Here is a 576716-nt window from a genome sequence, read left to right on the forward strand (position 1 = left end):
CTTCCCTCCCTCCCTCTCCTAAGCTGACCAGATCATCAGTTTCCGGATTTAAGGGGGAAAAAAGGCCAAGGATGTGCTCTCTTTACAGCTGAACCAGGGTTTATTTTCCCAGTGTTGAGCCATTCCCAAGTAGAGAGGCTCTTTGACACTAGGGTTCTCTGTGAGTGAACTTCTCACATTCAGCTTGCTTTTGGAATTGCCCATCACTAGGTCCAGGCCAGTTTTATCCTTGGATTTGTCCAGCAACCTAAACAGTATAATTGCACAAGGCCAAGGCAGTACTTTTACTCTAGGAAGCCTTCCCAACTCTCTGTTTAGCAGTTCCAAAATTAGGAGGTAGTGTAGCAAACAGTTTCAACAAGGCTCAGTAAGAATTCTTGACCCTAGAATGCGGGCTTTTTAAAAGCTGGAACAACCTAATTCATCTCTCTGTGTTTCACTTTCATAAAATTAGACCTCACCAAAGAGCAGGAGATTCTTAATATGTATCAAAGTGTATGTGGAATCTGGATGGGAATATTACATCTTTAATTTCACTAACCTCTAACTGCAATTTAGTATTTAGCATGTCCTTTAAATCTAAATGCAGACAACAAACCACAATAATATTAGGAGTACCTGTGCCTATATCCCCAGCAGATATCACAGACAATTTCCTAAGGCAGTTTTATAGATATCTCAAAGTATCACTACTCTGATGTCACAATCAAATCATTACCTTTTTTGTTTTATCTAATAGACTATATCTATTTTAGAATGGTTTTAGATATACAGAAAAATTAAGGGGATAATACAGAGTTCTTATATATCTCATTCCCAATTTGCTCTATTATTGACACCGTACACTAGTGTGGTACCTTTTTTACAATTAATGAGCCAATATTAATAAAATAATATTAACCAGAGTCTGTACTTTATTCAGATTTCCTTGGCTTTTGCCTAGTGTCCTTAATTCCATTTCAGGCTTCCATCCAGGACACCACATTACATTTAGTTATCAAGCCCTCTTAGGCTCCTCTGGGCTGTGGTAGTTTCTCAGGCTTTTCTTGTTTTTGATAACCTTGACAGTTATTTATTTATTTATTTATTTATTTATTTATTTATTTATGGCTGTGTTGGGTGTTCGTTGCTGCGCACGGGCTTTCTCTAGTTGCAGAGAGCGGGGGTTACTCTTTGTTGCAGTGCGCCGGCCTCTGATTGAAGTGGCCTCTCTCGTTGTGGAGCACGGGCTGTAGGCGCCTGGGCCTCCGTAGTTGCAGCACATGGGCTCAGTAGTTGTGGCTCACGGGTTTAGTTGCTCCCTGGCATGTGGGATCTTCCCAGGCCAGTGCTCGAACCCGTGTCCCCTGCATTGGCAGGTGGGCTCTCAACCACTGCGCCACCAGGGAAGCCCCAACCTTGACGGTTTTGAGGAGCAGTGATCAAGTGTTTTGTAGCATACCTCACTAATGTAAACCGTCCAATGCTTTTTTCATGGTAAGGCTGGGATTATGGTTTATTGGGAGGACAACCAGATAAAGTGCCTTTTTTTTTTTTTTTTTTTTTTTTTTTTTGCTGTACGCGGGCCTCTCACTGTTGTGGCCTCTCCCGTTGCGGAGCACAGGCTCCGGACGCGCAGGCTCAGCGGCCATGGCTCACGGGCCCAGCCGCTCCGCGGCATATGGGATCCTCCCAGACCGGGGCATGAACCCGTATCCCCTGCATCGGCAGGCGGACTCTCAACCACTGCGCCACCAGGGAGGCCCTAAAGTGCCTTTTTTTTTTTTATAACATCTTATCAAGGGTACATGCTATCCACGTGATTTGACTGTTGATGTTGACCTTGATAACCTGGCTGAGGTCGTGTCTCAGATTTCCCCACTGGAAAGTCACTCCTCCACCCCTTCCACACTACACTTGTTGGAAGGAAGTCACTATGTGAAGCACAAACCCAAAGAGTGGAGAGTTATGATCCACCTCCTTGAGGACAGAGTATGTACATAAAATATTTGGAATTCTTCCACACAGAGTTGTCTATTTCCCCCCAAATATTAATTTATTCAATTATTGATATTTATTTATATCAGTATAGACTCGTGGATATCTATTTTATCCTTTGGGTTATAATCCAATACTACTTTATTTTGTTGTTTGAATTGTTCCAGCTCTGGCCATTGGGAGCTTTTGCTTTTGGCGCCTGTGCTCCTTTGACATACTCCCTTTGGGGTGTGTGAGTTTGTGTGTGTCTGTGTATCTGTGTGTATATGTGTTTAGCATGCATGTGTGTGTGTGTGTTTAACACTTCCTGACTTTCTGGTACCACAAGGTGCTCCAGGCTCGTTTTGTGTATTTCCTGCCCCAGTCCTAGAATCAGTCATTTCTCTGAGGAGCCCTGATTCCTTCTATTGGAGAGTAGTAACAGAAACCAAGAGCTGGGCTCTAGATGTGCTGTTGCTAATGGGCTATTATTTGATTAGGCTCTCTTAACTGAGAGAACAAAGAAATAGATATGTATAGTAACCCATGTATATACACATATCAGTAAACATTTCTATATATAACTATCTATATCTATATTGAGCTGAGTGTATACTGATGTCTGCAACTATAATCCATTAATGCTGAGATTAGTTTAGCTTTCTCCTCGTTTATCTGTAAACTCATACTTCAATATTGAGAAATGTGGCTACCACCATCCACCATCTATTTATTTAATTGTTCAATTTCAGTACACATGTATCAGAATTGTTAACCCATCACCCCAACATCACTATTTTTAAGTATAGTAGTTAGTAGAGTCTCTGTTATATCTTGCTATTTAATGAGTTTAAATACCCATTCGTTTCTATATCACAAATTTGCTTTTTAAAATATTCTAATGACTGCATTTAAAACATAGTAACTAGTTTCTTTTGAGATTCTATGTATTATATTTTATGAATTTAAAAGTGTTATTTTAAGACTATTTAAATGGGCTACTCCATATTGTCAAAGGGATCCACAGTAAAAAGAAGGTTAGGATCTCAACCTCACAAAGATTATTGTCAGTTTATAAGGAGATGATATGAAATTGTCTGGTGCAAATGTTGGGAGCTCATGCTTGATAGGTGTTAGCTTTGTCCACTTGGGCAGGCTTCTTTCTCCTTTAAAGTTCTAAATACCTTGGAAGAGAGAACATGCTAAACCTTATGGTTAATAATTTATAATGTAGTGGAAGGATTTGCTAGGTATCAGTGTTGGAGGTAAAGGTCCATATAAGGTTGACAGAGGATGAGAAGAAGACAAGGATGACCCTGAAGGTCAGGGGTTTTGTAGTTGAACAGACTGGGGATTGGATCCTTCCATTCACAGCCTGACTTTGTCTCATTTTTGAAATAAGGAGAACAATGGCTATTACATAGGCTTGTCCTTAAGAGTGAAAGTAGATGTTTAATCTTTTCTTTCAATTTGTTTGAGACAGTGGGGATTAAGTGTGGCGATTTGGGACAGTTACATAACATATTGGATTGTCCTTCCTTGTATAGTTTTCACTCTGTGAAGCCAGACTCACTGGAGGTATAGATAGTTTCTCATGATAATTCAGGCTCCTTCATCCATGAAAGTACTCTTGCCAGGTGCTTTTTACTCATAGAAGACAATCAATGTTGATGGTGCTTGGGATAAAACAAAAATTAAAGATATTAAATGGCAGGAATTAACTGCTTCAGATGCTATACCATGGCGAGAGACATAGGGGAAAGAGAAAGAAAAGAAATGAAATGAGAAATGTCTTACGTCAACATGTATGGTTTGAATCTATCTGCTTGGAACTTGACATACACCAGTATGCCAGATAATTTAATTTAATGAATAGTGGCTAGGGTGAGGTGAAATAGATCAGTTTTTTAATCTATGACTTTTCATTGAAGAACCCTTTTTTAAAAAACAATCTTCGGATCATGACTTTGAGGTCTGCAGTAATTCCTTTCTGATATTCTGGAATTACAGATCAAATGGCCTCATGATATCATGCGTCTCCGCAAAGGACAATATGAAAACCTGAGCCAGAGGCCCTGGGTGCCTGAAGCTGTCAGCATTAGGACCACTCCTTTGGTTTAAGGAGTCCTTCCAGAAAGGACTCATTTAAATGCAAATATACTATCAAGAGGGGTAACCATGTATCAAGTATCTGATTAGCAGCCATTAACAATTTAGCAGAGATTAGCTTCTCAGATTTATTATGGAGAGGAGTTGTCAGGGTGATTTGGCCCAGGCATCTGTCATCCACTGACTGCCAGGTCTCCTGCCCTCTTCACTACATAGGGATCTGCCTAAAGCTGGGAATTTAGTTTACTAGGAAAGAATTGGGCACTCACCGCATGACAATCAATATTGTTTTACATAATTCTGACTTATGAGAAAGGGTAGGAGGAGAATTTCTATAATAATAGTACCTTTGTGTGTGTGTGTGTGGGGGGGGGGGGGGTAGCTGCTCAGCTTAGGTTGATTAATCATACTCTACAGAAATCTTAAAATTTTATGATAATCATCTACCCTTTCAATGAGGCCAGAAATTATATCATGTAAAATATGCACAAATGTAGTCTAGGGATGGCAAAGCTATAGTAATAGAAATAGAATTGCGTTCAAGTAATTATAGCTGGACTAAAAATTTCCTGCATTAATATGAAAGCACGGATACAAGAGTACAAGAAAATGATCATTCATATGAAGATTGATATTTCATATTGAATATCTGTAACAGAAATAGGAAAATGGAAGAAGGGAAATGACTACAAACAGAACAGTAACTGTTTCTTTAGACATCGCTAAGAATTCACCTTGTTTTTACTGGCAAGGAGTTCACATATAATACCAGACCTATATAATACAGGTAGTATTCTATAATTGGAAGCCTAGATTTAATTGAGAAATGTATGTGTACTTAAGTGAGATGCTTGGTAAATGGCATATGATACATTCAATAGTGTGGTGTAAGTAATTCTCAAATAAACCCTTTTAAAAATAAATCATCGGGCTTCCCTGGTGGCGCAGTGGTTGGGAGTCCGCCTGCCAATGCAGGGGACACGGGTTCGTGCCCCAGTCTGGGAGGATCCCACATGCCGCAGAGCGGCAAGGCCCGTGAGCCATGGCCGCTGGGCCTGTGCGTCCGGAGCCTGTGCTCCGCAACGGGAGAGGCCACAACAGTGAGAGGCCCGCGTACCGCAAAAAAAAAAAAAAAATAAATAAATAAATAAATAAATAAATCATCATGTAGAAGTCATGAAATAAAACAATGTACTTAGGCATTGCTCTTTAAATTTTTTAACCTTAAGTTTTTAAAGAATCTAAGAAAACCAAAAAATCCTTTCTGGAGAAAGGTATACTTTGAATAAAACTTTTGCATTGTAATGAATAGATTATTAAATAGTATTTATAAAGAATTATGTCTCTATAATTATTCATTTTTTAATAAAAATGAATATTCAACTTTTCAAATCAAATTTAAGCTTATAAGAAGAGGAAATTGAAATTTGATTAAAAAGTAAGTTTCAATGAACTGTGTTTGGTCATCAGGCAAGTGGATGTTCATCCATTCAGCAGATATTGATGGAGTGTCTAATATGTGCCGCTGTTCTAGGCACTAGAGCAGTAGGCTCTAGGAGTGAACAAATAAATCTCGTCTTTATGGATCTTATGTTCCAGTGGAAGGAGACCACCATAAATACATAAATATAGCATGTTAGTGGAAGGACCATGAAGGAGCAGCATAATGATGCAAGGTTTAGGGCAAGTATATAGGGTGGTCAGGGAACATTTGAGCAGAGATTTGAAAAAAGTATGGGAGCAAACCGTATGAATACACTGAAAGAGAGGCTTGGTGTATGCAGGTGGGTGGGCTTATACTTTATGTGTTCCAAAGACTAGGAGGTTAGTTGGTTTGTAGTGAAATGATCAAAGGGGAAATTGTTAGAAGATAAGGTTAGAAAGCTAGGTTAGCAAAAAATCACTTAGGGTCTTTTAGGCGATGGTCAAGAGAGAACTTTAGAGGATTAAGAATTTGGTTTTGGACATACTAAATTTGTGATGGCATGTGTGGACATGTGAAGTAGACAACTGGATATACTAGTCTGAATTTCAGCAGCAAGAGATTATCATGGCTGTAGATGAAAATTGGTAAATCATCATGGTATTTAAAGTCTCTAGATTTACAGATGAAATCACTTTATAAGTAGGCATAGGCAGAGAATACATGATGTTGAAGGACTGAGCCAGGAGACACTCCATCCTCTAGAGGATTCGGCAAAGGATATAAGAAGTGAGCAGGGAGATAAGACGAACTGTCTCATGAGCCAAGTGGTAGGTGTTAGAAGGAAGAGGGAGTTATTATTAATCCTACTGGTAGATTAAGATGAGAACTGATCACTTAATCTAGGACTTGGCAACATAGAATAGATATCACTAATAACCTTAAGAAGAGTAGTTTCTGTGTAGTGGAGAGGACAAAAATAGGTAAGTGGGAGATAAGGAAATGAAACGTTAAGTAGAGCTGTGTTGTTTGAGTCGTTTTGCTCTAAAGAGGAGCAGAGCAATGGGGCAATGGTTAGAATTGGACATGGGAAGAGAGAAAGACTTTTTCCCTTTAAGAGGAGAGGTATTAGACCTTTGCATGCTAATGAAAGCATCTGGTAGAGAGCAAATAATGGAAGATACAGGGAAGAGGAGACACAGTAGAAGAGAAATCCCTGATTCGGCCAGAAGGGAGGTATCCAGTGCAGAGTAGAGGGTTCGGCCTTAGAACAGAGGACAAACATTTCTTCTGCCAAAGGAAGAAGGAAGGCAGCACACGTGGTTTCAGATAGATCCAGGTAGGATGGTAGACTTGGTGTTTGGAATTCACGGATATTCTATTTTGATCCCTCCTGTATTCTCAGTGAATTAGGAAGCAGCTGAGAATTTAGAGGAAGATATGTTATAGACGTAAAGAAAGAGGAGTTATGAAATTGTTCTCTAGGACAGAAGAGAATTGATTCAGCAATCAGTTTTCTAGTAAGTACTAAGAGTTCACATGGGGTAAAATGATTATGAATTTAAATGAGGCAAATTAGAAAGGCTGCTCATTTTTTTCTCCAGCCATGTTTAGTTGTTTGGCCCAGACGCTGAATTGGCATAAGTTCTATTTCACTAGGGCTGGCATTTTGCACTGCCAATATGACTAAGAGTGAGGGCCAAGGGACTTCACAGTGTCTCTGCAAAAGAGTGCTTCTAATGACAGACCATGGGCTCTAATCAGGGTAAGCAGAGAACTGAGGAATTACGCCTTGAGCGCTACACTTGATTTTAACTGCAGGTTGGAACACAAAACTGAAAATCTTGACTGATAATGGTATGGTAAGGGCAAACACAGATAGAACCTCCACATTTCACTCTGTTACACAGGAATTCTCCATGTTTCTTTCAGCTAAATTCCTGTCTCTCATTTCTTGATCCTTAATTCAGTGACATTATCTGAGGGGAGGTATGCATTTTTGATAAAGTCTTTCAGAAATGCATTTTACAAGACTACTTTTAATTTTAAAGTTGTTAGACTAGAAATAAGTTTAACAGAACTTGCAATGTTTTCAAGTGCTTTTCTTTTCTCTAAAGAGACATTTGTTTGACTATTACACCGAATACCATCCTTCAGGTGTTCTTCCTGGCATTGAAAATAGGAGTAAAATGTAACAATTAAACAAACATCTTATCTTCAAACAGATATGGATCACTGTTTTCTTTCTAATATGGGCCAAATCTTGCTATTGACACCATGTCCATTTTTTCCCCAGTGTAACTAGTTTTCCCTTCGTTGTGTGTATGAGACATGTTTGCCCCCTCATGGATGAATCTGGAACTGTCACCGTGAACTTTTTCTTGTTTTTATAGGGAAAAATAGACTGAAAGTATAGATATTGTGGTCAATGGGAATTATTTTTGAAGGAAATGTTGAGGCTGACCAAAAGAGGTTGAAATCACTAGATGTTTAACCTTCAATTAGTTTCAGAACTTGGGATTATGTTAAGAACCACACTTTAAGTGAATCTGGAAGAAGATGATAGACAAAAAAGTTTAAATTTTGACATCCTTTAAAAATATGAGAACACAGAATTGTGAAGAAAGCTAGTCTCACTCTTATTTAAATATTAAAATGCTTAATGTTTGTAACTTAACTCAGAAGGATGAGATGGCTTTTCTTAAATTAGTTTAAGATTATATAAATATAAATGAAGGAAAACCTGCCATTGATTAATCTTCACTTGCTACATATAGAATTATACAAGTTATGAGAAAGTCCATTCTTAGGACTGTGGGAACAACAATGAATCTGACTTTCCCTTAAGTGTTTTCCCTAACATTCTAGAAAAAATAACTTCAATGTGCCGATTTAGACATTTATGACTTATTTGCTTGTCACTGTTTCCGTTTCTAGGAATAAGACCCAGTTTCTTTCCTCAAAAGAGTTGCAAGTTGATATAGAGCCAAAAATTGCAATAAAGTGTAATCAATTCCACTGCAGAAGTTTGTACTTGATATAAATTAATAGAAGTGCAAGCAATGTATTTGAAGTTCATTCTAGAGGAGTAGTTCAGAATAGCTTCATAGAGGAGAAGACCTGAGCTATCTTGGGAGATGTTTAAACAGATGAGGCGTGGAGCCGGAGTTGGGAAGGCAAAGGCAGTGTAGCCTTAGAGTGCAAATGTTCACAGACATGATCTTGTGGCTTATTCACCATTCTTACCGACCTAAGAAGGACACCTGCTGGTAGCTTCATCATCATCATCATCACCATCATGTTAATAAAGAATGGATATTTTTGTCAGGTAGTCAAACAAGCTCTTTACATGTAGCACCTAGATGTTTTCTACAATCCACCTTATGAGTTCAATCATTGTAATTATTCTCATTTTTCACATACAAAAATGAAGACTTAGAGAGATTAAGTAATTTGTTCAAATCTTGGTGTGTGCCCTTTCAACTCCATGCTCTGTACCTCTGTGCTTAACAGGCTTGGATGATTTGCCCATATTAAGGGCTCAGATATTGGTTGATAAGTATAATAATCTCATAAAAGGTAAAGTGAAGTAATCTGCTTTGATGTTTATGATGCAGTTTGGTGAATGCACTTAAGTGCCAATAGATGAATAATAAAAGTTAGAAACACACAAAACATAGAGAATAAAAATTCATATATGTATGTCTGTTGGGAACAAAAAATCCTCTTGAATGTCTAACTTCTTAGTAAATATCAGGATATCACATACACATCATTAGGCAGCATCAATGGAGTATCCTCTGTACCCTGCAAGAGGGCACTGTTACAGATGCACAGAAAGAAAATTCATATTTCCTGCACATTATAAATAAGGACATACTATGATCACTCTTTAAGAATGAAGTAATTTGAATTTTTAACATTTCCTTATCAATTGGTGTATATGAATCATGTTAGGTGAAGAATTATTGGTTGATTGGACATTTTATGTTTTAATTCTTTTCAGAAAACAGTAAACAAATCCCTTTAGGATCAAAATATCACATTCAGCAAATGAGCTATTATACTGAAGAAAGTGATGAATTCAGTAAAGTGTCTGCAATCTAAAATATTGTTATAGAAGAAGTAATTGAAGGAACTGGGAATAGATGACATGAAGCAAGACCAGGAGAGAAGTAGGTGGTCGCTCTAAACTATTTTAGGAGTTGTCCTATGAAAAAGGGTTTAGACTGTCCCACACTGAAGATTTTAGACCAAGTAGACAGGTTTAGGTTGATAAAAGGATGAATATTTTGACAAGTAGAACCTTTCAACTCTAAAATGGACCGACTGCATTTTAAACTCAAGAACTCCCTGTTACTGAAGTGCTTTAACAGAGGTTGAAGTTAAGCAGTTGGAAAAGGAAGAGGCTTTACAGTGAGAAAATTCTATGATTCTATGGTTTTCAACTCATAAATTTGTGTAGTTCATCCATTTTATTCATTGTATACACTTAAGTATATTGTTCCTTGAAATGGCCAAAGTTGTTTCCTGTGCCACACACTATGAATGCTAGGGTTGGTCCTGTGTAAATCTTACCCCCATTGAATTAGTATTGACCCTAAACAAGCAGCTTTCTTCCATAAGGAAACAAGAAAAGAGGTTCAGAAATGTCCAAACTAAGTTTCTATAAAACGGTGTTATCAAATCTTATTTATCAAAAAACTTCAAACAGGGGCTTCCCTGGTGGCGCAGTGGTTGAAAGTCCACCTGCCGATGCAGGGGACACGGGTTCGTGCCCTGGTCCAGGAAGGTCCCACATGCCGGGTAGCGGCTAGGCCCGTGAGCCATGGCCGCTGAGCCTGCACGTCCGGAGCTTGTGCTCCGCAACGGGAGAGGCCACAACAGTGAGAAGCCCGCGTACCGCAAAAAAAAAAAAAAAAAAAAAAAAAAAAAAGGGAAGATGCAGACCTGTATGCTTCAGGATTTTCTCACCAAAACCCCACACAATTTCTTTACTATTCCAGCCAAGTATGGCCTAGCCCTACCCTCATCCCTGTTTTTCTTGGTTTAGTAATAAAGAAAGAGATGGAAATAAAGAAGAGATATTAGGTAGAAAGATATAAAATAGTGGGGAAAATAATATAAGTGAAGTCATGTACCACCACCATTTACTAGAAGTGAACTTTCAGCACCAACATTAATATTTTTTCCTGTTATATCTGTAAATGATAATAACTAATATGTGCATAACAATTTTCAATTTAATCAAATCTTATTTTTATAACTAACTACTTCGCAACAAGTAACACGCTAAGGCAACATCAATAGATGAAAAAAGGTAGTCCCTGGCCCCAAGGAATGTTGCCCAGGAGAACACAGAGATATGTAAAAAATACAATCACAATACAGTGTAGCGAGTGCAACAACCAGGAATGAAGAAGTGCAAGGGTAGCAAAAAGGAGCGTGTGATCACAACACTAAAAAGAAGACTGCACAAAAGACATAATATGTAAACTGAGGTTTGAACAATGAAGTGGGTTGCCCAGGTACCCCATAGGGAGAAAGGAATTCTTGGAGGAGGGAAAAGCATAAATGAAGACAGTGAATTGTTCATATAATCCAGAAGTGAAGTAGGCAATGGTAGGAGAAATGATTGGACACAGGCGTCATGAATACTTGCAGGTCTGCATTTTAGCAAGTCCATTCTAAAGGAAACTTTGAGGATCAACTCGGGGGTGGGGGGCCGCGGTGGGGACAGAACTAGTCATTCCTGCAAGAAACACTGGAACCAGTTTCTACCAACCCACCAATAGAACGACTTCAAAGGCAACATGGTATCACAGAAAGGGTTTGTTTTTTTGTTTGTTTGTTTTTAGTTCATTAGGCCTCACTTAAAATTCTGATTCCACAGTGCGTTTGCTTTGGGATCTTGAACAACACTCATAACCTCTGCAAGTCTCAGTGTAGTAAGTTTATGTGATTACCTTCATCTGTAATATCTCTGCGATGCAATTTTAATGGAAACTCAAGTTCAGGTCAAAGGCAAGTTTCTCTGTAACTTCTCCTCCGAATTGATTCAAAAGCCGTCTCTCCCGTCCTCATTTGGCTTCTCTTATGGAATCTCATAAAAACTTCTAAGATCTCTTTGGGTTTTTGTTGTTGTTGTCTGTTTGTTTGTTTTTTAATTTAAGTATAGTTGATTTACAATGTTGTGTTACTTTCAGGTGTACAGCACAGTGATTCCTTTTTCACATTCTTTTCCCTTATAAGTTATTACAAAATATTGAGTAGAGTTCCCTGTGCCATAGAGGAGATCCTTGTTGTATCTATTCTACGCCTTCTTTGAATGACCACAGCACTTGTTGTCTGTATCAGTTTTATGTCTCTGGTTGCTTTGTGACTGAAAATGAAAAAGTTCTATTTGTTCATGTCCTGGCCCTTCCTTAAAAATCTGTTCATTTATGTATTTCATATTTATTGACTACATCTTAGACACCGTGTTAACTGCTGGTTCTAGATGTTAGTAAAATATAGACCTTCCTGCTCAAAAGGTCACAGTATTTGTGGGAAAACAAAAAAATGAACAACCTATGTCTCAAAGAGCTTTGTACTTCCCAAAGAGAACACACCTAGTAGGTACAATAAATACATGTATCATACATAAATGTATAAATAGTTAATGGGATTAAAAACTAGAGATAACTGCTTTTCGATTCTGAGGAAATGATGATTATATTTCACCAGGAGCTCAACACCACTCTGAGAATGAGGGCTTAACCCCCGTCCTCACTCACTGCATCGCTTTTCTGTATAAAAACACACAAGTCTGTACATACGCTCTAGAAAAAGGCTTATCTGGCATGAATTTCAGATAGCAAGAAGAAAACTTCAAGAGGTTCAGAGAAGCATCCGGAAGCTCACGTGATTATCTGGCACTAATACAACTTGCTTGACAGGAAAATAGAGCTGTAAATCTCACAAAATTAGATCATCTTTGAAGAATTTCAAAACCTCCTGCTATTAATTGGAAATCCTAGAAGAACCGCTTCTTTTAAAGCACACTGATAATATGCTTTACAGCTTAATATTCAGAAGCCTATGTTTTGGCTAAGTGAGCTTCAGGAAAGAAGGAAACTTGAGGTTCAGTTCCGTCTACTCTGGAACCTCTGGTCAAGACATCTACTTCTGTGCTCAGCCATCTTATCACCTGTAAAATGGAGGCAACTCTAAGAACACATAGTTACACAGATGTTGCACAGTTTCACGTGTCATTGTCCTCATTTGTTTCAGAAAAACCAGTAACATCGAAGCTACGACTGCAAAGAGTGCAGTGTTCCTTGGGGTCATCTAGTGCAGCTCTGTCAAAGGAAAGAAAAGGAAAGGGGCCTAGAATAACTATAATTTTCCCAAGAGGACACTATTATTTTATGGTAAATCTGAGTCAAGAACCCTGATCTCTTTGATGCCATTCCATTGTTCTTTCATTAGGTTGTGAACAACCCAGAGAAAGAAAGAGAAATAAAACTCCTATGTGCTGTGTCACTGGTACAGGACGTGACAAGATTGGAATTGGAGAACTACATATTAACAGGTATTTGGGAAATTCTTCAAACTAATTAAGATATATACCAGGTCCATAAAAAACAGTATGTTTTCTCAAGATGATTCTGTAGAATGAACAGAACTGGTAACTGAAGGTGTCTGGGTGCTGCAGTTCCAAACAGGATGGGTGAATGCTTGTTTTCTGGCACCTTGAAGACTCCACAGCAACATACACATTAAAATAAAATTAACATTTCACCTGGGTCGTATTTAATTCTGCATGTTCTTGTAAGTCAGCAAAATATTTCATATATCATTTAAGTTGTCACTCAGTTTTTTTTTTTTGTGGTACGTGGGCCTCTCAGTGTTGTGGCCTCTCCCGCTGTGGAGCACAGGCTCCGGACGTGCAGGCTTAGCGGCCATGGCTCACGGGCCTAGCCGCTCCGTGGCATGTGGGATCTTCCCGGACCGGGGCACGAACCCGTGTCCCCTGCATCGGCAGGCGGACTGTCAACCACTGCGCCACCAGGGAAGCCCCTATCCATTCATCTCTTGATGACACTTAGGTTGCTTCCATATCTGGGTAATTGTAAATAATGACGCTCTGAACATTGGGGTGCATGTATCTTTTCAAATACATGTTTTTGAAAACACGTGTTTTTGTTTTTTTCGGATTTATACCCAGGAGTTGAGTTTCGAGGTCATATGGTAGTTCTATTTTTAGTTTTCTGAGAACCCTCCATACTGTTTTCCACAGTGGCTGTGCCAGTTTACATTCCTACCAACACTGTACCAGGGTTCCATTTTCTCTAAAAATTGTAAATTTTCTTCCTAGGTGTAATTGAGATGGTAGTTCAATAATAACATAAGATCAGGTGATGTCTAAAGAAATTTTAGAAAACCTGGATAAAGTAAGAAAACATCTGTTCGCTGGCATCTGAATGTTAGAGAGACACCAAGACATGTGGGCCAAGTTCTGGAGAGAAGGGAAACACAGACGCAAGCTTGACATTTGGTGCAGCTTTTCTCCTTGGGGCATTTGCGGATTCAAATCTTACAGCCTAGGAGCTGAAAAGTCAAGGAGTTCAAAAGACTCTAACCACAGAAGCTGCTGGCATCCCTTGACTTGTAGGTGCAGCACTCTAGTCCTGCCTCTGTGGTCACTGCCTCCGCCTCTTCTTTGTATATAATCTCCTCCTGTCTCTCACTTATAAGTACACTTACAGATGGCACTTAGGGCGAGGATAGTCTCAACTCAAAATCCTTATATCTGCAAAACTTTACCTTGTAAGGTAACATTCTCAGGTCCCAGGGATTAGAGCCTGAGATCTTTGGGGCCACCAGTCAGCCCACTGTAAGCCCTAAACGTCTTCTCTCCTGAGGAAGGTCTAGGCTGGGCAGAAACCCCGACAGACATCTACCAGAGGCCAGATTGAGAGCCCTTTTAGAAGGTCATTTCTCAGCTCATTTGGAACCTTGCTATTGCCCTTTTTTTTTTTTCTTTTCTTTTCGGTACGTGGGTCTCTCACTGTTGCGGCCTCTACCGCTGCGGAGCACAGGCTCTGGACGCACAGGCTCAGCAGCCATGGCTCACGGGCCCAGCCGCTCGGTGGCATGTGAGATCCTCCCGGACTGGAGCACGAACCCGTGTCCCCTGCACTGGCAGGCAGACTCTCAACCACTGCGCCACCAAGGAAGCCCTGCCCTTTCTTTTTTCCTCCTGTTTGTCCTCAACAGGGGGAAGCATTAAGAGTAAATGAGGGGCTTCCCTGGTGGTGCAGTGGTTAAGAATCCGCCTGCCAATGCAGGGGACACAGGCTCGAGCCCTGGTCCAGGAAGATCCCACATGCCGCGGAGCAACTAAGCCCGTGCGCCACAACTACTGAGCCTGCGTTCTTGAGCCTGCGAGCCACAACTACTGAAGCCTCCATGCCTAGAGCCTGTGCTCCGCAACAAGAGAAGGCCATGGAATGAGAAGCCCGCGCAATGCAACAAACAGTAGCCCCTGCTCGACACAACTAGAGAAAGCCCGGGCGCAGCAACGAAGACCCAATGCAGCCATAAATTTAAAAAAAAAAAATAATAATAATAAAATAAATGCATTAGCAGATTTTGGGTTTCCTCTCATCGTTAGTGTATTGCTTTCATTCCTAAGACGCTAAAAAATTGGAAACCACTCCACTTACCAGGAACACACTTTGCAACACGGATCCAGGGGAAGCTGTTTTCTTCCGTAGACACTTCATGACCCCGGTTTCCACAACAGCAGGCACTGCTGGCTCTGCCAAGTTGCTGGAGAAGGGCACCTTATCTGCAAAGTCACGAATCCAAATGGGCCCCCATTGGCAAGGGTGGAAGGAAGTTGTTTGGCTTAGCTTCTTGGGGGATCAGAAGATTGGGAGTTCTGGTGGGGGGACTGCAGGTACCTTGCTGTCCCTTGGTACAACGTCAGGGGAAAGAAAGGTCGCTGGTAGCTTCTCAGAGCTACCAGTTGGGGCTGTGCAGAGCGTCTTAGTAAATGCCATTTTGGTTGCAAATAACAGAAACTCAAACCGGCTGAAGCAAAAAAGGGGACATCTACGGGGAAGAAAAGATGGCTCCTGCCTGTCCAGACTCCTCAGCTTTGCTTGCCCGTTGATTCTCTAACCTTCCGCATTTCCTTTCAGTAAACTCCTTTTCTGTTTAAGTTAGCCACAGGAGATTTCTGTTGGTTGCAACCAGAGAATCTTGAGTGATACAAAAAGTCCTAGTGGAACCCAAGGGCAGGCATTAGAATGGGCCTTTCCAAGGAAAGAAACCAAGAACCAGAAAGTCATCAGGAATCAGGGCAACTTTCTGCATCAGTTGGAAAGCCTTCAGCTTTTTTTTTTTTTTTTTTTTCCTTCATGGAGCTCATAATCCATTCATTTATTCAATAAGCAATTATTGAGTGTCTACCCTGTGCCAGGCACCCTGCTAGGTCTTAGAGTTCCATACAGGTGTAAAATATGTCAAGACCCCTGCCCTCAAGTAGCTCACATTCTAGTGAAGATAAGACATGGAGCACATAGAGTATATTCACAACACAGAATAAGAAGAGCTATGCCATGGACACATATACACCAGCAAACATAAAATAGATAGCTAGTGGGAAGCAGCCGCACAGCACAGGGAGATCAGCTCGGCGCCCCGCGACCACCTAGAGGGGTGGGACAGGGACGGCGGGAGGGAGGGAGACGCAAGAGGGAAGAGACATGGGAACACATGCACATGCATAACTGATTCACCCTGCCACAAAGCAGAAACCGACACACCATTGTAAAGCAACTACACTCCAACAAAGATGCAAAAAAAAAAAAAAACAAGAGCTATGCCAGAGGGATGAAGCATGACTGTCTTCATAGACCTAGAAAGCACAGATGCAATTATCCTGGTAGAGAGGGCCTGGGCAGAGAATCGCAGGTAGGTGAACCTGTGTGCACAGAGAACATGGTGTGTATGAGAAGCTGCAAGTTTGCAACATCCGTGGAGCAAAAGAGTTCTTGCAAAAGTAGTGGGAGACATGGCTGAAGAAATTGGTTGAGGATGAAGCATAAAAAACCCACTGAAGTGTGATCTTTTTTTCCTGAGGAGGCATGGGGGAACCATGGAAGACTTTTAAGCTGTTTGAGGACATGGTCAATTCTCTGGGTTTCAGAAAAGTCCCTCTGGAGTCTGGGATGTGGTGAAAGCTGGGCTGGACCTTTCACCACCGGGCATGCTCAGTCGCTCAGGAAAGGTTTTCGCTCTGCCTTCGGAAATTTTTCACGCCGCTCTGGCAGCGGAGCTCGCCCCGCCCACGGCTTCTCCTCACTGGATTGGTTGAACTCAGGGAGGCTACCAGGAGGCCCAGTTGACCTCCCAACTCCACACCCCCGCCCCCGCCCGTTAACGCTCTGGGCGCGCGCTGCCTTCAGCTTTAAATAACAGAAACCTGGATGTGGGTAGATGGTAAAAATTTGGAGCCCCTCCCAAATGAACTCTAGCCATGTGGCTTGCTTTGTCTGATGAGATGTTGGCAAACACATGGCAGGTGGAGACTTGAAAAGTGTGCTTTGGGTCTTTCTCTCTCCTGTTGCTCTTGGAAACCTGTACCCACCACACGTGGCCTGGTCTGGCCTGCTGGGTGATGAGGGACCACACCAGGCAGAATCCGACGTCCCAGATGAGGCCTTTCTAGACCAGGGTTTCTCATTCTCGGTACTATTGACATATTGGATCAAATAAGTCTTGGTTGTGGGCAGCTGTTCTGTGCACTGCAGGATGTTTAGCAGCATCCCTGGCCTCTACCCCGAGATGATAGTATCACCCCCACCCCAGTTTAACAACCAAAGTGTGTCCAGACATTGCCAAATGCCCCCTGGGAGGCAAAATGCCCCCAGTTGAGAACCACTGTCCTAACCCAGCTTGCCTGGCAATGACCAGGCAGGCATGTACGAAGCCACCCTAAACTAGCCCCAGCCAAACCAACCAGACCAGTACAAGTGGCCAGCTTGACGCCTGGAATCATGAGAACTAATAGTCGCCATTTTAAGTCACTAACTTTTGAGTGCTTGGCTCCACAGCACAAACAGGTACATCTGACTACAGTGGCTGAAACTGATAGGACTGATTTATTTCTACAACAGGATGTACAGAGGTAGGCAGTTCAGGTACAGTGCAGAGCACGGTGATGCCACTAGGCTCCCACCCAGGCTTTTCATGTCTTTCCACTCCACTGTCCTTTGAGGTGGGCTTTGGTCTCTTGCTTGTTACCTGGTGATCCCCAACATGGCTGCTCCAGCTCCAAGTCCGAGCTCCAGGAGAGGAAAAGGAGACAAGGTAAAGGGACAAAGAGAAAAACTTTCTCCTAGCAAAGCCTTGCCTTTAATTCCAGAAGGGAAGCCCTGCCCAGGGCCTTCACCTGCATGTCACTGGCCAGAACTGAACAACACAGCCAGGTCTAGCTGCAAGGGAGGCTGGGAAATGAGGGCATTTCGCGTGCTGCTTATACAGTAGAGGGAGGCAATGACTAAGGGGCTTGTAGTGTCTGCTGCACTGTCTCACTGGGGGTCGTCTTGGTTTCTTCTTCTTTTTTTTTTTTTTGCCACACGGTGTGGCTTATGGGATCCTAGCTCCCTGACCAGGGATTGAGTCCGGGCTCTTGGCAGTGAAAGCGCAGGGTGGACTGCCAGGGAATTCCCTGGGGCTTGGTTTCTTGTCTCTACCTGTTGCTTATCTATCCTGGCCATCTCTTTCTAAGACTGGCTTTGTTTCTCCAAACACAGTGGGAGAAATGGCCACCCCAGCTGGGAACTGCATCAAGACTTTCAGCTCCGGGCCATTAATGACCTGTGTGGTAACTCCATGTCCCACTTCCAAATATCAAGGGCACAGGTGCTGATTGGCCCAGCTTGGGTTAGAAGAGAAACCTGATTGGTCTGGCTTGGGTAGACTATCTACTGATCAGCCAGTCAGGTGTGGCCAAGAGAGCAGCAGTAGGTAGGGTAAACCTGGTTGGGGAATGTGCATTCTCAGAGAAAGGGGTGTGTGGCTGAGGAGACACCTAAAGAACCATCTAGTTCAAGGAGTGAAGAAAGGACATTGCCATTGTGGGTTGCAATGTTGATATGATAAAGATTAACACGTCCTTTGAAAGACCTCAAATACAGTGGAGCCACATAGGCATTACATTTAACTTATGCAAATTCAAATATTTGTATTCAACCAAAGTATTTTTTTCCCACACAATTTGGCTTCCAAACATGAGCCAGCTACTTAACTACTGCCTGACCAAGTGATCTTTTCTGGTGCTGGAGATTGCTGTTTTGGATTTTGGGGATATGGTACAGTATAAGTAATATGTTCTTTATGGAAAACTGCTGGGATTTTCAAGATTATTTTTAAGGTCAGGTGATGCTCCCCCTTCTCACTGTGTAAGAAGTACCTTTAGTGGAAGATCATGCCAATCATTTTTCCCATTTCCTTCTAGTTTTAATCAGTATAAAGAATGCATTTGGTTTTAAAATATCAAAATACTTTTATTGTGGCTTTTTAAAAATAAAAAATAAATGATATTCATGGCTTCTGGCTCTTCCTCCTGTTTTGTTTGGTGGTCTCTGGCCGTACAAGAAAGGCAGGGAGAGAACAGATGGCTGGAGAGAAGGCAAAAATGAGGGTCTCTTCAAACACCACAGGAAAGGGGTGTGTCCACCTGGGCAGTGTGTGTTCTTTGATGACTGGGTACTTGGTCTGTCCTGATGGCCTGGGACTTGACCTACTGGGCTGTCTTGGTGCGGCAGAATGGGCAGCGTGAGATGGAGTTAGAAACCTGGGTTCCAGCCCCAATTCTTCAATTTACTAGCTGTGTGACTTTAGGTGGGCCTCAGCTTCCTCATTTGTAAAATGGGGAACATAATGCTATTTACCTCCCAGGGCTTGAGAGAGGATTAGACAAGAAGTGTTTTGAACACCGCAGAGCGCCATATAAACATGACTCACTGTTATGGAAGCGATAAAACTGGCTGCTGTTCACATTTATTATAATCAATTCAGATATAAATGCACTATACCATGGCCCCAACAGCCCTGAGGTTACCATTCTGTCCTGTGGCCCCAGTACACGCCCTGGGTTTTCTCCACTGCGGGCTTCTCAGAGCTCCTTGGAGGTGTGACATTTGGGTTTGTCACTACCCAAACACATAATTGCATCTACCAGGCCTAGGAGTCTGAATTTCAAACTTAGTCTTCATATGCCTGTGTATGTTTACATTCATAATATCTGTGAAAAGAACCCCTCTCCTCACACACTCCAAAATACAGTATTGTGCAAAATACCAGTCTAGGAAGCAACACACTAGGGTAGCAACCTTTAATGTCCTAAAAAAGCATCTTAGTAGTTGGACGCAGAAGAGTTACACTGACTCACGGAGGATCACGCGAGGCCCAGCGGGACGACGTTTCTAGTTCCTTCCACCAGGTTTAGAAAACAGAAGGCTCTGGCTGGATTTGCTGGACATTTCTCTCTTCAGCATCTCCCTTCCTTGGTCCATCTTTGGGGTGCCTTTTCTGGCTCCAACCTACAACAAGCAAGAGCAACAAATGCCCAAACTCTATAATTGTAGGGAGATCCCCAAATATTTCTGAAATGGCATTTTTTTTTACTCAAAATAAAATCTTTGTTGTAAAAAATATTTATATATACACATAGACGTGAGCAAAACGAAGGTAAAATGATCCACCATTATCACACTACCCACAGGTAACCTTATTCACATTTTGGTGTACACTCTTCCAGATACACAGATAACGTTTTCTTCTGACATTTGCATCTTTTTTTGAACCAGGAGTTTCTGATGATAGGCAATTTCATTGGGATGGACTTTCTCTCGAAAAGCTGTTACTGAACTGAATGCCTTATGTCTCTGATGTCTTAGGAGGGTAAAATGCAGCATACTCTAGGGGGTCTGTCTAACCCTTTTCTGAGCACTACTCCTGGATCCAGGCAGCCATGTGTGTGACTCTGTCCCTGGTCATAGCTGATCGGGCACTTGGCACGGGCTGGGCTTTTAAGATGGTCACTCCCAGGATTTGGGTTATGGGTTCTAAGCTGCTACTTGCTTCCTGGGCTGGTCCTTTGAACTGGGGGACCATGAGGTCATTCCTTCCTGTCACATGACTGGAGAGAGCAGAGATCAGGGGAGCCACACAGAGACACAGAGAGGAGATACGGCCTATGTGTGCGTGTGCGCATGCTTGTGTGTGTGTAAAAGAGATGATGCCTGAGATCTGATGGCTTACCAGTTCTATTTCGAGGCCAGGCTCTCTTTCAGCTCCCAGTTTTTATGAGGCACTCACCCCTATATCCTTAAAAAAGCCCCCTCCACCCCCCTTTTTTTTTTTTGCGGTACGCAGGCCTCTCAGTGTTGTGGCCTCTCCCGTTGCGGAGCACAGGCTCCGGACGCGCAGGCTCAGCGGCCATGGCTCACCGGCCCAGCCGCTCCGCGGCATGTGGGATCTTCCCAGACCGGGGCATGAACCTGTGTCCCCTGCATCGGCAGGCGGACTCTCAAACACTGCGCCACCAGGGAAGCCCAAGGCCCACTCTTGGGGAAGGAGTCGCCCAAGTTACACTTGGCAAGGAACCTGGAGGAAACCTTTCTGTACTGAGGAGATCTTAAACACCAAACTTCTAAGCTCAGGCTGGAGGGCAGGGAGAATGGGAAGTTGGCTCTTTGCTCTTAGCCGAAGCACCATCTGCCCCGCTTCTGTTAAAGCCAGAGGCAGCGTGAAGTTCCAGGGCGTCTCACATCTCAGAGAAGCACAATGTTCCCACAACATCCGGGGCCCATCCCAATATCTCCTCTGCCATTTCACATCCGCAGGTGGTCCTCAGACAAAACCTAGATGTAGGGCAGTTTCTGCCTCCTCCCAGCTCAGTCATATATGTGAGTGAATAAGTAACAAACTTCCAGTCGTTTCTACTTTGCAGGGTGGCAAACGTCTCAGATCAAGTGGGGCCCTCAGGATGCTCTCTATCCTCTTAACATCCTGCTCTGGGGAGTAACCACCTTCTGGTCTTAGCACAAGGATGCTGGTTGAGAAGCTTCTATTTTTCAAATATATCCCTCACCTAGAATATCTTCGTTTCTTCCCATGATAATTTGGTTGCCTCAGCATGACTGTGGCCTTTTATCAAACTTGAATGTCTCCTATCTCATATTCAACCAAAATGTGTTTGGCTTTCTAGCTTCCTGAGAGCTCGCCTCTACTGTCTGCAAAGTGGGAACGTGGACTGGCTTAATTCCAGTTCCAGGGCTGATTTGTCAATGGCAATGTTTCAACATGTTCAAGATTTCATAGTCTTAATTCTCAACTTTGAAGAGAATTCTAGAGGATGCTTCCTTGAAATTTCAGAGAAATGCCACTGGAAATGTATCAGGTTTATTACCTGGAGGTTTCTAACCTAAAGGAGGAAAAGCTAGCACTCACCTGGGTGTCAGATCTGCACTGATTCCCAGCTCTCCTACTGAGCTGTGTGGCTCTGGACAAAGAAAGTCTCTGAGCCTCAGACACCTCATCTGTAAATTGGGTATAATAACAACACCCACCCCATAGGGTTGTTGTGAAGCTTAAAAGAGATACTGCACGTCGAGTGTTTGGCTCTGTGCCCGGCACATGTCAAATGCTCAATACATAATAGATGTGGGATAACTGTCCACTGGGCTTCCTGCTGACGTTCTAGGGTTTTCTCTCTTCTCTCTTCTGGCTCACCTGGAAATGTGAGTTCTGCATCTTTGAGTTCTTCATCAGCTCTCCAAACATTCGTCTCTTTAACACAGAAAGAATATTGACAAAATTTAGCGTATGTTCTTCTTTGCCTTTTGCATCAGAGAAAAATGGATTTTTCTCAACTTTCAGATGCTACCCATTTGGATGGAATGTTGAGCCTTCCTAGGTGAGGAGGTGAGGATAGAGGTCTGCAGAAGGGGGTGTGGCTTTGGGGCAACGCTACACTGTCCTGCTGCACCTTTTAGGGAATCTCTGTTCCAGATTCCAGCAGAGAAGGAGGTGGTCAACCAAGAAGGCTATGAAGGATACTGTATTCTTCTTGGAGGACAGATCTGCTTTAGCTGGAAGCAGAGCCTCCTAGATCAGTGGAAGAGGCTGTAGATGTCCAGTGGCTTTCCACCCAGTGGAAATGTTGAAAGCCCCAGTGGCTAACCTCCCTGGCAGGGACTACAGGGGCCTGTTGGGAAGCCAGCATCACTGAAAACCTGGAGCTTGCCGCTCCCCTGGGGTTTGATTACTATTGCTGACCCTGATCTGCTCAAGACCCTGCACCTCAGGGGCAGCTCATCAAAGAAAGAGCATCCCCTAGGCACTGGAGACACAAAAGTGAGAGGGAACTGGGGTCTCCCTTGCAGACTGACACTCCGCAGGTGAATGTGCAGTGGTGTCAGGAAGGAGACGTTCTCCTAGAGCCCTGAGCATCCACTGGGGTCGCCAACCTGATTCCTACAGCGGCCAGGAAAGGAAAAGAAGTGGGTGAAGTGAGCTGGGGTGGTGGTGGACAGCAGCAAACACACGAGCCCAGGGCCTTTCTAAGGGGCCTGGAAGATGGAGGCTTGTGATGGTGGCTTGTGGGTCTGTGGGCCTAGGGTCGCCAGATCTTCCAAGTTTCCCAGAGAAGCTGGAAATCCAGAGTATTCCAGGAAACTGCCCTATTTTGAAATGTAACTTAAAAAAAAATCCCATGAGCCAAATGGAATATATCTGTGGGCTGCCATCTTGCGACACCTGCTTCAGAACCTCCCTGCTTGGTGTCTAGTTGGTGCTCAGTAAATGTTGGAGGGGTTGCCAGATAAAATACAGGATGCCCAGTTAAATCTGAATTTCAGAATGAAGCCAACAAATTTGTGAGTGTGAATATGCCCCGTGTAATAGTTAGGACATTTATACTGAATAGCTTTTGTTGTTTATCTGAAATTAAAATTTAACTGGGCATCGTGTTTTTGGTTTGTTTGTTTTCCCCTAAATCTGGCAACCCTACCGGGTAGTCACAAAACTCAGGGAGGAAATAAGGCTGTCTTTTGGGACAGGGCATAGGTGCTTACAAGATTCTTCCATTCTCCCAGAAGGATGCTAACTCTACCCTCAGAGGACTGTCTGTGAAGGCTGATGGGCCCGTATTGAACTGACAGTTGCCCTCCAGGCATTTTCCGTGGAGAAGGCCTCGAGCCTGCAGCCACTCAGTATTTATCACAAACTCAGTTGAGACAATCACTATCCAAATTCCCAGATATTATAAAGCAGGGGTTAGTTTTAAACCAACAGCCTTCTTTTCTCCCACCCCATCCCCCGCCTTTTTTTTTGCAGAACCGTTTATCCAAGCAAAATCCCATGAGGAACTTGGGGTATAAGATAATGGAGAGCTTCTCTGGCGGGAGAAAGGTGTGTGTGCTTTGAGAGTCACACCTTTCCATGGCACCCAAAGGCTCCAGGGAACCCCAGTTTGAACATTGCTGCAAAATTCCTTCCTGGATTAAGTTCCGTCAGTGGGCAACTGGGCACTGAAGGGCAGAGCCTGGCCCCTGTGCACCTGCTTTTCCTGAACTTTACTGAACACACTGGGATGTGATGAAGGGGGTGCGGGAGGGTCTTTTTCTTTAGCCTTCTTCTATCCGTATGCTGCATAGGCCTGGCCACATGGTTCTACTTCATCATTGTGGGCGGAAGAGTACCACCCCAAGCCCCTCCCATCCCACGCTCCTCCTACACAACATCTACCAATTGTGGGGCTTCCCTGGTGGAGCAGAGGTTGAGAGTCCGCCTGCCGACGCAGGGTTCGTGTCCCGGTCCAGGAGGATGCCACATGCCGCAGAGCGGCTGGGCCCGTGAGCCATGGCCGCTGAGCCTGCGCGTCCGGAGCCTGTGCTCCACAACGGGAGAGGCCACAACAGTGAGAGGCCTGCGTACCGCAAAAACAAACAAACAAACAAACAAAACACAGAAGTGGCACGGAGGAAGCCAGAATCTTGAGAATACCTGGGCCCAAGGAAATCTTGGAAGATAGTGAGTTAAAGAGAATAGTGAGGATAATGACGATGGTAGGAGAGGGTGAATGCTTTGTGGTCCTATGTGCTAAGGCTTTTGTATACAAGCTCCAATTGGGAAGGCTACGAGCTAGGTGCCATTTTTATTCTCATCTTAAAGAAGAGGGATCTGAGCTAATTAAGCAGAGGGAAGGTTAGGGGCTTTTCCTGGCTGAGACCACAAGGCAAAGTGGTGGTCACGCCCCCTAGCCAGGACTTGATTGGCTGGAGATTTGATTGGCAGGAGAGCTGAGCGGCTTCTCCTGCCAGAAGCAGCCGGTGCCCTTCAGCCTTTCTTCCACTTCAAGCCCTAAGAAAGGGCTTGCGTGCTTCCCAAGTGGCAACTTCTGTGCATTTAAAAATTTCCTCTTGAAAATCCCAGCCTTAGCCCTTTCACAAAAGGTATCTGGGTCCTTTCTTGGCCGTGGCCTAGTCGTATTCACCAAAGAGAAGAGCGCGTCCCATAAGAGCTGGCAGCTTTGGGAGGACCGGGGAAGGCGTCAGCTGGCAGGAAGCTCCCTGAAAGAAATAGAGGAATCCCCACCCATCCATGAGCTGCCTATTCTTCCCCCTTAGAAACGGGGCTTGTGATGTGCCAGGCACTGCAGGCATTTTGCCATTTAACCCTCCCACTGCCCCACGGAGTAGGCCCCTTGCTAACAGTTTTGGTTGCTTTTGTTGAGGAACCTGGGATACAGAGGTCAAGCCACTTACTCAGGGTCATTCGGGGCAGCGGTGGGGCTTGACCCCTATTTGTTTGACTCCAAATCTGGCCTCTGAACTCTGAGAGACACTGCCGGCTTCTTGGGTGATGTGGGAAGTGGATTCGAGTGAGCACGGCCTGGGCCGCGGTTCCCGTCCCTCTGCCACATGGACAGAGCCACAGACCCAGTTCGCTGTGAAGGCCCAGCATCTTATACCAAGTCTCATTTTCACAGCCAGCGATATTAGTGTGGAAATAGGACTTTTGATTCTTGAAAGGTCTGCTTGGTGAATAGATGGTCAAAAATTAAAACTACAAACTCCATTTTTTTTTGGGGGGGGCAATTCTGAGGCTAAAGATGTGTAATTTCATCTCAGTGCTTCAACACTGCCACCTCTGTGAACGGGTGAAGAGTTTCAAAGTTTCATACAGGAGGCTAAAAACCTAAGGCTCCTTGTGAAAATACTAAGTGTAAAACTTAGAAAAGAGGAATTCTACTTTCTGTTAATTTCTGCTTAAAGACAACGAAGATATACTCCCTGGAAGGAACAGATGCCAAGACAGATATATACAAGTGCCCTTTAGGATCCAGCAAAACTTTAAAATGTATTATTGTTTTCTTCCTGACAAACAGGCTGGCCTGTCCCTTGCACTGTGTATGAATGAGGCAGCCCATGAATAATGCATGTGAAGCCTGATTATGTAAATCCTCAGGTTTTCAGTACATGACAATGGCTTTTTTTGGGCCCTTCTCTGTCCCATTCTGTGGTCTGGTGTCTCTGCTTTGGGGCCTAGTCTGCCAAGCCCTGGGGGTGGGGGCGGCATTTCGGGGAGGGGTGAGCTCTCCAGAGGGCACATCAAAGGGAAAGTCACAACTCTGTCACTGGCCCAGCTCTCCCTGGCATTGCTTGGTGTGAAAGGAAACTGTCCTCTGCCTGAGGCAGCCCGATGACACATGCAGACTAAGGCCTGTGATGTTTAATTCACAGCAGTGAGCACTGGAAACACCGCATCCAGGCTCCCTCAGAGCAGGACAGCCACTTTTCATTTCTGGGGCTCTAAGCCAGAGAGCCTGTTGTCTGGAAACCTGTTGCCTGGAAGGTTCGCAGGATGGAGGGCAGGCTTCTGCAAGGAACTATCTGACCATCACCTCCTGGTTGAGGAGAAGGGCACCCTTCTATGACCTTGGCCTCCTTAGAGCTCATGCAGGCAACAAACACACACATGCAAATACACACACATGCAAACACACAGCACATACTCACATGTACACACATACACGCAAGCATGCGTGTACAAATACACAGCCCCAAGTCAGAAAGACTGGAGTACTATTCTGGCTACTCAGAAGAGCAAACCCAAATCTTTATTCTCAGAGAGCTTATTCCTCGGTGTATCCCTGGCACCTGGCAGAACAATGAAAATCAGAAGCGCCGCCTTTAAAAACACTCGGGCTGTTCACTCAACTGATTGTGGTCATCATTGCAGGAGGCAGGGAAGTCAGATCATGATGCTGGACACCCTTAAGCTCAGTACAGTGCTGTGTGTCAACTATGTCTCAATAAAACTGGTAGAAAAAATAGTTATCTGGATAGAAAAAACAAGATAAAATACACGAATTATCAAAAGTTAAAAAAATACAGACGAGCTAGACTATGAGTCTCAGAAAGCACTGTTCACAACAGCCAGGACATGGAAGCAGCCTAAATGTCGATGGAGGAGTGGATAAAGAAGATGTGGTACAAATATACAGTGGAATACTACTCAGCCATAAAAAAGAGCGAAGTAATGCCATTTGCAGCAACATGGATGGACCTAGAGACTATCATACTATGTGAAGTAAGTCAGACAAAGACAAATATCCTATTATATCACTTATATGTGGAATCTAAAAAAAATGATACAGGGCCTCCCTGGTGGCGCAGTGGTTGGGAGTCCGCCTGCCGATGCAGGGGATACGGGTTCGTGCCCCGGTCTGGGAGGATCCCATGTGCCGCGGAGCGGCTGGGCCCGTGGGCCATGGCCGCTGGGCCTGCGCGTCCGGAGCCTGTGCTCCGCGACGGGGGAGGCCACAGCAGTGAGAGGCCCGCATACCGCAAAAAGAAAAAAAAAAAAAAAAAATGATACAAATGAGCTTAGTTACAAAACAGAAAGAGACTCACAGACTTTGAAAACAAACTTATGGTTACCAAAGTGGAAATGTGGTGGGGAGGGATAAATTAGGAGTTTGGGTTTAACATATACACAATATTATATATAAAATATATAATCAACAAGGACCTACTGTATAGCACAGGGAACTCTACTCAATATTCTGTAATAACTTATATGGGAAAGAATCTGAAAAAGAATAGATATATGTATATGTATAACTGAATCACTTTGCTGTACACCTGAAACTAACACAACTCTGTAAATCAACTATACTCCAATATAAAATAAAAATTAAATTAAAAAAAAAGAAAGTTAAAAAAAATAGAGGCAAGCTAGACTGAGTCTCAGAGAGGTTAAGCTAACACATATATATGGGATCTAAAAAAAAAAAAAAAAAAGAAGTTTCTGATGAACCTAGGGGCAGCCCGGAATAAAGACACAGATGTAGAGAATGGACTTGAGGAAATGGGGAGGGGGAAGGGTAAGCTGTGATGAAGTGAGAGAGTGGCATGGACATATATACACTACCAAATGTAAAATAGAAAGCTAGTGGGAAGCATAGCACAGGGAGATCAGCTCATTGCTTTGCGACCACCTAGAGGGGTGGGATAAGGAGGGTGGGAGGGAGACGCAAGAGGGAGGGATCTGAGGATATACATATGCATATAGCTGATTCACTTTGTTACACAGCAGAAATGAACACAACACTGTAAAGCAATTATACTCCAATAAAGATGTTAAAAAAAAAAAAGCTGCCTGAAGTCACACAGTAAATGGCAGAACAAGAGTCTAAACCTAAGTCTGCCTAATGCTAAAGCTATTCTGCCACCTTCCTTTGCAATGAGCGAATGCATTCTGTGCTGCCTGGATCCCACTGGGACCTCAGTTGGCTGTTTCTAAAGGGAGCTGAGGGGCAGCCTCAGAGGCTCTGCTCCGAGCAGGGACCTCTCACCTTCTGCTGCCTGATCGCCCTGGTGACCCTCTTCTCCTGGTGCAGCCGCTCTTCCATGTGCGCCAGGGCCTCCTTCAGCAGCGCCTTTTCTTCGGCCTCTTTGCAGATGTCGTCCTTCAGCTTTGCCACCTGTGACTGGTACATCTGAACCGACACTTTGCTCTGCCTGAGCACACAGGAGAGACAAAGTCTCTTTTCTCCTCAGCTTTCTCACTCACCACCAATGCTCCCGACCTGGGAGATCCTCAGAACACTTCCATATATGCCTGGCTTCGCGGTTTCCTTACAAGTGGGGGGAAGGCTGAAGATGTGGGGACTAGAGGGCAGAATAAATAGCCCATTGGCTGTGGACGTGCAGCATGAAGGGGGCATAGGTTATGCTACCAGCCCCTCCCAATTTCCCAGAGAGGGTGGGGGAACGGATACCACTGAAAATAGGATGGAATTATGAAAAGCACACACATGGTGAAACATCAGACACATTTATAAAAGGTGCACCTTATTCCTTAACAGTAGGGTACTTTAACTGCTGCTTTCTTGCCCAGAGACTTGGGTCCATCAGGCCCTGAGTCACCATCCCGCCTGCCCCCCTCCACACCCAGGCCTCTGTCTTCTTGTTCTGGTCCCTACGGGTCTGCAGCTGCACCGAGGTTTAGCCTGGAGAATGGAGGCCTGGGCCTTTTGCCGGAGACATGGGCCATATTTGAGCTGTTCAATGTCCTTCTCGTATCGTCTCAAAAGCTCTTCTTTTCTCTGCAGCTGGTTCTTGAGTAGGGTGATCTTATCAAACACCAGGTACAGGTCTCTTTGTCGAAGCTGGTAGACTCTCTCCCTCTCTTTTGGGGAGAGGTGTTTCATGGACACGTGACCTGACATACCTTTGATGTTCATCAAAGTCCCGAGGGTTTTGCTCATGTCCATGTACTATGAGAAAGCATTTCGCAGGTAAGAGGCCTGGCCCAAGACCACTGGTGGCCCCTTTGAGGAGGCAAACGTCTAATTCTGTTTCATTCATTTTCTGCAGTTGCAGAGAAGAAACACATGCTTTGCAAATGAGTGCATTTGGGGTTTCTAGTACGACTTTCATTTTCCCCCGCATCCATTTACACTATGCCTTTTTGAGAATTGGGGGGAAGTGGGGAGGGGGAATGACAACAGACATAAACATTCATTCTTACTACCCAGTCTTGCAAGGAATTGGGCTCTGCAATTTCCAGCCCATGCTGGGATAGGAGATGGGTCTCGTGGAGCTACTGTAACAACTAAACATGTATGTGGAGTTGATGTTTAAACTACCTGCAGGGCACGCAGGTTTGGACAGGAGGGGACTGATGCTGGGTATACCTACCAGCTTTTCACTAAGATCTAAAGCGTCAGCCACATCCATTTTCCTTAACTTCTCAGAGACCATGATGGACCCTGGGCTGGAAAGGCCATTTTGAGGCTGAAATAAAAAAAAGAAGAAAAACTCTCTTGGCATTCCATTATGATTTTCTACATCCAGAAGAATAACCCAAAGAATAATGGAAGAACTGGAAAGATACTAAAGAATAATTTGAGAGAGTTAATTTTTTAACATCTTTATTGGAGTATAATTGCTTTACAATGGTGTGTTAGTTTCTGCTGTATCAAAAAGTGAATCAGCCTCTTTTGGTGGAACCAGGCTTCGGAGTTCCCTTCCAAGATGGCCGAAGGCAATTCTCCATACAAGGCCGTGGCAACAAAGTGTAGACGCAGCCGCACCAAATTCACAGAAGAGCAATTGAAAATCCTCATCAATGCATTCAACAAAAAACCTTACCCGGGTTATGCCTTCAAACAAAGACTTGCTTTGGAAGTCAACACTGAAGAGTCTAGGATCCAGATATGGTTTCAGAATCGAAGAGCTAGGCACAGGTTCCCGAAAAGACCTGAGAAGAACTTAGACTTAAGACAAGACCGAGCTTACCCTGAAGAGAACATTCAAGGTGTGAGAGACAGACGATGTCGTACCAGCTACACTTCTTCCCAATTACAAACTCTCATGAATGCATTCATGGAAAACCCTTATCCTGGGATTGATTCCAGACAGCAACTTGCTGAAGATATTGGGGTTCCAGAGTCAAGAGTCCAGATTTGGTTTCAAAACTGAAGATCTAGACTCTGTATCCGGAAAAAAAGAGAACCCGAAGAAGCTTCAGCCCAAAGACAAAACCAGGGACAAGATCTCTGAGATGGGTGCGTTCAAGGTTTACAGAATGGCACTCCCTAGTGACTGTTTTATTTCCCTGGAGCCAGAACAAGGTGAACAGAGAGACAAATTCAGTGTATTTGATGTCATCAGCCTGGACTCCAGATCAGTTCTCTTCCTGGCAACATAACCTTCCAAACATACCTTCACCTTCTTCTTCATCTTCTGGAGACTGTAAACAGGACTTCAGGACTCAGAGGCAGATGATACAAAGTACCACACAGCCCTAGTGACTGAATCTAGATTCAGAGTTCAACAGATCTCGAGGACAATGAAAATAAACTTATTAATACCATTTTTATGGTCATACAAATAAATGACCGATTCAAGTAAAAATCATCAAAACATATGTGGTGTTGTGACTTTGATCAACTGTGCTGATGTACTGAAGCCTCCATAAAAACCCAGAAGGATGGGGTTCAGAGCTTCTGGGTTAGTGAACGCATGGCGGAGAGGAAAGCGATGTACTTGAAGAGGGCAGGGAAGCTCAGAGCCCCTTCTCACATACCTCGCCCTATGTAACCAACTGGCTGTTGACTCATATCCTTTAATATCTTTTGTAATAAATCTGTAATCTAGTGAGTTTCCTGAGTTCTGTGAGCCACTGTAGCAAATTAATCAGACCCAGGGAGAGGGGTTCATGGGAAACTCTGATTTATAGCCTGGTGGTCAGAAGTACAGGTAACAACCTGAACTTGAGGTTGGCATCTGAAGTCGGAGGAGGAGTTGTAACGGAGCAGGAGCTTATGGTGATTTTCCAGGACAGATCCCCCTACCCCCATATCCTCTGCCTGCTGTTTGTCTGTAGAAAAACTTTAGCTGAAGAATAAATTTAATCAGAGAAATAAGAAAAATGCAGAAATGAAGGAAAACAGTCAAACAAGATGAAATAATAGTTCAGCTATTAAACAAAGTCAAGGATCTTTAGTTCCTTCTCAAGGCTATAGATCATAATTCTGAGCCATATCCTTTAAGCTGTTTTGTAGATACTGAAACCCCACCAGAAGCACGAAGTTAACTACATGATAACCAGACTGTAGCCACAACATAAGAGCTAAGCCCATGTGCCACAAGTACCGAGCCTGCACTCTAGAGCCCACGAGCCACAACTACTGAGACTGCATGCTGTAACTACTGAAGCCCGCACACCTAGAGCCTATGCTCCACAAGAGAAGCCACCGCAATGAGGAGCCCGCGCACCACTACGAAGAGTGGCCCCCCCGCTCACTGCAACTAGAGAAAGCCCATGCGCAGCACCGAAGACCCAATGCAGCGAAAAATAAAAATAAATAATTTATTTAAAAAAAAAAAAAAAAGTGAATCAGCTATACGTATCCATATATTCCCATATCCCCTGCCTCTTGCGTCTCCCTCCCACCCTCCCTATCCCACCCCTCTAGGTAGACACAGAGCACCGACCTGCTCTCCCTGTGCGATGCAGCTGCTTCCCACGAGCTATCTATTTTACCTTTGGTAGCGTGTGTGTGTATATATGTCCACGCCAAGAGAGTTGGTTTTAAATCCAGTCTGACTCTGTGAACTGCTTTCTTTATGACTGTGCTCCTACCCCTTCAGAGCACGACTGCCTTTGAAATGATGCATCACTTGTGCCGTTCTTTGGCCACCGTCTCGTCTGTCTTCCCTTTAGGCCAGTGGTTCTCAACCGGGGGTGACTCTGGCCACCCTACCCCCTCCAGGACATTTAGCAATGCCTGGACACATTTGTGGGTGTCATAATTGCTGCTGGCGTCTAGTGGGTAGAGGACAAGGATGCTGCTAAACACCCCACGATGCATAGGGCAGTCTCCCAAACAAAGAGTTACCTGGCTCAAAAAATCAGTACCGCTGATGTTGAGAAGACAAGCTCCAGAAAAATGGGGACCATGCGGCTTTTGCTCACTATCTCCCTCCTTGTGCCCAGCATGGCACCTGGCACCGAGTGGTGCATAGTGGGCATGTTTGTGGAATGAACGAATGAAGGTTAAGTGGAAAATAGCCTCCCTCCTTTTTATTAAAGGAATCTCATTTCTGTGCAGCAGAAACCATACCCTCACAAAATTTGGCCCAACCTTCTCCTAGTTCTGGAACCTGGTGGGTGAGCATCACTTCAGACCCTTTCCAGAGACAATGCAGATAGTGTTTGCAGCTGCATCTCCCTAAGACCCCAACCAGCCAGCTGGCTGCTGGAAGCCCAAATGACTGCATGGAATGGCCACCAGTCTGAATAGGTTACCCGATCTGAACGACTACAAATAACCCTAATAAGCCTCCTTAAAAAATAAATTGGCTTTTAATGCTTGCCATGAGCATCTCTTAGCCCTAGCATTTGTTGGCACTACCCTGAAAACCTCTGAGATTAAAAACAAAACAACTAAAAAACTATAATGGCCCCCAAAGTGACTGTGATAGATAAGAGTGGACATATTTGTCTATGTATCTATGGAGATGAGAATAAAAGAGGGTATCTGAAGATGACAATAAACCGGGCAGATCTGCTGCAAAAAGAACCTGAGATGCTGCTCAGTGTCTTCAGCTACCCTGAGCTGCTTCCTCTGTACCTCTCCAGACGCCCCCTCTTTTCCTGAGGGGAGGGTCACTAAGGAAGAGCCTGGGCTACAGGATCCAAGCACACAGTCCCCACCCGGTCTCTGCAGGCTAGCAGACACACCACCAGGGACACACCCCTGGTGTGTCTTCAATCATTATTCTGTGACCTTCGGTGAGGTACTTGACCTCCTGAAGCCTTACTTTTTCTTATCTGTTAAATGGGGACAATAATAGTAACTATGACACAAGGCTGCTACGATCGTTCAATGACATAAGGCATGGAGCCGGCTGAGCTCAACGCCTGGCACACAGTAAGCAGTTCACAGATGTCAGCTATTCTTCCTCCTGCTCTTTCATTTAATTACTGCCAACCTTGGAGGATTGAGAGTTAGGAGGTTTCCTGCTCTGTGGTGTCAGTGGTGGGATGAGGGCTTGTTGCCAAGGAGAAGGTCTTGGAAGCAGGACCATCAGGACGTGAGATCCAGCTGAGCTCCCCACCTGGAGACGGTCCCTCTACTCCCAACCTCAGAGAAGGAAGGTTCGATTTTATCAGGAAGACCAACACGTTTCTGAAGACTCACATCTCTAGACGTGTGAGCAAATGTCTAGAAAAATTGTAGGAGAAAATGCTGGTACAGAGAGGATGGCTTTATTATGTTTTCCAAAAGCTGGTTTAGACCAGCTGCCGCAGCAAGCCACGCTGACCTGAGCTGTCCATTGTCATGTGTCAGTCAAACACCCGATCAAACATCCATTTAGGATACAGGGCACCTTCAACCTAACAATCAAATTACTTCTGAAAATCCTGGAAAACACAAACTATGCTCCCTAAGAAAGGAAGGTTTTCTTGGATAATACTCTTTAAATACTGTTTGACAATAATAACTATCATCTATTAAAGTGCTCGCTATGAGCTAGGCACTGGGATAAGCACTTTACATAATGATCTCCTTTAATTTTTCCATCATCATTTTACAGCTGGGAAATTGAAGTCCCAGAAAGGTTAGGAGGCTGCCCAAGGTCACAGAGCTTGCAGAGCTGGGATTAGGACACAGGTCTCTGATTCTAGAACTTGTGTCTTCTTAATCATCATGGCTCCCTTCTGCTGCCCTTTATGTGTTCATGTTTTTCAGTTTATAGCAAAAAGCAAATGTTAGGCAAGCTCATGACATACTGTTGTACATTAGCTTGTTGGATATTTTCTGCAGAATACAACATGTGATGTGAAAAGGAGGGCCCAGAGATTGACCTGGCCAGCATCAGTGCAATGCTATATCATGCTGTACATGATGGCAAGCCGCCTTTCTATTCAAACATTGGATCGGTGGTACGGCCAGGCACCGATCAGTCCATACAGGTGCCAGCCCATCAGGGAGGACCTGGCCTCGAACCAATGATGTATACAGTGGTGCCAGGGCACACGGCTCGTGTCTGTCCTCATGCCCACCCTCCCCACGTGTCAGTCAATGCAGAGACAAAGTTTCTTTGGTTACCGTTCCGATCTCTACTCTTGAAAAAGGTGGCAAGTCAGGTTTTACATCCAATATTTTCTGAACATTTTTTTCCATCCCGAGGGTCTTTAAGTCTAGAAATGATCCATCCATGTGGTCCTTGTGATCTATAAAAGAAATAATTTACACTCAAAAGAAAGGCTCAGGAAGAAGTTACTGCATGTAAAAGTCACAGCTGCTATTTACTGGACACTTACCACAGGCCAGTACTAATTAGTTCACCATCCTCCCTTGTCAGGTGAGGTATCGAGGCCCAGAGAGGTGAAATGACTTGTCCAAGGCCACACAGCTCATATGAGGCTGCAGCCTCCCAGGGCGGGGGCACTGAGGGGGAACCTTCGGCCACGGGTGTGAGGATGGACTTGAACCCAGGCTTCTGTGTCCTAGCCCAGGGCTCCACCCAGCAGCAAGCTTGGCTTCTTGAAAGCCCTATTCCCTCTAAACACGGTATTTATCCTGGGAAGTTCCCCAAGGTTGGTCCTTGCACAGCATCCGTCTATGAAAAAGTCCCAGGGGAGGCGCCATCATTCACCTGGTGTGATCACTGCTTGGCTGAGGCCCCACTGGGCGTGGGCACGCATGGGTATGCAGAGTTGGAGGGGATGGCATGTCAGAATGGAAGAGGTGGTTGGGTGAATGATGCCTCCCCCCCAAAGATGTCTGGGTCCTAATCCTTAGAGCCTATGAACATTACCTGACAGGGCAGAAGGACCTTTGCAGATGTGATGAAGGTAAGGATCTTGAGATGCGGGCTTATCCTGGATTAGCTGGGGGGACCCAATATAGGTGCATGGGTTCTTACAAGAAGCAGACACAGGGAGTCTGACTACAGACAGACAGAGACGGTGATGTGACAGAAGCAGAGAGTTGAAGGTGCTCCTCTGCCATGAGCCAAGGAAAGCGGGGAATTTTTATTTCCTCGCCTTTTCCAGTCTAGAGACTAGAAAAGGCAAGGAAACGGATTCTTTCCTAGAGCCTCCAGAAGGAACCAGCCCCTTGCCTTTACCTTAGCGAAACTGATTTTGGACCTTTGGCCTCCAGAACTGTAAAAGAATAAATATGAGTTGTGTTAAGCCCCTAAGTTTGTGGTAATTTGTTAGAACAGCCATAGGAAACTAATATGGGGGGTGAAGGCAGGAGGTAGGATGAGAGGTGGGGAAATGCAGTGCATGTTCTGGAAGAGCTTAATTGGGTTAGAGCAGATGATGGGGGAGGGGAGGAGTAGAGGGAAGAGTTGGGATGGAAAGCTGAGTTCAGTTTGTGGCCAGCCTAGAACAGTAGCCTAAAGAGTATAAACTTGATTTAAACATCACTGAAATGTCACGAGTGTGACCTGTGTGCCCGGCCCTCTGCCAAGCAATCAACGCATCACCCCACTGTATTGTCCCGCCATCGCCTCCTTTTACACATGAGGCGGTCGGGCTCTGAGACCTGTGGCTGCTGGACGCCACACAGCTGGCAAATGGCTGAGCCAGGGCTTGGGATCACAGTGGTGTGACTCCAGGGTCTGAGTCACTGCTATTTCAGCTTCTGATGGAGCAGTGAGTTGGCTTAATGAAGGGTGATTTTTTTTTTTCAGAAAAATAACCGGGATGTATCAGAGACGAAGGAGCCAGCAGCATTTCTCAGCTGCAGCATCTCGACGTGTTGGGCGGGACAGTCCTCGTCGTGGGAGCCGTCCTGGGCACCGTAGGACGTTTAGCAGCATCCCTGGCCTCCACCTACTGGCTGCCAGGAGCATCACCCACCCAAGCTGTAATTATGAAAGATGAGAGGGTTTCAAGAAAGCAAACCGAGAGGGTTGGGTAGGCCAGAGAGAACATGGCGGGGGGAGGAAGCTGGGGCTTCAGTGCAGGGGGGGCCACGTCAGTTGCCAAAGAGGCAAAGACAATGTGGGAAGTTGGTGGTGAGCACACAGGGTGTAATGCACTTCAAGGTCTTAGTGGGACAGGAGTACAAGCAGTAGAAAAGGAGCTAAAGAAGCAGTGGTCCCAGTGAAGATGCACCAGCTTGAAGTGCATGTTTGATGACGAAGGAGAAAGATGGAGTGGGAGGCTGTAGACGCTGAAGAAGGAGGTCGTGATTCAGGAGCTTGTGCACAAGGTGGTCTGGGAGGGAGAGAGAAGGGGAGACTCAGGGAGGGAAGAGCTGCATTTGGAAAGAGAACGTAGTGAGGGAAGATGGAGGGAAAGGAGGAAAGGTGGGTGCGGAGAGAGACAGGAGGGGAGCTGAATAGGCTCGTGCCTGGGCCCTTGACCTCTGACAATGCCACTTGCTGAGAATTTCCAGCTTGGAAGAGTGAGAATAATAATATTATAATAATAGCTATTCAGTATTAACCACTTGCCGTGTGCCAGGCACCATGCCAGAAGTTTACCACGTGATATTTTCTGATCATTACAAACAGCCTAGCAAGGAAATGTGTTTGCATTTATAGGTGAGACACAGACGCCCAGCAAGGTTAAGCTATGGAGCTGGTAAGCAGTAGGATCAGAATTCAGACCTAGGTCTCTCATTCTCTTTTCAGAGAGACTAGAGGCTGGAGAGTGAAGCGCTGGGCTGGCTTATGTGAAGGGTGCGTGAGGAGAGGGGCACTGGGTGGATCCCGAGATGGCAGAGATGGGTGATGCAGACTTGGGCTGTTGGAAAGAGGGATTTTCTTCTCTGGGAGAAGCAGCAATTCTTGATTATAGTTCTGGTTACAAAATTTACACATGCCTGTTACACAAATCCAAACAGGGCAGAAACCCATAAAGTGGAAAGTGTCCCCCCGCTGTATCCTCAGTGGCCGGCACACAGTAGGGCTGCAATAAATAGTTGTTGAACGACTGAGGGAAAGTCAAGGCTTACGCAGTCTTATCATGCTGGGATAATACTCTCAACACTTTTATGTCTTTTCCTCCAGATTTCTCCTGTGGTTGGATATTGGCATTTGAAAAAAAAAAAAAAAGAAAAAAAAGGGGAGAACACTGTGCATATTGTATTACAACTTTCTTTTTTTTCACATAAAAATACTGTGTATCTTGGATATCTGAGAAAGAGTGATTTTCTATGTATGCAGGGAATCCTTTTATTTGCAACAAAGTCTTGCAGAAATAGACACAATCAACTGAGCTTGCAAAGATCACTGTAAAAAGTCCTTTCTTTCCCTTATCAAAAGAAGCTGAGAAACCAGGCAGGAGGAGAGGGGAGCTGACTTTTAAGGTCCTCCTTAGATGTTTCCTGTCTTCCAGTGGGACCACACAGTAATCCTTCACCAATTAGATTTTTTTTTTTTTAGGTCGCAGCTTTTTTATTTTTTAATTGAGATATAGTCAATGTAAAATATTGTATGTTTCAGGTGTACAACATAGTGATTCACAATTTTTAAAGGTTATATTCCATTTATAGTTATTATAAAATATTGGCTATGGGCTTCCCTGGTGGCGCAGTGGTTGAGAGTCTGCCTGCTAATGCAGGGGACACGGGTTCGGGCCCTGGTCTGGGAGGATCCCAAATGCCGCGGAGCGACTAGGCCTGTGAGCCACAACTACTGAGCCTGCGCGTCTGGAGCCTGTGTTCCGCAACGAGAGAGGCCGCGATAGTGAGAGGCCAGCGCACCACAATGAGGAGTGGCCCCCGCTTGCCACAACTAGAGAAAGCCCTCGCACAGAAACGAAGACCCAAGACAGCCAAAAAAATAAATAAATGAACAAATGTGGGGTTTAAAAAAAAAAGAAAAAAAAATTAGGAAAAAGTGAAATTAAAAAAAATATATTGGCTATATTCCCTGTGCTGTAAAATATATCATTGTAGCTTATTTATTTTATACATAGTAGTTTGTACCTCTTTTTTTTAAAATTGGAGTATAGCTGCTTTACGATGTTGTGTTAGTTTCAACTGTACAGCAACGTGAATCAGCTCTATGTATTCATATAGCCCCTCTTTTTTGAATTTCCTTCCCATTCTGGTCACAAAAGGATGGAACGCTTCATGAATTTCCGTGTCATCCTTGCACAGGGGCCATGTTAATCTTCTCTGTATTGTTCCGATTTTAGTATATGTGCTGCTGAAGTGAGCACGGTAGTTTGTTCCTCTTATTTCCCTACCTCTAACTTGTCCCTCCCCCTTTCCTGCTCCCCACTGGTAACCACTAGTTTGTTTTCTATATCTGTGAGTCTATTTCTTTTTTTCTTATATTCACTAGTTTTATTTTTTAGATTCCACATAAAAGTCATATCATACAGTATTTGTCTTTCTCTGTCTGACTTATTTCACTAAGCATAGTACCCTCCAAGTCCATCCATGTTGCTGCAAATGGCAAAATTGCATTCTTTTTTATGGCTGTGTAGTATTCCACTGCATATATAGATATAGATATAGATATAGATATATCACATCTATTTTTGGGGGGTGGCCACACCATGCAGCTTGTGGGATCTTAGTTCCCCAACCAGGGACTGAACCTGGGCCGTAGCAGTGAAAGCGTCAACTCCTATCCACTGGACCGCCAGGGAATTCCCTACTGCATCTTCTTTATCCACTCATCTGTGGATGGGCACTTAGGTTGCTTTCATGTCTTGGCTATCGTAAATAATGCTGCTATGAACATTGGGGTGCATGTATCTTTTTGAATTAGTGTTTTCCATTTTAGGGGAATAAATACCCAGGAGTGGAATTGCTGGATCATGTGGTAGTTCTATTTTTAGTGTTTTGAGAAACCTTCAAACTGTTTTCCGTAGTGGCCACACCAATTTACATTTCCACCAACAGTGTACAAGGGTTCCCTTTTCTCCATATCCTCACAAATAACAGTTGTTATTTGTGTTCTTTTTGGTGACGGCCATTGTGACAGGTGTTAGGTGATATCTTAACCAATCAGATCTTTAGTAGTGACCCCAATCTCCTGGGCTGCTCATGACATGATCCAACAATAGTTACTCAACCTGGATTTCCCTGAGGGATTTATTCCAGGATTTTACAGACCTAGCTCGTTACGTGCGTTTTATCCCTTAGGACAATATTTTAAAAGGCAGGTAGTATGGTGGTTCAGAGCAGGGGCTTTGAGGTCAGAGGGACCTGGATGGAGTCCCAGCTTTACCACTCGGCAGCTAGGAAATGCAGCCCATTGTCAAGAGCCGAGGAAGAAGGCCTGGGAAGAGAACTGGGTGCTCACGGCTAAGAAAATCTGACTAGCTGTCAAATAGAGATGCGGCAGGGGTCACAGGTAAAGGCCCCTCGGCGTGAGTAAATCACGCTGCCCTACCTGTGTGCATACCCATCTGCTTGCCATCCACATTTAGTTCACATTCAATCAACAAGTATTCAAGGCTGATGCGGATGGCAGCTACCGTTTCCTAAGGCTTATGTGTGACCCCATGATTTGGGTACCACGTCGTTTAATCCTCACAACTACCTGGTGAGATCTTAACCCCATTTTATAACCAAGTAAACAGAGGCACACAGAAGTCGAGACCTGCTCACACAATGAGTAAGCGCACACTTGAGAGTCACACCTTAGCAGCTGGTCTCCAAAGCCTGAACTCAGACTTATTCGCTCTAATGCAAATGGGGCTTTGCTGGGGCGAGGCCCGCGGCGCGCATCAGACACCCTTCACTCCAGGGAATGAAACTCTCAGGTTTGTCTCTGTTCAAGTTAACGACAGAACCTGTCCTCTAGGACCTGGGCATGTACCTGGTACCCCTCTGGATCTTCGGAGGGCACGTGGGGTCACAGAAAAAGCACAAGTGCCAGGATCACAACGACCTCAGTTTGAGTCCTGACCCTACCATGCACCAGCTGTGTGACTTTGAGCAAGTTCCTTAATGTTATTGATACTCAGTTTCCTTACTTGCAAAATAAAGACGACAATAGTACCTGGCTCATTGGGCTGTTGGAAGATGAAAGTACTCAGTACATGTAAAACAACTAACACAGTGACAAGTACCCAGGAGGAGTTAAAAAAACCACGGTTCCTACCCTCCTCTTAGGAACTGTGAACACACAAGGCTCTTAGGACTGCTTGCGTATGGTGATGAGTGACTCGGTGATCCCGTGCTGGCCTCAGTAATGGGAAGTACCTTGAATCACTTATCATGGTGGACTAACACATAAAGAGTTTTTGAGCCAGCTTCTTTTTATTTTTTTACGGTATGTGGGCCTCTCACTGTTGTGGCCTCTCCCTTTGCGGGGCACAGGCTCCGGACGCGCAGGCTCAGCGGCCATGGCTCACGGGCCCAGCCGCTCCGCGGCATGTGGGATCTTCCCGGACCGGGGCACGAACCCGTGTCCCCTGCATCGGCAGGCGGGCTCTCAACCACTGCGCCACTAGGGAAGCCCCTGATGGCTTAATTTCGCAACCCATGTTTCTTTACGGGAATGTAAGACTAGATTTAGAGACAGAGGCTTCAGTGACTCCTGAAGCCTGGGGAGGGGACAGTGCACACATTGCTTGGCTCCGCTATTACTAGGATAGAGATCATGGTCTTTCCTTGTTTTAGTTCTGATTTTGAAGAACAGCTAGAACCATGGGCCACATCTCTCTTGGTTTCACGCACACTCAGACTCTGCCATGATTACAACGACAGTAATACAGGGGTTGGGGAGGGGCTGGGTTGCCGGGAGCAATGCAGCGCCCCTGTTCTCTACGCTATCGGGGAGGGGCAGGCACTTACAGAAAAGTTCATCTGGATTTTGCCTCTCTTTTTTTTCTTAAACCCCACATTTGTTTATTTATTTATTTTTTTGGCTGTCTTGGGTCTTCGTTTCTGTGAGAGGGCTTTCTCTAGTTGCGGCAAGCAGGGGCCACTCTTCATCCCGGTGCGCGGGCCTCTCACTATCGCGGCCTCTCGTTGCGGAGCACAGGCTCCAGACGCGCAGGCTCAGTAGTTGTGGCTCACGGGCCTAGCTGCTCCGCGGCATGTGGGATCCTCCCAGACCAGGGCTCGAACCCGTGTCCCCTGCATTAGCAGGCAGACTCCCAACCACTGTGCCACCAGGGAAGCCTTGCCTTTCTTTTTAAACACGTTTAAAAGAAATTCACACCACCTTCTGGATTACCTTAGACATATCCTGGCTGGGGTTGCTTAATCACCAGAGTTGAAAATCACTCCTCTATTCTCATTCATTATTGTAAGAATGTCAAATTTGCGCAGCCTCTCTGGAGAGCGCTTTGGCAAGTAGTATCAAGGATAAATGTTGGAGTTTCCCAGGTGTGGCCCTGGGCTCTCCCTTCTCATTCAATACTTTCTTCCTAGTGATACCATTCACACGTATGGCTTTAATCACCATCCATCCATCCACCCGTCCATCCATCCCATCTGACTAAGCACCCGCTATGTGGCACATGTTCTTCTGGGTTACAGGGCCACATCACTGATACGGTTAGATATCCAGGGTGACAGCTGCGTCCTTGGCACCTCACTTTGGATGTCTACAGGCACCTCACACTCATCTTCCCTCTCAAACCTGGTCCTCCTGTGGCATTCTTTACTCTGGATTTTAGTGAAGGAACCACATCTGTACTTTTAACACAAGCCAGAAACCTGGAGATCTGTAGCCCCCTTTCTCTCCATCACTTCCCTTCTAGCCATATCTAACTCCATCACTGAGGCCTGTTGATTCATCTCTTAAATGCCCCTGGAATCTTCTCTCTTGCTCCGTCCCCTCCATTGCCACAGTGAGGGCCACCATCGTGTCTTGTGACAGCCTCCTAACTGCTCTCCCGGGGTTCTGTGCTGGCCACCTTCCTGTACATTTTCCACTCGTGGCCAAGATGACTGTCTCCAAATGCAAGCCTGTTCCATCAGTTCCTTACTTAAAACCTTTCGTGGGCTTCTCTCTGCTCTCAGGTTAAAGCAGAGCTTCTTACCAGCTCTCTGCAAGCCCCCGGCCACACCATGATACAGCCCCTGTGGACCTCCTTCACCAGTCCCTGCCCTCCGCCTCCATTTCTTTTAGTCCCGTGAGTTTTCCATGCTTCCTTCGATCCCACCACGCTGCTCCCTCCACCCAGAATGCCCTCCCCTCCCCTCTTTGGCAAATAACTCCTATGCACCCTGCAGTTGCCCTGCCGTCCCTGACCAGGTCAGAGCCCTGCACTTCTCCTTCAAAGCAACTGTCATGATTAAAGTTTTACATGTGAGTGATTTTTCAGTTAATGCCCCACCCCTATTCCTCCCTGAGACCCTAAGATCTACAAGCGCAGGGAGAGTGCCTGTTAGTTCCCCAATATTTTATTATGAAAGATTTCAAATGTACAGTGAAGAGGGAGGAATTTTACAGCCAACATCCATATACCCCATAACCTGAATTCTACCTGTTTCTGACCCCATTATATTTCCAACCTGCACTGTGCCTGGTATCTAGGAGGCCTGCGATAAATCTTTGTTGAATGAAAGTGGTTCATATCCTTCCACATCTAGGATGATAAAGATAAGATGAACAGGTATGTGTGAATAATATTTATGTCAGCCTCATCTATTAAGTGTGAAAAACTGGAAGCAACTTAAATGCCCATTATAGAGGACTGGCTAAATAAATTACGGTACACCCTTCAGAATGGGGTTCCTTGCCATCAGTGACAGCGATGATGTAGATCTGTGTGTATTGACATGGAAGGGTGCTCCAGATGTACTGTTAGGAATGAAACTAAAGGAAATTGGGTATAATATGACATTATTCTTTTGTAAAGTTAAAAAATCAATACACGTGGATAGGTAGTGCCTATTTTATGCCAGGTACTATTTTAAGTACTTTACATGTATCAATGCATTTTAATCCTCACAAAAATCCTAAGGGGTGAGTATTCCCTATTATCCCCATTTTACAGGTAAAGAAACAGGCACAGAGAGGGGAAGTAACTTGCCTAGAATCACACAGCTCTTTCCATGGGAAAATGCCCTGGAAGTTCCACACAAAATATGATCGTAGTGACGATACCAAACGCTAGCGAGGATGTGAAGCAACAGGAACTCTCATTCATTGTTGGCGGGAACGCAAAACAGCCACTTTGGAAAAGAGTTTTGTGGTTTTCTTAAAAACTAAACGTACTCTACGGACTTCCCTGGTGGCCTAGTGGTTAAGAATCCGCCTGCCAATGCAAGGGACACAGGTTCAAGCCCTGGCCTGGGAAGATCCCACATGCCACGGAGCAACTAAGCCTGTGTGCCACAACTACTGAGCCTGTGCTCTAGAGCCCGTGAGCCACAACTACTGAGACCGTGTGCCACAACTACTGAAGCCTGCGCACCTAGAGCCCATGCAACGCAACAAGAGAAGCCACTGCAATGAGAAGCCCGTGCACCACAAGGAAGAGTAGCCCCCGCTTGCGGTAACTAGAGAAAGCCCGTGCGCAGCAATGAAGACCCAATGCAGCCAAAAATAAATAAAATAAAATAAATTAATTAAAAAAAAAACTAAATGTACTCTAACCACACGATTCAGCAACCGCGCCCTTGGTATTTACTCAAAGAAGTTGAAAACATGTCCACACAAAACCCTGCATGTGGACGTTTATGGCAGCTTTATTCATAACTGCCAAAACTTGGAAGCCACCAGGATGTCCTTCAGTAGGTGAATGGATAATGGAATATTATTGGGCACTTAAAAAGAAAAAAAGAGCTATCAAGCCATGAAAAGACTTGGAGGAAACGAAAATGCATATTACTAAATAAAAAAAACTAATCTGAAAAGTTGTATGATTCCAACTACATGATATCCTGGAAAAGGCAAAAACTATGGCGACGGTAAAAAGATCTGTGGTTGCCAGGGGCTGCGGGGGGGCTGGGAGGGAGCACAGAGGATTTTCAGGGCAGTGAAACTATTCTTTTTTTGGGGGGGGATAGGTTCTTTTATTTGGAATAAAAATGTCCAGTTTTGAAAAGAAAAGACGTTATCTTAAAAACTTAAGTCCTCAAACCACAGGTTTCCCCATGACGAGTTGAATTCCTGAACACTGCAGAGGGATTACTGGAGATGTTGATTACTTAAGGCACTAATAGGAAGGCACTGAAGAACAGCAGGGCCAGGCTTCAATCAGACAAACATGCGCTGCCCTGGAGGAATTGCATAGGCTGGCTTTGAAGTTGGCTTCTCCTTTGCTTCTTTTTATTTTGTTAAACTTGTAGCTTTACTTTCCTCAGTTTCTAGAATATCAGTTTCTAGATATTTGGGTTTATGGGTTATCATCATTTTGCTTTATTACCACGTCCCTGATCTGTAACTTCACCCACCCCACTTCCCCTCTATGGACTCCACAGGTGGCTTTTAATGAATTCTGCGTACTTTCTGTTACTGTGTAGTTACAGAGTGACCTGAGAAGTGAAACTCATAAATCGAGTTGACCTAATACCAGGGCTTTGTGCACAGAATCCACCAATCTGCTCAGAGATGGCCTGATCTGAACCACATCCCCCGCCGTGCTCCCTGGCTTCTGCTTAGGGCAGTAGATTTGGGATCAAAGGCACCTTCAGGACTGGACCATCTTCCCGGTGGAGCATTGCGATTTACAGGGGCTCTGGGTCCTCCCCGGGGTGGGCCTCATTATTGGTGGACCTGCTGGTCTCAGGACTTAATGAAGCTCAGGTTGTTGATGTCTCATCGCAGAAAGAATTCAGTGAGAGACAAAGTGATAGGTAAGACGTGGACTTATTTAGAGAGAAACACACTCCACAGACAGAGCGTGGGCCATCTCAGAAGGCGAGAAAGGCCAGGGCAGGGAAACGATTCTGTATGATATTATAATGGTGGATACATGTCATCACACATTTGTCCAAGTCCAAACCCATAGGATGTACAACACCAAGAGTGACCCCTACACAGCATTGTAAATCAACTACACTCCAATAAAATTAAAATGAAAAAGAGTGAACCCTAATATAAACCATGGACTTTGGGTGATTAGGACGTGTCAATGTAGGTTCATCAGTCCTGACAACTGTACCTCTCTGGTGCTGATGCTGATAAATGGGGGAGGCTGTGTATGAGTGGGGACAGGGGGTACCTGGGAAATCTCTGTATCATCCTCTCAATTTTGCCATGAACATAAAACTGCTCTAAAAAACGTCTCTACTCTATATATGTATATATATGGTTACTTCTGAGAGAGAAGATTTAGCATAATTTCGATTTTTCCTTTTGCCACTGTCACGTCTCATTTTTCTCCAGTAGTCACATCTCACTTGTGTACTTTTTTCCAGGAACACTGCTTCTCAAGTGGTGAAGCAAAGTGAAGTCTGGAGAAGGGAACACTTGGCCACATACCTAAGAAGCCTCCCTCAATAGATGTCCCATCGTGATCAGATTCAACGCAATATTTCAGTCATGTAACTATGTGAGAAAAGAGTTTCAATCACCTTTGTCGGAGCTGGAGAACTGGATCCCCACCTCGTGGAGGAGATGCTCCGTTTCCTCCAGCCAGGACAGTGACAGGCGCAAGATGTCCAGTGCCACCTTCTGGAGCCCTGAGACAGGTGGGCTCACCTGCAGGTGCTGCAGGAGGTCGACCTCCTTCTTCAGCTCATTGCTAGAGCAAGACATTGTCATGCACGCCTGGAAAGAGATGAGGTCGTGAGGAGCCCGGGCACCATCGCCAGAAATACCACCTGACGGTTGTGACCCACACAGAGCAGTGTTCTTGACGGGCCCGTGAAGCAGGCAGAGCCGTATGTTGGCCGCCCTGTGACGGCCCAGTTTTACTTCCCTTTTTCGGGGGGCGGAAGGAAGGAGGCAGCTTTTATTTCACGTGCACTCTAACTGGGACTCTGGATGGACAAATAGACCCTTTGTTTAGGTATAGGCAATTCCAAAGCCAAATTGCCAAGGACGATTTGGCTGAAAGGAGAAGCAAATTTGGTTACAGAATTCCTGCTGAGATCAACACACAAGCTGGTCATAAAGTGCGGTTTCCTGATTTGAAAGAGTGCTGACAAGCCAACATTTGCCCAGACTCCCCAAATAGTAGCTGCATATTTCCAGAGAAAGCAGAAGCAGCTGCCTGATGTGATAAGCTGGATCCCTGCGTGGGGGCCATGAAGTGGGGGCTCTGCCAGACCCTCTGGTCCAATAAGGGTAAGAGCAGCCTTCCACTGCTGGGACAGAAAAGAAAACTGCAAATAAAGAGCAGAAGGTTTCTTTGGTTTCTCTGGAAATAACACGGGGCTGTTTTTTTTCCCCCGGGGTCTGGGGCCTCCCAAAGGCAGTACTTGGAGTGTGTCGGGCAGCTTCTCCTTGGCCACACCAAGTTCACCTGGGAGGCATTTCTGGAGGTCCTTTGTTTTCTGATCTCAAACAGATTTCTCCAACAAGAGAAAAGGTGGACTAAAAGCAGAGCTGGACAATTTCCTGAACAAGGAGCACAAAAATGAGACACAGGGGACATTTGAGGAATGGAGAAGGGGGCACCTGGCAACTGTCTAAGGATGTCTTCAGCTTCTTGATGTTCTGGGTGATTTCCTCCTCTTTGCAGCTGCTGAGCTGGGTCTCCTTCTGCAGGGTCCGCTTTTGCTGCCAAACGTTGCTATTGTCCTCTGTGACCCTGCTGCTCTTTTCTGGTAACTGGTGAGAAAAAGAAAAAAAAAAAAGATTTAAAATGCAGGGTGGGGCTTCCCTGGTGGCGCGGTGGTTGGGAGTCTGCCTGCCGATGCAGGGGATGCGGGTTCAAGCCCTGGTCTGGGAAGATCCCACATGCCGCGGAGCAACTGGGCCTGTGAGCCACAACTACTGAGCCTGCGCGTCTGGAGCCTGTGCTCCGCAACAAGAGAGGCCGCGATAGTGAGAGGCCCGCGCACCGCGATGAAGGGTGGCCCCTGCTCGCCGCAACTGGAGAAAGCCCTCGCACAGAAACGAAGACCCAACCCAGCAAAAATTAATTAATTAATTAATTAATTAAAATGCAGGGTGGCTCTGGGGGGAGGGGACCTGGAGGGCTTCAGCTTAAGCTCGGAGGAGGGAGGTCCTGGTGTGTTTTGGGGTTGGCTCTGGAGCGTGGATATTGGCTCTGTTACCGGGGCATGTTTCCCAGGATCAGAGATGGTGTTTTAAGAGCCAAAGGCCTGTCATGTGGCCACGAGTGTGTTCTAGATTCTTCTGCATTCTGGGAGGGATTCATCACGCTGAGCCTGATGCTGTGGGCTCCTAAAAAGGAGGTCGTCCGAGAGAAGCCCGTGGTATGATCTTGTGACCCGCGCGCTGACACCCAGGGTTGGAGAGGATAAACGGAAGGATAATAAGGCATCGTTACAGCCAGAGGCCCACCCTCACTGCCATCCACCACTTCAGGAGGAACGAGCGAGCGAGGACGCACCGTCCATGCTGAGGCCGCCCCTTTCCTCGCGGGGCTAACGGAGGTTCACTGTGCGGGTCTGCCGACCAGACACAGTCCTGGGTGGTTTAATTTGATTTTCACAGAAACACTGCAAGGGAGTTTAACTGGCTTTTACTTGAAAAGCCAGGAAATCCCAGAAAATCAAAACAAATCTTTATGGTGTAGCAACAGTGTGAAAATTATGTGCCACCAACAAAAAACAGGAACATATGCTCCCAGTGTCTGGAGCCCCGGGTCCCTGAAGGAGAAAGTGGGGAAGAGAGACGAGCCTGCTGATTGGAGACGGGTTTGTCCTGGACCGGTTTCACGCGTCCGCAGGTGGCCTTGAGGACCTGACCTCTGAAAAGCTCCAGCTGCAGCACAAAGAAAGGGAAGGGGATGAGGTGAGGGGCGCAGCTGCAGCGGCAAGGCTGGGGGAGGCGCCTCCATCGCTGGGTCTGGGAGAAATCGGTGAGAAGGCTCTGCACGCCTTTAGTGGTCATTATGGGTAATTAACACCTTCACCTCTCACCGGAAGGGGCAGTGCCCACACAAGAGAGGGGGACAGCAGGTTTTAATGACTTTTCAGGTGTGCCCGCCTAACCTAGCCGACGCACACGGTCAGCGCACACACGTCTCGGGCTCTCGGAAGAGCCACTTGCTGCCAATTATCCAGTGGGAAGTCCAGGGCCGGGAGCGCTCTTCCGTAATTGCTACGTTGGCACCAGGCTGTGAGATAAACATTGAGGCTGTCAGCCCGGGTAACTCGTGTCATCAGCAAGGGCGCCTGGGGAGAGAAGGAGGAGCTGCCTGCTGCCGTTTTGTGCCTTAGACCTTGTGTCCTGAAGACGACGTCTCCTGTACTCCTCTCCAGGTCCCCGGAGCCTGGTGCAGCGCCTGGCACACAGCAGGCACTCAATAAACGTTCATCGAATGCTTAGAACAGAAACACCTGTCAAGTCAGATGTTCAAAGTCCTCTCCTTCAGTTCAGCCAGTTTTTACTGAGTGACTCCCTGATGCTGGTGTCTTCATATTACGGATGATGAAACAACGCAGTTAAATTAAGTCAGGGCTTCTAGAATGACGAGTTCAAGATGCCCCAGGCTCATGAGACTTGAACGGCAAAGAAGCCCAAGTTTCTCTGGAAATTTCCCAACGTGATGGCCCTTGGCCTGGGTTTTTGGCTCACTGGCAAAATGTGGTCATGAAAGGCTCTAAAACAGAGCCCTGAAGGACCACAAGGGCCACAGAATCAATAAGAACGTGAACAGGTCCTAAGACACAGGAGTCTGCTGCACACCAGGGAGCTCTGGGAAGCCAAGTAGAGGAATTGTGACTCTCCTAAGGACACCTCTGCAGTCATCCTGCCAGAAGCCAGCTGGGTGATTGGAGGGACTCTGGGTCGTCTGCTGGTTTCATGGCCAAGGGAGGGTCCTAGGTCGCCCGAGGAAGAGGTTATGCAGAGGGCCCTGTGGGCAATGGCCCGTGTTATCACCAGAGGCGCCCTACAGGACTGCTTGGTGGGGGGTGGGGGTGGGGAGGGACAGGTCCTGCTGGATGGTGGGCTGAGTCCTGTGGTCACTGGCCTGGGGAAGGGCAGGACCTCAGGCCGGGAGCGGGCTGTGGAGACAAGGGGGTGAAGCAGCAAGGCCCAGGCAGCGCAGAGAAGCCTTGTTCGTCCTTTCTCTCTCGAGTCTAGACCTGGAGGAATCTCAGTGTCTCTGAGGGTCTTCCTGGATGACCCCTGGCCAGAGCCATGACCAGGCGCTCGGCAAGTGGCGCAGATCATGCCCTCAAGGCGGGTGTTCGCCGTGGGTGCAGAGTGCCAGCAAGGTGAGGGGTAGCCCAGGTGCACGGAGGGAAGCCCAGGCTGGCGGGCTCTCTGCCTTGCTAAGGGGTCGGCACCCTGCAGGAGAAAGGACACTGGGGGTGATGGTGTGGAAGTTGGTTGAAGAGGCTTTCAAACCTGCCTGAGGGTCAGCATCATCATTTAACTTGTGGGTGCCTCTGAAGTTCAGCGCGTGGGACAAATTCCGGTCACACTGATGGTTCAGGCTTGGATGCTACCAAACTCAAGGGCTTTGGGAGCTGGGCTGGGTGGGACGGAGGGCTCCTTTAAGGATCGTGGTTCTTAACCTTTTTTGGTGGTTTACAAATCCTTCTGAGCATCCAATGAGTGACGAGGTGGACTCACTCTCCCAGAAAAAGAAAAGCACAAACACATACACGCAAAACGTTCTTGGTCCCCCTGGAGCCGTGGCTGCCAGGAGAGGATGCCTTGTGGAGGGGCCCAAGATGGGCTGCCCTCGGTGGGCTGTGTTCTGGAGGGCCAGTGCCCCATCTTGGGTTCTCGTTTGCTCTCCCTTAGCCTTTGGTGAAGGCTCGTTTGCATGTTCTGGCCCTCATGTCTGTGCCACGTGTCAGAGGAAGGGCCACTGGGCCATCTTGGGTCAGAGGCCTGGGAAATGGCCCTCTCCCCACCCTGCCCACCTCCACCTGGCATAAGCTGTGGTATTCTGGGTTTTACTTTATTAAGAAAAGTGGCAGGACTTCCCTGGCGCTCCAGTGGTTAAGACTCCATGCAGCCACTGCAGGGGGCACGGGTTCCATCCCTGGTCGGGGAACTAAAATCCTGCAAGCCACGCGGTTCGGCCAAACAAAACAAACAAACAAACAAACAGAAATGTGGCAATTCCCTGGGGACACTGACTGTAGCATCTCTTTGGGGGCCCAGAGGAAGAAAGATCGCTCTAAATGTCAGGACAAAAAATGTGAAGGAGAAAGTGCTAGAAACACCACCGGGGTCAAGAGCTCAAACCCTTCCCAAGAGGGAACCGCACAGCTGGTTCACTGGGGTGGGCCTTGAGCTGGGACTGGCTGCTTGGTCAGGGTCTCAGGCAACAGCAAACACTGGAGTGGGCAGCTTCCCAGAAGGAAAAGCCTCTTTAGTGAAATCCACGGGGACGCGGAAGCTGCACAAAGCCCTGCCCCTGAGATAAGCGGGTGAACTAAGGCAGGCCGTCTTCCTCCTCATTCATCCCTGCCGGCCGCTTGGGTGCGGGATTCCGTGGAGAGCACGGGCCCGTGAAGGGGCTCTGCAGCACACCTACCTGACCTACTGCCCTTTCCAAATTGGCTTTAATGAGGTTTTCTCTGTTCCTCATTTCTTTCAGCTGAAGCAATTTCCTTCTGCAATCCTCCCGAAGCTTCTCTTCCACCTGAAAGGATGATGAAAGTGTGGGCTTGCTGCTAATGTGATCATCATGCCCTCTGGGGAAACTCTTCTGGGTGGGCTAATGGCAGTGGGGGAGTCCCTGAGGGGTAGGGACAGCTGCAGCCCAGCAGCAGGGGTCACAGGCATGCACAGGGTGGAGGCAAACTCACAGGGAGTTGCCCCCTACGGGAAAGGGCCGAGCTCTGCACCCGGGGCTCAACTATGTTCTACCGCACACTCCCATCCCAGGTCGGTCCCTAACAAGCCGTACGACACTCGGAAAGTTACTTCACTGCTCCGTGACTCAGTGTCCTCATCTGTCAAATGGGAATGATGATACTAGTATCACTGCATAGAGTCATTGTGGGGATTCAATGTTTGGAATAGTGCTTAAGGGCTCTGTGAGAGTGTTAAGTACCGTTGTAACCTATGAAAGGTGGACGGGAATGTCCGCCGTACAGTCTCGTTCTAATAACTCGTGATGGGTACTTGGAAATGTTATGATTGGGTTTATTATCATAACTGTTTGTCGTTACCACTTTGAGCACACTCACTGGTGGTAACCTCTCTGGAGGCTTGCCAAAGCAATGTCTATTAAGAATTGCAGCCTGCAAAGGAAGGCGTTTAAAGTGGAGAAGCTTGCCTACTTTTCCCCCCTTGCTTGGGTAACAGTCAACGCACGGTAAGCTTGGGAGTGCTCCATGCTACCCTTGGCTGGCCAGTGTAGGCCTCGCAGCTGCTCAATTCTTGGATGCACCTGCTGAGCCCTGGGCCCTGGCACTAACAGGAAATGAGGCAAACACTCGTAAATAAATGGAAAGTTTTTGTGCTGAAACAAATTCACAGGCTGTGTTTTTAGGGATCTGAAGAGGGGGATCACAGGGATGTTATAAAAGACCCAGAAAAGCCCTTAAGAGCTTTCTTCTGAGTAGTGTGGCCCAGTGGAAGAGCCTCTACCCAGCTCCGTTACCTTGGAAAAGTCATCTAAGCTCTCTGGGCCTTAGTTTTCTCCCAGGTCTAAACATGCTCTGACTTCTATTTCAGCAGCCTGTTTCATATGCTGCAAAAGCCAAGTCCAGCCTTGGACTCTGCCCCTGTTTGTGTTCTGCATGAACAGCCCCCGTTCCTGTCCCCAAGCCTCAGAGTCACCTTTAGCGGCCGCCCTGCTCCCTCTCTCACACTTGGGGGTCTCACGCCTGTCCTCCAACCCCTCTCAAATGCAAGCTGGACTGTGACAACTGGCCTCCTCGCCTCAAGTTTAGTTTCTTCCAGTGCAATCTTAACGGTACTGTGAGAGTTACCCTGCTATAAGGCAGCTCTGTCCAACAGAACTTTCTGCAACGGTACAGGTACTCTGAGCGAGGCTGTGTTGTCTAATACGGCAGCCACCAGCCACATCTGGGGATCGAGCACTCGAAATGGGGCTGGTGTGGCGGAGGAACTGAATTAAAATTTTATTTAATTTTCATTAATTTCAGTGTAAACAGTAGCATGTGGCTGTTTGCTATGCCAGGGTAACTGAAGTCAGACAAACCTGAAGTCAGACAAAACCGACTGTGCCATTGGGCTAGTTACTTTACTAGTAACTAGTAGCCTTGACTTTCTCATCTGTAAAATGGAGAGGATGATTTCTAGATCACAGCGCTGTTGTAAAGATTAAGAGGTGAAAAGTTCAGGGTAACGCCTAGTACGTGAGAAATTGTAACTCTCATTTTCACCCTAATTACTGTCCACGAATGTCATTGCATCAGTCACTTGTTCAGGAGGCTTAGTAGCTCCCCACTGCCTGTGTGGTACAGAGCCCAAGCGCCTGAACTAAGGGAAAACACCAAGCCAGAGATTCAAGAAGCCCCTACGAACTCTGTACGAGGTAAATAAAACTGGATCCACACCTAGATAAACCATAATAAAACTGCTGGAAATCAAGGAAAAAGACAATCTTAAAAGCAACCGGAGAAAAAGACAGATTATGCAAAGGTACAACAGTTAGGCTTACAGATGACTTCTAAATAGAAATAATAGGAGCCACAAGACAATAGTGACATATCTAATGCTGTATCTAATGTGCTGAAAGAAAAGAGTTGCCATTGTAGAATTCAATACGCAGTCAAATGTGTTTTAAGAATGAAGGTTAAATATACATCTCCAGACAGACACACAGGCACATTTGAGAATTTGTCATCAGCAGAGCCACAATGAGGGAAAACATTAAAGGGTATTCTTCAGACACAAGAAAAATGAACCCAGGTGGGTGATCAGAGATGCAGAAAAGACAAGCAACAGTAAGGGTAATGTGTGGATATGATACTGACTATAGAAAAACACTAATAATGTCTTGTGGGGTTTTAACTATCAAGAGGAGTTTAGAAAATGACAGTAATGGCTTATAAATCTGGAGGGGGTAAGTGAAGTTAAGGTGTTTGAAACTCATTGCACTGTCAAGGAGAAGGGCATCATTATCAACTACTATTGCCTCTTGGTAAGTTAAGAATGCAGGGCTTCCCTGGTGGCGCAGCGGTTGAGAGTCTGCCTGCCGATGCAGGGGACATGGGTTCGTGTCCTGGTCCAGGAGGATCCCACATGCCGCAGAGCGGCTGGGCCTGTGAGCCATGGCCACTGAGCCTGTGCGTCCAGAGCCTGTGCTCCACAACGGAAGAGGCCATAACAGTGAGAGGCCCGCGTACCGAAAAAAAAAAAAAAGAATGCACTTTATAGTCTTCAGGATGACTACTAAGAGAATAGTAGAAGAGTGAAAAACTTAATTAATGTGTGATTTTGGTGAGTCAAGGATGAATGCTATTGTCTTACTATGACTAAAAGAATAGTAAAAAAGTGAAATATTTCCAAGCTAATAGAGGGGGAAAGTGGAATAAGAGAAAACCATCCACTCAGAAGGAGGCAAGAAAGGAGAGAAAAAGGAACATACCACAGATGGTACATCTGGTATTGAGCAAGAAGGTAGATTTAAACCCCAGTACACGAGTAATTACATAATATAAATGGACTAAAAGTCAAAATTGTCAAACTGGATTTTGTAAAAATGATACGCTATTTGAAGACATATGTCTAAAACTTAAGACAAAAATTGACAGAGAACATATGAAAAAGATAAGGTATGAAAACTCTAACCAACAGAAAGCCAGTGGTGAAGCTAAATGACAAAGGAGACGTTAAGGGAGAAACACTACTAGAGATGAAAAGGGACATTTCATGATGATCTAAAGTTTTGCTCTACAGGAAGTATTAGGATCCTAAATTTATATGCACCTAGTAACACAGCCTCAAAATATATAAAGCAAACATCGTTCATATTAAAAGAAGAAACACACAAATGACAAACATGTTGAGATTTTTAAAAACATTCTCAATGATGGAACAAAAAGACAAAAAAATCAATATGAGAATTTAAGTTGGAACAACATCATTGGCAAACTTGATTTAATGGATCAATTCTTTCTTAGATAATTTCACAATTAAGATCTGAAGGCAGTCTAGGGTAGTGGTTACACACAGGAGCTTTGGAGTCAGGCAGACCTGGATTCAAGTTCTGCCACAACTACTTTATGCAAGTGAACTTGGATAACTTCCTTCACCTCTGTGAGCCCCAGTTTTCCCGACTGTAAAGTGGGGATAATACCAGTATAGACCGCATGGGGTCATTGTGAGGATGAACAGAGATGATGCAGGTGGAGTGCTGGCCCCAGAGTGGTTCCCAGGCCGACCTGTCCCTGCCATACCTTGCTCTTTTCCCGCAGCGTCATAGAGATCAGGCTCTGCTCGGTACTGCTCCTTTTCAGCTCCACCCTGAGCTTCCTCATTTCTTTTTCCATGTCATGGATTTGCTGAAAGAGTTCCAACAACAGGGAAGTCAACTTCACAACTCATTTCATCCGGTTCATTAAGGCAGAAACCTAGTCTGGGATTCGCTTCATTCCTTCCCTTGGGGGACAATTCCACATCTTTGAGGCAAAGTAGACTTTCTTTCAACGGATGCAATGAAAGGGCTGGGTGAGGGAAAATTTGATTTTCTTTTGAAGATCAGCATGGATCCTGGATTAAACAGTACAAGATACCTATCCACTCATTAGAATCTCTTTCCTTGGGGTATATTTTTGAGTTCAATCTAAATAAGGGCTGTTTGGAAGACACAATGGGCACAGTTTGGAAGAAAAGAACAATGACATTTTTCTTTTTTCTCATTTGAGGCAGAGAAGTGTGCTCCTGCCAGAGAGAAGAACACACGTCTCCTCCCCCTGTCCCAGGCACCGGGCTTCCCAACGGATGGAAAACGTATGCCTGGTGATGTGCACGAGGGTTCGGGCCGGTACAGGGGGTGAACATTTACATTGAGTGGTCATCTTTTCATTGTATTCATTTTTATGTTCACCTTCCATACAAGGCCAGTGATACATTTGCTTTTTATTTTGTTTTTATGAATTGTTGTAAAATTGAATGTATTTAAGTAAAAATACTTCAAGAAGAGTTGTGTTAATAACAGTGCTCAGGGCTGTGATAAAACTTGTGACAGTGGATCATGAAAGTCTGGGCATCACAAGTCCAGGGGTAGGGACCACGGTGAATTTCTAGCAGCATATGGTGGCCACCTCCCGTCCCTTTCCCCAGGGGAAACCTGATGAGGGGCCTTGAGCCAACTGCCCAGAAAATCTGGGGAGAGTGTGTTTTCCATGGTCTTTTCACCCATCTCTTTGAGGCCAGCAAATCAAAGAATTAGAAGACTACATTAACAGACAAACACCCAGAAAGCCCCAGAGCTTGTGCTAGCTAATGGGCCAAGGAACCCCTCCAAAACCCTCAAGGCCCCAATCTAGGCTTTCAGTGGACACCTAGGGGTCAGGAGGTTCAACGCACGGTTTTGCAGAGTTTTAACTCTTTCTCTTGGGCTTCCCACTTCTCCTTCTGGGCATCTTCCTTCTGTAACTCTTCTTTCAGCACTGAGCACTGTGGAGAAAAAGGACAAGGCCACGGGGGCTTGGCTGGGGGTCCCAAGTAATTGTGTTCACGCCCAGGAGTGTTTCCTGCTGTATAACGCAATCACACCTCTGAATTCTGAGAGGCGAGACCATTTGTGTGATGGGAGCATGGGATCCTGCAGTCGTTCCCAGTTCACCCCTCTCATGAGTTCTGAGGAATAGAGCGTCTAAATTCCTCTTCAAAAGCGAGCAAACTTCACTGCAGGGGAAATCCAGCTTTGTAGAGTCTGGGGACTTAGGGTGCAGGAATTGGGATGTTTTCACGCTGTGAACGGTGAGGGTGGAGGGGGCAGAGCCAGTGAGCTCCGGTCAATCTTAGGGCTTTTGTGCAGGTTGCATCTCAAAGAAACAACAGCCCCGACTGGTGTGGAGGGGTAAACGGAGCTGTCTTGCCTGAGGGCGGCTTGGCAACAGGCATTAAGGGCGTAAGCATGGATGTGCCTTCTTTTGACCCAGCAATTCCCACTTTAGGAATGTACCTTAAGGACAATGACTGGAGAAATAAGTAAATCTGTAGTTTCAAGGATGCTCTTCACAGAATTGTCAGTAACAGTGGAAGAAAAAAAAAAAAGAGGAAACAACCCAAGTGTTGTTTAGAACAGCAGACCACTTTATAACACTGGGTACATCCAGGAGAAAGTATGTAGCTTTTAAGACGAATGATAAGAGCGTTGATTTATTAGAATGGAAAAATAATAAGTATTTAAAAATTTAAAAAATGTGCATAGTATAAATTCACTATAAAATGATTGATTGATTGATTTCTAGGCAATATATAGAAACAAGACTGGAAGAACATACATGAAAATATTAACACTGATTTCTCAAGGTAGCATTTCCTCTCCTCTCTTTTTATTTTTTCTTCTCAATGTCATCTACTTATTTTTCTAAAATTAACACACATGATATATGTCATTAAAAAAAAGGCATCTCAAATGTTCACAAGAGCAGTATCCTTGGTGGTGACGAGCCCTTGTGCTATTGGCCAGCACAGTCTAGAGGAGAAGGGACCTCATTCCAAGGTCAACGAGGAAGGGGAAATGGGGACATAAATCATCCAAATGCATTTCAGGAGGTAGTAGAGCCAAGCAGGTGCTGTCTTTGCAGATTCCTTCTACTTAGCACCAGCTCTGCATCCCCTTCCCGTCCCCAACACACACACACACACACACACACACACACACACACACACACACACACACCACATTAAACAGCTATAGCACATGCCTGGGAAGACACCCTGCTTGGGAGAAACGAATGCAGAGGGCTTGGCCAGGCAGCCGACCTCAGGCAGAGGCAGAAGAGCACAACTAAAACCAGCCTCCCACTTCTTGGAAAACGATTTTGTCATCCCCATTTCACACATGGGGAAATGGAGGCCAAATAAGTTACAATAAAAGAAAGCTCTGGGATGGGACCCTGGTCTGTCTGATCCCAAAGCTCGTGCAGTGCCTTTCACCAGCTCCAAACTGGGTATGGTACTACGTACCAGGTGTTACTTATTGTGCCTTTTCCTTGGAACCTCAAGATCTGTTCTCACCCCACCCCCATGCAGACCTAGCTATCGGGTAGCCTCTGGGAATCTCTGAGTTGCCACCTGAGATGAAAGCTTTGAGGTTTTACCTTGACTCACAGAAACAGGCACATCATGCAAATACTGAGAAATCTTATCCTATAGGGGCAGGATTCTAAAGTTAGCATTGAAGGCAAGATTTGCAAATAGTCAAAGTTACATGTAAAAAGCTCTTTGCTTGCCTACCACGTTCATCTTCCATAGAGACATTCCACACACTAAAGTCTAAGGAAGAAATGAGCGTCTGCGTGTTTGCATCTGGATCTTCAGACGTTCTGCTTTGAAGACAGTTATGAGAACCAGCGGTGCTGGGACCACGATGCAGCCGTGTGGTCATCCGTGCTCACAGGGAGATCGTATTCTGTTTAATATTAAACTTTGTACTGGCAGTATATGCTCATAGGTGGGTTTGTTGCTGGGATTAAACAAACTCATTTATAATAGGGGTTAGAAAATGTTTGCTGGATGTGAAAATCTATTATGCTTCTTCTGAGCCACATACACACTGTCCTTTGAAAGGCTTCAGAGAAGTTGGCCACCTGCCCAGCAGCTACCCTCCCTGTGTCCTTGTGCACTGGCCTCATCTCACCACCGTGTGTCATGTGACTCCACTGTGTCTGCTTTTCGCAGCTACAATTTGCTGATGACCCGACACTCACTCTTGAGCTGAGGGCTTCGAGCTGGTGATCCTTTTCTTTGTTCTCACTTTTCAGTTGATTCACCTCCTGTTGTAGTTGTTGAACTTGACCATCCTTTACTAACACGTCTCTTTGCAAAGATGACACCATCTCTGTAAAAGAACCAAACCAAACCAAAACAAAAGACTCATGGAGGTGAAAGAGGCAGGAAGGATTATTGGCAACACCACGGCTGTCAGCCAACGTTTGGACAAGACTTTCCAAGCCCGGGCCACCACCGGTGCCCTCCTAGGACTGGGGAGGCTTTTTCCAAGGGTCCCAGAGCAGGAATGGGAATGAGAGCAAAGTCCACGGAACAGGGTTTGAGGCTTCAGTGAGAATAAGGGGCAGTCAGCACCAGCGAGAGGAGAAGCCTTTGGGGGCCCCTTGTGGGCACAGGCCAGGCAAAGCTGGGAGGAGAGGCCACACCATGGACCTGGGGAACAAAGTCCCAGCACAGGGAATTTCTAGGAATTCTTCTCCAGAGGCCAGGAGACGGGCGTGTGCCAGAGGGCACTGCTGGACACTATTGATGGGGTGGTTGGTTTCACAGTCCTCTGAGTTTGGAACCCTCTCTACCACTTATTAGCTTGGTGGTCTTGGACAAGCTATTTCACCTCCCACTGTCTGTCCCACACAGAGTTATTGTAAGGGTCAAATGATGCGATATGTCCCAAGAACACAAAGTAGCTAAATTATGTTTGTTACAGGGCGCCTATTATTTTTCTCGGCAGCCAGCTTCCAAAATGGGCCCAATGATCCCTACCACCTAGAATTCATGCCTTGTGTAGCCCCTCCCAACCTGAATAGGGCTGCCATGGGTAACCAATATGATACTGTGGAAATGACGGACTGTTTCCTCTCAGGCTGGGTCATAAAACACACTGTGGCCTCCTCTTTGCTCTCTCTCGAATTACTCACTCTGGGGGAAGCCAACTGCTGTGTTGAGGAAACTCAAGCAGCCCTAGAGAGAAGCATGTGTGCTCAGGGACTAAGGCCTCCGGCCAATAGCCACATGAGCAGCCATTCTGAAGGGGGATCCTCCGGCTCCCCCCGAGGCTTTAGATGACATGACTGATGCCCCAACCGACATCTTGACTGCAACTCATGAGAACTAAGTCACCCCCCGCTCAAATTCCTGAACTACAGATACTGGGTGAGATCATAAATATTAGTTGGGGATTTATCCATTACATTTTGGGGTAACTTGTTATGCAGCAATAGATAACTACTCCATTACTGTAGTATCATTTTTTTAAAACATCTTTATTGGAGTATAATTGCTTTACAATGGTGTTTTAGTTTCTGCTTTATAACCAAGTGAATCAGTTATGCATATACATATCTCCCCATATCTCTTCCCTCTTGCATTGTAGTATCATTTTGAATAAAAGTGGGAAGAAGGGTGCATAAATGCAGTGGTATTGGGTTATCTTCTACGGTTCTTTTCTTAAAAGAACATCAGGCCCAGTTTTAGTGATAGGTTTCAATCAAGAATGTCTATGAAATAAAGCACAAAATGCTCCAGAATTTCATTTTAAAAATGAGCTTTGCCTCCAGGACACAGTTCAGTTACTTGGAAATCCCTCTGGGGCTTGCCACACTTTGAGTGGGTCCAGCCCATCTCAAGCATTATCCCAACCCAGGTCTGTCCGACTCCCTGATCGGAGAAGGTGGGATCTGAGACAGGCTTGATGCTTGGATGAGGTTTCACTGGCTGACATACGGGAGGAAGGTGAGGACCAGCGAGTTCATCCTTACATTCCTGGTGCCCAGAACAGCACCTAGCCTGGGGGAAGTGCTCAGAAAATATCTGAGGATATCCCAAGTGAGGGAGGAGAATAAGCAGAGACCTGGGGGCAGCAGGGGGTGGGGCTGGGTGTGATTAAGTTGCAGAGTGAGGCAGAAGAAAAGCACAGATTCATACAGAGATGGGGATTCACGTGCGACTTAATGCTGTGCCTGGCTTCTACAGCTGTGGGCATGTTTCCTGCTATGCGCTGGCTGCCTTCAGAGTGATGTGCCCCTCCGAGGCTCACTGCCTCCTCCCTGTCACCTGCTTCTCTCCCTCCCCTCGTCTGTGAGTGGTCCCATCCTCTTCAGGTCTCTAGGCATGTCAGTTTCGGCTTAAAAAACTCCACTGGATTCCCAACACCCTTGGAATAAAAACCCAGACCCCCCGACCCTGCCCAGCCCCACAATCCTCTGTTCACTCCACGCAGCCTCGCTTGCCCTTGGCTTGTCCTTGCCCACCTGAAACAGGTCCTCTCTAAAAGAAGGACATAGCCGTGGAGGATACAGCATAAACTGGTTAGAATCGGCTAGGTCCAAGGGGGCGTAAGAGTCGACTTCCAGGGGAACTGGAGCCTCATTACAGGCTCATTGTAATACATGAGCGAAATGACACACGCACCAGCACCAGGACTGTTCCGAGGCTGACCATAAAGGTCAAAAAGAGGGTGGTGGGGCTTCCCTGGTGGCGCGGTGGTTGACAGTCCGCCTGCCGATGCAGGGGACATGGGTTCGTGCCCCGGTCTGGGAAGATCCCACATGCCGTGGAGCGGATGGGCCCGTGAGCCATGGCCACTGAGCCTGCGTGTCCAGAGCCTGTGCTCCGCAACGGGAGAGACCACAACAGCGAGAGGCCCGCGTACAGAAAAAAAAAAAAAAAAAAAGTGTGTGTTGGCCCAATTCCTGGAAATCCCCGCCCCTTCCCCAAAATATTAGAGTTCTCCCAATCCTCCCACTCATTAGCCTATAAAATTACCCAGCCCATAAAAACTAACTGCCCCATATTTGGGGGTCTCTAGCCTTCTGAGATGGCCCACACTCTGTCTGTGGAGTGTGTTTCTCTCTAAAGAAATCCACTTCTTACTTTGTCTCTCACTGAATTCTTTCTGCGATGAGACATAAAGAACCTGAGCTTTATTAAGTCCCGAGACCAGATGCGTGATCTCGATTAAAAGATAGTGGGTTCTGACTGGGTTCGAGTCCCAGCCCACGGGTTCAAGTCCCACCTGAGTTCCATGGTTGCACACCCACTAAGCTGGTCCCCCTTGGCCTCCCCACTTGAAGCGCTGGCCACCACGACACACAGTTTATTTTCTCCACAGCACCACTGCTCTCTGAAGTGGGCTTGTTTATTCATCCCTTTACTTTTATTGTCTGTCACCCCCTCCCAAATCTGTGAGTACAGTAATCTGACTGTCTTGCTTGGCTCTCCCTCCCCCAGAGCCTGGAACGGGGCCTGACACCTAGAAGGAGGTCAAGAAACATGTTTAAGCAATGAAGGAATCCAGGGAATCAAAGCTCAGCCACAGCTGTGCGTTGGCTGCCCCTCTCCCAACCCAAGCCCTTTATCAGGGAACCACCTCTGATCAAATTAGAAAATGGTTTCCTTTGGGCCCAAGTGCACTCGGCTGAAATGGGTGAGACTATGGGTGCCTTAAAGGAGTGACCCCATTTTGTCCACGCTCTAGTTTGCACTCAGGCTGCTTTGTGGAACCACCCAAGCCACAAGGCGACCTGTGTTCTCCCTGGTGGGGCCAGTGCTCAGGAGACCTTGTAGCCAAGAGATACCATTCTCTCAAATATTTACCAGGCCCTGCCCTCGGAACTGGGTGGCAAGAAACCTCCACTGAGGGAGAACTCTAATGCACCGACACGGGTGATCCCTGAGGCTGCACCCAGGTCACGGGCACAGGTGCGCTGGTTGACTGGTGATGTCTGCAGGGGGAGGGCAGAAGCTCTGGGGCCTGAATGCAGAAGGGCCTCACCTGACGTGATGGCGGCGTCCCTCCTTAAGTTCTCGGCCTCGTGCTTCAGGGAGGTGATATCCAGGGTCTGGCTCAGCACCTGGTTGTAGCCTTGCTGTAGGGCACTGATCTGTGGAAGGAGGCAACACACCGTCAGAGGGGGCCAGCCAGGCCTGCAGGACACGCCGGTACTTCTCCAACGTTGGGCAAAGAGTCGGGCTGATCTTGGATCGGGGTGTTGGGGAAACCAAGGTTTTCAGTTGTCACTAGTGGAAGGGGCAGGAGGGGCCTGTTCCTTCAGTGACCACCATGTCATCGGTCCTCAAGACACGAACCTTATCTTTGTGGCCACCCAGGGGCTCGGGTGCTGCTGTCTTCCTATGACCTGTGGGTTTTCAGCCATAAATAGACCAGCTGTTGGTTACAGATGATCCAGCACTGACTGGATGCACAGCAAAGTTCAAGAGCCGGGAGCAGGTTATGAAATGAATTCCCTCTAATGAGAATAGAGGGTAGTTTATACCTCACAGAACACTCCAGAGTTTACAGAGCCCGTTCACACATGCTACACTGATACTCGTCACAGCGTTGCTGAAGGCTGACGTTCCCATTAATGTGCCCATTTTGCAAGGGAGCCAGGTTGAGACTCAGAGAGGTGAGGCCCCCTGCTCGGGATCATGCGGCTGGTCAGACGTGGAGTCTGATTCAAACTCAGTCTTTAGTTGCCTGGTTCCTCCTTCCCAGGTGGCTCTAGGAATGAGCGTGAGAAGTTGGAGGCTGTAAAGCATGGCATGGACTAGGGAGCCGGACTGTGGCCTTCAAGTCCTGTCTCTGCCACTTAACGGGCTTTGTGAACACAAGGAGGACACCATATTCTGTTTCCTTTTGTTCAGTCTGTATGCGGGGTGATGGTAGTCCCAACCTGATAGGATTGTTAGAAGTATTTTAATAAGTTAACATGTGTACAAGTGCTCAGATCATGCCTGGCACACGACACAGGGGGATGAGCTGTGACGGTCCTCTCCTCTGACTACCCACAGGGTGTTTTTTTTCTTTTGTTTTGGGTTTATTTTGGGTTTTTTTTGCGGTACGCGGGCCTCTCACTGTTGTGGCCTCTCCCATTGCGGAGCACAGGCTCCGGTCGTGCAGGCTCAGCGACCATGGCTCAGGGGCCCAGCCACTCCGCAGCATGTGGTATCTTTCCGGACCGGGGCACGAACCCGTGTCCCCTGCATCGGCAGGTGGACTCTCGACCACTGCGCCACCAGGGAAGCCCTCACGGTGTGTTTTAGCTTCAACTTCCCTCGTCCGTCTCTGGGGAAGGTAGTTGGTAATCTTTATGTGTGCATTTGTAAGCCTTGCCAGGCTCACTTAAACGCCAGTGTGGTTGTTATTAAGAGGAAATACAGGGGCTTCCCTGGTGACGAGGTGGGTGACAGTCCGCCTGCCGATGCAGGGGACGCGGGTTCGTGACCCAGTCCGGGAAGATCCCACATGCCGCGGAGTGGCTCGGTCTGTGGGCCATGGCCGCCGAGCCTGCGCCTCTGGAGCCTGTGCTCCGCAATGGGAGAGGCCACAACAGTGAGAGGCATGTGTACCACAAAAAAAAATAATAATAAATAAATAAAGGAAATACAGGAATCGTGGGTGGGAGCACCACAGGCCGGCTCTATCTATGGCTGCTGTGAGCACCCTCTAAGTCCATGGCTCAGAGCCCCCTCAAGGGCGGGCCCCCCTCCAGGGTTGTAGGTCTACACGTGGGGTGCGGAAGGCTCTCCATCAAATGCAACGTTGGTAAGGGCCCGAAAGTAGCTGCCAGGCCTCGGCCTCCACAGAGCAGGTACCCGAGAGGCCGGGAAAGAGAGCTGGGCCCAGAACCCCCTCCCTCTCGGTCTGATGTGGCCAGACTGCTTGTTCTGAGTGGCCCGGACATTCCCACCTCAAGGTGCACTGTGGGCCTTTGCCCTGTGATTTTTCAGATGTCAGGCCTCAGTACTCCCACAGGGACACGTTTATTGGGGCATAAATGTCAAGCAATCCGTAGACAGGACAAGAGTTAGCTTGTTTTTTTGTTTTTTGTTTTTTCGCTGTACGCGGGCTTCTCACTGTTGTGGCCTCTCCCGTTGTGGAGCACACGCTCCGGAAGTGCAGGCTCAGTGGCCATGGCCCACGGGCCCAGCCGCTCCGCAGCATGTGGGATCTTCCCAGACCGGGGCACGAACCTGCGTCCCCTGCATCGGCAGGCGGACTGTCAACCACTGCACCACCAGGGAAGCCCCACTAGCTTGTTTTGATAGATCAAAACGGAAGTGACAAGGAGAAGGATGCAATTTCTTTTCTTTTTTTAAAAATAAATTTTATTTATTTATTTATTTATTTTTGGTGTGTTGGGTCTTTGTTGCGGTGCATAGGCTTATTGTGGCGCCTTCTCTTGTTGCAGAGCCTGGGCTCTAAGCACACGGGCTTCAGTAGTTGTGGCACGAGCGCTCAGTAGTTGTGGCGCACAGGCTTACATGCTCCACGGCATGTGGGATCTTCCCGGACCAGGGCTCGATCCCGTGTCCCCTGCACTGGCAGGCGGATCCCTAACCACTGTGCCACCAGGGAAGTTCTGGGTGCAATTTCTTTGTTCTCCTAAGGTAAGGTTGTCAGATTTAGGGGAGGAAAAAAGGATGTTCACTTAAAATAGGATTTCAGATAATGAATAATATTTTAGTGCAAATGTGTCCCATGCAATATTTGGGACACACACTAAAATGAAATTCTAAAATTCAAATTTAACTGGGTGTCCTTACTTTATCTGGCAACCCCACCCGAAGAGAGTTCCTAAACTTCAGTCATTCATATACCACTTTCACCATTTTTCCCATGTCTCTTGGCTAGTCCCACTATAATTTCTTAGCGTTTTTCGTAGAAGCAGCTCCCTTTTTAAACTTAAAAACGTGCATTAAATTAAAAATAACTGTTATAAGAGTAAATAGAGACTCAGTGTCTTAAATAAAAATAATCCCTCCAAAAGAAGGAATACAGGAATTTCCCTGTTTACCATCAGACCAGGTTGCGGGCATCACGCTAAAAAAAAAAAAAAAAAAAAAGATTGGGGGGAGGTGGTGGGCATGCCCAGGTAATGGAGTTCGGGTGTGCTGATATGGCCACCAGATGGCGCTCACAGCCTTTGGTCTTGGTTTGTGTCCTTGGAAATCTTGTCATTATTACTCTGGTAGAATTAACAGATACGTCAAGGTCTCACAAGTTTTCTGACTCGTTTCATACACCATCATGGTTCAGAGTCTAGGACATTTGGGGCAGTTACACTTACTTTTTCCCTGGGGCACCTGAGACATTATTGCGGGGGGTCTATGCTAGAAGTTGCGGGGACACAGGCCACTCTGACCCCCACTCTCCCCAAGGCTATACTTTTGCATGTTTGTGCTTTGGAAACTTTGAGTGAAAAAATTCTTTCACATCTTACTTTTCTCTGTTGGGGGGAACTACAACTTTTCCATAAAAGGTCCTTGGAACACTGAAAGTGTTTGTAAGCTCTTCTCAGCTTAATGCTTTTATTTGCATGATACCAGAGATAGAACACACAGAGACAAACTTCCAGAAGGGAAAACATACGTTCCCCTCTAAGACTCCAGTGGTTTTGACAGATTGAAAATATTTCAATCTAAGTGTCAGAGTTTTAGGATTTTGGATTGCTGGAAAACTCCAAAGAGTCTTCAAACCTCTTTGATACTTTTACTATCAAAGTAAATATCCATATTGTTTGTAATGGCATAAATTCCAAGATGTTTCATGTCTGTTAAGCTGTGTAATAAAATGGGCACTGAATCATAAGAAAGTTAAGAGTGCTAGGAGGAGTGATTGTTTCAGGATGATAATTTGGCTTCTAATTAGCACAGGCGTATAAGAGCACATGGAGGTAAGAATTTTCTAGTGATACTGTAGCAGATCGAAGATCTCTGAGAGCAAATCATTATGCACACACCTTCGGGGACCAGGGAAAACACATAAAGTAATCAGAACCATAAATCAACCTGCCATGTGGCTTATACTTCTGGAGGAATGCTCTGCAGGCAGTAGAATAGTTAAGAAACGAAAATGTCAGTGGATGAAACTCGATTTGAGTTCAAACCGATGGAGCCTCTGGTTCATATATGCCTTGCTATAAAATATTCTTCTTCAGTTATAAGTGAAGCTCCAGGGGTAGGGGAGGCAAGAGCATGATGCATCAGTGTAATTATTTCTAGATAATTTCTTTGTAAAAAAACATTTTTTCCCCCAGATATCGGCAGCCACTTTAAATAAAACTCAAATTGGGACCGGCTGATATTCAAAGATATGTGGAAATTATATAATATTCTATGTCAAATATATTTCAATTATTTAAAAAAAGGTATGTGGGGAATTCCCTGGCAGTCCAGTGGTTAGGACTCTGTGCTTCCACTGCTGGAGGCCTGGGTTTGATCCCTGGTCAGGGAACTAAGATCCTGCAAACTGCGTGGTATGGCCAAAAATAAAAAAGGTATGTGGGAATAATTCAGCCTCATCCATGTACCTGAAAAAGACATGTCATTTTCTCAGGAAAGCTCTGAAATGGGAGAATAACTGAAAGGAATATTTCAGCAAAATTGTGTTCAGTTCAAGAAAAAGATGCTCATTAATGTGTCAGCTACATGTCAAGGTGGCTGTTTGCACTAATAATTCCTACAGGACCTGTTACTTTCATTGTTTTTTCAAAACCAGGTTTGAAGGAGAGTCATTAGTTCATTTAAATATTAGAGCATGTATTTGTTGACTTGTTTATTCTGTCTCCCTCACTAGAGCATAACAGGGGGAAGGATCATGTCTGTCTTGTTCTCTGCTGAATTCTCAGAGCCTGGAAGAGGGCATGGCACGGGATAGGCCCCCCAAAATATTTATTTGGATTAATGGATGGATGGATGGATGGATGAATAATGAACAAACAAACAGACACGGTCCTAACAGAGTTCTAGAAGGTTACTGGGCCCAACCTTTGCCTTCATGGAGCTTACAGTTTCCTGCTAGAATCTCCTAGGTTCACCATACACAATCTGTGTCCTTTCTAGAGCACCATTTCTAGGATTGAAACTGTGTACCTAGAATCAGTTACAGAGGGAAAGACAGTAAACAGAGAACAAGAGAACAAAGGCCCCCAAGCATTGACTACGGTTTTTTTTTTCCTCTCTCCTTTTTTAAAATGTTTATTTATTTATTTATATTTTTCTTATTAGTCACCCATTTTATACACATCAGTGTATACATGTAAATACCAATGTCTCAGTTCATCATACCACCACCCCCATCCCCTGCCGCTTTCCCCCCTTGGTGTCCATACGTTTGTTCTCTACATGTGTGTCTCCATTTCTGCTCTGCAAACTGGTTCATCTTTACCATTTTTCTAGGTTACACATATATGCGTTAATATAGGATATTTGTTCTTCTCTTTCTGACTTACTTCACTCTGTATGGCAGTCTCTAGATGCATCCACGTCTCTACAAATGACCCAATTTTGTTCCTTTTCATGGCTGAGTAATATTCCATTGTACATATGTACCATTTCCTCTTTAACCATTCGTCTGTTGATGGGCATTTAGGTTGCTTCCATGATCTGGCTATTATAAATAGTACTGCAATGAACATTGGGGTGCATGTGGCTTTTTGAATTATGGTTTTCTCTGGGTATATGCCCAGTAGTGGGATTGCTGGGTCCTATGGTAGTTCTATTTTTAGTTTTTTAAGGAGCCTCCATACTGTTCTCCACAGTGGCTGTATCAATTTACATTCCCACCAACAGTGCAAGACGGTCCCCTTTTCTCCACACCGTCTCCAGCATTTGTTGTTTGTAGATTTTCTGATGATGCCCATTCTAACTGGTGTGAGGTGATACCTCATTGCAGTTTTGATTTGCATTTCTCTAATAATTAATGATGTTGAGCAGCTTTTCATGTGCTTCTTGGCCAGCGGTATATCTTCTTTGGAGAAACGTCTATTTAGGTATTCTGCACATTTTTGGATTGGGTTGTTTGTTTTTTTAATATTGAGCTGCATGAGCTCTTTATATATTTTGGATATTAATCATTTGTCAGTTGCTTCCTTTGCAAATATTTTCCCCCATTCTGAGGGTTGTCTTTTCATCCTGTTTATGGCTTCCTTTGCTGTGCAAAAGCTTTGAAGTTTCATTAGGTCCCATTTGTTTATTTTTGTATTTATTTCCATTAATCTAGGAAGTGGATCAAAAAATATCTTGCTGTGATTTATGTCAAAGAGTGTTCTTCCTATGGTTTCCTCTAAGAATTTTAGAGTGTCTGGTCTTACATTTAGGTCTCTAATCCGTTTTGAGTTTATTTTTGTGTATGGCGTTAGGGAGTGTTCTAATTTCATTCTTTTACATGTAGCTGTCCAGTTTTCCCAGCACCACTTATTGAAGAGACTGTCTTTTCTCCACTGTATATCCTTGACTCCTTTGTCATAGATTAGTTGACCATAGGTGTGTGGGTTTATCTCTGGGCTTTCTATTCTGTTCCATTGACCTATATTTCTGTTTTTGTGCCAGTACCATATTGTCTTGATTACTGTGGCTTTGTAGTATAGGCTGAAGTTAGGGAGTCTGATTCCTCCAGCTCCGTTTTTTTCCCTCAAGACTGCTTTGGCTATTCGGGGTCTTTTGTGTCTCCACACAAATTTTAAGCTTTTTTGTTCTAGTTCTCTAAAAAATGCCATTGGTAATTTGATAGGGATTGCATTGAATCTGTAGATTGCTTTGGGTAGTATAGCCATTTTCACAATATTGATTCTTCCAATCCAAGAACGTGGTATATCTCTCCATCTGTTGCTATCATCTTTAATTTCTTTCATCAGTGTCTTACAGTTTTCTGCATACAGGTCTTTGTCTCCCTAGGTAGGTTTATTCCTAGGTATTGTATTTTTTGGTTGCAGTGGTACATGAGAGTGTTTCCTTAATTTCTCTTTCAGATTTTTCATCATTAGTGTATAGGAATGCAAGAGATTTCTGTGCATTCATTTTGTGTCCTGCAACTTTACCAAGTTCATTGATTAGCTCTAGTAGTTTTCTCGTGGCATCTTTAGGATTCTCTCTGTAGAGTATCCTGTCATTTGCAAACAGTGACAGTTTTACTTCTTCTTTTTCAATTTGGATTCCTTTTATTGCTTTTTCTTCACTGATTGCTGTGGCTAGGACTTCCAAAACTATGTTGAAGAATAGTAGTGAGAGTGGACATCCTTGTCTTGTTCCTGATCTTAGAGGAAATGCTTTCAGTTTTTCACCATTGAGAATGATGTTTGCTGTGGCTTTGTCATATATGGCCTTTACTATGGTGAAGTAGGTTCCCTCTATGCCCACTTTCTGGAGAGCTTTTATCATAAATCAGAGTTGAATTTTGTCAAAAGCTTTTTCTGCATCCATTGAGATGATCATATGGTTTTTCTTTTTCAATTTGTTAATATGGTGTATCACATTGATTGATTTGCATATATTGAAGAATCCTTGCCTCTCTGGGATAAATCCCACTTGATCATGGTGTATGATCCTTTTAATGTGTTGTTGGATTCTGTTTGCTAGTATTTTGTTGAGGATTTTTGCATCTATATTCATCAGTGATACTGGTCTGTAATTTTCTTTTTTTGTAGTATCTTTGTCTGGTTTTGGTATCAGGGTGATGGTGGCCTCAGAGAATGAGTTTGGGAGTGTTCCTTCCTCTGCAATTTTTTGGAAGAGTTTGAGAAAGATGGGTGTCAGCTCGTCTCTAAATGTTTGATAGCATTCACCTGTGAAGCCTTCTGGTCCTGGACTTCTGTTTGTTGGAAGATTTTTAATCACAGTTTCAATTTCATTACTTGTGATTGGTCTGTTCATATTTTCTATTTCTTCCTGGTTCAGACTTGAAAGGTTATAACTTTCTAAGAATTTGTTCATGTCTTCCAGGTTGTCCATTTTATTGGCATAGAGTTGCTTGTAGTTGTCTCTGAGGATGCTTTGTATTTCTGCGGTGTCTGTTGTAACTTCTTTTTCCTTTCTAATTTTATTGATTTGAGTCCTCTCCCTCTTTTTCTTGATGAGTCTGGCTAATGGTTTATCAATTTTGTTTAACTTCTCAAAGAACCAGCTTTTAGTTTTATTGATCTTTGCTATTGTTTTCTTTGTTTCTATTTCATTTATTTCTGCTCTGATCTTTATGATTTCTTTCCTTCTGCTAACTTTGGGTTTTGTTTGTTCTTCTTTCTCTAGTTCCTTTAGGTGTAACGTTAGATTGTTTATTTGAGATTTTTCTTGTTTCTTGAGGTAGGCTTGTATAGCTATGAACTTCCCTCTTAGAAGTATGGGATGCTTTTGCTGCATCCCATAGGTTTTGGATCATCATGTTTTAATTGTCATTTGTCTCAAGGTATTTTTTGATTTCCTCTTTGATTTCTTCAGTGATCTCTTGGTTATTTAGTAACATACTGTTTAGCCTCTATGTGTTTGTGTTTTTTACAGGTTTTTCCCTGTAATTCATTTCTAATCTCATAGCGTTCTGGTCAGAAAAGATGCTTGATATGATTTTAATTTTCTTAAATTTCCTGAGGCTTGATTTGTGACCCAAAACGTGATCTATCCTGGAAAATGTTCCGTGCGCACTTGAGAAGAAAGTGTAATCTGCTGTTTTAGGATGGAATGTCCTACAAATATCAATTAAATCTATCTGGTCTATTGTGTCATTTAAAGCTTGTGTTTCCTTATTAATTTTCTCTTTGGATGATCTGTCCATTGGTGTAAGTGAGGTGTTCAAGTCCCCCACTATTATTGTGTTACTGTTGATTTCCTCTTTTAGAGCTGTTAGCGATTGCCTTTTGTATTGAGGTGTTCCTATGTTGGGTGCATATATATTTATAATTGTTATATCTTCCTCTTGGATTGATCCCTTGATCGTTACGTAGTGTCCTTCCTTGTCTCTTGTAACATTCTTTATTTTAAAGTGTATTTTACCTGATATGAGTATTGCTACTCCAGCTTTCCTTTGATTTCCATTTGCATGGAATATCTTTTTCCATCCCCTCACTTTCAGTCTGTATGTGTCCCTAGGTCTGAAGTGGGTCTCCTGGAGACAGCATATAGATGGGTCTTATTTTTGTATCCTTTCAGCAACCCTGTGTCTTTTGGTTGGAGCATTTGATCCATTCACGTTTAAGGTAATTATCGATATGTATGTTTCTATGACCATTTTCTTAATTGTTTTGGGTTTGTTTTTGTAGGTCCTTTTCTTCTCTTGTGTTTCCCACTTAGAGAAGTTCCTTTAACATTTGTTGTAGAGCTGCTTTGGTGGTGCTCAATTTTCTTAGCTTTTGCTTGTCTGTCAAGCTTTTGATTTCTCCATCGAATCTCAATGAGATCCTTGCTGGGTAGAGTAATCTTGGTTGTAGGTTCTTCCCTTTCATCACTTTAAGTATATCATGCCACTCCCTTCTGGTTGGTAGAGTTTCTGCTGAGAAATCAGCTGTTAACCTTCTGGGAGTTCTCTTGTATGTTATTTGTCATTTTTCCCTTGCTGCTGTCAATAATTTTTCTTTAATTTTTGCCAAGTTGATTACTATGTGTCTCAGTGTGTTTCTCCTTGGGTGTATCCTGTATGGGACTCTCTGTGCTTCCTGGACTTGGGTGGCTATTTCCTTTCCGATGTTAGGGAAGTTTTTGACTATAATCTCTTCAATATCTTCTCGGTTCCTTTCTCTCTCTCTTCTCCTTCTGGGACCCGTATAATGTGAACGTTGTTGTGTTTAATGTTGTCCCAGAGGTCTCTTAAGCTGTCTTCATTTCTTTTCATTCTTTTTTCTTTATTCTGTTCCGCAGCAGTGAATTCCACCACTCTGTCTTCCAGGTCACTTATCCGTTCTTTTGCCTCAGTTATTCTATTGATTCCTTCTAGTGTGTTTTTTTTTTTCAGTTATTGTATTGTTCATCTCTGTTTGTTTGTTCTTGAATTCTTCTAGATCTTTGTTAAACATTTCTTGCATCTTCTCGATCTTTGCCTCCATTCTTTTTCTGAGGTCCAGGATCATCTTCACTAACATTATTCTGAATTCTTTTTCTGGAAGGTTGCCTATCTACATTTCATTTAGTTGTTTTCTGGGGTTTTACCTTGTTCCTTCATCTGTTACATAGCCCTCTGCCTTTTCATCTTTTCTGTTTTTCTGTGAATATTGTTTTTGTTCCACAAGCTGCAGGATTGTAGTTCTTCTTGTTGCTGCTGTCTGCCCTCTGGTGGATGAGGCTATCTAAGAGGCTTGTGGAAGTTTCCTGATAGGAGGGACTGGTGGTGGGTAGAGCTGGCTGTGGCATTGGTAGGCAGAGCTCAGTAAAACTTTAATCTGCTTGTCTGCTGATGGGTGGGTCTGGGTTCCCTCCCTGTTAGTTGTTTGGCCTGAAGTGACCCAACACTGGAGCCTACCCAGGCTCTTTGGTGGAGCTAATGGCAGACTCTGGGAGGGCTCATGCCAAGGAATACTTCCCAGAACTTCTGCTGCCAGTGTCCTTGTCCCTTGGTGAGCCACAGCTGCCTCCCGCCTCTGCAGGAGACCCTCCAACACTAGTAGGTAGGTCTGGTTCAGTCTCCTATGGGGGTCACTGCTCCTTCCCCTGGGTCCCAATGCACATACTACTTTGTGTGTGCCCTCCAGGAGTGGAATTGCTCTTTCCCCCAGTCCTGCCAAAGTCCTGCAATCAAATCCCACTAGCCTTCAAAGTCTGAGTCTCTAGGAATTCCTCCTCCCATTGCTGGACCCCCAGGTTGGGAAGCCCGACGTGGGGCTCAGAACCTTCACTCCAGTGGGTGGACTTCTGTGGTATAAGTGTTCTCCAGTTTGTGAGTCACCCACCCAGCAGAGATGGGATTTGATTTTATTGGGATTGCGCCCCTCCTACTGTCTCATTGCACCTTCTCCTTTGTCTTTGCATGTGGGGTATCTTTTTTGGTGAGTTCCAGTGTCTTCCTGTCGATGATTGTTCAGCAGTTAGTTGTGATTCCAGTGTTCTCGAAAGAGGGAGTGACAGCATGTCCTTCTACTCCGTCATGTTGAACCAAATCTGACTACGGTTTTAAGGAGAATTATGCACTGAGGCCAAAATTCATCAATTTCCAATTGCTTTTTTATCAACGTTGTTGAGATATAATTTATGTACAAGATCAGTGGCCAATTTTAAAGTAGTTCTTTAAAACTTAAGAAAAAATTTTTTTTTCTTTTGGATTTAGTTTCAGGAGGAAGGAAGTTGACTGGTAAATCCAGACATTCTGGGTGGAGATTTTTTGGTGAAATTCCCTATAAATGAACCAGCAGCTGCCTTCAGGGTTTGATAAAGGCCTCAGTGTTTGGAACACTGTGGGGTTCCTTCTCCCCATCTCCAGCTCTTTCTGGCTGGGTCCGGGTGGGTGTGAGAAGTGGTCACTGAAGCGACACGAGTTGGGTGGAAATGCAAAGTGGGTGTGAAAGCATGAGGTGTACAAGGTGGCAGAGCTGAGCCCAAATCACATCACTGTCTCTCACTTGCTGTGCAAGCTGTACCAAGCTCCTCGGCATCGCTGAGCGTGCCTCAGTCTCCTCATCTATAGAATGGCATGTGTCAGAAGACTGAGGTTTAAATAGCTAATGAGGGGACTTCCCTCATGGTGCAGTGGTTAAGAATCCCCCTGCCAATGCAGGGGACAGGAGTTCGAGCCCTGGTCCAGGAAGATCCCACATGCTGTGGAGAAACTATGCCCGTGGGCCACAACTACTGAGCCTACACTCTAGAGTCCGCGAGCCACAGCTACTGAAGCCCTCATGCTGCAACTACTGAAGCCCACGTGCCTAGAGCCCATGGTCTGCAGCAAGAGAAGCCACTGCAATGAGAAGCCCATGCACCACAGTGAAGAGTAGACCCTGCTCACTGCAACTAGAGAAAGCCCGTGCACAGCAACGAAGACCCAATGCAGCCATAAATAAATAAATAAAATAAATAAATAAATAAATAAATAAATAAATAAATAAGCTAATGCACCCAAAGCACCTGCACCGGGGCCTGAACATGGTAGGCACTTAATGAAATCTAATATTGTTCTTACAAGGCTAGAAACTTGCCAACCCTGCACTCCCTGGAACTGTACTCCTCACCATGCTGTGCTGACTGCCCATTTCTAACTACCCGGGTGGCTCCCCCCAGGCTCTACCTGAGAGCTGTCACCCTGTGTTGTGACCCCAAGGCCCCGACCCACTTGTCTCTGAGCCCTACCTGGTTTTTCAAGCTCTGGATCTCTCTCTGTTGGGCATCGTCCTCTTCATGCAGAACCTGAAACTTGGGCGGGATCACCCTCTCCTTCTGCCTGGAGGCAGCTGTTTCCAACAGCTTCTGGCTCAGGTTGGCCACTTGGTTCTGCAGGCTTGCTATCACGGTGTCTTTGTATTTAGATTCAAGTTCAAAATCGGAGAGACGGCTGACTTCTTTTCCCAGCAGCAGAATTATTTCATCCTGGGTGGAGGACAGATGGGAAATTTACTAGGGGTGAGTCTGGGTGTGAGGCTGAGCCCATTTAAAGAAATACAGGAAAAATATGGTATCATTCTTTGGGAAGGTGAGGGCAGGCAGGGAGGGAAAAAGCAGACTTTCAAGGCTATCTCTGTCACTTCGAAAATCTCATAGAGACAAGAATTGGGTTAAAATGAGGTAATTGTATATAGACTCCTGTAATGGATGTCTATACCTCACAGGTACGGACACTTTCCTTTCCCCGGGAATTAGACTTTCATATTAAGAACAACCATCCCACTTGGGAACTTTTGTTGCTAGAAAGTTTACTTAGAGTGTTTTCATTTATAATATTCAGCCTAGCACACTGGGGACCTAGGAAAGGTAGTTAGGAAAGCAACATTCTGCTTGACCACATTCTGCCTATAATGAGGGTTATTTGTTTTAACTTAAAACATTCTTAACTATTTGTTTTCCCTTTCCTCTCTTCTAATATTTCCTGCCTCTTTTGGCTATTCATGTATGAATTTTTTCCAGGTAACTCAATCTGGAAAGTAAATGAGACAGGAATAGTGACTTATTTGCATGGGCTCATGTAAACTTTCGGCTGGAAAAACAAAATTGCTGGTAGACTGTACCCACAGGTATAATTAACCCTGTCCTCCATCTCTCCAGTGATAAAGCTCTGCAGCCAAAGAATTGGTTAGGTTTTCCAAAAAAGGAAAAAAAAAATCCCCCAAACTTCTCACCAGACATTATCAATAAAATGTCAGAAAAACTGAAGAAGAAGAAGAAGAAAAATTTCCCCAGAGGCCTTTTCCAAAGCAGTCACCCGAGGAGGTAAACGGGCAATTTCTGAGCCAGCTCATTCCCAGGAGAGCCGTCCAGTCAGCCTCACGATCTGCTAGCTCCGTGACCTGGGGAAGGACAGGGTCTCGCTCATGAGAAAGCCTGTCTGACATTGCCAGCTGCTGCCAGGGGCCTTCCTTTGGGTCCTTGTGAAAGTTGGTGGCAAAACTTCAAGAGAGAGCATCAGACATATTCCCTACTCCTGGGCAGTTTCCCCTGTTTCACCCTGTTATGATCAGCCAGGTGCTTATTCATTTTTCATGCAACAAACATTCATCGGGCAGCAACTAAGTGCCAGGCCCCGTGCCAGTGCTGGAATATAAGAAGTTTGCAGAGGGCAGTGGACAGCTGTGGGTTCTGCTTTCCTGCTGAGAGTCCCCTTGCCCTTCTTGGAGGGAGTGTTCCTCCTTCCATTTGGTCTGGGTAGGACTGTCAGTCATGTGCCTTGCTCCTTCCTGTCCCACCTCCCCATGTGCATGTGGCCCAAGCTGGTCAATCAGAGATTTCACACATCGATTACAGAGGGAGAGGATCTTGCCTTCTTTTGGATCATGTAGGCTTGTTTGCCTGAGTTTGTCTTTTCTAACACACAAAGCCAGCCTTATGAAGAAAGCCAGACACTGAGGGAAACAGAGGGGAGAAGTTGGTAGTGGGGAGGTGTTCTGATGACATTATTCAAGCTCCTGGATCTAGCCATACCTGAAGCTAGTGGCCCTTTAAATTTTCCAATAAGATGAGCTAATCAATGCTCCCCCTCAAGCTAATTTGTTTATTGTCACTTGAAGGAGTCCTGGCAAGTCAGGGTATAAACGACTTATAAAGAGAAAGAATTATTTCTATTATAAATAGAAAAAATGATAAATGGCTTATAAACATTTTCTATAAATAGAAAAAAATTATAGTGGTTGCACTATATTTCCAAGTTAAAATTGAGGCAGGTTGAAAAATGGCTACAAATACTTTGCAGTTTTGCCATCCAGTCTATTTCCCCACCCTCTAGTCTGGGCTGGCCCCGTGACTAGCTTTAACCAACGGAATGGAGTGGAAGTGATGCTGCATGATCTCCAGGCAAGTTCTTACAGGCTGTGCAGCTTCTGCTCTGGCCCCCTGGGAACCCTGAGACCACCGTGCTGTGATGAAAAACCACATGCACAAAGGGGCGCACCAGTCCAGGCGTCCTGGCTGAGGCCCTAGATGTGGGAAGGAGGCCAATGGAGACCGACCACCAGCCTGGCCAAGCCAGCGGCTTACTGAAGCCGCATGAGTGAGGCCAGGGGACACGAGCAAAGGAACCTTCCAGGTCAACCCATAGATTCTGGGGAATAATGAATTGCTGTTGGAAGCCGCTAAGTTTTGGGATGGCTTGTTACACAGCGATAAATACAGAATCTGAGTGTGGCTTCTCGCCTTTCTGCAACATTTTTCAGAGTCTGGTCCCAGGATGCCTGGGTTGGAACCCCCTGCCTCCTGAAGGTTTGGATTTCCGTGTCTGACAAGAACCTCAGGTAGGCCTGCTCCTCACAAACTCTGAGAATTGCTGCAGGAGCAGGCCCTGGCCCTGAAGGAAAGCGAGATATTATAGACTGCTTCTTTTAGAGTAACTTTCGAGTCGTGTCTAAGTGGGGAGAAATTGACCTGGGCCCTTCCCAGGATGGCTTGAATCCACCTGTTCTGCTCGCATCCCTGCTTTAAACCTCTCTGGTTCTTTAACGAGTCTCTCGGCCCACGCCTCCCTGACTTCAGGGCTCACGTCCTCCTGCAAGGAACGTGTTTTTGCGTCACTGTTCCATCCCTGAAGGTTGACCAAGTGATTACTGTGTGGGAGTTAGAAGTACCCGCTGAGAAGCTAACCAGACCTCGCTTTGAATCTTAACACTGCTCCTTGCATTGGACAGCCTTGAACACATCACTGAACCTCTCTGAGCTTCAGTTTCCTAATCTGCGAAGTGAGGCTGATAATATCTAGTTTGAAGATGGTGAAGATTAACGAGCTAATAAATGTCAAGTGCACAGGACATGGCCCAGCACACAGTAGGTGCTCAGTACCTTGTAGTTGTAGATGTTATTTGGGATAAAATGAGCAGTGGCCAAACCTGGCTGAATGTCTTGGGAGGAAGAGGTGGTTTCTTGGAAGTAGGAAAAAGGGACAGTCCTTGAGACACAGAGAACAAGAGGCAGTGGCAATCTCTCCATGGTCCCTCTTGCTGCTGTAGCTCTGTGCTTCCCCAAGACCCCTCACCTTATCGTGCTGGGACAGGTCCTGGTCCACAAAAATTTCTCTGTAGGGCCCTGTCCCAGGAACTTCCTCGGCCACTGATTGTTCCGACAGTTCCGCGGCGTTGGTCCACACTAACACACAAGATCAACAGAGAATGCAGAGGAGACAGTGAGTTTCCCCAAAGTCTTAAAGAATATTTTCAGATTAACCTTCACATTCATGAGACTTATGCACTGAAAGCATTACAGGAGGACTGGAAAGGGTAAGAGCTGCCTCATTTCTCTTCCCCAGCGTTAACTGCACTGATGCACTGTGGTGTGTCTCTTTCCAGACTTTTTTCTATGCTGCCTAAGAGCTGAGGACCTTGGGCAAGTCATTTGCTCTCTCTAAGCCTTAGTTTCCACATACATAATTCAGGATCCCTGATAGTCTCTGTTATAAAGGGCTATCTGGAGATTAAATAGAATAATGATATAGAGCAGGGGTTGGCAAACTATGGCCCTGCGGCCAAATCTGGCCTTCTGCCTATGTTTGTAAATAAAGTTTTATTGCAACACAGCCACAGTGATTCATTTACATATTATTTATGGCTGCTTTCCAGCTACAAAGGCAGAGCTGAGTAGTTGCAGCAGAGACCATGTGACCCACAAGTCCTAAAGTATTTACTATCTGGCTCTTTACAGGAAAAGTTTGCTGACCCCTCATGTAGCGCATTTAGCGCTAAACATTAGCTATATTTTTTATTGCAGTCATATCTTTTCAAAAAACAAAAATGCATTTACATGACAGAGATTCTTATCCAGCTTACTTTTCAGCTAACAATATCAAAAACATCTTCCCATGTCAGTATTTGTAGCTGTACTTGGTTCTTTTCCAGGGTAGCATTGTGGTCCATTGTCCAAGTGTGCCAAACGTGTTTAACTAGGATCCACTTGATAGACATTTAAGCTTTCCTATATTTTTTCTTATTTACCCCAGTATTACAAGGCCTTTTTATATGACTTTCAGGGATTATGGCATTCTGTTTGGGGACCCCACTCTGTATCACATCAGACATCTCGCAATTCACTCACATCAACACTGAATACATTTCTTTTTATTGGTGTAGAAACGTTTGTAAAGATTTCTATAATTCTACGTGTGAGATCACTTGGGCCCAAGCAGCATATTTTAAATTTCCAAGTGACTATGGTTTCTGGACAGTCACTGCACATTCTTATCTTCTTGTGAAGTGAGAAACTGAACAAATTGTTTTCAGTGGTGATGAAACTTTAATGAGTATTAACATTAATGATGAATGAAGCACGCACTGTCATGTTTGTGGACATTCATCATTTATTCATTTTGCTTCTGCCTTTTTTATTTATGCATTTTAGAATCAAAGATTCCTGCCCCCCAGCCAGGTCTCAAACCTCTTTGTGGACCCCAGAACCTCTAGTGGACATAGCTGATGGCCTGTGGTGCCCGGAGAATGCACAGCCTTGCGTGTTGAATGAGCAGCCCTGGCCACAGTGTTTCCTGGGGCACGAGGAACACAAGGGCCTGGAACTTCAGCAGCTGCCCATTTTCTCTCCCTCCACCTCCCCAACTAGGTCCATGATTAGAAAACTTTTATTTGAAGCTCACTGCCCCCATCTGACTCTCTTGGATCCTGAGCAGCTAAGTCCTAACTGACTATAGCAGCAGTGCCTGATAGAGAAATAAGGGAGCTACAGAATGCAATTTTCAATTTTCTCGTAGTCACGTTAAAAAGGTAAAAAGAAGAGAGGAATTTTTAATGATCAATTTTATTTAACCCAATACATTAAAAAGCATCATTTCAACACGTAATCGACAAAAAATATGGAGATATTTTATATTCTTTTTCTTCGAGGCATGAAGCCTTTGAAATCTGGGGTTTATTTGACACTGATTGCGCATCTCAATTTGGAAACTGAGTTTTCAGGAGGAAGATTTCATCTGTTTTCAGATTCCTCAAGAAATCGGCTCTCACTGGAGGAAGGTACTGACTGGCCTGTGTCCCCAGGGAGGGCCTCGGGGTCTGACCCTAACTGGGCCCCTGTCCAGTCTCAGCTTAGAGCTCTGGCGTCTGATGCCATCTCTAGGGGTGACTCCGGCTGCCTCTGCGACCCTGTCGTGGCTGTCTTGAGGGACGCTTCCCTGCAAGATGATGGCCGGAGCGGGGACTTCATCAATCTTACAGAACAGGCTGATCGATGGGGTCCCTTTACTGGGGAAGGTGTGTTTACTCAAAGTCTTTGTGGGGCTAGAATTTGCTCTGAGACTTGCTTTCCTTACACCCAGGCAGGGAGGTGCGGGAGAAGTTACCCCTCACCTGCCCCAAACTTCTTTACCGGCTACTGTTATTTATCAAAAAGAACCTAAGGGCCATGTATGGCCAAACCGGCTTAACTCTAGATGCTGGATCCTTCGGAGGTCCCAGTGGGGAGAAGCCCCAGGGAGAGTCGGGAGGGCTGGGGCGGTGGGACGGCGGATATGGGGACGCAGGCACTTTAAGAATTTTCGGGCATGAGCTGTGGGCCAAAAGGCAGGGGAGTTACTTTAATATTTTAACAACCCCCAGCTGTCCTGGTGCGCTCCAATAATCACCAGTCTGCAGCAGGGGCAGTATGTGTGCACCTTAACTGTGTCTTTCAGACATTGTAAGTTGTAAATAAAAGTTAAATAACAATCATGGTTAGGTAATAACTTAATTTTAAAATTTTAATATTTAAAATTTAAATATTAAAATTTTAAAATATTTAAATTATTAAGATTGTAAAATTTAAAATTTAAATATTAAAATATTAAATATTTTAATATTTACTGAATGTTCGCTATGCACCAGGCGCTGTGCTCAGCACTTACAGGCAGGATACGATTTCATCTTCATAACAACCCAGTGAGATAGGCATTATTATTCCCATCTCCATTTTATACGTGAGAGATATGAGGCACAGAGACGGCAAGTCACTTGCTCAAGGACACACAGCTGGTAAGTGGTAGAGTCAAGGGATGAACCTAAGTTTGTTGGATTCAGAGCCTATGCTTTTAACCACTATGTAGTCAATGTATTGAAGTGGGAAGATGTTTATGACATATTATTGAATTTTAAAAATCAGGTAGGGGGGCCTCCCTGGTGGCGCAGTGGTTGAGAGTCCGCCTGCCGATGCAGGGGATATGGGTTCGTGCCCCGGTCTGGGAGGATCCCATATGCCGCGGAGCGGCTGGGCCCGTGAGCCATGGCCGCTGAGCCTGCGCATCCGGAGCCTGTGCTCCGCAACGGGAGAGGCCACAACAGTGAGAGGCCCGCATACCGCAAAAAAAAAAAAAAAAAATCAGGTAGGGAATTCCTTGGCAGTCCAGTGATTAGGATTCTGTGCTTCCACTGCAGGGGGCACAGGTTCCATCCCTGGCTGGGGAACAAAGATCCTGCAAGCTGAGCGGCACGGCCAAAAAAAGAAGGTTACCTATGTTAGGTTCATATGATCCCATTATTGGGAAATATATATATATATATATATATATATATATGAATCAAGATGCTATTTTAATAAGTCACTCCACATATTTTCTTTTCTCAGTAATTCTTCCCCACCTCCCATGAGCTCTTGCCATTAAGATTTGGCCTTGGAGCTGACGTTTTATTGCCTTGTGGTACAGGAAGGATGAGTATTAACTAGAACAGGGTGAGTTTTCCCCCAGGCAAAATGACGTTTTCATTTTTGACAACGTCTGGAGACATTTTTGAGAACCACAGTTAGGGGTGGTGGTGGTGGTGTTGCTACTGGTATCTCTGGTGGGTAGGAGTCAGGGATGCTGCTAAACACTCTACAGTGGACAGGACAGATCCTACAACAAGGAGTTATGCGACCCACCTGTCACTGTGCCAAGATTGAGAAACCCTGACCTGATCTGCAGTAAATAAATCCTTGGCTTTGGGTTTTCAAATAGAATTTTTCAAGTCTAAAGCAAGGTGACAGTCTAACAGTAAACCAATTTAATTGGAAGGGCCCAGCTTTGCTAAGAGAGGAAAGAGCTTTCTCGGAACCCTTAAAAAGAGGTGTTTTCTGTCAAGAGACAGCATGGAGGACTGGAGCACAGAGTTTTCTCTAAAGCGTGGAGTAGAGAGGCCCAGACACAAAGGAACTCCCCATGACACGGGAAGATGAAAGTCCCTTTCTGAGGATGGGGAGAGAGTCAGGGGAACGAGGGCAAACGTTTGGAAACATGAGACCTGGCTGAGAGGCTGAGGAGATAGAGCCCAGGTAGAAGTGAGTGACTCTAAGCCATACGACTCATCCTTCATTTCTCCAGGGGGAATCCAAGTCCTTCAGAGAAGCCCCAAGTTCAGCATGGCACTGGAGAAACCGGTGATTACAGTGGAAAAATTTAAATGGCGGAGTGAAAAAAAGAAAAGAAACAGCCCATGTGCCATGTGTCCAAAGGACGCATTAAAAAAAAAAACCCCAAAAACCCTGTATATATGTTCATAAGACAGAACATGATGCATACAACAAAATGAATGAATCTCAGAAATACTATGCTGAGTGAAAAAGCCTTCCACAAAGGAACATGTACTACATGGTTCTGTGTACTTGAGATTCTAGAACAGGAATATCTAATCCATGGCGGGAAAAGAATTCAGAAGAGTGGGTGCCTCTGGGGCCTGGGGCTGGGAATTGACAGGGGAGGGACATGAGGGAACTTTCTGGGGTGATGGTAACGTTCTATATCTTGATAGGAATTTGGGTTACATAGTTGTGCACGACTGGCAAAACTCAGTGAGCACATTCAAGATCTACACCTTTCATGGTGTGGTAGCCAGTCTCCAAGATGGCCCCACTGATTCTTGTCTCCTGGTATTCAGACCCTTGCATCATCCTCTCCAATACTGGATGGACTTTATATTAGTTAGCTGGGGCTGCCATAACAAAACACCACAGGAGGTCTTAACAAAAGAAATTCATTTTCTCACAGTTCTGGAGGCTGGAAGTCCAAGATCAAGGTGTGGGCAGGGTTAGGCCTCTCTCCTTGGCTTGCAGACGGCCACCTTCCTGCTGTGTCCTCACATGCCCTTTTCTCTGTGCACGTGCATCCCTGGCGTCTCTCTCTCTCTTCTTACAAGGACACCAGCCCTTGGATTAGGGCCCACCCAATCATCTCATTTGAACTTACTCATCTATTTCAATACACTATCTCCAAATATGGTCACATTCTGCGATATTGGGATTGAGGCCTCAGCATATGCATTTTGGGGGAATGCAATTCAGTCTGTAACAAAGCTTCTCTATGTAACCAAGGATATTGCAGAAATGACACAGTTTGATTCCTGAGGTTAGATCATAAAAGACATTGCAGCTTCTGCCTCACTCGCTAGGACCACTTGTCTGGAGGAGCTGGCAGCTTGAGGATGCTCAAGCAACGTATGGAGAGGTGCACTTAGTGAAGAACTGAGGCCTCTTACCAAAAGCCATGGGAGTGACCCATCCTAGAGGTGGGTCCTCCAGCCCCAGACAAGCCCCCAGAGGACCACGGCCCAGCCACCACCATTACTGCCACCTCATGGACAAGCCTGAGCAAGAATCCCCCAGCTAAGCCATTCCCAACTTCCTGACTCAGAGAAGCTATGAGATAATAAATGTTTACTGTTGTTTTAGGCCATTACATCCTGCAGTAATTTGTTATGCAACAATAAGTAGCAAATACAGGTTTGGGCACCAGGAGTGGTGCAAAATTTAACAAAAACCCTACAATGTGGAGTGGTTTGGGATGGAACAGTGGCCAGAAGCTGGAGGACTTTGGCCAAGAGTCTTTGAGAAAGCCTGAATAGTCTTAGTAGAAGCCCGATGGCCTTTGAGGAGGCAGTGAGGGAAGGGTTCCAGGAAAGTGAGGAAAATGTTACTGGGGTTAAGGGATCTTTGTCAGGTGGTGGCAGAAGGTTTCCTAACACGTTGCCTGTGGTCATGAGGAAGGTAGAAAATGTTTGTGATGAGGCTGAGTGGTCTAGCTAGAGAGAGTCCCAGACAGAGTCTTGGAAGGTGCTGCCTGGTTACATCTTGCTACTTATAGTGAAATGTGAGCGGGAGAGACAGTTAAAGGAAGGGCTGTTAAATCAGGGCAATGTTCTGGGCTTGAAAATTCCCTGCCTCTCCAGGTGGCAAATGAAATGTAAGAAACAGGTTCTGGGCAAAGATCAAATTAAGGGCGCTCTCAAGAAAACACAGTCTAGAGAAGAAGCTGAGGGTGTGGTTGTAAAATCCTTTGTTAAGAATACAGATCCAGGGCAGTGTCCAAGAGAACCCTTCGGTCAAAGAACTGGGCTTCTAAGAAACTTCTGTCCTTTGTCAGTCTTTGCAGAAGCCCATGGTGGAAGGGCTTGTGACAAAAAAGTCTGTGGGCGTGGTTTTTGCCTGATAGGATGAACCCCAATAAGAAGCACTGCCAACTCAGACTGACAGAGACCCACAAAAGTCAAAGAAGCGTCTGGACAACCAAGCTTCTACAGGCAGGAAGCAGGCTATAAAACTATGCAGCCACATCCATGGGACACCTTTCATAGGAAAGGGAGGACGACTCAGAAGGCGGAACTCACGGACCAGGGGCAGAGCCAAGAGCCCTGGAAAGTCATTTCTGGGCAAGAGTTGGACTGAAGCCCAGTCAAGGAACTGCCGATATTTTCCCAGCTGGACTTCAGAACTGCTTTGGGCCAGGGACTCCTGTGTGTTTCCTGTTTTTCTTCTTTTGGAACAAGAGGAGTGTATGTAGCAGTGATGCTATGTCTGTCCCACCAATATGTGCTGGGTGTGTGAGGGACAGACCCTTTGTTCAGAGGTCTTCAGATTTCTGGAAGTAGTACTTGATGAGCTGAACGTAACGTACTACACCCATGAGCCCCATCTGTACCTGGACTTGATTTAGACGAGATTCTGGAATTTGAGCCGATGCTGTTACTGGGGTGAGATTTTGGGGGGCCTCGGGAGAGAGGAGGAGGAGTGTGAATCATTGAGGACCCGAGGGCAGGCTGTGGTAGCCGGCCTCCAAGATGACTGCTGATAATCCCCGCCTCCTGGTCTTCAGGCCTGTCTGTAGTCTTCTCCCACACTGGAGGGTGACGCCCTGTGTAACCAGCAGGATATTGCAGCAATGACAGAGCATGACTTCTGAAGCTTAGTCACAAGAGATGTTGCCATTTCCATCTTGTCCTCCAGGATCACTTGCTCAGGAGGAGCAGCTGCCTTGTCATGAGAACGCTCGAGCCACTCTCTGGGGAGGTCCATGTGGTGAGGAACCGGGGCCCCCTGCTGACAGCCATGTGAGCACGCCGTCTTGGAAGTGGATCCTCCGGCCCAGGTCAAGCCTTCAGATGACTGCAGCCTTACGAGGGACCCTGAGCCACAGCCGTCCTGCTAAGCTGCTGCCAAATTCCTGACCCACAGAAACCATATAGATGATAACACATGTTTGATTTTTGCTTTAGGCTGCTACGTTTGGGGAGAATTCGTTATGCAATCATGATAACTAATACACATTGTGTGTTCATTTTACATGAAGGAGACAAAAATGTTGAATTCTAGTTAATGGTATATGTGCTAAAGCATTTAGGGGGAGGACTACAGATGTGTGCTATTTATTTTGAAATGCATCCAAAAAATAAGATGGATTAATGCAGGACAAGAAGGATGGGTAGACAGAAATGTAATAAAGAGTACAGCAAAGTGTTAGCGGTAGAATTAGGAGGAGAGGTGTCCCTGTAAAATTCTTTTTGCTTTGCTGTAAGTTTGAAAGTTTTCACATTAAAATGCTGGGGGGAAACGGCTGAGTAATTTCTTAACTTGTGTTGTAGGTACATGAGCATTCCTTAGATGATGATGATGATGATGTAAACTGCAGAGATACCTTTCATTTGCTCCTTAGTCTGTATATTTCAGAATAATAACTATTATTTGAATGACTGAGGGAAGTGAATAGGTGAGTGGTCCTGAGTGAGACCAGGGAAGGGTGTGGAGGCATCGAGAGACCTGGGGACTCAGAGGGGTCTGGGGCTGGGACGCAGAAAACAGAGAATGGGACCTTCACACCAGTGGCCACAGAAGAAACCTGGGAATCATGCCAGGGACTAAGTTGAGCCAGCTACTCTGCCAGTAAGGCTGACAAGGCCAAGAGGATGGTGATAGACAGGAAGTCTCCTCCCCAAATGCCATGAGGCCTTCTCGGGGGGAGGGGGGGAGAAGGAAACCCTGATGGCTGTGTGTCCCCAAAGTGACCAGGCTGTGAGTGACAGTCACTGAGATAACCAGCCTTAAATTTGACTGAAAAGCGTTAGATTAGATTAGATTGAATATATAACCTCTGGAGAAGTAATTTTCTCCATAAGCCTCAGTCTCCTCTTACCTGTAAAATGGTAATAAAATATTTAAAAACCTCTTAAGGCAAGAGGGATTTCAGTTACCAATATGTCTGTACATCTGAGTCGAAGTATATAAATTTAGATTCTGATACACATTCATATATATTCATATATATGTACAAACACACACACACAAACACACACACACACACACACTCACCACAGAGGTACTGACGTGTGCAGATGGGCAGAGCACAGTCTTGGAGGAGTTTGTACCAAAAAGTCAACAGGGAGAATTCTGGTGATAAGGGTGACAGCTTATCTTTTACTGTTTTCTAACTTTCTGCTTATCCCAATTTTTTCACATTTGATTATGTTCTACTTCAGAACCAGAGAACATAAGCAAAAGCCAGAGAAAGACAAATATCATACCATATTGCTTATATGTGGAATCTAAAAAAAGGTACAAATGAACTTATCTACAAAACAGAGATAGAGTTACAGATGTAGAAAATAAACTTATGGTTACCGGGAATAAGAGGGGGGAGGGATAAATTGGAAGAGAGGGATTGACATACACAATACTATACATAAAGGAGATAACTAAGAAGGACCTACTGGATAGCTCAGGGAACTCTCCTCAACACTCTGTAATGGTCTATATGGGAAAAGAATCTAAAAAAGAGTGGATACATGTATATGTTGAACAGATTCAGTGTGCTGCATACCTGAAACTAACACAACACTGTAAATCAACTGCACCTCAATAAAAATTTTTTAAAAAAGGGGAAAGCAGAAACTGAGACCCATCCTCCTAGCAAAAGCCCCTCCCCTAAGCCGCCAAGGAAGCACCCATGAGTACCTTGCCTGATGATGGGAACGCTGTGGGCGGCTCTGTCCACCTCGAAGGAGAACATCTTCTTGCTGGCACTCATGGGCTGCCTGTGGGAGGCTGGTGGGACCATGGGGGGCTCGGGGGACCCCTGCGACCAGCTCCTCTGCACTGGCGCTGGCCAGATGCCCGGGTAGGAGGGGGTCTGTGGTGGTGAGGGTGACTGGTTCAGTTGCTGGGTGGCCCAAGGTGGCTGTGGCCTTGGCCAAGGTGCTGGGCCCCTCACCCATGGGAAGGAGACCTGCAGGGGCAGACAAGAGGGTCAGGGGAGGTTACGAGCAGCTGGGGTGGTCTTCACCTTTCTGTCCCGGCGACATAATTGCTGCCCTAGATTTCGGCGTATAAGTCACTTCTCCCAGGAAGCCCTCCCAGACTCTCCCCAAATTTGGGATGGTGGTCCCCACCATGGGTCACCTTGCACACTATCGCACCACCATTTATTGGGTGCAGACTTCGTGCCAGGCACCCAGTCAAGAGATTCACATGCATTACCTCATTTAATACCCCTGATGCTTTGTGACGAGCCCGAGGCTGAGCAAGACCTAGTGACTTTCCCAGGATCACAGATTTGGCAGTGAGCGTCTGAGCTGGTACAACGCCACCTCTGAGCTCTGAGAGGCTGACAGCTTTTTTTCTACCTTGCTCAGCACCGTATCCTCAGCTCCTAGAATAAACCCTTGGCACATACACAGTAGGTCCTTAAATACTGGTTGAAAGAATGAATGAACACATCTCCGAGATTCAAGCCCAGCTCTCCAGGACACACACATCCACACTGTGTCTCCCTGGCACTCCCATTCCACTTGTTCCCCGAAGCCGAGAGCTCTGGGGTGGCAGGCACCCCAACTGGCTCGAAACCCAGCTGGCTCATTAGCCTGTGATCCTCAACATCTGCCACATCTGATTCTTGCCAGACGCGCCATAAATATCTATCGAGAGAACCTTTTTTCATCTGACCCGGCGGAAGATGTCTGTAGCTACTTTCATTAGAGAGCACATCAAAATCCATCTACACCGGGAGAAGCAAATGCTGAGAGGTGCTGACACCTGGCTTTGTCTTGGTTAATGCTGTTGTGGCCGTCCCTCCCCGAGCCTAGTGGTTAAACCGTGACATCGTGAATGCTACCATTTATTGTAATTACTCACCGATTTCTCTCGATAGCCCTGAAGGGGAGGAGCTCTCCTTATTCCTAGCTTACAAATGAGGCTTGGAGAGGTTAAGGACTTCACCAAGCTCAGGTGGTGGTGGAGAGGGTGGTGGGACTGGGGTTCTGGAAAGCCCTTTCCCTCTCTGTCTCTCTCTCCCTTTTCCGCCCCAACCCCACCCCCAGTCGCTTGGCAGAAAAAAACACACTTTTCAAGGAAGAAGCTAAGTTCAAAGGTTTGCCGCCTGTGGCGGTCACGTTTCTCTTTCTGCAGACTGCAGACACATAATGAGAAACAGGACAGAATGCTTCTGAAATAGGAGCACTGGCAGACAGAACTTCCTATAGCTCCAGCTGGATTGTATTCAAGAGGAAGGTTCTCCACTCACTCAGGTTCCCAAACCAGTCTTTTAGCTACAGTCTTTCCCAGCCAAGTCAAGAATCCGATGAATTCCCCTGAAGACTTTTTTGGAGTCAGAGAGAACACTGTTCGGGAAAATCAAACTCCAATTGCCTGGCGACACCTGGCCCAGCATTTATGATGACACTGGCCCCGTTGAAACCTGTTTCAGGAACGGACTTGGCAGTGTTCCAGAACTCTGTTACCTTATGTGAAGATTCGAATTTCTCTCCACGGTGGGCACCTCGGTCTCCACCTAAGCTTTCTTCCTTTCTCTCCTTTTAGAAGCTGAGGTGTCCTGCTTCTGCCTTGCACTCACTTCTCCATCCATCCTATCCCTTCCCGTCCTCTCCTCTGGGGCTGTCTTGCCTCAATCATTCCTACAACCTTTCCTCATCGATTTAATAAAGATTTATCGAATGAAAGGGCTGAAGGTGGGAAGGGGGAAATTTGAATATGTTTTACCCCCGCCTGATAGAAAACAAATCGAGAGACCACGGGTAGTGTGGAGGAATTCCCTTTTGTGCTGGGATGCTCAGGTAGATGTGCCTCACTGCCCACTAACTGCCAGGGTGCTGAAGGGAGTGGTCATATCTCATGCCTCAAGTGGTTCACTGCCGTAGTGGACAGGCCGCAACCCACCTGGCTCTTCTGGAAATTCCAGGAATCTCCCTCCCAATCTGTCGGCCCATTGCTGTGGGTGGGGCTAAGCAATCAACCAATCACACTCCCTGGACATACTGATTGGTTCAGTGGTGGGGCAAGTGATCCAATCAGAGCCAAGGAGACCCAAGAAGACTTGGCTGGACACCAGGATCTGGAGTGACCTGGTGGGACTTCACAATGCAGCCAGCATGAGGGAGTGGAGCCCAGACATGGAGAGAGGGAAGCTGTTTATTTATTTTTCAAATTGTGGTAAATAACCTGCAACATAAAATTTATCATCTTAGCCATTTTAAAGTAAATAGTTCAGTGGTGTTAAGTATTTTCACATTTCTGTGAGATGGATCTCCAGAACTTTTTCGTCTTGCAAAACGTAAACTCTATTAACCATTAGACAACAACTCCCCATTCCCTCCGCCACCCAGCCCGTGGTGATCAACATTCTGTCTCTATGAATTGGACTACTCTAAGTACCAAGTACCTCAAATAAGTGAAATCACATGGTACTTGTCTTTTTGTGACTGGCGTATTTCACTTAGCATAATGTCCTCAAGGTTCATCCATGTTGTAACATGTCAGAATTTCCTTCATTTTTAAGGCTAAACAATATTCCATCATACAGTTTAGAGTGTATTTTGTTTATCCATTAAGCGTCACGGGCATTTGGATGGTTTCTACCTCTTGGCTATTGTAACTATGCTGCTGTGAACATGGTGGGGAAAATAAGGAAGCTGGTTTTGAGCCTTGGCTGGGGTGCTACCCTGAAGTGCTCCATCCCTGAGGCCGGCTAGAGCTGGTTTCTGTCGCTTGCAGCACACAGAGCCCGAACGATAGGGCCCCTATGGGGGAAGGATTCAAAGATGTGTAAATGCAGCAGACTCCAAGCTCTTTGGGTTTAAAAATTAAAAAATAAAGTGTTTTTTTTTTTCTCTGAAGAGTGTTGCTTGAGGGTAGCTTTAGTTGGATGGTTAAAGTGGGTTTTCTCTAGTTTGCCGGCTTGCTCTATCACAGGGAAGGTCAAGGTTTTCTCAGAAATTGCTGATGGTAACTACAATGAAACAGGCAGGGAGAAAAGCAAACATAAGAAAAAGACTCACATTTAAAAGCCAGCTCTGGGCTGTACAGGAAGCATGGGGTCAATGTCAGTTATCAACAAGTCTGTTTTTATTATTTTTTTATTTTAGATTTAATTTTATTTATTTTTGGCGGTGTTGGGTTTTCGTTGCTACGTGCAGGCTTTCTTTAGTTGCGGCGAGCAGGGGCTACTCCTCGTTGTGGTGCATGGGCTTCTCCTTGCGGTGGCTTCTCTTGTTTCGGAGTGTGGGCTCTAGGCACATGGGCTGCAGTAGCTGGGGCACATGGGCTCAGTAGTTGTGGCTCGTGGGCTCTAGAGCGCAGGCTCAGTAGTTGTGGTGCACGGGCTGTTACTCTGCAACATGTGGGATCTTCCCGGACCAGGGCTTGAACCTGTGTCCCCTGCATTGGCAGGTGGGTTCTTATCCACGGTGTCACCGGGGAAGTCCCCAAGTCTGTTTTTAGAAACTTTAGTTTAAAAATACACACTAATGCCTTTTCTCTTTCTTTGTGTCTGTTCTCTGACCATATGGTATGTTACCATGGTTGGTTTTTTTGTTTTGTTTTTGAGATAGCATATGTGATACTCCTGATTTCTTTTCCATACTACCTTTAAAATAGCAGGTTGTCAACCACCTGGTTAACCACGACCACATCCACAGGTGAATTTATATTAGCTTTAAAAAACATGGGTCAATGATTTACTCAAGAAGTCACTATCCATTTTCTTTCAAATTATCTACTTGTTCTTTGTGTTATTTCTCCAATATCTGCTTCTAACCCTGTAAAGAGTATAAGTTGAAAGGGAGACCCTAAAAAAAATTGGAAGTAGTTTGCACATCGAGTGCCTACAGTACACATGAATTCTGCCAGGAAGCCCTGGAGCCTGCAGAGAAGGTGGAAACTTAGACCTTGCCCTTGGAGAGCTTGTTATGTGCTCTGCCATTTGTAAGTAATTGTGGACAATACAACGGCTATGAGCCACTGTGTAGAGAAGCCTCAGATGTGCCACAGACTGTGCTGGGCACTTAATGCATGTGGTCTCATCTGATCTCCAGAATAACCTTGCAGGAGGCATTTTACCCCTCATTGTGTGGATTAAGAAACTGAAGCTCAGAGAGGTTAAATGACTTGCCCAAGGTCTCACAGCCAGGAAGTGGTGACACTATTGGACTCCAATACCTGTGCTCTTAGGACTTCTAGGTTACTCGAAGTCATGATTTATTACCTGCTTTCCATACTCACAAACGGATCTTAGATGATTGGTTAGTGAATGATAGGATATTTTCCGAGTTAAAAAAAGGAAATGAACATTAGATGGTGTGAAAAACCACAAGACATCACATGGGCTACTTAGAAATGGGATTTTCTAGGAACACTGACAACTGTCTTATGGAAGTGTTATTCATCTGGTACATGCCACGCCCTGGAAGCAGCTCAGAGGACCCCAGCCTCCATCCGGGAAGACCTGTGGTATGTTTACTGCTGTACCAGAGGAGTCCTGGGGTCAGCTGGTACCCGCCCACGAGAACCGATTGTTAAATGTCCAGGAATTTTGCCAACTGGTTGATAAACACAGCCATTAGTAAGAATTAACTTACCTAAATTTACACTTAAATTATATCAGAAACAAAGGTGATACAAACTTAAAACTCACCCCTTCCTAATTATTTTACTCTATTTTATTATTACCTATGCTCTTGAGGTTATTTCACTCTACTATATGTGTCTGTTGGAAATGCTACACAGTGATGTGTTACCACACCTCTCTTTCCATCTCTGTATTCAGGGATGTGTCATTGGGAGCTTGAAGTTGACCGTGGAGGGCGTATTACACCATAGAAATCAGGAAATGCTATAAATCAGGGCTTGATTTTTAAAAATTTTATAAATAGGTTTAATAATGGTGGTTCATGTACAGTTTGATTTTGTTTCTTTGTTTGTTTTGTTGATTGCCTAGACTTAAGATGATAATGGAGAAAATGTTAACAGTGCAGATTATACAAAAGCATGTTGTGTCTTAGCCATTATGTTATGAATAGAAAAAAAAATTGAGGAAACGTTCTTCGAGTATTTGAAAATTATTATCTGATGCAGCAACAAAGTCACTCATGTCACTGATGAACATGTGAAGTTCTAACGTCTTTCTTTTTTCACTTGTATTATTCATAAATCCAAAATATCCAAAAATACCCACGAGTGCTCAGGTTGGGAACTCTCTCATTCGTCAACTGCAATGAGAAATTGGCTATGGATACAAGAGTTCACCTAAAGTCAATGAAAGCATTCTGTGAGACTCAGCTGGCTATATAGAATTTACAAGAAAGAGTACTGCATTTCTTGTTACATGGAAAGACTGTGCTACACATTCTTTATATCAGTAAACCTTATGCTATGCATCCATGTACTTTACTTTTTCCAGAGAGCTGGTCATTAAATATTTACCAGCCAATCGTTGGCTGTGCTGGCACCCAGCAGAGTGCCTACTACTCATGGTAGGTGTTCGCTGACTGAGCTGAACAGTTGGCAAATATAGTGCAAATAAAAAGCACTTTGATTCTGGGGCTGGGATGGGGAAAATACATGAGAAGCCTGGCACACCTTGTAACAGCAGAGAGTAAGGAAGTGCCCAAAATGAAAAGGTGGGGAGATGCTCAAGGACACAGCAACCAACCTGAAAGAGCTCCCAGTGGCCAAGGCTGGAAGAATTTGAGCAAAGTAATAGTTAATGAGTATTGGATTATAACTCAAAGTGTAAAATCAGTATACATGGATCCATACTGACATAGATACATTAGTGAGTAAATACATAAAGGAGGGAGAAGAGACCGGCTTCCTTACAGAAGAATTTAACATACATAGATGTGGAGCTTAATTCCCACAGTATGGAAGGGCCTGGGGGGTAGGGGTGATGGTGGCGAGCAGGCACACTGACCACAGCATGGAGGAGCCATGGACCTGGAAAGGCAGAATGGAGACTAGAAAACATGGCCAGTAGAACTCAGAAGCCAGGAGAGGGGGCTACATGGTGCCAGGACAAATGGCCTTTACCTCAACAAGTCCCGGGATGTCACCGTAACTCAGAGACGGGTAATAATTCTATGTCCCCAAGAAAAGGGTAAATCATGTACGGGGTTTCAGTGTGAGAAATCAGGGTTATACATTTAGAACACAGAACCGCCAAGTTATACGTTATTTTTAGGTTTTGGAACTTAAAAGAATTAAGTCTCTTTGAGCTGTTCAGAAAAGCCATTCGTTTGGGGTTTTCCCAGCTGTGTTAAAGGAGATCTGGCCCATCTAATTTTCCCATTTTCTTGTAAATCTTCAATCTTATGGTTTTTCCTTTCCTTTCAAGTTCTAATCAGCTTCCTGGTCAGTCCATTAAATGGGAAATAGAAGCTAATGAGAAAACAGCCGGATTTTTGCAAATAGCTTTTGCTACCCCTAGACTTGGCCTGCTTCAATTCGGTCTTGCCAGATAGAGAGACGGAATGAATGAATGAATGAATGAATGATCATCAACTAAGTTCAGAGAAGGAGCAACGTAGTTCTGATTTGGTAACAAAGGGTGTGGTCTGCCAGAGGAAGCAGGACGCGGCCAGGTTCCTGGCCGAGTCTGGGTTCTGTCTCAGCAGGATGCTAAGGGTTCAGCCCGCGCTCCCGTCTCCACCTCCCCCGATGTCATCTGCATCGCCTGTAGACATCTGGTGACAACACAGCCTCAGGGGTCCTTTTGTGTGAGTTTTTGCTGCGGAGGCCGAGCCTGAGGCTGCCTGCTGCCCCGTGCCCTCCACTTCACTGGTCTCGGGAAATCGCCTTTAATATAAAACACCCAGCCTCAGGAGTTCTCATCACATCAGTAAGTCCCCACAGGACCTGTAAGAGCACAGGGTAGAGGAAATCCTATAAGCTCAGGTAGGAGATGACAAAGCTTGACAAGAAACAGGTTTTGTTCTGAAGGGCACCATGCTCTCTGGTCATTCACTCCGTTGCCGGCTCCTCAAACCCCGGTACAGTAAAGCCACATCCTCCTCAACAACGGGCCCTATTCAGAGGTCCCAGGGACATGGAAATGCCATCCTTCTTGGGGATGGACAACTAAGGCCCAGACTCTGAGCTTCTCATCACACCAGTTCACCACAGGAGAGAAATGAGCAACTCTGCTTCCTTGGAGACTGGCCTTGGACTTTTCCAATGGAAAAGTGGATTATTCGTCATTTTCCTCCCCCCACATCCCTAGTAGCAAATCCCGTTCGGAAGGCTCCACTTAGGCAATAGGAATGCTTCCTAATGTCATGGACATCTTCTTTGTTTTTGCCTCCCCTGCATCCATTTCTTCCATCTTTTGGATGGGCACCTTAATTTTTTTGCAGGGAAGACACCCTTTCCCTGACAATCCTGAGTCCATAGAATTCTGACCCTTCCACCCCACGGGTGAGACCATAACCCAGGCCTGGCCAATCAGAGCATTCCTTGCCCCTGGCCTCAGGGATTGGTTCAGGGGAAGCCACGTGATCCAAGCCACTGCCAATGAAGATGCTGGCTCTTTCCCTGGAACTGCTACTTTGTAGGATGCTGGGGCTGCTGGTGGCTACTTTCCTACAGGTGAGGCAAGAGTCTGTCTGAGATTGGGAAGCTAACAGGGAAGAAAGAATCAGATTCCTGACCATGATTTGGGCGCCTGGATCCAGCTGGGCCTAAGCTGCAGCTTTTGGCCTTTTCAGTTCCATGAGCTTTTTTTTTTTTTTTTTTGCCTAGGCTAGTTTTAGTTGGTTTTCTGACACTTGCAAATAATCAAATTTCCTGGACAGTATGCTTACTGAGACTTTAGCATAAGCATCACTATGTACTCAGAGTGAAAGTTGTTTTAAAGGTTATGACATGCTCAAATAAAACCCACCAGACTGTCATCATGCACCAAATTTACCTTTCAACTTATAAAAGTAAAGCAGCATCTCCAGAGAAGAATGATTTAAGACCAAGGAACCAATCATAAGACAAGTAGTAAAACGCTGCTTAGAGAAACTTTGATAGATAAATAGTTCTCTAGCTACAGCAGGCTTCAGACTACAAACCCCAAATTTCTGCTTCAAAAGGGACTCAGGGAAGACATTCCATAGTTTCATTTATTTCGTTTTTTGGCCTCGCCGTGCACTTGTGGGATCTTAGTTACCTGACCGGGAATTGAACCCAGGCCCTCAGCAGTGAGAGCACGGAGAGCACTGAGTCCTAACCACTGGACCACCAGGGAATTCCCAACAGTCCACAGTTTTAAAAGAAAACTTTCCAGTTGAAGAAACAGGCAAAATTTGTAATATGCATCTGTTGTATATATAATATGTTAATGTCTAGTATATTTATCAGATCCATGTCAATGTAATTATATTATTACTATATTTGCAAATGCATATATATGTGTATGTATATTTAGAACCACATATTTCCAGCTCTTTTTTAAAGAGGTATTGAAAAGACTGTTCAAAGTTTAGTTTTCCAGCTTGTCTGTTTCTTCTTATTCCTCAGTAAACTTAAGCAATTAACCAGCACATTTCCTGGCACACAGTAAGGCTCAATCTGAGTGAGTTCTTTCTCCCCAGCTCCCCCCTCTATTTTAAGTTCTTCTTTTAGAAACCAAGTCAAATGAAAGAGGCAGTACTGCATAATGTTACAAGCAGAGGCTGGCAAACGTTTTCTGTAGAGCCAGACAGTAAGCATTTCCAGCCCTGTGGGCCATAGGATCTGCCCAGCTTACTCTGCCGTTGTAGCCGACAACACAGGCAATACTGAAATGAATGGGTTGGCTGTGTTCCCAGGAAACTTTACAAAAGCAGGCGATGGCCCGCATTGGCCCTGGGCCATAACGTGCCGACCTCGGGTTAAGACCTTGGGATCCGGCGTCACACAGACTCTGGTCCGGCTCCCGGCTCTGCTCCTTCTCTGGGACCCTGACGAGTGTGTCATTTCTGTGCCTTGTCTGGAAGACATAGGGATACTAACAGCCATTTCTTAGTCTGTGAGAAGTGGGTGAGATAGTGCATGTGAAATGCTGGGAACACTTCCTGGTCCATAATAAATGAGCATAAAACATTAGCCATCAGGTATGATCACCATCGTCAAAATAGAAGAAGAAAGGGGGCAACTGAATTTGTCCAGGAACGGCAGCAATATCCCTGGTAAAGAGTTAGTGGATGGACTTCCCTGGGGGCGCAGTGGTTAAGAATCCCCCTGCCAATGCAGGGGACAGGGATTCGAGCCCTGGTCCAGGAAGATCCCACATGCCGCGGAGCAACTAAGCCCATGGGCCACAACTACTGAGCCTGTGCTCTAGAGCCCGCGAGCCACAACAACTGAGCCCGCATGCCACAACTACTGAAGCGCATGCACCTAGAGCCCATGCTCCACAACAAGAGAGGCCACCGCAATGAGAAACCCGCGCACTGCAACGAAGGGTAGCCCCCGCTCGCCGCAACTAGAGAAAGCCCGCGCGCATCAACGAAGACCCAACGCAGCCAAAAATAAATAAATAAAATAAATAAAATAATTAAAGAAAAAAAGTTAGTGGAGCCAGGGACTTCCCTGGCCGTCCAGTGGTTAAGATTCCACGCTTCCAATGCAGGGGGTGCAGGTTTGATCCCCGGTTGAGGAACTAAGATCCTGCATTGGTGTAGCCAAAAAAAAAGTTAGTGGAGCCAAACAAGCAAGGAAGCCAGATAACTGAAAATGCAGTTTCTCCTATTATCAGTGGCTTTCGTTTTTACCCACATAATGAATCATCCCCTGTCAGCGTGTGAAATTGCAGGTTGGACTGGGAATTGCAAGACCTTCATTAACCGCTGGGCAGTGAAGGACCTGCCTGGGCTCTCACGGCCCCACGATGCTTCGTGCTATTAGGAAAAGCCTCCAAGGGACTCAGGAGAGCTGGCTTTTAATCCTGTCTCTGGATCTATATGACTGATGCCTAACCTTGGGGAAGTCACTGAAACTCTCTGAGCCTCAGTTTATGCCATGATAGGGGTGGTCCCAGGGACCTCTATAAAAACAACTGAAGGGGGAAAGGGGACCTGGGATTAATGAGTAGCTCCTTGGCAGAAATTGGAAATTGAAGCTCAGAAAGGTAAAGTCAGTTGCAGCTGGCATTTCAACTTGGGTCCATCTAACTCCAAAGGCCTTGCTTTCTCGATTGTGTTCTGCAGAGCTTCCCCATTAAAGCAGCAAGGAATATTGGCCGACAGAGGGCGCTCTTCTCGCAAGACAGGACGTCATGACATTGCAGGGACAGAAGACACTATCCAGGAGCCACGTGGGAGAGTCTGGCTGGACTGGGAACAGGGCAGAGCAGGCTACAGGGAAGGCCAGACACAGGCCGTCATGGGGATGGGGGCTGCCGCCAAGGAGCTGTCAACCCCCTCATGGAACAACTCGGCACGTCATTTGTGGCGCCTGGCTTCCTTTTTCATTCTGGCCATTTCCATCCGTTTTGCCGTATTTCAGAACAGAGAAAGACATGATGGATACATACGGGTGACGTGGGTTTCCTTACTCAGCTGCCTTGTAAGAACGGCGCCACTGTGACTAGCACAGATTGTTTCCACACCTCCTTTCCCAGAGCTCAGAAAGCACGAGTAAAGGCAACAACATACAAAACCCACAACACGGCGGCACACCTGACTCTGGGACCTCAATTTCCCACGCCTGGTGCCAAGACTCTATGGGATTAATCAACGGTTGCTTCAGGGCATTGCAGATGGCCCTGCGGGTTTTGTCCTGCACAGTTTCAGTGGGCGCCATCCACATGGACTACGTTGTGAATGGTGACCCTGGAGTTGTGCAATATGGCAGCCCTAGGTTATACTTTGATGAGAGAGCTATAATTTACAAAGTATGGTCCTGGGGGCTTCCCTGGTGGCGCAGTGGTTGAGAGTCCACCTGCCGATGCAGGGGACACGGGTTTGTGACCCGGTCCGGGAAGATCCCACATGCCGCAGAGCGGCTGGGCATGTGAGCCTTGGCCTCTGAGCCTGCACGTCCGGAGCCTGTGTTCTGCAACGGGAGAGGCCACAACAGTGAGAGGCCCGCGACCGCAAAAAAAAAAAAAAAAAAAAGGATGGTCCTGGGCACAACCTGCTTGCCAATGCACTTTGTCAAACAAGAGTTTTTCTTTATATTTTTCCATCTTGTATGTTATTCTATGGGTAATTTATCTGCAAATATATTTATCTGCTAGCGGGGGCAGGTCTTGGGAGGTTTCCCTGTCCAAAAGGACACTTACAAAGGAGGCATCTTGGCTGCTCCATGCTGGTTTGCTTGACTCTAAAGCTGAGGGTTATCATGTGCTTATTAGGTGCCAGACGCTGGACTAAGCAATTTACGCACTTTGCCCACTTAATACCACAGTCACTCAAGGTGGTAGGAACTATTGTTACAGGAGTGGGGACCGAGGCTCTGAGAGGTAGATGATTTGTGCACGTCCAGTATAAAAGCCGGTCAAGAGCAGGGCTGGGACGGCGCTGGAGTCAGCCTGACCTCAGGGCACGTGCTCTAACCACTGTGACATCTGCACACACATCTGGATTCCTAAGCGCCCCGCACCTCACCCCCCTCCCCCAGTAAAATGCTGTCACACCCTCCTCTATTGGTTAGGGTCACCACAACACCTGAACTAAATGCTTTCATTTGGGAACTCTTTGTCGGGAGAAGAACAGTTCTCATCATACTTAATCTGTATGATATCAGGGCAGTCCTCCGTGGAAACTCCATCCAAGGAGGAAACACAGCGCCCTCACCAGGGACCCCAAAATCAATTGGAAACAAGAATAGGCCTGAAGCAAGAGGGCCACGAATTTTTTTAGAAAAACTGGGCTTCAAAATATTTGATGAGAGATGCTCTTCAATACCTCTCCCTTTTTCCCCTCTTCCTTTCTCTTCTTTTAAACAGCCAGCAGGTTGGAGTCATCAGGAAGTGCAATTTGTAGGAAGGTGTCAGTCAGTCCACAGGCCGCCCTCACACGGACGCTGCAAAGGACCCCTCCATGAATATGAGCGTCATGGATGGAAGCTTCTCAAGCTGGGGATGCCCCGGCAGAGAGCGCTTTTGAGAAGATGGGGTTGGGGAGAGTCCTGCAAAGTGCCCTGGGCACAGGCCAGGGGAACACTTGTGCAGCTGCCTGCAGTCAACCGAGGAATGAAGCAAGGTGCAAGTGCGTGTAGGAATAAGAATTGAAAAAATCCGTGTATATTCGAGTGACCGTGAGAGTATGCTTTCCTCGGTGTGAAAACCAGTCAAGGCTACTGCTCCAGCTAGCATCAGACTAAATGGTTTTCTCCCCTCCTTTTTCCACAAGTGGGGATAGTGTTTAATTTGCACTGACAAGCTGTGTGGCCCTGGGGAAATTACTTAACCTCTCTAAGTTTCGGATTCCTTGTCTGTAAAATGGGGATCATGGGAGAACCCATCTCATAGGTTGCTATGAGCGTGAAATAAGGGAGAGCAGGTGAATTGCTTAGCACAGTGCTGTTCACGTCAGTGATTCCTCCTGCTGCTCTCCTGGTTTCTCTTCTTACAAAGCATCTTCTTCCGTCTTATCTACTCAAGGTTAGAGGTCGTCATCACTGTTTCCCACAATTATATAAGAAGCACCTTGTAAAATAAAGTCCCCATTCCATAGTTGTACACCCGTGTTCATAACAAACTTACTCAAAATGGCCAAAAGGTGGAAGCAACCCAAGTGGCCATGGATGGATGAGCAGATAAACAAAATGTGGTGAATCCATACAATGAAATATTCAACTGGAATGAACCATGAGGATATCATACTAAGTGAAATAAGATGATCGCAAAAGGACAAACAATGTAAGATTCCATTTATATGAGGAACCTAGAATAGTCCAATTCACAGACACAGCATGGTGGGAGGGGAGGAAGGAAGCAGGGGGTTTGATTTGATGGGCTTAGAGTTTCAGTTTGGGAAGATGAACAAAGTTCTGATGATGGATGGGGGTGATGGCTGCACAACAGTGTGAATAGATTTAATGCCACTGTGAACTGTACACTTAAACATGGTTAAGATGGTAAATTTTATGTGTATTTTACCATAATTTTGAAAATTAAAAGTTAAAAACAAACCCCAAAATGAAATACCTCCAAGGTTTCTCCAAGGTTTGGGGTGATAGAAATGGATGAAAGTGTTCTGAAAGCAGGTTGTGGTGATGGCTGCACAACTCCATCAATATATTCAAATTGATTGAATTGGACACTTCAAATGGGTGAAGTTTCTGTTATGTAAATTGTACTTCAGTGAAGCTGTTAAGAGCAAGCAAGCAAACAAACACATGCTGTGATCCGGAGGAAACTTTGGAGGATGAAGGAGCTGTTCACTGTCTTGATTGTGGCTATGGTTTCACAGGTGTACCCATATGTCAAAGCCCATCCACTTACAGACTTGAAACATGTGCCGTTTATGGCATGTCAATTATGTCTCAAGAAAGCTGTGTTTTAAAAAGGCAGAACAGTATTCCATATATAAACAAACTCCTTATAATATATTAAACTCCTTATAATATATTAAACAATATAATTAATTAAACAATGCCTCCTTTGGATGGAAATTTAGGTTTCAAATTTTATGCCCCTATCAATAATATTTCAATAAATATCTTTGTAGGAAAAAAAAAGAAAAAAATGCAGATATTATTTGCTGCTCCCCTATTCTTCTCCCCACAGGCAAGCCACAGAGTCAGAATTTCCCAGGGAGGGGGCCTGGGAACCTGTAATTTTACTGAACATTCCTGAAAATTTCTTGGAATCAGACATGTTGGGGCACATTGAATCAAACTTCATGAACTTGGATTTTCAGGCTTGGGAGTGTGAAATCCCCTTTTCTTTGATCCCTAAAAATTTCTGTAAGTGTTCCATACAAATGATTCTAAATTTCGGTTTCCCTCCTATTGGCGGTGCATCAGAATCATCAGGGAGCTTGTGAGAATGCATATTCCCAGGCCCTACTCCCAGGGAGGATGTGTATGGTTGCCAGATTTCGCATAAAGAAAGAAATGAATAAATCAATATATAATAAACTATAGGGTGTCCGTTAAATCTGAAGTTCAGATAAACACCAAATAATTTTTTTAGCATAAGTGGTTCCTTGCAATAGTTGGGCCACACCTGTACATAACAATGATTTGTTGCTTCTCTGAAATTCAGATTTCACTGCGTGTCCTGTATTTCATCTGGGAATCCTAAGTATGAGTCCTCAGGCCTGGGGTGAAGCCCAGATCTGCGCTGTGGGTCTGCTCCCCACGTGCTTCTGACGAGGGGGATCCTTAGAACCCATGTTGAGAACCCCTGATCAGGTCAACACCTTCTGGGTCAGGAGCCCCTCCTCAGGGCGGCCAGTGGATCCCAGTGCATCCCACAAGTGAGCACACTTTAATGTTGGCCCAAGGAGGAAAAGGGGGCTGAGAAGCAGCAGGACAAAACTGTCCCAGGTTTTCAAAGCCAAACGTGGTGGATGCGGTGTCACGGGCCCTGCAGCCTGAGGGACGGTGCTGATCTTCTCTGAGTGAGTATTTAGGGCTGCCTAGGGGACCCACACCCCAGGATTCTGTCTAGATTCTCTAAACTTTATTTATTTATACCCAGGCTCGTCGCCGAAAGGACTTTAAGCCTCGGAGGTCTCAGTCCATGCAGCGTTCTTGGTGCTGGGGAGTGAGGTTAACACGCCGTCTCTCTGGGACACACACGACAGGTATTAATTGTGTGCTCACCACGAATGGGCATTATTCTGGGAGTTTTACAGTTAGAACCATCTCATTTAGCCCTCGAGATAAGCCTGCAAGGTCATTGCTGTCGTTGGCCCCATTTTGTAGATGAGGAAACCGAGGTTCTGAGGGGTCCAATGGCTTGTGCAAGAGCGCACCGAGTAGGCCAGTGGCAGAGCTGGGGTTCTGACCCAGGACTGTGTTGCTAACCAGCCCCCATCCTGCCTCCCTACTGAACCAGATACTTCTGGTGACTGAGCTTTGCTGGGCGAATTTTGGCTTACGTTCCGCTTAACCTGGGGCCATACCTTAGGTCCTGATCCCGGGAACATTTCTGATACGGTGTGATAACAGCTGGCAGGCCTTGAGTGTCTACTCCGGCCAGAGACTTTGACTTTTTATACATAGATACTCTCTCAACGCCCTGTACCGCTGAGAAGACCCAGACCCAGGCACGCAGAGAAGCCTGGCCGAGGTCGCAAAGCTAGGAAGTTGCAGAGCACTGATCTGCCTAAAAAGGAAGCATCCATCTCTGCATCTTCAAAAGCACACACTTGCTTTCCACCTCCCCTCGCCAAGCTTCACTTTTCAGGAAAACGCTCTCGCTCCGGGCTGGTCGCTAGGCAACCCTTGCATGTAATTCCACGAAATGCCCAGAAGAGGTCGCGAGGACTCGCTCTCCCCGGGCACCCACGCGATGGGGCTGAACTTCGCAGAATCGCGAAAGGAAGAGTGACGCGCTCCAGACGAACTCCACCTGTGGCCGTACCCGAGCCCTAGGCTGCACGGAAGGTGACACAACACGGCACCTCTGCACCCCACCCCACCCCACCCCCGCAGGGGCCTGGACTCACCGAGGCTGGGTTTTCGATGACCAGTTCGTAGGTCAGCCCTCTGGACCCAAACCTCAGGATGTCTCCGGGTAGGAGCTTCACAGCCACGTTCTGAATGTGGCACTCATTGACGAACGTGCCGTTGCAGGAATTGAAGTCGTGGAGAACAAAGCTGCTTTCGGCCTCATTATATTCAATGAGTGCGTGATGGTTGTCGACGTCTGCAGACTGAAATGCAGAAGGGGGACAGTCAGAGCCAGGAATAACAGGAATAACAAGGAATAACTAGTGCCACTGACACTGGGGGCCCCAATGTGCTAATCACTTCATCTGGCTGGACAGTCACTGCAATCCTCATTTTAAGAGGAGGATGCTGAGGGTCAGAGAGGTTAAGTGACTTGCCTAAGGCCACACAGCTAGTGAGTGGAGGGTCACCAGAGCCTGACAGCAGACCCAGAATAGATGCCCAGTTTTGGGGTAGGGCGTCAGGCAACACAGAGGCAAGAGGTAACTCGGGGGGAATTGGCCAGGAATTGGCCACTTGATAGTTCTCTAATCCCATGCCAGTATCCTTTTGGTTGTCCCGAGTGGCAAGACAGCAGAAATGGCCCAACACAAACCAGAAAGGTCAGTTGGCAAGTGACAACTGTCCATTTACTGCAAGTGTTAAAGTTCAGGGGAGGTTTTGTAATAATTGTTGTTTGTTCTATTCATTTTTAAAATAACATGTTTTTTGTAATAATGCAGAAAATGAGAACTAGAGAAAAACACAAAGAAGACATTAAAATCACTTAGACTCCCGTCCCCCAGAGGCAGGCACCAAGAACACGGTGGTTCACATCCTTCCAGTCTTTTCTCTATGCTTACAATCTTTTTAAAAAGTTTAAACACAATTGAGCTCACACCACAAAACATAGTTTTATAACTACCTTTTAAAAGCCTTGGTGTACAATGAAGGTTTTTCCCATGTGTTTAATTATTACTGTTGCTTCTTAAAAGCTAATCAGAATTTATCTAACCAAAGATGATCTATTTTTCAATAGGGGCCCTGGTGTGACCACATTTCCCTCAAAAGAGAGAGACCCCAGACAGTGATTTGTCAGTGGCGTCAGAAACCTCCTGTGTAACCACTTTAATAAGAAGAATGAGTAAAACTCGGCACCAAGGAGGAAATATCACATCCCCCCCTGGCCCCGGCGCCCTAGACTATGGGCTGCAGGGCACGTGCGAAGTCCTCTGTCTTCTCAGGACACTGCCTATGAGCCATCCACTCCAGCCTGAGACTTTGCAAATATTTTCTAAGTCACTCTTCTCAGAGTGCCTCATCCAACTTTCATAGAGAGTACTTGGACTTAGAAATCTATACTGATGTCCCACAATATAATTATAACCAATAGCTTATATTAATAATAGCTTATAGTATATGAATAGATAATAAAATAACTGCATATATTAGTAGAATATATTAATGACACATTATGTGTAATTACACAAATGCCAGGAAATTTGCTAAGTGCTTTACTGCATTATCCCGTTTCATCTTCACAATAATTCAAAGGGATACTTCCTCATTTAAAAAAAATTTAATTTTTTATTGAAGTCTAGTTGATTTACAATGTTGTGTTAGTTTCAGGTGTACAGCAAAGTGATTCAGTTATACATATATATAATATCTATTCTTTTTCAGATTCTTTTCTATCACAGGTTACTGCAAGATATTGAATATAGTTCCCTGTGCTGTACAGTAGGTCCGATAGTTACTCATTTCTTAGATGAGGAAACTGAGGCATAGAACGATTACGTGTGCCCACAGTCAGCCACTTTGACTCGCTTGGCTTGTTCCCAGGTTTGCCTGATTCAAATGACTGTGCCTTTACCCACTTTTCAAATTCCTACCAAACACTTTGGCACTTAAAAAAGTGAAACACAAGAAGAAAGCAGGAGTAGCTCTATTAATTTCAGGCAGAGCCAACTTCAGAGGAAGGAAAGTTATCAGGGATAAAGAGAGGCGATACTTAGTGATAAAGGGGTCGATTCTCCAAGCAGACATAACAGTCCTTCATTGTATGTACCCAACAATAGAGCATCAAAGTATGGAAGGCAAAAACTGATAGGACTGCAAGGAGAAGCAGATGAATCCATCATGGTAGCTGGAGACCTCAACAGCCCTGGGTCAGTGACGGGCAGACCCACCAGGCAGAAAATTAGGAAGAATGAAGTTGAACTGAATAGCACTATCATCATCTGGATCTAACTGGCAACCACACAGCTTCATCCCACAGCAACAAAACACACATCCTTCTCAAGCTCCCATGGAACATTCATGAAGCAGACCACATTCCAGGCCACAAAATATACCTCAACAAATGTAAAACAATAGAAATTATGCAAAGTACGTTTTCAGAACACAGTGGAATTAGGCTAGAAACCAATACCAGAAAGACAGCTGGAAAATCCCCAAATATTTGGAGATTAAACAACACACCTCTAAATAACAGATGGGTCAAGGAGGGAGTCTCATGGGAAATAAAAATTTATCTTGAGCTAAATGAAAATGAAAATACAACCTATGAAAATTTGCAAGATGCAGTGAAAGCAGTGCTTGGAGGGAAGTTTATGGCATTGAAGGCATACATTTGAAAAGATCTAAGCTTCCACCTTATGAAACTAGAGAAAGAAGAGCAATATAAGCCTACCACAAGCACAAGAAAAGAAGCAATGAATGAAATAAAAAGCAGGAAAACAAGAGAGAAAAGTCAGCAAAATAAAGAGCTTTTTTTTTTTTTTTGTAAAGATCAATAAAATTGACAAACCTCTAGCAGGATAACCAAGAAAAAAAGAGAGAAGATACAAATTACTCAAATCAGAAATGAAAGCGATGGCATCACTACTGATCTCATGGACACTGAAGGGATAATAAAGGAATATTATGAATAATTCTATGCCCACAGATTTTATAACTTAATGAAGTGGACCATTTCCTTGAAAGACACAATCTACTGAAAGTCACACAAGGAGAAATAAATACTCTGAATAGACTCATATCTAGTAAAGAATTTGAATCAATAATGAATAACCTTCCAAAATGGAAAGCACCAGGCCTGGATGGGTTCACTGGTCAATTCTATCAAACATTAAGGAAAGAATGATATCAGTTCTAAATAATCTCTTCCAGAAAATAGAAGAAGAGAGAACACTTCCCAGCTCATTCTGTGAGGCCAAGCTTATTCTAATAGCAAAACCAGATAAAGATATTGCAAAACAGGAAAATTGCAGACCAATACCTCCCATGAACATAGATGCAAAATCCTCAACAAAATATTAGCAAATTGAATCCAGTGATGTATAAAAAGACTTCTACACCACAGTCAAGTGGGATTTATTCCAGGTATGCAAGGCTGGTTCAACATTTGGAAATCAATTAATGTAATCCATCACATCAACAGCGTAGAGAAGAGAAATCGCATTATCATAACAGTAGATGCAAAAAGAGCATTTGACAAAATTAAACACCATCCATGATAAACTAACAAACCACCGAACCACCACAACAACTCTGGGCAAATTAGGGATGGAGGGGAACTTCCTCAACCTGATAAAGTACATCTATAAAAACCCTAAAGCTAACGTCATATTTAATGGTGAGAAACTAGAAACTTTCCAATTAAGATCAGGAATAAGGTGAAGATGTCCCCTTTCACCACTCATTTTCAACATTGTACTGTATGTCCTAGCTAATGCAACAAGGCAAGAAAAGAGAATAAAAGATAGATTGGGAAGGAAAAAGAAATCTTCTTTGGTGAGGTGTTTGTTCAGATCTTTTGCCCATTTTGCAGATGGCATGATTGTCTATGCAGAAAATCCCAAAGAACCGACAGAAAGCCCTCCTGGAACTAATGAGCAATTGTACCCAGGTTGCAGAATACATGATTAATATACAAAAGTCAATTGCTTTCCTATATACCAACAATGAACAAGTGGAATATGAAATTAAAAACACAACACCATTTACATTTGCACCAAAAAAAAAAAAATGAAGTACTTAGGAATAAATCTAACAAAATACTTAGCTATATGAAGAGGTATATGAAGAAAACTACAAAATGTTGATGAAAGAAATCAAAGTAGTCTAAATAAATGAAGAGATATTTCATGTTTATTTGAAATTCCTTAATGATGTATGATGTTTAACATCTTTTCATATGCTTATTTGACATCTGTAGATTTTCTTTGGTGAGGTGTCTGTTGAGCTCTTTTGCCCATTTTTAAGTTGGGTTGTTTGGTTTCTTATTGTTGACATTTAAGACTCATTTATATTGTTTATTTATTTATTTTATTGAAATGTAGTCGATTTACAATGTTGTATTAATTTCTGCTGTACAGCAAAGTGATTCAGTTATACATATATATACATTCTTTTTAAAATATTCTTTTCCATTATGGTTTATCACAGGATATTGAATATAGTTCCCTGGGCTCTACAGTAGGACCTTGTTGTTTCTCCATCCTGGATGTAACAGCTCACATCTGCTAACCTCAACCCCCCACTCCATCTCTCCCTCAACCCCCTCCCCCTTGGCAACCACAGTCTGTTCTCTATATCCATGAAGACTCATTTAGTTTGGATACATGCTTACAGCATCTTTCTTCATAACTGCCAAAAACTGGAAGCAACCAAGATGTCCTTTAAAAGGTAAATGGATAGACAAATTGTGGTACATCCATACAATGAAATACTAGTGATAAAAATAAATGAGTTATCAAATAACAAAAAAGACATGGAGGAATCTTAAATGCATATTGCTTAGTGAAAGAACCTAGTCTGAAAAGGTTACATACCGTATGATTCCAACTGTATGAAATTCTGGAAAAAGTAAAACTATAAGGAGAGTAAAAGATCAGTGCTTGCCAGGGGCACAGGGGCTCTGGGGCTCAGAATGCAGAGGAGGGGCACAGGGGATTTCAGGGCAGTGAAAATATTTTTTATGATACTGTAATGGTGGATACTTGTCACTATACATTTGTCAAAAGGAAAGAACGTACAACGCAAAGAGTGAACCCTAATGTAAACTATGGACTTAGTTAATAATAGCATATCAATATTGGTTCATCAGTTGTAACAAATGTACCGCACTAATGCATGATGTTAATAATAGGGGAAACTGTGTGTATTGGAGGGGTGGATATATGGGAACTCTCTGTATTCTCTGCTAAAATTCCTGTAAACCTAAAACTGTTCAAAAAAATAAAGTATTAAAAAAAATGAAAACACATTAGTTCTTTGGAAAATGTCACCCACATCATCTTCATCACCATTGCCATTGATCTTTGTGTCCTTTGAACCTTTGATAACCCATGAATGAGAGAAATTCTGTGTGTTACATTTTGTTTGTCTCTTGCCAGGCTTCACTGCTTTCAGTTCCTCAAAAACTGTCAAGCCATTATTAAGAAATCAAAGCAAGCAGGAAGTTTTAAATGACTCCACAAATTTGGGTGAGCCTCTACCACATGTTAGGCCAGGAGACAGCTTCCTAGTTTGGCCCTATAATATCACTCGCTCCCTTTACTTGGAAAATTGCTAAATGCTGCTACTGGACAGACGCCCTGCTGCTAATACAGACTGACTCTCTAAGCCCCAGCCTACTGAGCTGTCCAACTATGAGATGAACTGTTATTTATTTATTATTATTTTTATTATTATCCTTATCATCCTCTAACATATTTTGAGGGCTTCCTGTGAACTGGGCCCTGCTGAAGCATTTTGTGTGCATTTTTATCATTTAATCTGCATGACAGCCCTAAACAGGGACTCTATTATTATCTCCATCTTAGAGATGAAGAAGCTGAGACTCAAAAGGTGAAGTGAGAGGACAGCATTACCTTGATACCAAACCCAGACAAAGACACTACAAGAAAACTACAGACCAATATCTCTTATGAACACTGATACCACAATCCTCAACAAAATAGGAGGAAACCGAATTCAACAGCACATTAAAAGGATCATACACTATGACCAAGTGGGATTTATTCTTGGAATGCAGACTTGATGGTTCAACATATGAAAATTAATCCACGTAATACATCACATTAACAGAAAGAAGGAAAAAAATGGTCATCTCGATTGATGTACAAAAAGCATTTGACAAAATGCAACACTCTTTCATGATAAAAGCACTCAACAAACAGGGAATAGAGGGAAATTACCTCAACATAATAAAGGTCAAATATGAAAGGCCCACAGTTAGCATCATACTCAAAGGTGAAAGACTGAAAGCTTTTCCTCTAATTTCAAGAATAAGATAAGGATACCTGCTCTTGCCACTTCTATTCAACAAAGTACTGGAAGTCCTAGCCAGAGCAATTAGGCAAGACAAAGAAATAAAGGCATCCAAATTCGAAAGGAAGAAGTAAAATTATCTCTGTTCACAGGCAACATGATCTTACATGTACAAAATCCTAAAGAGTCCATGAAAAACCACAACCCTCTTAGAACTAAAAAATAACATTCACTAGCAAAATCGTAGGACACAAAATCAACACACAAACATCAGTTGTGTTTCTATATGCTCACAATGAACAATCTGAAAAGGAAGTTAAGAAAATAATTTCATTTATGATAGCATCAAAAAGAATAACATATTTTGGGATAAATTTAACCAAGGTGGTAAAAGATGTGTACACTGAAAACTACAAAGTGCTGCTGAAAGAAATTAAAGACACAAATAAATGGAAAGACACCCTGTATTCGTGGGTTGGAAGACTTAATATTGTGAAGATGTCATTACTACACAGCAGGATCTACAGATTCAAAATCCCAACAGCAGTTTTGGCAGAAATAGAAAAATCCATCCTAAAATTCATATGGAATCTCAGTGGGCCCCAAATAGCCAAAAGAATCTTGAGAAAGAAAAGCAAAGTTGGAGGTCTCACACTTTCTGATTTCAAAACTTACTGCATACAAAGGTACAGTAATCAAAACAGTGTGATACTGACATAAGGTCAGGCACATAGGCCAATAGAATAGAATAGAGAGCACAGAAATAAAACTTTGCATATATGGTCCAATGATTTTTGACAAGGGTGCCAAGATTATTCAATGGGGAAAGAACAGTATTTTCAACAAATGATGCTGGGAAAGACTGCAAAAGAATTAAGTTGAACTCTTACCTTACACCATGTATAAAAATTAACTCAAAGTGGATCAAAGACTTAAACAGAGTCTAAAACTATAAAACTTTTAGAGGAAAGCACAGGAGGAAAGCTTTATGACATTGGATTTGGCAATGCATTTTGGGATATGATACCAAAAGCATAGGCAGCAAAAGTAAAAATAGATAAATTCAACTATATCAAAAATTAAAACTTCAGTGAATCAAAGGACACAATAAACAGGGTGAAAGGCCATCTAGAGAATGGGAGAAAATAGTTGCAAATCACAAATCTGAAAAAGGGTTAATATGAAGAATATATAGAGAACTATAACTCAACAACAACAACAAAAAAGAACCCCCAAATAACTTGATCAAATATGGGCATAGAACTGGAATAGACATTTCTCCAAAGAAGATATATAAATGTCCAACAAGCATATAAAAAGATGCTCAACATTACTAGTCATTAGGGAAATGCAAATCAAAACCACAGTGAGATACCACCTCATACCCATTAGGATGGCTACTATCAAAAACAAACAAACAGCAACAGAAAATAACAAGTGTTGGCAAGGATGTAGAGTAGGGGAACACTTATGCACTGCTGAGAATGTAAAATGGTGCAGCTGATAGGAAAAACAGTAGAGCGGCTTCTCAAACAATTTAGAATAAAATTATCATATGATCCAGCAAGTCCACTTCTGGGTATATACCCCGAAGAATTGAAAGCAGGAACTTAAAGAGTTATTTGTACACTCATGTTTATAGTAGCATTATTCACAATTGCCAAAAGGTGGAAGCCACCCAAGTGCCCACTGACCGATGATTGGATAAGCAAAATGTGGTCCATCCATACAGTGGAATATTATTCAGTGTAGGAGGAAGGAAATTCTGACACATGCTACAACATGGATGAACCGTGAGGACATGATGTGAAATAAGTGTCACAAAAAAGCAAATTTTGTATGATTCCACTATGTGAGGTACATAAAGTAGTCAAGCTCATTGAAACAAAATAGAACGGGGGTTGCCAGGAGCTGGGGAAGGGGAAACGGGGAATTGTTGTTTAATGGGTACAGTTTCAGTTTTGCAAGATGAAAAATTCTGAGGCTGGTTGCACAACAATGTGAATAACTTACAACTACTGATCTGTACACTTAAAAGTGGTTAAGACGGTAAACTTTATAGGTATTTTACCACGATTTAAAAAATGGCTAAGATGAAGGGACTCACTCAACATCAGGATGCTGGCCCAGGGCAATGTCAGGGTTTGAACACAAGTCTAATTCCAAAACTTGTACCTTTGATTTGTACCCTGTGATTTTCAGAGTAGAGAGTGATTTAATAATGAGAGAGGAGACAGGCAGGACCTAATATAGAAAACAAGTGCATTTTTTAAGGCTCCTGCATTGAAAATGTCTTTAAAAAGTATATAGTGAGTCCATAAAATATTGAGACGTTTAAACTTCTATTAACAATGACCATCTGCTCTGATGACCCCTGTGCTTTAAGGAAGCCTCCTCGGGAAGCTGACTTAGTTATGACATTGCCCTGAGGTTCACTGACATTGTCGCTGAGGTTCGACGTGTACCTGGAACCGTCCTTTGGAGCTAGGTTTCAACCTTGCATCACCTGGCACTGGGAAGCCCCATCTCAGACCATAACCTCCCGCTCCCGGCCTTCCTTATCCTCTGTCTCGTCCTCTCCTTGAGTCACGTAGCCTTTGCTCCCTGTTTGCTCCCTATGGGTAATGCCCTATGCTCACCCAGCCTGGGCCCTGCTCAAGCTCACCAGCTCCTTCAAGTCCATCCCGGCCCCCAAACCCTCCTGCCACCCTCACACTTCTGTCCTGAGGCTGGCCCAGTGCCCTTTGGGCCCCCCAGACAGCAGGTCCCTGCTCTCAGGCTTTTCATTCTACTTTGACAACAGCCTCCTAGGTCTTCACCTCCTGCACCTGCCTGCATCCTCCGTCTGCTTCTCCCGACCCTCCTCCATCCCTTTACACGGCGCCCTCTGCCCAGCAGGCCCACCTGTGCGGCTACATCCATGGGCTGATGGGCTCCTTGCCTCTGGTTTCTGGTTGGGTTTGGCCAATGGGGGGGTTAGAGATCAGAGCAGGGAGGAGAGAGCTTGGGGTACTTACTCCCCTGGCTTCCATTCTCTGGGGCCACACAGCTTCCCTCAGAGGACTCTACCCAGCCCTCGGGGTCCCAGGAAATGCCCCTGCCCCTCACCCCTCAGCTCTGGGGGTGGGAACAGTCCTCACTCATACTAGCTCTGGGCCCTGCACTATCATTTGAGGTTTCTCTGAGCCCTGCCCACTCCCTATGGAGTCCCTTCAGGAAACTCCCCTCCATCACTCCACACCCCTGTGAATGTGCCTTCAGCTCCCTGCCAGGACCTGGACTTCCCAGGCATGGAGAAGCTCCTAGATGGGACCTTCAAGGCTTCTCTTAGCTGCCAAGGGCCTCCGGGTGGTCCTGCCTTCATCCCACCCTGGTCTGGTCCCTCTCCTCAACCATCTCCTCTTCTGCATCCTCACCTTGACAGTATAACTTCCGTCTAACCTGTGAACGTGCTCACCACCCCCTCGGCCTGGAAACACCGCCCCTTCCCCCTTCCTTTCCTTTATTGTCAAATGGCTTCAAGAGGGTCCTCTCCCACTGGGTCCTCAACCCACTGCCATTGCCCTCGGGGGCCTCCTCGGGCTCTCGGCCTCCCTGTGACATGTGACACAGTTGTCAGAGAGAGGCACGTGGCCTGGTGGTTCAGGGGTTGGGGGAGCAGGGCAACGTGGTGGTTATTAGACTGGGCTCGAGTCCAGCTCTCCTACTTCCTAGCAGGGTGACCTTGGGCAAGTGATACCTCAGCTTCCTCATCTGTAAGGTAACAAAAGGACAGTCTTATAAGCTACTGCTGACGTATAAATGATATAATACATACTAAAGCACTTACAAGAGAACATAGGGCAAATGGGAAATGTTCTCTATTATGAGCAAGAGGATGGGCTCTGGAGTTAGAAAGCCTTGAGTTCAAGTCCCACCTCTGCTACCTTCCAGCTGTGCAGCCTGGGGCACGGTTCTTTGCTTCTCTTTGGTTGCTCCCTGAGCAGCAAAAATGAGTTTGATAAGCTGGGCTTCGTAGGATTGACAAAAGGTACTGCTTGGTGACATGTTCAAAGGAGTGGGATAACATTTTTGAAATTAACTTGTGTGTGTGTGTTTGTGTGTGTGTGTTTTATCTATTTCTTTTAACCTTTTGGTTCTAGGCTATCCCATCCCCCAGCCCCATCCCCCCACTGCCTCCAGAAAGGGATGTAGTGCAGAAATAGTAAAAAAAAAAAATGGGGTTTTCAAAAGAATAAGGATATGAGGAAACGGCCAGGCACTGGTGAGACGACGGGTCTGGGATTGGAAGGAAAGAAGAAGCTTCTCTGCTTCCCCGTCAGCTGGATCCTTCCTCCCCGGTCTCCCCGGGAGAGCCCTGTGGACCGGCAAGGCCTCAGGAGAGGCTGGTCCTGAAATCAGACTGCCCGAGCGTGGTGCCCAGTGCCCCAGCCTCCCTCTGTGACCTCAGGCAGGATACTCAGCCTATCTGTGCCTCAACGCCCTCATCTGTAAAGTGGGGCAAACAACATTAACCTCCTAAGGATGAAATGAGTTAATACACTCGAGAGTGAAAAGAACAGTACCTGGCACAAAGCAAGCTGTCTCTGTGATGAATACCCTCAGCCTGGCAGCAGCTCTCTGGCTCCCTCACCTCTCTGACTGCTTCCAGGTCTCCACGCCGGGCTCCTCTCCCCTCAGATGTCCGTTTCCTCCGCACTCTGTCCATGGGCTGGGGCCACTGTGCCACCCCCTCGATTCGCAGGTGTGTATTTCCAACCCCTGGTTCATCTCCAGACCCCAAACTGCCTGGCTGCTTCCGGGATGTTGAGGTGCTCACTCAACCAGTCCTGCTTCCTCCCCTCTTGGTAACGGTATTATCACCTGCCAGCTCATCCAGCCATCTTTCTCCGTGGCCTGTGGCATTGATCCTACTGATTCTTCCAGAAAGCTCTCAGACCAGTCCCAAAGCAACGGTCCAGTCAGGTGGTAGTATTAATGTGGTGGGCAGAATGGTCTCCCAAAGATGCCCATGCCCTGATCCCCAGAACCTGGGAATATGCTCCATGACGTGGCCAAAGGGTCTGTGACGATGTCAAGGTTACTAATCAGTGCTCTTAAAAGAGGGAGACTAAGGACTTCCCTGGTGTTGCAGTGGTTAAGAATCCGCCTGCCAATGCAAGAGACACGGGTTCGAGCCCTGGTCCAGGAAGATCCCACATGCCATGGAGCAACGAAGCCCGTGTGCCACAACTACCGAGCCTGCGCTCCAGAGCCCACGAGCCACAACTACTGAGCCCACGTGCCACAACTACTGAATCCGCGTGCCTAGAGCCTGTGCTCCACAACAAGAGAAGCCACTGCAATGAGAAGCCCGTGCACCGCAACAAAGAGTAACCCTCGCTCGCTGCAACTAGAGAAAGCCTGTGCTCAGCAACGAAGACCAAACCCAGCCAAAAACTTTTTAAAAATTTTTTAAAAAGTGGGAGACTATCCTGGGTTATCCAGGTGGGACTAATTGAACTCCACCAGTCCTTATAAGCAGAGAACTTACTCTGGCTGGATTGGAGAGATAAGTGGTGTTTCTTGCTGGGCCCCCACTTAACAGCCCCAATGCTCCTCTTCCTGGGAAAGCACCAGGTCAACGTTTCCTCTTTACCCAAATCCCCCCTTAGATGGCACCACCTCAGTCTGTTGCATGAATGAGGATCACAAGAACATTCATCTCACATTTCACTGACAACCCCCATTCTCCATTCCACAGGGTGGAATTTCCCTAGCTTACTCAATTCTCTTGTTATCTCAGTTAACTGAGAATTTCCAATTTAGATATTAGATGTTCCCAAAGCTAAATTTACACTCAAAAAGTGAAGCTTCTGTTTTTAGAAGCTTGAGTCAGCTCAGTCTGAAACTCAGCCCCACCTCCCCCGTCTAGCTGTGTGATTTGGGCCAGTTCCTTAACCTTTCTGAGTCCCATGTCCATGTCATCAAATGAGGATAATAATGATAATAGTAGTTCTCACCCACACAGGATTTGTTTTGTGGATATAATTCTATAAATATATATACAGAACATACATAGATGATGTATAAAGCCATGTGAGATACAGTAAGTAGTCCAGAAATGTATGCTGTAGCTCTTTGTATTATGTATGCTATTCAAAAGATTATGATCTTTCTTTCATCTCACATCCATCAGAATGGCTAGTATATAAAAAAAAAGGGAAATAACAAGTGTTGGTTAGGACTCAGGGAAAGTGGAACCCTTGTGCCCTGTTGTGAGAATGTAACTTGATGCAGCCACTATGGAAAACAGCATGGCAGTTCCTCAAACAATTAAAAATAAAATTATCATATGATCCAGCAAGTCTACTTTTGGGTATATATCCCAAAGAACTGAAAGCAGGGGCTTGAAGAGATATTTATACACCCATGTTCATAGCATTGTTTGCAACAGCCAAAAGGTGGAAACAACCCAAGTGTCCATCAGTAGATGAATGAATAAACAAAATGTGGTGAATCCACACAATGGAATATTATTCAGCCTTAAAAATGGAAGGAAATTCGGACACATGCTACAGCATGGATGAACATGGACATTATACTCAGTGAAAGGATATTATACTCAGTGAAAGAAGCCAGTCATGAAAAGACAAATACTGTTATGATTCTACTTATATGAGATACCCAGAGTAGCCAAGGTCATAGAGACAGAAAGCAGAACGGTGGTTGCTGGGGGCTGGGATGGGGGGACAAGGGGAGTTGTTGTTTCATGGGTGCAGTTTCAGTTCTGCAAGATTCAAAGAGTTCTGGAGATGGATGGGGGTGATGGCTGCACAACAGTGTGAATATATTTAATGCCACTGAACTGCACACTTAATAAAAGTGGTTAAGATGGTAAATTTTATGTTATGCATATCTTACCACAATAAAAAAAATGAGAAAAATGAGATCACGATCTAGCCCTTTCCTCTGAACTTTTTCCTCTTGGAAGCCCTCCATCTGCTGGTGAGAAACTAGTCCCATCAATTGCTGTGCTGGGTACTGAGCAATGAAATCAGCCGCCAGTTCCCAAACAGGGGACAAAACAGTCCCTGAGGACTGGTGAGACCAGACAGGTGAACCCCCAGAGCAAGGAGCACTTGGGGAGAAGCCAGGGGTGAGGTGGGGGTGAGGGGGGAGGATGGGAGCACGACCCAGGCAGGAGGACAAGCGCGATGCAGATGGGGAGCCAGCAAGTGCACCCTCCCAGGCCTGTTTCATTCCGTGGATTTCCCCACAGAGAGTCCACCTGTCACCTTCTGTCTCAAAATGCAGGTGTTCGCTTAGAATAAGAGAAATGTGAATTGAAATGACACAGGTACCATACTTCACCCCGTAGATCAGTGAAGATCCAATGGGGGGTCAGCACCCTAGGCTGGGGAGGGAGTGGGAGACGGGCGTCCACTGCTGGCAGGACACCACATCCGGAAACCTCTGGTGGACAATTTGGCCATGCCCATCAGAGTTACAGCTGTATGTGTCCTTTGACAGAGCAGACATACCTGCACGTCCGTGAAATGATGCAAATAATAGGAGAATCCCAACAGCCTTGTTTAATAATAATAAACAAGATTATGGTGTAGGCTCTGGTTCTTTTCTGAGAGGGAGCCCAGAACTGGCAGGGGCCAGGAAAAGGGACGAGAGTCATCCGGCTGGATGGGATCTGGGGTGTGTGTATGAGATCAGTCTGGCTTCACGACCCTCAGATCCCACGCTAGAAGGGCTGACACAGGCTGGAGAGATGGCTCCACCCATGAGAAAGGAGATGGCTGGCAGGACACTGATCACCGAGGGTGAGGGGTGGACACCAGCATTTCATCCCCCTGTCATGTCTGTTCTTTCTTTTTCTCTTCCATCTCCACCCTCGTAGCTGCAGCCCTGCGCTGACTTGGGCTGTCCTAGAGCTCAGTCTTCTAGGGATCCTGGGACTTCCCCAGGGTGGGACTGGGGGAGTCCCTGGGGAGGGGTAGGGTCAGTCAGCCCTTCATTGTTTACCCTTCGCTTCTCTTTTCCTCAAAACAAAGTTTATTGAAAGAATACACACACACACACACACACACACACACACACACAAGCAGGAGTTCTGCTGATCAAGAACGGAGAGGGAGGGAGCACTGATGGTGGGGTTCTCAAAGTGTGGTCCTGGAGCCAACTCCAGGGGACTCCATTCCCCCCACCTGAACCTGGGGAGCATATAAATGTGAAGATTCCTGGGCCTTACCCCAAACCCACGGGGTCAGAATGCCTAGGAGTTCATGTTGAACAACCACTCTTAAACATGTGGAAAATCCAACAACCACTGGCTTTGGTGTTTCTTCATTCTGGAAGAACTGAGTCCCTTTCTCAGCACAGTTTAAATAACAGCCACATCCAACTCTAAAGATTACAGTTTACAAGGCACATCAAATCATATAAATTATAACTTGCAAGGTTTAGCTGTGAAATGAGCAAGGCTGAGGCTTTTGAGCCATGTAAAATGGGAGAGGGGAGATTGTGAATAGAGCTCCTGATGGCTCGCCTGCACACAGCAGCCGGGATGTTCACTGGCAGGTCTCCCCCTTGTTTACAATCCTTCAAGCCTTCTTCCCACTGCTTTTCAGATAAAGATCAAAACCCTTATGGTGACATGAAGGAGGCCGACTTGTCCCTTAGCCCTCCTCCTTCCCACTCTGACTTCTGGACGCCCTGGTTTTCTCTCAGTCCCTTGGGTTCACAATATGCTCTTCCACCCCAGGGCCCTTGCACATGCCATTCCCTTCTCCTTTTGTCTAGTTAAGTCCTCCTTGTCTTCCATATTCCTTTCCTTTACAGCCCCAATGTTGGAATGGAATTAGTCACACCTTTGTGGGATCATTTGACTTATTTCTCTCTCTCCTGGCAGCTTCCTGATGGCAGGGACCATGTCCAGTTCTGACATCACTGTACCCCTAGACTTGGCTCGGTGCTGAGGCTCTGGGTAAATACTGTGCAATGAATGAGTGATAGCAACAGTTATCACTGTTGACTATAAACAGTTCTCACTAGCCTGGCTATAAACAGGCTTCCTATTGCCTTAGGGAACCAAACTCCTTACAGGATATAGAAAAAAGTCTGGAGGGTAAAACCCTGCAAATATCAATATTGATTTTTCCCTGAGCCAAATGATTACAAGTGACTTTTATTTTCTTCCTTATATTTTCCTTTCTCCCAATTTTTAAAAACAAGAAGCATATAACTACCTTTCATTATCGGAAAGAGTAAATGATGTCAAAATACTACGATACCAATAGTCAAAACAACATGTCAGCCTTGCTGATGAGTAGAAATCTTTAGAAGCATGACTGCCTATTCTTTAGGATTGATCCAAGCAAATAAAACAATCTTTTTTATTTGCTAGATGTAACCTCTGGGTAAATGCAATGATGACTTTTTAGTAATATAAATCCCTGAATTCTTTTTTTTTTTTTTTTTTTTTTTCGGTACGCGGGCCTCTCACTGTTGTGGCCTCTCCCGTTGCAGAGCTCAGGCTCCGGACACGCTGGCTCAGCGGCCATGGCTCATGGGCCCAGCCGCTCCGCGGCATGTGGGATATTCCCGGACCGGGCACGAACCCACGTCCCTTGCATCGGCAGGCGGACTCTCAACCACTTCGCCACCAGGGAAGCCTAGTGACGTATTTCTTAAGCTAAGTCCGAGGAGCAGTAAGCAGTGAATTATTTATATACAATGAATGCAACTCAATTTCTGTCTAGTTAATAACTGTCCTCATTAGTTCCCTTTTCCAAATGGCTTATTAATGTCAGTGGATCCTCATCTCAACCCTGTGCACCTCTGAGGATTCTTCTCAGTCTCTGTTTTATGAGACCATAATAATGATCATTGTGTCATTCACTGAGCACCACATGCCAGGCTCTTTATATGCATTTCTCACTTAATCCTCAGAATAACCCTGTGAGGTAAGAGGTTTACAGACAGGGAAAAGGAGCTCAGAGTGATTAAGTAATTTGGTTGAAGTCACTCAGCCACAAAGTAGCCTAATGAGATTCAAACCCAGGTCTGTCTATCTCCAAAGCCTGTGCTTTTAAAAATTACTACAGTTTTCTAATATCATAGGCCGGTTCAAAATAGAGATCTCTGTCTCTACTTTAGCCAGACAGGAAATAAAACTACCCCAAATCTATGCCTTGTTAGGATAAAGAAGAAACTACAGTTCTTCTTCTTCTTCTTTTTCCTCCCACTTTGCACACTGAACAGATGTTCTGTGTCCTTGAAGGGAGACCATATCATGGAGGAGAATCTCACGGGGAGGTTCATGGAGTTATCTTTAAACCTGTTGTGTTTACAATAAACATTCTCAGAAAACTAGGAATAAAGGGGGAAATTTCTCACTTGGTAAGAACATGTATAAATACCCTACAGCTAACCTCGTACTTAACGGTTAAAGACTGACTTTTTTCCCCTAAGGTCAGGAACAAGTGAATATAAGGATTTATACACTGCTCTTGTTCAGCAGAGTCCTGGAAGTCTTAACCAGGGAAATAAAGCAAGGAAAAGAAGATTCAAGGCATTCACATCTCCTTTTCTGAAAGGAGAAATAAAATTGTTCTTATTTGCAGATGACATGATTGTTTATGTATAAAATCCCAAGATATCTACAAAAGCCCTTATATAAGAAAGTGCAGTTAAGGTTCCAAGATACCAAGAAGCATACAAAAATCAACTGTATTTCTATATACTGTCAATGAACATGTGGACACCAAAATTAAAAATATAATACCATTTACAATCACTCAAAAAAAAAAAAAGAGAGATATACTTAAGTGTAAATCTAACAAAACATGTTCAGGACTCGTATGCTGAAAACTACAAAACACTCATGAGAGACACTGAATAAATGGAGAAATATACCATGATCATGAATTGGAAGACAATGTAGGTGTATATCAATTATTCTCACATTGTTATATACGATTAAACACAATTCCAATCAAAATTACAGCATGATATTTTGTATATACAGACAGGCTTACACTAAAATGTAAATGGAAAGGCAAAGGAACTAGAATAGGTTAAAAATTTTTTTTAAAGAAAAGTGGGAGGAATCACTCTACCTGATTTAAGACTTACATAGCGACAGTAATCAAGGCTATCTCATAATGGTAGATCCATTATGACAAATAGATCCATGAAACATAATAGGGAACTAAGAAGTAGCCCCCATAGAAAGTATGGCCAGATTATTTTTGACAAACTTGCAAAAGCAATTCAATGGAGAAAGGATAGTCTTTTCAACAAATGGTTCTGGAACAACTAAATATCCACATGGAAGAAAAATGAACTTTGACCTAAATCTCACATCATAAACGACAGTGAACCCAAAATGGTTCATAGATTTAAACATAAAACTATAAAACACTTAGAAGAAAACATAAGAGAAAATCCTCAGGGCCAGGGACCTTGTGGCATGTTCTTAGACATGACACTAAAAGCATGATCTATAAAAGAAAAAATAACTACCTGGACTTCATCAAAAGTTAAAGCTTTTGCTCTGTGAAATACTCTGCTAAGAGAATGAAAAGACAAGCTACGGATGGGAGAAAATATTTGCAAACCATCTATCTGACAAGGGACTCATATCTAAAATACATAAAGAATTCTCAAAACTCAATGGTAAAAAAATTAACAATTCGATTAGAGACACTTAAAAGATATGAAGAGATATTTCACTGAAGAGGATATGCAGAAGGCAAACACGTACATGAAAAGACATTTAACATCACTATCGATTTGGGAAATGCAAGTTAAGACTATGATGAGATACCAGTAACTAAAACAGCTAAAATGAAAAACAGTGTTTATGCTAATTGCTGGTGAGGATGTGTCTCATACATTGCTGGTGGAAATGAAAAATGGTACAGCCATGCTGGATAAGCCTGGCAGTTTCTTTACAAACCGAATCTATATAAACACATATGTTAATCCATGCAATCATACTCCTGAGCATTTATCACAGAGAAATAAAAACTTATGTTCACACAAAAACCTGTATACAAATGTTTATAGTACATTTATTTGTAATAGCCCCAAATGGAAACAAAATGTCCTTCAAAAAGTGAATGGTTAAACATAGGTGATACGTCCATACCGTGGACTATTACTCAGCAATAAAAGAACAAGCTAATAACCTAAATGGATGTCAAGGGCATTACAATGACTAAAAAAAAAAAAAAAAAATCAATCGCAAAGGTCATAGATAAATGATGAAAATTATAGAGACGGAGAACAGATTAGTGGTTTTCGGAGCGTGGGGACGATGGTGGGAGGAGGAATTGTGACTATAAAAGGAGCATCACAAGGGACATCTCTGATGATGGAATACTCCTATATCCTGAGGGCCACACCCAAATCCACACGTGGTAAAATGGCACAGGACTCCACACATGCTTCGTGCCATTCTCTCTACCATTTGTGCATCTATAATTATTTCAAAATAAAGTTTAAAAAACTCTGTTGAGTGAAGTCTGAGAGTGGTCTGCCTTTCACAGTCCTAAAGGGATTCCATTGCATTTCTCTTTCTGCTTCAATATTTTAATCCCTTTCAAAATGTTAAAAGGCTCAAAGCCACTGTTTTTATAATTCCTTACTTACAATTTCTTCCAACTTCCTTGGCTGTCAATGAGCTGGGACTGTGGACCAAGCCACAGCTAATTCAGAGAATGGAATGAAATGAAGTGAGAGAGCGCTGAGGCCACGCCCAGGGCTTACCCTGATTTACTACTTGGAGGTACGGGGGCGGGGGAGGCCTCTGAGGGGCCCGTAGTCTCCAGAAGCTCTGGAAAGGGCGAGAGGCCATTGCTCAAGCTGGGCCCTTCAGGTGGCCGTGGCTGCCAGACGCGGAGCAGGTGAAGGTCAAGCATCAGCTCTACGCCCACCTTCCAAACCGCGCCATCAGGGTGGGACACTGCACACACAGTCAGCAAAGGACACAGGGCCCATCGCACTTTGCACTGTGCTCATTCTTACCACATGTGCCAGGGAGACCCAGCACATGCCGGGATTGGTTATTGGTGGCACACCGAGGAAGGCTGGGACTGTTAGCCAGAGGCTGTGCTTTACAAGAGACTGGAGTCCACAGAACAGTAAAGACTTTTGGTGGTGTGAGGGGTAGGGAGGGTCGGGGACTGGCTAGGAAGAGGTCTTACCTCTAAAACAAGGTCTGAATTTTCATGCCTTCCAATCGTAGTGCTTTTATTCAGGACAAAATAGCCTTCTGCACTCTTTAGATAGGCTTTCATATTCTCTGCTTTCCCTATAAAAGGTTTTCAGAAAACAATTTTGTTAGAAAAATACAGTCCTCTAATTATTCAATGTCATATTTAGAATGAATGGAATACACCATAATGTCCACAGGAGAAGTCAGCAGAGGTAGGAGTGGATAGCTGGATTTAACAATGATCACAATGATAATTCCACACATTTTTAAGACTGTCCTTTTAACAGTGATATCCGGCATAGATGAGCTTGCTTCTGATCACAAGAGGACATCCTTTATGTAATTCAGAGCACAAACAAGCAATAGCAAAAAACAAAACAAAACAAAAAAAACAAATCTGAATTCCACTGATAACCACTCTCCACCTCCCATTAAGCTTAGTTTGGGGTTAGTTATCTGACAGAATCAAGTACTCAGTGTTACTAACCCACCACTTACTAGCTCTGTGACTCTGGGTGATTTATTTATTCTCTCTTTATGCCTCTGTTTCCTCATCTGTAAAATGGGGCTAATAATACTCTGTATCCCAAAGAGTTTTGTGAGGATTAAATGTGAAGCATCTAGAATGGTGATTGCTACACTAAACACCCATTTGTCCTACTGTGATTGTGACTGTTATTAATCTTGGGCTTCTGAACTTTGACTCAAGAAACCCCAACTTCTACAGAGCTTCTTAAAGTGTGGAAGAGTCAGTCATCAAGGAAATGGGCATTAGAAGATACTTTCTTTTTAAGTCACCGCATTCCTTCATATATTTAGGTTGAAAAGAAATGATTTCCAAAGACAAAATATCAAGATTATAGCTTGGCTGTACGGTCAAGACTCTGTACGTATCTTTTCCTGGCATTTTATTAGGAAAATGTCAAACACACAGAAAAGTTGAAAGAAGTGGATGGTGAACTTCTATAGAACCACCACCCAGATTCTACAATCAACATTTTGCTCTATTTGCTTTATCACATATCTACCCATCTATACATTTTATATTTTAATGCATTTCAAAGTAAATCCTATACATGGTTTTAAAATTTATTTATTAATTTTTGGCTGTGTTGGGTCTTCGTTTCTGCGCGAGGGCTTTCCCTAGGTGTGGCAAGCGGGGGCCACTCTTCATCGCGGTGCGCGGGCCTCTCACTATCGCGGCCTCTCTTGTTGTGGAGCACAGGCTCCAGATGCGCAGGCTCAGTAGTTGTGGCTCACGGGCCTAGTTGCTCCGTGGCACGTGGGATCTTCCCAGACCTGGGCTCGAACCCATGTGCCCTGTATTAGCAGGCAGATTCTCAACCACTGCGCCACCAGGGAAGCCCTATACATGTTTTTTATTATTTATTTATTTATTTATTTATTTATTTTAATTTTTTTTTTTTTTTTTTGCGTTACGCGGGCCTCTCACTGTTGTGGCCTCTCCCGTTGCGGAGCACAGGCTCCGGACGCACAGGCTCAGAGGCCATGGCTCACGGGCCCAGCCGCTCTGCGGCATGTGGGATCCTCCAAGACCGGGGCATGAACCCGTGTCCCCTGCATCGGCAGGCAGACTCTCAACCACTGTGCCACCAGGGAAGCCCATATATACATGTTTTTTAAAACATAAAAATTTCAGTGACTTCAGCTGGTTCCAAGATGTTGATGATAATTCACATGATATTGGAATTCTGATCCATCTCAGTGCCATGTCACAGATAGCCTCCTTTCTTTTTTTTCCTTTTTTTTTTTTTTGGCTCTGTGGGGTCTTCGTTGCTGCATGCGGGCTTTCTCTAGTTGCGGCGAGCGGAGGCTACTCTTCCTCACGGTGCGCAGGCTTCTCACTGCGGTGGCTTCTCCTGTTGTGGAGCATGGGCTCCTGGTGTGCAGGCTTCAGTAGTTGGAGCACGTGGGCTCAGTAGTTGCGGCACTAGGGCCCTAGCTGTGGCTCGCTGGCTCTAGAGTGCAGGCTCAGTAGTTGTGGTGCACTGGCTTAGTTCCTCCGAGGCATGTGGGATCTTCCTGCACCAGGGCTCGAACCCGTGTCCCCTGCATTGGCAGGCAGATTCCTAACCGCTGAGCCACCAAGAAAGTCCCCAAAGTCTCTTTTCAACTGAAAGGTCACTGAAGTGTGAAGTTGTTAGACTGTGGATAAAAACAAAAATCATCTAGGTCTGACCGTAGAGGGTCTCCGGTCTGGCTCTGCTTTCCATCAACATCTCCATCATCATTCCGTCACTGAATCCCTACTAAGTGCCAGGCACTGGGCTATCCTTTTACACACATGGCCTCTTTTCATCCTCAGAACCACCCTGCGAGGCAGGTGTCAGTATTGTCCCGCTTTACAAATGAGGAAACTGAGACTCAGAGAAGTTAAGGTCACACAATAGTAAGTGTGTGACAACTCTGGGCCTTTGCATGTAACCAGTGTACAAACCTCCATTGCTGCTGGTGGGGCAGAGTAGGGGTGGGGGAATTGCACTGTCTGCTGACACTTGGGACATGTAGTAAAAGAAAGTCCTTGAAACCAGCATTCTATCCTCTGAAAGGAAGACGAGACCCTACCTGGGGGTAAGAGAAATAAAAATAAGCAGGATAGTTTATATTTGTAAACTTTGAGGCCTGTGGATGTCCCACAAATATTGATGCTTTCAGATAATGAGAAATACATTTGATTAAGTTCGCTGTCATGTGTACAGGGGAAAAGACATTTCCTCTTCCCAAAGAACCATGCTCTGCTGCCTTCAGTTATTAATCTTCAATTGCAGAGGACCATGTTAGCACGCAACACATTCAAGTCTAATTAAGCTAAAATGGAAACTTCCAAGAAATGTCTCTTCTGCAGGAAAACCACAGGAAACGCCACTAATCGAAAACTTAAACTTGGATCATGTGCATATTTGTTTTTTAGCTCTCACCCCAGACATCCCCAAGGCTGGGGTCTTCTCTCTGCTCAGACGTCCCCCCTCGGGGCAACCACCTGACTGACCACTCTGGCTAAAGGCACCCTCAGTCATGTTATTCCCCTGCTAGTTTTCCCCTGCTGTGTTTCCTTCCTTGTACTTATCATTCTCTGACATGTTCTTGTTCCTTTCTTTAGTTATGCTTGCTGTTGGTTTCTCTTTCACTAACATATATGTTCCTGGAAAACCAGGACTGTGTTCATTTTGTTCAGAAGCGATTCTTCATGGGTATGTTGTGTTTGTACCCATCTTCAGAGCAAAGGCATTGAAAGATTTTGTCCTGCACTCACTTTCCGAGGATGCTTGTATGGCAAACAGCCTGGGAGGATAGAGGTAATGTTTCTAATAAAGATAACGGCTCCTTCTGGGGCAAAAGTTGGGCAAGTTTGCTTGCAGCCCCTTTCAAAGATTGCAGTTTCCTGAGTTTGGAGTTCCTTACCTGGGACACAGACCCACTGTGTGCACAGCATCCACACTGGCTGCTCTGCACCAGCCCGAGGGACTTTCAGGGCAACAGGAACCAATGTGCATATGCAGCTCTGCAGCCTTTTATGTCAGCTGTGCTGTGAGTAATCAAGTTCTTTGTTTCTGGCCCAGGAGTCTCTTGTCTTCTGCCAGGAACTATAAGCTGGGCAGGCTAACTTACTAACTTTCAAACAGGGTCAAATGTCAGACCCTTTGCAGTTCCTGCCAGTTCTGTGCATTACCCCTTCTCCAGGGCAGGGGGCGGCGGGGGGGGGGGCAGAACCTGACACATAGTAGGTGCTTGGGAAACACTTGCTGAGTGAATGAAAATACAAAGGACACCTCAAAGCAAGTCAGTACAGCCAGCTGGCTAGGAAGCTTTGATAGTAACTCCCTTTCATTTTTCCTGTCAGTATCTAGCTTAGATGACTCCTTGGAAAACCTAAATTCTATCTCTTTAGCTTTTGGATTGGACAATATTTCTCCACCTTCATTTTGCCCTGTGCATCACTTCCTTGCGTGAAAACACTGTCAAAGTAATTTGAATGTGTGGAGCTCTGTGAATTCGTTCTTACTCAGCGCCATGGAGCACCAGCCACAGGAAAGAGCAAAAGGGCTTCAGTCATCTGCGTTCCCCCGACCACTTTGGATGGCTCAGAATTGGGCTATAGGAACAAACTTTCTTTTGAGGTTTACAGTGGCCTCAAAGTTCCTTAAAGAAGGGGAGTTCAGGTAAGGGGCGGGTGTGTGTGTGTGTGTGTGTCTCTGACCATTGGGTGGGTGTTGTCCATAAATCATGGGAAACAGGGGTTCCTCTCTTAATCCCAGCTATACCCACAGGACATCCAAGAGCTAGTGCCCAGGAGAGGCTTAAAGCTCCGTGCCGCCTCCCTTGGGGGGCGAGGTAGGGGCTGCACTTAGGAAGGAATGGCTGGTGTTGGGGCACCTTTTCTGGGGTGCTCCTGGCGACCCAAGCCTGGATCAGAGAGTTCAGACTCGGCTGGCGCCGGGTCCCCTGCCTACCCCAACGCCCTTGACCTCGCAGGGCTGGCCTCCTCCGGCCCAGGTTTCCGCCCGCCGCCTCCTCGCGCGCCGCTCTCACCTGGCCAGAGGAAGAAGCCCACGCCTCGTCCTCCGCCGAGAGCCCTGACCTCCGCTCTGCCGCCCTCCCGCGGAGTCTCTGGGCGAAGGCCCGCAGCCCGCGCGCCCGCCCGGCCTTTTTACAAACGTCGCCACGGCAACGCCATTCTGACGGCCGAGCTGGGAAGGGGCGTGGCGTGCGCGGCGCCCGAGGATGAGGGGGAGGTGCGCTGGGAGCACCCGGCCAATTACAGCCCGCTGCAGCGCTGCGAGCCCTCCCCGACCTGCCCGCTAGAGGATGGAGAAACAGGCTCAGTGTTCACAGAAGTAGCTCCAAGTCTTACAGCGGGGAAGGAGCAGACTCGAGAATCCTTCCTACTGACCTTAGCTCTAGGCTCGGTGCGTTGAGGAGGGGGTGGTCAGGCGTGGGAGGGTAATGGAGCTGAACCACGAGAAGCTTGGAGGTTAGTACCCCCCGTCCCACCCGAAACTCTAGTTCTCTCTGTTGTGGAGGAGAAAACAGAGTAAGCTGGGGGGACCATCACTTCTGGGTGTGGGGGTGGAGATGGGAGATGGGTGGGGTGGAAGGAACACTTCTGAAAGAATGGAAGATTCTCCCACGTGCTAGGAAAAGGGTATTTACAAGCCCACAGCCTTACTGTTCCTGTCCTTCCCTGTCAAAACTCGCGTTTATTCATTCATGTGTTCTTTACTTCTACAAACATCACCTGAGTCCCTACAAGGTCAGACGGTGGCCCCAGTGTTGACCTGGATCAGATCCTTAAGAAACCCCCCCGCACTCCCCATGGGCACGGGGCTGGGGGGATGGAGCGTGTGGAGAAGACACGCAAATGCCAACTATCTCCCCTCACCCCATGTCACCTTTTTCAAATCAGCCCCTTCTGTCTGGGAGCAGAACAGCCCTGCTGACTACCTACAGAATGCCTCATTTCCCTGGCAGGAAATGACGGACAAGGTGCCCCAAGACAAACTCAAAATATTCATCTGAGAAAGATGAAAGATGGCAGACTCCACTCTAGTCAATTAGAAGAAGATATAAGAGAGAAAAATCATGGAAATCGATATGGGATGGAATATATGGTAAAGATGCTCCCACATGCCTAGAGGCTCTTAGAAATGCACATTCCCTGGCACAGACCTCAGAGATTCTGATTAGGCAGCTCTGGAGCATGGTCCAGGAATGAATTTGTTGCATTCTTGCAAATTCCTTGTGCATTTGTTAAAAGCTTGGCAAAACCTCAGGACTTTTTCAACCCTGCAGTTGAATCGCAGAGCCCTCCCAGCACTTGTCCCTAGAAATCTCTTCCAGGCCCTCAGTCAGCCTGGAAGGTTCTGCCTGGGTTAGTTCCCTTCGACCAGAAAGACCTTAGGAATGTATGAGGAGTGACCACAGAGGCCGGGGCCCTGAGTGGTAACTTCAGAGGAACAGAGAGGGTCAGGCTCAACTCTCCAGGCACATTTCTGCCTCAGGGCCTTTGCAGTTACTGTTTCTTCTCCCTACCAGGCACTTCCCCCAGGGATCTCCTTCAGCTCCTTCAGATTTTTACTCAAATATCACCCTATTTAAAAGGGTCTTGGAATTCCCTGGCGGTCCAGTGTTTAGGACTCGGTGCTTTCACTGCCCGGTTCGATCCCTGGTCGATCCTGCAAGCCCCATGATGCCACCCAAAAAAACAAAACAAAACAAAAAACACCCCCCAAAAAACATGAATAACAAAACAAACACCTCACTCTATTGCTCTTCCCTTCATCTTACCACTCCTCTAACATGCTATTTATTTAGTTTCCTTCTCTTATTTGTTGTCAGTCTCCACACTCCCAACTTCCCCCTGCCCCCCAACTTAAGCTCCATGAGGGCAGGGATTTTTTTTTCTCTTTTGTTCACTGCTGTATCACCAGTACCTAGAACAGTGCCTGAATGAACGAATGAGTGAATGAACAGGGGCAGCCCTTGCCACCCGCCCACAGCCTTGCCTCCTACTCTTGAGCTGCTGAGCTGAACTGTCCTTACCCCAGGACCTAGGCTTCTGTAGCCTTGGCCCTCGCCAGCCCCACCCCCATCTCCATGCTTGTCTTCAATGTCATCAACATGAGCACAGAACGCAACCCTGCTCATTGCCAGCCAGACCCTACGGAGCCCATCCAGGCCAGCCTGGAGCCGGAGCCGCCCTTGGCCCCCTGATAGGCTTGGGAGAGCATAGGTTGCCATTAGTCCATCTCTCGATGAGGAAATACTAAACGGAGAACAAAGCTGACATTCAGGCTCACTGGAGCAGAAATTGCCAAATCTTGATTGGATCCTGCCGCTCCCCACAGGATGCCACAGTCATCTCAAAGGGTGTGTGAAAGTCTAAAAACCCAGTTCCATGTCATCCACTTAAATTTCAAAAACAGAAACTAAAATACCCCAATAACTCATGGCTTTATCATAGCATGTCCTGGGCTGAGTGAGAGTTGTACTTTGCGATGATGGGGTGTTCAAAATACTGCACCTGGGGAATTCCCTGGCGGTCCACTGGTTAGGACTTGGTGATTTCACTGCCATGGCCCGGGTTCAATCCCTGGTGGGGAAATTAAGATCCTGCAAGCCACAAGGCATGGCCAAAAAAAAAAAGAGGTTTCTAGTTTATATGGGCTCCTTGGTGATGCCTGTAATCAATCAATCTTATTGAGCTCTGGGTGGCTACCAAGGCTGTACTGTATCTCCATCAACATCAGGATGCTGGTGTCTGAAAGGCCTGGGTCCAGGTCCCAGCTTTGTCATTCCCAGCTGTCCTCATAATACTGGAGCGAGTAATGTTAACTCTGGGCTTTCCACCCTCAGGGCACTGTCGCAGTCTTTCCTGTGGATCATCTCATTTAATCCTCAGCATAACCTGGGGCAGTAGGTGTGTGTGAAACACCTGGAACAGGGAGCTCTGCAGAGAAGTGCTCAAAAATGTCGTGATGGGTATTATTTCTATCACATCACTCCCACTTGAACAGGAAAATAGGGCTCAAGAGACATGGAGGTATGTGACCAAGGTGACACAGCCAGAAAAGGATTTCAATCTAGATGACTGTGGTGGGAAGGTATTTTCCCCGGGGACCACAGGTGACAGGTGTCACAGCCACGAGACACCCATGCTCACCACCTGCTTTCCCTCAGCCCTGAACAATCTGGGCTTCTGGCTGTCCTGAGGTTTGGGCAGTGCCTGCAGCAAGAGAGGGAGGGAGCTGAGGCCAGGAGGGGGTAGCTGGGGCTTGCCAGGGACCTCTCCTGCCACCCACTGGGCTTCTTTCCTGCAGGACCTCTGCCCCATAAAATCTCATTGGGCCACAGTTACCTTCCCTGGGCTGTCCTTGACTGGGAGAGCCCATCCACTGTGCCCCCTCCCCAGATCTGCTTGTTGTCCCCTGCATTCCAACAAGAAATGAATGCTGGCCTCCCGCCTGGAAGAGGTAGGGAGATTGCCCAGCCTTTAAGGGGTAAGAGAGAGCCAGGGAAAGAGCTGGAAAAGGAGAAAGGGAGAGTAAAAGAGAGAAAGAGCGCTCAAGGATCAGGAAGTAGCTAAGCTGTTGAGTAGGTGACAGATGGGAGAGCAAAGGGCCAGTGGAGGCTCCACAGTCCATTCATAACCTGACGCTATGGGCTAAGGAAATGCAGGTTTTTATACACACACACACACACACACACACACACAGGTTCACAAAAATAAATTCAAACCACAAAATCACAGCTGGTCACTGAGGCCTTCTGCAGCTGTGCTCACCCCCTTCCCCTGTCAGAAAATGAGAAGTCACCCAGGTGTTTTCTCAGATAGAGACAAGGCTGGTTGGGATGTTCATCTCTTGCAAATCAGAGCTCTGCCAGGGGGCTTCCCTGGTGGCACAGTGGTTGAGAATCTGCCTGCCAATGCAGGGGACGTGGGTTCGAGCCCTTGTCCGGGAGGATCCCACATGCCACGGAGCAACTAGGCCCGTGAGCCACAACTACTGAGCCTGCGCGTCTTGAGCTTGTGCTCTGCAACAAGAGAGGCCGCGATAGTGAGAGGCCTGTGCACCGCGATGAAGAGTGACCCCCGCTTGCCACACCTGGAGAAAGCCCTCGCACAGAAACGAAGACCCAACACAGCCAAAAATAAATAAATTAATTAATTTTAAAAATTAAAACAAAACCAAAAAACCACTCTCTCTAAAACAAACAAACAAAAAAACAGAAAAAAAGCTTTGCCAGGGAGGTCAGTCTGTATGTTCTGTTTGAAAGCTGCAGATGAAGGGTGCTGATCCCACCTCTGATCGGCCTGGTTTCGTTTGTTTGTTTGTTTTATTCTGTCTGTACCTCACTTCTCTCACCTGTAAAATGGAGGTAATAACAGCATTGACTGTAAAGACCACATGGGTTAATATGTGTGAAGTAGTAAACTGTGCCCGGTACCACAGACTCCTTCTGTGAATGTCCGCGTTGCTGTCTGTCTCTTTGCTTGTTTTTGTTGCTTTCTTGATGATGTGGGAGGACAGCACCATCTCAACCCGATCACAGCCATCCTGGGGAGAGCTTTGATTTGCATCATCTCAGTCCCAACCCAGAGCAAAGTTGACCTCTGAACACTCGCATATCATCTTGCTTGTTGCCCAGGGACATTTCTGGGTGTGGGTGTCAGAGGCAGGCTGAGCTCCCCTGATCGCTGCTAGAGGGGTTCTGAGAATCCAGCTGGTCTCTGTGGCGTGGCATGTGCAAGACAACTCCATATATTCGACTTCCAGGCATCCAGGCAAATCAACCTCCACTACTTTTTGGGGGGGGGGATTAAAAATGAACCACTATGAATGAGGTTAACCAAACTAGCTAATATTTACTGAGGCTTGTTAGGTACCAGCCGCTATGCCATGCACTGTTTTATTTAATTCTTGGCCCAACCCATTTCACAGAAGCGGGCTCAGAAAAGTCAAGTAATTTGCCCAGTTACAAATCTTGTAAGTGATAGGTCCAAGATTCGAACCCTAGCTGTTGGACTCCAGCATATTTTCTTTTTTGTAAAGTTTTGTTTTCAAAACATAATCTACATCTCGAAAAGAGCACAACTGATAAGTGTACATTTGAAGAATTATCACAAAGTGTATGAACCCACCCTAACCAGAACCCAGAACAAGAAGCAGAACATCACCACCCACCCCCGCCCCTCTGAGAAGACTCCCTGTGCTCATTCTGGTTACCCCCTCCAGCTTGTCTGACTTCCAATCATAGATTAATTCTGCTTGGTTCTGAACTTCATGGAAATGGAATCTTACAGATTCCATTTGCTGCCTGGTTTCTTTCACTCAAGTATGTGAGGTTCGACCACGTTGTCTGATGTAGCTGTGGTTCATTCATTCTCACTGCTGCATTGCATTACACTCTGTTATCTATTCCTGCAGAACAAATTATGGCAAACTTAACGGATCCAAAAAACACACACTTATGTCACAGCTTCTGTGGGTCACGAATCCGGGCACTGCTTAGCTGGGTTCTCTGCTCAGGGTCTCTCCCAGGCTGCAATGAGGGAGGTGGCCAGGGCTGGGGTCTCATCTGAGGCTCAGCTGGGGAAGGATCCTCTTTCCAGTTCATGTGGTGGTTGGCAGGATACAGTTCCCTGAGGGTTGTTAGTTAGTCTGAGGGCCTCACCTCCTTGCTGGCTGTTAGCCAGAGATCCTGCACTGTTTCTTGCCATGTGGGCCTCTCCATAAGGTGGCTTGCTTCATCAAAGCCAGTGAGAGTCCATAGAGAGAGTCTCCAGGCAAGATGGAAGTTACAATCTTCTGTAACATAGTCACAGAAATGACATGCCCATCACCTTTGCAGCATCTACTGATTAGAAATAAGGTACAGTCCTGCCTACTCTCAAGGGGAGGGGACACAGAGGTGTGAACACCAGGGATAATTGGGGGCCGTTGTGTATGCCTTTTGGTCTGCACATGTGCACATATCTCTTGGGTATATATCTAGGAGTAGAATTTCTGGGTCACACATACGTCCGGCTTTACGAGATTCTGCCAAACATTTTTCCAAAGTGCAGGTACCCTCTACACTCCCTCAGCAGGCTATGAGCTTCCCAGTTAGAGCACATGCTTTCAATACACTCCTCCCCTCTCTCCTTACAGAAGGGGTGTTTGAGCTGCGGCTCTTTGGGACGACAGGTCCTAATTCTGGCCCCATGTCAGAATCACTGAATTCCCGGGCCGCTTCGCCAGACATTCTGATCATTTGAGGGCTCAGATACAAACTGGAAGGTCCACTCCATGAGGCGCGGATCCCTGTACCCTTGGTGCCCGGAGCAGTACCTGGCAGCAGTACCTGGCAGGTCCCAGGTAGCTGGCACTCAATAAATGTTTTTTTGATTAAGTGAATGAGTTTAGGAAATATTGTTCAAGAGATGGGCCCCAGGGCGGGTATAAGCTGCTTAAACGGGAAGGAAACTTTGTTGTGTCTGAGGCTGTGTGCATTTTTCTGGGAAGAGGGCTCAGAACCTCAACCAGGTATGTCCCCAACAAAGGTTAAAGGCCGCTGTGATTGGATACTGTCCGGCTTAGGTATTTTATCACATGAAGAAAGACTTGGTCCCAGGTTAGGTGGCATGGGAACTGTGGACAAGGTCCCATGTTCCTTAGAAGTAAAAAGCGAGACAGTGCTTGCCTGGGGTGGCTCATAAACTGAGACCTTGCTTGTTTTGTCCTTTGACCCATGGTAGTTCTTTTGGTACATCTAGCCACTGCCTGGCCTCCTGGGACCCTCCCTGTGTCTGTCTGTTGAACAGAAAATTCCAGAAGGCCTCGGTGCCCTGAGTTTCCATCAGGGGCAAGCCAACATGAGCCCTAGCTTTTGAAAAACCCCTTTCAATCCATAGAAAGCCTCCCAGTTTATCTGGTTTGAGATGACCTCATCCTTTGTCACCTTCTCTCTTGTTTTCTGGAGGTTGCTCAGCGTCTTGCTGCTGTCTGCATTCTTTTCTCACGGGAACAGTGCACCTATTTTGGGCATTTTGTCGTTGTTGTTTTGGGTCATTCCCGTCACACATTTTTTGTATTCCTTTCCAGTCAGATCAACCTCATGCCTCTCTAGACATTTCTTCTCAGGTTTCCTCTGAATCATTTCGTTTGGTCTAAATATGTCCAGTGTTTCCTCCTTCCTCACTGCACTCCACATAGTCCCTCTCTTTTCCGCGGAACAACTGTTCTTTTCTTTCGAATCCCTGACCCAAATCCTCATCTTTCACCATGTTTTCTGACTTCTCTTAAGAACTGATTGTTTTTTGAAACTTAAGCCTCAAATATCATCCCTTCCAATCTGCGTCTGAATTTGGATCATGGTCAAGAAGCAGGCGAGACAGGAACGTGGCTGGGTAATTAGGATCCTCAGCAGAAGGGCTGAGTGTTCATCAGGGCTGTCAGAGGGGCCTGGGGATGGAGGGAGAGGTATCTTCTTCTGCCTCGGGTAGGGCTTAGGGTGGGGTTCTCAGGAAAAGCGCTAAGAAAAAAGGACCCATTTGACTTGAGTTCTGAAGGAAGAGTAGGATTTCCGGAGGCAGAGCAGGGAGAGAAGAGGATGGTCCAAGGAAGGAGCAGTGGGAATGGAGGCTAGAAGACGAGTCATCAGAGAAGCTAGGGACAGGAGTACAGAAGGAGAGGGGTGGTCAGGTGCTGAGACCGCAGACTGAAGGTCCATGGTCAGCCCTCAGATATCTTTGTCTCGCTTTCCCAGCGTGTTAAAAGACTTTTAATTAGTTGCTGAAGGGAGAGGTCTCTTTCTGTGGACTGACAGAGAAACCTATTCAAATTGGCTTCAGCATGAATGCAAATTCACTGGTTACCAAAAATGAAAAGTCTAGAGGGAACCTCTGGGTTCAGGCTCAGATGATTTCATGAGGCCTTGGCCTCTCTCCAGCTCTCAGGGATTCTTTGAACCATGTGGATCCAACCTTAGACAGAATCTCTGTATAATGGTCACAAAAAGGCGGCCGAAGCTCCAGCCCTTACATCTTCTCGGCTTTGAATTCCATAGGGAAGGATAGGAGTCTTTTTCCTAAGCTTCCCCCAATGGCCTCACTGCTTCTCATTTTCTCTGGGTGGGTCACAAGCCCATTGCTGAGCCAATTATTGTGGCCCAGGAGACTGCTCTGATTGGCTGAGCTTGACCCACATGCCCATCCCTGCAGCCAGAGGTGGAATCAACAGCGTCTCTGAGAAACTGGACTGAGACTAGGAGAAAGGTTTTGTCCCCAAAGGGGGATCATAACGCCATAATATTTTAGAAGAGAGGTGAATTGTTATTAGGTGACAAAAACCAGATGTCTACCACAGTAGCCAACATGTACAGATCATTGACATCTGGATTTATGCCTTTTTTTGGGAAAATGGGAATATCTGGCAATACCTGGACTCTCTTCTTGTATATAGATCAACAATCTGCTGGGGCTGAGAAGAGGCTCCCTCTTTAGATACAGCCTATGTTCTGCCTGCCCAATGCAGTGCTCATATATCCTCGCTGGCTCCTGGAAGCACTTGAATTTTTATTGCCAGCATAATTTGATTCTGTAAAGAAATCTGTTTTTCCCACCAGAATGGAAGAGGCAAATGTACAGGGGTCAAATAGCTCTCCTGTGCTCCCACAAACTCCTGAGGACAAATGCCTGGCCATTTTGATAGTCTCATTCCTTGCTCATTTTAAAAGCCTTCTTTAAAAAAATATTGAATACATAGTGATTTTAGAATCTGTTATCTAATAATTCCAACATCTGAAGTCTTTGGGTGGGAGTGGCTGGGGGGGTGTCTCAATATCTTGTTTGTTGTGTCTGCTTACTCTGGCTCATACTGACTTATTGCTTGGATGTTTAGTAATTTGACTGTGATCTCATTCTTGACTGAACTTAATCTGTGGGAATCCTGAGGGGTCTGATTCCTGGCTGCTTTGCTCTCGGAAGTCTTTTTTGTTTGTTTCAGCTGGATGCCGGGGATGCTAATAACCTCTGAACACTGACATTTATTTCCTCAACTTGGAGTTTTCCCACTGAATACATGGAGTGTAAACTTGAGCCCCAGACCCACGTGGTTACAAACCTTCAGGGTGATCATCATCATCATCAGTATTGTGGCCATTATTAGTTTTCCCCTCCAGAGCCACATTGAAAACTACAGGTTTTCATAGGCTCCGCTTTCTGAAAGACCAGAAAAAAAAAATTTTAAGCCCTCCTCTTGCCAGGGTGTGGAGCATCTTTGAGGGTGCCAGCTTAATACAGGCATCTTAGACTTGGTTAGCTCACTTTGCAAGGCCCAAGGCTTAATCTCCCATTTCCTGCACTTATTAAACGCAAATGGCTTCCTCATTTGCTTACGCTTTGGTTGTAGCTCACTCTGTTTGTGTGTGTGTCTGTATGTTCCTTTGAGATTGCCTACATAAAAATTGTTTTTTATTATGGGATTTTGGAAACACACACAAAACTAGAGAAGCCTGCGATTAACTCCATGTATTCATCATCCAGCTTCAACATTTTCCCAGTGTTCTCTCATTCTTTTTTCTTCCTTTTTGAGTTTTTTTCTAGGTTAATTTAAAGCAAGTTGTGTCATTTCACCCATAAAGACATCCTAACTGAAAGGCCTTTTTTTTCCTTTACATTATCCCCGCCTTGACATGATCACAGCTAAAAATACTTATAATCATTCCTGAATATCATCTAATATTCAGTCCATGCTCACATTTCCTTGATTCTCTCAGAAATATCTTTTTTTTTTTTTTTTTTTTTTTTGCGGTACTCGGGCCTCTCACTGTTATGGCCTCTCCCGTTGTGGAGCACAGGCTCCGCGGCCATGGCTCACGGGCCCAGCTGCTCCGCGGCATGTGGGATCTTCCCAGACCAGGGCTCGAACCCATGCCCCCTGCATTGGCAGGCGGATTCTTAACCACTGTGCCACCAGGGAAGCCCAGGCAGGTACATTTATTCACTTGTTTATATCAAGTATTCACACAATTTCTCTTACCAAAACATATATTCACAGCTTGTCAAGTTTTACCCAAAAAGTGAAGGAAAAAGCTTGCTATCCCATTATTATATGATTTTTCTCTCTTTTGTGTTTTTTTAAAGTAGATGCTGATGATTTTTCTTGACTGGACATATCATCAAGGATGCTTTCTGAAATAAGTCATCTTGATGATAAACACTAAGGACATTTTCTTGCATTTAAAGTTCCCATGCACCTCTCCAATTTTATACAGTATTGAGCCTAGGTGATCTCTGAGATGCATGCTGTATTGTTTGACATTGGTTCTTTTTTCTGATAAGGAAGACCTATAGCCCAGAAGGCATTTTGCCATAACTTTTGCTTCCCAAATTGTATTCTAGTTGGTTTTGTTCTGGTTATTCACCCTCCATTAGTTCCAAGTATGCTTTTAAATAATCTAAAATTTCTCCAAATCAATTTGAGTTTCTAACTACTACTGACTCTTTTCTTTCCCACAGTTTTTATATTACAATTAAATTCCAGGTTTTAATGCACAGAGTTGGGACTGGAGATAGAGCAAAGGAGAAAGGGAAGAGAAGTCTGTTTATATCATGCCATGGAGAGTTTGATTTATAGTTCTGGACTGGGGAGGGATAGGAAAACAGTCTTTGTAAAAGGCTGTTTCTTTAAAGGAAAATGGTAAGTACCACACTCAGACTGGTCTCCAAGGATGATTGTTTCCTGCTTCTTTCTTATGGAACTGACACCGGGTGGCCAGGCTCTCTGATGGGAATCCTCACTGCCCAAGAAAATGGATTTTCCTTTGTTCAGGGCAGCGTTTTTCAAACTCGGCCCCATTGACTGTGGGGTAGAACAGTTCTTTGCTGTGGGGACTGTCCTATGCATTGGTGGGTGTTTAGCAGAATCCCTGCTCTCCTAGATGCCAGCAGCAGCTCCCCCTCCAGCCACTGTGACTTTGCCAAATGTCCACTGGGGGGCAAACCCAATCCTGGTTGAGAACCACTGATCTGAGGTGAGAACATTCAGTTCTGGCGTTGGCTTGAATCCTTAACAGTGTCACCGCAAGCTGAGAACGTTTTGTCACATGTTGCATCTGGGAGTTGGTCGGCTTGTATCAGCATGTCATCCACCTAACTGCCTTCCTGGAAAGTGCAGAGTTCCAGGGGTCTGATGAGACACATGGCAGTCAGGCGGGTTGGTCCCAAGGAAACTCCTGTTGCCAGGGCTACGTTTTAAAGGTGTCTGGTGCACGTGTATACATGTTCTCTCTAGTGGCTTTTCTGGAGAAATTTGCATCTGTGTATTGTGTGCTCGTATTTCCCTATCTTTCCCTCCCTCTCTGGGTCAGCTTGCTTCGCAATGTCCAAGGAGAGCAGGTTTCCTGACCACTACTCTCTTTCAGTTATTGGAGGATCTGAGCCTGATGTGCTGTGGCTCGCTGTCACGTACCATCCCATCTTCAGGCACTCTGGGACATCGCTTCCTAGGCCAGCTGCATTGCTACAAAGACACCGGGGAATGGCTTTCTCCTGTCGGCTCAGCATGAAAGGTGCTTCTGAATGGTCTGACGGTGACTTGCGAACCACCACCCACACAGGTGGCAAGAACTTTGGAAAGCATCCACCCCTCTGCCATGAGGCTGTCATGAGGGGGTGCAGGCTTCCCATCAGAGGCACATGCTTCCCTGTCGGGGAGTGGACACAGGGGGGTCTGAGCTGGAGGTTCCAGGCGCCTGTGCCTGGCTCATCCTGCACCCATGAACTTGGTTCTACCCCGCTGCCCACCACCACCACTGCCAGGCGCTGCTGGGCCATCTTAGTGGCTTGCCCTTACTGGTGATCTGCGATCTGAATGCCACCTAGCGAGAAAGCTGATGGACGACTTCATCAATGAGCTGTAGGACTATGGGCAACCCTTGTCTGCTCTGGGCCCGTTTCTCCCCCTGCAGAATATCACATTTGGCTCCATCACCATTCCCTGCAGGGTGTTCTGTGAAAGCTGACCCTGGAAGATGCTCTGTGGGGAAAAAGAGTTTTGTGGCCAAATGGGTTTGGGAAATGTGACGTCATACAGCATCTGTTTGGAGATTCATAATGTGCACAAACATTTGAGAGATTTCCTGGAATTCTCGGCACCCAGGTATCCATGTGGCTCACTCGCCACTTTTCTGCAATGTGATTTCCCTCGAGACTTTTCCTGATCACCCAGATCTGTGATCCCTTCTCATCTGTCCTTTACCCTGCCTCATTTGTCTTCATAGCACTTCTCATTTTCTGACATTGCATCATATTTTTATTTATTGGTTTATTTTATGTCCCCCCTCCACCCAAGATGTGCCCTCTGTGTCAGCAGGGACTTGATCCATTTGTTTGCAGATTATCCCTAGCATGTGACCCATAGTAGGTGCTCAATAAAAATGTGTTGAATGAATAGACTGTTTAACTTGGAGATTCCCAAATGGAGCTCATCAGGGACGTTTTCCCATTAAAATCCTGGGAAATGTGCTTGGGGACTCACCAGGAAGAGGGTGGCTAAACTCCTGATGGCCGTGGTTCCTAGTACCAGCCACTTAGTTCTGAGTACACAGACAACTCGGCGTTAGACTGAAAACAAACAAAACGGACGTCATGAGAGTTGCCATCACGTGCCTTGAGGAACCAAGCCTTGTGCAAGGCTGACCCCAGGGCTGCCTCAACTGGTCTTACCTACGTGGCCCTGCTGCCGTTTTCCTGAGATGGCTTTATGTGAAGATTCCTTGCAAACTATTGGTGGCGCCTGGTGAATTTTCCCAAAACACGGTTTCAGAAATGAGTGTGGGGCTCACACTTGGAGAAGTGCTTGAATCTTCAAGTTCTCCATCAGGAGACTGTGGTCTAGTCACAGCCACCACATGGCAACTCCCCCCCGCACCCCCGCCTCCACTCTGTGTCAGGTGTAGCTTTGGCACATTGCCTGTGGTTTCCTCAGGGGCTCAAAATTAGGAAACTCCAGGGCTTCCCAGGTGGCGCAGTGGTTGGGAGTCCGCCTGCCGATGCAGGGGACGCAGGTTCGTGCCCCGGTCCAGGAGGTTCCCACATGCCACGGAGCAGCGGGGCCCATGAGCCATGGCTGCTGGACCTGTGCATCTGGAGCCTGTGCTCCACAACGGGAGAGACCACAACAGTGAGAGGCCCGCGTACCACAAAAAAAAAAAAAAAAAAAAAAATTAGGAAACTCCATTTTGCTGGTGTAGAGAGGAAGGCTCAGAGGGATCCAATTATTTGCTCACGATCATCCTTCTAGGAAGCAGCAGTGCTTGGATGAAAACAAAGTCCTCCCCAGTTGAAAGCCCATCTCTCGCCCTCTGCGCTTGCATACAGAACAGGGGCTGTCCTTTTGTACCTCCACACTTAAATACTCAGCACAATTTGTCCTAGGAGCTAAATGGGCATGGCCAGGGCCCTTAAGGCAACAAATGAGACCAGTAATCCTCAGAAGGGCTCTCCGTGTACTGCCCATTTATGGCCTGTGGTCTGATTGATCCATCCATTTCCAGGGATAAAGCTGTGTCCCATTTTCAGTTTTGCTCCACAGTTGTGGGTTTAGTTTAGAGTTCCCATCTCACACGTGTTCATCCAGAGCCAAGGCGTCTCAGAACATTGGGCATCAAGCAACAGAAACCCACTGCAACTCGTTTAAGCATAAGATAGGACTTTATTGAAAGTAGCCTGGGGCATCCTATAGGACAGTGAGTGAGGCCAGGCTAAGGAGAGCCCAGAACTGCCTCTTTCTCTGAAGGACTGTTTTCTCCGTGAACCTCTGCTTCACGAGTCTCCTCTTGCAGAGCAGCTTTCTCTGTGCACGTGGCTCCCTGGTGGCTTTCAAGTTGATTAGATCCAGTGCAAGTAGCCAGTCCACAATGACCATGGTCATGGTCACCCAAGGCCACGGGACCCACTTTGGGAAACACTGTTCAAGCAAGGACCCTTCCCATGGAGAGCGGGGCTTCATGCTTTGTCCCCAGAACCCAGAACAGTACCCTGGCACGTATCTGTGGAGCTCCGTACTTACCTGTGGGTGGAAGCAGCTGACTTAGCTGCACACACACACCAGGCAGCGCTCTGCACTGCAGTCACAGTTGTGCTCCAACACGATCTTTATCTCAATCATCTGCTTGTGGCTCCCCTTTTCAGAACTGTAACTGGTCTGAGAAAAGTGAAAATCAAAATCGAGACCAGGTGGAGTATCCACTGTGGGCCCAGCACTGCCTGATATGATGCAAAGGCAGGGCCCGCCTTCAAGGACATGGACTACATTTAGGATCCGACCTTAAAAGGGGAATTTATTGGGAGGACACAGCATTTCTTGTGGAACCCAGGGGCAGAAGTACAGCTGGGCTTTCCAAGGCATCAGGACCAAAGACCAGAAAGTCATCAGGACACAGCTATGTCTGAGGTCTCATCCTCATGTCGGCCTCTTTCAGCAATCAGCTTCTCTCTGTGCTGAGGTACGTCCCCTGCTTCACTCACCTGTGGCCCCTTAATCCCTGATACCACATTGCCCAACCCAGGACCTGGGAGAGATGAGCCTAGCACAGCCCAGCTTCTGATTGGTTCTCCTGGTCAGGTGAACACATACCTATCAGCTGTGACTTGAGAGGGTGGAGGTCACATGGCACCAATATGGCTGCTGAGATTCCTCCTTTTGGGTGGGGTGGGAGTGCTGGGGGGAATTTTCTTTGCTCTTTCATAGCCCTGGGGCCAGTTAGGGCCCAAGAACAGGTGAGGTGGGTGGCTTTTGATTTTTCTCCCGTCTCTGCCTTTCTTATATTTAGTCTAAGAACAAAAACACGGCGGAGAGGAAAGGAAGGGCCAGGGTCTTCTGGTTTTTACCTTTTTAGCTTTTTCTGTAGTGAAAAGATAGAGAGCTCTGAGAAGTCTGAACCAGTGAACAAGCAGGACGAGTGTGCCTTCGGGAATTTTGAGGTGAAAGTGACCTCCTGCTTTGGTTTTAATTTACTCTTGCAGATAACTTCCTTGTCTTCCTAGGCACTATTCAGGGCTCCAGCCTATTGCTACCATTCCCAGCTAACATTCTCCCTGCCTTCCTTTTAGACGGAGGTGCATCCATGCTCCATATTTTACGTACTAAACATCCATGAGCTAGTCTCTGAACAACGTGAATAATTTTCTACTTGATTGTTTCCACACATACAAAACAACTAAGGTCCTTTGTGCAATTCCCACAGCACTCCTGCCGTATAGGAAGAGTCCAGAAGTGTTCAGATCAAAGTGGGGGGCTGGTCTCTAATGAGTTGAAGATTGAGCCCCGTGTTGGTTTGCTAAACACAGTGATGAATTCCCACAAGCTTAGTGGCCTAAAACAACAAACGTATTCTCTCATGGGTCTGGGGGCTGGAAGCCCCAAATCAGCATCAGCTGGGCTGCAATCAAGGTTTTTCAGAAGGACCAAACTCCCTTGGATGTTCTAGGGAGGAGTCCATCCCTTGCCTCTTCCAGCTCTGGTGGCTGCTGGCATCCCTTTTTTCTTTTTCTTTTTTTTCTTGCTATGTAGGATTCCCATCTAGGGAAATACAATAATTTATATGTGCATTTTCCTGTTGATGGACATTTAAATTGTTTCCAATTTTCAATATGATTTCTTTTAAAAAAATTATATACTTTTTCAAGGTTACTTTACATTTACAGTTATTACAAAATATTGGCTATATTCCCTGTGTTGTACAATACATCCTTGAGCCTATCGTACACCCAGAAGTTTACATCTCTCACCTCCCCACCCTGTATTGTACCCTCCTCCCCCTCCGCGCTGGCAACCATTAGTTTGTTCTCTGTATCTGTGACTCTCCTTCTTTTTTGGTATATTCGGTAGTTTGTTGTATTTTTTACATTCCATATATAGGTGATATCCTACAGTATTTGTTTTTGTTTGACTTATTTCACTTACCACAATGCCCTCCAAGTCCACCCATGTTGCTGCAAATGGCAAAATTTCATTCTTTTTTAAGGCTGAGTAGTATTCCATTGGTTATATGTACCACATCTTCTTTATCCATTCATCTCTTTTAAATTTTTTTTTTTTTTTTGCGGTACGCGGGCCTCTCCCTGTTGTGGCCTCCCCCGTTGCAGAGCACAGGCTCCAGATGCACAGGCTCAACGGCCATGGCTCACGGGCCCAGCCTCACCGCGGCATGTGGGATCTTCCTGGACTGGGGCACAAACCTGTGTCCCCTGCATCGGCAGGCAGACTCTCAACCACTGCACCACCAGGGAAGCCCCTATCCATTCATCTCTTGATGACACTTAGGTTGCTTCCATATCTTGGTAATTGTAAATAATGATGCTCTGAACATTGGGGTGCATGTATCTTTTCAAATACATGTTTTTGAAAACACGTGTTTTTGTTTTTTTCGGATTTATACCCAGGAGTTGAGTTTCGAGGTCATATGGTAGTTCTATTTTTAGTTTTCTGAGAACCCTCCATACTGTTTTCCACAGTGGCTGTGCCAGTTTACATTCCTACCAACACTGTACCAGGGTTCCATTTTCTCTAAAAATTGTAAATTTTCTTCCTAGGGGTAATTGAGATGGTAGTTCAATAATAACATAAGATCAGGTGAAGTCTAAAGAAATTTTAGAAAACCTGGATAAAGTAAGAAAACATCTGTTCGCTGGCATCTGAATGTTAGAGAGACACCAAGACATGTGGGCCAAGTTCTGGAGAGAAGGGAAACACAGACACAAGCTTGACATTTGGTGCAGCTTTTCTCCTTGGGGCATTTGCGGATTCAAATCTAACAGCCTAGGAGCTGAAAAGCCAAGGAGTTCAAAAGACTCTAACCACAGAAGCTGCTGGCATCCCTTGACTTGTAGGTGCAGCACTCTAGTCCTGCCTCTGTGGTCACTGCCTCCGCCTCTTCTTTGTATATAATCTCCTCCTGTCTCTCACTTATAAGTACACTTACAGATGGCACTTAGGGCGAGGATAGTCTCAACTCAAAATCCTTATATCCGCAAAACTTTACCTTGTAAGGTAACATTCTCAGGTCCCAGGGATTAGAGCCTGAGATCTTTGGGGCCACCAGTCAGCCCACTGTAAGCCCTAAACGTCTTCTCTCCTGAGGAGGGTCTAGGCTGGGCAGAAACCCCGACAGACATCTACCAGAGGCCAGATTGAGAGCCCTTTTAGAAGGTCAATTCTCAGCTCATTTGGAACCTTGCTATTGCCCTTTTTTTTTTTTCTTTTCTTTTCGGTACGTGGGTCTCTCACTGTTGCGGCCTCTACCGCTGCGGAGCACAGGCTCTGGACGCACAGGCTCAGCAGCCATGGCTCACGGGCCCAGCCACTCGGTGGCATGTGGGATCCTCCCGGACCGGAGCACGAACCCGTGTCCCCTGCACTGGCAGGCAGACTCTCAACCACTGCGCCACCAAGGAAGCCCTGCCCTTTCTTTTTTCCTCCTGTTTGTCCTCAACAGGGGGAAGCATTAAGAGTACATGAGGGGCTTCCCTGGTGGAGCAGTGGTTAAGAATCCGCCTGCCAATGCAGGGGACACAGGCTCGAGCCCTAGTCCAGGAAGATCCCACATGCCGCGGAGCAACTAAGCCCGTGCCCCACAACTACTGAGTCTGCGTTCTTGAGCCTGCGAGCCACAACTACTGAAGCCTCCATGCCTAGAGCCTGTGCTCCGCAACAAGAGAAGGCCATGGAATGAGAAGCCCGCACAACACAACAAAGAGTAACCCCTGCTCGCCACAACTAGAGAAAGCCCGGGCGCAGCAACGAAGACCCAATGCAGCCATAAATTTAAAAATAATAATAATAAAAAAATAGATGCATTAGCAGATTTTGTGTTTCCTCTCATCGTTAGTGTATTGCTTTCATTCCTAAGACCCTAAAAAATTGGAAACCACTCCACTTACCAGGAACACACTTTGCAACATGGATCCGGGGGAAGCTGTTTTCTTCCGTAGACACTTCATGACCCTGGTTTCCACAACAGCAGGCACTGCTGGCTCTGCCAAGTTGCTGGAGAAGGGCACCTTATCTGCAAAGTCACGAATCCAAATGGGCCCCCATTGGCAAGGGTGGAAGGAAGTTGTTTGGCTTAGCTTCTTGGGGGATCAGAAGATTGGGAGTTCTGGGGGGGAACTGCAGGTACCTTGCTGTCCCTTGGTACAACGTCAGGGGAAAGAAAGGTCGCTGGTAGCTTCTCAGAGCTACCAGTTGGGGCTGTGCAGAGCGTCTTAGTAAATGCCATTTTGGTTGCAAATAACAGAAACTCAAACCGGCTGAAGCAAAAAAGGGGACATCTACGGGGAAGAAAAGATGGCTCCTGCCTGTCCAGACTCCTCAGCTTTGCTTGCCCTTTGATTCTCTAACCTTCCGCATTTCCTTTCAGTAAACTCCTTTTCTGTTTAAGTTAGCCACAGGAGATTTCTGTTGGTTGCAACCAGAGAATCTTGAGTGATACAAAAAGTCCTAGTGGAACCCAAGGGCAGGCATTGGAATGGGCCTTTCCAAGGAAAGAAACCAGGAACCAGAAAGTCATCAGGAATCAGGGCAACTTTCTGCATCAGTTGGAATGCCTTCAGCTTTTTTTTTTCCTTCATGGAGCTCATAATCCATTCATTTATTCAATAAACAATTATTGAGTATCTATCCTGTGCCAGGCACCATGGTAGGTCTTAGAGTTCCATACAGGTATAAAATATGCCAGGACCCCTGCTCTCAAGTAGCTCACATTCTAGTGAATATAAGACATGGAGCACATAGAGTATATTCACAACACAGAATAAGAAGAGCTATGCCATCGACACATATACACCAGCAAACATAAAATAGATAGCTAGTGGGAAGCAGCCGCACAGCACAGGGAGATCAGCTCGGCGCCCCGCGACCACCTAGAGGGGTGGGACAGGGAGGGCGGGAGGGAGGGAGACGTAAGAGGGAAGAGACATGGGAACACATGCACATGCATAACTGATTCACCCTGCCACAAAGCAGAAACCAACACACCATTGTAAAGCAACTACATCCAACAAAGATGCAAAAAAGACGAACAAACAAAAAAAAACAAGAGCTATGCCAGAGGGATGAAGCATGACTGTCTTCATAGACCTAGAAAGCCCAGATGCAATTATCCTGGTAGAGAGGGCCTGGGCAGAGAATCGCAGGTAGGTGAACCTGTGTGCACAGAGAACATGGTATGTATGAGAAGCTGCAAGTTTTCAACATCCGTGGAGCAAAAGAGTTCTTGCAAAAGTAGTGGGAGACGTGGCTGAAGAAATTGGTTGAGGATGAAGCATAAAAACCCCACTGAAGTGTGATCTTTTTTTCCTGAGGAGGCATGGGGGAGCCATGGAAGATTTTTAAGCTGTTTGAGGACATGGTCAATTCTCTGGGTTTCAGAAAAGTCTCTCTGGAGTCTGGGATGTGGTGAAAGCTGGGCTGGACCTTTCACCAGCGGGCATGCTCAGTCGCTCAGGAAAGGTTTTCGCTCTGCCTTGGGAAATTTTTCACACCACTCTGGCAGTGGAGCTCGCCCCGCCCACGGCTTCTCCTCACTGGATTGGTTGAACTCAGGGAGGCTACCAGGAGGCCCAGTTGACCTCCCAACTCCACACCCCCGCCCCCGCCCGTTAACGCTCTGGGCGCGCGCTGCCTTCAGCTTTAAATAACAGAAACCTGGATGTGGGTAGATGGTAAAAATTTGGAGCCCCTCCCAAATGAACTCTAGCCATGTGGCTTGCTTTGTCTGATGAGATGTTGGCAAACACATGGCAGGTGGAGACTTGAAAAGTGTGCTTTGGGGCTTTCTCTCTCCTCTTGCTCTTGGAAACCTGTACCCACCACACGTGGCCTGGTCTGGCCTGCTGGGTGATGAGGGACCACACCAGGCAGAATCCGACGTCCCAGCTGAGGCCTTTCTAGACCAGGGTTTCTCATTCTCGGTACTATTGACATATTGGATCAAATAAGTCTTGGTTGTGGGCAGCTGTTCTGTGCACTGCAGGGTGTTTAGCAGCATCCCTGGCCTCTACCCCTAGATGATAGGATCACCCCCACCCCAGTTTAACAACCAAAGTGTGTCCAGACATTGCCAAATGCCCCCTGGGTGGCAAAATCGCCCCCAGTTGAGAACCACTGTCCTAACCCAGCTTGCCTGGCAATGACCAGGCAGGCATGTACACGAAGCCACCCTAAACTAGCCCCAGCCAAACCAACCAGACCAGTACAAGTGGCCAGCTTGACGCCTGGAATCATGAGAACTAATAGTCGCCATTTTAAGTCACTAACTTTTGAGTGCTTGGCTCCACAGCACAAACAGGTACATCTGACTACAGTGGCTGAAACTGATAGGATTGATTTATTTCTACAACAGGATGTACAGAGGTAGGCAGTTCAGGTACACTGCAGAGCACAGTGATGCCACTAGGCTCCCACCCAGGCTTTTCATGTCTTTCCACTCCACTGTCCTTTGAGGTGGGCTTTGGTCTCTGGCTTGTTACCTGGTGATCCCCAACATGGCTGTTCCAGCTCCAAGACCGAGCTCCAGGAGAGGAAAAGGAGACAAGGCAAGGGGACAAAGAGAAAAACTTTCTCCTAGCAAAGCCTTGCCTTTAATTCCAGAAGGGAAGCCCTGCCCAGGGCCTTCACCTGCATGTCACTGGCCAGAACTGAACAACACAGCCAGGTCTAGCTGCAAGGGAGGCTGGGAAATGAGGGCATTTCGCGTGCTGCTTATACAGTAGAGGGAGGCAATGACTAAGGGGCTTGTAGTGTCTGCTGCACTGTCTCTCTGGGGGTCGTCTTGGTTTCTTCTTCTTTTTTTTTTTGCCACACGGTGTGGCTTATGGGATCCTAGCTCCCTGATCAGGGATTGAGTCCAGGTCCTTGGCAGTGAAAGCGCAGGGTGGACTGCCAGGGAATTCCCTGGGTCTTGGTTTCTTGTCTCTACCTGTTGCTTATCTATCCTGGCCATCTCTTTCTAAGACTGGCTTTGTTTCTCCAAACACAGTGGGAGAAATGGCCACCCCAGCTGGGAACTGCATCAAGACTTTCAGCTCCGGGCCATTAATGACCTGTGTGGTAACTCCGTGTCCCACTTCCAAATATCAAGGGCACAGGTGCTGATTGGCCCAGCTTGGGTTAGAAGAGAAACCTGATTGGTCTGGCTTGGGTAGACTATCTACTGATCAGCCAGTCAGGTGTGGCCAAGAGAGCAGCAGTAGGTAGGGTAAACCTGGTTGGGGAATGTGCATTCTCAGAGAAAGGGGTGTGTGGCTGAGGAGACACCTAAAGAACCATCTAGTTCAAGGAGTGAAGAAAGGACATTGCCATTGTGGGTTGCAATGTTGATATGATAAAGATTAACACGTCCTTTGAAAGACCTCAAATACAGTGGAGTCACATAGGCATTACATTTAACTTATGCAAATTCAAATATTTGTATTCAACCAAAGTATTTTTTTCCCCACACAATTTGGCTTCCAAACATGAGCCAGCTACTTAACTACTGCCTGACCAAGTGATCTTTTCTGGTGCTGGAGATTGCTGTTTTGGATTTTGGGGATATGGTACAGTATAAGTAATATGTTCTTTATGGAAAACTGCTGGGATTTTCAAGATTATTTTTAAGGTCAGGTGATGCTCCCCCTTCTCACTGTGTAAGAAGTACCTTTAGTGGAAGATCATGCCAATCATTTTTCCCATTTCCTTCTAGTTTTAATCAGTATAAAGAATGCATTTGGTTTTAAAATATCAAAATACTTTTATTGTGCCTTTTTAAAAATAAAAAATAAATGATATTCATGGCTTCTGGCTCTTCCTCCTGTTTTGTTTGGTGGTCTCTGGCCATACAAGAAAGGCAGGGAGAGAACAGATGGCTGGAGAGAAGGCAAAAATGAGGGTCTCTTCAAACACCACGGGAAAGGGGTGTGTCCACCTGGGCAGTGTGTGTTCTTTGATGACTGGGTACTTGGTCTGTCCTGATGGCCTGGGACTTGACCTACTGGGCTGTCTTGGTGCGGCAGAATGGGCAGCGTGAGACGGAGTTAGAAACCTGGGTTCCAGACCCAATTCTTGAATTTACTAGCTGTGTGACTTTAGGCGGGCCATTTAACCTCTCTGGGCCTCAGCTTCCTCATTTGTAAAATGGGGAACATAATGCTATTTACCTCCCAGGGCTTGAGAGAGGATTAGACGAGAAGTGTTTTGAACACCGCAGAGCGCCCTATAAACATGACTCACTGTTATGGAAGCGATAAAACTGGTTGCTGTTCACACTTATTATAATCAATTCAGATATAAATGCACTATACCATGGCCCCAACAGCCCTGAGGTTACCATTCTGTCCTGTGGCCCCAGTACACGCCCTGGGTTTTCTCCACTGCGGGCTTCTCAGAGCTCCTTGGAGGTGTGACATTTGGGTTTGTCACTACCCAAACACATAATTGCATCTACCAGGCCTAGGAGTCTGAATTTCAAACTTATTCTTCATATGCCTGCGTATATTTACATTCATAATATCTGTGAAAAGAACCCCTCTCCTCACACACTCCAAAATACAGTATTGTGCAAAATACCAGTCTAGGAAGCAACACACTAGGGTAGCAACCTTTAATGTCCTAACAAAGCATCTTAGTAGTTTGACGCAGAAGAGTTACACTGACTCACGGAGGATCACGCGAGGCCCAGCGGGACGACGTTTCTAGTTCCTTCCACCAGGTTTAGAAAACAGAAGGCTCTGGCTGGATTTGCTGGACATTTCTCTCTTCAGCATCTCCCTTCCTTGGTCCATCTTTGGGGTGCCTTTTCTGGCTCCAACCTACAACAAGCAAGAGCAACAAATGCCCAAACTCTATAATTGTAGGGAGATCCCCAAATATTTCTCAAATGGCATTTTTTTTTTACTCAAAATAAAATCTTTGTTGTAAAAAATATTTATATACACACATACACGTGAGCAAAATGAAGGAAAAATGATCCACCATTATCACACTACCCACAGGTAACCTTATTCACATTTTGGTGTACACTCTTCCAGATACACAGATAATGTTTTCTTCTGACATTTGCATCTCTTTTTGAACCAGCAGTTTCTGATTATAGGCAATTTCATTGGGATGGACTTTCTCTCGAAAAGCTGTTACTGAATTGAATGCCTTATGTCTCTGATGTCTTAGGAGGGTAAAATGCAGCATACTCTAGGGGGTCTGTCTCACCCTTTTCTGAGCACTACTCCTGGATCCAGGCAGCCATGTGTGTAACTCTGTCCCTGGTCATAGCTGATCGGGCACTTGGCACGGGCTGGGCTTTTAAGATGGTCACTCCAGGATTTGGGGTTATGGGCTCTAAGATGCCACTTGCTTCCTGGGCTGGTCTTTTGAACTGGGGGACCATGAGGTCATTCCTTCCTGTCACATGACTGGAGAGAGCAGAGATCAGGGGAGCCACACAGAGACACAGAGAGGAGATACGGCCTGTGTGTGCGTGTGCGCATGCTTGTGTGTGTGTAAAAGAGATGATGCCTGAGATCTGATGGCTTACCAGTTCTATTTCGAGGCCAGGCTCTCTTTCAGCTCCCAGTTTTTATGAGGCACTCACCCCTATATCCTTAAAAAAGCCCCCTCCCCCCCTTTTTAATTTTTTGCGGTACGCAGGCCTCTCAGTGTTGTGGCCTCTCCCGTTGCGGAGCACAGGCTCCGGACGCGCAGGCTCAGCGGCCATGGCTCACAGGCCCAGCCGCTCCGCGGCATGTGGGATCTTCCCAGACCGGGGCAAGAACCCGTGTCCCCTGCATCGGCAGGCGGACTCTCAACCACTGCGCCACCAGGGAAGCCCAAGGCCCACTCTTGGGGAAGGAGTCGCCCAAGGTACACTTGGCAAGGAACCTGGAGGAAACCTTTCTGTACTGAGGAGATCCTAGACACCAAACTTCTAAGCTCAGGCTGGAGGGCAGGGAGAATGGGAAGCTGGCTCTTTGCTCTTAGCCGAAGCACCATCTGCCCCGCTTCTGTTAAAGCCAGAGGCAGCGTGAAGTTCCAGGGCGTCTCACATCTCAGAGAAGCACAATGTTCCCACAACATCCGGGGCCCATCCCAATATCTCCTCTGCCATTTCACATCCGCAGGTGGTCCTCAGACAAAACCTAGATGTAGGGCAGTTTCTGCCTCCTCCCAGCTCAGTCATATATGTGAGTGAATAAGTAACAAACTTCCAGTCGTTTCCACTTTGCAGGGTGGCAAACGTCTCAGATCAAGTGGGGCCCTCAGGATGCTCTCTATCCTCTTAACATCCTGCTCTGGGGAGTAACCACCTTCTGGTCTTAGCACAAGGATGCTGGTTGAGAAGCTTCTATTTTTCAAATATATCCCTCACCTAGAATATCTTCGTTTCTTCCCATGATAATTTGGTTGCCTCAGCATGACTGTGGCCTTTTATCAAACTTGAATGTCTCCTCTCTCATATTCAACCAAAATGTGTTTGGCTTTCTAGCTTCCTGAGAGCTCGCCTCTACTGTCTGCAAAGTGGGAACGTGGACTGGCTTAATTCCAGTTCCAGGGCTGATTTGTCAATGGCAATGTTTCAACATGTTCAAGATTTCATAGTCTTAATTCTCAACTTTGAAGAGAATTCTAGAGGATGCTTCCTTGAAATTTAAGAGAAATGCCATTGGAAATGTATCAGGTTTATTACCTGGAGGTTTATAACCTAAAGGAAGAAAAGCTAGCACTCACCTGGGTGTCAGATCTGCACTGATTCCCAGCTCTCCTACTGAGCTGTGTGGCTCTGGACAAAGAAAGTCTCTGAGCCTCAGACACCTCATCTGTAAATTGGGTATAATAACAACACCCACCCCATAGGGTTGTTGTGAAGCTTAAAAGAGATACTGCACGTCGAGAGTTTGGCTCTGTGCCCGGCACATGCCAAATGCTCAGTACATAATAGATGTGGGATAACTGTCAACTGGGCTTCCTGTTGACGTTCTAGGGTTTTCTCTCTTCTCTCTTCTGGCTCACCTGGAAATGTGAGTTCTGCATCTTTGAGTTCTTCATCAGCTCTCCAAACATTTGTCTCTTTAACACAGAAAGAATATTGACAAAATTTAGCGTATGTTCTTCTTTGCCTTTTGCATCAGAGAAAAATGGATTTTTCTCAACTTTCAGATGCTACCCATTTGGATGGAATGTTGAGCCTTCCTAGGTGAGGAGGTGAGGATAGAGGTCTGCAGAAGGGGGTGTGGCTTTGGGGCAACGCTACACTGTCCTGCTGCACCTTTTAGGGAATCTCTGTTCCAGATTCCAGCAGAGAAGGAGGTGGTCAACCAAGAAGGCTACGAAGGATACTGTATTCTTCTTGGAGGACAGATCTGCTTTAGCTGGAAGCAGAGCCTCCTAGATCAGTGGAAGAGGCTGTAGATGTCCAGTGGCTTTCCACCCAGTGGAAATGTTGAAAGCCCCAGTGGCTAACCTCCCTGGCAGGGACTACAGGGGCCTGTTGGGAAGCCAGCATCACTGAAAACCTGGAGCTTGCCGCTCCCCTGGGGTTTGATTACTATTGCTGACCCTGATCTGCTCAAGACCCTGCACCTCAGGGGCAGCTCATCAAAGAAAGAGCATCCCCTAGGCACTGGAGACACAAAAGTGAGAGGGAACTGGGGTCTCCCTTGCAGACTGACACTCCGCAGGTGAATGTGCAGTGGTGTCAGGAAGGAGACGTTCTCCTAGAGCCCTGAGCATCCACTGGGGTCGCCAACCTGATTCCTACAGCGGCCAGGAAAGGAAAAGAAGTGGGTGAAGTGAGCTGGGGTGGTGGTGGACAGCAGCAAACACACGAGCCCAGGGCCTTTCTAAGGGGCCTGGAAGATGGAGGCTTGTGATGGTGGCTTGTGGGTCTGTGGGCCTAGGGTCGCCAGATCTTCCAAGTTTCCCAGAGAAGCTGGAAATCCAGAGTATTCCAGGAAACTGCCCTATTTTGAAATGTAACTTAAAAAAAAAATCCCATGAGCCAAATGGAACATATCTGTGGGCTGCCATCTTGCGACACCTGCTTCAGAACCTCCCTGCTTGGTGTCTAGTTGGTGCTCAGTAAATGTTGGAGGGGTTGCCAGATAAAATACAAGATGCCCAGTTAAATCTGAATTCCAGAATGAAGCCAACAAATTTGTGAGTGTGAATATGCCCCGTGTAATAGTTAGGACATTTATACTGAATAGCTTTTGTTGTTTATCTGAAATTAAAATTTAACTGGGCATCGTGTTTTTGGTTTGTTTGTTTTCCCCTAAATCTGGCAACCCTACCGGGTAGTCACAAAACTCAGGGAGGAAATAAGGCTGTCTTTTGGGACAGGGCATAGGTGCTTACAAGACTCTTCCATTCTCCCAGAAGGATGCTAACTCTACCCTCAGAGGACTGTCTGTGAAGGCTGATGGGCCCGTATTGAACTGACAGTTGCCCTCCAGGCATTTTCCGTGGAGAAGGCCTCGAGCCTGCAGCCACTCAGTATTTATCACAAACTCAGTTGAGACAATCACTATCCAAATTCCCAGACATTATAAAGCAGGGGTTAGTTTTAAACCAACAGTCTTCTTCTCTCCCACCCCATCCCCCGCCTTTTTTTTGGCAGAACCGTATATCCAAGCAAAATCCCATGAGGAACTTGGGGTATAAGATAATGGAGAGCTTCTCTGGCGGGAGAAAGGTGTGTGTGCTTTGAGAGTCACACCTTTCCATGGCACCCAAAGGCTCCAGGGAACCCCAGTTTGAACATTGCTGCAAAATTCCTTCCTGGATTAAGTTCCGTCAGTGGGCAACTGGGCACTGAAGGGCAGAGCCTGGCCCCTGTGCACCTGCTTTTCCTGAACTTTACTGAACACACTGGGATGTGATGAAGGGGGTGCGGGAGGGTCTTTTTCTTTAGCCTTCTTCTATCCGTATGCTGCATAGGCCTGGCCACATGGTTCTACTTCATCATTGTGGGCGGAAGAGCACCACCCCAAGCCCCTCCCATCCCACGCTCCTCCTACACAACATCTACCAATTGTGGGGCTTCCCTGGTGGAGCAGAGGTTGAGAGTCCGCCTGCCGACGCAGGGTTCGTGTCCCGGTCCAGGAGGATGCCACATGCCGCAGAGCGGCTGGGCCCGTGAGCCATGGCCGCTGAGCCTGCGCGTCTGGAGCCTGTGCTCCGCAATGGGAGAGGCCACAACAGTGAGAGGCCTGCGTACCGCAAAAACAAACAAACAAACAAACAAAACACAGAAGTGGCACGGAGGAAGCCAGAATCTTGAGAATACCTGGGCCCAAGGAAATCTTGGAAGATAGTGAGTTAAAGAGAATAGTGAGGATAATGACGATGGTAGGAGAGGGTGAATGCTTTGTGGTCCTATGTGCTAAGGCTTTTGTATACAAGCTCCCATTGGGAAGGCTACGAGCTAGGTGCCATTTTTATTCTCATCTTAAAGAAGAGGGATCTGAGCTAATTAAGCAGAGGGAAGGTTAGGAGTTTTTCCTGGCTGAGACCACAAGACACAGCGGTGGTCACGCGTCCTAGCCAGGACTTGATTGGCTGGAGATTTGATTGGCAGGAGAGCTGAGCGGCTTCTCCTGCCAGAAGCAGCCGCTGCCCTTCAGCCTTTCTTCCACTTCAAGCCCTGAGAAAGGGCTTGCGTGCTTCCCAAGTGGCAACTTCTGTGCATTTAAAAATTTCCTCTTGAAAATCCCAGCCTTAGCCCATTCACAAAAGGTATCTGGGTCCTTTCTTGGCCGTGGCCTAGTCGTATTCACCAAAGAGAAGAGCGCGTCCCATAAGAGCTGGCGGCTTTGGGAGGACCGGGGAAGGCGTCAGCTGGCAGGAAGCTCCCTGAAAGAAATAGAGGAATCCCCACCCATCCATGAGCTGCCTATTCTTCACCCTTAGAAACGGGGCTTGTGATGTGCCAGGCACTGCAGGCATTTTGCCATTTAACCCTCCCACTGCCCCACGGAGTAGGCCCCTTGCTAACAGTTTTGGTTGCTTTTGTTGAGGAACCTGCGATACAGAGGTCAAGCCACTTACTCAGGGTCATTCGGGGCAGTGGTGGGGCTTGACCCCTATTTGTTTGACTCCAAATCTGGCCTCTGAACTCTGAGAGACACTGCCGGCTTCTCGAGGGATGTGGGATGTGGATTCGAGTGAGCACGGCCTGGGCCGCGTTTCCCGTTCCTCTGCCACATGGACAGAGCCACAGGCCCAGTTCGCTGTGAAGGCCCAGCATCTTATACCAAGTCTCATTTTCACAGCCAAAGATATTAGTGTGGATATAGGACTTTTGATTCTTGAAAGGTCTGCTTGGTGAAGAGATGATCAAACATTAAAACTACAAACTCCATTTTTTTTGTGGGGGGGGCAATTCTGAAGCTTAAGATGTGTAATTTCATCTCAGTGCTTCAACCTTGCCACCTCTGTGAACGGGTGAAGAGTTTCAAAGTTTTATACAGGAGGCTAAAAAACTAAGGCTCCTTGTGAAAATACTAAGTGTAAAACTTAGAAAGAGGAATTCTACTTTCTGTTCATTTCTGCTTAAAGACAACGAAGATCTACTCCCTGGAAGGAATGGATGCCAAGACAGATGTATACAAGTGCCCTTTAGGATCCAGCAAAACTTTAAAATGTATTATTGTTTTCTTCCTGACAAACAGGCTGGCATGTCCCTTGCATTGTGTATGAATGAGGCAGCCCATGAATAATGCATGTGAAGCCTGATTATGTAAATCCTCAGGTTTTCAGTACATGACAATGGCTTTTTTTGGGCCCTTCTCTGTCCCATTCTGTGGTCTGGTGTCTCTGCTTTGGGGCCTAGTCTGCCAAGCTCTGTGGGCGGGGGGGGGCATTTCGGGGAGGGGTGAGCTCTCCAGAGGGCACATCAAAGGGAAAGTCACAACTCTGTCACTGGCCCAGCTCTCCCTGGCATTGCTTGGTGTGAAAGGAAACTGTCCTCTGCCTGAGGCAGCCCCATGACACATGCAGACTAAGGCCTGTGATGTTTAATTCACAGTGGTGAGCACTGGAAACACCGCATCCAGGCTCCCTCAGAGCAGGACAGCCACTTTTCATTTCTAGGGCTCTAAGTCAGAGAGCCTGCTGTCTGGAAACCTGTTGCCTGGAAGGTTCGCAGGATGGAGGGCAGGCTTCTGCAAGGAACTATCTGGCCATCACCTCCTGGTTGAGGAGAAGGGCACCCTTCTATGACCTTGGCCTCCTTAGAGCCCATGCAGGCAACAAACACACACATGCAAATACACACACATGCAAACACACAGCACATACTCACATGTACACACATACACGCAAGCATGCGTGTACAAATACACAGCCCCAAGTCAGAAAGACTGGAGTACTATTCTGGCTACTCAGAATAGCAAACCCAAATCTTTATTCTCAGAGAGCTTATTCCTCGGTGTATCCCTGGCACCTGGCAGAACAATGAAAATCAGAAGCGCCGCCTTTAAAAACACTCGGGCTGTTCACTCAACTGATTGTGGTCATCATTGCAGGAGGCAGGGAAGTCAGATCATGATGCTGGACACCCTTAAGCTCAGTACAGTGCTGTGTGTCACTTATGTCTCAATAAAACTGGTAGAAAAAATAGTTATCTGGATAGAAAAAACAAGATAAAATACACGAATTATCAAAAGTTAAAAAAATACAGATGAGCTAGACTATGAGTCTCAGAAAGCACTGTTCACAACAGCCAGGACATGGAAGCAGCGTAAATGTCGATGGAGGAGTGGATAAAGAAGATGTGGTACAAATATACAGTGGAATACTACTCAGCCATAAAAAAGAGTGAAGTAATGCCATTTGCAGCAACATGGATGGACCTAAAGACTATACTATGTGAAGTAGGTCAGACAAAGACAAATATCATATGATATCACTTATATGTGGAATCTAAAAAAAATGATACAAATGAGCTTATTTACAAAACAGAAACAGACTCACAGACTTTGAAAACAAACTTATGGTTACCAAAGTGGAAATGTGGTGGGGAGGGATAAATTAGGAGTTTGGGTTTAACATATACACAGTATTATATATAAAATATGTAATCAACAAGGCCCTACTGTATAGCACAGGGAACCCTACTCAATATTCTGTAATAACTTATATGGGGAAAGAATCTGAAAAAGAATAGATATATGTATATGTATAACTGAGTCACTTTGCTGTACACCTGAAACTAACACAACACTGTAAACAACTATACTCCAATATAAAATAAAAATTAAATTTAAAAAAAGAAAGTTAAAAAAAATAGAGGCAAGCTAGACTATGAGTCTCAGAGAGGTTAAGCTAACACATATATATGGAATCTAAAAAAAAAAAAAAAAAGAATGTTCTGATGAACCTAGGGGCAGCCAGGAATAAAGACACAGATGTAGAGAATGGACTTGAGGACATGGGGAGGGGGAAGGGCAAGCTGGGACGAAGTGAGAGAGTGGCATGGACATATATACACTACCAAAGGTAAAACAGATAGCAGCCGCATGGCACAGGGAGATCAGCTCAGTGCTTTGCGACCATCTAGAGGGGTGGGATAAGGAGGGTGGGAGGGAGACACAAGAGGGAGGGATGTGAGGATATACGTATGCATATAGCTGATTCACTTTGTTATACAGCAGAAACGAACACCACACTGTAAAGCAATTATACTCCAATAAAGATGTTAAAAAAAAAAGCTGCCTGAAGTCACACAGTAAATGGCAGAACAAGAGTCTAAACCTAAGTCTGCCTAACGCTAAAGCTATTCTGCCACCTTCCTTTGCAATGAGCGAATGCATTCTGTGCTGCCTGGATCCCACTGGGACCTCAGTTGGCTGTTTCTAAAGGGAGCTGAGGGGCAGCCTCAGAGGCTCTGCTCCGAGCAGGGACCTCTCACCTTCTGCTGCCTGATCGCCCTGGTGACCCTCTTCTCCTGGTGCAGCCGCTCTTCCATGTGCGCCAGGGCCTCCTTCAGCAGCGCCTTTTCTTTGGCCTCTTTGCAGATGTCGTCCTTCAGCTTTGCCACCTGTGACTGGTACATCTGAACCGACACTTTGCTCTGCCTGAGCACACAGGAGAGACAAAGTCTCTTTTCTCCTCAGCTTTCTCACTCACCACCAATGCTCCTGACCTGGGAGATCCTCAGAACACTTCCATATATGCCTGGCTTCGCGGTTTCCTTACAAGTGGGGGGAAGGCTGAAGATGTGGGGACTAGAGGGCAGAATAAATAGCCCATTGGCTGTGGACGTGCAGCATGAAGGGGGCACAGGTTATGCTACCAGCCCCTCCCAATTTCCCAGAGAGGGTGGGGGAACGGATACCACTGAAAATACGATGGAATTATGAAAAGCACACACATGGTGAAACATCAGACACATTTATAAAAGGTGCACCTTATTCCTTAACAGTAGGGTACTCTAACTGCTGCTTTCTTGCCCAGAGACTTGGGTCCATCAGGCCCTGAGTCACCATCCCGCCTCCCCCGTCCACACCCAGGCCTCTGTCCTCTTGTCCTGGTCCCTACGGGTCTGCAGCTGCACCGAGGTTTAGCCTGGAGAATGGAGGCCTGGGCCTTTTGCCGGAGACATGGGCCATATTTGAGCTGTTCAATGTCCTTCTCGTATCGTCTCAAAAGCTCTTCTTTTCTCTGCAGCTGGTTCTTGAGTAGGGTGATCTTATCAAACACCAGGTACAGGTCTCTTTGTCGAAGCTGGTGGACTCTCTCCCTCTCTTTTGGGGAGAGGTGTTTCATGGACACGTGACCTGACATACCTTTGATGTTCATCAAAGTCCCGAGGGTGTTGCTCATGTCCATGTACTACGAGAAAGCATTTCGCAGGTAAGAGGCCTGGCCCAAGACCGCTGGTGGCCCCTTTGAGGAGGCAAACGTCTAATTCTGTTTCATTCATTTTCTGCAGTTGCAGAGAAGAAACACATGCTTTGCAGATGAGTGCATTTGGGGCTTTTAGTAGGACTTTCATTTTCCCCCGCATCCATTTACACTATGCCTTTTTGAGAACTGGGGGGAAGTGGGGAGGGGGAATGACAACAGACATAAACATTCATTCTTACTACCCAGTCTTGCAAGGAATTGGGCTCTGCAATTTCCAGCCCATGCTGGGATAGGAGATGGGTCTCGTGGAGCTACTGTAACAACTAAAATGTATGTGGAGTTGATGTTTAAACTACCTGCAGGGCACGCAGGTTTGGACAGGAGGGGACTGATGCTGGGTATACCTACCAGCTTTTCACTAAGATCTAAAGCGTCAGCCACATCCATTTTCCTTAACTTCTCAGAGACCATGATGGACCCTGGGCTGGAAAGGCCATTTTGAGGCTGAAATAAAACAAAAGAAGAAAAACTCTCTTGGCATTCTATTATGATTTTCTACATCCAGAAGAATAACCCAAAGAATAATGGAAGAACTGGAAAGATACTAAAGAATAATTTGAGAGAGTTAATTTTTTTAACATCTTTATTGGAGTATAATTGCTTTACAATGGTGTGTTAGTTTCTGCTGTATCAAAAAGTGAATCACCTATACGTATCCATATATCCCCATATCCCCTGCCTCTTGTGTCTACCTCCCACCCTCCCTATCCCACCCCTCTAGGTAGACACACAGCACCGACCTGCTTTCCCTGTGTGATGCAGCTGCTTCCCACGAGCTATCTATTTTACCTTTGGTAGCGTGTGTGTGTATATATGTCCACGCCAAGAGAGTTGGTTTTAAATCCAGTCTGACTCTGTGAACTGCTTTCTTTATGACTGTGTTCCTACCCCTTCAGAGCACGACTGCCTTTGAAATGATGCATCACTTATGCCATTCTTTGGCCACCGTCTCGTCTATCTTCCCTTTAGGCCAGTGGTTCTCAACCGGGGGTGACTCTGGCCACCCTACCCCCTCCAGGACATTTAGCAATGCCTGGACACATTTGTGGGTGTCATAATTGCTGCTGGCGTCTAGTGGGTAGAGGACAAGGATGCTGCTAAACACCCCACGATGCATAGGGCAGTCTCCCAAACAAAGAGTTACCTGGCTCAAAAAATCAGTACCGCCGATGTTGAGAAGACAAGCTCCAGAAAAATGGGGACCATGCGGCTTTTGCTCACTATCTCCCTCCTTGTGCCCAGCATGGCACCTGGCACCGAGTGGTGCATAGTGGGCATGTTTGTTGAATGAACGAATGAAGGTTAAGTGGAAAATAGCCTCCCTCCTTTTTATTAAAGGAATCTCATTTCTGTGCAGCAGAAACCATACCCTCACAAAATTTGGCCCAACCTTCTCCTAGCTCTGGAACCTGGTGGGTGGGCATCACTTCAGACCCTTTCCAGAGACAATGCAGATAGTGTTTGCAGCTGCATCTCCCTAAGACCCCAACCAGCCAGCTGGCTGCTGGAAGCCCAAATGACTGCATGGAATGGCCACCAGTCTGAATAGGTTACCCGATCTGAACGACTACAAATAACCCTAATAAGCCTCCTTAAAAAATAAATTGGCTTTTAATGCTTGCCATGAGCATCTCTTAGCCCTAGCATTTGTTGGCACTACCCTGAAAACCTCTGAGCTTAAAAACAAAACAACTAAAAAACTATAATGGCCCCCAAAGTGACTGTGATAGATAAGAGTGGACATATTTGTCTATGTATCTATGGAGATGAGAATAAAAGAGGGTATCTGAAGATGACAATAAACCGGGCAGATCTGCTGCAAAAAGAACCTGAGATGCTGCTCAGTGTCTTCAGCTACCCTGAGCTGCATCCTCTGTACCTCTCCAGACGCCCCCTCTTTTCCTGAGGGGAGGGTCACTAAGGAAGAGCCTGGGATACAGGATCCAAGCACACAGTCCCCACCCAGTCTCTGCAGGCTAGCAGACACACCACCAGGGACACACCCCTGGTGTGTCTTCAATCATTATTCTGTGACCTTGGGTGAGGTACTTGACCTCCTGAAGCCTTGCTTTTTCTTATCTGTTAAATGGGGACAATAATAGTAACTATGACACAAGGCTGCTACGATCGTTCAATGACATAAGGCATGGAGCCGGCTGAGCTCAACGCCTGGCACACAGTAAGCAGTTCACAGATGTCAGCTATTCTTCCTCCTGCTCTTTCCTTTAATTACTGCCAACCTTGGAGGATTGAGAGTTGGGAGGTTTCCTGCTCTGTGGTGTCAGTGGTGGGATGAGGGCTTGTTGCCAAGGGGAAGGTCAATCTTGGAAGCAGGACCATCAGGACGTGAGATCCAGCTGAGCTCCCCACCTGGAGACGGTCCCTCTACTCCCAACCTCAGAGAAGGAAGGTTCGATTTTATCAGGAAGACCAACACGTTTCTGAAGACTCACACCTCTAGACGTGTGAGCAAATGTCTAGAAAAATTGTAGGAGAAAATGCTGGTACAGATAGGATGGCTTTATTATGTTTTCCCAAACCTGGTTTAGACCAGCTGCCACAGCAAGCCACGCTGACCTGAGCTGTCCATTGTCATGTTTCAGTCAAACACCCGATCAAACATCCATTTAGGATACAGGGCACCTTCAACCTAACAATCAAATTACTTCTGAAAATCCTGGAAAACACAAACTATGCTCCCTAAGAAAGGAAGGTTTTCTTGGATAATACTCTTTAAAAACTGTTTGACAATAATAACTATCATCTATTAAAGTGCTCGCTATGAGCTAGGCACTGGGATAAGCACTTTACATAATGATCTCCTTTAATTTTTCCATCATCATTTTACAGCTGGGAAATTGAAGTCCCAGAAAGGTTAGGAGGCTGCCCAAGGTCACAGAGCTTGCAGAGCTGGGATTAGGACACAGGTCTCTGATTCTAGAACTTGTGTCTTCTTAATCATCATGGCTCCCTTTGGCTGCCCTTTATGTGTTCATGTTTTTCAGTTTATAGCAAAAAGCAAATGTTAGGCAAGCTCATGACATACTGTTGTACATTAGCTTGTTGAATCTTTTCTGCAGAATACAACATGTGATGTGAAAAGGAGGGCCCAGAGATTGTCCGGGCCAGCATCAGTGCAATGTTATATCATGCTGTACACGATGGGAAGCCGCCTTTCTATTCAAACATTGGATCACTGGTACGGCCAGGCACCAACCAGTCCATACAGGTGTTAGCCCATCAGGGAGGACCTGGCCTCGAACCAATGATGTATACAGTGGTGCCAGGGCACACGGCTCGTGTCTGTCCTCATGCCCACCCTCCCCACGTGTCAGTCAATGCAGAGACAAAGTTTCTTTGGTTACCGTTCGGATCTCTACTCTTGAAAAAGTTGGCAAGTCAGGTTTTGCATCCAATATTTTCCGAACATTTTTTTCCATCCCGAGGGTCTTTAAGTCTAGAAATGATTCATCCATGTGGTCCTTGTGATCTATAAAAGAAATAATTTACACTCAAAAGAAAGGCTCAGGAAGAAGTTACTGCATGTAAAAGTCACAGCTGCTATTTACTGGACACTTACCACAGGCCAGTACTAATGAGCTCACCATCCTCCCTTGGCAGGTGAGGCATCGAGGCCCAGAGAGGTGACATGACTTGTCCAAGGCCACACAGCTCATATGAGGCTGCAGCCTCCCAGGGCGGGGGCACTGAGGGGGAACCTTCGGCCACAGGTGTGAGGATGGACTTGAACCCAGGCTTCTGTGTCCTAGCCCAGGGCTCCACCCAGCAGCAAGCTTGGTTTCTTGAAAGCCCTATTCCCTCTAAACAGGGTATTTATCCTGGGAAGTTCCCCAAGGTTGGTCCTTGCACAGCATGCGTCTATGAAAAAGTTTCCACTGGGCCACAGTGAAATAAGAAAAAGAAGGACAAGGTTCTGAGTTTTTCATGAAATCCTGTTTATTTAATATCAAGGCCTGCTCTTGACTCTGAGCTCATGCCTACACATCTATTTTTTTCCTGCCCATCTTTTTTTTATAACTATGTTTTTTTAGTTATGAAATGATGGGGATAGAAGATGGTGGTCCTGGCAAATTGGTTAGTCCCTAAAGTGAAACCTCAAGTCTGGGGCCCATGGTTCTCAGCACAGAGGGGTGACTAGGCAGGAGGAAACTTACTTGACAAGCTGGCCTTCTCAAGTTCTTTAATTCGTGCACGAAGCTCAGATAAGGCCTTTTTCTGACACTGAATGACTTCCTCATGTCGGGACCCTTTGCACTTGGCTCCTAGATCACTGAAGGACTGCTCCTGTGGCCAGAATGGTGAGGACAGCAGCTTTATCAGTGATCACAATCTCCCTCTCTTGTATTTGAAGAAACATGAACAAATCATGGATTAGCAGAAACCCTGTCACTTACTTAGTACCTTGGAAAATATCATTACAGGGCTTCAGCAGAGAAGGAATTTAAAAATTTCATTTCGAATACAAAGTCACATCTAGGAAGATTTCCAACTTTCCTACCTACTTAGCATCATTATAAATAAGAGATCCCCCCATGTTCCCTCCCCATGTTTTATTTCTTTTTTTCTTCTAATGTTCTTCTAAGCTTGGGTTTCCACTTGTTGTCATTCTGGTCTCATCTCTGAACAATCACACCAAATTTGCTCCTGGAGGGGCTTTTTTTTTTTTTGCCTGCACCATGCGGCATGCGGGATCTTAGTTCCCTGACCGGGGATCGAAACCGCGCCCCTGCAGCGGAAGCACAGAGTCTTAACAACTGGAACACCAGGGAAGTCCCTGGAGGGGCTTTATTTATTTATTTTTTTTCCGCGTTACGCGGGCCTCTCACTCTTGTGGCCTCTCCGGTTGCGGAGCACAGGCTCCGGACACGCAGGCTCAGTGGCCATGGCTCACGGGCCCAGCCGCTCCGCGGCATGTGGGATCCTCCCGGACCGAGGTATGAACCGGTGTCCCCTGCATCGGCAGGCAGACTCTCAACCACTGCGCCACCAGGGAAGCCCCAGGCGGTTCTTATCGGCCAACTTGGGGAAAACCTTCTTCTCAGACTTTGTGGCTGAAAATGTAGTCTGCAGAGCTGTGCTATCGGTACCAGCTGGGAGCTGTTCAGAAATGCAGAATCCCAGGCTCCCCCCACCCAAGACCTGCTGAGTCACAATCTGCATTTCAACAACATCCCCATATGATCCGTGGACACCTTTGAGTTGAGAGGTGCCACTGTAAAGTATCCTCTAATTGGCTGGTTTCTGGAAAAGTAAGTAGCCGTTTTGGCCATGTGTTTCCCCTGATATGCATGAAGAGAAAGCAAAAGACTGAAATACTATTGGTTGGTCTTGCACACACTTAGACACAAACCAGGACCCGCAGTAACGACTGGGATTTGTATCAGTAAAATCAGCTGCGGTATATAAACAAAGTACCATTTCTAGACATTTCAATAACCTTGCCTCTTCAAGTTGATCTTCAAGTTGATCTCTGAGTTTTAGGATTCAAGCTTCATGTTAATTCCTCCTACATCATTCACCCTCTTTAATTAATTTAGTTCCCAACAAGGAGTTGCTGAGATTCCTCCATCTAAGTACGTGCCCTCTGTTTCTCATAGGAAAGCCCATTTCATCAGTTTCCAGTAATAAAGAGAAGGATGGGGACCACCTTACCGATTTCTCTGCCATTAGCCGCTTGACTCTGGCTTTCAGCTTCTCCTCTTGCTGTAGCCTTTCCTCGGTCAGCTTCTCCTTCTCTGCCAGATGCTGGGGTAACTCTTCTTGCAGCAAATACTGCTGAGTTTCCCGAGAACTGTTGATCTTCATCTGAAATGAGGGGAAGGGAAACTGCAGCTGATGGGGGACAGGACTAACACAGGAGTCATTTCCACTACCTTTGGGGGCGGGACAAAGGTTCACGAAACTTTCTTCAAAACACAGAAAAATGATGCTTAGCTTAGTAACTAATAGCGAAGTAGTAGAGCATCGTGGTTAAAAGCTCAGGCTCTAGTTCTAGATAGAATCTCAGCTCTAGTTCTTTCTAGACACTTCTTCGTATAGAAAATAAGCGGGTGAACTAAGGCAGGCCGTCTTCCTCCTCATTCATCCCTGCCGGCCGCTTGGGTGCGGGATTCCGTGGAGAGCACGGGCCCGTGAAGGGGCTCTGCAGCATGCCTACCTGACCTACTGCCCTTTCCAAATTGGCTTTAATGAGGTTTGCTCTGTTCCTCATTTCTTGCAGCTGAAGCAATTTCCTTCTGGAATCCTCCCGAAGCTTCTCTTCAACCTGAAAGGATGATGAAACCGAGGGCTTGCTGCTAATGTGATCATCATGCCCTCTGGGGAAACCCTTCTGGGGGGGCTAATGGCAGTGGGGGAGTCCCTGAGGGGTAGGGACAGCTGCAGCCCAGCAGCAGGGGTCACAGGCATGCACAGGGTGGAGGCAAACTCACAGGGAGTTGCCCCCTACGGGAAAGGGCCGAGCTCTGCACCCGGGGCTCAACTATGTTCTACCGCACACTCCCATCCCAGCTCGGTCCCTAACAAGCCGTACGACACTCGGAAAGTTATTTCACTGCTCCGTGACTCAGTGTCCTCATCTGTCAAATGGGGATGATGATACTAGTATCACTGCATAGAGTTATTGTGGGGATTCGATGTTTGGAGTAGTGCTTAAGGGCTCTGTGAGAGTGTTAAGTACTGTTGTAACCTATGAAAGGTGGACGGGAATGTCCGCCGTACAGTCTCGTTCTAATAACTCGTGATGGGTACTTGGAAATGTTATGATTGGGTTTATTATCATAACTGTTTGTCGTCACCACTTTGAGCACACTCACTGGTGGTAACCTCTCTGGAGGCTTGCCAAAGCAATGTCTATTAAGAATTGCAGCCTGCCAAGGAAGGCATTTAAAGTGGAGAAGCTTGCCTACTTTTCCCCCCTTGCTTGGGTAACAGTCAACGCACGGTAAGCTTGGGCGAGCTCCACGCTACCCTTGGCTGGCCAGTGTAGGCCTCGCAGCTGCTCAATTCTTGGATGCACCTGCTGAGCCCTGGGCCCTGGCACTAACAGGAAATGAGGCAAACTCTCATAAATAAATGGAACGTTTTTGTGCTGAAACAAATTCACAGGCTGTGTTTTTAGGGATCTGAAGAGGGGGATCACAGGGATGTAATAAAAGACCCAGAAAAGCCCTTAAGAGCTTTCTTCTGAGTAGTGTGGTCCAGTGGAAGAGCCTCTACCCAGCTCCGTTACCTTGGAAAAGTCATCTAAGCTCTCTGGGCCTTAGTTTTCTCCCAGGTCTAAACATGCTCTGACTTCTATGTCAGCAGCCTTTTTCATATGCTGCAAAAGCCAAGTCCAGCCTTGGACTCTGCCCTTATCTGTGCTCTGCATGAACAGCCCCCGTTCCCGTCCCCAAGCCTCAGAGTCACCTTCAACAGCCGCCCTGCTCCCTCTCTCACACTCGGGGGTCTCATGCCTGTCCTCCAACCCCTCTCACATGCAAGCTGGACTGTGACAAGTGGCCTCCTCGCCTCGAGTTTAGTTTCTTCCAGTGCAATCTTAAAGGTACTGTGAGAGTTACCCAGCTGTAAGGCAGCTCTGTCCAACAGAACTTTCTGCAACGGTACAGGTACTCTGAGCGAGGCTGTGTTGTCTAGTACGGCAGCCACCAGGCACATCTGGGGATCGAGCACTCGAAATGGGGATGGTGTGACGGAGGAACTGAACTAAAAATTTTAGTTAATTTTCATTAATTTCAGTGTAAACAGTAGCATGTGGCTGTTTGCTATGCCAGGGTAACTGAAGTCAGACGAACCTGGAGTCAGACAAAACTGACTGTGCCATTGGGCTAGTTACTTTACTAGTAACTGGTAGCCTTGACTTTCTCATCTGTAAAATGGAGAGAATGATTTCTAGATCACAGCGCTGTTGTGAAGATGAAGAGATGAAATGTTCAAGGTAACTCCTAGTACGTGAGAAATTGTAACTATCATTTTCACCCTGATTACTGTCCACGAATGTCATTGCATCAGTCACTTGTTCAGAAGCCTTAGTAGCTCCCCACTGCCTGTGTGGTACAGAGCCCAAGCGCCTGAACTAAGGCAAAACACCAAGCCAGGGATTCAAGAAGCCCCTACGAACTCAACGAGGTAAATAAAACTGAATCCACACCTAGATAAACAATAATAAAACAATAATAACAATAATAAAACTGCTGGAAATCAAGGGAAAAGACAATCTTAAAAGCAACCGGAGAAAAAGACAGATTATGCAAAGGTACAACAGTTAGGCTTACAGATGACTTCTAAATAGGAATAATAGGAGCCACAAGACAATAGTGACATATCTAATGCTGTATCTAATGTGCTGAAAGAAAAGAGTTGCCCTTGTAGAATTCAATACGCAGTCAAATGTGTTTTAAGAATGAAGGTTAAATATACATCTCCAGACAGACACACAGGCACATTTGAGAATTTGTCATCAGCAGAGCCACAATGAGGGAAAACATTAAAGGGTATTCTTCAGACACAAGAAAAATGAACCCAGGTGGGTGATCAGAGATGCAGAAAAGACAAGCAACAGTAAGGGTAATGTGTGGATATGATACTGACTATAGAAAAACACTAATAATGTCTTGCGGGGTTTTAAGTATCAAGAGGAGTTTAGAAAATGACAGCAATGGCTTATAAATCTGGAGGGGGTAAGTGAAGTTAAGGTGTTTGAAACTCATTGCACTGTCAAGGAGAAGGGCATAATTATCAACTACTATTGCCTCTTGGTAAGTTAAGAATGCAGGGCTTCCCTGGTGGCGCAGTGGTTGAGAGTCCGCCTGCCGATGCAGGGGACATCGGTTCGTGTTCCGGTCCGGGAGGATCCCACATGCCACGGAGCGGCTGGGCCCGTGAGCCATGGCCGCTGAGCCTGTGCATCCGGAGCCTGTGCTCCACTACAGGAGAGGCCACAACAGTGAGAGGCCCGTGTACTGACAAAAAAAAAAAAAAAAAAAAAAAAAGAATGCATATTGTAGTCTTCAGGATGACTACTAAGAGAATAGTAGAAGAGTGAAAAACTTAATTAATGTGTGATTTTGGTGAGTCAAGGACGAATGCTATTGTCTTACTATTACTAAGAGAATAGTAAAAAAGTGAAATATTTCAAAGCTAATAGAGGGGGAAAGTGGAATAAGAGAAAACCATCCACTCAGAAGGAGGCAAGAAAGGAGAGAAAAAGGAATATACCACAGATGGTACAACTGGTATTGAGCAAGAAGGTAGATTTAAACCCCAGGACACGAGTAATTACATAATATAAATGGACTAAAAGTCAAAATTGTCAAACTGGATTTTGTAAATATGATACGCTATTTGAAGGCATATGTCTAAACCTTAAGACAAAAATTGACAGAGAACATGAAAAAGATATGGTATGAAAACTCTAACCAACAGAAAGCCAGTGGTGAATCTGAATGACAAAGGAGACGTTAAGGGAGAAACACTACTAGAGATGAAAAGGGACATTTCATGATGATCTAAAGTTTTGCTCTACAGGAAGTATTAGGATTCTAAATTTATATGCACCTAGTAACACAGCCTCAAAATATATAAAGCAAAAATCGTTCATATTAAAAGAAGAAACACACAAATTACAAACATGTTGAGATTTTTAAAAACATTCTCAATGATGGAACAAAAAGACAAAAAAAATCAATATGAGAATTTAAGTTGGATCAACATCATTGGCAAACTTGATTTAATGGATCAATTCTTTCTTAGATAATTTCACAATTAAGATCTGAAGGCAGTCTAGGGTTGTGGTTACACACAGGAGCTTTGGAGTCAGGCAGACCTGGATTCAAGTTCTGCCACAACTACTTTTTGCAAGTGAACTTGGATAACTTCCTTCACCTCTGTGAGCCTCAGTTTTCCCGACTGTAAAGTGGGGTTAATACCAGTATAGACCGCATGGGGTCATTGTGAGGATGAACAGAGATGATGCAGGTGGAGTGCTGGCCCCAGAGTGGTTCCCAGGCCGACCTGTCCCTGCCATACCTTGCTCTTTTCCCGCAGCGTCATAGAGATCAGGCTCTGCTCGGTACTGCTCCTTTTCAGCTCCACCCTGAGCTTCCTCATTTCTTTTTCCATGTCATGGATTTGCTGAAAGAGTTCCAACAACAGGGAAGTCAACTTCACAACTCATTTCATCCGGTTCATTAAGGCAGAAACCTAGTCTGGGATTCGCTTAACTCCTTCCCTTGGGGGACAATTCCACGTATTTGAGGCAAAGTAGACTTTCTTTCAACGGATGCAATGAAAGTGCTGGGTGAGGGAAAATTTCAGTTTCTTTTGAAGATAAGCATGGATCCTGGATTAAACAGTACAAGATACCTATCCACTCATTAGAGTCTCTTTCCTTGGGGCACATTTTTGAGTTCAATCTAAATAAGGGCTGTTTGGAAGACACAATGGGCACAGTTTGGAAGAAAAGAACAATGACATTTTTATTTTTTCTCATTTGAGGCAGAAAAGTGTGCTCCTGACAGAGAGAAGAACACATGTCTCCTGCCCCCGTCACAGGCACCGTCCTTCCCAACGGATGGAAAATGTATGCCTGGTGATGTGCACGAGGGTTCGGGCCAGTACAGGGGGTGAACATTTACATTTAGTGGTCATCTTTTCATTGTGTTAATTTTTATGTTCACCTTCCATACAAGGCCAGTGATACATTTGCTTTTTATTTTGTTTTTATGAATTGTTGTAAAATTGAATGTATTTAAGCAAAAATACTTCAAGAAGAGTTGTGTTAATAACAGTGTTCAGGGTTGTGATAAAACTTGTGACAGTGGATCATGAAAGTCTGGGCATCACAAGTCCAGGGGTAGGGACCACGGTGAATTTCTAGCAGCATACGGTGGCCACCTCCCGTCCCTTTCCCCAGGGGAAACCTGATGAGGGGCCTTGAGCCAACTGCCCAGAAAATCTGGGGAGAGTGTGTTTTCCATGGTCTTTTCACCCATCTCTTTGAGGCCAGCAAATCAAAGAATTAGGAGACTACATTAACAGACAAACACCCAGAAAGCCCCAGAGCTTGTGCTAGCTAATGGGCCAAGGAACCCCTCCAAAACCCTCAAGGCCACAATCTAGGCTTTCAGTGGACACCTAGGGGTCAGGAGGTTCAACGCACGGTTTTGCAGAGTTTTAACTCTTTCTCTTGGGCTTCCCACTTCTCCTTCTGGGCATCTTCCTTCTGTAACTCTTCTTTCAGCACTGAGCACTGTGGAGAAAAAGGACAAGGCCACGGGGGCTTGGCTGGGGGTCCCAAGTACCTGTGTTCATGCCCAGGAGTGTTTCCTGCTGTATAACCCAATCACACCTCTGAATTCTGAGAGGCGAGACCATTTGTGTGATGGGAGCACGGGATCCTGCAGTCCTTCCCAGTTCACCCCTCTCCTGAGTTCTGAGGAATAGAGCATCTAAGTTCCTCTTCAAAAGCCAGCAAACTTCACTGCAGGGGAAATCCAGCTTTGTAGAGTCTGGGTACTTAGGGTGCAGGAATTAGGATGTTTTCACGCTGTGACCGGTGAGGGTGGAGGGGGCCGAGCCAGTGAGCTCGGGTCCATCTTAGGGCTTTTGTGCAGGTTGCATCTCAAAGAAACAACTGCCCCGACTGGTGTGGAGGGGTAAACGGAGCTGTCTTGCCCGAGGGCGGCTTGGCAACAGGCATTAAGGGCATAAGGATGGATGTGCCTTCTTTTGACCCAGCAATTCCCACTTTAGGAATGTACCTTAAGGACAATGACTGGACAAATAAGTAAATCTGTAGTTTCAAGGATGCTCTTCACAGAATTGTCAGTAACAGTGGAAGAAAAAAAAAAAGAGGAAACAACCCAAGTGTTGTTTACAATAGCAGACCACTTTATAACACTGGATACATCCAGGAGAAAGTATGTAGCTTTTAAGACGAATGATACGAGCGTTGATTTATTAGCACGGGAAAATAGTAAGCATTTAAAAATTTAAAAAATGTGCATAGTATAAATTAACTATAAAATGATTGATTGATTGATTTCTAGGCAATATATAGAAATAAGACTGGAAGAACATACATGAAAATATTAACACTTATTTCTGAAGGTAGCATTTCCTCTCCTCTCTTTTTATTTTTTGTTCTCAATGTCATCTACTTATTTTTCTAAAATTAACACACATGATATATGTCATTAAAAAAAAGGCATCTCAAATGTTCACAAGAGCAGTATCCTTGGTGATGACGAGCCCTTGTGCTATTGGGCAGCACAGTCTAGAGGAGAAGGGACCTCATTCCAAGGTCAACGAGGAAGGGGAAACGGGGACATAAATCATCCAAATGCACTTCAGGAGGTAGAAGAGCCAAGCAGGTGCTGTCTTTGCAGATGCCTTCTACTTAGCACCAGCTCTGCATCCCCTTCCCGTCCCCAACACACACACACACACACACACACACACACCCCACATTAAACAGCTATAGCACATGCCTGGGAAGACACTCTGCTTGGGAGAAACGAATGCAGAGGGCTTGGCCAGGCAGCCGACCTCGGGCAGAGGCAGAAGAGCACAACGAAAACCAGCCTCCCACTTCTCGCAAAACGATTTTGTCATCCCCATTTCACACATGGGGAAATGGAGGCCAAATAAGTTACAATAAAAGAAAGCTCTGGGATGGGACCCTGGTCTGTCTGATCCCAAAGCTCGTGCAGTGCCTTTCACCAGCTCCAAACTGGGTATGGTACTACGTACCAGGTATTATTTACTGTGCCTTTTCCTTGGAACCTCAAGATCTGTTCTCACCCCACCCCCATGCAGACCTAGCTATCGGGTAGCCTCTGGGAATCTCTGAGTTGCCACCTGAGATGAAAGCTTTGAGGTTTTACCTTGACTCACAGAAACAGGCACATCATGCAAATACTGAGAAATCTTATCCTATAGGGGCAGGATTCTAAAGTTAGCATTGAAGGCAAGATTTGCAAAGAGTCAAAGTTACATGTAAAAAGCTCTTTGCTTGCCTACCACGTCCATCTTCCATAGAGACATTCTACACACTAAAGTCTAAGGAAGAAATGAGCGTCTGCGTGTTTGCATCTGGATCTTCAGACGTTCTGCTTTGAAGACAGTTATGAGAACCAGCGGTGCTGGGACCACGATGCAGCCGTGTGGTCATCCTTGCTCACAGAGAGATCGTATTCTGTTTAATGTTAAACTTTGTACTGGCAGTATATGCTCATAGGTGTGTTTGTTGCTGGGATTAAACAAACTCATTTATAATAGGGGTTAGAAAATGTTTGCTGGACTTGAAAATCTATTATGCTTCTTCTGAGCCACATACACACTGTCCTTTGAAAGGCTTCAGAGAAGTTGGCCACCTGCCCAGCAGCTACCCTCCCTGTGTCCTTGGGCACTGGCCTCATCTCACCACCGTGTGTCATGTGACTCCACTGTGTCTGCTTTTCGCAGCTACAATTTGCTGATGACCCGACACTCACTCTGGAGCTGAGGGCTTCGAGCTGGTGATCCTTTTCTTTGTTCTCACTTTTCAGTTGATTCACCTCCTGTTGTAATTGTTGAACTTGACCATCCTTTACTAACACGTCTCTTTGCAAAGATGACACCATCTCTGTAAAAGAACCAAACCAAAACAAAACAAAAGACTCATGGAGGTGAAAGAGGCAGGAAGGATTATTGGCAACACCATGGCTGTCAGCCAACGTTTGGACAAGACTTTCCAAGCCCGGGCCACCACCGGTGCCCTCCTAGGACTGGGGAGGCTTTTTCCAAGGGTCACAGAGCAGGAATGGGAATGAGAGCAAAGTCCATGGAACAGGGTTTGAGGCTTCAGTGAGAATGAGGGGCAGTCAGCACCAGCGAGAGGAGAAGCCTTTGGGGGCCCCTTGTGGGCACAGGCCAGGCACACCTGGGAGGAGAGGCCACACCATGGGCCTGGGGAGCAAAGTCCCAGCACAGGGAAGTTCTAGGAATTCTGCTCCAGAGGCCAGGAGACGGGCGTGTGCCAGAGGGCACTGCTGGACACTATTGATGGGGTGGTTGGTTTCACAGTCCTCTGAGTTTGGAACCCTCTCTACCACTTATTAGCTTGGTGGTCTTGGACAAGCTATTTCACCTCCCACTGTCTGTCCCACACAGAGTTATTGTAAGGGTCAAATGATGCGATATGTCCCAAGAACACAAAGTAGCTAAATTATGTTTGTTACAGGGCGCGTATTGTTTTTCTCGGCAGCCAGCTTCCAAAATGGGCCCAATGATCCCTACCACCTAGAATTCATGCCTTGTGTAGCCCCTCCCAACCTGAATAGGGCTGCCATGGGTAACCAATATGATACTGTGGAAATGACGGACTGTTTCCTCTCAGGCTGGGTCATAAAACACACTGTGGCCTCCTCTTTGCTCTCTCTCGAATTACTCACTCTGGGGGAAGCCAACTGCTGTGTTGAGGAAACTCAAGCAGCCCTAGAGAGAAGCATGTGTGCTCGGGGACTAAGGCCTCCGGCCAATAGCCACATGAGCAGCCATTCTGAAGGGGGATCCTCCGGCTCCCCCCGAGGCTTTAGATGACATGACTGATGCCCCAGCCGACATCTTGACTGCAACTCATGAGAACTAAGTCACCCCCCGCTCAAATTCCTGAACTACAGATACTGGGTGAGATCATAAATATTAGTTGGGGATTTATCCATTACATTTTGGGGTAACTTGTTATGCAGCAATAGATAACTCCTCCATTACTGTAGTATCATTTTTTTAAAAACATCTTTATTGGAGTATAATTGCTTTACAATGGTGTGTTAGTTTCTGCTTTATAACCAAGTGAATCAGTTATGCATATACATATCTCCCCATATCTCTTCCCTCTTGCATTGTAGTATCATTTTGAATAAAAGTGGGAAGAAGGGTGCATAAATGCAGTGGTATTGGGTTATCTCCTACGGTTCTTTTCTTAAAAGAACATCAGGCCCAGTTTTAGTGGTAGGTTTCAATCAAGAATGTCTATGAAATAAAGCACAAAATGCTCCAGAATTTCATTTTAAGAATGAGCTTTGCCTCCAGGACACAGTTCAGTTACTTGGAAATCCCTCTGGGGCTTGCCACACTTTGAGTGGGTCCAGCCCATCTCAAGCATTATCCCAACCCAGGTCTGTCCGACTCCCTGATCGGAGAAGGTGGGATCTGAGACAGGCTTGATGCTTGGATGAGGTTTCACTGGCCGACATACGGGAGGAAGGTGAGGACCAGCGAGTTCATCCTTCCATTCCTGGTGCCCAGAACAGCACCTAGCCTGGGGGAGGTGCTCAGAAAATATCTGAGGACATCCCAAGTGAGGGAGGAGAATAAGCAGAGACCTGGGGGCAGCAGGGGGTGGGGCTGGGTGTGATTAAGTTGCAGAGTGAGGCAGAAGAAAAGCACAGATTCATACAGAGATGGGGATTCACGTGCGACTCAATGCTGTGCCTGGCTTCTACAGCTGTGGGCATGTTTCCTGCTACGCGCTGGCTGCCTTCAGAGTGATGTGCCCCTCCGAGGCTCACTGCCTCCTCCCTGTCACCTGCTTCTCTCCCTCCCCTCGTCTGTGAGTGGTCCCATCCTCTTCAGGTCTCTAGGCATGTCAGTTTCGGCTTAAAAAACTCCACTGGATTCCCAACACCCTTGGAATAAAAACCCAGACCCCCCGACCCTGCCCAGCCCCACAATCCCCTGTTCACTCCACGCAGCCTCGCTTGCCCTTGGCTTGTCCTTGCCCACCTGAATCAGGTCCTCTCTAAAAGAAGGACATAGCCGTGGAGGATACAGCATAAACTGGTTAGAATCGGCTAGGTCCAAGGGGGCATAAGATTCGACTTCCAGGGGAACTGGAGCCTCATTACAGGCTCATTGTAACACATGAGCGAAATGACACACGCACCAGCACCAGGACTGTTCCGAGGCTGACCATAAAGGTCAAAAAGTGGGTGGTGGGGCTTCCCTGGTGGCGCGGTGGTTGAGAGTCCGCCTGCCGATGCAGGGGACATGGGTTCGTGCCCCGGTCCGGGAAGATCCCACATGCCGTGGAGCGGATGGGCCCGTGAGCCATGGCCACTGAGCCTGCGTGTCCAGAGCCTGTGCTCCGCAACGGGAGAGACCACAACAGCGAGAGGCCCGCGTACAGAAAAAAAAAAAAAAAAAAAAAGTGGGTGGTGGCCCAATGCTTCGAAATCCCCGCCCCTTCCCCAAAATATTAGAGTTGTCCCAATCCTCCCACTCATTAGCCTATAAAATTACCCAGCCCATAAAAACTAACTGCCCCATATTTGGGGGCCTCTAGCCTTCTGAGATGGCCCACACTCTGTCTGTGGAGTGTGTTTCTCTCTAAAGAAATCCACTTCTTACTTTGTCTCTCACTGAATTCTTTCTGCGATGAGACATAAAGAACCTGAGCTTTATTAAGTCCCGAGACCAGATGCGTGATCTCGATTAAAAGATAGTGGGTTCTGACTGGGTTCGAGTCCCAGCCCACGGGTTCAAGTCCCACCTGAGTTCCATGGTTGCACACCCACTAAGCTGGTCCCCCTTGGCCTCCCCCCTTGAAGCGCTGGCCACCACAACACACAGTTTATTTTTTCCACAGCAGCACTGCTCTCTGAAGTGGGCTTGTTTATTCATCCGTTTACTTTTATTGTCTGTCACCCCCTCCCAAATCTGTGAGTACAGGAATCTGACTGTCTTGCTTGGCTCTCCCTCCCCGGAGCCTGGAACGGGGCCTGACACCTAGAAGGAGCTCAAGAAACATGTTGAAGCAATGAAGGAATCCAGGGAATCAAAGCTCAGTCACAGCTGTGCGTTGGCTGCCCCTCTCCCAACCCAAGCCCTTTATCAGGCAACAACCTCTGATCAAAATAGAAAATGGTTTCCTTTGGGCCCAAGTGCACTCGGCTGAAATGGGTGAGACTATGGGTGCCTTAAAGGAGTGACCCCATTTTGTCCACGCTCTAGTTTGCACTCAGGCTGCTTTGTGGAACCACCCAAGCCACAAGGCGACCTGTGTTCTCCCTGGTGGGGCCAGTGCTCAGGAGACCTTGTAGCCAAGAGATACCATTCTCTCAAATATTTACCAGGCCCTGCCCTCGGAACTGGGTGGCAAGAAACCTCCACTGAGGGAGAACTCTAATGCACCGACACGGGTGATCCCTGAGGCTGCACCCGTGTCACGGGCACAGGTGCGCTGGTTGACTGGTGATGTCTGCAGCGGGAGGGCAGAAGCTCTGGGGCCTGAATGCAGAAGGGCCTCACCTGACGTGATTGCGGCGTCCCTCCTTAAGTTCTCGGCCTCGTGCTTCAGGGAGGTGATTTCCAGGGTCTGGCTCAGCACCTGGTTGTAGCCTTGCTGTAGGGCACTGATCTGTGGAAGGAGGCAACACACCGTCAGAGGGGGCCAGCCAGGCCTGCAGGACACGCCGGTACTTCTCCAACGTTGGGCAAAGAGTCGGGCTGATCTTGGATCGGGGTGTTGGGGAAATCAAGGTTTTCCGTTGTCACTAGTGGAAGGGGCAGGAGGGGGCCTGTTCCTTCAGTGACCACCATGTCATCGGTCCTCAAGACACGAACCTTATCTTTGTGGCCACCCAGGGGCTCCGGTGCTGCTGTCTTCCTATGACCTGTGGGTTTTCAGCCATAAATAGACCAGCTGTTGGTTCCAGATCATCCAGCACTGACTGGATGCACAGCAAAGTTCAAAAGCCAGGAGCAGGTTATGAAATGAATTCCCTCTAATGAGAATAGAGGGTAGTTTATACCTCACAGAACACTCCAGAGTTTACAAAGCCCGTTCACACGTGCTACACTGATACTCGTCACAGCGTTGCTGAAGGCTGACGTTCCCATTAATGTGCCCATTTTGCAAGGGAGCCAGGTTGAGACTCAGAGAGGCGAGGCCCCCTGCTCGGGATCATGCGGCTGGTCAGACGTGGAGTCTGATTCAAACCCAGTCTTTAGTTGCCTGGTTCCTCCTTCCCAGGTGGCTCTAGGAATAAGCGTGAGAAGTTGGAGGCTGTAAAGCATGGCATGGACTCGGGAGCCGGACTGTGGCTTTCAAGTCCTGTCTCTGCCAGTTAACGGGCTTTGTGAACACAAGGAGGACACCATATTCTGTTTCCTTTTGTTCAGTCTGCACACGGGGTGATGGTGGTCCCAACCTGATAGGATTGTTAGAAGTATTTTAATAAGTAAGCATGTGTACAAGTGCTCAGATCAAGCCTGGCACACGGCACAGGGGGATGAGCTATTGACGGTCCTCTCCTCTGACTACCCACTGGGTGTTTTTTTTCTTTTGTTTTGGGTTTATTTTGGTTTTTTTTTTTGCGGTACGCGGGCCTCTCACTGTTGTGACCTCTCTCATTGTGGAGCACAGGCTCCGGTCACGCAGGCTCAGCGACCATGGCTCAGGGGCCCAGCCACTCCGCAGCATGTGGTATCTTTCCGGACCGGGGCACGAACCCGTGTCCCCTGCATCGGCAGGTGGACTCTCAACCACTGCGCCACCAGGGAAGCCCTCACGGTGTGTTTTAGCTTCAACTTCCCTCGTCCGTCTCTGGGGAAGGTAGTTGGTAATCTTTATGTGTGCATTTGTAAGCCTTGCCAGGCTCACTTAAACGCCAGTGTGGTTGTTATTAAGAGGAAATACAGGGGCTTCCCTGGTGACGAGGTGGGTGACAGTCCGCCTGCCGATGCAGGGGACGCGGGTTCGTGACCCAGTCCGGGAAGATCCCACATGCCGCGGTGCGGCTGGGTCTGTGGGCCATGGCCGCCGAGCCTGCGCATCCGGAGCCTGTGCTCCGCAACGGGAGAGGCCACAACAGTGAGAGGCATGTGTACCACAAAAAATAATAATAATAAATAAATAAAGGAAATACAGGAATCGTGGGTGGGAGCATCACAGGCTGGCTCTATCTATGGCTGCTGTGAGCACCCTCTAAGTCCATGGCTCAGAGCCCCCTCAAGGGCGGGCCCCCCTCCAGGGGTCTAGGTCTACACGTGGGGTGCGGAAGGCTCTCAATCAAATGCAACGTTGGTAAGGGCCTGAAAGTAGCTGCCAGGCCTCAGCCTCCACAGAGCAGGTACCCGAGAGGCCGGGAAAGAGAGCTGGGCCCAGAACCCCCTCCCTCTCGGTCTGATGTGGCCAGACTGCTTGTTCTGAGTGGCCCGGACATTCCCACCTCAAGGTGCACTGTGGGCCTTTGCCCTGTGATTTTTCAGATGTCAGGCCTCAGTACTCCCACAGGGACACGTTTATTGGGGCATAAATGTCAAGCAATCCGTAGACAGGACAAGAGCTAGCTTGTTTTGCTTTTCTTTTTTTTTTTTTCGCTGTACGCGGGCTTCTCACTGTTGTGGCCTCTCCCGTTGTGGAGCACAGGCTCCGGATGCGCAGGCTCAGTGGCCATGGCCCACGGGCCCAGCCACTCTGCGGCATGTGGGATCTTCCCGAACCGGGGCACGAACCTGTGTCCCCTGCATCGGCAGGCGGACTGTCAACCACTGCACCACCAGGGAAGCCCCACTAGCTTGTTTTGATAGATCAAAACGGAAGTGACAAGGAGAAGGATGCAATTTCTTTTCTTTTTTTAAAAATAAATTTTATTTATTTATTTATTTATTTTTGGCTGCGTTGGGTCTTTGTTGCGGTGCATAGGCTTATTGTGGCGCCTTCTCTTGTTGCAGAGCCTGGGCTCTAAGCACACAGGCTTCAGTAGTTGTGGCACGAGGGCTCAGTAGCTGTGGCGCACAGGCTTACATGCTCCACGGCATGTGGGATCTTCCCGGACCAGGGCTCGAGCCCGTGTCCCCTGCACTGGCAGGTGGATTCCTAACCACTGTCCCACCAGGGAAGTCCTGGGTGCAATTTCTTTGTTCTCCTAAGGTAAGGTTGCCAGATTTAGGGGAGGAAAAAAGGATGTTCACTTAAAATAGGATTTCAGATAACGAATAATATTTTAGTGCAAATGTGTCCCATGCAATATTTGGGACACACGCTAAAACGAAATTCTAAAATTCAAATTTAACTGGGTGTCCTTACTTTATCTGGCAACCCCACCCGAAGAGAGTTCCTAAACTTCAGTCATTCATATACCACTTTCACCATTTTTCCCATGTCTCTTGGCTAGCCCCACTATAATTTCTTAGCATTTTTCGTAGAAGCAGCTCCCTTTTTAAACTTAAAAACGTGCATTAAATTAAAAATAACTGTTATAAGAGTAAATAGAGACTCAGTGTCTTAAATAAAAATAATCCCTCCAAAAGAAGAAATACAGGAATTTCCCTGTTTACCATCAGACCAGGTTTCGGGCATCATGCTAAAAAAAAAAAAAAAAAAAAAAAGATTGGGGGGAGGTGGTGGGCATGCCCAGGTAATGGAGTTCGGGCGTGCTGATATGGCCACCAGATGGCGCTCACAGCCTTTGGTCTTGGTTTGTGTCCTTGGAAATCTTGTCATTATTACTCTGGTAGAATTAACAGATACGTCAAGGTCTCACAAGTTTTCTGACTCGTTTCATACACCATCATGGTTCAGAGTCTAGGACATTTGGGGCAGTTACACTTACTTTTTCCCTGGGGCACCTGAGACATTATTGCGGGGGGTCTATGCTAGAAGTTGCGGGGACACAGGCCACTCTGACCCCCACTCTCCCCAAGGCTATACTTTTGCATGTTTGTGCTTTGGAAACTTTGAGTGAAAAAATTCTTTCACATCTTACTTTTCTCTGTTGGGGGGAAATACAACTTTTCCATAAAAGGTCCTTGGAACACTGAAAGTGTTTGTAAGCTCTTCTCAGCTTAATGCTTTTATTTGCATGATACCAGAGATAGAACACACAGAGACAAACTTCCAGAAGGGAAAACATACGTTCCCCTCTAAGACTCCAGTGGTTTTGACAGATTGAAAATATTTCAATCTGAGTGTCAGAGTTTTAGGATTTCGGATTGCTGGAAAACTCCAAAGAGTCTTCAAACCTCTTTGATACTTTTACTATCAAAGTAAATATCCATATTGTTTGTAATGGCATAAATTCCAAGATGTTTAATGTCTGTTAAGCTGTGTAATAAAATGGGCACTGAATCATAAGAAAGTTAAGAGTGCTAGGAGGAGTGATTGTTTCAGGATGATAATTTGGCTTCTAATTAGCACAGGCGTATAAGAGCACATGGAGGTAAGAATTTTCTAGTGATATTGTAGCGGATCGAAGATCTCTGAGAGCAAATCATTATGCACACACCTTCGGGGACCAGGGAAAACACATAAAGTAATCAGAACCATAAATCAACCTGCCATGTGGCTTATACTTCTGGTGGAATGCTCTGCAGGCAGTAGAATAGTTAAGAAACTAAAATGTCAGTGGATGAAACTCGATTTGAGTTCAAACCGATGGAGCCTCTGGTTCATATATGCCTTGCTATAAAATATTCTTCTTCAGTTATAAGTGAGGCTCCAGTGGTAGGGGAGGCAAGAGCATGATGCATCAGTGTAATTATTTCTAGATAATTTCTTTGTAAAAAAACATTTTTCCCCCAGATATCAGCAGCCACTTTAAATAAAACTCAAATTGGGACCAGCTGATATTCAAAGATATGTGGAAATTATATAATATTCTATGTCAAATATATTTCAATTATTTAAAAAAAGGTATGTGGGGAATTCCCTGGCAGTCCAGTGGTTAGGGCTCTGTGCTTCCACTGCTGGAGGCCTGGATTTGATCCTTGGTCAGGGAACTAAGATCCTGCAAGCCGCGTGGTATGGCCAAAAATAAAAAAGGTATGTGGGAATAATTCAGCCTCATCCATGTAGCTGAAAAAGACATGTCATTTTCTCAGGAAAGCTCTGAAATGGGAGAATAACTGAAAGGAATATTTCAGCAAAATTGGGTTCAGTTCAAGAAAAAGATGCTCATTAATGTGTCAGCTACCTGTCAAGGTAGCTGTTTGCACTAATAATTCCTACAGGACCTGTTACTTTCATTGTTTTTTCAAAACCAGGTTTGAAGGAGAGTCATTAGTTCATTTAAATATTAGAGCATGTATTTGTTGACTTGTTTTTTCTGTCTCCCTCACTAGAGCATAACAGGGGGAAGGATCATGTCTGTCTTGTTCTCTGCTGAATTCTCAGAGCCTGGAAGAGGGCATGGCACGGGATAGGCCCCCCAAAATATTTCTTTGGATTAATGGACGGATGGATGGATGGATGAATAAAGAACAAACAAACAGACACGGTCCTAACAGAGTTCTAGAAGGTTACTGGGCCCAACCTTTGCCTTCATGGAGCTTACAGTTTCCTGCTAGAATCTCCTAGGTTCACCATACACAATCTGTGTCCTTTCTAGAGCACCATTTCTAGGATTGAAACTGTGTACCTAGAATCGGTTACAGAGGGAAAGACAGTAAACAGAGAACAAGAGAACAAGGGCCCCCAAGCACTGACTACGTTTTTTTTTTTCTCTCTCTTTTTAAAAAATGTTTATTTATTTATTTATATTTTTCTTATTAGTCACCCATTTTATACACATCAGTGTATACATGTAAATCCCAATCTCTCAATTCATCATACCACCACCCCCACCCCCTGCCGCTTTCCCCCCTTGGTGTCCATACGTTCGTTCTCTACATGTGTGTCTCCATTTCTGCTCTGCAAACTGGTTCATCTTTACCATTTTTCTAGGTTCCACATATATGCGTTAATATAGGATATTTGTTCTTCTCTTTCTGACTTACTTCACTCTGTATGGCAGTCTCTAGATGCATCCACGTCTCTACAAATGACCCAATTTTGTTCCTTTTTATGGCTGAGTAATATTCCATTGTATATATGTACCACTTCCTCTTTAACCATTCGTCCGTCGATGGGCATTTAGGTTGCTTCCATGATCTGGCTATTGTAAATAGTACTGCAATGAACATTGGGGTGCATGTGGCTTTTTGAATTATGGTTTTCTCTAGGTATATGCCCAGTAGTGGGATTGCTGGGTCCTATGGTAATTCTATTTTTAGTTTTTTAAGGAACTTCCATACTGTTCTCCATAGTGGCTCTATCAATTTACATTCCCACCAACAGTGCAAGACGGTCCCCTTTTCTCCACACCTTCTCCAGAATTTGTTGTTTGTAGATTTTCTGATGATGCCCATTCTAACTGGTGTGAGGTGATACCTCATTGCAGTTTTGATTTGCATTTCTCTAATAATTAATGATGTTGAGCAGCTTTTCATGTGCTTCTTGGCCAGCGGTATATCTTCTTTGGAGAAACGTCTATTTAGGTCTTCTGCACATTTTTGGATTGGGTTGTTTGTTTTTTTAATATTGAGCTGCATGAGCTCTTTATATATTTTGGATATTAATCATTTGTCAGTTGCTTCCTTTGCAAATATTTTCCCCCAGTCTGAGGGTTGTCTTTTCATCCTGTTTATGGTTTCCTTTGCTGTGCAAAAGCTTTGAAGTTTCATTAGGTCCCATTTGTTTATTTTGGTATTTATTTCCATTACTCTAGGAAGTGGATCAAAAAATATCTTGCTGTGATTTATGTCAAAGAGTGTTCTTCCTATGTTTTCCTCTAAGAATTTTAGAGTGTCTGGTCTTACATTTAGGTCTCTAATCCGTTTTGAGTTTATTTTTGTGTATGGCGTTAGGGAGTGTTCTAATTTCATTCTTTTACATGTAGCTGTCCAGTTTTCCCAGCACCACTTATTGAAGAGACTGTCTTTTCTCCACTGTATATCCTTGACTCCTTTGTCATAGATTAGTTGACCATAGGTGTGTGGGTTTATCTCTGGGCTTTCTATTCTGTTCCATTGACCTATATTTCTGTTTTTGTGCCAGTACCATATTGTCTTGATTAGTGTGGCTTTGTAGTATAGGCTGAAGTTAGGGAGTCTGATTCCTCCATCTCCATTTTTTTCCCTCAAGACTGCTTTGGCTATTCGGGGCCTTTTTTCTCTCCACACAAATTTTAAGCTTTTCTGTTCTAGTTCTCTAAAAAATGCCATTGGTAATTTGATAGGGATTGCATTGAATCTGTAGATTGCTTTGGGTAGTAGAGTCATTTTCACAATATTGATGCTTCCAATCCAAGAACATGGTATATCTCTCCATCTGTTGCTATCATCTTTAATTGCTTTCATCAGTGTCTTACAGTTTTCTGCATACAGGTCTTTGTCTCCCTAGGTAGGTTTATTCCTAGGTATTGTATTTTTTGGTTGCAGTGGTACATGAGAGTGTTTCCTTAATTTCTCTTTCAGATTTTTCATCATTAGTGTATAGGAATGCAAGAGATTTCTGTGCATTCATTTTGTGTCCTGCAACTTGACCAAGTTCATTGATTAGCTCTAGTAGATTTCTGGTGGCATCTTTAGGATTCTCTCTGTAGAGTATCCTGTCATCTGCAAACAGTGACAGTTTTACTTCTTCTTTTTCAATTTGGATACCTTTTATTGCTTTTTCTTCACTGATTGCTGTGGCTAGGACTTCCAAAACTATGTTGAAGAATAGTAGTGAGAGTGGACATCCTTGTCTTGTTCCTGATCTTAGAGGAAATGCTTTCAGTTTTTCACCATTGAGAATGATGTTTGCTGTGGCTTTGTCATATATGGCCTTTACTATGGTGAAGTAGGTTCCCTCTATGCCCACTTTCTGGAGAGTTTTTATCATAAATCAGAGTTGAATTTTGTCAAAAGCTTTTTCTGCATCCATTGAGATGATCATATGGTTTTTCTTTTTCAATTTGTTAATATGGTGTATCACATTGATTGATTTGCATATATTGAAGAATCCTTGCCTCTTTGGGATAAATCCCACTTGATCATGGTGTATGATCCTTTTAATGTGTTGCTGGATTCTGTTTGCTAGTATTTTGTTGAGGATTTTTGCATCTATATTCATCAGTGATATTGGTCTGTAATTTTCTTTTTTTGTAGTATCTTTGTCTGGTTTTGGTATCAGGGTGATGGTGGCCTCAGAGAATGAGTTTGGGAGTGTTCCTTCCTCTGCAATTTTTTGGAAGAGTTTGAGAAAGATGGGTGTTAGCTCGTCTCTAAATGTTTGATAGCATTCACCTGTGAAGCCTTCTGGTCCTGGACTTCTGTTTGTTGGAAGATTTTTAATCACAGTTTCAATTTCATTACTTGTGATTGGTCTGTTCATATTTTCTATTTCTTCCTGGTTCAGACTTGAAAGGTTATAACTTTCTAAGAATTTGTTCATGTCTTCCAGGTTGTCCATTTTATTGGCAGAGAGTTGCTTGTAGTTGTCTCTTAGGATGCTTTGTATTTCTGCAGTGTCTGTTGTAACTTCTTTTTCCTTTCTAATTTTATTGATTTGAGTCCTCTCCCTCTTTTTCTTGATGAGTCTGGCTAATGGTTTATCAATTTTGTTTAACTCCTCAAAGAACCATCTTTTAGTTTTATTGATCTTTGCTATTGTTTTCTTTGTTTCTATTTCATTTATTTCTGCTCTGATCTTTATGATTTCTTGCCTTCTGCTCACTTTGGGTTTTGTTTGTTCTTCTTTCTCTAGTTCCTTTAGGTGTAACGTTAGATTGTTTATTTGAGATTTTTCTTGTTTCTTGAGGTAGGCTTGTATAGCTATGAACTTCCCTCTTAGAACTATGGGATGCTTTTGCTGCATCCCATAGGTTTTGGATAGTTGTGTTTTCATTGTCATTTATCTCAAGGTATTTTTTGATTTCCTCTTTGATTTCTTCAGTGATCTCTTGGTTATTTAGTAACATACTGTTTAGCCTCTATGTGTTTGTTTTTTTTACAGGTTTTTCCCTGTAATTCATTTCTAATCTCATAGCGTTGTGGTCAGAAAAGATGCTTGATATGATTTTAATTTTCTTAAATTTCCTGAGGCTTGATTTGTGACCCAAAACGTGACCTATCCTGGAAAATGTTCCGTGCGCACTTGAGAAGAAAGTGCAATCTGCTGTTTTTGGACGGAATGTCCTACAAATACCAATTAAATCTATCTGGTCTATTGTGTCATTTAAAGCTTGTGTTTCCTTATTAATTTTCTCTTTGGATGATCTGTCCATTGGTGTAAGTGAGGTGTTCAAGTCCCCCACTATTATTGTGTTACTGTTGATTTCCTCTTTTAGAGCTGTTAGCGATTGCCTTTTGTATTGAGGTGTTCCTATGTTGGGTGCATATATATTTATAATTGTTATATCTTCCTCTTGGATTGATGCCTTGATCATTACGTAGTGTCCTTCCTTGTCTCTTGTAACATTCTTTATTTTAAAGTGTATTTTACCTGATATGAGTATTGCTACTCCAGCTTTCCTTTGATTTCCATTTGCATGGAATATCTTTTTCCATCCCCTCACTTTCAGTCTGTATGTGTCCCTAGGTCTGAAGTGGGTCGCCTGGAGACAGCATATAGATGGGTCTTGTTTTTGTATCCTTTCAGCAACCCTGTGTCTTTTGGTTGGAGCATTTGATCCATTCACGTTTAAGGTAATTATCGATATGTATGTTTCTATGACCATTTTCTTAATTGTTTTGGGTTTGTTTCTGTAGGTCCTTTTCTTCTCTTGTGTTTCCCACTTAGAGAAGTTCCTTTAACATTTGTTGTAGAGCTGGTTTGGTGGTGCTCAATTCTCTTAGCTTTTGCTTGTCTGTCAAGCTTTTGATTTCTCCATCGAATCTCAATGAGATCCTTGCTGGGTAGAGTAATCTTGGTTGTAGGTTCTTCCCTTTCATCACTTTAAGTATATCATGCCACTCCCTTCTGGTTGGTAGAGTTTCTGCTGAGAAATCAGCTGTTAACCTTCTGGGAGTTCCCTTGTATGTTATTTGTCATTTTTCCCTTGCTGCTGTCAATAATTTTTCTTTAATTTTTGCCAAGTTGATTACGATGTGTCTCGGTGTGTTTCTCCTTGGGTTTCTCCTGTATGGGACTCTCTGTGCTTCCTGGACTTGGGTGGCTATTTCCTTTCCGATGTTAGGGAAGTTTTTTTTTTGTTTTTTTTGTTTTTTTTTTTTTAATTTATTTTTGCTGTGTTGGGTCTTCGTTTCTGTGCGAGGGCTTCTCCTAGTTGTGGCAAGCGGGGACCACTCTTCATCGCGGTGCGTGGGCCTCTCAGTATCGCGGCCTCTCTTGTTGCGGAGCACAGGCTCCAGACGCGCAGGCTCAGTAGTTGTGGCTCACGGGCCTAGTTGCTCCGCGGCATGCGGGATCTTCCCAGACCAGGGCTCGAACCCGTGTCCCCTGCATTGGCAGGCAGACTCCCAACCACTGCGCCACCAGGGAAGCCCCGGGAAGTTTTTGACTATAATCTCTTCAATATCTTCTCGGGTCCTTTCTCTCTCTCTTCTCCTTCTGGGACCCGTATAATGTGAACGTTGTTGTGTTTAATGTTGTCCCAGAGGTCTCTTAAGCTGTCTTCATTTCTTTTCATTCTTTTTTCTTTATTCTGTTCCGCAGCAGTGAATTCCACCATTCTGTCTTCCAGGTCACTTATCCGTTCTTTTGCCTCAGTTATTCTATTGATTCCTTCTAGTGTGTTTTTTTTTCAGTTATTGTATTGTTCATCTCTGTTTGTTTATTCTTGAATTCTTCTAGATCTTTGTTAAACATTTCTTGCATCTTCTCGATCTTTGCCTCCATTCTTTTTCTGAGGTCCAGGATCATCTTCACTATCATTATTCTGAATTCTTTTTCTGGAAGGTTGCCTATCTCCATTTCATTTAGTTGTTTTCTGGGGTTTTACCTTGTTCCTTCATCTGTTACATGGCCCTCTGCCTTTTCATCTTTTCTGTCTTTCTGCGAATATTGTTTTTGTTCCACAAGCTGCAGGATTGTAGTTCTTCTTGTTGCTGCTGTCTGCCCTCTGGTGGATGAGGCTATCTAAGAGGCTTGTGGAAGTTTCCTGATAGGAGGGACTGGTGGTGGGTAGAGCTGGCTGTGGCATTGGTAGGCAGAGCTCAGTAAAACTTTAATCTGCTTGTCTGCTGATGGGTGGGTCTGGGTTCCCTCCCTGTTAGTTGTTTGGCCTGAAGTGACCCAACACTGGAGCCTACCTGGGCTCTATGTTGGGGCTAATGGCAGACTCTGGGAGGGCTCATGCCAAGGAATACTTCCCAGAACTTCTGCTGCCAGTGTCCTTGTCCCTTGGTGAGCCACAGCTGCCTCCCGCCTCTGCAGGAGACCCTCCAACACTAGCAGGTAGGTCTGGTTCAGTCTCCTATAGGGGTCACTGCTCCTTCCCCTGGGTCCCAATGCACATACTACTTTGTGTGTGCCCTCCAGGAGTGTAATCGCTCTTTCCCCCAGTCCTGCCAAAGTCCTGCAATCAAATCCCACTAGCCTTCAAAGTCTGAGTCTCTAGGAATTCCTCCTCCCATTGCTGGACCCCCAGGTTGGGAAGCCTGACGTGGGGCTCAGAACCTTCACTCCAGTGGGTGGACTTCTGTGGTATAAGTGTTCTCCAGTTTGTGAGTCACCCACCCAGCAGTGATGGGATTTGATTTTATTGGGTTTGCGCCCCTCCTACTGTCTCTTTGCGCCTTCTCCTTTGTCTTTGCATGTGGGGTATCTTTTTTGGTGAGTTCCAGTGTCTTCCTGTCGATGATTGTTCAGCAGTTAGTTGTGATTCCAGTGTTCTCGAAAGAGGGAGTGACAGCATGTCCTTCTACTCCGTCATGTTGAACCAAATCTGACTACGGTTTTAAGCAGAATTATGCACTGAGGCCAAAATTCATCAATGACCAATTGCTTTTTTATCAACGTTGTTGAGATATAATTTATGTACAAGATCAGTGGCCAATTTTAAAGTAGTTCTTTAAAACTTAAAAAAAAATTTTTTTTTCTTTTGGATTTAGTTTCAGGAGGAAGGAAGTTGACTGGTAAACCCAGACATTCTGGGTGGAGATTTTTTGGTGAAATTCCCTATAAATGAACCAGCAGCTGCCTTCAGGGTTTGATAAAGGCCTCAGTGTTTGGAACACTGTGGGGTTCCTTCTCCCCATCTCCAGCTCTTTCTGGCTGGGTCCGGGTGGGTGTGAGAAGTGGTCACTGAAGCGACAGGAGTTGGGTGGAAATGCAAAGTGGATGTGAAAGCATGAGGTGTACAAGGTGGCAGAGCTGAGCCCAAATCACATCACTGTCTCTCACTTGCTGTGCAAGCTGTAACAAGCTTCTGGGCATCTCTGAGCGTGCCTCAGTCTCCTCATCTGTAGAATGGCATCTGTCAGAAGACTGAGGTTTAAATAGCTAATGAGGGGACTTCCCTCATGGTGCAGTGTTTAAGAATCCCCCTGCCAATGCAGGGGACAGGAGTTCGAGCCCTGGTCCAGGAAGATCCCACATGCTGTGGAGAAACTATGCCCGTGGGCCACAACTACTGAGCCTGCACTCTAGAGTCCGCGAGCCACAGCTACTGAAGCCCTCATGCTGCAACTACTGAAGCCCACGTGCCTAGAGCCCATGGTCTGCAGCAAGAGAAGCCACTGCAATGAGAAGCCCATGCACCACAGTGAAGAGTAGACCCTGCTCACTGCAACTAGAGAAAGCCCGTGCACAGCAACGAAGACCCAATGCAGCCATAAATAAATAAATTAAATAAATAAATTAAATAAGTAAGTAAATAAATAAATAAGCTAATGCACCCAAAGCACCTGCACCGGGGCCTGAACATGGTAGGCACTTAATCAAATCTAATATTGTTCTTACAAGGCTAGAAACTTGCCAACCCTCCACTCCCTGGAACTGTACTCCTCACCATGCTGTGCTGACTGCCCATTTCTAACTACCCGGGTGGCTCCCCCCAGGCTCTACCTGAGAGCTGTCACCCTGTGTTGTGACCCCAAGGCCCCGACCCACTTGTCTCTGAGCCCTACCTGGTTTTTCAAGCTCTGGATCTCTCTCTGTTGGGCATCGTCCTCTTCATGCAGAACCTGAAACTTGGGCGGGATCACCCTCTCCTTCTGCCTGGAGGCAGCTGTTTCCAACAGCTTCTGGCTCAGGTTGGCCACTTGGTTCTGCAGGCTTGCTATCACGGTGTCTTTGTATTTAGATTCAAGTTCAAAATCGGAGAGACGGCTGACTTCTTTTCCCAGCAGCCAAATTATTTCATCCTGGGTGGAGGACAGATGGGAAATTTACTAGGTGTGGGTCTGGGTGTAAGGCTGAGCCCATTTAAAGAAAGACAGGAAAAATATGGTATCATTCTTTGGGAAGGTGAGGGCAGGCAGGGAGGGAAAAAGCAGACTTTCAAGGCTATCTCTGTCACTTCGAAAATCTCATAGAGACAAGAATTGGGTTAAAATGAGGTAATTGTATATAGACTCCTGTAATGGATGTCTATACCTCACAGGTACGGAAACTTTCCTCTCCCCGAGAATTAGACTTTCATATTAAGAACAACCATCCCACTTGGGAACTTTTGTTGCTAGAAAGTTTACTTAGAGTGTTTTCATTTATAATATTCAGCCTAGCACACTGGGGACCTAGGAAAGGTAGTTAGGAAAACAACATTCTGTTTGACCACATTCTGCCTATAATGAGGGTTATTTGTTTTAACTTAAAACATTCTGAACTATTTGTTTTCCCTTTCCTCTCTTCTAATATTTCCTGCCTCTTTTGGCTATTCATGTATGAATTTTTTCCAGGTAACTCAATCTGGAAAGTAAATGAGACAGGAATACTGATTTATTTGCATGGGCTCATGTCAACTTTCGGCTGGAAAAACAAAATTGCTGGTAGACTGTACCCACAGGTATAATTAACCCTGTCCTCCATCTCTCCAGTGATAAAGCTCTGCAGCCAAAGAATTGGTTAGGTTTTCCAAAAAAGGAAAAAAAAATTCCCCCAAACTTCTCACCAGACGTTATCAATAAAATGTCAGAAAAACTGAAGAAGAAGAAGAAGAAGAAAAAATTCCCCAGAGGCCTTTTCCAAAGCAGTCACGGGAGGAGGTAAACGGGCAATTTCTGGGCCAGCTCATTCCCAGGAGAGCCGTCCAGTCAGCCTCACAACCTGCTAGCTCCGTGACCTGGGGAAGGACAGGGTCTTGCTCATGAGAAAGCCTGTCTGACATTGCCAGCTGCTGCCAGGGGCCTTCCTTTGGGTCCTTGTGAAAGTTGGTGGCAAAACTTCAAGAGAGAGCATCAGACATATTCCCTACTCCTGGGCAGTTTCCCCTGTTTCACCCTGTTATGATCAGCCAGGTGCTTATTCATTTCTCATGCAACAAACATTCATCGGGCAGCAACTAAGTGCCAGGCCCCGTGCCAGTGCTGGAATATAAGAAGTTTGCAGAGGGCAGTGGACAGCTGTGGGTTCTGCTTTCCTGCTGAGAGTCCCCTTGCCCTTCTTGGAGGGAGTGTTCCTCCTTCCATTTGGTCTGGGTAGGACTGTCAGTCATGTGCCCTGCTCCTTCCTGTCCCACCTCCCCATGTGCATGTGGCCCAAGCTGGTCAATCAGAGATTTCACACATCGATTACAGAGGGAGAGGATCTTGCCTCCTTTTGGATCATGTAGGCTTGTTTGCCTGAGTTTGTCTTTTCTAACACACAAAGCCAGCCTTATGAAGAAAGCCAGACACTGAGGGAAACAGAGGGGAGAAGTTGGTAGTGGGGAGGTGTTCTGATGACATTATTCAAGCTCCTGGATCTAGCCATACCTGAAGCTAGTGGCCCTTTAAATTTTCCAATAAGATGAGCTAATCGATGCTCCCCCTCAAGCTAATTTGTTTATTGTCACTTGAAGGAGTCCTGGCAAGTCAGGGTATAAACGACTTATAAAGAGAAAGAATTCTTTCTATTATAAATAGAAAAAATGATAAATGGCTTATAAAAATTTTCTATAAATAGAAAAAATTATAGTGGTTGCACTATATTTCCAAGTTAAAATTGAGGCAGGTTGAAAAATGGCTACAAATACTTTGCAGTTTTGCCATCCAGTCTATTTCCCCACCCTCTAGTCTGGGCTGGCCCCGTGACTAGCTTTAACCAACGGAATGGAATGGAAGTGATGCTGCATGATCTCCAGGCAAGTTCTTACAGGCTGTGCAGCTTCTGCTCTGGCCCCCTGGGAACCCCGAGACCACCGTGCTGTGATGAAAAACCACATGCACAAAGGGGCGCACCAGTCCAGGCGTCCTGGCTGAGGCCCTAGATGTGGGAAGGAGGCCAATGGAGACCGACCACCAGCCTGGCCAAGCCAGCGGCTTACTGAAGCCGCATGAGTGAGGCCAGGGGACACGAGCAAAGGAACCTTCCAGGTCAACCCATAGATTCTGGGGAATAATGAATTGCTGTTGGAAGCCGCTAAGTTTTGGGATGGCTTGTTACACAGAGATAAATACAGAATCTGAGTGTGGCTTCTCGCCTTTCTGCAACATTTTTCAGAGTCTGGTCCAGGATGCCTGGGTTGGAACCCCTGCCTTCTGAAGGTTTGGATTTCCGTGTCTGACAAGAACCCCAGGTAGGTCTGCTCCTCACAAACTCTGAGAATTGCTGCAGGAGCAGGCCCTGGCCCTGAAGGAAAGCGAGATATTATAGACTGCTTCTTTTAGAGTAACTTTCATGTCGTGTCTAAGTGGGGAGAAATTGACCTGGGCCCTTCCCAGGATGGCTTGAATCCTCCTGTTCTGCTCGCATCCCTGCTTTAAACCTCTCTGGTTCTTTAACGAGTCTCTCGGCCCACGCCTCCCTGACTTCAGGGCTCACGTCCTCCTGCAAGGAACGTGTTTTTGCATCACTGTTCCATCACTGAAGGTTGACCAAGTGATTACTGTGTGGGAGTTAGAAGTACCCGCTGAGAAGCTAACCAGACCTCGCTTTGAATCCTAACACTGCTCCTTGCACTGGGCAGCCGTGAACACATCACTGAACCTCTCTGAGCTTCAGTTTCCTCATCTGCAAAGTGAGGCTGATAAAATCTAGTTTGAAGATGGTGAAGATTAACGAGCTAATAAATGTCAAGTGCACAGGACATGGCCCAGCACACAGTAGGTGCTCAGTACCTTGTAGTTGTAGATGTTATTTGGGATAAAATGAGCAGTGGCCACTGGCTGAATGTCTTGGGAGGAAGAGGTGGTTTCTTGGAAGTAGGAAAAAGGGACAGTCCTTGAGACACAGAGAACAAGAGGCAGTGGCAATCTCTCCATGGTCCCTCTTGCTGCTGTAGCTCTGTGCTTCCCTGAGACCCCTCACCTTATCGTACTGGGCCAGGTCCTGGTCCACAAAAATTTCTCTGTAGGGCTCTGCCCCAGGAATTTCCTCGGCCACTGATTGTTCCGACAGTTCTGCCGCGTTGGTCCACACTAACACACAAGATCAACAGAGAATGCAGAGGAGACTGTGAGTTTCCCCAAAGTCTTAAAAAATATTTTCAGATTAACCTTCACATTCATGAGACTTATGCACTGAAAGCATTACAGTAGGACTGGAAAGGGTAAGAGCTGCCTCATTTCTCTTCCCCAGAGTTAACTGCACTGATGCACTGTGGTGTGTCTCTTTCCAGACTTTTTTCTATGCCGCATAAGAGCTGATGACCTTGGGCAAGTCATTTGCTCTTTCTAAGCCTTCGTTTCCACATACATAATTTAGGATCACTGATAGTCTCGGCTATAAAGGGCTATCTGGAGATTAAATAGAATAATGATATAGAGCAGGGGTTGGCAAACTATGGCCCTGCGGCCAAATCTGGAATTCTACCTATGTTTGTAAATAAAGTTTTATTGCAACATAGCCACAGTGATCATTTACATATTATTTATGGCTGCTTTCCAGCTACAAAGGCAGAGCTGAGTAGTTGCAGCAGAGACCATGTGACCCACAAATCCTAAAGTATTTACTATCTGGCTCTTTACAGGAAAAGTTTGCTGACCCCTCAAGTAGAGCATTTAGCACTAAACATTAGCTATATATTTTTTATTGCAGTCATATCTTTTCAAAAAACAAAAATGCATTTACATGACAGAGATTCTTATCCAGCTTACTTTTCAGCTAACAATATCAAAAACATCTTCCCATGTCAGTATTTGAGGCTGTACTTGGTTCTTTTCCAGGGTAGCATTGTGGTCCATTGTCCAAGTGTGCCAAACGTGTTTAACTAGGATCCACTTGATAGCCATTTAAGCTTTCCTATATTTTTTCTTATTTACCCTAGTATTACAAGGCCTTTTTATATGACTTTCAGGGATTATGGCATTGTGTTTGGGGACCCCACTCTGTATCACATCAGACATCTCGCAATTCACTCACATCAACACTGAATACATTTCTTTTTATTGGTGTAGAAACGTTTGTAAAGATTTCTATAATTCTACGTGTGAGATCACTTGGGCCCAAGCAGCATATTTTAAATTTCCAAGTGACTATGGTTTTTGGACAGTCACTGCACATTCTTATCTTCTTGTGAAGTGAGAAACTGAACAAATTGTTTTCAGTGGTGATGAAACTTTAATGAGTATTAACATTAATGATGAATGAAGCACGCACTGTCATGTTTGTGGACATTCATCATTTATTCATTTTGCTTCTGTATTTTTTATTTATGCATTTTAGAGTCAAAGATTCCTGCCCCCCAGCCAGGTCTCAAACCTCTTTGTGGACCCCAGAACCTCTAGTGGACATAGCTGATGGCCTGTGGTGCCCAGAGAATGCACAGCCTTGCGTGTTGAATGAGCAGCCCTGGCCACAGTGTTTCCTGGGGCGCGAGGAACACAAGGGCCTGGAACTTCAGCAGCTGCCCATTTTCTCTCCCTCCACCTCCCCAACTAGGTCCATGATTAGAAAACTTTTATTTGAAGCTCACTGCCCCCATCTGACTCTCTTGGATCCTGAGCAGCTAAGTCCTAACTGACTATAGCAGCAGTGCCTGATAGAGAAATAAAGGGAGCTACAGAATGCAATTTTCAATTTTCTCGTAGTCACGTTAAAAAGGTAAAAAGAAGAGAGGAATTTTTAATGATCAATTTTATTTAACCCAATACATTAAAAAGCATCATTTCAACACGTAATCGACAAAAAATATGGAGATATTTTATATTCTTTTTCTTCGAGGCATGAAGCCTTTGAAATCTGGGGTTTATTTTACACTGATTGTGTATCTCAATTTGGAAACTGAGTTTTCAGGAGGAAGATTTCATCTGTTTTCAGATTCCTCAAGAAATCGGCTCTCACTGGAGGAAGGTACTGCCTGGCCTGTGTCCCCAGGGAGGGCCTCGGGGTCTGACCCTAACTGGGCCCCTGTCCAGTCTCAGCTTAGAGTTCTGGCGTCTGATGCCATCTCTAGGGGTGACTCCGGCTGCCTCTACGACCCTGTCGTGGCTGTCTTGAGGGACGCTTCCCTGCAAGATGATGGCCGGAGGGGGGACTTCATCAAACTTACAGAACAGGCTGATCGATGGGGTCCCTTTACTGGGGAAGGTGTGTTTACTCAAAGTCTTTGTGGGGCTAGAATTTGCTCTGAGACTTGCTTTCCTTACACCCAGGCAGGGAGCTGCGGGAGAAGTTACCCCTCACCTGCCCCAAACTTCTTTACCGGCTACTGTTATTTATCAAAAAGAACCTAAGGGCCATGTATGGCCAAACCGGCTTAACTCTAGATGCTGGATCCTTCGGAGGTCCCAGTGGGGAGAAGCCCCAGGGAGAGTCGGGAGGGCTGGGGCGGTGGGACGGCGGATATGGGGATGCAGGCACTTTAAGAATTTTCGGGCATGAGCTGTTGGCCAAAAGGCAGGGGAGTTACTTTAATATTTTAACAACCCCCAGCTGTCCTGGTGCGCTCCAATAATCACCAGTCTGCAGCAGGGGCAGTATGTGTGCACCTTAACTGTGTCTTTCAGACATTGTAAGTTGTAAATAAAAGTTAAATAACAATCATGGTTAGGTAATAACTTAATTTTTAAATTTTAATATTTAAAATTTAAATATTAAAATTTTAAAATATTTAAATTATTAAGATTGTAAAATTTAAAATTTAAATAATAAAATATTAAATATTTTAATATTTACTGAATGTTCGCTATGCACCAGGCGCTGTGCTCAGCACTTACACGCAGGATACGATTTCGTCTTCATAACAACCCAGTGAGATAGGCATTATTATTCCCATCTCCATTTTATACGTGAGAGATATGAGGCACAGAGACGTCAAGTCACCTGCTCAAGGACACACAGCTGGTAAGTGGTAGAGTCAAGGGATGAGCCTAAGTTTGTTGGATTCAGAGCCTATGCTTTTAACCACTATGTAGTCAATGTATTGAAGTGGGAAGATGTTTATGACATATTATTGAATTTTAAAAATCAGGTAGGGAATTCCTTGGCAGTCCAGTGATTAGGATTCTGTGCTTCCACTGCAGGGGGCACAGGTTCCATCCCTGGCTGGGGAACAAAGATCCTGCAAGCTGAGCGGCACGGCCAAAAAAAGAAAAAAAAAGAAGGTTACCTATGTTAGGTTCATATGATCCCATTATTGGGAAAAAAATATATATATATATATATGAATCAAGATGCTATTTTAATAAGTCACTCCACATATTTTCTTTTCTCAGTAATTCTTCCCCACCTCCCATGAGCTCTTGCCATTAATATTTGGCCTTGGAGCTGACGTTTTATTGCCTTGTGGTACAGGAAGGATGAGTATTAACTAGAACAGGGTGAGTTTTCCCCCAGGCAAAATGACGTTCTGATTTTTGACAACGTCTGGAGACATTTTTGAGAACCACAGTTAGGGGGGTGGTGGTGGTGTTGCTACTGGTATCTCTGGTGGGTAGGAGTCAGGGATGCTGCTAAACACTCTACAGTGGACAGGACAGATCCTTCAACAAGGAGTTATGCGACCCACCTGTCACTGTGCCAAGATTGAGAAACCCTGACCTGATCTGCAGTAAATAAATCCTTGGCTTTGGGTTTTCAAATAGAATTTTTCAAGTCTAAAGCAAGGTGACAGTCTAACAGTAAACCAATTTAATTGGAAGAGCCCAGCTTTGCTAAGAGAGGAAAGAGCTTTCTCGGAACCCTTAAAAAGAGGTGTTTTCTGTCAAGAGACAGCGTGGAGGACTGGGGCACAGAGTTTTCTCTAAAGCGTGGAGTAGAGAGGCCCAGACAGAAAGGAACTCCCCATGACACGGGAAGATAAAAGTCCTTTTCTGAGGATGGGGAGTGTGTCAGGGGAACGAGGGTAAACGTTTGGAAACATGAGACCTGGCTGAGAGGCTGAGGAGATAGAGCCCAGGTAGATGTGAGGGAATCTAAGCCATACGACTCTTCCTTCATTTCTCCAGGGGGGATGCAAGTCCTTTAGAGAAGCCCCAAGTTCAAAATGGCACTGGAGAAACCGGTGATTACAGTGGAAAAATTTAAATGGCGGAGTGAAAAAAAGAAAAGAAACAGCCCATGTGCCATGTGTCCAAAGGATGCATTAAAAAAACAACCCCAAAAACCCTGTATATATGTTCATAAAACAGAACATGATCCATACAACAAAATGAATGAATCTCAGAAATACTATGCTGAGTGAAAAAAGCCTTCCACAAAGGAACATGTACTACATGGTTCTGTGTACTTGAGATTCTAGAACAGGAATATCTAATCCATGGCGGGAAGAGAATTCAGAAGAGTGGGTGCCTCTGGGGCCTGGGGCTGGGAATTGACTGGGGAGGGACATGAGGGAACTTTCTGGGGTGATGGTAATGTTCTATATCTTGATAGGAGTTTGGGTTACATAGGTGTACACGACCGCCAAAACTCAATGAGCACACTCAAGATCTACACCTTTCATGGTGTGGTAGCCAGTCTCCAAGATGGCCCCACTGATTCTTGTCTCCTGGTATTCAGACCCTTGCATCATCCTCTCCAATACTGGATGGACTTTATATTAGTTAGCTGGGGCTGCCATAACAAAACACCACAGGAGGTCTTAACAAAAGAAATTCATTTTCTCACAGTTCTGGAGGCTGGAAGTCCAAGATCAAGGTGTGGGCAGGGTTAGGCCTCTCTCCTTGGCTTGCAGACGGCCACCTTCCTGCTGTGTCCTCACATGCCCTTTTCTCTGTGCACGTGCATCCCTGGCGTCTCTCTCTCTCTTCTTACAAGGACACCAGCCCTTGGATTAGGGCCCACCCAATCATCTCATTTGAACTTACTCATCTATTTCAATACACTATCTCCAAATATGGTCACATTCTGCGATATTGGGATTGAGGCCTCAGCATATGCATTTTGGGGGAATGCAATTCAGTCCGTAACAAAGCTTCTCTATGTAACCAAGGATATTGCAGAAATGACACAGTTTGATTCCTGAGGTTAGATCATAAAAGACATTGCAGCTTCTGCCTCACTCTCTAGGACCACTTGTCTGGAGGAGCTGGCAGCTTGAGGATGCTCAAGCAACGTATGGAGAGGTGCACTTAGTGAAGAACTGAGGCCTCTTACCAAAAGCCATGGGAGTGACCCATCCTAGAGGTGGGTCCTCCAGCCCCAGACAAGCCTCCAGAAGACCACGGCCCAGCCACCACCATTACTGCAACCTGATGAAGAATCCTGAGCAAGAATCCCCCAGCTAAGCCATTCCCAACTTCCTGCCTCAGAGAAGCTATGAGATAATAAATGTTTACTGTTGTTTTAGGCCATTACATCCTGCAGTAATTTGTTATGCAACAATAAGTAGCAAATACAGGTTTGGGCACCAGGAGTGGTGCAAAATTTAACAAAAACCCTACGATGTGGAGTGGTTTGGGATGGAACAGTGGCCAGAAGCTGGAGGACTTTGGCCAAGAGTCTTTGAGAAAGCCTCAATAGTCTTAGTAGAAGCTCTGATGGCCTTTGAGGAGGCAGTGAGGGAAGGGTTCCAGGAAAGTGAGGAAAATGTTACTGTGGTTAAGGGATCCTTGTTAGGTGGTGGCAGGAGGTTTCCTAACACGTTGCCTGTGGTCATGAGGAAGGTAGAAAATGTTTGTGATGAGGCTGAATGGTCTAGCTAAAGAGAGTTCCAGAAAGAGTCTTGGAAGGTGCTGCCTGGTTACTTCTTGCTACTTATAGTGAAATGTGAAGGGGAGAGACAGTTAAAGGAAGGGCTGTTAAACCAGGGCAATGCTCTGGGCTTGAAAATTCCCCGCCTCTCCACGTTGCAAATGAAATGTAAGAAACAGGTTCTGGGCAAAGATCAAATTAAGGGCGCTCTCAAGAAAACACAGTCTAGAGAAGAAGCTGAGGGTGTGGTTGTAAAATCCTTTGTTAAGAATACAGATCCAGGGCAGTATCCAAGAGAACCCTTCGGTCCAAGAACTGGGCTTCTAAGAAGCTTCGGTTCTTTGTCAGTCTTTGCAGAAGCCCATGGTGGAAGGGCTTGTTTCCAAAAATATCTCTGGGCGTGGGTTTTGCCTAATAGGATGAACCCCAATAAGAAGCACTGCCAACTCAGACTGACAGAGACCCACAAAAGTCAAAGAAGCGTCTGGACCCCCAAGCTTCTACAGGCAGGAAGCAGGCTATAAAACTATGCAGCCACATCCATGGGACACCTTTCATAGGAAAGGGAGGACGACTCAGAAGGCGGAACTCAGGGACCTGGGGGCAGAGCCCAGAGCCCTGGAAAGTCATTTCTGGACAAGAGTTGGACTGAAGCCCAGTCAAGGAACTGCCGATATTTTCCCAGCTGGACTTCAGAACTGCTTTGGGCCAGGGACTCCTGTGTGTTTCCTGTTTTTCTTCTTTTGGAACAAGAGGAGTGTATGTAGCAGTGATGCTATGTCTGTCCCACCAATATGTGCTGGGTGTGTGAGGGACAGACCCTTTGTTCAGAGGTCTTCAGATTTCTGGAAGTAGTACTTGATGAGCTGAACATAAGGTACTACACCCATGAGCCCCATCTGTACCTGGACTTGATTTAGACGAGATTCTGGAATTTGAGCCGATGCTGTTACTGGGGTGAGATTTTGGGGGGCCTCGGGAGAGAGGAGGAGGAGTGTGAATCATTGAGGACCCGAGGGCAGGCTGTGGTAGCCGGCCTCCAAGATAACTGCTGAAAATCCCCGCCTCCTGGTCTTCAGGCCCGTGTGTAGTCTTCTCCCACACTGGAGGGTGACGCCCTGTGTAACCAGCAGGATATTGCAGCAATGACAGAGCATGACTTCTGAGGCTTAGTCACAAGAGATGTTGCCACTTCCATCTTGTCCTCCAGGATCACTTGCTCAGGAGGAGCAGCTGCCGTGTCATGGGAATGCTCGAGCCACTCTCTGGGGAGGCCCATGTGGTGAGGAGCTGGGGCCTCCTGCTGACAGCCATGTGAGCACGCCATCTTGGAAGTGGATCCTGCGGCCCAGGTCAAGCCTTCAGATGACTGCAGCCTTACGAGGGACCCTGAGCCACAGCCGTCCTGCTAAGCTGCTGCCAAATTCCTGACCCACAGAAACCGTATAGATGATAACACATGTTTGATTTTTGCTTTAGGCTGCTACGTTTGGGGAGAATTCGTTATGCAATCATGATAACTAATACACATTGTGTGTTCATTTTACATGAAGGAGACAAAAAATGTTGAATTCTAGTTAATGGTATATGTGCTAAAACATTTAGGGGGAGGACTACAGATGTGTGCTATTTATTTTGAAATGCATCCAAAAAATAAGATGGATTAATGCAGGACAAGAAGGGTGGGTAGACAGAAATGAAATAAAGAGTACAGCAAAGTGTTAGGGGTAGAATTAGGAGGAGAGCTGCTCTCTAAAATTCTTTTTGCTTTGCTGTATGTTTGAAAGTTTTCACATTAAAATGCTGGGGGGAAATGGCTGAGTAATTTCTTAACTTGGGTCGTAGGTACATGAGCGTTCCTTAGATAATGATGATGATGATGTAAACTGCAGAGATAACTTTCATTTGCTCCTTAGTCTGTATGCTTCAGAATAATAACTATTATTTGAATGGCTGAGGGAAGTGACTAGGTGAGTGGTCTTGAGTGAGACCAGGGAAGGGTGTGGAGGCATCGAGCGACCTGGGGACTCAGAGGAGTCTGGGGCTGGGACGCAGAAAACAGAGAATGGGACCTTCACACCAGTGGCCACAGAAGAAACCTGGGAATCATGCCAGGGACTAACTCGACCCAGCTACTCTGCCCGTAAGGCTGGAAAGGCCAAGAGGATGGTGACAGACAGGAAGTCTCCTCCCCAAATGCCATGAGGCCTTTTGGGGGGGAGGGGGGGAGAAGGAAACCCTGATGGCTGTGTGTCCCCAAAGTGACCAGGCTGTGAGTGACAGTCACTGAGATAACCAGCCTTAAATTTGACTGAAAAGCGTTAGATTAGATTAGATTGAATACATAACCTCCGGAGAAGTAATTTTCTCAATAAGCCTCAGTCTCCTCTTACCTGTAAAATGGTAATAAAATATTTAAAAACCTCCTAAGGCAAGAGGGATTTCAGTTACCAATATGTCTGTACATCTGAGTCGAAGTATATAAATTTAGATTCTGATACACATTCATATATATTCATATATACGTACAAACACACACACACACACACTCACCACAGAGGTACTGACGTGTGCAGATGGGCAGAGCACAGTCTTGGAGGAGTTTGTACCAAAAAGTCAACAGGGAGAATTCTGGTGATAAGGGTGACAGCTTATCTTTTACTGTTTTCTAACTTTCTGCTTTCCCCAATTTTTTCACAATTGATTATGTTCTACTTCAGAACCAGAGAACATAAGCGAAAGCCAGAGAAAGACAAATAACATACTATATTGCTTATATGTGGAATCTAAAAAAAGGTACAAATGAACTTATCTACAAAACAGAGATAGAGTTACAGATGTAGAAAATAAACTTATGGTTACCGGGAATAAGAGGGGGGAGGGATAAATTGGAAGAGAGGGATTGACATACACAATACTATACATAAAAGAGATAACTAAGAAGGACCTACTGGATAGCACAGGGAACTCTCCTCAATACTCTGTAATGGTCTATATGGGAAAAGAATCTAAAAAAGAGTGGATACATGTATATGTTTAACAGATTCAGTGTGCTGCATACCTGAAACTAACACAACACTGTAAATCAACTGCGCCTCAATAAAAATTTTTTAAAAAGGGGAAAGCAGAAACTGAGACCCATCCTCCTAGCAAAAGCCCCTCCCCTAAGCCGCCAAGGAAGCGCCCATGAGTACCTTGCCTGATGATGGGAACGCTGTGGGCGGCTCTGTCCACCACGAAGGAGAACATCTTCTCGCTGGCACTCACGGGCCGCCTGTGGGAGGCTGGTGGGACCATGGGGGGCTCGGGGGACCCCTGCGACCAGCTCCTCTGCACTGGCGCTGGCCAGATGCCCGGGTAGAAGGGGGTCTGTGGTGGTGAGGGTGACTGGTTCAGTTGCTGGGTGGCCCAAGGTGGCTGTGGCCTTGGCCAAGGTGCTGGGCCCCTCACCCATGGGAAGGAGACCTGCAAGGGCAGACAAGAGGGTCAGGGGAGGTTACGAGCAGCTGGGGTGGTCTTCACCTTTCTGTCCCGGCGACATAATTGCTGCCCTAGATTTCGGCGTATAAGTCACTTCTCCCAGGAAGCCCTCCCAGACTCTCCCCAAATTTGGGATGGTGGTCCCCACCATGGGTCACCTTGCACACTATCGCACCACCATTTATTGGGTGCAGCCTTCGTGCCAGGCACCCAGTCAAGAGATTCACATGCATTACCTCATTTAATACCCCTGATGCTCTGTGATGAGCCCGAGGCTGAGCAAGACATAGTGACTTTCCCAGGATCACAGATTTGGCAGTGAGCGTCTGAGCTGGTACAACGCCACCTCTGAGCTCTGAGAGGCTGACAGCTTTTTGTCTACCTTGCTCAGCACCGTATCCTCAGCTCCTAGAATAAACCCTTGGCACATACACAGTAGGTCCTTAAATACTGGTTGAAAGAATGAATGAACACATCTCCGAGATTCAAGCCCAGCTCTCCAGGACACACACATCCACACTGTGTGTCTCCCTGGCACTCCCATTCCACCTGTTCCCCGAAGCCGAGAGCTCTGGGGTGGCAGGCACCCCAACTGGCTCGCACCCCAACTGGCTCATTAACCTGTGATCCTCAACATCTGCCACATCTGATTCGTGGCAGACGCTCTATAAATATCTATTGAGGGAACCTTTTTTCATCTGATCCAGCGGAAGATGTCTGTAGCTACTTTCATTAGAGAGCACATCAAAATCCATCTACACCGGGAGAAGCAAATGCTGAGAGGTGCTGACACCTGGCTTTGTGTTGGTTAATGCTGTTGTGGCCATCCCTCCCTGAGCCTAGTGGTTAAACCGTGACATCGTGAATGCTACCATTTATTGTAATTACTCACCGATTTCTCACCATAGCCCTGAAGGGGAGGAGCTCTCCTTATTCCTAGCTTACAAATGAGGCTTGGAGAGGTTAAGGACTTCACCAAGCTCAGGTGGTGGTGGAGAGGGTGGTGGGACTGGGGTTCTGGAAAGTTCTTTCCCTCTCTGTCTCTCTCTCCCTCCTCTGCCCCGCCCCCAGTCTCTTGGCAGAAAAAAACACACTTTTCAAGGAAGAAGCTAAGTTCAAAGGTTTGCCGCCTGTGGCGGTCACGTTTCTCTTTCTGCAGACTGCAGACACATAATGAGAAACAGGACAGAATGCTTCTGAAATAGGAGCACTGGCAGACAGAACTTCCTATAGCTCCAGCTGGATTGTATTCAAGAGGAAGGTTCTCCACTCACTCAGGTTCCCAAACCAGTCTTTTAGCTACAGTCTTTCCCAGCCAAGTCAAGAATCCGGTGAATTCCCCTGAAGACTTTTTTGGAGTCAGGGAGAACACTGTTCGGGAAAATCAAACTCCACTTGCCTGGCGACCCCTGCCCAGCATTTATGATGACACTGGCCCCGTTGAAACCTGTTTCAGGAACGGACTTGGCAGTGTTCCAGAACTCTGTTACCTTATATGAAGATCCGAATTTCTCTCCACTGTGGGCACCTCGGTCTCCACCTAAGCTTTCTTCCTTTCTCTCCTTTCAGAAGCTGAGGTGTCCTGCTCCTGCCTTGCACTCACTTCTCCATCCATCCGATCCCTTCCCGTCCTCTCCTCTGGGGCTGTCTTGCCTCAATCATTCCTACAACCTTTCCTCATCGATTTAATAAAGATTTATCGAATGAAAGGGCTGAAGGTGGGAAGGGGGAAATTTGAATATGTTTTACCCCCGCCTGATAGAAAACAAATCGAGAGACCACGGGTAGTGTGGAGGAATTCCCTTTTGTGCTGGGATGCTCAGGTAGATGTGCCTCACTGCCCACTAACTGCCAGGGTGCTAAAGGGAGTGCTCATATCTCATGCCTCAAGTGGTTCACTGCCGTAGTGGACAGGCCGCAACCCACCTGGCTCTTCTGGAAATTCCAGGAATCTCCCTCCCAATCTGTTGGCCCATTGCTGTGGGTGGGGCTAAGCAATCAACCAATCACACTCCCTGGACATACTGATTGGTTCAGTGGTGGGGCAAGTGATCCAATCAGAGCCAAGGAGACCCAAGAAGACTTGGCTGGACACCAGGATCTGGAGTGACCTGGTGGGACTTCAGAATGCAGCCAGCATGAGGGAGTGGAGCCCAGACATGGAGAGAGGGAAGCTGTTTATTTATTTTTCAAATTGTGGTAAATAACCTACAACATAAAATTTATCATCTTAGCCATTTTAAAGTATACAGTTCAGTGGTGTTAAGTATAGTCACATTTCTGTGAGATGGATCTCCAGAACTTTTTCGTCTTGCAAAACGTAAACTCTATTAACCATTAGACAACAACTCCCCATTCCCTCCGCCACCCAGCCCGTGGTGACCAACATTCTGTCTCTATGAATTGGACTACTCTAAGTACCAAGTACCTCAAATAAGTGAAATCACATGGTACTTGTCTTTTTGTGACTGGCGTATTTCACTTAGCATAATGCCCTCAAGGTTCATCCATGTTGTAACATGTCAAAATTTCCTTCTTTTTATTTTATTTTATTTTTTTTGTGATAGGTGGGCCTCTCACTGCTGTGGCCTCTGCCGTTGTGGAGCACAGGCTCCGGACACGCAGGCTCAGCGGCCATGGCTCACGGGCCCAGCCGCTCCGCAGCATGTGGGATCCTCCCGGACTGGGGCACGAACCCGTGTCCCCTGCATCGGCAGGTGGACTCTCAACCACTGCGCCACCAGGGAAGACCTTCCTTCATTTTTAAGGCTAAATAATATTCCATTTATTTATATAGTTTAGAGTGTATTTTGTTTATTCATTAAGCGTCATGGGCACTTGTGTGGTTTCTACCTCTTGGCTATTATAACTATGCTGCTGTGAACATGGTGGGGAAAATAAGGAAGCTGGTTTTGAGCCCTGCCTGGGGTGCTACCCTGAAGTGTTCCATCCCTGAGGCCGGCTAGAGCTGGTTTCTGTCGCTTGCAGCACATAGAGCCCGAACGATAGGGCCCCTAGGGGGAAGGAGCCAAAGATGTATAAACGCAGCAGAGACTCCAAGGTCTTCGGGGTTAAAAATTAAAAAAATAAAGTTTTGGTTTTTTCTTTTTCTCTGAAGCGTGTTGGTTGAGGGTAGCTTTAGTTGGATGGTTAAAGTTGGTTTTCTCTAGTTTGCTGGCTTGCTTTATCAGAGGGAAGGTCAAGGTTTTGGGCTGTACAGGAAGCATGGGGTCAAGGTCAGTTATCAACAAGTCTGTTTGTATTATTTATTTATTTTAGATTTAATTCGGTTTATTTTTGGCTGTGTTGGGTTTTCGTTGCTACGTGCAGGGTTTCTTAGTTACGGCGAGCGGGGGGCTCTTCGTTGTGGTGGGCAGGCTTCTCCTTGTGGTGGCTTCTCTTGTTTCGGAGTGTGGGCTCTAGGCGCATGGGCTGCAGTAGCTAGGGTACATGGGCTCAGCAGTTGTGGCACCTGGGCTCTAGAGCGCAGGCTCAGTAGTTGTGGCGCATGGGCTTAGTTCCTCCGTGACATGTGGGATCTTCCCAGACCAGGGCTCGAACCTGTGTCCCCTGCGCTGGCAGGTGGATTCTTATCCACTGTGTCACCAGGGAAGTCTTCAAGTCTGTTTTTAGAAACTTTAGTTTAAAAATACACGCTAATGCCTTTTCTCTTTCTTTGTGTCTGTTCTCTGACCATATGGTATGTTGCCATGGTTGGGTTTTTTGTTTTGTTTTTGAGGTAGCGTATGTTATACTCCTCATTTCTTTTCCATACTACCTTTAAAATAGCAGGTTGGGGCTTCCCTGGTGGTGCAGTGGTTGAGAGTCCGCCTGCCGATGTAGGGAACACGGGTTCGTGCCCCGGTCCGGGAAGATCCCACATGCCACAGAGCGGCTAGGCCCGTGAGACATGGCCACTGAACCTGCGCATCAGGAGCCTGTGCTCCGCAACGGGAGAGGCCACAACAGTGAGAGGCCCGTGTACCGAAAAAAAAAAAAAAAGCAGGTTGTCAACCACCTGGATTAACCATGACCACATCCACGGCTGAATTTATATTAGCTTTAATAAACACAGGTCAATGATTTACTCAAGAAGTCACTATCCATTTTCTTTCAAATTATCTATTTGTTCTTTGTGTTATCTCCCCAATATCTGCTTCTAACCGTGAAAAGAGTGTAAGTTGAACGGGACACACTAAAAAACATTCGAAGTAGTTTGCACATCGAGTGCCTACAGTACACATGAATTCTGCCAGGAAGCCCTGGAGCCTGCAGAGAAGGTGGAAACTTAGACCTTGCCCTTGGAGAGCTTGTTATGTGCTCTGCCATTTGTAAGTAATTGTGGACAATACAACGACTATGAGCCACTGTGTAGAGAAGCCACAGATGTGCCACAGACTGTGCTGGGCACTTAATGCATGTGGTCTCATCTGATCTCCAGAATAATCTTGCAGGAGGCATTTTACCCCTCATTGTGTGGATTAAGAAACTGAAGCTCAGAGAGGTTAAATGACTTGCCCAAGGTCTCACACCCAGGAAGCGGTGACACTATTTGACTCCAATACCTGTGCTCTTAGGACTTCTAGGTTACTCGAAGTCATGATTTATTACCTGCTTTCCATACTCACAAACGGATCTTAGACGATTGGTTAGTGAATGATAGGATATTTTCCAAGTTAAAAAAAGGAAATGAACATTAGATGGTGTGAAAAAACACAAGACATCACATGGGCTACTTAGAAATGGGATTTTCTAGGAACACTGACAACTGTCTTATGGAAGTGTTATTCCTTCTGGTACATGCCACGCCCTGGAAGCAGCTCAGAGGACCCCAGCCTCCATCCGGGAAGACCTGTGGTATGTTCACTGCTGTACCAGAGGAGTGCTGGGGCCAGCTGGTACCCGCTCACGAGAACCGATTGTTAAATGTCCAGGAATTTTGCCAACTGGTTGATAAACACAGCCATTAATAAGAATTAACTTACATAAGTTTACAATTAAATTATATCAGAAACAATTGGTATACAAACTTAAAAGTCACCCCTTCCTAATTATTTTACTCTATTTTATTATTACCTATGCTCTTGAGGTTATTTCACTCTACTATATGTTTCTGTTGGAAATGTTACATAGTAATGTGTTTACCACACCTCTTTCCTGCTCTGTATTCAGGGATGTGTCATTGGGAGCTTGAAATTGACCGTGGAGGGCGTATTACACCATAGAAATCAGGAAATGTTATAAATGAGGGCTTGGTTTTTAAAAAGTTTTATAAATAGGTTTAATAATGGTGGTTCATATAGAGCTTGATTTTGTTTGTTTGTTTGTTTTGTTGATTGCCTAGACTTAAGACGGTAATGGAGAAAATGTTAACAATGCAGATTATACAAAAGCACGTTGTGTCTTAGCCGTTATGTTATGAATAGAGCAAAAAATTGGGGAAACGTTCTTCCAGTATTTAAAAATTATTATCTGATGCAGCAACAAAGTCACTCATGTCACTGATGAACATGTGAAGTTCTAACGTCTTTCTTTTTTCACTTGTATTATTCATAAATCCAAAATATCCAAAAATACCCACGAGTGCTCAGGTTGGGAACTCTCTCATTCGTCAACTGCAATGAGAAATTGGCTATGGATACAAGAGTTCACCTAAAGTCAATGAAAGCATTCTGTGAGACTCAGCTGGCTATACAGAATTTACGAGAAAGAGTACTGTATATTTTGTTACATGGATAGACTGTGCTACACATTCTTTATATCAGTAAACCTTATGCTATGCATCCATGTACTTTACTTTTTCCAGAGAGCTGGTCATTAAATATTTACCAGCCAATTGCTGGCTGTGCTGGCACCCAGCAGAGTGCCTGCTACTCATGGTAGGTGTTCGCTGACTGAGCTGAACAGTTGGCAAATGGAGTGTAAATAAAAAGCACTTTGATTCTGGGGCTGGGATGGGGAAAACACCTGCTAAGCCTGGTGCATCTTGTAACAGCAGAGAGTAAGCAAGTGCCCAAAACGAAAAGGTGGGGAGATGCTCAAGGACACAGCAAGCAATCTGAAAGAGCTCCCAGTGGCCAAGGCTGGAAGAATTTGAGCGAAGAAATATTTAATGAGTATTGGATTATAATTCAAGGCGTAAAATCAGTATACATGGATCCATACTGACATAGATACATTAGTGAGTAAATACATAAAGGAGGGAGAAGAGACCGGCTTCCTTACAGAAGAATTTAACATACATAGATGTGGAGCTTAATTCCCATGGTCTGGAAGGGCCTGGGGGGTAGGGGTGATGGTGGCGAGCAAGCACACTGACCCCAGCATGGAGGAGCCATGGACCTGGAAAGACAGAATGGAGACTAGAAAACATGGCCAGTAGATCTCAGAAGCCAGGAGAGGGTGCTACTTGGTGCCAGGACAAATGGCCTTTATCTCAACAGCTACCGGGGTGTCACCGTAACTCAGAGACGGGTAATAATTCTATGTCCCCAAGAAAAGGGTAAATCACGTACGGGGCTTCAGTGTGAGAAATCAGGGTTATACATTTAGAACACAGAACCGCCAAGTTATACATTATTTTTAGGTTTTGGAACTTAAAAGAATTAAGTCCCTTTGAGCTGTTCAGAAAAGCCATTCGTTTGGGTTTTTCCCAGCTGTGTTAAAGGAGATCTGGCCCATCTAATTTTCCCATTTTCTTGTAAATCTTCAATCTTATGGTTTTTCCTTTCCTTTCAAGTTCTAATCAGCTTCCTGGTCAGTCCATAAAATGGGAAATAGAATCTAATGAGAAAACAGCCGGATTTTTGCAAATAGCTTTTGCTACCCCTAAACTTGGCCTGCTTCAATTCGGTCTTGCCAGATAGAGAGACGGAATGAATGAATGAATGAATGATCATCAACTAAGTTCAGAGAAGGAGCAACGTGGTTCTGATTTGGTAACAAAGGGTGTGGTCTGCCAGAGGAAGCAGGACGCGGCCCGGTTCCTGGCCGAGTCTGGGTTCTGTCTCAGCAGGATGCTAAGGGTTCAGCCCGCGCTCCCGTCTCCACCTCCCCCGATGTCATCTGCATCGCCTGTAGACATCTGGTGACAACACAGCCTCAGGGGTCCTTTTGTGTGAGTTTCTGCTGCAGAGGTCGAGACTGAGGCTGTCTGCTGCCCCGTGCCCTCCACTTCACTGTTCTCGGGAAATCGCCTTTGATATAAAACACCCAGCCTCAGGAGTTCTCATCACATAAGTAAGTCCCCACAGGACCTGTAAGAGCACAGGGTAGAGGAAATCCTACAAGGTCAGGTAGGAGATGACAAAGCTTGACCAGAAAGAGGCTTTGTTCTGAAGGGCACCATACTCTCTGGTCATTCACTCAGTTGCTGGCTTCTCAACCCCCGGTACAGTAAAGCCACATCCTCCTCAACAACGGGCCCTATTCAGAGGTCCCAGGAACGTGGAAACACCACCCTTCTTGGGGATGGACAACTAAGGCCCCGACTCTGAGCTTCTCATCACACCAGTCACCACAGGAGAGAAATGAGCAACTCTGCTTCTTGGAGACTGGCCTGGGACCTTTCCAATGGAAAAGTGGATTATTCATCATTTTCCTCCCCCCAGATCCCTAGTGGCAAATCCTGTTAGGAAGGCTCCACTTAGGCAATAGGAATGCTTCCTAATGTCATGGACATCTTCTTTGTTTTTGCCTCCGCCACATCCATTTCTTCCATCTTCTGGATGGGCACCTTAATTTTTTTGCAGGGAAGACACCCTTTCCCTGACAATACTGAGTCCATAGAACTCTGACCCTTCCACCCCAGGGGTGAGACCATAACCCAGGCCTGGCCAATCAGAGCATTCCTGGCCCCTGGCCTCAGTGATTGCTTCAGGGGAAGCCATGTGATCCAAGCCACTGTCAATGAAGATGCTGGCTCTATCCCTGGAACTGCTACTTTGTAGGATGCTGGGGCTGCTGGTGGCCACTTTCCTACAGGTGAGGCAAGAGTCTGTCTGAGATTGGGAAGCTAACAGGGAAGAAAGAGTCAGATTCCTGACCATGATTTGGGCGCCTGGATCCAGCTGGGCCTAAGCTGCAGCTTTTGGCCTTTTCAGTTCCATGAGCTTTTTTTTTTTTTTTTTTTTTTTTTTTTTTTTTTGCCTAGGCTAGTTTTAGTTGGTTTTCTGATACTTGCAAACAATCAAATTTCCTGGACAGTATGCTTACTGAGACTTTAGCATAAGCATCACTATGTACTCAGAGTGAAAGTTGTTTTAAAGGTTATGACATGCTCAAATAAAACCCACCAGACTGTTATCATGCACCAAATTTACCTTTCAACTTATAAAAGTAAAGCAGCATCTCCAGAGAAGAATGATTTAAGACCAAGGAACCAATCATAAGACAAGTAGTAAAACGCTGCTTAGAGAAACTTTGATAAATAGTTCTCTAGCTACAGCAGGCTTCAGACTACAAACCCCAAATTTCTGCTTCAAAAGTGACTCAGGGAAGACATTCCATAGTTTCATTTATTTCGTTTTTTGGACTCGCTGTGCACTTGTGGGATCTTAGTTACCTGACCGGGAATTGAACCCAGGCCCTCAGCAGTGAGAGCACTGAGAGCACTGAGTCCTAACCACTGGACCACCAGGGAATTCCCAACAGTCCACAGTTTTAAAAGAAAACTTTCCAGTTGAAGAAACAGGTAAAATTTATAATATGCATCTGTTGTATATATAATATGTTAATGTCTAGTACATTTATCAGATCCATGTCAATGTAATTATATTATTACTATATTTGCAAATGCATATATATGTGTATGTATATTTAGAACCACATATTTCCAGCTCTTTTTTAAAGAGGTATTGAAAAGACTGTTCAAAATTTAGTTTTCCAGCTTGTCTGTTTTTTCTTATTCCTCAGTAAACTTAAGCAATTAACCAGCACATTTCCTGGCACACAGTAAGGCTCAATCTGAGTGAGTTCTTTCTCCCCAGCTCCCCCCTCTATTTTAAGTTCTTCTTTTAGAAACCAAGTCAAATGAAAGAGGCAGGACTGCATAGTGTTACAGGCAGAGGCTGGTCAACGTTTTCTGTAGAGCCAGACAGTAAGCATTTCCAGCCCTGTGGGCCATAGGATCTGACCAGCTTACTCTGCCATTGTAGCCGACAACACAGGCAATACTGAAATGAATGGGATGGCTGTGTTCCCAGGAAACTTTACAGAAACAGGCGATGGCCCGCACTTGGCCCTGGGCCATAACGTGCCGACCTCGGGGTAAGACCTTGGGATCCGGCGTCACACAGACTCTGGTCCGGTTCCCGGCTCTGCTCCGTCTCTGGGACCCTGACGAGTGTGTGATTTTTGTGCCTTGTCTGTAAGACACAGGGATACCAACAGCCATTTCTTAGTCTGTGAGAAGTGGGTGAGATAGTGCACGTGAAATGCTGGGAACACTTCCTGGTCCATAATAAATGAGCATAAAACATTAGCCACCAGGTGTGATCACCATCGTCAAAAAAGGAGAAGAAAGGGCGCAACTGAATTTGTCCAGGAACGGCAGCAATATCCCTGGTAAAGAGTTAGTGGGTGGACTTCCCTGGGGGCGCAGTGGTTAAGAATCCGCCTGCCAATGCAGGGGACAGGGATTCGAGCCCTGGTCCAGGAAGATCCCACATGCCGCGGAGCAACTAAGCCCATGGGCCACAACTACTGAGCCTGTGCTCTAGAGCCCGCGAGCCACAAGTACTGAGCCCGCGTGCCACAACTACTGAAGCCCACGCACCTAGAGCCCATGCTCCGCAACAAGAGAAGCCACCGCAAAGAGAAACTCGCGCACTGCAAAGAAGGGTAGCCCCCGCTCGCCGCAACTAGAGAAAGCCCGTGCGCATCAACGAAGACCCAACGCAGCCAAAAATAAATAAATAAAATAAAGAAAAATAATTAAAGAAAAAAAGTTAGTGGAGCCAGGGACTTCCCTGGCCGTCCAGTGGTTAAGACTCCATGCTTCCAATGCAGGGGCTGCAGGTTTGATCCCCGGTTGAGGAACTAAGATCCTGCATTGGTGTAGCCAAAAAAAAAGTTAGTGGAGCCAAACAAGCAAGGAAGCCAGATAACTGAAAATGCAGTTTCTCCTATTATCAGTGGCTTTCGTTTTTACCCACATAATGAATCATCCCCTGTCAGCGTGTGAAATTGCAGGTTGGACTGGGAAATGCAAGACCTTCCTTAACCGCTGGGCAGTGAAGGACCTGCCTGGGCTCTCACGGCCCCACGATGCTTCGTGCTATTAGGAAAAGGCTCCAAGGGACTCAGGAGAGCCGGCTTTTAATCCTGCCTCTGGATCTATATGATTGATGCCTAACCTTGGGGAAGTCACTGAAACTCTCTGAGCCTCAGTTTATGCCATGATAGGGGTGGTCCCAGGGACCTCTATAAAAACAACTGAAGGGGGAAAGGGGACCTGGGATTAATGAGTAGCTCCTTGGCAGAAATTGGAAATTGAAGCTCAGAAAGGTAAAGCCAGTTGCAGCTGGCATTTCAACTTGGGTCCATCCAACTCCAAAGCCCTTGCTTTCTCGATTGTGTTCTGCAGAGCTTCCCCATTAAAGCAGCAAGGAATATTGGCCGACAGAGGGCGCTCTTCTCGCAAGACAGGACGTCATGACATTGCAGGGACAGAAGACACTATCCAGGAGCCACGTGGGAGAGTCTGGCTGGACTGGGAACAGGGCAGAGCAGGCTACAGGGAAGGCCAGACACAGGCAGTCATGGGGATGGGGGCTGCCGACAAGGAGCTGTCAACCCCCTCATGGAACAACTCGGCACGTCATTTGTGGCGCCTGGCTTCCTTTTTCATTCTGGCCATTTCCATCCGTTTTGCCGTATTTCAGAACAGAGAAAGACATGATGGATACATACGGGTGACGTGGGTTTCCTTACTCAGCTGCCTTGTAAGAACGGCGCCACTGTGACTAGCACAGCTTGTTTCCACACCTCCTTTCCCAGAGCTCAGAAAGCATGAGTAAAGGCAACAACCAACAAAACCCACAACACGGCGGCACACCTGACTCTGGGACTTCAATTTCCCACGCCTGGTGCCAAGACTCTATGGGATTAATCAACGGTTGCTTCAGGGCATTGCAGATGGCCCTGCGGGTTATGTCCTGCACAGTTTCAGTGGGCGCCATCCACATGGACTACGTTGTGAATGGTGACCCTGGAGTTGTGCAATATGGCAGCCCTAGGTTATACTTTGATGAGAGCGCTATAATTTACAAAGTGTGGTCCTGGGGGCTTCCGTGGTGGCGCAGTGGTTGAGAGTCCACCTGCCGATGCAGGGGACACGGGTTTGGGCCCCGGTCCGGGAAGATCCCACATGCCGCGGAGCGGCTGGGCCTGTGAGCCATGGTCAATGAGCCTGCACGTCCGGAGCCTGTGCTCTGCAACGGGAGAAGCCACAACAGTGAGACGCCCGCGACCACAAAAAAAAAAAAAAAAAAGGATGGTCCTGGGCACAACCTGGCTGCCAATGCACTTTGTCAAACAAGAGTTTTTCTTTATATTTTTCCATCTTGTATGTTATTCTATGGGTAATTTATCTGCAAATATATTTATCTGCTAGCGGGGGCAGGTCTTGGGAGGTTTCCCTGTCCAAAAGGACACTTACAAAGGAGGCATCTTGGCTGCTCCATGCTGGTTTGCTTGACTCTAAAGCTGAGGGTTATCATGTGCTTATTAGGTGCCAGACGCTGGACTAAGCAATTTACGCACTTTGCCCACTTAATACCACAGTCACTCAAGGTGGTAGGAACTATTGTTACAGGAGTGGGGACCGAGGCCCTGAGAGGTAGATGATTTGTGCACGTCCAGTATAAAAGCCGGTCAAGAGCAGGGCTGGGACGGCGCTGGAGTCAGCCTGACCTCAGGGCACGTGCTCTAACCACTGTGACATCTGCAAACACATCTGGATTCCTAAGCGCCCCGCACCTCACCCCCTCCCCCAGTAAAATGCTGTCACACCCTCCTCTGTTGGTTAGGGTCACCACAACACCTGAACTAAATGCTTTCATTTGGGAACTCTTTGTCGGGAGAAGAACAGTTCTCATCATACTTAATCTGTATGATATCAGGGCAGTCCTCCATGGAAACTCCATCCAAGGAGGAAACACAGCGCCCTCACCAGGGACCCCAAAATCAATTGGAAACAAGAATAGGCCGGAAGCAAGAGGGCCACGAAATTTTTAGAAAAACTGGGCTTCAAAATATTTGATGAGAGATGCTCTTCAATACCTCTCCCTTTTCCCCTCTTCCTTTCTCTTCTTTTAAATAGCCAGCAGGTTGGGGTCATCAGGAAGTGGAATTTGTAGGAAGGTGTCAGTCAGTCCACAGGCTGCCCTCACACGGACGCTGCAAAGGACCCCTGCATGAATATGAGCATCATGGATGGAAGCTTCTCAAGCTGGGGACGCCCCGGCAGAGAGCACTTTTGAGAAGATGGGGCTGTGGAGAGTCCTGCAAAGTGCCCTGGGCACAGGCCAGGGGAACACTTGTGCAGCTGCCTGCAGTCAACCGAGGAATGAAGCAAGGTGCAAGTGCGTGTAGGAATAAGAATTGAAAAAATCCGTGCATATTCGAGTGACCGTGAGAGTATGCTTTCCTCGGTGTGAAAACCAGTCAAGGCTACTGCTCCAGCTAGCATCAGACTAAATGGTTTTCTCCCCTCCTTTTTCCACAAGTGGGGATAGTGTTTAATTTGCACTGACAAGCTGTGTGGCCCTGGGGAAATTACTTAACCTCTCTGAGTTTCGGATTCCTTGTCTGTCAAATGGGGATCATGGGAGAACCCATCTCATAGGTTGCTATGAGCGTGAAATAAGGGAGAGCAGGTGAATTGCTTAGCACAGTGCTGTTCACGCCAGTGATTCCTCCTGCTGCTCTCCTGGTTTCTCTTCTTACAAAGCATCTTCTTCTGTCTTATCTACTCAAGGTTAGAGGTCGTCATCACTTTTTCCCACAATTATATAAGAAGCACCTTGTAAAATAAAGTCCCCATTCCATAGTTGTACACCCGTGTGCATAACAAACTTACTCAAAATGGCCAAAAAGTGGAAGCAACCCAAGTGGCCATGGATGGATGAACAGGTAAACAAAATGTGGTGAATCCATACAATGAAATATTCAACTGGAATGAACCATGAGGATATCATACTAAGTGAAATAAGATGGTCACAAAAGGACAAACAATGTAAGATTCCATTTATATGAGGAACCTAGAATAGTCCAATTCACAGACACAGAAAGCATGGTGGGAGGGGAGGAAGGAAGCAGGGGGTTTGATGTGATGGGCTTAGAGTTTCAGTTTGGGAAGATGAACAAAGTTCTGAAGATGGATGGGGGTGATGGCTGCACAACAGTGTGAATAGATTTAATGCCACTGTGAACTGTGCACTGAAACATGGTTAAGATGGTAAATTTTATGTGTATTTTACCATAATTTTGAAAATTAAAAGTTAAAAACAAACCCCAAAATGAAATACCTCCAAGGTTTCTCCGAGGTTTGGGGTGATAGAAATGGAGGAAAATGTTCTGAGAGCAGGTTGTGGTGATGGCTGCACAACTCCATCAATATATTCAAATTGATTGAATTGGACACTTCAAATGGGTGAAGTTTCTGTTATGTAAATTGTACTTCAGTGAAGCTGTTAAGAGCAAGCAAGCAAACAAACACATGCTGTGATCCGGAGGAAACTTTGGAGGATGAAGGAGCTGTTCACTGTCTTGATTGTGGCTATGGTTTCACAGGTGTACCCATATGTCAAAGCCCATCCACTTACAGACTTTAAACATGTGCTGTTTATTGCATGTCAATTATATCTTAATAAAGCTGTGTTTTAAAAAGGCAGAAGAGTATTCCATATATAACGAACTCCTTATAATATATTAAACTCCTTAGAATATATTAAACAATATAATTTATTAAACAATGCCCCCTTTGGATGGAAATTTAGGTTTCAAATTTTATGCCCCTATCAATAATATTTCAATAAATATCTTTGTAGGAAAAAAGAAGAAAAAAATGCAGATATTGTTTGCTGCTCCCCCTCTTCTTCTCCCCACGGGCAAGCCACAAAGTCAGAATTTCCCAGGGAGGGGGCCTGGGAACCTGTAATTTTACTGAACATTCCTGAAAATTTCTTGGAATCAGACATGTTGGGGCACATTGAATCAAACTTCATGAACTTGGATTTTCAGGCTTGGGAGTGTGAAATCCCCTTTTCTTTGATCCCTAAAAAATTCTGTAAGTGTTCCATACAGATGATTCTAAATTTCGGTTTCCCTCCTATTGGCGGTGCATCAGAATCATCAGGGAGCTTGTGAGAATGCATATTCCCAGGCCCTGCTCCCAGGGAGGATGTGTATGGTTGCCAGATTTCGCATAAATAAAGAAATGAATAAATCAATATATAATAAACTATAGGGTGTCCGTTAAATCTGAAGTTCAGATAAACACCGAATAATTTTTTTAGCATAAGTGGTTCCTTGCAATAGTTGGGCCACACCTGTACATAACAATGATTTGTTGCTTCTCTGAAATTCAGATTTCACTGGGTGTCCTGTATTTCATCTGGGAATCCTAAGTATGAGTCCTCAGGCCTGGGGTGAAGCCCAGATCTGCACTGTGGGTCTGCTCCCCACGTGCTTCTGACGAGGGGGATCCTTAGAACCCATGTTGAGAACCCCTGATCAGGTCAACACCTTCTGGGTCAGGAGCCCCTCCTCAGGGCGGCCAGTGGATCCCAGTGCATCCCACAAGTGAGCACACTTTAATGTTGGCTCAAGGAGGAAAAGGGGGCTGAGAAGCAGCAGGAGAAAACTGTCCCAGGTTTTCAAAGCCAAACGTGGTGGATGCGGTGTCACGGGCCCTGCAGCCTGAGGGACGGTGCTCATCTTCTCTGAGTGAGTATTTAAGGCTGCCTAGTGGACCCACACCCCAGGATTCTGTCTAGATTCTCTAAACTTTATTTATTTATACCCAGCCTCGTCCCCGAAAGGACTTTAAGCCTCGGAGGTCTCAGTCCATGCAGGGTTCTTGGTGCTGGGGAGTGAGGTTAACACGCCGTCTCTCTGGGACACACACGACAGGTATTAATTTTGTGCTCACCACGAATGGGCATTATTCTGGGAGTTTACAATGATAACCATCTCATTTAGCCCTCGAGATAAGCCTGCAAGGTCATTGCTGTCGTTGGCCCCATTTTGTAGATGAGGAAACCGAGGTTCAGAGGGGTCCAATGGTTTGTGCAAGAGCGCACCGAGTAGGCCAGTGGCAGAGCTGGGGTTCTGACCCAGGACTGTGTTGCTAACCAGTCCCCATCCTGCCTCCCTACTGAACCAGATACTTCCGGTCACTGAGCTTTGCTGGGCGAATTTTGGCTTACGTTCCGCTTAACCTGGGGCCATACTTTAGGTCCTGATCCCGGGAACATTTCTGATCCGGTGTGATAACAGCTGGCAGGCCTTGAGCGTCTACTCTGGCCAGAGACTTTGACTTTTTATACATAGATACTCTCTCAACGCCCTGCACCGCTGAGAAGACCCAGACCCAGGCATACAGAGAAGCCTGGCCGAGGTCACAAAGCTAGGAAGTTGCAGAGCACTGATCTGCCTAAAAAGGAAGCATCCATCTCTGCATCTTCAAAAGCACACACTTGCTTTCCACCTCCCCTCGCCAAGCTTCACTTTTCAGGAAAACGCTCTCGCTCTGGGCTGGTCGCTAGGCAACCCTTGCATGTAATTCCACGAAATGCCCAGAAGAGGGCGCGAGGACTCGCTCTCCCCGGGCACCCACGCGATGGGGCTGAACTTCGCAGAATCTCGAAAGGAAGAGTGACGCGCTCCAGACGAACTCCACCTGTGGCCGTACCCGAGCCCTAGGCTGCACGGAAGGTGACACAACACGGCACCTCTGCACCCCACCCCACCCCACCCCCGCAGGGGCCTGGACTCACCGAGGCTGGGTTTTCGATGACCAGTTCGTAGGTCAGCCCTCTGGACCCAAACCTCAGGATGTCTCCGGGTAGGAGCTTCACAGCCACGTTCTGAATGTGGCACTCATTGACGAACGTGCCGTTGCAGGAATTGAAGTCGTGGAGAACAAAGCTGCTTTCGGCCTCATTATATTCAATGAGTGCGTGATGGTTGTCGACGTCTGCAGACTGAAATGCAGAAGGGGGACAGTCAGAGCCAGGAATATCAGGAATAACAAGGAATAACTAGTGCCACTGACACTGGGGGCCCCAATGTGCTAATCACTTCATCTGGCTGGACGGTCACTGCAATCCTCATTTTAAGAGGAGGATGCTGAGGGTCAGAGAGGTTAAGTGACTTGCCTAAGGCCACACAGCTAGTGAGTGGAGGGTCACCAGAGCCTGACAGCAGACCCAGAATAGATGCCCAGTTTTGGGGTAGGGCGTCAGGCAACACAGAGGCAAGAGGGAACTCGGGGGGAATTGGCCAGGAATTGGCCACTTGATAGTTCTCTGATCCCATGCAAGTATCCTTTTGGTTGTCCCGAGTGGCAAGACAGCAGAAATGGCCCAACACAAACCAGAAAGGTCAGTTGGCAAGTGACAACTGTCCATTTACTGCAAGTGTTAAAGTTCAGGGGAGGTTTTGTAATAATTGTTGTTTGTTCTATTCATTTTTAAAATAACATGTTTTTTGTAATAATGCAGAAAATGAGAACTAGAGAAAAACACAAAGAAGACATTAAAATCACTTAGACTCCCGTCCCCCAGAGGCAGGCACCGAGAACACGGTGGTTCACATCCTTCCAGTCTTTTCTCTATGCTTACAATCTTTTTAAAAAGTTTAAACACAATTGAGCTCACACCACAAAACATAGTTTTATAACTACCTTTTAAAAGCCTTGGTGTACAATGAAGGTTTTTCCCCTGTGCTTAATTATTACTGTTGCTTCTTAAAAGCTAATCAGAATTTATCTAACCAAAGATGATCTATTTTTCAATAGGGGCCCTGGTGTGACCACATTTCCCTCAAAAGAGAGAGACCCCAGACAGTGATTTGTCAGTGGCGTCAGAAACCTCCTGTGTAACCACTTTAATAAGAAGAATGAGCAAAACTCGGCACCAAGGAGGAAATATCACATCCCCCCCTGGCCCCGGCGCCCTGGACTATGGGCTGCAGGGCACGTGCGAAGTCTTCTGTCTTCTCAGGACACTGCCTATGAGCCATCCACTCCAGCCTGAGACTTTGCAACTATTTTCTAAGTTACTCTTCTCAGAGTGCCTCATCCAACTTTCATAGAGAGTACTTGGACTTAGAAATCTATACTAATGTCCCACAATATAATTATAACCAATAGCTTATAGTAATAATAGCTTATAGTATATGAATAGATAATAATATAACTGCATATATTAGTAGAATATATTAATGACACATTATGTGTAATTACACAAATGCCAGGAAATTTGCTAAGTGCTTTACTGCATTATCCCGTTTCATCTTCACAATAATTCAAAGGGATACTTCCTCATTTAAAAAAAAATTTAATTTTTTATTGAAGTCTAGTTGATTTACAATGTTGTGTTAGTTTCAGGTGTACAGCAAAGTGATTCAGTTATACATATATATAATATCTATTCTTTTTCAGATTCTTTTCTATCACAGGTTACTGCAAGATATTGAATATAGTTCCCTGTGCTGTACAGTAGGTCCGATAGTTACTCATTTCTTAGATGAGGAAACTGAGGCATAGAACGATTAAGTGTGCCCACAGTCAGCCACTTTGACTCGCTTGGCTTGTTCCCAGGTTTGCCTGATTCAAATGACTGTGCCTTTACCCACTTTTCAAATTCCTACCAAACACTTTGGCACTTAAAATACTGAAACACAAGAAGAAAGCAGGAGCAGCTCTATTAATTTCAGGCAGAGCCAACTTCAGAGGAAGGAAAGTTATCAGGGATAAAGAGAGGCGATACATAGTGATAAAGGGGTCGATTCTCCAAGCAGACATAACAGTCCTTCATTGTATGTACCCAACAATAGAGCATCAAAGTATGGAAGGCAAAAACTGATAGGACTGCAAGGAGAAGCAGATGAATCCATCATGGTAGCTGGAGACCTCAACAGCCCTCTGTCAGTGACGGGCAGACCCACCAGGCAGAAAATTAGTAAGAATGAAGTTGAACTGAACAGCACTACCATCATCTGGATCTAACTGGCAACCACACAGCTTCATCCCACAGCAACAAAACACACATCCTTCTCAAGCTCCCATGGAACATTCATGAAGCAGACCACATTCCAGGCCACGAAATATACCTCAACAAATGTAAAAGAATAGAAATTATGCAAAGTACGTTTTCAGAACACAATGGAATTAGGCTAGAAACCAATACCAGAAAGACAGCTGGAAAATACCCAAATATTTTCAGATTAAACAACACACCTCTAAATAACAGATGGGTCAAGGAGGGAGTCTCATGGGAAATAAAAATTTATCTTGAGCTAAATGAAAATGAAAATACAACCTATGAAAATTTGCAAGATGCAGTGAAAGCAGTGCTTGGAGGGAAGTTTATGGCATTGAAGGCATACATTTGAAAAGATCTAAGCTTCCACCTTATGAAACTAGAGAAAGAAGAGCAATATAAGCCTACCACAAGCAGAAGAAAAGAAGCAATGACTGAAATAAAAAGCAGGAAAACAAGAGAGAAAAGTCAGCAAAATAAAGAGCTGTTTGGTTTTTTTTTGTAAAGATCAATAAAATTGACAAACCTCTAGCAGGATAACCAAGAAAAAAAGAGAGAAGATACAAATTACTCAGATCAGAAATGAAAGCGATGGCATCACTACTGATCTCATGGACACTGAAGGGATAATAAAGGAATATTATGAATAATTCTATGCCCACAGATTTTATAAGTTAATGAAGTGGACCATTTCCTTGAAAGACACAATCTACTGAAACTCACACAAGGAGAAATAAATACTCTGAAAAGACTCATATCTAGTAAAGAATTTGAATCAATAATGAATAACCTTCCAAAATGGAAAGCACCAGGCCTGGATGGGTTCACTGGTCAACTCTATCAAACATTAAGGAAAGAATGATACCAGTTCTCAATAATCTCTTCCAGAAAATAGAAGAAGAGAGAACACTTCCCAGCTCATTCTGTGAGGCCAAGCTTATTCTAATAGCAAAACCAGATAAAGATATTGCAAAACAGGAAAATTGCAGACCAATACCTCCCATGAACATAGATGCAAAATCCTCAACAAAATATGAGCAAATTGAATCCAGTGATGTATAAAAAGAGTTCTACACCACAGACAAGTGGGATTTATTCCAGGTATGCAAGGCTGGTTCAATATTTGGAAATCAATTAATGTAATCCATCACATCAACAGCGCAGAGAAATCGCATTATCATAACAGTAGATGCAAAAAGAGCATTTGACAAAATTAAACACCATCCATGATAAACTAACAAACCACCAAACCACCACAACAACTCTTGGCAAATTAGGGATGGAGGGGAACTTCCTCAACCTGATAAAGTACATCTATAAAAACCCTAAAGCTAACGTCATATTTAATGGTGAGAAACTAGAAACTTTCCAATTAAGATCAGGAATAAGGTGAAGATGTCCCCTTTCACCACGCATTTTCAACATTGTACTGTATCTCCTAGCTAATGCAACAAGGCAAGAAAAGAGAATAAAAGATAGATTGGGAAGGAAAAAGAAATCTTCTTTGGTGAGGTGTTTGTTCAGATCTTTGCCCATTTTGCAGATGGCATGGTTGTCTATGCAGAAAATCCCAAAGAACCGACAAAAAGCCCTCCTGGAACTAATGAGCAATTATAACCAGGTTGCAGGATACATGATTAATATACAAAAGTCAATTGATTTCCTATATACCAACAATGAACAAGTGGAATATGAAATTAAAAACACAACACCATTTACATTAGCACCAAAAAAAAAAAAAACTGAAGTACTTAGGAATAAATCTAACAAAATACTTAGCTATATGAAGAGGTATATGAAGAAAACTACAAAATGTTGATGAAAGAAATCAAAGTAGTCTAAATAAATGAAGAGATATTTCATGTTTATTTGAAATTCCTTAATGATGTATGATGTTTAACATCTTTTCATATGCTGATTTGACATCTGTAGATTTTCTTTGGTGAGGTGTCTGTTGAGCTCTTTTGCCCATTTTTAAGTTGGGTTGTTTGGTTTCTTATTGTTGACATTTAAGACTCATTTATATTGTTTATTTATTTATTTTATTGAAATGTAGTCGATTTACAATGTTGTATTAATTTCTGCTGTACAGCAAAGTGATTCAGTTATACATATATATACATTCTTTTTAAAATATTCTTTTCCATTATGCTTTATCACAGGATATTGAATATAGTTCCCTGTGCTCTACAGTAGGACCTTGTTGTTTCTCCATCCTGGATGTAACAGCTCACATCTGCTAACCTCAACCCCCCACTCCATCTCTCCCTCAACCCCTTCCCCCTTGGCAACCACAGTCTGTTCTCTATATCCATGAAGACTCATTGATTTTGGATACATGCTTACAGCATCTTTCTTCATAACTGCCAAAAACTGGAAGCAACCAAGATGTCCTTTAAAAGGTAAATGGATAGACAAATTGTGGTACATCCATACAATGAAATACTAGTGATAAAAATAAATGAGTTATCAAATAACAAAAAAGACATGGAGGAATCTTCAATGCATATTGCTTAGTGAAAGAACCTAGTCTGAAAAGGTTACATACCGTATGATTCCAACTGTATGAAATTCTGGAAAAAGTAAAACTATAAGGAGAGTAAAAGATCAGTGCTTGCCAGGGGCACAGGGGCTCTGGGGCTCAGGATGAAGACGAGGGGCACAGGGGATTTTACGGCAGTGAAAATATTTTTTTATGATACTGTAATGGTGGATACTTGTCACTATACATTTGTCAAAACGAAAGAACGTACAATGCAAAGAGTGAACCCTAATGTAAACTATGGACTTAGTTAATAATAGCATATCAATATTGGTTCATCAGTTGTAACAAATGTACCGCACTAATGCATGATGTTAATAATAGGGGAAACTGTGTGTATTGGAGGGGTGGATATATGGGAACTCTCTGTATTCTCTGCTAAAATTCCTGTAAACCTAAAACTGTTCAAAAAAATAAAGTATTAAAAAAATGAAAACACATTAGTTCTTTGGAAAATGTCACCCACATCATCTTCATCACCATTGCCATTGATCTTTGTGTCCTTTGAACCTTTGATAACCCATGAATGAGAGAAAATCTGTGTGTTACATTTTGTTTGTCTCTTGCCAGGCTTCACTGCTTTCAGTTCCTCAAAAACTGTCAAGCCATTATTAAGAAATCAAAGCAAGCAGGAAGTTTTAAATGACTCCACAAATTTGGGTGAGCATCTGCCACATGTCAGGCCAGGAGACAGCTTCGTAGTTCGGCCCTATAATATCACTCGCTCCCTTTACTTGCAAAAATTGCTAAATGCTGCTCCTGCACAGACGCCCTGCTGCTAATACAGACTGACTGTATAAGCTCCATCCTACTCAGCTGTCCAACTATGAGATGAACTGTTATTTATTTATTATTATTTTTATTATTATCCTTATCATCATCTAACATATTGTGAGGGCATCCTGTGAACTGGGCCCTGCTGAAGCATTTTGTGTGCATTTTTATCATTTAATCTGCATGACAGCCCTAAACAGGGTCTCTATTATTATCTCCATCTTAGAGATGAAGAAGCTGAGACTCAAATGGTGAAGTGAGAGGACAGCATTACATTGATACCAAACCCAGACAAAGACACTACAAGAAAACTACAGACCAGTATCTCTTATGAACACTGATACCACAGTCCTCAACAAAATAGGAGGAAACCAAATTCAACAGCACATTAAAAGGATCATACACTATGACCAAGTGGGATTTATTCTTGGAATGCAGACTTGATGGTTCAACATATGAAAATTAATCCACGTAATACATCACATTAACAGAAAGAAGGAAAAAAATGATCATCTCGATTGATGTACAAAAAGCATTTGACAAAATGCAACACTCTTTCATGATAAAAGCACTCAACAAACAGGGAATAGAGGGAAATTACCTCAACATAATAAAGGTCAAATATGAAAGGCCCACAGGTAGCATCATACTCAAAGGTGAAAGACTGAAAGCTTTTCCTCTAATTTCAAGAATAAGATAAGGATACCTGCTTTTGCCACTTCTATTCAACAAAGTACTGGAAGTCCTAGCCAGAGCAATTAGGCAAGACAAAGAAATAAAGGCATCCAAATTCGAAAGGAAGAAGTAAAATTATCTCTGTTCACAGGCAACATGATCTTACATGTACAAAATCCTAAAGAGTCCATGAAAAACCACAACCCTCCTAGAACTAATAAATAACATTCACTAGCAAAATCGTAGGACACAAAATCAACACACAAACATCAGTTGTGTTTCTATATGCTCACAATGAACAATCTGAAAAGGAAGTTAAGAAAATAATTTCATTTACAATAGCATCAAAATGAATAACATATTTTGGGATAAATTTAACCAAGGTGGTAAAAGATGTGTACACTGAAAACTACAAAGTGCTGCTGAAAGAAATTAAAGACACAAATAAATGGAAAGACACCCTGTATTCGTGGGTTGGAAGACTTAATATTGTTAAGATGTCATTACTACACAGCAGGATCTACAGATTCAAAATCCCAACAGCAGTTTTGGCAGAAATAGAAAAATCCATCCTAAAATTCATATGGAATCTCAGTGGGCCCCAAATAGCCAAAATAATCTTGAGAAAGAAAAGCAAAGCTGGAGGTCTCACACTTCCTGATTTCAAAACTTACTGCATACAAAGGTACAGCAATCAAAACAGTGTGATACTGACATAAGCTCAGGCACATAGGCCAATAGAATAGAATAGAGAGCACAGAAATAAAACTTTGCATATATGGTCCAATGATTTTTGACAAGGGTGCCAAGATTATTCAATGGGGAAAGAGCAGTATTTTCAACAAATGATGCTGGGAAAGACTGCAAAAGAATTAATTTGAACTCTTACCTTACACCATGTATAAAAATTAACTCAAAGTGGATCAAAGACTTAAACATAGTCTAAAACTATAAAACTTTTAGAGGAAAACACAGGAGGAAAGCTTTATGACATTGGATTTGGCAATGCATTTTTGGATATGATACCAAAAGCATAGGCAGCAAAAGTAAAAATAGATAAATTCAACTATATCAAAAATTAAAACTTCTGTGAATCAAAGGACACAATAAACAGGGTGAAAGGCCATCTAGAGAATGGGAGAAAATAGTTGCAAATCACAAATCTGAAAAAGGGTTAATATGAAGAATATATAGAGAACTATAACTCAACAACAACAACAAAAAAGAACCCCCAAATAACTTGATCAAATATGGGCATAGAACTGGAATAGACATTTCTCCAAAGAAGATATATAAATGTCCAACAAGCATATAAAAAGATGCTCAACATTACTAGTCATTAGGGAAATTCAAATCAAAACCACAGTGAGATACCACCTCATACCCATTAGGATGGCTACTATCAAAAACAAACAAACAGCAACAGAAAATAACAAGTGTTGGCAAGGATGTAGAGTAGGGGAACACTTATGCACTGCTGAGAATGTAAAATGGTGCAGCTGATAGGAAAAACAGTAGAGCGGCTTCTCAAACAATTTAGAATAAAATTATCATATGATCCAGCAAGTCCACTTCCGGGTATATACCCCAAAGAATTGAAAGCAGGAACTTAAAGAGTTATTTGTACACTCATGTTTATAGTAGCATTATTCACAATTGCCAAAAGGTGGAAGCCACCCAAGTGCCCACTGACCGATGATTGGATAAGCAAAATGTGGTCCATCCATACAGTGGAATATTATTCAGTGTAGGAGGAAGGGAATTCTGACACATGCTACAACATGGATGAACCGTGAGGACATTATGTGAAGTAAGTGTCACAAAAAGGCAAATTTTGTATGATTCCACTATGTGAGGTACATAAAGTAGTCAAGCTCATAGAAACAAAATAGAACGGGGGTTGCCAGGAGCTGGGGAAGGGGAAACGGGGAATTGTTGTTTAATGGGTACAGTTTCAGTTTTGCAAGATGAAAAATTCTGAGGCTGGTTGCACAACAATGTGAATAACTTACAACTACTGATCTGTACACTTAAAAGTGGTTAAGATGGTAAACTTTATATGTATTTTACCACGATTTAAAAAATGGCTAAGATGAAGGGACTCACTCAACATCAGGATGCTGGCATAAGGCAATGTCAGGGTTTGAACCCAAGTCTAATTCCAAAACTTGTACCTTTGATTTGTACCCTGTGATTTTCAGAGTAGAGAGTGATTTAATAATGAGAGAGGAGACAGGCAGGACCTAATATAGAAAACAAGTGCATTTTTTAAGGCTCCTGCATTGAAAATGTCTTTAAAAAGTATATAGTGAGTCCATAAAATATTGAGACGTTTAAACTTCTATTAACAATGACCATCTGCTCTGATGACCCCTGTGCTTTAAGGAAGCCTCCTCGGGAAGCTGACTTAGTTATGACGTTGCCCTGAGGTTCGCTGACATTGTCGCTGAGGTTCGACGTGTACCTGGAACCGTCCTTTGGAGCTAGGTTTCAACCTTGCATCACCTGGCACTGGGAAGCCCCATCTCAGACCATAACCTTGCGCTCCCGGCCTTCCTTATCCTCTGTCTCGTCCTCTCCTTGAGTCACGTAGCCTTTGCTCCCTGTTTGCTCCCTATGGGTAATGCCCTACGCTCACCCAGCCTGGGCCCTGCTCAAGCTCACCAGCTCCTTCAAGTCCATCCCGGCCCCCAAACCCTCCTGCCACCCTCACACTTCTGTCCTGAGGCTGGCCCAGTGCCCTTTGGGCCCCCCAGCCAGCAGGTCCCTGCTCTCAGGCTTTTCATTCTACTTTGACAACAGCCTCCTAGGTCTTCACCTCCTGCACCTGCCAGCATTCTCCGTCTGCTTCTCCCGACCCTCCTCCATCCCTTTACACGGTGCCCTCTGCCCAGCAGGCCCACCTGTGCAGCTACATCCATGGGCTGATGGGCTCCTTGTCTCTGGTTTCTTGTTGGGTTTGGCCAATGGGGGGTTAGAGATCAGAGCAGGGAGGAGAGAGGTTGGGGTACTTACTCCCCTGGCTTCCTTTCTGTGGGGCCACACAGCTTCCCTCAGAGGGACTCTACCCAGCCCTCGGGGTCTCCGGGACCCAGGAAATGCCCCTGCCCCTCACCCCTCAGCTCTGGGGGTGGGAACAGTCCTCACTCATACTAGCTCTGGGCCCTGCACTATCCTTTGTGGTTTCTCTGAGCCCTGCCCACTCCCTATGGAGTCCCTTCAGGAAACTCCTCTCCATCACTCCACACCCCTGTGAATGTGCCTTCAGCTCCCTGCCAGGACCTGGACTTCCCAGGCATGGAGAAGCTCCTAGATGGGACCTTCAAGACTTCTCCTAGCTGCCAAGGGCCTCCGGGTGGTCCTGCCTTCATCCCACCCTGGTCTGGTCCCTCTCCTCAACCATCTCCTCTTCTGCATCCTCACCTTGACAGTGTAACTTCCGTCTAACCTGTGAACGTGCTCACCACCCCCTTGGCCTGGAAACACCGCCCCTTCCCCCTTCCTTTCCTTTATTGTCAAATGGCTTCAAGAGGTTCCTCTCCCGCTGGGTCCTCAACCCACTGCCATTGCCCTCGGGGGCCTCTTCGGGCTCTCGGCCTCCCTGTGACATGTGACACAGTTGTCAGAGAGAGGCACGTGGCCTGGTGGTTCAGGGGTTGGGGGAGCAGGGCAACGTGGTGGTTACTAGACTGGGCTCGAGCCCAGCTCTCCTACTTCCTAGCAGGGTGACCTTGGGCAAGTGATACCTCAGCTTCCTCATCTGTAAGGTAACAAAAGGACAGTCTTATAAGTTACTGGTGACGTATAAATGATATAATACATACTAAAGCACTTAGAAGAGAACATAGGGCAAATGGGAAATGTTCTCTATTATGAGCAAGAGGATGGGCTCTCGAGTTAGAAAGCCTTGAGTTCAAGTCCCACCTCTACTACCTTCCAGCTGTGCAGCCTGGGGCACGGTTCTTTGCTTCTCTTTGGTTGCTCCCTGAGCAGCAAAAATGAGTTTGATAAGCTGGGCTTCGTAGGATCGACAAAAGGTACTGCTTGGTGACATGTTCAAAGGAGTGGGATAACATTTTTGAAATTAACTTGTGTGTGTGTGTTTGTGTGTGTGTGTGTGTGTGTTTTATCTATTTCTTTTAACCTTTTGGTTCTAGGCTATCCCATCCCCCAGCCCCATCCCCCCACTGCCTCCAGAAAGGGATGTAGTGCAGAAATAGTAAAAAAAAAATGGGGTTTTCAAAAGAATAAGGATATGAGGAAACGGCCAGGCGCTGGTGAGACGACGGGTCTGGGATTGGAAGGAAAGAAGAAGCTTCTCTGCTTCCCTGTCAGCTGGATCCTTCCTCCCCGGTCTCCCCGGGAGAGCCCTGTGGACCGGCAAGGCCTCAGGAGAGGCTGGTCCTGAAATCAGACTGCCCGAGCGTGGTGCCCAGTGCCCCAGCCTCCCTCTGTGACCTCAGGCAGGATACTCAGCCTATCTGTGCCTCAACGCCCTCATCTGTAAAGTGGGGCAAACAACACTAACCTCCTAAGGATGAAATGAGTTAATACACTCGAAAGTGCCCAGAACAGTACCTGGCACAAAGCAAGCTGTCTCTGTGATGAATACCCTCAGCCTGGCAGCAGCGCTCCCTCACCTCTCTGACTGCTTCCAGGTCTCCACGCCGGTCTCCTCTCCCCTCAGATGTCCGTTTCCTCTGCACTCTGTCCATGAGCTGGGGCCACTGTGCCACCCCCTCGATTCGCAGGTGTGTATTTCCAACCCCTGGTTCATCTCAAGGCCCCAAACTGCCTGGCCGCTTCCGGGATGTTGAGGTGCTCACTCAACCAGTCCTGCTTCCTGCCCTCTTGGTAACGGTATTATCACCTGCCAGCTCATCCAGCCATCTTTCTCCGTGGCCTGTGGCATTGATCCTACTGATTCTTCCAGAAAGCTCTCAGACCAGTCCCAAAGCAACGGTCCAGTCAGGTGGTAGTATTAATGTGGTGGGCAGAATGGTCTCCCAAAGATGCCCATGCCCTGATCCCCAGAACCTGGGAATATGCTCCATGACATGGCCAAAGGGACTGTGATGATGTCAAGGTTACTAATCAGTGCTCTTAAAAGAGGGAGACTAAGGACTTCCCTGGTGTTGCAGTGGTTAAGAATCCGCCTCCCAATGCAAGAGACACGGGTTCGAGCCCTGGTCCGGGAAGATCCCACATGCCATGGAGCAACGAAGCCCGTGTGCCACAACTACCGAACCTGCGCTCCAGAGCCCACGAGCCACAACTACTGAGCCCACGTGCCACAACTACTGAATCCGCGTGCCTAGAGCCCGTGCTCCACAACAAGAGAAGCCACTGCAGTGAGAAGCCCGTGCACCGCAACAAAGAGTAACCCTCGCTCACTGCAACTAGAGAAAGCCTGTGCTCAGCAACGGAGACCAAACCCAGCCAAAAACTTTTTAAAAATTTTTTAAAAAGTGGGAGACTATCCTGGGTTATCCAGGTGGGACTAATTGAACTCCACCAGTCCTTATAAGCAGAGAACTTACTCTGGCTGGATTGGAGAGATAAGTGGTGTTTCTTGCTGGGCCCCCACTTAACAGCCCCAATGCTCCTCTTCCTGGGAAAGCACCAGGTCAACGTTTCCTCTTTACCCAAATCCCCCCCTAGATGGCACCACCTCAGTCTGTTGCATGAATGAGGATCAGGAGAACATTGATCTCACATTTCACTGACAACCCCCATTCTCCATTCCACAGGGTGGAATTTCCCTAGCTTACTCAATTCTCTTGTTATCTCAGTTAACTGAGAATTTCCAATTTAGATATTAGATGTTCCCAAAGCTAAATTTACACTCAAAAAGTGAAGCTTTTGTTTTTAGAAGGTTGAGTCAGCTCAGTCTGAAACTCAGCCCCACCTCCCCCGTCTAGCTGTGTGATTTGGGCCAGTTCCTTAACCTTTCTGAGTCCCATGTCCATGTCATCAAATGAGGATAATAACGATAATAGTAGTTCTCACCTGCACAGGATTTGTTTTGTGGATATAATTCTATAAATATATATACAGAACATACATAGATGATGTATAAAGCCATGTGAGATGCAGTAAGTAGTCCATAAATGTATGCTGTAGCTGTTTGTATTATGTATGCTATTCAAAAGATTATGGGGGCTTCCCTGGTGGCGCAGTGGTTGAGAGTCCGCCTGCCGATGCAGGGGACGCGGGTTCGTGCCCCTGTCCGGGAGGATCCCACATGCCGCGGAGTGGCTGGGCCCGTGAGCCATGGCCGCTGGGCCTGCGCTTCCAGAGCCTGTGCTCCGCAACGGGAGAGGCCACAACAGTGAGAGGCCCGCGTAATGCAAAAAAAAAAAAAAAAAAAAAAAGATTATGATCTTTCTTTCATCTCACATCCATCAGAATGGCTAGTATAAAAAAAAAAAAGGGAAATAACAAGTGTTGGTGAGGACGCAGGGAAAGTGGAACCCTTGTGCCCTGTTGTGAGAATGTAACTTGGTGCCGCCACTATAGAAAACAGCATGGCAGTTCCTCAAACAATTAAAAATAAACTTATCATATGATCCAGCAAGTCTACTTTTGGGTATATATCCCAAAGAACTGAAAGCAGGGCCTTGAAGAGATATTTATACACCCATGTTCATAGCATTGTTTGCAACAGCCAAAAGGTGGAAACAACCCAAGTGTCCATCAGTAGATGAATGAATAAACAAAATGTGGTGAATCCACACAATGGAATATTATTCAGCCTTAAAAAAGGAAGGAAATTCGGACACATGCTACAGCATGGATGAACATAGACATTATACTCAGTGAAAGAAGCCAGTCATGAAAAGACAAATACTGTTATGATTCTACTTATATGAGATACCCAGAGTAGCCAAGGTCATAGAGACAGAAAGCAGAACGGTGGTTGCTGGGGGCTGGGATGGGGGGACAAGGGGAGTTGTTGTTTCATGGGTGCAGTTTCAGTTCTGCAAGATTCAAAGAGTTCTGGAGATGGATGGGGGTGATGGCTGCACAACAGTGTGAATATATTTAATGCCACTGAACTGCACACTTAATAAAAGTGGTTAAGATGGTAAATTTTATGTTATGCATATCTTACCACAATAAAAAAAAATGAGAAAAATGAGATCACGATCTAGCCCTTTCCTCTGAACTTTTTCCTCTTGGAAGCCCTCCACCTGCTGGTGAGAAACTAGTCCCATCAATTGCTGTGCTGGGTACTGACCAATGAAATCAGCCGCCAGTTCCCAAACAGGGGACAAAACATTCCCTGAGGACTGGTGAGACCAAACAGGTGAACCCCCAGAGCAAGGAGCACTTGTGGAGAAGCCAGGGGTGAGGTGGGGGTGAGGGGGGAGGATGGGAGCACGACCCAGGCAGGAGGACAAGTGCGATGCAGATGGGGAGCCAGCAAGTGCACCCTCCCAGGCCTGTTTCAGTCCGTGGATTTCCCCACAGAGAGTCCACCTGTCACCTTATGTCTCAAAATGCAGGTGTTCGCTTAGAATAACAGAAATGTGAATTAAAATGACACAGGTACCATACTTCACCCCGTAGATCAGTGAAGATCCAATGGGGGGTCAGCACCCTAGGCTGGGGAGGGAGTGGGAGACGGGTGTCCACTGCTGGCAGGACACCACATCCGGAAACCTCTGGTGGACAATTTGGCCATGCCCATCAGAGTTACAGCTGTATGTGTCCTTTGACAGAGCAGACATACCTGCACGTCCGTGAAATGATGCAAATAATAGGAGAATCCCAGCAGCCTTGTTTAATAATAATAAACAAGATTATGGTGTAGGCTCTGGTTCTTTCCTGAGAGGCAGCCCAGAACTGGCAGGGGCCAGGAAAAGGGACGAGAGTCATCCGGCTGGATGGGATCTGGGGTGTGTGTATGAGATCAGTCTGGCTTCACGACCCTCAGATCCCACGCTAGAAGGGCTGACACAGGCTGGAGAGATGGCTCCACCCATGAGAAAGGAGATGGCTGGCAGGACACTGATCACCGAGGGTGAGGGGTGGACACCAGCATTTCATCCCCCTGTCATGTCTGTTCTTTCTTTTTCTCTTCCATCTCCACCCTCGTAGCTGCAGCCCTGCACTGACTTGGGCTGTCCTAGAGCTCAGTCTTCTAGGGATCCTGGGACTTCCCCAGGGTGGGACTGGGGGAGTCCCTGGGGAGGGGTAGGGTCAGTCAGCCCTTCATTGTTTACCCTTCGCTTCTCTTTTCCTCAAAACAAAGTTTATTGAAAGAATACACACACACACACATACACACACACACACACACAAGCAGGAGCTCTGCTGATCAAGAAGGGAGAGGGAGGGAGCACTGATGGTGGGGTTCTCAAAGTGTGGTCCTGGAGCCAACTCCAGGGGACTCCATTCCCCCCACCTGAACCTGGGGAGCATATAATGTGAAGATTCCTGGGCCTTACCCCAAACCCACTGGGTCAGAATGCCTAGGAGTTCATGTTGAACAACCACTCTTAAACATGCGGAAAATCCAACAACCACTGGCTTTGGTGTTTCTTCATTCTGGAAGAACTGAGTCCCTTTCTCAGCAGAGTTTAAATAACAGCCACATCCAACTCTAAAGATTACAGTTTACAAGGCACATCAAATCATATAAATTATAACTTGCAAGGTTTAGCTGTGAAATGAGCAAGGCTGAGGCTTTTGAGCCATGTAAAATGGGAGAGGGGAGATTGTGAATAGAGCTCCTGATGGCTCGCCTGCACACAGCAGCTGGGATGTTCACTGGCAGGTCTCCCCCTTGTTTACAATCCTTCAAGCCTTCTTCCCACTGCTTTTCAGATAAAGATCAAAACCCTTATGGTGACATGAAGGAGGCCGACTTGTCCCTTAGACCTCCTCCTTCCCACTCTGACTTCTGGACGCCCTGGTTTTCTCTCAGTCCCTTGGATTCACAATATGCTCTTCCACCCCAGGGCCCTTGCACATGCCATTCCCTTCTCCTTTTGTCTAGTTAAGTCCTCCTTGTCTTCCATATTCCTTTCCTTTACAGCCCCAATGTTGGAATGGAATTAGTCACACCTTTGTGGGATCATTTGACTTATTTCTCTCTCTCCTGGCAGCTTCCTGATGGCAGGGACCATGTCCAGTTCTGCCATCACTGTACCCCTAGACTAGGCTCGGTGCTGAGGCTCTGGGTAAATACTGTGCAATGAATGAGTGATAGCAACAGTTATCACTGTTGACTATAAACAGTTCTCACTAGCCTGGCTATAAACAGGCTTCCTATTGCCTTAGGGAACCAAACTCCTTACAGGATATAGAAAAAAGTCTGGAGGGTAAAACCCTGCAAATATCAATATTGATTTTTCCCTGAGCCAAATGATTACAAGTGACTTTTATTTTCTTCCTTATATTTTCCTTTCTCCCAATTTTTAAAAACAAGAAGCATGTAACTACCTTCCATTATCGGAAAGAGTAAATGATGTCGAAATACTAGGATACCAATAGTCAAAACAACGTCAGCCTTGCTGATGAGTAGAAATCTTTAGAAGCATGACTGCCTATTCTTTAGGATTGATCCAGGCAAATAAAACAATCTTTTTTATTTGTTAGATGTAACCTCTGGGTAAATGCAATGATGACTTTTTAGTAATATAAATCCCTGAATTTTTTTTTTTTTTTTTTTTTTTTGCGGTACGCGGGCCTCTCACTGTTGTGGCCTCTCCCGTTGCAGAGCTCAGGCTCCGGACACGCTGGCTCAGCGGCCATGGCTCATGGGCCCAGCCGCTCCGCGGCATGTGGGATATTCCCGGACCGGGCACGAACCCGTGTCCCTTGCATCGGCAGGCGGACTCTCAACCACTTCGCCACCAGGGAAGCCTAGTGACGTATTTCTTAAGCTAAGTCCGAGGAGCAGTAAGCAGTCAATTATTTATATACAATGAATGCAACTCAATTTCTGTCTAGTTAATAACTGTCCTCATTAGTTCCCTTTTCCAAATGGCTTATTAATGTCAGTGGATCCTCATCTCAACCCTGTGCACCTCTGAGGATTCTTCTCAATCTCTGTTTTATGAGACCATAATAATGATCATTGTGACATTCACTGACCACCACATGCCAGGCTCTTTATATGCATTTCTCACTTAATCCTCAGAATAACCCTGTGAGGTAAGAGGTTTACAGACAGGGAAAAGGAGCTCAGAGTGATTAAGTAATTTGGTTGAAGTCACTCAGCCACAAAGTAGCCTAATGAGATTCAAACCCAGGTCTGTCTATCTCCAAAGCCTGTGCTTTTAAAAATTACTACAGTTTTCTAATATCATAGGCCGGTTCAAAACAGAGATCTCTGTCTCTACTTTAGCCAGACAGGAAATAAAGTACCCCAAATCTATGCCTTGTTAGGATAAAGAAGAAACTACAGTTCTTCTTCTTCTTCTTTTTCCTCCCACTTTGCACACTGCACAGATGTTCTGTGTCCTTGAAGGGAGACCATATCATGGAGGAGAATCTCACGGGGAGGTTCATGGAGTTATCTTTAAATCTGTTGCGTTTACAATAAACATTCTCAGAAAACTAGGAATAAAGGGGGAAATTTCTCACTTGGTAAGAACATGTATAAAACCCTACAGCTAACCTCCTACTTAACGGTGAAAGAGTAACTGCTTTCCCCTAAGGTCAGGAACAAGCGAATATAAGGATTTATAAACTGCTTTTGTTCAGCAGAGTCCTGGAAGTCTTAACCAGGGAAATAAAGGAAGGAAAAGAAGATTCAAGGCATTCACATCTCCTTTTCTGAAAGGAGAAATAAAATTGTTCTTATTTGCAGATGACATGATTGTTTATGTATAAAATCCCAAGAAATCTACAAAAGCCCTTATATAAGAAAGTGCAGTTAAGGTTGCAAGATACCAAGAAGCATACAAAAATCAACTGTATTTCTATATACTGTCAATGAACATGTGGACACCAAAATTAAAAATATAATACCATTTACAATCACTCAAAAAAAAAAAAAAGAGAGATATACTTAAGTGTAAATCTAACAAAACATGTTCAGGACTCGTATGCTGAAAACTACAAAACACTCATGAGAGACACTGAATAAATGGAGAAATATACCATGATCATGAATTGGAAGACAATGTACGAGTATATCAATTATTCTCACATTGTTATATAGGATTAAACACAATTCCAATCAAAATTACAGCATGATATTTTGTATATACAGACAGGCTTACACTAAAATGTAAATGGAAAGGCAAAGGAACTAGAATAGGTTAAAAATTTTTTTTAAAGAAAAGTGAGAGGAATCACTCTACCTGATTTAAGACTTACATAGCGACAGTAATCAAGGCTATCTCATAATGGTAGATCCATTATGACAAATAGATCCATGAAACATAATAGGGAACTAAGAAGTAGCCCCCATAGAAAGTATGGCCAGATTATTTTTGACAAACTTGCAAAAGCAATTCAATGGAGAAAGGATAGTCTTTTCAACAAATGGTTCTGGAACAACTAAATATCCACATGCAAGAAAAATGAACTTTGACCTAAATCTCACATCATAAACGACAGTGAACCCAAAATGGTTCATAGATTTAAACATAAAACTATAAAACACTTAGAAGAAAACATAAGAGAAAATCCTCAGGGTCAGGGACCTTGTGGCATGTTCTTAGACATGACACTAAAAGCATGATCTATAAAAGAAAAAATAACTACCTGGACTTCATCAAAAGTTAAAGCTTTTGCTCTGTGAAATACTCTGCTAAGAGAATGAAAAGACAAGCTACGGATGGGAGAAAATATTTGCAAACCATCTATCTGACAAGGGACTCATATCTAAAATACATAAAGAATTCTCAAAACTCAATGGTAAAAAAATTAACAATTCGATTAGAGACACTTAAAAGATATGAAGAGATATTTCACTGAAGAGGATATGCAGAAGGCAAACACGTACATGAAAAGACATTTAACATCACTATCGATTTGGGAAATGCAAGTTAAGACTATGATGAGATACCACTACACACTTACTAAAACAGCTAAAATGAAAAACAGTGTTTATGCTAATTGCTGGTGAGGATGTGTCTCATACATTGCTGGTGGAAATGAAAAATGGTACAGCCATGCTGGATAAGCCTGGCAGTTTCTTTACGAACCGAATATACATAAACACATATGTTAATCCATGCAATCATACTCCTGAGCATTTATCACAGAGAAATAAAAACTTATGCTCACACAAAAACCTGTATACAAATGTTTATGGTACATTTATTTGTAATAGCCCCAAATGGAAACAAAATGTCCTTCAAAAAGTGAATGGTTAAACATAGGTGATACGTCCATACCGTGGACTATTACTCAGCAATAAAAGAACAAGCTAATAACCTAAATGGATGTCAAGGGCATTACAATGACTAAAAAAAAAAAAAAAAAAATCAATCGCAAAGGTCATAGATAAATGATGAAAATTATAGAGACGGAGAACAGATTAGTGGTTTTCGGAGCGTGGGGACGACGGTGGGAGGAGGAATTGTGACTATAAAAGGAGCATCACAAAGGACATCTCTGATGATGGAATACTCCTATATCCTGATGGCCACACCCAAATCCACACGTGGTAAAATGGCACAGGACTCCACACATGCTTCGTGCCATTCTCTCTACCATTTGTGCATCTATAATTATTTCAAAATAAAGTTTAAAAAAATCTGTTGAGTGAAGTCTGAGAGTGGTCTGCCTTTCACAGTCCTAAAGGGATTCCATTGCATTTCTCTTTCTGCTTCAATATTTTAATCCCTTTCAAAATGTTAAAAGGCTCAAAGCCACTGTGTTTTTTTTTTTGTTTTTTTTTTTTTTTTTTTGCTGTACGCGGGCCTCTCACTGCTGTGGCCTCTCCCGTTGAGGAGCACAGGCTCCGGACACACAGGCTCCGCGGCCATGGCTCGCGGGCCCAGCCGCTCCGCGGCATGTGGGATCTTCCGGGATCGGGGCACGAACCCGTGTCCCCTGCATCGGCAGGCGGACTCTCAATCACTGCGCCACCAGGGAAGCCCTCAAAGCCACTGTTTTTATAATTCCTTACTTACAATTTCTTCCAACTTCCTTGGCTGTCAATGAGCTGGGACTGTGGACCAAGCCACAGCTAATTCAGAGAATGGAATGAAATTAAGTGAGAGAGCACTGAGGCCATGCCCAGGGCTTACCCTGATTTACTACTTGGAGGTACGGGGGCACGGGAGGGCTCTGAGGGGCCCATAGTCTCCAGAAGCTCTGGAAAGGGCGAGAGGCCATTGCTCAAGCTGGGCCCTTCAGGTGGCCGTGGCTGCCAGACGCGGAGCAGGTGAAGGTCAAGCATCAGCTCTAAGCCCACCTTCCAAACCACGCCATCAGGGTGGGACACTGCAGACATAGTCAGCAAAGGACACAGGGCCCATCACACTTTGCACTGTGCTCATTCTTACCACATGTGCCAGGGAGACCCAGCACATGCCGGGATTGGTTATTGGTGGCACACCGAGGAAGGCTGGGACTGTTAGCCAGAGGCTGTGCTTTACAAGAGACTGGAGTCCACAGAACAGTAAGGACTTTTGGTGGTGTGAGGGGTAGGGAGGGTCGGGGACTGGCTAGGAAGAGGTCTTACCTCTAAAACAAGGTCTGAATTTTCATGCCTTCCAATCGTAGTGCTTTTATTCAGGACAAAATAGCCTTCTGCACTCTTTAGATAGGCTTTCATATTCTCTGCTTTCCCTATAAAAGGTTTTCAGAAAATAATTTTGTTAGAAAAATACAGTCCTCTAATTATTCAATGTCATATTTAGAATGAATGGAATACACCATAATGTCCACAGGAGAAGTCAGCAGAGGTAGGAGTGGATAGCTGGATTTAACAATGATCACAATGATAATTCTGCACATTTTTAAGACTGTCCTTTTAACAGTGATAGCCGGCATAGATGAGCTTGCTTCTGATCACAAGAGGACATCCTTTATGTAACTCAGAGCACAAACAAGCAATAGCAAAAAAAAAACAAACCCAAACAAATCTGAATTCCACTGATAACTGCTCTCCACCTCCCATTAAGCTTAGTTTGGGGTTAGTTATCTGACAGAATCAAATACTCAGTGTTACTAACCCACCACTTACTAGCTCTGTGACTCTGGGTGAGTTCCTTATTCTCTCTCTATGCCTCTGTTTCCTCATCTGTAAAATGGGGCTAATAATACTCTGTATCCCAAAGAGTTTTGTGAGGATTAAATGTGAAGCATCTAGAATGGTGATTGCTACACTAAACACCCATTTGTCCTACTGTGATTGTGACTGTTATTAATCTTGGGCTTCTGAACTTTGACTCAAGAAACCCCAACTTCTACAGAGCTTCTTAAAGTGTGGAAGAGTCAGTCATCGAGGAAATGGGCACTAGAAGATACTTTCTTTTTAAGTCACCGCATTCCTTCATATATTTAGGTTGAAAAAAAAATGATTTCCAAAGACAAAATATCAAGATTATAGCTTGGCTGTACGGTCAAGACTCTGTACGTATCTTTTGCTGGCATTTTATTATGAAAATGTCAAACACACAGAAAAGTTGAAAGAAGTGGATGGTGAACTTCTATAGAACCACCACCCAGATTCTACAATCAACATTTTGTTCTATTTGCTTTATCACATATCTACCCATCTATACATTTTATATTTTAATGCATTTCAAAGTAAATCCTATACATGTTTTTAAATTTTATTTATTTATTTTTGGCTGTGTTGGGTCTTCGTTTCTGTGCGAGGGCTTTCTCTAGTTGTGGCAAGTGGGGGCCACTCTTCATCGCAGTGCACGGGCCTCTCACTATCACGGCGTCTCATGTTGTGGAGCACAGGCTCCAGATACGCAGGCTCAGTAGTTGTGGCTCACGGGCCTAGTTGCTCCGCGGCACATAGGATCTTCCCAGACCAGGGCTCGAACCCATGTCCCCTGTATTAGAAGGCAGATTCTCAACCACTGCGCCACCAGGGAAGCCCTATACATGTTTTTTATTTTTTTTATATTTATTTATTTATTATTATTATTATTTTTTAGCGGTACGCGGGCCTCTCACTGTTGTGGCCTCTCCCGTTGCAGAGCACAGGCTCCGGATGCACAGGCTCAGAGGCCATGGCTTACGGGCCCAGCCGCTCCGCGGCATGTGGGATCCTCCAAGACCGGGGCATGAACCCGTGTCCCCTGCATCGGCAGGCAGACTCTCAACCACTGTGCCACCAGGGAAGCCCATATATACATGTTTTTTAAAACATAAAAATTTCAGTGACTTCAGCTGGTTCCAAGATGTTGATGATAATTCACATGATATTGGAATTCTGATCCATCTCAGTGCCATGTCAAACATAGTCTCTTTTCTTTTTTTTCCTTTTTTTTTTTTTGGCTCTGTTGGGTCTTCGTTGCTGCATGCGGGCTTTCTCTAGTTGCGGCGAGCGGAGGCTACTCTTCCTCACGGTGCGCAGGCTTCTCACTGCGGTGGCTTCTCCTGTTGTGGAGCATGGGCTCTAGGTGTGCAGGCTTCAGTAGTTGCAGCACGTGGGCTCAGTAGTTGCGGCACACGGGCCCTAGTTGTGGCTCGCGGGCTCTAGAGTGCAGGCTCAGTTGTGGTGCACTGGCTTAGTTGCTCCGAGGCATGTGGGATCTTCCTGGACCAGGGCTCGAACCCGTGTCCCCTGCATTGGCAGGCAGATTCTTAACCGCTGAGCCACCAAGAAAGTCCCCAAAGTCTCTTTTCAACTGAAAGGTCACTGAAGTGTGAAGTTGTTAGACTGTGGATAAAAACAAAAATCATCTAGGTCTGACCGTAGAGGGTCTCCGGTCTGGCTCTGCTTTCCATCAACATCTCCATCATCATTCCATCACTGAATCCCTACTAAGTGCCAGGCACTGGGCTATCCTTTTACACACATGGCCTCTTTTCATCCTCAGAACCACCCTGCGAGGCAGGTGTCAGTATTGTCCCGCTTTACAAATGAGGAAACTGAGACTCAGAGAAGTTAAGGTCACACAATAGTAAGTGTGTGACAACTCTGAGCCTTTGCATGTAATCAGTGTACAAACCTCCATTGCTGCTGGTGGGGCAGAGTAGGGGTGGGGGAATTGCACTGTCTGCTGACACTTGGCACATGTAGTAAAAGAAAGTCCTTGAAACCAGCATTCTATCCTCTGAAAGGAAGACGAGACCCTACCTGGGGGTAAGAGAAATAAAAATAAGCAGGATAGTTTATATTTGTAAACTTTGAGGCCTGTGGATGTCCCACAAATATTGATGCTTTCAGATAATGAGAAATACATTTGATTAAGTTCGCTGTCATGTATACAGGGGAAAAGACATTTCCTCTTCCCAAAGAACCATGCTCTGCTGCCTTCAGTTATTAATCTTCAATTGCAGAGGACCATGTTAGCACGCAACACATTCAAGTCTAATTAAGCTAAAATGGAAACTTCCAAGAAATGTCTCTTCTGCAGGAAAACCACAGGAAACGCCACTAATCGAAAACTTAAACTTGGATCATGTGCATATTTGTTTTTTAGCTCTCACCCCAGACATCCCCAAGGCTGGGGTCTTCTCTCTGCTCAGACGTCCCCCCTCGGGGCAACCACCTGACTGACCACTCTGGCTAAAGGCACCCTCAGTCATGTTATTCCCCTGCTAGTTTTCCCCTGCTGTGTTTCCTTCCTTGTACTTATCATTCTCTGACATGTTCTTGTTCCTTTCTTTAGTTATGCTTGCTGTTGGTTTCTCTTTCACTAACATATATGTTCCTGGAAAACCAGGACTGTGTTCATTTTGTTCAGAAGTGATTCTTCATGGGTATTTTGTGTTTGTACCCATCTTCAGAGCAAAGGCATTGAAAGATTTTGTCCTGCACTCACTTTCTGAGGATGCTTGTATGGCAAACAGCCTGGGAGGATAGAGGTAATGTTTCTAATAAAGATAACGGCTCCTTCTGGGGCAAAAGTTGGGCAGGTTTGCTAGCAGCCCCTTTCAAAGATTGCAGTTTCCTGAGTTTGGAGTTCCTTACCTGGGACACAGACCCACTGTGCGCACAGCATCCACACTGGCTGCTCTGTACCAGCCCGAGGGACTTTCAGGGCAACAGGAACCAATGTGCATATGCAGCTCTGCTGCCTTTTATGTCAGCTGTGCTGTGAGTAATCAAGTTCTTTGTTTCTGGCCCAGGAGTCTCTTGTCTTCTGCCAGGAACTATAAGCTGGGCAGGCTAACTTACTAACTTTCAAACAGGGTCAAATGTCAGACCCTTTGCAGTTCCTGCCAGTTCTGTGCATTACCCCTTCTCCAGGGCAGGGGGCGGCGGGGGGGCAGAACCTGACATATAGTAGGTGCTTGGGAAACACTTGCTGAGTGAATGAAAATACAAAGGACACCTCAAAGCAAGTCAGTACAGCCAGCTGGCTAGGAAGCTTTGATAGTAACTACCTTTCATTTTTCCTGTCAATATCTAGCTTAGATGACTCCTTGGAAAACCTAAATTCTATCTCTTTAGCTTTTGGATTGGACAATATTTCTCCACCTTCATTTTGCCCTGTGCATCACTTCCTTGCATGAAAACACTGTCAAAGTAATTTGAATGTGTGGAGCTCTGTGAATTCGTTCTTACTCAGTGCCATGGAGCACCATCCACAGGAAAGAGCAAAAGGGCTTCAGTCATCTGCATTCCCCCGACCACTTTGGATGGCTCAGAATTGGGCTATAGGAGCAAACTTTCTTTTGAGGTTTACAGTGGCCTCAAAGTTCCTTAAAGAAGGGGAGTTCAGGTAAGGGGCGGGTGTGTGTGTGTGTGTGTCTCTGACCATTGGGTGGGTGTTGTCCATAAATCATGGGAAACAGGGGTTCCTCTCTTAATCCCAGCTATACCCACAGGACATCCAAGAGCTGGTGCCCAGGAGAGGCTTAAAGCTCCGTGCCGCCTCCCTTGGGGGGCGAGGTAGGGGCTGCACTTAGGAAGGAACGGCTGGTGTTGGGGCACCTTTTCTGGGGTGCTCCTGGCGACCCGAGCCTGGATCAGAGAGTTCAGACTCGGCTGGCGCCGGGTCCCCTGCCTACCCCAACACCCTTGACCTCGCAGGGCTGGCCTCCTCCGGCCCAGATTTCCGCCCGCCGCCTCCTCGCGCGCCGCTCTCACCTGGCCAGAGGAAGAAGCCCACGCCTCGTCCTCCGCCGAGAGCCCTGACCTCCGCTCTGCCGCCCTCCCGCGGAGTCTCTGGGCGAAGGCCCGCAGCCCGCGCGCCCGCCCGGCCTTTTTACAAACGTCGCCACGGCAACGCCATTATGACGGCCGAGCTGGGGAGGGGCGTGGCGTGCGCGGCGCCCAAGGATGAGGGGGAGGTGCGCTGGGAGCACCCGGCCAATTACAGCCCGCTGCAGCGCTGCGAGCCCTCCCCGACCTGCCCCCTAGAGGTCCCCAGCCCCGTTTCCAGGATGGGGAAACAGGCTCAGTGTTCACAGAAGTAGCTCCAAGTCTTACAGCGGGGAAGGAGCAGACTCGAGAATCCTTCCTACTGACCTTAGCTCTAGGTTCGGTGCGTTGAGGAGGGGGTGGTCAGGCGTGGGAGGGTAATGGAGCTGAGCCACGAGAAGCTTGGAGGTTAGTACCCCCCGTCCCACCCGAAACTCTAGTTCTCTCTGTTGTGGAGGAGAAAACAGAGTAAGCTGGGGGGGACCATCACTTCTAGGGGTGGGGGTGGAGATGGGAGATGGGTGGGGTGGAACACTTCTGAAAGAATGGAAGATTCTCCCACGTGCTAGGAAAAGGGTATTTACAAGCCCACAGCCTTACTGTTCCTGTCCTTCCCTGTCAAAACTCGCGTTTATTCATTCATGTGTTCTTTACTTCTACAAACATCACCTGAGTCCCTACAAGGTCAGACGGTGGCCCCAGTGTTGACCTGGATCAGATCCTTAAGAAACCCCCCCGCACTCCCCATGGGCACGGGGCTGGGGGGATGGAGCGTGTGGAGAAGACATGCAAATGCCAACTATCTCCCCTCACCCCATGTCACCTTTTTCAAATCAGCCCCTTCTGTCTGGGAGCAGAACAGCCCTGCTGACTAGCTACAGAATGCCTCATTTCCCTGGCAGGAAATGACGGACAAGGTGCCCCAAGACAAACTCAAAATATTCATCTGAGAAAGATGAAAGATGGCAGACTCCACTCTAGTCAATTAGAAGAAGATATAAGAGAGAAAAATCATGGAAATCGATATGGGATGGAATATATGGTAAAGATGCTCCCACATGCTTAGAGGCTCTTAGAAATGCACATTCCCTGGCACAGACCTCAGAGATTCTGATTAGGCAGCTCTGGAGCATGGTCCAGGAATGAATTTGTTGCATTCTTGCAAATTCCTTGTGCATTTGTTAAAAGCTTGACAAAACCTCAGGACTTTTTCAACCCTGCAGTTGAATCGCAGAGCCCCCCCAGCACTTGTCCCTAGAAATCTCTTCCAGGCCCTCAGTCAGCCTGGAAGGTTCTGCCTGGGTTAGTTCCATTCGACCAGAAAGACCTTAGGAATGTATGAGGAGTGACCACAGAGGCCGGGGCCCTGAGTGGTAACTTCAGAGGAACAGAGAGGGTCAGGCTCAACTCTCCAGGCACATTTCTGCCTCAGGGCCTTTGCAGTTACTGTTTCTTCTCCCTACCAGGCACTTCCCCCAGGGATCTCCTTCAGCTCCTTCAGATTTTTACTCAAATATCACCCTATTTAAAAGGGTCTTGGAATTCCCTGGCGGTCCAGTGTTTAGGACTCGGTGCTTTCACTGCCCGGTTCGATCCCTGGTCGATCCTGCAAGCCCCATGATGCCACCCAAAAAAACAAAACAAAACAAAAGACACCCCCCAAAAAACATGAATAACAAAACAAACACCTCACTCTATTGCTCTTCCCTTCATCTTACCACTCCTCTAACATGCTATTTATTTAGTTTCCTTCTCTTATTTGTTGTCAGTCTCCCCACTCCCAACTCCCCCCTGCCCCCCAACTTAACCTCCATGAGGGCAGGGATTTTTTTTTCTCTTTTGTTCACTACTGTATCACCAGTACCTAGAACAGTGCCTGAATGAACGAATGAGTGAATGAACAGGGGCAGCCCTTGCCACCCGCCCACAGCCTTGCCTCCTACTCTTGAGCTGCTGAGCTGAACTGTCCTTACCCCAGGACCTAGGCTTCTGTAGCCTTGGCCCTCGCCAGCCCCACCCCCATCTCCATGCTTGTCTTCAATGTCATCAACATGAGCACAGAACGCAACCCTGCTCATTGCCAGCCAGACCCTACGGAGCCCATCCAGGCCAGCCTGGAGCCGGAGCCGCCCTTGGCCCCCTGATAGGCTTGGGAGAGCATATGTTGCCATTAGTCCATCTCTCGATGAGGAAATACTAAACGCAGAACAAAGCTGACATTCAGGCTCACTGGAGCAGAAATTGCCAAATCTTGATTGGATCCTGCCGCTCCCCACAGGATGCCACAGTCATCTCAAAGGGTGTGTGAAAGTCTTAAAACCCAGTTCCATGTCATCCACTTAAATTTCAAAAACAGAAACTAAAATACCCCAATAACTCATGGCTTTATCATAGCATGTCCTGGGCTGAGTGAGAGTTGTACTTTGCGATGATGGGGTGTTCAAAATACTGCACCTGGGGAATTCCCTGGCGGTCCACTGGTTAGGACTTGGTGCTTTCACTGCCATGGCCCGGGTTCAATCCCTGGTGGGGAAATTAAGATCCCGCAAGCCACAAGGCATGGCCAAAAAAAAAAAGAGATTTCTAGTTTATATGGGCTCCTTGGTGATGCCTGTAATCAATCAATCTTATTGAGCTCTGGGTGGCTACCAAGGTTATACTGTATCTCCATCAACATCAGGATGCTGGTGTCTGAAAGGCCTGGGTCCAGGTCCCAGCTTTGTCATTCCCAGCTGTCCTCATAATACTGGAGCGAGTAATGTTAACTCTGGGCTTTCCACCCTCAGGGCACTATCACAGTCTTTCCTGTGGATCATCTCATTTAATCCTCAGCATAACCTGGGGCAGTAGGTGTGTGTGAAACACCTGGAACAGGGAGCTCTGCACAGAAGCACTCAAAAATGTCGTGATGGGTATTATTTCTATCACATCACTCCCACTTGAACAGGAAAATAAGGCTCAAGAGACATGGAGGTATGTGACCAAGGTGACACAGCCAGAAAAGGATTTCAATCTAGGTGACTGTGATGGGACGGTATTTTCCCCGGGGACCACAGGTGACAGGTGTCACAGCCACGAGACACCCATGCTCACCACCTGCTTTCCCTCAGCCCTGAACAATCTGGGCTTCTGGCTGTCCTGAAGTTTTGGCAGTGCCTGCAGCAAGAGAGGGAGGGAACTGAGGCCAGGAGGGGGTAGCTGGGGCTTGCCAGGGACCTCTCCTGCCACCCACTGGGCTTCTTTCCTGCAGGACCTCTGCCCCATAAAATCTCATTGGGCCACAGTTACCTTCCCTGGGCTGTCCTTGACTGGGAGAGCCCATCCACTGTGACCCCTCCCCAGATATGCTTGTTGTCACCTGCATTCCAACAAGAAATGAATGCTGGCCTCCTGCCTGGAAGAGGTAGGGAGATTGCCCAGCCTTTAAGGGGTAAGAGAGAGCCAGAGAAAGAGCTGGAAAAGGAGAAAGGGAGAGTAAAAGAGAGAAAGAGCGCTCAAAGATAAGGAAGTAGCTAAGCTGTTGAGGAGGTGACAGATGGGAGAGCAAAGGGCCAGTGGAGGCTCCACAGTCCATTCATAACCTGACGCTATGGGCTAAGGAAATGCAGGTTTTTATACACACACACACACACACACACACACACAGGTTCACAAAAATAAATTCAAACCACAAAATCACAGCTGGTCACTGAGGCCTTCTGCGGCCATGCTCACCCCCTTCCCCTGTCAGAAAATGAGAAGTCACCCAGGTGTTTTCTCAGATGGAGACAAGGCTGGTTGGGATGTTCATCTCTTGCAAATCAGAGCTCTGCCAGGGGGCTTCCCTGGTGGCACAGTGGTTGAGAATCTGCCTGCCAATGCAGGGGACGTGGGTTCGAGCCCTTGTCTGGGAGGATCCCACATGCCGCGGAGCAACTAGGCCCGTGAGCCACAGCTACTGAGCCTGCACGTCTGGAGCTTGTGCTCTGCAACAAGAGAGGCCACGATAGTGAGAGGCCTGTGCACCGCGATGAAGAGTGACCCCCGCTTGCCACACCTGGAGAAAGCCCTCGCACAGAAACGAAGACCCAACACAGCCAAAAATAAATAAATAAATAAAATTTAAAAATTAAAACAAAACCAAAAAACCACTCTCTCTAAAACAAACAAACAAACAAAAAAAAAAACAGAAAAAAAGCTTTGCCAGGGAGGTCAGTCTGTATGTTCTGTTTGGAAGCTGCAGATGAAGGGTGCTGATCCCTCCTCTGATCGGCCTGGTTTCGTTTGTTTGTTTGTTTTATTCTGTCTGTACCTCACTTCTCTCACCTGTAAAATGGAGGTAATAACAGCATTGACTGTAAAGACCAAATGGGTTAATATGTGTGAAGTAGTAAACTGTGCCCGATACCACAGACTCCTTCTGTGAATGTCCGCGTTGCTGTCTGTCTGTTTGCTTGTTTTTGTTGTTTTCTTGATGATGTGGGAGGACAGCACCATCTCAACCCGATCACGGCCATCCTGGGGAGAACTTTGATTTGCATCATCTCAGTCCCAACCCAGAGCAAAGTTGACCTCTGAACACTCACATATCATCTTGCTTGTTGCCCAGGGACATTTCTGGGTGTGGATGTCAGAGGCAGGCTGAGCTCCCCTGATCGCTGCTAGAGGGATTCTGAGAATCCAGCTGGTCTCTGTGGCGTGGCATGTGCAAGACAACTCCATATATTCGACTTCCAGGCATCCAGGCAAATCAACCTCCACTCCTTTTTTGGGGGGGGGATTAACAATGAACCACTATGAATGAGGTTAACCAAACTAGCTAATATTTACTGAGGCTTGTTAGGTACCAGCCGCTATGCCATGCACTGTTTTATTTAATTCTTGGCCCAACCCATTTCACAGAAGCGGGCTCAGAAAAGTCAAGTAATTTGCCCAGTTACAAATCTTGTAAGTGATAGGTCCAAGATTCGAACCCTAGCTGTTGGACTCCAGCATATTTTCTTTTTTGTAAAGTTTTGTTTTCAAAATATAATATACATCTCGAAAAGAGCACAACTGATAAGTGTACACTTGAAGAATTATCACAAAGTGTATGAACCCACCCTAACCAGAACCCAGAACAAGAAGCAGAACATCACCACCCACCACCGCCCCTCCGAGAAGACTCCCTGTGCTCATTCTGGTTACCCCCTCCAGCTTGTCTGACTTCCAATCATAGATTAATTCTGCTTGGTTTTGAACTTCATGGAAATGGAATCTTACAGATTCCATTTGCTGCCTGGTTTCTTTCACTCAACTATGTGAGGTTCGACCACGTTGTCTGATGTAGCTGTGGTTCATTCATTCTCACTGCTGCATTGCATTACATTCTGTTATCTATTCCTGCAGAACAAATTATGGCAAACTTAACGGATCCAAAAAACACACACTTATGTCACAGCTTCTGTGGGTCAGGAATCCGGGCACTGCTTAGCTGGGTTCTCTGCTCAGGGTCTCTCCCAGGCTGCAATGAGGGAGGTGGCCAGGGCTGGGGTCTCATCTGAGGCTCAGCTGGGGAAGGATCCTCTTTCCAGTTCATGTGGTGGTTGGCAGGATACAGTTCCCTGAGGGTTGTTAGTTAGTCTGAGGGCCTCACCTCCTTGCTGGCTGTTAGCCAGAGATCTGCACTGTTTCTTGCCATGTGGGCCTCTCCATAAGGTGGCTTGCTTCATCAAAGCCAGTGAGAGTCCATAGAGAGAGTCTCCAGGCAAGATGGAAGTTACAATCTTCTGTAACATAATCACAGAAATGACATGCCCATCACCTTTGCAGCATCTACTGATTAGAAATAAGGTACAGTCCTGCCTACTCGCAAGGGGAGGGGACACAGAGGTGTGAACACCAGGGATAATTGGGGGCCGTTGTGTATGCCTTTTGGTCTGCACGTGTGCACATATCTCTTGGGTATATATCTAGGAGTAGAATTTCTGGGTCACACATACGTCCCGCTTTACGAGATTCTGCCAAACATTTTTCCAAAGTGCAGGTACCCTCTACACTCCCTCAGCAGGCTATGAGCTTCCCAGTTAGAGCACATGCTTTCAATACACTCCTCCCCTCTCTCCTTACAGAAGGGGTGTTTGAGCTGGGGCTCTTTGGGACGACAGGTCCTAATTCTGGCACCATGTCAGAATCACTGAATTCCCGGGCCGCTTCGCCAGACATTCTGATCATTTGAGGGCTCAGATACAAACTGGAAGGTCCACTCCATGAGGCGCGGATCCCTGTACCCTTGGTGCCCGGAGCAGTACCTGGCAGCAGTACCTGGCAGGTCCCAGGTAGCTGGCACTCAATAAATGTTTTTTTGATTAAGTGAATGAGTTTAGGAAATATTGTTCAAGAGATGGGCCCCAGGGCGGGTATAAGCTGCTTAAACGGGAAGGAAACTTTGTTGTGTCTGAGGCTGTGTGCATTTTTCTGGGAAGAGGGCTCAGAACCTCAACCAGGTATGTCCCCAACAAAGGTTAAAGGCCGCTGTGATTGGATACTGTCCGGCTTAGGTATTTTATCACATGAAGAAAGACTTGGTCCCAGGTTAGGTGGCATGGGAACTGTGGACAAGGTCCCATGGTCCTTAGAAGTAAAAAGCGAGACAGTGCTTGCCTGGGGAGGCTCATAAACTGAGACCTTGCTTGTTTTGTCCTTTGACCCATGGTAGTTCTTTTGGTACATCTAGCCACTGCCTGGCCTCCTGGGACCCTCCCTCTGTCTGTCTGTTGAACAGAAAATTCCAGAAGGCCTCGGTGCCCTGAGTTTCCATCAGGGGCAAGCCAACATGAGCCCTAGCTTTTGAAAAAACACTTTCAATCCATAGAAAGCCTCCTAGTTTATCTGGTTTGAGATGATCTCATCCTTTGTCACCTTCTCTCTTGTTTTCTGGAGGTTGCTCAGCGTCTTGCTGCTGTCTGCATTCTTTTCTCACAGGAACAGTGCACCTATTTTGGGCATTTTGTCATTGTTGTTTTGGGTCATTCCCGTCACACATTTTTTGTATTCCTTTCCAGTCAGATCAATCTCATGCCTCTCTAGACATTTCTTCTCAGGTTTCCTCTGAATCATTTCGTTTGGTCTAAATATGTCCAGTGTTTCCTCCTTCCTCACTGCACTCCACATAGACCCTCTCTTTTCCCCGGAACAACTGTTCTGTTCTTTCGAATCCCTGACCCAAATCCTCATCTTTCACCATGTTTTCTGACTTCTCTTAAGAGCTGATTGTTTTTTGAAACTTAAGCCTCAAATATCATCCCTTCTAATCTGCGTCTGAATTTGGATCACGGTCAAGAAGCAGGCGAGACAGGAACGTGGCTGGGTAATTAGGATCCTCAGCAGAAGGGCTGAGTGTTCATCAGGGCTGTCAGAGGGGCCTGGGGATGGAGGGAGAGGTATCTTCTTCTGCCTCGGGTAGGGCTTAGGGTGGGGTTCTCAGGAAAAGCGCTAAGAAAAAAGGACCCATTTGACTTGAGTTCTGAAGGAAGAGTAGGATTTCCGGAGGCAGAGCAGGGAGAGAAGAGGATGGTCCAAGGAAGGAGCAGTGGGAATGGAGGCTAGAAGACGAGTCATCAGAGAAGCTAGGGACAGGAGTACAGAAGGAGAGGGGTGGTCAGGTGCTGAGACCGCAGACTGAAGGTCCATGGTCAGCCCTCAGATATGTTTGTCTGGCTTTCCCAGCGTGCTAAAAGACTTTTAATTAGTTGCTGAAGGGAGAGGCCTCTTTCTGTGGAGTGACAGAGAAACCTATTCAAATTGGCTTCAGCATGAATGCAAATTCACTGGTTACCAAAAATGAAAAGTCTAGAGGGAACCTCTGGGTTCAGGCTCAGATGATTTCATGAGGCCCTGGCCTCTCTCCAGCTCTCAGGGATTCTTTGAACCATGTGGATCCAACCTTAGACAGAATCTCTGTATAATGGTCACAGAAAGGCGGCCGAAGCTCCAGCCCTTACATCTTCTCAGCTTTGAATTCCATAGGGAAGGATAGGAGTCTTTTTCCTAAGCTTCCCCCAATGGCCTCACTGCTTCTCATTTTCTCTGGGTGGGTCACAAGCCCATTCCTGAGCCAATTATTGTGGCCCAGGAGACTGCTCTGATTGGCTGAGCTTGACCCACATGCCTATCCCTGCAGCCAGAGGTGGAATCAACAGCGTCTCTGAGAAACTGGACTGAGACTAGGAGAAAGGTGTTGTCCCCAAAGGGGGATCATAACACCATAATATTTTAGAAGAGAGGTGAATTGTTATTAGGTGACAAAAACCAGATGTCTACCACAGTAGCCAACATGTACAGATCATTGACATCTGGATTTATGCCTTTTTTTGGGAAAATGGGAATATCTGGCAATACCTGGACTCTCTTCTTGTATATAGATCAACAATCTGCTGGGGCTGAGAAGAGGCTCCCTCTTTAGATACAGCCTATGTTCTGCCTGCCCAATGCACTGCTCATATTTCCTCTCTGGCTCCTGGAAGCACTTGAATTTTTATTGCCAGCATAATTTGATTCTGTAAAGAAATCTGTTTTTCCCACCAGAATGGAAGAGGCAAATGTACAGGGGTCAAATAGCTCTCCTGTGCTCCCACAAACTCCTGAGGACAAATGCCTGGCCATTTTGATAGTCTCATTCCTTGCTCATTTTAAAAGCCTTCTTTAAAAAAATATTGAATACATAGTGATTTTAGAATCTGTTATCTAATAATTCCAACATCTGAAGTCTTTGGGTGGGAGTGGCTGGTGGGGTGTCTCAATATCTTGTTTGTTGTGTCTGCTTACTCTGGCTCATACTGACTTATTGCTTGGATGTTTAGTAATTTGACTGTGATCTAATTCTTGATTGAACTTAATCTGTGGGAATCCTGAGGGGTCTGATTCCTGGCTGCTTTGCTCTCGGAAGTCTTTTTTGTTTGTTTCAGCTGGATGCCGGGGATGCTAATAACCTCTGAACACTGACATTTATTTCCTCAACTTGGAGTTTTCCCACTGAATACATGGAGTGTAAACTTGAGCCCCAGACCCACGTGGTTACAAACCTTCAGGGTGATCATCATCATCATCAGTATTGTGGCCATTATTAGTTTTCCCCTCCAGAGCCACATTGAAAACTACAGGTTTTCATAGGTTCCGCTTTCTGAAAGACCAGAAAAAAAAAAATTTTAAGCCCTCCTCTTGCCAGTGTGTGGAGCATCTTTGAGGGTGCCAGCTTAATACAGGCATCTTAGACTTGGTTAGCTCACTTTGCAAGGCCCAAGGCTTAATCTCCCATTTCCTGCACTTACTAAACGCAAATGGCTTCCTCATTTGCTTATGCTTTGGTTGTAGCTCACTCTGTTTGTGTTGTGTGTCTGTATGTTCCTTTGAGATTGCCTACATAAAAATTGTTTTTTATTATGGGATTTTGGAAACACACACAAAACTAGAGAAGCCTGCGATTAACTCCATGTATTCATCATCCAGCTTCAACATTTTCCCAGTGTTCTCTCATTCTTTTTTCTTCCTTTCTGAGTTTTTTTCTAGGTTAATTTAAAGCAAGTTGTGTCATTTCACCCATAAAGACATCCTAACTGAAAGGACTTTTTGTTCCTTTACATTATCCCCGCCTTGACATGATCACAGCTAAAAATACTTATAATCATTCCTGAATATCATCTAATATTCAGTCCATGCTCACATTTCCTTGATTCTCTCAGAAATATCTTTTTTACTGTTGGTTTGTTAGAATCAGGATCCAGACAATGTCCACACATTACACTTGGTTGTTATGTCTCTGACATGTCTTTAATTCTGTAACAGCAACTCCCCGCCCCTGACCTTTTTTATCCCCCAGCCACTGATTTGTTGGAGAAACTGGGTCTTGTGTCCTGGAGAATATTCACATCCTGGATTTGGCTGATCACTTCCTCTTGGTTTCAGTTAACTTGTTCCTCTTTTCCCCATGTTTCCTGTAAACTAATAGTTAGATCTAGAGGACTGAGGAGATCAAAGTCTTTTTGTTGTCCAGAAGCCTTCATAGGCGGTACTGTGTGATCCATCCTGCATCACACAGTGAGCACATAATGTCTGGTCATCCTGTTTTTAACGATATTGAGATTGAATGGTAGGTCCAATGCTAACAGACTGAGCCATCCATTACAAAGTCCCCAACGGCTTTTTTTCCCCCAATAATTAACATTTTTAATTTTTCATTATGGTAAAATATACATAACATAACATTTACCATCTTAACCATTTAAAAATATACAGTTCACTAACGTTAAGGATATTCACATTGTTGCTTAACCAACCTCCAAAAACTTTTCATCATGTAAAACCGAAACTGTGTACCCCTTAAACAACTACTCTGCATTTTCCCCTTACCCCAGCCCCTGGCAACCACCCATCTCTTTTCTACTTCTATGAATCTGGCTACGCTAGGGACCTCATATAAGTGGAATCATATGGTATTTGTCTTTTTAGTGACTGGCTTCTTTCACTTAGCATAATATCCTCAAGGTTCATCCATGTTGTAGCATGTGTCAGAATTTCCTTCCTTTTTAAGGCTGAATAATATTTCCTTGTGTGTATATACCTTGTTTTATCCATTCATTTGTAAATGGGCACTGGAGCTCATCCAGCAACTTTTTACCTAATAGTTTTAGCATCCTTTGAGGATCATTCCCTGGATCCGTATTTCTTGTGGGGTCACAGAGTTGTGATTTTTTTCTGATTGTTATTCCTTTGGTAATTATTAGCTAGAATCCTTCATCAACCATTTGTTTATTTGTTTATCATAAAATACAGTTGGTTCAGGGAAGGCAGAATAAGAGATTGGTTCTTTCCTCCTATGTGTCATTATTCAAAGAAGCAACTGCCAAAGTGACCAGTGAGTTTTAAAAAATATCATTAGGAGTCTTTGATTTAAACAGTGTAGATGTGTTTTAATCCACTGAACTCATTATGTGGTTTGAGGCTCGTACTATGCCACCTCAGGGGTTCATGCAGGTTGGCTCCCGTGTTTTTGTTTTTCCAGGTGGAAACTACGCAGTATTTACTTGAAACCACCTATGTTTGTATTGCATTGGTGTGGTCTTTAGACAAACAACTCTGCCTCTCAGTTTTCCTTCGCTGTACAAGGAAGTTGGACAAAATGAGCTCGAGCACCATTCCTGTTCAAAACTCTCCCTTTTGTAGCATTTTCATTACATAGAACAGTATGGTTTAGTCATTGGATTCTTCCAGTCCTGTGACTGAATGCAGTTACCAACACCTTCCTTTCAGAAACATGAAAATTGCCACCCTGCTGATACTGTTTTTAGTCTACTTCTCCATACTGCATTTTCCCCCAGTAGACTTAAAGCTGTACCTCTCAGTTAGGGATATTTTGCCTCCCAGGGGACTTTTGACAATGTCTACAGACATGCTTGATTGTCACACCAGGGAGGAGTTACTGGTATCCAGCAGGTAGAGGCCAGGGATGCTGCTAAACATCCTACAGTGCACAGGACGGCCCCCCTCACATAAATGCTCTCCGGCACCAAATATCATTAGTGCCAAAGCTGAGAAACCCTGACTTGAAGAAATCCATAGAGATAAAATCATATTCCTCTTACTTATATGTTTCAGTGAAAGGAAGTACATATAAAAATGTACACATCTGAGAATTCGGCTTTCCATGACGTAGGACAATGAGATCGTCTGTTTTTAACCTACCCTTAGAATTTAGTCATTTGATGTGCATCTCCTTACTGTTTCCCCTTCAATCTTATTTCTGGCTCCTATTCTACCCCTTGAGACCTTTCTATTATTGGCTTGAGGGAAGGTTAATGGACAATTTTTACTGCTTTCAGGTCAATGGAAAAATCTTAGGTCTTAAATTTTTTTTTTTAGACTCGGGAAATAAACATCAAAATCAACTTTTATCGTAAATAGCAGTTAGATATTTTTGGTCCCAATTCCTCTTTGCCATTTTAATTCATTGAGTGGATATTTTCAATAAACTAGGCATTACCTTTCAAATTATTGCTCTCTTCTGCTCACAGCATCTCCTGTGAGATGTGTATTCCTGAATCTTTCTCTCTCATGCTTTTGTGCTGATTTGAAAGAACCCACTTGGTGCTAAAATGAATTTATCATTGGCAACTGCTAGAATGGTGTGTCCTTTCCTAATCAAAAAGTCAATTTGTGGGCTCATACTTTGAATCTGATTTTTAAAACAGACAACTAATTTGTCAGAAACAAAAAAAAAATGCAGCTTTTATCTTTTTTGTGGTTGTTGTTCAGCTTTGAAAGAGGCAGCATTTAGATAAGGCAGGTACATTTATTTTTATTTTTGGCTGCGTTGGGTCTTTTTTGCTGCGCACTGGCTTTCTCTAGTTGCCGCGAGCGGGGGCTACTCTTCGTTGTGGTGCGTGGGCTTCTCATTGCAGTGGCTTCTCTTGTTGCGAAGCACGGGCTGTAGGCACATGGGCTTCAGTAGTTGTGGCACGCGGGCTCAGTAGTTGTGGCTCACGCACTCTAGAGCACAGGCTCGGTAGTTGTCGCACATGGGCTTAGTTGCTCCGCGGCATGTGAGATCTTCCCAGACCAGGGCTCGAACCCATGCCCCCTGCATTGGCAGGCGGATTCTTAACCACTGTGCCACCAGGGAAGCCCAGGCAGGTACATTTATTCACTTGTTTATATCAAGTATTCACACAATTTCTCTTTCCAACACATATATTCACAGTTTGTCAAGTTTTACCCAAAAAGTGAAGGAAAAAGCTTGCTATCCCATTATTATATGATTTTTCTCTCTTTTGTGCTTTGTTAAAGTAGATGCTGATGATTTTTCTTGACTGGACATATCATCAAGGATGCTTTCTGAAATAAGTCATCTTGATGATAAACACTAAGGACATTTTCTTGCATTTAAAGTTCCCATGCACCTCTCCAATTTTATACAGTATTGAGCCTAGGTGATCTCTGAGATGCATGCTGTATTGTTTGACATTGGTTCTTTTTTCTGATAAGGAAGACCTATAGCCCAGAAGGCTTTTTGCCATAACTTTTGCTTCCCAAATTGTATTCTAGTTGGTTTTGTTGTGGTTATTCACCCTCCATTAGTTCCAAGTATGCTTTTAAATAATCGAAAATTTCTCCAAATCAATGTGAGTTTGTAACTACTACTGACTCTTTTCTTTCCCACATTTTTTATATTACAATTAAATTCCAGGTTTTAATGCACAGAGTTGGGACTGGAGATAGAGAAAAGGAGAAAGGGAAGAGAAGTCTGTTTATATCATGCCATGGAGAATTTGATTTATAGTTCTGGACTGGGGAGGGATAGGAAAACAGTCTTTGTAAAAGACTGTTTCTTTAAAGGAAAATGGTAAGTACCACACTCAGACTGGTCTCCAAGGATGATTGTTTCCTGCTTCTTTCTTAAGGAACTGACACTGGGTGGCCACGCTATCTGCTGGGAATCCTCACTGCCCAAGAGAATGGATTTTCCTTTGTTCAGGGCAGCGTTTTTCAAACTCGGCCCCATTGACTGTGGGGTAGAACAGTTCTTTGTTGTGGGGACTGTCCTATGCATTGGTGGGTGTTTAGCAGAATCCCTGCTCTCCTAGATGCCAGCAGCAGCTCCCCCTCCAGCCACTGTGACTTTGCCAAATGTCCACTGGGGGGCAAACCCAATCCTGGTTGAGAACCACTGATCTGAGGTGAGAACATTCAGTTCTGGCATTGGCTTGAATCCTTAACAGTGTCACTGCAAGCTGAGAACGTTTTGTCACATGTTGCATCTGGGAGCTGGTCGGCTTGTATCAGCATGTCATCCACCTAACTGCCTTCCTGGAAAGTGCAGAGTTCCAGGGGTCTGATGAGACACATGGCAGTCAGGCGGGTTGGTCCCAAGGAAACTCCTGTTGCCAGGGCTACGTTTTAAAGGTGTCTGGTGCACGTGTATACATGTTCTCTCTCGTGGCTTTTCTGGAGAAATTTGCATCTGTGTATTGTGTGCTCGTATTTCCCTATCTTTCCCTCCCTCTCTGGGTCAGCTTGCTTCGCAATGTCCAAGGAGAGCAGGTTTCCTGACCACTACTCTCCTTCAGTTATTGGAGGATCTGAGCCTGATGTGCTGTGGCTCACTGTCACGTACCATCCCATCTTCAGGCACTCTGGGACATCGCTTCCTAGGCCAGCTGCATTGCTACAAAGAAACCGGGGAATGGCTTTCTCCTGTCGGCTCAGCATGAAAGGTGCTTCTGAATGGTCTGACGGTGACTTGCGAACCACCACCCACACAGGTGGCAAGAACTTTGGAAAGCATCCACCCCTCTGCCATGAGGCTGTCATGAGGGGGTGCAGGCTTCCCATCAGAGGCATACGCTTCCCTGTCGGGGAGTGGACACAGGGGGGTCTGAGCTGGAGGTTCCAGGCGCCTGTGCCTGGCTCATCCTGCACCCATGAACTTGGTTCTACCCCGCTGCCCACCACCACCACTGCCAGGCGCTGCTGGGCCATCTTAGTGGCTTGCCCTTACTGGTGATCTGAGATCTGAATGCCACCTAGCGAGAAAGCTGATGGACGACTTCATCAATGAGCTGTAGGACTATGGGCAACCCTTGTCTGCTCTGGGCCCGTTTCTCCCCCTGCAGAATATCACATGTGGCTCCATCACCATTCCCTGCAGGGTGTTCTGTGAAAGCTGACCCTGGAAGATGCTCTGTGGGGAAAAAGAGTTTTGTGGCCAAATGGGTTTGGGAAATGTGACGTCATACAGCATCTGTTTGGAGATTCATAATGTGCACAAACATTTGAGACATTTTCTGGAATTCTCTGCACCCAGGTATCCATGTGGCTCACTCGTCACTTTTCTGCAATGTGATTTCCCTCGAGACTTTTCCTGATCACCCAGATCTGTGGTCCCTTCTCATCTGTCCTTTACCCTGCCCCATTTGTCTTCACAGCAGTTCTCATTTTCTGACATTGCATCATATTTTTATTTATTGGTTTATTTTTTGTCCCCCCTCCACCCAAGATGTGCCCTCTGTGTCAGCAGGGACTTGATCCATTTGTTTGCAGATTATCCCTAGCATGTGACCCATAGTAGGTGCTCAATAAAAATGTGTTGAATGAATAGACTGTTTAACTTGGAGATTCCCAAATGGAGCTCATCAGGGACGTTGTCCCATTAAAATCCTGGGAAATGTGCATGGGGACTCACCAGGAAGAGGGTGGCTAAACTCCTGATGGCCGTGGTTCCTAGTACCAGCCACTTAGTTCTGAGTACACAGACAACTCGGCGTTAGACTGAAAACAAACAAAACGGACGTCATGAGAGTTGCCATCACGTGCCTTGAGGAACCAAGCCTTGTGCAAGGCTGACCCCAGGGCTGCCTCAACTGGTCTTACCTACGTGGCCCTGCTGCCGTTTTCCTGAGATGGCTTTATATGAAGATTCCTTGCAAACTATTGGTGGCGCCTGGTGAATTTTCCCAAAACACGTTTTCAGAAATGAGTGTGAGGCTCACACTTGGGGAAGTGCTTGAATCTTCAAGTTCTCCATCAGGAGACTGTGGTCTAGTCACAGCCACCACGTGGCAACTCCCCCCCACACCCCCGCCTCCACTCTGTGTCAGGTGTAGCTTTGGCACTTTGCCTGTGGTTTCCTCAGGTGCTCAAAAGTAGGAAACTCCAAGGCTTCCCTGGTGGCGCAGTGGTTGGGAGTCCGCCTGCCGATGCAGGGGACGCAGGTTCGTGCCCTGGTCCAGGAGGTTCCCACATGCCACGGAGCGGCTGGGCCCATGAGCCATGGCTGCTGGACCTGTGCATCTGGAGCCTGTGCTCCACAACGGGAGAGACCACAACAGTGAGAGGCCTGCGTACCACAAAAAAAAAAAAAAAAAAAAAAAATTAGGAAACTCCATTTTGCTGGTGTAGAGAGGAAGGCTCAGAGGGATCCAATTATTTGCTCACGATCATCCTTCTAGGAAGCAGCAGTGCTTGGATTAAAACAAAGTTCTCCCCAGTTGAAAGCCCATCTCTCGCCCTCTGCGCTTGCATACAGAACAGGGGCTGTCCTTTTGTACCTCCACACTTAAATACTCAGCACAATTTGTCCTAGGAGCTAAATGGGCCTGGCCAGGGCCCTTAAGGCAACAAATGAGACCAGTAATCCTCAGAAGGGCTCTTCGTGTACTGCCCATTTATGGCCTGTGGTTTGATTGATCCATCCATTTCCAGGGATAAAGCTGTGTCCCATTTTCAGTTTTGCTCCACAGTTGTGGGTTTAGTTTAGAGTTCCCATCTCACACGTGTTCATCCAGAGCCAAGGCGTCTCAGAACATTGGGCATCAAGCAACAGAAACCCACTGCAACTCGTTTAAGCATAAGATAGGACTTTATTGAAAGTAGCCTGGGGCATCCTATAGGACAGTGAGTGAGGCCAGGCTAAGGAGAGCCCAGAACTGCCTCTTTCTCTGAAGGACTGTTTTCTCCGTGAACCTCTGCTTCACGAGTCTCCTCTTGCAGACCAGCTTTCTCTGTGCACGTGGCTCCCTGGTGGCTTTCAAGTTGATTAGATCCAGTGCAAGTAGCCAGTCCACAATGACCATGGTCATGGTCACCCAAGGCCACGGGACCCACTTTGGGAAACACTGTTCAAGCAAGGACCCTTCCCATGGAGAGCGGGGCTTCATGCTTTGTCCCCAGAGCCCAGAACAGTACCCTGGCACATATCTGTGGAGCTCCATACTTACCTGTGGGTGGAAGCAGCTGACTTAGCTGCACACACACACCAGGCAGCGCTCTGCACTGCAGTCACAGTTGTGCTCCAACACGATCTTTATCTCAATCATCTGCTTGTGGCTCCCCTTTTCAGAACTGTAACTGGTCTGAGAAAAGTGAAAATCAAAATCGAGACCAGGTGGAGTATCCACTGTGGGCCCAGCACTGCCTGATATGATGCAAAGGCAGGGCGCGCCTTCAAGGACATGGACTACATTTAGGATCCGACCTTAAAAGGGGAATTTATTGGGAGGACACAGCATTTCTTGTGGAACCCAGGGGCAGAAGTACAGCTGGGCTTTCCAAGGCATCAGGACCAAAGACCAGAAAGTCATCAGGACACAGCTATGTCTGAGGTCTCATCCTTATGTCGGCCTCTTTCAGCAGTCAGCTTCTCTCTGTGCTGAGGTACGTCCCCTGCTTCACTCACCTTTGGCCCCTTAATCCCTGATACCACATTGCCCAACCCAGGACCTGGGAGAGATGAGCCGAGCACAGCCCAGCTTCTGACTGGTTCTCCTGGTCAGGTGAACACATACCTATCAGCTGTGACTTGAGAGGGTGGAGGTCACATGGCACCAATATGGCTGCTGAGATTCCTCCTTTTGGGTGGGGTGGGAGTGCTGGGGGGAATTTTCTTTGCTCTTTCATAGCCCTGGGGCCAGTTAGGGCCCAAGAACAGGTGAGGTGGGTGGCTTTTGATTTTTCTCCCGTCTCTACCTTTCTTATATTTAGTCTAAGAACAAAAACACGGCGGAGAGGAAAGGAAAGGCCAGGGTCTTCTGGTTTTTACCTTTTTAGCTTTTTCTGTAGTGAAAAGATAGAGAGCTCTGAGAAGTCTGAACCAGTGAACAAGCAGGACGAGTGTGCCTTCGGGAATTTTGAGGTGAAAGTGACCTCCTGCTTTGGTTTTAATTTACTCTTGCAGATAACTTCCTTGTCTTCCTAGGCACTATTCAGGGCTCCAGCCTATTGCTACCATTCCCAGCTAACATTCTCCCTGCCTTCCTTTTAGACGGAGGTGCATCCATGCTCCATATTTTACGTACTAAACATCCATGAGCTAGTCTCTGAACAACGTGAATAATTTTCTACTTGATTGTTTCCACACATACAAAACAACTAAGGTCCTTTGTGCAATTCCCACAGCACTCCTGCCGTATAGGAAGAGTCCAGAAGTGTTCAGATCAAAGTGGGGGGCTGGTCTCTAATGAGTTGAAGATTGAGCCCCGTGTTGGTTTGCTAAACACAGTGATGAATTCCCACAAGCTTAGTGGCCTAAAACAACAAACGTATTCTCTCATGGGTCTGGGGGCTGGAAGCCCCAAATCAGCATCAGCTGGGCTGCAATCAAGGTTTTTCAGAAGGACCAAACTCCCTTGGATGTTCTAGGGAGGAGTCCATCCCTTGCCTCTTCCAGCTCTGGTGGCTGCTGGCATCCCTTTTTTCTTTTTCTTTTTTTTCTCGCTATGTAGGATTCCCATCTAGGGAAATACAATAATTTATATGTGCATTTTCCTGTTGATGGACATTTAAATTGTTTCCAATTTTCAATATGATTTCTTTTAAAAAAATTTTTATATACTTTTTCAAGGTTACTTTACATTTACAGTTATTACAAAATATTGGCTATATTCCCTGTGTTGTACAATACATCCTTGAGCCTATCGTACACCCAGAAGTTTACATCTCTCACCTCTCCACCCTGTATTGTACCCTCCTCCCGCTCCACGCTGGCAACCATTAGTTTGTTCTCTATATCTGTGACTCTCCTTCTTTTTTGGTATATTCGGTAGTTTGTTGTATTTTTTACATTCCATATATAGGTGATATCCTACAGTATTTGTTTTTGTTTGACTTATTTCACTTACCACAATGCCCTCCAAGTCCACCCATGTTGCTGCAAATGGCAAAATTTCGTTCTTTTTTAAGGCTGAGTAGTATTCCATTGGTTATATGTACCACATCTTCTTTATCCATTCATCTCTTTTAAATTTTTTTTTTTTTTTTTTTTTTTTTTTGCGGTTACGCGGGCCTCTCACTGTTGTGGCCTCCCCCGTTGCAGAGCACAGGCTCCAGATGCACAGGCTCAACGGCCATGGCTCACAGGTCCAGCTTCACCACGGCATGTGGGATCTTCCCGGACCGGGGCACAAACCCGTGTCCCCTGCATCGGCAGGCGGATTGTCAACCACTGCGCCACCAGGGAAGCCCCTATCCATTCATCTCTTGATGACACTTAGGTTGCTTCCATATCTTGGTAATTGTAAATAATGATGCTCTGAACATTGGGGTGCATGTATCTTTTCAAATACATGTTTTTGAAAACACGTGTTTTTGTTTTTTTCGGATTTATACCCAGGAGTTGAGTTTTGAGGTCATATGGTAGTTCTATTTTTAGTTTTCTGAGAACCCTCCATACTGTTTTCCACAGTGGCTGTGCCAGTTTACATTCCTACCAACACTGTACCAGGGTTCCATTTTCTCTAAAAATTGTAAACTTTCTTCCTAGGGGTAATTGAGATGGTAGTTCAATAATAACATAAGATCAGGTGAAGTCTAAAGAAATTTTAGAAAACCTGGATAAAGTAAGAAAACATCTGTTCTCTGGCATCTGAATGTTAGAGAGACACCAAGACATGTGGGCCAAGTTCTGGAGAGAAGGGAAACACAGACGCAAGCTTGACATTTGGTGCAGCTTTTCTCCTTGGGGCATTTGCGGATTCAAATCTTACAGCCTAGGAGCTGAAAAGCCAAGGAGTTCAAAAGACTCTAACCACAGAAGCTGCTGGCATCCCTTGACTTGTAGGTGCAGCACTCTAGTCCTGCCTCTGTGGTCACTGCCTCCGCCTCTTCTTTGTATATAATCTCCTCCTGTCTCTCACTTATAAGTACACTTACAGATGGCACTTAGGGCGAGGATAGTCTCAACTCAAAATCCTTATATCCGCAAAACTTTACCTTGTAAGGTAACATTCTCAGGTCCCAGGGATTAGAGCCTGAGATCTTTGGGGCCACCAGTCAGCCCACTGTAAGCCCTAAACGTCTTCTCTCCTGAGGAGGGTCTAGGCTGGGCAGAAACCCCGACAGACATCTACCAGAGGCCAGATTGAGAGCCCTTTTAGAAGGTCAATTCTCAGCTCATTTGGAACCTTGCTATTGCCCTTTTTTTTTTCTTTTCTTTTCGGTACGTGGGTCTCTCACTGTTGCGGCCTCTACTGCTGCGGAGCACAGGCTCTGGACGCACAGGCTCAACAGCCATGGCTCACGGGCCCAGCCGCTCGGTGGCATGTGGGATCATCCCGGACCGGAGCACGAACCCGTGTCCCCTGCACTGGCAGGCAGACTCTCAACCACTGCGCCACCAAGGAAGCCCTGCCCTTTCTTTTTTCCTCCTGTTTGTCCTCAACAGGGGGAAGCATTAAGAGTAAATGAGGGGCTTCCCTGGTGGTGCAGTGGTTAAGAATCCGCCTGCCAATGCAGGGGACACAGGCTCGAGCCCTGGTCCAGGAAGATCCCACATGCCGCGGAGCAACTAAGCCCGTGCCCCACAACTAATGAGCCTGCGTTCTTGAGCCTGCGAGCCACAACTACTGAAGCCTCCATGCCTAGAGCCTGTGCTCCGCAACAAGAGAAGGCCATAGAATGAGAAGCCCGCACAACACAACAAAGAGTAACCCCTGCTCGCCACAACTAGAGAAAGCCCGGGCGCAGCAACGAAGACCCAATGCAGCCATAACTTAAAAAAAAATAATAATAAAAAAATAAATGCATTAACAGATTTTGTGTTTCCTCTCATCGTTAGTGTATTGCTTTCATTCCTAAGACCCTAAAAAATTGGAAACCACTCCACTTACCAGGAACACACTTTGCAACATGGATCCGGGGGAAGCTGTTTTCTTCCGTAGACACTTCATGACCCCGGTTTCCACAACAGCAGGCACTGCTGGCTCTGCCAAGTTGCTGGAGAAGGGCACCTTATCTGCAAAGTCACGAATCCAAATGGGCCCCCATTGGCAAGGGTGGAAGGAAGTTGTTTGGCTTAGCTTCTTGGGGGATCAGAAGATTGGGAGTTCTGGGGGGGAACTGCAGGTACCTTGCTGTCCCTTGGTACAACGTCAGGGGAAAGAAAGGTCGCTGGTAGCTTCTCAGAGCTACCAGTTGGGGCTGTGCAGAGCGTCTTAGTAAATGCCATTTTGGTTGCAAATAACAGAAACTCAAACCGGCTGAAGCAAAAAAGGGGACATCTACGGGGAAGAAAAGATGGCTCCTGCCTGTCCAGACTCCTCCGCTTTGCTTGCCCTTTGATTCTCTAACCTTCCGCATTTCCTTTCAGTAAACTCCTTTTCTGTTTAAGTTAGCCACAGGAGATTTCTGTTGGTTGCAACCAGAGAATCTTGAGTGATACAAAAAGTCCTAGTGGAACCCAAGGCATTGGAATGGGCCTTTCCAAGGAAAGAAACCAGGAACCAGAAAGTCATCAGGAATCAGGGCACTTTCTGCATCAGTTGGAATGCCTTCAGCTTTTTTTTTTTCCTTCATGGAGCTCATAATCCATTCATTTATTCAATAAGCAATTATTGAGTATCTATCCTGTGCCAGGCACCCTGGTCAGTCTTAGTGTTCCATACAGGTATAAAATATGCCAAGACCCCTGCCCTCAAGTAGCTCACATTCTAGTGAAGATAAGACATGTGAGCACATAGAGTATATTCACAACACAGAATAAGAAGAGCTATGCCATGGACACATATACACCAGCAAACATAAAATAGATAGCTAGTGGGAAGCAGCCGCACAGCACAGGGAGATCAGCTCGGCGCCCCGCGACCACCTAGAGGGGTGGGACAGGGAGGGCGGGAGGGAGGGAGGTGCAAGAGGGAAGAGACATGGGAACACATGCACATGCATAACTGATTCACCCTGCGACAATGCAGAAACCGACACATCTTTGTAAAGCAACTACACTCCAACAAAGATGCAAAAAAAAAAAAAAAAAAACAAGAGCTATGCCAGAGGGATGAATCATGACTGTCTTCAGAGACCTAGAAAGCACAGATGCAATATCCTGGTAGAGAGGGCCTGGGCAGAGAATCGCAGGTAGGTGAACCTGTGTGCACAGAGAACATGGTATGTATGAGAAGCTGCAAGTTTTCAACATCCGTGGAGCAAAAGAGTTCTTGCAAAAGTAGTGGGAGACGTGGCTGAAGAAATTGGTTGAGGATGAAGCATAAAAAACCCACTGAAGTGTTATCTTTTTTTCCTGAGGAGCATGGGGAGCCATGGAAGATTTTTAAGCTGTTTGAGGACATGGTCAATTCTCTGGGTTTCAGAAAAGTCCCTCTGGAGTCTGGGATGTGGTGAAAGCTGGGCTGGACCTTTCACCAGCGGGCATGCTCAGTCGCTCAGGAAAGGTTTTCGCTCTGCCTTGGGAAATTTTTCACGCCGCTCTGGCAGCGGAGCTCGCCCCGCCCACGGCTTCTCCTCACTGGATTGGTTGAACTCAGGGAGGCTACCAGGAGGCCCAGTTGACCTCCCAACTCCACACCCCCGCCCCCGCCCGTTAACGCTCTGGGCGCGCGCTGCCTTCAGCTTTAAATAACAGAAACCTGGATGTGGGTAGATGGTAAAAATTTGGAGCCCCTCCCAAATGAACTCTAGCCATGTGGCTTGCTTTGTCTGATGAGAGGTTGGCAAACACATGGCAGGTGGAGACTTGAAAAGTGTGCTTTGGGGCTTTCTCTCTCCTCTTGCTCTTGGAAACCTGTACCCACCACACGTGGCCTGGTCTGGCCTGTTGGGTGATGAGGGACCACACCAGGCAGAATCAGACGTCCCAGATGAGGCCTTTCTAGACCAGGGTTTCTCATTCTCGGTACTATTGACATATTGGATCAAATAAGTCTTGGTTGTGGGCAGCTGTTCTGTGCACTGCAGGATGTTTAGCAGCATCCCTGGCCTCTACCCCTAGATGATAGGATCACCCCCACCCCAGTTTAACAACCAAAGTGTGTCCAGACATTGCCCAATACCCCCTGGGTGGCAAAATGCCCCCAGTTGAGAACCACTGTCCTAACCCAGCTTGCCTGGCAATGACCAGGCAGGCATGTACACGAAGCCACCCTAAACTAGCCCCAGCCAAACCAACCAGACCAGTACAAGTGGCCAGCTTGACGCCTGGAATCATGAGAACTAATAGTTGCCATTTTAAGTCACTAACTTTTGAGTGATTTGCTCCACAGCACAAACAGGTACATCTGACCACAGTGGCTTAAACTGATAGGATTGATTTAGTTATACAACAGGATGTACAGAGGTAAGCAGTTCAGGTACACTGCAGAGCACAGTGATGCCACTAGGCTCCCACCCAGGCTTTTCATGTCTTTCCACTCCACTGTCCTTTGAGGTGGGCTTTGGTCTCTTGCTTGTTACCTGGTGATCCCCAACATGGCTTCTCCAGCTCCTAGTCCGAGCTCCAGGAGAGGAAAAGGAGACAAGGCAAAGGGACAAAGAGAAAAACTTTCTCCTAGCAAAGCCTTGCCTTTAATTCCAGAAGGGAAGCCCTGCCCAGGGCCTTCACCTGCATGTCACTGGCCAGAACTGAACAACACAGCCAGGTCTAGCTGCAAGGGAGGCTGGGAAATGAGGGCATTTCGCGTGCTGCTTATACAGTAGAGGGAGGCAATGACTAAGGGGCTTGTAGTGTCTGCTGCACTGTCTCTCTGGGGGTCGTCTTGGTTTCTTCTTTTTTTTTTTTTTTTGCCACACAGTGTGGCTTATGGGATCCTAGCTCCCTGATCAGGGATTGAGTCCGGGCCCTTGGCAGTGAAAGCGCAGGGTGGACGGCCAGGGAATTCCCTGGGGCTTGGTTTCTTGTCTCTACCTGTTGCTTATCTATCCTGGCCATCTCTTTCTAACACTGGCTTTGTTTCTCCAAACACAGTGGGAGAAATGGCCACCCCAGCTGGGAACTGCATCAAGACTTTCAGCTCCGGGCCATTAATGACCTGTGTGGTAACTCCGTGTCCCACTTCCAAATATCAAGGGCACAGGTGCTGATTGGCCCAGCTTGGGTTAGAAGAGAAACCTGATTAGTCTGGCTTGGGTAGACTATCTACTGATCAGCCAGTCAGGTGTGGCCAAGAGAGCAGCAGTAGGTAGGGTAAACCTGGTTGAGGAATGTGCATTCTCAGAGAAAGGGGTGTGTGGCTGAGGAGACACCTAAAGAACCATCTAGTTCAAGGAGTGAAGAAAGGACATTGCCATTGTGGGTTGCAATGTTGATACGATAAAGATTAACACGTCCTTTGAAAGACCTCAAATACAGTGGAGTCACATAGGCATTACATTTAACTTATGCAAATTCAAATATTTGTATTCAACCAAAGTATTTTTTTTTTCCCACACAATTTGGCTTCCAAACATGAGCCAGCTACTTAACTACTGCCTGACCAAGTGATCTTTTCTGGTGCTGGAGATTGCTGTTTTGGATTTTGGGGATATGGTACAGTGTAAGTAATATGTTCTTTATGGAAAACTGCTGGGATTTTCAAGATTATTTTTAAGGTCAGGTGATGCTCACCCTTCTCACTGTGTAAGAAGTACCTTTAGTGGAAGATCATGCAAATCATTTTTCCCATTTCCTTCTAGTTTTAATCAGTATAAAGAATGTATTTGGTTTTAAAATATCAAAATACTTTTATTGTGCCTTTTTAAAAATAAAAAATAAATGATATTCATGGCTTCTGGCTCTTCCTCCTGTTTTGTTTGGTGGTCTCTGGCCGTACAAGAAAGGCAGGGAGAGAACAGATGGCTGGAGAGAAGGCAAAAGTGAGGGTCTCTTCAAACACCACGGGAAAGGGGTGTGTCCACCTGGGCAGTGTGTGTTCTTTGATGACTGGGTACTTGGTCTGTCCTGATGGCCTGGGACTTGACCTACTGGGCTGTCTTGGTGCGGCAGAATGGGCAGCGTGAGATGGAGTTAGAAACCTGGGTTCCAGACCCAATTCTTGAATTTACTAGCTGTGTGACTTTAGACGGGCCATTTAACCTCTCTGGGCCTCAGCTTCCTCATTTGTAAAATGGGGAACATAATGCTATTTACCTCCCAGGGCTTGAGAGAGGATTAGACGAGAAGTGTTTTGAACACCGCAGAGCGCCATATAAACATGACTCACTGTTATGGAAGCGATAAAACTGGTTGCTGTTCACATTTATTATAATAAATTCAGATATAAATGCACTATACCATGGCCCCAACAGCCCTGAGGTTACCATTTCAAACTTATTCTTCATATGCCTGTGTATGTTTACATTCATAATATCTGTGAAAAGAACCCCTCTCCTCACACACTCCAAAATACAGTATTGTGCAAAATACCAGTCTAGGAAGCAACATACTAGGGTAGCAACCTTTAATGTCCTAAAAAAGCATCTTAGTAGTTTGACGCAGAAGAGTTACACTGACTCACGGAGGATCATGTGAGGCCGAGCGGGGCGACGTTTCTAGTTCCTTCCACCAGGTTTAGAAAACAGAAGGCTCTGGCTGGATTTGCTGGACATTTCTCTCTTCAGCATCTCCCTTCCTTGGTCCATCTTTGGGGTGCCTTTTCTGGCTCCAACCTACAACAAGCAAGAGCAACCAATGCCCAAACTCTATAATTGTAGGGAGATCCCCAAATATTTCTCAAATGGCATTTTTTTTTACTCAAAATAAAATCTTTGTTGTAAAAAATATTTATATACACACATAGACGTGAGCAAAACGAAGGTAAAATGATCCACCATTATCACACTACCCACAGGTAACCTTATTCACATTTTGGTGTACACTCTTCCAGATACACAGATAACGTTTTCTTCTGACATTTGCATCTTTTTTTGAACCAGGAGTTTCTGATGATAGGCAATTTCATTGGGATGGACTTTCCTGGAAAAGCTGTTACTGAACTGAATGCCTTATGTCTCTGATGTCTTAGGAGGGTAAAATGCAGCATACTCTAGGGGGTCTGTCTAACCCTTTTCTGAGCACTACTCCTGGATCCAGGCAGCCATGTGTGTGACTCTGTCCCTGGTCATAGCTGATCGGGCACTTGGCACGGGCTGGGCTTTTAAGATGGTCACTCCCAGGATTTGGGGTTATGGGCTCTAAGATGCTACTTGCTTCCTGGGCTGGTCCTTTGAACTGGGGGACCATGAGGTCATTCCTTCCTGTCACATGACTGGAGAGAGCAGAGATCAGGGGAGCCACACAGAGACACAGAGAGGAGATACGGCCTGTGTGTGCGTGTGCGCATGCTTGTGTGTGTGTAAAAGAGATGATGCCTGAGATCTGATGGCTTACCAGTTCTATTTCGAGGCCAGGCTCTCTTTCAGCTCCCAGTTTTTATGAGGCACTCACCCCTATATCCTTAAAAAAGCCCCCTCCCCCTCCCTTTTTTTTTTTGCGGTACGCGGGCCTCTCAGTGTTGTGGCCTCTCCCGTTGCAGAGCACAGGCTCCGGACGCGCAGGCTCAGCGGCCATGGCTCACGGGCCCAGCCGCTCCGTGGCATGTGGGATCTTCCCAGACCAGGGCACGAACCCGTGTCCCCTGCATCGGCAGGCAGACTGTCAACCACTGCGCCACCAGGGAAGCCCCAGGTGGTTCTTATCGGCCAACTTGGGGAAAACCTTCTTCTCAGACTTTGTGGCTGAAAATGTAGTCTGCAGAGCTGTGCTATCGGTACCAGCTGGGAGCTGTTCAGAAATGCAGAATCCCAGGCTCCCCCAACCCGAGACCTGCTGAGTCAGAATCTGCATTTCAACAACATCCCCATATGATCTGTGGACAGCTTTGAGTTGAGATGCGCCACTGTAAACTATCCTCTAATTGGCTGGTTTCTGGAAAAGTAAGTAGCCGTTTTGGCCATGTGTTTCCCCTGATATGCATGAAGAGAAAGCAAAAGACTGAAATACTATTGGTTGGTCTTGCACTCACTGAGACACAAACCAGGACCCGCAGTAACGACTGGGATTTGTATCAATAAAATCAGCTGCGGTATATAAACAAAGTACCATTTCTAGACATTTCAATAACCTTGCCTCTTCAAGTTGATCTTCAAGTTGATCTCTGAGTTTTAGGATTCAAGCTTCATGTTAATTCCTCCTACATCATTCACCCTCTTTAATTAATTTAGCTCCCAACAAGGAGTTGCTGAGATTCCTCCATCTAAGTACGTGCCCTCTGCTTCTCATAGGAAAGCCCATTTCATCAGTTTCCAGTAGTAAAGAGAAGGACGGGGACCACCTTACCGATTTCTCTGCCATTAGCCGCTTGACTCTGGCTTTCAGCTTCTCCTCTTGCTGTAGCCTTTCCTCGGTCAGCTTCCCCTTCTCTGCCAGATGCTGCCGTAACTCTTCTTGCAGCAAATACTGCTGAGTTTCCCGAGAACTGTTGATCTTCATCTGAAATGAGGGGAAGGGGAACTGCAGCTGATGGGGGACAGGACTAACGCAGGAGTCATTTCCACTACCTTTGGGGGCGGGACAAAGGTTCACGAAACTTTCTTCAAAACACAGAAAAATGATGCTTAGCTTAGTAACTAATAGCGAAGTAGTAGAGCATCGTGGTTAAGAGCTCAGACTCTAGATCTAGATAGAATCTCAGCTCTAGTTCTTTCTAGACACTTCTTCGTATAGAAAATAAGCGGGTGAACTAAGGCAGGCCGTCTTCCTCCTCTTTCATCCCTGCCGGCCGCTTGGGTGCGGGATTCCGTGGAGAGCAAGGGCCCGTGAAGGGGCTCTGCAGCACGCCTACCTGACCTACTGCCCTTTCCAAATTGGCTTTAATGAGGTTTGCTCTGTTCCTCATTTCTTGCAGCTGAAGCAATTTCCTTCTGGAATCCTCCCGAAGCTTCTCTTCCACCTGAAAGGATGATGAAACCGAGGGCTTGCTGCTAATGTGATCATCATGCCCTCTGGGGAAACTCTTCTGGGTGGGCTAATGGCAGTGGCGGAGTCCCTGAGGGGTAGGGACAGCTGCAGCCCAGCAGCAGGGGTCACAGGCATGCACAGGGTGGAGGCAAACTCACAGGGAGTTGCCCCCTATGGGAAAGGGCCGAGCTCTGCACCCGGGGCTCAACTATGTTCTACCGCACACTCCCATCCCAGCTCGGTCCCTAACAAGCCGTACGACACTCGGAAAGTTACTTCACTGCTCCGTGACTCAGTGTCCTCATCTGTCAAATGGGGATGATGATACTAGTATCACTGCATAGAGTCATTGTGGGGATTCGATGTTTGGAATAGTGCTTAAGGGCTCTGTGAGAGTGTTAAGTACTGTTGTAACCTATGAAAGGTGGACGGGAATGTCCGCCGTACAGTCTCGTTCTAATAACTCGTGATGGGTACTTGGACATGTTATGATTGGGTTTATTATCATAACTGTTTGTCGTCACCACTTTGAGCACACTCACTGGTGGTAACCTCTCTGGAGGCTTGCTAAAGCAATGTCTATTAAGAACTGCAGCCTGCAAAGGAAGGCATTTAAAGTGGAGAAGCTTGCCTACTTCTCCCCCCTTGCTTAGGTAACAGTCAACGCACAGTAAGCTTGGGAGTGCTCCACGCTACCCTTGGCTCGCCAGTGTAGGCCTCGCAGCTGCTCAATTCTTGGATGCACCTGCTGAACCCTGGGCCCTGGCACTAACAGGAAATGAGGCAAACTCTCGTAAATAAATGGAAAGTTTTTGTGCTGAAAGAAATTCACAGGCTGCTTTTTTTAGGGATCTGAAGAGGGGGATCACAGGGATGTAATAAAAGACCCAGAAAAGCCCTTAAGAGCTTTCTTCTGAGTAGTGTGGTCCAGTGGAAGAGCCTCTACCCAGCTCCGTTACCTTGGAAAAGTCATCTAAGCTCTCTGGGCCTTAGTTTTCTCCCAGGTCTAAACATGCTCTGACTTCTATGTCAGCAGCCTTTTTCATGTGCTGCAAAAGCCAAGTCCAGCCTTGGACTCTGCCCCTGTCTGTGTTCTGCATGAACAGCCCCCGTTCCCGTCCCGAAGCCTCAGAGTCACCCTCAGCGTCCGCCCTGCTCCCTCTCTCACACTCGGGGGTCTCACGCCTGTCCACCAACCCCTCTCACATGCAAGCTGGACTGTGACAAGTGGCCTCCTCGCCTCGAGTTTAGTTTCTTCCAGTGCAATCTTAACGGTACTGTGAGAGTTACCCAGCTGTAAGGCAGCTCTGTCCAACAGAACTTTCTGCAATGATACAGGTACTCTGAGCGAGGCTGTGTTGTCTAATACGGCAGCCACCAGGCACATCTGGGGATCGAGCACTCGAAATGGGGATGGTGTGACGGAGGAACTGAACTAAAAATTTTAGTTAATTTTCATTAATTTCAGTGTAAACAGTAGCATGTGGCTGTTTGCTACACCAGCGTCACTGAAGTCAGACGAACCTGGAGTCAGACAAAACCGACTGTGCCATTGGGCTAGTTACTTTACTAGTAACTAGTAGCCTTGACTTTCTCATCTGTAAAATGGAGAGGATGATTTCTAGATCACAGCGCTGTTGTGAAGATGAAGAGATGAAATGTTCAAGGTAACTCCTAGTACGTGAGAAATTATAACTACTATTTTCACCCTGATTACTGTCCACGAATGTCACTGCATCAGTCACTTGTTCAGAAGCCTTAGTAGCTTCCCACTGCCTGTGTGGTACAGAGCCCAAGCACCTGAACTAAGGCAAAACACCAAGCCAGGGATTCAAGAAGCCCCTACGAACTCTGAACGAGGTAAATAAAACTGAATCCACACCTAGATAAACCATAATAAAACTGCTGGAAATCAAGGGAAAAGACAATCTTAAAAGCAACCGGAGAAAAAGACAGATTATGCAAAGGTACAATAGTTAGGCTTACAGATGACTTCTAAATAGAAATAATAGGAGCCACAAGACAATAGTGACATATCTAATGCTGTATCTAATGTGCTGAAAGAAAAGAATTGCCATTGTAGAATTCAATACGCAGTCAAATGTGTTTTAAGAATGAAGGTTAAATATACATCTCCAGACAGACACACAGGCACATGTGAGAATTTGTCATCAGCAGAGCCACAATGAGGGAAAACATTAAAGGGTATTCTTCAGACACAAGAAAAATGAACCCAGGTGGGTGATCAGAGATGCAGAAAAGACAAGCAACAGTAAGGGTAATGTGTGGATATGATACTGACTATATAAAAACACTAATAATGTCTTGTGGGGTTTTAAGCATCAAGAGGAGTTTAGAAAATGACAGCAATGGCTTATAAATCTGGAGGGGGTAAGTGAAATTAAGGTGTTTGAAACTCACTGCACTGTCAAGGAGAAGGGCATAATTATCAACTACTATTGCCTCTTGGTAAGTTAAGAATGCAGGGCTTCCCTGGTGGTGCAGTGGTGGAGAGTCCGCCTGCCGATGCAGGGGACATGGGTTCGTGTCCCGGTCCAGGAGGATCCCACATGCTGCAGAGCGGCTGGGCCTGTGAGCCATGACCGCTGAGCCTGTGCGTCCGGAGCCTGTGCTCCGCAACCGAAGAGGCCATAACAGTGAAAGGCCCGTGTACCGCAAAAAAAAAAAAAAAAAAAAAAAAAAAAAAAAAAAGAATGCACATTATAGTCTTCAGGATGACTACTAAGAGAATAGTAGAAGAGTGAAAAACTTAATTAATGTGTGATTTTGGTGAGTCAAGGATGAAAGCTATTGTCTTACTATTACTAAAAGAATAGTAAAAAAGTGAAATATTTCCAAGCTAATAGAGGGGGAAAGTGGAATAAGAGAAAACCATCCACTCAGAAGGAGGCAAGAAAGGAGAGAAAAAGGAACATACCACAGATGGTACATCTGGTATTGAGCAAGAAGGTAGATTTAAACCCCAGGACACGAGTAATTACATAATATAAATGGACTAAAAGTCAAAGATTGTCAAACTGGATTTTGTAAAAATGATACGCTATCTGAAGGCATATGTCTAAACCTTAAGACAAAAATTGACAGAGAACATATGAAAAAGATATGGCATGAAAACTCTAACAAACAGAAAGCCAGTGGTGAAGCTAAATGACAAAGGAGACGTTAAGGGAGAAACACTAGTAGAGATGAAAAGGGACATTTCATGATGATCTAAAGTTTTGCTCTACAGGAAGTATTAGGATTCTAAATTTATATGCACCTAGTAACACAGCCTCAAAATATATAAAGCAAAAATCGTTCATATTAAAAGAAGAAACACACAAATGACAAACATGTTGAGATTTTTAAAAACATTCTCAATGATGGAACAAAAAGAAAAAAAAATCAATATGAGAATTTAAGTTGGAACAACATCATTGGCAAACTTGGTTTAATGGATCAATTCTTTCTTAGATAATTTCACAATTAAGATCTGAAGGCAGTCTAGGGTTGTGGTTACACACAGGAGCTTTGGAGTCAGGCAGACCTGGATTCAAGTTCTGCCACAACTACTTTATGCAAGTGAACTTGGATAACTTCCTCCACCTCTGTGAGCCTCAGTTTTCCCAACTGTAAAGTGGGGTTAATACCAGTATAGACCGCATGGGGTCATTGTGAGGATGAACAGAGATGATGCAGGTGGAGTGCTTGCCCCAGAGTGGTTCCCAGGCCGACCTGTCCCTGCCATACCTTGCTCTTTTCCCTCAGCGTCATAGAGATCAGGCTCTGCTCGGTACTGCTCCTTTTCAGCTCCACCCTGAGCTTCCTCATTTCTTTTTCCATGTCATGGATTTGCTGAAAGAGTTCCAACAACAGGGAAGTCAACTTCACAACTCATTTCATCCGGTTCATTAAGGAAGAAACCTAGTCTGGGATTCGCTTCATTCCTTCCCTTGGGGGACAATTCCACATCTTTGAGGCAAAGTAGACTTTCTTTCAACGGATGCAATGAAAGGGCTGGGTGAGGGAAAATTTGAGTTTCTTTTGAAGATCAGCATGGATCCTGGATTAAACAGTACAAGATACCTATCCACTCATTAGAATCTCTTTCCTTCGGGTATATTTTTGAGTTCAATCTAAATAAGGGCTGTTTGGAAGACACAATGGGCACAGTTTGGAAGAAAAGAACAATGACATTTTTCTTTTTTCTCATTTGAGGCAGAGAAGTGTGCTCCTGACAGAGAGAAGAACACACGTATCCTGCCCCCGGCCCAGGCACCGTCCTTCCCAACGGATGGAAAACGTATGCCTGGTGATGTACATGAGGGTTCGGGCCGGTACAGGGGGTGAACATTTACATTGAGTGGTCATCTTTTCATTGTATTCATTTTTATGTTCACCTTCCATAGAAGGCCAGTGATACATTTGCTTTTTATTTCGTTTTTATGAATTGTTGTAAAATTGAATGTATTTAAGTAAAAATACTTCAAGAAGAGTTGTGTTAATAGCAGTGCTCAGGGCTGTGATAAAACTTGTGACAGTGGATCATGAAAGTCTGGGCATCACAAGTCCAGGGGTAGGGACCACGGTGAATTTCCAGCAGCATATGGTGGCCACCTCCCGTCCCTTTCCCCAGGGGAAACCTGATGAGGGGCCTTGAGCCAACTGCCCAGAAAATCTGGGGAGAGTGTGTTTTCCATGGTCTTTTCACCCATCTCTTTGAGGCCAGCAAATCAAAGAATTAGGAGACTACATTAACAGACAAACACCCAGAAAGCCCCAGAGCTTCTGCTAGCTAATGGGCCAAGGAACCACTCCAAAACCCTCAAGGCCACAATCTAGGCTTTCAGTGGACACCGAGGGGTCAGGAGGTTCAACGCACGGTTTTGCAGAGTTTTAACTCTTTCTCTTGGGCTTCCCACTTCTCCTTCTGGGCATCTTCCTTCTGTAACTCTTCTTTCAGCACTGAGCACTGTGGAGAAAAAGGACAAGGCCACGGGGGCTTGGCTGGGGGTCCCAAGTACCTGTGTTCACGCCCAGGAGTGTTTCCTGCTGTATAACCCAATCACACCTCTGAATTCTGAGAGGCGAGACCATTTGTGTGATGGGAGCACGGGATCCTGCAGTCGTTCCCAGTTCATGCCTCTCATGAGTTCTGAGGAATAGAGCGTCTAAATTCCTCTTCAAAAGCCAGCAAACTTCACTGCAGGGGAAAACCAGCTTTGTAGACTCTGGGTACTTAGGGTGCAGGAATTGGGATGTTTTCACACTGTGACTGGTGAGGGTGGAGGGGGCCGAGCCAGTGAGCTGGGGTCCATCTTAGGGCTTTTGTGCAGGTTGCATCTCAAAGACACAACTGCCCCGACTGGTGTGGAGGGGTAAAAGGAGCTGTCTTGCCCGAGGGCGGCTTGGCAACAGGCATTAACGGCATAAGGATGGATGTGCCTTATTTTGACCCAGCAATTCCCACTTTAGGAATGTACCTTAAGGACAATGACTGGAGAAATAAGTAAATCTGTAGTTTCAAGGATGCTCTTCACAGAATTGTCAGTAACAGTGGAAGAAAAAAAAAAAAGAGGAAACAACCCAAGTGTTGTTTAGAACAGCAGACCACTTATAACACTGGGTACATCCAGGAGAAAGTATGTAGCTTTTAAGACGAATGATAAGAGCGTTGATTTATTAGAATGGAAAAATAATAAGTATTTAAAAATTTTAAAAATGTGCATAGTATAAATTCACTATAAAATGATTGATTGATTGATTTCTAGGCAATATATAGAAACAAGACTGGAAAAACAGACATGAACATATTAACACTGATTTCTCAAGGTAGCATTTCCTCTCCTCTCTTTTTAATTTTTCTTCTCAATGTCATCTACTTATTTTTCTAAAATTAACACACATGATGTATGTCATTAAAAAAAAGGCATCTCAAATGTGACGAACCCTTGTGCTATTGGCCAGCACAGTCTAGAGGAGAAGGGACCTCATTCCAAGGTCAACGAGGAAGGGGAAACGGGGACATAAATCATCCAAATGCATTTCAGGAGGTAGAAGAGCCAAGCAGGTGCTGTCTTTGCAGACTCCTTCTACTTAGCACCAGCTCTGCATCCCCTTCCCATCACCAACACACACACACACACACACACACACACACACACACACACACACACACCACATTAAACAGCTATAGCACATGCCTGGGAAGACACTCTGCTTGGGGGAAACGAATGCAGAGGGCTTGGCCAGGCAGCCGACCTCGGGCAGAGGCAGAAGAGCACAACGAAAACCAGCCTCCCACTTCTCGCAAAATGATTTTGTCATCCCCATTTCACAGATGGGGAAATGGAGGCCAAATAAGTTACAATAAAAGAAAGCTCTGGGATGGGACCCTGGTCTGTCTGATCCCAAAGCTCGTGCAGTGCCTTTCACCAGCTCCAAACTGGGTATGGTACTACGTACCAGGTATTACTTACTGTGCCTTTTCCTTGGAACCTCAAGATCTGTTCTCACCCCACCCCCATGCAGACCTAGCTATCGGGTAGCCTCTGGGAATCTCTGAGTTGCCACCTGAGATGAAAGCTTTGAGGTTTTACCTTGACTCACAGAAACAGGCACATCATGCAAATACTGAGAAATCTTATCCTATAGGGGCAGGATTCTAAAGTTAGCATTGAAGGCAAGATTTGCAAATAGTCAAAGTTACATGTAAAAAGCTCTTTGCTTGCCTACCACGTTCATCTTCCATAGAGACATTCCACACACTAAAGTCTAAGGAAGAAATGAGCGTCTGCGTGTTTGCATCTGGATCTTCAGACGTTCTGCTGTGAAGACAGTTATGAGAACCAGCGGTGCTGGGACCACGATGCAGCCGTGTGGTCATCCTTGCTCACAGGGAGATCGTATTCTGTTTAATGTTAAACTTTGCAATGGCAGTATATGCTCATAGGTGTGTTTGTTGCTGGGATTAAACAAACTCATTTATAATAGGGGTTAGAAAATGTTTGCTGGATTTGAAAATCTATTACGCTTATTCTGAGCCACATACACACTGTCCTTTGAAAGGCTTCAGAGAAGTTGGCCACCTGCCCAGCAGCTACCCTCCCTGTGTCCTTGGGCACTGGCCTCATCTCACCACCATGTGTCATGTGACTCCACTGTGTCTGCTTTTCGCAGCTACAATTTGCTGATGACCCGACACTCACTCTGGAGCTGAGGGCTTCGAGCTGGTGATCCTTTTCTTTGTTCTCACTTTTCAGTTGATTCACCTCCTGTTGTAGTTGTTGAACTTGACCATCCTTTACTAACACGTCTCTTTGCAAAGATGACACCATCTCTGTAAAAGAACCAAACCAAACCAAAACAAAAGACTCATGGAGGTCGAAGAGGCAGGAAGGATTATTGGCAACACCATGGCTGTCAGCCAACGTTCGGACAAGACCTTCCAAGCCTGGGCCACCACCGGTGCCCGCCTAGAAATGGGGAGGCTTTTTGCAAGGGTCCCAGAGCAGGAATGGGAATGAGAGCAAAGTTCACAGAACAGGGTTTGAGGCTTCAGTGAGAATGAGGGGCGGTCAGCATCAGCGAGAGGAGAAGCCTTTGGGGGCCTCTTGTGGGCACAGGCCAGGCAAAGCCGGGAGGAGAGGCCACACCATGGGCCTGGGGAACAAAGGCCCAGCACAGGGAAGGTCCAGGAATTCTTCTCCAGAGGCCAGGAGACGGGCGTGTGGCAGAGGGCACTGCTGGACACTATTGATGGGGTGGGTGGTTGGTTTCTCAGTCCTCTGAGTTTGGACCCCTCTCTACCACTTATTAGCTTGGTGGTCTTGGACAAGCTATTTCACCTCCCACTGTCTGTCCCACACAGAGTTATTGTAAGGGTCAAATGAGACGGTATGCCCCAAGAACACAAAGTGGCTAAATTATGTTTGTTACATGGCGCCTATTATTTTTCTCAGCAGCCAGCTTCCAAAATGGCCCCAATGATCCCTACCACCTAGAATTCATGCCCTGTGTAGCCCCTCCCACCCTGAATAGGGCTGCCATGGGTAACCAATATGATACTGTGGAAATGACGGACTGTTTCCTCTCAGGCTGGGTCATAAAACACACTGTGGCCTCCTCTTTGCTCTCTCTCCAATCACTCACTCTGGGGGAAGCCAACTGCTGTGTCGTGACGACACTCAAGCAGCCCTAGAGAGAAGCTTGTGTGCTGAGGGACTAAGGCCTCCAGCCAATAGCCACATGAGCAGCCATTCTGAAGGGGGATCCTCCGGCTCCCCCCGAGGCTTTAGATGACATGACTGATGCCCCAGCCGACATCTTGCCTGCAACTCATGAGAACTAAGTCACCCCCCCCCCAAATTCCTGAACTACAGAAACTGGAGGAGATAATAAATATTGGTTGGGGTTTTATCCATTACATTTTGGGGTAACTTGTTATGCAGCGATAGATAACTACTCCATTACTGTAGTATCATTTTTTTAACATCTTTATTGGAGTATAATTGCTTTACAATGGTGTTTTAGTTTCTGCTTTATAACCAAGTGAATCAGTTATGCATATACATATCTCCCCATATCTCTTCCCTCTTGCATTGTAGTATCATTTTGAATAAAAGTGGGAAGAAGGGTGCATAAATGCAGTGGTATTGGGTTATCTCCTACGGTTCTTTTCTTGAAAGAACATCAGGCCCAGTTTTAGTGGTAGGTATCAATCAAGAATGTCTATGAAATAAAGCACAAAATGCTCCAGAATTTCATTTTAAAAATGAGCTTTGCCTCCAGGACACAGTTCAGTTACTTGGAAATCCGTCTGGGGCTTGCCACACTTTGAGTGGGTCCAGCCCATCTCAAGCGTTATCCCAACCCAGGCCTGTACGACTCCCTGATCGGAGAAGGTGGGATCTGAGACAGGCTTGATGCTTGGATGAGGTTTCACTGGCCGACATACGGGAGGAAGGTGAGGACCAGCGAGTTCATCCTTACATTCCTGGTGCCCAGAACAGCACCTAGCCTGGGGGAGGTGCTCAGAAAATATCTGAGGACACCCCAAGTGAGGGAGGAGCATAAGCAGAGACCTGGGGGCAGCAGGGGGTGGGTGTGGGTGTGATTAAGTTGCAGAGTGAGGCAGAAGAAAAGCACAGATTCATACAGAGATGGGGATTCACGTGCGACTCAATGCTATGCCTGCCTTCTACAGCTGTGGGCATGTTTCCTGCTACGCACTGGCTGCTTTCAGAGTGATGTGCCCCTCCGAGGCTCACTGCCTCCTCCCTGTCACCTGCTTCTCTCTCTCCCCTTGTCTGTGAGTGGCCCCATCCTTTTCAGGTCTCTAGACATGTCAGTTTCTGCTTAAAAACCTCCACTGGATTCCCAACACCCTTGGAATAAAAACCCAGACCCCCCCGACCCTGCCCAGCCCCACAATCCCCTGTTCACTCCACGCAGGCTCGCTTGCCCTTGGCTTGTCCTTGCCCACCTGAAACACGTCCTCTCTAAAAGAAGGACATAGCCTTGGAGGATACAACATAAAGTGGTTAGAATCAGCTAGGTCCAAGGGGGCGTAAGATTCGGCTTCCAGGGGAACTTGAGCCTCATTACAGGCTCATTGTAATACATGAGCGAAATGACACACGCACCAGCACCAGGACAGTTCGGAGGCTGACCATAAAGGTCAAAAAGAGGGTGGTGGGGCTTCCCTGGTGGCGCGGTTGCTGAGAGTCCGCCTGCCGATGCAGGGGACACGGGTTTGTGCCCCGGTCCGGGAAGATCCCACATGCCGTGGAGCGGCTGGGCCAGTGAGCCATGGCCGCTGAGCCTGCACGTCCGGAGCCTGTGCTCCGCAACGGGAGAGGCCACAACTGTGAGAGGCTCGCGTACAGGAAAAAAAAAAAAAAAAGTGGGTGGTGGCCCAATTCCTGGAAATCCCCGCCCCTTCCCCAAAATATTAGAGTTGTCCCAATCCTCCCACTCATTAGCCTATAAAATTACCCAGCCCATAAAAACTAACCGCCCCATATTTGGGGGTCTCTAGCCTTCTGAGATGGCCCACACTCTGTCTGTGGAGTGTGTTTCTCTCTAAAGAAATCCACTTCTTACTTTGTCTCTCACTGAATTCTTTCTGCATGAGACATAAAGAACCTGAGCTTTATTAAGTCCCGAGACCAGATGCGTGATCTCGATTAAAAGATAGTGGGTTCTGAGTGGGTTCGAGTCCCAGTCCACGGGTTCAAGTCCCACCTGAGTTCCATGGTTGCACACCCACTAAGCTGGTCTCCCTTGGCCTCCCCCCTTGAAGCGCTGGCCACCACGACACACAGTTTATTTTCTCCACAGCAGCACTGCTCTCTGAAGTGGGCTTGTTTATTCATCCCTTTACTTTTATTGTCTGTCAACCCCTCCCAAATCTGTGAGTACAGGAATCTGACTGTCTTGCTTGGCTCTCCCTCCCCGGAGCCTGGAACGGGGCCTGACACCTAGTAGGAGCTCAAGAAACATGTGGAAGCAATGAAGGAATCCAGGGAATCAAAGCTCAGCCACAGCTGTGCGTTGGCTGCCCCTCTCCCAACCCAAGCCCTTTATCAGGGAACCACCTCGGATCAAATTAGAAAATGGTTTCCCTTGGGCCCAAGTGCACTCGGCTGAAATGGGTGAGACCATGGGTGGCTTAAAGGAGTGACCCCAGTTTGTCCACGCTCTAGTTTGCACTCAGGCTGCTTTGTGGAACCACCCAAGCCACAAGGCGACCTGTGTTCTCCCTGGTGGGGCCAGTGCTCAGGAGACCTTGTAGCCAAGAGATACCATTCTCTCAAATATTTACCAGGCCCTGCCCTCGGAACTGGGTGGCAAGAAACCTCCACTGAGGGAGAACTCTAATGCACCGACACGGGTGATCCCTGAGGCTGCACCCGTGTCACGGGCACAGGTGCGCTGGTTGACTGGTGATGTCTGCAGGGGGAGGGCAGAAGCTCTGGGGCCTGAATGCAGAAGGGCCTCACCTGACGTGATGGCGGCCTCCCTCCTTAAGTTCTCGGCCTCGTGCTTCAGGGAGGTGATTTCTAAGTTTCTCTCAGACAGGGTCTGGCACAGCACCTGGTTGTAGCCTTGCTGTAGGGCACTGATCTGTGGAAGGAGGCAACACACAGTCAGAGGGGGCCAGCCAGGCCTGCAGGACACGCCGGTACTTCTCCAACATTGGGCAGAGTCGGGTTGATCTTGGATCGGGGTGTTGGGGAAACCAAGGTTTTCAGTTGTCACTAGTGGAAGGGGCAGGAGGGGGCCTGTTCCTTCAGTGACCACCATGTCATCGGTCCTCGAGACACAGACCTTATCTTTGTGGCCACCCAGGGGCTCGGGTGCTGCTGTCTTCCTATGACCTGTGGGTTTTCAGCCATAAATAGACCAGCTGTTGGTTCCAGATCATCCAGCACTGACTGGATGCACAGCAAAGTTCAAGAGCCGGGAGCAGGTTATGAAATGAATTCCCTCTAATGAGAATAGAGGGTAGTTTATACCTCACAGAACACTCCAGAGTTTACAAAGCCCGTTCACACATGCTACACTGATACTCGTCACAGCGTTGCTGAAGGCTGACGTTCCCATTAATGTGCCCATTTTGCAAGGGAGCCAGGTTGAGACTCAGAGAGGCGAGGCCCCCTGCTCGGGATCACGCGGCTGGTCAGACGTGGAGTCTGATTCAAACCCAGTCTTTAGTTGCCTGGTTCCTCCTTCCCAGGTGGCTCTAGGAATGAGCGTGAGAAGTTGGAGGCTGTAAAGCATGGCATGGACTCGGGAGCCGGACTGTGGCCTTCAAGTCCTGCCTCTGCCAGTTAACGGGCTTTGTGAACACAAGGAGGACACCATATTCTGTTTCCTTTTGTTCAGTCTGTACGCGGGGTGATGGTAGTCCCAACCTGATAGGATTGTTAGCAATATTTTAATAAGTTAACATGTGTACAGGTGCTCAGATCATGCCTGGCACACGGCACAGGGGGATGAGCTATGACGGTCCTCTCCTCTGACTACCCACGGGGTGTTTTTTAGTTTTGTTTTGGGGTTTTTGTGTGGTTTTTTTGCGGTACGCGGGCCTCTCACAGTTGTGGCCTCTCCCATTGCGGAGCACAGGCTTCGGACGGGCATGCTCAGTGGCCATGGCTCACGGGCAGAGCCGCTCCGCGGCATGTGGGATCTTCCCGGACCGGGGCCCGAACCCGTGTCCCCTGCATCGGCAGGCGGACTCTCAACCACTGCGCCACCAGGGAAGCCCCTATCCATTCATCTCTTGATGACACTTAGGTTGCTTCCATATCTTGGTAATTGCAAATAATGATGCTCTGAACATTGGGGTGCATGTATCTTTTCAAATACATGTTTTTGAAAACACGTGTTTTTGTTTTTTTCGGATTTATACCCAGGAGTTGAGTTTCGAGGTCATATGGTAGTTCTATTTTTAGTTTTCTGAGAACCCTCCATACTGTTTTCCACAGTGGCTGTGCCAGTTTACATTCCTACCAACACTGTACCAGGGTTCCATTTTCTCTAAACATTGTAAATTTTCTTCCTAGGGGTAATTGAGATGGTAGTTCAATAATAACATAAGATCAGGTGAAGTCTAAAGAAATTTTAGAAAACCTGGATAAAGTAAGAAAACATCTGTTCTCTGGCATCTGAATGTTAGAGAGACACCAAGACATGTGGGCCAAGTTCTGGAGAGAAGGGAAACACAGACGCAAGCTTGACATTTGGTGCAGCTTTTCTCCTTGGGGCATTTGCAGATTCAAATCTTACAGCCTAGGAGCTGAAAAGCCAAGGAGTTCAAAAGACTCTAACCACAGAAGCTGCTGGCATCCCTTGACTTGTAGGTGCAGCACTCTAGTCCTGCCTCTGTGGTCACTGCCTCCGCCTCTTCTTTGTATATAATTTCCTCCTGTCTCTCACTTATAAGTACACTTACAGATGGCACTTAGGGCGAGGATAGTCTCAACTCAAAATCCTTATATCCGCAAAACTTTACCTTGTAAGGTAACGTTCTCAGGTCCCAGGGATTAGAGCCTGAGATCTTTGGGGCCACCAGTCAGCCCACTGTAAGCCCTAAACGTCTTCTCTCCTGAGGAAGGTCTAGGCTGGGCAGAAACCCCGACAGACATCTACCAGAGGCCAGATTGAGAGCCCTTTTAGAAGGTCAATTCTCAGCTCATTTGGAACCTTGCTATTGCCTTTTTTTCTTCTTTTCTTTTCGGTACGTGGGTCTCTCACTGTTGCGGCCTCTACTGCTGCGGAGCACAGGCTCTGGACGCACAGGCTCAGCAGCCATGGCTCACGGGCCCAGCCGCTCGGTGGCATGTGGGATCCTCCCGGACCGGAGCACGAACCCGTGTCCCCTGCACTGGCAGGCAGACTCTCAACCACCGCCACCAAGGAAGCCCTGCCCTTTCTTTTTTCCTCCTGTTTGTCCTCAACAGGGGGAAGCATTAAGAGTAAATGAGGGGCTTCCCTGGTGGTGCAGTGGTTAAGAATCCGCCTGCCAATGCAGGGGACACAGGCTCGAGCCCTGGTCCAGGAAGATCCCACATGCCGCGGAGCAACTAAGCCCGTGCCCCACAACTACTGAGCCTGCGTTCTTGAGCCTGCGAGCCACAACTACATTAGATATCCTTGACTTATTACACTCTATGCCCATTACTATTTTCACCACCTCCCTCGTAATGCTTGAACCTTGGCTATGACCCATTGTCACCTCTGGACAAATAGTTTCTGCTCTATTTTCTGTCTTCCGTCCTTCTGGGCCACTTCTATCTACCATCATTACCCAAAGAACTGACTTTACAGATTCTATATGCCAGTGTGTAAGACTTGCAGTGTTTTAAGAAGTATCCCAACTTCATGATGGTGATTTGGGGTCATTACTAAAGCACTCGGGATCATACATATTCTTTTAAGGTAGTTTTACAGGACAACGCACATTGGTATTTTTCTCCTATTAACAGAGTAGGAAATTGTGGGTTGATGTGCAGTTATTTCGATTAAGAAAGCAAGATATGAACACTGCTTCTTTGCTGGGGTACTTGGCACTGCTCTTTCTCGTGCTGGGACATAGTTTGCGCCTTTACAGCCTTGCATCTAGGCGTACTGATCAGACTAATGTTTGGCTTTATTGGATACGTTGACCAGTCTGATTGATATTCTGGTACATACAGGGTACTTGGTCATGGTTGCTCACCTCTGAACCTCAGCTTCATCACCTGCAAAGTGCAACTAATAGCATATCCGCTTTGTGGGGTTTTTAGGGATTTGGCAAGCGTCATAGTGCCTGGGACATGCTAGAGACTCAGGTGATGCAGTAATTACTCAAATGTGCATTTTCAGTGGATCCTTCCCACCTGGACAGGGTGACTTAACATAACAGCCTTGGGAGAGTAAGAGCAGGACAAACAGCAAGGGCAGCGTGGGCCAAGGGAAGGAGGTGAGAACTGACATGCAGGGAGCCCTCTTGCTGGTATCACCAGAGGGCCCATAGTGAGCCAGGATGTGGGGAGAGACTGGCTGCTCAGTAAGACCAGGCCAAGAAAGGCCGTGTGAGGGGGCTTAGCTTTTACCTTGTGGTAGAGGCCATCCAAAGGAGAAAGTGGAAGATGGGTAGGTATAGACTTCTCCCTTAGGGATTGTCCTCAGGGTCTGTTTATCTCCTGGCAGGGTGCGTTCAACGAGTTGGCCGCTCCAGCACATTCTAGAGAGGACTGGCCAGGTCTGACCTTCTGGAGATACAGCCCTGACCTCCTGGCCACCTCACTGAGGAGAGGGCTCATGGGGGAATCAGCTTCACTCTGCATCTGTCCACCAGTCCTGCACCCTGGACTCCAGGACCACTCACTTGCAAGAGGCACATCCAGCTGCCAGAGGAAGTGACATTTCCTGACTCATCTGGCTAAGAATGAGCAGAGTATCGCTGACCACTCCAGGGGAGTAGATGCCACAGAAGATCAGGATGCGGACAAGCCATAGAAGATCAGAAGGAACAAAGGTCAGTCCACGTGGGAGTTCACATGGGTGCCTCACAGTCCCCAACAGGCCCTCGAGTTTCCCTTCCAGCCCAACACACACTCCACCTGCCCACAGTCACCTGTGCCACCATCACAGAGCCCCACAGAGCTCCAAACATCCTCAAACACACAAACTCCCTACTTATAAGCAAATGCCTGACTGTGTGCCCAGAACCCTCCTGCTCCAATATACATGCACTACAAACTCCAATAAAACCACAGCCAGTCTTGAATACAAAAACACACCCCCAACGGCCCCTGGTAATCAAACACCTAAATCCTCATACCCCACAAAAATCCACCCAACCCCATATAACCCCTCAATGCAAACACACAAACCCTTCAACAAGAGCCAAATATATTCAAACCAAACTCACATACTTCTTAATAGAAGACACAACCCCCCAAATCCAAATAGAACACATACAGTCCGCACACAGCTGTCAACATCCACGTATGTACAATGCCTCAGAAGCTGAGACAAACACAAAATACCATTAGAGAGACACAATGTTTCCAACCTTCTCCTATATACTCCCCCCAGAACACATCATGACCTCACACCCCCAATACAAACATACACCCATCTCCCTCTTGAGATACTATAAACAGCCTCTGTCACATCCCCTGATTATACACACACAGCTAGCAGCCCCAATTTACACTGACAACCCCAATCTCTGCAAATTCCTCCACATCAAAAGTACACTCCCTGGACTCTTACCCTACAGGATGAGCATGTGTATAACCCCTGCACTCTGAATACACACAGATCCAACACACAAAGCATTAAAATGCACACCCCTACCTCTTCTCAAATGCCTGCACACGTAGCCTCAAAACACCCAGAAGCCGCCCACCACCCAGCCACACCATGCTACACCAACCGTACACTCACAAAGGCACTCACGCCCCTCATCTCTCCCCAGATCACACATACACAGTCTCTACACAGCTTTACTATTACCCCAAACCATCCTATGCCCTAAACATACATCCAAGAGTTCCCCACACAGCCCTAACCGATGACAGAGGCAGCTGTACCAGGGGCATCACGGTACCCTGAACGGGCAAATGCCGCTGAGGTAAGTGCCTCCTATGTTGCTGCATTTCTTGCTGCTGTTGCAAATCATCCCTTGACCCCACCCAGGCTGACTGGGACACCCTAAACAGGAAGTGGCAGCATAGGAGTCAGGAAGAGGAAACTCCATTCCAGGTGCTCCCTGTCACCATCCATTGCACCAAAACATCAGATGACCAGCATGAACAAGAAACAGAGACATGTAACTATACCATGGTTGAAAGGCAAATTTTTCTAGAAAACATTTGTCCAAGGGAAGGGCGAGAAGGGTGCTCTCCCTAATTCTAAAGCCACGCGGTTACGATTCAAAGAAACGGCAGATACAGTCCAACAGGCGTGGGGCTGCATCCATGTTGTATCTGGATATGAAAAAGATAATTTTTCGGAAGCCCCAAATCTCGCTTCCCAGTAAAGGCACATGGGCCCCGCTGCCCCATTGGCCAGGAACCCAGCAGAGGACCCTTAAGGGATATAGGGACTTCTGGGACCCTTACTGATCTCCACCAAGGGGTGGTGCTATCACACAGCTCCATCCTTCATGAGATGACTAACAGACCTCCCTGTATTGGCAGCTCTGGAGATCGGGGGTCCCTAATGATGTCAACTTGAGACCGCCCAAGCACAAGTTAGAAATTTTTGCTCAGGCGCTGCAGACTCTTCAGGAGACTGGAGTGATGGGTAGCTGTCACCTCTCCGAATCCTCTACCCTGACCTCTGCCAACGCCTCTGCCTTAGGGACCTGGCAGATCCCTGGAGCGTGGCCCTCCTCTGGGACACTTGCCCATATACTTCTCTAATTTTCCTTGGGACACACATAAACAAATTTTCTTATGGCTCTCATTGACCACGGGAGCTCAAATTACAGTGCCTCCTGGGAACCCCTCCAATTATAAGCAAGGGCCACACTTTAGATTACAAGGCATAGTAGTCAGGGGAGTAGAAAGCATTCAACTTCCATTGAATGTCACTATTGAAACAATCTTTATTAAAAATCTTTTAGTGGTGGTAGCCCCTTTGGCCCTACCCTTTCCCATTACAGCTATGGATGCCTTGATGTACTGCAATGCCATTTGGAACAAACCCAAATTCCTGGCCTTCCTGGTGGAAGCTGAAACTGGGAGCCCATACGACTGCCACCTAAGACAGTAAATATCTCCCAATAACATGTATGACAGGGGGCTGTGGGATTGCAGCCCATAATTCAGATTTTAGGAAAAGAAGAAGTCATTAAACACACCATTTCTCCTTTTCAATTTCCCCATTTGGCTGCTATTAAAGCCTGCTATTAATGAGTGGTGACTTATAATCAACTACTGAAATATAAGTGCTGATCCCCACTATTAAGGCTCCCATTTCCAACACTGTCCAGTTCATTAAGGATATCCAAAGGGCTCCAGGGAATTACTTTGCTGTGACAATCTAGCTATTATGTTCTATTCAGTACCAGTTATTAAGGAGTCCCAGCTGCAGTCTACTTTTACTTCAGAAGGCACCCAGTATGTTTTAACCTGTCTGCCTACTGGCTAGCTTAACAGCCCAGCTATTGCCCACAGTCTTTGCTGAGAAGACCTGGGGTCCCCTTGCACCGTCTGGCACTATACTGAGGTTCTAATCCAGAGCCCCTCAGGAGACTGGTGCACAAGGCCCTAATATGGTTGGTGACCCATCTATAACATACAGGTATGCTATTTATTGCCCCACATAAAATTCAAGGGCTGTCTACAACTATTAAATTTCTGAGGGCCTCCCTGGTGGCGCAGTGGTTGAGAGTCCGCCTGCCGATGCAGGGGATACGGGTTCGTGCCCCGGTCTGGGAGGATCCCATATGCCGCGGAGCGGCTGGGCCCGTGAGCCATGGCCGCTGAGCCTGTGCGTCCGGAGCCTGTGCTCCGCAGGGGGAGAGGCCACAACAGTGAGAGGCCCGCGTACAGCAAAAAAAAAAAAAAAAAAAAAATTTCTGGGCATTAACTGATCCTCTAAAAGCCAGGAAATTCCTTTTGCAGCTAAACCTCAGCTGTTAACTATTCAGCCCCCCAACACACTATAGCAAGCCCAACACATCTTACTTAGGTCTCTCCACACTTTGGAGGCAACGAATACCACACTTGTCCATCATTCTTAGACCCATTTATGCAGCCACGTACAAACCCTCCATAGTTTACTGGCCAAGAGCTAAACAATAAGCTTTATAGCAGGCACAAAGCTCAATTAGTCAAGCCCTCTCACTGGTTCCCCCTGGCTGCTCCTTCTGGGCTGAGAATGGACTATGTGTCCCGGACCCTTTGGACTAACACAGCTCCTCCTAGCTGCCTGTGGGCTTCTGCACCAGACGGCTGCTCTCTACACCACTACACCCCCTCAGAACCGATTTGGGAACTGGTTCCTTGGTTTTGGTCTTGGTTTTGTGTGCACTGATGCCAGAATTTGTTTGCGTCTTTTGCGTTTGGGTGTACAAAATGGGAAATACTCCATCAACCCTGAAGGAGAGCCCTTTGGGTGGGGCCTATAGTAGATAAATGGGTGTAACATAGCCCTGAGCCTATGACTAAGAAAGACATGTATACTATTGTAATAGGGTGTGGACCCAAAATATAGGATCACAAGGGCGGTAGCCCCTAAATGGCTCACTCAATTTTTATAGGATCTCGCAGTTAGAAGTGTTTTGCAGAACAGCAAGCTGCACCCGCAGTTGTTCCACCTGCCCACCCTCCCCCCATGCCGCCATCATATTCACCACCTCCTGTTTCCCCTACCCACGGGGATCAAATAGAAGTTTCTGTGTTAACCCCCAGGGGACAGGAGCCTGATTTAGTATCACCATCTAAGACTCCACAAGCCACCCAATTTGGACTGGGAGCCACATCCACAGCAGGGCAAGTTCCCTTGTGCGGACATCCTATAAGAGGCCAGGGGACTCCCTTGGCCTTGAGGCGTCCGATTCTAATTTCCCCACAGGAGCCCCGGGGAACTTTGACAGTGGGGAACGAGTTGATTGACTCTCCAATAGATACCACTCCCCAAACCCTCCGTTCATCTTAAGAGGCTTGTAAATATTAAACAAAGGGGAAACAAAGTCATCCTAGGAAAAACTTGCCTGTATCTTTGAGATGCAAATGTCCTTTCTGGTCTTCTCAGGAACTCTCATCTCTGCCATCTTTCTAAAATGCACCTTTTTGAAAGAGGGTAAAGTAATTTAGAAACTGACTTATCAAGGATAAATAAAAAACCTAAGTGTCTTTTCTGTAAAAATTCAGCCATCTAGACAAGTGAGTTGGATTTGTTCCATCTGCCAGAAACCTAATTTGAATCCAACCTCTTTTTGTAAACTGATGGGCTTCACATGGCTGTACCTGACTCAGTGCTGAAATTCTGAAATGACAACCATGACGTCTCTGTATGTTTGTGTCCTTGTATGTGTCTTTGTCTTTGGATAACATTGCTGAGGTTGTTTTGTGGATGAGCTCTATTTAATTGGCTTAAAGAAAAGTAAGCACTTACACACCAAACTATTCTAAATACAAGAGAAACTGAGCTAAATGAGCTTCAGGTTCATGTGAACTGGGAAATATTCAGTATTAATTAAGACCTGGTATTAACGTTCGTTTGTTGATCTAATTAATATAGACATGCTGTTAGAGTCATCAACATTAAGTATAATACTTTTATTGTGCCTAGGTTTAATATAAGCTAAATAAAATCTTGTTATATCTGTTGCAAATTTGTCAGCAAGGAAATAACTTGATGTGAAGAAACTTTTAAGGAAAGAAAATGCAAATGAGGTAAGAGCTTTAGGTGAACTTTTTAGAATACTTATCTTTTAGGAAGGTCTATCTAAAATTAATCTCTCCACATATTTGACCACTTGAAAGTCAGAATTGTGCTAAAGTAAGTGACAGAAGGTTTATGGAAAGTGGACCCTGAAAAAAAGAGTTCTGTACGTGGTCAGGACTAAGTTTAAAATAAGTTTAATTGGGTAAATAAATACATTTTAAAAGTAAGCTGGTGCACAACTTGAATTTCGCTTTTCTCTCTGTTAAGAAGACAAGGTTTCTTAAGATTTTGGACTGCCTTTGATACCAGATTTTAAGTTTTTCTACCTTTTAAGAGATCTGTTCTGTACTTGCTTTTGAAATCTTTTATTGTTACTTTGGCTAAGTGAATAACTATTGTTTCACAGTGACATGGCATCCTACCTGTTTTAAACCCTTTTCTTATTTTTTTGACAAAACTTCCCAACTCAAATTATAATGAAGTTCCTTTGACCTCTAGCTAACTTTGGGGTGCTTCAAAGGGCCCCTGAAACACCCCAAAGAGAGATATTAACTAATTATGTTGAATGACACGGAAAGTGTTGTCAAATAAGCAATAAATCTTCTTAGGTTCTATTGTATGCCAAATGACACAGGTATTCTACAGATTATATGGAGTTCCTAAAATTTGGTATGTCCTGGTAAAACGTTACCAGTCAGAATTCTCTTTATTAGCTGAAAGTGTTGCATGTCACCGCAGTAACCATGTTACTTTCTCAATTGCACTGTAATCAGATTTACACGTGCCTTCTTAAGTCTTTCACCATTGTACACAGTCATGGTTTCACTCTGATGCCTTTGCAAAAATGCTTCCTCTTCAAGAAGGTTTATAGAAAGGACCTTTGGATAAATACAAGTTTCTGATTTTCAAACCATAAAGGTGAACTGGGTAAGAACTTGAAGAATTCTAATGGGAAACCTGATGGCTTCATAAAGCTGTTAACAAAAACGATTAGTTGCACATGCCTGGGTAAAAGGGTTATAATTTTGGTTATAATTTTGGTTATAATTATGGTTATAATTTTTATGGTTTCTATCTGAAAAATGACTGTTTTCAATCTGTGTTTTCCAGGTGTAAGCAAAACGCTCCCCTTAAACTCATTATGATTTACAGTCATTTGTTAAATTATACCCTTGTAAGCAGAACTGAAACATTTATCTTTTTCTCTCTACCTGGGTGATCCTGCCAGTAGCATATGCTTGTCTCAAAGATTAAGCCATGCACGTCTAAGTCCGCACCGCTGGTACACTGAAACAGCGGATGGCTCACTAAATCAGTTATGGTACCTCTGGTCGCTCGCTATTGCAATTGGATTACAAGTAGTTACACTGATCATTGTTCTTTGTTTCCAGATTGTTTGCTCTTTGTGTCTCCCTGCTGTACTGTGTCTTTGTTAACGTTACTAGCTGCATTACTTATATCCTGTCTACTTTATAAGATTGGTGTCTCTTACAGTACCCAGTATGGAACCAGGCCTCCAACAATACTTCAATGGCTAAACATCTTGAGGAAATAGACCACATTTATAACATGAAATAATTGTAATAGTGTGATTCTAGGTACAGGAGGAAGCAACAAGGGAAAATGTCTCCTGGATCATAATTAGATAGAGGATCCAGAAGATCTTTAATTAGCAATAGGGCCTAATCCAAAAACTAGCACCGGGAGTGGCATATCAAGAATTCTCCCCTGACCAGGGATGAGCCTCCCAGCGCCGTGGGACAAAATTTGATCCTGAAACGTCTCCCAAATATTGGTCAAAATCCTGACCAAGAGGAGAGGATCTGAGAAATGGAATATTTCCTGACACATCAGTCATTAGCGACTGCAGCCCCCCAACGTGAGCCGGTGAGCCCTGACGAAACTCAGGATATGAGAATATAGGATACAGGCCCCGGAGAGCTGAGGCACATATCAAATGAATGACTTCAGTGAGCCCAGACTCTTGCATCTTCCCGTCCATAGAAAAGTGCTAAATTCCTTAACTTGAGATGCTGCCTCCCAGGCTTGAAGCCCTCAAAGTTCCCATCAAAGAGATCGTAACTCTCAACTTTTAGGCTGAGAATATTTTTTTAAGGCTACAGGTGTAAAGGACACACTTTCCAGAGAGGAACAAAAAAAAACAAAAACCCAACGTTTGGAACACTGGCACCAATGGTGGACACTCCCGGAAAGATCCATCTGATGAAGCAATTAGAAGGGCCGTCACCCCCTTTTATCCACAAGACTGTGGAATGGACATTGACAGTAGGGAATTGTAACAGGGAAGAGCCATATCGGACTCCACATTGGATCTGTTCCTTTTACTTTAACCTTTGCCTTCTGCTGCTTTTGTTCACTAAAAGGATACTGTCTGTACCTGTACATAATGGCCTGCCTCGGGGAACCCTGTCCCTCTGTCTGAATGTTAAACCAAAGTGCCTTTGTTCAGGGAAACATATGGACTCCTTCCACCTGTGGATGGCTACAATTAAGAAGAAATTAACACATCTCCTCCCCGAGGCTGGCCATTCCAGGGGCTATTCGCAAAACTTATGGCCTTCTTACTTTGCCTCCTCATCTCCTCCCCATCTCTGTATTATAAAAGAAACTGGCACCCAAACCCCGATAAGATGGTTATTTTGAGACTTTACTCTGCCATCTTCTCGGTCTGCTGGCTTTCTGAATAAACTCATATTCCTTGCCTCAACACCTCATCTCCGATTTATGGCCTGTCGTGCGGCAAGCAGAGCAAGCTTGGACTTGGTAACATCTTTACTCAGGACACGGTGTCACAAAACGGGACACTGTTTTCTGCTTGTTTTGTTTTTGTTTTGGGCCGTGCCATGTGGCTCGTGGGATTGTAGTTCCTCGACCAGAGATCCAACCCGCGCTCCCTGCAGTGGAAGCTCGGAGTCCTAACCAATGGACTACCAGGGAATTCCCATGGGACACTGTTACCTGGCAGTCACGGCCCTCACCTTTGTGAGACAGAGGTAGTAGTGTAGCAGGATTGAGAACGTTGTGACGTTTAAAGATGAGGTGGTGAAAGCAGGATTTCACAGGAAGTTAATCTAGTGATACTTGCAGAGAAATGTTGTCAATTCAGCGTTAGGAAGACTGTGGACAAGGTGTGGAGTTTGCAAATAAACTTCATTTTCCAGAGTCAAATCTGCCAAGGCTTCCACTAAATTTGCAGTTGCGGCTATAACCTTAAGACACCTGAGACGGGCAAAAGCAACTGAACCAAGTTGTATGCTACAACAGGCAATAGGCCTATGTTTACCACCATGCTCACACAGTTCTGCGCGGCCTGATTATGCCTTTCATGCACAAATAAAGTAAAAGGTTTTGAATAACCTAAAGTTAATCTATTAAGTAGAGATCTCTTTTCGAACTTAAAAGGGCTAATATACTTTGCCTCCAGTGGAGATCTCACCTTAAAGTATCCGGATCGGGCTTCCCAGGTGGCGCAGTGGTTGACAGTTCACCTGCCGATGCAGGGGACACGGGTTCGTGCCCCGGTCCGGGAAGATCCCACATGCCGCAGAGCGGCTGGGCCCGTGAGCCATGGCCGCTGAGCCTGCGTGTCCGGAGCCTGTGCTCCGCAACGGGAGAGGACACAACAGTGAGAGGCCCGCGTACCGCAAAAAAAAAAAAAAAAAAAAGTTTCCGGATCAACCTGAACCTGATCATTTGGGTAACCCTAAGGCAGGCAGCTCCTGCACTGCTTGTTTTAGCCTTATAAAAACCTGCTTGTGTTTATCTTCCCAAGCAAAGGATTCAGGAACTAAATCTTTAATAAGTTCACAGAGTGGAAGAGGTAACAGAAAAATTTGGAACCTAGAGCTTGCAATAACCAGCTAAACCTAGAAATCCACAATGCTAGCACTTAGTTGTGAGTCTAGGAAGTTCCTGTATCAGCCTAATTCTCTCTGGAGATAGCAGAATTCCTTCAGTGCTTAGATTACGTCCTAGGTAATGAACAGCGTCTACGGATAATTGTAATTTTTCCTTTGTGTTCTTTCTCAGCTAACTGTTGCAGCAAATAAATGGAATCTTTTATGAATGCCTTATGGAACCTTTACAGTAGCTGAGTACAGCAGGAGGTTATCTCCATATGGTAAAAAGGCTGATTTCTCAGGGAACTAGAGGGTACTTAAATCTTGGTGAAGTACTTGGGAGGAAAAAAGAAGGAGTCCCAGTGAACCCTTGAGGCATAAAAGTGCAGGTATATTGTTGATTGTTCCAAGTAAAGCCATGTAGATATTGGCTGTTGGGTCTCCGGGATGCTGAAGAAAGGTGAACAAAGGTCTCCAACTGTAAACCATTTCAAGTCAGTTCAAGCTTGTGACACAAGGGTGGCTAGGTTTGGAACAACAGGAAAACAGGGAAAAACTATTTTTATTAACAGCTCCCAAGTCCTGGACAAATCGCCATCCTGCCAGGTTTCCAACCAGGCAAGATTGGCATGCTGCAGGGACGAGTACAGGAATGATTACCTCCTGGGCAATTAGGTCTTCTATAATAGCTATGGGACCTTGTATGACCGCAGGCTTTAATAGCTGTTGAGGAAACCTAGGGAGAGGTTTAGCTACATCTATCTGAATCTTTATAGGTTTGCATTTTTTTATTCTTCTCATGTTAACACTGTCAGAAGTAGCCCCCAAATTTGCAGGCATCTCCATCCAATTAGGGAACTTTTGTTGAACTTCCGCTTTTAGGTCCAGGACAGATTGTAAGGAACATAACTGATCAGGTTCACGTTGATCAGGAAATTTTAAGGTGAGATCTCCACTGGAGGCAAAATGTACTGGCCCTTTGAAGTTAGAAAAGAGATCTCTACTGAATAGATTAACTGGGGCTATACTGCATAGCAGAAAGGAATCTTGGTTGAGATAAAAAATTCTCTCTGAACTGTATTAGGTACTCCCACTATGGAAACATCCTCTTTACTCAGAGGGACCTGTTGTTCTTTGAGGGTGGGATTTAGAGTAGAAAGCACAGCTCTGGTTAGGGCTAGGGGTAGGGTGTTAAAGGGTTAGGTAATTATGTTTACAGTTAGGGTTAGAGTTTAATGTAGATTTCAAAGTAAAATATGAGAGTGGGGTTTAAAGTAGAAAGCATAGCTCCAGTATCAACTAAAATTTGGCAGTTTTTCATTATATTTTCCTCTGGGCTGTTTAAGGTCATTGCTGCTAATAGTTTACCAGAGAACCTCTGGAGTTCTGCCAACTAGGGGAGAGGGTCACGGGGGCCCTCCCTTTGAGACAGATATGAGAGCAATTGTGAAGAGTTTGCATAGGACTTTTGAGGACACCTCTTTTTCCAGTGTCCTCACTGATTACAAATGAAACATCAACTTTGGGTCATCAAATTGATCATGGACCCCTAGGAGGTTGTAATGGGGGAGGCCCAGGTGTCATTTTGTGTCCCTTGCCTTACAGCTGTTGTAACTGTAAGGCTATGAGCTTGGTGGATTTCTGTTTGTGATCTTGCTCCAAGGTCCTTTCAAAATGCTCAGCTATAGTCAGGCCTATAGCCTCCCACCCTCTTTTCTGCCCTTTTATCAATCCACTAATCTCAGAAGATAATCCACTTACAAAGAGGGCAGTTAAAGCAGGCTGAGTGGCCTTTTTATTCCTTGGAACACCAACTGCTGTAAAAAGAGAGCTTCCAAACTGGCTCTAAAGCCTTCCACAGATTCACCCCTCTTTTGTTTGTACGAGTGAATAATACATCAATCATTATTAGGCCAATTAATAATAGACCAAGTGTGAGCAGGGAAGATTTTAGGAATAGCTTATAAAAGGTTAGTTGTTATTCTGCAAGCCTTTTTAGGTTGAGGATCTTGAATATCATCCTAGGGATTATGTCATTTTGCTTCCCACATCCATTCTGGGGCTTCCCCCAGTCCTACCAACATGTGTACAAGTGGATAAAGATCTAGCAGTTTGGGGACATACGCCCTGACAGTGACTCTAAATTATTTAAAAAATGTTGGGGGTTCCTCCAAGGTTTAGAGAATTCTTTGACTACAGCTCTCAGTTCAGCCTTTGACCAAGGGGTAAAGGACACCTGAGGGGGCTCACCTGCAACCTCAGGTAGTTTTACTTTAAATGGCAATTGTTAAATATTCTTTTTGGAATAGAAAAGTATTTCAGACAGAAAATGAGTAAAACAAGAGTACTCAGGTGAAAAAGGAAAGGGGGGGACAGTAGGAGTTAAATCTGCAGTCACATCCGTCCTATGGTCTTTTGTTTCAGGTACCTTTTGTCTCTTTAATTTTTCATTAGCTTTTTGTTCTAAGTCTCTCAACGAAGCTATTTTGGAATCTTGAAACCTTCTGTAAACTTTTACACACCAAGTAAAGCAGGCATCTCATTCTCCCTGTGCAATCTGTGAACACTTGCTCTCTAGTGTTTTCCTTAAATGTACAATCTTGTCTAACTGGAACATGCCCCACAATGACCACTGTAATTCTAGATCAATATTAGTATAATTTTTCCATCTTTCTAAATATCTACAACCTCCAGGACCATAGTTCTTAAATATAAAATAAGCAGGTGTGCCAGAAGCTGGCATTCTCCACTCTTTGGCGATAAAGGATCTCATTTCCTTAGCTAGCCTTTGTCAACCCAAAAGAACACACAAAAAACCTGCGCCTTAATATATCAGCAGTAACAAAGAGATGTTACTATGTCTTGGACAAAAGGCCTGGTATGCACCACCACCGATTCCCAGGGATCCTTGGACTGAGGAAAAAGATCCAAACGGCAAATCCCAAGGAAGGGGGACTGCAAACTGATTCCAAACAAAATGGAGAACTATAGCCACCACCAACAGCTCCAAGCATGGAAACTGGGGGCTGATTCCAAACAGATGGGCAAGTGCAGACTACACTGTCAGCAGTGCCCAGTGTGGAATCCAGGGAACAAAATTAGGGGCTATGGTTTACCACTCCAAAATATACTGGCAATAACCAAGAGATGTTACTGTGTCCTGGGAATTTCCATCTGAAAGGCTAGGGGTTTGGCCTCAAGGAGAATCCTCTACCAGCCAAACTGACCTGCCCTGTAAAGGAAAGCCAGTTAGATTGGGAGCACAAACGCAAAGAGAATGGAGCTCAAACCAAGAGGAGCTTACCAACAACCTTCAGGAATGGCAAGAAAAACAGTGAACTCAAAGGAGTTGTGGGCACCACACCTGTTTCTCCTTGTCCCAAATGTTATCAGAAATTTGCTTCAGATCCCATCACTGCCACCAATATATTTACCTTTTTCTTTTTAAAAAGATAAGCATTTAATCATAAAATCATCTTGTTAGCAGTAGCAATCATAAGAGGGGATTTTAGAAAAGTGCACATACATATTTTTATACAGAACATTTCTGGAGGGATACATATTAAACTGTTAGTGGCCACCTCTGCATGCCCCCAATGTATTAAAAAACAAAATTTAACAGAGTAAATTGGAAGATTTACTTTGAATTTTGAATAAATTGGCCTTATTAAACGATACATGAATCAGGCAGCATCTCATCTGATAGAAAGGGAGATACTCCAACGGGTTACACAACATGGAAGGCTTTCTTTTTTTTTGGCCATGCCACATGGCATGTGGAAATCTTAGTTCCCCGACCAGGGATCGAACCCATGCCCCGTGCATTGGAAGCGCGGAGTCTTGGCTGCTGGACCACCAGGGAAGTCCCAGAAGACTTGTATAGTAAGGAGGGTGGGACAAAGAAAGAAAGTCATCATCAAGGGAAAAAATGGAAGTTCACTGGAGGAAAGTAAAACTTCAGGTGACAACGGCGTCTCATTGGCTAAACTGCGGAATTTTCTATTAGCTATTTCTATTTTCTATTTCTTGTTGCTGGCCAGGAAGGAAGTCTTCCCTCCTCCAGTTGGGGTAGTAAAGTGGTTGCACTTCCTCTTTGGGGTCAGTAAATGACTTCTTCCTGTTGGGGTAATTGATGATGAGTGGCACGGCATGAGAGCTCCCTCTACGGGCCTTCCAGACTCCAATTCTAGTGCAGGTTTCCTTTTGTTAACATTCACAGCATGTTTTATTGGCAGGAGGAGTCACAATGAGGGAGAAAAGGACACAAGACTCACCATAAAGAAGGCTCAGAAATGCTTGGGTGGGTCCAAGGGAGGCACAAGGTGGCTGTGGGGTCAGCTGGTGGCTACAACGATCACATGGTTCCCTCTGATGGGTTTGCAGCTCGATGTGGAAGAGTGAATAAAAGGGTCAGTTCATCCTATCAGAGAAACATGAAACTGAGATAAGCTTCCCACTGCTAGAAGCATCTTGAGCCTTCAGAAAAGAACAGAGAACATGTCTAAAGGGTTTGGGAACATCAGAGCCGTATCTCCTCAGAGTGGGACTCCCCAGGCTCTCCAGGTCTCAGTCCCCAACTCTCCCTCAGTGACAAAGCCTCCCTACCTCTGTCCTTGTCAGCTCAGTGATCCCTAGAGGTCCTGCCTATCCGTGAGGACTTAGGTTTCCATGAGACAGGTTGGTTGAGACCTAGTGATACAGTTGACCAGCCTGATATGCAACAGTTCCCACCACCCTGGGGCAGTTGGGCTCAGGGACACATGGCTCTGGACCCCATGTGGAGGGTGTCCTTGCACGTCCGCTGTGCCACAGAAGAGCCAGGAATGCCTGTAGCTGTCCAACTGATTCTCAGGGGGTTTTCCTGGGAGAGCCCTTGGTCATCTGACCTCCTATCCACGAAGCCCCATGACTTTCTGATTGCTGCCTGTCATGCCAACAACACACCTGTGAAGGTTCTGCTCTGCATGGCCATCTGTCCGCCAGGCGCCCCCTTCTAGGGACCCAGACGCTAGGACCACACAAATGCTGAAGGAGTGTCCACCTGCCTAAGGTACAGACACCCCTGTATCCATCTGCATGATTTCTACTGGGAATCAACAACATTTATGGGGATTCTCTGGCCCTAAAGAACAGACCAACCTGATAGGAGCAATGCAATGATTCACAATTACCAGGGTCAATGCACATATACAAGGGCCCATAGCCCCAGATGCCCCACTCACAATTCACATGAGTGTCCCATACGTACCCACCGATGCCCAAATATTCTTGCTTCATACATACACAATCCAAACACGCAGATCAGTGGTACGCTGCTAAGTGCTTGATAAAAAGCTCTCCGAGAAAGGCGGGAAAGACTTCACTTATGGTATCTACATGGTATAAATATTCCCAGCATGACCAATTTCAAGCTACCCACCTGACATCACTAAACACACAGCTGGGAAGAGATATGCACCATTGACTCTCCCAAGACAGTATGAACCAGTTCCAGCACATCCCATAACTTTTCCTGTGAATATGTGCACAGAATCCACTTACACCCCAAGTAGAACTCTCAACTCCCACCACAGATATATAACCAAAAGGATACCACATATACATTTGTGTTTGTGTATATATATATATATATATATATATATATATATATATATATATATATCCTGAACACACACCCTCACCCTGAATAAATACACAAACAGACCACCTCTTACTACCTAAATTTTTACAGATGAAACCTTACTCACCCTGAATATTCACATTCCACTCTCACAACTATATATACACACACAACATGGGCCTGAAAACAAACATGTGCAACCAATATGCCATCCAGATGTACACACTGAGTACCTAAGCACACAGGGTCACCAAGTACACAACTGTCTCATGTGCAACCCCAAAAAAGACCCATATGCAATCCCACAGCCCTAAAATACATATACTGCAGGATTCCTGCACACACACATAACCTACACAGTCCACTGGTTTCCAAACACACAAACTCAACTCTCACATCCCACAGAATACATACCCCAGAAGCCCCAGGAACTCAAAAACACACACAGACACAAATAATCTATACTTATCAAATACAGCTGACCCTTGAACAACTTGGGGGTTAGGGCGCCAACCCTCCATGCAGTGGCTCTGCATCCATGGATCCTGTAGTAGTCCTGTAGTAGTTACTGAAAAAGAAATCCACTATACGTGGACCCGTGTGGTTCAAACCCGTGTTGTTCAAGGGTCAACTGTACATATAAGTCCACCTCACTAATATGAGAACACACATACAAGCAACACCACTAAATTCTTCAGGCATTACATTTTTTTTTGTTTGTTTGTTTTTGCGGTATGCGGGCCTCTCACTGCTGTGGCCTCCCCCGTTGCGGAGCACAGGCTCCGGACGCGCAGGCCCAGCGGCCATGGCTCACGGGCCCAGCTGCTCCGCGGCATATGGGATCCTCCCAGACCGGGGCACGAACCCGTATCCCCTGCATCGGCAGGCGGACTCTCAACCAATGCGCCACCAGGGAGGCCCCAGGCATTACATTTTGAAATAGACACATAGAGGACTCGAAGCCTCCTGCTACACTCACAAATCACAAATACACACATCCACAAACTACTCATGAGTATACACCCCAAATGCTCAGACACACTCAAAACAGAAAAACACCGACAACCTCTGCAGTCTTACTAAGATACATACACAATTCTCACACACCTATGGACACACACATGCAAATATTCCTAACCCCTGAACATATGGATCCCCTCCCAAACACTATACATTATGCTACCTCTCCAGAATACAAGCTCCCCACCACTACTCCAACATACAAACTGTATAGGTGTGTGTGTGTGTATATATACATTTCTACCCTCACCCTGAATATATAGACAGACCACCTCTTACTTCTTCCAAACACATGTATAAACACCCTAGCGTTCTCCAAAGAAATACACTTTGAATACTCCTAACAACTCCATACCTTATGAACAAACTCTGATAATGCATGCACCTGATGATGGACACGCACACGGATTAGAATACACAAGTAAGATACATGGAAATATCTCCAGCAAACCATTTATGAAACAACTTCCATATATCAAATTATCCCTAGCTATCAGGAGCCAGCTCACACATATGCAAGTACTAACAAATACCCGTATCACATATTTCTAATACATACAAATGCAATTGTCCATCTTCCCTGTAGAAACATAGAACCCCACCTCTCTATCAGATACACTCACTTCCCAAAATACATAAGCCTAAGAGGCTCCTACTGAAAATTACAAATGCACAGCCTCAGCAAATATTCCTCCAAGTGGCCATGCCCCTTGAATACACACACAAACTCATTTAACACACAACTCTCCACAAGTCCCAAATAGAACCACAATTACCCAGTACACTACAAATAGGCAATAATGTCACCCTATACGCCCTTTGTTCCAAATACACATACAGTACCACACTACTGGCGTATACATAACCCCATATTCCCAACCTCTCACGCAGAATGAACTCTGCCATCTTGCAGAATACAGGATCATACAAACACAACATACCTACACATTCAACATCCACCAGCCCCATAAAATAGTCACAGACTTGCCCTCTACACATCCAAATATACATACACAGCTCCTGAAAATGCACACCCACAAACACCCCATAACCATACAACATGCCCTGAATACACAAATGATCAGCCTACATTCCCCAAATATACAAAGTTAACAGACTGGACACCCAAAGTAATATACACCACTACTTTTCCTGACATTGCCCTTACGCATATGCAGATAATCCTTCCAAATCCACCATTACACACACACAAATCCCCGAATTCATGGGTGAAAAAAACACATGTAAACATATTCCCCAAACACCAAATTACAAACACCTTACCACCAACTCCTTGAGTATGCCTGCGTCACATCTCAACACCCTCCAAATACAACACTCACTCTTACACACTCTCACAAAAACACAGGCATGACCTCCCTTCAAACACAAATATCCACGGACAAAACCAACCCACACATTTGACTACATATCAGATTCCCACCAACCAATTAAGTATGTACAGACCCCATCTATGCTTGCAAATCAATCATGATTTGACACCAGACTACAAATACATGTTTATTACCACATTCAGCAAAGTTGCTCGCATCACTGACAAAAGAATGCAGTTTGAACACAAGTGTTGACTGATGTTTTTATGATAAGAAGGAAGACACTAGTGAAACGATGAGTGTGTTCCTTCCATCTTCACTCATTTTCCAATCACCTGAGCTACACCTTCGGAACCAGATGAGGGTTTTCAACTCGCAAGAACTTCCCTCTAGCTTTTGTACTCTTCACAACGCGCAGACTAGAACGGCACCTGTTTAATAGCTCGCACACACTATTTAGCCCCCACTGTAGGCCCCGCAATCACTGAACCCTTCATGCAGCCGGCTCCCCAGTGGTGCCAATAATCCTGGGGTAAACATCTCAAGGGAATCGAGCTCTATGGGGGCGTGAATCCACATTGTGGGGAGTCTCCTTACATGGACAAGGGCACAAATAACCCACAGGGTGAACAACAGGGCAGAGCGGTGACACCTGAGGGGTGAAAAGTCCCCGTACCCCTTACCTCAGGATTCCTAGAATTGACTCTACAGGCCGCCATGACAGGCCCCTCCCCCGCCGGACAGCCATTGGGGCCCCACCCTCCGCGCTCGCGCATGCGCTCCTGTCTTCCGGAGCAAACTGCCCCAGCAGACGCCGGGAGCTGTTGGACGACGGCGGTCCGCGTGCCCGAGAGCCCCGCCCCAGTGGGAGTGCACAGGCGTGCGCGGGCGTGCAGGCGCGGGGTGCGCGGGCCTAGGAGGTCTCTGCCGGAGAGGACAGAAATGGAGGGTCGGGCAAGCTGCGGAACTTCTCTGGCGACGCTCCTCGCTGGGAACCTTCGTGACGGTCTCTTCTTAAAACCAGTTCTTGGGAAATGTGCACTCGTGAAACCCATGCACTTAGCTACAAAGAGTTCTGGAGAGCTCCGCTGTAAGCACAGTGGCCTCAAGTTGGGGCAAGTACTTTCATGTCCTTTGGACTGCCGTTCCTTGGTTCTTGTTAATGCCTTTCAAAAAACAGTAGGTCCTTTTTCCTAGCACACCTGAAGTTTCCGTTAAAGAACAATGCTAGCAAAGAATTTCAGACCTGGGAAACACTCTTAAGATACTGTCTCCTGACTCCGTTCCTAGAGTTTTTCCAACGCATTTACTCTACTAGAATATTTTTTCTCAGTGTTCACAGGTGTTTCCTTTGTACGGTTTTGGGGTTTTTTAAAAAAATAATTTTGAGAAAGAGTTGACCATCGGGGCCAATTTCAACAGGTAGTATGGGAACAATTTTATTTTCCCTCCCTCCTTTTTTATAATATCTTGCAGAATTTCAGTTGACAATAAAGCAACAACAAAAATAGTAGCGGGATCAACTTACTGCCCTGACTTTGTAATACTTCCCGAAGAGACGTCAGTCATCAGATCCGCTTTCTGGTCAAAGGCAAGATTAGAGCATTTCTCACTCAACAGGATGCCTCTGAAGACCCCTCCCATGTAACAGCACTAAGCGCCTCCAAGTGCAGACTTGAAAACTCCGCAAGACACAAACATGGTATCTCTTCGTTTCTTTAATGTTTCGTGATTGAGTGGAAGATGAACTGTCTTCTGAGGCTTGTGATGCATGTCCAGAGATGTTTTTTCTCAGTAGTCAATGCCCGCCCCCACCTTCTGTGCAGGAATAGTCAGAGATCATGATCCAAAGGACTTTTAGATACTCCCTTCTGTGACTGGTCTTCCCAAGTTACATTTGGGCTAATTTGATTCTCTCTGTCTGTGGGGTGTAGGATTTTGAAGTATTACAAAGGTGATTGCAGAATTGGGACTGGCTAATTTTTGCACAGTGCAGTTTTTGTATCAGTGGCCTTGAGAAGAGTCCTTCAAATACTGTATCAGAATTATGAGTGAGAATCTTGTAAATACTTGGTTGAATGACTGAACAAAGGGAGGAAGCAACAAGGCAGCCTGCCTTTCTCGAGTGCCTGGGTACAATATTTTGCCTCACCATTCCTCTAGTATGAAGTTATTGGTTGCAAATCATTTAAGTTTTCCTTCATTATAAAAGCTCCAGGGCTTCCCTGGTGGCGCAGTGGTTGAGAGTCCGCCTGCCGATGCAGGGGACACGGGTTCGTGCCCCGGTCTGGGAAGATCCCACATGCCGCGGAGCAGCTGGGACCGTGAGCCATGGCCGCTGAGCCTGCGCGCCCGGAGCCTGTGCTCCGCAACGGGAGAGGCCACAACAGGGAGAGGCCCGCGTACCGCAACAACAACAACAAAAAAACCCTAGGTTGATGGATAAAGACGTGAAAGGAAGGGACTGTCATGCTCAACCTCGGTGCCGTGAATCAAAACAACAGTTTATAAACTACCTAAAGAGGCACACGCCAATTGTGTTGCCACTGTGGGAGGTGGAAGGAACTTCCGGTTCTTGCCTACCTGCCAGAGCCCTCGTGGAATGTCCCCCCAGCGCACGCCACCCCGACCCACGTGCCCTCTGCCCCTCCCCCACCGCAGAACGGTTCAGCCCGCATTTTCCGGTTTACTTTCAAACGTGTCCCTCGTTGACTTGGATCCCGAGCATTTGCTGAAGCAGGTCGCTCTCTGGCTCCTGGTCTCGACTTTTCTCATTGAGGCTACCAGGCAGCAGTAGTCCGTGCCCAAGCCTGCAGGATGGCTTCAATAGGAGGTAAGCCTATAGGCTGGGGGTGTGTTCTCAGAGACCCTGCCATCCTCACATCCTTCAGGTTCACACGTTACACTTAACTGTGGGCACACAGTTGGACTGAAGTAGAGGGAGAAGAGAGCACTGGACGCACAAGGACATTTCACCTGGGGAGACTGGGGAGCCTGAAGAAACCTGAGACTGCCCTGGGGAGGAGGGGTCGTTGCAGGTGGATCAAGAGGAATTGCCCTGGCTATGGAGAAAGGATGGCAGCAGACAGTCTGATTCTTTCTAGAAGGGAGACAAGCCACTTTGAAACGTGTGTGTAAGGATGTGTGTGATGTCCTGGTGGTGACACAGGGAGGGTCATGAGGAAAGCCTAGAGCTGTATTGTGTTCCTGAGGCACCTGAAGCTTGCCTCACCATATCTTTCAAAGGGATTTGAACAGGAGCATAGTGTATCTCAGGGGGCCGTGGGGAGAGATGGTCTTGGTGAGAAAACTATTCAGTGGGGCTGTGTGTGGCCACACCTGCAGTGAAGTGTCCTCTCCGAGAGCTAGGCAGGGGGTTACTCTAACTGCCGCAGCCCACACCTCGTCCACTCCTCCCAGCCCAGAGCTCACTTGTCAGTTCAGGTAACTGTTGCCTTGGATTCAACAGGGGATGGGCAACCGTTACGTGTAACTGCAGCCAAGAGAGGGCTCAGGTTCCTGAGTTGCTCTGAATTGTTCTTCCTTTTGTGGAATGGCAGTACTTCAGACCTACTTCATCTTGTCCCGTATCTCATGGTGGACCCTCAGGCTGCCTTGAGAGGAAGAATTTGTTCCTATTTCATGTCACTCCTTCATGGACAGGGAACAGATGTGGAATGGGGTTGGTTCGGGTGGAACGTCTATGAAGGCTGCTTCCTCTTTTAAAGGGGGAAGGAGTGTAGCCCAGGATCAGGAAGATGATCTTCTGTGTTACTATTAAACGTCCTATGACATCTGTTCCGGTTAGTTAGGTGCACCGTGGTGTGTACCTTGTTCTCCTGAACAGGGATGTGTTTCAGACAACTTGATCACCATGGCATCTGGCTTATGCCTGCATCTCAGATTGTCTCTCCGTTATTGGGAGCTGGAAGGGGAAGGACCACAGGCAGTCTATACTCCCACGACCAATGTAACATGACAATTCCCTGGCCCTTGTTTAATCCTCTGCAGCCATCACTGGCTGTGAAATGACAGAATCTAAGGGACATGCGCCTACTTCTCAGACCACGCCAAGCCCCTAGGAACAGAACTCCTGACTGATGACAGTGACTCTGGGCACTGGGGAAGGGGTGGCAGGACCTGGCCCATGTTACGTATCTGCTGTGGGTTGTTCGGAGATGCAGGTCCTTTCTGGGCCAGTGTCATGGGTTTGTATCAGGATTCCATTAGAGATATTTTCCAGCATTTTGTTTTGTTTTGTGAGGCTAGGAAAGAAAGAGGGGATTTATACTGAGCATCAGGAAAAGGAGGACTGAGGAGGAGGTGGGGCCCTAATATTTTACACAGTGCCTGTCCACAAAGGGCCTTTGGGGGCCTAGAACTTACCTTGCAGAAGGCCCCTACCTGCTAGTACGCCGGCTGAGGGGCATTTCTCACAGAGCGGATGTCCACACAGCTCCAGGTCTTGGGAGACAGCCTGTGAGGCTTAGGTGCCAGGGTGTGCCTTAGGGAGGCTCTCCAAGTGAGTGCTTGCTGAGGCAGTTTCTTCTCGGCAGGCAGGGGTCAGGGAGCTTGGTGGATGGGCGTGGGGTCACGAGTGGAATAATTCTCAACTGGAGGTCAGGGCATGAAAATCACTTGAAGACATTTGCACGCTGCAGTTTCCCTTGTCCAAGAGTCTCTCATCTGTGGAGATTTACACTCTGATGCCGCAGAAAGCCTCAGTCCCACTTGCCCATTCTCCTCCTCCATTCACTCCTTTCCTTTGCCTCAACAGCATCTGCACTGCTGGGAACGGATGTCCCCATGAACCCCGGTGCCTCCTTGTCTACTTTCACGGCAGTGTCCTTTCCTCCACCCATTCCTGGCGCCCAGCACTGGCCACCCTGGGAGCAGCACCTGCCACCTCTCATCGCCCCCGCATTCCCTCCCGGCAGCAGCCTGCGGCTGCCAGCTTTCCCCAGAATGCCTTTGGTGGCTAATGGTGGCTGTGGCCCCGGTGCCCCTGGGGCTTGCAACTTCACTGTACAAGTCAGGTCACAAGGGAGGCCAGTGCAGGCCCCCCAGACTCAGACCTTTATCGTTCCTCAGGGCCCCCTCAACTGGAGCGCTCCAGGGGCCCTCAGCGGGAGTGCTGCATGTCCTGCACCCATATTCTTAGCGACCCCTGCGATGGAGACCATTGTGACTGCTCCAGCTGTTGGAGTTACTCAGGCTGGCAAGGGAGGCTGGACCCCAGGCTTTCCTCCTCAAGCTCCACCACCAGCTGCCCAGATGGCCCCTAACATTCGCCCAGTGAACTCTGGGCCATGGCCACATGGCACTTCCAGGGAGGGCAGCCTGGACACCAACCAGCCCTATGCCTCGCAGGAGGACTGCTCTAACCACCAGAGCGTGTACAGTAACTTCCGACGGTGGCAGCGCCTCAAGCCACTGGCCCGGAGACACCTTCCCCAGAGGCCTGATGCGGAAGCTCTTTCCTGCTTTCTCATGTGAGTGAACGCTCAGGGGGTCATGAGCTTATCGGAGCTCTTAGATAAAGAGGAACTGGGGATGGACTCGCAGGTTAGCTTTCTAGGGATACTGGAAGCAAGGTGTGAGGGCGATGTCCACGCCATGAGAAGGCACACTGTCGGTCATACGGGCGAGCCTGCCAGTCCATGACATCATGACTGAAATGTGCCTTATCTCAACTGACCCCACCCCCCTGTGAGTCTAGCCAGCTTGCTCTTCCATGATTCTCCTGGTAATACGGCCTGAAGACTTGCAGTCAGAGAGGGTCGTGGTGTACGTTGAGGAGCCAAGGAGTGGATGCCACACTCTCCTGTGCTGCCGTCTCCTTTCATACAGCACTTGAGTGTACATGGCCGGGGGAGGTCACTTCGGAGAAGGGGGAGGAGCGCGGGGCCCAGGAGAGCGCTTCATGCACGCCTCGACTTTGTTGATGTGGAGAATTCCACTAGGAACAGGGTGATGGGAGAGCTCTCCTAAGGGCATGGGCTCTCTCCCACTAGAGTTGTGAGCCTGGCAGGCATTTCCATCCTAAACCTGCGGTCCCTCGTAAAAAGGGGACAATCACACTTCATTCAGAGGACCGTGCAGAAGACTCCTTGGGCTAATCTATGAAGTGTGAGCGGATTGCCTGGCACATGCCATGCCTCATTGATGATGGTGATTTTTATTATGAAAAGGCAGCCTTGAAGAGGAAAAGAGCTCCCCAAGGCACAGTGTCCCAGCTCTAGCCTGGGAGTGGATGGTCATCCTCGAGGGAGTGTGAGGTGGTGACAGCCGTAGCCGGGAAGGCTTGTCTCTGCTCTCCCGGACATCTGCCTCTCACTCTCCTGTTGCTCAGTCATGCTGTGTTGAGTGATGTGTGGTCCACATTGGTGGGTGGGGTCAGGCAGGTGGGGGCTGGGCTGGGCACAGAGACTGACCCCGAGTGCTTACAGCCCAGCGCTTCGATCCCTGGCCCGCCTGAAGCCCACCATGACACTGGAGGAGGGACTGTGCAGGGCCGTGCAGGAATGGCAGCACATTAGCAACTCTGACCGGATGATCTACTACGAGATGGCGCAAAAGTGAGTCAGCGTCCTGGGCCCAGGGGCTGCGTGGAGGGTGAGGCGAGTGGGTGAGGGCAGGGGCTGGCCGTGGGGGTGCTCATCAGAGAGGACAAAGGAGAAGGGCTGTCGCTCGGAACGGGGGGCCCGCAGCCCAGAGGCCCTACAGTCCTCCAGAAACCCCTCCCTCACCTTGACAGTTTGGGTCTTCTGTCCTTCCTCCACCACGAGCTCTGCCCTCCCCTGAGTTTGACCTACCCTTGCCCTCACATGAAGGTCTCAGGACGGGGCAGGGTGAAGCTGTGAGTCCGGTAGGGGTCCAACTCCGGCCATATGGGCTGGGCCGGGGAAAGAGCTCCACCAGCCAGCCTGCTGCTTCCTTAGTGGTGGCTGGCTGGCGGCCACTGACATCGATTTGGGACCCCCTCTCCTCACAAAAAGTGGCCTGAGTGGGTACCCTGGCATCCCTCAAGAGGCTGGGGAAGCCAGCTGTCATCAGCCCAAGGGTCTCTGGCCCTTCCAGTGTTTGCTCCACGGTAATCCCCTTGGTTTAAGAAACAAAACCAAACAAACAAGCACCTCTCAGAGGAAAGGAAGGCCTGTCCTCTAAGCTCAGCATCCACATCGTCCAGCCTCTCCTGAACCCTGTCTCCAGGTCTACGTTCCAGAACTCTCAGTCCCAACCCAGGGTCCTGGATTTGGGCAAGGACCCCTGTGGGGAACACATGCCTGTTCCAGCCTCCGGCTGTCAGCCCTTCATGTGGCTCTGGATGGGGGGCATGAGGAGGGTGCCCCCTGGGTCAGCCACGTGTCCCGTTGACCTGGTTCAGTGCAGCGACCTGGCTCTATGCTGTTGAATGCTCTCCAGTGCTGGTGAGGCAGGAAGGGTCCCAGATCTTGTATCAGTTCCAGGAGCAGCTCTCTGCTGTGGACAGCACCTCACAGGGCCTTGACAGCCCCAAGGCAAATCCTCTCCCAATCCCTCATTCTTGGCTGCCTTTGTTGGGCTCCAGAACCCAGGCCATTTTCTCAGGGTGGCCTGTGCCTCCGTCACCCCCCAGGTTCACGGAATTTGAGGCAGAGGAGGAGATGCAGGTTCAGCAGTTGCAGTGGATGCAGTGCGCGCAGGGCCTGCCTCCTCCAGCCCCACCGAAGCTGGATCCTCGGGGGCCCCCAGCCCTGAAAGTGGGCCTTCAGCCAGCCACCCAGGTTCCCACTGGAGTTGAACGCACAGGTAAGGGCCCAGGGTTGGCCACTGTTCCCATGTGGATCATCTTCCTTCAAGACAGGGGCATTGGTCTTTCAAGCAAAACAGCCACCGAGGCGGGGGGTGGGGGGGTGGGGTCTCAGATGCCCTTTGTCACTACGGGGTATTGACTTGGTCAATTTTGTAACTTCTCTCACGCCTCCCTGTCAAAGGACTGCACACAAAGTCTGCCTAAGAAGTGGGCTTGATGGGGACACCCCTGGAAAATTGGAGGTTCCCCACTTCCTTACATGTGACTCTTAGATGCCCCCTTACCTCCCCCCTCCAACTGTGCATGAAGCTTCAGGTGGTCCTGACCCCCCCACACCCACATCAATGTCCCCCAACAATGCCCTCATCAGCGTGCGCTCGGTGGTCAGGAGGTGGACCGGGAGCCCCTCACCTTCCTCCCCTTCCTCCTGCTCTGCCTCAGCCTGTGCTCCCAGGATGTCCGGCCCCAGCGCCCAGCCCTCCCGCCCGAAGCCACACAGGTCCCAGCGACCCCCGGAGCCCAAGGCACCCGAGGAGATTCCACCTGAGGCTGTGAGGGAGTATGTGGACATCATGGAGGCGCTGGTGGGGCCCGTCCACTCAGCCACAGGCGACTCAGATGCAGAATGGGGAGAGGACGGAAATGAGCTGCAGCAGGAAGAGGACGGCACCTACTCGGACCCTGATCTCTTAAGCTACATTGACAAGCTGTGTTCCCAGGAGGACTTTGTCACCAAAGTAGGCTAGGCCTGGAGACTGGGGTCTGCAAGATGCCAGGGCATGGAACTCTCAGCACCCAAGATCTGGGTTCTGCTCAGGCCGTTGGGACTTAAGCTCAGCTCCTTGTTCCTGAGCCTGGTGTTAGGGGAGGTTTACGCAGATATTTGTGTGTATATGTTTGTGTCTATCTGTGTGTATGCCTTTGTGTCTGTGTTTGTGCCCCTGTATATGTGCTCTTTTGTGTGTGACTGTGTATGTGCATGTTTGCATGTGTGTGTGTGTGTGTGTGCGCGTGCGCGCTGACCATCCCCGCCTTGTGCAGGAGAGTGGGGTGGGTCTCTGCTTTTCACTTTCCCTCCTGGCCTTCTTGTCTCACAGGCCACTCCTGGCCAAGGATGCTCACAGCCTCTTCTTTCTGTTCTAGGTGGAGGCAGTCATTCACCCTGGATTCCTGGCAGATTTGCTTTCCCCAGACCCACAGCTGGATCTCTTGGCCCTAGGGAAGGAGCTGGAGCAGGAGGAAGGGCTCACCCCCGAAGAAGTGAGTCAGGGGAGGGAGAGGGACACTCAGGGAGCCAGGGGACCCCACGGGAGGGGGACCCCAGGTGATCCAGGAGACAGGGGAACCCAGATGACCCAGGGGAGCCAGAGGAGGGAGGGATCCCCGGTAGAACAGGGGACACAAGGGACACCCAGGAAGACCAGGGCACGGAGGGACCCCAGTGAACAGGGGAGAGGTAGGGCCCCAGAACAGGAGGGCCACATAGCGCTGTCCATCCCTCCCCTGCCTGGGACGCCTGGCATGGGGAAGGGCCCGTTCTGGGGTGGGTGCAGTGCAGGGTGAAAGGAAGGAAAGGATAGGGAGCCGGGAGGGGAGGGAAGGTCACAAAGCTGGGAATCAGTTGCAGGAGGATGGCAGGCTGCCAGTGTCTGTATTTGGATTCGAGTCCTGGGGTCGCCCGTCCCCTCCTCCCCCCCAGGGCCATTGTCCCACTGCCCAGTGCTCCTCTCTCACACGTGTGTGTGGAGCCGTCACTGTCCTCCTCCCTCCTACCAGCTGGTGCAGAAACGACTCCTGGCCTTGAAAGAGGACGACGGTGTGCGGGCAGCCCCGAGTCACAGTGCATCCGAAATGGCCTCAAGTCCTTCTGAGTCCGACGCCGGCCAAGGTGCCCAGAGGCACGACCAAGACCCCCATCTAGGGGTCAGTGATGAAGCCTGCCCACCAGAGATTGATTCTGAGGCTCTTCATAGGCTCATCCAAACAGACACTGCCCTGTGCAGGCCCAAAGTCTTTGTTCCCTCTGGAGGACATCAGGAGTTCTCTATATTCCGGCCCGTACGGCTCTCCCCTCCCCAGGGTCAAAGGCGCACTGGCCCTCTACTGAGATCCAGGGATGCGTCTGTTCTCAGAAAGGCCTCTCCTCTTCGGGAGGCCCGAGTGCCCGGGGACGGGTCCAGTGAGAACGAGGAGGTGCTCCAAAGCGTCTTCATCGTAGACTCTCAGCATATACTGGTGCCTTTCGGGATGTCCCTCAGTCCTGCGCATGTCTCAGCCCTGGCTTCCTCTGGAGGTTGGGGGGCCCAGAGTGCTCCCCAGTCCCCCTCCTCTCAGAGAAGAGGCCTCAGCCCAGCTCCACCAGCTGCTCCCAAGTCGAGGAAGCGGGCTCTGTGTGGACGCCCAGCCGCTGCTGAGAAGCTGCCCATCCCCGGGGCTGGCCTCGGCGTCTCTGGGAGGCCAGCCTTGGCTCTGGGGCTGGCTCGCCCCTCACAGCTGAGAAAGAGAAAGCGTGACCCGTTTGACACAAAGAAGCGTGGGAAGAGGAGGAAGAAGCACTGCAGCCAGTAGGGAACAGCTGGGCCGGCCCTCCAGGGCAAGGACCCAGGGCAGCCCCCTGGGGAGCCTAGGGGCTCCTCCTCCTCCCAGTGCTGATCCTGGATGATGTGGGGGGAAGGGAGGGGGGCAGGACCACCAGGGTGGGGAGGGGGAGCGGGATTGTGGGGGGTTAGGGAGGTGGGGGAGGTGGGTGTGGTCAGGTGTGGGTCGGAGGAGGACCTTTGGAGTGATGTATGTAAACTGTGAACAAAGATCGTTTTCGTGGGAAATGCTCTCAGGCCACTGTCATCTTGTTGGTGTTGAGCTGCTCCACAGAGAGCGATCCTGAGAGGAAGGAAGGATGAGGGAGGTCACAGGAGCTCTGGGTCTACAGGTGGCCACACCTTTCCTCCACATAGACAAGGACTCCTCAGGCTGCCCCTGGGAACGCACAGCTCTCACTTTCCCCAGGGACCCCCTCATCAGCCCCTTCTCTAACGCCTGCTTGGCTAGGGCCCTTCTGGGGCATCTGTACCGTCTTCTGCATCCCTGGACCTTCGGGGGAGGCAGAGCTGCTCTTGTGCCTTTCAGCCCTCTGGACACTCACCAGTTTCTAGGATGGAGCCTGGAGATGGCCCTTGTCATTATGGAGCTTCTCTCTGCTTTCCTGAAGCGGCCAGACGACGGCGCTGGGATGACCCTCTGCTCATCTAGGGTTTCCTGTGTGGGTGGCCTGACCAGAGACGAAAAGTCTTGGCCATGGGGACAGGACTGTCTGCCTCATTGTAGCGGGAGCATCCTCTAGTTCCACTGGGATTATTGCAATGTGGAGAGTGGTGGAGGCAGCTACCTCTTAATCCCAATGAGGATGCAACAAGGGGAATGGGTGTGGGGAAATTCATGGGGCACCCGTTAAAGGTGTGTATAAGGGAAAGGACAGTTGGGCCCCTTTGTGGAACTTGTGGGATTTCTGTGCAGCAGCATCTCGTTCAACTGAGGGAGGAGGACCCATCTGGCTGTGGCTGTGGGGACTGGCGTTAGGGGCCTACGGGTCCGCAAAGACACCCCAGAACTACTGTCCCTTCCCTTTCCACCCATGGCTGGACACGTGTGTGTACTGGTATCAACACTGGTTTGTATCCCCATAGAAAACAGATCCTCCTAACAAACTATGACCACGTTTCACAAGAACAGCTTGCTCACAGGGGCAGCAGGGGGTGGGAGAGGTGTCTGTGGCCCCAGATCTGAGTGGGAGCTGGGATCCATGCCGAGGAGTGTGGAGGCCTCAGTCACCGTCCTGTGGGTGCCGGCAGAGGCTTCGAATCATCAGAGCAGGGGAAATGACCCCCTCATTAGAGTGAGACGAGCAAACAATGAGGGGCAGGGAGTAGACCCCTGCTGTCTCCCGGAAGTGCCTCCCCTCCCAGTCTGCTTAGCCTCTGTCACAGCCTGTGCTGGCCCACCTCTGAAGCCCCTTCCTCCTAAAGCACTGAGATGCTCTGATCTTTTATGGACCTGCCCTAGGCCTCACCCCCCTTCCCTGCTGGCCAAAGGCTCTTCTCCTGCTTCTGAGTTCTGATTCCTTCCCCAGGACCCAGGCAGGTGTTAGGACAACAGAGACTCCCTGAACACGACCCCTACACCACCAGCATGCAGGACTGGGGCCGCAGGCGTCCACAGGTGGCCTGACTCTCTGCTGGACCCTGCAAAGAGCTTGGAGAAGAAAGGGGCTCATGTCTCTCCACCTCCACAGAATCCGCAGGTCAGCCTCACAGGTCCCCCTCTGTCCAGGTGGGCAGCACGTATGTGCTCCCAGCCCTCCTTGACCCTTTGTGAAAGAAAGTTTTTGCAGCTTAGTAGTCTGATATTAGGCAAGGTGTCTCAGGGCTTGTTCCTTTTGAAGCCCTACAGGAGAATCTGTTTCCTTTCCCTTTCTGTCTTCTAGAGGCTGCCTGCATTCCTTGGAATTAGTCCCTTCTTCCATCTTCAAAGTGCATCACTTTAATCTCTGCTTCCCTCATCACATGGTCTCTCCAACTCTGACTCTCCCTGTGTCCCTCCTATACAGCTCTTTGTGTTTATATATAGCCCACCCAGAAAATTTAGGATAATCTCTTCATCTCAAGATTTTTTACTTAGTCACAGCTGCAAAGTCCATTTTTCCATACAAGGTGACGTTCACATATTGTCATAGGAGGGGTTAAACACGGACGTTTTGGGGGAACCATAATTTACCCTACTAGAAGAAATCCACAAGAATACCTACCATCAGAATCCACATGAATAAAAGACTATGACCAAGTGGAATTTATTCCAGGGATGCAAGCCTTGTTCAATGGTAAAAAATCATCAATGTAATCTACCATATTGAGTCTAAAGAAGAAACACATACTGTCACACCAATTAATACAGAACAGGCATTTAACGAGATTCAATACCCATTCATATTAAAAATGCTCAGAAAACTAGGAATAGAAGGTCACTACCTCAACCTAATAAAGAACATCTACAAAAAACCTACTTCTAACATCACATGAAATGGTGAAAGAATGAATGCTTTTCCCTGAGTTCAAAAACAAGGTTAGAATGTCCACTCTTATCTTAGTTTTCAACTTAGTACTTTAGATTCTAGTTAGTGTAGTACAGCAAGAAAAGGAAAAAAGAGGCATACATATTAGAAAAGAAGAAATATAACTGTCATTCTTTACAGATGACATAATTGTCTACATAGAAAATTCCAAGGAATGTATAAGTAGACTCATAATAAATTATAATAACTTGCTTTAGCAGGATCTCAGAATATAAAATCAATACATAAACATTAATACACAACATTGATCATATTTCCATATACTAGTAACAAACTGAACGATTGAAAACCAAAATTTAAAACATTGTAAATAGGTTCCAGTTCAAGATGGCAACATAGGAAGATCCTGAACCCACCTCCTCCCACAAACACACCAAAGCTACAGCTACATATGGAAAAATTTCCTCTGAAGAAAACTAAAAGATGGTGGAGCAACCCCTTCACATCAGGAAAACCAGAGGGAAACCACATCAAAACAGGTCGGAAAGGCTGAGACACGATTTTGCCATAAACCCCATCCTTGGTGTGGAGACACACAATTAGGAAGAAACTCAAAACCTGGAGCTTCTTCCTGAGAGGTGAAGGGTATGGACCCCACATTGGGCACTCCAAATTTTAAGGCTGGCACCTGAGAGATAGACCCTCAAAACATCTGACTTTGAAGACCAACAAGGCACATCCCATGAGACCCACAGGGCTGTGGTGAACTGAGGAACAGCTCTTAAAGGGCCTGTGCACAGACTCACCTGTCCCAGGGCCAAGTGTAGAAGCAGCCCTTTGAAAAGCACTCTGACTTTGGTGAAAGAGACTCACTTCCCAATTTTAAAGCATTAATCTGAGGAACAGGGGCCTGCTGGAATACTCCCCAGGGACAGAGGCTGGCGGGTGCCATCTTCCTGCTCTCTCTCTGCCTTGATAAAACTGAAAGGTGCCATCTTTTTTCCCCTTTTTCCTTTCCTGCAGGTGACAACTTTGTGCTCCAGCCAGCTGGCTCCTTCTTCCCTGCTCTTCCTCTGTCTTGCTATATATATATATATTTTTTCTTCTTCTTTTTCTTTTCCCTCTTTCCCTTTATTCAAATGGTGTCATCTTTGCACTCTTCCCACCGCCTCACTCAGCCAGTAAGCATCATCTTCACACTTTCCTTCTGATGTGCTCCAGAGAGCCAGAATCTCCAAGACAGGAGATCCCAGTTTTGTGGCCTCCACTCAGGGGATGCTCCTTGATCACCTGGCTCTGGAGGCCAGGAGGGATTTCTTTTCTGGGTCCCATGGGACTGTAACAATTGGAGAGACAGTTCTTGGCAGGATACCACCCCCAGGATGTACCACTACCCATCTGACTGAGACACAGCCCCAGCCTTTACATGAAAAAGGCCTATTTGCTAGTAGGGACAAGACTTAAGAGCAGGCTTCAGGTTCAGCACACATCTAGAGGCTACGGATGTGCTCTCGGGGAAGGTAGGCTGGGGGTGCCATCTCTCCACCCTCACTCTGCCTTACTACAGTTCACTGGTATCTCCCAGAATGGAGCTTGTACACTTATCTGAAGCACTGTTTTCTTGTGACTGCTCCCCAGGGAACACCTTCAGATTGCTTGCTTCTGGGGCGCAGCAGGGCTTCCACTTGCAATCTCACAAGACTAAATATATTTGCATTCTTTAAAAGCTGTTACCAAGTTTTCTGGCTTCCTATCAACCTGAATCTAGGTGCTGCCTGAGATCCTCCACTTCGGGTTGCTCATTTGTCTTGGCACACCCTCAACTGCTGGGATGGTGTGCCAGGTCTATTAAAAATAAACTGCTTAGACAATCACAAAGGTTTGAGAGGCAACCAAGAGTAGACAGGGTTAAATGACAAGGTTCATCTGTCACACAGCTCTTCAAGACTGGGAGATGTGGCTATTTCACTTAATGCATAGAAACCAACACAGAGAGCAAAATGAAGAAAGAGAGGACTATACTCCAAAAAAAGAACAAAATAAAACCTCAGGAAAAAATCTTAATGAAATGAACATAAGTAATTTACTTGATAAAGAGTTCAAAGTTATGGTCATAAAAATGCTCACTGAACTCAGAAGGGAAATGGATGAAAACAGTGAGAACTTCAATGAAGAAATAGAAGATATAAGAAAGTTCCAAATAGAAGTCACAGAACTGGAGAATGCAATAACTGAACTTAGAAATACAGTAGATGAAGCACAAGAAAGAATAGGTGAACTCAAAGACAGGTCAGAGGAACTCATCCAATCAGAGAATAAGGAAGAAAAAAGAATGAAAATAATGAATATAGCTTAAGGGATTTATGGCACATCAAATGGAATAACATTCACCTTATAGGAACTCCAGAAGGAGAAGAGAAAAGGGGGCAGAAAACATTTGTAGAAATAATATCTGAAAACTTTTCCTAACCTTGGGAAAGAAACAGACATCCAGATACAGGAAGCCCAGAGAGCTCCAAAGCAGATCAACCTAAAGAGATCCATACCAAGAAATACTAAAATTAAAATGTCAACGTTAAAGATAACAAGGGAATCTTAAAATCACCAAGAGAAATACAACTTTTTATATAACTTGTTATATGCAACTGGTTATACAACTTGTTATATAACTACATCAACCGAAAAAGCTTCTACACAGAAAAATAAACAATCAACAAAATGAAAGGGCAAGCTACAGAATGGGAGAAAATATTTTCAAATCATGTACGTGATAAGGTGTTAATATCCAAAATATATAAGGAACTCATACAGTGGCTATATCTATATCTATATCTATATATAGATATATAGATATAGATAGATATAGATTTTCAAACAATTCAATTAAAACTTGGGCAGAAGAACTGAATAAAAAATTTTCCAATGAAGACATCCAGATCACCAACAGGTTCATGAAAAGATGCTCTACATCACTAATCACCAGGGAAATGCAAATCAAAACTACAACGAGATATCACCTCAAAGAGACTAAGAGGTAACAAATGTTGACAAGCATGCAGAAAAGGAAACCCTTGTGCACTGTTGGTGGGAATGTAAATTGGTACAGCCGCTATGGTAAACAATATGGAGTCTCCTCAAAAAATTAAAAAGAAAACTACCATACATTAGCAATCCTGCTTTGGGTATATATATATCCAAAGGAAATGAAATCACTATTTCAAAGAGATATCTGCACTCGCACGTTCATTGCAGCATTATTCACAATTGCCGAGAGATGGAAACAACCAAAGTGTCCATACATGGATAAATGGATATAGAAGATATGGTAGGTACATAGATGGAATATTATTCAGCCATGAAAAAGAAGAAAATCCTGCCACTTGCAACAACATTTATGGATCCTTGGGGCATTATGATGAGTGAAATAAGTCAGAGAGAGAAAAATAAATACTGTATGATGTAACTAAATTGTAGACTCTAAAACAGCCAAACCCAGAGAAACAGAGAATAGAATGGTTGTTGCTAGGGGTTGGGGTTGGGGGAAATGGGGAGATGTTGACCAAAGGGTAAAATATCCAGTTAGCACATGAATTTCTGGGAATCTAATCTACAGCATGGTGATTGCAGTTAACAGAACTGTATTATATACTTGAAAGTTGCTAAGAGAGATCTTAAATGTTCTCACCAAAAAAAAAAAACGGTATTTATGCGAGGTAACGGAGGTGTGTTAACTAGCTCCGCTGTGGTAATCATTTCACAACATGTAACATACCAACAGGTTGTATACTTTAAACTTACACAATGCTATATGTCAATTACATCTCAATAAATTTAGAAAAAATACAGAAAACAGACTGTTGCATAACGTTCAAGCAAAAGTATTAGTTTGGGACTGCTTTTTCTTGAATTTAGTCATTGTTCCTTCTTGAATCTGTTTTGTATCACATGATAGCAGACTCATACAGGCAGCTTACTTCTGATCAGGTGCAGCCAAAAAGAAGCAACTGATGGTATATGGAAGTTTAGGGATAAGCTATGAGATTTCTCCCTTTCTTCCTCTACTTTGTGAAGATTCTCCAGCAGCAACTGTGTAACTTACACGGTTCCAACTCCAATGAGACAGAACTGGTATGGTCTGACATTGATGATCATTTAACCTGGCCCTGGACACCTTTACAACCCTCTCCTTAACTTTGCCTTTCCAGCATAGGGGTACAAGTAAATTCCTATTCCTACTAATCACTCCATTATCTAGGTGGCCCTTCTTTACTTCTCAGAAGTTTCATCACTGGTGTTCTTAATACCCTGTATTAAATTTATTTGCAAAGACTTGAAACAATTTCTATTTTATTTGTTATGGGCAAATACAGTATAATAAAATTTCCAAATATTAAAAAAATTAGAAGACACATGAAATCTCAAAATGGGGAAATGTTAGCCACGTTTAGGAAGAAAATGTACTAATATTATTGGAGGAGAGAATTCAGGAATTGGAAGATAACACTAATGAGTTTGGAAGGTATAAGACTGTGGAGAAGTTTGAATGGTGGGCTTCATGCCACAGGAAATAGGGAGTGATTCAAAGTTCTATAAAGATTGTGCTCACTTCAGCAGCACATATACAAAGTTTTATAAGATTAATCTGAAAGTGGTAGGCAGTTTGGAGTATGCGATGGAGTGATGTCAAAGAAAAATTGCACCAGATGGTTAAACAGGCAAGGAGTACTTTACTCAAGATGATTCTGTAATAGGGGAGAGAGACTGAACTCCGTTCTGCTGAAACAAAAGGCATGGAAGTTTTTAGATGCCAGGATGAGCTGTAGGAAAAATAGTAGAGGATGATGGGGAAGAGGTTGGTCAATATAATTAGACCATCTCTGTTTGCTTTGGCTCTTATCAAAGTTAGGCTCCTATACTCCCCACAGAGACTGGGAAGTAGGGGCAATACCTTTCTTGAAGGTTATATTTCAAAGAGCTGACTCTTAGGTCCTTGAGAAAGACATTTCTGGGTTGGAAAATTATCAAGTGACTAGGAGAAAATTTACATCTCAAAGGGGCAGAGAAAGAATTTATAATTTCAAGTTTCTTAAAGTAAATGTTTTCAGAAAAGGGAGGTTAGGGGCCTATGGTAAAGAAAAATCCTGTCTGAAGTTTAGCCAAACTGAGGGACACATTAAGGCCATCTTGATCAGTAGTTAAAATTAGCATTACCTTCAGGAAGGTTATTTTATAAAGAAAAGCAATGCTTTAGGAACTTTCTCAGAAGAATCAAAAGTAAGTGTCTGCTAGTTAGATACAGGTCAGGAATAATGAGAAAGGGCAGTTACAAAGTAAACTCAACTAATGTTCTCTGTGTTGTAGCTTTAATAAAGATGAAATAAGTAGAAAAAAAATAATCCATTGGTACACGGTGAGAGCCAATTGGATAGATTGCCCAATTAGAAATACTTCTTTATTTTCTAGTCATTATCAGTCAAGGATTAACAAACCTACTTTTATTAGATATACTTCTGTCTAGGGATTGAGAAATATCAATTATTTAAACTTAATCACTACTTTATTTCTGTGAGATTTTTAAAAATATACTTTGGGGAAAAGTAATGGAAGAGTGATATAGCACTAAAACATTGAAGTGAATGACATAATAAGATCCTATCTTTCTCAATTTAAGGAGAAAAAAAGGGAGGGCAAAAGAAATGGGCAGAAAGTAAGTTTACCTACCAGTCATTGTGTCAAGTGTTTTCATATATTTATCTAATTTAATACTCACAAAACAATGACACATAAGGAAGATATTTATCCCATTCCATAGATGAAACTCTATTTACAAAGTAATATATCAACCATTTGTAGAGCTGACCCTTGAATTTAAGGCCTTACATCTGTGGAAATGCAAGAGCCAAACCCTGCTAATACAAGGTGCTTAGATGAGGTAGACTTTAGTGAGCAGGAAAATCAGAGCATGCGTGAACTGATGACAAGTTTTGCTGATCTAGTAGCTTTGTGAGATTTGTCTAGATTCAAAGGCCCTTGCTCTACTAAACCATCAAATTAGAGGTGGTCTCCTTCTGAAACAACCAATATTTGCAGAGCTATTCAGACTTTGGGTCATGGTATTTTTTCAAGGATTAACTATTATCACTGGCTTTTCAAATTTTAACTTTAGAAAGTCCTTGCTTTTGTTGGAAGCAATGTTAAATTTTGATGCAGTTGTTTGCAGGGATGAAACTTGGTCGCCCTCTGGAGGCTATTCTCAGGTCCGACTAGCATACCTTAATTTTGAGAAAGAAGTCAGGTCTTAACAATTTAACAACTCATTTTAAATGTGTGGAACTTATGTATATACATTATACTTTTTTAGAAGTTACAAAACATTGAGTTCAAAATGCTCAAAATATTTTAAAATGCTGAATTAAACGATTTATGGCATAGCATGTTTTGAATTCCTGTTCTCCCTTTGGAAATGGAGATGGTCATCATTCTCCTTTTATCATGCAATATCTATACTGGGACTAAAACCGTTATTTTTTCCTCCCCTATTATAGGAACACATGGGCAATTAGTTCTATAAAATGAATAATAAAACATATGACACAATACTATACACTCAATTACTACCAAGATCTTTCATTTTAAGTTTTAAAAAAAAATCTCTAAATTTCCAATTAAAAAAATTTTTTTTCTTTCTCTTAGAGATAAAACATCAGAGCTTACAAGAACCCTTAAAAACAGAATGCCTCAAAGGATAAAAATGTTTTGCTCCCTAGTTCATTCTTGTTCAGTTTTCTTGTAGAAGGTGTATTATACCAGTTAGTGTAAATTATACAAGCAAAGTTCTTGCCATATATTGGTGACAGCTTTTCTACATCAAGTAAGCAGTTAAGGGGCTTCCCTGGTGGCGCAGTGGTTAAGACTCCACCTGCCAATGCAGGGGACACGGGTTCCAGCCCTGGTTCCCGAAGATCCCACATGCCGCGGAGCAACTAAGCCCATGTGCTGCAACTACTGAGCCTGCGCTCTAGAGTCCGTGTGCCACAACTATTGAGCCTGCGCTCTAGAGCCCATGTGCCACAACTACTGAAGCCCGCGCACCTAGAGCCCATGCTCCGCAATGAGAAGCCACCGTGATGAGAAGCCCGCACACTGCAACAAAGAGTAGCCCCCACTCTCCGCAACTAGAGAAAGCTCACGTGCAGCAACGAAGACCCAACACAGAGCCAAAAATAATAAATAAATACATTTTTTTAAAAAAGTAAGCAGTTATGAGCTGCTATAAACCTACTGTTTCTTTACTTGATTTAAATGAATTTAATTCTTTAAATAACTGAGCAAGTAGAGAATTTAGACTCAGCCATTATTAGAGGTACCTTATACAACCAAAGTGGTATAAAAACCCTGTAACATCAAAGTGTTGTGAAGGTCCTTCTGGTCTTCTGAGACCGGGACACCTGTACCTTTATGTCCCATTTATAAATGTTCCTCTATAATGTTTGGGATGCTGAAATATTTGATGAGATAGATACCTCATGCTTATTACATGCCTTCCCTATATCTCTCTCAACTACATCCCTCTAATGAGTTGGTGCAGCTCCAAGGCTCTATCCAGTAACAAGGTAGTGTCAGGCAGTGCTTGTTGTACTCACTGGCTTTTAATCCTCCAACTGCCTTGTAATCTCCTCCTTCACACCTTGATGCTTAGAAATGGCATATTTCCTGAGGAAGAGGCTTCTAGGGAGTCCTGTATACTTGCTTGAAATGGGGACAGGAGGATGGAGGAACAGAAGGGAAGATATACGGAAGATGAACGGATTTTTTTTAATATAAATTTTTCTGCCATAAAAACTATAGGTACCAAGCAAAGCAATCAGGGAAATTTATATTCATGCATTAATTTACCACTTACAACGATGAGTAGATAGAGGACATTAGATAGATTAAGGAAGTATCTAGGAGGTAAAATGGATAAGATTGATAATGGATAGGATACAGTGGCTGATGCGAGAGGTTGAACTCAAGGATTATTGTTAGGTGCCTGGTTTATACAACTGGGTGAATGGTGTCACTATACACTAAGACAAATGAAAATGAAGGAGGAGAGATTAGGCAGTTTAGGGAGACCGTGAGTATTTAGCTTTATGTATATTTTAAATGAACAGATTTAGATGTTAAATAGGCAACTGGATTTACAGAATTCAGATTAGAGGTCTCAGGTACACAAATGTCCAAACTTTATGGAGTTGGTAACTGAAGCTGTGTGTTTCTGTGAAATCATATTATGAGTTCCAGAGTGAGAGGACATAATGGCCTAAAACTGAATTTTGAAGAATTTCAACATTTAATGTCTGAGGAGAAGGATATGTACCTGCAAAGAAGATAGAGAATGAACTGCCGCAGAGATGAGAAGAAAACCAGAGGAGTTTTTGGGTCAAGGAAAATCAAGTCTCAAAGACAGAAGCAAATCCTACTTACAGGTCAAGTAACTAGGAGATAAAATTTTCACGTCGCATCCATGGATTTGGAAATAGCTTATGAAGTACCTTTTTATTGGAGTAATAAAAGATGGATTCTATTGGGAGTGGGTTGAAGCATGAGAAGGAAGTCATAAAGTGAAGATATCAAATATAGAGAAACATTTTTAAACAGCTTTATGGAGGTACAACTGATGCACAAAAAATGGCACATGCTTAATGTATACTATTTGATGAGTTTGGACATATGCATAAACCCATGAGACAATTAACACAATCAAGGTAATAGACATATCTGTCCCCTCCAAAAGCTTCCTTGTGTCCCATTTTTTCTGTGTGTGGTAAGAACACTTAACATGAAATTGACCCTCTTAACTAATTTTAAGTGGTTAACACTATTGTTAACTATAGACACTATTTGTACAGCAGATTTCTCGAATTTATTCATCTTGTATAACTGAAAATTCATACCTGTTGAACAACAGCTCCCCATTTCTCCCTTTCCCCAGCCCCTGGCAACCAACATTCTATTCTCTGCTTCCATGAGTCTGATTATTTTAGATACCTCATATAAATGGAATTATGCAGTATTTGTCCTTCTGTGACTGGCTTATTTACTTAGCGTATTGTCCTCCAGGTTCATCCCCGTTGCCACAATGGTAGAACCCCCTTCTTCTTTTAAAGTTGAAAATATTCCATTGTAAATATATACTACATGCTTTGAACCATTCATCTGTTGATGAACATTTTGGGAAAAGCTTCTTGACACTGATCTTGGCAATGATTTATTGGCTATGACACCAAAAGCACAGACCACAGAAGCAAAAATAGACAAGTAGAACTACATCAAAATAAAAAGCTCCTGCACAGCAAAGGAAACAACCAACAGAATGGAAAGGTAACCAATGGAATGGGAGAAAATATTTGCAAATCATATATCTGGTAAGGGGTAAATATCCAAAATTTATAAGGAATTCCCACAACTAAGTAGCAAATAAACCAAATAACTCCATCAAGAAATGGGCAAAGAACTTGAATATACATTTTCCAAAGAACACATATGAATGGCCAAAATGTATATGAAAAGGTACTCAGCATCGCTCATCATCAGGGCAATGCAAATCAAAAGCACGAAGAGATATCACCTCACACCTGTTAGGATGCTTAGTTTCAAAAATATAAAGGTAACAAGTACTGGGGAGAATATGGAGAAATTGGATCTCTTGTACACTGTTGGTGGGAATACAAAATGGTATAGAGTCACTATGGAAAACAGTATGGAGGCTTCTCGAAAAATTAAAAACAGAACTATCATATGATTTAGCAATCCCACTTCTGAATGGATATATGTATATATATATATATGTATATATATGTGTGCGTGTGTGTGTATATACATATGTATAAGAGAACTGAAATCAGGATCTCAAAAAGATTGCACTCTCATGTTCACTGAAGCATTATTCACAATTGCCAAGATATAGAAAAACATTTTCAAGAATTATTTTAAAAACTGTGCCTTTGAAGAAGAGATAGTGTGGTAATTAGTAACAGAAGTCAGGTGGAGAAAGGTGAGTTTGGTTTTGCTTTTCTTTTTTGCTTTACTCTTCTTTATTATTTTTCCCAATTTGGAAGATTTTAGAATGTTTAAAAAAGATAGTGGAAAAGATCCAGATTAGAGAAGGTATTGAACAAAATAAGGATCCTTAGAGAGTGCAAGGTGATGCAATCCAAATCAGGAGTAAGGGAATTGGGTTTAGTAGGAATAGAGCTTCTATTCTGTTAAATTACCAAAGGAGATAAAGATGGCAGCAGATGTAGTAACTCTATTATGTTAATTAACAGGAAAGTTCTCCTCATGTTTTTTCTTTTCTTTTCTGTGAATTAAAAGAGATTATCTCCTGATATTATAGCAAATGGTGGGGACATGCCATTTAAGAATAGTGCAATAGCTGAATCACTTTGTTATACAGCAGAAACTAACACAACATTGTAATGCAATTATACTCCAATAAAGATTAAAAAAAAAAAAGAATAGTGCAGAAAGAGAGAACAAAGTGTAAAGAGTGGGAAATGATGGGTCCAGATTAATGTAGCAGAATTAAAGGGCAATATTAAAGGACCTTTTAGGTTAGTGATCATGAATTTATAAAGCAAACAATCTAAACTATTATACACTTTACTTGGGAAGACTTTGAAAGCTGGAGATCAAGAAAAGAGAAAGTAATGGTTTGGGTTGATCCAGCATAATTAAAAGACACTGGAACAGGGGTAGGGACAAACACACTATTAGATAATGGACATTGGAATGTAAGAGAGTAAGGGGAGATACAAAAGCAGTATGAGGAGAAAGCAAGGGAGTAAACAGACTTGCGTCAAAGTACTATCATAGTGGTGGGGTATTTGAACAAGTGAACTGGAATGTGAGAAGTTATTGTAAAGGGATGGCATATTTGTGTGAATAATTTTGAAAGACTATTTCTCTTTTTCCAGCTCTGATTTTTATTTTAGAGGACTGACTCCTGAAAACTCGGTTTCCCAGGATTCACTGACAACTAGCTTCCAATTAATTTTGAGTAAAGGAAGGACTGGTGAGTTTGGAGGAAGGGGATAGGGGAGAACCCAGAATGCCCTCTTTCTTTGAGTTGTACATACAACTGAGGCTTCGTCTCCCTCATGCGTCCAATTCCTGCTCAAGGGCTTCTCCCTCCATGTTCCCAGCACCCACCAGCAGTCTCTACATTCATTCCAGTTCTGCTTAGGGGATTCAGTCTTTCCAAACTCTAGGTTGCCTTCCTATTTCATTGGACTCCAGCTTTTATAACTTTTGAAACAAGCTCCTTTTATTAAAATCTACTTTCTAAACTTCCTGAAGCAGATTTCCTGTCCTGCATGAGTAATCCCAGGAAAAAGATGCTCAAGATGGGACTCTGGAATAAGGTTTTGAGCTTGAATGTAGTAGTGACTCCATTGCCAATGCAAAGACAAGTGCTTCTTCCGAGTAGTGGAAGCAATAAATAAATTACCAGCAATATTTGCTTTGAACATATTGCCAGTTGAAGACAATACTTTTACATCTCAAGCGGCAGCTGATTTTGTCTATTACAGCAGTAATACCTACAAGCACCACGGGGACCATTAGCTGCTTCTTATAGCACCAGAGCTTACAAAATGAAAATGTTTACACTTAATGTTAAAAGGTGTTAGGTGTTTAAACTCTCAGATCGAGGCATGGGAAGACACAGAGAGCCACACTGAGGGCCTTAAAATTTTCTCATGTCTTAGAGCCACACAGCAGACATGGCTGAGGATCAAGTTTCAAATCTCAAAGTGTGGGTTGCAGAATTAAAATGCAAGTTCAACGTACATTTGTGCTAAGCCTCACAGATTAATATCAGGACATTGATCAGGAAGAGTTGGGTATTAAGATAAGGATATATTGAGTATTTAGGATAAGTGCAGGTAGGCAGACTCAGATTAATATGAAAATTTTTAACCCAAATCTTCCTGTGGTTTCCTCGCCAAAGGAAGCCACCCTTCTTCCTCCCCATTTGAGGAAACTAACCTTCCCTTACTTAACATATCTCTAAAGACCTCATCTAAATAGGTTAGTTTTCAAGGAAATTTCTACTTTTCTCAAGACCCACCCACATCAGCACTTACTGCATCCTAATAACTACAGTCAGATTCCACCAGGCCCCAGTAGGCAAGTATAATGTCCACCCTGGTAGGAGTCAGCATCTAAATCAAAAGAAATGCTATAACCTGCTAACATGTATCAGCAGAAACCTGTAGAATGTGTGTGTGGCATATGTTTTTTTGGGGTTTTTTTGTTTGTTTTTTTGCGGTACGTGGGCCTCTCACTGTTGTGGCCTCTCCCGTTGTGGAGCACAGGCTCCGGACGCACAGGCTCAGTGGCCATGGCTCACGGGCCCAGCCGCTCCGCGGCATGTGGGATCCTCCTGGACTGGGGCACGAATCCGTGTCCCCTGCATTGGCAGGTGGACTCTCAACCACTGTGCCACCAGGGAAGCCCTGGCATATATTTTATAAGTGTTAGACTGAGAAAGATCGAATATAAAGTTGCAAGGGATTGAATTCATTATAAAGACGTTACCTGAGATTCAAAGTATTAGCTCTAGCTGATGGAATTGGCTCTAATCGTTGGCTTGTTTGGCTGACTGAAACATAGATTCAATAGTCAGCAACATTCAAAAAGGGCAAGATGCCATAATTTATCTGACAGAATGTAGACAAAGGAATCCATGTACTTAAAATGAGAATGTTGGAGTGGATTAATTATGTAAAACCCACTCAACTATCCCATAGTTATGCCCCCACAGAGGTCACCGATAACATTCTTCTTCAAGACATTAAGACATTCTTTGATGAGAGAAATACAAGCATCCTTTTAAACCTCTGTGGCATCTGTCTTCTGTGGGCTAAAGATGACAATGCGGGATAGCACCAATGAAATGGCCCCGGTGCTTTTTAACAGGAACATTGGGTTACAAAGTAGCAGAGGTTAAGTGGTAGCATTTAATATGAGAAACAAGGTGAGTGCAATTATCATAAAGGTCAGCAGGGCAGAATGGCAGTATTTTGACCCAAAGTGACTTCCAGCAGTAACAGATTAATCACATTTACACTGGGAATTACATTTGAGCAGGCTTGAACTGTATAAATGAAAATAAAATTCAAGCACAATGAGCAGAAACCTGCATTGATTTTCCAGGAATGAAAATTACAGCCTCGCCCAGACCTAAACCAGAGATCAGGTGGCTACAATAGCTTCAGGAACTTTGCTGCAACACTGTCAAAAGGATAGAGTGTGATTATTTTTTTCCTCCAGGTCTACCTCAAAGGGGTTTACAATTTTCCAGGGGGAATGTTTAGAAAGAAAAGTGGAAAACTCAGAATTTTTCAGAGATTATTAAGATAAATTTACACACCTGAGGTTCCAAAACATCACTGTGGTCTTCAGGTCATAATAGGGCTTATGGAAGCCATGTGATAATTGGAATTTTGACACAAGGTCACCTCACTAGAAATCTTGTGCAGTGACCTACACTATATTTCCCCATATCTGAATGTATTTTTGGAGTACACATACTTGGAAAATGACAGAACTCTCAACCAAGGTCAGTGCTATTAAGAACGGCTACTGCCTGACATGCATTAGGATAGCTATTATTAAAACAATAATAAATAACAAGTATTCGCATGGATGTGTAGAAATCTGAACCCTTCTACATTGCAGTTCCTCAAAAAATTAAACAGAACTACCATACGATCTAGCTATTCTACTTCAGAGTATATATCCAAAGGAATTAAAAGCAGGGACTTGAACAGATGTTTGTAATTTCACGTTCTTAGCAGCATTATTCACAATAGCCAAAAGATGGAAACAACCTAAATGTCCATCAACAGAGGAATGGATAAACAAAATGTAGTATATACATACAATGGAATATTAATGACCCTTCAAAGGTAAAAAATTCTGACACACACTACGATACGGATGAACTTTGAAGACATTATGCTAAATGAAATAAGCCAGAACCGAAAACACAAATACTGTGATTCCAGTCATATGAGGTACTAGAGTAGTCAAATTTATATAGACAGATAATAGAATGCTGATTGCCAGGGTCTGGGTGCAGTGATGAATGGAGAGGTGTTGTTTAATGGGTACAGAGTTTCAGTTTGGGAAGATGAAAAAAGTCCTGGAGATGAATGGTAATGATGGTTGCACAACAACGTGAATGTACTTAATGCCACTAAATGGTACACCTAAACATGGTTAAGATGGTCACTTTTATGTCATGCATATTTTGCCACAACTGGAAAAAAATACATAGGAAGGGCCAAGTGGAAGCTCCTGGAACTGTCCCTACATGAAAACGATACCAAAAAATAGCAATAGCACATATCTGGGGAATTGGCAGAGACTAAAATAACCATGCAGATGGGAATCTCCATCACCTGCCCCATTTAAATAATCTGTTTGGCCTGTAAAAAAGGCAAATAAGTCATGGACAATGATTGTTGATTATCATAAGGTAATGAGGTACTAATTCTAATCAAAGCTGCTGGATTTTATGGGCCTTTTTTTCCTGGAACAAATCAAAACATCTCTAACTCCTGATATACAGCTATTGATCTGGCGAATAGTTGTCTCCACATCAAACAGCAAAGGTAATGGAGCAGTTCACTTCTATCTGACAGAGACAGAAGTACACTCAAACTTTGTCTTACTTGAGTGCTATGCCAAGTCTCCTGATGTCTATAATATTATAGTCCATAGGGAGATTAGTCATCTGGATATCACCAAAGCATTATGATAGTCCATTGTATTGATGAGTTTATGGTGATTGGACATGAGAAAAAGTAGGGAGTACTCAAGTTGTGTCAGTAAGATACATAGATGTCAGAGTGGGAAATAAACTCCATGAAAATTTAGGATGTCAAATATATCACAGCCTAAGTATGATAATGCACACAAACAGAAACCAACCTCCAGAAAGCACTGAAGATCATGTTGATTTGTTTTAAAGATGCAGGCAGCACACAGCTAGGATTCCGAAAGATTTGTTACACACTCCCTTTCCTAAATCCCATTCCTGATAGTGACTGCTCTTTCCTTTTACCTCCTCTCCTGTCCTCACCCTTCCTTTATTGTTCCCTATCCTTCTTACCCCTCTGCCCTCTTTCATTCTTCCTCATAGAGAATAGCCTGGGCTATTATTTGTATTCTTTACAGTCTTTATATCTCTCTCCCGTCCACCCCCCACCTCAACAAAGGCCTTGTACCAATTAAGAAAGTAAACATTTCAAGTCTTCAGAGTATTGACAGGAGAAAGGTTATGGGGAAATAGCAAATCCTGACAATTTAAATATTCTCTATGTATCACATAAGTATATTTATTGTAAATAAATTCATACATGCAATAATAGTACAAATAGAAAATATTCACAAGCTACCAGACTGCCAAATTCTGCATGAGATACAAAATCACATACCTATACTATCTGCTTTTCAATTTATAATTAAAACCATGTTATAATAACTCACGTTATTATATTTATTCTCAAATACCTGATATTTATTATTTTATTGTGAATGATATTTTTACTTAATAGTAAAAGTATTAATGGAATAGTATTTACTAATAGTAGTACATTTTCTTACTGGTTGTTGCTAATATTTTAAATTCTTATTGGTTTTTGTACGTCAGTCTTGTATCCAGCAAGTTCAGAGATTACAGATTTTCTTGTATTTTGTATGCAGACATTTTCCACCTCTTTTTTTGTTTTCAAATATATTTTCCACTGGCTTTTGCTTCTGTACATATAAATTAATCTTGTGTTAATATTTTATTTGGAATAGTTTTATTGATCTCTATAAATGGATGTGTTGTATATTTTATTTATTTATTTATTTTGGTTTGGCTATTGTTTATTGAAAAAGTGAGTATACCCTCTTGTTTCACTCTCTGAAAAATTTTATATAAGATAAAAGTTAATTTGATCCCTGAAGGATTTGCAAAGCACTTTTAAAATGTCTGGTCCTGGTGTTTTTGTTTGCTGATTTCTAGACATTTGACCAGACTATCCTATTCATGTAAAAGTTGTTAGTATACTATGTTTCTCTATTTCCTCTTAAGACAATTTTGCTAATTTTATTTTTTAATTCAAGTTTTTATAAATTTTCATATTAATGGCATGATACTCTTTACTTTATTCCTATAATTAGTAAAACTCCAAATATATGTAAATAAAACCCCTATTCTTTCATAGTTTTGTTTGTGCCTTCCTCTTCTATGAACATAAAAAAATACCATTCTTTATATTTTCAAAGAAACAAAATTGAAGTTTACTGATCCTCTCTATTGTCTATTTAGATCCCATTTTTTACTGACATATAATTCACATACCATAGAATTCACCTATTTATATATTTCAGTGATTTTGACTATATTCACATATAAATGCAACCATCATTACAGTCAATTTTGAACATTTTTATCACTTAAAAAAACAAATCTAATATTCTTTAGGCATCACCTCCCTATATTCCCACCCTACTTCCCACAAGCTCTAAGCAACCACTAATCTATCTTCTGTCCCTGTAGATTTCACTATTCTGGACATTTCATAGAAAGAGAATCATACAATATAAGGTCTTTTGTGACTGACTTCTTTACTTAGCATAATATTTTGAAGGTTCATCTAGGTGATAGCATGCATCAGTATTTCATTCCTTTTTATAACCAAGTAATATTTCATTGTATGGACATACCAATTCTGTTCATCCATTTATCAGTTGATGGACAGTTTGGCTGTTTCCACTTGTTTGCTACTATGAAAAATGTTGCTATAAACAATCTTGTTCAATTGGTGTGAACATATGTTTTCATTTCTCTTGGGTATACATCTAGGAGTAGAATTGCTGGGTCATATGGTAATTTCATGTTTAATTGTTGGAGGAACTGCTTAGATGGTTTTCAATTGAGTGACGCCATTTTACTGTCCTACCACTATTGTTTTAAATAGTGTGAAGTGTGAGTCCTCCTACAAGTTGGAGATTATTGATACCCTCTATAGTTTGTTTTCTGTTTGTCCTACTTGTTTTATTAATTATCTCTTCTTCTATGGCACAATCTATTTAATTCTTATGTTGCAAACTTAGCTAATTAATTTCTAATAAGTTTCCTTTCAAATGTGTGTGTGTGTGTGTGTGTGTGTGACACAGATTACAAGTATTGATTTACAGGTTCCCAGCAAGGGTTTTTTTTTTCAGCTCTAAATATTTAGTAAATTCTGACAGAAATTGTCATTAAATAATAAAATAGAGCTTACAGTTTCAAACTTAATAGAGTAAAAGTAGACTGCTATAAATATTTCACGATTCCAGAAGAAAAAGAAAAATATGAAAGAATTTAGACAAGTAGGAAAAAAAGGAAGATTTAAACCAAATTAGTAACTACATTTAATGCAAATGGATTGGCTGCTCCAAATGAAAAGAAAATAAGTGTCAGATTGTATAAAATTACATGTAACTATGTGCTATCTTCAAGAGACATACTCAAAGAAAGTGGAAGAAGTAAATAATAAATGCAAGAGCAGAAATTAATGACATAGAAAATAAACAATACAAATTCAAAAGCTAACATTTGGCTCTTTGAAAATACTAATAAAAATGGCTATCTACTTGAGAGTCTTCTCAAGACCAAGAAAGAAAAAAAAAAGATAGAAAGGACAAGAAGCCAATATCAGAAAGGTAAAAGGGTCATATATCACATACATGTTACAGACTTTACAAAGGAAAAAATGAACAAAGTGTTTTCAAATAAATTTTAAATTTTATAAAAATCACAGTCCCCTAGAAAAATATAATATCAAAATAGATTCAAACAGAAATAGAAATTTATACATACATTTATACATTACAGACACTGAATCAGCACTCACTACTCTCACCATGAAGAAAGCTGAAATCCAAGATTTTTCACTAGTGTGTTCTAAAGAAAGGAAGAATTCCAGTAGTACACAAACTCTTTGAGAATAGAAAGAGGGAACACTATTCAACTACTTTTTAATATTTTCTTCATTTCAAGACAGGAAAGGACAGTATAAGAAAGGATAATTAGAGGTGACCTTACCCAGGAAAACAGATGATAAATATAAGCAAACTGAGTCCAACATAAAAAGCTAATTTCATGACAGACAACCAAAATTATTTTACATAACAAAATTAATAAAATTAAAGATACAAAAAATTAAATCCAAAGTTTCTTATAATTTCAGCAGTCATGTATGATTTTACAAAAAACCTGCAGCTAATCTTATCAAACTAGAAACAGAAACTTTCTTAAATGAAAATTAGCTATCTACCATAGAGTAACATTATAGATACAGGTAAGATGATTAAAGATTTAAAGATCAGGAAGAAGACAAGGATGCCCCCTGTCACCACTCTATTCAGTATTGTACTTGAGAGTTTAGCCAGTGGAGAAAGTCAAGAAAAAGAACTAAAATGTCTAAGGATTAGAAAAGAAAACACACAACTTGTTCTATTTATATATGATACTGTTGTGTACAGAGAAAATACAAAATAATGTACAGGAAATTGCTAGGATTTGTAAGAGAGCTTCTTAAGATTTCTAGATAAAAATCAATAAAAATAAATTGTGTTTTTATATAATAGCATCAAACAGGAAGTGGTAGTAAAAAGAAAGAAATCCTTTTAGATAGCACCAAAAAGCTGAAGTAGCAATAAATCCAATAAGATATACAAAGCCTTTACAGACAACATTATAATAGTTTTTCAAAGACCTTGAAGAAATCAGAAATGAATAGAGATATATTTTGTGTTTATAAGTTGGATATCTTAATAGTGAAAAGATGTTAAGTCTCTAAAAATTAAGTTATAGGGTAAGAAAAATCTAAGTTAAAATTGCCAAAGATTTTGTTTTGGACCTGAAAAACTTCTTTAAAAATTTATACGGAGACTTCCGGGTAAGATGGCGGAAGAGTAAGACGCGGAGATCACCTTCCTCCCCACGGATACACCAGAAATACAGCTACACGTGGAACAACTCCTACAGAACACCTACTGAACGCTGGCAGAAGACCCCAGACCTCCCAAAAGGCAAGAAACTCCCCACATACCTGGGTAGGGCAAAGCGGAGAGATCCCCACACAGGATCAGTGCCGAGCGGCACTCACCAGCCCGAGAGGCTTGTCTGCTCGCCCGCTGGGGCGCGCAGCGCTGGAAGCTGAGGCTCGGGCTTCGGTCAGAGCGCAGGGAGAGGACTGGCGCTGGCGGCGAGAACTCAGCCTGAAGGGGGCTAATGTGCCACAGCTAGCCGGGAGGGAGTCCGGGAAAACTCTGGAGCTGCCGAAGAGGCAAGAGACTTTTTCTTCCCTCTTGGTTTCCTGGTGCGCGAGGAGAGGGGATTAAGAGCGCTGCTTAAAGGGGCTCTACAGACGGGCGCGAGTCGCGACTGAAAGCGCGGAGCCCAGCGACGGGCGTGGGACGCTGGGGCTGCTGCTGCTGCCGCCAAGAAGCCTGTGTGCGAGCACAGGTCACTGCCCACACCGCCCTTCCGGGAGCCTGTGCAGCCCGCCACTGCCGGGGTCCCGGGATCCAGGGGCGGCTTCCCTGGGAGAACGCACGGCGCGCCTCGGGCTGGTGCAACGTCACGCCGACCTTTGCCGCTGCAGGCTCGCCCCGCACTCCGTGCCCCTCCCTCCCGCCCGGCCTGAGTGAGCCAGAGTCCCCGAAGAGGCTGCTCCTTTAACCATGTCCTGCCTGAGCGAAGAACAGACGCCCTCCGGCGACCTACACGCAGAGGCGGGGCCAAATCCAAAGCTGAGACCCAGGAGCTGTGAGAACAAAGAAGAGAAAGGGAAACCTCTCCCAGCAGCCTCAGAAGCAGCGGATTAAAGCTCCACAATCAACTTGATGTACCCTGCATCTGTGGAATACATGAATAGACAACACATCATCCCAAATTGAGGAGCCCGGAGTCAGTGCTGTGCCTCTGAGGTGGGAGAGCCAACTTCAGGACACTGGTCCACAAGAGACCTCCCAGCTCCACATAATATCAAACGGCGAAAATCTTCCAGAGATCTCCATCTCAACACCAGCACCCAGCTTCACTCAACGACCAGCAAGCTACAGTGCTGGACACCCTAAGCCAAACAACTAGCAAGACAGGAACACAACGCCACCCATTAGCAGAGAGGTGGCCTAAACTCATAAAAAGTCTGCAGACACCCCAAAACACACCACCAGACGTGGACCTGCCCACCAGAAAGACAAGATCCAGCCTCATCCACTAGAACACAGGCACTAGTCCCCTCCACCAGGAAGCCTACACAACCCACTAAACCAACCTTAGCCACTGGGGACAGACACCAAAAACAACGGGAACTACAAACCTGCAGCCTGCAAAAAGGAGACCCCAAACACAGTAACATAAGCAAAATGAGAAGACAGAAAAACACACAGCAGGAGAAGGAGCAAGATAAAAACCCACCAGATCTAACAAATGAAGAGGTAATAGGCAGTCTACCTGAAAAAGAATTCAGAATAATGATGGTAAAGATGATCCAAGATTCTATTTCCCAGATCCAAAATCTTGGAAATAGAATAGACAAAATGCAAGAAACAGTTAACAAGGACCTAGAAGAACTAAAGATGAATCAAGCATCGATTAAAAACACAATACATGAAATAAAAAATACTCTAGATGGGATCAATAGCAGAATAACTGAGGCAGAAGAACGGATAAGTGACGTGGAAGATAAAATAGTGGAAATAACTGATGCAGAGCAAAATAAAGAAAAAAGAATGAAAAGAACAGAGGACAGTCTCAGAGACCTCTGGGACAACATTAAACGCACCAACATTCGAATTATAGGGGTTCCAGAAGAAGAAGAGAAAAAGAAAGGGACTGAGAAAATATTTGAAGAGATTATAGTTGAAAACTTCCCTAATATGGGAAAGGAAACAGTTAATCAAGTCTAGGAGGCACAGAGAGTCCCATACAGAATAAATCCAAGGAGAAATACGCCAAGACACATATTAATCAAACTGTCAAAAATTAAACACAAAGAAATCATATTAAAAGCAGCAAGGCAAAAACAACAAATAACACACAAGGGAATCCCCATTAGGATAACAGCTGATCTCTCAGCAGAAACTCTACAAGCCAGAAGGGAGTGGCAGGACATAATTAAAGTGATGAAGGAGAAAAACCTGCAACCAAGATTACTCTACCCAGAAAGGATCTCATTCAGATTTGATGGAGAAATTAAAATGTTTACAGACAAGCAAAAGCTGAGAGAGTTCAGCACCACCAAACCAGCTTTACAACAAATGCTAAAGGAACTTCTCTAGGCAAGAAACACAACAGAAGTAAAAGACCTACAATAACGAACCCAAAACAATTAAGAAAATGGGAACAGGAACATACATATCAATAATTACCTTAAATGTAAATGGACTAAATGCTCCCACCAAAAGACACAGATTGGCTGAATGGATACAAAAACAAGACCCATATATATGCTGTCTACAAGAGACCCACTTCAGACCTAGAGACACATACAGACTGAAAGTAAGGGGATGGAAAAAGATATTCCATGCAAATGGAAACCAAAAGAAAGCTGGAGTAGCAATTCTCATATCAGACAAAATAAGAGTTTAAAGTAAAGACTACTAGAAGAGACAAAGAAGGACACTACATAACGATCAAGGGATCGATCCAAGAAGATATAACAATTGTAAATATTTATGCACCAAACATAGGAGCACCACAATACATAAGGCAAATACTAACAGCCATAAAAGGAGAAATCGACAGTAACACACTCATAGTAGGGGACTTTAACACCCCACTTTCACCAATGGACAGATCATCCAAAATGAAAATAAATAAGGAAACACAAGCTTTAAATGATACATTAAACAAGATGGACTTAATTGATATTTATAGGACATTCCATCCAAAAACAACAGAATACACATTTTTCTCAAGTGCTCATGGAACATTCTCCAGGATAGATCATATCTTGGGTCACAAATCAAGCCTTGGTAAATTTAAGAAAATTGAAATTGTATCAAGTATCTTTTCCGACCACAATGCTATGAGACTAGATATCAATTACAGGAAAAGAGCTGTAAAAAATACAAACACATGGAGGCTAAACAATACACTACTTAATAATGAAGTGATCACTGAAGAAATCAAAGAGGAAATTAAAAAATACCTAGAAACAAATGACAATGGAGACACGACGACCCAAAACCTATGGGATGCAGCAAAAGCAGTTCTAAGAGGGAAGTTTATAGCAATACAATCCCACCTTAAGAAACAGGAAACATCTCAAATAAACAACCTAACCTTGCACCTAAAGCAATTAGAGAAAGAAGAACAAAAACATCCCAAAGTTAGCAGAAGGAAAGAAATCATAAAAATCAGATCAGAAATAAATGAAAAAGAAATGAAGGAAACGATAGCAAAGATCAATAAAACTAAAAGCTGGTTCTTTGAGAAGATAAACAAAATTGATAAACCATTAGCCAGACTCATCAAGAAAAAAAGGGAGAAGACTCAAATCAATAGAATTAGAAATGAAAAAGGAGAAGTAACAACTGACACTGCAGAAATACAAAAGATCATGAGAGATTACTATAAGCAACTCTATGCCAATAAAATGGACAACCTGGAAGAAATGGACAAATTCTTAGAAATGCACAACCTGCCAAGACTGAATCAGGAAGAAATAGAAAATATGAACAGACCAATCACAAGCACTGAAATTGAGACTGTGATAAAAAATCTTCCAACAAACAAAAGCCCAGGACCAGATGGCTTCACAGGCGAATTCTATCAAGCATTTAGAGAAGAGCTAACACCTATCCTTCTGAAACTCTTCCAAAATATAGCAGAGGGAGGAACACTCCCAAACTCATTCTACGAGGCCACCATCACCTTGATACCAAAACCAGACAAGGATGTCACAAAGAAAGAAAACTACAGGCCAATATCACTGATGAACATAGATGCAAAAATCCTCAACAAAATACTAGCAAACAGAATCCAACAGCACATTAAAAGGATCATACACCATGATCAAGTGGGGTTTATTCCAGGAATGCAAGGATTCTTCAATATACGCAAATCAATCAACGTGATACACCATATTAACAAATTGAAGAAGAAAAACCATATAATCATCTCAATAGATGCAGAGAAAGCTTTCGACAAAATTCAACACCCATTTATGATAAAAACCCTGCATAAAGTAGGCATAGAGGGAACTTTCCTCAACATAATAAAGGCCATATATGACAAACCCACAGCCAGCATCGTCCTCAATGGTGAAAAACTGAAACCATTTCCACTAAGATCAGGAACAAGACAAGGCTGCCCACTCTCACCACTCTTATTCAACATAGTTTTGGAAGTTTTAGCCACAGCAATCAGAGAAGAAAAGGAAATAAAAGGAATCCAAATCGGAAAAGAAGAAGTAAAGCTGTCACTGTTTGCAGATGACATGATACTATACATAGAGAATCCTAAAGATGCTACCAGAAAACTACTAGAGTTAATCAATGAATTTGGTCAAGTTGCAGGATACAAAATTAATGCACAGAAATCTCTGGCATTCCTATATACTAATGATGAAAAATCTGAAAGTGAAATCAAGGAAACACTCCCATTTACCATTGCAACAAAAAGAATAAAATATCTAGGAATAAACCTACCTAAGGAGACAAAAGACCTGTATGCAGAAAATTATAAGACACTGATGAAAGAAATTAAAGATGATACAAATAGATGGAGAGATGTACCATGTTCTTGGATTGGAAGAATCAACATTGTGAAAATGACTCTACTACCCAAAGCAATCTACAGATTCAATGCAATCCCTATCAAACTACCACTGGCATTTTTCACAGAACTAGAACAAAAAATTTCACAATTTGTATGGAAACACAAAAGACCCCGAAGAGCCAAAGCAATCTTGAGAACGAAAAATGGAGCTGGAGGAATCAGGCTCCCTGACTTCAGACTATACTACAAAGCTACAGTAATCAAGACAGTATGGTACTGGCACAAAAACAGAAAGATAGATCAATGGAACAGGATAGAAAGCCCAGAGTTAAACCCACGGACATATGGTCACCTTATCTTTGATAAAGGAGGCAGGAATGTACAGTGGAGAAAGGACAGTCTCTTCAATAAGTGGTGCTGGGAAAACTGGATAGGGACATGTAAAAGTATGAGATTAGATCACTCCCTAACACCATACACAAAAATAAGCTCAAAATGGATTAAAGACCTAAATGTAAGGCCAGACACTATCAAACTCTTAGAGGAACACATAGGCAGAACACTCTATGACATAAATCACAGCAAGATCCTTTTTGACCCACCTCCTAGAGAAATGGAAATAAAGACAAAAATAAACACATGGGGGCCTCCCTGGTGGCGCAGTGGTTGAGAGTCCGCCTGCCGATGCAGGGGATACGGGTTCGTGCCCCGGTCTGGGAGGATCCCATATGCCGCGGAGCGGCTGGGCCCGTGAGCCATGGCCGCTGGGCCTGCGCATCCAGAGCCTGTGCTCCGCAACGGGAGAGGCCACAACAGTGAGAGGCCCGCATACCGCAAAAAAATAAAAATAAAAAATAAACACATGGGACCTAATGAAACTTAAAAGCTTTTGCACAGCAAAGGAAACCATAAACAAGACCAAAAGACAACCCTCAGAATGGGAGAAAATATTTGCAAATGAAGCAACTGACAAAGGATTAATCTCCAAAATTTATAAGCAGTTCATGCAGCTCAATAACAAAAAAACAAACAACCCAATCCAAAAATGGGCAGAAGACCTAAATAGACATTTCTCCACAGAAGATATACAGACTGCCAACAAACACATGAAAGGATGCTCAACATCTTTACTCATTAGAGAAATGCAAATCAAAACTACAATGAGATATCATCTCACACCAGTCAGAATGGCCATCATCAAAAAATCTAGAAACAATAAATGCTGGAGAGGGTGTGGAAAAAAGGGAACACTCTTGCACTGCTGGTGGGAATGTGAATTGGTACAGCCGCTATGGAGAACGGTATGCAGGTTCCTTAAAAAACTACAAATAGAACTACCATATGACCCAGCAATCCCACTACTGGGCATATACCCTGAGAAAACCATAATTCAAAAAGAGACATGTACCAAAATGTTCATAGCAGCCCTATTTACAATAGCCTGGAGATGGAAACAACCTAAGTGTCCATCATCGGATGAATGGATAAAGAAGATGTGGCACATATATACAATGGAATATTACTCAGCCATAAAAAGAAATGAAATTGAGCTATTTGTAATGAGGTGGATAGACCTAGAGTCTGTCATACAGAGTGAAGTAAGTCAGAAAGAGAAGACAAATACTGTATGCTAACACATATATATGGAATGTAAGAAAAAAAAATGTCATGAAGAACATAGGGGTAAGACAGGAATAAAGACACAGACCTACTAGAGAATGGACTTGAGGATATGGGGAGGGGGAAGGGTAAGCTGTGACAAAGTGAAAGAGCGGCATGGACATATATACACTACCAAACGTAAGGTAGATAGCTAGTGGGAAGCAGCCGCATAGCACAGGGAGATCAGCTTGGTGCCTTGTGACCGCCTGGAGGGGTGGGATAGGGAGGCTGGGAGGGAGACGCAAAAGGGAGGGGATATGGAAACATATGTATATGTATAACTGATTAAATTTGTTATAAAGCAAAAAAATAAAAAAAAAATTTATACGGATTACAAAAGCACACCACACACTTGAAGAATAATATAAATGTGGGAAAACTTGTTCTACTGAATATTTAGTGTTCTTATAAAGCTATAGTAACAAAGAGGGTGCAGTTTTGATATAGAGACAAACAAATGAACCAAAAGAAGACTTAATAGAGACACAGAAAAACAAACCAAAACATATATTATTAAAACAAAATCATATGTATATATATGTACACACACACACACACATACATATGGCACCTCCGTATAACAGAGGTATCACAGCACCTCAACAAAGACACAACAAACTTTTCGATTAAAAAATGCTGAGCACTAGGGTATCCATAAAGAAAAAATAATTAAAATTGTATCATATTGTAAACAAAATTATTTCCAGATGGATTAATGACCTATATGTGAAATGGTACCAAATATATTTTAAAAGACAATATAGGAGGCTATCTTTAAGCCACAAAGTAGAAAGATGGAAAAAAGTATAAGCTTTAAAGGAAAAGATTGATGTATTTACCCACATTAAATTAAGAAATATTTTCCAACAAAAGAAAACACAAAGATAGTTAAAAGAGAGGTCATGCCACAGACCTGAAAAGATCATTGCAACATATAAAACCAATAGAGAGACTACTATTCAAAATATGAAAAGAACTTAAAAAGAATAAAGCTGGAGGTATCTCACGCCCTGACTTCAGACTCTAGTACAGACCTACAGTAAACCAAACAGTATGGTACTGACACCAAAACAGACATATGGAACAGAATAGAGAGACCAGAAATAAACCTATATGCACTTATGGTCAATTAATCTAAGACAAAGGAGGCAAGAATGTTCAATAGGAAAAAGGTCTCTTCAATAAGTGGTGCTGGGAAAACTGGACAGCTACTTGTGAAACAATTAAATTAGAACACTTTCTCACATCATATACAAAAATAAATTCAAAATGGATTAAAGACCTAAATACAAGATCAGAAACCATAAAACTCCTTGAAGAAAACATAGGCAAAACACTCTGACATAAATAATAGCAATATTATTTTGGATCTGTCTCCTAAGACAAAGGAAACCAAAGCAAAAATAAACAAATGGGACCTAAATAAACTTAAAAGCTTTTGCACTGAAAAGGAAACCACTGACAACATGAAAAGACAACCTACTAAATGGCAGAAAATATTTGCAAATGATATGACCTATAAGGGGTTAATATCTAAAATATATGAACATCTCATAAAACTCAATATTAAAAAAACAATTAAAAATGGGCAGAAGACCTGAATAGACATGTTTCCAAAGAATACATACAGGTGGCCAATAGGCACATGAAAAGATGCACATCACTAATCAACAAAGAAATACAAATCAAAACCACAATGAGGTATCACTCCATACCTGTCAGAATGGCTATCATCAAAAAGACTACATATAACAAATGTTGGCAAGGATGTGGAGAAAAGGGAACCCTAGTACACTGTTGGTAGGAATATGAATTGGTGCAGCCACTATGGAAAACAGTATGAAGGTTTCTCAAAAACTAAAATCAGAACTACCACAAGATCCAGCAATTCCACTCCTGGGTATATATCCAAAGAAAACGAAAATACTAATCCAAAAAGATGAATGCACCCAATGTTCACAGCAGCATTATGTACATTATTTACAATAGCCAAGATATGGAAGAAACCTAAGTGCCTGCTAACAGCCAAATGAATAACATGTGGTATGATACACACACACGCACGCGCACACACACACACACACACACACACACACAGAGAAATATTACTCAGCCATGAAAAAGAAAGAAATCCTGCCATTTGCAACAACATGGATGGACATGGAGGGTATTATGATTAGTGAAATAAGTCAGACAGAGAAAGACAAATACTGTATGTTATCATTTATATGTGGAATCTAAAAAATAAAATGAATGAATATAACAAAACTGAAATAGACTCACAGTTATAGAGAACAGACTAGTGGTTACCAGTGGGGAAAGAGAAGGAGGAAGGGGCAAGATAGGGGTAGGGGATAAAGAGGTATAAAATGTGTAAAATAAATCAGCTACAAAGATATATTTACAGTTCAGGAAATATGGCCAATATTTTATAATAACTTTAAATGGAGTATAATCTATAAAAATATTGAATCACTATGTTCTACATCTGAAAGTAATATAATATTGTAAATCAACTATACTTCAACTAAAAAATGAAATAAACTCTTAAAAGCAAGAATAAAAAGGCAAATAACCCAATAGAAAAGTAGGCCAAGAATTCAATAGACCCTTCAAAAAACAGCAAATCCCAAAAGCCAATAACTATATTTAAAACTGTAAAATATTTATATTTTCAATAGTAATCATGAAAACTAAAATTCACACCATAATGAGGTACCACTACACACAGATTCGATAGGAAATATTAAAATAAATGATAACAACTAATGTCAAGGAATTTAAATATGAGTCACCACCACTGTTGGAAGTGTAAGTTGATTTGACCACTTGTCATTATCTTGTGGTTTAAGGACATATTTTCTCTGTGACTCAGCATCTCATTCCTGAAACTTCCCTGTAACCCAGTAGTTCACTCCCTAGAGAAACGTGTTCTCCTGTGTACTAGGATACATATATAAACATGTATCTTGTTCAGCATTGTTCATGACAGCCATAAATAGAAAACACAAATATCTATCAACAGTATTACAGGAATGTGCACATAAGTAATAAATCTACAAAGAAAAACAATGAATGGGTTAACATAAAAGTTAGGTAAGTGGTTATTGTTTGTGCTATGGGAGGGTTTTGTGATGATGCAAGGCATGGAGGGGATTCTTGGTTGTTGCCAATGTTCCATTTCTTGACCCGTGTGATTGTAACAATTGTTACTGCTTCATAATTTTCATTAAATGTACATAGAGTCTATAGATTTTCCATCTAAACTCACAAAGAGAAACAGCTATTGTGCTTACTACCTAGGGAGTTAAGTACACAGGAATGATGCTACAGATGAATACTTATGTCTCCACAGCCATGCTTGCTGGCTACAAAAGCTAAAGCAGCAGGATAACTGCCTTTCCTTATTTTCAAATTCCAAGTCTCACATAAATGCACTGAGTTTGTGGTATTTCTTTTACATAAAGATCCCAAGCTGAAAGAGGGTTTGGGATTTTTTTTTCTTAACTTCTAACCTCTGCCTTAGGAAGGTATACTAGAAAATGCAGTAGCCCCCTTATCCTCAGGGTATACATTCCAAGACCCCAGTGGTTGCATGAAACAGCAGATAGCACCGAATCCTATATATACTGTGTTTTTTCCTATACTTACATACCTATGATAAAATTTATAAGATAGGCACAGTAAGAGGTTAACAATAACTAATAATAAAATGTAAAAATTATAGCAATATACTATAAGAAAAGTTATGTGAATGTGGTCCCTTCCTCTCTCAAAATATCTTATTGTACAAATTTAATGCCTTTTCCATCTTAACTAAGCACTTATCATGCACTGTGGCCATAACTTTTGCAATTTGAGGTGTGACCGCAAAACTAGCATGAATTTATTTTTCCTTCTTCACAATTTCACGTACAGAAGATTCATTCTTACCATAGATCTTAGCAACCTCAGCAAATGATTTTTTCTTTCCTTATTAAACCAAGAACTTTCACCTTTTCACCTAAAGAAAGTACTTTACAGCTTCTCTTTGGCATATCCAAATTGCCAGCATCACTCCTCTTTTGCTTTGGGGCCATTATTAAGTAAAATAAGGGTGACTTGGACACAAGCACTGTGATACTGAGAGTCAGTTCTATAACCAAGATGGCTACTAAGTGACTAAGGGGTGAGATACGCCAGACAAAGGGATGGTCCATACCCCGGTGGGTGGATGGATGATACAAGATTTCATCACGCTACTCAGAAATTTATGAATTGTTTATTTCTGGAAGTTTCTACTTAATATTTTTGGACTTCGGTTGACCATGGGTAACTGAAACAGTAGAAAATGAAACCTCGAATAAAGGGAAATGACTATAGATCAAATAGATGCTGAATGCCAATCCACTTATTTCACTCTAGGAGTAATCTTGGATGAATCAATTATAATACCATCTGAACTCTCCAAATATCTTTAGTTCTTTCAGATTGGTAAGAAGTGGTCTTGTTAATGACATAGTAATTCTTTTTCACCTTGTCAATAAACAACATGGTGCACATATTCACTGAAGTGTGTCAAAACTCACACCTGTTAAATGACATTTTCAAATTAACTTCCTTAAGGTGATCTTGCCCTTAGAGAAGTAACTTTTCTTGCTTTTTCAGAGTCCTTAACTCCAAGAATCAAGTTTATTATTTAACTATACCTACACTTCCAAATACTCTCACCAATAGCCACTGTCCCCAAAGAGTTTAGACTCTAGTGTTACCCTGAAGCATTTTTTCAAAGGAAAAAAAATCTCCCTAGAAAAAAGTATTTATATTCTCTTTAGGTTTAGTCTTCCTATGGGTATCAAATAATATTCACTCCTTCCTTAAATCTAACACAGACAAAAAAATTCCTGAATCGATACCATGCCAACTTCTGAATTCTGAATTTGGGATACAGTAAATTAATGATTAATAGTTTCTTCTTCAACTTCCTTTAGTACAAACACACACACATCCTAATTTTCTTAGTCTTTTAAAATACCATCACAATTGAATAAGATTACTAACTTCGATACTACGATATCATAATATAGGATTTCCTACTATGGTACCATAAAACATTGATCTCTGATGGCTCAATCACACTGAAAAGCTCTACAAACTCTAGGGTTCTACAGCTGTAGTTCTCCTTTTGCACTGCTTATTGAGAGGAAAAATTTGTATTCATACCTTATAACTTCTCTTTAAACTTGCCTTCCATTCTTAGGTTACTTAAGATTTTGTATATTCAAATCTGTCCATAAATTGGAGTCAAATATTACTCTGATATTTGATTAGGTGCTAAAATCAGTGGAAAATATTGTTTAAGGGAGTAAAGTCAAAATTACCCTTGAAAATCTCTTAAATCAATCATAACATACACTGTCCACTAAATAATTTATATCAGTTTCTCTAAAGCTTAATCAATTTCCCTTACCCATCCTCTCAATTAATTATTCAATGAATTATTTGAGAATGGCAGAGAATCATGAATTCCTAAATAATGCATTCTTCTCACGTACCTACTGGCTGTCTTTTCACTAGTTTCAAGCCCTCTTTCAAATGTAGCTGGAGCCAAATACTGTATCAACTGCATTGCCCCCATCAATATTGCCATATCATTCAGGGACTTTTCCTCCGTCTTCATAAACAATCTAATTTCCCTTCTATCATCCATTTTGGATGATGCAGACACACATATGACCTTCCCCAGACTTCTTCCCTCTCTTCATAGCCTGATAACAGCTTGTGAAATTTTCCTATGGGAAACTAATAAACTCACAAGAAAGCATTAACCTAGGCATTCATGTTAAACTAGGCATTCTCTCGGCCAGTGCTTCCAGGCCAAGATTACTACTTTTCTCAAGTTACTCCCCTGCTGAAAGAGTATTCATTACATCAATTTACAAAAGCTGTGAGCACTCCCCTTCCTCAGCAACAATCTGGTAGTTTAGATAAACGGTGGAGTATTTCTTGGCTAATTTCTATGGGAGTCTTAGATGGAGGCACAGCCATATGTTATGTCACAGTACAGTAATCTCAGACAAGACCACAAGTATATAAATCCTTATTTATGTAGACTTGAATATCTGGAAGAGCATGAAAGTGGGTCTGTTACTAGAAGAAAAGCCTACTTTACAATACAAAACACATAGAGAACAGTGGAGAGCACGGATAATGTATTCCTCTTTTCCATTTAAAGTCTATACAGGTTTCAGCTTAAAGCTGCATCTCTGTAGGTTCTCCCTAACTTTTCTCCTCTTCACCATGACCTTGGTTTTTTCAGCTTTCTTCTTACTCTGCAAGGCTTGATTAGCAGTCAATAGGCTCCTTTCATCTTCTCAGCAAGATAGGCTGTGGGAGAGGTCAGGTACCTTGAAGGTCCTACGGAAATATGTTTTAATCTTTCAGTTAAACATCTACAATCAAAATTTCCCTTGCAAATGTTGACAGCCTTTATTTGGTGTTATGATAATAGAAACTTTATTTTCTCATCTAAGCTAAGACTCTCTTCTAGGAGGGGGAAATGACCAAAAAAAGGGAGGGGGGACTTGGAGAAAACAGATCTTGTCTTACTGCATAACACTGAAGACAGAGAACAGAATTATATGGCACTTTTTCTTGAGGAGATGATGACATTGCACTGTGGTATTCTTTTTTCTTCTTTAATTAATTTATTTTTATTTATTTTTGGCTGCGTTGGGTCTTCATTGCTGCGCATGGGCTTTCTCTAGTGGCGGCGAGTGGGGGTTACTCTTCATTGCGGTGTCTTCGCTTGTTGTGGAGCACGGGCTCTAGGCACGTGGGCTTCAGTAGTTGTGCCATGCAGGCTCAGTAGTTATGGCACACGGGCTTAGTTGCTCTGGGCATGTGGGATCTTCCTGGACCAGGGCTCGCACCCATGTCCCCTGCCTTGGCAGGCGGATTCTTAACCACTGCACCACCAGGGAAGTTCTGCACTGTGGTATTCTAATGAGAGAAGTGGATTTTTTTTAAATTGTTTTGCATAGAGGGAATTTACCAACATAGTGGTGATATCTGACTTCTCTTGTGTCTTAACTTCTGAGACCTAAAGCCATTCAGCAGTGTTTTCTTGGTAGCTCTTGAAATACCAGACTGTAGTAGAAGAAATGACAGACCTTTGTCCAATGTCTAAAGCCAGTTTATTAACCAGAAGCACAATTTAAGGACTCTGTACTTCAAATAAATCAAATCCTTATAGTCTCTAATTTATACATAATCTTTCAGTTCCATTATTTTTCATTTCCAAAGATAATTTTTTTTAAATCCACTAGGCTATATTTTCTACCTAAACTATATGTTCCATTAAAATAAAAGTATGGGGGTTGCTAAATGGGCCAAGATCCTCTCATGTTCTATCATGTATGTCATTAAAAATAATTTAGAAAGCAATGCCATGTTTATCATCAGATTATGTGTCTGTTATAAAAGATACATTGGAAAACCAGGTTAATCATATGTGGTTTGATTGAGAAATTCAATCTTGATGAAGTAAAAAAATTTAAATGTTTAATTTTTTTTCAGTAACTGCTACAAGGGAAAATTTAATGCTTTTGCAGTCTAGACCAAAAACTACATCTAATTTTAAAGAATTCATTTAAGTCAATATATGGACATTTCATGTACTACTATTATTATGTTATTATTTTTATTGGGGGGATATTTGTTCAAAGCAACAACTCCAAATAGCCAAAAAGCTTCCCACATGATCTTCTCTAAATTCCTGTTTTGTTTAATTATAACCCTGAGTTTAGAATTAAAAAGAAAAAGGGGAAAAGAGGGAGACCCTCCTCTGACTACAAGCACAATTAGCTGCCCATTAGCAGTTATGATCCTGGTCTTCCTCTGATATCAGTGGCCTCTAATAACATGGGATGGGTTCACTCTGTGGCTTGAGCATGGGAAGAGTTTAAGGTTCCTCCTCATTCTTGCCTCTTTTACAACAGAAGACACCCCAAAGTGGAAGCCATGTCTTACTTTTGTCACTTGCAGCAATAACCCCCTCCAACTTATCCTCTGGGCTACTGTTCGACCACACTGAGTTCTCTTTTAAGGTCTCTGAGAGTGACAGTGAACTAACTGGAGGACTGGTATTTTTATCATCTCTTACCCAGAAACACTGTTTCTTCTACCAGGTCTGACTGGTAGAACAAATGAAACAAATTTTCAAACAACAAAGTTTCAAACACACAAAACCTATCAAATGATTTGTTTGCTTTGTTTTGATCTCAATAACTGTAGCTTTCATCTCTAGAAGTTAAATTTGGTTCTTTTTTATATCTTCTATATTTCGACATAACTTTTTTTAACATGTGTGGTACAATTATAAAAGCTATTTTGACTTCCTTATCTTCTCATTCTAACATCTGTGCCAGTTTTGGGTCACTCTCAAGTGATTATTCTTATTATAGTTCATCTTTCCCTGACCCTTTGTATGCCTGGTAATCTTTGGTTGGATGCCATAACTTATTAATTTTGCCTTGTAGTAGTGATGAGTATTTTTGTATTTCTATAAATATTATTGAGTTTTGCTCTGGAACATAGTCAAGTTACTTGGAAAGGTTTTCACCTTTTTGTGTCTTGCCTTGAAGATTTGCTCTGCTCTCAAAAACTTCATTAGTTAAATGTTTTATATCTATTGTTTAGATGATGAAAATGAAATTCCTAGAGAAAATGTAAAAGCCATGTACCTGGCTGTGGTAGGATCTCAAAAATTATCATTGAATAATTTGAATTCATACCCCTCTGATTCTAAAAACACCATGATGTCACTCTTCACAACGTTCCTCTGTTTTTAATTAACTCACTTACTAGCTAGATGAAAAGTCCCTCAAAAGTTTCTTAAATATAAAATTTAAATACTGTGCTAAAAAATATATATAATAATTTTCTTACCACTGGCTCTAACAATTTACTCATCTAATTCAGGCTTTTCACTTAACAGTAATTACATATGGTTATAATATGTGAGAATGTGCAACGAGAACTTACGTTGGAAAAATATCTGTTCTTACATTTCATATTATACAAATGTTTTCACTGTACAGGAAAAGCCAGACATATTCTAAAATATTTATTTGCAGTAATGTCTTGGATATATATTTTCCTTTAATAATTAATAAAACTAAGAACTGACAATAACATTGATTGAGAAGGAGTAGAATTTTGAGGTTCCTGCCTCAGAGACGATGTTAATCTTCATGTTCACACTTCATGTAGTTTAGTTCAGAAAAAAGTTTTCATTTTCCTCTTTGTAACTAAAAGAATCCCCATTCTGCATTCAGAACACTAACAGTAAAAAACAAAGGCCTACTTTATATAAAGTCAGAATTTATAAACACACACACCCATATATACATATATGCATGTGTGTGTGTGTGTGTATATATATATATATATATATATATATATATATAAAACTTCCTTATTCTTGTTTCCAAAATATTATTGTAAAGAAAATTATGACTTCTGTGGTATTTATTCATGAATAAACTCTAATGGAGAGTTCTACTCTTCGTTTTTGTCCAGTGTATGAACCCATATATAAGTTATGGAAATCCCCATCTTATGAGGAAGAATCTGTCTCTCGTTATTGAGATTGAAAATGCCAGCTACTTAATCTCTGAGTAACCTTTAAAGCCATAGGCTAGCATATGACCTTAGCTCTGACAATCAGTTATATCCATTCTGGAGACTGGACTAGAAGCTACTGACAAGAAGAAAAGACTGCTTAGAATATATTCTGGAAGTGGAAAGCACACACTGTTTTCAGTATCCAGAACAAATGTATCAGTGATTCATATTACTGTATTTAGCATCCCCTATCATTGATATTTGTAGTTCTAGCTGAAGTGTCTCTGCCCAGTGACTCTTGCACTAGGTTGTTCCCTGGACCAATTCTACAGCATGATTCCTAGGCATAAGTTTAAACTTCCAAACACCAATCCTGGTTCTTGAATCTTTTATTTAGAGATTCCATAAACTGTCCAATATCTTTTTAGTAGTTTATTTTCTACTTAATTAACCCAGAGTAAGTCATCTATTGCTCTAACATAAAAATTGATACCAGGAGAGATCAGAGACAACAGATCATTGAGGATATAGGGGAAATTGCCATCACTTATCTAGCCTGGTTGGCACTGAAGACAGTAAATCCCTAGTTGGCAATAAGAAACAAATTGAGAAAAATCAACCTTAGAGTCTCCTGGAACTTAAAGCCTACTAGTGACCTGACTAGGGAAAACCAAGTAGTAACTCACATGTAAAAGGATGAAGGTCCTGGGACTTCTCTGGTGGTGCAGTGGTTAGGAATCCACCTGACAGTGCAAGGGACACGGGTTCGAGCCCTGGTCCGGGAAGCAACTAAGCCCACGAGCCACAACTACTGAGCCTGTGTGCCACAACTACTGAAGCCTATGAGCCTAGAGCCTGTGCTCTGCAACAAGAGAAGCCACCGCAATGAGAAGCCCGCACACTGCAATGAAGAGTAGCCCTCACTCGCCACAACTAGAGAAAGCCCGTGCACAGCAACGAAGACCCCATGGAGCCAAAAATAAATAAATAAATTTATCTTTTAAAAAAGTATGGAGGCCCTGAATATTCCAAATCTGTAGGGTGTCATGGTTACTTCTAAGGGCACTGGGAGAGCATCCTTTCCCAATTGTATTCTTAGCTCCTTTGTCAATGATCAGTTGGCTGTATGTGCATATGTTTATTTCTAGTCTCTCTATTCTGTTCCATTCGTCTGTCTTTTTGCCAGTACCATGCTGTTTTGAGTACTGTAGGTTTGTAATACATTTTTTGAAATCAGAAACTCTTATGCCTCCAACTTTGTTCTTTCTCAGAACTGACAAATGGTGTTGGTGAAATTGGATATCCACATGCAAAAGAATGAAGCTGGACTCTTGTATCATACACAAAAATCAACTCTAAATGGATTAAAGACTTAAACATAAGATCTGAAACTGTAAAACTCCTAGAAGAAAACGTAGGGGAAAAGATCCTTGACACTAATTTTGGCAATGATGTCCTATCTATATGACACCAAAAGCACAGGCAACAAAGCAAAAATGGGCAAGTAGAACTACATCAAACTAAAAACCCTCTGAACAGCAAAGGAAACAATCAACAAAATGAAAAGGCAGCCTATGGAATAGAAGAAAATACTTGCAAACCCTGTATCAGATAAGGGGTTAATACTCAAAATTTATAAGAAACTCCTATGACTTAATAGCAAAAAAATCCCCCAAATAACCCAATTTAAAAATGGTCAATGGGCTTGAACAGACATTTTTCCAAAGAAGAAATATAAATGGTCAACAGATATATGAAAAGGTGCTCGACATCACTAATCATCAGAAAAATGTAAATCAAAACCACAATGAGGGAATTCCCTGGTGGTCCAGTGGTTAAGACTCTGTGCTTTCACTGCTGAGGATGCAGGTTCAATCCCTGGTCAGGGAACTAAGATCCCACATGCCACACAGTGCAGACCAAAAAATCCCCCAAAAAACAAACAAACAAAAAAACCACACAATGAGATATCATCCCGAACCTGTTAGGATGGCTATTATAAAAATAAAAAAATAAAGTATTGGTAAGGACGTGGAGAAATTGGAACTACAGGGTACTGTTGGTAAGAATGTAAAATGGTACAGTTGCTACGGAAAAGAGTATGGAGGGTCTTCAAAACCTTAAAAATAGAATTATCACATGACCCAGCAATGCCACTTCTGTGTAGATAGTCTAAAGATTTGAAACCAAGATCTAGAAGATATTTCTGCACTACCATGCTCACTGCAGCATTATTCATGATAGCCAAGATATGGACAAAACCTAAATTTCCATTGATGGATGAATACATTTTTAAAATGTAATATATACATACAATAGAATATTGTCCAGCCTTAAAAAAGAAGGAAAACCTGCCATGTGCAGTAACATAGATATACCTGAAGACGTTATGCTAAGTGAAATATGCCAGTCACAGAAGAACAAATACTGCGTGATTCCACTTACATGAGATATCTAAAATAGTCAAACTCGTAGAAACAAAGAATAGAATGACAGTTGCCAGAGGCTGTATTATACACTTAAAAATTTGAGAGTAGATCGCATATTGTTTTCTTACCACAATAAAATTTCTTTTCATAAATTAATAAAATAAATTTAAAATAAAGACAACAGGATAAACCAATGTAATAAGAATGTAATATTCCAGTCTTAAATTCCCAGCTCAAGATAATGCCAAAATATCATTAACTTTCTGTGAATGTGATAAAAGACTTACTTCTTGCATCCACAGGTTGAGATAGAATAACACTAAACATTTAATTCTGATGACTGCTTTATTATGAGAGTTTAATTGGCATCTTGGAATGGGGCATTGACTGAAAAAGAACTGGACTTCTTTGTAGTGCGATGAGGATATAATGGTAGATTCCAATAAAGAAAGGACTCTCCAACCCTCACTTGCCATCTTTCTAAAGAGAAGTCAATTTTACGATATATAGTAACATTTTTTTTCGCCATGATTGGAGACATGTAATGACTTAGCCAAGAAGAGTTACCTAGAAAATGGAAGTCAATTTTTCCCATCCCAACCTCTTTACCCTTCCCTGTATTGATTCTTGGTACCTTCGATACCACTATTCTCCACTAGTCAGGGTGGAGACATGAAGATGAAATGATAAATGGCAGTTTGACTTAAGTCTGCCTCCCAGTAGGTCTAATAGGATGCCCCCAAATTCCATAAATATTTCATTAGTTTCTTAGTATATCATTAAAGTAGTACACTCAGCCACAAGCAGAATCACCATCTTGGCTGCATGTCTCAGGGAATAGTATTTTTATTAGGAAGAGCCCAATAAAAGCCCCAAGAGCTTCCTCTATTTATTATAATAATATGTCAAAAGCATGATTAAATCCCTAAGAGAATCACAGTGATTAGTTTCACTACTGAAGATTTTACAAATTCAGGGTTGGTGATTTCTATCATATTCCCTTTTAAAATTTCAATTTGTCTCGTGTAGAAGTCAGAGTATTCAGGAGTAAAACAGAAGACTTATAAATTTGATCAGCTAGAGACAGCAAATTGAGGCCGTTCTATATGTGGTCTCTTCACTAGAACAAATCAATAAGGTTCTAAGGAACCTGCTTTGCTTTCTAAGTAATCGATAGTTATTGATTAGGCACATGCTTTTATTCCTTTACTCTAAAAAGCTGAGAACACCAGAACAATTTGCTTGCAAATCACTAGGCAGCAGTATTAATTTCACCGTATTGTCTCAACTTTTTCATTCTACATCACAGCTTAGTTCATAGGGACCTTGACCTTCTGACATCACACTTATCCTCTATTTTAATGACATCATGCTCAGAGAACCTACAGATCAGTAAATAGACTATCCAAAGTGTCTTGGCAAGACCCATGTCTGCCTGAAAGTCACAGATAAATTGCATGAACCTTGTCCATTCCCTATGTTTTAGGAATCTCCCACTTTATGAGGCAAACCCACCTTTCACCATAGAAGCTAAACATCTCAAGTACTTGTTTTCTCAGCCTCCTTTGAAACTAGGGCATTAGCGCAAAAACGGAATTCTATCAGTTGGATGCATATGCCCCAGATTTGCAATTAAAAGCTGCCAGTGAGTGAGTGGAAAACAGCAATTGTAGAATCGATTCTGGTCACACAAAAGAACCCTAGTGGAAGCAATATCCTCTTTCCAGCAGCATCTAAATTCTGTGTTTGTGAGCTCAGCACATCTGCAGAGTAATCAAGTAATCCAGCAGTAGTGGCAATCTCATCTTCACCACATCAGACCATGAAATAAGTTTAGACATTTCTCCTGGCTGATAGTTTAGACCCACGGTTCTCTGACTCTCCAAACCATTCTGTGAGCTACTCTATATCATTGTAATAAATTCGTTTTCTTAAAGTTATCTAAGTCATATCGTGTTGCTTAAAACCAAGAGTTCTGCCGATACACCCAATTAGCATTTAGGAAGCATCTTCAACTGGCCTTATCAGACCCTAAAGGAAACTAGATAGATAGGATACAAACTCTGTTAGTGCATATGCTTGTGGGGGAAACTGTGATGGTGTTAGAGTACACACATATGTAACAAACCATGGGAGTATAGCAGTAGAGATAAATATCTTTTAGATATGGGGATATCAATAAAGGCTGAAGTTTTACTAAGCTTACAGAGTTGAAAGTAAAAGGATAAGTATTGTTAGTATCAATATTATCATTTAGAAAATGCTTTTTACATCTTATAGGCTTAGTTCAGAAACAAATAATGTTGTAAGTCATCTCCAAATGCTCAAGGGGCAAATAATTTATTCTATATATGACAATTATAATAACACAACACTTTGATTCCTTAAGTATGATTTGTAATTCAAACTTACCCCTCATTTATTATAAAAAAAGTTTATTCCTTTGATCTAAATTTACTAAAATAGATATAAATTGTCTGTGTTACATAATATTTTCAAATGTAACTTCCTTGTCTTATAATACCCTCACTTGAGACAGGCAATATAATAGATGTATTATTAAAATGCCTGCTCTTTCTACTATCTAATGGTTTTCAACATGACTTAGTCAATCAGTAAATACTTACATCAAAAGTTACTGAGACCAGGGACTTCTCTGGTGGTCCAGTGGGTAAGACCCTGTGCTCCCAATGCAGGGGGCCCGGGTTTGATCCCTGGTCAGGGAACTAGATCCCGCATGCATGCTGCAACTAAGAGTCCACATTCTGCAACTAAGATTCCGCATGCCACAACTAAGAAGTCTGCATGCCACAACTAAGACCCAGTGCAGCCAAAAAAATAAATATTAAAAAAAAAGAAAAAAAGTTACTGAGACCAGGGGTTTTTAAATTGTAGTTCTTGGAGTTTGGGGATTTTGTCAAAGACATTTATGAGTTTATGAAAGAGCGGAGGGTACAAATAATCAAAGCCACACTTATTTTGTATTTCATAAAGTTATTGGGATTACATGTAAAATTTTGTTTGAAAGATGGGATATGTTCTATTAAACATCTGGATGTCACTGACTGTACAGACGCTTTTCAAATGTAGAGGTTAATAATAATAATAATAATAATGCATATTGAGCATTCATTAAATACCAGGCACTGTTTGAGTGCTTAAGACGCACTAACTTATTTCATCCTAACATCAATCCAGTGATCATTATCTCAATTTTAAAGACGTAGAAATCAAGGCACAGAAAAATTAAATATCTGTCCCAGTGAGTAAATGAAAGAACAATAATCAAACTCAGGCTGTTTAACTCCAGTACATTCACTCTTACCCACAACATTAATTCACTTTCTTAGGACCTCCTTAGAATAGAAAAATGGACAATCTTAAAAGTCAGAAAAAAAGAGACAAAATAGACTCAATGAAGTTTCTGATCAGAAAAGCAGCAATACAAAAGTGGTATTAAAAATATTCATCTGGTAATTAATGTAAAATAAATAATAGGAGAACCTAACTTTGGGTATTTGGGCTCATTCATTTATTAATGAATATTAATTGAGCTAGTTATCATCCTTTGTGATTAGGCTACATTAATGAACAAAGCATAAAGAAAATTCTGCCCCCTTGGACTTTCTAATGGATCCAGAGACTAGTTACCTTGGCCCAAAGACCTGGCCTAGGAGGATAGCAAGGAGCCTACAGAGTGTTAGTTGAAAAAACAGTCAAAATTTTTTTCTATCTAAAGGCTATGGCAGAGATAGAAGAATGAGAAGATCAGAAAGAGGGACTAGGTTTGGAGAGAAAAATGATTTTGAATAGCTATCTTTCAAGGAATAGCAAAACATCCATTTATGAATATTTAGAAGGCAATTAGCAATACAAAGTTGGAGCTTTAGTGAGAGTACATTACATGGATACCATAGCCATTTCCCACTGAGGTAATAGCCAATCCAATGGCAGGTTTTAGCTGGAAACATAAAATTGAATCAATAGTCTGATAGAGGAGAACCAGCACACAAAATACAGAAGTATGGTGAATTCCCAAAATAATGGAATGGGAAAAATCAAAAAGAAGCACTCAAAGTAACAAACTGATTTGCTAAATATGTGAAAAGAGTAACAGGCAGTACATAGTCAACACAATTACAGCAAAAAGATAAGAGTCATCTGTGAGGAGCAAAACATCAAAGGCAATTGAGATTTTAAGGTAAATGAGACAGAAGAAAAACCTTTGAATTTGGAAATTATAAAGCCATTACTGATGTGGAAAATGAAATCTTGGTGCAATGTGGAATGAAAGCAGGGTGAAAAGAGAACATAAAGAGTTCGTATATGTCATTTGTTTTGCACATACAGTACAAGGAAGGGGGGGACTAGACCATTAGGAAGAAGGGCATGCTTCATTTTGGTGGTAACTGCATCAAGAACACTACAGGATTTTGAAACCACAAATTAGCTGATGATTAGAGAAAACTTTACTTAGCTTTGGAAAAGCTGTGCTTCAAATAGCTTACGGATAGCCCAACTAATTCCTTAGTCTTTCCACTACTATATGCTACTTCCAATAGAGTAATACAAACCTGTCACTTGTTTTTAATAATGCTTGCTCATTGCCCCAGCAGTTTTCTCTTAATCTACTATCTTTGACTTCCTTGCCTTAGCTTACAGTAACATTTTAATACAGGGACTATAACAATAATGCTGGACTCATTTATAATTCTATCTCTTCAAACACACTTTCTCACATGAAATGTTGTTAGGATTAATTAAAAAGAAAGTAAAGTGACAAATAAGAAAACCCTCTTTCAAAAAGATTTTTTAAAAGACCTTTGCTCTGAAAGGCAGATATGAATCACTGACAGCACACATTTGGGTATTAGCTAGGTGTAATAAAGTTCTCACACTCTTTCACTCAAGCTTTGTTTCAGTCCAACTGTGCCCTCTACAGTCTTATCAAGTGAATGAAGGTGACTTTAGCTTGCAAGGAATCTGATAAGTCTCTGATACTCAGTCCACACTTTTCAGACAGGAAAGCAATATTTGATTCTTTATAAAAATTTCCGACCTATTTAATATGGGGGAACTCTCTAAGATAAAAGGTAATTAAATTTAACAAGTGGATACATTTGCTTGGCTGTGTGATGACCACTGCAAAAGAAAATAAAGTTTTATATAGTCTAATTGTGTCCTTCGATACTGAAAACTATTATTAGTGACAATGTGGAATTTTACCTGAGCCCTCGAATCCTGGAAAACAGCAAAAGTTAAGATATCCCTCTGCCCTTTGTGTTGTGGAAAACAGCTTATTCCTAAGAACCACCACAGATGCCTCCTCTTGTTTACCTATGGCAATGCCAGACAAAGATATTCCAAATTGCCATTTTTTTTGTCTCATAAATTATCATCTGAAGTGTTTATTCCTACTAATCAATTGGAACAAACTGCTTATTAATCAAACTGTAAAGTTTCACTCCTTCCTCCAGGCTCCAGAACTCGGACTCACTGTCAGACTGAGTCAACAGATAATCTCTCCTAAGAACAGGCTGACCTCAGGGTAAAATATTCTCTGATCTACCACCCACTCAAGCTACTCTTTTATCCCATTTGCCCACACCCTACCCTTAATACCCTTGTTACTTCCTCTCAAGAGAAGAAAAACCCCTTTTGATTAACCACTGAGAGGCTTGCAGATCTTAGGGTCACAGCATTCTCCCTAATGCAATAGTTCTCCTCCCCCAATTGCAATAGGCCCCTCCTTGCACTTACCCTTTTGAGTAAAGTTTCTCCTTACTATGCTGCTATTGTTTGGGTTTTTTTAGTTGACATTGGCAACTGAGAGAAGAAGTAAATATTGCTGCATCTGGATATATGTGATAATGGGGGATTGAAAACTCTAAAATTTTTATTTGATTTTTATTGGAGTATAGTTCTTTTACAATGTTGTGTTAGTTTCTTGCTGTACAGCAAAGTGAATCAGTCATACATATACATATATCCGCTCTTTTTTAGATTTCCTTCCCATTTAGGTCACCACAGAGCACTGAGTAGAGTTCCCTGTGATATACAGTAGGTTCTCATTAGTTACCTATTTTATACATAGTAGTTATATATGTCAGTCCCAATCTCCCAATTCATCCCATCCACCCCTTCCCCCCTTGGTAACCGTAAGGTTGTTCTCTACATCTGTGACTCTATTTCTGCTTTGCAAATAAGTTCATCTCTACCATTTTTCTAGATTCCACACATAAATGGTACTATACAATATTTGCTTTTCTCTGCCTGACTTACTTCACTCTGTATGACAATCTCTAGCTCCAACCACATCTCTGCAAATGGCACTATTTCATTCCTTTTTATGGCTGAGTAATATTCCATTGTATATATGTACCACACCTTCTTTATCCATTCTTCTGTTGATGGACATTTAGGTTCCTTCCACGTGCTGGCTATTATAAATAGTGCTGCAGTGAACACTGGGGTGCATTCATCCTTTCCAATTATGGTTTTCTCTGGATATGTGCCTAGGAGTGGGAATGCTGGGTCATATGGTAGCTCTATCCTTAGTTTTTTAAGGAACCTCCATACTGTTCTCCATAGCGGCTGTACCAATTTACAGTTCCACCAGCAGTGTTGGAGGGTACCCTTTTCTCCACACCCTCTCCAGCATTTATTGTCTGTAGATTTTTTGATGATGGCCATTCTGACTGGTATGAGGTAATACTTCACTGTCATTTTGATTTGCATTTCTCTAATGATTAGTGATGTTGAGCATCTTTTCATGTGTTTGTTGGCCACCTGTATGTCTTCTTTGGAGAAATGTCTATTTAGGTCTTCCACCCATTTTTTGATTGGGTTGTTTGTCTTTTTGATATTGAGCTGAATGAGCTGTTTGTATATTTTGGAGATTAATCCCTTGTCAGTTGCTTTGTTTGCAAATATTTCCTCCCATTCTGAGGGTTGTCTTTTCATTTTGTTTACGGTTTCCTTTGCTGTGCAAAAGCTTCTAAGTTTCATTAGGTCCCATTTATTTATTTTTGTTTTTATTTTCATTACTCTAGGCGGTGGGTCGAAAAAGATCTTGCTGTGGAAAACTGTAAATATTAAATGATTTGGTTCATTCAGTGAATTATGAGTGTTAATGAATACATTAAACAGTCCACAAAGAGAGAGTCCTTTAAGCATCTGCTGTGTGCTAGGGTTTCCTCTACTAGGCCACAATTAGAAAAATCTGTTTGCTCAAAAAGCACATAGGTCAGTACAGAAGACTAACATAAAACCATCATGAGATGCATTGATAGAAATGTACACAAAGTGCTATGTTTACATTTGATAAAGTCATTTACTATGAGTGCCTAGGGTCTATGGCAGGAAAATGATGTGACCAGAAAAGTTTTAGAGTAAAGGTGATATCTGAGAAGACCATCAAAGAATAAACACGACTCTGTCAGATGAACAAACTGTGAAGAATCTGTATTTGGCATTGGGAACAAAGTGATCACAAAAAGCCCAAGTAATACCATGGTTCCTCTGGAGAGCAAAAGTAGTTGGAACTGACTCAACTGTAGCTCACATATGTAAGACAACTGAAGGGGAGCTGGAAAGATGAGCAGATACAAAGCAGCACAGCCTTTTACAACTATGAAAGTTGGGGACTGCACAACTCCAGTGGGTACCATTCATAATAATGTCAATGTGAATGACACAAGCTGGAGTTGTGTACAGCCCTGAGCAAGACCTCTGAGCAGGTACCAAATTAGTAGAGTATTTTTATGCCAAGTGTATAAGTTAGGATGCTTTTGGTAGCAAAAAAATGGAAACCCAATCTGTCTGTCTTCAACTTTAAGAGGATTTTGGAAAGAACATCAGGGCTCATGTAACAGAGGAGGACCCTATGGGGCCTTCCTAGGATAGAACCCTCCCCCATATCCTCTACTTTAGCTCCTCTCTGAAGTACATAGATAACAGTATTTGATGCACATTTCCTGCTTTACAGATGCTAAAACTCCCACCAAATGGAAGGTTAACTACTTAATGACCATGAGCACATAGCCCCCAGGCCTACTGGAGCCAAAGAATTGATGACGTTAACCCCTGTGACACTGTCCTGAAACCTCACCATCAACCAAACAGAGAACTGTGCACAAGCTGATCACATACCTTGGGACTCCCCTCCCTCACCTTGCCTTTAAAAACACTTTGCTGAAACCCATCAGGAAAATGAGGCTTTTTGAGTACTAGCTGTCCCGGACTCTTTGTATGGTGCCTTACAATAAATCACGGCAGTTTATTTCACCACAACCCAGTGTCAGTAGATTGGGTTTATTGCACGTGGATAAGTGGACCCAAGTCTGCTTCAGTGACACTCACAATACTGCTATGGGGCTTTTGCACAGCAATGGAAACCATAAACAAGACGAAAAGACAACCCTCAGAATGGGAGAAAATATGTGCAAATGAAGCAACTGACAAAGGATTAATCTCTAAAATTTGCAAGCAGCTCACACAGCTCAATATCAAAAAAACAAACAAACAAATCCAAAAATGGGCGTAAGGCCTAAACAGACATTTCTCCAAAGAAGACATACAGATTGCCAACAAACACATCAAACGATGCTCAGCATCACTAATCATTAGAGAAATGCAAATCAAAAGCTACAATGAGGTATCACCTCACACCGGTCAGAATGGCCATCATCAAAAAATCTACAGACAATAAATGCTGGAGAGGGTGTGGAGCAAAGGGAACCCTCCTACACTGTTGGTGGGAATGTAAATTAGTATAGCCACTATGGAGAACAGTACGGAGGTTCCTTAAAAAACTAAAAAAGCGAACTACCATACGACCCAGCAATCTCACTACTGGGCATATACACTGAGAAAGCCATAATTCAAAAAGAGTCATGGACCACAATGTTCATTGCAGCTGTATTTACAATAGCCAGGACATGGAAGCAACCTAAATGTCCATCAACAGATGAATGGATAAAGAAGCTGTGGCACATATATACAACGGAATATTACTCAGCCATAGAAAGAAACGAAATTGAGTTATTTGTAGTGAGGTGGATGGACCTAGAGTCTGTCATACAGAGTGAAGTAAGTCAGAAAAAGAAAAACGAATACTGTATGCTAACACATATACATGGAATCTAAAAAAAAAATGGTTCTGATCAACCTAGGAGCAGGAAAGGAATAAACACACAGACATAGAGAATGGACTTGAGGACACAAGGAAGGGTGAAGGTGAGGCTGGGACGATGTGAGAGAGTAGCATGGACATATATACACTACCAAGTACAGAATACTAGAGAGCTAGTGGGAAGCGGCCGCATAGCACAGGGAGATCAGCTCGGTGTTTTGGGACCACCTGGAGGGGTGGGATAGGGAGGGTGGGAGGGAGACGTAAGAGGGAGGGGATATGGGGATATATGTATACATATAGCTGATTCACTCTGTTATACAGCAGAAACTAACACACCATTGTAAAGCAATTATACTCCAAAAAAGATATTTAAAAAAAAGAAAAAGAAAATAATGGAGGGTTTGTAAAGAAAACGGAAAAGCCCAAAAGTGCTGGATATAATTGAGGATTTCTGCATTAGGAATTCTGCAGCACTGTGAACTACAAGAAAATTGAGTAGGGGGATGAAGATTTAGGAATGTTCAACTTTTTATGAATTTAATTCCTTTTTTCACCTTTTTTTTATGAGTAATGGTTAAAATTTGAATTCCTTTATAAATTACTTTTGGGTGATTAACTGTGTTTTTTAAAATGCATCTCTGTACAAAGACTCTCTCAAATTTATTATGGTGGCCTAAATAAATTAATACATCTTGAAGGTCTTAGTGGTAAATCACCATGTTTAATTCCAAGAGAATTTAAAAGGTAAAGAAAAATTAGTTTCAAAAATATTTTCAACAAGTTGACATTTATGAAAATTTTTGAAAGATGAGCAGCTATGGGCATACCACCTTATTTTAGCTGATGAACTAATGAATACAGACTTCACACATTTTCAAAGTATTGAACTGCCTTTTCTTGTATAGCAATCCGCAACATACACCAGGTTAAAAAAAACCAATAATCTTAAACCATGATTTCTTCCCTAAAATCCCCTTTCTACTCATTTATAAATCCTCCTTAATATTAATTTTTTCCTATCATATTTCTCAGCCTTGATTATTTCATGTACTTGATGTACAAATGTATTGAACACTTACAATATGTACAAGATACTTTTTTTTTTAAAGCTACATGTCAGTTGACTCTTTTGTGCTTGGCACTGGAAGATACACTGTTGGAAGATTCAGCCCCTGCACTCAATTTTCTCACAGGTTAAAGAAGATTCAGACAAGTAAATCCACAATTCAACACTCTACTATAAAAGGTATGAGAAAGGGTTGCCCAGGGGGTTTTGATTGTAAAGAGCAGGAGAAACTATCTTTTCCTGGGTATGGGAGGATTCCTAGAGATGTTACCTGAGAAAAGGAAGATAAGAAGAAATTGCTAGGTGAATAAGGGATATTTTTTAGCTTTTATTTCTATTCAATTCTCACAAAAAAAGAAAAAGTCAAAAAAATAAATGAAGGTATGTGACTCTCAGAGCTCCTTAGGCTCTTTGGTATCTATATTTGTAGCTGGAGATACATGTGCCACAATTATGTTCTAAGTTAAGGGAGTCTGCGTGTGTCATGCATCAAGCATGTAGCACAAGCTCATGTTAATAAAAATAGCCATTCAGGCATAATCAAGGTAGAAAAGCAACAACTCACTACATATTTACCGATACCTTTCCTCTAGTCTCCTCTCCTGTGTTCCTTTCACCCACCCAAATGTTTTGGTGTGTAAGCTTTCCTCTCAAGACAATGGAGTCCACAGCATGGCCATCACAAGTGTGTGTTGAACAACAGGTGAGATCCCTAGTGAATAATTATACCCAGTTGGAGAAGACTAAACAGTGCTTGGAGCCAGGTGAGAGAAATAGTGTTTGGCTTATCTGCTCTGAAATAATATCTGAAAGACTCAATCCATAAAGTTTCCATATGGTTGAAAGCAAGTTGAAGAGTGAACACTGGGTCTTAACATTGTGTGTGTGTGTGTGTGTGTGTGTGTGTATGTTTTGATTCATCAAATGTTAGGGAGAAACATTTTATGACAGAAAGAGCACTGGCCCCAGAGGCATGGGTTTAAAGTTCTGTATCTGTCACTCTCTTGACAGGAGGCTTTTTTAAAAGCTCATTTAATGACTCAGTTAATGCTTTTTTACATATGAAAAAGAATGAGCCTTTTTCAAACTTAAAAGTTGGATGATTTCATGGTCACTTTTAGTCGCAGCTTTTTAAGATTCCCCATCTAAATAAACTCTTAGGCTCCATGACGTGTGCCCAACCTAGACATGCCGAAGGGGCTTTGAAATCCTGGCCTGCTTTCAGCCAACTTTATGCATTTATATCAGCTGATTTGTTACTTGATAAAAATGTTCAGGATAATGCAGTCACTTTTTTCAATGTTGTAGAAAAGACCACTTCAGAAACAGATTAGAACAGCTATGATAACGGACCGGAGTCCTGAGGCATCGAGCTGAGAATTCCATCTCCCCCTGCATGAGAGAGGCAGGTCGTTACCCTCTACAGAATCTAAGTTGGGGATTTGCTCCCTAACCCCCTAACTCTGGCTAACAGCTTCCCATCAGCCTACCATCTGTGAATGAATCTGGACCTGCAGATTTATAGTCTCAGTTGGTACCGTGTCTTAGGATGTGGAGGACAGCTCGCTTATTATTCCCTAATGCTGCTTCTTCTCAATCTTAAGAGCTAACTCAAGATTTAGTGAATAAAATATACACACGTTACATGAGCTACTCAGATTCCCTCCCACATCGTGTCTTCCAGACTGAGGAGTTCTTCCAACTGCCTATTCTCAAACCCCCAACCTCACCCACACCTTCAGCTGAGGAGCTGCTTCCTCAGCTGCAATGGAAGGGGGAGGCTTCTGGAAGCCTTCCATTGCCAAACGATGCAGAGGACACGGGTTCGTGCCCCGGACCGGGAGGATCCCACATGCCGCGGATCGGCTGGGCCCTTGAGCCATGGCTGCTGAGCCTGCACGTCCGGAGCCTGAGCTCCGAAGCAGGAGAGGAGACAACAGTGAGAGGCGCGCGCACAGGAAAAAAAAAAAAAAAAAAAAAAACCACAGGAAAGCATTGGGGCAGTAAGACGGGCAGTGGACATGAACAGGCCCTTCATACAAAAACAGAAAGACACCAGTCTGAAAAGACCACAGAATGAAGGACTCCAACTACGTGACATTCTCGAAAGGGCAAAAATACACAGACAGTAACAAGACCAGCAGCTGTTGGGGGCTTGGGGGCACTGGGCGGGTGAACAGGTGGCCCCCAGGGATGTTTCGGGCAGTGAAATGGTTCTGGGTGACACTGCAGTGGTGGCTGCAGGTCATCACACCTGTCCAAACCTGAACAGTAGGACACAGAGAGTGAGCCTTGATATAAACTACAGACTCCAGGGGAGAATTAGGTGTCAATGCCGAGCCATCACTGAGATGACGCGCCACACAGGCCAGAGATGTTACCAAAGGAGGGAACCCAGAGGGACGGGTATAGGAAAGTGCGGTCTGCTCGATTCTGGTTCTCCTATAACCCTAAAACTGCTCTAAAGACTGTCTACCAATTAAAAAGAAGAAACGGCTTCTAAGCACGTGAAAATACTCTCAACCTCATTCACGATTCAGAAAAACCCCAAGGGAACGTCCATACTGCTTACCGGGGCCTAGGATGAGCGGGAACACGCCGCGGCCTCGCCCCTTCCTGTCGGGCATCGCGCTGGAGCCCAGAGTCCCCCTGACTTGACCCACCGCACCCCACCCCGCGTTTCATGCCGTCCACAGTCTCTACACATGACATCTTTTGAGCAGATGACTCACTGTCCCAATTACAACATTTCAGTTTCTCCACAGGAAGAAACCAAAACCAGCATAGAGGGGAGGCTCTTCAGTCAAACTCAGGGTCTGCCTGCCTTCACGTCCCGCTTTTCCTGACGGGAGGCCCACATCCTAAGGAGGGAGGTCCTTACCAGCACCTCAGGAGCCTCATCCAGTCCACCTCACGCTGCTCTGAGAGCCTCGCCAACCTCTGCAGCTACCCAAGTCCTGGGCACTTGAGGGCCGTCCCCCTTCCCCGAGTCACTGAGCCACGTGCTCTGACAATGCATTTCAAACCAGGCTCTCGGACTTCCCTGGTCGCACACTGGTTAAGAATCCGTCTGCCAATGGTGGGCACACGGGTTCGAACACTGGTCCGGGAAGATGCCACATGCTGCAGAGCAACTAAGCCCGTGCACCACAACTACTGAGCCTGCGCTCTAGAGCCTGCGTGCCACAACTACTGAGCCCACGACCCGCAACTACTGAGGCCCGCATGCCTAGAAGCTGTGCTCCACAATAAGAGAAGCCACCGCAATGAGAAGCCCACGCACCGCCACGAAGAGTAGCGCCCGCTCGCCGCAACTAGAGAACAAAGCCCGCGCGCAGCAACAGAGACCCAACGCAGCTGAAACTGAATAAGTTAAATAGTAAACAAATAAAAAATTAACATGAACGAATAAATAAATAAATAAAAGCAGGCTCTGCTTTGTCAGCACTCTGGAGTTCCCTACGTATCGACGGGCAGGATTCCCGTCCTCTCCTGTAATTACGTCTGTGAAGTGCCTTTCCCGAGGAGAACAGAAGCTCCTGGAAGCAGGGAATTGCGTCTTAAGATCACATGCACAACCTGAAGACATTTGATGCTTATGTCAAAGATAAAAGACACAACACTAGATGGTGTGAAGGGTCCTCGAGGCCAAGAGCCAGGCAAGCAGGACACTTCCTCTGGGGACCCTTCCATCAGCAGAGAAGAAAATGTCCGTGGCCAGAACTGGCACTCAATTCGCTTTGAGCTGAGAAGCACCCATGTAATTACACAGGCTCCCCAGAGAGTAATTACTCCCGCATTTAAGAAAGGAGACGGCTTTTCAGGCAGGGAGGCAAGTGCAGTCTTCCCAGCTGGACGCACTGTGTGCTGATGGTCACGACGGAGCTGGGCCCCAGAGCTCTGCTCTCCCCTCAAACCCCCAACCTCACCCTCACCCTCAGCTGAGGAGCTGCTCCCCTGAGAACAGAGAAGCCATCGGAGGGCTTCCCCACCTGCAACCCTGCTCAGCCATCCCCTCCCCACTCCAGGACCACGGGCAGCAGCTCTCCCCTCCCCCACACGCATCTACTGGATCATTCCCACTGTTATTTCTCCCATCACAACACAACACAACACAACACAACATCCTCCCCGGACCTCAGCTCCTACCCCAGCTACTGTCCAGTTTCTATTTTCCCCGTCTCAGCAAAATGTCTTGAAAAAGTTGGAACCAGAACAAACCCAGTTCTCCCACTCCTCTCTCCTAAGCCTCTCCGATCAGGATTTTACCCCACAGATCCATCCAAACGCATCATCAGCGAGGTACGATCTCCCCCCAGTGCTGGGCTCGATGGTTAATGGCTCCACAGAACGGCAACCTCGTTTGTCCAGTCACCCAGGGAACCTCTAAAGTGCTTCCCACATGCAGACAAAATGCTGTGATTCATATTTTAGGAGAAATACTCAGCGTGGTGAATACACTTGAGCTGCTGGACGAAAGAGGTAGCGGCACAGAAGAAAAGTTTCTGTAACTACAGAAATGAACAGATAAGCTGTTTTAATGGTAGCAAGTATGGGATGAAGGAGAACGAATAAAAACCATTTAGAAGACGACATTAACAAGCCTCACACTACAACGTGGTAACAGAGGATGGAGAAGGCCTTTAGAATGAACTCATTTTTCTGGGCAGGTGACAGGCTGGATGATGCAACGATGAGTCGCCAGGGACAACAGGACAAGGCAAGGGGCAGGGGAGCTGTAAATAACCATTTCTGGATCTACTGGATCTAGTAATCCGAGGTGCCCTTTGGACCAACTCCATAGAGATGCTGGCAAGTGGCTGGACAGAGGCATCTATCTGGTCCAGGTGGGAGAACCGACAGAGTTGGAGGTGAAAAGCACCAGAGGGTGAGATCAGACGGGTTGAAGAGTCATGAACCAAGGGGGAAAAGACAACACACAAAGAGGGCGGAAGAAAGAATCAGTCAGGAAGACAGCAAGGAGAGATCTGTCACAGAAACCAACAGAGCAGACTCTGCAGATGGCAAGGCGACAGTGGTCTGAGGTGACGACTGGCAAATCTCCACTGCTTTGTATGCTGGATGCCAGGTCACCTCAACCGGATCAGGTTCCGTGGAGGGGCAGAACCAAGACCACAGGCTGCACGATACAATTCAGCTGGGAAACAAGAATCTTTGCCAGAGACCTCACTGCATGGTGTGTAACGCGACCCTCTGAGATTGTAAGAGACAAAGAGCTCAATTTACTGGAAGGGTGACAAGGCTGTTCTTCCAGATGATCCTCATTGCATCCCTCGACTGAGCACTGAAAACAATGTACCTATGTGACAACGGTGTTCTACTGAACAGACAAGTTATATGCACTGAGTGCTCCCTGGACAGCACGCTCTCGGCTTACAGGAAGCACAAGGAAGGCACCAACGTCAACACGTTAGGGGCTGTTGCTCAGGAAGGCTCGCGGCCTACAGCGGGATCCTCAAGGAAACCTTTTAATGCTCGAGAACAAAAGAGCTTCGGCAGGACCGTGTAAGTCAAGCAAGGGATGGTGTTTTGCCACAAATGTCAAGAACACGAGGCTTGTACTGTGGCTCTAAGAGGATCCTGGGATCTACACGTAGAACGTGCCAGAAACACTTGGTGCTGACCTGCTCCTCTACGCTTTGTCTAACCACATCTTTTACCTACTCCTACTTTCCCATTTTAACTTTTGAACTATTCGCCTCCCAAGGTGTTATCACAAAAGAACAGCAGCAGGTAAACACATAAACAGCAAACTCACCAGAGGCTGATTCATTTTCCGCTGCTCTTGGAACAACGTGCAGGACTGTGACAGTGGAGGCGGACCTGGAGAAGGAAAACGCAGGCAGTGAAGCTACGACTGAAGCGGCTCGGGATGCACGAGCACCCGCCTCGCGCTCCACAAGAGACACCTGTGGGAGACCCGTCCTTTCACCTTCAGAAGGGCCTGTGAGAATAAGGAGGGAGCAACCACCCTCAGGTCTGTAGCTCCCACGTGACTCTGGTACCTGAGGGGATACTTTATTTTTCCGTAGCGAGTGTACATTGAATCCTATTAAAATAAACCTCCGTCATTAAATATGAAATTAAAAAACGCTTATAGTTTATCTCTTCTCAGTCTGTTAACAACTTAGATCAGAAAATCCACAGGATACCCAGAATAAAGGAACACACTCAGGTGCGTTTCAGTCTTGCAATGATTTGTACAAACTTTACAAACTTAAGTGCAACGCTCAAAAACATCTTTTATTAAAACTGACTTTAAGTGGACAGAACACCTGCCCTAGGAGTTTGGAGTCCTGTGAGCGACCCCACGTGCACACCCGGTGAGGGTCTAGGACAAGTCATCTCCCTCCTCAGGCCCCATCGCTTCCTTCCTCACCCGAGGCAGCAGGACAGAAGCCCTGCAGACTCATCCTGCACCGATTACACTGGGAGACTCCACAGGGCACAACCCAGGGGGGCGGCGGACGCTTATATTAGACAACCAAGGTGTTGACGCGCCTCGAGACACACGTGCGAGATGCCGAGACGGCGACAGGAGGGGGAGGACGAGGAGGAGGTGGAGGATCGGGGTTGGACGGAGGGGAAGACGCGGCACGTCCCGGCCGAGCCTGTGGACCCTGCTCCCCCAGGACACCCAGAGCTCACAAGTCCCAGGGGAGCCCCATCCGGAGCAGCCAGCCCTGTCCTCCAGCCCGGCCCCTCCACCTCCTGGAAGCGGTCAAACCCTCCAGGTGTCTCTACCGCGGGGCCCAGGGCGGGCTACCCCAAGCCCTGCTCTCCAAGGGCCGCAGGCTCCACAACCAACTACAGGCCTGCAGACGCAACACCTACCCCGTCGGGACTCGCTCACCGGCCCCGCGGGCTCCCGAGGCTCCGGTCCGGGGGCTGCTCCTCGGGCGCGCTCCTCTCTCGGGGTCCCTCCGCTCCGCCTCCCGAGACCACTGGGCCAGAGGAGCCGACTCTGGGCCCACGTCCCTCCCGGGACCTCGCTTGGCCCCGCGCTGCACATGGTCGGGCACTGCACCGCCGCCGGCCGCCCGGCCACTCCGGCCCAAACGCGGGCTCCACGGCTCGAGCTCGGAGGTCACAGTTCCAGCCTCCGCCCGGCCCACGCAAACCCTCGCCCGCACAGCCCGCTCCCGCGGGCTGCCGGCCGGCCCGGACAGCGCACCGTCCCGCAGGCCCCGAAATGCTCGCCCGCAAGAGGCCAAGACGGGGGAACCACGGCCAGCGACGACCTGGGCACGCACAGGAAGCGGGGGCGGGGCGGCGACGGTGCGCGTGCGCCAACACGCACACATCATGAGGCGCACCTGCGCAGGCGGACGCCCGAAGTCCGCCTGCCAAAGCCCGCCAGGAGCGCGGGACAAGTACCCGGACTCCAGAAGCCTCCCAGAAGTCTCCGTGCCGTCAAGATAGTGAGCATATGAAATGTCTCCATCTCATCTGGCGCTCAAGTGCTGCTGTGCTGCGAGGGTGTGCCGCCTGGACCAGGGACTCCATTGCCCATTTGTCTTCACTCCTGTTAGGGATCAAGGAAAGGTGTGGCCTCAAGTGGGGGCTGTGTGATGGTCTCCAGGGTCCCTGGTCCCTTCCCGGCCCTGGGACATTTCGGGTTACATCTGAGATTCCCCCACCACCAGGAGAGGGGAAGGAGGGTATCATGTTCGCTTAACTGAAACGCTACAACTTTCATTCAAATCCTAGAATACAATAAATGCCCAGCCATGACACAAACTAATATTGCCCACGGAAGGAAAGGAAAATAGAAACTGTAGCTGTTTAGATTACACAACCAACACATTAAAAACTACGAAAATCAGAACGTACACACAAACCGAAAACAGAAAACAGATACCTGGGATCTTACCTCTTAAAGAGGATACTGTTTATGTTAGGTAAAAATATCATTTTTCAAAAATGGAATCAGAAGGGTAATGATTTATCACTATTTATCACTGGGGGTGAAATAATATAACTGTGTTCTTGGCCAACTGTTCCTTAAAAGCTGCTAGGGGAAAAGTTAAAAATAAAATCTCCAGGGACTTCCCTGGTGGTCCAGTGGTGAAGACTCCTAGTTTCCACTGCAGGGGGCACGTGTTTGATTCCTGGTTGGGGAACTAAGATCCCGCATGCTGCGCAGCACAGTCTCATTAATTAATTAATTAACGAACACACAAAATAAAAATAAAAATAAAATCTCTCGCCAACCGAGAAAATCCTCTCCACAAATGTAGAGATAAAGAAAACGGTTTTACTGTTGAATAACCATTAAACCAGACTGTGCTGTGCACCCACAGGTGAACCACTAATGTTTGTGCAAATGAAATCAACCTCACCTTTTTTTTTATAGCTCAGCAGATAAAATCTGTTGCATACAGGTTCTCAAGATAAACGGGAACTTGCCTCATGGGAATAGACTTGACACCACCATAAAAATGGCATACATTCTTTCAGAGTACATCCTAAATTCACCTGGTCATCTCGGTGGTTGTCCATGCTAGTTAATACCCTTTATCCAAAGGAGAAAGACAACTTCTCCTATCTCTAGGACAAGCACGTACTTATAGCTCAGAGGAAAGTGCCTAACACCTAGCCTAAACTCCCCTGGTGACAGAGAGATAAAGAAGATAGCTCTCAGGTCCTTAACATAAACATTCCTGGGTTGTAATGCTGGCAAGAGACTGATTTAGCTTTTAAAAAGATTTAGATACTTACGAAAAGGACAGAGGAAGTATTTCTATTACAAGCGTCTTGAGGAAATCCTCTAAAAACGGAAATAAGAAGTGATGATTCATGCAAATGAATAAGCACCTAACCCATTCCTGATTTCCCCAGCTGAACTGCCACATTAAATGAATCCTGCACAAAATGTGTGCTTCTCCAAAACTGCTCTTGGAAGTGGCTGCTTAGAGCCAAGAATGGTCTTTTCCAGTTCTTGCTGCTGCTGACTGTGGCCTCTGCCTGAATTCTCACTGATGAAATGCTGCTTGTGTGGGAATGACAGCGACCACACCTCCTCTGAGCCTGAGCCTGGCAAACCTCCAGGGCGCATTTCTCGCATTTTCCAAGTTCACCACGTAAGGACATCAGCTACACGGAGTACCTTGCTGGGAAGCGCCTTGGAAGGGCAGTGCGCCCATGAGCACGCCACCAGGCCTCCAGTTCTCACCTCACCCACGTGCACTGACCGTGTCTCAGCAGAAGACTGGGGTGGCCTGTGAACCCCAGCTGCTGTGCCCACCTCAACACCTCACTCTATCCCTCCAGCCCAGAGACATGCTGGGCTCCCCAGCCCCCTGCCCTGGACACTCTCTGCAAGTCTTTCTATTACAAGTTGTCTTGAGGAAATGCTCTAAAAAAGGGAATAATAAGTACAGAGTCATCCCAATGAACAGGATGTCCAGCAGTGAGCTGATGTCTCTCACGACTCACCCCTCTCTCCAAAAGGTGAAAAACTGTCATTTCATACATTTCCCCCTTTTTAAAGTTGTTGAAGCTAGGAGGGTAAACCTGGACCCTGCGATTTCACCTTGACCAGAAGCAGCAATGGCCACCTTTTAGTTTGCTTTCATTAAGATCTCTTCATATATATGGAGATTTACAATATAAAGCTTTCTCTTTTTGTATCTGCATTTCTATTAAATACAGATATTTTCCCTACTTGGTCACTTATCTATTTTTATTGAAGTATACTTCGTTTACAATATTTCAGGTGTACAGCAAAGTGACTCAGTTACATGTATTTATGTAAGAATATATGTATTCTTTTTCAGGTTCTTTTTTCCATTATGGGTTATTACAAGATATTGAACATAGTTCCCTGGGCTATACAGTAGGTCCTTACTGTTTATCTATTTTACATATAAAAGTGTGTATCTGTCAATCCCTGTTATCTTTTTAACTTAATTTTTTACTCTCACATTCTGTTATACAGACACTTAAAAAGATATTTTGTGTTCAAATCTTTCACTTTCACTTCATACTTTTCATCAGCTTGGACACTGTACTTGAAGAAGCCTTTCCCATCCTGCATTTCCTAAGTAGTTGCCTGTGTTTTCTCCTGTTTATTTTGGGTCTCTTAACATACCAATTTTATCAAGATAACTGGCACCCATCTTCAGGATTTGTAAAATCATTTTCCTCTTAAAGTCTCTCAACCATTTTTTTCAACACTAACACATCTACCACAACCAGGAAACGCAATGTTTAAGAAGAAAACTCAAGTTTGTAATCTAACAGAAAAGGACAGGCTCTTCTTTGAAGCTCAGCGACACGTCTTAATTTAAAGGCAGGGGAGGGACTTCCCTGGTGTTCCAGTGGTAAAGAATCCGCCTTCTAATACAGGGTACGTGGGTTCAAAGCCTGGGAACACTGGTCCGGGAGCTAAGATCCCACACGCCACGGGGCAATTAAGCCCGCGTGCTGCAATTAGACACGATGCAGCCTAAGAGAGATAAATAATTTTTTACAAATAAAAATTAAAAAAATAAAGGCAGGGGAAGCAGGAAAGTGACCGTCTCATGTGAATTCCTTCTTATTCAAAATACAGGTCGTAGCAGTTTACTTGGGCTGCGTCACAAAATACGACACACTGGCGGGCTTAAGCAACACAAATGCACTGTCCGACATTTACGCAGGCTGCAAGTCTGAGATCAAGGTGTCAGCAGGGTTGGTCCCCTCTGAGGGCTGTACGGGAGGATGTGCTCCAGGCTTCCTGGTGGAGAGGGCGGTTTCCTCACAAGCACATGCACTATGTATGTACCACGTAGGTGCCTGGGCTGAACTCCGATCCCAGGGCTGCTCATCCGCAGCAGCACCAGGCCGCCGGAGGGCTTGTCACGGACCCGTTGGCAGGAGGACTGCAGGCTGACACAGACGTCCGCTCAGCTGTGGACCCATGGCCCGGCCACAGCCCTGACAGAGGCTGCCTGGTTGAAATCCAGGTCACGGTTCACCTCCCTCCTGCTTATTGCATTCAACGACGCCTTGAAGACCCCCTACTGCACCAGCCTGGGTGGCACATCCCACCCAGTCATTTCCAAATCAGAAGCATGTCAATTGAGAAGGTTAAAATTAGGCCCTGGCTCAGTGCTGTGGAATTAGAATCTGTGAGGCTGGGTCCAGGCATCTGTGTTGGAATATTTTCTCCACGTGACTCTCATGCCCAAAGGATTGTATTGACGAAGCACTTCTGCTTCACCCTACTGATATTTCTGCACGAGAGCTACAGCCGTTGTTATATTAAACTGCATCCACAGGAGGAAAAGAGAGGAGGAGAGGTGATAGTTTTGCTTATCTCCAAACACGCTGTTACTGAACCAAACTTGGGTCCACTCGCCCGCACGCACTAAAGCCAATCTACTGACACGGGTCACGGTGAAGGAAAGTGCCACGTTTATGGCAGGGCAACAAGCAAGGGGTCCAGGTATCTAGGGCTCAAAAGGCCCCCACTCCCCAGTGGCTTTCAGGGAAAGGTGTTTACAGATGGGGTGAGGCTGTTGGTGGGAATGTACACTGGTGCTGCCGCTGTGCAGAACAGTGTGGAGGTTCCTCAAAACACTAAAGCTAGAGCTACCGTAGGACCCAGCAATCCCACTCCTGGGCATATACCCAGAGAAAACCATAATTCAAGAAGACACATGCACCCCAATATGTACAGCAGTACGATTTACAATAGCCAAGACATGGAAGCAACTTAAATGTCCATCGACAGAGGGATGGATAGGGAAGATGTGGTACATATGTGTGATGGAATACTACTCAGCCATAAAAAAGAATGAGATTATGCCATGTGCAGCAACATGGATGGACCTAGAGATTATCATACTAAGTGAAGGATGTCAGACAAAGACAAATACCATATGCTATCACTCCTATGTGGAATCTAAAACAGTGATACGAATGAACTTCTTAACAAAACAGAAACAGACTCACAGACATAGAAAAAAAACTTAGGTTTACCAAAGGGAAAAGGTGGGGGAGAGGGATAGATCAGGAGGTTGGGGCTAACATATGCACACAACTATATATAAAACAGGAAATCAACAAGGACCTCCTGTAGAGCACAGGGATCTCTACTCAATATTCTGTATTAACCTAGGGAGTTCCCTGGTGGCCCAGAGGTTAGGATTCTGGTCTTTCACGGCCGTGGCCCGGGTTCAATCCCTGGTCGGGGAACTGAGATCCTACAAGCCACACAGCACCACGAAAAAAAAGCAAAATTCGGTAATAACCTAAATGGGAAAACAATCTGAAAAAGAATAGATATCTGTGTCCATATAACTGAATCACTTTGCTGTACACCGGAAACTAACACAACACTGTAAATCAACTATACTCCCAATATAAAATTTAAAAAATGTTTAAAGTGAATTACAAACGAGTGGGGTGAGGGAGAGGAGGTTGAGGCGTGTGTGGTCAGCTTGTGGACATTCTTCCGATTGGTTGGTGGTGAGGTAATCTGAGGTCAACATCATCAACCGGCTGGTTCCAGCTGGTCTGGGGTCTACGTGCTTGTGGGCAGCATGCAGTTACCTTCCTCCCCCCTGCTGGGGGCTTCAGTCTCTGCAAAACAGCTCCAAGGACGTGGCTCAGAACAGTATCTACAGCCCTTGAGGAGGAACTAAAGGTCCTTGACTTTGTTTAACGGCTACACTAGTATTATTTGGTCTTTTGGGACTCTTTTCCTTGCTTTTGGCACTTTCTCCCTTCTCTGATTAAATTGTTTGTTTCCAACTCACGGAAGGCTAGGAGGCTAAAATTTTCTAAAGACAAGAAGCAGGCAGAAGACATGGGGAGAATCCGTCCCAGGAAGGCCCCACAAGGTCCTGCTCACTTACAACATCACATTCAATCTGGGCTGTTTACGCCATTTTTGGACAACATACCAACACATCTTAAGATGGGTCCCACCCGACTGTAGCGCATTTGGACAAGGTGCGGTGGGGTGGGATTATGCAAATCCAGATCTGAAGACTAGATAAAGCAATCAGGGTATTTCACAGTACACAAGAGAAATTTTCATGGGGACAGAATACCAACCTTCTAATATTTGAAAGCCTGTTAGCCAAGAGGGAGAGTGAACTTCTGTTTTGTTATACAAGGACCCAATCAGCTGTGATGGTTGAAAGCATGAGGAACGCAAATCTGAATTCATTTGCCTCCTAACAATGCAACGTCTACAGCAGAGGGACACAGGTCCTCAAGCAGCAGTGCTTTTCCCAGCAGTGCAGACCCTGAGGAGAGCCAGGCTGTGGCAGCTCTGGAGGACCTCAGACACTCTTTGCACGGCCTCTGAGACCTAGAACATCTCAGAAAGTCCACGAGTGCAAACCAAAGAGACACTCAGTCCCTGCACCTTGGATGAACTGATTTGACTCTATGTATGCATTGCTAGGGCTAATTAGAAATATGGAAGTGATCAGAAGACAGAATAAACCTCTGGGCACATCCTGAACAACACAGATACTTCTCATCAAAGTCCAAACAATAATTCAAAAGCAAGATTCAGAGCCAAAATGTGGAAACAAACCAAGTGTTCACTGACAGATGAATGGATCAAGAAAATGTAGTGTGTATATTCACACAACAGATATTATTCACCCACAAACAGGAAGGAAAGTTTCTAATTGATACAAAGACCATTTATGTATTTTTCAAAGATTGACATTTCTTTGTATGAACAGTGAAAATTTAACAATTCCACTTTTAAGAGGAAAGGTTAGTGTTTCTTTGTAGAAACAATTAAGTCTCAGCAGTAGAGGCATAAGCACACACGTGCACACAGAGTAAACAGAACAGCGCCCCACTACCTCCCCGCAATCTGATCCCCCGATGAGCCTTGCTGATTCTCCCTTCAAATACAGAGAACCTGTTTACTTCTCTCCATCTTCTCAGACATCGTCTTCCTGGACTACCACGCCAAATTCCTAACCTTATCTGGGTCTCCCAACTTCCACTCTTACTGAATCCCCACCCCATCCATTTATGCAGCAGCCAAAATCAATTGTTCCCCTTTCAGTGCAAACTGGATCAGGACACCTCTCATTCACTGCTTTCCCACTGCACTTGGCAAACATCTGAACTTCTTCAGACCCACGGTTTTATTTCCTTCTCACTCACTGTGTACTGTGTACTGTCCACACTGGCTTTGGGGTCTAGGAAGGAAATTTTGACACAGGCTACCACACAGATGACATGCGAAGACATTAAGCTAAGTGGATAAGTCAGATACAAATGGACAAATGTTACATGATTCCACTTCTGTGAGGTCCCCAGACGGGTCAAATTCAGAGAGACAGAAAGTGGAGTGGTGGGTGTCAGGGGCTGGGAGGGGGATGGGGAGTCAGTGTTTAATGGGGACAGAGTTTCACTTGGACAGGATGAAAACATTCTGGAGATGGATGGTCGGGATGGTTGCACAACAATGAGAATTCTTTTATTTTTCCTTAAGATTTTTGTTTTACTTATTTTCGGCTGCGTTGGGTCTTCGTTGCTGTGCGCAGGCTTTCTCTAGTCGCGGCGAGCGGGGGCTACTCTTCGGTGCAGTGTGCAGGCTTCTCATTGAGGTGGCTTCTCTTTGCGGCAGAGCATGGGCCCTAGGCGCATGGGCTCAGTAGTTGTGGCTCGCGGGCTGAGGAGTTATGGCTTGCAAGCTCAGTAGTTGTGGCGCATGGGCGTTAGGTGCTCCGCGGTATGTGGGATCTTCCCGGACCAGGGCTCGAACCTGTGTCCCCTGCATCGGCAGGCGGATTCTTGACCACTGTGCCACCAGGGAAACCCAAGAAAAAAAGCAAGACTCAGACCCAAAGGGGAGGAGTGGAAGTACGAGTTGGGAGGTTCAGAAGAAGCTTCCAGTGACACTGCATGACCCTGAGTTGGCTATTTTCTTCTCTGCATCTCGGCTACCATATACTTCCTACCCTCATAGAAAAATAACCTGTCTGGAATTGGAAATTTTTCCATTTAGTCTTTTTGTGCATGTGACATTTTTATTCAGAAAAATAATCTGTGTTGAACTGGAGTTTTTTCCATTTAGTATTTTGTACATGTGACATTTTTATTCAGGTAGTGAAATCTCTGGGTCAACAGTGATACCACATTCTCAAGATTTTGATAAGTAGACTAGAACTTCTTAACTGGAATCAAGGGGCAGGCTTTGGACAATCCATGGACTTTGTGACATCCAAAGGTGCCCTTTGTGTGTGTGTGTGTGTGTGTGTGTGTTTGTAGACACCCTTTGAAGGGTGCGTGAGCACCTGTAGTTTTCTATGATTTTAGCTTCTCCAAATGGCTCTTGGACTCAAAGGTGCCTGAGGGGAGCGGACGTGTACTCCCCCAGTACAGAATTCTGAACGCAGTGTCAGTAAACATTCAGCCAAAGAGCTTTGCCAAATGGCGTGTTTTAACGTAACTTTTTAATCCAGTGAGTCGATGTACCTGGGATCTTTTTTTACATACTTATCTCATTCTTTATTTATTTTTTTTGGGGGGGGGTACGCGGGCCTCTCACGGTTGTGGCCTCTCCCGTTGCGGAGCACAGGCTCCGGACGCGCAGACTCAGCGGCCATGGCTCATGGGCCCAGCCACTCCGCGGCATGTGGGATCTTCCTGAACCGGGGTACCAACCCGTGTCCCCTGCATCGGCAGGTGGACTCTCAACCACTGCACCACCACGGAAGCCATTATCTCACTCTTATAAGGCTGAAACGTTGCTGCTTCCCCTAAGTTTCCTTGTCCCTCTCCCCACTCTCCCACCAGGCCGTGGAAGAGGAATGGGAGGGAGGGGGAGAGTCCAGCAGGGAGAGGACAGTGCACCTGCTGGGAAGCGGTAAAGAGGGGTGCAGGGTGGGAGGGAGGGAGACACAAGAGGGAGGGGATATGGGAACAGGTGTATATGTATAACTGATTCGCTTTGTTATAAAGCAGAAACTAATACACCATTGTGAATCAATTGTACTCCAATAAACTTGTAAAAAAAATTAGAACTACCATATGACACAGCATTTTCACTCCTGGATATATATCGAAAAAAATAAAACCAAAAAACATTAATTTGAAAAGATATATGCACCCTAATGTTCATGGCAGCATTATTTACAATTGACAACATATGGAAGCAAGCTAAGTGTTTATTAAGAGATGAATGGGTAAGGAAGATGTGATATATATACATACAATGGAATACTACTTAGCTAAAAAAATTTTTTTTTGAATTGAAATTGTATCAAGTATCTTTTCCGACCACAATGCTATGAGACTAGACATCAATTACAGGAAAAGAGCTGTAAAAAAATACAAACACATGGAGGCTAAACAATACACTACTTAATAACGAAGTGATCACTGAAGAAATCAAAGAGGAAATTAAAAAATACCTAGAAACAAATGACAATGGAGACATGACGACCCAAAACCTAGGAGAGGCAGCAAAAGCAGTTCTAAGAGGGAAGTTTATAGCCATACAATCCCACCTTAAGAAACAGGAAACATCTCGAATAAACAACCTAATCTTGCACCTAAAGCAATTAGAGAAAGAAGAACAAAAACATCCCAAAGTTAGCAGAAGGAAAGAAATCATAAAGATCAGATCAGAAATAAATGAAAAAGAAATGAAGGAAACGATAGCAAAGATCAACCAAACTAAAAGCTGGTTCTTTGAGAAGATAAACAAAATTGATAAACCATTAGCCAGACTCATCAAGAAAAAAAGGGAGAAGACTCAAATCAATAGAATTAGAAATGAAAAAGGAGAAGTAACAACTGACACTGCAGAAATACAAAACATCATGAGAGATTACTACAAGCAACTCTATGCCAATAAAATGGACAACCTGGAAGAAATGGACAAATTCTTAGAAATGCACAACCTGCCAAGACTGAATCAGGAAGAAATAGAAAATATGAACAGACCAATCACAAGCACTGAAATTGAAACTGTGATAAAAAATCTTCCAACAAACAAAAGCCCAGGACCAGATGGCTTCACAGGCGAATTCTATCAAGCATTTAGAGAAGAGCTAACACCTATCCTTCTCAAACTCTTCCAAAATATAGCAGAGGGAGGAACACTCCCAAACTCATTCTACGAGGCCACCATCACCTTGATACCAAAACCAGACAAGGATGTCACAAAGAAAGAAAACTACAGGCCAATATCACTGATGAACATAGATGCAAAAATCCTCAACAAAATACTAGCAAACAGAATCTAACAGCACATTAAAAGGATCTTACACCATGATCAAGTGGGGTTTATTCCAGGAATGCAAGGATTCTTCAATATACGCAAATCAATCAACGTGATACACCATATTAACAAATGGAAGGAGAAAAACCATATGATCATCTCAATAGATGCAGAGAAAGCTTTTGACAAAATTCAACACCCATTTATGATAAAAACCCTGCAGAAAGTAGGCATAGAGGGAACTTTCCTCAACATAATAAAGGCCATATATGACAAACCCACAGCCAGCATCGTCCTCAATGGTGAAAAGCTGAAACCATTTCCACTAACATCAGGAAAAAGACAAGGTTGCCCACTCTCACCACTCTTATTAAACATAGTTTTGGAAGTTTTAGCCACAGCAATCAGAGAACAAAAGGAAATAAAAGGAATCCAAATCGGAAACGAAGTAAAGCTGTCACTGTTTGCAGATGACATGATGCTATACGTAGAGAATCCTAAAGATGCTACCAGAAAACTACTAGAGCTAATCAATGAATTTGGTAGAGGTGCAGGATACAAAATTAATGCACATAAATCTCTGGCATTCCTATATACTAATGATGAAAAATCTGAAAGTGAAATCAAGGAAACACTCCCATTTACCATTGCAACAAAAAGAATAAAATATCTAGGAATAAACCTACCTAAGGAGACAAAAGACCTGTATGCAGAAAATTATAAGACACTGATGAAAGAAATTAAAGATGATACAAATAGATGGAGAGATGTACCATGTTCTTGGATTGGAAGAATCAACATTGTGAAAATGACTCTACTACCCAAAGCAATCTACAGATTCAATGCAATCCCTATCAAACTACCACTGGCATTTTTCACAGAACTAGAACAAAAAATTTCACAATTTGTATGGAAACACAAAAGACCCCGAATAGCCAAAGCAATCTTGAGAACGAAAAATGGAGCTGGAGGAATCAGGCTCCCTGACTTCAGACTATACTACAAAGCTACAGTAATCAAGACAGTATGGTACTGGCACAAAAACAGAAAGATCAATGGAACAGGATAGAAAGCCCAGAGATAAGCCCACGCACATATGCTCACCTTATCTTTGATAAAGGAAGCAGGAATGTACAGTGGAGAAAGGACAGTCTCTTCAATAAGTGGTACTGGGAAAACTGGATAGGGACATGTAAAAGTATGAGATTCGATCACTCCCTAACACCATACACAAAAATAAGCTCAAAATGGATTAAAGACTTAAATGTAAGTCCAGAAACTATCAAACTCTTAGAGGAAAACATAGGCAGAACACTCTATGACATAAATCACAGCAAGATCCTTTTGGACCCACCTCCTAGAGAAAAGGAAATCAAAATGAAAATAAACAAATGCGACCTAATGAAACTTCAAAGCTTTTGCACAGCAAAGGAAACCATAAACAAGACCAAAAGACAACCCTCAGAATGGGAGAAAATATTTGCAAATGAAGCAACTGACAAAGGATTAATCTCCAAAATTTATAAGCAGCTCATGCAGCTCAATAACAAAAAAACAAACAACCCAATCCAAAAATGGGCAGAAGACCTAAATAGACATTTCTCCACAGAAGATATACAGACTGCCAACAAACACATGAAAGGATGCTCAACATCTTTACTCATTAGAGAAATACAAATCAAAACTACAATGAGATATCATCTCACACCAGTCAGAATGGCCATCATCAAAAAATCTAGAAACAATAAATGCTGGAGAGGGTGTGGAAAAAAGGGAACACTCTTGCACTGCTGGTGGGAATGTGAATTGGTACAGCCACTATGGAGAACGGTATGGAGGTTCCTTAAAAAACTACAAATAGAACTACCATATGACCCAGCAATCCCACTACTGGGCATATACCCTGAGAAAACCATAATTCAGAAAGAGACATGTACCAAAATGTTCATAGCAGCCCTATTTACAATAGCCCGGAGATGGAAACAACCTAAGTGTCCATCATCGGATGAATGGGTAAAGAAGATGTGGCACATATATACAATGGAATATTACTCAGCCATAAAAAGAAACGAAATTGAGCTATTTGTAATGAGGTGGATGGACCTAGAGCCTGTCATACAGAGTGAAGTAAGTCAGAAAGAGAAAGACAAATACTGTATGCTGACACATATATATGGAATTTAAGAAAAAAAAATGTCATGAAGAACATAGGGGTAAGACAGGAATAAAGACACAGACCTACTAGAGAATGGACTTGAGGATATGGGGAGGGGGAAGGGTAAGCTGTGACAAAGTGAAAGAGCGGCATGGACATATATACACTACCAAACGTAAGGTAGATAGCTAGTGGGAAGCAGCCGCATAGCACAGGGAGATCAGCTCGGTGCTTTGTGACTGCCTGGAGGGGTGGGATAGGGAGGGTGGGAGGGAGACGCAAAAGGGAGGGGATATGCAAACATATGTATATGTATAACTGATTAAATTTGTTATAAAGCAAAAAAAAAATTAAAAATAAAGATGAAGAAAAAAAAAAAGAATAAAATTTTGCCATTTATGACAAAAAAAAAAGAGGGGTCCGGATACCCTGAGGGGGGTTTTGGAGGATGGGCAGAGGTTGGGTCAGTGGCAGGAGATACCATTTACCCCTGATCTCTGGGACAAGTGCACGCATAGGTCTGACAGTTACTTGTGCTTTCCTTCAAACTGGTTTCCTTCAAACTCCGATGATGACATCAGAGGCTTCCGACCTTCCCGATTGGATGGACCAGACTCCTTGGTGCTTGGCAGCAGTAGTAGACAACAGAATCTCGCCAGAGCTTCTCTCCACTGACAGTTGCCCCGCAGCTTGGAGAAGGGACGACCACTTGTGTTTAGCCCAAGTCCAGAAGAAGAGTTGGGACAAAGCAGAGTCTAGGCTTCGAGGAAGGGAAGAGTCTGGGAGACATCATGGACAATCGTCAACCGACTTCCCAGGCTGAGGAGCTGAATTCCCAGTCCAGCTCTTCAGGGTACCCCCTGGAGTTGACTGTCTATGAAGAAAGCCCAGGACCGTCAGGTGAGGGAGCTGGCATGAGAAGGAATTTCAGAGATTTGACCAGTAAGGAGGAAAGGGTACAGAGGTCGGGAAGGAGCACCTGCATAAGGTGCCTATGAAAGAAAGGAGACATTCAGAAAGCCAGGGATTGAGGGAGGAGAGCACAGGAGCTGGGGACACGGAACACCTGGGGAGCAAGAAACAGGGTTAGGAGATGAGATCCAAGGATGAGAGAAGGGGAGAGAGGAAACAAGGGGAGGGTTCTTTTTTTTTATTCCTGGTGGGAGAAATTATCTACCATGAGAAAGAGTTTCGAGGACGGGAAGCTGGACAAATGACAAAAAGAGTCAGGGGAGGGATAGGTAGATGTGGACAGAGAAAGATGGAAAGATGACTTGGGGCAAGGTCAGCGGTCTGTGAGACTGGAAAGCACGGGGGTGCTTCGGGGGGGAGGCGGAGTCGGGGTGGGGTTGGGTGGTCACCAGTGGCTGAATTCCCAAGACGAGAGCGTCATACTGTAGTCTCTTCTCCTTCGTCAGCTCCCTGGGCTGGTTGCAGCCCCCCGCCTCAGCGCCCCGGCTGTAAGAGGAAGAGGTCAGTGGCGTTCAGAGCGGAGGTGGAGGGCAACACGGCCGCTGAGGCCCAGGACACCTGGGTCGTGGAGTTGCTGAGTGGGCTCAAGATGAAGCTGAAGCGACAGCGGGTGTCTTCAGTGCTGCCTGAGCACCACGAGGCCGACACCTGGGTCGTGGAGTCGCTGAGTGGGTTCAAGATGAAGCTGAAGCGACAGCGGGTGTCTTCAGTGCTGCCTGAGCACCACGAGGCCGACACCTGGGTCGTGGAGTCGCTGAGTGGGTTCAAGATGAAGCTGAAGCGACAGCGGGTGTCTTCAGTGCTGCCTGAGCACCACGAGGCCGACACCTGGGTCGTGGAGTCGTTCAGTGGGCTCAAGATGAAGCTGAAGCGACAGCGGGTGTCTTCAGTGCTGCCTGAGCACCACAAGGTCTTCAAGTGGATGCTTGGTAAGGACCCACCGCCCTGCCCAGCAACCTCCAATCCTATACTTGAAAAACAAACAAACCAGAACTTCCCATGACTACACTTTCCCAGTGGAAAAGAATTCCCTGCTACTTGGTGCGCTCTCCGTCCCTGGCGGACTGTCTACGGATAAAGGATACGGGGGACACATAAAAGATACAGGATGAGGTTAGACTTAGAAATGATACAAGACTAGGTTAGATTTAGAAATGATACAGGATTAGGTTCGCTTGGTTTCAACTGTACCCGAGACTCTAGCTCTTACTGGCCTTTTGAATCTTACTGGCATGTTCGGGGTGGGGGGAGGAGGGGCTGACAAGCCATCTTCACCCCCTGACATGACTGTCAATTGAGACATTGGCTGAGAGTATCTTGATGCCCTCTGCAGGTACGTGAATGCATGATGAAGGGGCATCACTCCCTGTCACTCGGCCCCCCCAGAAGGGGAGTCACCCCCTTTCCTCCCACAGTGAATGGTCTTCCCTCCCCTCTTTCCGTCAGCTTCACCCTGGGCCACATCTTGGCATTTCCCCAGGGGGGCGCGGTTCACCCTCTTGGCTCTGGAATGCTCCCACGACAGCCCTGTTCCCACTGGCAACATCTGCCCTTTTTTCACAGAGGATCCCGTCGTTAAGAAATTCCTCGCCTGGGACAAAAACCTGGAAGTATCTGACAAGGTAAGTCACCCACTGAGATGGATTCCTGCTCCAGCGCCTGTTCTAGGTGGGCGCGCTGGGTGCTTTCTACACCCACGTTTCCACTCCCCTCCTAACCTCATGCCTTGTCAACACTTCCCTCCAGGGGCCTCGAGGTCCCCTCTGGGATCTGAGCCCCAGGAGTGCCCCTTTGGTGGTTGCTGCCTAAGTCCCCTCTCCTCTCAGCTCCTGGGGACTCGCCTTGGCTCCGGTTCATCGAACACCGTCCTGTGCCCGCGGCCCTAAGTCCACGCCCTCAATCCCAAAGCCTCCCATCCTTGGAGCGCCGCCAACTCTGACCTTCTGTCCTCTCCCCTTCCCCAAACAATCAGGCTCACCCCACACGGGGGTCTCTCCTCCAAGTGGCACCACCCATTCCTCGTCCCCTGCTCCCTTCTCCCTCCCACTCTTTCTCCTCTTCCAGGATGTGACCTCTCTCCTACGTTTTTTCCCCTCTTTCCATCAGTATCTCCTGTCGATGGTGATAGCGTATGTCAGCCGGGCCGGGCTCCTCTCCTGGCAATTCCAGAGAATCCATTTCTTCATAGCTCTGTGAGTACCTTGCTCCATCCCCGCCATCAATATTCAACACCCTGGGAGGGCAGAGGGAGAGACGTGGGGCTCTGACCTTTCATCTATTTTTTTAAACCCCTTTGTACTGACTCTAGGTGTGAAAATGACAGGATTACGGTACCGTGGTTTCTTTTTCAAACCATGTTCTGTTTTTTATAGCATTCATTGTCAAAACAAACTACCCTAATGTCAATTAAAACACTGAAAGAAACAAAGCAAAACGCAAAACTTTCCTAAGAGGAGAGGAAGAAAGAACTGACACCATCCTGCCCCCGAGTAACAGACTTGAGACGTTTCCGGTTCGAATTCTCCGGTCTCGGGTCTTCCGACATCAGCACCAAGTGTGATTATCTTCCGTTTCTGCATTCCCACGACAAATGCCACAATCGGGGCCCGTATCACATAGCACGGATTTGGTGTCAAATGCTCCCCACTGATGTTTCTTCCAAGTCTCCCAAGCCAGTTGGCTCTATTTGCCTGAACATCCTTCCAAAACACAGGTCTGACCGCTTCACACAATTTCATTGGCTAATGACATGCCAAATCAAGGCCAGAGTTCTGCGTTGGGATTTAACTCTCTCTGCAATCTCCAGCACACCGTCCTGATACTTTATTCCTGTGTTTCACTGCTCCTTCCAAATACCCTGCCCTCTAAGTTTCTATTGAGCTTTCTATCCAGGTATCTTTGCCATACATTTATCTGAAGAAAACGACCTTATCCTTAAAGTGGGTTCAAACACCAAAACCTTCACGATGCCCGATCTCCCTAACTTCTGCATCCCAGAGGCACTTTAGTTCAAATTGTATTATAATGTGATGCTTTGCATTATAGTCATTTCTTATCTCCCCCCTTCCCCTTCCCCGGTCCCACTAGACTAGACACCATGTGGAAGGCAGGTCTCGTCAAAATGTCAATGCATTCCCAAAACACTCAGCACAATTCTTTTCATTGGGCAAATGTTTGTTACTGTGAGACTTCTAGGTAATCAGTATTGCATTTGGCCATGAGATAAAATGTTCATTCATTCATTCATTCATTCATCTAACAAACCTTATAAAGTACACCCTACATGCTGGGGAATATGAGGTGGTGGGAACAGAGATTCACAAAAGGCTGTTGAATTCATGCATCAATATGAACCAAGCCCTAAATGTGTCATTTGCTAGGAGAGGGATGAATGCAGAAACAGATCAGATCAGCTCCTGCCCTCAGGAACTGTACATGTACCTACAACATAGGAAGAGAGGTGTGTGCACATAAAACAAGTTGAAGGGAACGGGGGTTTGGATCGTGTCCTCATCATCAAGGTGTGAGAGGCACCCTTCCGAAGGTCCTGCCTGGCAGTGGCTCCTTGATGACTGGGCGGCTCCCGGTGACGCTGGGCAGGGCTGGGTGGGTCGTGTGAGGATGCTCAGCCTGCCTCTTTTCTGGGAAGCTGATCTCAAGTGGAGGCCCTTCCTGTCCTGATGACAGCGACCTGATGTCTTTCCCCAGCTATGTGGCCAGCGACATGGAAGAGAACAACCAGGCCCCCAAGCAGGCCATCGTTTCGTTCCTCTATGGAAAGAACAGCTCGCAGCATGCCTTGTTCCACAAACTGCGTTCCCAGTTCATCCGTTCCATGGGCTGGAAGACATGGGTCACTCGGGAAGAGTGCGAGCAGGTGGGTGGGCTGTGGCGGTCTCGGGGAGGGGGAGGGACGGAGAGGAGGTGGGGATCATGGGGGACTCGGTTTGGGACTTGGGGACAGACGAGAAAGAACCGGAGGCGGGGCAACGGGAGGCAGCGGCATCCTCATTGCCAGGGGCTGTTTGTCTTTCCAGATCCAGGCTTTTGATCCAGAGCTCTGGGTGTGGGGAAGAGATCGCGCCCTCTTGCCCCAGAGGCCCCAGGACCACGCAGGCCTGAGGTCATCGGCCTGCGCAAAGGTAGGTCTGCGTGCGCAAAGGTGCGGGTGGAATGACGTGTTGTCTACTGAGGAAATCGGAGGAATCCCACTGCTGGACCCACATCACCTCTCACACTGTGAAGGGGGCCAGCCAGGCACACAGCCACGTGCCGACTCTGCGCCAGCCACGGACTGACAGCCACACACAGACACCAGCACCGCGAGGCCCGTGGGCACCAGACCTCGGGGAAACCAGTTTGTCCCAGACGCATGGGTCTCACTGAAGTTATTTCACCCAAAGCAATTGGGTCCAAATAACAGCTTTGACGAGGTGGTGATTCTTTTCCATATACTGCGTTTCCAGTTTCTCTTTTTCATTCATTTTTGGCCTTACATCCCTCAGGGTTATGGGTTCTAGCATTTATCTACAACAAAGTAAATGTCTACAAACAGGATATTAGATAGAACAGCCCACACGTTCAATAAGAAAAGATGAATTATGACTAGCTTTATATTCCTCCAAATTTACTTTCAAATTGCCTATGGCCAGATCACCTGTGACTCTTTATTCCCCCTGACTCACCACTTCTGGACCAATGATTCCTCTAGTACAATTCACCTTTTCCCCCTCACGTTTATGGTCAAGGGGGTTTATCACAACGACTGAAGGTTAAGGAATGCCATCTTCAGCATGGCTTATTACAATTGACAGATTAGAGTTCTAGATGTGGGCAGAGGATTGAGCAAACATTTGGTTTAAATCTTGCAAACTAGCTGCCTTCGTCCATTCAACCTGCCCTACTACAGACCACGTTGCTTAGAAACAACACAGCACGGTCTCTTTTACAAGGGCAATAATCTCATTCATGAGGGCTCTACCCCATGACCTAATAACCTCCCAAAGACCCCACCTCCTAATACCAGCACCTTAGGGGTTAAGATTTTAAGATTTCAACATAAGAATTTTGGGGGACACAAACATTCAGCACATAACACTAACCAAGTTTAGGGCTGAGTATTATTTAAACATTAGGACCCAGGGACTTCCCTGTTGGCACAGTGGTTAAGAAACCGCCTGCCAATGCAGGGCACACAGGTTTGAGCGCTGGTCCGGGAAGACCCCACATGCCGCGGAGCAACTAAGCCCGTGCGCCACAACTACTGCGCCTGCGCTCTAGAGCCCGCGAGCCACAACTACTGAGCCTGCGTTCTAGAGCCCGCAAGCCGCAACTACTCAGCCTGTGCGCCTAGAGCCCGTGCTCCGCAACAAGAGAAGCCGTCAGGAGAAGCAACAGAGAGTAGTCCTCGCTCACCACACACAGCAACAGAGAGAAAGCCCACACACAGCAACAGAGACCCAATGCAGCCAAAAATAAAAGAAAGAAAATAAGTAAATAAATGAAAACTTAATAATAACATAGACATTAGGATGCAGGGTTAGGGTTAGGGATCCGGCCTCAGGTCTCCTGGTCCACGATGTTGACTTGTCAGTGATGTCTGTAGTGTGCTTCCAAGTTCAGAATTTAAGTGGTGCCAAAGGACCAAGGTGAGTTAAGACTAAAGCAGCCTTCTCCAAATGCCAGCTCCCTGAGCAGAATCACCTGGAGTCTGGGCTATAAAGCAGATTACTGGGCCTGACCTTGGGTGCATTCAGTAGTTTTTGGAGTCAGGGTCACCAAAGTCCAAGAATCGCACTTGAAAACAATGAATGGTTCAGGACTGGGGTTCAGAATGGAGAATTTGAGATAAAACTCCAATCATAAATGAGTCTCAATTCTGGTTAGAATTGACTAAGAATGTGAAAACCTTTATATCTGGACAGTTGCCACTTTGAAATCTGACATCCTTGCTCCTTCTCTTACTTCCAGATCACAGAGCCCAGGAGAGATGAGGATGTTCAACAAGAGGTCAATCCAGACACTGACGACAGCCGTGAAGAAGGAAGGGAGAAGCCTCTTGTGCAGATCATCGAGAAGAAGCCAGCATCTTCTAGAATGAGCGGAGGCCAGTTTTCGTGTTATACTCCTAGGAGCGGGGTGTGCTTCTAGGAGTCTGTGGCAGGACAATAAGAAAACAGGGTTTATTCAGATTCCACCCTTTTGGAAGGCACCACCTCAATTTTCAGATCATTTCATTTCCATCTCCCCTGAGACGAACATTGGAGGTCCCATTTTTTATACACTTGTTTGCCCCAGTCTAGAAGCATTTGAAGGTGGAGTGTAGCGGCTCAGAATAGGAGGGAATAACATTAAAATATATAATTAGGAAAAAAAATATATATATATATATATAATTACAGCCACAGGGTCATGACTCATGACTTAAGTTTCACTGGCTTATTTTGAAAATGTCACCTATAAAATTATTGTATTTTTATATTTTATATTTATATATTTATTTTAAATAGTTTTGAAATAGTCTTCATTTTGAAACATCTTATTACTACAAACTTTTGTGATGAGAACTGTAGCTGTTGTATATTTACACATATATACAGTTTTACTCACATTTTCAAGAGAGATTGTTGATTTTATCTATTACATCATATTTCCATTCTACTTATAGCATAGTGGGTATTTCCTCCCAATTCTTGTAAGCATAAATTTTGTATTTTTTTAGTTCTCATTATTGAATTGTGGGAATTCAGTCCTAATTTTTTAACTTGCCTCAGCATGTTTGTATGTTATTTTAGATTGTTCAAGAGTACCGTGCGATGCAGCTTTTGGGGAACTACAATAAAGACGAAAGTCTTCTCACAGTCAGGATGTGTGTGGTCATTACCAGTCGGCTTCGCCTCTTTGCTGTCCAACGAGGTGTTGCTTAATGGCGTTGTGATTATCCAACCACATTTCTTAACTCTGAAAAATAGTCCTCAATTATTTTTCATGTAGAGAAAACTACAGAAGATGAGGCAGGTCTTGCATCATTCAGGACTCCAATACTGAGAGACAACTCTTGGGTAAAAGGAAAGATAGCTTTACTGAGGAAGCCGGCAGTCCAGAAGAGAGGTGGACTCGTGTCCCGAAGAACCAACTCTCCCCTCCTGAAGTTTTGCTTGAGGACTATACAGGGAAAAGAGAAAGGGGCTACATGTTGAAGAGAGGGTTACAGGGTGCGTGATCAGCTCACGGTCATTCTTCTGATTGGTCAGTGGTGAGGTAACGGGGACTCAACATCATCAGCCTTCTGGTTCCAACTGGTCTGGGGTCTACGTGCTTGTGGGCAACATGCAGTTAACTTCTTCCACCTGCTGGGGGTTTCAGTCTCTGCCAAACAGCTCCAAGGATGTGGCTCAGAATATTACCCAATAGCCCTTGAGGAGGAACTAAAGGTCCTTGACTTTGTTTAACAGCCAAGAGACGATTATTTTGTCTTGGCTGTTTTTTCGGCCTCGCCACGCAACTTGCAGGATCTTAGTTCCCTGATCAGGGATCGAAAACAGGCCTCTAGCAGTGGAAGCGCAGAATCCTAACCGCTGAAGTGCCAGGGAGTTCCTGACAGTAGACTTTAAAAAAAAAAAAAAAAAAACAGACCAAAAGGAACACAGTTTTAAGGAAGCTTAACTTTCTCAGAAATGCAGAAATTTTGTTGTGCATTTATTTTCTTTCTTTTTTTTCCCCCAATACATTTATTTATATATTTATTTATTTTTGTCTGCGTTGGGTCTTCCTTGTTGCACGTGGGCTTTCTCTAGTTGCAGTGGAGAGGGGGCGACTCTTCATTGCGGTGCGTCGGCGTCTCCATGCGGTGGCTTCTCTTGTTCCGGAGCATGGGATCTAGGCACGTCGATTCCAGTAGTTGTGGCTCACGGGCTCTAGAGGTTTTTTATGTTTTGCAAGTATTCATCAAATGTTTATTGCTTGAATGAATGACAAATAATTTCTTCCAACAATCTTCAAACTGCTTAACACTATGACAATATTTAGCGTTTCAAATTTCACGTGACCTTAGTCTTTCCGTGCTCTAGTTTCTAAAAGCACGTGGGATCTTCCCGGACCAGGGCTTGAACCAGTGTGCCCTGCACTGGCGGGCGGATTCTTCACCAAGGAGCCACCAGGGAAGTCCCTGTGCATTTATTTTCAAAAAAATAATAAGGCCGGATGAATTCAGAACTAGGTGCAGAAACCTCTTCCAGTGAGATACAGAATCTCTGCTGTTTAGGCAGATTTAGAGAACAACTTTTCCAACCACTTATTAAAGAGACCAATACTCCATGAAAAAAATTTATCATTTGTACAGAGAGAAAACCAAACTCCAGCTTTGCATCAATATAATATTTGCTACTAAGAGAACCATAAGCTCTTTTTTGAAAATCTCTGGAATAAACATCAAAACTGAGCTGCCTTCGGCTCAGACAAATAAAATTCCCTTTCTACCCGTCTCCTACAACTTTCTATACCCATTCAGGTTGTGTCCTTCACTATCCTCTTTCTGGTGCTGGAACAATCAGTCATTTTACTTTAGGACCAAACGATTTTTGTTCCTGTTAATAAACAAAACTACATCGCATTATCTTGCATACAAAGTTGTACCTCTCGGTTGCTGGAACCAAGCAGGACCATGCAGGGCCCTTCCATGTCCCCTGCCTCTTGTCTGTAAAATAGCTGCAGTCTCCCAGGCCTCCCCTGAGTCACCAAAGAACAGGTTCAAGCAGTTACTGATTAGGACAACAGCAGTCACAGAATCTTTAGTTCCTCCCGAAGGACATAAGTAACAGTGTCAGACACACACTCCTAACTTGTTTTGCAGATACTAAAACCACTACAAGAGGAGAAAGCTAACTGTATGATGACCAGACTGGAGCTATGACACAAGCTGCTCCATCTTGAGCAGACCTGAACCGATGGCTTACACAATTCCAGGAACTGGCCTCAAGGAAATGGGAACAAACCAACACTGGAATTGAAGATTAACTGTGCCTGAAACAATCAACATGACACTGACCACACCGCTGCATGACCAATTTCAAGAGGATGGTCAGAGCTGACTGTGCTACTCTGCACGGAGCCCCCACCGGCACAGCCCAGAGACTTCCCGTCTTTTCCCTATCAACCCCTTTTCCCTCTCATTGGCAACTGGGAGATGGTATTGGGGACACTAGCCCACCATCTTCCCAGGTTGCCAGCTTCCTGAATAAAGCATCTTTCTTCTTCCACCAACCCTTGTCTCTGGAACACTGACTTCTGAGCGATGAGCAGCTGAACCTGAGTTCTGTTCCAGCCGATAACATCACTATGGGTCAAGCCTCATTCATAGTAATATTAATACTAACTTTGAACCAAAGTTACTTCCATTTCACAAAGGAAACTAGGAGTGAATGATTGACAACTGCCCATCACACATCAGCATTTCAGGCTAGCACAGCTCATGAACACACATAACACAACTTTACACAGCCACAAACATCCCTTACACAACTTATTCAAGTGGCAGAGACAAACACATTCATTAACACACCCACAGACAGAGCCTCTAGGTAACAAGTAAACATATGCAGCAAGAGCATATAACTTGAGATTATGCTTAGTAATCAATGCCTCAGGTTTCTGTCTTGCTTACAAATGACCTCGGTATCCAATGATTATCCAGTAAGTAACACAATTTAGTATCAGTTCAAGGGTTTACGTAAACTGAAGATCTGGGAATTTATCGACAAGCTAACACAGTAGAAAACATAGTTACTGTTGAAAGAAAGTCTGTCAGAATAAAAACTAAATGTGGTTAAACACAAACTTACAGTTTTCATAACCTTAAACATTAAGTAGAAGTAATATGAGCTTAGTTGATGGGCACACCTATATAAATTTAGGAAGAACACACCCAAGTAGAATTGTTTTAAATGTATGCCTAATACTGATAAATAAGATACGAATAACTTTTTATTAAACCAAAAATATTAAACTAGCTTCATGTGTCAAAGATTTACCTAAATTATGTAAACTTGAAGTCTTTAAATTTCTGAGTTGATTTTTTTTTTTTTTTTGGCTGCACCGAGGGGCTTGCTGGATCTTAGGTTCCTGACCAGGGACTGAACCTGGACCCTGGCAGTGAAAGCACCGAGTCCTAACCACTGGACCGCTGGGGAATTCCCTGACTTGATTTCAATAAGAATATTTTTCTAGCACATTTAAAGTATTAGAAGTTCTAATTCCTTTCTCTCTGAGAATTTTAGGGATATATAATTTTTATAAGCACATTTGTATCTTTGTAAGCCAATCAGGACAGAAACCCTTTAATTTAACAGACTCTACAATCTACTTTAATAGATCCAGAAGTAGGAAAACATTACATACTCGCACTGTCAGAGGTAAAGACCTTTTTGAATTACAGACACACAGACATACAGAGAAATGGAACTTTTACCTGCAGTTTTAAGTCTTAGACTTGGGTCAGGAATAAACACTCACCAGTCTAGATATTAAAGAGCCGTTCTCATCCCATTGGGCAAGAGATTCTTCATTGATTTGAGCTTGTCAAAGTAGACAAATAGACAAACAGAAAAGACTAAGAAAAGACTAACAAACTAGATCCTCTGTTACCTCTCACCTAACTGAGATTAGTTCTGTAGAAACTTCATCCCTTTAGAGACCATCAAGTCTTCAAACGACAGAGCCAAACTCAGAATCACTGCTGCCACAAATGGGGAACCACTTCGCTGGAATCTGAAAACAAAGGAGAAACACAAAAGTAATAGAAGGGGAAACTAAAGAAACAGAAAGTGAGCCAAGTTCAAAGGCTGCTTGGGTTCACCCCTGGGAGAGGAGACAAGATGTACCTGGGCTTCACTGGCTCATGAAATACACCACTTGTTGCTGGGCTTTTACAGCTTTATTTACGTAGAACTGATATACAAAATCTAGCCCATGTTTAATGTATATAACTTGATGAGTTTGGACATATGCACACACCTGTGATACCATCACCACCATCACGGTAATATACTCATCACTTCCAAAAGATTCCTTCTATCCCTCTGTGTGTGTGTATGTGCGTTAGAAAGATGTAACACAGCACCAGGTACATGAAAAGGTGCTCAACGTCACTAATCATCTGGGAAATGCAAATCAAAATCATCATGAGATACTACCTCACATCTGTTAGAATGCCTACAATTTTTTATTTTTTTTTAAAGATGAGAGTTGTCAAGGTGGTAGAGAAATCGTAACCCTTGCATATTGTACGCAGGAATGTAACATTGTGCAGGCACTGTGGAAAACAGTATGGAGTTTTCTCAAAATCTTTTAAATAAAAATTCCATATGATCCAGCAATCCCACTTCTGGGTACACAGGCCCAGCTCAGAGACACTGCAGCTTCAGTTCCAGAACACTGCAATGAAGCCAATACCGCCATAAAGCGAGTCACATGAAATTTCTGGTGTACCCGTGCATGAAAAGCTTCTGTTTACACTATACTGTAGTCTGTTAAGTGTGCGACAGCCTTGTGTCTAAACAAACAATGTACATACCTTTATTGAAATATACTCTGGGGAAGAGAAATATAGATCAATGGAACAGGATAGAAAGCCCAGAGATAAGCCCACGCACATATGCTCACCTTAGCTTTGATGAAGGAGGCAAGAATATACAATGGAGAAAAGACAGCCTCTTCAATAAGTGGCGCTGGGAAAACTGGACAGCTACCTGTAAAAGAATGAAATGAGAACACTACCTAACACCATAACACAAAAATAAACTCAAAATGGATTGAAGACCTAAAGGTAAGGCCAGACACTGTCTAACTCACAGAGGAAAACACAGGCAGAACACTCTATGACATAAATCACAGCAAGATCCTTTTGGACCCACCTCCTAGAGAAATGGAAATAAAGACAAAAATAAACACGTGGGACCTAATGAAACTTCAAAGCTTTTGCACAGCAAAGGAAACCATAAACAAGACCAAAAGACAACCCTCAGAATGGGAGAAAATATTTGCAAATGAAGCAACTGACAAAGGATTAATCTCCAAAATTTATAAGCAGCTCATGCAGCTCAATAACAAAAAAACAAACAACCCAATCCAAAAATGGGCAGAAGACCTAAATAGACATTTCTCCACAGAAGATATACAGACTGCCAACAAACACATGAAAGGATGCTCAACATCTTTACTCATTAGAGAAATACAAATCAAAACTACAATGAGATATCATCTCACACCAGTCAGAATGGCCATCATCAAAAAATCTAGAAACAATAAATGCTGGAGAGGGTGTGGAAAAAAGGGAACACTCTTGCACTGCTGGTGGGAATGTGAATTGGTACAGCCACTATGGAGAACGGTATGGAGGTTCCTTAAAAAACTACAAATAGAACTACCATATGACCCAGCAATCCCACTACTGGGCATATACCCTGAGAAAACCATAATTCAAAAAGAGACGTGTACCAAAATGTTCATAGCAGCCCTATTTACAATAGCCCGGAGATGGAAACAACCTAAGTGTCCATCATCGGATGAATGGGTAAAGAAGATGTGGCACATATATACAATGGAATATTACTCAGCCATAAAAAGAAATGAAATTGAGCTATTTGTAATGAGGTGGATAGACCTAGAGTCTGTCATACAGAGTGAAGTAAGTCAGAAAGAGAAAGACAAATACTGTATGCTAACACATATATATGGAATTTAAGAAAAAAAAATGTCATGAAGAACATAGGGGTAAGACAGGAATAAAGACACAGACCTACTAGAGAATGGACTTGAGGATATGGGGAGGGGGAAGGGTAAGCTGTGACAAAGTGAAAGAGCGGCATGGACATATATACACTACCAAACGTGAGGTAGATAGCTAGTGGGAAGCAGCCGCATAGCACAGGGAGATCAGCTCGGTACTTTGTGACCGCCTGGAGGGGTGGGATAGGGAGGGTGGGAGGGAGACGCAAAAGGGAGGGGATATGCAAACATATGTATATGTATAACTGATTAAATTTGTTATAAAGCAAAAAAATAAAATAAGTTAAAAAAAAAAAAAAAAAAAAGAATCCACCTGCCAATAGTGGGCACACGGGTTGGAACCCTGGTCCGGGAAGATCCCACGTGCTGCGGAGCAACTAAGCTCATGCGCCACAACTACTGAGCCTGCACTCTAGAGCCTGCGCACCACAACTACTGAGCCCGGGACCCGCAACTACTGAAGCCCACATGCCTAGAAGCCATGCTCCACAATAAGAGAAGCCACCGCAATGAGAAGCCCGCGCACCACCACGAAGAGTAGCGCCCGCTCGCCGCAACTAGAGAACAAAGCCCGCGCGCAGCAACAGAGACCCAACGCAGCTGAAACTGAATAAGTTAAATAGTAAACAAATAAAAAATTAACATGAATAAATAAATAAATAAAAGCAGGCTCTGCTTTGTCAGCACTCTGGAGTTCCCTACGTATCGACGGGCAGGATTCCCGTCCTCTCCTGTAATTACGTCTGTGAAGTGCCTTTCCCGAGGAGAACAGAAGCTCCTGGAAGCAGGGAATTGCGTCTTAAGATCACATGCAGAAACTGAAGACATTTGATGCTTATGTCAAGGATAAAAGACACAACACTAGATGGTGTGAAGGGTCCTCGAGGCCAAGAGCCAGGCAAGCAGGACACTTCCTCTGGGGACCCTTCCATCAGCAGAGAAGAAAATGTCCATGGCCAGAACTGGCACTCAATTCGCTTGGAGCCGAGAAGCACCCATGTAATTACACAGGCTCCCCAGAGAGTAATTACTCCCGCATTTAAGAAAGGAGACGGCTTTTCAGGCAGGGAGGCAAGTGCAGTCTTCCCAGCTGGACGCACTGTGTGCTGATGGTCACGACGGAGCTGGGCCCCCGAGCTCTGCTCTCCCCTCAAACCCCCAACCTCACCCTCACCCTCAGCTGAGGAGCTGCTTCCCTGAGAACACAGAAGCCATCGGAGGGCTTCCCCACCTGCAACCCTGCTCAGCCATCCCCTCCCCACTCCAGGACCACGGGCAGCAGCTCTCCCCTCCCCCACACGCATCTACTGGATCATTCCCACTGTTATTTCTCTCATCACAACACAACACAACACAACACAACATCCTCCCCGGACCTCAGCTCCTACCCCAGCTACTGTCCAGTTTCTATTTTCCCCGTCACAGCAAAATGTCTTGAAAAAGTTGGGACCAGAACAAACCCAGTTCTCCCACTCCTCTCTCCTAAGCCTCTCCGATCAGGATTTTACCCCACAGATCCATCCAAACGCATCATCGGCGAGCTACGACCTCCCCCCAGTGCTGGGCTCGATGGTTCATGGCTCCGCGGAACGGCAACCTCGTTTGTCCAGTCACCCAGGGAACCTCTAAAGTGCTTCCCACATGCAGACAAAATGCTGTGATTAATATTTTAGGAGAAATACTCAGCGTGGAGAATACACTTGAGCTGCTGGACGAAAGAGGTAGCGGCACAGAAGAAAAGTTTCTGTAACTACAGGAATGAAAAGATAAGCTGTTTTAATGGTAGCAAGTATGGGATGAAGGAGAACAAATAAAAAACATTTAGAATACGACATTAACAAGCCTCACACTACAACGTGGTAACAGAGGATGGAGAAGGACTTTACAATGAACTCATTTTTCTGGGCAGGTGACAGGCTGGATGATGCAACGATGAGCCACCAGAGACAACAGGACAAGGCAAGGGGCAGGGGAGCTGTAAATAATCATTTCTGGATCTACTGGATCTAGTAATTCGAGGTGCCCTTTGGACAAACTCCATAGAGATGCTGGCAAGTGGCTGGACAGAGGCATCTATCTGGTCCAGGTGGGAGAACTGACAGAGTTGGAGGTGAAAAGCACCAGAGGGTGAGATCAGACGGGTTGAAGAGTCATGAACCAAGGGGGAAAAGACAACACACAAAGAGGGCGGAAGAAAGAATCAGTCAGGAAGACAGCAAGGAGAGATCTGTCACAGAAACCAACAGAGCAGACTCTGCAGATGGCAAGGCGACAGTGGTCTGAGGTGACGACTGGCAAATCTCCACTGCTTTGTATGCTGGATGCCAGGTCACCTCAACCGGATCAGGTTCCATGGAGGGGCAGAACCAAGACCGCAGGCTGCACGATACAATTCAGCTGGGAAACAAGAATCTTTGCCAGAGACCTCACTGCATGGTGTGTAACGCGACCCTCTGAGATTGTAAGAGACAAAGAGGGAAATTTACTGGAAGGGTGACAAGGCTGTTCTTCCAGATGATCCTCATTGCATCCCTCGACTGAGCACTGGAAACAATGTACCTATGTGACAACGGTGTTCTACTGAACAGACAAGTTATATGCACTGAGTGCTCCCTGGACAGCACGCTCTCAGCTTACAGGAAGTACAAGGAAGGCACCAACGTCAACACGTTAGGGGCTGTCACTCAGGAAGGCTCGCGGCCTACAGCGGGATCCTCAAGGAAACCTTTTAACGCTCGAGAACAAAAGTGCTTCGGCAGGACAATGTAAGTCAAGCAAGGGATGGTGTTTTGCCACAAATGTCAAGAACACGAGGCTTGTACTGTGGCTCTGAGAGGATCCTGGGATCTACACGTAGAACTTGCCAGAAACACTTGGTACTGACCTGCTCCTCTACACTTTGTCTAACCACATCTTTTACCTACTCCTACTTTCCCATTTTAACTTTTGAACTATTCGCCTCCCAAGGTGTTATCACAAAAGAACAGCAGCAGGTAAACACATAAACAGCAAAACTCACCAGAGGCTGATTCATTTTCCGCTGCTCTTGGAACAACGTGCAGGACTGTGACAGTGGAGGCGGACCTGGAGAAGGAAAACGCAGGCAGTGAAGCTACGACTGAAGCGGCTCGGGGTGCACGAGCACCCGCCCCGCGCTCCACAAGAGACACCTGTGGGAGACCCGTCCTTTCACCTTCAGAAGGGCCTGTGAGAATAAGGAGGGAGCAACCACCCTCAGGTCTGTAGCTCCCACGTGACTCTGGTACCTGAGGGGATACTTTATTTTTCCATAGTGAGTGTACACTGAATCCTATTAAAATAAACCTCCATCATTAAATATGAAATTTAAAAACGCTTATAGTTTACCTCTTCTCAGTCTGTTAACAACTTAGATCAGAACATCCACAGGATACCCAGAATAAAGGGACACACTCAGGTGCGCTTGTCTTGCAATGATTTGTACAAACTTTACAAACTTAAGTGCGACGCTCAAAAACATCTTTTATTAAAACTGACTTTAAGTGGACAGAACACCTGCCCTAGGAGTTTGGAGTCCTGTGAGCGACCCCACGTGCACACCCGGTGAGGGTCTAGGACAAGTCATCTCCCTCCTCAGGCCCCATCGCTTCCTTCCTCACCCGAGGCAGCAGGACAGAAGCCCTGCAGACTCATCCTGCACTGATTACACTGGGCGACTCCACAGGGCACAACCCAGGGGGGCGGCGGACGCTTACATTAGACAACCAAGGTGCTGACGCGCCTTGAGACACACGTGCGAGATGCCCAGACGGCGACAGGAGCGGGAGGAGGAGGAGGATCGGGGTTGGACGGAGGGGAGGACGCGGCACGTCCCGGCCGAGCCTGTGGACCCTGCTCCACCAGGACACCCGGAGCTCACAAGTCCCAGGGGAGCCCCATCCGGAGCAGCCAGCCCTGTCCTCCAGCCCAGCCCCTCCACCTCCAGGAAGCAGTCAAACCCTCCCGGTGGCTCTACTGCGGGCCCTGGGGCGGGCAAAGCCAAGCCCCGCTCTCCAAGCCGCGGTCTCGCAAGCCCTGCTCTCCAAGGGCCGCAGGCTCCACAACCGCCTGCAGGCCTGCAGACGCAACACCTACCCCGTCGGGACTCACTCACCAGCCCCGGGCTCCCAAGGCTCCGGTCCGGGGGCTGCTCCTCGGGCGTGCTCCTCTCTCCGGGGTCTCTATTTTTAAAATATTTGTAAGTAACCCATTTTGTAGAAAACACCTATCTTTCATCATAAGAATTATCACACTTTATACTTTCATTCCAGCCTAACTTTTATACTCTATTTTCTACCATTTGGCAACTTATACCCTATGCTCTAGTCAAAAAGAATCTCATTTACAGTCACTTACATATATTGTGTTGGTTCTCAAGTCCAGGATGTTCCTTCTGCCTGGTATGCCCCGACCTTCTCTCCACGTGGAACATTCCTACTGACGTTCAAAACCTAATTCCAAGACCCCTCATTGTTGGCATTCTCTTTAATATCCCCTAGAAGGGTTACTGACTCCAAGTTCTGTTTTACAAATTTATATTTTTATGATCTATTTATTTAATAGCCTATCCCTACTCGATTGTAATGCATTGTTCATGCATCTCTCACACTCTCTTTTGAGTTCCTCTGGCCTTTTTCTTTTATCTCTTACCCATAAGCACAGTGTTTGCCCCATAGTACGTGCTCAACGTGTTGGCTGAGAGAAAAAAGACACCTTTTAGCTCTAATCATTTGTGAAATTTCATTTAAAATGACATCAGATTACCCTTTGTTTCCTAACTTAATTTCTGGTACTATAGAATGTACACTCAGAACATCGTCAGTGGCCTACAGAAACAGTGTTCTCACTGGACTTCATGCATATAGTCAACCCCCTTATAACTTTCTCTGGCATACAACTGCCAGACATGTTATTAAGGAAAAAAAAAAAAAAAAAGATGTACCAACCCCTCACCTATTAGAAAACTTCCAGAAGCTCTCCATTCCTTATGGTATCTTTTCTACTTGATTTTTCAAATACCTCTGTCTTACTTCAACTATTCAGAACTGCCTTTTCCACCTTTGGCTTTCATTTTCAATTTCATTCATATCATTACCTGCACTTACCCATAGAACCTAAGCATATTTCAGTTTCTTATGCAAGTTTCCTCACTAGAGGTCAAAGGGGCAAGGACTATTGTGATAAAATATTAAATAAATAGACGATAGAACTTTGTTCTATTGGTCTGGGAAAATTACTACCTGAAACAAAATAATTCTGGAAACTGAAGGGATCAGACCAGTCAGCTTTGTTTACTTCAGACTCAAATCAATGTCTTGTCTTTACCTGAGCTCTGGTTACATTTAGAAAAAAGTACTGTAAATACAGTGAATGAGCAAGGCCACTACCTGAGACGTGTCTGGGTCCTTAGTATAGTAACTGGGGGAATGGTAAGCGTTGGTCAATGTTTGCTGATTGATGACTCAATACATCTGGTTAAGCCTCACCATCAGAATTCCAGATTTTTTAACAAGCTTCTCAGTCTTTTCAACCCAAAGAAAAAACTAAAGAAAACCAGATGACAAGAATTTCAAATTGTAAAATATCCTGGTTGTCAAATTTAAATAGGGATATCCTGTGCAATGGAGAGGCTGGCTGGTGCCAATTTCACATTTTGTTCTCTAGTGTCCGGACGAAGCCTGCTCTGCCAGTGAGCTGACAGGTCGAGAGCACTCCAGCTTCCACAGACACCCGAGAACTTTCTATTTTTCATGGTGTTCCTGCCTTACCTAAGGGAAGGACTATATTCACAATGAAAAGAGTTATGATTAATCACCAATAGAGAGATTCTTCCACTTTCTGGGTGCTCACGTTGAAAGTCTGGTATAGTCAACACTCCCTCTAACATAGATCGTGTATTGAAATGAGAAAACTATCACCTAATATGGCCAGAGAGATGAAGGGACTTGGCCCAGCTGAGCCCAGGAGACACCTCTAATTCAAAACCTCAACCATTAACATAGTGATTGTGATCAAGGGGACTTACAGGACATAAGAGATTCAAAAAGCATATCAATCCACCTCCGGCAACACTGCCAGTTTAAAAGAATGATTAACCTTCTCTCCCACTTGATTCAACCTGGCTATGTATTATACCACTCTAAATGCTAGCAGACTCTATGCTTATGGCTTCCATTAGGTAGCACTTAGTATACACGAAAACTTTCTTCAAGAAGTAATTACTTTTGAAACCATAAACGTTTCAGTTGGGAAAAGAGAAAAAGAAAGGAGGTGCAAGTAAAGGGAACTAGGAAAAAATAAGAAAATACCCTCAAATATAAACATGTTCATTCAAAAAATAATTTAAAGGGGATTTAAACGATACTAGGTGAGCATTTATTCTGTTTCTGCTTTAAATAAAGCATTCTGTTCTATTTGTTAGGTGTTGTACTTGTTTAGTATCTAATGTCTGTTAAAAACCTCTCGAAAGAGATGTATTCATTCTGGTATCCTAAGCACCTATCTGGATGAACAGCACAAGCAATGGGAAGTCATGGGGCATAATGGACCTTGCAAAGGCTCTGGAATCCATCTCTTACTTATGGTCTTTGAGACTCAGGCTCCTCCTCTATGTAGTGTTCATAAAACTTAGTGGAGATAGAACACTAGGGACACAGAAGGTCAAAGCAGGTATTTACTACGACTTTTCAAATATCTTCCTTTAGGAAAACAAATATATTTTATTTGCAATGAGGCTTTCTTGTGAATTTTATTCTTCTAAAGAAAAACATTTTTAGTGAACAATTGATTCGTTTGCCTCCCTGTGCTACTTTATTGACAATACTCAGGTAGGGGTGGTTTTCTCTCAAGCAGTTACCTCCATGTGATTTGTATTTCAGACCTTCCTAAAAGCATGTTTTCCTGCTCTTTCTTTCCACCCCATCCCAGCTCTGCTTAAAATATTGTGATCCTCTATTAAAATGCACAGAACCCTATAAGGAGAAGCAAAATGTTTGTCACTGCCAGCTCTGGTATGCATATATCAGAGAATAAATTATAACTGATGAAGACAGAAATGGGACCCATATCTGACTGACTTCAGAAACCAGAAGTGTAGGGCTTCCCTGGTGGCGCAGTGGTTGAGAGTCCGCCTGCCGATGCAGGGGACACGGGTTCGTGCCCCGGTCCGGGAAGATCCCACATGCCGTGGAGCGGCAAGGCATGTGAGCCATGGCCGCTGAGCCTGAGCATCCGGAGCCTGCGCTCCGCAACGGGAGAGGCCACAACAGTGAGAGGCCCGCATACAGCAAAAAAAAAAAAAAAAAAAAAAAAAGAAACCAGAAGCGTAGCTACTACAAGCTGATGAATTGGAACTCAGATCAAGGCCTAGAGTGGAGAGGAGTCTTCTGATCAGAAGGGGAAAGTAAACAAAGGGCAGCGTTTAATTATTTAATAATAAGTAAGAGAATGACTATGGTGTTTTTACAGAACAGGATATAATATTGAAATAAAACCCCCCAAAGTGACACAGAAACATAATGCAATCCTCTTAAGCTACAACCCTTCCTAAACCAAACCATACCATTCTCTTCACACAGCCTGGAAAGTCAAAAGAAAGGGGATACTGATCTGCATCACACTGGCATTAGAAGCAGATCTAGTTGTAATGAAGTTTTACTTCATGGACTGAAGTTTCCCCCCAAAAAGGGTAAGCTTTTTTCTCAAGAAACATCACTGTGTAATAATCAAGGAGCCAGGGATGGTGGTATTCATTGTTCTAAGTACAGGGATTTGTTTTGCAGAAAGAAGTACCAATCAGAAAGAGAACTGACCAATAATTACTTAACAAAACTGCTTCAGAAGTAGATTTCTAAATCTACTTTTAGATTGATAGTTAGAAACATCTTACTAAGTTTATTCATTTAGAGGAAATCTGTGCAAGCCTCTGAAACCAAGAGGTATTGTATCAAAAGAGATAAGGTCACTAGACACTTATGTAAGAGCTACTTCTTCCTCAAATGGCCACCATATAGTCATTTCTGACTATTACATTACCAAGAAGTAACAATGCACCTTTAGGAAACTAGTATGAAAGAAAAACATAATAAAATTTTTTGCAGGTGACTCTTTGATCTCATAGGTGTGTGTTAATTTTCCAAAGTTGGGACTGGATCCCGCCTTTACAAAATGCTCCTTGAAATATCGCATTGAAAATCTTCTCTTTTACTCCTTATTGTAAACACTGTATATGTTTTTAAGAAGACCAATAAAAAATATGGACTATGGGGCTGCCCTGGTGGCGCAGTGGTTGAGAGTCTGCCTGCCGATGCAGGGGACACGGGTTCGTGCCCCAGTCCAGGAATATCCCACATGCCACGGAGCGGCTGGGCCTGTGAGCCAGGGCCGCTGAGCCTGCGCGTGCGGAGCCTGTGCTCTGCAACAGGAAGTGCCACAGCAGTGACAGGCACGCGTACCGCAAAAAAAAAAATATATATATATATATATATGTGTGTGTGTATATATATATATATATATATATATATATATATATATATACACGTATATATATACGGACTATGAAATTATTTTTCCAGTAGTGAAATTATGGAGAATATGACTTGCATTTCTACTGTATTCCCGCAAAAAGAGGAAGTCCTTTTCCACAAAGACTGTCATCAATGTTAACTCTGGGAGCAAAGTATTTGTAGCTGTCTCATGCTTTGTGGTGAGAGACTCTCACTTTTCCCCGTCTCTATTGTGGAAAACAGGGCACACTTTGGGCTGAGAATTCATGCTGTGGTCGGAAAAGAAAGAAACGAAAACTACCCTCATTAACACTGCTCTTTAACAAGTTCAGCAAATGGGCCTCAGGCATTCTAAACAGCAGCAATTAAAAAATAACTTTAGATTTCATACATTTCTTCCAGTAGGATGAAAAGCTGAGGTATGTTAACTTTAATTTTATGGTTTGGGTGAATACAGAGTTCGATTACTCCCTGTCAAAGCAGAAATCAGCCTTTTACAGGGAGTAAGTGCTAATTAAGCAAAACAGAGTAAGCATGTTATATGAAGTATATTTGATTCTTTCCTGTGCACTGTGGCTGCACAAGCTCTAACCAGTTTCCGTAGGGACCATCAATGCTCCCTAAGAATGCCAATGCAGTGTTCCGTCCAGTTAGTGGGGTGCAGAGACCACTCAGAATGCTGATGCTTTCCACAAAGGAGATGGGGCTAGGGAGGCAAATGCAATCAGGGAGTATTACCTCTGTCTTGTGTGCCTGCTACAAAACAGTGTCCTCTCAAGACTACTCTATCCCTTCTTTGCTTTATACGTGTATGTGTAAGTCTGTGTATGTAAGCTTTACAAGTCTCTCATAAGAGAAAACTAAAAATGCCCAGGAAAAAGACAAAACTGCTTCAACAGAGAAAGGTCTCTCTGTTCCAGTTGAAGAGGATATAGAGTTAATAACAGGAAATATCCATCCCCTGAAACTGTAGGAAACATGGATGCTTCCACAATTTATTCAAGGTCTCACTGACCAGGCTGTAATTTTAATTATTATTTCTTATGATTATGGTAGATAAAAAGTCTCAGTAGTATGCTAAAACTCTTGAACACTTGTTGACCTTTTTTCTTGATAGCTTTCCTCCTGCCAGGCTCCAGCCAACAGTAGCAGTAACAGATATCCAGATCTTAAGAGGATAGAAGTATAATGGTGCACTGAATATGGAAAGGAAGAACCAGTAGTGGTTCCTATACATTCATAACGCGAATCAGCATCAAACTAAGGAAAAAAGCTTCCCCAAGAAGAAGTTGACAGCAAATAGTTTCGCCTCTTAATGCACTGAGGAAACAACTTTGAAGTTATCCGTAGCCACCGCTTCTGAAGCGACCAGTAGCTTTGCGACTATTACTTTACTTGTATTAGATTAATTTATATTAGAGTTTATTTAATGTAATTGCTCACAAATTTTAAACCATTTTGTAGAGTAGTGTTCTGTATCTGTTTAAATGAAATGCTTTCCTAAGCTCAAGATCAGTGTTTTTATGTTGTGTAAATTATGAAATTACTGTGGAATATCTGGTAAACTTGATAGGAAACCCCAGATGTCAGCACTTTGCTGGGCAAGATTTAAAGTGGCCCACACCACTAACCCTCATCAGGAGCAGTAGCAGTGGGCTAAGTCATAAGGGCACACCCATCCATTACATTCACCCAGGATACCGTGAGTGAGAATCAAAGGGCAGTGAGACAGAGACCTCTATGCTCAGATTCCACTGCCAAGAAATGGCCTAAGTCAGCTCTTGTTGTTGAAGAAAATAACCCTTTAGGAATCAGACTGAATCCTATTTTAAGTTTTAGAGGAGGAAGGATACTATTTAAACATTAATGAAATGTGCCTCTCTTTTTTTATCAGCATAGAAATTTATTTCAATTCAAAAGAATATGGTTATATTTAGCATAGTGTAATAATTATCTAAAGCACGTATCATCGCTGGCTCTGAAACAGTTCTAAAGATGTCATTCTTTTGAAGTAAAAAATATGCAGTAAAAATGTACAAGGAAGCAAAAATATGAAAAAAACAGTTTGCTGAGTATGGGAAGTTGTTACAAGAGGGGCACACCAAGATAATTGTAAGAGTCCAAATTACATAACGTGCAGCAAGGAGTTCTCTTGCTTTAACAACTCCTAGAAAATAAACCAGTAATCTCAATGCAAGAATATCACCACTGGGATAACAGGACAAATTTTCTGAGGCACACAGGTAGTAATTCACTATACTTCCCCTTTCTCTAATACCTTTTCTCACACCAATTTCTTTTCTTTCCTCGAGGATAGATTTTATCCTGTTGAAAACAATTTTAGTTTTATTTGTAAAGTGGAGTAAATAATATCCTGAGTGAAGTAGGCAGCGTTTTAGCTGAAGATGCTCAGGAATCAAACTTTTGAAAAAGGCCAATCAGCTAGCTAGCTAGCAGTTACCATCAGTGGCTTGCAGAAAAAAAAATTACAGATGATATGTTTGTTAAATAGATAAAAAGAATAAGCAGTTTAAAATGGGTGAAAAATCCCAGGATCTATTGTGACCTAGACCAGAGGTCCCTAACCTTTTTGGAACCAGGGACCGGTTTCCTGGAAGCAAATTTTTCCAGGGAGGGGAGGCGGGGTGTGTGGGGTTCAGGCGGTAATGTGAGCCATAGGGAGCGGCAGATGAAGCTTATAGCTGGCTTGCTTGCGACTCACCTCCTGCTGTGCAGACCAGTTCCTAAGAGGCTGTGGACTGGTACCCGTCCGAGGCCAAGGGGTTGGGGACCCCTGACCTAGACACTCAAAAGCAGACAGTTGACCTTTGATTAAGCCCATTTTCCTGTGGAGTGAGCCATAAGGGGCTCCAAGACACAGTTTGGTTTCAATGTTTCAGTGTTCACAGCCAGAGGGCAAACTCAGAATGTCTCCTCCTCTTGCAAAAACTGGACCACGAATGAGAAGTCTTTTTTAGAGTAGCCCTTCACGCACAACATCCCTGCAGATCTGATGGGCTTGACTGCCCAGAAGGATTGGGCTCTTCGTGCTGGTAGCAGAGCCTCATGCTAATCCCAGATCCTTAGCCATGAGTGTTGCTCCAAATCCACCCTGATAGTAATTAGCCAGGTGAACTCCATCCATCACCCCAGGTACAGGATTTTAAGTGTCACTTGAGCAACATCGTCCTAAGCTCGTATTTAGGATTTTAGCCAAGAGTTTTGGGTCAAGCCCTAACCTGAGTGCCAGATTCATAGCTTCAGCAGTTCCAATCCTACTAATAGCTAACAGCAAGTGTCTGCAGATCTACGAAGCCTGGCCAGTCCCAACAGCTCTACAATGCACCACATGGGAGCCCATGCACCACAGCAGCTCAACCCCTCCCATCCTAAATGTGAGGTTGCCAGACCGAGCTGTTCCCACACCACCAGAAACAGGGGCATCCGAGAAAACTGCTCCCATTTTCTCAACTTCTTTGGCCAATTCTCTCAAAACCATAGGGTCAACAGTACTGGAATCTATTAATAGTCTTTCTTCACTTTTTTTTGAATTCCATTTGCTTCAGTATAAGCTTCTAGCGCATTGATGCACTGTAATAATTCTGTCACCTTTTTCGGCTACATCCGCTGCAGAAGACACTACCGGGTCCACTTGCATCTAGCAGCTCTTTGCATGCATCAGGGAACACATCAGCAATAGTGAGTGGCTAGCCATGTTTCAAGAGCTCTTCTGCCATTGGATTCCCCACGTTGCCTACTCCAATGAATCCAACTGGAGTCTTGGAAGCTACTGACCTAGAACACAGCGCTGCAAGGCTGGCCACCGACGGCTGCTGTGGACGACTCCCTGTACCAGAGGCAGGAGGTGGCTCCACGGAGACGGAAGGAGGCTGACACGTTGCCCGCGCCCCTCCTTCCCACGGTGACCTCCTCGACTCCCGGCTCACCCACTGGCTGCTATAGGGTGCGTGGTGCGGAGGGCCGGCTCGGCTGTGGCGATTCTTAATACCTCTCTGGTACTAGGTTACACATACAATTTCACCTAGTGAGCGATTTAACAGAAGGAATTTTTTTCGACGGCATTTTTGTGGCACAGCAGATAGAAGCGAGGTCACTATTTCTTTGAAAAACTGAACTAAAAATGTATAGAAAGTCATGATTCATTCTACAAATATGCTGAGTCAAAGAAATGTGGAAATTGATGCGATGGAGGAAGAGCGCTAGACTTCCCTGATGCTCAACTGGGACCTTTCTTCTGGTGTCAGAACATGGTTGTGTAACTCCTTTAATCCCAGTGGATTTTCCAAAAATTCCAGAATCTTCAGATTTTGGTAGTCCCTGTTTACTGCCTTTGCCCCCGCATGCCAAACCCCCACCCCACCCCGCACACATTTATTTTTTGCCAGTTGTCCTCCGGGGGGCTTTTCTTTATATAGTCATTGCAGCAGTTTGTTAGACTACTGACCCCCAGTGAAAATGCCCCTCCCCCCCGTTTTCTCACCCTGTGTAGTTTTGTTCCACCTTGACCTGGGTTTGGTCACATGACTTGCTTTGGCCCAACGGCATATCAAGAGCTGAAGCTTGGAGAGTACTCGTGCTTTAGGGCTTGTCCTCATGGAAACCTGACATGTTAGGAAGCCTGGCTAACCTAGTGGAGAATAGGCCCAGGCCACAGCCAGCATCAATGGCCAGACATGTGAAAGCAACCAGCCCCAGTTCAGCAACCAGATGATGGCAGCCTCAGTAGTCACCTCAGGTGAAAGCAAGATAGATCCACCCAGGGGATCCCAGCCCATTCTGCTGATTCACAAATTGTGACGAGATAAAGTGCCTGCTGTTTTAAACCACCAAGCTTAGGAGTAGTTCATCACACAGGAAGAGATATAACTATCTTCACTGTTAGATTATCTTCCCATTTTATACCATGTTTCCCCTCAAACGACTGTTCCTTTATCCAAGATTCTAGAAAAGAAATAACAACTGATGACGCTGACAGAGCCTTAACATTTTTTAAAAGCTTTATAAACTTTTAAAATAACTATGTTAATAAAATCAATATTTATTTGATCACAAAATTATTTTCTTCAGTTGCCTTAAGAAGTAATGCAGACTTGTACTAAGTTTATAAATCTGGAGGCTCTAAAAATGTGTTATTCCTTGGATTCAAGTCCTAGTGTACTTTATGTGGGCATTCACGTTTGCAAAATGATTCCAGGAAATTTGCGATTTCATTTTACAACTTGGGCCTACGGAGTCTTATGATATTTTACCTGAGAAAAATAATACATTAATTCCACTTTCAGCTATTAAACCCATGGCTTCCTGTATTTTCTAAATTCCCTATCAGTAAAGAAGACTACATATAGCGTACAAGGCTGTCATGATTAGGAGGAAGGTAGTACAGAAAGAACCTGTCAAATTAGGCATTGCCCAGTCATGTCAGTATACTAACGTGGGAAGCCACAGGCAGCTTGAAGCCTGGAAAAAAGACAGATACAATGTAATGATTATCCTAAGGATCCGGATAATGATTCCTATGATTTTCTTTTAAATATTAATGGCAGAGGATTCTGGGGAAATGATGGTGGCTACAGAGAAGATTTTTATCCCTGAATATGCCACCCCTCCCCTAAATACACAAGCCCCCACCCCCACAAAGAAGAAAGAAAAGCATCTAGAATAGCAAGATCAAAAACCCACAGACAACATCTACAACAAGGTGTCCACATTAACTGCAACATATAGCCAGGTAGGAACAAATCAACAACAGGAAAAAGACCTACATATGTGTATCCCAAGGTGTGTGGGAGGAAGACAAGGGAAGGACTCTCTCTCTCTTTCAGGAGAGCCAAAGGTTACTATGGTTCAAGAACTCACTGAGATTGAAAAACTCACTGAGAACAGCGACAGAAACCGGCTTGCAGGCTCCACTTTGCAGCTGAGTGCAAGAACCTTGAAATGTTCTGAGGATGCCAAGTGTTCTGGGGTCTGTGAAACCTTGACACCTATCAAACCAAAGCACCATTCCAGAACAAACCCCCATACTCAACAAGGAAAAGAAAGAGGAGCCCTGGGTAAATGGGCAGAGGAGGGCCGAGGAGGAGGATTTGAGAAATTTTAAGGTCATTTTTAAAAATTATGTTGTGAAAATAATAGAAGATAGTGAGCCCTGGAGTTCTGAAGCTAGAAATTATATTCTGATCTATGATTCCCTCCTAAAGTGGAAACTTATTTCATTTAAAAATGAGTGACAGAAGAGTATTCCACTCACATCCTGTAGAAAATCAGTGAGAAAAAAAAAGAAAAAAGAGGGTGAAAAGAAAGTTCCAGCAAATCCTGAAAACGTGACAGAAAGACACGTCCACAGAACAAATGAAATTTATTGCCTGATATTGCGGAAAAAGTAAAAGAAATTTTAAAAGGAATAGAAACTGGTTTTAAGAAAAACATAAAAGAAATTAGAAAAAATCAGAAATGAAGTGATTGGAGAATAGCAAGATTTGAAAAGGTGAAAAAATTCAGTAAGTAATTTGTTTAAAAAAAAAACATGTCTCGAGAGAAGGTTAAACTAGAAGGAACACAAGTTTGAATAAACACAGTGGATAATGCCTCCTTGGAGAAATAGCTGATTTCAAATCCAGCATAAGAAACGAATTAGATGTTCCTGTTACACCTTGTCGTACAAGAGAGCTGGGAAGACTTCAAAGACTACTGTGGTTGTGTGCAAAGGACTCAGGAGCCAACTTGAACAGGATCCGTGAGCCTAAGAGGGGACAATCTCTGCATCGATATTTATAACAACCTCACTGAAAACAACAACAAAGAAAGAAAATACCTCATTAGTCATCTTTGGAAGCTACTTTGCAGTCAACCTTTCTCTCTCCTGTTTTTTCTTTTTTTTGTAAAACTGGTAAATAAAATAAAAGAAACATTTATTCTTCCTTTCCTAATTAAACTGTAACTCAGGGCAACCAAGTAGTTGATGAAATAATCTTCTAGCTAGTAAATGAATAATAATCTAATTAGTAGAATATCACCATTTGGTACCCTTAAGAAATTAATGGATCTAGACATTGATCATTAATGGCTGCAACATCACAGTAAGACAGACACTTTATAGTTCCTTTTGGAATTCATCAATATTATCTATGAAGTAAACTTGACAAAAAATCACACCTGAATTATGTCAGTGCTCTAGATCTATCTACCAACTGACAGTAAATACATGGGCCAAAGGAGCATGATAAATATATAAGCATAAAGGGGATGCAATCAGCATAATCCAGACAGTTGGGAACCCTACTGGATGAATGCTTTGAATTCAATGACAAATACTTGCAAGAAAAATGAACAAATTGAGTTCTTTTAAACCTATACTTTAAAAGAAATTGTGTTTGGATCAGCAATCAAATAAATAATGGTTATTAAAATAAAAATACATTTATAGGACAATCAAGGAAACATGAACTGACTGGCTATTTGTTGATATTAAGGAATTATTATTATTTGCGGATGTGTGATAATGACATAGTTGAGCTTAAAAAGGGCAGTTCCTGCATTTTAGAAATATGTATACTGACGTTTTCACTGAGAAAAAGAAATCTGGGATTTGCTTTAAAATTGCTGGGGATTATGGCGGTAGTATTCAGAGAGGGTGTAGAGAAAATGTATTGGCCTGAAATTGACATTTGATGAGAACAATTGATGAAAGTTTCTACTTCTTTCTTTTTACTTCTGTAGATGTTTGAAATTTTCCATACTAAAACATGTTTTATAAATGTAGATGGCTTGCAATTTGCTCTTCTGAGCTCTCAGAAGGCAAAAAGCCATTCTTAAATTAGGAGCTTTCTTCTCTAGCCAAGAATTCTAATGATAATTGTGTCCCAACTGGCCAGTGCACTCAGATTGCTCTGAGATCTGTTGGTGGAAGAAAATAAAGAAACTCTTTAGTCTTAGAAGAAAACAACAAAGAGTAAAGGCTGCTGCTAGGTCTAGGGCAATAGTGTAGTATCAGTATAAGGCAAAATATTAGTTCCTTCCAAAATCCACTTGTTACTACTGTGTATACTTTTGCAGCAAAATATCTTTTCTACATTGTCAGCATTAAAGTAAGTTTACTATTTAGGTGGCATTTAAATTATCATATGCTCAAAGCCTAGAAAGAATCCCCTAGGCTGAAGTGACATTAAATCTTATTTTGGCCATTGTAGTGTATTCTCCAGTCCTACTTGCTTTGTCTATAACTGTCCTAAAAAGGTGTGAGGAGATCTGCCAATATTAATGCCAGGATTCAAAATGAGTTCTTTGCAGCTTGCTTCCTTCAGGATCTTCTGCCCTCAGACCCATGTATTTACTTACTGCCTCAGATTATTGTATATGTCACATCTTTCCAACTAGAAGACAAGCTCCTTTAAGGGCAGTGACTAGTCTCATCAACATCGAATTTACTCCAACACCAGTGCTTTCAAAATGTGTGTTGCTTAGTGTACGTCTGACCATAAGAAGTTACAGAAACAATTCTACTCTAACTAAATAATAATGATACTGCTGCTACCATTTCTACTACTGCTGCTAATAAAATGTATGAAATAGAGTATACATGGGAAGATAAAGATAACACTGGAAATCCCAGACTGTAAAATGAATGATCCCAAAGCCACTTGCCAATCCATCGACTGTAAACAGTTACTTGTGAATTGGTCAACGTTTGAATGCATAATTGAGAGAAGGGTTAAAACAAATTTTATTACCAAAAAACACAATTTTTATACCCACAATTTTTGAGCTCAACTGACCTGTAGTTTTAACAGAAATAGATGAGATTCAAAGTATTCATTCAGGTTCCTAAATGATCCATTCCCTATCTTTCCTTATGAAACAATCAGTTATACCTCTAATAATTTGTCAAGGATTCACCAATCTCTACTTCCTTTATTTTCCAAGGTTTGGTATCATTACAAAATCAAGTCCTTTGGCGGAATTTAATAGTTTCAAAATCCCTCATCAGTATTATTCACTGGGATAAAATAATATGAAAATTGAACAAACACTGACTATGTGCTGAGAAATGATCCTTCAGTCATTCACTCCAGGTGGAGACTAGCATTCAGGCTGCACCTGAGGTAGAATTTGAATTCCAAAGTGGACCTTTAAACCACAGCTCAGCTTCTCTTTTTAAAACCATCAGAAATAAGCCTGTTGCCTGACCTTTGAGATTCTGCAAAGAGACCATATTTACACCTTTTGTCTCTTTTAACTTCCCTAGTCCCCTTCTCTACTTTCAGAATAGTGATTCCCAGATAAGTACAATGAGTTCAAACAGTGTGGTTAAAGGGGTAATTAGTCTGCTCTGCAGCCAAGTTACTCACAGAAGAAATAAGTTGGCTTTCACAGTTGTTAGTTTCTTCCTGGGCTTTGTTTAGAGGGGTCTCAGCTCAAGCAAGCAGCCTGTCAGCAGCCTGAAATAACTCTGTGGAAATCTAATGGCATATATGTAAAATATGTCTATGAAACCTTTTATTCAATCTTAGATCCATAATTTTACTACTTCTTTAGGCCTGGAAAAGGATATTCAGCTACAAAAGGACAGAAAAGAAAATGTGTATAATACCTCATGCCTGCCTCACACCCTAGAACCTTATTTTACCCGTTTCATCAGAAAATGATGGGGCTTCCCTGGTGGCGCAGTGGTTGAGAGTCCGCCTGCCGATGCAGAGGACGCGGGTTCGTGCCCCGGTCCGGGAAGATCCCACATGCCGCGGAGCGGCTGGGCCCGTGAGCCATGGCCGCTGAGCCTGCGCGTCCGGAGCCTGTGCTCCGCAACGGGAGAGGCCACAACAGCGAGAGGCCCGCGTACCACCAAAAAAAAAAAAAAAAAGAAAATGATGTATGCTGTAAGAAACATTTTTTTAATTATTTGATCAAATATTTAAGTGCACTAAGTCTCTGTATTTATTAAAGCAAATATAGTTACCTTTCTGTCCCTTTCTAAAAGAAAGCAAAAGATACAGTTCTTTTTTCTTAAGACTCAGGGTTTATGGATATTAATTATTACACTATATTGACACCCAGACATGTTTATAGGAGGCTTTTGAGACATACAGAGCTAGTTATTCCCATACCAAATGGCACTTCTTTTTCCTCTGCCTTCTGCTTGTATTTTTTCTGTTGTGATTATATCCTACTGAGGCTGCTACATGTCTTTGTTTGATTTGAGGTTCTAAAGCTAAGACTGTATAGTCTCCTTTTTACAGAATAATAATGGGTTTTATGACTGTTTGCCTTCAGAAGCCTCTTTTTCCACTCATTCTCATTTCATATCTATGGTGAGGTGTCTAAAACAGATGAGTTAGTTCTGAACTGGTGATATATAAATCAATTATTATTTGATTCATATTCAAAGCAGCTCCTCCTAAAATAGTGGCCTTCCTGCCTGTGGGATGTAGTCTAACCTACTGCCTGGATTTACACCCACCAACATCCATATTTTGTCTATTGTTACCTTGGACACTTGTAGGAACTGAGTGAGTTTCTGTTTCTATAGTGTCCATTGACAGACAAATGAATAAAGAAAATATGGCACATATGTAGAATGGAATGTTATTCAGCCTTAAAAAATAAGGGAATCTTGCCACTTGCAACAACTTGGATGAACCTTGAGGGAATCATGCTAAGTGAAATACGTCAGAGAGAGAAAGACAAACACTGCATAATCTCACTTTTACGTGTAATCTAAAAACGCTGCTCTCACAGAAACCGAGTAGAATGGTGGCCGTCAAGGGCTGGGGAGTGGAGGAAATGGGGAGTTGTTGGTCAAAGGGTATAACCTTCCAGTTGTAAGATGAATAAATCCTGGGAGTCTGATGTACAGCATGGTAACTATAGTTAACCTCACTCTATTGCATACTCAAAAGTTTCTGAGATAGTAGATCTTACATGTTCTCATCACACACACACACACACACACACACACAAAAGGTAATTAATTGTGTAAGGTCATGGATGTGTTAACTAACCTTATTGTGGTAATCATTTTGCAATATATACATGTATCAAATTATGATGTTGTACACCTTAAACTTATACAGTGTTACATGTCAATTACATCTCAATAAAACTGGAAAGAAGAAAAAGATTCAAATGGAGAAGGGCGAGGCTGGTAGAAAAAAGCCACTGCCTTGAGCAGTACCGAGGTGGGCGGAAAGCCATGGGGCTCTATGAGCACTGCTGGGGAGGCTCTGTTCCCACGTGTGGGGAGGGGGTAGGACAGCACAGCTGTGATCCTCATTGCAGACCCTAGGCAGCCTCAGGCAACTTTTCAAAGTTAGATGCTGAAAACCAATAAATGAAATTATAAGGAAGAATTACATAAATGCCTTTATTCTACTTCTGGTCCTCTTGGCAACCTTTTCCATCTAAAAGCTGCGCCCTGCAGTTCTCAAAGCAGGAACATTAACATGGACCAGAAGTTTCCAAACTTTTCATCATCAACCCCTACACCAAAAGAAAAGTTGAAATTTTATGACCCCTAGTATATGAAGTATCTTGTGTGTTTTTAATATTTATCAAGAGAACATTTAACGGTTACCTACTATGTGCCAAGAGAAAATAAAAATAAGACGCAGACTTTAACTGCAGACTTTGTTCCGGTATTATTCTTCCTTTTGACTTCAGTATAAGAACTACTGAGCTGGACTTCCCTGGTGGCGCAGTGGTTGAGAGTCCGCCTGCCTATGCAGGGAACGCGGGTTCATGCCCCGGTCCGGGAGGATCCCGCATGCCACGGAGTGGCTGGGCCAGTGAGCCGTTGCTGCTGGGCCTGCATGTCTGGAGCCTGTGCTCCGCAACGGGAGGGGCCCGCATACTGCAAAAAAAAAAAAAAAAAAAAAAAGAACTATTGAGCTATTTGCTGTCCCAGTAAGGGGGTAAGCAAACAATTACAGAATCCTGTGATCTCTTCCCAAGTTTGCAACTATAGCGTTGGTCCTAGAATTGCTCAATAACTTTGTATTTTGATTTAAGGGGAAACTAAAAGAACTTCCTGTCCCAAAGTAACTCTGCTTTGTGGAGACTGGAGGTGCCGTGCAATTGACTCAAGATACTGTTTATTTGTTTAAACAGTTAAATGAGTAGTTTCTATTTAACAAGTGAGCACAAATTTTCACAACACTACCTACCCCATGACATAGCTCAGACGAAAACTCTGAGGGAAAGGAAAACTATATGGGCAAAAAGTCCAGGTTCCATCCACTGTACATGGGATATTGATAGGCTTGTAAAACTTACAGAGGTACCTGGGGGTACCCAGGAACCCTGGGTATTTAGTATACAGATCAGCAAAGGATTGTGGAAAATAAGAAGACACCAGGTCAGGGGACAAATTAAGCAGGTGAAGCTGGTCCTTTATACTCTTTTCCCTTCTGATATACCACTGCTCTGTCATGTGCAGAATACGTTCTGTATCCTCAGTAGACCTACACACACACACACATGTGTAACACACAAACATGCACGCATGCATGCGTGTACACATACATGGAGTCCCCAGTCTTCTCAGTTAAAATTCAGCTTGTAGTAACTAAAGAAAATGTATAATGCCCTATATTTTATAGATTTTAAAAATACTTGCACTTTAAGAGAAAACTTTTAATGTCTGAAAATCCCTTCTCACGAAGGAAGTTATTTCTGATATTGGAGGTTGACAGTTTCACAGAGAAAACTTCAGGAGCACAGAGACATGCCTGAACCTCTCCCCACGCACCATCTGGGGAGAATTCACCAACACAGAGGCTCAATCCCTCTGCTAAGTCAAAATCAAGTATACCAACATCATTATTTCACAGAGAATACCCTACCTCATGTTAGGCATTCATATGTATTTTATTTGTTGAAGAGAGGAAGAAGATATAAAGGAGGGAATCATCCGAAATTACAGAGGACACCATTTAAGTCAATATAGATATTTCAATTTAAGGTAAAATTCAATGATAATTTGAAATTATATGTGGAGTTTTATTTACTAAAGAATATTTTGCAAAGTTCAACTCCTATTTTAACTTATATTTTCAGAGAAGGTATTTGGTCCAAATGAAGAATACCTTCAATTATTGTTCTTTCATTGCAAGCAAAAAAGGATTTACTTCTTTTCATGAAATATGGTTGTTTGACAACAGAAGGATAAATATTTTATATTTTTAGAAACAACAGTCAGGCTACTGATATTCTTAATTAGTTTTAATAAATATGAATGCTTCTTATCATCTACTCTTTAGCTTGTACCTGAGGAGTTGAATACCTCCGGGAAGATATGTGCTCCAGACCCGTAAATATGCAGTTCACAGAGCCCACTACCAGAGGGCAATAAAGAAGTCAAATCTTGAAACCATGGAGTGAAAATAGTGGGAGTTTAAATAAAAGCAACATTTCACAGTATGCTTTTCTGACCAACGTTATATCTAATAACTTAATGGATTGTATGTACATGGATTCTGAAAAGTCAGCAGCACACTTCACTGGTCAATATTCTATGATAAGGGGAACGTAATTGGAGTGTAGAAAAACAGTATACTTACATCTTAAAATTCCACCCCTACAGAATCTACTACTCACTATTGAAAAATGGTAAGAAGAATAGCTTTCTGTGTCTCAGTCACCAGTTAACATTTTCAAGAGTAGAATTTATCTTCCTATGATGCTCAAATACACAGGAAAAATGCATATCTAGGACAATGGATAAACTCTATATGACATGTGAAAATAATTCTTCAAATGGAAAAAGTAAAAGATCTACAAGGAACAGTTTTATATGCATTAGTGTGGATATATACATAAAGAGGCTCTAAGAAACATAAAAATCACTTCCAGGAAGTAATTTTAGGTAGAAGAGAATTAACATGGATGAGGAAGAAAAGAGAGTTGGTTTTAAGATAGTTTCATTTACTTGTTTTTTTGTGTTTATTTATTTGTTTTATTTATTTGGTCTTTGGAATATAAGGAAACAGTGGCTTTCACATCCGTATCCCAGTGGAACAAAGGGACCGAGGTCTATACTGGAGCCCAGCCACTGTTTGACTAGCTTGTAATAATACTGGTGAAATACAGCCAAATCATTTGAACTACAAGCATCCTCTCTGACAATAATCTTAAGACATCAACATTATAAATTAAAGAAAGCAAAGAGAGAATACTGTTTTCTTTAGAGAGAAAATACAGATTCTGGATCAAATCAATAATGTCAGCAAACCTCATGGCTATAAAATATTCTGCTGCCTATCATTTAGATCATGCCTCTAGAAGAGGGAAACTGGGTGATAATTTCCCCAGATTTTATATTTAATTCAAATATTTTTTTTTTTTTTTTTTTTTTTTTTTTTCTGTACGCGGGCCTCTCACTGCTGTGGCCTCTCCCGTTGCGGAGCACAGGCTCCGGACACACAGGCTCCGCGGCCATGGCTCGCGGGCCCAGCCGCTCCGCGGCATGTGGGATCTTCCGGGATCGGGGCACGAACCCGTGTCCCCTGCATCGGCAGGCGGACTCTCAACCACTGCGCCACCAGGGAAGCCCTCAAATATTTTAGATAAGAGGCATCTCTAGTAAAACACTATATCATTGATTTTTTCCAAAATGATAGCTCACAGGAGTTCTTCTTTCCTTCTCAAATACATATGGGGAAATGGAGGTGGGTGGGTTAGAGGAACTATCTAAATAGAGCATAGTAATCAACAGTTTGTTTTTTTAAAATAGAAATTTCTATTTCAATTGTTTCCAGAGACAGAAACACACAGAGACAATTCCATGTGACAACAGTGGAAGAGACCAGAGTGATGCAGCTGCAAATCAAAAAATGCCAACACCAGTGATTGATGGCCACCACCAGAATCTGGTTAAGACAAAGAAGCATCCTCCCCTTGAGGTGTCAGAAAGAACATGGCCCTCTCAACACTCTGAGTTTGATCTTCTGGACTCTAGAGCTGTGATAAAATAAATTTCTGTTCTTTTAAGCTAACAAGTTTGTGGTATCTTGTTATGGTAGCCCTAGAGATAACAGTATTTGATTCCTGAGATGGCAACTGTATTCTGACTATGTAATGACTATTCCAAGATGATCAACAGACACAAAGATAAAGAAAGGCAAAACTGAGACTAAGCCCAGTTCTTTTTATTCCCAGAATAATAAATGATTTTTTAATTAATTTAGATCTCTTTGTCTAACCCCTCTGCTTTTCAAAAGACTATGTGCGACCAATCAAGTAGTAATATGTTATACTTTCATTTTAATTCATCTCAAAGTATTTCTAATTCCCCTTATGAGTTCTTACTTGACCCATGAATTATTTAGGAATATACTGTATAATTTCCATTTGTGATTTTCAACAAATTTCTGTTAACGATTTCTTATTGCATTCTGTTGTCATCTGAGAGCACTCTTTGTATTGTTTATATCCTTTAAAATGTACTGAAATTTGTTTTATGGCCTAGCATATAGTATATCCACGTGCATTTGAAAAGAATGTATATTCTGATGCTGTTGGGTGGAATGTTTTATAGATGGCTGTTAGGTCTAGTTGATTGATAATGTTGTTCAAGTTTTTTTAATTTTCTTGTTGATTTTCTGTCTGTTCTGCTATTGAAAGAAAGGTATTAAAGTATCCAACTATTATTGTAGAACTGTCTGTTTCTCTTTTCCGTTGTGTCGATTTTGCTTCATTGTATTTGGAAGTTCTGTTGTTAGGTGCATATAAGTTTATAATTATTATACATTCTAGATGGTATAATCCTTTTATCATTTTAAAATATCTTTGTCTCTAGTAAAAATTTTCATCTTAAAATATTTTTTTCTGATATTTTCTTATCCACTCCAGTTTTTTTGTTGTTGTCTTGTTTTGTTTTGTTGTTACTGTTGTGGTATATCTATTCCAACCCTTTTACACTTCACCTATATATTTTCTTGACTCTAAAGTGGGTCACTTTCTTGTTGATGTTATATACATATATAACTGTATATTACATTCAAAAATTACATATATAATAACAAATTATGGCAGACTTTGAACTGGACCTTTTTTTTTTTCGATACGCGGGCCTCTCACTGTTGTGGCCTCTCCCGTTGCAGAGCACAGGCTCCGGACACGCAGGCTCAGCGGCCATGGCTCACGGGTCTAGCCGCTCCGCGGCATGTGGGATCTTCCCAAACCGGGGCACGAACCCGTGTCCTCTGCATCGGCAGGCGGACTCTCAACCACTGCGCCACCAGGGAAGCCCTGAACTTCACCTTTAAATGAGTATGATTTAGACAGTAGAGCTTCCCTACCAAATGCAAATAACTCACTTGAACTCTCTTTTTTGTAAAGGACAGACCAATTCTTCCAAGGGGAATTCTTGAACTCATTAGATATGTGATATTCATTATAATTCGTTGCATTTAACACCACAGAAAGGACTTGATCAAAGGCTATTTTACTCTTTTCTTCCTCACTGGATGATTAGCTAGGTTCATTTTTAAATGGAAGATATACTCTAGATATTTAAATGTAGGGCATCTCTTCCTTTCAAATCTCAGAAAGAAAGGTGTGCTTCAGTTTCCCTGCAGAAACCTCTAGTATCTTGCCCCCCTTTTGAAAGAGGAACTAATCTTTCTTTCTCTATTCTTCTTTGTCTTCTTCCCTTCATCAGCAATGAGCCTCTTTATCATTTTTGTCAGCCCAAAGAATAATTTTTCTCTTTCCGGGCCATTCAAAAATTGTACACTACAAAGTAAACAGAAAGAGCTTTATTTATAAAAATAAAACAGCTATGGCATTAGTTCTTAAAGAGTATAAAATGTTGATCCCTCATTCCAACAAAAAGTCTTGTTAGCATTTAGGGTTCAATGAGAGGCAATAAACAAAAATGTTTTGGTGACTCCTCTGACATCTTTACTAAAAGGTTTGAACTCATAATGGTGAATATCAGACATATTTGTGTTAGGCAATTAAAATTAAATTATATCTAGACGTATTTTAAGTTACCATATTAACATTAACAAGTAATCTTAGAACTCATCTTGAAAATAAAAGGTACTTTTATACTTTATAATGAAAAAATCAATAAAATGTGCCTTTATGAAGAGAAAATGTAATTATAATACCAATTAATGTTAACTGGTCACTTTTTATTGAAGTAGAGTTGACATACAATATTATGTTTCAAGTGTTCAACATAGTGATCCAACATCTAAATACATTTGAATTGGTCACCATGATAAGTCTAGTAACCATATATCACCATACAAAATTATTACAGTATTATTGACTATATTCCGTATGCGGTAGATTGCATCCCCAAGACATTTATTTTATAACTGGAAATTTGTACCACTTAATCCCCTCACCTATTTCTCTCAGTCCCCATCCCCCTTCCCCTCTAGTAATCACCAGTTTGTTCTCTGTATCTACAAGTTTGTTTCTCCTTTGTTTTCTTTTTTAGATTTCACCTGTAAGTGAAATCGTACAGTATTTGTTCTTCTCTGACTCATTTCACTTAGCACACCTAGTACTCTAGGTCAAGCCATGTTGCTGCAAGTGAAGAGATTTCATTCTGTTTTAGGACTAAGTACTGTTTCATTATATATGTGTGTATATATACACCACATCTTCTTTATCCACTCATCTATTTATGGACACTAGTTTCTTCCATATCTTGGCTAGTATAAGTAATGCTCCAATGAACAGAGGGGTGCATACATCCTTTCTTATTAGTGTCTTTGTTTTCTTTGGATAGATACTCAGAAGTTGAATTGTTGGATCATATGGTAATTCTATTTTTAACATTTGGGGGAACCTCTGTACTGTTTTCCATAGGGGCTGCACCAATTTACATTCCCACTAACAGTGCACAAGGGTTCCCTTTTGGATGATGGCCATTCTGACAGGTGTAAGGTGATATCTCACTGTGGTTTTGATTTGCATTTCCCAGATGATGAGTGATATTGAGCATCTTTTCATGTGTCTTTTGGTCATTTGTATGTATTCCCAAAGCAATGTAACCCCTATCAAAATACCAATGGTATTTTTCACGGAATTAGAACAAATAATCCTAAAATTTGTATAGAATCATCCAAACAAACAAAAAACCTCCAATAACCAAAGCTATATTGAGAAAGAAAAACAAAGCTGGTGGTATGACATGCAATGATCTCAGACTATACTACAAAGCTATAGTAATCAAAACAGTATGGTATTAGCATAACAACAGACACATAGGTCAGTGGAATAGAATAGAGAGCCCAGAAATGAACCCACAGTTATGTGATCAATTAATCTACAACAAAGGAGGCAAGAACATACAATGAAATAAAGACAATAAATGGTGTTAGGAAAATTGGACAACTACTTGCAAAAGAGTGAAACTGAATTATTTCCTTATACCATATATAAAAAGAAACTTAAAATGGATTAAAGACTCACACTGAAGACCTGAAACCATAAAACCCCTAGGAAAAATACATTGACATCGATCTTAGCAATATTTTTTGCGGGTCTATCTCCTCAGGCATGGCCAACAGAAGTAAAATTAAACAACTGTCATTATATCAAACTGAAAAGCTTTTGCAGAGAGGAGAAAACCATCACAAAATGAAAAGGTAACTTACTGAATGAAAGATTTTTTCAAATGATATATCTGATAAGGAGTTAATATCCAAATTATCTAAAGAAATCATACAATTTAATATCAAAAAACCCCAGATATTCCAATTTAAAAATGGGCAGAGAACCTGAACTGGTCACTTTTTAAAGTGTTTGATACAGTACTTAGATGCATTCTTTTTTCATTAGCCTTGAATATCAATACTCTTAACATCTCCGTTTATAAATGAAGAAATTAAGGAATGGAGAGATAAATGACTTGTCTAAGGTACAAAGCTTATTACAAAAAAGATTATACTAAACCAGACCTCTGATTCAGATTCCTATACTTTAATCATTATGGCTTACTGCAGAAGATTAGAGACAGAATTTGACATTGAAAGCTTAGATTCCAGTTTTTAATGAGACTTCTTCACCATGCCTTTATGTCTAAGGGAAAAAATTCTGGTCTGTACTGCCATTAATGATAATACTGCTTTAGAGAAATGTTCTGGAGGGAAAGGATATTATTCAAATTTATTTTTAAAGTTTTTCTTTGGTTTGACTTTGTTTCTTAATTTTCTCATGCTAGGATGGGAGGGCAAACAAAACCTAAACTAACAATACCAACTATACGTGTGTGTGTGTGTGAGTGTGCCTGTACTTGTAAGTATGAAAATACAACTTACAAGAAAAGGCAAGGCCAGAATCTATAAGGCTAAGGATTTTGACTTTATCTTAGATGCAAGAGAAAGCAATTAAATGAAAAGATAGTTGTGCAGATACTAGGCTGTTCAAGTAGAGCAAAGGAGAAATGGTAGTGGCTAAGATGGTGGCAATGAAGATGAAGAGAAACATTATATAAGTGATGAGAGAGAAAGAGATGAGATTCCAGAGGACCTAATGATGCAGTCTATGCAGAAAGTGAAGAAAAGGAAGGAACTGAGGATCATTCCCAGGTTTTTGCATGGAGTTACTTTTTGTGTGAATCATGGCACCATTCACTGAGGAAGAAAAGATTTGCAGGATGGAAAAGTTTGGAAGTTTGGAAGAAGGAATAATTGAAGTTTCATTTTAGATATCTTAGTTGTAGAGACGTCAAGCAGTGTTCCTCATATTTCTCCAATGAAAAGAATCACCTGGGGATCTTACTGCACATATGGATTATCACCTTTTCTGCTAGAACTTCTGGTTTGGTAGTCTGAGTTGAACACAAAGTACTAGATTTTCTCACACTGCAGAAGAAAAAAAAACACACTGAAGGAGGTGGGAAAGAGCTAACCTAAGTAACTTTGGAAAACAGTATTTTAATATACTGTAATTAACCATGCACAATATATACTGAAAAGCTAAAGACAAAAAGAAATGTACACAAATACTGAACTTGTTAGTAAATTTATTTTTCACATGTGTACAGGTTAATGATTTTTAAATATTTTATGTGTATTCCAGAATTGAGCAAATGAATAGACTGCAAATAATGAGAATCAGGTTTCTAATTGTTAAAGAGTGACAAATAAGGAAAGGGTAAGGGAGGCTAGAACAAACCCTGTGCTGTTGGATTGGAATCAAGGTATCAATGTGAATTCATATATCAATTTGAAGTTATATATATATGTAGATAGACAGATGATAATGTGTGTGCGTGCACACGTGTGTGTATATACATACACACCCAGATAGATAATATGAAAATAGAGATACTTGTATATTTTTATGTATTCGTATATATATTTTTAGCTCTCTCTGATGAAAACACAATGAGGTAGCTTGGATAGTGATAAATCCACCTCATACCAAGATTCTGGTTTCTGAATACCATTATTAATGCAAGGAACAAGAACTCCATGGAGAAATGACTGATTCAAGGCTGAGACAGAGGAAAGTAAAAGATGGGTCTGGAGCATTTTGTGGTGTCAGAAAGTAAGATATTACTCCAACAATTGTATGGCCATGTAGGAAAAATATAGGAGACAGCTGGAAGGAGTACCAGTGACCAAATATGGAACACTTTGAGAAACAAAACTATTAATGATAGTAATAAATTTTAACCCGTAGAATAAAATAATTATCCACAAGTTCATACTGATGTATGTATATATATGAACAAATAACCAGATAAATACATAAATGAAGGAGAAGAACAGCTCTTTCTTATACTCAAATTATAGTTAATAAATGTAGAGGGAATGATGGGAATAGAAAATGAACAATCATCAAACACCACAGTAATGGGTGGAGTCAAAAATTATTGATGGATGCTAAAATTAGTATGGGAAAATTAAACAAGAAGCAGAATATTTGAACAATCTCAAAAAATTACAAAGGGAAAAATAGTGATTTTGCAGCTATCATTAGAACTAAGTCATCAAAGTTAGCATCCCCAGTAGTGAGACATACAGATTTGTTTGTACCTCTAATATGTACTGAAAATGGCATAATATCTCTCCCGAAGTGTTCTTGTCAAGAAATACATATCCTCAGTCTAACCATGAGAAAATATCAAACAAACCCTATTTGAGAAAAATTCTACAAAATGACTGGCTAAGATTTTCCTTTAGTTCAAGGTCATAACAGACAAAAAAAGACTGAGGAACTATCCTAGATTAGAGAAGAATGGGGAGATATGACAAGCAAATGCAATAAGGGATCCTAGATTTGAATCTGGACCACAAGACAATAGGCAATATTTGAATACGAGTCTATAAATCATTAGTAGCATTGTGACAATGTAAACTTTCTGCTTTCAATAATTATACTCTAGTAATAGAAAATGTTAACATTTGGGGAAGCTGAGTAAAGGGTATATGGGAACGCATACTGCTATGTTTGAAGTTTTTTGATAAATAAGATTTGATAACACAGTTTTATAAAAACTTAGTTTGGACATTTCTGAACCTCTTTTTTGTTTCCTTATGGAAGAAAGTTGCTTGTTTAGGGATAATACTAAATCAATGGGGGTAAGATTTACACAGGACCAACCCTAACATTCATAGTGTGTGGCGCAGGAAACAACTTTGAATGGCCATTTCAAGGAACAATATACTTAAGTGTATACAATGAGTAAAATGGATGAACTACACAAATTAATGAGTTGAAAAACCATAGAATCATAGAATTTTCTCACTGTAAAGGCTCTTACTTTCATAACTTTTCAGAACTTTTCCGTTCCTATGGGTAAATACCAAAGAGCAGGATTACTAGATCACTGTATGGTAAAAGTACGTTTATTTTGTAAGAAACTGCCAAGTATCCCGCTAGCCACAAATGAGAATTCCAATTGTTCTGCATCATCACCAACTTCGGTATTTCAGTTTGGGGATTTTAGCCATTTAAATAGGTGTGTAGTGGTATCTCATTATCGTTCTAATTCAAAATTCACTGATGACATGGAATGTGTAGCATCTTTTCATATGCTTATTTGCCATGTGTCTATTTTCTTTGTTTAACCATAGTAGTTTTGTTGTTGTTGTTTTTTTAACCAAGGCCTGCTAACTCTTGTCCTCCTATGTCTATTTATGTTGTCTTTTTTCTTTCTTTCTTTTTTTGAACTTTTGATCATTTAGTCTTTTTCCTGGTTATGTCCAATTATTTTTTATACTAAAACTGGGCTTAACTTATTTTAGGAAACTATAAAGATACCTCCACATTCTGGATGTTGTTATCTTTCTCTTGAAAAGATTTACTTTGGCCCATGACAGACAGTTACTATAGGGACTGGTAACCTTAGTCCATTCTCAGTTTGAGCTCATTCAAAGCCGTTTTTCAGTCTGTGTGAAGGTTGGTCTATTCCTGTCTTGTCCTTCCTCTACGGGTGTTGCCCTTTGGGATTACCATGTGAAAGTTTGGATTCTCCCTATTCCCAACTACCCTTGTATTTGTTAGGCTTTAAATGTAATGGTTCCCGCAGCCCTGTGAGACTAAAGATACACTTAGCTTGTCATTCCACTAGTTGTTGCCTTTAGCCTGAGCTGTTGCCCATTGGCTTCTGTGGTTAGTCTTTTGAACTCCTTGGCTTTTCAGTTCGTAGGCTGTAAGATTTGAATCAGCAAATGCCCAAAGGAGAAAAGCTGCACCAAATGTCAAGCTTGTGTATGTGTTTCCCTTCTCTCCACAACTTGGCCCACGTCTTGGTGTCTCTCTAACATTCAGATGGCAGCGAACAGATGTTTTCTTACTTTATCCAGCTTTTCTAAAATTTCTTTAGACTTCACCTGATCTTACGTTATTATTGAACTATCATCTCAATTACCCCTAGGAAGAAAATTGACAATTTTATGTTTTATTTTTTTATTTTCTATATTACCTCAGTTTCTGTAGAGACCTTTTACCTCACTGTTCGGTCTAGTTCCTGTGTTAGCAGTAAGATGGAGATAAGGTGGAGACTAAGAATACTGGGGGGAAATCACTGATGAATGATATGTCTCGTTCTTTTTGTTTTTCCTCTCCTTATTTATTACTCTGGCAGCCTACACCTGCCTTTCTTCATTTGACCCAGTTGCCCAGATAAGAAACCCACTCTGGTAAAGACCTGACTTTACTCTCATGAATGTCTGCATGTTAGGATTAGCTAGATGATGAACACCATGCCAGAGTTCTTTGTGTGAGACTTTTGCAGACTTTTGTTAGCCCTTTAGTTTGCCTCTTGCCAACGCTGCTCAGATTGTTGAGGTTTTCTAAGATTCTGTAGGTCAAACCTCTCTACCTGCATACCAGATGAGCCCTTCTCTCTTTCCTGACTTCACTTGTGGGAGGTTAGCCCTCGGTTCTTCTTTTTCCCCATCCAATCATAATTGTTCATGAATTCCAGAAGGCCCTCAAAGTATCTGTCGTCCCTTTCTCTCTTCTCTTTTTTATCAACACTGTTAAATATTAACCATATATTTGCATAACTCTTTCTTACTTACAGTGGAATATTGGAAGGCTCGATCACTAAGTGTGAGCCCCACCAAACTAGGACTCATACAACACTCTCCTCCAGGCCAAAACTTTTGATATCCACTGGGTTTTTTTAATACTATCTTATATGTATCTAAATTTGTAAGGATTTAGTTAATGCCTGAGTTATGTGACAATAAGAAATCAGTCAAATCAGCACTACAGAAGTGCAGCTTAGACCTAGGGACCGGAACCAAGGACCACAAAAACCTGTTAACCAATAAGTTTCACTTGTACTTCATGTTTAACAACTGCTGAGGGTGAATGGGAAGTGAGGGAAAAAGAGTTTAACTTCATATCACAGAAACTTGCACTAAAATGAAGAGGAAAATGACCCAGTTCCTGGTTCAAGTCACTGTAATCTGCTTCAAGAAATAATAACAGCACACAAGGAAAACAAACACTATATGATAGGAACAATGGATAATTAATTACCAGATCAGGGAGGACAGATTACACTTGCTATGGGATTTCATTAAAGAAGGATTCCAAAAAGTACTGGCTTCTTCTGAGAAGACTTCTCAGAACAGGTAGCATTTAAACTGAGTCTTGAACAAGTATATAGAGGGTAGGGAACAGGCCTTCCGGGCAGGGAACAGGCACAGTGTCAGGAATGGCACAAAGGGCTTCTGGAATAGGGGACAAAACTGGCTGAACACAGGACTGCTACATGTTGGGGAATATGGGGGAAGGCTGGCTGAGGTTGGTTAAATGAAACATAATTAGACGGAAGAGAAAGTAGGTGCAAAGACACACGGAAGACTGTAGAAAGCCCCTGAAGATGGAGGTCAGCATAATAATATGAAGAACTCAGTGGTACTTTGACACTGTATGAATGTCTAGGTTTAAAAAAATCAGGAAAACACAATAAAAGAATAAACTACTGATATAATGATATGTAACCAGAGGCCAGATACCAAAGAATACACACTGTGTGTTTCCACGTATGTCATATATGGTGATAGAGGTCAGCTTAGGTGTTGCCCTGGGAGAGTATGGAACAGAAAGAAGTAACAGAGAACCGTGTAGGGTGTTAGAAATATTTTATAATATCTTGATCTGGTGTTGGATACATGGGTGCATAGAGATGTAAAAACTCAGTTATTAGCAATGCAGTTAACCTACTAGAGTTTTTTTAATATATGCGTACATTAAAAAAAACTCTAGTAGGTTAATTAGGCTGTCAGTTGTGTGAAGTAAATTTTGGTCAAGGAATAGCCAAGGTAGTAATGCAGTAATAAGTTATAATGTACTCACTGTGCTCTAGAATGTCACAATTGGAATACAAGAAATATGTGTAAGAAAAAAGACAAATATTCAATATTGATGGTTGGATGAGCTGAATAAGTTAGATCACTCTACTTTCAATTTAAGAACTTGGCCAGTGTTTGGATACCTTCGAACAAAGAAAAAAAAGAAATACAATTTTTATTACGCATATGCTATGTATCAATCCCTGACTTCTATTTTGACACATATAAACATGGGAAATATTGCACCTTGTAACTGAGACAATGAAGATGAGTGAGGTAGCTGGTTTTGACACTAGAGGCTGAGAAAACCATCAGCTCATAATCGTAAGAAGTCTGAAGTCGGAGGAAAAGAATCAAGAGGAAATAGTGGTAAGTGCCAGGAGCTTCTGGAAACTACATCAGAGATGAAGACTCCAGGATTGTTGAGCTTTCTAAGAGTCCCAATAACTCAGATAAAAACAGAGGGCTTAAAACTGAATCCTGGGGATATATGTATGCATATAGCTGATTCACTTTGTTACACAGCAGAAACTAACACAACACTGTAAAGCAATTATACTCCAATAAAGATGTAAAAAAAAAAAACTGACTCCTGCAAAGTAACAATTGTTACGACAAACAGTAAAGAATTATAAGAAGAATAATCACATGCCTGTCCCAACAAAGAAATATCCTAAGCTCCATCTCACCATTTCTCCGATTGGCCTTTCACAAAATACAGTCCCATCAGCTGAATATAGGTTTGTCAAGTAACTGTGAGTAAGACTGAATTAAACAAAAATAAATCAATTCCTTCCTCCAAAACTTTTCAGAGTATGTAATGAAACAAAGTGAAACTTGAATTTCATGTCGGGATGTAGAGTACAGTTCTTCCCAAATGCTTCTGTCTTGTAACTACATTAACATCATCTAAAACCAGTGTTCTGCAGGACAGAGATTGTGAAACGCTGCTCTCATCGTGTAAGATATCAAGTCTTTCTGAAAATCCATTCTTCCTTCTGCCCTTTCTCCTGTTGTCCCTGTCACCTGGAATGTCTGTCCTAAGCTCCACCTGCCAAAACCCTACCCATTTTTAGGATCCAAGAGATAATAAAAGGCTTACATTACTGAAAGGCAGAGAAAGAAATCCCTTCCTAGGGATCTACATTTCCTTCCTAGGGAAAAGAAAAATTGTAAAGTATACCACAGTGACCTTAAGTCTATGAATGTAACTACGTTGTGTTACTTGGAGTTCTGTAAAAGTCAATGTGCTACAATATACATGGATATGAATGTTTGATCTCTTACAAGTAGAACTTGCTGATAACTTTCATCATGAGCGAGGTTAATGATTAAGGGAGCCATTGTATTTGGCTCAGCCCTTATAACTAGGGAATATTAAAATTGGAAACGTCCCTAGATATTAGCAAATCTATCCACCTCCTATTCTAAGTAAGGAAACTGAGACCTTCATAGATTGGATACTTATATTAACAAAGGAAAAGGATATAAGATTGGCAGACCTACCTTTTAGATTAAGAATTTTGAGATTTTTATAGACTACTAGGACATTATGTCCACTGATATTGAGACAATGTGTTTCTTTTATTAATTAATTTATTTATTTTTGGCTGTGTTGGGTCTTCATTTCTGTGCGAGGGCTTTCTCTAGCTGCGGCAAGCGGGGGCCACTCTTCATCGCAGCGCGCGGGCCTCTCACTGCCGCGGCCTCTCTCGTTGTGGAGCACAGGCTCCGGATGCACAGGCTCAGCGGCCATGGCTCACTAGGCCCAGCTGCTCCGCGGCATGTGGGATCCCCCCAGACCAGGGCTCGAACCCGTGTCCCCTGCATTAGCAGGCAGACTCCCAACCACTGCGCCACCAGGGAAGCCCCGACAATGTGTTTCTTAGTCATCATTTCCTATTGCACTGACCAAGCGAGGTGCCAGTCAGTAGTTGTACAAAGGGAAAAAGAAAACTTTAGAAACTCCCAATTTATATACACAGGGAAATTCATCATTCATGTTATTTAAGCTAACTGGATGCAGTTTATCAGCTACATTGAGGAATGGTGAAGTGAAGTGTCTTTACAATTAACATGTTAGTTTGTGTCATGACCTCCCTGGTGTTCAAGTGAGTTAACGGTTAGCACTCAACTAGGCACTTAAGAGTCCATTATAAATCTGGACTAAACATTTATTTGTGGCATCTTTATTCTTCTTTGGTGCCCTTAGGCAGAATTAGCCCTCTTATGTTTTGATAAATTCAAGTATTAAACAGGGCTAAGGTTTCACAAGTTCTTTGGCCTAAACATGGGGGTAAGGGAGACCAATGAGCTGGAGTACTTCTAGATTTAAGAATGGTCAGATTGAGGAAGAAGAGTCTTATGCCAGAGGTGAAAGAAGACTGATTATAATTACCTATTTTTAAAAATTCCAACCCTTTTCAATGTTCTAAAGTGATCAGGAAGTACATGGGTATGCTAGGAAGTAAGGGAGTCAAGCAAGAATATTCTCTAAGAGTTTGTGGATGGCAATGAAGAGGAAAGGAAGATAGAGACAATCCTGGAAAAGGTTTTGGTTGGCCATAATAATGAAGTCAGAAGGAGAAGAAGAAGAAGAAGAAGAATGACACATGCAATGGGAAAGAGAAAGCAAGAATAGAGAAGCAAAAGGGAGAGTAGAAAAATGAGACAAACTTGGAGAAGGAAATGAGGAAGAAAACTGGGTGAAAGAAGGAAGCACTGATGGTAGACCACTTGACACTCAAACATTAACACGATGCACATTTAAGATGTGCCATCAACGGCCATGGTCATTACCCTCAAATAGTTTACAGTATGTGTTTCAGAGACATTTATAAATTGAAAATGCCATTAAAATAAGTGCCAGGGTATAAGTATTCATGGAATTGTATGGGAGAATAAAAAGTCCCCCATCAAAGAGCCTTCTGAGACATCGGAAAAAAAGGAAAAACCTAAAAAGCATAAGACTCTTCCTATTTTCATTTCCAATGATACATCCCAATCTTGATGATCAATCAGCGATTTAAATATCAACTATAAACACAGTATTTTATGAGCTGCTATGCAGTATACTATACTAGAGCAATAGAACAGAGAGGACCTCAAACCCTCTGTTCCCTCAAATTGAAAGGCACGCTTCCTGACCTCTCCAGACCACTACTGGACACAGGGAACACACACTAATGTTTCAGGACCCCAACCAGCAGTCACCTGCTTAGTGATTACTTCCATGACACACCCTCACTAACACCACTGACTTTCCTGCTCCTACGGGACATGACACATATTTCCTATTTTAACACATACCACGGTGCATTATGATTGCAGGTAGATGTTCTAACAACTTAAAAGAGAATGATGACTTTTTTCTCTTTGCGTCTTGTTATTTCCCTACTCATAATATTTCTTGAAGAGAAACCATAAAAATATAAACAAACACAAAAAACAGATAATATACAAAACGTGTGCTTTGCACCTTAACACAAACTTAAGTAAAATTAGTTCTGACAGTATCCGGCATGACAAACTTCCATGGTACAAATGAGAATGGACCAAGGTTTGAGCAGGTACAGGAGACAATCCAGGCATGAACACCACCAAGGAAAGGTAGACAGGAAGTAACATGGTGTGTAGGAAATCACGAGACCAGTCTGATGGGAAGAGACTTAAACAAGACTGAAACTCACTTTCTAAACCTCCATCTCCAATTGGACAATTCACAAGACACAGGTGCACCAAAGTGGCCAAATATTCAATCCCTTTAATGGGGAGGAACAGTTTAAAATTTTATTGCTTTAGTTTGCCCAAAAGCAACTATCAAATGTTGGCAGGACACAATGAAGGCTTACCTTTGTTAACATAGTTCAGTCTCTCTCTCTCACAACTAGCCCACTTGGCTCCACGTTCCTTAGCGCACCCGATGCACTTACACAGCATTGATGGGCTTTACACAACTGGAAGGTCACATCTTTATTTCTTATTGCAGGAACACAACATCTAGAAACTTTATTTCTATCGGAAGCTAAAGCAAAATTACTGTAAAATGAGTCATTTAAACCATACATTTTATCACCGTTAAAAAGCATCTGCTCTGTGCTAAGGATTAGAAATGACTCCTGTCCTTAAAGCCTCATTAAGGAGGAAGATCTATAAACTCAAATTTTCAATCACATGAGATAAAGCACAGAAGCGCCTATGGGGGCCAAAAGTTGTATCTAAGTGACGGCTTCATGATAACCCTGAAGTACAGTCTGGAAAGATGAGGCTATGCAGAGGTGGAGTAGGAGGTGCATTAACTGCACAGGGAGCACCTGTGCAAAGACACTCAAGCCTGACACCTGCTGGGCACTGTAAAGGCTGCAGGTGGGGATGACTAAAGACCAGCGGTCCAAGTGTGAGAAGAGACAGAAATAAAAATAGAGATGTTGGCCCAAGCAAGCCTGGGAGAGAGCATGGCTTGTATCCCACAGGTGATGAGGCCTGGGGCTACCACTGGCTGAGTAAGGGTGCCTCCGCTGATTAGAAAAAGGCGCCCCGCAGCTGAAGGACCGACTAGATAAAGGGAGTGATCACAAAAAGCTCCCCTTCCTCAGGGCCAAAGAGCCCCAGGAGGCTTGGCAAAGCACAGTTCAGATTACAGGCCTCTGTGCAGAGCACACGCTGGGCGGCTAGTATGCACTAACTCTGTGTGGGCAAGCCATTAGCAGCATTATTTTAGGCATATCTTGTCATGTTAGAAGATCACTCAACCCGAGTAGGCAGATGAACTTAGAGGAACTGAGACCAGGGGCCGCGAAACCACCCAGGAGTTTCTGCCATAGTCGGGGCAAAATGTAATGTGGATGAAGAAGCAAATTTAGGAGGAGGCCAAAATTTACAAGCTAGACCCACTGGATGAAAGTCATAAAGAAAGTTCAGTGAAGGAATTCTGAAGAGAATGGGCTCTACAATAAATTTTTCTTACATTCAATGTAAAATATTAGGCAAAATTAAGTACAGTGGCTTTTAAGGTCCCTTCCAGCTCTAATTTCTTATGATTTCTAACTTATTACTCTGGTTAAGTAAAGTCCCTTCAGAGGTACAGAACAGTTCCTACACCTGAATGGGATGCAAAGAATAATCTGACTTCTCTTCACCAGGGGATGAGTTGAACTGTCCTTGCAGAAGAGGTAACACATGGTGAGAACCCCAGATCCTAGAAAAGGGCCAGGCACACGATAAGTATTCAGCTTTTTGAAAACAAATGAACAATCATTTCCTCTCCTAGATCCTCACACCCCTTCTCTGCTGGCTGCTTTCTTTCAGCTTATAAACTTCCTCAGTATACCCACTTAAAAAGCCCTCAGACCTATGATTCTTTGGATCTTCTTGTGGGTAACCTAAGTCTCTCCCATGCCTTCAAACACCTCTCCTCCGCAAAAGCACAGATCTGAACCTTGGGCCCAGACCTGTCTACCAGGCCCCTCTAAAGCACTGAAGATGAAGTAAGATCCTCTCGCCACCCCCAATACCTTCCTACTGTGCTCTGTATCTCTCAAAAAGATGCAGCTGTAAACTGTCACCCACGCTTGCTGCCCTCCCTTTTCTAACTGGTCACCAGGCCCCACCCATTCTCTCTCAGATCTGCAAAATCCAGTCCAACCTTTTATAACTTAAGTGGGAACCTTAGATTACAATTCACCCTGCACCCAATCAAGTGCCTTGCACATGGAGGTCCGAGTAAGTCTCTAAACCAGAAGTCCATCTCACTGTTCTTCAGGGTTTCCCACAGCCTTCAGGATAAACATCTAAACTTCTGACAGGACAAACAAGGCCCCGTTCTCTTGGGCCCCACTAAGTTTCCAGTATCAACTCTCATTTCTTTCCCAAACCCTGAGTTCCAGTCCTATACCTTAGTTTTGCCATATTTTCTTATATTTCTCAAACTTTGACACACACTGCTCCCTCCTGCCACCCCAGGAGCTTCTACATATCCTTAGAAAGGATGGCACCTCCTCCAAGAAGCCTACCCTGAACTTTCCCTTCCAAGATTCTGTGCTCTGCAAAGGGGAAAGGTGGGGGGGAGGGATACATTAGGACTTTGGCGTTAACATAGACACACGACTCTATATCAAATAGATCATCAACAAGGACCTACTGCACAGCACAGGGAACTCTACTCCATAGCCTGGAACAAACTGTGCGGGAAAAGAATCTGAAAAGGAATGGATACATGTATAACGGAATCACTTTACTGTACACCTGAAACTAACACAATATTGTACATCAACTATCCTCCAACAGAAAATAAAAATTAAATTAAAGAAAAAAGAGATTCTGTGCTCTATAGCACCAGAACTCACTTCTTCCAGAGCACTGACTACTGTGCTTGTGTTTACCTGCCGCCCAGTAGAAGGGAAGATTACCTAGGGCAGAAGCATCGTCTCCAGCAGCCCTTGGTTCTGACAACTCATTCAAGTACCAGGATACTTTACACACATAACCTGCTTAATTAATTCTAAGAACCCACAGAAAGAGTGGTTATTAATGTCATTTTACAAGTGTGGGGATTGCAGTTCAAAAGTAACCTGCCCAGGCCACAGACAGCATAAGCCCTGGAATTCAAACCCTAAGCTGCCTTCACACCAGTGCTCTTTCCACTATATGATACGACTACTGAAAAACAGATTTTTTTTTCCTGAGCCCTGTTTTAATGGAAAGGAAATAAAGCTGGGATATACCAATTTCCTAATCGCTTTGGCGTGTACCAGGCAAAGTCGTTCAACAGACCAGGTAATATCTGTGGAACAATTAACGATGCTCCAAACTGTCCTAAGTCTTCTACATTGTAGGGTCTACAAGCATTAACACAGTTCGACCTTGTAACCTCCAGAGAGAGTGAGTCCTGTTCAGCCCATGCTACAGATGAGAACACTGAGACCTAGAAGCCTTAGAGCACTCGGCCGGGGTCACCGAGCCGGCAGGAGTCCTAGGCCGCACGCCCCATCTAGCGCACGCACACCCGGACACTGGGCACCGGTTCTAGTGCCCACCCTCCACCTTGCACCATCTAAAACCCCGCTTCGCAGCGCCCACACAAGAGCCCCTGGAAGCGGGAAGTACAAAGCTGTCTCAAACAGATGAACCAGTTTGCAGGGCAGAAGTTGAGACACGGATGTAGAGAACAAACATATGGACACCAAGGGAGGAAAGCCGTGGGGGGTGGGGATGGTGGTGTGCTGAACTGGGCGACTCGGATTGACGTGTATACACTGATGTGTATAAAATTGATGACTAATAAGAACATGCTGTATAAAAAAATAAAATAAAATTCAAAAATCAAAAAAAAAAAAGAATACTGTCTACTGTCCTCTGCGCCCCCTGGAACACTCACTGTAAATATCCAGGAGGTGCTTGCAGAATGAATGAATCCATGAACAAACAAGCTCACTCATTTCAAACGTGCAGTCACATGCGAAATCTGACCTTCTGAGAAGTTAAGCTTCTGGAAGGAGCCCATTTTCTTAATGTATTCAGCATCGAGTCATCACAAAATATGAACTCTTATAAAGTACTGGCCCCTCACTTCCCATGAGAAAGCAAAATTCCTCAGCAGGGAAATGGGAGGGTAGCAGACATTACCCGCAAAGCTTTAGGAAGGCTGCGGCTCGCTGAGCACGTCACTAGGGCCCCTGACCGCCTGCCTGGTAGTAGGACAGACACACCAGGAACGGCTGCTGACCGGCAGAAAGAGCGCCCGGCCAGGCAGGCAGCACACCCCGCACCCTGCCAAGCGAGGTCTGGCCAGCAAGGGAAAGACGCTCTCCACTGCAGAACCGCCCACCACTAGAAAGCCAGGTCCTGCCACGGCCTGGACACACGAGGCCTTCCTTACAAGGGTTACACATCTGTGGCCTTGCTCTGCCTCGAAGAAAAGACAGTGACGGCGACAACGTGACCATCTCCAGATGAACTTTCAACTTCGTTTCAAGTGCCTGGGTGCTGGGTCACAGTGGATTTCTAAACTCTTCCAATATTCAAAAATACCAATTTCTAAGATGCAGAAGGGGTGTTAAACATACACTTAGCACAGACCCCAGTCCCACTCCTGAGTATTTTCTCAAGTGAGGTAAAAACCCAAGTTCACATGGAAACCTGCCCTGGGATGTTTACAGCAGCTTTATTCCTGATCCCCTCAAAACTGGAAACATCCCACAAGTCCTGCCACCCGCACGCGAATGGACAAACGGAAAATGGAATACAACACAGCCAGAAAAAGGAGTGGCTTCTCATACCCGCAACAACAGGGATGACGGACTTCCCTGGTGGTCCAGTGGCTAAGACTCCACACTCCCAATGCAAGGGGCCCGGGGTCCATCCCTGCTCAGGGAACTAGATCCCCCACGCCGCAACTAAAACATACTGCACGCGGCAATGAAGATCCCATGTGCCGCAACAAGACCCAGCACAACCAAGTAAATAACTACCTAAATAAATATTTAAAACAACAGCAAAAAAAACAAACCCGGGAGGAATCTCGCATAGGTTTTGCTGAGCCAAAGCAGCCAGAATCAAAAAGCTACATGCTGTTGTTCCGTTTATCTGACTTTCTGGAAAAGCCAAAACCTTCGGGACATTAGTGGCCAAGAGGCTAGAGGCACCCTGGCGCCAAAGGGCAGCAAATGGGATGACAGGATTGCTCTGCCGCCTGATGGCGATCAAAACTCCTACAACTGTGCACTACAAGTGAACTACGCTTCACGGCTACTAAGGACACACAAGTTATTACATTTTGAAAAATGCGCCGGCCAGCCATCCCCGGCATGACAAGTGCAGTAAGAGGGGCGGGGAGGCGAGGCAAGTGGATCAGCTGGAGTTCTGAAGGTTCTCCCCACTTTCAGTTTCCCTCCCCTGGCATGTCTCCCCGCCCAGCCCACTGCTGCTCAGGCCGCCCACCCGGGCCGCCTGGAGTTACCCAACCGGAAAAGCCAGAGCCCAGGCTCAGCCGCGCCTCCAGGCACAGGAAGGGCAAAAATAGAAAGCGCCAGTGCGCAGTGGAGGGCTGGAAACCCTCGGACCTCAGATAACTGCGGAGAACCGGGGCTCGGAGTCAACATCGGCTCCAGGCGGTCCCAGCGTCCCGACCCCGGCCGCGACACACTTTCCACAAAACTGACACACACGCGCGGGTCGCGCGGGCTTCCCCGCCGGGTCGCCTGGAGGCCGGTCCCCCGCAAGCTGAGCGCACGAAAGGGCGCCCCAAAGGCGCCGGCCCAAGCCGCCCGCTGCGCTTTCCCTCCGGAAGGTGGGCTGCGGGGCCCAAGCGTAAACCCGGAGACAAGGTACACGCGCACCACGCAGCCACAGGGGACGAGGGGCCGGGCGCCCACCTGGCCGGACACCCTGCATTTCTGGAATCACCGGACTTGTGTGTAAATTTCCCTTTGGCGTGTCATTTTCCAAAGGCCACTCAAGATCAGGGGACAGCACGCCTCCTCTCCAAGTGTCCTGCCAGCCCACCCACTCAAGATCAGAGGGACAAAATGCCTAACTAAAACAAAACAAAACAGAAACACAAAAAACTGGAGAGAGGGAGGAAAGGGTGCCCTCAAAAAAAAAAAAAAAAAAAAAAACAAACCTAAGCACGTTGAAAGCGCTAAGAATAAACTACCAGGCAAAAGAAACCCTACATGTCAAATCCTAAAGTACAGAAGGGCAAGCCCGCCGGCAGTCCAGGCCCGGGGAGACCGGGGTCCCCAGCCCTGCAGAGCCAACCGCAGACCGGCTCGGGCGCCCCTCAGAAGCCCGGGGTCCCCGCGGCCGAGTCTGCGCCCCCGGCCGGCGCCGGCTCCCCTCTGCGCACCCTGCGCGCGGGGGCTGGAAAAGGCCGCGGAGAACCACGGCGGGGCGGGAAGGGGGGCTCCAAAGAAGGTCTGGCGACTCGAGTCGCTCCGTTTCTCGGTGGGCTCAGCGCGCGCCGTGGGGGAAGAGGGGCGGGGGTCCGGAAGGAGGGGACCGGTGGCACTTACGTAGACCGGCAGCGGCCACGGGCAGACGGCGGGCTCGGCCCCCACGAGCGATTCCAGCCTCAGCTCCAGCTTCTCCCCCATGTCTTCGCGCGCCGCCCCCGCACCGTGCTAGTCTGGCGGTTGGGGGAGGGGCGCGGCGCTGCCGGCGGGGGCGGGGCAAACAGGCAGGCGGGCAGTGAGGGGAGGGGGCCTGGCCTGGGCCTCAGCCGCCGCCGCCGCGCTCCCGTCCGGCCCCCGGCTCCCTCTTTGTGGTCACAGGCCCCAGGCCTCCAGCGCTGCTGCGAACTCGGGCCTGCGTGAGGCGAGCACAATGAGCCGGGGACCGGGCCGAACCACTCGCGGCGCGCGCGGCCCACCCTGTGGACACGCCCGCTCTCACGCACGCACGCACGCACGCACGTCTTCGGCTGCCCCCAGCCACACCCACCGGCCCGAAGTGGGGACCCGAGGAGACCCCTCGGGGCCTGGGGTGGCGGGTTCGACTCCCGCCCTTGACGTACCGTGACACCCCCCCCTCCCCCCAATAAGAAGACTATAATTCCTCATTAAATATGACAGCTGAAATCCCGGCTTCTGTTCACAAAAATGCCGTGTATTTAGCCTATGCTAGGCACCAGACCGCGGACGCTCAGTACTGGCAAAAAAGGAAATGCCCTGCCCTCATGGCACTGCCATTTTAATTGGAATAGTAGGGACAATGTTCAAGGGAGAAAATAAAGTGTCATCATCGACACGGGGATGGTTAATCTCATGTGCACACTGCGTGGGGCCCCGGCAACCACAAACATTATTCCAGATGTGGCCAGGAAGGTATTTTTCAGAAGAGATTAACACTGAAATTGGTCCACTTTGCGTAAAGGAGACTGTCAGTGCCGCGGCGTGGGTGGGCCTCGTCCATCAGTTGAAGGACTGGAGAGAAAAATGAGGTTCCCTAGAAAGAGGGAACTGTTCCTCCAGTGGCCTTGGGACATCAGCTCTTCCCTGTGTCTCCAGCCCAGAGTCCTGCCCGGACTTGCCTGCCTCACAGTCACATGAGTCAACTCCTTAAAACAAAACTATATATGTAAAAATACTGAATATATACAAGCCTATTAATTTGTATATGTGTGTATACATATTATATATATGTATACACGTTTATATGTGCGTGCGTTTGTATTATATGTGTAAGTACTATATACAGTATACATACAAGCCTATATATTTGTGTGTATATATTGTATACATGTATGTATGTGTATATATATAGTATACATATTATAAATGTGAACATGCTGTATATATACACACACCCATATATTGATATATGGGTGTGTGTATATATACAGTAGATGTACGCTGTACGTATGTATGTATACAGTGTATATTTATATATAGGTGTGTATATATGTTGTATACCTGTATGTGTATATGTTGCATAGGTATTATATGTATATATGTATATACTATATATAGACACACTTGCATATATATTTATATGTGTATGTACATGCGCATATTTACATATAGGTGTGTATGTGTGTGTATACATTGTGTATATGTATGTGTATATATCTTATATATATGATATATATGTATATATATGATGAATTTATATGTACAGTACATATATTTTTATGCTACATGCTTTTATATGTAGGTGTATATATGTGTCTATATGTATGTATGTGTATTGCATATATTATATATGTATGTATACTGTTTATATACACATCTAAATATCTTTGTATGTGTGTATATATGTATGATATATATGTACTAGGTGTGTCTATTGCATATGTTATATGCATGTGTACATACTGTATATATACAAACTATGCATTTTATGTGTGTATGTATAGTGTATATGTATATGTGTATTGTATGTGTGTATACATACTGTATATATACAAACGATGCATTTTACATATGTGTGTATATATGTATGTGTGTATTGCATATACTATATGTGTATATGTCTGTATGCATACTGCATATATACACAGCTGTATATTTTTGTATGCGTGTACATATGTATGTGTGTGTATATACACACACACACCCTATGGATTCTGTTTGTCTGGAGAAGCCTCACTGATACAGACACTTATGACAATTGAGCACCTGCTCTCTGCCAGCCAGGGAGCCAAACGCTTGTCTTTTTGGTGTCTCCCTTAAGTGTCACAAGTCCTGGGAGGGAAGGTGATGCCGCTCCTACCAGTTGAGGTGCCTCAGGGTCAGAGAGGTGCACAGGGCGGGGGGCTGGAGCCTGGTGGAGCCCAGGTGGAGTTCTAGCAGCAGTACAGCCGAGCAGTGCCACTTCCCCAGGTGCTTCACACAAAGATGCCGAGGGAGAGACAGGGCCTGAAGGAGGGGATGAGGAAGCTTCCGTGGGTCCGCAAGCCCAGACCAAGGCTGACTCGTCAAGGGTGTTAGAGGTCAGGACTGTGGTTTCCCTGGGGGTGGGGTTACACAGAGCCATTCCCATTCTGAAAAAGTATCCATTCTGCTCTTGTTTGTATGCTTACCCCCCTCCCCCAAATCTTTTAAAAACAGATTCTCTTGGCTGCTGGGAGCACACATGGGGAAGTTGTGTGTGAGGGGGTGTGATCCAGGGGACAGGGAGGATAAGCCCCCCACTCGTAGGGCCAGGGGTGGCTCAGCTTTGTGAGCTAAGGATGGCCCGCGAGGTCCCAGAGAGAAGGGTCCCTACTCCGTCCCTGCTCCGTGCATCCCATTCCCAGCCTGAGAAGCCCAGAGCTACCCACACACACACACACCAGGGAGGAGAGCCAGTCACCCTGGCTCACAGGCTGTGGCTCCAAGGCTCCTGGCACTAGGAGCTATTTTCAGCTTTCATGCCCTAGGACATGGCCAGAGCTATTGTCTCCGGAAACTCTCTGTCTCTCGCCCACCCTCCCTCCCTCCCTCCTCCGCCTCTTCCCTTCCCGCTCCAGCTGTCCTGCCCTCCACCCTGCATTTCTACACAGGATGGCTCACAGACAGCTGCTCCCCGTGTCCACCGCCACCATTCGATGGATGTCAAAGCAAGCCCTGGGGACTTCCCTGGAGGTCCAGTGATTAAGACTCCGAGTTTCCACTGCAGGGGGCGCGGGTTCGATCCCTGGTCAGGGAAATAAAATCCCACATGCTGCACGGCACAACCAAAAAAATAAATGAATAAAAAATAAAGTTAGAGGTTGCGAGTTCACTTAACCTGCGTAGCGCCCTGGGTTCTCATTCTCTGGTTCTCGGCCTGTGAGGTGCTGAATTCCGGGTCTACGGAGAGAGACCAGATGGTGTCTGCACCCTGGAGAAAGGAAGCTCAAGAGGAGGAGAAGTGGGCCCAGCACATGGAAGAGGACCATCCCTGACGACCACCACTGGCCTTGCTTATGGTGTCTTTCAGCTTCAAAAGTGGAAGCACCTGAAGCTACTTTGTTCAAGTTTCCTGAATTTCTGGGAAGGCCTGGTTTCCCCAAAGGAACGATTTCTGGTAGAAGTCTGAAGGTCTGACCCAAGAAAAAAAATCCAGTATAGCCAATGAATTGAGGACAAGAAGTTTTCCAATCAGGTTATTACAAGATATTGAGATCGCTCAGCCCGAACCCAGCGAGGCCAGTGCCCCCTGGACTCCCAGTCCAAGTGAGAGCTCTCTCCCATGGTCACTGTAGAGCTCCGACTCTGGGGCAGTGACGGCAGGCCGGAGCAAGGGCAGCCAACGTTTGGTGACGCCGCTTCCGTCGCCCACCTCCACGCAGCCACCAGCCACGACTCAGGCCCACCGTGCCCTTCACCATCAAGTGTATCCAATTTAGCTCATCAGGTTTAACTGGCTTCTGGTGTGCCCAAAGGCTAAGTGGGGTGTTTTGAAACCTATCCTCATCACGAGGGGAGTAAATGGACCGAAGAGCTGAATCTTGGCCTTTCTTCTTAATTTGAGCTGCACTTACTTCACTGTGCATGGTCCTCTGAAGCTCGTGCCGGGCGGCCTTTGAGATGATCTTCTGAAGTCCTAGACTTTAAGAAGAATGACAAAGGCTCTTGGTGCTGCAGCCAGGAGTCAGGGCTGTGCCTCTGAAGTGGGAGAGCCAACTTCAGGACACGGGTCCACAAGAGACCTCCCAGCTCCACATAATATCAAGCAGCGAAAATCTCCCAGAGATCTCCATCTCAACACCAGCACCCAGCTTCAGGCAACGACCAGCAAGCTACAGTGCTGGTCACCCTATGCCAAGCAACTAGCAAGGCAGGAACACAACCCCACCCATTAGCAGAGAGGCTACCTAAAAACATAATAAGGCCATAGGCACCCCAAAACACACCACCAGACGTGGACCTGTCCACCAGAAAGACAAGATCGAGCCTCAACCACCAGAACACAGGCATTAGTCCCCCCCACCAGGAAGCCTACACAACCTACTGAAACAACCTTAGCCACTGGGGACACACACCAAAAACAACGGGAACTACGAATCTGCAGCCTGCAAAAAGGAGACCCCAAACACAGTAACATAAGCAAAATGAGAAGACAGAAAAACACACAGCAGGTGAAGGAGCAAGATAAAAACCTACCAGACCTAACAAATGAAGAGGTAATAGGCAGTCTACCTGAAAAAGAATTCAGAATAATGATAGTAAAGCTGATCCAAGATTCTATTTCCAAGATCCATAATCTTGGAAATAGAATAGACAAAATGCAAGAAACAGTTAACAAGGACCTAGAAGAACTAAAGATGAATCAAGCATCAATTAAAAACACAATAAATGAAATGAAAAATACTCTAGATGGGATCAATAGCAGAATAAGTGAGGCAGAAGAACGGATAAGTGAGGTGGAGGATAAAATAGTGGAAATAACTGATGCAGAGCAAAATAAAGAAAAAAGAATGAAAAGAACAGAGGACAGTCTCAGAGACCTCTGGGACAACATTAAACGCACCAACATTCGAATTATAGGGGTTCCAGAAGAAGAAGACAAAAAGAAAGGGACTGAGAAAATATTTGAAGAGATTATAGTTGAAAACTTCCCTAATATGGGAAAGGAAATAGTTAATCAAGTCCAGGAGGCACAGAGAGTCCCATACAGAATAAATCCAAGGAGAAATACGCCAAGACACATATTAATCAAACTGTCAAAAATTAAACACAAAGAAATCATATTAAAAGCAGCAAGGGAAAAACAACAAATAACACACAAGGGAATCCCCATCAGGTTAACAGCTGATCTCTCAGCAGAAACTCTACAAGCCAGAAGGGAGTGGCAGGACATAATTAAAGTGATGAAGGAGAGAAACCTGCAACCAAGATTACTCTACCCAGCAAGGATCACATTCAGATTTGATGGAGAAATTAAAACGTTTACAGACAAGCAAAAGCTGAGAGAGTTCAGCACCACCAAACCAGCTTTACAACAAATGCTAAAGGAACTTCTCTAGGCAAGAAACACAACAGAAGGAATATACCTACAATAACGAACCCAAAGCAATTAAGGAAATGGGAATAGGAACATACATATCAATAATTACCTTAAATGTAAATGGACTAAATGCTCCCACCAAAAGACACAGAGTGTCTGAATAGATACAAAAACAAGACCCATATATATGCTGTCTACAAGAGACCCACTTCAGACCTAGAGACACATACAGATTGAAAGTAAGGGGATGGAAAAAGATATTCCATGCAAATGGAAATCAAAAGAAAGCTGGAGTAGCAATTCTTATATCAGACAAAATAGACTTTAAAATAAAGACTATTAGAAGAGACAAAGAAGGACACTACATAACGATAAAGGGATCGATCCAAGAAGAAGATATAACAATTGTAAATATTTACGCACCCAACATAGGAGCACCTCAATACATAAGGCAAATACTAACAGCCATAAAAGGGGAAATCGACAGTAACACAATCATAGTAGGGGACTTTAGCACCCCACTTTCACCAATGGACAGATCATCCAAAATGAAAATAAATAAGGAAACACAAGTTTTAAATGATACATTAAACAAGATGGACTTAGTTGATATTTATAGGACATTCCATCCAAAAACAACAGAATACACATTTTTCTCAAGTGCTCATGGAACATTCTCCAGGATAGATCATATCTTGGGTCACAAATCAAGCCTTGGTAAATTTAAGAAAATTGAAATTGTATCAAGTATCTTTTCCGACCACAATGCTATGAGACTAGACATCAATTACAGGAAAAGATCTGTAAAAAATACAAACACATGGAGACTAAACAATACACTACTCAATAACGAAGTGATCACTGAAGAAATCAAAGAGGAAATTAAAAAGTACCTAAAAACAAATGACAATGGAGACACGACGACCCAAAACCTATGGGACGCAGCAAAAGCAGTTCTAAGGGGGAAGTTTATAGCAATACAATCCCACTTTAAGAAACAGGAAACATTTCGAGTAAACAACCTGACCCTGCACCTAAAGCAATTAGAGAAAGAAGAACAAACAACCCCCAAAGTTAGCAGAAGGAAAGAAATCATAAAGATCAGATCAGAAATAAATGAAAAAGAAATGAAGGAAACGATAGCAAAGATCAATAAAACTAAAAGCTGGTTCTTTGAGAAGATAAACAAAATTGACAAACCATTAGCCAGACTCATCAAGAAAAGAAGGGAGAAGACTCAAATCAATAGAATTAGAAATGAAAAAGGAGAAGTAACAACTGACACTGCAGAAATACAAAAGATCATGAGAGATTACTATAAGCAACTCTATGCCAATAAAATGGACAACCTGGAAGAAATGGACAAATTTTTAGAAATGCACAACCTGCCAAGACTGACTCAGGAAGAAATAGAAAATATGAATAGACCAATCACAAGTAATGAAATTGAAACTGTGATTAAAAATCTTCCATCAAACAGAAGCCCAGGACCAGATGGCTTCACAGGCGAATTCTATCAAACATTTAGAGAAGAGCTAACACCCATCCTTCTCAAACTCTTCCAAACAATATCAGAGGAAGGAACACTCCCAAACTCATTCTACGAGGCCACCATCACCTTGATACCAAAACCAGACAAGGATGTCACAAAGAAAGAAAACTACAGGCCAATATCACTGATGAACATAGATGCAAAAATCCTCAACAAAATACTAGCAAACAGAATCCAACAGCACATTAAAAGGATCATACACCATGATCAAGTGGGGTTTATTCCAGCAATGCAAGGATTCTTCAATATACGCAAATCAATCAATGTGATACACCATATTAACAAGTTGAAGGAGAAAAACCATATGATCATCTCAACAGATGCAGAGAAAGCTTTCGACAAAATTCAACACCCATTTATGATAAAAACCCTGCAGAAAGTAGGCATAGAGGGAACTTTCCTCAACATAATAAAGGCCATATATGACAAACCCACAGCCAACATTGTCCTCAATGGTGAAAAACTGAAACCATTTCCACTAAGATCAGGAACAAGGCAAGGCTGCCCACTCTCACCACTCTTATTCAACATAGTTTTGGAAGTTTTAGCCACAGCAATCAGAGAAGAAAAGGAAATAAAAGGAATCCAAATTGGAAAAGAAGAAGTAAAGCTGTCACTGTTTGCAGATGACATGATACTATACATAGAGAATCCTAAAGATGCTATCGAAAAACTACTAGAGCTAATCAATGAATTTGGTAAAGTAGCAGGATACAAAATTAATGTACAGAAATCTCTGGCATTCCTGTACACTAATGATGAAAAATCTGAAAATGAAATCAAGAAAACACTCCCATTTACCATTGCAACAAAAAGAATAAAATATCTAGGAATAAACCTACCTAAGGAGACAAAAGACCTGTATGCAGAAAATTATAAGGCACTGATGAAAGAAATTAAAGATGATACAAATAGATGGAGAGATATACCGTGCTCCTGGATTGGAAGAATCAATATTGTGAAAATGACTCTACTACCCAAAGCAATCTACAGATTCAATGCAATCCCTATCAAACTACCACTGGCATTTTTCACAGAACTAGAACAAAAAATTTCAAAATTTGTTTGGAAAAACAAAAGACCCCGAATAGCCAAAGCAATCTTGAGAACGAAAAACGGAGCTGGAGGAATCAGGCTACCTGACTTCAGACTATACTACAAAGCTACAGTAATTAAGACAGTGTGGTACTGGCATAAAAACAGAAAGATAGATCAGTGGATCAGGATAGAAAGCCCAGAGATAAACCCACGCACATATGGCCAACTTATCTTTGATAAAGGAGGCAGGAATGTACAGTGGAGAAAGGACAGCCTCTTCAATAAGTGGTGCTGGGAAAACTGGACAGGGACATGTAAAAGTTTGAGATTAGATCATTCCCTAACACCATACACAAAAATAAGCTCAAAATGGATTAAAGACTTAAATGTAAGGCCAGAAACTATCAAACTCTTAGAGGAAAACATAGGTAGAACACTCCATGACATAAATCACAGCAAGATCCTTTTGGACCCACCTCCTAGAGAAATGGAAATAAAAACAAAGATAAACAAATGGGACCTAATGAAACTTCAAAGCTTTTGCACAGCAAAGGAAACCATAAACAAGACCAAAAGACAACCCTCAGAATGGGTGAAAATATTTGCAAATGAAGCAACTGACAAAGGATTAATCTCCAAAATTTATAAGCAGCTCATGCAGCTCAATAACAAAAAAACAAACAACCCAATCCAAAAATGGGCAGAAGACCTAAATAGACATTTCTCCACAGAAGATATACAGACTGCCAACAAACACATGAAAGAATGCTCAACATCATTAATCATTAGAGAAATGCAAATCAAAACTACAATGAGATATCATCTCATACCAGTCAGAATGGACATCATCAAGAAATCTAGAAACAATAAATGCTGGAGAGGGTGTGGAGAAAAGGGAACCCTCTTGCACTGCTGGTGGGAATGTGAATTGGTACAGCCGCTATGGAGAACAGTATGGAGGTTCCTTAAAAAACTAAAAATAGAACTACCATATGACCCAGCAATCCCACTACTGGGCATATACCCTGAGAAAACCATAATTCAAAAAGAGACATGTACCAAAATGTTCATTGCAGCTCTATTCACAATAGCCCGGAGCTGGAAACAACCTAAGTGTCCATCATCGGATGAATGGATAAAGAAGATGTGGCACATATATACAATGGAATATTACTCAGCCATAAAAAGAAACGAAACTGAGCTATTTGTAATGAGGTGGATAGACCTAGAGTCTGTCATACAGAGTGAAGTAAGTCAGAAAGAGAAAGACAAATACCGTATGCTAACACATATATATGGAATTTAAAAAAAAAATGTCATGAAGAACCTAGGGGTAAAACGGGAATAAAGACACAGACCTACTTGAGAATGGACTTGAGGATATGGGGAGGGGGAAGGGTAAGCTGTGACAAAGCGAAAGAGAGGCATGGACATATATACACTACCAAACGTAAGGTAGATAGATAGTGGGAAGCAGCCGCATAGCACAGGGAGATCAGCTCGGTGCTTTGTGACCGCCTGGAGGGGTGGGATAGGGAGGGTGGGAGGGAGGGAGATGCATGAGGGAAGGGATGTGGGAACAGATGTATATGTATGACTGATTCACTTTGTTATAAAGCAGAAACTAATAAACAATAAATAAAAAAATAAAAAAATAAATAACGTTAGAGTGATGAAACATCCCTAGTGGTGCAAGGATGGGACGTAAAGCTCTATGGTATAGAATAAAGGTCCAGAAGGAGATATGTGAGAACCGGATATGACAGAAAGTGGGGAAATGAAGGAGTTTTCAATAAATGGCATTCGGACAATTGCATACCCACGTGGGAAAAAGTAAACTAGAAAAAAAAAAAGCAAGCCCTGGTCAGGTGTGACCTTGGGCCCAGGGCCATTGGCACACATTGTCGTGTGGGATGTTCTTCCTCAGACTCCTCCCTCCCTCCTGTGTCACTTTCCCCGCCAGGTAAAGAACTCTGCCTGGTCAGTAAGACCCTAGAAGTCCTTGGCCATTGCTATTGCAGTTGGAATTGTTACTGTTTACATAGGGTAACCAACACCCACCCCCAGTTTGCCCAGGACCGCTCAGGTTTGAGCGCTGGAACTGTGGGGAAACCCTCATTCCCAGGGAACCCCAGAAGGCTGGTCAGCCTATTTAGCATGGATCTCTCACTTGATCTCCCAAACCCAGAGAGCCAGAAAGGGAATCTCCCCCCTCCTTCCATGGTAACCTTCATTCATTCATCCACTCATCCCTTTATTCAACTCCTTTATTCAGCAAGTATTTATGAAGCATCTACTACACATCAGACACTCCTCTAGGTGCTGGGGACAGTAAACTGAGAAGGTGTCATGGATTACATGGGGATGATGTCTCGGAGACCACTGCAGGGCAGGGGAGGTGGGAGAGGGAAGGGGCAGTTCTAAATGCAGGCTCTGACGGGATTGGGGCAGACCTTGCCCTGGGCCAGGCTGGTTGCTTCAACACAGCTGTCCTCACCCAGGGCCATCCTGCCCCCGCCTCCCCCAGTTTTTTGGTGATGTCTGGGAAAATTTGTGGTGGTCACTACTGGGGTGGAGAGGCCCCTGGAATCAAATGGGTGGGGCCAGGGATGCTGCTAAACCCCACACAGTGCCCAGGAGGGGCCCCCAGCAGAGGATGACCCGCCCCAAATAACCCCAGTGCCGTGGGGGAGACCCTGCACTAATATTATTCAGACCCGCTGGTGCCCCTAGATTCCTGCACAGGGAGGGACTCTAACCGGGTCACCTGGGTATCCCGAGGTGACCTAGAGTGGGGCAGCCAGGAGGGCTGAGTATCGGGGGTGAAATGATAAATCTCTGTGCCCACTCTCCCCACTACACCCCAGGGTCGATGGCCTCTATCTCCTCCCTGTGCAGGTAGCTTTTCCCTGAGCCATTTCTTCTTGTCAAGGTCCCTGTCGCAGCTTGGGTTCCCCGAAGATGACGTTGAGAGCAAGGATTGGAGTGCAGGTGGTTGATGTGAGACGTGCAGAGAACAGATACAGCTGCCATAGGGTCCCGCAATTCCACTCCTGGGCGTAGACCCGGAGAAAACTCTAATTCAAAAATATACATACAACCCTGGGATTTCCCTGGTGGTCCAGTGGTTAAGACTCCGTGCTTCCAGTGCAGGGAGCATGGGTTCCATTTCTGGCCAGGGAACTAATATCCCACATGCCTTGTGACAAGAAAAAAAGAAAGAGAGAAAGAAAGAAAAAGAAAGAAAGAAAGAAAGAAAGAAAAGATACATGCACCCCAATGTTCACTGCAGCACTATTTACAATAGCCAAGACATGGAAGCTACCTAAATGTCCACTGATGGATGAATGGATAAAGAAGATGTGGTACATATATACCATGGAATATTATTCAGCCATAAAAAGAATGAAATAACGCTATTTGCAGCAACATCGTGGATGGACTAGAGATTATCATACTAAGTGAAGTAAGTCAAAAGAGAAAGACAAATATATGATCTCACTTATATGTGAAATCTAAAATACGGCACAAATGAACTTGTCTACGAAACAAAAACAGACTCACAGACACAGAGAACAGACTGATACGGGTTTGGGTCTCTCAGGGCCTTGGCTGTTTTATCAGTTTATCAAGCCTCTCATGAACCATGCTGAGTCTGAAGAGTTACTACGATACAATTTGATTTTACAGCACTATCCCCAAAATTTAAAAACAATCTCAAAAGCAAGCCAATCCCCCACTCCTAGAAGAGTCAAACTAGGCACATTTTTGTTCCCAGAATCCAGTACAGAATTTGACCAAAGAACATAGCAGAAACTCAATGGCATTTGAGAGAAAGAGAAAGTCTCTTTGGTTTTAGCCTCACTAGGATGTCCATTAGTCTATGCCATTTCTTTGAAATTTCTGACCTGCAAACCTCGAACCAGGAGGAATCTTTTAGCCTGACGTTGATTTGTCACCATGAATTTGCCATGTGCAGTGCACAGCCCTGAGCATCTATCACACGGGGACTCTTGAGCTATCCTTCCTGTTTGATGACCTTGTGGTTCATACTGCAGTACTGAACTAATTATGGGTTCTGTCTAGTGACATGACACCTCCAGGTCTGAGGCGTAGATTTGACAGTCCTATGCCGCCATGGCCATTTTCACTGCCTTCTGCTATGGAACTGCCTAGACCAAAGGCAGCTGCCTTGAAGAGAACATTTCTTTCTCCAACATAATTGACAAATCCAGTGTCAGCTTGGGTCCACATGTAAGGGGAGTCACTTGAGCCTACGGTAGACCATATGTGTCAATGCCGACAAGTTCTATAAAACATGTTTTCCTTACAATTGAGTCTTTGTCTCAGTCAAGCCTGCTTGGGAAAAACTGGACCTGAAGGGTACAGTTGGCTGTGGCTGCTATTGCAGCAGCTGGCTGATGGACAGCTGCCTGAGACGTTTCTGCCCTGTAAACTCCTGCACATTCTCAAGTCAAGTGCCAGGTATACTAAAGACCCTCCAGGTGCCTTATTCATTCCACTCCAGGTATTGCTCAGTCACCTGCAACTCCCTAATGCCCCTTTTCTTTATGTCAGAACTTTACTTAAGTGGCTCGAAAGAAACAGCCACTTTCCCACACCATAAGCTGCAGCCATCAGCCAAAATCAAAGTATCTTACGGCTGGTAGAGTGGGTTGGATGGTGGCCCCCAAAAGGATATATCCATGTCCTCATCCTTGACGGTTACTTCATTTGAAAAAAAAATGTTTTTGCAAATGTCATTAAGGATCTTGACATGGGATTTCCATCTTATATTATCTGGATGGGTCCTAAATAGGATGACAATTGTCCTTATTATACAAGAAGGGCAGAGGGACATTTGAGACACACAAAAGAGAAGATACAGACACAGAAAGGGGGTGATGTGAAGACAGAGACAAAAACTGAGTGATGTGGCCTCAAGCCAAGGAAGCTGGCAATCACCAGAAGCTGAAAGAGGCAAGGGGTAGAATCTCCCCTAAAGCATCTGTAGGGAGAGCAGCCTTGCTGACACCTTGATATCAGACTTCTGGCCTCTACAACTGTGAGATAGTAAATTTCTATTGTGTTAAGCGTCCAAGTTTGTGGTAGTATGTTACAATAAGCACGGGAGAATAATACAGCATGTCTTAAACCTTTTCTAGGCTTCAGCAGTTTACTGCACAAACTTAAATATTTTCAAACAGTCAAAGGTCCCAACATCCCACCATACATTAAAGACCAAGGCACTGGAATACCTTCCTTGGCAGTACCAAAAGATTTTCCACATGGACATTTTCCTCTCCAAAATGTCTGCTCCTTTCTTTTTATTTCTCAGTGTTCCCAAGTAATGCACCAAATGTTAGGGTCTTTTAATTACCTTTCAGCAGCTACAATGCCTTAATTCCATTTGGTTTGGCATAAATTAGAAAATAAGAGAAATGATGGAGGGCCGAATATTCCTGTTACTGTTGATAACCCTGGCTTGAGAATCCAGTTTGAATGAAATGATCACATAACTGAACCCCAGAATGGGGCAGATTTACTAACTAGTAATACACAGAATGAGAGAAACAGAAGACACTCACTCACACTCTCAAGGGAGAGAACAGAATTAGTCAAGGCAAGCATGCTCACTTAATTCTTTTCAAGCTTTCTATATAAGTCACTTGATCACCCTGGGGCAGAGTCAGTAAAGAAGCAGCGCTGATAGGACCCTACGAGCTCTCTTGACAGGACTAAAACATCACGAGCAGGAAAAGAACATTCCCTCACTCCCCACCACCACCACCCCCAGCAGTAAAAAATGATCATCCACATTGACAATGTAAAAGAAATCAGAAGCTACGTTAACTCTGATTTACTCTTAGTATACCAAAAGCTTATCAGGAGCCTTGTGCAAAAGCGTCTTGATTGGGCTTCTCTGGTGGTGCAGTGGTCCGGGAAGATCCCACATGCCTCGGAGCGGCTGGGCCCGTGAGCCATGGTTGCTAAGCCTGCACGTCCGGAGCCTGTGCTCCGCAACGGGAGAGGCCACAACAGTGAGAGGCCCACGTACCACAAAAAAAAAAAACCCAAAACACCCATCTTGATTAGTTGCTAATAAAAGTCTTTAGAAGCAGAACCCTCCACATGCAGCAAAGGGAAGATGCAGACCTGTATGCTTCAGGATTTTCTCACCAAAACCCCACACAATTTGTTTACTATTCCAGCCAAGTATGGCCTAGCCCTACCCTTATCCCTGTTTTTCTTGGTGTAGTAATAAAGAAACATAGATGGAAATAAAGAAGACATGTCAGGTAGAAAGATATAAAATAGTGGGGAAAATAATATGTGAAGTCAAGTACCACCACCATTTACTAGCAGTGAACTTTCAGCACCAACATTAATATTTTTTCCTGTTATATCTGTAAATGATAATAACTAATGTGTACATAACAATTTTCAATTTAATCAAATCTCATTTTTATAACTAACTACTTCACAACAAGTAACATGCTAAGGTAACATCAATAGATGAAAAAAGGTAGTCCCTGGCCCCAAGGAATGTTGCCCAGAAGAAGACAGATATATGTAAAAAATACAATTATAATACAGTGTAGCGAGTGCAGCAATCAGGCACGCAGAAGTGCAAGGGTAGCAAAGAGGAGCGTGTGATCACAACACTCAAAAGAAGACTGCACAAAAGACATAATATGTAAACTGAGGTTTGAAAACTGAAGTGGGTTTCCCAGGTGCCCCATAGGGAGAAAGGAATTCTTGGAGGAGGGAAAAGCATAAAAGAAGACAGTGAATTGTTCATATAATCCAGAAGTGAAGTAGGCAATGGCAGGAGAAATGATTGGACACAGGCGTCATGAATACTTGCAGGTCTGCATTTTAGCAAGCCCATTCTAAAGGAAACTTTGAGGATCAACTCGGGGGCGGGGGACAGTGGGGGGACAGAGCTAGTCATTCCTGCCAGAAACACTGGAACCAGTTTCTACCAACCCACCAATAGAATGACTTCAAAGGCAACATGGTATCACAGAAAGGGCTTGTTCTTTTGTTTGTTTGTTTTTAGTTCATTAGGCCTCACTTAAAATTCTGATTCCACAATGCACTTGCTTTGGGATCTTGAACAACGCTCATAACCTCTGCAAGTTTCAGTATAGTAAGTTTATGTGATTACCTTCATCTGTAATATCCCTGCGTTGCAATCTTAATGGAAACTCAAGTTCAGGTCAAAGACAAGTTTCTCTGTGACTTCTCCTCCGAATTGATTCAAAAGCCGTCTCTCCCATCCTCATATGGCTTCTCTTATGGAATCTCATAAAAACTTCTAAGACCTCTTTGGGTTTTTGTTGTTGTTGTCTGTTTGTTTGTTTTTTAATTTAAGTATAGTTGATTTACAATGTTGTGTTACTTTCAGGTGTACAGCACAGTGATTCCTTTTTCACATTCTTTTCCCTTATAAGTTATTACAAAATATTGAGTAGAGTTCCCTGTGCCATAGAGGAGATCCTTGTTGTATCTATTCTACGCCTTCTTTGAATGACCGTAGCACTTGTTGTCTGTATCAGTTTTATGTCTCTGGTTGCTTTGTGACTGAAAATGAAAAATTTCTATTTGTTCATGTCCTGGCCCTTCCTTAAAAATCTGTTCATTTATGTATTTCATATTTATTGACTACATCTTAGACACCTTGTTAACTGCTGGTTCTAGATGTTAGTAAAATATAGACCTTCCTGCTCAAAAGGTCGCAGTATTTGTGGGAAAACAAAAAAATGAACAACCTATGTCTCAAAGAGCTTTGTACTTCCCAAAGAGAACACACCTAGTAGGTACAATAAATACATGTATCATACATAAATGTATAAATAGTTAATGGGATTGAAAACTAGAGATAACTGCTTTTCGATTCTGAGGAAATGATGATTATATTTCACCAGGAGCTCAACACCACTCTGAGAATGAGGGCTTAACCCCCGTCCTCACTCACTGCATCGCTTTTCTGTATAAAAATACACACGTCTGTATATACGCTCTAGAAAAAGGCTTATCTGGCATGAATTTCAGATAGCAAGAAGAAAACTTCAAGAGGTTCAGAGAAGCATCCGGAAGCTCAGATGATTGGCACTAATACAACTTGCTTGACAGGAAAATAGAGCTGTAAATCTCACAAAATTAGATGATCTTTGAAGAATTTCAAAACCTCCTGCTATTAATTGGAAATCCTAGAAGAACCGCTTCTTTTAAAGCATACTGATAATATGCTTTACAGCTTAATATTCAGAAGCCTATGTTTTGGCTAAGTGAGCTTCAGGAAAGAAGGAAACTTGAGGTTCAGTTCCGTCTACTCTGGAACCTCTGGTCAAGACATCTACTTCTGTGCTCAGCCATCTTATCACCTGTAAAATGGAGGCAACTCTAAGAACACATAGTTACACAGATGCTGCACAGTTTCACGTGTCATTGTCCTCATTTGTTTCAGAAAAACCAGTAACATCTAAGCTACGACTGCAAAGAGTGCAGTGTTCCTTGGGGTCATCTAGTGCAGCTCTGTCAAAGGAAAGAAAAGGAAAGGGCCTAGAATAACTATAATTTTCCCAAGAGGACACTATTATTTTATGGTAAATCTGAGTCAAGAACCCTGATCTCTTTGATGCCATTCCATTGTTCTTTCATTGGGTTCTGAACATCCCAGAGAAAGAAAGAGAAATAATACTCATATGTGCTGTGTCACTGGTACAGGATGTGGCAAGATTGGAATTGGAGAACTACATATTAACAGGTATTTGGGAAATTCTTCAAACTAATTAAGATATATACCAGGTCCATAAAAAACAGTATGTTTTCTCAAGATGATTCTGTGGAATGAACAGAACTGGTAACTGAAGGTGTCTGTGTGCTGCAGTTCCAAACAGGATGGGTGAATGCTTGTCTTCTGGCACCTTGAAGACTCCACCCCAACATACACATTAAAATAAAATTAACATTTCAACTGGGTCATACTTAATTCTGCATGTTCTTGTAAGTCAGCAAAATATTCCATATATCATTTAAGTTGTCACTCAGTTTTTTTTTTTTTTTTTTGCGGTACGCGGGCCTCTCACTGTTGTGGCCTCTCCCGTTGCGGATCACAGGCTCCGGACGCGCAGGCTCAGTGGCCATGGCTCACGGGCCTAGCCACTCCATGGCATGTGGGATCTTCCCGGACCGGGGCACGAACCCGTGTCCCCTACATCGGAAGGCGGACTCTCAACCACTGCACCACCAGGGAAGCCCCATATCTGATTTTTGTATTAGGACTCTTCTAATTTTTTATATACATTGGAAAATAACTCATGTCTTTCTAAGGTGTATATCTTTGATTATATTTTCTATTTTCATAAAGCTTCTTGTATTCTCTACTCAAAACAGGTATAAATAATGGCTGCATGTAACTAATCAATAATCAGCCATTTTGTCCAGATTTTCAAATGTGTTCGTATAAAGCTACCATAGTATTCTTTTGTAATTAAAAAAAATTCACTCTGTTTTATAGCTAGTCCCATCTCTATCATATTTGGCAAATATTGCTTATTTTATTGGTCTTTCTAAAGAACAAGCTTTTGGTTTTATTTGTCAAGTTTACTGCTTTTCTTCTCTATTTTTGACTTTTCTCTTGATTAATTTTGTCCTTCCACTCTTTGGGATTTACCTTGTTCTTTTTCTATGTCTACTGTCCATTTCCTGTAGCTTCAAGAGCCATTTTCAACAACTCAACGAGTTCTGCCGGCTGTGTCAAGGCCACTTCATCATATGCCATTAAAACTTAATCTCATACACTGGGTGAAGACTCAGCAGTCTTATTTTGCTTTCAAAATTGTTCTATAGCCTTGGATCCTTCTTCTTCTCCTAAATTAGCACTATCATCAGGGAAAATTCTAGTGGGCCTAGAATTCTAGGCTTGCCTCTCCTGTAGTTTCATAATCAAAGAAAAAACATTTCCACCCTTTTTTTGATGTTGATCGAAAATTTAGCAACACTTCTTTGCACTGTATTCAAATCCCAAAATATAAGCAAGCCTTCATGCACACACGCTCACTGAAATGTCATAATTTTAAACTATGTATGACCTGGAACAATGACCTTTCCAAATACTCCACACTCTTCCTAGGTGTTCAGACTTTTTCATTCCTACAACATCTTTTACACATGGTCGATTTGTGTCATAAGTTCCTCCTCACTCCCACTTCTGAGTATATATCCAAAGGAAACATCATCATGATTTGAAGAGATATCTGTACTCCCATGTTCATTGTAGCATTATGCACAAGAGCCAAGGTATGGAAACAACCTAAGTGTCCATAGTAGATTAATGGATAAAGGAAATATGGTGTATATATACAATAGAATATTATTCAACCTTAGAAAAGAAGAAAATCCTATCATTTAAGTCAACATGGATAAAACTGGAGGACACTATGCTAAGTGAAATAAGACAAAGACAAATAGTGCATGATGTCACTTATATGTGGACTCTAAAAAAATAATGAAATAAATCAACTCTTCCCTCCCTGGACATTTTCCTCAGCAGAATCTAGCAGCCTCTACTATGAGTCTTATCTTTTTTTTTTTATTGTTGTACCAGATCACAACCCCAGGGAACCTATGTATTTACCGATGTATATCTACATTATAGTTTACCATTGTTCTTTTTCTTTGTAATTCATTCCTTCCACTTCTGGCATCAGAACCTCATTTTTACTTTGGAGAAGTCCTTGTGATTCACGTAGGCTGTGTGTCTCCTCCCTAGGCTGTGTGACTTGGGGCTGGCTAGACACAGTGTTTTACATATACTCTATATGTCTTAAGTACTTACTTCTCTGTTTTCCATCATTTTCCCTCCAAATTTTTGTGTAGTTATTTTTTAATTGACATTTGTATTCCTTTCTTTTGTTTGACTAAGGTACTGTTCAACCGATCTTCTGAGTGCTTAATTTCAGCTTTTTTAATTCTAGAAGTTTCTTTTGGTTGCATTTCACAGATCATTTTTGCTTAAATTGTACATGTTGTCCTTTTCTTAATACATAAATCATAATTTTAAATAATAGTTTCATTGAGATATAATTTACTTTCCATATTATTTAAAGTGTACAATTTAATGTGTTATGCATCTACCACCACAATCAATTTTAGAACTTTCATCCACCCCCCAAAAGAAAAAGAATCTATTTTAGGTCACTCACTCCCCCATTTCTCCAAACCCTAGGCAGCCACTAATATACTTTGTCTCTACAGATTTGTCTAGACTGGACATTGCATACAAATGGAATCATACAATTACTTAGCATGTTTTCAAGGTTCATCCATGTTGTAGCATGCATCAGTACTTGATGTCTTTTTATGGCTGAATAATATTCCATGGTGTGGATATTATTATGTTTCATTTATCCATTCACAGTAAATGGCCATTTGGGTTATTTCCACTTTGGGGCTCTTATGAATAATGCTGCTGTGGTTGGATTTATGTGGAAGTTTTGTATGCAGGTCTAGATTTGATTTTTCAATTAACAGACTATTTCAGAGCAGTTTCTGGTTTACAGAAAAATTAAGCAGAAAGGACAGAGTTCTCATACCTCCTTACCTCTCTACCCAGTTTCCCCTATTATTAACATCTTACATTAGCGTAATACATTTGTTATAGTTACTGAACCCATATTGATACATTATTACTAACTAACGTCCATGGTTTACTTTAAACTTCATTCTTTGTTTTGTACATTATATGATTTTTTGACAAATGTGCGATAACCTGTATCCACCATTACAGAACCATACACAGGAGTTTCTTTGCCTTTAAAATTCCGTGCTTCACCCATCCTTTTCTCCCTCCCCACAACCTCTGGCAACCACTGATCTTTTGACTGTCTCCACACTTTGGCCTTTTCCTAAAGTTCATATAGCTGCAATCATATAATATGCATGTAGCCTTTGCAGATTGGCTATTTTTTCACTTAGCAATATGCATTTAAGCTTCTTCCATGTCTTTTCATGGCTTCATAGCCTTTTCTCTTTATTGCTCAATGCTATTCCTTTGTACCGATATACCATAGTTTGTTTATCCATTCCCCTACTGAAAAACATTTGGTTGATTTCAAGTTTTGGCAATTATGGAAGAAACTGTTATAAATATCCATGTGCAGGTTTTATGCGGACATAACTTTTCAGTTCCTATGGGTAAATACCAAAGAGCATGATTACTAGATCACTGTATGGTAAAAGTATGTTTCGTTTTGTAAGAAACTGCCAAGTATCCTGCTAGCAGCAAATGAGAATTTCAGTTGTTCTGCATTGTCAACAACTTTGGTATTTCAGTATTTGGATTTTAGCCATTTGAATAGGTGTGCAGTGGTATCTCATTATTGTTCTAATTTAAAATTCCCTGATGACATGGAATGTGTAGCATCTTTTCATATGCATATTTGCGGTGTGTCTATTTTCTTTGTTTAATCATAGTTGTTTTGTTTTTTAACCAAAGCCTACTAGTCCTCCTTGTCCATTTATATTGTCTTTTTTTCTTTCTTTCTTTTATTTTTTTTTGAGCTTTTGGTCATTTAGTCTTTTTCCTGGTATGTCCAATTATTTTGTATATTAAAATTGGGCTTAACTTATTTTAGGAAACTATAAAGATACCTCCACATTCTGGATGTTGTTATTGTTCTCTTGAAAAGATTTCCTTTTGCCCATGGCACACAGTTACTATAGGGACTGGTAACCTTAGTCCATTCTCAGTTTGAGCTCATTCAAAGCTGTTTTTCAGTCTGTGTGAAGGGTGCGCTATTTCTGTCTTGTCCTTCCTCTATGGGTGTTGCCCTTTGGGATTACCATGTGAAAGTTTGTATTCTCCCTATTCCCAACTACCCTTGTATTTGTTAGGCTTTAAATGTAATGGTTCCCCCAGCCCTGTGAAACTAAGGATATGTGTAGCTTGTCATTCCATTAGTTGTTGCTTTTAGCTTGAGCTCTTGCCGTTTGGCTTCTGTGGTTACAGTCTTTTGAACTCCTTGGCTTTTCAGCTCCTAGGCTGTATGAGTTGAATCAGCAAATGCCCCAAGGAGAAAAGCTGCACCAAATGTCAAGCTTGCATCTGTGTTTCCCTTCTCTCCAGAACTTGGCCCACATGTCTTGGTGTCTCTCAAACATTCGGATGCTGGTGAACAGATGTTTTCTTACTTTATCCAAGTTTTCTAAAATTTCTTTAGACTTCCCCTGATCTTATGTTATTATTGAAGTATCATCTCAATTATCCTTAGGAAGAAAATTTACAATTTTATATTTTATTATTTTATTTTCTATATTACCTCAGCTTCTGTAGAGACCTTTTACCTGATAGTTCAGTCTAGTTCCTGTGTTACCAGTAAGATGGAGATAGGTGGAGGCTAAGAATATTGGGGGGAAAATCACTGATGAATGATATGTCTCATTCTTTTTGTTTTTCCTCTCCTTATTTACTCTGGCAGCCTACATTTGTCCTTCTTGATTGGACCCAGTTGCCCAAATAAGCAACCCACTCTGGCAAAGACCTGACTTTACTCTCATAAATGTCTGCATGTTAGGAAAAGCTAGATGATGAACACCATGCCAAAGTTCTTTGTGTGACCAGTCAGAATGGCCATCATCAAAAAATCTACAAACAAGAAATGCTGGAGAGGCTGTGGAGAAAAGGGAACCCTCTTGCACTGTTGGTGGGAATGTACATTGATACAGCCACTATGGAGTACAGTATGGAGGTTCCCTAAAAAACTAAAAATAGAACTACTGTCCGACCCAGCAATCCCACTACTGGGCATATACCCTTAAAAAAACGTAATTAGAAGAGACATGTACCACCATGTTCATTGCGGCAGTATTTACAATCGCCAGGACATGGAAACAACCTAAGTGTCCATCGACAGATGAATGATAAAGATGTGGCACATATATACAATGGAATATTACTCAGCCATAAAAAGAAACGAAATTGAGTTATTTGCAGTGAGGTGGATGGACCTAGAGACTGTCATACAGAGTGAAGTAAGTCAGAAGGAGAAAAACAAACATCATATGCTAACACAGACACATGGAATCTAAAAAAAAAATTGTTCTGAAGAACCTAGGGGCAGGACCGGAATAAAGATGCAGACATAGACAATGGACTTGAGGACACGGGGAGGGGAAAGGGTAAGCTGGGATGAAGTAACAGAGTGGCTTGGACATATATACACTCCCAAATGTAAAATAGATACCAGTGGGAAGCAGCCGCATAGCACAGGGAGATCAGCTTGGTGCTTTGTGACCACCTAGAGGGGTGGGGCAGGGAGGGTGGGAGGGAGATACAAGAGGGAGGAGATATGGGGATATATGTATATGTATAGCTGATTCACTTTGTTATAAAGCAGAAACTAACACAGCATTGTAAAGCAATTATACTCCAATGAAGATGTTAAAAAAAACAAAAAGTTAGAGAGTAAAAAAATTCAAAAGAATTGGCCACACTCCTCCAACAGATTCTCTAACCTTTAGCAGAACAGAATTCACACTGAATCTGGTTTATGAGTAAAAGACAAGTCAACTTTAAAGTGGATCAGAGATGACAACATTTCTTTTCCATGTGCCTGCTTTGGAGCCATATTTATGCTGACCACTCAAAACCTTCCTCGTGAGTATTCTGTGATATATTAGAACCAGGAATAAGGGGTGTTAGTGCTGCAAGGGTCAGCCAGTGGTCTGCGATTTAATTCACATATCCTTTCTGCACCAGACTCTTTAAGATCATTGAGTTAGCCTAAGAATTTTGAAGCTGTAGAATTCAAGACAGTACATTACAATAGGCCAATATTACTATTCTCCTGCTCTGACATTCTCCACTGATGGACAGATGAAGGAGAAGGAAGGGCAGTCACCAGTAACTGAGAGTAAATGAAACTGGAATATTGTAATTCAGTATCATTTGAGTGACTGAATTGGCTGGCAGAGTGTTCTCCAGTTAAGAGTGAGGGAAGATTAATTCTGCACATGACACCACTACTGTATTTATACAAGTCTACTGGGACAGTTGTTTGCCTTGAATTGTTTGCTTCATTCATTTCAGTCAGACAGTTGTGTTGACTGATTTTCCTTTTTGATGTATGAAATGACTGTTTGACTGAATTTACCATTTAATTTACACTAATGCACTGTAAAAATGATACATTAGTCAAATTGGATTGGCAGGTATGAAAATGTTTACCCCAGAACTAGACAGAAATATAATATTGCCTTCTACAGAAATGTAAGTCATATGCCCTGGATTCTGGGGAAATGTTCCAATTTTAACAATTTTACCATGTTTCAAAAATGTAGGGTCACTGATCCCATAGTAAAAATAAGAAGATCTGTGAAGTCCAGAAAAACACAGTTTTGTGTGACTCTGACAATCACATAACACAAAAGAAAAAACTATGATGAGATAAATTTTACTGAGTTTCATACTTATCAAGAGGTGTTTCTATGTTAAACTTCTGAGTCTTATTCTAGAAGTTCTTTAGGAACAAACACTTCAAATATATTCATAGAAAACCCTCTTTATTTGTAATTTCATTCTTCCAATATTTATAGTTACTAAGACAGGCCATTTCTCCATGTCCCATCCCATGATTCTCTGCTCCTATTGAACATTTGGAAATTCATGGCATGAGCAGGAAAGTGAAGAAGTTTTTGAGATTATTGAATAATGCTGATTTTATAAAGACTGCTTTGTTCCATAGTTGACAAACTTATAATGGTACCGATGGTTGGATACTACTCTTAGAGATGAGAAAGCTCTTAAGGAACCTTCCATATTCCATTCACCAATCTGTGTTCTTGTTCAAAGCAAAATTAATTCCTTTCAAAATTATATTACCTTAATTTTTAATCTTAAAATAAGATTAAAAATTAAAAATAAAATTAAAAATCTTAATTTTTAATCTTAAAATAATCTATCTGTGAGAATGGGAATTTGGGGTAGGAAAAAGTGACAGAAGATGGGACAAAAAGAGAATTCATAGAAAGACAAAACAGAATTGTTTAAATGGTGGGTACAAACTTCTGTTTCCAACTATATCAGTTTACCTTAGGGAAACGTACTAGAAAGGCCAAATAAATCATAAGCAACATTGGACTGTGAGCGTTAGGAAGCTACTGAGGTAGCCATGACCTAGAAAAGTAAAAGAGAGAAAGAAACTCACTGAAGTGAGAACAATATTCTGCACATGCTTTTCTAGCCCAGTCATTTAGAAACTACTGATGAAGAGCAAAAGTCTGAGAAACCAAATGTGGCTCCTAAGAGATAGAAAAGCCAGTAGATCTTAGGACAATGTCATAGGACTAAGGAAACCAGAGTTGGAATTGAGAAATAACAAGGCAGCTAGAATTTTAAGGACCAAACTCACAGAGAGAGTAAAGATTCAGAGAACAGAGCTGGATTCAGCAACAGTGTTCCCTTGCAGTATTTTCCATGTATAATAGGTAGATAAGGCAAGATGCTAAGAAGTCAAACAAAAGCTAACTGAAGTCAAAGCAAAGACTTAGTTGGCTCATAATGCTGAAGAGACAAAATTGGGGTTCAGAACCTATGAAAGATTTGTGGCCCAATGGAAAACGAATGATATGAATTAGGACATTGAAAGTCTCTACATATGTGTGTGTGTGTGTGTCTGTGTGTGTGTCTCTGTGTGTGTGTGTGTGTGTGTGTGTGTCTGTGTGTTAGGAAGGTTGATGCAACATCTACACTGAACCTTATAAAGAAGGAAAATGAGTATGAAGTTGGTCCAGTGACTGAGGTGATCTTCCCCTCTGCTCCCTACCTAAAAATAGGAAATTCTCTCCTCAAGAAAATACAGTTGACCCTTGAACAAGGTAGGGGTTAGAGATGCTGACTCCCTGTACAGTCAAAAATCCACATATAACTTTATGGTCGGCCCTTCTTATCTGTGGTTCTGAATCTGAGGATTCAACCAACCACAGATCATGTAGTACTGTATTACTTATTGAAAAACAATCCATGTATAAGTGGATCTGTGCAGTTCAAACCCAGGTTGTTCAAAGGGCAACTGTAACGTCATTCAGGTTCCCTACAACTTGTCATATCCCAAGTCTGGTATTCACTGAAGAACCACCAAGACTACCAAGAAAAGGAGAATTAAAATAAAAAACAAAACAGAATCAGAATCATAGATGACCTAAACATTAAAGTTCATACATATTTTGGTAAATATTATCAAGATCAAGAAAATAGATGACAAGGTGGAGAACTTAACTTGACAACTAGAAACTATAAACTGATTGAAGTTGAACTGATAGAATTAAAAATTATACGAAATTTAAAATTCGGTAGTGGATTGGACACAGGTAAAGAGAGGTAAGTGAACTGGAAGATAGCATAGTAACAATATTAACACTAAAACATGGGAAACGAAAAGAATAAAAAGTACACAAAAGCGCATTTGAGACATATGGGCCACAGTAAACATTTTTATCATATGTGTAAGCTGGAGTCCAAAGAAAAAAGGAGAGAGAGATTGGGATGAAAACAATATTTCAGAAATATTAACAGCTGAGAGTTCTCTAAAACTAAAAAGAATATGTGGAGCCATAAATTCAATAAGCACTAAAGAATGCAACAAGAACAAATACAAAGAAAAGCACACCTAAGATCACCACAGTACAATTCATGAATGGTAAAGAAAATCATGACATCTTAAAAGCAGCCCAAGGAAAGAGAGATTACTTTCAAAGGCACAATAGGATTAAGATTACAGCTTTCTTCTCAATGAAACTGGATACTAGAAAATAATGGAATAACATTTTTAAGTGCTAAAGAAAAGAACTGCCCACTGGGAATTCTAGAGGCAGAGAAAATGTTGTTTGGAAGGAAAGATGAAATAAGGAAATTTGCAGACAAAATTTAGAAAATATGTTCTCATCAGAACTGACTGAATTAAATTATAAAAGGAGACCCACAGGTAGAAGGAAGTTATCACAGACGAAAATAAGGAATTTATAAAGAATTATGTATAACAGAAAGGATAAATAAGTGGATAAACCTAAATAAAATCTAACAGCACAAAAGAGTAATAATAAAATATATCAAAAATTAGAATGCATTAAAACAAATGGAAGAGGAAAAGTAGTAAAAGAAATTTAAGATCTCAGCATTGCTTGAGAAGCAGTAAAAGAGCTAATAAGTCATGGTACATGTGTAACTGCTACTTATGTAAAAATAACAAGCTAATACAAGGGAAAATGGAATTTGAAGAAATCTAAAAGGAAGAAAGAAGAGCAAAAAGAACATAACAAGGTGGGACAAATAGTAAACGAGGAGTAAACGGTCTATAAGAAAATACATTAACTGTAAATACTCAAATTAAAGGACAAGGATTATTGAAACAAACAAAAAACCGAATTCTATGCCACCTACAAGAGACAAGAGTCAGATTGAAAATTAAAGGATTCAAAACTTATGTCCTAACAACAATAAGTGAAATTGAAGAAGATTTTTTAATGTTAACATAGATTTGAAAGCAAAAAGTATCACTGGTGATAAGGCAGGATAATAAAACCCACTGTTACTTTACAAGGGCTATATTATAAATCTAAACTTCAATGCAATAGATGAAGGGAAATTCCAAAAATCTAAGTAGAAATAGAAAAACCTAAATTACCTAGATCAGTAACGTAGAACCACAAGAACAAATGAGCAGATTAGAGAAGATCTGAATACCATCATTAAAAACTTTGGCCTACATTTACATAAAACACTGCACCAACAATGATGGAATATATATATTACGCAGAAATTTTTAGGTGCATATGGCACATTTATAAAATTGACTATATTCCAGTTATAAAACAAGACTCCGAATAAGCAAGAAATTTAAAAATATATAACCAATATTTTACCAAATAGTTGGATATTAAAAACATACTTCTGATCATTATGTAGGTCAAAGATAAAGTCGCAATGGGAATTAGAATTTTATTAATTGAATGATAATGAAAATATGCCATAAAAAAACCTGTGGGTTGCAAATAAAGCTGTGGTCACAGAGAAGTTTATGTATTCAAATTAGATTCTCTAAATGTAAAAGGGACAGGAATAAAGCAACTAGAAGATAACCTATCACCCTGAGGTAGGCAGCTCCTGAACTCTACCTGGTGGGGAAGGCAGGGCAGAACTTCAGGAGGCCAGCTGAGAGCACGGTGAATGCCACGTCAGGAGCAGTCTCCAAGAGAGAGCACTTAATGTACAAAGGGATGACTAAAATATATTTAAGAGCTAGCACCTGACTCCTCTTAAGGATGACTTAACGTTGCTGGGGAAAAAATAAGAAGTGCTCGGTGCAGAAGGTGAATAGCTTTATAATTCCCAGGAGAATCTTGGTACCAGGACCACACAATGAAGAACTTGGAGTCCCCGTGGCTAATCCAGCAGAGAGAAAAGGAGAAACAGAGATGCGAGAGAAAATAAAGGGAACTCTTGGTGCAATTTGGTGCTGCTGCAGGCCCAAGTCCAGGTATGTGCTCTCTAGCTCCCCATCTTAAATAAAAGCCACCATGTTCCTCAGTCTTTCAGGTACTTAGAATTTCTCTTTAGAACCTGAAAATGGGGTCAGGTTTCCTGTCTGCATTGCTACAGTCCAAAATAGAGGCAAGATGGTTGAAATAGTTCTCTATCTGGCAGAGGAGGCCTTGAAGCTGTGAGCCACTCACTGCAAACCAGCAGGACATGAAGGATTCTTGAGCAGACCTGAAGCTACTGGGAGGCCTTTCAGGAGTTAAATCCCATAGTAAATACTGTACCTTCATTGGCCCCTTCTCCCTCTCTGTCCAGTCTTCCTCCACTCCCATGGGGGCCCTTTGGGGTTAAATGAGCACTATTTGACTTGTACTTGGTGGTCCCAGAACTTGACTTGGGCCTGGAGACTTCCATGAAAAGTCTACCTTCCACCTACTGGCTTGGGTTTCTTGGTCTCTGTGCTCCAGGCTAATCCCTTCAATCTGCTTTTTCCATTTCTGCCAATAATCCCCCTCTCCAGACCTTCCTAATGCTCTTCTGGGGTGGGAGGAGACTTACTGAGGGCAATGTTTATTTCTAGAGGGAGAGGTGACCACATGACTTCACAGTGGTCGTCCCCTTGATTATTCAGTTTCTGTCTAGATTAGTCGTGGGTGTCTGTGCACCCCAGCCTCACCCCAGGAGGCTGTAGAACACTGTCCTTATCTCAGCCCTGAGCCGCTCTCTATCCTCCTTCCCTCTCTCTCCTTACCCTTCTTTACCCACAGACTCGCAGGCTTTCTGGACCTCTGAGGAAGATAAGCACGTCACAGAACCTCTGCTACAGAACAAAACATACTGAAACAAAGCTATTGAAACAACAGAAAAAGAATACATGAGGATTGTTTCTCCTGAGCGTTCAATTACCTAGGGGGCCTTTAGCAAACTTTGATTGATAAATCTAACCTTTCTGTCCTTGGCAATAGTTGATCACACTGTGAGGAAAACAAGTTAGGGAATGGAAAAATACTATTTGGATTTCAAGGGAATAATAAAGATGCAGGGACTATCTTTGACTTTTGCAAGGTGAGAAGAGAGTTTACATTTTGATTATTGATGGCAGGAATCCCTTTTAAAACAGGGCCAGTCTGCATGATGCATTTAAAAATCAGCCTTTTCAAATATAGCCATAGCCCCCACAAGATCTCTTGATTTCTCTGGGGTCAGATAAACCATCACATTTCACAGTGGTGCCCTGTATATGAAAGTGATAAACATAATCTGGAAGCATGGCAGTGGCTAAAAATATGGAGCTGGCAGCCACACGTTGCAATGATTTTTTGCTTTTAATTCATTGCATAAAATGCTAATGTCCAAATTCAGGCAGGTAGATCTTACCAACCATCAAGAGCTTCAACCCTGCTAACAGCTAAGTATGCACTTTTACTTATTTTTTTATTTTTTATTTTTTTTGGTGGTATGCAGTCCTCTCACTGTTGAGGTGTCTCCCGTTGTGGAGCACAGGTCCCGGATGCGCAGGCTCAGCGGCCATGGCTCACGGGCCCAGCCGCTCCGCAGCATGTGGGATCGTCCTGGACTGGGGCACGAACCCACATCCCCTGCATCGGCAGGCGGACTCTCAACCACTGCGCCACCAGGGAAGCCACTAAGTATGCACTTTTAAACCCTACTTTGACTGCTCCAGAAACTTACTGGGTTTCTTTAATGCCTCTGTTACTAGTTCCTTTGTGTCATTTTGTTTTTCTTTAAAAACATAGCTGTGTGACCTTGGGGAAGTTAGATTATTTCCTTGAGACTTGGTTGCCTTCTCTGTGACTATCTGGGTATAATTTTAGTATTGCTCAATAGAATTTTGGGTGATAATGAAAATATTCTATATCTGTACTATGCAAAGCAGTATTCAATAGCTACATGGAGCTAATAAACATCTTTGAAATAGGGCAAATGCAACTGAGGAACTGAATTTTTAATCTTATTTTTAAATGTGTTTACATATAAATAATGTCACAAACTAGCATCTGTTGACAGTACAGATCTACATAATATTTTAAGGATACTCTCCACTCAAAAACTCTACCATTCATTAACTCAATCTAAATATTTTTGCCCTCTGACAAACAGAAAATAATTTATGCTTCCCTTGAAATTATCTGTCAAGACCTTTATCAGTTTGGGGACATTATATTCTTAAAATTGACTTTGCTTTATGAAACTTTAATAATGTTGGAGTTCCCTGCCCTTGGTATCACCTTTGTGATGATGGGAAATATTGTGGATGATCAAGGACCATTTCAAGAGATCATGGAGAGAAACCTTCTGGATTTAATTTCATTATAACGATGTCAAAATGCTTAATTACTTAAAATAAAACCCATACCGTTTTTATGCTGTTATATTCTACATGTAGCTGGAAAAATGTTAAAAATATTTTTAAAGAACTGCACATCTATTTTTGAAGCTGATTTGGCTGTTCAAGGCTTGCTAGCACTTTATCCATCTCAGTACTATTTCACTTAGTAAACAAATGCAGTTGCCATAATTGCTGCATATGTGTCTGTGTTCCCTTCTAGATTATATGTTTTTGAAGTTAGAAACTATATTTATATCACAGCCCCTATGTATAGCACAATATCCATTGCTAATTCAGATTGTGTTTTAAGATATGAGACAAAATTTAAGACTTCTATTATAGTCATAAACATCTAGCAAACCAACCAGAAAATAAAAGCTAATTTTCAATTGGTTGGCCAAGAACAAAAAAGAGAGGAATACCTAGTGGAAAACCATATCTCTAATAACTACTGTTGGATTTAGAGCATGCAGATGCTAAACTTCTTTTAAAATATCTTCTTATCAAAGATTTGAGGTTGGACCTGAAAAAATTATATCAAAAGTGAAAATAATCATGTGGTCTGACCAGCCTAGATCACACAAAGTAAGTGTATACTATATATGAAGTAGATAAACTACAAGGTCCTACTGTATAGCACAGGCAACTATATTCAATGCCTTGTAATAACCTATAATGGAAAAGGATCTGAAAAAGAAATATATATATCTGAATCACTTGGCTGTACACCTGAAACACAACATTGTCAATCAACTATACTTCAAGTAAACAAAACAAAACAAAACAAAACAAAGTAAGTGGAAAGGGAAGTATAGTTTTATAAATTCACCTCTGATATCCAATGGACCAACTTAAAGACAACAGAAACTACAACTTTCTAGGAGACAGGACATGGCCAGCAAACCAGGCCGTTACCCTCGGCCATACCTGCCCAAAAATATACAGACTAGCCTGCATTCATGAATACATAGGAATTCTTCATTTATCTGGCATTATTAGGCAATGAGGTATTGTATGTTAGGAGAAGTTTTTTTTAAATGACAAATTTAAGAGGAGTTATTTTAACCTTCACTCGGTAATATTTTTCTAAAATTAAGAAATGTATCCACTGGTGTATCTAATGTTTCCGTGATAACTCGGGGTCATCAGTTCAATCAACGTTTGCATGAATAATGCAAATGGAAACAAGACAGGCATGCTTACTGAAACTGAAAATGACATATCACTGGCTGGAATAACTGAGGAGAGAGCAAGAAAACAAAAATGAAAACAAACCGTGATCAAGAAACAATCAGTCAAGTTCTGACTTTCTGTACTTTGTTTCAAAAAGAGATACCACAAATCCCAGCGAGAGACTCCAGCAGCCTTAGCTGTCTTTCTCCTTTGTTTCCACCTTCCTTTCCTTTTCCTTCTACCCTAGATTGTTCCAGGAAATGGTTATAGCTGCTTCCAAGACAAATTCTAATACTTTCTCTCACACAAATTTCACAATATTTCCATGGGATAAGTAGTGTGGAGGTAAAAGACAATTCATCACAGGGACATCTCCTATGAAAATAAAATTAGAAACTAGCTTCTAAACATGCAGAGAGAAGGGCGTGGTGTCAGGCACTAATTTCCTTGAGAATTCCTCTCCATTTCTAATAGACCTTCTTATTTACCAAGATCCCTTTTTATTGGTGTCCTATTCCAGACTGTTCCACTCTGCCCATCCTCATCCTGTCAAATACATTCACACTCTTTTGTGACCCTACTTATTTGCCCATTGAATAATCAATCATAGAACTGTCGGAATTAAATATAGAGTGAAATTAAAATACTGGAGTCACTTGGAGGGTTTAAGCAGCTCCACCAGAAAATACTGGGCATGGATTTAAAGAGGCTGTGCGGGACTTGCTCTTGTCCAAGTTCTTTCTCAAGAAGTATCTGAAATAAGCCTAAATTCAGAGTTAATCTGATTGGCCTCCTTTCTCAGGTGGACTGGAATTCACTGCTCTTTCCCCTCAACTCCCTGATGTCAGTGGCACTTTCCGGAGATGAGGTGGACTTCTCTGCCTACTGCAGAAGCTCAGTTCCCCCCGGGCCCACTCCCTGTCTGAATCCCACACTTGAGGCCAGATGCCAGCCTTCCCAGAACATTCGTGGTCTCATTTCAGTTTTTGACCTGCTCAGGTTGAGTCCCTGTAGACTCTTTCTCAGCTTGAAACCTGATCTTCAACCCCTTTCCCTGACCTCGATGGTTAGCTTCCTACATTAGGCCTCAGGTGCTTTAGCTATAAAATGATATAGTTGCCCTTAATTCTAAAGTCTTCTTCCTAAAGCTCTACAATGCGCTGGCTCCTTGAAAATGTTTCTCTTTGCTGGTTTTCATTTTGTAGAGAATTAAAACCACAGCTACTCTAAAAGACAGTAAGTTACACTGGATAAGGAAAGTGTCCTTTTGTAGTTAGATTAACAGGGATGGAAGACGACTTAGTATGTTTTAAGATACTCATGATCCATTCTCGTGAGAGTCAGGGGAAGAAGGGCAAGAGAGTTAATAAAATACTAAACGATTGTGACAAATTAAGTTCACAAAGATGTAGCTGATTAGTTACTACTTGAATAAGCCACACATATCCAATTCAAGTTTTCCTTTATTTTTCTAAGAAGGGATCCCAGTGAACTGAGTCCCATGTTCAGGAACTCCACGTTCAATGGCTTAGTCTCTAAAAACTGTTCTGTTGCTGGAAGGTGAAATATTGCCCATCAGTCCTAATTGATGTTTAGCTATCACGCACATTTGAAATAAATTTATTACTTTGCCTGATCTCAGCGTAATACATTCCAAAGGGGCGAAGAGCACATGAAAATTTATGGAGTCTCCATCTTCTACAATAAAGTGTGCCATAAATTACATATTATTTGGCCATGAAATTCACAAGCCATAGAAACCACGCCATTAGCAATGTATACAGTGGTAAACAGCAGGTAATGATAATGATATAAAACAAAATAGACTGTGTATGTTGGCACAGCTGCCAATAAAGCAATCATTAAATACATTCATATGCATCTACGCTAGGTAAGCTCTTTGAGGGCAATTGCTACGAATTCTACATACCTGTCAGGATATTATATATAGCCCAGTTTCTATGGCCTTTATTCAGAGACGCTGAGAAAGGGTTACTGTGGGTAAATTCAGACCTTTTCTCAATATAGAATTTGGTCAACATGCATTCTGAACAGCAAAATTTCACACTGCTTTCAATTTTCCTACAGTAATTGCCACCTCAACAAATGCAGGATTAAGTAGAATGGATTATAAGAAGTTAGAAAGGAAAGATGGAAGAAAAGAAGGAAGGTAGAAAAAAGGTGGGTATGGAGTACTTCAACATTTACATAAAGAGTGGACCTAAAACTAACCTGAGGTTACCCTAAACTATTAGCATATGCTATAGAAACTTAAATGAAAAAATTTTAAAAACCCAGCAAGGGAAACTCAAAGATTCTTTGTTTTTTTCACTCTATTGCATATACACATCCAACTTAAACAATCTATATGCTCATGTGCAATAAGAGAGCATTGTTTTGCAAGGCTATTTGGGTTCTATCAGCATGTAAAGGTCGGACAACTCAACTTTAGCAGAGCTAGCCTTCAGGTGAATAACTGCTTCTTTCAGGCTGTGAGCATCTGAATTTTCTGGAAATATTTCCCAAAAAATGAAAACTAAAAGAGTCCTAGGACAGCGTCCTTTAGAAGTTTTATAGTATCAAAGTTTTTGGAGGAAGAGTATCTTTGTCGATTATCAACACGATGATTCCAAGCAGGTCAATTTATGCTGAGAAGATTATATAACAGAACCCACTTCACCTCCATTATACTGACAATGGTCTTCCTTACTTCAACCTTGTGCTTCTTAGTAAAGTTGAAAATACTAAGCCAAGAACAGACAGTGCCAATGCCAGAGACTCAGATGTACCTATAGGAGCCTTCAGACAACATCGCCACCCAGGCTAAAGTCCTGGTTTAAAACATCCCAACATGAATGACTCTCAAAAACCGTATGCTGAGCAAGTGAAGCCAGATCAAAAGGGCACCTACTGGGGCTTCCCTGGTGGCGCAGTGGTTGAGAGTCCGCCTGCCGATGCAGGGGACACGGGTTCGTGCCCCGGTCTGGGAGGATCCCACATGCCACGGAGCGGCTGGGCCCATGAGCCACAGCCGCTGAGCCTGTGCGTCCAGAGCCTGTGCTCCACAATGGGAGAGGCCACAACAGTGAGAGGCCCACGTACCACAAAAAAAAAAAAAAAAAAAAAAAAAAGGGCACCTACTGTATTATTCAACTTACATGAAATTCTAAACTGGGCAAAATTCATCTCTAATGATAAAAAAACAGATCTGTGGTTGCCTTGGGTTGGGAGATGGGGATACTTTGGCAAAAGCCTAGGAGGAAACTTTCTAGGGTTTTAGAATTGTTATCGATCTTTATGGGGGTGGTAGTTATACAAATGTATACATTAATTAAAAGTCACTGAACCGTTGACTAAAAATGTCTGCATTTAATTGTATGTAAATGATACCTTAATAAGGTTGATTACAAAATGAGCCAAAACCAAAACAAAGCAGAAGAAAAACTTCTCAAGACCTCAAAGGAAATACACTGTTTTCTTCCAGGGTACCAGATTGGAAATGAGGCATTGGTCTGTTCGACCTCAGATTATCCCTAGGATTATCTAGTCTATTTTAAAGCACTAGAGTCCCGTATCAGAAAAACTCACCCCATGTTTTATTACTTTGATTTCTTCTCTGCCTCTTCTCCCAACATGGTGAAGTCATTTACAGAAGAAAAACCAGCTTTTTCCAACTTTGCATCATCACATATTCTTTCCAAAGCTATTATTTATGGAATAAAATTTGGCTACACTTTGTAAAAATCTAGCTTTTTGAGCCTTACAACTCTTAACAGTTAACCTATTGCCTCCATTGGAATTTGGAAAAACTATTTTGAAAATGAATAGCTGAGATTTGACATTTTTGTTTTTTGTGATTTTCTCTTCCCCTAAGTGACAAGTGAGTAGGAATGAGAAACACATACATAAAGAAAAAAATTATCTTGCTGCCTTTGCATGGTTATAATTTATAGGAGGCCCTTTTCAACAATAATCTATTATCAGAATCAATAAAATATAATCTTCATGAAGCCCAGGCCAGGATATTTGTCTCTTTTTCAGCAGATTGCAATACAAACCACATTCATGGATTTGCTTCTTGATGATCTTTGTGATACTGTAACAGCTGACCATTTCCTCATGCCTCTTCACCTTAACTTAAACCTGGTTTTTCACTAATGACCTCACATTTCCTTCTCTATCACTTGGTTGTTGGCCTCTTTTCCAACTCCAACTCCAACTCACATTTCACTCTGGAACCAAAGGAAGACTTCCACCTTCCTGCTTTTTAGTGATACCTCAAGGTCATTACCATATTGTGATCACCCTGAAGAATAGCCAGACAATTGCTATTGCAGAGCCATCTGACAGTTTGTGGCTCTAAAAATTAACTAAGGACCACATTTGTCCAAAATATCCTAGTTTAAGATTTTGGTAATACAGTAACAGTAATTCCGAAGTCATTTATGACAATCAGTGTGGGAAGCACCCTCCTTCAGGAAGATCCTTTGCCATACAATACTCTTTCCCTGTCAGGTAATAAGGAAGCACGGCCGTGGAAAGTAACCTCCTGTGGAAAGAAATACTTGGCTTCGAGACGGCTTGAAGTTCATACATTTTTCTTGAATTAGATTCCCCATTAATTACTTTATCCACAAAGAGGTAATTATCAGAATTCTGTAAGCAATTAAGGAGATGCTACTGCACATTCTTTCAGCTTGGTGGCCTTTCTCACTTTATTTCATGTGGCTATCTGAAACATCAGTGATTTACATGTCCTTCTTTTTTTTTTTTTAGCAGATTTCTGTGTGTGTGTGTGTCCCCATGATGAAAACATCATTAAAATAAGATATCATGAATAGACTCTTAAGAAGCAGAGTCTACTTAAAGTCCTGGAAAATGTGAAAGCACTAACATTCATGGACAACTCTACATTCTGAAAGTTACTCCAAATTTTATTGATCTCTATTTTGTCTAGGAGTTTTTCAAATTTTCTACCATGATCATTTGTTAGTTTTATAATTACATAATAAAGGCAATACATCATACAATCTTTTGTAATCCACTGCCGTTTTAAAACTATTTGTTTCCTTGTCCTCAGCAGATATGTCATAGATTATTAGTACACAAGCAAAGACTTTCAACATAAGAGTACTTTATAGTGAGAAGAACTATACTGAGCTATCTCTATCCTAAGACAATGCACTAGGAAAGCACTAGGAATTCTTTTTTTTTTTTTTTTTTTTTTTTTTTCGGTATGTGGGCCTCTCACTGTTGTGGCCTCTCCCGTTGCGGAGCACAGGCTCCCGATGCGCAGGCTCAGCAGCCATGGCTCATGGGCCCAGCCGCTCCACGGCACGTGGGATCCTCCCGGACTGGGCCACAAACCCGCGTCCCCTGCATCGGCAGGCGGACTCTCAACCACTGCGCCACCAGGGAAGCCCACTAGGAATTCTTAAGCACTAGGAATACAGACATGATCAAGGGGCAAGTTCCTTGCCTTCGAGTATACATAATCATTATAGCAAATGCTTAAATAGCACTTAGTATATAACTCACCACAGCAGTCTTATTATACTCCTTTTTAATAGGTGAGCAGAGGAAGCCACAGGGAAGTCATAGGGTAAAGCCAGAATTTGAACCTAGGTAGACTATAGTACACTCTCCACTGCTTTAACTACTATGTTAAAATATGTATATATAAAAGTTATATATATTTATATAACTCCAAGTATTTGAAAGTTACAAAACACTTATCTACCAAAACTCAAAAAGGAGCACACAAACTTGCATAGAAAATAAACATGTAAAAGTTCATGAATAAACCACATTATAACCTGCTCCACATAATATACTGACTGCAGTGTCCTGGGCCTCTCCCATCCTTAGGTAACCGGAAATTACAACAAAATAATACTTTTCACCTTTGGAAGCCACACCATCTCTCATACCAACCAACCAATTAGTTCCTTAGAGAGAATAGGAAATTAACCTGAATATCATAAATATATATATATATATATATGTATATGCTATATATATATATATAGCATTACTGATGTAGAATCTTTGTTTAAAGACAATAACTTCAATAGCAGAGGGAACTTTACCATTGCAGGCTTCAGATAACCTCTATATTTCTCAGATTTTATGCTAAATCATGAAATGCCATATTGTGTCTGAAGCTATTTTTTCAATAGTCCATTTTCTTAAATGGACTAGCAAAGCAGTAAATACTGAGGAACATTTTGGCTCCCAAATCCTAACAAACAATAGAGCAGGGGTCAGTAAATTATGGATAGTGGGCCAAATCTAGTCCTCTACCAGCTTTTATAAATGAAGCTTTATTGGAACACAGCCATGTTCCTCAGTATATGTATTGTTTGTGTCTGTTTTCACATCACAGCAGCAGAGCTAAGTAGTTGCAAAAGAGATTGTATGGCTTGTAAAGCCTAAAATATTGACTGTCTGACACTATGGAAAAAGGTCTCCAACGCCTGCAATAGGATATAATGAAACTGATGCTATGTAACATCTAAGACTAGGTCATAAAAGGTCATGCAGCTTTTGCATGATTCTCAAGGAATGCTTGAACCCTGGACACTCATTCTTGGGATACTCTACCTTGAATCCTAACTACCACATTATGAGAAGTCCAAGCCACATGGGCAGCCACCTATAGGCACTCCAGTCAACAGTCCTTGTTGGGCCCAGTCTTCACGACATCCCATCTCAAGGGCCAGAAATGGGAATTAAAATTATCTAGATGATTCCAGCCCCAGCCATTTCAATCCTCATGAGCTGAGGTTTCAGACATCAGTCATGGAGTAGAGACAAGCCATCTCCTCTGTGTACTGTTTGAATTGCTGACCCACAGAATCTGGGCACATATTAACATTTTTTTTTGTTTCAACACTAAGTTTGGACTTCTTAATTATGTAGCAGTACATAACTGTGTTATCTATTAGATAACACAGTTAGATATCTATTATCTAATAGATAATATAGCACTGTGTCTGTACACAGGAGATCTACATTTCACAGAGCACATACTTTTAGATGTGAATGTTGACTGCTCAATTTCTAAGAAGAACGTATACACACATCTAGGTACAAAATGTTTATGTATATGTAAATATTAGACCTATATAAACTAATCTATATTATCCATAAAATGAGGGGCCCTTGATAATGGCTAACATTTCTTTCTGGTATTTATTGTGTTCCAAGAACCGATAAATTCTTTCATTGTATGAATTTTCTCTTTTAACCCTCATAGTAACTCACTGAGAGAAGTAATGTTATCTCTATTTTATAGATGAGAAAACTGAGGCAAAAACAGATAACATGCTCAAGAGTACTCAACAAGTAAATTTGAGAGTCAAGATTTGAACCCAAGTTCTCAAGTTTTAGATCCCTTACTCATAGTCACTAAGTTATATACTGAGGGAGGGGATGAAAGCTGAAGCCATTACCTCATGCTCAAGAAGTTAGACAGAAACTTAGCAGGTATGGTTGAAAGAAGACAGGACTTGGAGTCGTAAGTCCAGAGCCTGAGTGATGAAATGACTTCTCCTCTCCTCTAGATGTAGGTTTGTGTTTAGAAAATGAAGAAGAGCACTGCACATGTTGATTGTTGATTTCTGGACTTCATGATGACCAGAGAGTGGAAGTTTACCAGGGAGCTATTCTGCAATGACATAAATTATTGATTCAAAATCAAACCTTTAGTATAAACTACTGATTCAAAATCAAATCTTTATCATGTCTCCCTTGCATCAGAAGTCTTTCCCACTCTTCATTTCTTTTTAAACCCTTTCCTGTCTACTCTTGGCCAAAGCTTGAAGCCTGATTTAACATTTGGAAAGAAAATAATGAAATAGTCATAACACAGCAATTCCAATGCCTACTGAAACAGAAGCTCTAAATAATTTTTCAGATAATTTAGGAAATTAAAAATATTTACATCATATGAAGGAGAAAAACCTGCAACCAAGATTACTCTACCCAGCAAGGATCTCATTCAGATTTGATGGAGAAATTAAAACGTTTACAGACAAGCAAAAGCTGAGAGAGTTCAGCACCACCAAACCAGCTTTACAACAAATGCTAAAGGAACTTCTCTAGGCAAGAAACACAACAGAAGGAAAAGACCTACAATAATGAACCCAAAACAATTAAGAAAATGGGAATAGGAACATACATATCGATAATTACCTTAAATGTAAATGGACTAAATGCTCCCACCAAAAGACACAGAGTGGCTGAATGGATACAAAAACAAGACCCATCTATATGCTGTCTACAAGAGACCCACTTCAGACCTAGAGACACATACAGACTGAAAGTAAGGGGATGGAAAAAGATATTCCATGCAAATGGAAACCAAAAGAAAGCTGGAGTAGCAATTCTCATATCAGACAAAATAGACTTTAAAATAAGGACTACTAGAAGAGACAAAGAAGGACACTACATAATGATCAAGGGATCGATCCAAGAAGAAGATATAACAATTGTAAATATTTATGCACCCAACATAGGAGCACCTCAATACATAAGGCAAATACTAACAGCCATAAAAGGAGAAATCGACAGTAACACACTCATAGTAGGGGACTTTAACACCCCACTTTCACCAATGGACAGATCATCCAAAATGAAAATAAATAAGGAAACACAAGCTTTAAATGATACATTAAACAAGATGGACTTAATTGGTATTTATAGGACATTCCATCCAAAAACAACAGAATACACATTTTTCTCAAGTGCTCATGGAACATTCTCCAGGATAGATCATATCTTGGGTCACAAATCAAGCCTTGGTAAATTTAAGAAAATTGAAATTGTATCAAGTATCTTTTCCGACCACAATGCTATGAGACTAGATATCAATTACAGGAAAAGAGCTGTAAAAAATACAAACACATGGAGGCTAAACAATACACTACTTAATAACGAAGTGATCACTGAAGAAATCAAAGAGGAAATTAAAAAATACCTAGAAACAAATGACAATGGAGACACGACGACCCAAAACCTATGGGATGCAGCAAAAGCAGTTCTAAGGGGGAAGTTTATAGCAATACAATCCCACCTTAAGAAACAGGAAACATCTCGAATAAACAACCTAACCTTGCACCTAAAGCAATTAGAGAAAGAAGAACAAAAACATCCCAAAGTTAGCAGAAGGAAAGAAATCATAAAAATCAGATCAGAAATAAATGAAAAAGAAATGAAGGAAACGATAGCAAAGATCAATAAAACTAAAAGCTGGTTCTTTGAGAAGATAAACAAAATTGATAAACCATTAGCCAGACTCATCAAGAAAAAAAGGGAGAAGACTCAAATCAATAGAATTAGAAATGAAAAAGGAGAAGTAACAACTGACACTACAGAAATAAAAAAGATCATGAGAGATTACTATAAGCAACTCTATGCCAATAAAATGGACAACCTGGAAGAAATGGACAAATTCTTAGAAATGCACAACCTGCCGAGACTGAATCAGGAAGAAATAGAAAATATGAACAGACCAATCACAAGCACTGAAATTGAAACTGTGATAAAAAATCTTCCAACAAACAAAAGCCCAGGACCAGATGGCTTCACAGGCGAATTCTATCAAGCATTTAGAGAAGAGCTAACACCTATCCTTCTGAAACTCTTCCAAAATATAGCAGAGGGAGGAACACTCCCAAACTCATTCTACGAGGCCACCATCACCTTGATACCAAAACCAGGCAAGGATGTCACAAAGAAAGAAAAACAGGCCAATATCACTGATGAACATAGATGCAAAAATCCTCAACAAAATCCTAGCAAACAGAATCCAACAGCACATTAAAAGGATCATATACCATGATCAAGTGGGGTTTATTCCAGGAATGCAAGGATTCTTCAATATACGCAAATCAATCAACGTGATACACCATATTAACAAACTGAAGGAGAAAAACCATATGATCATCTCAATAGATGCAGAGAAAGCTTTCGACAAAATTCAACACCCATTTATGATAAAAACCCTGCAGAAAGTAGGCATAGAGGGAACTTTCCTCAACATAATAAAGGCCATATATGACAAACCCACAGCCAGCATCGTCCTCAATGGTGAAAAACTGAAACCATTTCCACTAAGATCAGGAACTAGACAAGGTTGCCCACTTTCACCACTCTTATTCAACCTAGTTTTGGAAGTTTTAGCCACAGCAATCAGAGAAGAAAAGGAAATAAAAGGAATCCAAATTGGAAAAGAAGAAGTAAAGCTGTCACTGTTTGCAGATGACATGATACTATACATAGAGAATCCTAAAGATGCTACCAGAAAACTACTAGAGTTAATCAATGAATTTGGTAAAGTTGCAGGATACAAAATTAATGCACAGAAATCTCTGGCATTCCTATATACTGATGATGAAAAATCTGAAAGAGAAATCAAGGAAACACTCCCATTTACCATTGCAACAAAAAGAATAAAATATCTAGGAATAAACCTACCTAAGGAGACAAAAGACCTGTATGCAGAAAATTATAAGACACTGATGAAAGAAATTAAAGATGATACAAATAGATGGAGAGATGTACCATGTTCTTGGATTGGAAGAATCAACATTGTGAAAATGACTCTACTACCCAAAGCAATCTACAGATTCAATGCAATCCCTATCAAACTACCACTGGCATTTTTCACAGAACTAGAACAAAAAATTTCACAATTTGTATGGAAACACAAAAGACCCCGAAGAGCCAAAGCAATCTTGAGAACGAAAAATGGAGCTGGAGGAATCAGGCTCCCTGACTTCAGACTATACTACAAAGCTACAGTAATCAAGACAGTATGGTACTGGCACAAAAACAGAAAGATAGATCAATGGAACAGGATAGAAAGCCCAGAGTTAAACCCACGGACATATGGTCACCTTATCTTTGATAAAGGAGGCAGGAATGTACAGTGGAGAAAGGACAGTCTCTTCAATAAGTGGTGCTGGGAAAACTGGATAGGGACATGTAAAAGTATGAGATTAGATCATTCCCTAACACCATACACAAAAATAAGCTCAAAATGGATTAAAGACCTAAATGTAAGGTCAGACACTATCAAACTCTTAGAGGAAAACATAGGCAGAACACTCTATGACATAAATCACAGCAAGATCCTTTTTGACCCACTTCCTAGAGAAATGGAAATAAAGACAAAAATAAACACATGGGACCTAATGAAACTTAAAAGCTTTTGAACAGCAAAGGAAACCATAAACAAGACCAAAAGACAACCCTCAGAATGGGAGAAAATATTTGCAAATGAAGCAACTGACAAAGGATTAATCTCCAAAATTTATAAGCAGCTCATGCAGCTCAATAACAAAAAAAACAAACAACCCAATCCAAAAATGGGCAGAAGACCTAAATAGACATTTCTCCACAGAAGATATACAGACTTCCAACAAACACATGAAAGGATGCTCAACATCTTTACTCATTAGAGAAATGCAAATCAAAACTACAATGAGATATCATCTCACACCAGTCAGAATGGCCATCATCAAAAAATCTAGAAACAATAAATGCTGGAGAGGGTGTGGAAAAAAGGGAACACTCTTGCACTGCTGGTGGGAATGTGAATTGGTACAGCCGCTATGGAGAACGGTATGGAGGTTCCTTAAAAAACTACAAATAGAACTACCATATGACCCAGCAATCCCACTACTGGGCATATACCCTGAGAAAACCATAATTCAAAAAGAGACATGTACCAAAATGTTCATAGCAGCCCTATTTACAATAGCCCGGAGATGGAAACAACCTAAGTGTCCATCATCGGATGAATGGATAAAGAAGATGTGGCACATATATACAATGGAATATTACTCAGCCATAAAAAGAAATGAAATTGAGCTATTTGTAATGAGGTGGATAGACCTAGAGTCTGTCATACAGAGTGAAGTAAGTCAGAAAGAGAAAGACAAATACTGTATGCTAACACATATATATGGAATTTAATTAAAAAAAATGTCATGAAGAACATAGGGGTAAGACAGGAATAAAGACACAGACCTACTAGAGAATGGACTTGAGGATATGGGGAGGGGGAAGGGTAAGCTGTGACAAAGTGAAAGAGCGGCATGGACATATATACACTACCAAACGTGAGGTAAATAGCTAGTGTAAAGCAGCCGCATAGCACAGGGAGATCAGCTTGGTACTTTGTGACCGCCTGGAGGGGTGGGATAGGGAGGGTGGGAGGGAGACGCAAAAGGGAGGGGATATGGAAACATATGTATATGTATAACTGATTAAATTTGTTATAAAGCAAAAAAAAAAAAAAAAATTTACATCATAGATGCAAAGACAGAAGTTACTTGTGTAATAAAATAAATGGTGAGACAAAAGGTTTCTGGTCAAGTAGATTTGTTTAAATAGGAACACTAATCTGAGTTCTACCCCTGTGCCAAAACCCAGTGACAGGTTGCATACAGCTTCTAAAGGGATAGTTCAGTGCATTGGGTCAAATTCATGCCCTAAAATGTGGTATTATTAGTAGTACTAGAAGACACAGTGTGACTGTCTTCTTTGGGACATAGATGAAGACCCCAAGATAGACAATATCAAGGACAAGTTATGTAGAATAAGATATTATCTCAGTCCTTGGGACATGTCATCCAGGATAGAACAAGAAGTAGATTTATTATCAAGTACATGAAGCCAGAGACAGTAAGCAGTGAGTGGTAGTTGGTTCAAATAGACAGGTTTTAGAAGTAGAGGCACGGATGTAGAAAACAAACTTAGGGTTACCAGGGGATTGTGGAGGGGAGGTTAAAATGGGAGATTGGGACTGAAATATACACACTACTCTACATAAAATAGATAACTAATAAGAACCTGCTCTTCTTATTAGCACAGGGAACTCCACTCAATACTCTGTAATGGGCTATTTGGAAACGACTCTAAAAAAAAATACAAGTGGGGCTTCCGTGGTGGCGCAGTGGTTGAGAGTCCGCCTGCCGATGCAGGGGACACGGGTTTGTGCCCCAGTCCGGGAAGATCTCACATGCCGTGGAGCGGCTGGGCCCGTGAGCCATGGCCACCGAGCCTGCGCATCCGGAGCCTGTGCTCCACAACAGGAGAGGCCACAACAGTGAGAGGCCTGCGTGCCGCAAAAAAAAAAAAAAAAAAAAAAGTGGGTATATGTATATGTATAACTGTTTCACTTTTCTGTACACCTGAAACTAACACAACACTGTAAATCAACTACACTCCAATAAAATTGTTTTCAAAAATAGGTTTTAAGAACCATAGTCAGGGAGCAGTGTGGATTGGAAAGATCTGACAAGAAATACTTCTGCATCCTCAGACAGTGCTCCCCAAGCTGGCTATTGCAAGGGTGAGCATTTAAGAGATCTTTGACATAAGGAGGACATGAGATTAACAATCTATCCCAATGTGCATGAATTATTCTCCTCGGGGCTATCAGAAATCAGATGGCATCCTAGAGCAAGGGTCAGCAGATCTTTTCTGTAAAGGGTCAGAGAGTAAATATTTTGGATTTTGGGTACCATACGTATCCGTTGCAATTGCCTATCTGCTGCTGTAGCACAGAAACAGCCATGCACAATACCTTAAGGAATGGGTGTGGCTGTGTTCAAGCAAAACCAGGAGTCAAGCGAGATCTGATCAGTGGGCCAGAGTTTGCGGACCCCGGTTCTGGGTCAGTGTTCACAGCTGAATGAGTCATGAGGCCTTAAGTTCCAGTTCTCATTGTACTACTTTCTACCTGGGTGAACTTGGGTTCATCCTTTTATTTATATGGGCCACTATGTTAGTCAAGTTTCTCCAGAAAAACAGAACCAACAGCAGGTGTATACAATGTGCCCATATATATTGATAGATATAGATCTAGATATCAATATTGATACCTAGATCCATATCCATATCTATATAAAGATAGAGAAAGAGAGAGAGAGATTTTAAACAATTGGTTCACACAATAATAGAGGCTTGGTAAATTCATAATCTGCAGGTTAGGCTGTCTAGAGACTCTAGGAAGAGTTGCAGTTCAATTTCTGTAAGTCTTCTGGCAGAATTCCTTTTTGCCACAGGGAAGTCAGTCTTTGTTTTATTAGAACTTTAACTGATTGGATGAGGCCCACCCATATTATGGAGGATAATCTGCTTTACTCAAAGTCCACCACCAATTTAAATATGAATTTCATCCAAAAACACCATCACAGGGACTACCCTGGTGGCACAGTGGTTAAGGATCTGCCTGCAAATGCAGGGGACATGGGTTTGAGCCCTGGTCTGGGAAGATCCCACATGCCGTGGACCAACTAAGCCCATGCACCACAGCTACTGAGCACGTGCACCTAGAGCCCATGCTCTGCAACAAGAGAAGGCACTGCAATGAGAAGACCGTGCACCACAACGAAGAGTAGCCCTCGCTTGCTGCAAATAGAGAAAGCCCACGGGCAGCAACGAAGACCCAACGCAGCCAAAAATAAAAAGAAAGAAAGAAGGAAAGAAAGAAAGAATTTAAAAAACACAAAAACGCCATCACAGAAATATCCAGAATAATATTTGACCAAATAACTGGGCATGGTGGCCCAGACAAATTGACATGGAAAATTTACCACCTAAGCCATAGTTTTGTCATCTTTTACTGAGAAATTTGACTTATCTGAACTATTATCATACCTAGAAGATACCTTCTACAGGTAACATGATTTGGCGCCCAAAGCCATAAGCTAGAGTATTTCATTCCAGGTCCCTCCTCAAATATCCATGATAGGTAGAAATTGGACATCAGTAGTTCTTGAAATCTCCCCAGTGAATATAATATGCAACCAGGGCTGAGAATCTGGAGATGTAGAGAGAATTTAAATTGAACTTTAGTTAAACAGGAAAACAAGCTCTGACTCTACTGGCTGGAGCTAGACAAGGGATATGCATTTAGTGGGATGAGAAGATAAAGAACACTAGGGAGTAAATCAAATGCTTTACACCTGTGCTTAGCTAATTGTTACTCAGATAATTCAGACAATCTTACAGCATCTGAACCCTGAAATTCCTTAGTTCTCTTTACAAAAAAGTAACTCTTCAAGTAACTGAACTCTGAGAATCATGTAAATCATAAAGAAAAAGAAGAAATCTTATTTTCTGAATTTGTTGATTTCATATATACTGTTTCACTTTCATGATATTAACTAGTTATCTTTCTTTCCATTTTATGTTTGAGGAAAGTAAGGCTTTAAAAATCTCAGTCATTTTCTCAAGGTCACTTGTTAAGGGTGTGGTAGGCAGCATAATGGCTCCTAAAAATGCCCTCACCCTAATCCCTGGAACCTATTAATATGTTACCTTACATGGTGAAGAGGACTTTGCAGATATGACTGAAGTTATAGACCTTGAGATAGAAAGATTATCCTGGATTACCTCATGGAACAAATCTAATTGCACGAGTCCTTAAAAGCAGAAAACCATTCCCAACTGTAGAAAGAGAAAGATAGAGATGACTTAATAGAAGCAGAATCACAGCGATGCAACATTTTGAGTTTTGTAGGTGGAGAAAGGGGACTCTGAGTCAAAGACTATAAGTGACTGCTGGCAGCAGATAAAGTCCAGGGAACAGAAACACCCCTAAGAGCCTCCAGAAAACAATGTAGCTCTGCCAACACTTTTTTTTCTTTTTTAACCATCTATATTGGAGTATAATTGCTTTACAATGGTGTGTTAGTTTCTGCTTCATAACAAAGTCAATCAGCTATACATATACATATATCTCCACATCCTCTCCCTCTTGCCTCTCCCTACCACCCTCCCTTCCCTATCCCACCCCTCTAGGTGGACACAAAGCATAGAGCTGATCTCCCTGTGCTTTGTGGCTGCTTCCCACTAGCTATCTATTTTACATTTGGTAGTGTATATATGTCCATGCCACTCTCTCACTTCATCCCAGATAACCCTTCCCCCTCCCTGTGTCCTCAAGTCCACTCTCTATGGCTGCATCTTTATTCCTGCCCTGCCCCTAGGTTCTTCATAACCATTTTTTCTTTTTTTTTATATTCCATATATATGTGTTAGCATATGGTATTTGTTTTTCCCTTTCTGACTTACTTCACTCTATATGACAGACTCTAGGTCAATCCACCTCACTACAAAAAACTCAATTTCATTTCTTTTTATGGCTGAGTAATATTCCATTGTATATATGGGCCACTTTTTTTTTTTTTTTTTTTTGTGGTACGTGGGCTTCTCACTGTTGCGGCCTCTCCCGTTGCGGAGCACAGGCTCTGGACGCGCCGGCTCAGCAGCCGTGGATTATGGGCTCAGCCACTCCGCAGCATGTGGTATCTTCCTGGAGCGGGGCATGACCCGTGTCCCCCGCATCAGCAGGCGGACTCCCAACCACTGAGCCACCAGGGAATCCCTGTGCCACATCTTTATCCATTCGTCTGTCGATCCTGCCAACACTTTTACTTGACTCAATTGAGACCAATGTCAGACTTGTAAGGTAATAAATTTACCTTGTTTTGAGTCACTAAGTTTTTGGTAATTTGTATGAAAGCAATAAAAAACAAATACAGAGGTTCTACAAGAGCCAGGCTATATATTTATACTTCAGTATTTCTGAAATGAATTTAACATTGTGACTGAGAGCAACAGCAGCAGCTTCCATGGGATCCCATCACACACCTGAGGAAAAGCAGCCTAATACAAAGCAGTGACAGCAGCAGGTCACTGCCCCACACTTGGAGTAGAGGGGCACTTTCTCTACTGTAGCAGCAGCATAGCCTGAATGGGAACCCATCCTCCTGTGGCACTAGTCCCATCAACATTAGTGTAATCTGCTAGCATCTGCTGAGCCAACAGGCCCCACATATACAAACCCTCCAACTCAGCAGCATTAAGTGAGCCAGGCTCAGGGTTTCCTGAAACTCATATCCAATGGCACTGGAAAGACAAGATATCACCTACACTTATGAAAACATAAAAAAACAAAAACAGAACACTGGGAACTTCAGAAAGAAAAGGGGAACAATGGAATGGGTGAAAACAAATCGGGTAAATAGAAGAGACTATCATTAGTCTCATGAGTTTCTTAAATACTATATGATGGTCAAAGCAAAAATTAGGACACCATCTGATGTGGTTCTCCGTGTAGAGAAAGGAAATACTACAGAAAATCATACTTTAAAACTGGGGAATATTAAGAGACCTAAATGGAAGTAAAATTTTGAAACTTCACTTGAAGTCATAAAACACTGATTCCAGTAGACTATGATAAGTTACATATGTATACTGTAATGCCAAAAGCAACCACTAAGAAAACTATACACACAGTATACACACATGATTATAAATAAATAAATTAAAATGGGCTTATTAAAAAATGTTTAAGTAACCCACAAGAAGGCAAAATAAGAGAAACACAAGATTGAGAAACTAAGGTAAAAGACAAAACAAAAAATAAAATGGTAGACCTAATCTTTAACATAGCAATAATTACATTCACTGTAAATGATCTAAGTAACCAAGTCAAAGGCAGAGATTGGAAGAGTAGATTAAAAAATCACAAGCATGATCCAAGTATATACTGTCTATAAGAAGCTTACTTTAAACATCCTGATATACGTAGTTCAGAGTAAAAGGATGAAAATGATATATCATGTGAACATTAATCAGAAAAAGCAGGAATGGATAAATTAATATCAGATAAAGGAGATTTCAGAGCAAAGGAAATTATTAGGGGCAAACAGGGTCATTACATAAAGATAACAGGAATAATCCACCTAGATGACCTAGTGATACGAAATGTGTGTGCACCAAACAACAGAACTTCAAAATACATGAAGCAAACACTGAAAAAGGTAGTAAAAGGAGAAAATTTTAAATCCACAATTATTATTGGAGACGTCAACACAGCAATTTATAGAACTACCAGACAGAAAAATCAGCAAGGAGATGGAAGAGCTGAAAACATCATCAATCAACAGGACATAACTGACATTTAAAGAACACACTCAATAAGAGCAGAATACATATTCAAGTGTCCGTGGAACATTCACTCATACACCATATACTGGGTGATAAAAAAACATTAGCAGATTTAACAGAATTAAAATCATAGAGAGTATGTTCTCTAGCCATAATGGAATCAGACTAGAAATCAATAACAGAAAGACAACAGGAGAATCTTCAATCACATGAAAACTAAACATCACAATTCCAAAGAACTCATGGGTAAAAAAGACAGCGTCAAGGAAAAAATTTGTAATGCATAGAATAAAAGAAAATGGAGATATAACAGATCAAAGTTTGTGGAATGAAGTGAAAGTAATGCTAAAAGGGAAGTTTATAGAACTAAATTGGGAAATAAAATATTTCAAAGCAATAATCTCATTTTCTATATTACAATAGTAAAAAAGGAAGAGGAAAAAACACTAAACAAGCAGAAAGAAGGAAATAATAAAGATGAAACAGAAATCCATGAAACTGAAAACAGGAAAATGGGGGGGGGAAATCAATGAAACAAAAGGCTGGTTCTTGGAAATAAACAATTTAATCAATAAAGATCTAGCAAGACTGATAAAGGTAAAAACTGAGATGGCACAAATCACAGATATCAGATATGCAACCAGGGATACCATGACATATCCTGCAGGTTAATAAGGGACAAGTTATTATGAACAAGTCTACACTCTAAATTCAAAAATGTAGATGAAATGGGCCAATTCTTCTACACCCAAAACTACCCAAACTCAGCCAAGATGAAATAGATAATCTCAATTTTCCTGTAACCATTAGAAACACTGATTTTTCATATAAAAACTCCCAAAAGAAATATGCAGGCTTAGATGTTTCACTTTTACCCAAGACTTAAAGAATGAAAACCAATTTTACATGATTTGATAAGAAATAGAAGTAGAGGGAACCATTCCTAATTAATTTTATGAAGCCAGTATTACCTTGATACCAAAACCAGACAGGAATAGTATAAAAAGAAGAAGACTATAGACCAATATGTTTTATGAAATTGCCTGTAAAAATCTTCAGCCAGATATTATCAAATTAAATCCAGAAATATATAACAAGAATAATATATCATGACCAAGTGGTATTTATTCCAGTTATGCAAAGTTGGTTAAATATTTGAAAATCAAACAATGTAATCCACCATATCCAATAGATTAAGGGGGAAAAGTCATGTGATCCTATCCATTAATGCAGAGAAAGCATTTGACAAAATCCAATCCCATTCATGATTTGGCACATATATACAATGACATATTACTCAGCCATAAAAAGAAACAAAATTGAGCTATTTGTAATGAGGTGGATAGACCTAGAGTCTGTCATACAGAGTGAAGTAAGTCAGAAAGAGAAAGACAAATACCGTATGCTAACACATATATATGGAATCTAAGAAAAAATAGGTCATGAAGAACCTAGGGGTAAAACAGGAATAAAGACACAGACCTACTTGAGAATGGACTTGAGAATATGGGGAGGGGAAAGGGTAAGCTGTGACAAAGCGCGAGAGAGGCATGGACATATATACACTACCAAAGGTAAGGTAGATAGCTAGTGGGAAGCAGCCTCATAGCACAGGGAGATCAGCTCGGTGCTTTGTGACTGCCTGGAGGGGTGGGATAGGGAGGGTGGGAGGGAGGGAGACGCAAGAGGGAAGAGATATGGGAACATATGTATATGTATAACTGATTCACTTTGTTATAAAACAGAAACTAACACACCATTGTGAAGCAATTATACTCCAATAAGGTTGTAAAAAATAATAATAAAATTAAAAAATTATAAAAAAGAAGAAAAAAAACCCCAAGCAAACTAGGAATTGAAAAGGAACATACTGAAACTCATCAAGAGGATCTACAACCTATACCGACATTATATTTAACTGTGAAAGACTGAATGCTTTCTCTGTAAGATCAGAAACAAGGCACCGATATCTGCCCTCACCACTTTTATTAAATATATTAATGGAGGTTCTAGTAAGAAAATAAAGCAAAAATAAATAAATACATAAATTTAAAAGGTAAATTTTTAAAACATTTATTTAAAAGATAAAAGGACTATTCCTACTACGTTGAATAGGAAGGAATATATCCTACTGAATGTTGAATAGTAATATATACTATTATATTAAATAAGGAAAAGTAAAACGGTATCTGAAGAGGAGATGATAATCTAAATGGAGAAAATACCAAGGAATCCACAAAAAGCTTGAGAAATAATATTAGTTTGTAAATGTTGTTTTTTTTTTTTGCGGTACGTGGGCCTCTCACTTTTGTGGCCTCTCCCGTTGCTGAGCACAGGCTCCGGACACGCAGGCTCAGCGGCCATGGCTCACGGGCCTAGCCGCCCCGCGGCATGTGGGATCCTCCCGGATCGGGGCACGAACCTGCGTCCCCTGCATCGGCAGACAGACCCTCAACCACTGCGCCACCAGGGAAGCCCTTGTAAATGTTTTAGAGTACAAATCAACACAGTTTTATCAAATTATATATTAATAACAAATGTGTAGAAGCTTAAATAAAAATATGTGATGCCATTTACAACTGACCTAAATAAATACTTAAATATAAGCCCAATAAGACATTTATAGGTCCTCTATACTGAAAATTACAAAATGCTGATGAAGAAAAATGTAAAAGTCCCAAACAAATAGTGAGACATACCTTGTTCATGGATTAGAAAACACAACATAATAAAGATGTCAATTCTCCCCAAGTTAAGAGGCTTAACAGAGTTACTCTTAAAAGGCCCTCAAGGTTTTTGTGGATATAGACAAGCTTATTCTAAGATTTATATGGTAAGAAGAGGCTGAAGAATAGCTAAAACAATTTGTAAAGGAAGATTAAAATGGGAGGAATTCATCTACCCAATTTCAAGATTTTGCAGTAATGATGGAGGTTAGATACACAGATCAATGGAATGGAATAGAGAACCCAGAAATAGACTGACATAAATACATTTAACTTGTTTTTGACAGCAGTGTGAAAGCTACCAAGGAAGAATAGACTTTTCAAAAAATGGTACTGAAACAGTTGGACATCCCTCGACAAAAACAAACAAACAAAAAATGAACCTTAACCTAAACCTCCACACCTTACACAAAAATTAAATCAAAGTGGATCATAATCTTCAATGTAAAAGCAGGACATTTGTAGAAAAAAAAAATAGGAGAAAATCTTTGGCATCAAGAACTACGTGAATAATTCTTAGACTTGACACCGAAAGTATGATCAATAAAAGCAAACATTGATAAATTGGATCTCATCAAAATGAGTTAAAAATGCTTCATAGAAGATCATTTTAAGTGGATGAAAACTCAAATTACACAGTGGGAAAACATATTTGAAAATCCCACATGAGACAAATGACTTGTATCTATAATATACAAAGAACTCTCCAAACAACTTAAAAAAACCCAACTAGAAAATAGGCAGAAGACAGGAACAGACATTTCATGGAAGAGAATATACACATGGCAAAGAAGCACATGAAAAGATGCTCAACATCATTAGCCATTAGGGAAATGCAAATTAAGACCATAATGAGATATCAGAGAATAACGAAAATTAAAGGATAGTGACAACATCAAATGCTGGTGAGTACATAGAAAAATGATATCACATCACTGGTGGGAAAATAAAATGGTTTAGCCACTCTGAGAAACAGCTTGACAGTCTCTTTTAATCCTAAAAGTAGATTCACCCTACAACACAGTAATTGTACTCTTGAGCATTTATCCAAAAGAAACAAAAACTTCATTAAGTTCCCACAGAAACTTACACATAAATGTTCATAGCAGTTTTATTTATAACAGCCCAAAACTGGCCACTACCCAAATGTCTTTCAATGGATGAATGTTGAAACAAATTGTGATAAAATCTTATGATAGAATACTACTGAGCAACAAAAAGGAACAAATTATTAATATGTGCAAAAATTGAAATGAACTTCAAGGGAATGATGCCGATGGAAAAATTTTAAAAAGCCAATCTCCGAAGATGAAGTAATTCATGATGATATTTACATATTATTCTTAAAATAACAAAACTGTGGAGATGGAGAACAGATTAGAAGTTGCCAAGGGTTAGAGATGGGGGTAGAAAGTACAGCGGGGGATCTTTGTGAGGTTTTTGTGGTCCCAGTACAAATAATACAGCAATCTTGGTTTTAACCCCGAAAGATGTTTAAAAGCAATTCCTAATAAGAGGTGTCCAGATATTTAGCAATGGCAGCAGATTAGAGGTATAGCTACCCAACATGACAGCTTCAAAACAGATGGTACTAATTCAATGCATATGTTCATTTTAAAAAGGCCAATCACAATACTTAAATGGTATATATCTTAATGATATTATTCTAAGGATCCAGCTCTACCAGATGGACTAGCAGGATTTTCTGTACATTCAATCTTATTTAAGACAGTAAATCTTATAATAAGACAGTTAAAAAAAGAAAAAGAAAAAAAAAACAAACCAACGACAGTTGGATATTCTCATAGGAAGATGAGGTGAAAATATGTAGCAGCGGTTCAAAAGCTTAAGCAGTGGCACCTAAATTTGGCTGCACATTAGAATCATCTGAAGCACTTTTTAAAAACCCTCACACCAACAGTTGGTCATCCTAAACCAATAAAATCATTTTAAATCTCCTCAGACGATGCCATTGTCTAGCCAGAAGTGAGAACCAGCGGACTAAGCAGAAGGGGATGTTTCTACAAAGATTTCTTAACAATAAGTTCTTTCACCCAATCAGATTTACCTTCCTGCAAAGGGGTAAAGAAGGCTAGATGTTGCCCATACTTGCTTAGCTTTAATGAGCACTTGTGACTTGCCCAAAACCTAGATCATGTTTCCCCTAAATTTCATGTTATTTCCTAAGTTTTTCAAATCCAGGGCTAAGGGGTTTGCCAGCATGAGATTTTAAGTGCTCACACAGGGGAAGTCCCTGGCAAACCAGGACAGAGGTCACTCTACATTGAAATGTAAAGCATCCTAAATAACCCTGCCACTGCCCCCAGATACTCGTCTGTGCCAACCAGTGGAGAAAAGGCATTCTCCATTACCACCACGGCAAATGCTGCTCTACTTGCCTTGGCTACTCCCTATCTTTTCCAGGCGTCTCTCCCCTTCACCTGCTGGTGGACACTTTGGCAGCTGCCAATGCAGATATTTTCAAACTTTAAGGTGAATAAAAATCATCTGGAGGGCCAGTTATAACAGAGATCACTGAGCCCCACTAGAGTTGCTGATTCCATAGGGCTGGGACAGGGCCCTAAAACTTGAATATCTGACACATTATCAGGGGACGCTGGTAAAGCTGGTCAGGTTGTTACCAAATGCACGTTCGTGTGTCTGAAGCACAGTGGGGCCAAACAAACCGAAAGGTTGCAGTCTGGAGCAGAGAAAGGTTTATTGCAGGATCGAGCAAGGAGAGGGGTGGCTCGTGTTCCAAAAACCCTGAAATCTCCAAAGGATTTCAGCAAAGCATTTTTAAAGGCCACGTGAGGGAGGGACGTCCCAGGGAATGTGATCAGCTCGTGCACAATCATCTGACTGGCTGATGTTGAGGCCACAGGGCAGGTAACATTATCCATCCTTAGGTGCCAGAAGGTCTGGGGGCTGTGTGCTCATGATCATCAAAGAGTTAATTTCTTCCATTGGGTGGTGGTTTTTAGCATCTGAAAACTCAAGAAATATGCCTGAGATACTATTATCTGAGGACTTCAGAGAGGAACTACAGCAGAGGCTATGGGGGATGGGTCTGTCCTAGGAAGGCCCCATAGGGTACTGCTTGCTTACAAGGTGACCATACTTTGAGAACCACTGCTCTAGTGGCTTGGAATGTTAAAGTAATGGAAGAATCCCTTCCCAGATCTAGATTCTAGTATCACCAGCTATTTTGGTGGGGGGAAGGGTAAGTTCTGTCCTTGCTTGGACTTCTTGTTCATTTATATCAAAGCCTATTTGAGGCAGTGCACTCGGCAGTCCTGCAGATCTGTCTTTGGCTTCAACGGTGTTTGGAATGAACAGACCCAGGGACGCTCCTTGCTCCAGCCCCCGACCACCCTCCAACATTTCTTCCTGCCGCAACCTTTGGAATCAGCCACTCAGCTATCCTCAGCCTCCAGGACAGGCCAACACCGTTTTTGGAGCTTAGCTCCTTAACACTGATCAACCACGAGTTCCCAGGTTCGTCAGAATTATTCCATCGAGGTGGAGGCCGCCATCCACCGCCTGTTCAACATGCATCTGTGGACACTTACCTCTCTCTAAGCTTCTATTTCCACAGCAACAGTGGGACTCTGGACAATGGGGGCCACAGTTTTCGCCAACTGGCTGAAGAGAAGTGTGAGGGCGCCCAGCGACTCTTGAAAATGCAAAACAAGTGCTGCGGCCGCGCCCTCTTCCAGGATGCGCGGAAGCCTTCTCAAGATGAGTGGGGTAAAACCCAGGACACTGTGCAAGCCGCCATTCTTAGGGAGAAGAACCTGAACCAGGCACTATCGGATCTGCGTGCCCTGGGGCCTGCCCGCACAGACTCCCACCTCTGTGACTTCCTGGAGAGCCGCTTCCTGGACGAGCAGCTGAAACTCATCAAGAAGATGGGCAACCACCTGACCAACCTCCGCAGGCTGGCTGGTCCGCAGGCTGTGCTGGGCGAGTATCTTTTCGAAAGGCTCATGCTCGAGCACAAACAGGAGTCTCTGAAGTCCAGCGGCCTCTGAGGAGCCCCTCTGGCGTCAGAGCTTCTGCCTGAAGCCCAGCTCTGCAGCCACTAGGCAGCTTTGTAACCGCCCTGGAGCCTTCTCCCAAGCCTTGGACCAAATGGAAACAATAACGCTTTTTGCAGAAGGAAAAAAAAAATGCCTATTTGAAACACAAACAGAATAAAGAGAAAAAAAGAAATATATATATATATTCATGTTCTTTTAACATATGAATTGCCCCACTTTATCTGTGTGAAATACGTTTGTTCCCGTTATTGGGCTGGTTCTCAAGCTTTGCTGCTCGTATGAATTACCTAAAGAGCTTTTTTTTTTTTTAAGTATTAAATATATTTTTAAATTAGTTTCTGCTTTATAACAAACTGAATCAGTTATACATATACATCTGTTCCCATATCCCTTCCCCTAAAGAGCTTTTAAGAGAAACTTTGGTGTCTGGGTCCCAGCCCCAGAGATTTTGATTCAGTAGGTCTAGGGAGGAGCCTGGGCACGGGGAGGTCTCAGAGTTCCCCAGGTGATTCTAATATGCAGCAACTTTGTGAACCACCTCTTGGCTTCAATCCAGCTAGTGATCAGATATTAAATCTAAGACACATGGGCTAGTGCGTGAGCTCTGCTGCTAGGCGTGTTCCATTTTCTTCCTCCTGGAAGATTCGTGCCAGGGAAAATGATTGATAGTTGTGTTACTTCTCTGAAATGGATAGAAATTTCCAATTAGCGTGAACAGGGGAGGGTGAATGGGTGAATGCAATAAGGTGTATCATTTATGTATTTCCCTATGTGTATGGCTAGAAGCTTTTGCAACTGACGTCTGCCCTACTTTTCATGCGAATGGTAATGCTTGTCCTCCTAATGCAGCTGTAAACTTTATCAGCCATAGGTAGACAGCATCACAAAATATTTACCCCTCTCCACTGGCCCACTCTCAAGCTTCACTCCCCTTCCGCAATACACAAATGTACATCAATGTGCTTGAGACCAGTATCAACATACTGACCTTCAATTCTTCCACTTTGCAGCTTCCCTCTTATCAGGAGATGTCAGCATGTAGTGCCCAGAGGAGGCATTTCCAGTCATCTCAGCTTAGAGGTCAAATATCCAAATATCCAAAGTAAAAAAGGTTAAAGAAAAGAAGAAGAAGAAGAAAGCAAGGAAGAAAAGAAGGAAACAATTTTCTTATCTCATAGTAATAAGGCAGTTTTCCTTAAAAAAAAATAAAGACTTAAGCCTTAAATTCTCTTTCCTAATCAAAATGTGCTTTTCCGTCTTTAGACTAGTCCTCTTATATCCTGTATTATTCATGATGTTTAATTCTTGAAATAGCACATGGCTGAAAACAGAAGCTAACCTCTTGTCCACTATGAATTAAATCTTCTTTTCCTAGGACCCTTCTACAATGTACAATTTGGGGTTTGCCAACATAATTATTTTCTCTGAAATAAGGTACAGCATTTTGCCTTTTCAATATATAGTTACACAATACATTGTTAACACAACATAGTTAATAGAGTCAATACAACTATAACACACATGATATGATGCCACTTTGGTGGTTTTCTTCATCCATGTCATTCTGAAATTTGACAGTATGGTTTTCATATTCTAATGAGCTGAGTATTACCTTTGCAAGGATAGAAAAATAAAATAACTTCATAATATTCTTGTGTGGTTTGCCCCTGGGGTGGATTACCATAATGGGGGCATATTTGAGCCTTTCTCCAAGTCATTAAAAAACCTCCAGCGAGTAGCCCCTTGTCCTCTCCAGGAAATTGCGGGAAAGTATCTTTAATCACAATAATCCAGGGGGGAGAAATCTCGGAAATAAGACATCTGCTTCTGTGCCTTGTTGTTTTGCACAATAGCAATGATTGCTTTAGCAGCTTCTATTGCCATATGTGTATAGTAAGTAAATGAACATAAAATTGAATGAACGCATAAAAGAAGGATAAACCCACCCAGTTTAACAAATCCACTCTCTCACCTGCTGTGTCCTGAAACGTGAAAGAAAGAATCACGGGATCATAAGGATTCATAAAATAACAGTCTCTGTTAACAATATTGACAGGAGGTATAAGGATGATTTGTCTGATGTGGGACCAACAGTTTAACTGCTTAATTCTTTTTTTTAAGGGCAAATCATTCATTTATTGTTTAAAGATCGCAAGACAACATCTGAATTTTTGTAGCACAATTTAAATGTTTTACTTTTTTGATAAAGCAGAGTATAACAGAAAAACAATTAGTTTCCAGTAATATCTCTATCTCTATTCAGAATTAAGTCTTCCACAGACATGTAACCTGGAAACAAAAGCCTGTTCCAATAAGCAAAGCTTCAACAGAGCGGCTACTTTTCGGGCCAGGGAAAGGTTCATCCCTATAGGATGATGACGTGCTGTGTAAAATGGCTGCAAGGTCACAGCCTTGAGGGCGTTGGAAGTCTGTTATCCTATTCCACATTAAGTAGTTTGGTGAACTTCAAACGACCATTCGTCTGCAACCAAGCTGCCAATCTTTAACTGATATTTCAAACAGGTAAAAAATAAATGAAAAGAAATCCCTACACTGATGTTCCTCGATTTACACTGTTTAATGGTTCATTAACATGTAATTCTGGCTAAGAATTACATTTGAGACTCCTTGCTCAGATTCTGGTTAACAGTACTAATCTTTAGAAATTCAAGTTCTCATTCATCAATAATTTGTCAGCTAGGATACCTTCAGGCATCAGCTGCAACTACAGAACAGGTGCCCTGCCTCAGCGCTCGGAAAGACAGAATGTACACCACCACCAGCAGACACAATACCTGTCACTAGACGGCACGTGTGCAGGACAGCAAGACACAAACGTCTATTCCGATGTGCCGCGGAGCAGCCGGAGAAAGAGGACTTCACCGCCCAGGGTCAGAAGGGACGGGGTAAGGAACCGAAGTAGCACCGACGAATGCGGTCAGAAGGACCAAGACAACTGATGGTTGCAAGGCAAGTTTTATTATGCTACGGTTGCAGATTATAGAGACTAGAAATGGAAGGTTGCCAGACGGTGGTTTACATTATCTATAGACTGTCTCGGCTCAAGGTTTACTTCCCTGGGAGAAAACCCATAAGCCCAGAATCATCCAAAATAACCTGCATGTGCAGGGGGGAGACAGCTTTGCTTGTCTCATTTTACATTCTTTCTGATTTCTGGGCCCTGGTGATTTATCTCCCATGGAATGGAACAAGGAGGGGAACAAGTAGGGACAGTCCCTTCGAGCAGCGGCGGCATGCCTGGCATGTCCATACCCTGATCTCAAGGCTGACTGTTTCCCTCAGTTCCCCTTTTTTTATTTTTTAATTTTTGCTGCAAAATAATTCCATGAAGCGTAGTGCCGAGAGTAGTATATTGTTTCATGAGGATACGAAACAGACATGAGAAGATTATTATCAAAAATAGGCAAATTATGGCCAGGGTAATAAATCCTGACAACCCTCCAGTAATCCACGACTGAGGGTTTAACCACTTTAAATGGTCCAGTAAAGTTTTAATTACATCTTCTTGCCAAATATCATCAAGATGTGCATTTTGTATATCCTGAATTTCAGCATTTAATTTCTTAAGATCAAGACTAATATTATTATCTGACCAAACACTCAGCAGATGCATTTTTACTTTTTCCCATTCCCAAATACAGTCATTGTACTTGTAAGGAGTAACACAAATCCATGTATACTTTTCATGACAAGCTAAACGCATCCTCAATTTTAATGCTGCCATCTGATCTCCAATCCCCCAAATTGAGTTTTTAAATTCATCTAACTTGTTATTCATCTGTAAATCTATGTGACTTTGTAAAGATAAAGCAAGACTGGTATTTTGAGATAATTGATCAGCAAAGTGAGCATGATTAATACTCTGTGAAAGAGCAAGATGGGCAGTAGCCGCGGTAGCAGACAGAGCAGCCAAGGCAAGTCAACTTACTATTAGCCACCCAATAAAGCGTCTCCTTCTCTGCAAGGCTTTAGAGAGTTCCACCCATGCCTGTACTCCAGTATCTTCATACCAAGGTTCTCTCAGATGTACAGGCGCCATAACATATATGGGTTACTTTAGTATAAGCACAGATTGTGTCCCTGCAGAAGGGAACATACAACTGTAAAAATACAATGAACACAGCTAATAGTATATCCTCCTTTGGAAGAATTACCAATGTTAATAGAACCAATCAAAAGTGTATATGGGGCTTCCCTGGTGGCGCAGTGGTTGGGAGTCCACCTGCCGATGTAGGGGACATGGGTTCGTGCCCCGGTCTGGGAGGATCCCGCGTGCCGCGGAGCGGCTGGGCCCGTGAGCCATAGCCTCTGAGCCTGCGCGTCCGGAGCCTGTGCACCGCAGCGGGAGAGGCCGCGGCAGTGAGAGGCCCGCGTACCACAAAAAAAAAAAAAAAAAAAGTGTATATGGAGGAGCAACACAAGTTATAACAGGTGTATTGGAATAAGTTAGAGCTAGTTTCCATATATCCCAGTTCTTTTGAAATGCAATAAACCTATCTATGACGGGAATAGAAGAGATAAGAATTTACCCCTTGGTATAATCTATAGTACACCATATTTGGTTATTATTCCAAGATGCATTGCAACATTCAAAATTGGATCCAGGAAAGTTAATGGTCATAAAAGGAGGAAATTGATTTTTTGATTTTCTCTTTAGTAACCATATGTCCAGCCATAAGTATCCCTTGTCCTCCAAGTAAACGCTTCATACACAAATAATTTCCTGAATCCTCACCTGTAACCTTGGCTACAGTAATAGCAGAATCCCTAAGCGGTGAGGCGTATGAGATTCGACCTCTAATATTAATAGGTTGCCCATTTTTATAGCAAATGATGGTATCCTTAAGATCCTCTCGTCGGCTGGTAGCCGGGCATGTAAGAGTAATGTTGGTTCCTGTAAAACGAAGGATGCCTGGAGAGCCTGACAAACTAATTGATTGATCCGTTCCCTCATAAACATCTGTATGCTCATAACTAATAGCCTTTACACATCCAGTTTCCAGATTCAATGGGCTAAGACGGACAGGATAGGTACTAAACCAGTTAGTATAATTTACAGACATATTGATTTGTTTTATATTCCCAATAAGAGGCCCATAAACAGTATCATTGTAAAATACAGGAAACTCTGCTTCAGACCAAGATATGGGTTTTAATAGTGGAGGATCAGGTACATAGGCCCAGTAAGTTGCTGCATTAACAGAGGGAACACATGAAATGGTTGCCAACATAGCCAAAAATAAAGTCACAGGTGTAACAGGATTATTCTGTTGTTTCACTAACTCTTGAGCTCGTGAAACCAATTGTTTAATTTGTCCCCAAGTTGGAACATCACTCCTTTGAGTCGTCCTGGCAAGTGGTCTCCTCTTCTTCTTCTTTTGCTGAATCAACACTGTCAAATTTTTAGGAGAGATGCAGAGCTTCTTCATCTTCTGAACTAGTTGTGAGCTGTGGCGAGCCATCTATTTGCTTGACTAAGCAAGCGCTCAGGAAGCCAGAGAGGTCCAGGAGCTGATCTGGGAAATATACACACGTGACCACGTCCCCAAATCAACACAGGATCAGGACAACGCCAAGTGCTGGTTAGCGGATCTTTCCCGAGGACCTCCAGAGATTGAGAGGCCAATCTTGGCTCAGCCACCAACCTTTCCCCTGTCAACAGTGAGAAAATTTAAAATAAACAGAGCATGATTTATAAGGTTATGTAGTGTTGTTCTATATAATTCCCCCATTTTTATTTTTTCAATAGTTAGCTTTAAAGGTCTATTTGCACGTTGTATAATACCTTGTCCTTGAGGGTTACATGGAATGCCTGTAATATTGGTAATTTGTAATGAATTACAAAATGTTGCAAAAGCAACACTGGTGTGAGTGGGCCCATTATCTGTTTTAATAATTTTGGGAAGGTTCATGAAAGCAAAACAGTGTAATAAATGAGTGATAACATGTTTAGTAGCTTCTCGGGTCTGTGCTGTAGCACAGAGGAAACCAGAATAAGTATCAATAGTGACATGAACAAACTGTAATTTCCCAAAAGACGGGATATGAGTAACATCCATTTGCCATAAATGACTAGGTAATAATCCACGAGGATTAACACCATAATGTGGAACAGGAAGGTGAGGTAAGCACTGTGGGCATTGCTTAACAATTTGTCGGGCGGCTCCACGAGGAAGGGAAAATTGTTTGTGTAATGTAGCCGCCGACTGATGGTGTAAAGCATGCGATTGCTGTGCTGCTTGTGAAGCAGTTTGATCATAACTTACCATAATATGAGGGTGTCCAGGACGTGGACCATGAGTACCAACAGTATGAAGATAATGAATGCAATACCTTAGCCATTCTTGACAGCATGACGAACGGAAAGGAGGAGGACGGTAAATTGGGATATGTCCTGCTTTAGGGAAAAGAGATTGAGGAGGAAGAGTAACTTTAACTTTATTTTGAGGAGGAAAATGCACAGGATAAAGATCACGTTTAGATCGAGTTAAAACATCTGCAGTCGCATTCATTTTAGACAATGGACCAGACAAGTTAGAATGAGCACGATATGCAGAGCTGCAACAGGACCATCGTGGGAATGAATAAGCTGTTGAAGTAAACGAAAAGAGGATGATAATTCAGGGTCATTAGTATATCCTCTGGTTGCAGTCTCCAGAAGAAATAATAAGCTAATAAGATCTTTACTATCAGAAAACAAATTAAAAGATATAGAAGGCAAATGTTTAAAAGCCATAATGACAGCATACAGTTCAACACGTGGAGCTGAAGTCAAGGAAGTTTGTTTAATGAGTTTTGTTCCATCGTCAACGATTACAGTAGCCACTCCTGAAGAAGAACCATCTGTAAAAACCAAAGGTACATGAGGAATAGGCTGTTGCCTAATTATAGAAGGAAAGATATAAGAGTTAAGTTTGCTGAATTGGATCAATTTATCAGCAGGCTAGTGGCATTCCAAGGTACCTGAAAATCCTGCAAGAACAAGACCCCATTCATTACTATGTTGAAAAAGCCAATTTTGTTGACTAACTGAATAAGGGATAATAATTTGAGAAGGTTCTATACCTATAAGTTGTAAGCATCTAGTTCTACCTTGCATTATTAACTTAATAATAAGTTCATAATAAGGGTTAATAACTTTAGAGGATGGAGTTTTCATAGGAATCCATTCAATAATTCCAACAGTTTGCCATAAGATGGCAGTAGGCACATGAGGTGTTGGACAAACAACTAAAGACATGGGCAGGTGAGTATGTATTCGAGTTAATTGTGCAGAGCTGATAGCTCTATTAACTATTTGGAAAGCTTGAAATCCTCTGGAGTCATAGATCGTGAAGTAGAAGGATCTGAGTCACCTTTAAGAATATCAAATAAAGGCTCTAACTGAGCAGTAGTAAGTTCTAAGGAAGGCCTTAGCCAATTAATATCTCCAAGTAATTTTTGAAAATCATTTAATGTTTTTCAATTATCAACTCGAATTTGCAGTTTTTGAGGCCTAATGGTAGAGTTATCAATATATTTTCCCAAATAGAAAAATGGAGATTGTCTTTGAATTTTTTCTGAGGCAATGACCAGGCCAAATGATTGTAAGGATTGTTGTAAAAATTGAGAAGCAGTCTCTAATCAAGAAATATTATCAGTGGCTAAAAGTATATCATCCATATAATGTATGAGATATAACGTTGGAAACCTTTTTCTCACAGGAGTTAAGGCCTGAGCCACATATATTTGGCATAATGTAGGACTATTTGCCATGCCCTGAGGCATGCCCTTTCCATTGAAATCTCCTCATGGGTTCCTTAAAATTTAAGGAAGGCAAGCTAAAAGCAAAATGTTTTCTATCTTCAGGAAACAAAGGAATAGTGAAAAAACACTCTTTAAATCTATAACTAAAAGATGATAATTGTGTGGTATGGCTGTTGGAGAGGGTAGGCCGAGTTGAAGAGCTCCCATTATTAGCATAGTTTTATTAACAGCTCTTAGACCCTGTAATAACCTCTATTTTCCAGACTTTTTCTTGATAATAAAAATAGGAGTATTCCAAGGACTATTGCAAATTTCTAAATGCCCTAATTGTTCCAGTACTAATTGTTCTGCAGCTTCTAATTTCTCCTTTGTGAGGGGCCATTGGTCCACCCATACAGGGTCATCACTCAGCCAAGTAATTGGACCAGCAGTGAGTGGAGGAGAATCCAAGGCCCCTAAGAAAAACCCAAACCTTGTCTATCACTTTTTATTTTCACATCAATAGGATAGACAGTTCCTTTTTGATTTGTTCCCAGCCCTTTTGTGGGAAGAAATCCTTGATCCAACACCATATTAGAGACATGAGAACTTGGACTATAAAGTAATACTCCCATTTCCTTTAATATATCTTGGCCCAAGAGGTTTAAAGGCAGCCCAGGCAAAACATAAGGCTGGAAGTATCCTGAATGGCCTTCACTATCTTGCCATAATAACTGACTACTTTGCATAGGAGAACTCTGTCCTATTCCTTGAAGTTCTGTAATAATAGGACTAACGGGCCAATGTTTAGGCCAGTGCATCTGCGTCATAACAGAGACATCAGCTCCAGTGTCTAACAACCTGAAAAAACCTTTCCATTCATGGCTCATTTCATTTCTGGACATTCTTTCCCTATCTTCTGAATCCAGTAGGCAGCACTAGATGATCCAAAAGCCTTTGTTTCTCTCTTTTGATGTTGTAAAATTTGTCCATGAGGTACAAAGGGCAAAAGTAGCAATTGTGCAATTTTATCACCAGGGGAAATCGTTATTATATTTTTAATAGTTGGTGCCATGATTTTTATTTCTCCTTCGTAGTCAGAGTCTATGAGTCCTGGCATAATAGTTAAACCCTTCATGGCGACACTACTTCTTCCCAATAATAGTCCAATCAAACCCTTGGGTAAAGGTCCATAGATGCCCATAGAGAGGGCCTGAGGACCCATTGCAGGAGTTAATACATATCGGGCGGAGGTACTGAGGTCCAGTCCTGTGCTTCCTGCTGTTGCTCTGGAGAGCGAAGATATTGTATGTTTTTGTTTTTGGTTAATGTCTGATTGATAGTTTGAGGAGGATACACAGACGTTGCCCTTACTATTTGTTGGGGCCGGGGAAGGCCCCGGGAGGAGTTTCCCGACAGTGGTGTCCCATCCCTGTGGGCCACTGAGCGACAATCTCGTGCCCAACGTTTTCCCCTATTGCATTTAGGGCATAAACCAGGGATTTTCGGACCATCTGGAGGTTTTTGAGTAGGGAAGGAAGGAGCAGGGTTACAATGAAAAGATCCACATTCTCCAGCAAAATGACCTGCCTTTCCGCATTGAAAACTAGTCTTTGTTCTCTTTTGATTGTTTTTAAACCCCACTTTAGTTAATGCTGCAGCCCTAGCAGCACCCTGTATATAAGCAGGCCCAAGGTCTGCACAAAGGCGAATATAATCCTCCAGTGTTCCCCGTTTTCTCCAAGGTCGAATCGCAGCCTGACATGCATTATTAGCATTTTCAAAAGCAAGTTGCTTAACTACAATTGTACCAGAGAGTCCATCCACAATGAGTCTCCCCACCGCCTGTAACAATCTATCTCCACAATGAGTCTCCCCACCGCCTGTAACAATCTATCTACAAAATCAGCATATGGTTCATCAGGTCCCTGTCTCATTTTTGAAAGATCCTCAGTTTTGTGTGTAGAAGGTAATTTCCTCCAGGCTTGTAATGCCAAATGATTTATTTGAGGATAAGCAACAAAGGTATAAGTTAATTGATCTTGTAAAGAAATATATGGTCCTTCCCCAATCAGCGTATGATAATCCACTGGAATATCATGGGTAGCATTGTTTTCTGCTTGTTCAGCAGCCCGTTCATAAAAATCAAACTTCCATATTAAATAATCTCCACCATTTAAACAAGCTCGTGCAATAGACTTCCAATCAGCGGGGGAAAGAGCTTCTCCTGCAATAGTGTCAACCATAGCAGTAGTAAAAGGAGCAGTGGGCCCATACTGAGCACAAGCAGATTTTAAATCTTTCAAAACTTTAAAAGGAAGAGCCTGATGCTCCCTAATAGCCTGTTGAGGATTATTAGGATCAGGTCTTTCTATGACAGGACAACAGAAAATAGGATCTTCTCCTCGTTTTATTGCTGCTTATACAGCACGTTGCAAGAGACTGAGCATTTTTACAGATTTAGATTTTTGAGGAAGACAGTCCTTACTAATTTGCAGCTTTTTCACTGACTTATCTATCATAGCCATTAGAAAATCATCCTCAGGGTGATTCTCTCTTTTATGTTTTTTTTTCTCTCTCTCTTTTATGTTTAAAAGCCTCATCAGTTAAGTCAAAATGTTCCTCTTCATCTGAAATATTTAAATTAATTAGCTCTTTTGGTTTAGGAAGTGGCGACACAGTAGCTGATAATACAGTCTTGTCTTCTGTCAGAGGCTTATGTTTTTCTGACTTTACATTCAAATCAACACTATCATGAGAAGAACCTAAACATATTTTTATCAGATTCCACAAACTAAATGTAACAACAGCAGTATGAGTAGGCCCTCGAGACTCATAATAATTTTTTAAATCTTCTCCAACTTTCTGCCAGATTTCTGTGTCACAGAGCCGCCATCAGGAAACCAGGGAGATACATCATGGATATGCTGCCAAAATTCAGTCAACTGTGAGGTAGAAAATTTATTACCCCGAGCTATAAGCATGGAAAGTAAAACCTGAGCAAATAATTCACGCTCCTTGGAGCCCTTTTGCCCCATCTTCTTTTACTTCTGACTGTTGCCTTATGCCTCTATTAGTTTCACTTTTACTCGTGGCCACACATATTTTGCATAAGGGTTCTCTTACCTGCACTTTCTTTTCCTTTTAATTGCCTTCACGCTTCAGGTCCCTGTTCGGGCGCCACTTGCCATGGACCAGCCTCAGAAAGAGGATTTCACCGCCCAGGGTCAGAAGGGACGGGGTAAGGAACTGAAGTAGCACCGACGAATGGGGTCAGAAGGACCAAGACAACTGATGGTTGCAAGGTAAGTTTTATTATGCTACAGGTACAGATTATATAGACTAGAAAAGGGAAGGTTGCCAGACGGTGGTTTACATTATCTAATGACTGTCTCGGCTCAAGGTTAACTTCCCTGGGAGAAAACCCATAAACCCAGAATCATCCAAAATAACCTGCATGTGCAGGGGGAGACAGCTTTGCTTGTCTCATTTTACTTTCTTTCTGATTTCTGGGCCCTGGTGATTTATCTCCCATGGAATGGAACAAGGAGGGGAACAAGTAGGGACAGTCCCTTCGAGCAGCAGCGGCATGCCTGGCATGTCCGAAGGTGCTCTCAAGGCTGACTGCTTCCCACACATATGTTGGCTTGTTTAAGCCTCAAGCCCTCGATCCTTTGTTGAAATACAATAATTTCATTCCTATGGTTTTCAATACCAAAAACTCTACCTCCAGGAGGGTTAAAGTCTAATTTGTACTCCAAACCAAGTAGCAGTGCAGTTCGCTACTACTGAGGCTGAATCCATAAAGACTTCAAGACCACGACCAGAAGACAAGTTATTATATATAATACCCTAGAAGGCCTGAAACATAATTATCATATACATAGCTGGTCCTTCAGAGCTTTTTACCTATAACATGTTTTTTGATGAAAGTTATTTAATGTACTGGAGATAACTGTGAACTACTGATCAAATATTTGAATACTTATACTTACCTGGAATTTCATTTCTGCTGAAAGAAAAAGGAAGAACAGGACTCACCTAAAACAAAACAAACTTTAGAAATGAAAGTAAACATCTTATCACACACTATCACTTTTGGAAGCAGCATAGAGGGGCAGTCAACAGTAAAACACTGGTGAAATAGGACAAAACTCTAGGCCAAAAATCCATTATTATTATCATCAGTCACAGTACCACAACTGTGCCCTTCATAATTAATAAGCACTCCTAAGAATCTTCATTTGGCACCAGATGATGTGTTTAAGAGAAACACTCTGGGAGGTTTTGAATCAGACTTGGTTTTTGTTAGCCAAGTTACAGGAGAATTTTTAAAGTGGGGGGGAGGGAAGAAGGAAACGGACCAGAAAAAGAATTGAAGCCATCATCTACAAACCAACAAAGCACTGAGAGTTCCAAACGTTATGTCAGACACTAAAATGACTGACACAGGCTCAAGCGGTTTATAAAACCTAGAAAAAGACTACACCAGCAAAGTCCCCATTTATCTGTAGAGTTCAGAAACTAAAACAAGGAATATTTCAGCTTAACACCTGATCTCAAGAGAATCATATACACTTCACATGAATAAAAATACCTGAAACCGGGCCTCCCTGGTGGCGCAGTGGTTGAGAGTCCGCCTGCCGATGCAGGGGATACGGGTTCGTGCCCCGGTCTGGGAGGATCCCATATGCCGCGGAGCGGCTGGGCCCGTGAGCCATGGCCGCTGGGCCTGCGCATCCGGAGCCTGTGCTCCGCAACGGGGGAGGCCACAACAGTGAGAGGCCCGCATACCGCAAAAAAAAAAAAAAAAAAAAAAAATACCTGAAACCAAACATTTTTAAAAGCTCCAATACCCAAAATAGAAAGAAAAAAATTAATTCAGAAGACTCAATCCACCCATGATAATCACAAAACGGCTGGGCAATCTCTATCTCCCTTCCACACTAACTATCCATCCCCTGGAAGACCAAGGGAGATCAGACCTTCCAGACTTACCTTCCAGACCTTCCAGACACCTGGCTGCGGCAAAATTCGATGGAATCTCCTTGTGGAACAGCAGTTTCCCATCTCTTGTGTCTCTCCCTGTCATGATCATGCAGGAAGCAAGTCTGGCTGTGCTATTTCTTATCATTGTGTGTCACCCATCTGCAACATGATATTGAAAAAGTAGTTCCCTTTCCCCCAGAAGGCTGAGGCTCAGCTACAGGGGTAATTCTCCTGGGCACACAGTCATTATTTAGGCCGACTCAGGGACTTCAACAGGCTTAATCATGTGATCAGGCTTGTTGCCAGCTGCATAATGCTCCCACATCTGTAGATAGAGCCACTCTAGTTCCATCGTGTATTGTTTGGTGTTGAACAGAGGGCTAGATGTTCTCTGCTTCCAGACTTTGCCACGAATTTTCTTCAGGTATTCTACATCAGTTCCCAGTTTCACAGCTATCTCTTCATATTCTTGTCTATTTTTAGCAATCAGCTCAAGACAGCCTAAACAAGTGAGCTGGGAAGCTGCAACTCGGGAAGCAAGAGTCTCTCCTGGCATAGTCACCATGGGGGTCCCTGCCCAAAGGACGTCCATCCCTGTGGTGTGTCCATTACAGAGTGGAGTGTCCAAGCAGACATCAGCCAGCTGGCCTCTCCGAACATGTTCCTCTTTAGGAGCAACAGGGGAAAAAATGAGACGGTTCGGGCGAAGGCCCATATTTTGTGCGTACTGTTGAATATTAGCTTCTCCTGCTGCTGGAAAACGCAACAGCCACAGTACACTATTGGGAACACGCTTCAGAATATTTGCCCACACCTGCAAAGTAGATGGGTCAATTTTGTATAACTGATTAAAGTTACAGTACACAATGGCATCTTCCGGTAACCCGTACTGAGAACGTGTGGTTACAATAATGGTACGGGGAACCTCCTCTCCAGTGGCAGCCTTAGTGTTGATCAGGGTAGTTGCCAGTCCATTGCTAATATTGAATCCATTCATTGTAATCTGAATTTGTCCTCTGTTAATCATTTCAATAACTGCTTCTGCAACAGTATTCATAGGAATGACAGGCATATTAAGAGTTGTATTACTGCTGTCTGCGTTGTCTTCTCCATCAGGACATTTCATCTTGACTATTTGCACATCTGATAGACTATCAAGAAATGCTTGGAGGTCGATGCCATTCAGCACAATCCGATTGTCATAAATGTGCCCATTGGACTTAAAATCGATGACGGCTTTTTTCTTCAGGTGAGGGAACATATTAGCATGGTCACCAATAAAGAAAGTATGGGGCATATAAGCCAGTTTCTCAGAATACTGCTCAGCAACTTCAGCAGGTGAAGTTTCCTGATCAGTGATGATATAATCCATGAAAAGCGCGCCACTAGTCCCAGGGTACCCCAGCCACATTGCCTGAATAGGAGCTGGCCTGAGAGCAAAGAGTTCATTTCGAGCACCCCTGGTATAACCATTCAGATTTACAAGGATGTGTATACCATCTTGATGGATGCAATCAGCTGCTTTCCCATTGCATGGAATCTGAGAAAGATCAATGAAATGATTGGCTTCTGCCATCACCTTCGCTCGGAAGTTTGTGCCATCATGTGGGCTCAGGGCATAACAGAATATCTCAAATGTATCAGGATTGTGCATGCCTGGAATAGACTGCATAAGATGAGAAGTAGGATGATTCCCAAAGTCAGAACTCACGTATCCTACACGCAGTCGACCATCACTGAGCTTCAAGTCTTTTGGATGTTCATACGGTGGTTTATGAAGGACACTTATATTAGCCAAGCAGAGGTTCCCATGCCTCTCAGCAATAGCCTTCCTGAAGCCATGAGAAAGAGGATAGAGCATACTATGATGAGGCTGCACAGAAGGCAACCTATTCTTCTCCAACTGGTCAGCCACAATGCTGACCAACTTCTTCATTCGCTCATCATAGTCTGTCCAATCACAGACAACCTGCAGGCAATGAGCCAAATTACAATAGGCGTCAGGAAAGTCAGGTTGAAGCTTCAGAACAGTGCGATAAGAAGCAATTGCTTCTGGAATATTCCCTGAATCGTGGTGAATGGAAGCCAGATTGCTGTGGGCATCCGCAAATGCAGGGCTGATCTGAATGGCATGAGTATAACACTGCAAGGCTCCCTGAACATCCTGCATCTCCCGTAGGGTGTTTCCCATATTGCAGTAGGCATCAGCAAAGGTAGGACTGATTCGAATAGCCTCCTTATAATGCATCAGAGCTTCATGCAGTTTTCCCTGCTGCTTCAATACACTTGCTAAATTTGAATGGGCATCAGCAAAGTCTGGGCAGAGCTCTAATGCTTTACGATACAAGCGAACTGCCTCTTCACTGTTTCCCTGTTCTCCTTTGATATTGGCTAGGTTATTCAGAGAGTCTGCATGGGTGGGACACAGCCGGAGAGCTGTGTGATAACAATCTTCTGCTTCAGCAACACTGCCCTTCTCTTTGAGAGCGTTTCCTAGGTTGCAGTAAGCATCAGGGAAATGTGGTTGCAATTCAATAGCTCGCCTGTAGGTGTCTATTGCCAGATCCATCAGGCCTTGCTCATGGTATACACAAGCCAGGTTGCCATGTACCACTGCATGATTTGGACTCAAGCTTAGGGCACGAAGGTAAGCTGCCACAGCTCTGTCAAAAATCCGTGCCTCATTGAAGACATTTCCTAAATTGATATAAGCATCCAGAAAATTGGGGTCAAGGGTGACAGCCTTTTCAAAGTGATGAATTGCAAGCCAAATCTCCCCTTGTGCATTGAAAACACAGCCAAGATTACTCCAAGCTACTGCAAAGTTCGGTTGCGTCTCAATTGCTTTCAAATAACATGCCTTGGCTTCTTCTAAGCCACCCAGGGCTTTGAGCAGGTTCCCCAGGTCACTGCGAACACAGTACAAATAAGGATTGTACTGAAGAGCAGAGACGTAAGCTTGTACTGCCCCTTCCATGTCGCCTGCTGCTACCAATGCGGCTGCCAGGTTAATATAACCATCGATGAAATCTGGTTTGAGATGCAATGCATGCCGGTAATGCTCAGTTGCTTCCTGCAACTGCCCTCTTTCCTTGTACACATTCCCCAAATTCGAATAGGCTTCTGCCAGAAGAGGGTTCTGTTTAATTGCCAGAGTACTAAAGTGGGCAGATCTGTCCAGCCTTCGACACTGGAAGTGTATAGATGAAAGTAATAAAAGTACACCAGTATTGCCTGGCTCTTGTCTCCAGAGCTGCATGCAGTGTCTCTCAGCTGTCTCAAAATCTCCTGCCTGATATTCTCGATGTGCCAACTCAGCTAACCCTTGGAAGGAAAGCATATGTTTCGTTGGTTCTGTGCTGTCGGCCACGTTGCCCACGGAAGACGCCATCTGGAGCTTCTGGAGAGAGTGAAAAAAGGGGGTAATTGAGTCCCGCTGCCGCCACTACTGGCAAGAACGTTTCTAGAGGGAGCAAACACGAGCGCAGCAGCCGTACCACTGCTTTGGCAGGCTTAAGCGGCGGCAACAGTTACAGGCACCGAACCTTAGGAACTCTGGTTGGCCATCTACCTCTCATGCTCTTGAAATCTTAATTCTTAACCCTGCCCTCTTCCACCATTTTTCTCCTAATCAGGGAATAAAAATTACCTATCCATTTGCCTTAGAAGAAATCAAAAGTCAGTAGTCCAAACACCTTTTAAAATATTGTTTTCTGTCCAGTTGGAAATGAAATACATGATTGACTTTTCTTCATCATTCATATAGTCAACGTGGAAAACATTAGGGCCATGAATTTCAATACAGTAAGATGAGAAAATTTTAAATTGGCCTTCCCAAACCACTAATAAGTAACCGATGTTGTATATAATGCTAAGATCTTAGAGACTGAGTTTGATATTTTAAAAGTTCTGAAAACATTAGCTAATTTCTCCTCATCAAATTTCTCATGACTCAAACCTGAGTATTACTTTTTAAGAGATAAATCTATTTATTTTTATTTATTTATTTTTATTTTGGCTGCATTGGGTCTTCAGTGCTGCGTGCAGCCTTTCTCTAGTTGCGGCGAGCGGGGGCTACTCTTTGTTGTGGTGCCGGGGCTTCTCATCACAGTAGCTTCTATTGTTGTTCCACAACTCTATGGGTTCCTTTTTAGGCCCTACGAAGAACCCTAGAAATTAGTTCATGTAATTATAGGTTTTTGCAAAATTGTCAAAAGTGAGATATTTTAACTTCCATCAGGTAAGACCAGCGTCTATTTCTTTGCCAATTTTCCTTCTATCATAGTCCACTATGTTGGATCATATTGGATTGGTCACAGGCTTTTTTGAAATCTGGCTAAGGACATGTTTTAAGTGAGGCTATTATGTGATGTTCAGACACCACCATATGTAATTGACTATATAATATCCCATTACAGGAATATCTTCCAGTACTCTTACTGACTACTCTACTGACTTAACTAGCACAAGACACAGAAGCGTAAGGACAAAAACCACCTTACAGTATAGCCATGTCTTGCACTTCACAGCTCTCAAAGCATGTGCATTTGAAGAAGAAAAAAAGAACTGAAAAATATAAAACCAGAAGTTATTCTGTGGAAAATTATTTCAATCACCAGGCATGTGAAAGATAAGTCAAAGATTCAGTTTTCTTCAATGCTTAGTCAAAACGGAAATTTCCTGCTGTCAAGAATATACTCCAGGGCTTCCCTGGTGGTGCAGTGGTTGAGTCCACCTGCCGATGCAGGGGACACGGGTTTGTGCCTCGGTCCGGGAAGATCCCAAATGCCGCGTAGCGGCTAGGCCCGTGAGCCATGGCCACTGATCCTGCATGTCCGGAGCCTGTGCCCCGCAACGGGGAGAGGCCACAACAGTGAGAGGCCAGCATACCGCAAAAACAAAAAAACAAAAAAAAATATACTCCAGGGGCTTCCCTGATGGCACAGTGGTTAGGAAGCCACCTGACAATGCAGGGGACACGGGTTCGAGCCCTGGTCCGGGAAGATCCCACATGCTGCGGAGCAACTAAGACCGTGTGCCACAACTCTGGAGCCTGCGCTCTAGAGCCCGTGAGCCACAACTACTGAGCCTGCGAGCCACAACTACTGAAGCTCGCGTGCCTAGAGCCCGTGCTTTGCAACAAGAGAAGCCACCGCAATAAGAAGCCTGCACACCACAACAAAGAGTATCCCCCAGTCGCTGCAACTAGAGAAAGCCTGCGCACAGCGACGAAGACACAACACAGTCAAAAATAAATAAATAAATAAATAAATAAATAAATAAATAAAAGGATATACCCCATCAATAATGTGTGTAATGGAATGGTGTGAATGAGTATTTTATCAGAATTCCTGTAATGCACAATCCTATAGCAGTACTGAAATCAGTAATGCATTTATAAGAGTAAATATTTATGAGGAAGTAATCCATAGAGGTTTTCTCAAAGTTAACAATGAAAATTAATGTGACATTATCAATAATAAATTGTGACGCTGAAATAAACTTTTCTAAACTATTAATAACTAAAAGCAAACTCTAATCAACCATGTTAAAAGAAATCTATGTCTATAAACTACAAAGTTTATTTCTGAAAATTTTATTTCTAAAACACATAAACTGTCATATGAGGAGGCAGTTAAAGAATATATAGCTACAAGAGTGGGGAAAAAGTTTTATAGAGACACATCTGGCAGTAGTTAATTTTCAAATGTCATTTTTCTAGATTTTGTGACACTTATAGTATTGATATTTGAAAGCATTTAAAAAAATTGTAATTTGAAGATTTGCTACTTCCAGGTAGAGTAACATATTTGGAAGCAAAACAACATTTCCACTGAGAAAAATTTAAAAAGCCAAATAAAATAGTCAGCATTCAATCAAAAAGTTCTAGACATACCAAGAGATAGAATCATATGACTAAAATTCTAAGAAAGGAACAGATAATACAAAAATAGTTATATAAGATATTGTGTATCTTTATCAGGAAAAGTCTTTATCAAGAAAAGACTTTAAAATCATCAGAATTAATATTATATTTTATTTATTTGTATATTTTATTTATATATTTATATAAAGGACTTAAAGATAAAGCCCTAGTTAAGGCAGTGACAAAAGCAGTAGCAGTGGGAGTGAAAAGAAATGGTTATATTCAAGGATATTTTGTCAGTAAAAGTCCAAGATCAAATGTCTGACTGCATACATGGGATGGATAGACGGAGTGGGAAAAATCAAAGTTAACTATAGAGGTTCTAGTGAAGATGGGGTTGCAAACACCCAACCCAAGGGGTTGCGATCATCCCCAAGGTCTAGGAGACTCAAAGGGAAGGTCATGGTCGAGGAAAAGTTAATTGCTGGGAAAATAAGACTCCCAGTCTCTCCATCTCCTTATACTAGTTTTTTTTTTAACATCTTTATTGGAGTATAATTGCTTTACAATGGTGTGTTAGTTTCTGCTTTATAACAAAGTAAATCAGTGATACATATACATATGTCCCCATATCTCTTCCCTCTTGCATCTCCCTCCCTCCCACCCTCCCTATCTCACCCCTCTAGGTGGTCACAAAGCACAGAGCTGATCTCCATGTGCTATGCGGCCGCTTCCCACTAGCTATCTATTCCTTATACCAGTTTTGTTTTTCTGCTCATATACGTAGCAGCATTTCATTCAAGGGGAAAGTCATTGATCTGACTGGTCAAATTAAACACCATAGTTCAAGGCACATTTACAGTGGTTAGTTCCTCCACAATTTAGAAAGGAACGTTCACAATTTCCCTCTTCCTACACCGCAGAACACATTGGCCATTCCTCCAAAGTTTCCACTCCATAGAGTGGACCAGAGATGACGTTAGCCCAGAACTGAGAGCTTGGCATGAGATGGTGTCAACCCCACCTAGAGCTCTGGCATAAGTTATGACCCAACCCAGTTCTACAGAGAGCTCTGCGTGGAATCTTGTCTCAGCCATAATAATGTGATTCTGCTTTTCATTTGGTTGTCTTCTTTGCTTAACTTTCCCTGGCCACTCTGACAAACAAAATTTCAGGCAATCCTGGGCCACTCACTAACTTTATTCCATCTAATGTTATCCAGATTCCCAAGAAAATTACTAACAATAAAGGGGGAAATTTGGAACATGGTGAGTTTTAGGTGCCTGAAATATACAGGTAACTGAATCCAGTTAAGTAGCAAATTATTTGGATCTCAAATATGCCAGTAGAAGAGCAGACTAAGCTCAATTTAATGTACTCTTACTGGAGACACATGTAAATTCTGGGTCAATTTTGAAAAAGTTAAAAGCACATAGCTGAGATTAAAAGAAAGAAAGGAACACCTGCATGTTTCAGAAAGTAACAGAGAAATTCAATCCAGAGAAATAAGAGCAGACTGATGTCTATGGGTTCCGTTCCTTAGTATAGGCCTTATGTAAATAGGGGCTGGAGCTAGAAATCTAACATTACCTTGAGGCCAGGAATTTAGACTCAGGATGGAACAATATTGAGAAGTTAGTACAGATATCCTACAGAAATTTCATGAGGAACTGCTTAGTCCATTAAGAGGGCCAAGGGAGGTGGTGAGGAAGACTGATATCTCTTGAAAACCTTCAGGTACAGAAAACATCAACACCTCTGAAAAGTAGGCCTGTCCTTCCCAGAGTTGTGATGGCCAGCTTGTCACTAACCTGGAAGGCCCTGTAGGAATCAGAAACTGCAAGGAGAGTAATTCAAAGAAAAACAGATGCAGGATGGGTGTGGCAATAAATCCTAGGACCCTACCAGAAACAAAATTAAAACCACTCTAGAGGGAAATTTTAACAAACCAGGGCAGAGAGTATCCTAACCAGAATAGAATAATAATTCTGAGGAAGCTACTTTACTTATTTAAGTAATATTCAATGCATTTCCATGGCCAGGCCCTTTTGAAGAATTCTAAAACATATACAAACAATTCATTTACATCTTATATATCCCACCATCCAGAGCAAAATTCACTTAAGAACTGTACTGGTGGAAATTGGGCAGCACTATGGAGAAAATAAAATGTGTTTACCATCAAAAAACATGAAGGTAAGAAAGATAATGTCTAATTTTTTAATTATCCTGTGGTTTCTTGAAATCTTTTGAAACCCAAATTAGAGAAACCTAGGAGGAAATGAAGATTTAAATATTTAGAGATTTATCAACTCATCTCTAAAAGCTTTATTAATCTCTTCTTTTAATAACATTCCTGAGAGGTATAAATGTGTCCAGTGATAGGGTTGAATAAGCCTGAGAGAATTTCAATTGTTTACCATTCTTGGTCAGCTCTTAAGACCTTTCAGGAGCATCTTGATTTTCATGGCCTCATCCAACAAAAGCAGGATATTTTACAGAAAGTCCTGGGCCACTTTTTGGCTTGCTTTTGTGTCTATGTTTTTGGTTTTTTCACATCGGGTGGTACATTAGGCTACCTATTGCATACTCCCTCATTCATGCATGCATTCATTCAAACAATATTTACTGAGTTGAGACATTTAATTAACACTCAATAAATGATGTTTAGATGAATGAATGCGCTTTCTATCAAAGTAAGTGTAAGTACTGAGAAAAATTACAGAATGTATGATCCCAGCCCCACAAAAGCTTATAACTGTGTTGAGGATATAACACATGCTGATGAAATAACTAATATATCATATTGGACAGTTTCTAAGTTCAAAAATGAGTTTTTATGAATAATCAGAGCCTAAGGAGGACAAAGAAGGGACAGTTCATTATGGGTTGAATCTATCAATAAATGTACATTTCAGATGAGATTTGAGATTGACCTCAAAGAAGAGGACTTAGATATATGAACAGAGAACAAAAAAGGCATGGTGATAGCATGTGCATAGATAGTGTGGCCGATATTTATGTTCTTCATTAAAGATAGTCAGAGATAACCCAAATGTAACTGTTTCCATGGGTCCATTCTCAGTATCCAAACAAAACGGCAAATCCTATCTTAGTCAAACTAATGAAAAACACAGTCTTTAACAAAGAGATTGTGAAGGAAAGGGGGAGAGAAAGGCTTGCATCCCACACCACACAACAAAACTTATTGAATTCTTTGTTTAATTTTCTCCCTCTGAAAATTTCCTCTCCCCCCTCTGTACGTGTCTCTTCTCCCACATCTGGCCACACTCTACCAGCCATCTTTCCAGATCTTTCCAGAACTCTCCATCCTAGTTTCATTAGGCCACAATTTAAACACCTCACAGGTCTCCAGGATGCATCCCCATCACTTATTCCACAAAGACAAACAAAGGACACTTCTCAGGATCACGTTTCTTTGAAGGAAGAGGTCATGAGGGTGATTATAAATAATATAAGGTGGAGAGCAGTGACTTAAAATACCATTTTTCAGCTTAGAATGTGAATACAGGGAACTTTGGGAAACTAGAAAATCTAGAAAGGATTCACTGATAATTATTTATGTTCAATGAATAAAATAAAATGTAATAATACGGCTAAACTCTGACAGATAAACTTTTTCAAAAGTTGCTTTCACACACCGTCACTATTGGGATGTTTGATAAACACACCTTTCCTTCTTTACTTTCTTCTTTCTTTGCAGATACTGGCACCAAACTTTCAAACAATAAGAACCTTCCCATAAGTCCCTTGCCAGGCAAGATTAAGGTATAACAATCCAAACAAATTTTTGAAGAAGATAACTGGTTGAAAGCATAAGAAAAGAGCTGGGTTTCTCTTATTCAACAGTCACATAATGAGTAATGTGGGAATTGGTTTAAAAAGTCTCTGTGCATGAAGGGCTAAGGTTAAGATTAGAACTTCTGAGGCCAGAAGAGCAAAATGACTACAACAATCCACATATTTTCAAGAGCCGCCCTTTGGATGTGAGGGATTGATTTTTCCCACTACTTTTTCAGCAACCCAACTGGTGTCTTTATTAAACGACATAAGAGAATACAGTGTGGCCAAGAAGGCTTAGATTTCCTTAGCCCCAAGTCAGATATTCTCCAATGACTGTCCACTCTAATTAAAAAGAGAGATTTACAGAAGGAAACTGGATACAACTGAGTGTACCTTAATTTCAACCCTTTACCTGAGTTATTTGTTTTGCTTTCAATTCTCCACTGAAGTGCCTACATTAATATATTTTTAAGAACATTTCCTTAAGTTGAAGTATTCATTCAGTATATTCATTTACTATAATTTAGAAAAGCCAAATGATTTAGGCAAATTCATTTCTATATTGCCACAGCAGTGTACTGTGAACTAAATGACACCTGGCAGTTCTTTACTCAGATACTAACTCAATTAGAAGGCAGAACAAGGATACCTACCCATTCAGGGAGGGAAAGGTCACTTAGCCTCTGTAGCTGTCTTAGGTCTCTTATCATCACAGTAACAAATTGAAGACTAAAAACCATATGATCATCTCAATAGATGAAGAAAAAGCTTTTAAAAAAAATTCAATATCCATTCATGGTAAAAACTCTCCAGAAAGTGGGCATAGAGGGAACATACCTCAACATAATAAAGGCCATATATGACAAGCTCATAGCTAACATACTCAATGGTGAAAAGCTGAAAGCATTTCCCCTAAGATCAGGAACAAGAAAAGGATGCCCACTCTCACCACTTTTATTGAAGGTAGTTTTGGAAGTCCTAGCCACAGCAATCAGACAAGAAAAGTAAATAAATAAAAGGACTCCAAGATGGAAAGGAAAAAGTAAAACTGTCACTGTTTGCAGATGGCATGATACATAGAAAATCTGAAAGACACCATCAAAAAATTATTAGAGCTCAAAAATGAACTTGGTAAATTTGCAGGATACAAAATTTATATATAGAAATCTATTGTATTTCTATACACTAACAGTGAACTATCAGAAGGAGAAATTAAGGAAACAATCCCGTTTACAATCACGTAAAAAAGAATAAAATACATAAGAATAAATCTGCCTAAGGAGGTAAAAGACCTGTACCCAGGGAACTATACGACACTGATACAAGAAATTAAAGATGACACAAACAGCTGGAAAGATATACCATAGTCACGGATTGGAAGAATTAATATTGTTAAAATGACCATCATACCCAAGGAAATCTACGGATTCAATGCAGTCTGTATCAACATATCAAGGGCATTTTCCACAGACCTAGAACAAATAATTTTAAACTTTGTATGGAAACACAAAAGATCCTGAATAGTTAAAACAGTCTTGAGAAAGAAGAACACAACTGGAGGAATCATGCTCCCTGGCTTCAGACTGTGCTACAAACCTACAGTAATCAAAACAGTATGGTACTGGCACAAAAACATCGATCACTGGAACAGACTAGAGAGCCCAGAAAGAAACCCATGCACTTATGGTCAATGAATCTATGACAAAGGAGCCAAGAATATGCAATGGAGAAATGTCTGGGCTTCCTTAGGGATGGTTTCATCAATTAATTTGTTTTCTTAAATGGACCATACTTTTCCATGTCTTTGTATACCTTGTGATTTTTTTGGTTGAAAATTTGTCTTTCAAATATTATAATGTGGTATCTATGGAAATCAGATTCTCCCACTTTCCCAGGGTTTCCTGGGCTTTTGATTGTTGAAGGCTGTAGTAGTCTGTTTAGGGACCTTTCCAAACTATTTTTGCAATGACTGTTTTCCTTATCGTATGTACGCACTGAAGTCTCTGTTCCTTTAGTTCATGTTTAGCTAATGTTTTGACAGAGATTTCCTTGAATTCCTGCACCTAAAACAAACAAAAACAAATATACACAAGCACATCCACATGCACACTCAAAACCACACACCTCTGCCCATTGTGCAGATTGCTGGATCACTCCTTCAACATTTAGCTGACCCGCATTGAGTTCAGGGCTCAGCCCATGGTCAAAGCTTAGAGACTCCTCTGGTGTTTTCAGAACATGCATCTTATCTTGAGTATGCATGTGGCTTTCTTAATTTCTCTGGACACGTGTGTACTTTTTGTAGGTTCTAATTTCCCAAAGAATCTCCCCCAACTTTGGCTCCTGCATCTTCTGTGGTCTATTGTATTTCAATGCACAGTCTTCTGCCCCAGCCATCTGTGCTTTGTTAGTTCACCTTGCACTTTCTTTGAGCAATGACCGCTGCTTTTCCAGACTGTGTTCCAAGTTAGCTAAGACAGAGATAAGCATCTTGTGTCAGTCCTTCAGGTAGCTCCCAGACAGGTTAGAACAGATACACATGATAATCTGACAGTACGGTCTCTTCTGCTCCCTCCTGAAGCAGGATTGAGGGTCCCATACTAGGAATGGTCTGCTGCTACTTTAAGACTATCACTGCATTAAGACTCCACCACTTTAAGACCATCACTACACTAACAGTGGATGGGGCAAGGGCAAGTAAAAATGCCACAAAGCTTTCCTGCCATTTTCAAATTGCCTCTTCCCTGGTTCAGTATGTGTTTGCTTGCTATAAATCTTTGGCTGATTTCAGGACTAAGAGAAACTCAAAGAACTCCACAGCAAAAAACAGTATAATCAAACTCTCAGAAGCCAAAGGACACAGAAAGAATCTTTTCTTCCAAAGGAGAAAGAAAAAAGAAATTTGTTACAAAGCAGGGATCCTCAAAAAGATTAGAGCTGGGCTTCCCTGGTGGCACAGTGGTTGAGAGTCCGCCTGCTGATGCAGGGGACACGGGTTCGTGCCCCGGTCCCGGAAGATCCCACATGCTGCGGAGCGGCTAGGCCTGTGAGCCATGGTCGCTGAGCCTGTGTGTCCAGAGCCTGTGCTCTGCAATGGGAGAGGCCACAACAGTGAGAGCCCCGTGTACCACAAAAAAAAAAAAAAAAAAAAGATTAGAGCTAATTTCCTATATGAAACCACGGAAGCAAGAGGCCAGACATATTTAAAGTGCTGAAAGAAAAAAAATTGTCCACCAAGAATTCTATATTTGGCCAAACTGGTTTCAAAACATAGGGAGAAATTAATGCATTCCCAGATGAACAAAGGCTGAGGGCATTTATTTTACAACTTCCTACCACTGCCCTATGAGAAATGCTAAATTGAACCTTCAGGTTGAAATGAAAGGACACTAGACAGCAACTCGAAGCTGTAGAAAGAAATAGAAATCTCCAGTAAAGATAAATACATGGGCAAATACTAAAGCTAGTATTGTGTTATTGGCTTGTAACTCTACTTTTTATTTCTTACATGATTGAAAAAACAAATGCATAAAATAATCATAAATCCATGTTATTGGGCTCACAAAGTATCAAGGTGTAATTTGTGACAACAATAATGTAAAGAGGAGGAATGGAACTGTAGAGGAACAGAGTTTCTGTGTGCTACTGAAGTTGGTTTCAATTGAAATTATATTGTTTTAACTTTAGAATGGTAAATGGAATCTTCTTGAGAACCACAAAGAAAATATCAATAGACTATATGCAAAAAGAAATGAAAAGGGAATCAAGAGTTCACCACAAGAAAATCGGCTAAGCACAGAAGTCAGTAATGGAGTAAATCAGGGGCAAAAAATGCATAAGACATACAGAAAACAAGCAGGAAACAGACAGAATTAAGTTCTTCCTCATCAGTAAGTTTTGAAAAAGTAAGTGGATTAAGCTCTCCAATAAAAAGATAAACATTGGCAGAATGGACTTTAAAAACAACCATAATCCAAGTATATGCTGTCCGCAAAAAACTCACTTGATTTCAAAAGACACAAGTTGCTTGAAAGTTAAAGCATAGAATAAAATATCCCATGCAAATAGTAACAAAAAAGAAGGAAAGAGAGACAGAAAAAGAAAGGAAGGAAGGAAGGAAGGAAGGAAGATAGATCTGGGATGGCTATGTTACTATCACACAAAATAAACTTTAAATCAAAAACTATCACAAGAGGAAAAGGAGGCCACTATATGTTGATAACAAGTTCAATCTATCAAGAAGATATAACAACTATAAACATATATGTACCAAACAACCCCCAAATATGTGAAGCAAACATTGACAGAATTGAAGGAAGAAATAGATAGTTCTAAAATAATAGTTGGAGATCAATACCTTGCTTTCAATAATGGAAAACACATCTAGACAGAAGATCAGTAGAGAAGTAGGGGGACTGAATGACACATTTAACCAACTAAACCTAACAGCCGTATATAGATCACTCCACTCAACAACAGCAGAATACACATTTTTCTCAAGTACACATGGAACACTCTCCGGGAAAGACCATATTTTAGGCCACAATACAAGTACCAATACATTTTTAAGAAATTGAAATCATACAAAGTATCTTCTTTAGCCACAGTGAAATGAAGGTAGAAATCAATAACAGAACCATTGATAGCCATTTCCCATCATGCCTGCCACACATGATATAAAGCAATGAAGGGAAAAACATAATTTACCACTTAGAAAAGTGGGAAAGAGGACATACCATTGACCCAGAGTGTGTGCTGTTTCCCGTTGTCAGGGATAGAAATAAATTAGCATCATTTATTCATTAGTGTGTAAATTTCTTGGTCAATCATTGGGCAGCCAGTGTTTCTGCCTGATGGGAAGATTTCCTATACTCAGTGTTGAGTGGAGCCAACCTTGAAAGGGACATTTTAAAGGATTATACTGTGATGGGCTTCGCAGTACCCTTCCTCCTATGCCAGTATTTAGGCTGGGGTATTTCCATGGAGTGTGTACAATCGTAGGCCCCAGTTCACCAGAATTTAGTTTGACTCGTTTTGTTAATACATTCCCTCAGTACTTTGTCTTTTGTATCCTTTTGCATTTACTTCATTCTTTATTATCACTGCAAAACAACTTTGTTTCCTGTTCAGATGCCAAAAAGTGGATATCAATACCTCCTGAGTTTTACACATCACAGATCAGTTTTGGATATCAGGGACAGAGACAACAGCTATTTCCAATAACTTTGAGACATACTTTGAACATGTGATTAACATGTTGAGTGTTGAAATGTGTGTCGAGCTCATTATACGTGCTCTAAAAGGTTTCAAACTGCAAATATTTAAAACTCTCTATCTTTGAATAGTTTTCCTGTGCTGTCCCTTTGTGTCAGACTGTTAATGTGCAGTCTGGCACCTTCAAATAATGTGGCTTTGTAACCAATTACTTACATGTTGTTTTATCCACAGAGAATCTTTTTTTAAAAAATAAATTTATTTATTATTTATTTTTGGCCGTGTTGGGTCTTTGTTGCTGCACAAAGGCTGTCTCTAGTTGGGGCGAGCGGGGGCTACTCTTCGTTGTGGTGTGCGGGCTCCTCATTGCTGTGGCTTCTCTTGTTGCGGAGCACGGGCTCTAGGCGCTGGGGCTTCAGTAGTTGTGGCACGCGGGCTTCAGTAGTTGTGGCTCATGGGCCCTAGAGCACAGGCTCAGTAGTTGTGGCACATGGGCTTAGTTGCTCCGCGGCATGTGGGATCTTCCCGGACTAGAGCTCGAACCCATGTCCCCTGCAGTGGCAGGCGGATTCCCAACCACTGTGCCACCAGGGAAGTCCCCACACAGAGAATCTTAAGGTCAAAACATACAACTCGATTAACTACACTTCCTCCTGTTCACATTTCCCTCATCTTTTCTTCATCTTCTGTCTATGTTTCCTTGGCCCTGTTTATATTAAGTGCTTTTGCCATTATATTTGATTGTCTGTATTCCGGTGAGTTACCACAATGCTTTATGAGACACGCTAGGATATAAATGCATTTAAGTAATATGTATATATATATATATATATATATATATGTGTATATATATATATATATATATATATATACACATATATATGTAGTTTGCTTGAGTGCAGTGTTTTTTGTTTTCTGTACTGAATTCATTAGCATGGGTCAGTATAATATTTAGCATAGGTCGATATGTAATTTGTAAACTAATAAAGTCTTAAAAGTGAGGAAATAAGTCTTTCAAATTTAATTATTTATTTTAAAGAGCAGAATAGCATACATAAACAGGTGCCTAATGAAAACTTGTATTCTAATTTGGAACTCTCATGAACACCTATTTTTTTGTTCTCCTAATGGTATGATAGTAGGCCATTTGATTATTTTTATTTTTATGGCTTTAACTTTAGAACAATGAAATATTCGTAAATTTTAGAAAGTATTTTTCTTTATTTGATGGGGTTGGGATACTGGAGAAATGAAAGGTCAAACACCTATTGAGGAATCCATACTTGTCTATATAGTGTGTACTTTTATTTCAATAACTGATTTAAAATTCCTAAAAGGATGCTATAATAAGTTATTATGCCATTTTACAGACTGAATTAAGTGAATTTCAGGGAGGTATGAAACTTGCCTAAGGCTATCCAGCTGCCAAGTGGTAGAAGTGAGAATTAAATCCAGGTATACCTATCGCCAAAGTTTCTGCTCATCTCTTTACGTCATCCACTTTTAATAGCCAATGCTTTTCTGCTTACAAATATGACTGAGGTTTCCAGACAGTCAACATTGCTTTTTAATCAGATAGAAAAATTACTGTTGCTTCTCTAAAGACATATTCCTTTTCCATTAAGTGACTTTAGTTGTTCAGATAATACTTCCAGACAGTAGTCATCATACAGTTGGAGACTAAGAACAGAACTCAGGGATGTGTCTAGCAGTCAGTAAAGACCAACTGGGCTCACTGATGGTACCTACGGTCATTTCCTCTAGACTAACATAATCTTATTAATAAGACCCTAATAATTCACAGTACTGCCCTTGCCTGATTGTTTGTTCTTCTCCCTCTATCACTCTCTCCTTCCCCATATTATTATTATTTTTGACAATTTTTGGTGAATTAAATTCAGGGATTAGTATTCAGGAGCGCTAGTCACAAAAGCAGAGAATCTTAGCTCACACCAAAGGAAGAAAATAGAGAAAAAGTATAAATTATATGAATACACACATATCACACATGTACCAAATATATGTTGCACTTCTCCAAAATCTATTCGGTATCTGCACATTTATTGTGTATTAGCAGTAAGACAAGAAATGAGCGTAACGCTCTGTTTACAAGATACAGAAAACAGACCCAAATATGGAAATTACTAGCGATGAGAATGGGGAAGAAAGACTACAACAAGGAATGTAGATGATATTTTTGTTTCTTAGCAATGATGCCAAATATTGAACTTTCAACTTGAGACAAGGAGGCCATAAAAAGTTGTATTAGTTTCCTAGAGCTGCCATGACAAAGTACCAGAGACTGAGGAGGTTAAACAACAGAAATTTACTCACTCACGGGTGTAGAGGCTAGAAATCTGAGATAAGGTGTCAACAGGATTGATTTCTTCTGAGGTACCTCTTCTTGGTTTGTAGATGCCATGTTTTCCTTTTGTCTTCACATGGTCTTCTCTCTGTGCATGTCTGTGTCCTAATATTTTCTTTTTATAAGGACACCAGTCATATTGAATTAGAGCCCACCCATTTGACCTCATTTGACCTCAGTTACCTATTTAAGGGCCTTATCTCCAAATACAGTCAGATTACGAGGTATTGGGGGTTAAGACTTCCACATATTAACTTGAGCAGGACACAGTTCAGGTGATAATAGAAGATAAGAGTAATTTAAGCAAGTAAGTAACTATTGTTTACAGTGAGTTGCTTAAGGATATGAATTTACTCAAGAAAAACAAGAAGAAATTACATAACACTGCGTGTTATACAAAGATATTAAATTAATCATCATAACATCCTGTGAGATGGGCATTAAATTAGACTAAGCAAGAGTAAGCAACTTATCCAGAATTGTATAGTTGGTACTTTCCAGAATTTAACCCAGGTGTTTTCCCAGTTCCATTCTACGTTATATATTCATTTCATTATTTGAAATGAATTTTGAGTCTTCATTTTGCTTAGTTCCTGAAGTTATATGGGGATAGAATGGAGTTGGATATTTTCAGTGACATTCACACATGGGGAAGGAAATTGAGTCCAGAAGCTTCAGCAATGTTTCCATGGAGAACACTAACAACAGAACCAGAAACACCATTATCCTTTTGGTTCAGTGATCTTTCCTAAAGCACTACAAGAATCAATTTTAAGAAGCCCAATGTTTTCCAAACTTTCACCAATGGGCTCTGTAGGGTCCTCTAACAATATCTAAGAGACGAACTAGTTTCACATTCCAAGCCACTTAAGACAAGGAGTTCTGATTGTTCTCTGTGAGGAAATCAAGTGACAATCATAGCTGGTAATTTAGGAGAGTTTCTTCAGGGCCCAGGCAAAACCTAATACACAAGTAATAATCATTGTTAAGTGCATCTTTGACAAGGATTCATCAAGTATCAAAGAGGTCTATAAATTGGGAGAAATTATGATCAAAGACAAACATAGACCACAGATATTTAATTAATGCTCAATTATTTATGAGTTTAACTTTGGTTAACCTCATTTTCCTTCTTCTAGACAATTTCCAATTCGTCTCCACAAAGAGACCAGAATACTTACCTTCCAAAACAAGATTTATTGTGTTCCTTTAATTCAAAGCATACAGTGACTTCTACTTTCACTCCACCAAGTTTTGCTAGGAGAGAAAAGGAGACATTATATTTTGTCTTGAATTACATATGCCACCATACTTGACTTAGCCCATCCTACTGGAAGCACTTTGACGCAGATTCTACAGTGTTGTCTTACATCCTCTACGGAATCAAGCCAAGGGAATCACACATAGTTACAGCTGGAAAAACGTTTGTTCTGGGTTGATACTTTTAGCCTTTACCACCAAGACTTTATCACCAGGATCTATCTTTACAGTCTCTGAACAGGAGACCTTCTTGCCTTCCATTTTCATATTGACAAGGAAGGTAAAGGGAAGAACTGAGAAGTACCCAAAGTCAGCTAGCAGCCAGCACAGATAAATCATCTGTGGAGATATTGTTTCTTTCCAAAGATATAAACATGAGAGGAAGTCCTAGTGTTTGAAACAATTGTGCATCATAAAATTCCATGAAAACCTAGAAATCCAGATGCAGATCAGTAACATATTGGCTAAATAAGCTGTTATGTTCATGCAATGGACAAGTGTACAGACATTAAGAAGAAGGAGATACTCATTTCTATGAGATTCTCTTTTCACTGAACTCATCAGTGCTGCAAAAACAATGTTACATAATACTTTTTCTTTAACATTATATCAGGCATCCTCATCTTGTCCTGCGTTTATTGCCAGTGTTACTAAAGTTTATCATTTACCTCTTTCTCTTTTAGACATATAATTTCTTCTTATTTTGGAAGCATTCATCAATCCCTATTTTACTCTTTCTTTTTTTTTTTTTTTTTTTTTTTTTGCTGTACGCGGGCCTCTCACTGTTGTGGCCTCTCCCGTTGCGGAGCACAGGCTCCGGACGCACAGGCCCAGCGGCCATGGCTCACGGGCCCAGTCGCTCCGCGGCATATGGGATCCCCCCAGACCGGGGCACGAACCCGTATCCCCTGCATCGGCAGGCGGACTCTCAACCACTGCGCCACCAGGGAGGCCCCTCTTTCTTTTAAATTACAAATGAATATTGAATTTTATAAACTATCTTTTGGGGGATATTTCAAGTGATTGTATAGTATTGCTCTCCTTGGACCTTGTTATATGGTAAATTATATTTTGTTATTTTATATATGCTATTTATTATATTTCATATTATGTTTACTAATTACATTTATTATATTATAATTACATTATAATTAAGGTAGCATTTTGTTTTAGATAGACAAAACAACCAGTGGAATAGGAAGCATCTTAAAATTAGATGCAAGAGCATAAGGGAATTGAGATTAAACTAAAATTCACATTTTGGATCAGTAGGAAAAATTATTCAACAAATGTGGGAAAATATGGCTATCATTACTAAATTCTAGATACAGCAAGTAGTTAAAAGTTAAAAAATAATGAAACTGTAAAAGTATGAGAAACCTGGGAGACATGAAATAAAGTATTCATGAGGAATACCTTTCTAAGATACAAAGAAAAAAGGATACATTTAATTATATAAAAAATAAAATTTGCCTCATGGCAAAATGCACTACAAAGGTCAGAAAACAAGCAAAAGAAATTGGGAAATATATTAAGAAATGGGTATGCTTTCTTTACAACTTTTGAGAGAAGCACATGTTTCTTTTTCCTTTAACCTGTTATGGGGGTATTAATCTATAATGTAAGTGCATGGTTCCTTTCCTTTAACCTGTAATGTGAGATTTAATCCATATGGTAAGTGCATGGTTCCTTTCCTTTCATCTGTAACGTGAGTGTCAACATGGGGCAGTGTTTCCAAGCACAGACTTTGGATGTTCCTGTACTGGTCCCATCACTGACCATCCACAAAACTTACAAATGTTGCTTCACTTTCCTGGGGGTTAGAGTCTTAGCTAAGAAATGGAAGCAAAATAGAATTTTCCCACAGGGATGATAGAAGGTTTAAAGGAGTAAATATGTAAGTGACTTAGCACAGTGCCTAGTACAAGAGAGATCAATATAAGTACTTATCAATTTTTTAAAGAGACAGATGAAAGAAATAAAATGTGGTGTTTTCAATCTATTGATATATATTCTTGACATTAAACTACCTTTTCATTCATTGGATGACCTAACTTGCTCATGCTTTTTCTTACTCTAGTGAACTTGGGTAGCTAATATCATAGTTTAAAATTTTTGCTTTTATATTTACAAGTAAATTTGACCTGTAAATTTCTTTTTCCTTACAGTCCTAATCTATTTTCAGTATTAGGATTATATAGACTTCATAAGATGAATAAAGAAGCATTCTTCCTTCGCTATCTCTAGAAGTTTTTCTTTGTTAATATTGATGTTATCTGCTTAATAGAAGTTCGATAGAATTCACCTCCCAAATGATCTGGCTGGGTCTGGTATTTTCTTGGTGAAAGATTGTAAACTATTGACTTCATTCCTTTACTGGTGAAAGAACTCCAGCTATAGATTTCCTCTTGTGTCAGTTTTGGTAAACTTTAGGAGCTAGGAAATTGTCCACTTTACAGAAATGTTCAAATTTACTGGCATTTTATATATTCTCTGTTTGTACTCTCTGCTATAACATTGTCCTGATTCTTTCTGTATATTATTTACTTATGTTTTTGTTTTGCTTAATCAAAGTGTGTTTTTTAAATCTTTTCAAAGAATATTCTTTTGACTTACTAAATCACCTCAATTTATACTTTTTTCTGTTTTATTAAGTTCTGCTCATATCTTTATTTTCTATTTTTTCTATGTTCTCAGGGTTTATTGTTTTACTCTTCGGATGTCAATTAAAACACTTGGTTATTAATTTTAAGAAATCTTTTTAGTTATAAATAGTTGAACTTTTTGAAGATTCCAGCTTAGTTGTAAGTATCTAAGGGTCAGCTCGTCCACATTGTTGCTAGCCTAAGGCTAAGTTCACCCTACCGCAATGTATATATTGACATTTTTTCCCCTCGACTTTCTGTGTTTTGCTACTTCTCACTTTTCTTTGGAGAGAAGCCCTTTGAAATACCCTTAACTTATTTTACAGCCAATAAGTCTTTAAAATAATGTGTATTTTTAAAAGATAAATCTACTTATATAATTAGGCAGGGCTTCCCTGGTGGCGCAGTGGTTGAGAGTCCGCCTGCCGATGCAGGGGACACGGGTTCGTGCCCCGGTCCGGGAAGATCCCACATGCCGCGGAGCGGCTGGGCCCGTGAGCCATGGCTGCTGAGCCTGCGTGTCCGGAGCCTGTGCTCCGCAACGGGAGAGGCCACAACAGTGAGAGGCCCACACACCACAAAAAAAAAAAAAAAAAAAAAAATAGGCAGAAAATCTGACCTGCCATATTTTTAAAAACAGCATAAATTCACTCTTCTCCATGATTAATCTGCTGTATTACACAACCTTCGAGTTTTTAGCTTTATCAATGACATGTACTTGAAAGATGTTTTAGAGATCCTACCCAGTCTTTTAAAACATCCTTGTTCCTTGTTTCAGTTCTAGTTTTATGTATATTTTCTGCCTTGCACCTGATTATTCCAACATCTGATGGATGGCCTTGGGAAATCTAATTCTGCTATTGATTGGTTTTTGCTGATTCTCTCCACTTCTAGCTGATTTCTTCATTATTGTGTAAATTTAGATCATGAGCTCATGTTTACCTAAACTTTATCTGTGGGAATGCTATAGGCCTGTGTTGAAGGTCTACCTCTCCAGAAAGGGTTTAGTTTTGTGTTTGGAATACCACCGATTTGGGAGCATTTTAAGTTAATTTCTTAGCTTCTGTTTGCAAGACCGCACAAAAATTTGCAACCCAAACACTGGGAACACGGATTTGGGGTTCAGAATTCTCAAGATTTCCTACCTGTTTCCTACCCAGAGCAGAGGCCAAGAGAATTTGGTCTTAGTCTCCCTTTGCCAGCAGATATTTTTTCTCCTGGCACACCCTTTCATTGAAGGTGAAGCTAGGGATAGATAGGTTTAGTTTTAACTTCCCATCTAGTAGGGATGGAGTCTTACTTCCTGCCTCTCACGTGGTTATGGCCATTTAAAAACAAGTCTCTATGTCAGGTGTGTCATTAAACCATGGCCTGTATTACAAATCCAGACAGATGCCTATTTTTATGGCCTATGAGCTATGAATAATTTTCACATTTAACTGGTAACATTTTAAATGGTTACATAAGTACCTAAATAATATCCTCAATTTTGCTCTTTGGTCTACAAAGCCTAAAATATTTGCCACTTGGCTCCATAAAAACAGGATTTCCAGCTTCTGTTCTAAGCTATCAAGATCTTCAATCCACTCCTAATATAGCTATAACTCTCACACATGTACCACCCTTCTTTCATGGGTCCTGGAAATTGCTACTGCATACTTCAAAAATCAACCACGCACTTAAAAATAAGTTGTGTACATTTAACCTAGCATACCTAACCCTTTTCCTTTAGGAGAGTTTTTCAAGTAATCTTGCCCACCGTATTCTTTAGAGCTTCATTAATATTGGCAAAAAAACTAAAACAACTTAACATTCAACAAATGGGAATTGTTCATAACAATTATAGAAGCACATACAGTAGAAAACTATAAACTCTTATTGAAACAGTGAGACATAACTAGTTTTATTCTTAGAGGACTATGTTTATTTAGGTCCCTTTTGTTTAAATAAGTATATTTCTGTGTATGTATGTATATAGTCATGTATTTATATACACATACATTATTTGTATGATATAGTTATATAAACGTATGAAATACCTACCTATACACATACCTTTGATTTATATTTGTATACATACACAGGAATATAATTACATATATTATATAGTTATATACATTGAACTGAAAAATGGTAGTATACATATATATCGTGTATAAATGTGTGTCATCTATGTGCATGTGTAGAAAAGCAGGTTGAGAGATATGGAAGCATGAGTTAGACAGGGTTCACGATTATAAAAGTACTTATGTGTAGATAGTGAGGTTAAGGCCCATTTGATTGAAAATATTGCATATTTTTAATCAATTGTTATGATGAACAGATTCCTATGCAAATAAAATTATAAATAGCTATACATACTTGTATGTGTAATGTTTAATTAAAATATATATAGTATTATAGATGTATTATATTTATATTACATAATATAATTGTCTTATACTCATACATTATGTATTGTGTTATATAGAATATATTAACTATAGTGTATTATATCAGATAATAATAATTATATATTTATAATATATATAAATATATATTTATAATTTATATATTATGATATAGTTGTTTTATAATCAATATTACAGGATATATCATATTAATATTATGAACATACTAACCATATAAATATACTTCATTACCCATATATTTTGTATATAATATATGCTAGGCAAAAATATATATTAATATAATACATAATTGTTATACATTAATATAAATATTAGTATATTAAATTTATATATCCATATAATATTTAATATTGGTATATTTATATTATATTTAATATATACATAGCTAATGCTCTTTAAAGCCATCTGCTACAAGTAGAATAAGACCAGGAGTATGGCCAAAGCTAATTCTAAAAATATTAGATTACTTATATTCATTTATATGTCATTTTCCTGGAATCTGCATCTGGCTATTAGAGAGGACACACAGCAAAATCAACAAAAAGTGCCCAGGAGGACATAGGATCCTTTATTTATCGGAACCTCAAAGGAAACACAGTGCTATCCAGTCCCCCATCAAAGAGCCAAGAGCAAACCTTGAAGCACCCAGTAAAAGCCCATTCAAACAAAAAAGCTTTCCCACTTAAACTGGAAAAAGTTAAGTTCCCAAGAGACCCCCTACATCAACCACCGAAGCTCATTTGGTAGTAAAAACAATAACGTTCACCGAACAACAAGAAACCCCAAACATTAGTTGTTTTAGCACAAACACAAAAAAGCAGCTAATTAGTGTCTCCTGTTTGAAAGAAGGGGGTGGGAAGTGGGCAGAAGACCTGATAGGAAAGATAAAAAGAAAAGGAAAAGGAAAATAAGTTTCCAGTTTGACACTCAAGCTGTCTTCTGCATCCATTTCGTCAAGACCACCAAGTCAATGTGGAGGCTTTTTCCTCCTTCCCTTTCTTTTCATGAGACTGATCACAACCAGCACTGCAGAGTCCATCGAATTAAGGAATGCTGTTGCCTACATGTGTGAATGAGCTGTGAGTAAAGTACTGAAGTAGAGGACACCTAAAGTGAAACGTCTTCATGAATGTCCACGTGGCTGAGCAGGAAGTTAACCTTTCATAGATGTGCTAAAGAAGAAGAGTTGGCTTTTATTTTATTTACTTTTCCCTGGACTGTGTTGAATGAGTATCATCTACAAGTTTAGGCTACTTTTTGCTGAGGATTAATGCACTGGGAGAGCTGAGAGAAAACTGAACAGTAGAGCTGTCTTTTTCTTGACCAGTTCACCTTACTTTCCCAAACTCTAAGTCTTTCCCTAATTCTTTCTCCTTTTTAGTGTAGTAAAATGAACAGAACACAAAATTCACCATTTTGATCATTTTACAATTCACTGTACCATTCAGTGGAATTTAGTAGTCACAATGTTGTGCAACTATCACCACTGTCCAGCTGCAAAACATTTTCATCACCCCAAGAGGAAACCTACACCCATTTTAAGGACTCATTCCCTATTTCCCTCTGTTCCAAACCCCTGGCAACCACTAATGTATAATATTTGCCATGTGTATGGATCTGCAACTGCTGGACATTTCGCATAAATGGAACCATACCATATGTAGCCTTTCGTGCCTGATGATAAGTTGTGCAGTGGTGGGAAAAACTAAAATGCGATGTACTGTATGATGTACGTTTTACTGAAGTGGCTTGGTCAGATTATAATGATTTATGATAAAATCACGTAAAGCAAGCATCACAATTCTCCAGGAATGTTCTGAAGAATGCTAATGTTAATTATGAATATGTGAATCCCAAATCTTTCATTTGTATTGACCTTATCTCATTAATTCTTCTCCCAACACTGCTATAACTAGAGTTGAGCTCTAAAATATACCTTCCTCTTTTCCCATAGAAATTGTCCCACAATTTCAAAAAGTTCTCAAAGGTGAAAAAGTGCACACGACACTTATCACGTTTGCAAATGCCAACGGAAATGCTAAGCTAACGCTGTCCAAAATGCAATATTCTTCTGTGAGAGCACCCAACTTTAAACAAATACACATATTCTAAATACAGCTTAGATCTGTGACATGTTTTGGTCACTGAAGTATGAGCAGACATGATGGCCTTAAATGAGCAGAAGAGGCCTTAAATGGGCTTGTGTGGTTGGGCTCACCTCTTATGTTTCAGTGAACTTTTTGAGAAGACAGGGCCTGGGAGCTGAGGCCTCACAGTTGGGCTCCAGAGGAAGATGTGTGTGAGAGACCTCAAACTGACCCAGGACACGGAGCAAAACTAGCCATCTAGAGGTCTAAAAGAGAGCCACTGCAGCTAGCCCATAGGTCCAAGAAAAATAAATTCTTGTTTATGTAACTGAGTTTGGGGTGATTTGTTCCAAAGCATTATCACAGCAAGAGCTGACTAACACAACATCCTCCAAATCATTGCTATGTAAATGGATGCCACCATGCCTACATTTAAGGCAACTGTGTCCTCAAATTGTGAGAAATCTTGAACTCTTGGTGCCTCTCCAACACAATGTACATGGCTAAATTTCCACAAATAAGTTCACTAATATGCCACAAAGATCTCCCTAAACTTGTATTAAATGTAATGCAAAGTTCTTTCTTTTCATTTTCTGCTTCTACATAGTTAAAATGCTGTTTATCAATGGAAAACGGTTCTTGCCGTTTGGCTTCTGTCGTTAGAGTCTTTTGAAGTCTTTGGCTTTTCAGCTCCTAGGCTGTAACATTTGAATCAGCAAATGCCCCAAGGAGAAAAGCTGCACCAACTGTGAAGCCTGCGTCGGTGTTTCCCTTCTCTCCAGAACTTGGCCCACATGTCTTGGTGTCTCTCTAACATTCAGACGCCAGCGAACAGAAGTTCTCCTACTCTATCCAGCTTTTCTAAAATTTCTTTAGACTTCGCCTGATCTTATGTTATTATTCAACTATCATCTCAATTACCCCTAGGAAGAAAATTTACAATTTTTAGAGAAAACGGAATCCTGGTACACTCTTGGTAGGAATGTAAACTGGTGCAGCCTCTGTGGACAAAAGTATGGAGAGTTCTCAAAAACTAAAAATAGAACTACCATATGACCTAACAACTCCACTCCTGGGTATATATCCAAAAAGAACAAAAACACGTGTTTTCAAAAACATGTATTTGAAAAGATACATGCACCCCAATGTTCGGAGCATCAGTGTTTACAATTACCAAGATATGGAAGCAACCTAAGTGTCATCAAGTGATGAGTGGATAAAGAAGATGCGGTACATATAACCAATGGCATCTACTCAGCCTTAAAAAAGAAAGAAATGTTGCCATTTGCAGCAACATAGATGGAATTGGAGGACATTGTGGTAAGTGAAATAAGTCAAACAAAAACAAACACCGTAGGATATCACCTATATATGGAATCTAAAAAATACAGCAATCTACCGAATATAACAAAAAGAAGGGGAGTCACAGATATAGAGAACAAACTAATGGTTGCCAGTGCGGAGGGGGAGGAGGGGGCAATACGGGGTGGAGAAGTGAGAGATGTAAACTAGTGGGTGTACGATAGGCTCAAACATGTATTGTACAACACAGGGAATAGAGCCAATATTTTGTAATAACTGTAAATGTAAAGTAACCTTTAAAAAGTATATAAAAATTTTTTAAAACAGAAATCATACTGAAAATTGGAAACAATTTAAATGTCCATCAACAGGAAAATGCACATATAAATTATTGTATTTCCCTACACGGGGATCCTACATAGTGAGGAAAGTACATGAACTAGCCAGATCTTTACGTGTCAGCATGGATGAACCTAGCAAAGATAACACTAAAAAAAGCAAGTAAGAAGAGAAAACATAGCAGAATACTCTATGAGGTTTAAGAACACTTAAAAATGTAGCCTAAGTAGAAAGACATCCATGCAGTGATGGAGACCAAGTTCAGAAGAGTGGTCACCCAGGGTCAGCTGGGGAGTGGCTGTGTTTGGGAAAGTGGTCACAGCAGGCTCTTCAACAGGAATGGTCATGTTTCAGTTCACACGCTGGCTGGAGGACGGAGGAGTGTCTGCAATGTTATAATGTGAGCACGCTGCATGTGAAAGCCATTGCTGACCACATCTAGGGGATCTGATACGCGGGAGCTGGTAGTGGGTGGAGGCATCCAGCAGGTGGTGGTAGAAGAGGAACGTTGTATGCATAACGCCTAAGGCCTGACCAGAGGACGACCACTGTTCTAGAAACTGGACACAAATCCAACTTCTACGGCCAATGTTAAAAGACAAACTGAGGCATGTTTAAAATAAGACTTTACGTGAGCAAAACTAGATTCAATTCAGGCACCGCCAAAGCGGAAGTGGTGAGGAGCACTCCAGCCACAGGAGCTGCAGAGATTTTTAGTTTCAAAGGGCAGAAGCAAAGCAAGGAAGTGACTGACTTGCTATCGCTTTAAAGCCTAGTTGGTGGTTTGTGACTGGTTGTCCTCAGCGGTGTGCGTCACCCTGAGGCGTTGACAGGCTTAGATTTTGGTTGCTTTACGTAGGCGGCCGCATCACTAGAGCCACCGCAGGCTAACGGCCTCCTTGCAGGGTTCATTTACTAACACCAGTTGTCTGAGTCCTTACTCTTACTCGGTCACTTCACTTCCTACGCCTCACTTTCTCTTCTGTAAAGTGGATATTCAGTAGTAAATTCTCTGTGGAGTTGTCAGTACAAAACAAAGTGATTATTAGTAACCACGATCATGTCCTGAATGCATGGAACACGTCACCATTTGCCAACTACCGTGTCAGGTTAGCAGAAACGACAGAAATTAAGAGCTCTCCGCATAAATTCACACACCCGTGCACCAGGTAAGGGACCACAGGCAGACGTTCACTCAGCCTTTCGTGTGTCCCTCACGGAATACACGCTCTCTCCTGGGCGGGGGGAGCACAGACACTTACGGGAGTTTACTTTTCAAATGCGTTGATACAACCAGGTCTCACTTTTGTTTGGATGAGTCAGCAAACGCTTTTTGGGAACCCCAAAGTCTCCACACCTCCAACGTTTCGCGCTGCCTTAGTCTCAGAGCTCAAGCCCCTGCTCTTCAGGCCGCGTCACCATGGGAGACAGGCTGCATGCGGACGCCACGCACGGCGAGCGTGCTGACGTCCTCGAGCCCCGCCCCCACGGTCCCGCCCGCTGACTTAAACGGCAGCCCCGCGGCGTGGAGGGCGTAGATGCGTGCGCCAGCACCAGGCCCTGCGGGGTGTCCGGAGCGCGGCATGGCGGGGGGGGTGGTTTGGCGTAGCTGAGGCCCGTGGCCCTATGTCTTCTGGCTGCGACGCCGGTCCTGCGCACGCTGCGGGGCCGCAGCCGCCGGGCGGTGGGCGCCCGAGGGGCCAGGAGGCGAGCCGGGGCCCCCAGGCGGGTGTGGGCATCGTGTCCGCAGCCAGCGTCCCCGAGGCCGCTCTCGGGCCATGATCCCTTGGTGAAGCTGCGCCGGGACAGCGTGGCCGATATCTTTCCGCGCTCTGAGGACCTGTGCGCGCTGCAGGACTCGGTGCCTCTGCCCTCCGTGCGCGCTTCCCTACAGGAGGGCCTGCTGGACTTAAGGCCGACCGCCTCCGCGGGGTGCACTGGGCGCCGCTCCTGAGCACCCGCTGCCCCTGATCTGTATCCAGAGCTTCTTCCAGCCACGGCTTGTCGAGACAGGTTTGTACTTCCCGCTTCCAGGGCCCCTCGTGTGGGCGCTGAGAAGCGGGGTTTTAAATGGTGCAGGGTGGAGGGTGGGCACTAGATCTAGCGCTCAGTGACCGGGTGTGCGTGCACTAGACGGGGCGTGCGGCCTAGGACTCCTGCCAGCTCGGTGACCCCGGCCGAGTGCCTTAAGGCTTCAAGGTCTCAGTGTTGTCATCTGTAGCGTGGGCTTAACAGGACCCAGTCTCTGTGGCGGTTACAAGGATGCACTGTGTTAATGCTTCTAGACTGTACAAAGTAGAACACTTAGCACAGTTTGGAGCATCGTTAATTGTTGCACAGATGTTACCTGGTCTGTTGAATGACTTTGCCTGGTACACACCAAAGCGATTAGGAAATGGATATATCCCAGCTTCATTTCCTTTCCATTAAAAGAGGGCTCAGGAAAGAAAAAATCTGTTTTTCAGTAGTCGTATCATATAGTGGAAAGAGCACTGGTGTGAAGGCAGCCTAGGGTTTGAATTCCAGGGCTTATGCTGTCTGTGGCCTGGGCAGGTTTCTTTTGCACTACAATCCCCACACTTGTAAAATGACATTAATAACCACTCTTTCTGTGGGTTCTTAGAATTAATTAAGCAGGTTATGTGTGTAAAGTAGCCTGGCACTTGAATGAGTTGTCAGAACCAAGGGCTGCTGGAGACGATGCTTCTGCCCTAGGTAATCTCCCCTTCTACTGGGCAGCAAGTAAACACAAGCACAGTAGTCAGTGCTCTGGAAGAAGTGAGTTCTGGTGCTATAGAGCACAGAATCTTGGAAGGGAAAGTTCAGGGTAGGATTTTTGGAGGAGGTGCCATCCTTTCTAAGGATATGAGAAGCTCCTGGGGTGGCAGGAGAGAGCAGTGTGTGTTGAAGTTTGAGAAATATAAGAAAATATGGCAAAACTACTGTACAGGACTGGAACTCAGGGTTTGGGAAAGAAATGAGAGTTGATACTGGAAACTTAGTGGGGCCCAAGAGAAGGGGGCCTTGTTTGTCCTGTCAGAAGTTTGCATGTTTATCCTGAAGGCTGTGGGAAACACCAAAGAACAGTGAGATGAACTTGTGGTTTAGAGGCTCACTCGGACCTCCATGTGGGAGGCAGTTGATTTGGTGCAGGGTGAATTGTAATCTGAGGGTCCCACTGAAGTTATGAAAGGTGGGACTGGGTTTTGCAGATCTGAGAGAGAATGGGTAGGGCCTGGTGACCGTTAGAAAAGGGAGGGCAGCAAGCGTGGGTGACAGTTTACAGCTGCATCTTTTTGAGAGATACAGAGCCCAGTAGGAAGGGATTGGGGGTGGCGAGAGGATCTTACTTCATCTTCAGTGCTTTAGAGGGGCCTGGTAGACGGGTCTGGACCCAAGGTACAGATCTGGGCTTTTTGGGAGGACAGGTGTTTGAAGGCATGGTAGGGACTTAGGTTATCCACAAGAAGATCCAAAGAATCATAGGTCTGAGAGATTTTTAAGTGGGTATATTTGAGGATGTTTATAAGCTGTGAGAAAGTAGCCAGCAGAGGAAGGGTGTAAAGATCTAGGACAGGAAATGATTGTTCATTTGATTTTGAAAAGCTGAACACTTATCGTGTGCCTGGCCCTTTTCTAGGATCTGGGGTTCACACCATCTGTTATCTCTTCTGCAAGGATAGTTCAACTCCTCCCCTGGTGAAGAGAAGTCAGATTATTCTTTGCGTCCCATTCAGGTATAAGAACTGTTCTGTACCTCTGAAGGGACTTGACTTAACCAGAGTAATAAGTTAGAAATCAAAAGAAATTAGAGCTGGAAGGGACCTTAAAGGCCACTGTACTTAATTTTGCCTGATATTTGACATTGAATGTAAGAAAAATTTATTGTAGAGCCCATTCTCTTCAGAGTTCCTTCACTGAACTTTCTTTATGTCTTGCATCCAGTGGGTCTAGCTTGTAAATTTTGGCCTCCTCCTAAATTTGCTTCTTCATCCATATTACATTTTGCCCAGACTATGGCAGAAACACCTGGGTGGTTTCACGGCCCCTGGGTTCAGTTCCTCTAAGTTCATCTGCCTCCTCGGGTTAAGTGATCTTCTAACAGAAAAAGATGTGCTTAAAATAATGCTGCTAATGGCTTGCCCACACAGAGTTAGTGCATACTAGCCGCCCAGCGTGTACTCTGCACGGAGGTGTGTAATATGAACTGTGCTTGGCCAAGCCTTATAGGGCTCTTTGCCCTGAGGAAGGGGAGCTTTTTGTGATCACTCCCTTTATCTAGTCGGTCCTTCAGCAGCGGGGAGCCTTTTTCTAATCAGCAGAGAGCCTTTTTCTTAGCTAGTGGTAGCCCCAAGTCTCACCACCTGTGGGATACAAGCCATGCTCTCTCCCAGGCTTGCTTGGACCAACATCTCTATTTTCATTTCTGTCTCTTCTCACACTTGGACCCCTGGCCTTTAGTCATCCCCACCTGCAGCATTTACAGTGCCCAGCAGGAGTCAGGCTTGAGTGTCTTTTCACACATGTTCCCTCTGCAGCTAATGCACCTCCTACTCCACCTCTGCATAGCCTCATCTTTCTAGACTGTACTTCAGGGTTATCATGAAGCCGTCACTTAGATACAACTTTTGCCTCCATAGGAAGCTCTGTGCATAAAGGTTACGTTTATTTATCTCATGTGATTGAAATTTTGAGTTTATAGATCTTCCTCCTTAATGAAGGCTTTAAGGGCAGGAGTCGTTTCTAATCCTTAGCCCAGAGCAGATGCTTTTGTTTTTATTTAGATACTTTTTAATGATGATAAAATGTATGGTTTAAATCACTCATTTTACAATAATTTTGCTTTAGGTTGTGACAGAAAAAGAGTTTACAGAAGTCGTGTTCCTGCGATAAGAAATAAAAATGTGACCTTTCAGTTGTGTAAAGCTCATAAATGCTGTGTATGTGCGTCAGGTGCTCTAAGGAACATGGAGCCAAGTGGGCTAGTTGTGTGAGAGAGAGACTTCACTATGTTAACAAACGTGAGCCTTCATTGTGTCCTGCCAACATTTGACAGTTGCTTTTGGGGCTAACTAAACCAGTAAAAGTTTAAACTGTTCCTCCCCATTAAAGGGATTGAATAATTGGCTTCTTTGGTGCACCTGTGTCTTGTGAATTGTCCAGTTGGGGATGGAGGTTTAGAAAGTGGGTTTCAGTCTTAAGTGTCTTCCCATCAGACTGGTCTCGTGATTTCCTACACACCATGTCTGTCTACCTTTTCCTGTCTACCTTTTGTTGGTAGTGTTCAGGTCTGGATTGTCTCCTGTACCTGCTCAAACCTTGGTCCATTCTCATTTGTACCATGGAAGTTTGTCATGCTGGATACTGTCAGAATTAATCTTACTTAAGTTTGTGTTAAGCCACAAACTACATGTTTTGTATATTTTCTGTTTTCTCTGTTTGTTTATATTTTTATGGTTTCTCTTCAAGAAGTATTATGGGAAGGGAAATAGCAAGATGAAGAGCAAAAAAGTCATCATTCTCTTTCAATTGTTAGAACATCTATCTGCAATCATAATTATGATGCACCGTGGTATGTGTTAAAATAAGAAACATATGTAACGTCCCGTAGGAGCAGCAAACTCAGTGGTGTTGGTGCGGGTGTGTCATGGAAGTAATCACAAAGCAGGTGACTCTTGATTAGGGTCCTGAAAGATTAGTGTGCCTTCCCTGTGTCCAGTAGTGGTCTGGAGGGGTCAGGAAGCCTGCCTTTCAATCTGAGGGAACAGAGAGTTTGAGGTCCTCTCTCTTCTATTGCTCTAGTATACTGCATAGCAGCTAATAAAATACTGGGTTTATAGTTGACATTTAAATCGCTGATTGATCATCAAGATTGGCATGTATCATTGGAAATGAAAATCGGAGGAGTCTTATGCTTTTTAGGTTTTTCTTTTTTTTTCCTTTGTCTCAAACGTATGTAGTACTTTACTGAGTGGTTGGGAATAAAGTTTGCAGTATTTAGTGTATTCAGTTTTCGTACCTAAATAGAATTAAACTGTTTCTGTAAACTGGAATAACACTTTGTTACTGATGAGTTTTAGGATGCATCAGTTCATCAATTACGTGTTTGGGAAGATTGTAGTTAATGATTTTAAGAATGTGGCTATAAACCTCCAATTGACTCAAGAAAAGCAAATAAGTCAAGATTGACAAATGTATAGGCTCTTCATCTTATTGTGTGTGTGTGTTTTTTTTCCTTTTAGTTACTTGTCAAGGTATAAAGAACTCTATCACTGTTAAGGCAGTAAACTTCACAGGGTATAATCTGACATGGCAGCGAACAGATCACATGGTCAAGATCTTAAAGGTGATTTGATGTTTAAACTTTCATGAAAACATATGTGATTGAAGCACATTAACATATTGATACAGATGGCAGTTAATTTTTGTCTTTTCATACATGTGAGTGCAGCTTTTGTTTTGTAGAAAGAATATGACCAAATGGTGATGTGAATTGCTGTTGCCTAAACTATAGTGTTGAATCCCCAGTGTTTGCAGTTGAGTTTAACAACTCTGTGGTTTCCTATCTTCTTCCTGAGACACTTAATCTCAGGCCCATCCTCGTTACACAGCGTGGTAAATTAGAGAACAATTAATATCACCATTTAAAGAAGTGAGACTGAAATCTCAACCATCCTGAACATAGGAACTGAAGGGGGCTCTCAGCCGTTCAGAGAGTTATTACCAAGCCAGTCGGCTTAATGCTGTTCAGTTTTCTCCATAGCAGAGCCTTCCAGGTCCTTCTTTTGAGCTTATTTATTTTTATACACAATTCTGTATGGATACTGTACATAATACTAAATAGTTGTATTAAGTGGGTTTAACTGGTGATGTATTTACATGAAGATCTAACTTCGTCTTGTTGATATCTTTTTAGGGGCTTTCCATTCATCAAAGCTTGTGATGTAGGTAATCAGTTGCTGGTGTGTAGCTATCACATTTATGATATATAGGGCTTGAATTGGGAAAGGTGGATGGTCATTCTTCTTGCTTTTTAAACTGACAGAGCCTTACAAGAAGCATTTCCCTCTCTGAAATAAATCCATGTAAAACATGTTTGGTCGCTCTCCCAAGGCAACTGTGTAGTTGTGTGGATTTGGCGCATAAATGGCAGCCTTGTGGTGACGTCTGTAAACAAGGAAGCCTGTTTTCCAGTCCGCAAATCAGCTGTTACCCAGTGAAACGAACTTGACTGCCATTTCTGACCCCTCACGTGGAGCTGTCATACTCAAGAATGTTCACATGTTTTCAAGAAACGTTGTTTGAGGGCTATATGTACAAATTCCTGATCTGAAAGCCAATATAAAGCAACATCTCCCAAACCTCTGCTCTCTCACCAAGGCCACACACATTCCCTCGCTTATGGCCTCGTGGCAAGCGAATACTGTCAGTATCAGATTCTCCTTCCCAGTGGTCTTGGGAGACTGCCTAGTTGCTCTGTGAAAGGCACCACTGCTGAGGTTGAGAGAAGAGCATCTTGGGTGTCAGTCCTGGCCTTGCGTTCCCGGAGAGAGGGGTGTGCACCTCGTTCTCCTGTTAGGGTTTTCCTAGGCTGCAGGGTTTGCTGCTTGTTGTCAACATGATGTCCTAGTGACTTGTCTTCTGCGTGGTTATATAATCCCAGCACAGCTCTTTATGATCTGTAGACTTTTATGGGGTTGTGGCCAGGTCAGTTTTAAATGTTTGGAAATGTCCTGTTGAACAACACTGCAGTGGCAGTGAAGCTTGCTGGGAGAATCGTTGCCCTAGTTTTGGCTTAAGGGTGGTGAGAAGATGAAGTTTTTGATGGGTCAGTTTTAGTTGTGTGTGTGTATGTGATTTATCTTTTAAAATTCTAATGTCTGTTATTCACAGCTTAGATATGTTGACTTCCTGATTATTCATCAGTCCCTTTACTGATGTATTTTCCTCTGAAAAACTACATTTTCTTCCAGACTGTTTTTGTCTGATGGTGAAGAATAAATTTTTCATTTGCAGTATAAAGTTGATCTGAGAAGAAATGTTTACCTTGGATCTTCACTTGGCTTCTGTGAAAGAAACTTAATAAAATAATATGGGCAATTCCCATTACTAATCCTAACCACGTACAACAGAGGTCTGTACAGTAACATAGCAAAAATAAGTTCCCGTAATTTTACTTAGTCATTGCCTGTTTTACACTAAAGAGCAGTGAGAGACATTTATAAATAATGATACCTCAGGTCACTTTTGTTAAATGTCCTCTAATATTTGGATATTTGGTATCTGGCTTGTGTTGTCTTTTATACAATCTTGTCTTCTTTCTTTGCACTTTAGTTTAACAACTCTGTGGTTTCCTATCTTCTTCTTGTGACACTCAGGTCCATCAGAATTTCCTGTGACTGTGACAGTAGAGAGTCCTTCCTCCTCAGAAATCGAAGAGGTCGATGATTCCTCAGAACGTGTTCAGGAGGAGCCAGAGAAAATCCGTTTGAAACAAGAAGCATTGCAGGTACAAAGTTATCACTTTAAAGCTATAGAGAAGATTATTTTTCAAACGGAAGGCTGATTGCAACACTGCACAGCTTGTGTGAGGGTTCTGTTTTCTCCTCCCACCTGCATTGTATCCCCTTGAATGGTTCCTTAAGCTTAGACCAAGGTGAATGGTGGACATTTGAACTCTAAGAAACTAAAATCAAAACATGTCGTTAGTAATATATTTTCCTTTCCTTAGAACCTTAGTATATTAGATTTAGGGAGAAGCTTAGTGATCATAAGATAAGGAAATTGAGTTCTGAATGAATACAGTCAGCTGATTCAGTGCTTTTGTTTTACAGATGAGAAAATTGACAGTTCTAGTTGAACTCTCTTTTTGTAAGAGGAAAATATGGCCTCATTTTAAATAAAAGTAAAGTTGAAAAAAGTTTTGATGTTGATATTCTCCTTTCCTAAAATCAAAAATATCAAGAAGCTACATTCTATTACCAAATAAACCTGACCTCTAATGTCATTCCATACTTTTGTTTGTATGGACAGAAAAGAAAAATTGATTTTCATAAGAAATTTTTGCACCTCAAAAATAATATATTTATTTTATTTCAACTTCAATGCAGAGCTGAACACTTCTAGTAAATAAAGCAACACCATTTGGGGGGACCTTGTCTTTGTGCTACAAAGTCCATGTTTAATTTTAAAAAATTATTTAAATTTAATTATTTAAATTTAAAAATTATTTAATGTGATTTTCTTTTCATATGAAACATGAAACTTGACAGGTTTCAGAACTAATTATCCCATTATTGTAGGACTATGGGAATTACTCTTTGATTTTCAAAAGAGAAAGTTAGATTTTTATTTTTTTATTTTTTTTTTATTTTTTTTTGCAGTACGCGGGCCTCTCATTGTTGTGGCCTCTCCCGTTGCGGAGCACAGGCTCCGGACGCGCAGGCTCAGCAGCCATGGCTCATGGGCCCAGCCGCTCGACCGCATGTGGGATCCTCCTGGACCGGGGCACGAACCCGTGTCCCCTGCATCGGCAGGCAGACTCTCAACCACTGTGCCACCAGGGAAGCCCGATTTTTATTTTTTTAATGAAAATTAATGATAATTTAGAGAAATTTTAAGAAAAGAACTTAGAAAATTATGATTTAGAGCAGGAGAAATCTTTAGTTCATGTAGAGTTACCCCCTTTTGTTTTATAAATGAGCACCTACAATTTGTAGCACGTAAGTGGTTTATTAGTAAATGGCAGAGTACGACAAGACCCTAGAGCATGTAACCCGCATTCCTTGTCATTTTAGATGTGGTGTATTCATTTCCTTCACGAGTAGACCAGGAGATTGTATTTCTAAAAGCAGTGATAGACACTGGGGAAGACCAAGAAGTTTAAACACTGGGACCACAGAATAGCAGATTCAGAATGCATGAGAACCCTTTTAGCTCTTCTCCATTTTGACAAGACACAAAAATGATGGTATCAAAGTATTTAAGTATATAAGCCCACAACAATCAAGAGATTTCAACATAGTTTGGGAAGACGGAAGACAGGTGGAAGAGTGTGAAACTGAAGCAGTAGAACAGAGGAAAAGCATCACCTAGAACATGCACAGGGACCACGTGCAACTGAGGAGGATTCTGACCCCACCTGCAGAAGTATCTCTGTGCTTTGATGCGCATGTATGAGAGAGGGTGGAGTTAGTTAAAAGTGTGACTGAAATAGGGGAGCTCATTGAAGGGTTGTGTTTGGAGGAGTGGACACCCAGCCCCGCCCTCACCCTCCTGAAATGAGATGATTTCATTTTGAAAACAGTGAAACTGGCGAGATCTAGGGCAGCTAGTGTGAGTTTTTACACCCAAGAAAATTGTGTTTGGGGGAGATCCTGTTACAGTTACTCCCCGCTTCTTCCTGCATAAGAAGCCAATCAATCGTTGACTTCAGGGAGCTTTCTGCACTCATTCTTTTTTTTTTTTTTTTTCTGTACGGGGGCTTCTCACTGCTGTGGCCTCTCCCGTCGCGGAGCACAGGCTCCGGATGCGCAGGCTCAGTGGCCATGGCGCACGGACCCAGCCGCTCCGCGGCATGTGGGATCCTCCCAGACCAGGGAACAAACCCGTGTCCCCTGCATCGGCAGGCGGACTCTCAACCACTGCGCCACCAGGGAAGCTCTCTGCACTCATTCTTAAATAGAAAATAACTGTCATTTGCCTGATAGCTGAGTAAAGCTTACAACATCAGAGAGGGGGAAAAAGAGTGAAAACATATCCTAGTAGGACCAGGGACAATTTAGGGAACAAAATAATTTAAGGAAAAACCTTAATTAATATCCTGAGAGAGGTTTAAAAACAGCTAGAAACTATAAAATAAGACTAGGGAGTTAATTAAAAAGAGAATGGTCAGAAATCAAGAGAGGTCTCCTGGAAATGAAAATATGGTTGCTGAAATAAATTCAGTAGGAATTTAAAAAATTTCTCAGTGTATAAAAAAGAAAGACACAATGGAAAATGTGATAGAAATATGTTAGAGAGGCTGCATCTGGGAGATCCCACATGTTACTATTAGAAACTCCAGACCCAGAAAAAAACTGGAGGGAAGCTATCAAAGGGCAACAAAATTCCCCACAGCTGAAAGTAGACATCAGGCCTCAGACTGAAAATAGTTATACAAGACGAGCAAGAATAGCCTCATACCTAGGCACCCTTCCTTGTGAAACTTTAAAATACTGAAAAAATAAATTAAAATAGAATAAAATACTGAGAGGATACATCCATTCCAGAGAGAAAAATACTGGCTACCTAAAAAGAAAATTTAAAATCTGACTTTATCATACTTGTCATGAGCACCATGGATCCTGGAAGGCATTAGAAAGATACCTCCAAAGTTTTTCAGGCACATACTTTTCACCCTAGGGGTTTGTATCCAGCCAAACTATGAGTCATAAGTGGAGGCTGAAGAAGATATTTTGTACAGAAAGAAATTTGAAAAATTGACCTCCTGTGCTACACCTTAAGCTATTTATAGAAATAATCCAGCAAAATGAGGCAATAAACCAAGAAGGAAGGTAATAGGGGATTCAGTGCAGATTGCAGCTAGTCTAGAGTGGAGAGGCTTCTATTGATTGTGTGATTGAGAGCATAGAAACACCTTGAGGCATATTGTACTTACTAGGTATTAGGCACTGTTGGAAGGGAGGAGGGAGAGGAAGAGGAGAAGGAACTTGAACTCCAGAGGAGAAAAGGCTATACGGACATAGACTTGAAGCACACTAAACTATGGTTGATTTTTAACCTAGTATTGGTGAGGAAGGGAAGAATCCACTTCAACCTGACACTATAGATGTCCCCCTTTTCAGTGACACACAGGGGTAATGACCACCTATCTAATTGGTTGTCCAAACCGGAACTTGTCCAAACTCCTTACACTTCAATAGTGTAAGGAGGCACTCGAATGCTGTAACATCAGGACAACAGGTATAAACTGGAACAGCCCAAGGCGGCTTGGGGTATGTGGTCACCCTGCACAAGGGCAGTGACACTGGCACAGTACGGAACGAGGTGTAGTCTATACACAGAGACACAGTACATCTGCAGTGGGCAATATTAATTTCATTGTAATAATGGCAATAGTGTCTTGGTTTTCAGCTTTTATTGTCAATTTGCATGTAAACACAAATAACTAAAGTAAACTATACATAGTATGTATTAGTATTAACTTGGTATGTACTGAAATGTATTGTATACTGGTATGTACTTAGTATATATTAGGCTCTAAGTGTTTTTGCATATATTAACTCATTTAATTCTCTGAATTGCCTTATGAGGTTGGTGCTAATATCATTCCCACTTTTGAGAACAGGAAGCTAAGTCAGGGAAGGAACTTGCCCAGGCTGTACCTAATTTAAGGTTGGATCGAGCCTTTGAGTTCAGGCTCTCCGCCTGTTCTCTTAAACCTTACTCCGTACTGACTCTCAAATAACAGAAGACTTAACTGCACATAGAACAGAATATAAATTTCAACTTTGACAACGTAAAAGCTAGGTTTGGAAGGTAGACAGGAGGTAGAAAAAAGGGAAGATGGTATGAATGTCCTCATTTTACAAAGCGTGACGTTGAGAGAGTTTCTAGTTGATCAACAATGTAGGTTTTTAAGTATATGACTACAAGTCAAAGAGATCATGAGCAGTGGAATAACTCATGATGACATAACTTTACTGAGCAGTGTGGACATAGGAAAGAGTGTAAAGGAACTAAACCCTTACTTATTAGTAAGTTAGAAAATGAAGAGATAATGCCTCCAATTTAGTGAGAAAATAGTCATGTAAGAGTATTACTTGGAAATGGAGAAGAATTCAAAATAACAATAGTTGGACTTCCCTGGTGACGCAGTGGTTAAGAAACTGCCTGCCAAGGCAGGGGACATGGGTTCGAGTCCTGGTCTGGAAAGATCCCTCATGCCGCGGAGCAGCGAAGCCCATGCTCCACAACTACGGACCCGGCGCTCTACAGCCTGCGAACCACAACTACTGAGCGCACGTGCCACAAGTACTGAAGCCCGTGTGCCTAGATCCTGTGCTCCCTAACAAGAGAAGCAACCTCAATGAAGAGTAGCCCTCGCTCGCCGCAACTAGAGAAAGCCTGCATGCAACAATGAAGACTCAACACAGCCACAAATAAATAAATAATAAAATAATAAAAATAATAAAAATAATAATAAAAAATAACAATAGTTGATGTAAACCTCATAAAAAAGGAAATCCAAACAGCCAGTAAACAGAGAAAAGCGTACGACTTCGTTAAGTAATAAGAGACAAGTGAGTCAAAACCAAGGAAACTACATGCCAATGAGATGGACAAATACATACAATCTGGTAGTATCAGGTATTGTAGACCTCGAGTACTATGGGAATCTTCTACCCTACTTATACTGGAGTATAAATCGACACAACTACTTTGGAAAGCATTTAGCCCTCTCCATCAACTGAAGGTATATAAATAGCCTGTGAGCCAGCAGCCCTCACCCCTGCCCTGTGTAAATGCACCAGAATAACGGGTACAGCAGGATTCCTGTCCATGATTTGCATTAGCACAAACTGAAAACAAACGAAATGTCCATTAAGAGTCAAAAATTAAAGATGATACAAATAGATGGAGAGATATACCATGTTCTTGGATTGGAAGAATCAACACTGTGAAAATGACTCTACTACCCAAAGCTATCTACAGATTCAGTGCAATCCCTATCAACCTACCAGTGGCATTTTTCACAGAACTAGAACAAAAAATTTCACAATTTGTATGGAAACACAAAAGACCCCGAATAGCCGAATCAATCTTGAGAACGAAAAATGGAGCTGGAGGAATCAGGCTCCCTGACTTTAGACTATACTACAAAGCTACAGTAATCAAGACAGTATTGTATTGGCACAAAAACAGAAAGATAGGTCAATGGAACAGAATAGAAAGCCCAGAGATAAACCAACACACATATGGTCACCTTTTCTTTGATAAAGGGGGCAGGAATGTACAGTGGAGAAAGGACAGTCTCTTCAATAAGTGGTGCTGGGAAAACTGGACAGGTACATGCATGTAAAAGTATGAGATTCGATCACTCCCTAACACCATACACAAAAATAAGCTCAAAATGGATTAAAGACCTAAATGTAAGGCCAGGAACTATCAAACTCTTAGAGGAAAACATAGGCAGAACACTCTATGACATAAATCACAGCAAGATCCTTTTGGACCCACCTCCTACAGAAATGGAAATCAAAACAAAAATGAACACATGGGACCTAATGAAACTTCAAAGCTTTTGCACAGCAAAGGAAACCATAAATAAGACCAAAAGACAACCCTCAGAATGGGAGAAAATATTTGCAAATGAAGCAACTGACAGAGGATTAATCTACAAAATTTACAAGCAGCTCATGGAGCTCAATACCAAAAAAACAAACAACCCAATCCAAAAATGGGCAGAAGACCTAAATAGACATTTCTCCACAGAAGATATACAGACTTCCAACAAACACATGAAAGAATGCTCCACATCTTTAATCATTAGAGAAATGCAAATCAAAACTACAATGAGATACCATCTGACACCAGTCAGAATGGCCATCATCAAAAAATCTAGAAACAATAAATGCTGGAGAGGGTGTGGAGAAAAGGGAACACTCTTGCACTGCTGGTGGGAATGTGAATTGGTACAGCCACTATGGAGAGCAGTATGGAGGTTCCTTAAAAAACTACAAATAGAACTACCATATGACCCAGCAATCCCACTATTGGGTATATACCATAGACCATAATTCAAAAACCATAAATTCAAAAAGAGTCATGTACCTAAATGTTCATTGCAGCTCTATTTACAATAGCCAGGAGATGGAAACAACCTAAGTTTCCATCATCAGATGAATGGATAAAGAAGATGTGACACATATATACAATGGAATATTACTCAGCCATAAAGAGAAACGAAATTGAATTGTTTGTAGTGAGGCGGATGGACCTAGAGTCTGTCATGCAGAGTGAAGTAAGTCAGAAAGACAAATACCGTATGCTAACAGATATATATGGAATCTAAGAAAAAAAATGTCATGAAGAACCTAGGGGTAAGACAGGAATAAAGACACAGACCTACTAGAGAATGGACTTGAGGATATGGGGAGGGGGAAGGGTAAGCTGTGACAAGGTGAGAGAGTGGCATGGACATATATACATTACCAAACGTAAAATAGATAGCTAGTGGGAAGCAGCCGCATAGCACAGGGAGATCAGCTCGGTGCTTTGGGACCACCTAGAGGGGTGGGATAGGGAGTGTGGGAGGGAGGGAGACGCAAGAGGGAAGAGGTATTGGAACATATGTATATGTATAACTGATTCACTTTGTTATAAAGCAGAAACTAACACCAAATTGTAAAGCAATTATACTCCAATAAAGATGTAAAAATAAAAAGTGTAAGCTGTTTTTATTATTGGATGCAAGCTAGTGATGCTGTAAAAGCTTTCAGCAAGTATGTGTTTCTTTCTTATATAAAGAACTGCCATTAAGGCTGCCCTAATATTTTTTAGATTACATTTACCTATAGATTACTTACAGGTTCAAATCTACAGTGGAAATAACTTTTTTTTTTTTTTACTAGTTTTGGAATGATGTTTTTAAACCAGTTCCTTAGAAGACTCCTATGTGACCCACACTAGTAAAATATACCTTCAGGTGCCTCCTCTGTCTGTAGGGAACAGCAGTGTAAAATATGTAAACAAATGAGTGTCCTTGTTTGCTAAAATTTAGTCTGTTGATCATGTTGTATTATTGCTCTTCCCCAAATTCTCTCTCTCCCTCAGGTAACATTCCTTATTATTAGGAAGAGGAAGTTCCTTAACATGTTATTTCGACAGCATAATTTACCCAGATGATGGTCATTATGATGATGCTTCATTTGTTTTTGATTTATTTTACTTTTTTTGATGATGCTTTAGATTCATTTAGAGTCCACCATTCAGAGAGGAAGAATAGCTGGCCTACATTATTTCTCATACTTATTAAAAATTGCTGCATTCCCATTTGTGAGTTTGTGGAACGACTGGGTAGCATACCTCTTTATAAAGCTAAAATGGAGAGTAATAAATGAAAACACTCCCTAGCTATACTATTGATTTAATTGTTTATTAAAATAACCTCATATTGGACTTGTATTTTCCTCTTAGAAAATTGGCAAAGTGCTAATCTATTTAGTTTAACTGGACCAAGTACATGTCTTATTTAACTTTGATTCCCCAGCACAAACTCATTTATTAAGAATAACTGCTTGGGACTTCCCTGGTGGTGCTGTGGTTAAGAATCCACCTGCCAGTGCAGGGACACGGGTTTGAGCCCTGGTCTGGAAAGATCCCACATGCCGCGAAGCTGCTAAGCCTGGGCGCCACACTACTGAGCCTGCGCTCTAGAGCCCGTGAGTCACAATTGCTGAAGCTCACACACCTTAGAGCCCGTGCACCGCAACTACTGAGCCCACATGCTGCAACTAATGAAGCCCGTTCCCTCTAGGGCCCATGTGCTGCAACTACTGAAGCCCACATGCATAGAGCCCCTGCTCTGCAACGAGAAGCCACCACAATGAGAAGCCTGCACAGTGCAACGAAGAGGAGCCCCCGCTCGCCACCACTAGAGAAAGCCCATGCGCAACAATGAAGACCCAACGCAGCCAATAAATAAATAAAATAAAATAAAATAAAATAAACAGTCGAGAATATTGGACTTTATTTTAAAAAAAAGAGTGAATGCCTGTTGAATCGAATTAATCAGCCAAACAGTAGACAAATGAAAGTTGTGGCTAATAAGATGGGCCAGACTGAAATAGTATTCTTGTTGAGAAGCTTGCTTTAATCACCTTCTTATTTTCCAGCCTTATATAATCATGTATTAATGTGATAGAATATTTCTCATATTGAGAAAATAATAGTTTTGTATTACGCTGAATCTGCCTGGGAATAAAATAGACACCTTATCAAATTCAGTGGAGGTGTCATGAGAATTGATACCTAAGGGTTGTTGTGGGAACACATTTAAACTTTAAAAATATACAAGATTTTTGATATTGTCTCATGCCCACTATATTGTTTGGGAATCATGCAGTTTCAATTTATAGAATTGCATCATGTATTTTAGGGCTGGAGAGAAACTTGATAAGTCCTGCATTGAACCTAAAGAGGAATGCATTGCCATAAGGTGCTCATTCAAAAATCAAATAATGATGTGAATAATGTTGATCATCTCTGCTGGAGGAAAAACATGCTACACATTAAAGACATTACTTGTTATATATTTATTTAACAATCTTGGACTTTATTACTACAGTGTTTTGTAGTATGTATGCCTTATTTCTTTTCTTATAGTTAAATGTCTGAATTCTGAGAAATTTCAGCATGCTTTGGTGAGAGGAACAGTCATCTTATTTTCAAAAAGATGCAGGCACAGACTGTTTTTGACCAAAAGGTGTATTACTGACCAAAATTCAGCCATCTAGTCTGGAAAATAAATGAAGAATTCTGCTGCTGGTGAGATGAATACATAGGTAGAGGGAGGTGAAGAATATAAACTACTTAGCAGCCTTAAAGTTTCTCTTGACTTTGATATAAGTGCTGGAGAAACATCAATGTTATCATTCCCAGAGACCATTCATTTAGAAATGGAAATTAGAACAGATGGAAAAATACAGTGTTGGGAGTTACCTATCAGGAAACAAAATGGATGTGTGTGATATCTACCCACTGTCATGGTGAGGGCCCTGCATTACACTTACTGTCTAAAGCTTACTGTGCTGAAACCTTCACAGCAAAGGTTCCCGTTCCTCATAATGACCTCTAAGTGAAAGTGAATGAGGTTTAGCTACCAGGTGTGTGCTTCTGGAACAACACACGAAGGGCCCTATTTTTTTATTTTATTTTATTTTTATATTATTTTATTTTCTGGCTGCGTTGGGACTTTGTTGCTGCATGCGGGCTTTCTCCAGTTGCGGCAAGTGGGGGCTATTCTTCATTGTGGTGCATGGGCTTTTCATTTCGCTGGCTTCTCTTGTTGCGGATCATGGGCTCTAGGTGCACAGGCTTCAGTAGTTGTGGCTTGCGGGCTCTAGAGCACAGGCTCAGTAGTGTGGCACATGGGCTTAGTTGCTCCGCGGCATGTGGGATCTTCCCAGATCAAGGATCAAACCCATGTCTCCTGCATTGGCAGATGGATTCTTAACCGCTGCGCCACCAGAGAAGCCCACAGTGGGACCTTTTAACGTTGTTTCCAAAGCTATTTTCTTTGGCATACTGTTCTGTGAGATTTGGTAGAAAAAGAATCCCATGATCAGAATGTTTGGGAAACACTGAATATTTTATCCCCACGTTATACATTCAAAATGTATATTTTTTACATCAGACCTAAAATTCCTAGAATAAACAAAAACTGAAAAAACAAACCAAAAAATCCTGCTAATTCGATTAATACAAGTTTTCCACTGAACACTTGTGAATGTTTTTGAGGCACTGGCTGATACTGAACACAGTCTTGGGAAGGTTGATCTAAGGAATTAAAATTCTGTAAATTATGAGGAAAACACTTTTAGGTGAGAAGAGATGCATATGGTAGCAGGCTTCAGTATTCTGTATTTCCATTCGGGAAATTGTTCTTATTTGATCCCTTCCACCCTTGATCCTTTTTCCTTTCAGTGGACTCTGTAGTAGGGATAAAGGGGAGAATGTCATTTACTACCCTAGAAGAGCTATTTACTCTAGTGTAAATACAGTGGAGGCTGGTAAAAGTGTGTTGATAATAAGACATATTAGCTTAGGTTCTCTTGGTAGCAAATAACAAAAACTAAATCAAAGTTGGATATGTGAAACCCAAGGGCAGAAATACAGCCAGGCTCAGGAAAGGTCTAGGAAGCAGCTATATCATTTCCAGTAATGTGATCGCCGAACTGCTTTTCAACAAAGGGCGTCTTCCTAATGAACTTCAAAATGAGCTCTGCTGCTTGTTGGAGTTAAAATATATATATATATATCTATATATATATATGTTTATACATATATATACATACACACACACACACACAAGCATGCATATATACATATGATACAAAGAAAGAAAACATATATAAATGGATGTTTTGTTATTACAACATGCATGCCAGGCATTGGTGACCATGGGAGGTCACCTCCGTGTTTCTGAGCAAGACAGCCTAACACTCATTTTTCCATTATCACTGTTGCCCAGAGTGAACTTGTCAAAGAGATACTCCACCATTCAGACTTCCAAACCCCTCCACCCCCCATCTTGCTACTCATACTTAACCATTAGTATTTGCATAATTAATGCACATAAACATTTCAGGTGAAACTGCAGACACCCTTTATTTTAATCCCTGCCCAATCCCATTCCCTTCACTTGTTCCCCAGAGGCAACTGCAATCATGATTTTCAGGCTATGGTTCTATACTTTCACTATGCACATGCACCCACGTTCACCAGGTACCCCTACCTCACCCCACCCCACCCCAGTCTACCCCCATATACCTACATTATTTATAAGGGGAAGACTGATTTTGTGTTTTCCAGGGCCCCATGGAACACCTTCTCCCTCCCACTGTGGAGATCCTGAGCTGCATCTGGTTGCGGTATGGCTGTGTTCAGAAACTCCTGGATACCTGTTTTAAAACTTAAAAAATGAGAGATTTGCCCACATGAATCAACCAGAGACCTTTATTTATTTATGAACCAATAACTTTATTGGAAGAAACGGAAAAACTGGAAGAAAAAAACTTAAGTGATAAAATAAAGTCCAGGAAAAGAGAGTCCTGCCCTTGTTGCCAAAAAAAAAAACCAAAACCAAAACTTAAGTGAACTTCTTCTGCAAGGGCACTCTTGCCGTCTGCATGGCAGGCATGGTGACCAGGGCTCTGGTCACCCCGTGGCTCTGGGGAAGTCCAGTCCAGGCTCATTTCTTCTTGTCGCTGTCGCCCAGGGTGAGCTTGTCAAAGAGTTACCCTGCCAGCTCGACGTCTGGGGCCCCCATCATGCTCAGGGTGGTGACATGACCCTCCAGCTGTCTGATGAGCGCCACCTACTGGCTGAGGTAGTGAGTTGCCAGGAAGTGGAGCAGGTGGGGGTCGCACTTGTCGGTGGCCAGCTGGTGCAGTGGAGCAGGCTCCGGGTCGCTAGCTTCTCCAGGAACAAGGCGCACTTCATGGCCTTGAGGCCGCTCTTGCACTCGTCACTGACTGGCTTCCTGATGTCTTGGAAGTTGAGGCGGCCCCACGCGCTGGTTCTGCAGGCGCTTCAGGCCCTGGGCCCACAGCGGTGCAGGAAGAACCGGCTGAAGTGCTTCAAGGCCACGTCGTCGCGGTGGAGGTAAAAGGCCACGGCCAGGCACATGAAAGAGACGTGGAGCTGCAGGGTGAAATGGCTGTTGACGGCGGCCTCGCAGTCGGCGTGGTAGCTCTGGCGCACCTGCGAGGGCGGCGCGGGCAGCGTGGTGGGTGTGAAGGCCAAGGTGAAGGCGAAGCCGCGGGGCCTGCGGTACCTGTCTCGGAGTCCCTTTCACGTGATTTAGCACTTTCCTTCGTCTTGGGTAAGTGCAGACTTCTCTTTTGTTTGTCAGAAAACAAAAGGCTTAGGTGTATTCTTAGAGAAAGAGCTTAACTGTGTGGATGTATTTATCCCCTCCAGCCTCATTTGTCCTTTCACTGCCACTCAGCAAGCATTTTTTTTAACCCCTCAATGATGTTGTATGGAATGAGCCACAGTGGTAGGAAATACCATTGATCTCAAATTATCTTTCATTCATTCATTCAGTAAATATTTATTGATTACTTAGTATGGCCCAGGCACTGGTATGGGATTTGGGCATATATTAGTAACAAAGAAAGACAAAGTCTGTTCCCATGAGGTTTGTATTCTAGTGGAGAAGCAGACCAAAACAAAACAAAACAAAAAACTACTGTTTTTCTCCCTTTCTTGTCTCCAGTAAATACGTATAAGATATTACACATGTATAAGTCAATATTTTCTTAGAAGTTAAGGATGTTATAGTGGAAGACATAAGACCAATCTAGGTATTTATAATTAATTAATTCAACAGCCATTTCTAGACAGTATTCCAAATATGTGTCAGTGTTTGACTCTGGAGATACACAGAAGAATCAGACATGGTCTCTGTTCTCAAGGTACAAGAAAGAGTGATGGACTGTTTTAAGTGCTCTCAATGGTTTTAAAGTTTTTGGATAAAATAGCTGTTTTCACTTACAGTTTTATTACCATGACTTTGACTAATGTACTTTTTTGGGGGGTCCCTTTATTTCTCTTTGAAAGCTCATGCTGTGCTATAATCATTGTTTATGAAGGAAGCAAAGGATCAAATATCAACTGTCACTTTGTACACTTACCTGAGCAATTTTAGAGGCATTTAATTGTTGAGTCTGTAAAGAAATAGAATAATAACAATGTCTATTTGATAAGTTGATGTTAATGATAGGATCATACATTAGAGATGGAAAAGAACTACATGATCAGTTTCTCAGTGAGATAAAATTGTATTCTATGTTTGCTTAACACCAGTGTTTAGTCTTAATATAATTGCAATCTTTCAAAAATTTCCTTGGAAGAGTCCATTGTAGACTTCACTGGAAGAATCTATTTAAATAGAAGAAATCTTGATTTTGTAGAACATTTTCTCCTTATGTCCCAAGATCATTTAATAATTAATTTATCTGGACAACTTTACTCTTCAAATATTAAAATAATACTATTGAATGGTTCTATGTCTACTAAGGGGTGATAATGGTGTTTCTCAGATTTTTAATCCCTCATCATTACTCCCTAGGTTAGAAGATAATGTTAAAATACATGTTATAACTAAGAGAAACCTAAGGTTTAAAATCTAACTTTTTAAAGGGAAATCAATAAACTAGCATGAACTGGAACCTCAAATTTCCATGAAGGAAATATACATATATCTAAACAAAAGCATTGCATCCAGTTTTTCTTTAATGAGGAATGTAAAGCTAAATACAAACACAGAATGAAAAAACTTCAGAGCAGATGATGTTTTTAGAAAAATTTTAAATTTTATTTTTTAAATGTATTTATTTTATTTTTAAATTTTTGGCTGCATTGGGTCTTTGTTGGATGTGGGCTTTCTCTAGTTGCAACGAGTGGGGGCTCCTCTTTGTTGCAGTGCATGGGCGTCTCATTGCGATGGCCTCTCTTGTTACGGAGCACGGGCTCTAGGTGCTTGGGCTTCAGTAGTTGTGGCATGCCGGCTCAGTAGTTGTGGCACATGGGCTTAGTTGCTCCGTGTCATGTGGGATCTTCCCGGACCAGGGCTCGAACGGATGTTCCCTGCATTGGCAGGTGGTTTCTTAAGCACTGTGCCACCAGGGAAGCCCCCGAAATTAAAAAAAATTTGATAATCAAATTTTATAGTTTATAACTTGGTCTGTGCTAAGATAATGTCTTTTAAAATATCAATATAGGACTATAAGATGAAGGTTTCTTTGAAATGTTTGTGGTCAGTGTTGGTATTATGTTAGGATTCTCCAGAAAAACAGAACCAATAGAAGATATATTTGTATATTATATAAAATAAGGAATTAGCTCACGTGATTATGGAGGCTGACAAGTCTCAAAATCTGCAGTTGCCGTACTTGAGACCAGGAGAGTCCATGGTGTAGGTCCAGTCCAAAGGCCAGGAGGCTCAAGACCCAGGAAATTCAAGTTGAAGGCAGGAAAAAACAATGTCCCTGCTCCAAGGCAGTCAGGCAAGAGGAGTTCCTGCTTACTCAGAGGAAGGTCAGCATTTTTATTTTATTCAGGCCTTCAAATGATTGTATGAGGCTCATCGACTTTAAGGAAAGCAATCTGCTTTACTTAGTCTACTATTTCAAATGTTAACCTCATGGAAAAACACCCTTTCAGGCACAAACGATAACATTTGACTAAATATCTGGGTACCCCCTTTGAAGTTGACATATAAAAATTAGCTATCACAGTATTACTCATGATAAATGCAGAGTCAACAAATAAAAATTCTCATGCTATAATCTGCAAAAACTGTTTTGACTTTCAGTTCCCTTCATTAATTTACAAATGTTACAGAACTAATAGTTACACAACTGATATTAGACAATAAGTTCTGACTCCGTGTCAATGATTAGCTCTCATTCATTCATTCAGCATATTTCTATTGAGCACCTATTATATGACAGGTATTTTATAGGTACTAACATAAAAACTTGTTCTGTAAGCTCCTCATATTTGTATTTCTTTTGTAGCTAAGTGCTAGTAAATGTTACATATAATTCCTTCTTTGAAAATTAATAGATGAAGTAGGATCAATGGTATAATCTTAAGGAAGTAGACCATAAGTAGCAGCAGTCGGTGGCTTATCTCACTCTCTGTGTTTTGTGTGTGTGTGTGTGTGTGTGTGTGTGTGTATACATATGTATAAATCAATCATTTAATGAGAGGTAGTGAAAAGTGATACATCGATATTCTATATCTCTGGGCTGTTCACTCTGCATTACCTCATTATTACAGATACTGGATTAGATTATTATTACCCATATTTCACAGATAAAGAAATTGTGAATTAAAGTATGTAACATGATCAAACACAGAGCTTATAAATAGCAGAGAGTGACACTCTGAATTGGATTCCTCTCTGGGTAGTTTGGGAAGTTTGGCTGGACCATGAGCTCCATTAGAACAAAGACTGTTCAACTTGTGATGCTAAATTTCACATAGTAGGGGCTCAAAAATATAAATTAAAATATTGAGTGGCCTATGAAAAGCTTTAGTCTCATTATTTCTCCAAATTAAAAAAATGAGTGGGAGTAGATGTTGAATATATATTTAAACTCTATTTCCTTTAGAAGGAAAAAAAATCAAAGACACCCAATGGTGATAAATTACTATTATAATTTTAGTTTAATATGCATAAACATAAAACCAGGCATAGAAATTGGTATGCTTTTATAACTGTAAACCAGACAATTTGTAAATATATGCAAATACAACTATAAAACTATTAAAAGTAAGAAGTTCCAATTATGCACCCGATTATGCTTTTTGTCTTAAACACAGTCCCTTGTCACTGAGAACACACTAGTTGACGAGATGCAGGTTCCCTTTCGAGTGCGCCGTGTCTGTGTCCCGACATCCGTGAAAGATCTCAGTGCTCTACCGCCCTTTTGTACTGAAGACATGACGTACTTTAGCTCATATGATGATTCATAATGTACTTTTGCTTTCAGGTAGTGGAAGTCATCATTCAAATAGTGTCTGTCCATGTTCTTTTTTATTAGTTTGTGAAAAGTAATTCTGATGCAGTTTGTTGATTTCATGAAATACCATTAAAAGCCTCAGTAACTTCAGTAACTGAAGAGGCTGTTCAAACTGGGAATTGAGGGGGAAGAGAACTACTGACAGAATTTTAAGGGATAACACTCTTCCCTTTGAGTTTCATTCTATTAAACTATTTTTCACCTCCCAGTCATCACTTTAAAAAGAAATTTTAGTGTTTGCAGCTGGTAAAATGTGACTATAAGGGTGGACATGCGACAGTTGTCCTTTTTACACTAGAACATGCCAGCCTAGCAGCAGTCACACTCAGTGTGATTCAAAACACACACGCAGGCATAGACAGTGAGTTTGTGCTGCTGCATTGAGCTATAGACAGATCCAGATAATTCTGAAAATGCTTCCAGTCATTTTTCATTTGGATGTAAACACAAGAACAGATCCATGGAATTCACCAATACAGGTAGAGAACACTGAGTTAGAATGGCATGGACACACCATATATCTAGTCAATAACTATCTAGGACCTAATATATTCCAGCTTTGTGCTAAATGCTGAATGATTGCAACAGGCGTTGACTTTAATCTCATGGGCCCTAGAGTCGGTTTCAGTTCACTATGTTCACTGACAGAATGTATATGTGATGGATGTAAAATTAGATGCTAATGAGTTGATAATAGAATATGTATATATATATTGAAATATTCATATATATTCAATAATATTTTGTTTGAAATCTTTACTACTATTGTCACAGATACAGAAATTGCTATAGACGTTCTCATACCTTTTCCTACATAGCAATTAGGTTTAGGGAAAATAATTTTGGTGGAATGGTGTTAGTCAACCTACAAATCCAGAATGTCTTGGTTGAAGGTGTAGATACTTTGTTTCACTAAAATCAAGTGTAAGTTTTTCCAAACAAGTTAGGAAAAAAATGCAAAATCCTTATAAAATGTTCCTTATGATTCCATACCTTACTATACTATTAACCCAATGTGTTAATAAGCTTGTATTTAATGTAATCATTATTCTTCATAATTTGACATAAGTAATGTGCTCTCACATTTTAATTTTCTAAATTTTTTTTTTTTTGCAGGACGCGGGCCTCTCACTGTTGTGGCCTCTCCCGCTGCGGAGCAGAGGCTCCGGATGCACAGGCCCAGCAGCCATGGCTCACGGGCCCAACCGCTCTGCGGCATGCGGGATCCTCCTGGACTGGGGCACGAACCCGTGTCCCCCGCAACGGCAGGCGGACTCTCAACCACTGCGCCACAAGGGAAGCCCTAATTTTCTAAACTTTTAAACCATATTCTCAATGACTTATTTGCTGATTTCCTTTTTTATAAAAATATGATACCTCAACCAACCACTGTTAAACTCAGCAAAAAGCAGTTTCCAAAGTAAATGTTTTGTAAAGTGTTTCCTGTGTATTACTCACATTTATTACTTTTCCTCTGACCTTTTTATATTTCAGTTCATACATGAAAAATAAACAATGTCCTTTTGACTTATTTTCTTGAAGTCTTTTGCCATTTTCCAAATATATCTGAGTAGTTAAGGTCAGTTAAACCTATTTAAAGTTTCAAATTTCTAGGAAATATCTGATATTTAGTAACTTTCTGCCCAAATGATTTTAAATCTCATTTATTATAAAGTGAATTAAAAGATTGGCATACGTTCTTTAAATAGAAAGATTATCAACCTGCTTTTGCTAATGTAGATGGTGCTCTTCAGTTCTGATTTCATACATGACAAACAACCCAGGATTAAAGGCTCATTAATAATCTGCCAAATACTGTCAGCTGTATGACTCAATGCTCCATTAGTAATGTAATCCCTTGATTTTCTTCTGCCAGAAAAGTGATTCTTTGAAACCATTGGCAGTAATATGAATTTATACATTATATGTGTGTGTGTGTGTGTGTGTGTGTGTGTGTATCTCTTGGAAGAGAGACTGAACGCCAAGACAAAACCTTGCATTCCTTTACAGGACGTGCAATGCAGATCTATTGTGGAGTAACTGCTGGATCTGGGAAGGAAGGTGAGGCTAAAGGCAGCCCATTAGAAAGGGAAGAGGCTGTTGGAACTGGGAGTTGAGGGGAAGAGAACTACTGACAATTTTAAGGGATAACACTCTTCTTGCCTTTGAGTGTCTGTGTGGTAGAGTCCATGGCCTAGAGTAGAAGGGGGAAGCTGTACTAGAGCAGCTTCTGGTGGCGGGAATATTATTTTCTTATACATGCAGCTATTGAAACATTGCTTAACATTCCTCAGATCTTAACTGTCAAGGACAAAAAACAGTAATGATAACTGGAAATGTCAGTTCCACATCCACAATAATCTATTTACAATTGCTTCCCTCTTTCACGAGTTCTCTATCAATTATCCACGCTTTTATCCCCCCCCCCCCAAATCATCACTTTTTCCTTAATCACATGTATTCCTCAGTTATGCTGTAGAGAACTGCAGTTTTCCCTTCGTGGCCCTTCCCCCTTAATCCTTTTTTTTTATTTTCCACATTAACAATCCCTAATTTTTAGAAAAAAAGACAATAGTATATAAATGAATCAAGGTGCAGAATTCCTCAGATTATAAAAATCAATTCCTGGAGCGTTATTGATTGGTAACTATATTGATCACATCAATGTAAGTATTTTAATCAGTCTGTCTACAGAGATTGCAGCTACAAGATAAAAAAACATAATCAGTTTATTCAGTTGTTACAAATGTAGGAGGGGGAAATGGAAATAGGATTAACAAGATTTTATGCAGAACCAAGAGTCCACTTCCTTTTCTTTCCAGAGACACTATTCTATAAACCATGGTATTGCTTCTCCTAGCCAGACTATGAAGCATGTTTGGTTAGATTACATTTTGAATTATACCAGTTCCTTGGAGTAAATGTCTCTATGGGACACTTGGGTTTATAAAACTCTGTTTCATAGCTGGATGATGTAGAGCATCCCTCAGACTATCTTGTTGCAAAAGAATGCTGTTGGGTCAAATGAACAAGAGAAAACAGGTAATAATATAATATTAGAACTCTCTACAAAATAACATCTCAATTCACATTTTGCGCTACGTCCAGTGACATCTTAGAAAACCATTCTGTGTGTATGTATGTATGGAGTGCACAGATTCGTACGTACATATTGGGCTTTGATCACGAATGTTAATGTTCGCTAAAATTTGTACCTTAATGTGGATTGTAGTATGAATATATATGTAGTAAATTATTATAAAGAGATATGATTATTAATATAAAATAGGATTCTGTATTTTATAATTAGGGTTAGAGTGGTATAATTTAAAAAAAATAATAATATTGAATATTTTTGCCTACCCTTCCAATATTGGACGTTAGTTAGGTAAAGCAGACACTAGTGGAAACATGCATCTTAGCTGATTGTGTATGTATATACTCTGTCCATTTTTAATTCTTTAAAAAATACAAATGTTGTATTAGAAGCCATGGAGTGTTAGAAGTCAGCGGTAGTGAAAAACTGAGGTTATTGATGATTTTGTGTTTTCATATCCACAATATGAAGTGATTTTGGAAGTTTTTTGCTAGCTACTAGAAAATAAGCTAAGATTTATGTTAGCTCTTTGAATGCATCTACCGAAGTTCCATCACTAGGAAAGTGAGGTCACCCTTCTTTGATTAAATCATCAAACATAACATAGTACCATTTACATGTCCTCAAAGTTTTATTACAACACAATTACTAGCCAAGATTTTAGCTATTTACAAGGTCTTCTAACTATATACCAGATAGTTTGATGTGTACATGGCATGAACTACCTTATAAAATAGAGCTGCCTCTTTTTATTTTCTAAATATTATAATCTATCTATATTAGTGAACTGGAGCTGTGGATCAGATGATAAGATATGCATAACTGTGTGCACTGAGTGATTGGAATGCCACTTGTTATCTTTTTTCTGGAAATGTCTATATAAGAAAATAAAAGGTACTTTATAGAAATATGAAAAACATAGCAGCCTGATACTGTTCATTCTTACCCTTTTTGGGAATTTGAATAAGTAATTTATTCTCCCTTAACCTCAAGTTCTCTATTTTAAAAAGTGACCTTGGACTAGATCCTGTTGCAGATACTGTGGTCAAATGATTTTATGCCCAGGGATTCCAGCCGTTGGCTGTGAATCAAAATCAGTTGAGGAAATTCTGATTCAGCAAGTTCGGGGTTGAACTCTGGCATATGTACAGTTGACCCTTGAACAACTTTGGGGTTAAGGGTGTGGACCCTCACACAGTCGAAAATTCAAGTATGACTTTACAATCGGCCTTCCGTATCTATGGTTGAACATCTTCATATTCAGTCAACCCCAGACTGAGTAGTACTGTAGATTAAGTGAACCCACCCGGTTCAAGTCCGTGTGGTTCAAGGATCAACTGTACTTTTAAGAAGTGCCACAAGTGATTCTGATACTCAGCCAGGATATGGAATATTGATTCTATGCTATTTGATGCAAAGAACAAAATGGGAATCTCTCAGTCTATATATTGATTATAACTTACCTAAATATCATACCTTACTAAGAAAAAATCTCATTGGGTGTAGCAATGGTAAAATAGCTGCAGTGTATTTCATTATAAGAGAAGATGGTTACAGTGTTACTGGTAGAAAAATGATCAGAATAGTGTATTAGTTAGGGTTCTCCAGAGAAACAGACCTAATAGGATATTTATATTATATTGGATTGGATATATAATAGGTTATTGTATTTTATATAATAGGGTAAGCTATCGTATTGCGGTTGACCCTTGGACCATATGGGTTTGAACTGTGTGGGTCCACTTATCCACGGATGTTTTTCAGTAAATACTGCAGTGCTACACGATTCGTGGTTGGTTGAATCTGCGGACGCAGAACCGGATTATGCAGTTTTTAACTGCACCCTAACCCCCATGTTGTCCAAGGATCAAATGTATATATGTGGGGAGGGGAGATTTCTTTTAAGGAATTGTCTATTGGCTTTGGTTTATGTGATTTTGGGGCTTGGCAAGTCAGAAATCTGCAGGGTAGGTCAGCAGGTTGGAAATTAAGGTAAACGTTCATGTTGCAGTCTTGAGTCCCAAAGCTAGAAACTCAGACAGAGTTTCTCTATTGCAGTCTGGAGGCATAGTTCTTTATTCATGGGAGGACTTCAGTCTTCATTCTGAAGGCCTTCAACTGATTGGATGACGTCCAGCACACTATGGAGGAATCATCTGCTTTTCTCAAAGTCTACTGATTTACAAGTTAATCACATCTAAAATACACCTTGACAGCAGCTTCTAGACCAAAGAACCAGGCACCATAGACTAAGTTTACATGTAAAATTAACCATCATAAATGGTAAACATGAGTGAGGGCTAGCTGATGCAGGCAGAAGAATGCCGAAGTGGGTTCATTCAGAGGGAATGTGATTGGGTGTCAGAGGAGGGCTGGCATATGCTGTGTGGGTGGAGGAGGCAGCAAGGTTGTGGACTACTTGAATCTGTTGGGGCTCAAAACTGGTGCCCTGAGCCAGCATGAATTCTACCACAGTAAATGTGGTAGGCAACTGAGGGTGGGCAGAGACACACAGGATGTCATACTTGAGACCAATTAGGCTTCATTTAACCAGTGAGTTTCATCACGTTGATTTTCATAGTTTATTCTCATTCCCTTGTTCATCTGTTCATTATAGAACACTCCAGTCAGAGCCTTTCAACTTGCTTGAGCATTTGTTTATTAGCTTAGTGGTGTTGGTTTTGGTTGTCAGTACAGCACTATTCATTTTTGGAGTAGTATCACTTCATACTAAGGCAGTTGTTGCCTATTGATTGAACAGGCCCGTTGTAATTTCTCTGCACTCCATAGCAATATCACTTTTCTTCAACCCAGGAAGGGTTGATTGAATAAGCAAGTTGCTTCCACTTTTAGTCTTTGAGCTGCCACTTGGATACTTACCATACTTTGAATCCACTTGCCAAACTATCATGACCCTGTTATCCTGTGTGCCCACCAGTTATATACATATTATCTTTCCTTACTATCTTGCATATGCTGAATTTTGACTTTCTTCAAATTTGGTTACCTTGGATAATACCATTACTACTTTGGTTTTTAAAGCCTTTAAAAGTCTTTTGGGACTATAAAAGGCACAAGGCTCTAGAAATGGAATCCTCAGATTTTGGTGTGCATAAGATTCACCTATAGCTATATGAAATGCAGGTTCTTGGCTCCATTTCTAGAAAATTCTGATACAATTTATATGGAGAGAGGGGGTTTTGCAAATCTGCACTTTACAGGAGCTACAGTTTCTACTATGCTTAATAGCTATTCTGTGTTGATTCATCATAATGCAATGCAACTATGCACTTAAACAAAAACTAAACCTTCTTTTGAGAATATTAGATTCATCAAACAGTTGCAGAAATAGTACAGAGAGTTCTCATATACTCTTCACGCATCTTACTCTAATGTTACTATTTTACGTAGTACATATGTTAAAACTAAAAAGACAGCGGTGCATTACTTTTAGCTAAACTCCAGACTTTATTCAGATTTACCGATTTTTTTTTTACAATTATGTCTGTTTTCTGTTCTCGGACCTAATCAAGTATATCACATTGAATTTAGTTATCATCTCTCTTCTATGGTCTCTGACAGGTTCCCAGCCTTTCCTTGTTTCCCATGACCTTTATAATTTTGAGAAGTACTGGCCAGCCTTTTGTAGAATGGCCCTGAATTTGGCTTTGTTTGCTGTTTTTCTCATGATTAGACAGACCAGGGTTTTGGGGGTTTTGGGGAAGATTACCATAGAGGTGAAATGTCTTTCTCATCACCTTGTGTCAGTAATGACTTACTGGTGATGTTAACCTTGGTCACTTGGTTAAGGTGAGGTCTGCCAGATTTCTTCACTGTGAAGTTACTATTGTTCCCTTTCCATAATCTATTTTTTGGAATCCAGCCAATACTCCGAAGAGGGAGCTTAAGCCCCATCTCCTGGAGGGAAGAGTATTTACATATGTTATTTGAAATTCTTTGTAAGAAAGATTTGTACCTTTTTCCCCATTTATCTATGTATTCAGTTATTTCTATCAGTATGGACTCATGAATATTTATTTTATATTTCTCTATAACTTTAAAGTTTAATTAATTTTATGACTCAAATTGTTCCAGCTTAGGCCATCAGGTGCTCCTTCAGTTGGGTTCTTGTGTCCCTTTGATCTGCCTCTATCCTTTTGATTTTTGAGTGCCGCCTTATTTCCTGTCCCTACATAATGCTCCAGGCTGATCTTGTGTTTTCATTGCCCCAGGCCTAGAATTAGTCATTTCTCCAAGGATGTCTGGTTTTTGTCATTTTGGAGAACCATGTTTAGAAACTAAGGCCTGGATGCTAGATGTGTTTGTTGCTACTTGGTGTCATTGTTTCTAGTCTGTCCGCAGAGTTATGGAATATATGCATGTATATTAACCAATATATACACACATATCTATAATCATTTCTATAGGTGTCTATCTCTATACCTATTAAACTAAACGAGAGTTCATAGTAATGTCTGACTCTAATCCAGTATCACATGGTTCATTCTAGCTTTTGCCTCTTGCTTATTTGTAACTTCTGTTACTAACAGTGAGAAACCTGACTCAAATTATTTACCATTTATTTACTTATTTGTTCTACACTAGTGTAAATGTGTTTTCATATTTCTTAACTGTATTCCTGTGAGAAACAAACTTACCAACTAAAATGGTGTTTATGTACAGTTATTTTTGCACCTAGTCTTAGATTTACCAATCAGAACATCATTTTCCAAAGTCACTTATGTCAGTTCCTTTTTCTCCACCCCCTTCAGTGCCGTTTTATCATATATTGGGAATACAGTTAAATTTATTTGTCCCAGTATGCATTACATCCAGGATACTCTGATTAAAAATTGCATACATTAAAGTTCACCCTTTGATGTACTATTCTACGTGTTTTGACAGATGCGTAGTCATGTATCTTATGCCTAGTACCATACAGTACAGTTTCATCAACCTAAAATATTCTCTGTGAGTGGCCTTTGTAGTCATTCACTCCCATCCTCTGACAAATGCTGATTTGTCTTCCATCCCTATAATTTGTCTTTTCCAGAATGTTGAATAAACGGCATCATACAATATGTAGACTTTTGAATTTGGCCTCTTTGACTTAGCAACATGCATTTAGGATTCATCCATGTTGTTCTGTGAATCTATAGTTTCTTCCCTTTTATCCCCTGAAGTATCCATCATCTCGAATACCAAGTTTGTTTATCCATTCACCTGTTGAAGGATAATATGATATGATTATTTCCCGTTTGGGACAATTATAAAAAAAGCTGCTCTAACCATTTGGGTATAGGCCTTTGTGTGAATATAGGTTTTCAATTAGCTGGGGAATATGATTGCCTGATCCTATTGTAAAACTATGCTTAGCTCTGTAGGAAACTGTCAAACTGTCTTCCCAAATAACTGTATCATTTTATATTCTCACTAGCAATGAATGTATGTTCTTGTTGCACTTCAACAGCATTTGGTATTGTCAGTTATCGGATTTTAGCTCTTCTAATAGGTGTGTAGTTATATCTCATTGTGGTTTTATTTGTATCTCTCTAATGACATATGATGTTGAGCATCTTTTCATATGCTTATTTGCCATCTGTATATCTTCTTTGGTAAAAATATGTGTATATGTATTTTTCTTTCTTTTGTTCTTATAGATTGTGTGTGTGTGTGTGTGTGTGTGTGTGTGTGTATACACACATATATAAAGTTAGGTTGCTTGTTTTCTCATTGTTGAGTTTTAAGAGTGCTTTATATATCCTAGATATGAGTCCTTTATACAATATATTCTTTTGGAAAGTAAAAAAAATGAAATGGATACAAGGTACAAATAAAAGTTTTAATCAACAGTCATATGAAAAATTTTGAAGCTGCCCAGTTGAACTTTAGGATATTTTAGAGAAGTGAATACTCATTAGCTTGCTAGTTACAGTATTATTAAAGGGAATGGTTGAAACATTGGCTCTTATATAAGTTCCTCAGAATTTTTCTAAGTAAGGAAGCTAAAATTATACCCTTATGAAAATTCTCTTACTATATAAATAAACATGAAATCTACTAAATGTCTTGAGACTTTAAAGCATATTCCTATAAATAAATGAAAATATTTGTGAGATATAAGAAGATCTCTATGACTTTTGCTTCCCCTTTATGCGTTGAATATAGTTTACTTCTGTTTTCTAATTCTAATTATACTGTATGAAATAGCAATATTATACTGGATGCTTATTCTGAGACAGATAACATGCAAAACCATGTTACATAAATTATATTGATTTACAAATAACCCATTTGTTTGATTTCATACGAAATTTAGAAAGAATCTATATTGTGTCCAGTTTACAGAGGAAGAGCCAGAGGCAAAAGAGGCATTTATCATTCCTCATTCACAAGGAGAAACTAAGGCATACTTGTTAGTTAGGTAGAAAACATCATTCAGCTACATTACATCTAACAAAGGAAATGATAAATATTCCCTTGACAAGTTAATAAACATGTTTAGAACAATTAATTCTGTCATGAAAAATACTGTGATAAAAGAATAATCCAAGATGAATCAAATCTTTAGAAAACAGCTTTTTCATGGGCATTGTTGTAAGCACCATGAAAGAGATAAAAATCTAATTGTTATTATTCATGGAAAAATCAAGGATTGCAATTGGATCTATAGAGTAACAAATATAAATCTGTGATGTTAATCACCTACTGCTTAAGAGGTAAATGTCTCAGTTTCCAAAGTCTTGTGTATTTATTTATTTATTTTCTTTATTTTTAAAAATGTATTTATTTATTAATTTATTTTTGGCTATGTCGGGTCTTTGTTGCTGCATGCGGGTTTTCTCTAGTTGCAGCCATAATGTATTTATTTTTATTTCTTTGGAGATTTATTTTCTTCTTACAGATCATATGGTATCACCACTGTTTAAAATTCTCATATTATTCTTTCATTTAAAAATTATTTTGCTAAAGTACTTAAAATTTTTATACAATATTAAAGGTTACTTTCCATTTACGGTTATTACAAAATATTGGCTATATTCCCCGTATTGTACAATATATCCTTGAGCCTGTCTTACACCCAAGAGTTTGTACCTCCCACTCCCCCACCCCTATATTCCCCTTTCCCCTCATGTCTGGTAACCACTAGTTTGTTTTCTATATATGTGGGTCTGCTTGTTTCGTGTTATGTTAATTAGTTTGCTGTATTTTTAGATGATACATATAAGCAATATCATACAGTATTTATCTTTCTGTCTGATTTATTTCACTTAGCATAATGCCCTCCAAGTCCATCCGTGTTGCTGGAAATGGCAAAATGTCATTCTTTTTTATGGCTGAGTAGTATTCCATTATATATATATTTGTATATATATATATTGTGTATATATATATATATATATATATATATATATATATATCACACCTTCTTCATCCATTTATCTGTTGATGGACACTTAGGTTGCTTCCATACCTTGGCATTGTAAATAACACTGCTTTGAATATTGGGATGCATGTATCTTTTTGAATTAGTGTTTGTTTGTTTGTTTGGTATATACCCAGGAGTGGAATTGTGGGTCACATGGTATCTCTGCCATTCGATTTTTGAGAAAACTCCACTGTGTTTTCCACACCGATTTACTTTCTCAAAACAGTGTACAAGGGTTCTCTTTTCTGCACATCCTCACCAACATTTGTTATTTGTTGACTTTTTGATGATAGCCATTCTGACAGGTGTGGAGTGATATCTCACTGTGGTTTTTATTGGATGGGCCAAAAGGTTCATTCAGTTTTTTCTGTAAGATGGCTCTAGTAGCACTTAGTTGTCTTTAACTTTCTTCAAAACAATTTTGTTAGATTGTATGTGACAGCTGTCATATCAGCATGCATATAAAGAAAGACTTATCAAAATTGGTAAATTTTTGTGTAGCCATTTTAATATTGAAGATGGAAGAAAAAAGCAACATTTTTGGCATATTATGCTTTATTATTTCAAGAAAGGTAAAAACGCAACTGAAATGCACAAAAAGATTTGTGCAATGTATGGAGAAGGTGCAGTGACTGATTGAACATGTCAGAAGTGGTTTGCGAAGTTTCGTGCTGGAGATTTCTCGCTGGATGATGCTCCATGGTCAGGTAGATCAGTTGAAGTTGATAGCAATCAAATCGAAACAGTAATTGAGAACAATCAACATTATACCACGTGGGAGATAGCCAACATACTCAAAACATCCAAATCAAGCACTGAAAATCATTTGCACCAACTTGGTTATGTGACTCACTTTGATGTTTGGGTTCCATATAAGTTAAGTGCAAAAAATCTTCTTGACCATATTTCCACCTGTGATTCTCTACTGAAACGTAATGAAAACGTTGCATTTTCAAAACACATTGTGATGGGTGATGAAAAGTGGATACTGTACAACAATGTGGAATGGAAGAGATCATGGGACAAGCGAAATGAACCACCACCAGCCACACCAAAGGCTGGTCTTCATCCAAAGAAGGTGATGTTGTGTATATGGTGGGATTGGAAGGGAGTCCTCTATTATGAGCTCCTTCCAGAAAACCAAAGGATTAATTCCAACAAGTAGCACTCCCAATTAGACCAACTGAAAGTGGCAGTCAACAAAAGCATCCAGAATTAGTCAACAGAAAATGCATTAATCTTCCACCAGGATAACCAAGACCACATGTTTCTTTGATGACCAGGCAAAAACTGTTACAGCTGGGCTGGGAAGTTGTGATTCATCTGCCCTATTCACCAGACATTGCACCTTTGGATTTCCATTTATTTTGGTCTTTACAAAGTTCTCTTAATGGAAAAACTTTCAATTCCCCGGAAGACTGTAAAAGGCACCTGGAACAGTTCTTTGCTCAAAAAGATAAAATGTTATGGGAAGATGGAATCATGAATTTGCCTGAAAAATGGCAGAAGGTAGTGGAACAAATGGGTGAATATGTTGTTCAATAAAGTTCTTGGTGAAAATGAAAGATGTGTCTTTTATTTTTCCTTAATAACTGACGGCACTTTTTGGCCCACCCAATATTTGCATTTCCCTGATGATTACTGATGTTAGGCATCTTTTTATATGCCTATTGGCTATCTGCATTTCTTCTTTGGAAAAATGTCTATTCAGTTCTGCCCATTTTTTAATTGGGTTGTTTGTTTTGTTTTGTTTTTTTTTTTGGCGGTATGTGGGCCTCTCACTGTTGTGGCCTCTCCCATCGCGGAGCACAGGCTCCGGACGCGCAGGCTAAGCAGCCATAGCTCACGGGCCCAGCCGCTCCGCGGCACGTGGGATCCCCCCGGACCAGGGCACGAACCCGCGTCCCCTGCATCGGCAGGCGGACTCCCAACCACTGCGCCACCAGGGAAGCCCCGGGTTGTTTGTTTTTGATGTTGAGTTTTATAAGCTGTTTATACATGTTGGATATGAATCCTATATTGGTCATATCATTTGCAGATATTTTCTCCCATTCAATAGGTTGTCTTTTCATTTTGTTGATGGTTTCCTCTGCTGTGCAAAAGCTTTTAAGTTTAATTAGGTCCCATTTGTTTATTTTTGCTTATATTTTCTTTACTTTAGGAGAGGAATCCGAAAAATAGAGCAGAAATAAATGAAATACGGTCAAAAAAAAATCAATGAAACTAAAAGCTGGTTCTTTGAAAAGATAAACAAAATTGATAAATCTTTAGCCAGACTCATCAAGAAAAAAAGAGAGAGGGCCCAAATCAATAAAGTCAAAAATGAAAAAGAACTTACAACGGACACCACAGAAATACAAAGGATCCTAAGAGACTACTATGAGCAACTCTATGCCAATAAAATGGACAACCTAGAAAAAAATGTACAAATTCTTAGAAAGGTACAATCTCTGAAGACTGAACCTGGAAGAAATAGAAAATATGAACAGACTGATTACCAGTACTGAAATTGAATCAGTTATTTAAAAACTTCCAACAAACAAAAGTCTAGGACCAGATGGCTTCACAGGTGAATTCTACCAAACATTTAGAGAAGAGTTAACACTGATCCTTCTGAAACTAATCCAAAAAATTGCAGAGGAAGTACCACTTCCGAACTCATTCTTTGAGGCCACCGTCACCCTGATACCCAAACCAGACAAAGATACTACAAAAAATGAAAATTACCAGCCAATATCACTGATGAACATAGATGCAAAAAGTCTCAACAAAATACTAGCAAACTGAATCCAACAATACATTAAAAGGATGATACACCATGATCAAGTGGGATTTATCTCAGAGATGCCAGGATTTTTCAGTATCCCAAATCAGTCTGACACACCACATTAACAAAGTGAACAATAAAAGCCATATGATCATCTCAATTGATGCAGAAAAAGCTTTTGATAAAATTCAACATCATTTATGATAAAAACTCTCCAGAAAGTGGGTATAGAGGGAACCTACTTCAACATAATAAGGGCCATATATGATAAGCCCACAGATAACATCATACTCAACGGTGAAAAGCTGAAAGCATTCCCTCTAAGATGGGAAACAAGACAAGGATGCCCATGCTTGCCACTTTCATTCAACATAGTTTTGGAAGTCCTAGCCACGGTAATCAGAGAAGAAAAAAAAAAAAAGGAATCCAAATTGGAAAGGAAGAAGTAAAAACTGTCACTGTTTGCAGATGACATGATACTATACATAGGAAATCCTAAAGGTGTCACCAGAAAACCACTAGAGCTCATCAGTGAACTTGGTAAAGTTGCAGGGTACAAAATTAATATGCAGAAATCTGTTGCATTTCTATATGCTAACAATGAAATGTCAGAAAGGGAAATTATGGAAACAATTCCATTTACCATTGCATCAAGGAGAATAAAATACCTAGGAATAAACCTACCTGAAGAGGCAAAGACCTGTACTCCAAAAACTATAAGACATTGATGAAAGGAATTGAAGATGACAGAAACAGATGGAAAGATATATCGTGTTCTTGGACTGGAAGAATCAATATTGTTAAAATGACCATACTACCCAAGGCAATCTGCAGATTCAGTGCAATCCCTATGAAATTACAAATGGCATTTTTTCACAGAACTAGAGCAAATAATTTTAAAATTTGTATGGAAACACAAAAGATCCTGAATAGCCAGAACAATTTTGAGAAAGAAGAACAGAGCTGGAAGAGTCATGCTTCCTGTTTTCACACTATACTACAAAGCTACAGTAATCAAAACAGTATGGTACTGGCACAGAAACACACATAGATCAATGGAACAGGATAGAGAACCCAGAAATAAACCCACATACTCACAGTCAATTAATCTGTGACAAAGGAGGCAAGAATATATAGTGGAGAAAAGACAGTCTCTTCAATAAGAGGTGCTGAAAAACTGGATAGCTACATGTACAAGAAAGAAATTAGAATGTTCTCTAACACCATGTACAAAACTAAGCTCAAAATGGATTAAAGACCTTAGTTTAAGAGTGGACACTATACCACTTCCTAGAGGAAACCATAGGCAGAACACTCTGACATAACTTGAAGCAATAGTTTTTTGTAAAAATACTTTTAATAGAATTTTAAAAATATGAACATGTGGTGGGAAAATTTTCTTCGCATTTGCATTTTTTTTCTTTTTTCACAGAATTGGTCATCTGACTGGGTATAAACTATTGGTATAAAATAGTTTTTATCAGGCATTATTCTGTTGACGTCTAGTATCCAGCAGTTCTGGTAAAGGGTTAGATGTACATCTGATTCCTTAGTAGGTCCCTTGTTTTTCTGCTCTGACATCTTTTTAGAAAGCCTTATACTTAAGTTTCTGAAATTTCATCAGCGTATGTTTCGCTATGAATCTTTTTTTAACACTTTGAACTCTGTACATTACTCTGTGGACCTATTTCAGTCTGAAAACTCAGATATTTGTTCAGCTAAGGGATATTATTTTATTAATGTCTCTGATGATTTCTTCTCTGTTTCTTATGTTAACTGATTTTAGAACTTCTGCTAGTTTTGTGTTGGACTTAATCACCATATTTCTTAATTATCCCTCATATATTTAATCACTGTAACTTTTATTTAACATTCTGTAGTATTTCCTCAATTTTATTTCCCTTTTGCCTGATTCATTGCATTATTCAGTTCATATACTGAAGATTTAAATTCCAGAAAGGGTATTTTAGTTATTTATTTATAATATATAAATGTAATATTGTGTTAATTTTTATAACTTGCTTAATCTGAATTGTAAACACAGATAATATTCTCTTATCTGGTGTATTTCCAAAGGATGTTCCACTTGATATTTGAGAGTTTAATAGGTATTACTTGAAAAAAAAATCTTTTCTAAAGTCAAATGAGTTTAGGAAACACTGCGCTTAACAAATATTAAATTTATTTCTTGAATCCGTTATTGTAAATGGCATTTAATGAACTCATGGGCATTGGGAAACTCTAAGAAGTGATTTTATAGGGCGAATTTTTCAGATTTATTTTACTAAAATATTTATAAATTAAAGAACATATTAAGGCACAGGGCAGTTTAAGAAATGGAACCATGTCACTTTAGAATATAGAGCATTGGAAATACATTTTTTACAATCAAATTTTGTTAAATTTAATCTGGTATATTATTGGAAATTTCTAATATCTTTGTATTAAATAAATAAATTAAGAAGTACTTTATGAAGATAGGAGCAAGGGAATATCATTTTTTCCTCCATGCCCATTTCATTTCCTCCTCCAGGATTTTGAAACTAATTTATCACATCTTTATTTTGGTGACAGGTTAAAGTTTGGTTGTCTTTTTCTAGATGATAGTAATTATATTAAATGAAGGGAATTAAAGTACTACAGGAAGGCTTGACTAAGTTTACTTTAGCTTTCCTCCTTATCACTATTAGGAAAACAGTATTCAATCAAGATCTGTCGGTTTGGAGACTAACTGTTGACAGGGTCTAAAAAAACACTGTGTTAAGATTATTTCTGGTATAAAATTTATTATAATCAGATCAGCAGTGGGCCACAGAAATAGCTTTTTAAAAGTAAAACCAATCAGTCAACATATGTATTGACTGCCTATATATTTGTAATAAGAAGAGCTGTATTGTATATTGACTGTTTTGTTGCCAAATTACAGGAAAAACCACAGTTGTTTACAGCAGTGACTTTTTTACCCAGCAGGATGGACAAAACATTCTCAGAAATGTTATACATATTTTCAATGTAGTCAATTTTGTGGTTGCAACTGTATTTATTTTGATTGATTTAACTCATGGTTAAGTGTTTGCAAGGCCCTTTGTATGTAAGTCTGTGGTGCATTATTGTGCATTATTGAACTAGAGTTCATTAGGTAATGGAGTTTTATGAACTTTATTAACTTTTTCATTTTCTTACCCAGGAGTAAATAAATAAGGTTCTTGCTCTAAATAATAATTTCATGAACTATTGGTAAGATGACTTTAATTTTAAAAAGGCTAGCAAAAATAAATGAATGAAAAGCTTGTTGCTGTGTTCTGTCATCATCATCTTGCAGAACACAACTTTCATATTCACATTAAAAAGACATATTGCTCAAGTTGATCATTAACTGGGAAAATGAGCCATAGGGTATACACTATGCTAAAGAACAGTGAAGTGAGAAAAATTCCCAAGACATTTGCCTCTTGAAAACAGCCTATAAGTAAAACCTTTTAAGCACCATGCTGTCATTTGATAAACTGTTACACTGAAAAGGTAAAAGTCAATACCCAAATTTGAGATGTCACCACACACATATACTGTGTGACTTCACTTGTCTGTAAATTGAAGTCCTCTTTTTAATTTTAGTTATAATAGTCAATATTCTGGTAGTTGGCAGAAAGTTAACAATAATAGCTTAATGATACAATAGCAGCCCTGGGAATTGAGATAATTCATGATCTATATATATTCTCAGTGTACTGCTCCTTCATTTAAGATATATAGGTACAAAATGAATGCAATAAGCAGTCTTTATTTCTTTCGCAGGTATGAAAGACTTGGGCTTCTGTGTCAAAAAGTCCTCAGTTGAAAGCTTGTTCCAAGCTATGTGAACTTGCATATAGTGATTTACTCATCAGAAGAATGGGGCTAATAATACCATATATTATAAGTATTAAGTTAGATGATTCATTTAAAATGATGCTAATGTTACACTTAGCTCATTGGCTTCAATGAATATGTGGTAGCAATTATTTTTAAAAGACTGACCTTGATAAAGTAGTCTATTCATTATGAAAAAACTCAAGTTCATTTTTAAACTTTAGGTTCTTCTGTTGTGAGTTTGGAAGGCTAACATAATACCTTTCCCCCCTTTTTTCTTTTTTTTTCTTTTCCAGCTGGTCCCTGAAATCTCATTTATATTTTTTCTTGTAGAAGTGTTAGTAGGTAGCACATTTCCAGCATGTGAATAGCTTTTGGAATCAATAAATCCTGAAGATTAGTTTGAGACAGAGGAACTAAACTTCAAAAAGTAGCTTATCAAGGGCTACATTTATATGGCCTTTAGACATTTCTTATATTATTGTCCTGAATTTTTATTTAATTTCAAGAGTAACTGTCTTGTCTCTCTAAAAACAGCAGAAAAGGAACCTTAGATATTGTCTGTGTTTCCATTACAGATGTTTCTCTCCCAGAGGCTCAATAATAATGGTGTAATAAGTAGTAGATCTTATGGAGTTTTTTAGTCCACTGAATACAGATCCACTAAATATTGGTACTGATGCACTGTACTGTACTGTGAAAATTTTGAAGGTTCATCATGCTAAATTTGCTTTTTAAAAAAATTAGAGGAAAGATTGCAAACATACAATATATAGTAGATTTCAGTGGTTTTTATTTTTTATTTATTTTTAAAAATAAATTTATTTATTTATTTTATTTGTGGCCACATTGGGTCTTTGTTGCTGCGCGTGGGCTTTCTCTAATTGTGGCAAGCAGGGGCTACTCTTTGTTGTGTTGTGTGGGCTTCTTATTGTGGTGGTTTCTCTTGTTGCAGAGCATGGACTCTAGGCTTGCAGGTTTCAGTAGCTGTGGTGCATGGGCTCAGTAGTTGTGGCTCACGGGCTCTAGAGCGCAGGCTCAGTAGTTGTGGTGCACAGGCTTAGTTTCTCTGCGGTATGTGGGATGTTCCTGGACCAGGGCTCGAAACCGTGTCCCCTGTATTGGCAGGCAGTTTCTTTTTTTTTAATTTTTGAATTTTATTTTATTTTTTTATGCAGCAGGTTCTTATTAGTCATCCAT

At 43.2% G+C, this 576716-nt stretch overlaps 5 protein-coding genes and 2 long non-coding RNA genes across 9 annotated transcripts; 2 read left to right on the forward strand and 5 right to left on the reverse strand.

Moving 5' to 3' along the window:
• Nucleotides 1–45603: 45603 nt before the first annotated feature.
• Nucleotides 45604–368723, reverse strand: LOC309807688 (forkhead-associated domain-containing protein 1-like). Its single transcript, XM_082627542.1, has 3 exons — nt 368635–368723; nt 367559–367623; nt 45604–47235 (listed from the first exon to the last, which is right to left on the reverse strand). Exons 2-3 carry the CDS (start codon nt 367571–367573, stop codon nt 46999–47001), a joined length of 252 nt encoding a protein of 83 aa, XP_082483668.1. The 5' UTR covers nt 367574–367623; nt 368635–368723; the 3' UTR covers nt 45604–46998.
• LOC309808016 (forkhead-associated domain-containing protein 1-like) lies at nt 149625–237302 on the reverse strand (the record flags this gene model as incomplete). Its single annotated transcript, XM_082628030.1, has 12 exons — nt 149625–149741; nt 157835–158000; nt 158537–158757; nt 159181–159276; nt 162198–162322; nt 163008–163131; nt 176153–176254; nt 188731–188967; nt 192050–192159; nt 201010–201280; nt 217297–217503; nt 237210–237302. The coding sequence occupies 12 exons, from the start codon at nt 237300–237302 to the stop codon at nt 149625–149627; spliced, it is 1869 nt and encodes a 622-aa protein (XP_082484156.1).
• LOC309807608 lies at nt 266749–268919 on the reverse strand. The gene is made up of 2 exons (XR_014294602.1): nt 268849–268919; nt 266749–267179 (listed from the first exon to the last, which is right to left on the reverse strand). It is a non-coding gene; the product is annotated as an uncharacterized lncRNA (long non-coding RNA).
• LOC309808017 (NUT family member 2F-like) lies at nt 305237–312060 on the forward strand. The gene is made up of 7 exons (XM_082628031.1): nt 305237–306692; nt 307680–307777; nt 308412–308555; nt 308818–308990; nt 309304–309731; nt 310138–310254; nt 310771–312060. The coding sequence occupies exons 1-7, from the start codon at nt 306006–306008 to the stop codon at nt 311560–311562; spliced, it is 2439 nt and encodes an 812-aa protein (XP_082484157.1). The 5' UTR covers nt 305237–306005; the 3' UTR covers nt 311563–312060.
• A 52-nt stretch (nt 368724–368775) lies between the features above and the next one.
• On the reverse strand, nt 368776–438714 carry LOC309807699. Of its 3 annotated transcripts, none has more exons than XR_014294633.1 (3): nt 438231–438714; nt 397924–397988; nt 368776–369325 (listed from the first exon to the last, which is right to left on the reverse strand). It is a non-coding gene; the product is annotated as an uncharacterized lncRNA (long non-coding RNA). The 3 variants fall into 3 exon arrangements; XR_014294634.1 differs by lacking the exon at nt 368776–369325 and adding an exon at nt 387615–388275; XR_014294635.1 differs by lacking the exon at nt 368776–369325 and adding an exon at nt 389783–393865.
• LOC309808018 (speedy protein E4-like) lies at nt 381941–386923 on the forward strand (the record flags this gene model as incomplete). Its single annotated transcript, XM_082628032.1, has 6 exons — nt 381941–382049; nt 382568–382789; nt 383685–383743; nt 384228–384313; nt 385830–385998; nt 386159–386923. The coding sequence occupies 6 exons, from the start codon at nt 381941–381943 to the stop codon at nt 386417–386419; spliced, it is 906 nt and encodes a 301-aa protein (XP_082484158.1). The 3' UTR covers nt 386420–386923.
• A 68268-nt stretch (nt 438715–506982) lies between the features above and the next one.
• Nucleotides 506983–510319, reverse strand: LOC309807803 (UDP-N-acetylglucosamine--peptide N-acetylglucosaminyltransferase 110 kDa subunit-like). The gene has a single exon (XM_082627749.1). The coding sequence runs from the start codon at nt 510150–510152 to the stop codon at nt 507012–507014; it is 3141 nt and encodes a 1046-aa protein (XP_082483875.1). The 5' UTR covers nt 510153–510319; the 3' UTR covers nt 506983–507011.
• Between the last annotated feature and the right edge of the window lie 66397 nt (nt 510320–576716).

Source organism: Mesoplodon mirus, assembly GCF_964341445.2.
Source record: "Mesoplodon mirus genome assembly, chromosome: 7".
NCBI lineage: Eukaryota > Metazoa > Chordata > Mammalia > Artiodactyla > Ziphiidae > Mesoplodon > Mesoplodon mirus.

Coding starts and splice junctions, on each gene's coding strand:
- LOC309808017 (XM_082628031.1), top strand. CDS start 306,006: ATGAACCCCGGTGCCTCCTTGTCTACTTTCACGGCAGTGTCCTTTCCT. Junction 308,991..309,303: donor CACTGGAGTTGAACGCACAG/GTAAGGGCCCAG, acceptor CTGTGCATGAAG/CTTCAGGTGGTCCTGACCCC. Junction 309,732..310,137: donor AGGAGGACTTTGTCACCAAA/GTAGGCTAGGCC, acceptor TTTCTGTTCTAG/GTGGAGGCAGTCATTCACCC.
- LOC309807803 (XM_082627749.1), bottom strand. CDS start 510,152: ATGGCGTCTTCCGTGGGCAACGTGGCCGACAGCACAGAACCAACGAAA.